The 477,500-nt window shown below is 44.7% G+C and overlaps 14 protein-coding genes and 2 non-coding genes across 30 annotated transcripts in view; 5 read left to right on the forward strand and 11 right to left on the reverse strand.

Annotated features, from left to right (window-relative positions):
* SPATA2L (spermatogenesis associated 2 like) overlaps window positions 1–4,212 on the forward strand; it is a 5,502-nt gene extending 1,290 nt beyond the window's left edge. The window contains exons 1-3 of one of the 4 annotated variants that reach the window (XM_089540589.1): window positions 634–938; window positions 1,018–1,327; window positions 2,111–4,212. In XM_089540589.1, the coding sequence (XP_089396715.1) occupies window positions 1,019–1,327; window positions 2,111–3,148 (1,347 nt within the window). In that variant the 5' untranslated portion in view covers window positions 634–938; window position 1,018 and the 3' untranslated portion in view covers window positions 3,149–4,212. Of the gene's footprint in view, window positions 1–633; window positions 1,328–2,110 lie in introns of those variants that run through there. The other 3 variants (XM_089540588.1, XM_089540590.1, XM_089540587.1) reach the window with 3 other exon arrangements.
* A 2,048-nt stretch (window positions 4,213–6,260) lies between these two features.
* Window positions 6,261–14,414, reverse strand: LOC149305811 (cyclin-dependent kinase 10). 2 transcript variants are annotated; one of them, XM_089540329.1, is made up of 13 exons: window positions 14,263–14,414; window positions 13,226–13,298; window positions 12,138–12,209; window positions 11,496–11,598; window positions 10,738–10,819; window positions 9,409–9,476; window positions 8,920–8,972; window positions 8,746–8,815; window positions 8,536–8,595; window positions 7,891–8,014; window positions 6,899–7,038; window positions 6,729–6,781; window positions 6,261–6,627 (listed from the first exon to the last, which is right to left on the reverse strand). In XM_089540329.1, exons 1-13 carry the CDS (start codon window positions 14,380–14,382, stop codon window positions 6,524–6,526), a joined length of 1,122 nt encoding a protein of 373 aa, XP_089396455.1. In that variant the 5' UTR covers window positions 14,383–14,414; the 3' UTR covers window positions 6,261–6,523. The 2 variants fall into 2 exon arrangements, with proteins under 2 accessions (XP_089396455.1, XP_089396456.1); XM_089540330.1 differs by lacking the exons at window positions 13,226–13,298; window positions 14,263–14,414 and adding an exon at window positions 11,798–12,023.
* Window positions 14,415–15,771: 1,357 nt separating this feature from the next.
* Window positions 15,772–20,403, reverse strand: SPATA33 (spermatogenesis associated 33). 3 transcript variants are annotated; one of them, XM_089540611.1, is made up of 3 exons: window positions 20,289–20,403; window positions 18,595–18,750; window positions 15,772–17,067 (listed from the first exon to the last, which is right to left on the reverse strand). In XM_089540611.1, exons 1-3 carry the CDS (start codon window positions 20,299–20,301, stop codon window positions 16,865–16,867), a joined length of 372 nt encoding a protein of 123 aa, XP_089396737.1. In that variant the 5' UTR covers window positions 20,302–20,403; the 3' UTR covers window positions 15,772–16,864. The 3 variants fall into 3 exon arrangements, with proteins under 3 accessions (XP_089396737.1, XP_089396738.1, XP_089396736.1); XM_089540612.1 differs by having other exon boundaries at window positions 20,272–20,403; XM_089540610.1 differs by lacking the exon at window positions 20,289–20,403 and adding an exon at window positions 19,971–20,164.
* Window positions 20,404–20,452: 49 nt separating this feature from the next.
* On the forward strand, window positions 20,453–28,313 carry CHMP1A (charged multivesicular body protein 1A). The gene is made up of 7 exons (XM_089540337.1): window positions 20,453–20,630; window positions 22,658–22,677; window positions 23,809–23,886; window positions 24,509–24,655; window positions 25,468–25,596; window positions 26,277–26,464; window positions 26,857–28,313. The coding sequence occupies exons 1-7, from the start codon at window positions 20,624–20,626 to the stop codon at window positions 26,876–26,878; spliced, it is 591 nt and encodes a 196-aa protein (XP_089396463.1). The 5' UTR covers window positions 20,453–20,623; the 3' UTR covers window positions 26,879–28,313.
* Window positions 28,314–33,212: 4,899 nt separating this feature from the next.
* On the reverse strand, window positions 33,213–44,724 carry DPEP1 (dipeptidase 1). Its single transcript, XM_089540785.1, has 10 exons — window positions 44,612–44,724; window positions 37,788–37,920; window positions 36,842–36,974; window positions 36,489–36,639; window positions 36,338–36,407; window positions 35,987–36,163; window positions 34,688–34,772; window positions 34,511–34,586; window positions 34,120–34,255; window positions 33,213–33,383 (listed from the first exon to the last, which is right to left on the reverse strand). Exons 1-10 carry the CDS (start codon window positions 44,722–44,724, stop codon window positions 33,213–33,215), a joined length of 1,245 nt encoding a protein of 414 aa, XP_089396911.1.
* Window positions 44,725–46,308: 1,584 nt separating this feature from the next.
* Window positions 46,309–57,576, forward strand: LOC149305815 (sulfotransferase 2B1-like). Its single transcript, XM_089476770.1, has 6 exons — window positions 46,309–46,447; window positions 47,222–47,430; window positions 49,408–49,534; window positions 54,397–54,491; window positions 56,768–56,948; window positions 57,379–57,576. Exons 1-6 carry the CDS (start codon window positions 46,309–46,311, stop codon window positions 57,492–57,494), a joined length of 867 nt encoding a protein of 288 aa, XP_089332896.1. The 3' UTR covers window positions 57,495–57,576.
* Window positions 57,577–61,899: 4,323 nt separating this feature from the next.
* Window positions 61,900–64,260, reverse strand: LOC149305816 (melatonin receptor pdcr-1-like). Its single transcript, XM_089540786.1, has 2 exons — window positions 63,492–64,260; window positions 61,900–62,228 (listed from the first exon to the last, which is right to left on the reverse strand). Exons 1-2 carry the CDS (start codon window positions 64,258–64,260, stop codon window positions 61,900–61,902), a joined length of 1,098 nt encoding a protein of 365 aa, XP_089396912.1.
* A 17,471-nt stretch (window positions 64,261–81,731) lies between these two features.
* LOC149305817 (copine-7-like) lies at window positions 81,732–127,920 on the reverse strand. Of its 2 annotated transcripts, none has more exons than XM_089477041.1 (16): window positions 127,855–127,920; window positions 121,440–122,406; window positions 103,727–103,909; window positions 101,364–101,438; window positions 101,159–101,233; window positions 100,602–100,685; window positions 99,421–99,510; window positions 99,134–99,232; window positions 98,838–98,924; window positions 97,639–97,698; window positions 94,491–94,624; window positions 93,234–93,288; window positions 89,856–89,907; window positions 89,196–89,329; window positions 86,479–86,715; window positions 81,732–83,443 (listed from the first exon to the last, which is right to left on the reverse strand). In XM_089477041.1, exons 2-16 carry the CDS (start codon window positions 121,611–121,613, stop codon window positions 83,303–83,305), a joined length of 1,680 nt encoding a protein of 559 aa, XP_089333167.1. In that variant the 5' UTR covers window positions 121,614–122,406; window positions 127,855–127,920; the 3' UTR covers window positions 81,732–83,302. The 2 variants fall into 2 exon arrangements, with proteins under 2 accessions (XP_089333167.1, XP_089333168.1); XM_089477042.1 differs by lacking the exon at window positions 127,855–127,920 and adding an exon at window positions 123,264–123,390.
* Window positions 127,921–141,818: 13,898 nt separating this feature from the next.
* RPL13 (ribosomal protein L13) lies at window positions 141,819–147,610 on the reverse strand. The gene is made up of 6 exons (XM_089540057.1): window positions 147,507–147,610; window positions 145,778–145,898; window positions 145,298–145,439; window positions 143,913–144,086; window positions 143,362–143,418; window positions 141,819–142,021 (listed from the first exon to the last, which is right to left on the reverse strand). The coding sequence occupies exons 2-6, from the start codon at window positions 145,879–145,881 to the stop codon at window positions 141,863–141,865; spliced, it is 636 nt and encodes a 211-aa protein (XP_089396183.1). The 5' UTR covers window positions 145,882–145,898; window positions 147,507–147,610; the 3' UTR covers window positions 141,819–141,862.
* On the reverse strand, window positions 144,153–144,236 carry LOC149305819 (small nucleolar RNA MBII-202). Its single transcript, XR_016271742.1, has one exon. It is a non-coding gene; the product is annotated as a small nucleolar RNA MBII-202 (small nucleolar RNA).
* On the reverse strand, window positions 145,566–145,643 carry LOC149305820 (small nucleolar RNA MBII-202). The gene has a single exon (XR_016271741.1). It is a non-coding gene; the product is annotated as a small nucleolar RNA MBII-202 (small nucleolar RNA).
* A 1,187-nt stretch (window positions 147,611–148,797) lies between the features above and the next one.
* Window positions 148,798–179,594, reverse strand: SPG7 (SPG7 matrix AAA peptidase subunit, paraplegin). 4 transcript variants are annotated; one of them, XM_089539651.1, is made up of 17 exons: window positions 179,574–179,594; window positions 174,711–174,807; window positions 173,511–173,600; window positions 167,170–167,411; window positions 165,687–165,826; window positions 163,756–163,858; window positions 162,279–162,404; window positions 161,802–161,964; window positions 160,628–160,801; window positions 158,900–159,024; window positions 155,770–155,872; window positions 153,666–153,776; window positions 152,753–152,868; window positions 152,472–152,628; window positions 152,051–152,214; window positions 151,243–151,320; window positions 148,798–150,408 (listed from the first exon to the last, which is right to left on the reverse strand). In XM_089539651.1, the coding sequence occupies exons 2-17, from the start codon at window positions 174,790–174,792 to the stop codon at window positions 150,193–150,195; spliced, it is 2,190 nt and encodes a 729-aa protein (XP_089395777.1). In that variant the 5' UTR covers window positions 174,793–174,807; window positions 179,574–179,594; the 3' UTR covers window positions 148,798–150,192. The 4 variants fall into 4 exon arrangements, with proteins under 4 accessions (XP_089395777.1, XP_089395774.1, XP_089395776.1 ...); XM_089539648.1 differs by lacking the exon at window positions 179,574–179,594 and adding an exon at window positions 175,233–175,516; XM_089539650.1 differs by lacking the exon at window positions 179,574–179,594 and adding an exon at window positions 175,131–175,183.
* Window positions 179,595–182,864: 3,270 nt separating this feature from the next.
* Window positions 182,865–356,124, forward strand: ANKRD11 (ankyrin repeat domain 11). Of its 3 annotated transcripts, none has more exons than XM_089477103.1 (13): window positions 182,865–183,253; window positions 205,806–205,885; window positions 296,425–296,569; window positions 306,343–306,481; window positions 333,951–334,121; window positions 334,561–334,767; window positions 336,082–336,224; window positions 336,937–337,084; window positions 338,906–345,627; window positions 347,830–347,928; window positions 348,062–348,205; window positions 350,954–351,046; window positions 352,705–356,124. In XM_089477103.1, exons 3-13 carry the CDS (start codon window positions 296,483–296,485, stop codon window positions 352,888–352,890), a joined length of 8,139 nt encoding a protein of 2,712 aa, XP_089333229.1. In that variant the 5' UTR covers window positions 182,865–183,253; window positions 205,806–205,885; window positions 296,425–296,482; the 3' UTR covers window positions 352,891–356,124. The 3 variants fall into 3 exon arrangements, with proteins under 3 accessions (XP_089333229.1, XP_089333230.1, XP_089333231.1); XM_089477104.1 differs by having other exon boundaries at window positions 334,564–334,767; XM_089477105.1 differs by lacking the exons at window positions 182,865–183,253; window positions 205,806–205,885; window positions 296,425–296,569 and adding an exon at window positions 296,910–296,972.
* Window positions 356,125–368,475: 12,351 nt separating this feature from the next.
* SLC22A31 (solute carrier family 22 member 31) lies at window positions 368,476–381,525 on the forward strand. Its single transcript, XM_089540787.1, has 9 exons — window positions 368,476–368,796; window positions 369,942–370,045; window positions 371,502–371,656; window positions 372,588–372,756; window positions 373,624–373,760; window positions 374,629–374,737; window positions 375,811–376,025; window positions 377,677–377,788; window positions 380,620–381,525. The coding sequence occupies exons 1-9, from the start codon at window positions 368,476–368,478 to the stop codon at window positions 381,059–381,061; spliced, it is 1,764 nt and encodes a 587-aa protein (XP_089396913.1). The 3' UTR covers window positions 381,062–381,525.
* Window positions 381,526–381,964: 439 nt separating this feature from the next.
* Window positions 381,965–402,295, reverse strand: LOC149305824 (cadherin-15-like). 2 transcript variants are annotated; one of them, XM_089540387.1, is made up of 14 exons: window positions 402,188–402,295; window positions 395,851–396,009; window positions 395,434–395,589; window positions 394,603–394,747; window positions 392,788–392,948; window positions 392,364–392,492; window positions 391,817–392,002; window positions 391,092–391,345; window positions 389,969–390,111; window positions 388,478–388,708; window positions 386,151–386,390; window positions 384,539–384,675; window positions 383,771–383,938; window positions 381,965–382,162 (listed from the first exon to the last, which is right to left on the reverse strand). In XM_089540387.1, exons 1-14 carry the CDS (start codon window positions 402,245–402,247, stop codon window positions 381,965–381,967), a joined length of 2,367 nt encoding a protein of 788 aa, XP_089396513.1. In that variant the 5' UTR covers window positions 402,248–402,295. The 2 variants fall into 2 exon arrangements, with proteins under 2 accessions (XP_089396513.1, XP_089396514.1); XM_089540388.1 differs by lacking the exon at window positions 381,965–382,162 and adding an exon at window positions 382,768–382,836.
* Window positions 402,296–416,877: 14,582 nt separating this feature from the next.
* Window positions 416,878–477,500, reverse strand: part of LOC149305825 (malonate--CoA ligase ACSF3, mitochondrial-like) — a 61,961-nt gene continuing 1,338 nt past the window's right edge. The window contains exons 2-10 of one of the 2 annotated variants that reach the window (XM_089540658.1): window positions 475,958–476,657; window positions 474,032–474,187; window positions 464,276–464,430; window positions 462,490–462,635; window positions 457,783–457,895; window positions 443,674–443,800; window positions 425,586–425,720; window positions 423,308–423,419; window positions 416,878–420,712 (exon numbers count right to left, since the gene is read on the reverse strand). In XM_089540658.1, the coding sequence (XP_089396784.1) occupies window positions 420,592–420,712; window positions 423,308–423,419; window positions 425,586–425,720; window positions 443,674–443,800; window positions 457,783–457,895; window positions 462,490–462,635; window positions 464,276–464,430; window positions 474,032–474,187; window positions 475,958–476,657 (1,765 nt within the window). In that variant the 3' untranslated portion in view covers window positions 416,878–420,591. The remainder of the gene's footprint in view (window positions 420,713–423,307; window positions 423,420–425,585; window positions 425,721–443,673; window positions 443,801–457,782; window positions 457,896–462,489; window positions 462,636–464,275; window positions 464,431–474,031; window positions 474,188–475,957; window positions 476,658–477,500) is intronic. The other variant, XM_089540659.1, reaches the window with a different exon arrangement.

Consider the following 477,500-nt stretch of genomic DNA (forward strand, 5'->3'; position numbering starts at 1 on the left):
CATAACAAACCAACAGGGAAAAGGCCATAAAACCAGACCCATCAACTGTAAGCACCGACTGGACAATGACCGGTCCGGAGACTCCAGTCCTCCCTTCCTGACTTCAGCAGCGCCTTCCTTCAAAGAAAGCAGCAACAAAAAGCAATCGCTCCCATTGATTTCCTAAGGGCCTCTCTCTCATTGATAGATTGCTTCTGTAAAGACCGGTCAATTATTTCCTCCCTCTGAATTATTTGTATTGCCAACCTTATTACAAACAATGTCACGCTATTGTATAGCATCATATTCCTTACATTTCCTGCCTGCGAAAACGTATTTATTTATTTCTCTGGATATGGTATACCAGCATTTTATATATGACATAAAATTATTTTACATATATGATGGCTGAAGAGTGGGGTATAAATAATAATAATAATAATAATAATAATAATAATAATAATAATATTTTAAAAATTGTAACATAAAAAAGAGCTTAGAGCAATGTCCAAATCACACGTTTGAGTGGCTGTAACCCCCTTTTTAGTGTCAGAAAATACACTGGACATAAAATCACAAACTTCCTAAGTTACTTTGAAGCCAAATCTCAACCCTGTAATCCCTCTCTTCTCTCTATTGTTGTTGTTATTATTATTATTATTATTATTATTATTATTATTATCTTGCTTATGTTGGGCTCAAGTATTTGTACTTCCTGCCCCGATCTTTGTCAAATTTTTCAGCCGGTGCATCTCTTAGAAGCAATGTCAATTTGTCGTTTTCCATACAGTCAGACATCTTCAGTTTCCATTCCTGAAGATCAAGAATTTCGGCCTCCTTCCACCTTCTTGCATATAGGATCATGGCCACCAGCCAGGTTCCTATATGTAATGAGAGATATTTTTGATCCTGGTCTTCTTCTTCTTATGTCTCGACTGCAGTCCCCATTCTGACCCAAGGTATGGACCCCTTTAACCTTCTACATGTTGTTGTTGGAGTAGAAATAGGGTCAGGATCCCACTCTTTTTCCCGTTGCAGGATGACTCCCGGCTCGGCGCTGCAGGAAGAATACTGCCGCTGTTTGCAGAGGGACTTCCGCCGGGGCCACACTGGCGTCTGCACTGACCAGTCCCTGAAAGAACTGCTGTGGCACCATTTGCTGGCGGATCCGGACCTGCACTACGCCTTGCAAGGGGAGGACACCTTCGCCACGCTGGCCGCGGCTTTGCGTGGACACCTGGACCTGGGACCGGCCCTCCAGAGCCTCGGCAAGGCTTTCGAAGTGCTGGAGCTGGCCGCCATCAACCTCTACTTCTTCCCTTGGCGGAAGGAGTTTGGCACCATAAAGGTGAGCATTGCTGGGTTGCTCTTGGGGTGGGAGAGGGAGGATGCAATGGCAACACCAACTGGACATACATACATACATACATACATATATATATATATATAATTTTTATTGTTATTTCCACATTTAAAAAATTGCAATGACTTTGATGACATATGCTCAGCAATACTTACAACTTAAAAGAAGAGAATAACTGTGTAAAACATCAGTCTTTAGCAGTGTTGCCAACAAGCCTTGAAGATATTCCCTGGAATGGTTTACCAAAATCCCAAATCCCCGGATTTCTCCAATATTTATTATTATTATTCATTCAAAATCCCCGTAAAGAAATTAATTAAATTCCCCGGATTTTTAGAATCGATGTAAATATAAGATAGAGGTACATAGAAAAAGGTGAATTAAGCAAAATATTTCAAGCCAGATGTGGATGGTGGAATCTATGGATACAGAATCTGCGTACATACAGAGGGCCAACTGTATTAGCCACTCTGTTGGAGATACTGATTTCAAGCAGTTGCAAACACCAGAAGGTAAGAAGTACAGCAGTTAAAAGCAAAGGCACCCTGCAGTGACCAGTTCGTCACCAAAAACCAGTCTAAATAACAAGGTCTTTGCTTATCAGCAGAAGGAGACCAAAAGGATAACCTGAGCCTCTTGCAGGGAGGACTTCCACAGCCTAGGAGTTTCTTTTAGACCTTACCCAGGCTTATATATAATTGGAAGTGGCAGTGTTCCTAGCGAGAGGAGAGAGGCCCGGAACTGATGGGGACATCTCTCTTTTCACAGACCTTTTCCGGTGTCTATGTCCATGTCCTGCGGGGAGTCCTTCCCGAGGCCGACATCGCCAGGAGCTTCCGCCGCCTGGGCTACGTCCAGCGGGACAACCTCCACCTGACCATCTCCCAGCTTCCTCCTGGGACCTCCCTGCTCTGTGCCGCTTGTGGGTTTTTTGCGGCCAGGGTGGAGTGTGAGATCCTGGGGAAGCTGGTGGAGGAACTGGAGCCCTGTGTCCTCTCGCCAGAAGACCTCCTGAAGGCCCGGAAAGAATCCACCGGCAGTTTGGAGACCTGTGTGGCCAAACTCCGGAGCCTGGTCCACTGGCCGAAAGGCAGGGAGACCAGAGTGGAGCTGCCCGAGGGGATCGATCTGTACCGGGAGGATCCGGAGGGGCAGAGTCCATATGCCGAGGCCCTGGGAGGAAGCCGGCTCTCCTCGCAGCATCCTCTTCCTCTCTGCGAACGCAGCAGTCCCAGGAGCCGGCAGCATCATCTGTGGAATCCAGCGCTCATGGAGAACAGGAGCAAGGTCTGGGCGGCTGGCCCGGATCAGCCCTACGGCAATGGGATCCCAGCCTCCGACGACCCTGACCTGGAGACCTCCTTCTCCTTCATCTCCCTGAGGCGGGAGCTCAGCCGGGCAACGGACACGGATTATCCGGCTCAGTCCACCAACCAGTTCTTGTCTCCAGGGCCTCCCTATGACAGCGCCAGCTTCCAGGCCCACGGGGCGAGCGGCCTGGCATCTCCTTCTGCCGGGCAGCCTAGGAACCCGCAGCTCAGCCCTGTCAGGGCACGCCGGGCTCAGGCCCCAGGCGCCGAGCTGCCCCACTACCGCTTGCATTTGTGCCTGAGCCCGGGAACACTGCCGGCATCTTGCTGCAACACCTGCCGCTCTCTGCACAGCTCTGGATGCGACGGGGCCCAGCTTTGCCGGGGGAACAGCCACCAAGTGGAAGAGCTCCAGACCAAGCAGCAGCAGCGTTTGTGGCTCCAGCGGACTGAGGTGGACAAACTGCTGCACGAGGGGGAAGCGGCCTGGCAGTAGCCTGGAGGAGGCCCAGCTGGACCTTGTGGGGCATTTACAGTGTTCCCTTTGTGGTTCCGGCACTGTGTATTCATGCACAGGAGCTGCCATTGTTTTCTGTCCTTGCTCCTCCAATTTTGAAAACATTTTTCAGGGAAAAACACCCTGCCCACACCTCCACCAGCAACTGAAATATTTTGGGGACTACAGCTCTCATAATCCCCTAGCCTGCATAGTCAATAGCTGGCTGGGGGATTCTGGAAGCTGTAGTTTAACAACAAAAACCAAATAAACATGCCTCCTCCACTCTGCCAAAGACATGCACAACTTTGAGGAGCGTGCCTCTTTCTCTTTGCAAAAATGGCAAGTTGTATCTCCTGGACGTTGGGAAACTTAGTGGGACTATTTGTTCCGACGGTCCAGTCCTGGTTAAAATCCCTGTTATGTCTGCTTGGCAAGTGAGGTCTTTTCTTGCTTTGCCACTGAACACCAGGTATGCTCCTGACTTCAGGTAAAAGGTGGTTTCAGTTGGGAGTCCAATAACTTGGCTGAGGAGAGTGGAAGACAGGAAAGAGACAGCAGCCTTGTTTGTAGGAAACTGTCCTTTGCAATACCAGGACATAGAAACAGTGTGACTAGATGTGTATCTCCCCCAGAGGTCAGAGAAATGGCTTGTTGTGGATTATGACTCCCAGAATCCCCCACTGGCTGCACTGACTGGGGGATTCTGGGATTTGTAGTCCCTTTTTTGCAAGCTGCGGTCTGCCCCTTCTGACATTCCAAAGTTCAGCTGCTTCCTTGATCCAGATTTTGAAATGTGCGCAGGGAAAGAGCTTGGGCCAAGAGGCGCAGGAAGGAGGGAGGCTTGGCTGCTCCTTCCTTCATTATACCTGGCCTAGATTTCTCCTGTTTTGGGGTAAATGGGCATAGGGCACTTTTTCAAAGAAGCACTTAATGGTATGCTCCTCATGGGAAAGCTGAGTGCCTACGGTTATGCAAGACCTGAGCTGTGTTCAAGTCTTTGGCGCATGCCTCGCCCTGGTGTCTTAACAGGAGTTTAATTTGAAATAAACCAATTAAAAGTCTGTTTGGATGTCTCGCCCTCCCTTCTTTCTCCCCATGGGTAGTTTGGAAGTCCAGGGCAAAGGGGTTTCACTGGTTGGACGGACCCTTTCTTGGAAGACACTTGGTAGGGGCTGTAGGTTGAGTCTCCCTTATCCAAAATTCTTGGGACCAGAAGTGCTCTGTATTCCAGATTGTGGAATTCCTGTGCTTGCATATACATAATGAGATATAAGAAGGCTGGAGAGACTGAGGATCTGTGAAATGGTGAGAGGTATGGATTCTCACCATTTCACAGATGTTCACATCTCTTTCCAGCCTCGCAAAGAATTATGTACTACGTTACTTGTGCTGGATTTTGGAATTTCAGACAAACCTGTAGCAGAGCCTTTGTTTTGCATGCAGGACGTTCCTTGTTGAAACCTCCACGGCGTTTGCCATTGACAAGAGTCTCAGGCAGCAAAGGTTGGGAATGGTTTCTCTTTGCCTGGCGTGGCATGAAGTTGCTGCCAACCCAGGCAGCCAAGACTCCTGAGCTGGACCAGCTTTGTCTCTGTGTATGCCAGCATCATTTGTATCTCTGAACTAACCAGGCAAGAGTTTCCTAACAGTTACAGAAGATAACTTGCGGTTTGAAAATAGCAGCAGTGGAATGATGCATTGATGGGAACTGTTTCCAAAGCAGAGCTGGGGAAAGTTACTTGTTTGGACTACCCTTTCCCACTGGCCCTGTGGACTGGGGGAGTTTTTGCATGTGGGATCCCTTCCTCAAAGTAACTTTTCCAAACTTTGAAAGGAACAACCCCCAGTTGTGATAAGGACAGTGCCCACCCTTACTCTTACTCTTCTCCTGCCTGTGCCAGGCTCTCACTCCGGCAAGCGCCCCTGGTTGAGCCCCAGTGCTTGACCAGCCACCGTCACAAGAAGCGTGGGCAACTTTCCTCTTTGGCATTGAGGCACTAGAAGCTTGTTGCTAAGCTGTGGGCGCCAGCAGCACTTCTATGAATCAGAGAAGAGGCTCCTGGTTAAAAGCCTCCCTCCCCCCCAAAAAAATCCAAAGGGAGTCTGCTCTGAAAGGCTGATGCAGAGCTTGCAGGGGCAGAGCCTCTGACCTTCTCCTTGCTAAACAAAATCAGAGAACAAGCAAGGGAGCAAGAACAAGGATGGAAGCTATAGGAGACCAAAGGTTTTTTGCAATTGATGATTGGAAGCAGAAATAGCTTGTCTCCAAGGTATGGGGTGAATATATATATATATATATATAAATATAATTTCCAATACCTTGGAGACAAGCTATTTCTGCTTCCAGTCATCAACTGCAGAAAAACCCTTGAGGTGTGAGTGTGCGTATAAAAACTGTACTGACATATTTATGAATATAGTCTGAATAACTATCTGCTGCTCTGAGAGCCTTTAGGGCTGAAGAGCAGGGTATAAATACCGTAAATATATATACACACACACTAACACACACATACAAATTTTGGCTAGGGGAGCATCAACATATTTCCATTACTTTGCAGAAAAGCTATTTCTGCTTCCAGTTATATATTCTTGCCACTGCAAACTTGGTGTGTGCTATGTACCCTCCATTCACATAACTTACAGGGAGCAGCAGGGAGTCACAACCCCCTTTTCTATGAAGCTGCTAGTGGTGGTGGGGATTGCAGGGGTGTGGTGGCTGGGTGTTAGCAGAGCCTGGAAAAAGTTACTTTTCTGGACAACAGCTCCCAGAATCTCCCAGCTAGTCCTGAAAAGGTAACATCTCCAAGCTCTGCCTGTCAGGAATTCATCTTCACTGCCTTAGTTGTTGCAAGGTGTGTGTCTGCATTGTTTCCATGTGCTGCTTTTACTGCAGCTGCTTAATAGATTTGAAGTCATTTTCATTAACCATTGATCCGTATGTGTTGTACTGCATTAAGGTAACTCCCCTGGCAGGTGTTTATGCTGTGCTGAAGAGATATAGGATCAGTGTGCAACTCAGCACATGGAGATGTACAATATATATTGCCCTAGTGCCTTGGCTAATGTGTTCACCCTGGTGAACATTTAAATTCAAGAATAACCCTGCTGTAGCAACCCACACTTTATTCAAAGGGTCCCATCCATCCAGGAGGCAATCCTGTTTGTCCTAGAAAGTCCCCCAAGGCACCCCAAGTAGTCTGTGGCAGAGACAGGAGGTCAAAAACCTGAATCTTCAGCAGCACAAGTGGCGTGATGGTGGTGGTTGCGGAGGGCAATCCGGGTCCATCTATTGAGCCATGCTGTTCTCTGGCAGAGAAGTAGGACCTTAATCTGTGATGTGCGTCCTTTACCGGCCGTTGGCCCCCTTCCTCACGGACGGCTGCGTTTGCCCACGCACTCTGCCCCGGTGGCACTTGCCGCTGCCCGCTTGTTGCGATGATGAGGGAAGGTGGGCATCAGCTCTGGTTCACAGGCTGGTGGGAAAAGGGAGAAGGTGGGTCAGGTGGCATTCAAGTGGAATGGGGAGAAAGACCCCACAGTCTGGGAGTAGGGCCTCAGGCAGGGAAGGACTTACGCAAAGGCTTCTCCTTGAAGTAGGAGCTCTCCAGGCAGTCGCTGGCTGTAGCTCTGTGCCAGAGAAAGGAGAAAATAACACACTTTCGTTATTCAGTTTGTACCCACCTTTTCTCCCGCTGTGGTTGAGCAGAGGCAGAAACAAGTCAAAAGCCCTGGGCTCCAATTTACCTTTTCTTGGGGTCGTACATAAAGAGGAAATTCAGGAGCCGAAGCCCAGCCTCCGAAAGCCAGGGAAACTTGTGTTTCAGGTTGTTGTACGGCTGCTTCCGAAGTGTGTACTGGCTCACCAGCGGCAGTTTGGAAAAGCCCTAAGAAAAATAATACAATAATAATGTTTATTTTTAACTCCATGGAGAGGATGGAGCAAAAAGGCAGCTGTTTTGGATCAGACCAAAGGCCTCGCTAGTCCAGTGCTCTCTTCCTAGAATAGCCAACTGGGAAGCCTACCAGCAGGAGACCATAAACACAAGACTACCCTTCTGCCCATGCACCAAAAATAATATATAGAGACTTGTACTCTCTCTGATATGGGAGCTGCTCAATAGCCTGTCTATTTGTAGCCACTGGTGGCCCTTATCCTCCAATCCTCTGTTAAAACTGTCCAGCTTGGAAGCCATCATTACATCCGTTGGCAATGAGTTCCACAGTTTAACTCTGAGGGATGTGAACCTAATCCACCTCACTTCCAGAAAAAAATATTAGTTGAGGGAGGCATTTTTGGGACCATAAAACAGCTGCATGTGGCCCATAGTTCGCCACCTTGTGTGGGCAATGTGGCCCCAAAGTATAGACCTTAAAGAGCTCTAAAAGCATCCACAACAAGCTGGAGGATATTTTTTGCCCCTAAATTGGCCAAATTGGCTTAAAACTGGCCAGACATGTGCCGGTTTACACAGGAGCTGCAGTTCACCCATCTTCAAAATGGATAAAAAAAAAACACCAGCTTTTTTTGTGATGGCCGCACATGCTACCACATCATTGCCGGAGCAGTGAAATGCAACAGGGCAGCCTTCCAGGAGGCATGGAGAGGGGTGATCTGTACCCCTTCCCCAGCTGGGCATTAAGCCTTCCTCTCTGTTATTTGCTGGGGTTTGGAAAAGCAGCACACACAGATGGTCGCAAGAGGCAGGGATGCTCAGGATGCCAAGGCAAGCACTCACTGGCCAGATGGTCTCGTTGGGGGTTCCCAGGAGTTGGACGATCATGTCGATCTGCTGGATCTCGGAGCTCCCAGGGAGCAGAGGCTTGTGGGCCAACAGCTCAGCCAGGATGCAACCCACTGCCCTGCAGAGGGAAAGTTTAAGAGTCAGTGTCCAGAAAAAGCCCCACTGGCAGCCAATGCACCCCACATGTCCACCCAGGACCTTGGCCAGAATACACAGACACACAGGGATCAATGCTAACCACCTGTTCTTTCCCAGTCTCTGCATATAGAAGTATTCAGCAGCTCTGTCCAGAAATGATGCCCTGCCTTTGCCACCAGCACCAACTTTTCAGACTTGGGGAGGGAGCCAGAAACCTCTTGAAATCCAGATTCCTCCGATTCCAAATTGTGAGCTATGACAATTGCTAAATTGTTGGTCTGGCAAATTCCTGCAGCCACTGGTTAGTTGGTAAAGAGAACAGGAAGGCACTGGGAGCATAAATTACACCTGGGATCGCTTTATGCTTTCAGGGTATGATTCTAGGATGTCAGCCATATCTTGGAGTTCCCAGACCTATAAACCCCAAAAGTCCAGAAGAATGCATATTTTTGGCTTGTTCTCTGGTCCTCACTTGGAGAATGGGGGAAATCCTTTCCTTACCACATATCTATGGCAGTGGTCTGTGTTGTTGTCCCCAGAAGGAGTTCAGGAGCCCGGTACCTGCAAGAGAGAAAGAGATGGGTTACACACACACACACCCACAGAAGCTGTGGTTCACACATTGTTATTGTCAGTTGTTGTTGTGTGGAGGCGCACATCCTCTGCAGGATGACGGACGAAGGGGTCAGGGGACACTCAGTGCGGACTCACCAGAGGGTGACCACTTTAGGGGTCATGGGCTTCAGAGGCACCCGGTACGCGCGGGCCAAGCCAAAGTCCGCTGCAAGGGAGGGAGGATGGGCAAGGTCAAAGGGAAGTCTGGTTGCATCACAATCAAGTGTGTTAGGGACAAGGGGAGCCAACACATTCCCAAGGGAGACTCACCTGTCTTCACACATCCTTTGTCGGTCATCAGCAAATTGGACACCTTCAGGTCCCTGTCGGTGGAAGATAGAGAAGTTCCAGCATTCAGAAAAAGTGACATTTTTAGTACTACTAAAATGTGCCAATGAATGGATTCTGGGAGACGTCGATTCATCATTTTCTGGGATCCTGGTAGTACTCCAAAACATGCAGTGACTCTGGAAATTGTAGTCCCAACAGTTTGGAAACTTGGGGATTTGGAGCCCCAAAAGCCTTGGGATAATAGGCCATTGTAATACCAATACCAAAATGATTGCTCAGGACTCTAGGAGTTGTCTCAAAAATGCTTGCTGGGGGATTGGGGTGGTGGTAGTCCCCAAATGCTTGTTCAGGGGTCCTGAGAGTTATAGTCCCCAAATGCTCCTGGAGATATTTGGGAAGGATGGTTTCCCATCTCGGAGAGATTCATGGGAGAATAGATGGGGCTGGAGGCTGGATCTCTTCCCATACCTGTGGATGATGAAGTTGTCGTGGAGGTATTGCAAGCCCTTCAGGACCTGGAGAATGATGCACTTCACCTGCAGCCGGGCAAGAAAAGTGGGGAGAGCGGGATCAAATGAACGAAGCACCATTAAACAGGTCTTTTTTTTAATGCATTATTTTCCCCATTATTGGAACCGTCTGCTCTAGGCATTTGAGACCCTGAGATACACAATACGCAAAGCTAAATGGGATCTTTTTGAACCAACTGAATGCAGAAACAGCAAATACTCTGGGAACCCAACCCAGAGCAATGAAATTCCTGGAAATACGTAGTGTCACAAAATGGGGCTAGAGCTGTTTTCCCAAAGCTGTTTCTCATCCCCAAAACCAACCATCCCAGGCATGTTTGGAGAGGAGGACATAGGGAAAAGCTTTGGGCCTCCTTCCTATGGGAAGCTCCATGGACCCACGTCTCTGCTCTCTTTCCCAATAGCAGGGAAGGACAGTTTTATTATGCAGAGCATTAGCTCTGAACTCCTAGCAAAGAAGGCCCTTTTAAGCAGGTACGTTGTCATTTTATTATTATTTTAAAATGTGCTTTAAACTTTTTTTTGTGGGTTTTTTGGGCTCTGTGGCCATGTTCTAATACAGTTGATTCCTGATGTTTCACCAGCATCTGTGGCTGGCATCTTCAGAGAAAGATGCTGGCGAAACATCAGGAATAAACTCTACTAGAACATGGCCATATAGCCCAAAAACCCCACAAAAATCTATGGCTGCCGGCCTTGAAAGCCTTTGACTTCACACTTTGTGCTTTTAGTGGAATTGCTTTTTGAAGAGGGAGCTTGTTTTCTGCTCCTCCAGAGACTAGGACCCGGAGCAATGGATGCAAGCTGCAGGAAAAGAGATTCCACCTCAACATTAGGAGGAACTTCCTGACAGTAAAGGCTGTCCAACAGTGGAACACACTTCCTTGGAGTGTAGTGGTCTCTCCCTCCTTGGAGGTCTTCAAACGGAGGCTGGATGGCCATCTGTCGGGGATGCTTTGATTTGGATTTCCTGCATGGCAGGAGGTTGGACTGGATGGCCCTTGGGGTCTCTTCCAACTCTACGATTCTATGATTCTATGATTTTTATTTTATTATAGAATAAGGTTTTAGCTGTATGTTGTTTCAACTGGCCTTGTAAGCCACCTTGGGTTCAATGTCAGGAGAAAGGCGAAATATAAATGAAATAAATATGGGCAGATAACAGTGGCATTGTAGTGTAGTAACTGTGTAGTGCGGAAGGGCTGCTGGGGACTCTTTCTCCGTTCTTGCAAGGCCAAGCAAAACGGGGCGGCTGTTTTGTACGCACCTGGGCTTCGGAGAAAGGGGCTTGCATGTTCTCCAGGAGGCTTCCCAGGTCTTGTTCGCAGTAGCCCATCACCAGGAAAATGCTGCACGAACAAAACCACACAGAGAGACACAGCTTTCGCGCGGCATTTAGAGACAGGACAGCAAATACAGGTATTCCAAAATCCAGACACACACACAAAAAATAAAAGATAGAAAAATCCAAAGCACTTCTGGTCCCAAACATTTGTGTTAAAGGAGAGTCAACCTGCATTTTGGAGCAAACTTGAAAAAGGTACTTTGCCCGGAATCCCCTCTCCCACTTAGAGACCACTGGAGTGCTCAAGTTCAACAACAACAACAACAAGTTCCCATGAAAACTATATTTTTGCTTTCTTCTCTGCCTGGTTTAGATTTTAACAACGATGACAACTAGCAGTGGTAATAAAGATGAAATATAAATAAATGAAAGGTGCAATATTTAAAGCAGATACAGATAAAAAAGTCCACATCACTAAAACACTAACACATATAATTATCACTAGAATTAAAAGACATTGAAAGGCAACACTGCTAGCTGCCTTTGCTCTTGACTTGCCCTGTCCCCAGATTTTCCTTTCACGCTTGTCTGAAGGCAACCTCTGCCACTTTGACCCGGCCTGAGCCCCTTTGGCCATTCAGCCATGCAAGTGTTCAGTGCCAGGTGCGAAGCGCAGAGGAAGGAGAAGCCGGTGCCCACTTCTCATTGCCCTAAGGAAATATGATGGGTCTGGTTGGTACCTCTCCAGATGGTTGCCCACCACCACCTCTTTCAACTCCACGATGTTGGGGTGCTGGAGCTTCAGGAGGAGGGTAATCTCTCGCAGGCTGCTGATGGGGATCCCTGTTGGGTGCAAAACAGGCCCCCATTAAGAGGTTATGAAGAAAGTACGGGATGCAAAACGCACCAGCTTCCACTTTTCTTACAGTTTCCATTTCTGTAGCCAGATATTTAAAGATAGCTGTATTGTGCCACCGCTGTCTTCTCTTTTCCAAGCTAAGTATATCCAACATGAATCCTTGTGGGACAAATTGTAACCTACCTTGACTCTCATTGCAGAGAAAAGTGGGATCAAAATCCTTGAAATAAATACAATAAATAAGTTCCCAAGACCTTCTTCGAGAGCCAGCGTGGCGTAGTACTTTAAGTGTTGGAGTACGACTTTGGAGACCAGGGTTCGATTCCCAGCTCAGCCATTGAAACCCACCGAGTGACTTTGGGCAAGTCATGCTCTCTCAGCCTCAGAGGAAGGCAATGGTAAACATCCTCTGGACAAAGAAAAACCTCATGATAGGTTTTTGCCTTAGAGTCCCCATAAGGGGCTGTAGTGGTCCTGTTTCTTTGACCCAAACCCTTGAAGGTGGGTCTCCTTTGGCACTGACCGTCTTTCTCTTTATCCATCCGCACTTTCTTCAGAGCCACAATCTCGTCCGTCTGGGTGTCCCGGGCACGATCTGAAAAGGCAGAACAATAGGAACTCTCTTCTTTGGGTCAACCATCTTCCTCCTTGATGAATGGATGAAGGCCAAGGGTGGGGAAAATGCAGCTTATAGGCCGCCCACAGCCCCCAGACACAGCTTCTTGGCCCCATTTCCAACCCATCCCAGTAGCCATCCCACTTAGCTGAGTGGTGTGAAGCATGGTCTTCCAGATGTTGCTGGACCGCAACTCCCATCATGGCTCATCCATGGCTATGCCTGCTTTGAGATGCTGGGAACTGCAGTCAACTAACATCCGGAAGGCCACACAATTCCCACCCAAGATATCTAGACCTACAGATTTAATCAACTATGGAAGGAAGGAAGGAGTTGCTTCTGTTGGATCACACACAAGCACGATTTTGCAAAAAGAAAAGGCTAGCAGATTCTGTCTTATACACTGGGGGCCCTTGGTCTTCTCTGGGGTTTGGCTCCTGGACTTCCTGTGGATACCAAAATGCTCAAATCCCATTGTGGTCAGCCCTACATATCCACAGATTCTTTCTCCATGGATTCAAACACCCACAGCATGACAATATTAAATATAAATTCCCAAAAGCAGATCTAGATTTTGCCATTTTATATCAGGGACCCCATGTTACTACCCCATTGTATATAATGGGACTTGAGCATCCACGGATTTTGATATCCGTGGCTGGCCCTGGAACCAAACCCCAGCGGATTCCAAGGACTAATAATAACAATAATAATGCCGCATTGTATATAATGGGACTTGAACACCTACAGATTTTGGTACCCATGGGGGTCCTGGCACCAAACCCCAGTGGATAACAAGGGACCACTGCAATAATAATAACAATAATATCCTATTGTATATAATGGGACTTGAACATCTATAGATTTTGGAATCCATGAGGAGTCCTGGAACCAAACCAAAGAAGGGGTCTTTCTAGATGATCCTGGGGTCCCCTTCCGACTCTGGGGCTCCATGGTTTTATGCTTCCCTGCATCTTGGGTTATGGGTCACTCACAGACGATGCCGTAGGTCCCTTCTCCGATCCGATTGAGTTTCTCGAACTCCTTCACGCTCCGGCATCTTCCCAGCTGGAAGAAGAAATGGAAGGTCACACAAACCTGGACCTGAAGGAGATGCTGCTGCTGCTGCTGCTGCTGCTGCTGCTGCTGCTGAGGACACAGGGCTTGCAGACTGGGGAGAAAGTCTGTTTTGACAACAAACCCCATACTCCCCAGCCAATTCATGCTGGCAACTGTGGTCCAAATAAGGTCCGTACATGGGGGCTATGGAGTCACAGCCTTGTGCATGAAGGAAAGCTATGGACTAGTCTTGGCCTTGTGCACAGAATCATACAGTTGGAAGAGACCTCAATGGCCACCCAGTCCAGTCCACTTTGGCCACACAGGAGGACATAACCCAGGCCCTCCCTGGACAGATGGCCATCCAGCCTCTGCTTAAAGACCTCCAAAGAAGGAGACTCTCCGAGGGATTGTATTCCGCTGTTGAACTGTGAACAGCTCTTACTGTCGGGAAGTTACTCCTAATGTTAAGGTACAATCTCTTTTCCTATAGTTCCCATCCACTGCTCCATATCCTAGTCTCTGGAACAGCAGAAAAGAAGCTTGCTCCCTCCTCCATATGACATCCCTTCAAGTATTTAAACAGGGCTCTACCATATCACCTCTTAACCTTCTCTTTGGTTAAGAATGCAGGAGAGCTACAGAGTCTCAGCCTTTTGCATATAGAAGGACTAAACCTTCAGCCTTGTTCAGCAGGAGGGCTAGAGAGTCTCAGCCTCCTCCATGCAGGAAACCTATGGCGTCTCAGCCTTGTGCATGCAGCTCAGCCCTGGGGTGGCTGCTGCAGTGCAAGGAGCTTTGCAAGCGCTGCCCCACAGTAATAATAATAATAATAATGATAATGATAATAATAATAATAATAATTGCAATGTGACAGGTCAATGCAAAGGTCTCCCACTCTTTAGCCAGGCTTGCAAAAGGGGTAGTGATGATAATGGTGGTGACCCTTGGGATGTGTAGTCCTGCCACTCACCCTGTGCCTCGGAGGGACACTGAAGAAGCCTCCCCCTCGGCGGATCTGCTTCAGGCGGAGGGCCTCGGGCTCCGGTTCGGGCGGTCCAGATCCAGGTCCGGTTGCAGCTGCTGCAGCCATGGCTGCTGCTTTCCTCCTCCCTCCTCCGCCTCTCTTCCTTTTGCCGGGATGTTTTGTGTGTCCCTCCATCGCCATCTGCTGGACAGGAGAGGAAGCGCTCTCCTTCCTTTGCTTTTGGTTGCAGCAAGAGACATTTTGGAGACACGCTTTTGGGGATCATCGCAAGCGCCCCAAAGCCAGGAATGGGAGGAGTGTGTGTGTGTGTAAATGTGTTTAGTGTGTGTATATATATATATATATATGTGTGTGTGTGTATGTATATTAATGTCTAATTAAAAATAATAATTGTAAGCCGTTCTGATAGCCATTAGGGCTGAAGGGCGGGGTATAAATACCATAAATGAATAAAAATAAATAAATAATGTGTGTGTATATATGTATATATATATAATTATATATATGTATATAAAACCATGTGTAATATTATGTGTGTGTGTGTGTGTGTGTATATATATATATATATATATAGGTTTGGCATGGCCCTCCCCTGAGGCTGAGAGAGTGTGACTTGTGAGCGTATACACAATTTTTTTAATATATATATATATATATATATATGAAGGGAGGCGGATGCAGACGGAGAGGGATGGCCTCCTCTTCCTCGCCCAAGGTCCATGGCTGAGGCCATAGATCGAGACACCGGCGCGATGGATGGATCTATCGGGATGCACCAAGGGGCCAAAGTGCGCCACTTCAGCCACAGGAGGGCGCCCGAGAGCCATTTGCCATCTCATTCCAACCAAAATGCCCAAAACAGCTGCAATTATTATTATTATTATTATTAAATTTACAGATGATTTCTCCTTTGGCTTCAAACCCAAATGGAAGACGTTTTATTTTCGAACTGTAGTTTGATATTGTTTAATCTTCTCAAGATTGTTGAGGTATTGCCTGGTTTTTAAATAGTTTTTATAGGGTTGTGGTCGTATTTTAATGAGCTCATTAGCCTAATCACAGTATATTTATTATTATTGTTGTTGTTGTTGTTATTATTATTATATTTATTTGTATACCATTATTTTCTCTGGGACTCAGAATGGCTTCGCAATATTAAAAGAACAATAATTTATATTACTTATATCTCATGACTTTTTAGGTTGGACTTCATTGGCAGGTTATGCGTTGAATTTACGATCTCCGTAAAGTGCCATGTAGATTTACGGCGCTATATAGATAAACATTTATTATTATTATTATTATTATTATTATTATATCCCACCCTTTCCTGGGACTCACAACATTAAAAACAGTATACAAAAAAAAGCATACAAAAATAGTACATTAAATTAGAATTAAATTATTACAATAGTAAAACAAGTAAGAATAAAATACATATTAAAAAGATTAAAATGTGTTAAAAATACTTTAAAACTTTTTTGTATGGCCAATATCATCGCTGTTTTGTGGATTCTGGATGTCTTTGGCAGGGAGTTCTTCCAAGTATCCCTTCCCTAAACTACAAATCCCAGGATGCCATGGGATGCGCCTATAGCAGTGGGGTCCAAGTACAAGTTCAGAAGTGTTTGGGGTTTGGGATTTATTTATTTTGGGGGATTTTGGAATACAAAATCTGCATTGTATTTGCATCGACAAATGAGATATCTTGGAGATGGGACCCACATCTAAACGCAAAATTCATTTACATTTTGTATACACTTTATACACAAAAGCCAGAAGGTAAGTCTATACGCAATATTGCAAATTATTTCTTACATGAAACAAAAAAGTTTGTGCACCATCACAAAAGCCAAGGCATCACATTCCCTGGCTAAAGCATCTCTCATAGATGGGCATCTATGGTGCAGAAGCAATCCAGTTTGAGACCGCTTTAACTGCCCTGGCTCAATGCTAGGCAATTCTGAGAACTGTAGTTTGGGAAACTACAATACCGAGTACCACAATAAATTACAATCCCCAGGATTCCCTAGCACTCAGCCAGGGCAGTTTAAGCGGTCTGAAACTGGATTATTTTTGCTGTGTGTTCTGGACCTACGTCAAGAAACCTCCAGCGAAGGCAAGTCCACCGCTTCTCGCTTCTAGGACGCCATCCCCAAGGTATAACCCAGAACCAACGTTTTGAAAAACTTCCTTTCTTTGGACTACAAATCCCATCATTTCCAACAGGGGAGGATTCTGGAACTTTGCTGGTTTATTGCAATGATATCTTGCCTTCCCAGGCAGCAGAGAGGGAAAGAGAGGGGTGTCTGGAATTGACTGGGAACCTTTCAAAGCCATTTACCAAACATATTTATTTGGAAGCGGACGTCCAATTCCGGCATTTAACATCTGGCCGTGCTTGGCCTCTCTTCCTCCTTTGTCTCCAACCATCAAGTGAAACCACCAAAGGGTCCATTGTGGTGATAGAGAGGTCCATTTATTGAATGAAGGGGGCCAGGACTGGGCTGCTAGGTTTCCTTAAGGAGCCCCAACCACCCCGAATTTTATTTTGGCTCCCTGGCGGCAGCGATGGTGGCATGGGCCCTCACTGGTCTTTGGCGGCCCTGTAGGCGTCTACGGTGCTGGGCTTGGTGTGGACATTGTACGGCCCGTACTCCTCCGTGTCCCGGATGGTTCTGGTCTCTGGGAGGATGTCGGTCAAGCTGTTGACCAGGACCTCTTCCGAGGGCCCCGTGACAATGATCTTCGGGATCAAGCGCTTCTTCCTCACAATTTTATCCGTAGAGACTGCAAAGAAGAGATTAACCGAGAAAGTGGTGCTTATCATAGTGCCATAGGTGGCGGACCTATGGCATGCGTGCCAAAAGGGGCACCTAGAGCCCTCTCTGTGGGCATGCGTGCTGTTGTCCCAGCGCAGAGTTCTCCAGAGTTCATTACTAGAAAGCCAGAGGGATAGGCGGCACTTTGCAATAAATAAGTGGGTTTGAGGTCGCAGTCTCTAAATGTTCGCCAATACTTATATATAATGGGACTTGAGAATCCACAGGGAGTCCTGGAACCAAGCTCCAGCAGATACTATGGGCCCACTCTCATATGACTACTACTACTAATAATAATAATAATAATAATAATAACAACTTGTATATAATGGGACTTGAGCATCCATGGATTTTGGCATCCACAGGGAACCAAACCCCAGTGGATACCAAGAGACAACTGCATAATAACTAAAAATATATATTGAAACTAACATACTACAGTCAGCCCTCCATATCCACCGATTCAATCATTCACAGCTTAAAAATATATTAAAACAAAATAAAATTCCAAAAAGCCAAGCTTGATTTTCCCATTCTGTATAAGGAACATCATTTTGTTATGCCACTGTATGTAATGGGACATGAGCGTCCACGGATTTTGTTCCTGGAACCAAACCCCAGTGGATACTAAGCACCACTTTATGTAAAACTAAGCATAAACTGAAAATAAAACACATACTGACATGCTATGGCCAGCCCTCCGTATCCACGGATCCTTTATCCACGGATTCAACCGTCCACGGCTTGGAAAATATTCCAAAAGTATATAAATTCCAAACAGCAAACCTTGATTTGCCATTTTAGATAAGGGATCCATTTGACAATGGTATTGTATACAGTCGTCCCTCCTTAGCTATGGATTTTTTTCATCCACAGATTCAAGCACCCATGGCTTGAAAATATCCCAAAAAAGTATACATTCCAAATAGCAAACCTTGCTTTTTCATTTTATATAAAGGATACCATTTTGTTGTGCCATTATATTTAATGGGACTTGAGCATCCATGGATTTTGTTGTCCACCGGGGATCCTGGAACCAAACCCCAGCGGATAACAAGGGCCCACTGTACAATGAGACTTGAACATCCATGGATTTTGGGATCCACAGGGGTCTTGGATCCAAACCCCAATGGATACCATTGTATATGCACACACACAAGCGCACACACACACACACACACATGTACATATCCGGTGGCGGTCAAGAACAGCGACGTCCCTTATGCCCCAGGTGACCAAATATCCTAACTGCAAAGGAGGACATGGCACTGCAAAATGTAGGGCATTCAAGGAAGATGTATAATATTTAAGAAAAATGTAGGACATTACCAGAAAAAGAAAACAGGCTCAGGACACTAATGTAAACGTAAGTCCATGCTTCCTTGTCATGCTCCCTACGGAGGCCTTTTGGAATTCCTCCTGGACAGGAGGTTGAAATGCCGGATGCGTCCTGGAAAAGGAGGACGTCTGGCCACCCTGCATCCGCCTCTCTTACCTTCTCCTACTGGCAGGGGCTTCCTTACAGCTCTGGATGTCGACGGCTGGACGTTTGCGGGGTGTGGATGCGGGGTTGTCTCTTGGAAGGTTGTTTTGGCGTCTTTGGGCTTGCTGGTCTCTGCGTTTCGAGGCATGTGAGTTGCTTGCGAGGAACCTAAACAATGGAAGGAATGGGAAGAGAAGGCAAGATAACACCAGTGTTGTTTTCCCTTTTTGCTTTATCCTAATTCTTTGCCTACAGACTGCACTACAACTCCATAAGACTGGATCCAAGGCAGGCAAAAGCGGTATCAAACAGCGATAACGGGGTAGTATGGACACAAGGCCACAATGAGCCAGTGTTTCGAGTGTTGGACTACAACTCTAGCGACCAGGGTTCGAATCGTCGCTTGGCCATGAAAGCCAATGCATACCTCCATCAAGTCACACTGGAAAGTCAACCTTCTCTGAACCAAATCTTGTCAAGAAAACCCCATAAATCAAGGCACACAAGAACAACAGACACGACTCTGGTTCTTCACCCCAAACTGGCAACTCTCCCCTTCCCATTCCTTGCATTTAAAAGGCCTAGCCATAAGGGAGGTTGCCTGCCCTTCCAGCTTGACCAGACTCTGCTCCACCTGGCACTGACCTGTCCCTTTCTTGGACATCCCTCTGTAATGAAGCACACTTTACCTGATGCCACATCTTCATGTTTGCTGTGAGAGCGCCCCATAGATCAGCCATCAGTCCTTGCCCCCTACATTGGCTCAACTGCAGCCTTGCTTGCATTGCCTGGGCCCTTTTGTGACTCAGCACCAGCCAAGCGCCATCATCATCACCAAAGAGGCAGGAGGCCAGGGGCTGCTGCCAAAGGAGGGGCTGAGTTCAAGAGATGCCCTAGTCGGGACCCCCTTCCTCCTCTTCTGCCCCCAAAGTCCAGGGAAGGATGAAGTGGGTAAGGGAAAGGTGGCTAGCTTTGGTCTGGTGCCGCCGGGGTCAGTGCAGTGGGCCCTTGGCATCTGCTGGGGTTTGTTTCCAAGGGCTTCTTGTGGGTACCAAAATCCATGGATGCCCAAGTCCCACTGTAAACAATAGATTGTTATTGTTATTATTATTATTATTACTACAGTGGGTCCTTGGTGTCTGCTGGGGTTTGGTTCTGGGGCTCCCTGGCACTGTGGATACCAAGATCCATGGATGCCCAAGTCCCATTGTACACAATAGATTATGATCGTTATTGTTGTTATTGGAGGGTGTCCTTGGCATCCTTTGGGGACTGTTTCCTTCCAAGGGCCCCTTGTGGGAGCCCAAATCCATGGATGCTCCAGTCCCATCATATTCCATAGACAAAGCCATAGACGTAAACAGGTGTCTGTCTCTTATATGACATACAATGGCAAAAACCAAGGTTTGCCTTTTGGAGGGAGTTTCCAAGGACTGTTTCCCAGCCACAGAAGGTGGAATGTGGGCCTTTAGAAAAGGGCCAGTCCTTCATGAAGCACTGAGAGCCTTGTCTCAGCTTTGCTCTGGGTCCCTTTTGTTGTTGTTGTTGTTGTTGTTGTGTGCCTTGAAGTCCTTCCTGACTCATAAGGCAGTGAGCCTGGGCTTTACTGGGCAAGAGGCGCTTTGACTGGCCCCATTTTGGGACTTGAATGAGGGCCTTGCTTAATAAAAACACAGTGCGTCTGTTTACGTTTAACAGCGCCTCACTTCGCGACGCCATTTTCTCTCTTCGTTGCCATGGCAATCGGCGCCCGCCATGATCGTTTAGTCCACCGCCTCGTCATGTGATTCCCTCTAAGCCCCGCCTCCTCGCTTCTCTTGCTTTCCGTCCTGCGCATGCGCCGACTGAATAGACGGGGGGAAGAGGAGAAGAAGGGTGCGTGGCCGCGACTTCTCGCGAGAACAAAACAACAACAATACACGCGGAAGTAGACTAGAGAGAGAGAGAGAGAGAGAGAGAGGGGAGGAAACCGGAAGTGGGGTGGAGAAAGAATCCGGAAGTTCCGGAAAGCAAAGCAAGGAGAAGACTGACCTCGGCCAGAATGGACGGTAAAGGGTTCTTTCTCTTCTAGACGGGGGCAGGGGGAGGATTGGTTGGTGATGACGTCACGCCAAGCTTGTCACGTGGGAAGGGGCGGGGCAATTGGGAAGGGGGTCTGAAACGGAATGGTAGGAAGGAGTGCTGGGTTGAGGGGGCCCTGGCGTGACGTCACCGTGGCGTGACGTAAGAGGTCTCTTGAGTGTCATGGTTCTGTGCTACGGAATCCTGGGATTTGTAGTTTGGTGAGGCATCAGGCCAAATTAGGAGGAGCACCTAATTGCCCAGAGGAGAAGACCAACATTCAAAGGGCCTGAATAGATTAGAAAGCTGGGCCAAAGCTAACAGAATGAGCTTCAACACAGAGAAATGTAAAGCAGAAAGTAAGACGAAACGCCTAGATGTAGGATTCTGGGGGAGCCCTGGCTTAAGGAGAGCTGCCCCTGTGAGAGGGATCTTGGAGTCCTAGCAGACCACAAGTCGACCAGGAGTCAAGGGTGCCATGCGGCAGCTAACAAGGCCAATGCGATTCTAGTGTCTAGATCAAGGGAAGGCATAGTGCCCTCTGTTCTGCTCACCTGGAAGAACATTGTGTCCAGTTCTGGGCAAAACCATTCAGAATGGATGTGGAGAAACTGGAGCCATGAGTCCAAAGGAGGGCGACCAAAATGGTGAAAGGTCTGGAAACCATGGAGCCCTATCAGGAACGCCTGAAGGAATTGCTGGTTATGCTTAGCCTGGAGAAGAGAAGGTTAAGTGGGGATATGAGAGCCCTGCTTAAATATTTGAAGGGAGGTCATATTGAGGAGGGAGGAAGCTTGTTTTCTGCTGCTCCAGAGACTAGGAGACAAAGGAGCAATGGATGCAAACTACAGGAAAAGAGATTCCAGCTCAGCATTAGGAGGAACTTCCTGAGAGATGGTGGAAGACACTCCCTCCGAAAGCAGTGGAGCCTCCTCCTCTGGAGGCCTTTCGGCGTCTTCGCACGGTGTGGTGATTTGAGTGTTTTATTCTGACTCTGGAGACCAAGTATCTGGTGTTTCTTTCCGAGGAACTGCTTTTGTGGGCCAGAAGGTCAGACTGGCCACTCAGATGCCTTCCAAAGTGGCTCCCTTCGCCCTCTAGAATGCCTTTTTACACTTGTTGCCGCCTGTCATTTCCTGTTCCTGAATGCTGGCAGGTGACACAGCAGTGAAGCCATTGATCAGGGCACTGGCAAGGCAGGGCCACTCCAGCGATTCTTCTCCTCCGGAGGAAAAGGCGAGAGAGAAAGCAAAGGAGAGAAGAGGTGGAGCTGCTAGACCTGAGCGTTAAAGTCTGGGGGGAGAGAGAGAGCCCTTTGGAGCCAAACTAACTCCATTGCCATCACCCTTTTATATTTGAGTCTCTGGTGATTATATGACCAGTGAAACCCACAACACACCAGGGATTGAGTGCCTACAATGCCACAATTACTACTCCAGAATAAGAGCTGGAAAACTAGTCCAGTGGTTTGGCGCATGTCCTTTGGCCAGATAGTTGAGGAAAGGTTCCAGGGCCAAGGGACTGTTGCAGATATGCATATTTGATTGCCTCTACTTCCTCAAGAAACCATCATGGAGTGGTTCTCCAGGTTTTGCATTGGGGTTTTGCCTCCTTCTAAAAAGCTGCAGTGCTGTGGTTGTTGGTGCTACTGTGAACCTTCAAGTCATTTCTGGCTTACAGCCATCTTAAGGTGAATCTTAAGATCCAGTGCAGCATAGTGCTTTGAGCATTGGACCATGACTCTGGAGACTAGGGTTTGAGTCCCACTTGAGCATAAAAGTCCACTGGGTGACATTGGGCAAGTGACAGGGTCTCATCCTCAGAGGATTGCAATGGCAACCCCACTCTGGACAAATCTTACCACGAAAACCCTATGGGTCGCCATAAGGCAGAAATGATTTGAAGGCACACAATGACAAAGAAAAACTAAAATGGATACAAATTAATGACCTCCCTATTGAGACCCCCTTCTGTCCTTAACATCTTCCAACTGCTGTCATCTTTCTTTTCACAGATACGCTGTTCCAGCTAAAGGTGAGTGCTGACACTATGAAATGCGCACTCTTGGCAGGGCTTAGATTCCTTGCAGCAAAGGCTGAACATAGGTACGTTCTTTGCATGGTGAGCATAGAGTTGTAGCTGCTGGCTTTTGGTCAGGGAGCTCTGCTCTTTTTGAGCGGAGAAGGTCTGCCTTCTGGGTTAGCAGACGGGGAGGGAATGGCAGCCCCTGTGAGGCCGGCCACCTCAAGTGAGTGGAGGTTTGGCCGAGTCTTAGCAGCCTTCTCACAGCTAGCTACTGTGGGAGGATTGCTTTTCTACAATACTGGCATCCCTTTCTCATTGCTTACATGTGAGGCCTCAAATCAAGGGCCCTCTGAGTGTGCATGGATGCTAAGAATTGCAGGGGCTCCTGGAGAACATTGATGTTTCCATCTCTAGTTGCCATGATAGAAGACCTATGCCATATCAGACCAAAGGGCTGTCAAGCTGAGCATCTTGTGTGCCAGAGTGAACTGTAGCCAGTTTCCCCTGGGGATCAGGAGTTGAAGGCCTCAGCACCTTGCCACTTGCGTGTGTCCCCTCACAATTGGCATTTGGAGGGTTGCAACCTCTGAACCTGGAGGTTGTATGTAGCTGTTGTGACTGGTAGCCATTGACAGACTTATTCACATGGAAAAGTAAAACAAATTTCAAGGAGACTTTGTGGGCTTTGGTGGAGGCTGGGGAGGGGCTTCAGGAGTCCCAAAAGTGAGCCTATGGTTTGCGTGGAGTCTGCAGGCTGCATTTTGTCCATCCTTGTTCTACTGTTTGAGGTCCAGAAGCTAGAAGTGTATGCAGTATTGTGTTTTTCCCTGCTGAGATCTCCTTTTCCAGAATTTAAGACACTGCTGGCAGCATGACTCCTGTGAAATGTACTTGCAGGCTAGCAATGCAATACAAAATGCTTTCCCATCAAAGTCCCTTTTAACAGCATGAGTTGGACATGGTCCCTTGGCTGGTAATTGGATTATATGCCATCAGCCAGAGCGAGCCCACTTTCTCTTCTGATCTGGGTTAATGCAGAAAGATTAGGAACTGCAGGAAGCAAGTCTGTTCTGTAGATGGCACCTGCTGCTCCTCCTTCCTTTGTACTTACTGAGCCTCTGCTTCTCTCTCTTACTCTAGTTTACAGCCAAGCAGCTGGAGAAACTTGCCAAGAAGGCTGAAAAGGATTCCAAAACCGAACAAGCCAAAGTCAAGAAGGTGATGGAGCTGAATGTTGCCAGTCTGATGACCCTGAAAGACTGGGAGCCTCCCCAGTCAGTCATGCCTATTCCTGCCCCACTGCTCCTTTGCTCCCTGTCCAACTTATATTTGAGGCTCTCCACATTTGCCCCTCTCTCCTTTCTGCCACTTGCAAATTTATCTGCATTGTATCTTTTGGACTTCTGACATCCATGCTCCAGGGTTTCTTTTACATTTTCCACCTGGAACATGATCTACGTTTTCCACCTCCTGGATCTGCCTGTGAAGTAGTAGTTCTAAACATCCCAGTTGTATGCCATCTCTGTGTGTGTCCTCTCCTACTTGATCCTTTTTTTAAATACCCATCCAAATACTTCTCCATTATGGACATTGATAGCAATTGAATAATGGGAGTGCACTGAAGATTTTTAAAACTGCCTGGCATTGTGGTGCCCTGTTCTGTTTGAGAAATAAGTGGGAAGGGTTCACGAGGTCCGCTGGTATGGGCTAAACAGGTTTCCAGCATTTGCAGAAAGTTTTTAGGAAGCAGTGAAAACAGTTGGAGATCTTTTTAAGGGCTCCAGATCTAAATGGATTGCTCCTAACAATCCAGTCTTTTCTGTCCCTTTATGTGCTTCAGGCACTTCAGCAGAAGAATGTAGAGTGTGCCCGAGTCTACGCTGAGAATGCCATTCGGAAGAAGAATGAAGGCTTGAACTGGCTCCGCATGGCTTCCCGAGTCGATGCTGTGGCCTCCAAAGTCCAAACAGCAGTGACCATGAAGGGGGTAAGGAGGTCTTCATTGATGGTGTAGCTACAGTCTTGGCCTGCCTTTCTCTTTAAAGTGGTGCCTTACATATGGGTCTGAATCATTTTGCCTGGGGCTTGCCCCTTTTGACAAGCAGCCAGAGTTTGGAAATTTTACTTTGGGTTGCAGAGAGTGCAGATCCTAGAACCATCCGAACCACAATCAGTGCTCTCATTTGGTCAATCAATAATAATAATAATAATTAATATTATTATTATTATTATTTGTGTTTCCCCACCTCTCCCAATGGATCGAAGCGGGGTTACAGACTACTAACAGCCATCTTGTTTCCCTTTATGTCAGTGCCACCGAGAAGCTCAGTGGCTTTGGAGGAGGAAAAGATGCCTAGCTTTCTGCCTCTTCGGGCCCTGATCCACATGGAAGAAGGGAGGGAGTATGAGAAAGCCTCAGAGGCCTTGTTTGCTCTCTTTTTTCCTCCTCCTGGATCTGCCTGTGAAGCATTAGTTCCAAACATCCCTGTTTACTCCATCTGTGTGTCTGTGCACTCCTACTTGATCCTTTTTTAAAAAAATCCCATCCACGGCTGCTCCTGTACCACAGTGTTCAATGCCAAGAGCTGGACATTGCTCCCTGAGAAAACTCCAGAAGCTTAGCTTCTGTGGATCCCTAAACTTATCATTTCTGACTCCATAGTTTTCTGTGAGTTTTCCAGGCTATGTGGCTGCGTTCTGGAAGAATTTATTCCTGATATCTCACCTACATTTTTGTCTACCATCTTGCCCAAAGGCTGTGAAAGCCTTTGACTTCACATTACTGACTCCCTTCTGCAGGTGACAAAGAATATGGCCCAGGTGACCAAAGCCCTGGACAAAGCTCTCAACTCGATGGATCTTCAGAAAGTCTCTGCTGTGATGGACAAGTTTGAACAACAGGTCCAGAACCTGGATGTTCACACTTCGGTAAGTGGTTGTGTGTGCCATCTAGGCACCATCTGTGCTGTAGCACACCAGAGCATTGGGGAGCATAGAATTCTAGAATCTCAGAGTTGGAAGGAACCACAAAGAACATATAGTCTAACTCCTTGCCATGCAAAAATTCATAGCTAAAGCACTGCTGAGAGACCGCCATCCAACCTTTGTTGAAAAACCTCCAAAGGAAAGTCCATGCTCCTCCAAAGCAATCTGTTCTATTGTTGAACAGCTTTACAGTAAAGAAATTCTCCCTAATGCTGTCAGGCCTGTCCCACTCTTGCCCGTGCCACATTCTCACACCATCATCCTGTTTTTGGACAGATATGATAATATCCAGTTGAAATTCCAATGTTGGACTGTGTCCTCGGATACAGAAAACATCCCTCGGGCTCATATACAGTCTTCAAGAGTAAAGTCTGTTAATTTGGGTATCTAACAACTTTTCTGTTCCCCTTATTTTTGTCAGTTGTCAAAGGCATCTGGGCTGTCCTCTGCTCCCTCATGCCAGGCTTGCCTTACTCCTCATGCCAGGCCTCTGTGTCCTGCTGACAAACTTTGAGTATATTTTATCCCAATGTTGTCCTTGGCTGGGGACACCCTTTTAGCCCATTTAGGTTTCGTGGCATCTCATCCTCTTTGCTGAAATTCTTCATTTTGGCTTCCCGCAGGTGATGGAAGACTCCATGAGCTCAGCTACCACATTGACTACGCCCCAGGAGCAGGTGGACAGTCTGATTGTCCAGATTGCTGAGGAGAATGGCCTGGAGGTCATGGACCAGCTGAACCAGCTGCCTGAGGGGGCCTCAGCAGTAGGGGAGAGTTCTATGCGTTCCCAGGAGGACCAGCTATCACGGAGGTTTGTTTGCTTCCCAGATGTCTGCAGGAGCCATGCTGCTGCATCCCAAGGGCAAGCAGATGTCATGCAGCATGTGGCTTCTTAGATTCTTGGAGATCTTTAAAAGATGCTGTCAGCCCAGGGCAGAGCACCACTTGGATATGAATGGGAATCATTTGTCTGGTCAGATGTTGGAATGCAGCTCCCATAATTGGTTGTACTGCTCAGGGTTGCTGGGACTTGCTATCCTGCAACATGGGGTGGAGGATTACCTGGTCGACAGGTGACTTGAAGACATGTATGTCTGCACATGGTCCAAAATACAAACTTTGATGGTCTCAGTTGCTCTTTTCTGTGCCTTCTGTATATCATTCTCATCTGCTAATTTCCTCCCTTTTCTCCCCTCCTTTCAGGTTGGCTGCCTTGCGGAATTAGCTCTTCCTCTCCACTCATGGACTGTTGCTGCTGCCTTGTTTGCCTATGATTTGTGGGGTTACCATGGGAGGTTATACCCCTCAACCTTCCTTCCTTCCCAACTTTCCTCTCCTGTGACCAGAAAAAAGGCTGATCCCTCCAACAGCACTGGGGCTGTTGGATTCATCCATGGACTTGAGCAGCGTTCTTGGCGAATATCTGGGGTTTTTGTTGTTGGGTGGGCAGAGGAGAAGATGGCTGGGAGGAGGGAGGCAGCTTTCCTGGACTGGATTTGTTTTTTGTTCCCCCTTCACTCCTTTCAGCCTACATTTCCTGTAGCCCTCTTAGTCAGGTGCTCATTGGCCACAAGGAGCACATAACTCTTGCACATGATTCAGGCATAGCTTGTGTGAGATTTGGACCGTTCGCATTTTTAAGAGGGACAGATACCTGTAAGTGTGGAGCTGGGCATGGTATCAGTCACCATCCTCCTTTATTATTCTTTGAGTCGCTCCCACGACCCAATGCTCTTCAGTAACTGGATCCAGGATGATGAGAGTTCTAGTCTAGCCCCTCTGGGGTGGCTTGCGGTGGTATTTTATGGTAATGAGGCCTCTTGAAACTGAGTCAGATAAGACTTCCAGTGCATCAAAAGGATGGGTGTTTCCCTTTTTCCTCTCTCACCTGGATCTCACCTGCCTTGGATTTGCACACCTTTAAGTGACCTTTGAACACCATGCTCCTCTATTCTCCTCCTCTCTGGTCCACCCCACAGACACTCACTGATGCCTCTTATGCTCTCTTTTGCGGGTGAGCCTTTTGCAGGCATCGGCGCTTCCCTCCTGTTGGTTTGCAGTCTGTTAATTTTGTTCCCCCAGTTCTGGCATGTACATCACTTTCCTAAAATTGGAGGGGAGGAATCCTCTCCCCCAATGTACATAAATACTTTGGTCCTTCTTATGGTCTTAGAAATTTGGGCCTTTTCGTTCTGAGACACCCTTTTCAATGAGATGTGTGGGCTCTTAATACATGGGTTCTGACCTGTTTCTGCCTGAAGATGTAAAAGGAGAGAAGAGTCCTCCTGATTTTTAGGACTCAGCTTTCCCATAAACCCAGTCAGAGCTCATGATGGAGCTGTGGTCTCCCCCATTGCTGCAGATATTTAAAAGGAGGCCATTCTTTCATGTTCTCTCTTGCACTCTCATTTTTTTGAAAAGCCCACGTCTGTCTGCCAAGGGCTTGATGATAGGCTACTACTGGCCCTGATCCTCCAAGCTCCACTTTTTTGCCAGGTGGGCAGATGGTCTGTGACCGTAACCCTTGCGGGCACGCCTTTTACTAGCTCTCTTGGTGGAAAAAAATTGTCTTCTGTTGCCTTTTTTTTAAAGGGGAAAAAATTAAAGTGAATGCTGTCATTTATTTGATGCTGTTTTAAATAAATGAATTCTCTCTGGTAGTCATGTAGAGTCGTCCGGGGACTTGCATCTCTTTTCAATAGCCAAGGCATTGAGAGATGAGCAGGACTGAGCAACTGTGCAGCCCTTTTGTCAGCATACCTAGTGGTTAGGGATGATAGGAGTTGCAAGTCAGAAACATCTGGAGGATCATGGTTGCCCTTCCCTGGGAAAGAGAGTCCTGCCTTGCAGTGCTGGTCTGCAGGACTTAGAATTGTAGGCTGCTGCTGTGATGAGACCAGAGGGAATTGCGCAGCCCTTCAGAATTGCATTTCCCAGCATCCCCTGTCTTTGTGCTAGTTATGACTTCTGGGAGTTCTTGTTCAACACCATCCAGAATACTGAATGATTCCTAGCCCTGGTTGAGGCCCACAGGCCAAGGATCCCTATGTTCTTGCTCCCTGAGAGTTGAATCAACAGTCATTTTGGTGGCAAAGGTTCTTTAGCTCAACTTAGTGGTGCTCTCTTTCTTAAGGACCATCCAAATGACCTTTTCAAACAGGCAGCATTTTCAACCTGAAATGCTAAGAGACGAAGAGGATGTCTGTATGGATTCCACTTCATCTTCCATCCTGTGGAATCCTGGTATTTATAGTTGGTTTGGGCTGTCTGCTAGAGTTCAAAGGTGGGTACTGGAACTCCATAGCAGAGAATTCTAAATGCCTCCTCAAAGTACAGATCCTAGAATTCCATAGGATGAAGCCAGGACAGTTGAAAGTAGTCATTGTCTGCCTTTGAGTCATTTCTGACTTGTGACAACTCTAAGGTGACCCCCGTTGTGTAGTGTCTTCAGTCCGATTTGTTCAGAGGAGGTTCGCTGTTGCTTTCCTCCGAGGCTGAGAGTGTGGGACATGCCCAAAGCCATGCAGAGGGGTTTCGAATTAATGTGAACCCTGGTCTTCCAAATCAACTCCAATTTATGGCAGTCCTTATCACAGGCATCTTGCAGCACCTTTGAGACTAACTGAGTGAAAGAAGTTGAAGCATAAGCTTTTGTGGACTTGGTCTACTTCATCAGATGCAAGTGTACGAAAGCTTGTGCTACAACGTCTTTCACACATAGATCATATCCTGGGTAGCATGTTGGCAACGTGTGTTTTATGCCATTTCGGATATCCCAATAAAGGTATCGCTATTTTGGATGTTATTACTGTTTTGCTCAGTTGTTCTCAAAGGTGCTACAAAGATCCCTTTGCAGACTGATATTCCAGACTAACGTGGCTGTATCTTCGCACTCTTTATCACAGGGTTTGCTTGGCAAGATTTCTTCAGAGGCTTTTCATTGCCTTCCATGGTTTCCATGGCTGGGCAAATTCAAACCTTGGCCTTCCAGGGTCTTAATCCAACACTCAAAGCTCTCGACTCTGTTAAAAATGTTTATCAGGTATAACCGTACTCCACAACTCTCTTTACACGTAAGAGACGTGAACAGGTGCTTGTTTTGTGCCAGGAGATCTCTTCCGCAGTGTCTTTCTTGGGCAGGAGACATCCTTGACGTCTCTCTGTGTTGTGTCTACACACCACAAACGCCAACTGCAAAGTAATTATTTCTTTTTCTAAACTTCCTGCAGCATATGGTTCAAGAGACAAAAGGTGGTGATGCTTGTGTCTTGCGCAGAAGAGCACAAGCTGATCAAAATCCTCACTAGAACAACTGGTTCCGTCTCCCCCTTTTCTTCCGCTTGGCCTTGCAGTTGATGCTTTTGTCGCCAGAGGTCTCCCTATTCCTAAAAAACCGGTCCTGTTTTCCAATTGTCTCCATCCTTCACCCTTCGCCCTTGTAAAGACACTGCTACTAGCATTGCCAAGTTGTCAAAACAGGAATAAAGGATAGTTGGAATTCATGGCATGCGGGTTAGCAATCGGGGAGCAGCTATTAATACGTTTGTATTCTCTATCCTAAGCAAAACTATTGCTTTCAGTAAACTTAGTCACATATTTCTCTGCAAGATTAACATTGTCCACATTCATAAATTGCATGAGGCACACATTTATGAAGAGCCTACACCCCAATATATTGGATTTTTTCTTTCTTTTTGCATCTTGTTCAGTCTGTATAAGAGGAAAAGTTTTCTAACCCCCCAAAAGGGACTTCTCTTATAAGAGAGACCTGGTGCTCCTATAAGGGACAAGATTTCCAGCTTTTAAATATGGGACATGTTGTGCCTTCAAGTCATTTTCGACTTAAGGCAATCCTAAAGTGAACTTATCATGGGGTTTCCTTGGCAAGATTTGCCCAGAGGGTTAAACAAATAGCATGCACCTGAGTTTATACTGTAATGAAATCTAAGATATAGCCGTGTTAGTCTGTAGAAGCAATATGTAGAGAGATCTTGTAGCACCTTTGAGACTTAACTGAAAAAAAGAATTTTCTTCCTTTCTTTCAGTGAGTCTCAATGTCTTTCATTCATTTAGTCTCAAAGGTGCTGCAAGATCTCTCTTCATTTAGTAATGAAATCTGTTAGGGGTCCACAAGATGTAATGCTTTGTTAGCCCTGGGGTGCATCAGAATTGTCCAAACTCTGTCTCAAGCATAGAAGCCTGCAGAGAGCTATTGGATGCAGTTCTGTGCCTGTGCAACCATTTTGAGACTTAAGGATGCCTTTCTGTGCTGCAAGACAGGTCCCCATTGTGCGCATGCATGTGCCAGTCAGCCTGCCATGGAGGGGGGGGGGTTGTTGTTTTCCTATCCTGCCTCCTCTTTGTGGGGTCAAGCCAAAGTGGAGAGCCGGCTGCCCCTCTCCTGCTCTGGCTCTGAGCATCTTCCCACGCAGAAGCATCTCTGTGCTGCAGCAAGCGAGCCAAACGCAATCGGAAGCCGCGTCCCTTCCCAGGTTTGTTTGTGCAGGTGCCTGTGGCCGCCTCCGCTCCAGAGACAGGCTGTTCTGAAAATGCCAGCGGAAGCTTCTAATTAGCTGGCTGATGAGCTAATTAATTGCTAATGAGGAGCGCTTGGACCAAGGCTGGGGAATGGGAAAGCAACAACCAACTGGATGCCGTTGGATTGCTCTTGGATGGCACTTGGCAAGGTGGGCCACTGTGCATCGGGTGAAGTCAATGCCCTTTCCCCAGCTGCACTGGCATTGATTTAGCTTGAATTTGGGGGCATTTTGACCCTTTTTCAATTACGGGAGAGAAGGTTATAGGCAACAGAACAAAACTGCCATTTTTTGGCGCGTTTTTATGGTAACGTGGGGGATTTGGCGGTGATTTTCACTCTCTGGGAAGACTGACTTGGGGCAAGTTATACTCTCCCAGCTTCATAGGATAGCCATGGCAACCCCTTCTGAGGAAACATGCCAAGAAAACCCCATGAATAGGATCAGTTTAGGTTTGCCGTAAGTTGGAAACGACTTAAAGACACATAAGAAGAACAACAATGCTTGGAATAAGACTATGAAGCCTGCATTTTAAAAAAGGAAAAGAATTTATTACAAGAAATACATCTGGAAATTAAGACTGTAAGGTCAGGGTTATCCCAGGCTCAGGCCCCAAATCTCTATGATGTCACAAGGGTGATGTCACAACCCTTGGTGATGCCATCCATCAGAATAACCTCAAGCATTGGCCAGAGTTGGCACAGAGTCGGACATAGAAACGAATATCAGAGCAGAGATGGGCATCTCTGGCCCATACTCCCCACTGGCCCTATATAGGAAATATGGTTTATGCTACCAGGCAGATAGGTTTTAGAGTCCTTGTGAGCATCCTGGCCAAACGTGAGCAACTTTTTGGTGGCATAGAAAGGGCTAATATGCCTGTTGATGGACCCAGTTGGATACTTCTGCTTTAGCATGGCAGCCTAAAGCTGAGAAAGGATCTGCTGCAGCTGGGAATGAAGCAGGCCAGGGGAGAAAACTCCTGTTTTTGCAGTTCTGGTGGGAATTGGGATGCAGACTTTGATTTTGTTTCTTTGCTTCGGCACATACAAACCACACTGCCCATCTTCCTTTGCCCTAGGGGAGTGTGTGCATTCAATTTTGGGGTCCTTTCCCAATGGCCAGCTGGGGGAAATGGAGTTTCCTCCGTTGGCCAGTTCTACCCTTTGCAAGGAGGGGATACTGGAACCCATCTGCTAAAGGATTTTGTGGTGCTTCTTCAGCTGCAAAACACCTGCTATCCCCATTTCCCACCCATAAAACGGATCTCACAGCAACAATATATGTCAGTTTTTGGTTCCAGATAAGGTCTTGTGGAGGCTGGAATGACAACCAGTTCCAGTTTAAGGGAGCTGGTTATTTTTTGCCCGGAGAAGAGAAGACTGAGAAGTTAGGCGAGAGCCTGCTTTTAATATCTGAAGGAATTGTCAGCTTGTTTTTGTGCTGTTCCAGAGGGAAGGACACAAAACAATAGTAGACATTCAAAGGGAGAGAAGGAAGAACTTTCCACCGGTAAGAGCTGTTCAGCGGTGGAATGGACTAGGGATGCAAATAATATTCAATAATTATTCATTACCAGGTTGGAAAATGGTGTTTGTTTGGGGTTTTTTGGGCAGCCAAGAACTCCAGACCAGTCAGAATCTTGAACAGTTTTCTCCTGTTATTTGACGTCCAGGAATATTGTACAGGAATTAATTCTGCAGAGAAAAACATATGGGTTTTTTGGGGGTTTTTTGCACACATACAAACCCTGTTTCCTGCACAGAAAATGAGTTTGCTATGCAGATAAAATAATGTGCAGATAACAGGTGCTCTGTAAAGAAAACATGTTTCTCTCTGGAGAATAATTCCCGCTTAACACAATTTTGAATATTTCTGATTTTTCTATGACAACCAATTTATGTGAGAATGAAATAGTCAAGGTTTGGCTTCCCTAGAATGGACTCACGCAGGAAAACCTCTCTCCCAGGAAGAGTTGCCCAAGAAAGAGTTGCACCAAGGAAGGAGCAGTTGTTGGGTTTCCTAGAGAAGGAATAGGAGCAAGAGAAGGAAGGCGGACACGGCCGGCCGGAGTCTGCTACGGTCCCCACTGTCCAGGTACCCATAGCGGGTGCGACATTCTCCTTGAAGCGCCTCAAATGCGATGGGGAGGTCATCCGGAGCCACGGCTTGGTGAGCCAGCGCATCTCGCACCTAGGAAGCAAGTTTGCAGTTTAAGATCTGTTTTGCGGTTTGAGGTTGGTTACTTTATACAGTCAGCCCTCCACATTTACAGCTTTGACTTTTGCAGATTTGATTAACTGTGGTTTTGATTAATATTATTATTATTACATGTGTCCCTCCATATTCGCACCCACTTACTAACAAGCAGCAAACTGCTCAAGTGCTGATGATTGTATTTAAAGCCATATAAATATCTTAGGAGCTAGGATACCCACCATATCCCTTCCTAATATCTGATCCTGTACACAATACAGACACACATAGTGTGGTGATTTTGAGTGTTGGACTAGAACTCTGGGAAATCAGAGTTCAAATGGCCACTCAACCATGGAAAGCTACTGGGTGACCTTGGGAAAGTCACATGCTCTCAGCCTCAAAGGAAGACCATGGCAAACATGCTCTGAATAAATAGGTTCACCTTAAGATGGTCATATTCCAGAAATGACTTGAAGGCACATAACCACAGCAACTACCACAACATTACAGCCTTTTAGAAGGAGTTGAAACACACATACAAAACCTGGAGAACTATCTCATGGTGGTTTCTTGAAGAAGCAGAGGTGACCATCTGGGGCAGATGAGGAGGGCTGGACTTGGGAGGCCCAGAGGTTTCCCCAGTTACATCCAGGCCATGTTTGGTCAGGAGAAGAAGACCTTGCTTTCCTCCTTGATTCCTCCTTGCATTTGGGGGTCTCAGGGGTCTCACCTGCTCCACTTGCCGGAGGACCCTCAACAGGTTGTTGGCCAAGGCGCCTCTCACTTCTTCCTCTGTCCATTTCCGTCTCAGCAGCTCTGCGACTAAGTCCGGGTATCCAGAGACGTCCTTCAAGCCCTCTGGGAGTCTGTGCGAGGACAAAGAGACTCTCACAACCAAGACGGGAAGATGGCTGGGCTTTCCTCCACTTTTAATCCCAGTGGAAGGGAAGTCCCCCCCCCCCCCAGTAAGTATTAAACTGGCATAAAGGTCTCCAGGTTCTCATGCCAGATTCTCAGCTTGGGCTTGAAAAAGATATTTGGACTAGCCGGGCCCAGCCTTTCCAAATGCCCATGCATGCACCCCAAAACACATGGACAGTTGGACACCTTCCCTCTCCTACCTGGTAACACCATCATAGTCCCCTCCAAAACCAACAGCGCCTGCTCCAGCAACACGTTTAACGTGGTCCAGGTGGTCTGGAGGCAAGAAGAGCAGACGTTGGGTCAAAACCTCAGTGGGGCCTGATCCCATCCTTGCCTTCTCTCTTGTTCACCCGACACACCTTTGCCGGACTCACCTGCCACCTGCGTGAGGCTGGCTTGGCGGCTGCATGAGACGTAGTCGTTGTAGAAGTTCACCATGACCAGGCCTTGGGACTTGTTCTGCAGGGAAGGTGCAGCGAAGAAGTTGAGACGTAGGGACCCCTACTTCCCTCCCTCTTGTTCATAGTAGGAATGGCTTCTCCCACAATCCATGATGTCTCTGCTCTAGGGCTGGCTCTCTTTTGCAATCTTTCTCCTTGGGGTAATGGCAACCATGGCAGTGGAGTGAATCCACATTGGGCTTTAGTCTGAACATCAAAAGAGCTCTGTTCCAATTGCCGAGAGCCCTATTTTCAATGTGAAGTCAAAGGCTTTTGTGGCTGGCATCCATAGGTTTTTGTGGGTTTTTTGGGCTATGTGGCCATGTTCTAGAAGAGCACTATTTTCCACCTCCAAAAGCTTCAATGCTTTGCATAGATCTTTAAAGGCTGGAATTCAGGGTGCATCTACATTGTAGAAATAATGCAGCTTGACACCACTTTAGCTGCCATGGCTCCAGCCTGCAGAATCCTGGGATTTGTACTTTTGCTAGGCACCAGCACACTTTGGTAGAGAAGGTGAAAGACCTTGTAAAATTACACATCCCAGGATTATATACACAGAGAGACACCAGAGAAAGACAGCGGCACTTTCAGCATTTAAATAAGCTGTTAATAGGGAGAACCTATGAGAACAGATGGACTATAAATATCTCAGCATCTCCCTCGGTCCTGCATTGCTGACAACCATCCATCATCCTTGGGTGATTTGAGGGTGGGTGGGTTTTTAGGTTATAAGGCTTTTATGATATTAATCGTTTGGTATTTTAATGTATTTTAATGTGGTTTTAATGTAAGCCGCCTCGATCCAATTGGAGGGACAGGATATAAATATTATTATTATTATTATTATTATTATTATTATTATTCCTTGATTGATTTGCCTGTTGCCTAGAACTCTGCCTGGACTCGGACTGTTCTTTTGGATTACCCTTTCTACCACTTTCCTGCACTGACCACTGACCTGAGATGGACCTGGACTGGCTTAGATGACCTCTGCTTTTCTACAGATGGCTTGGTGAGCTTGGACTCTCTTTCCCTTTCCCTGCTTAAGAGGCTGAGGCTTTGGACTGAGAGTTTGGCTAGCTTCCCAATGGCAAAACAGGACAGTTATTGGCAGTATGAGCTTGACACTAAAACAATATGGTTGATGTTTGTGGCTCCATCCCTTTTGGCCTTCTCACCCCTTGAATCCAGCCCATGAGGGACATCTCTGAGATCGAATTTAGGGCTCACCACTCGGAGGAGAACATCATCTGGGACATTGCGCCGATGTGCACAAATAGCATAGGCAGAGGAGTGGCTGAAGATCACTGGTGCCTGGGAGACATCCAGAGCATCATTCATTGTGTCCACAGAGACATGGGCCAAGTCGACCACCATGCCCAGGCGGTTCATTTCCTTGACCACGCGCTGTTGGGTAAAAAATACAGGGGAAAGCTTTTGGAGGCTTTGCTTACCTTGGCATCCATTTTTTAAATCACCTCCAAAGGAGACCCTCAAAGACTACAATACTATAGGTGTCAATTCAGGGGCAAGCTTCTTCCTCTGCTGTGCTGCCAGTCCCTCCACAGAGTCTCCACTCACCTTCCCAAATTCACTCAAACCCTGATGGACAGGATGCTCTGAAGTTGTGTCCACCAACCAGTTGTCAGCCCTGCAGAGGAAACAATGTGCCAGATGAGGGGGGCAAGGAACATCTGAAGGCCCATTGCAAATCTGGATCTTGTGTCCTTACCAAGGTGTGTTGCAGCTGTGAGTCAGGGTCATGTAGCGCACGCCCAGCTGGTAGAAGGTGCGCAGGACGGCCAAGCTGCTGTCGATGGAGTGTCCACCCTCCACACCGATCAGACTGGCCACCCGTCCGGCACGAAAAGCATTCTCAATGCCTACAACAGAAGAGTCTTTTATTAATGCCTAGGCCAAGGAAGGCATGGGATTAAGAAGGGAGATGTTGGCATTTGGATATGACATGCATCTCTCATTGACACATTAAAAATCTATCTATCTATCTATCTATCTATCTATCTATCTATCTATCTATCCATTTATCTATCCATCCATTCGATGCCATCTCTTCCAGTTCCTTACCTGCACTGTCTGTGACACACTCAAAGTCATCTGGGTATCTATGGCACATCCGATGAATGACATCAATCTGCTCCAAGGTTCGCTTTACAGCATCTTTGTTCTGGGTCTCGCAAGGGACATAGGCTGCCCAGAACTAAGTCAGGAGAAAGGGAAGCAGAAGAGCATCATTTTTCACAGATCATGATCACTGCCGTTTAGGCGCATCTGTAGAAATAATGCAACTTGACATCACTTTCAGTGCTGTACGCCATCCTATGGAAACCTGGAGGTTTACAAGGTCTTTAGCTATTCATGCTGCAACAAGCCGGTGCCACTCTAAACTACAAATCCCAGGAGGGAGCTACAGTACCTAAAGTGATATCGAATTGCATTATTTCTACAGTGTAGATGTGCTAAATGTGTGAATGAGCTCCATGTCTGAGAAACCAGGGTTGTCATATCCGTTTAGCCACAGAAACCCACTGGGACACCTTGGGCAAGTCATGCTCTCTCAGCCTCAGAGATAGGTGATGGAAAACCTTCCAAGTCTCAGCTTTGTTGCATGCAGGAGGTTTATGGCGTCTCAGTCTTATGAATGCATGAGGGCTACAGAGTCTCAGCCTCTTGCATGCAGGAGGGCAATGGATTCAAGCCCTCATGCATACAGGAGAGCAATGCAGTCTTAGTTTTATGCATGCATGGGGGCTACAGTCTCAGCTTTTTGCATGCAGGAGAGCAATGCAGTCTCAGCTTTGTGCATGCATGACGGCTATGGAGTCTCAGCCTCATGCATGCAGGAGCGCTATGGAAGAAGGCAATGGCTAACCTCATTGGAATAAATCTCACCAGGAAAACCCTGTGATGGGGTGCATGTGTGCCATAAATCAGAATTGATTTGAAGGCACCAGACACCACCTATTCTTTGTTCCTGGGCACATGCATAACTGTTTCAAATCTCACTGCTCACCTGCGCACCCACGCGTCCCAAGCGCAGCTTCTGGATGTTGGTGTGAGTCATTTCCAGCTGGGTCAAGTTGGCCGAGGCCAAGGAGAGCTGGTTGTTGAATTCCTTCAGCAGCTGCCAGGGCAGGTCATTGTGCCTATAATTGGGGGGGGGGGAGGAAATCCCATTGAGCAGTGGGCATTGTGTGGCATTGCTTTGAATGCACCCCTGTAGTTCCTCCAAGATCAAGGCTTTCTTGTGGCCCACAGTTGCAGATCCCTTAAACCGATTTCCTTCTGGTCAAAAAGAAGCAAGAGGACCAATTGCCTTTCCTGGAAGCTCCCAGAAGTGGCCATTCCCCTTTGGAATAGATCGAGAGTATATGGACTCTCAATTGGGAATACTCCATTTTCAATCAAGTATTTACTAGATTTAGAGTAACAATTATTATTATTATTATTATTATTATTATTATTTGTATCCCGCTTCTCCAAAAAGATTGAAGCAGCTAAGAGGAAATCCCTTTCCCCCCTTTATTCCCTGCAGAGAAGGTGAAAAGAGGAGAATATTGAATTTTTGTAAAGGGTAAAAAGGCCTTGTTTATGCCCAGTCATAAACTTTTATACCTAGACAGGTGAATGGTACTTGGTTCATCAGGGCACATTTTTTCCTGCCCTGGGACCAGTATGCAGGGCCAAAGTCTTGCCAAGGCTGATTTTATCATCTTTTATGATACATGAAAGTATACAACCTTTGTGTTGTGTTCATCTCCATGGCTTCCTGAACTCTGCCACCTCCAGGGCACTCTGATGGCTTTCTTGTCACTGGTGGCATTGCCTTTGCATTTGTCCTCCCTGCCCTGGATTTTGCCTGCTCCGAGGTCTTGCTAATGGCAATTTTCCTTTCCATTCAGTTCAGATTCCTTAAGACTGATGGCTTGCACAGGAGCCCAAAGTCAAGAGCTTTTGACAGCTGCCTTGAAATAGAAACAGAAGGCAATCCTCTTCTTCCAACAGAGGAAACGGAAGAGCCTTACAAGCATATATAGTATTAGCTGCTTGCAACAGCAGTAACCTCTTGGGACTACAAATCCCAGGCTCCATCCTACAGAAACCTGGGATCTGTACTTGGGTGAGACTGACACTGGGACCTTTTTAGACAGAAAAGGCATCAAACTTTTTTGTAGCCTTTGTCAGATATTTCACTTTTTCTCTCAGTTAAAGCGGTGCCAGGCTGCATTATCCCTGTAGTGCAGATGCAGCCCTGGTTTTCTATCCTGGGCTGTTTGCAACAAAAAAGGTGCCATAAAAGGCCTGTGAGGCTTTCCCACCTGCCTTTGCCTTCCTCCTTGTGGGTCAGGATCCGTGTGTGGCATCCCCTGGAAAGCCCAAGGGGTGCAATGTCTACCGAGAATAGGATGTGATGGCCTCGCTGGCAAACCATGAGGTCATGACTCACCTTCTGGTTGACAATGCTTTATCCATAATTGGATAAGCCCATGTTGATTCGGCTGAGACAGTGTACACATCCTGTTCCCTTTGCTAATTAGAATTCTCCTGAACACACATTGGTCCCTAATTCCGTAAATTGCCTTCTGATGTACGATGAGATACTGTAAACCTAATGTAACCCTGATGTGAATAAAAGGGGCTGGCCAAGACCTGGCCAGCGGAAGAAGCTTTGCACTCCCATTCCTGTCTCTGCGTCTCTCTGCCGCGACAGCTGGTGACCCCGACGTGATACGGAGAAGGTGGCTTTGGTCCAGCTCACTCGACTGGAATAGTCTGCGCGCACATCCTCAAAGGATCCCGTGAGTATGGGAGGAACGCTGACCGCCAAGCAAAGGTCTCACGCTAGGGAGTTATAGTTAAGCGGTTGTCAGGGGATAAACAAATCACCCGGAGAGACATTAAAAATTTAGTCGCAGAGACCTCATGCCAGTGTCCCTGGTACCCAGAGAGGGGAATACTCTCTGTGGAGGAATGGGAGAAGATAGGCAATCATCTTAAGGCTGAGCCTCGTGCCGCGGCACCCCATTTGATTGCCTGGCAGGTGGTAAACTCGGCCGTGGGACGGCTAAGCCAATCCACGGCCCCCAAAATCCTGCCCACAGCCCCCCGCTCCTCTAGCCACATTAGCTCCTCCAGGAGATCCACCTGGTTACCCCGTTCCAGTGGTTGCTCCTCCCTTATCGCCTGTAAGGCCCCGGCTGGGAGCGGTAGAAGCAGGAATAGCTGAAGCAAAGAAAAATCCTAAAGTCAGAACACTAGAAGTGGCCTGGCTTTAAACTCTACCTGAGTTGAAAGGTGGAGGGAATGCCAATAAATCCCTAAAGGTCTTGGCCAATTTGATTTGGAGCAAGAGGTTTTAACCCAGACTCTTCACTGGACAAACCTTTTAAGGTATCCACCAACTTCGGCTAAAACTGGGTCTAAACCCTAAGCCAGTCACGTCTAAGAAGCTTTACAGCTTCACGACAGACTTGGAGGACATTCTTCCAAGGAAAGGAACAGTAAGTTTTCTCAGCTTTTCTGCCCTTCATCCTCCCACTGGAGGATAAGACTCAGATAAGCTCCCAAAATTGCTAGGGCTTTCCCCAATAAAATGAAGAAGGAGATTAAAGAATTGATAGCCCAAGTCAACCTCCTCAAGGAGGAAAATTCCATTTTGGCAGCCAAGGTTCAAAAATGGGAAGCAACATCAAATCAAGAACAAACCCATTTCTCCATTGCAGAAGCATGTATAATGGCAGATTTGTTAGGTCCCTTAAGTCAGGAAACAAGCATAAAATGGATGATTCGGGCTGCAAATAGTTATCCATATGCTGCAGGATTTCATCTGACACAGTTGGCTAGGCTGTGCATGTCCTCTGTGGACAAGGACAACCTGGAAGCAGCAGTGATGTGTCGAAACCTTTTGTCCCAAGATATGTACTCCTGGATGGGACATATCTTGAGCCTATTGTGGCCAGGACAACTGGCCGAGGATTTATACTATGCACAAGAGCAAAAAAACAAATGAGGGTCCAGAAACATACATGGCTAGGAAAATGTTGCTTGCAAGAATAGCTCTCCCCTCCAAAGCTGTGAATAAAGAGTTCATGGGTGAAATATATAGAGGACTTCATCCCAAGAGCAAGGAGTCTCTGGGATGCCAAATCAAAGAGTCAGAGCTATTTGCGAGTTGGGAAACCTTTTCCCAGCACCTAAGGCAACTCTCTTCAAAATTTCATCTGATGATAGCACAGAGACAAGAAAAGTCCCTAGCCCTAAAGAAGAAAGCTAGGGAAAATTCCCTTAAAAAACGCTTTTTAGATCCATCTAAAAGCCCTACTCAGCCTTCCCTCATTCCCCAAAGAGAGATGGAAACACCCGAAGGCCTGCCTCACCATAGCAAGCAGAAATTGCCAGAGACCCCCAAGGGACTCCATTCCAAGAGCCCCTATATTACTAGTTGCTCTGTAAATCTCAGGAAAGCAAGCCCCCCTTGCCCAAACGGAAAGAAAAAATGTCTCACTTTCTTTTGGAGACATCTCTGCTACTGTTCGGACTACAGTCTACAAACAGAGAGATCAGAACCATACCCCAAATAAGCACTTCGAGGCCAAGAGGGTCAAAACCCCAGAAAACAGGGCATAGACTCAACCACAAAACCCCAAGCTTTGGAAACCTTTCCAGCCAGACATGCCAGAGAAAGGGAACCTCAGAGGTCATATTTCCCATTCCCGTGGTTCAGATTGGAGTGGCACTGGGAGATGTGTTTCCTGGAAGAGGCAAAAGCCCAGCTCCCTGGGAAAAACAGTGAAAAGGGATGGCACCGTCTCAGCTTCAACCCAGCTCCTTGAGCAAGAGGTGAGGCACACTGTTTCAGCCTCAGCTCCCAGAACAAAGACCTCAGAAGGTAGTTCTCGGAAAGGAATCGTAGAAACTGCTCTTTGAGAAACTCAAAACCCTGTAGGCGTTTTAAGCATTTCAGAGAACTTTTGTAAGTGTTGGGATCTTAAAAGATAGGAAGTTTTCCTTCCCCTCAGTAAGTCCAGTTTATTCAGTAGTCTGTGTTTTTTGTATTTCTGCATTTTCCTTTGTGCCCATGAGGCAAGTGGATAAGATCATTCAGTAGGAAATTCCAAATTGAGTAAGGACCCCCTTCTTCTGCTCCTGCTTTACAAAATTGAGATTGAGAAATGTCTCACTATTTTCTGTTGCTGGCACTCTACATGTGCTCAGGCAGAGTGACACTGTCTCAACTTTTGTCTCTACATTCTGTTTTCAGAGGATTCTGTATGCCTTTAGTTTGTTCTCTCCTATTTAATTGTGGAAATTGTAAAGGGACAGGAGTTTCTAGGTTTTCCCCCCACTCAAATCTGTGTTAATTTTGCATTTTTGGTTGTGATAAAGCATAATTGAAATTCTCTTTGGACGCACAAATCTTACAGACAAAGAGAACATATCATTTTATGGAATAAAATCAGTACTTAGAGTGTGCTTGGAAAACTATGTCTCATTCTTCTAGTAGTCAGCTGCTTGCCCTCTGTCTCCTTTATGTGTTTGATTTGCCCAGGCTTGGCTGGAGAATTGCAACAGCTAGAGGCCAGAAAGGTTGTTGTAGATCCTATTAATTGTTGCTTGTATCTGTTCATTTGCTTGTTTGTTTGGCTGCTTGTGATCTGCAAATCTGAAGACAGCTCCCTTCCTTTAGTCCAAAGGTCTTTGCTGCATTGGTTTTTTTCCATAGGGATTAATTCCTGTTCTCAAGAGTCTTTTTCCTTGCTGTTAAGCCTCACTCTGGTCAGCATAGTCTATCTGTAAAAACTGTCTTGGCTAAAGTAGGAAAAAGGTTTTGTCTAGATTGCTTTATATTCTCATGGCTAAAGGACTACATATCCCATCTACCTAAATTGTGGTACATTTTTAGAAACAGATTCTAGTCCTCTTGCACCTAGAAATTGTTCATTTGTCTGTCTGTTAATGTGTTTGGATTTGTGCTACACTTTTGCAACCCATAAGTCTGAATATCTTATACTCTTCCTACATTTGTGTTGTTTTGCTTCCTTCTTTTATACATTGTTTCCTAGGGATAGAGCTTCTCTTACCAGCACAGTCTATCTGTCTCTCTTACTCTTCATCTGGGTTAGCTATAGTGGGATTACTGGGAGGGGGAGAACCCCCTCCTTCTCCTCTGCCTTGTCTTTTTGTTGTTGAGTTTAATCCTGTACTCCATAGGTCTGCTTGCAGAAAAGGATTTGCTAAAATAGATTTCCTCATTTTTGCTAAAATTGGTATCCTACCTTCTTTACTATAGCCTCACTATTGCCCTTTGTCTTATCTAAGGTCCGTGCTGAGCAGATCTTTCTTCTCCAAGGTTGCAGACAGAGTTTTCCTCATTCCTAAGACTCTGGGGACAATGGCCAACAGGGAAACAGCCCCACCGTTTGCTAATGATTAACCAAGGGAGAGCACATCTTTGATATGAGCCAATGACCCAGGAAGCCCTTTGTGGGAACATGAGCATGGATGCGCCCGGACTTGCTCTAAGCCAGGATTGCTTAGACCAGTGCTATCAATGGACCATTGCCTAAGCCAGGATTGCTTAGACCAGTGCTATCAATGGACCATTGCCAGCCTTCCAGTCCCTGAAGAGTTTCCAGAAAAGAAAGAAACCATTGCAGTCGATGGTTGCACATATGATGCCCAGGCAAGCCCCAACATCAGAATGCATAAGAAGCTATTGTTTTGGATTGCTCCTATGTTGCAGAATTAATGCGGTTTGATGCTGCTTTAACTGCCATGGGTCTGTGCTATGGAATCCTGGGATTTGTAGTTTGATGGACTATTTAGCCTCCTCTGTCAGAGAGCTCTGGTGCCACAACAGTCTAGAAATCCCAGGACTCCATAGGATGCAGCTGTGTCAAGATTGGATTAATTTTGCAGCCTTCGCCTTGAACATCAAAAGCAAAGGAAAGGAATTCTGTGCCAGTCTGAAAATCCAGAGCACATTCCTATGGAATCCTGGGATTTGTAGTTTGTTGTGGCACCAGAGTTGTCTGACAGGAAAGGCTAAATAGTTTGCAAGATGACAACCCCCAGAATTCCATAACAGTGAGCTATGGCTGTTAAAGTGGTGTCAAACTGCATTAATTCTCCAGTGCAGATGCATCCTGGGGGTCCTGTTCTAACAGTTCCTCTGAAAGGATGCTGGGACCCATCTGTGAAAGGACTACAATGAGTTCCCCCATTGTAGACCTCTTGCTGCATCCATTTACAACTCATAAACCTTGTAGAATCGTAGAATCCTAGAGCTGGAATTAACCGCAAGGGCCATCTATTCTAACCCCATTCTGCCATGCAGGAAGACACCATCAAAGTCCTTTTTTGGGGTGACAGATGGCCATCCAGCCTCTGTTTGAAAGCCTCCAAAGAAGGAGACTCAACCACTCTCCAAACTCCTCTGTCAAACAGCTCTTACCATCACCAAGTTCTTCCTAAGGTTTAGGTGGAATTGCATGTTATATCAGGGATGTGTGTTGGCTTGGTGCTCCCAAAGAAAGTTCTGGCAAGGGTTCAAGTGGGAGCCAGTTCCAGCTCCAAAAAGATTGTTAAACATATATAATTATATATTTTTTTAATTTTCAAAAACAGATGTTGTGGTTCCTGTTGCTTAAAAAATCTTGGGGTTTTAACCCCACGATCCCTGGATCCATTACACCTCTGGCAGAAACATTGGGAGAGTAGGCTTTTCTCCATTGTAGTCTCACTCCATGTTCTCCATAGGAAAGAGAAGGGGGGAAGGAAGGAAGGAAGGAAGGAAGGAAGGAAGGAAGGAAGGAAGGAAGGGGTGCTTCATCTTACCCATCTATTACAGGTGTCACGCTCATGATTCTCTCTGCCTCCAACCGATATTGGTCTGCTGAACCAAGAGCAAGATGGGAGAGGAGCAAGCAAGCCACCAGCTGCAGAGACATGATGCGCGCGGAGTCCCAGAGTCCTTCTTGCAGAGGCCTTCAGGAGTGATTCTCAGCTTGAAGCTGGACTTCCCTTTGTTTATGGAGGCGACTGATCACACTGCCTTGGATTCTTGGACTAGGAAGATCCAAGCAGGTGTGAACTCCAAGGGGTAATAATACACAACCCTCTTCTGCTAGCCATAAAAAGTATTAGGGAGGAGCCCTGGAAGGATCTTCAGGAAGGAACAGGTTGTTCAGTGCCTTACCTGGCTTGAGAGGCAGATGGGCAGCGATGCAGACTTGAGTCAATCGACTCGGACCCAAGTTGGCACCAATGGCATACTGGCTCCACTTGACTTGAGCCTTGTGTGTTTCAATGACTGACTTGCTGGTGGCATTGACTTCTAACAGCAGTCAAGACTTGCCTCCAAAGCATGGGGTGCATTTCTTAAAAGGAGACAGCAAATGTGTTAGGCAATGGGCTTGAGGCAGAAGGATCCCCCTGAAGTTTCTGAGTCCCAGTGAGGAACGGTCACTTAGGGTTTGGCTGCTGACCAGGAAGGGTCTATTACAGTGGTGTCTAAACTTTGGCCCTCCAGGTGTTTTGGCCCTCCAAGTGGCTCTCAGAAGCCTCAGCCAACCACCACCCACATGCAATTTTCCTTCCTACCTCATAATGCCCTCCCAGCCAGCTTGGCCAATGCTCTGGCATTCTGAGAGTTAAAGTGGTCTTGAATTAGATTATTTCTGCAGTGCATTTTGTCATATTGAGGAGGGAGCAAGCTTGTTTTCTGCTCCTCCAGAGAATAGGAGACAATGGAGTGATGGATGCACACTGCAGGAAAAGAAATTCCAGCTCAACTTTAAGAGGAACTTCTTGACAGTAAGGGCTGTTTGACAGTGGAAGATGCTCCACTGGAGTTTCATGGAGTCTCCTTCTTTGGAGATCTTTAAACAGAAGCTGGATGGCCATCTGTCAATGGGGATGCTTTGATGGAGAGTTCCTGCATGGCAGAATGGGGTTGGACGACCAGATGACCCTTGGGGATCTCTTCTATGATAAGCCTCAAAAATAGTGTTGATCATCATTAATGAATTCAATATTTGAAAGAATATTGTCCCATTGAGGATGGGGCAAGCTTGTTTTCTGCTGCTCCAGAGAATGGGAAATAGGGAGCAATGGGTGCGAACTGCAGGAGAAGAGATTCCAGCTCAACCTTAAGAGCAACTCTCCTCTTCCAGCTCTATGTGAGGCTATGATTGTAGGGTAGATGTAGCCTTGCCTGACCCCTTGGCCCATTGGGAACCATTCTCTAATGCAAAATTGCAAAACTGCAGGCAGCCTTTCCTTGGAGGGGAGCTGTATCTGTGTCTGGGGGGGGGGTCTTCTTGCTGGCCAGGCCCCTCCTGGTCCCCTGCTAGCCTCGGGGGCGGTCCATGCCTCTGGGCTCCCTCCTCCTCCTCCTCCTCCTCCTCCTCCTCCTGCTGGCCTTCCTCCTCTCCTCTCCTCTCCTCTCTGGCCCAGGGCCATCAGCCTCTTCCCCAGCAGCAGCAGCAGCAGCAGCAGGCTCAGGCTCTGCTGGCTCTCTCTGCCTCTGGGCCATGGCTCGCCTGGAGGTGGCTGAGTCCCGCTGGGGGCTCCTCTTCCCTGGCCACCTCCACAGCCAGGACTCCCTCCAGGCAGCCTCCAACTTCGCTTTCCGCAGCTCTGATCTCCTCCTGGTCACTTATCCCAAGTCTGGTAAGTACAGAGACTGAGGAGAGACTCTGACAAAGTTGTTTAGGGAGCCCCTTCCCAGGACTTCTGGGCAGAGAGAGAGTCACCAGGGAGGAAGCCCTGGCCCCCAGAGGAGTGCCTTGGTCCCCCCCCCCCATTTTACTAATGTAGCATGCATATATATATATATATATATATATATTCTTCTATTACTTACTTATATACAGTTATAATCCATCAGTGATACCTTTTATTGGCCAACCAAAATGCACAAAATACCTGTTGCAAACTTTCGAAGCTCCATGGGCTTCTTCGTCATTGGGGATGATGTTGGCCAATAAAGATATCACTGATGGGTTTTCGTATTTGTTAAGTGGCCAACACATATGCAGTTATATACATAAGTGTGTGTGTGTGTGTGTGTGTGTATACATATGTATACATGATGTATATATACATAAGAAAAGCAGAATTAGAATCAGAAAAAGGAGGAGCGAAGACAGGAGGAAGCGACATTGACAACCTAAGATCTGCAGACCGACACCCAAATATTAGCAGAAGGCATTTGGGAATTGGAAAAGTTGATAAGGAAGGTCAAAGATGAAAGTGCAAAGGCTCCGCTCTGGGCCCCACAACAAACTCCAACTCCCAGAATTCCATAGCCTTGAGCCAGGGTGCTGAAAAGCGATGCCAAACTGGGTTATCTCCCCAGTGTGGATGCAGCCCTGGAGTGGATTTGGCTCCCTGACCAGTTGCTTCCATTAACGGCTGCCTTGTCCCTCCTGCCTTCCCTTGTAGGGACCACCTGGATGCAGGAGATCCTGACCTTCATCCACAGCCAAGGTGACCCCAAGCCGGCCAAGACCATCCCCAACTGGGCCCGCTTTCCTTGGCTGGAGCACACCTACTTCGCGAAGACCCTCCAGGAGACCTCCGGACCTCGCCTCCTGACCAGCCACCTGCCCCATGCGGCGCTGGACGGGGCCTTGAGGAAAGGCCAACCCAAGGTAGGTATGGCAAGATCCCGCCATTGTCCAGCTTTCTCCTGACATTGCAAGTGCAGGAAGGTCTAAGGCCCAGTCTGCTCAGGGGTTGGTTGGGGCAGAAGGCTGGGAAATGAAGCGAAGTAGACTGATTAGAACTGAGAATTTTACTATGCTCAGAAGTTAAAAAAATTATAGTGCTTGAAATGTATGGAGAGCAAAGGCTGATATTCGAGGTCACATCCAACCCTCTGTTCTGGAATGTAAACAATCCTGGAATGGCTCTGGACAAAAGGAAATAACCCAGGACAGTTGGAGATAGTAAAAGAAAATATGTAGGTAATAGTTTTACCCACGGAGGGCTAAAAACGTAAGGTTTGAACATCCAATGAATGTAAATGTTTAATTCAGTTTAATTATAGTTTTCTTTGTTCTAAGTACTATAAAAAGCTTTGGTTCGCTTTGGAATCAGGGCCCCAGGAATTTAGATGTATTTCCTTCTGGGAACAGCGGCGGCAATAGACTATGGACGTTAGCAGACAAGGGAAACTGGAAGTATAATCCAATGGCAATCCAAACGCAATCATAGGGTTTCACGTTATTGTGTGATAGACTACCACATGCAGTTTTGGGCAATGGCAAGCTATTTTCAGGCAATGGGAAGTCAGTTCGAACGCAATTCTAATTCATGTAAATTCGCTGAACTAGCAAATTCACGTGAATGCGTTCTGGCCCCACTTTCTTTTCATTCGAAATTAAGAGCAATTCCTCCCGTGTGATAAACTCCTATGTTTTCTTTTCCGATTGGCTCTGGGTCTCTCTAGTAAATTTGATTATAATTTTGGTTTCTAAATTAATTGGTTACATAAAAAGTCCGGAGACCTTCTAGCCCCCATAGGCAGCCCTTTATAGCGAATGACAGAGTCACACACTGGCTCCCAAAGTTTGATCCTCTTGGTCAGTGGTTTTCAATCTTCCTAATGCCTAATTCCTCATGTTTGGTGACCCCCAACCATAAAATTGCAGTGTCTTGGTTCCTAAGACCATCGGAAATATGTGTTTTCCGAAGGTCTTAGGTGATCCCTGTGAAAGGACCCCCAAAGGAGTCTCAACCCACAGGTTGAGAAGTGCTGCTCTAAGTGTTTTGGACTTTAGTTCCCAGAAGATTTGGCCAACAGTAAGGAATTCTGGGAGTTGAAGTCCAAAACATCTGGAGGACCCAAGTTTGGGAACCACTGGAACCCGGGTGAAGTAATGGTCAATGCACATGACCGACAACCTGTTGTGCAGTTGCAATGCTCAATGCACAAAGGCAGTGCATAGAAATTAAGTGCATTCGCATGTTACTCTATGTACCTTAATGTGCTGACACATGGGCAACAGTCCCACATGTCCTACTCTGCTTACATTGATACGGCTGTTACACATTGTCCCCAAAAGCTCAGTGTGTATAACGCAACACAAGCCTCTGCATGTAATTGACAGAATGCCAGCCATAGATGGCTTTGGTAGGCTTTAGGTAGGCTAATTAATTAGATGAATTAGGTTAATTAATTAGAATGAATTTGGTCAATTAATTAAAATACGCTTTAATTGAACAAATGCATGGAGGATAAAGCTGTCAACAGCTACACACCACAATAGGTAAATGCAACTTTTGCAAGTTCACATGATACTCATCCATGTGCCCCTGCTAAAACTGGCAGTAGGACTTTTTCAGTTGTAATTCGTTTGCACATTTGGTTGTGCATTCAGCTGTGCAGTGTTGTCACTCCAAACAAGAGAAGTTGCACAATAAACAGGTATCTCTGCATGTGGTGATCTGTGCTATGCAACTTCTGTTCTGGATTCCCTGAAGCTGCAAATGCAAATACATTCTGACACTGGCACAAAAATCTTCGTTTTCTCCCAAAGTAGGTAGAAAGCTATGGAAACTGTGCATCCTTCCAGATTAGGATGAGAAGCAGCAATATTTAAATCCCTAGTCTGTTGTCCCTACAGGTGATCTACCTGGCCAGACACCCCAAAGACGTGGCTGTATCCTATTACCACTTCTACAGGATGGCCAACTTTTTCCCAGATCCTGGTTCCTTTGATGAGTTTCTCCAGAGCTTCTTGGATGGCACTGGTGGGTGAGACATATGGCAACTTCTTCTCTGTGGTGTAGTCATAATGCAAACGGAGCCTAAAAAGGTTTAATTATCATGGTTGCTCTTTCTGGTCCTAAAAAAAGGAAAGCAACTGAGAACCTACATCAAGCAGAATAGGGAAGTAATAGTCCTACTCCTTTCTGCTTTGGTCAGGTCTCACCTGGAATAATCCTGTGTCCGGTTCTGAGCACCACAAGTCAAAAAGGACAAACTGGACCGTGTCCAGAGGAGGGTGGCCAAAATGGTGAAGGGTCTGGAAACCATAAAGCCCTATGAGGAGGGACTTAGGAAGCTGGGGATGTTTAGCCTGGAGAAGAGATGGTTAAGGGGTGATATGACAGCCCTGTATAAGTATTTGAAGGGGTGTCATATTGAGGATGAAGAAAACTTGTTTTCTGCAGCTCCGGAGAATAGGATACAGAGCAATGGATTCAAACTAACGGCAAAGGGATTCACCTAAACATTAGGAAGAACTTCCTGACAGTAAGAGCTTTTTGATTGTGGAAGACACTGGCTTCGAGAGTGGTGGAGTCTCCCTCCTTAAACAGAGGCTGGATGACCATCTCTTGGGGGTGCTTTGATTGAGAGTTCCTGCATGGCAAGATGGGTTTGGACTGGATGGCCCTTGCGGTCTTTTCCAACTCTATGATTTTATGATTCTATGAATTTGTAGCTACATTGCAGAATTGCAACGAAAACCCTGTTCATGAATTGCAAAGATATGCATCTGGGCACTGGAAAGAGTGCTGTGATGTGCATTGAACACTTCTGATGCACACTGGTCCCTCTTGTGGTAAGTTCCTAGCCAGTGTCCGGGTGCAAATTGGGGATTGAATCTTAGTACATCGATGCCCATTGAGCACTGGACTGTGGAGCATCAGTCACCATTGTGCAACAGGAGCCCTATATGTTGTAACCCCACAGCATCCTCTAGGTCAGTGATTTCCAAACTCTGGACCTCCGGGTGTTTTGGACTTCAGTTCCCAGAAGCCTCAGCCATCTTGGTCCATGGTCTGTGATTCTAGGAGCTGGAATTCAAAACACCTGGAGGACCAAAGTTTGGGCATCACTGCTGAATACGGGTTGTTGTGAAATGACAAAATTCACTTTTGTGCACACACATGGCCATTGAGGAAGATGCAGAATGTCAGCCAAAAGTGTTAAATTGCCACATCATCATCATCATGTTCATCATTTCATGTAATGCAGCTCGGTTCAAACATTTAAGCTGTGCAGACCTCACTGTTAACACCGATAACTCTGCCTTGCGCTTGTTCCTGCTCTCTCCATATGCGCCGGTTTGTGATGATGAATGGTGTTTGCAAGACCTTTCTTCGATCTAAGGTTGCGCCTTGTTATTTTCCTGGCAAGCGTGCTCCGTTCCCCAAGAACACATGCCTATGACAAAAAGAAGTGGAATTCAGTTCAATGATCTTTTTAATACCCCCTCCATCAATAGTCATTCTTTCCACGGTTTGCAGCCCTTGGGTCGAATCCTGCTGAGGCACTACGCCAAAAGCGGCCCTTTTTCCAGCAGCGGAGGTGAGAGAAAGCAAGCAGAGTCCCTGCAACCTGTTCCTCCTTTTTATTCCCTTCACAGCTGCAATGCCTGCTTCTGATTTCCTCTTGACTTTTTGCCAATGCAACTGCATAATGCATAATGCACCAACAGGACTCTAGTCCATATTGTTTAAACTCAATGGAAATTAACTTTAATGTCATAATAATACAATAGCAAAACAGATCCATCCGTCTCTCCTCCATCCACTGATCCCTTTATTTATACGCCGTCTTTCCCCCAAAGTGGGACTCAAGGTGGCTTGCAAAAGAGAGGAAACTACAACTAAAAACTTACAAAGATTTCTGATTAAAACAGCATTAGACTTATCAAAAATACTAAAAGACTTTTAAAACCTTAAGGAAAGAAAACAGTACCGCACACTAAAAAAAAGAGACTTTTCCTTGCAAAACAACCCATTCCTCAAAGCTTAATGGAATAAAACTTCTAACCTGGCAGCAATTCTGTTTCTAAATTTCTAACCTTCTAATTTTGATTAAATTGTCAAATTACGCCAGAATTTTATTGAAATGTCAACATTAGTGAGACAGCCAGCACAGTATAGTGATTTGAACGCTGGACTAGGTCTGCATCTGTACCGCAGAATTAATGCAGTTTGACACCTCTTTAACTGCCATGGCCCAGTGCTATGGAAATTTGGGATTTGTAGTTTTGTGAGATAGTTAGCCTTCTCTTCCGGAGAGCCCTGGTGCCGCAAAAAACTACAAATCCCAGGATCCCATCGGACAGATATCCCAAGATAGGGTTTGCCGAAACAACTTGAAGGCACAACAGCAGCAACCACAATGGTCTCCCTGCATGGAAAAGGGTTCGACTAGATGACCTTTGCAGTTCCTTCCAGGTCTAACATTCAAGGGACATTAGTGGACCACGGAAGCACCCTTCTTGTGATTTTGCTTCAGGCTTGCAGAGTTGTTTAGGGAGCAGATTTCTCATCTGTTTTCAATTGAACGAATGCCACCGGCTGTGCTTCAATCTGAACTATTTTGCAGACCTTGAAAGGGCCTCACTGCAGAAGCAGAGCTGCTAGAAAGTGGTTTTATTGTGCGGTGCAAAAGGAGGAGGTTAAATTTCATATCTGTGGGGTTTTATCATCATGAAAGTAAGGGGAACGGAGCAAAGGGCTCCTTTTCTTCCATGCCCTGAAAAGCCCAGAATGCTCCCAGCTCATCTTCCGTGGCGTTTTGTCTTATCTCCAAACTCCTCTTTCAGAGAGGAATATACATCTTTTCCAGAGATGCGTATGTTGTCTTCCTGTGGCAGCACTCAGTGCAAGCATTAGAATAAAAATCCTTGACCGCTGCAAAAACACACATTATTTCCCATTCTTTCAAAACTGCGCAATAACCACTGAAGGTTGTCATGCCAACATACAAATGAACAAGCGGTCGGATAATGATCTTTACACCTGAAAATGCAGAGAGACACGGATGAAAGATGTCTGGTTCCTAAGGTTGGCAACTAGGTCCAGCCAGATTTCCTTGTGGCTTGAATGTTGGACTCTGGAGACCAGGGTTCGAATCCATTCAGCCGTGCGAAGCCACTGGTTAAGCTTGAGCAAGTCACACTCTCTCGGCCTCAGAGGAAAGCAAAGGCGAACCCTCTCTGGACAAATCTTGCCAAAAAAAGCCCCATGGAAGATTTGCCATAAGTCAGAAATGACTTGAAGGAATAGAATCATAGAATAGAATACGACAACAACCACAACAACATTTTGCCAAGCAGTCAGCTTCCTTGCAAGTTTCCACACAGGTCTATGGAGAGCCATTTCCCTAATTTAATCACAATAAGGTTGCCAAAAAAATAAGGCTGAGCTGGAAAATTGAAAATAAGTGGCTCTTCTGCAAAGCAGAGTTTAAGAAAATAATAATAATAATAATAATAATTATTATTATTATTATTATTATTATTATTATTATTTGGATGACAGTTCTCCAAATTCCTCCGCTTCCATGGACAATTGCTGCGCTGACTATTTATGGACAGAAGTAGTCTGAGAATTATAATCCCCAAAAGGCAACTTCCCCAAATTCAGACCATGAAGATTTGGGTTTTTCTAAAGTCTTGCTTGCTCTTGGGATTTTTGAGAATCCTTTTATTTAGGTAAGAATTCAATAGGTGAAACTTTCGGTGTCAGAAACAGAGGATGCTTCCCAAACCTGTTGCATTTCCACCTGTCATTTTGCTGGTGTTACATTCGGGATTCATGATATCTTCAAGAAAAGGCGGAATATAAATTTATTATTATTATTATTATTATTATTATTATTATTAAAGACATAGAGGTCTTGCTTGAAAATAAATTATTATAATATATATTATATGTAATATACAATATACAACATAATATAATATTATAATGTTATATAATATAATATAGAATATAATATTATATATATATATATAGTAGAATATTATATTATAATATATTATTATTATTATTTTCAAGCAAGACCTCTATGTCTTTGATAATAATAATAATAATAAATTTATATTCTGCCTTTTCCCGAAGATATCAAGAATCCCAATATTAATAATATTAATATTATAATATAATAGATTATTATTATTATAGACATAGCAATCTTGCTTGAAAATAATATATATATATATATATATATATATATATTATAATATATAATATATACAATATATAATACACAATATAATATTATAATATAATGTGTTATATAATATATTGTTGTTGTTGTTGTTGTTATTATTATTATTATTATTTTGGCAGCTCTGTCCGTATGCTAGGAACTAACCTTGAATTTTCCATGGATGGCTATATAGACGGAGAAGGTGGAACATGCTTGTTTTTAAAATATATATATTTCTATTAAATCTTAAGATATATAAAGACAAATAATAAAGACAAATAATGCTTTCTCTTTCAGATGAACGCTGTGTTCGTCTGTGAATGTGATAAGTTACTAATTTCTTGCATTTTCGGATTGCCCCCTCTTCCTTCTCCTTCTTCTTCTTTTGGGACGGTGATACATTCCTCCGCGTGAAAAAGTCCGGAGTCCCAGGAAAGCTTGTCCTTGGAATATTTCAGTGCATGACTTTGCTGAGATGAATAATAATAATGATAATGATAATACGAGTCGCACGATGGTGGACGAGGAACGTGCCAAAGCTTTCAGTGTGGGCTGGATGGGTGGAGAGGGATGGCTGGCATTTTTCGGATGTGGGGGGCAAAGGGGGCAGATGCTTTTGACCCTCTCATCCAGCTCTTCTCTTTTGCCTCCATCCCAGTGCATTACGGTTCGTGGTTTGACCACGTCAAGGGCTGGCTCAGCTGCCAGGGAGAATCTGGCATTGCCTACCTCACCTATGAGGAGCTGCACCAGGTGAGTGCACCTGAAAGTGGGCACCAGACGCAGGGAGGTGGGCTGCCCCTTATAGTTAGGAGATCCATCATGATGCAGTAGTCAGAGTCTCGGATCAGTGAAGTAGATTGGTTAGAATTGGGAGTTGTATGATGCTCAGAAGTTAAAAATTATAGAGCTGAAACGGACTAAGAGCAAAGGTTGTTATTCTGGGGTCATGTCAAACCCTCTGTTCTGGAACGCAAACAATTCTGGAATGACTCCGGACTTAAACGTTATTACCCAAAACAAAAGGAAATAATACAGGACAGTTGGAGACAGTAACAGAAAATAGATAGATAACAGTTGTACCCACGGAGGGATAGAGGCATAAAGACATAAATAAATAATAAAACTTTTATTTTTATCCTGCTTTTTGTAAAACAAACAAAGCGGCAAACAACATATAAAATCGTACAAGATATACACAATACCCCCCCCTTAAAAATAATTTTGAACCTCCAATGAATGTAATCTTTAATTCAATGGTAACCAGTGAAATGGGAATGGTAGTTTTGCTCCGCTTTAGAACCAGGGTCCCAGGAATTTGGGTTAATTCCTCTGGGAATGCTGCAGCAAAAAATAAGCATGTTTCCTTTCCAATCGGCTCCAGGGCTCCTTGCTCTTTTTAAAATGAAATTCTGGTTTTAAATGAATCTGCAACACCAGGAACCTAGGAGACCCAGGTGCGAATCCCTGCTCTGCCATGGAGACCCATTGGGTGACTTTGGGCAAGTCACACTCTCTCAGCCTCAGAGGCTGGCAATGGCAAATCCCTCTGAAGAAACTTGCCAAGAAAACCCATGATAGGTTTGCCTTAGGGCTGCCATTAGTCAGAAGCAGCTTGAAGGCACACAACAACAACAACAACAACAAATGTAGAGCGAAAATGGCACAGAGTTTAGACTGCAGTCTAGCTAAGCCCTGTAGCAATGTTCCCTTCTCTGCAATTTTCCTGTCCCTTTCTCCCTTTCTTCCTCTGTTTATGTTTCATTCCCTTCTTTCTTCATAGGGATGAAGGGGGGAAGCCGTATACTAGGAATGTTTTGCTGTATGGCAATGTGTTGCTCATTGTGCGTCCATGACTCACATTTCACAAAACAACAATGGCAGAACCGAGACTGCTCCCTCCAGAGAGACTCAACCACATCCTTAACCGCTTGCATTTTTTAACCTTTAAAGATATTGCATGCATATATGAATACATTCCTACAATCCATTTACTGCATGAGGATACAGGCTGAGTCTCACTTATTCTGAAATCTGAAACAATTCCGAAAATCAAAACTGTTTTTGGTGGGAGGCTGAGATATCGACACCTTTGCTTTCGGATGGTTCGGTGTACGCAAACTTTGGTTCATGCACAAAATTATTCCAAAATATTGTGTATAAAATTACCTTCAGGAGATGTATTTAAGGAAATGAATACGAAACATAAATGAATTGTAGATCTAGGCTTCATCTGCAAGATGCCTCATTCTGTACTTATAAAGATATTCTGAAATCCAGAAACCTGTCTGCTCCAAGGCATTTCGGATAAAGGAAACTCCACCTGTATTCACTGAACACACTTTCAAGTGTTATCATTAAAACAATTCCTTGAGACAACTACAGCTGCTAATAATAATAATAATAATAATAATAGATTTTATTTATATCTCGCCTTTCCAGAAGGATCAAGGAGGGTTACAATAGAATACATAAATAAATACATAATACATAGATAACTAATATTACGTATCCCCTTATCCCTTACTTTAAAACTGAAATGCCAACATTATAAATACAAATCTGTTGCGATATGTGACATGGCTGTCTTTTATTTATTGATTTGATTTATGTCCTGCTTTTCTCCGAAATGGGACTCAGAGCGGCTGCCGGTATAAATGAAAACAGCGCAGACTCTCTTAAGCGACTCTCTCACGGAAGCTGTAGTAGTTTACATGTTAGCAGGGCAGTGAATCTGCTCCGAGTTTTAGTCCAAACCTCAATGGAACCACCCAAAGGCCTGAACCTATTTAAGAACTAGGGCCTAGCCATTTGGATATTTTCCCCAAAGTCTTTTAAAAAAACTCTGGGCAGACTCACTGCCCTATAGATGCCCGCTGCTCCTGGGTGGGAGGCAATAATAATAATAATAATAATAATAATAATAATAATAATAATATATTTATTGATATCCCGCTGTCCTGTTTGAGAATCGAGGCTATGGGCCAGTGCAACCCCCAACTTTGCTTTATCCTTCTGCTTGACCCCAGGACTTGGAGGGCTGTATAGAGCGGCTGTGCGCTTTCCTGGGTCACCCTGCGAAGTCTGACTTGACCGACTCCATCCGGAAGCACTGCAGCTTTGCCTCCATGAGCCAGAACGACATGGTGAACGGTGCCCTTGTTCCTCAGGAGATCTTGGATACCAGCAAGAGCCAGTTCATGAGGAAGGGTGAGTGGTGAAGAGCTCAAGTCGTGGGTGAAGGTCCGTCCTTGGACCGGTCACTCAGGTCCAACGGGACTGCAGGCCACCCATGCCATCCCCTTGACTATTGTGGCAGACCCACATCAGGCCAGGTAAGGATGGGTGAAGGAGATGCCCAGTTGATCTGACCTAGCCAAGCCAACCTTATGTTCTTTCAGTCTCCAAAGGGATCTTGCAGCACAAACTGTGCAAAAGAATTTGTAGCATCCATTTTCCTAGACTTGGTCTGCATGGTGCCCAGGAAGGACCTTTATAATCAGACTGCATGAATAGCCATCTCTTAAGGTGTCTGTGTCATTTAAATAGCATACTTCCAAAGTGACCCGGAGCAGCTTTATTTTGGCCTGTCTGTTTGGGCCCTAACACAGTTATGTCTCCAAGTTCTATCCTCTTTCAGGCATTGTTGGAGACTGGAAGAATCACTTCTCTCCGCTGCAGAGTGCTCTCTTCAGCAAGAAATACCAGGAGGAAATGGGAGGCCTGGACCTGCCTTTCAAGTGGGTCATGGACTGAGCTCCTGGTGCCAAGGAGGGCCTGGATGGTGGGCAGTTCCTAGTGGGAATTCCCCTATGGTCAGACACAACTTGACAACCTTGTCAACAGGGAATACCTTTACCTTTAAGAACTCCAGAAGGACCATGTTGGATCACAGCAAAGGCCTGCCTGGTCCAGAGTCCTCTTTCGTTGCTCCAAGGACAGCCACCTTCTTCCAAAAATCAGCTCCTGAATGCCAAGATGGATGCACCCAACCAGCAGGGCAGCATTGAAAATGATTCCACCATGATTCCTACCCAGTGATCTGATGACCCCTTTGCCTCCATGGGCAAAAGAGATCTTTTCCCCAAACTTGATACACAAGAGACTTTGTTTGGGGAGATGGTAGAAACTGAAGCTGAGGATGCAAATCTCATGCTCCAATTAGGGGCTTGTGGAGGATAGTGGGTTGGAATAAACAGTCTGTGGTGCATGCATTAGAAGTCACCTTTTGGGGCTTCCTTTCGTAACCTCTTCTAACATTTGGAAAGGAACCGGCCAGAACTTTAATCAGGGGTTCTGGGACATCAAGCGATGAAAGACCATCTCTGGGCCCCCAGACATCACTTGGTCCAGAGGGGGTCAGAAATGTGGGGATCTGAGCCCATCATCTTTAACCAGACTCCCCAAGAAAAGCATCACACATGCTTTTTCTGTTGTGTGTCCACTCAAGAGACTTACTGACAACAACCCATTTTTGTCCTTCCAAATGTTCTGGACTTCAACTGCTAGAAAAACCTAATGGTCAGGGATTCCTGGACTTGAAGTCCCACAACATCCAGATGTTGGCCACCACTGCAATAATGCCCTCTTCCCCAAAATGGGGTTGGACTACAGTTCCCATCTTCCCCAATGCCTCAATAGGACTCCTACTGATAGAGGCCCAAGACAGAAGACAATAACTATTTGAAGTTCCTGCTGCATTGGCTTCCAGTGCATGTTCGCTGAGTGTTGTTGTTGTTGTTGTTGTTGTTGGACTTCAAGTCATTTCTGACTTATGGAGACCCTAAGGCAAACCTATAATGGCGTTTCTTTAGCAAGATTTGCTTGCTGGGGTTGTATGCCTTTGCCTCCCTGTGAGGCTGAGAGAGTGTGACTTGCCTTAGGTCACCCAGTGGGATTCTATGGCTGAGCAGAGATTCAACCCTGGTCTCCAGAGTCAATGTGCAGTGCTCAGACCACTGCATTGCTATATAGGAATAGAAGCAAGAAAGACCATTAGCAATTCCTTCCATATAGACATTCCTGTACCACTATTCAGTTAAAAAAACCCATAATAATTTACAATATTGTTGTGTTAAGCCCCGTCCGTCTCCAATACAATAAAATAGAATCATGTCAGAACTTTAAAAATAAAAGTATTTCTCTAAAACAGGGGTCGGCAACCTACGGCCCGCGGACTGCATCCGGCCCGGCGAGGCCTTGGGACCGGCCCCAGCCTGGTCCTGCTGCCGATTGCCGCCCCCGCCACAGCTTCCACGCCGCTCCAGGTGCCATTTTGAGTTTGGCACCCCAGTTGTCTGAGGGACAGCAACCTGGCCCCTGGCTCAAAAAGGATGCCTACCCCTGCTCTAAAACCACTAAATGCTCGCACAATTGCTAGTACGTTAAAATCACAATGAAAACACAACTGCAGGATGACCAACCGTTATTCCAAAAACATCTTTATTTTTCCTTTAATCGTTTTACTTTTTTAAATAAATATTCGCTTCCCTTCAAAGAACTCGGGGACTTAACAAATCAGAAAAAGGGGGAAATGTGTTGGGATGAGAAAAAGAAAGAGGGATGTTATTTGAATAGAAAACTCCAGATTGCAACAGGGGCTGTTTAAAAGGTCTGGACGGCAATCATAATCATAATAACAATAATTTTAAAATTGTACTGTTTCCCATAATCCTTGCTGCAGCAACAAAAGTGGGAGAGAAGCCCAGAATGAGAGGAGAGGAGGAGGCAGAAATATTGAGGGTGGAAAAGGGAGGAAAAAGACGGATAAAACTGTTATTGACAATCCGTCGTGAACGCAGCCTGTTTTCCGAACAGAAGCCCTGCTGGAATCTCTATTCCAATTTTCTTGCAGCCAAAAAGAAAAACAACAACAAGTTTTAATAAATGCACATTGGACCAAGAATATTAAAGAAATGTGCACATAAATTGGGATGGGAGAAGGAAGAGAAGGAAGGAAGATTTTGGGAGCCCTTCCACACTGCACAACTATAGCGCTATGATTCCACTTCTATTGCCATGGTTGCATCCTCTGGGATCCTGGGATTTGTAGTCCAAAGAAGGAATAGAGCTTTGTGGATGAGAATTTAAAAGCACCCTGCGCCAAACTGCAAATCCAAGGATTCCATGGCAATTAAAGTAGAATCAAGGTGCATTCTTGGTGTGATGTGAAAGGACCCTTGTTTGCTTCCATCCATTAAAAATCCTTGTATATAAAAAAATGAAGGAGAGGAAGAACATGGCAAGTGGGGAAAGGAGACACTTTGGAGACAGTGACCTTTGCATAGAGATGGGGCTTGTTGTGAAGGAAAGACACACACACACATACACACACAACAGCCGCACGAATGCTAGAAGCCATAAGGATGTTGGTTGTCGGCAGAAGTGGCAACTGGTGACGCCAATATTAAGAGACCAGTAAATCCATTACAGGAGTTGTTCAAGGTGCCGAACCTATTTAGGACGCCCAGTTCTGCACCTTGGAGAGCTCATTTGAACTGGTGCGGATTCACTGTCCCAACTGGGATGACTGGCCACTACCGGAGACACGGGTCTCTTTGTTTCCTTCCCCATTAAATTAGGCCTATTGGGACTGACTTTTCTCAACGGGGTTTTGCAGCTTCAGTTCTCAGTCCTGCAAAAGCGCAGATGCCCATCTCTATCCTAAACTCACCCGACTTTCAAAGGAGGTAATTCTGCAAAATGTGCCAACCCACGGTATGGGACCTTGACCGATTTGGCATGCAAAAAGCAAGGCAAAAGTATGAAAGTCCCATTTTGGGGACTTTTGCAGGATCCTCAGTCATCCTCCTGGTTGGTGGCTTTTGGGAACGACAGTCCAAAAGGGAACTTAGGAGGTAAAAAAATAGTCATGTCATTAAGTACATCAGCTTAGATTTACTTCAAATAATCTTCTGTTTCCTTTTGAAACTGGGAAAAAAAATGCACGGTGACTTTTTTCCTTAGTAAAGGAATAGAAGATGGCTAAGGATTCTGCCTCCCTTCTGCTGAATGTTAGAGGGATACCAAGGTTTTCAATTGATTTATAGCTAAATATATAGCAGAGTTGGGGAAGGGTACGCTTAAAACTCAGCTGGATGGCAGAAACCAGTTGCTAAAAGGGGCATTAAAACCAAACTGTGTCACCTAATAATTCACATTTTTTCTTTCTTGTTTAAAAAGGGACATTCCTCTCCTCTCCAAGCCACTGAGTCGCCTTTCCATGTCCGTGCGGGAAAACACAATTGCTAAAGTATTTGTGCATTTGAGGCATGAATGGTCCTGATTTCCAGAGTTTCCCTTTCATTCCTCACAACCATTGATGCCATGAGCTTAGCTTACTCTTGTTTTTCTGCATCAACTACCCTCAAGAGTTTGGGATGTGTCCACACTGCCATTTCATGCCACTTTAACTGCGGTATCCTGGGATTTGTTTGCTGAGATACTCTGAATTCTCTAGCGCCATTGATCCACCTGAGGTTTGGGACTTCAACTCCCAGAACCCCCCAGCCAGCATGGATAATGATATAGGATGCTGGGAGCTGAAGTCCAAAACATCTGGTGCTCCAAAGCTGAGGACCATTGCTCTGAACTATAGCATTAGGTTCCTTGAGCAGAGAATTGTAAGACTTACAAAATTACAAATCCTAGGATTCAATGGGATGGATCCACAGCAGTTAAATTGGTATCGAAGTGCTATAACTGTGCCATGCAGAGAGAACCTGCAATTGCACCAGCACCATCCAGGATTTGTCTGGTGTCTTGGCCCAAGAGAGGGCTGGCAATATCCTAAAACCGTATGGTCCACATTTCCAAAGAAAGAAAGAAAAAAGAAAGAGAGAGAGAGAGAAAGCAGAAGATGCTGTTCCATCAGAGAAGATGGCACAGAGAAGATGCTGTGCCATCAATCTTTGCTCCTAAGTTTAGGGCCAAACCAGTGCTGCCTGTTCCAAAGGACCTTTAGGTGGGGACCTGGCACCATTCACATGGTAATATAGACCATCATGGCACATCTGGGAACATCCGTTTCCTAAACTACTTTCTGGGTAGTGCCCTTGCAATAGCTCAGTTGTCCAGTTCTTTCCCAGCTGCAAGACACACTGAAGCAACACGCTTTATGATCCAGCACAAATCCCAATGCCACCGTGGGTCTGGAGAGGTCCTACAGGTTGGTGGGGCTGCCATCTTGTTTGAAGCACCTAAGGCTCCCAGAAGAAGACCTGATGTGGGGACAACCTGGGAAGAGACTTGGGCACCGCTTGTGCTTGCCATCTCCTTCCACCGCAGCACTGACGGTGGGCAAGCAATGTGGCCACTGCTCTGGGTGGGCTTCATGGCAGGGCTGGCACAATGTCTGCCTGATCTTCTGGAGTTTTCTCCTGAAGCTCCTGTTGACCCAGAAGTAGACAAAGCAGTTGAGGAAGCCGCTGCCAATGGGGAGCCACAGGGCAACGAATTCAACCCATTCATTGACTCTTTTTCGGGTGAAAGCTGGTGGTGGGATGGAAGAAGAGTGTTAGTCAGTTTGTGCCCAGGACGCGTGGCAGGAAGATGGCTAACCTTCCTCCATCTTGCCAGCAAGTCTGCATTTGCACTGCAGAAATAATGCACCAATAATGCTTTGACTGCCGTGGCTCCATGCTACAGAGTTCTGGGATTTGTAGTTTTGTGAGATATTTTACCCTTCTCTGCCAGAGAGCTCCGGTGCCACAACAACCTACAAATCCCAGCATTCCATAGCATTGTGCCATGACAGTTCAAGCAGTGCCAAACTGCATTAATTCAGCAGTATATACACAGCCAAAGACAGGAGTGGGGAAATTCCCAAGATTTGGGGGCCACATCGGCTCCTCATTGGAAATTTGTGGGCCACACATTTTTTAATTTAATTCTTAAAAAAATTAAACACATGTTCCTGTGTCCTTTGGAATACTTTCCAATACTGTACAGATCATGCACAGCCAAGCAACATCAGGATGTGGTCAAGAGGGCAAAAGTTATTTAAAACCCTATCATAAGGTTATCTTGGCAAGTTTAATGTGAGAGGGTTTGCCCTTGCCTTCCTCTGAGGCTGAGAGACTGTGACCTGCTCAAGGTCAACCAATGGGCTTTTTTATGCCCAACCAGAGATTTGAACCCTGATCTCCAGGGTCATAGTTCAATGCTCAAACCACTACACCATGCTGGCTGTCCTCATTCAGAATACATGGTAACTCAGTTCTAGGTCATAACTGCAACTAGCTCTTCCTAGCTCTTTTGGGGAAGGAGTGTTGCAACAGGGCAACTATTGGCCTCATTCCCACTACCTTTTAAACCAGATCGCAATTCTGTTTGAACCAGTTCAAATGATCCTGGTTCCCACTTAAATCGAATTCCTAAAGCAATTCGGCATGCATCAGACCCATTTAACCCGCATCTTTTTGACACTGATTTTTTCCCATGTCTTTCTCGATACATCGATTTTGCACAAGTGTGAACCAGATGCAGATTGGAATCAATTTAAATTTGCCCTTCAGCCGGCTGGAGCGGGTCCATTTTGAACCAATTCATTCATGAATGAGAACCACATGTGGATTATTTTAGAGAGAAAAAATGCAATCGGGGCAAATGTAGTGGGAACCACGCTCCGCTGTCGAATCGATCCATCAATTCGGATCGCGTACCGATTTATCTGTAAGTGGGAATGGGGCCATAGTTGCTTCGTTTCATCCCGCTCCCTGCCAGACCATCCCACCCTTCATCCAACTGACTCACAATTGTACAAGATGGTGAATATGCAGGGTGCCCAGCAGAGATAGAAAGCAATGACGACCGGTAAGAGAATACGAGCTGCGGCATCCAGTTGGAATGAGCAGAGCTTCTTAGGTCCTGCGAAGTTGGCAGTGTCCTTCCTGCGCCGACGCTGGGAGCGTGCCGCCATCCAGAGCCGCAGATTGGCAAAGGTGATGAGACCAGCAGCCGGGCAGAAAATGGTGCCAGCGATCAAGAGGGAGTAGGCCTTGTTGGAGGCATAGTCTGGCTCGCATAGTAAAGCTGCGGCCGAGAATCGGACCCGGAAGACAGCTGAGGGTCCTGGCACAGCCATGGGTGCCAAGAGGAGGACTGGCAGAAGCCAGGCAGTGGCAATGAACAGGGCCACCCTCCTGTGACTCAAAAGGTGGCTGTAGTGCAACGGGAAGAAGACGGCTACGTAGCGCTCAAGGGAGACCCCGGCCAAGGAATAAAGGGAGGTGCTGAAGATGCTGGAGTTGACGAAGGCCACCACGCGGCAATAGGAGGTGGCTTCCTTTTCTTCCTCTTCCATGGCCCATTCGTCGGCCACCGGTCCCAGTGCGAGGCTGCGGTACAGGTTGAGGGGCACCACAAACAGGGCCAAGGCGGCATCGGCCGCAGCCAAAGAGAGCAGGACCAGGCGGCTGCTGTGGCTCCATCCGGACACAGAAGAGGCCACCACAGCAATGACGGTCCCGTTGCCCACTATGACCAGGAGCCCCAGGGCACAGACCAAGCTCAACTTCACCATCCAGCTCCCACATTGATAGTGGAGGGCAGTGCTCCTGGGGCACGGTGCCCACATGCAGGGATGCTTGGCATCTACCTGGGGCTCCTTCTCTGGTCTCCACATTGATCTGCCAGTTTGGGTCACATACTCCCAACTCAGGTGAGGTACCCAGGCATGCCCACTTCTCCCCATAAAACCCTTCTCTCTTTCCACACCTGCCATGCCCTCCTCCCTGGGCAATAAAAGCTCCATGCTTTCAGGTACCCCGGTCTTGTTCTGCCTCCCTTTCTGGAGGGCAAAAGGACTTGTTGGGTGGAGGAGAAGCAAGAAACAGCCAAGGAGGCAGAAGGAGGGCATGGCTGCTGTGGCGCACACCTGGGAGGCATCTGGGATTCAGCTTTCATGGAGAGGGACCTTATATAGCCTCCTTGCGAGGAGGTTTTCTCAGACTGAACTGAGATGGAGTAACAGAACAATCCTGGCCTCCACTTACTGAAGCCATCGTTCAATAGTGAGTCAACACAAAGGTAAATCTCACTGATTCAATAGGTCTTCTCTACTTGGGAGTAACCATAGGATGGAAGCTGCTTTTTCCAGGATGGAGATGGAAGCAGGGAAATCCACATGGCTAAAAAATGGGCCCCTGTTTTGTTCTCGCCAAGGTTTTACCGTCTTCTCCTTCTCTTGAAAACGTATCCAGGAGTGGATTTTTGTGGGTTTTTGGGCTATGTGGCTATGTCCTGGAACATGGCCACATAGCCTGAAAAACCCACCAAAATCTATGGATGCCAGCCATGAAAGCCTTTGAGTTCACATATCCAAGGAGTGGCTGCGGTGCCCATATAGCAAAGTGCAATGGCATCCAAATTCCACAAAAGAATGATACCTTTATGGGACCAACCAAAATGTGCAAAATATCCATGCAAGCTTTAGAAGCTCCACTGGCTTCTTCATCAGGGAAAAATGTTAAAAATCATACAGCGGGAGAACAAAAAAAATTAAATATGACAGTGTAGCTGTGAAAGCCTGCAACATGCATTCTGTGCATTTTGGTTGGTCCTATATCTCACTATGCCTGCCTGAACTTCCACTGCTCTCATTCACTTGGAAGAGTGATTGCTTTCCCATAGATTGTTGTGGGGTTTTTTTAACATCAACTTAATGAAGGGTGGAGAAAATGTGCAAATATTAAACCGTTGCTCCATCTTCAAGGAAGACAGGCTCCAAAACTGCTCAGTGTGGGAAGCGAGGCGACCTTAAATGTCCCTCTTGGCTTCCGGAAAGCCAGCGCACCACCGTCCCTTTCAAGCGTCTCCAGAACACATGTTTCTGCCAGCTCCTTGATGATGAAAAGGAACATGCTTGGCCCACATGCGGCCAGAGGTCCCCCCTGGGGCTCTGCGCTTTGACAAGTGGATCCTCTGATCTCCTGGAAGCAAGCCTGGCTTTCAAGTGTGCATCTGGACACCCAGAGATCCCAGCTGAGCCTTGGAGACCCTGAGGTTTGCCTTTGGGCTTGGTCAGCCTCCAGGCCTAGTGTCCAGGGGGGTTCAGGGGGGGCTTCTGGGGTATGAGCAGAAAGAGTTATACCTGCTGTAATTTTGTAAGTTTGTTGGCATTGTTTTCCTTTGCTTTGTCCTTTGCATCCTTCATTACATGCCCCTAACTTTTACCCCCGACTTATCCACGGGTCACATCAAAATCCATAACTGTGACCCCACAACCTGCCCTCGACTTATACATGAGGTTGACTTACAATCAAGTCTTTCAAGGTAAGTTAAAATATGGCATTGACAAGGAAGCAAGAAACCATGCAAGAGGATAACATTGCAGCCGTCTTGCAGTTCTGCTGCTGAGGGCCGTGAGGGGGCAGCAAAGTCCCATTGCAAGGAATGGGGGGAGATAAGGAGAAGGGAAACACTAATTTGGGTGGGGGGATTTTTGGAGAAGCCTTTGGGGAAGATCAAGGAGTTCATCTCAGAAGCAGGGATGCAGAACTTGGGCCTGGGGTCAAGTGGCCATCTGTCTGGGCTTCTGGACACAATTCAAAGTACTGGTCATGACCTTTTATGTAACAATTATATATATATATATATATATATATATATATATAAAAATCCCAGATGATTTTTAAATTGTGAATTTAAAGAATGAATTTTAAATGTGGGTTGTTTTAATATGTGCATTTCTTGTCCTTTCAAATTGTATGCAACCCCTTTTAAACTGATGTGTATTTTAATTGATGTGCTTTAACTGCTGTGATGCATCTGTTAATTGTTGTTGTTCCCCACGAGGGTAAGAAATAATAATAATAATAATAATAATAATAATAATAATAATAATTTATTTATAACCTGCCTTCCTCCCAATACAGGGACCCAAGGCGGCTAACAAATCTAAATAATAATAATTATAATAATTATTATTATTACAGGGCACATGTCCTTTTAAACTGATGTGTACTTTAATTGATGTATTTTAACTGATCTGTTAATGGTGGTTGTTCCCCACCTCAATCCATGGGGAGAAGCAAGTAAGAAATAATAATAATAATAATAATAATAATAATATTCTATTTATTAATATCCTGCCTTCCTCCCAGTACAGGGACTCAAGGCAGCTAACAAATCTAAATAATAATAATAATAATAATAATAATAATAAAGCTGCTTTGAGCCCCACTCTGGGAAATAGTCAGGATGTAAATAAATATAACAAATAAATGAACAAGGAACGTATGGAAGGATAACAAGACCAGGCTAAGCATATGCAGAATAACCTATAGATAGTAGTGCAAGGGCGGGAATCGTGTGGCTGTCCAGATGTGGTTGAGATTGCAACTCCCAGCATTTCTTCTGTTTTGGCTAGAGGGATGCTGGGAGTTGCAACCCAACCACACCTGGAGGGTTGCATGGTTCCCGTTCCTGTCATTACTTGGCTGTTGGCATCCTTGGCACTGTTTTGTGCTTCAAGCCAAGTCCGATCTACGAAGGCCCTCTCCTTGGGGTTTTCCCAGTGCGACTGAATCAGGGAAGGTTTGCCCTTGCCTTCCTCTGAGGCCGAGAATGTGTGACCTGCCCAAAGGTACTCCTAAAGTCTGATCCCTTGGAGTCCTAGCCCAACACACAACATGAAACTGCACCAGTTCCCTTACCATGTAAAGTAGGTATCCTTACATGTGCACGGTTACGCCATGCATTTGCCGGATCTTTCAGTAAAACCTGGCACTCCATCGCCAAGGAAGTCAGAGGCCTTGGACTGTGTCCTGGAAAGCAATTACGTCTTTGCAGGAAAAGGATCAAAATGAATTTTAGATTAGAGTTTTAGAACTGGAGCCATCCATCTAAAAGAAGTTGGCACCAAAAGAAAATAAAACTTTAAAATAATCAAGTCTAAAGATGTTCTTGTTGTTATTGGTGTTTGCCTTCAAGTCATATCTAACCTATGGTGACCCTGACTTATGGGGTTTTCTTGGCAAGTGTCTTCAGAGTGGGTTTGCCATTGTCATCCTCTGAGGCTGAGAGAGTGTGACTTGGCCAAGGGCACCCAGTGGGTTTCCATGGCTAAGTCAGGATTCGAACTTTGATCTCCAGAGTCATAGCCCAATACTCAAACCATGACACTATGCTGCCTCCAGGGCTATTGATAAATATGTATAAATATGACATCTATAGAGCTCTAGATAAATACTGTACAGTATAAATAAAGTATCTATAGGGCTAGTGATAAATACAGTATCTATAGAGCTATAGATAAATGCCATATAAATACAGTATCTATAGCACTATAGATAAATACAGTATAAATACAGTATCTAAATTTGAATTGTATTTATCAACACACCTATGGATATTGTATTTATACTGTCTTTATCAATAGCCCTATAGATATTGTATTTGTAATGTATTTATCAATAGCCCTAGAGATACTGTATTTATGCTGTATTTATCTATAGCCATAGGGCTATTGCTAAATACAGGATAAATACAGTGTCAATAGGGCTATAGATAAATACAGGATAAATACAGTATCTATAGGGCTATTAATAAATATAGTATATATATACAGTATCTATAGGGCTATTGATAAATACAGTAAAATGCATGGGAGGAAGGATGGGGGTGAAAAATGCCTTAGGCAAGTCATTTATGAGTTTCTCTTTCCAAAGCATGCTCTCTGCACATGCCTTGAGGGCAGATTTCCTAAGGTCCCTCTGGAACAGTACCTTTTGTGGTCAAGTGGAAAATATTAAATATTATGGCTGTAACCCAACATCCCCTCATTAATATCTGTGTGCAGAGATACACTACACCAGCACTATGCAACCACTGCAAAGAAGAGCAACGTTACACAACACATGTGGGCGCCATTTCACAGTTGCAATGCACCACTGCAACACACAGTGTGCAACTGCAATGCACAATGATCTTGGTGCATGCACTCAGGGATGCTTAGGAACTGTCAGAAAGGTATGTATTCTGTATCTGTACACCATGTACATGGATGGCATTATATAAATTGATGATGATGTCTATTTCACTATGGCGAATAATCCACATTGCATGTGCAGCATTACTTATGCACACATGTGCCCCGTACAAGGTGTCAGCCCCTTTCTTACTTTTTGTCCTATTTGTAGTAACACAAGAGGAAGATTTCTCAGCCAGAGGATTGTCAGATTCTCAGGGTCTAAAAGGGAATATATCAACTATCTAGCGGCAGATGCGCTCCCATATGTTACTTGCGAAGTGGCTATTTTTACTCTTATCCCTTAAAATTAGAAAGAGAGCTGTACCTGCTGTATGTATCTTTGGCCAAACAGTAGTTGGCATTTTAGTTTTCACAAATGGAGTTTTGTAAAAAAACGAAAACATCAATGTGTTGCAATCACCATTTTGCATTTTCTACCTGTAGAGTTGTTGTTTTAACAAGCAGGGATACTAATATTTTATGTCATGACTTGGATTATATTTACTAAGCATTCCAAAATTTGTACAAACATGTGCTCTTTGCAAGAAAAAAAATGCATGAGAAAAGTGAGGGAGAAAGGTTTTTCAGAATAGTGATTCTGGCTCTGGGGGATCATTTATAAACCAGTTTGGTATACTGTAGTGGTTAGAGTTCTGGACTGGGAATCTGAAGATCCCATTTCAAGTCCTCCAGTTTCACCAGTTGAGGGTGGGCTAATTTATTTCTCCCCCATTCCCTTGGACTGACCTACCTTGCAGGGTGGTTGTTGCAAGAGTAAAAGGAGAGAACAAGAGGACCATGTATCCTGGCTTAAACTCACTGGTGGAAAGCTGAAGTAGTAGTTGTTGTTGTTGTGCATCTTCAAGTTGCTTCTGACTTATTGCAACCCAAAGGCAAAACTTATAATGGGGTTTTCTTAGCAAGGTTTGGTCAGGGGAGGTCTGCCATTGCCTTCCATTGAGGCTGAGAGAGTGTGACCCCCTGGTCTCCAGAGTCCTAGGCCTGGTTCCCATACCTTTTAAACTGGATTGCAAATCGGTTTGGACGGGTTCAAATAACCCTGGTTCCCACTTGAACTGAATCTCTGAAGCAATTCGGAGAGAGGGATTCATGCGCTAGACCTATTTAACCCACATCTTTTTGACGCTGATTTTTTTCCATGCCTTTTTGGATAAATCGATTCCACGCAAGTGTGAACCAACTGTGGATCAGAATCGATTTAAATTTGTCCTTCGGCCGGCTGGAGTGGGTCCATTTTGAATCCATTCATTCGTGAATGTGAACCACAAGTGGGTTATTTTATGGAGGGGAAATGCGATCGGGGCAAATGTAGTGGGAACCATGCTCCGCTGACAAACCCATCCATCGATTTGGATCGCCAACCGATTTATTTGTACAGTAAATGGGAATGAGGCCCTAATCCATCCAATGCTCAAACCAACACCATGATGAGGAATACTGTATGAATATTGCTAATAAATTGTGGATTCCTGCACGGCGGAAGGAATAGATGTCTTCTGTGGCCCTTTCCAGCTTTGTGCTTCTGTGAATGGGAAAGGAGCAGGTGTTGCGGTGAGATTGTAAGAGTGTGCGAGTGACACAAATGAGGGATTGTGAAGCTGAACAAAAGGGATAAGCCCCCAAAGAACAGAGGACTCCAAAGCTAGGCATCGTTTGGGGAAGGTGAAGTTGGAGCTGCAGAGAGAGGTGTTTGGGAGATATTTTTAAAAAGAGGACATTGTTGGGTGAATCACAGACAAGTTTTTCATCTGGATACAGAAGCGTAGGTGTTGGAAAATTGGGGAAGAAAAGAACTGGTTGGAAAAAAGGAATTCGTGCAAGGTATTTTTTTTACCTTTCCTTGCCTGTTTGTTTTGAGCATCAGAAAGTGTAGACTTGAAGGCAGAGGATGGAGAGGAGCAGGAGGGAGATGGAAACTCTGGAGACCTCCTAAAATGCAGGCGTTTGGGCCATTGCTTTGATCCTTCTTCTCCGGATTAGGCCCTGCCATAACACAAAACCGTCTTCTCACCTTGGAAGGCGCATGACAGCCTGTCGGATTTGCGGAGATGGATTTTATTTCTTGACTAAATAAGCGCACGTCAAAAAGAGTTGTTATTCCCTGTTCATGGATGTAGCCCACCGGAGACAGATGTCATAGCCATAGGAGGATCTTTGCACTTATCTTGGAAACAGGGAAGCAAATCGTGGGTCCCACCTGTTGTAGCTTGGATTGCAACTCCCAGCATCCTTCGCCATTGGCTACACTGGATAAGGGGGATGCATTGCAGAAATACCTGGGGAGTGTCATGATCCCCACATTCTTGTATTAAATGGAGAATCTTTCAGGAATGGAACAGGTAAAGGGGAAGGTATTTGCACTGATTTAAATATTTGGCATGGCCTTATTATTTGGATTATGCTGGTTAGGGGTCCCGACACAATACTTGGATATGTATTTATACAGCCAGGGTTGTGTAGTGGGCTGACAACTCTGAACCATGGGTGGTGCAGTCTTTGCCTTGGGGCTTGACATGGATGTTTAGGGCTTTTGCTTGCTTCCAAGGGTCATCCACTTCAACTGTCTTCTTAAGCCATGCAGGAAGACCCAGCCCATGCCCTCCCTGGGACAAATGGCCACCCAGCCTCTGTTGAAAAACCTCCAAAAAAGGAGACTCCATCACTTTCTGGGGCATTGTCTTAAACTGTCAAACAGCTCTTACCATCAGGTATGTATGTATGCACGCAGAGAGACATGAACGTGCCCCTCTTTGCCCCCCGTCTCCTGGGATTCCCCGTCGCTCGTCCCTTTGGCCGGGAAGGACATCATGAAAAAGTAATGGTGACGAAGTGCAGCTGGCGTTAAAAGATTAATTTCCCCAGGATTGAATTAAACATCCCTCCATTTATTTACAGGAGCAAAGTGCTTATCGCCTCCCCGGGGAGACCCTCCGGTTTTGCAGGCAGCATCTCTCTGGACTGACAGCTAAAGAGCTCTGAGTTGGGCTTGCAAAGGATATCATGGAGGAGAAGGAGGAGAAGGAGAAGGAAAAGGAGAAGGAGAAGAAGGGGCAGAGGACAGCTCAGGAAAGCCTGGGCTGCACCCATGGCTGGTTTGCACATGTGGGTCATGTGCATATGGCTCACAGTCCCTTTTCTAGAGGCCCAGAGAAAGTAGCTTGGTGCTTAAGTTCTTCATTGTTCTTGTTGCGTACCTTCAAATTGTTTCTGACTTATGGTGACCTCAAGGCAGTGAACCTATCGTGGAGTTTTCTTGCCAAGTTTCTTCAGAGGGGGTTTGCCATTGCCATCCTCTAAGGCTGAGAGAGTGTGACTAATTGCCCAAGGTCACCCAGTGGGTTTCCATGGCCGAGCTGGGATTCGAACCCTGGTCTCCAGACTCCTAGTCCAATGCTCAGATCACTACACCACACTGGTTACCATAGATTGCATCTCTTCTTTTATATTAATCCCAACCCACTTAAGTTTTTTAGGGATACCTTTCTCAGTCCTCTGCCTTCCTTAGATCCCCTTCTAGCACTCGCTGCTCCTCTCCAAAACATGCCAGCTCAACCTCAAAGTTTGGGGAAGAATTGCCATTTCCCCAGCAGCTTACATTAATTTATTTAAATATATGCATATTTAATATGCCTCCACTGACTAGCACTTAGCTGGAACAGAGAAGTGTGGGCTCAATACCAAGGGCTGACTTGGACCTACAATAGTCAGTCCTCCATATCCACAGATTCTTTATCTACATTCAACCATCCACAGCTTGAAAATATTTACACACACACACACACACACACACACACACATATATAAAAGCAAACCTTGATTTTGCCATTTTGTATCAGGGACACTATTTTAGTGCGCCATTATATTTAATGGGACTTGAGCATCCATGGATACCAAAATCTTGAAGTCCTGGAACCAAACCCCAGCAGGAACCAAGGGCCCAAAGTAACGTATTGCAACGTTTCGCCAGTGTCTTAAATTTGTTGCTCTGGAAGCCACCTTGGGTCCTGCCCTGAGAGAAAGGTGCCATATTATAAAAGTGAATAAATAAATAAATAACGCATTGCATTGTCCATATTTCTTGCTTTTCAGGGGATACGTTTCTGGAATTTCTTTCCGTTCTGTTGGCTGTTTAATTACATTTGGTCTGTTTGGCAGAGAGCCAGAGTAGTGTAATAGACTGAAGAGTAAAAGGAGACAAAGTCCTACAAGCCGTGGGATGGTCCAAAAACTTTCCTTTCCTCAAAAGCCTTATCTCTTTTACTCTTCTGATGTGAATATGTTTGCTGATTGTGATGGTTCGAGCCATCTAAACTTCTATGCACACAGTTAAGCGCATCCACCAACATGTTTCCTGATTGTCCCATTGTGCAATGGAGGGAGACATGGTTGAGAGTTTCACTGAGTTTTCTATGTTCTTGATTGTAATCTTTTTAGTCTGTATGGACTTTTTCACATGGAAAGCTGCATTTCATTTTCTTCACCGTCCCGAAAGAAGAAGAAAGGGAGGGGCAATCCAAAAATGCAAGAAATTAGATAGTATCTTATCACACGCACAGACGGACGCAGCGTCCATCCGAAAGAGAAAGCAGCGCGCATGTGAATGAATTCATTGCATGAGTATGTACCCATCGGCTTCTTAATTTCCAATTAGCGTGTTTGCGCATGCGCAGGCAAGACAGGATCCCATGGCTGACAGTAATCCCATGGCTGAACTGGAGGGTGTGTTTCATACTAATGTAACTGCGAATTGACTGCGAATTCGCAGTGGGAAAAGATTTATAAATGTGATATTTTTCCGAATTTAGCTATTCCTGGGATGTCTCACGATTGTGTTGGGATTGTGTTCTGTTTGCGTGCAACATCATTTGAAAATCTTTTACGAAATTACGTGAAGTGCCTTGGATAACCTCAGATTAACCTTTGGCTAACCTTCCAATTTTCCCCGTGTGATAAAGTCCTAAGCAGGCTTGAGTCTCAGTCTTGGAGAAAGGATGGAATATAAATAATGATGATGATGATGATGATGATGATGATGACTATCATCGTCATCTTCCTTAAGGATGTCATTAAGGCTGGCCCCAAGATGTCAGCCATGAGACACCTGCACCTCTCTTGACATCAGAAGGGATCATCCCTCGGGTTCAGGTTTCGGACCCGAAATCTCAGGGCCTGGGCTAGTCCTGGTTTAGCAACCTAACCATCCTCTCTTTTCCATAAATCACAGCTCGCCTCCCCGATTCCAGGCCTTCTCCCCAACCCTGAGCCATGCGGGGAGATGGCTGGCACCGCATTGTGAGTCCAGCCACACAGCACATGATGCCAGCTGTGCTCAGAGAGACACAAAACATTGCTAATTGCAGGGAGCGATTAAGCAGCCAGGGAGCGGAAATGATTGCGGAGCGCATGGGCCCCTCTCCCAGAGACCCTCCCCAAGAGCCAACAGCCCCTTCACTCTGACACTCTCCAGATTGAAGAACTAAAGACTTTCTTCTTCTCAGAAGCATTTCGAACTGCAATTTGATATTGTTTGTTAATCTAGACTGCATCCACACTGGAGATATAACCCAGTTTGGCAGCGCTTTAAGTGTCTTGGCTCAAGGCTATGGGATTCTGGGAGTTGGAGTATGTTGTGGGGTCCAGAGCACTGCCAAACTGGGTTCTGTCTCCAGTGTGGATGCAGCCCCAGATTGTTAATGTATTATCTGTCTCATACTTTTGACAGGGTTATTGTTGGATTTTAATGAGATGATTATTCTGATCATGGTATATTATTTTTCTCTTATGACTTTTTAGTTTTTACGCCATTGGCAGGTTATGCATTGATTTTACGATGGAGTTTATCACACGAAGGCGATCAGGAGTTTATCCCGTGAATATCCCAGAAAAATCGCGCAGTTACACGAAAATGGTTTCACGCGATGTCGCACAAAACCACCATTCGAGCAGTCACAAAGAAACATTAGCACACAACCTTTTACTTCCAGGATTTCAATGACAATGGATTTCTGATATCGCTTTGTTCATGCAATTGCGTGTGTTAATCATTTGCGCAATTACTCGCCATTTTGGCTTTATTTGCAGGATGCTTTAAAAGCGCTTTAATCTCTCTTTAATGCCAAAAATGGCAGTCAAAGCGGTGTCAAACTGCATTAATTCTGCAGTGCAGATGCGGCCCAAGTTGCATCCCAAAAGTAGCATAGCAAGTGTGAACATTTATCAGTGCAAGAAACAGAGCTGGCCGGGGATTCTGGGAAGAACAGTCTAAAGCTGTAGCTTCCGTAACATCTAGTTCCTTTTTTTTTAGTAGTGCAGTAGTTCCTTTTTAAAAAGTTACCTTTAAAAGGTGTTTTGCAAGAAAACCCCAGAGTCATCGTTGTTGTTGTTGTTGTTGTTGTGTGCCTTCAAGTCATTTCCAACTTATAGTGACCCCATTATGGGGTTTTCTTGGCCAGATTTCTTCAGAAAAGGTTTTCTACTGAGGCTGAGAGAGTGTGACTTGCCCAAGGTTATGCAGTGGGTTTCATGGCTGAGCTGAGATTTAAACCCTGGTCTCCAGAGTCATCGCCCAAACCACTATGCCACGCTGGCTGTATAGATAAATATAACAACAACAACAATAACAACAACAAGAATTTGATGATGATAACTGGGACTCAAACCCTGGTCTCCAGAGTCATAGTCCAACACTCAAACCATTACACCACACTGGCTCTCAAAGGGTTGCCATAAGTCGGAAACAACTTGAGAGCACACAACAAGTTAAGTAAGACAGCAGATGCGTCTACACAAGACAGTTGTGTCAGTCTGGTACCACTTTAGCAGCCCTGGCTTTACGCTGGGGAAGAGGCAGAGTCCTTGGCTGGTTCAAAAAGGTGAGTCGGGCCACGGATGGCATTGGAGGCTGCTTCCCGGGGAAAGAGAGCCAGGTTCGAGGTGGCCCACTTGGCAGTGTCAGTGGCCCCAGAGGGAGTCTCTGGTTCGCCCTCTGATGCTGCAAGAAACATCTGCTTCCATCGGAAGGACCGGCTCCGGCGTGAAATTCATCAGGCGCAGGAGTTACTATGGTGACGTCTATTATCCCTCTTTTATACAGAGATGAATCAGGAGCTATAAATATAGGACTCCTCACCAGATTGATCTGGGGGGGCTGCTGTGTGTGTGTGTGTGTGTGTGTATGGGCGGAAGCAAAAGGAATGATGATGATGATGATGATGATGATGATGTGCATCTTTCAGCAACAGACTGTTCCTCTCTCTGTTCCTTCCTAACTTTAGCAGGAGGCACTCGATGGACACAGACCGATGGATAGGTTTGCACAAAGCAGCAGATGTGAATGTGTGCGTCTCTGTGTGTTTGTGTAGAGCAGGTTGGACTCTGCAGGACCAATAGGGTTAGAGAGATAGAAGGGATCCCCAAGGGTCATCTTCTCAAACCCACAGCTGCCAGGAGTTGCATCTATTACAGGCAACACCAAATAGCTTCAGGTAGGGCTGCCATAATTGTCCACTTTTACCAGGGACAAAATGTAGGACAAATTCAAGACCAAACTGTAGGGCAACTGCAGGACAAAACTCAGCTCAAAATGTAGGACATTTAAGGTCCACCATTTTTCTTCAATGTCCTACATTTTGGGCTGAGTTTTGTCCTGCAGTTGTCCTACAGTTTGGTCTTGAATTTGTTCCACATTTTGTCCCTGGTAAAAGTGGACAATTATGGCAACCCTAGCTTCAGGGGATCCTCTTGCTAAAAAAAATCCCCAGCTTTCATGACTAGCATCCATAGTTTTTTGTGGGTTTTCTGGGCTCTGTGGCCATGTCCTACAAGAGTTTATTCCTAACATTTCACCAGCATCTGTGGCTGGCATCTTCAGAGAAAATGCCACCCACAAAAAACCCCAGCTTGTTAGTGTTGTTGTTGTGTGCCTTCAACTCATTTTCCAACTTAATGTCAACTCTAAGGCTATCATGAGGTTTTCTTGGCAAGGTTTGTTTGGAGTGGGTTTGCCTTCGCCTTCCTCTGAGGCTGTGAGAGAGTGACTTCCTTTCCATGATTAAGTGGGGATTTGAACCTTGCTAGTCTCCTGTGTTGTAGTCCAGCGCTCCAACCACTATACCATGTTGGTGGGAGAGTTTGCACCATTTCAAGGCACTGAAATGCCATTCCTAAGACATAGCTACTGGCAGCAATTGCTTTCAGCTTTAAAATATGCTGGCATCTTTGGCTTCTCCTGCCAAGAAAAACCCTGGAGTTGAATGTGGCCTTCAAAGGGCGAGGTTGGAAGTTGCATCCTTTCAGGTTTTAGGACTGCAATTCCCTGCTTTTCTTTCTCATTGGCTGTGTTAGCTAGGGCTGCTGGGAGTTGCAATTCAACCCTATCTAAGAGACATTCAGGGAGGGTAGCAGACAAAAATCCACCAAACAGTGATACCTTTTACTGGCCAACTGAAATGCATAATGTACTTATTGCAAGCAGTGGAGCTTTGGAAGCTTGCAGCAATTATATTCTGCATTTCGATTGGTCATATTTAGGAGAATGTATGATTTTGGGGGGCAATTGTTACATGGGGTGAGCTCTTTCCTCCCCAATTTCTCAACTTCTCTCACTCACTTTCTCTGCTTGTCTATTGAGAGTGCCATTGGCTCAGCGCATGTGTGCCAATGAGTGTGGAAAGCTGCACAATTTCTGCAAAATAGACCATGCATGCACCCATGTGCCCACAGCATCTCTTATGGATCCAGGCCAGCTACCAGAAGACACTCGGTAACCCAGGCAGAGTTGGCTCAATGAGTGTGGAAATCTCTCAGTCCATCCTTTTCACCAGAGCCACATGGGGTCCATGCGTGCATGCGCAGGCCTCTTCTCTGCTGTGGCAGGTGCCTTCCCATCACGCTCCATCCCTGTCAGCATGAAAGCCTCTCGCTTCAAGGCCCACTTATTGTGAGAACAATTTGAGCAATTATCCCCGACAGTCAGAAATAATCACGCTGTCCCTGTTGAATAGAGATGCTTTGTAGCGAAAGAAGCCCATCTTCTTTGCTGGGGGAGGATTTGGGGCGCGTGGGGAGAGAGATGTGCCCTCCTTTGTTGCTAATGCTGAACATTCAGCACAGAAGCTGTTTTTGCAGGAATCTTGAACCTACCTGAGTTTGGCTTCTTGGAAGTGAACAGTCTTTTCTGCAACAACACAATATTGTAATTCCAGGCCATCGTATGTCTAGTTGCCAGTGTTGGACAGTGAAGAAAGCTGAAGGACTGAGAATCGACTCTTTTGAAATGTGGTGCTGCAGATACTATTGACGGCCAAAAAGATAAAGCAAAGAGGGAATCAATGAGAAAGCCAAGCCTGAATTCTCACTAGAAACCGAATGACTCAGCTGAAGCTATTATGTTTTGGATGCATCACAAAACAGCATGATTTGTTATAAAAGATGATTGACTGGCATTCTGGTTATGGGATTGTAAGACTGTAAGCATGTCATAGTGGTTTGAGCATAGGAAAACAACTCTGGAGACCAGGGTTCGATTTCTGGTTTGGCTATGAAGCCCATTGGGTGATTTTGGGCAAGTTACACTCTCTCAGCTTCAGGGAAGGCCATGGTAGCCCCACTCTGAGCAAATCTTGCCAAGAAATCCCCTTAGGATCACCATAAGTTGGAAAAATGAATTGAAGGCACACAACATACACACACAAGCTTGACTTATGACCTTGTAACTGCTGGGGATTCATATTTATGGTTGTTGTTGCTGTGAGCCGTTAATTCATTTTTGACTTATGGAAACTCTACGGCAAATGTATCACGGCTTTTTCTTGACAAGATTTGTTCCTCTGAGGCTGAGAGAGTGCAACTGGCCTAAGATCACCCAGTGGGTTTGCCCTGGCTGAGTCTCCAGGGTCATAGTCCAATGCTCAAACCTCTACATCATGCTGGATCCTGTTTTTATATGCATCGTTTTAAAAATTAAAAATCTTGCGAGAGGCATTGTGTTGGAGATCATATCCATAATAAAAGGTACGGTACTGTACTTCTTGCTTTGCCCATGGTCCTGAAACACAGTGTGCGGATGGAAATGTGCTGCCCAGGATCCTGAAAGAACTAAGGCGACCACACATTTTAGCTGTCAGGAATGTATTGCACAAAAAACCTTTCTCCTCCACCCCTCTCTCTGCCAGACACACACACACTCCCTTGTTTCTTTCCCAAAATGATGATGATGAGACACAGAGGGCCTTGATGATGCCTATATTCAAACGGCATTCAAAGTTCTCCTCGAGCGCTAATGCTCCCATGATTTAGCCGAGCGTTTACTGCAAGTGCGATGAAACAGCCTTTTCCCTCGCACAGAATTAGTGATTGAATTAGAGCTCATTTTTTCTTGTGCGCTGGTGCACTGGCTGTAATCAAAAGGAGCCGTGTAGAACATAATTGGTGCAAAATCCACAGGTTGGACCGGAGCAGGAGAAGTTGATCAAAGGCGATGTAAGGCACAAAAGGAAGGGGAGAGGCAATCAAGGCAAATCAAAAAGGCATTCTTTGATGCGCCAAGGCTCAGAGATAGGTCTCCAGCAGTTGAAGAGCCACATTATTGCAGCTGGTGCAAAGGCAGCCTCTGTGTGGGCTCCATCAGCAAACGCATATGCTGAGCAAAATGCTTTGTCATTAAAAGGCAATGGGCTTCCAAAGCTCCATGGGAATGTCAATCTTCCCTTTGCAGGTTATCTATAAACCAGCTAAGGGCCCATGACAGTGGAGCTGAGGGGATCTACTCTTTACTTTAATTACTTTATTATATGCATAATACGCTTTTCCTCCAAGAAGCTGCATACATGGAATCCTGTTGTTGTCTTATGCATATATATATTCCCCAGCCCAAGCCATTAGCCTTTTTTTTAAATAGCAGAACATCTGCATTCAGTTCAAGTTTGCAGAAACATATGTGGTACCAATTTATATGCAGATATGCAATCAGCATGTGTGCACATAGTTGAACAAAGGTGTGCAAGAACATTTGATTCCACATTCATTTGTGCATTTGGCTGCCTTGGTTCAGTTGCACTATGTTACCACTAAACACAATGGTAAAATTTAAGTGTGATTTCCCATGTGGAAATTTACCCTGTGCCAACTGATGTAGGAGGTCTGCCATGGTTCGCCCATTTCATAAACCCAACATCAGCAGCTACGAACAAGTATGCTGAGAGAGTCCAACTAGTCCAACATGCAATTCTAAGCTGCATCAATAGAAACATAGTGTTCAGAGTGAGAAAACTAATAGTCCCACTCGATTCTGCTTTAGTCAGACCTCACCTGGAATAATACTGAGTCCAGTTCTGGGCAACACAATTCAAGAAGGATGTTGGGAAGCTGGAGCAATGTCCAAAGGAGGGCCACCAAAATGGTGAAGGGTCTGGAAACCATGAAGCCCTGTGAGGAGAGACTTAGGGAGCTGGGGATGTTTAGCCAGGAGAAGAGATGGTTAAGAGGAGATAAGATGGTCCTGTTTAAACATTTGAAGAGTGTCATCTTGAGGATGGAGTAAGTTTGTTTTCTGATGCTCCAGAGAAAAGGACACAGAGCAAAGGATTCAAATGAGATGACAAGAGATTGCACCAAAATGGTGAAGGGTCTGGAAACCATGAAGCCCTGTGAAGAGAGACTTAAGGAGATGCTGCGTATGTTTAACTTGGAGAAGAGAAGGTTAAGGAAGGACATGACAGCTATGCTTAAATATTTGAAGGGTCGTCATACTGAGGATGGAGCAAGCTTGTCTTTTGCTGCTCCAGAGACTAGGACATGGAACAATGGATACAAGCTACAGGGAAAGAGATTTCATCTAAACATTAAGAAGAACTTCCCGATGGTAAGAGATGTTTGACAGTGGAAGATGCTGCCTCAGAGAGTGGTGGAGTCTCCTTCTTTGGAGGTTTGTAAACAGTCTGGATGGCCATCTATGCCAGGGAGAGCTTGGATTGTGAATTCCTGCATGGCAGTGGGTTGGACTGGATGGCCTTTGGAGTCTCTTCCAGCTCTATGACTCTATACCAAGTGAGCCTCTTGATAGAGTGGAGATTGGAAGCTGTGACTCCGTGGCCATAGCCCAACACTCTCTCCACTGCGACACATTAACGCCCATCAAACCTCTCCTCCTTGTTGCCCTTTGGTCCAAGGATAAGAGCCAATCTCTTGCTCTTTTTCTATGTGTCACAATTATTCTTACATGGATGGGGATAGGACGCCATGGGCTCTGAAATGTGCTGGTCTTACTTAGGCATGTTCTGGTAACTTGACAAGATGCAGCCATGCGGAAGGGAGTGTGGGCAGTGTGGCCTCGGCCCTAAAGCTGCTACAATTTTTTTAAAATAGAAAATATACATGAATGCTTCCTGCCATTTTAAATATTTTTGAAGGCAGGAACATCTTCTGAGCGGAGCTTTCAAGCTCTTTTATGCATCCCGTTCCTGTGCAAACAGTTCCCCATCCGTTCCTGGTTTGGCCATCTGAAAGAAAGGCAAGGCGGGAGATCTGAAGGAGGCATCAATGGCTGCCTGTGGGTTTTCTTTAGCACATTATTTCCTGGAATAGACTCTAGCCTCAGCCTCTATTATGAGGTTTCTGCTTTTCATCTTTAATTGGCACCACTGGGCTGAACCAGACAGCTATTGCAGTTAAATGGGCAATCCTATCACTTCCTATATTGTGCCCACGACTGACAGAAAGTCCGGGAGCAGGATTTGAAGGGAACCATCATGGGCAGGAGAGCCAGCCTGGCGCACTGGTTTGAGCACTGGGCTACAACCCATGTGTTGAATAGCAAGACTGTGCAACTGAACCAAGGGACCAGATGTGCAACCAAATGCATAATTAAAAGCACGGGGGCATCAGGACACAATGTGCTCCTGGCTCTGAGCAACCTTTCCAATGACTGACGCTGCTGTGCTCACACCACGTTCTGCACCAGTGCAGTTACCTTTCCCCCACCAAAAAGGTCCAGAGCCAAAGGAAACACAGCATCTCCTTTTATTTGGCTGCTTCCCTTAGTACATCAAGAACAGGAGGTCAGTCATGCAAACTTTAGGCGAACGACCACACCACAGTGAAAGACGACCACAGACCACATGGAGAAAAGAGCCAGAGCTGGACGCTGGAAACACTGCCCAAGGAACTTCGTGCGCAGGATGAGGAGGGGAAAGGGACACAAGTGCAACAGCAATGCAGCTGGGATCCTCCTTTTGGCTATGGTCATGCTCCTTGTGCCATGGCAAGAAGCAATGGCACCCCATCCTCATGCCCCTGCAATGCCACATCCCTCCTAGGCAATTTCTGCAAGGGGATAAAAAGGAAAGTGGCTCTAACTAGTTACTCAGGAGAAGCGAGGAAAGGTAAGTGTTTCTCCCCACTGGAAAGGGCAAAGGAGCAATGGAGAAGTCTGGACTTCTGGAGAGTTTGCACAGTCCTAAGGGCTTCTTCAGATCTTCTCCTCTTCAACAAGACTAGGAGTCTTCAGTGGGGTCTCAGCAATAAGCCCCACCAGCAAAAATCCAAGGACAGGACACTCCAGTTTTTTGGCGAGGCACAAACAACTTCACCAGCGGTTGAGGAATTGTGGCACAATGCAAGGAGCAAGGTTTGTGTGTGCAGCAGCAGTGTGAGTATAGTGTGTGTTTGGGTTGTTCATTCCTCCCTGGCCCCACCAGCCTCCCTTCTGCCCTCTTCGACCCACTACTTCCATGGCTTCCTCCTCTTGGGAGTAGGATCTCTTGGCTGAGCCTGGAGAAACATACGAGTTGTAGCTGTCTACTTTGTAAGCAGCCTTGGGTTTCAGTTTGGGGTCAAGTGGGGTATAAATAGCATGAAAGATAGATGGATACATGGATGGATGGGACCCCCAAGGGCCACTTAGTCCAATCCCTTGCTAGGGCAGGAATCCACAGTGCCATTGAAGAAGGGGATGGGGGAACTACAGAAAAAAGCACCCTCTCTGGTGGCCAGAGGGTGCATGCCATGTGTGTGTGTGGCACACAGCTCAATATTCTCCCTTGGCCGACCCTCCTTGCAGTCACTGTCCTCCAGATCAATACAAGGAATGCCACCTGCCTACCTCTTTGCTCCTTTCTCTGAGACAGGAGTGGGTTTCCTCCATTTAGGCTTCAAATACATCTCCCAGCTTGACATCAGTAACATGCCATTCACAAAGCGTATCCTCCTGTGTGTGGGGTGTATGTGTGTCTGACACTTGCTCCCCTCTGGAAAGACAGACACCCAGGACACTTCATTGGCTTCTTGCAGGGCCAATGCTGGTCAGCCACTGTGCTGCAGAGGGGCGCATGAGGATGGCGTTGTGGGCCTTGTGGCATGGGCCATCAAGGATGGCCAACCCAGAACTCTTGGTCTCCTCTGGCAGTTTTAGCAGTCAATGCTCGAGGGAGAAACCACGATCCCCATCTTGTGTGTCTGGCAGTGCTTAGCGCTCTCTCTTTCCCTTCCATGGCTCCACTGGGGGGGCGGGATGAGTTGGCAGATGATGGGAAGACAGACAACGTAGTCAGGGGTCCCAACCAGGGGAAGACCCTCGTCACTGAGGTGAGTTCAGGGTGGCATCAGGGGTGCTGCCGCCCTTCTGGCTGCGGGGAGGTAAGGCCTTGTAGCTGTAGTATTCAACCACCTGCTTGGGCACCTCTGCCAGCACACACTTGGCCAGGGCAGTGGGAGAAGCCTGGAAGGAAGACAACCAAGGGGAAGGGGTTAGCCAGGATCTTGTGTCCAGGGAGTCATGCTGAGCCTGGAGAGGTTACCACATATGGATTTTAATAAATTTTGGAGTGTGTGTGGCGTGCCTTCATGACCCCAAACTGACCTGCCAGGCTGGCAGCCATAATCCCAAAAGCAGTGGGGCAGGTAGGCAGATGAGTCAGCCTCACAAGACCCCTGAAAAACAGCACTTTGGAAATTCCCCACAGAAAGGTTTGGGAGTTGCTAATGGGAAAACCATCACCTCCAAAAGGAAAGTCTTTATTGTAAGCCTCACACTTAATGGCCCAGTGATTAAGTCCCTGGCCATCTATACATCTGTTTGCCTTCCTTGATTGTGTTCAGATCCAAGTGCATTGGCTCAGTCTACTCTTCACCTTGGTTTAATAAAGCCCAGGTTTTCATACCCTTTGTCTTGGCTGAAGTTAAGCCATCAAGTTCATAGCCAAAGGTTACAAATTGTCTATATAAGCCTCAGTCTAAGCATACACCAGTGTGCTAAGTCAGACTGAACTCTGATTTTAGCTCCCTCGGACATTTTGGCGGCCGTGTCATCTCATCATCTATATCCACATCTGGTTCCTGGAGAAGCCTTCGGAAGTGAGTATCTCCCTAGATTTGCCTCTCTCAACACTCTCCTGATTTCCCTCCTTTACTTTCATTAAGAATAGTGTGTGTGTGAGTGTGTGTGTCCCCTTTTGCTGTGTGTTTGTTTTTCCCTTTTTAATAAATATTTGGACTTAATTGGAGCAGTCTGTCTCAGCGTCGTCTCTCAAGGGATTCTTGTGGACCTCTCCTAGACATCTTGGAACCCGATCTCAGAAAGGGTGTTGTTAGGACCCTACCTCTCAGCAATTGAGCTAAATTCAGAAATTCCCCTAATTTGATCCTTCCTAACACCATAGAATTCCCCCCAAGTTGGTTGGGAGATTCTGGAAGCTGTCATTTGTCCCCTAAACTAATGCCACTCAATGGGTGCATCTTTACTGTAGAAACAATGCAGTTTAAATGTTGTCGTTCCATCTTATGGAATCCTAGGATTTGTAGTTTTATACGGTTTTTAGCCTTCCCTGCCAGAGTGCTTATGCCTCACCAAACTACAAAATCCCAGGTTTCTGTAGGATGAAACCATGGCAGTTTAAGCTGTGTCAAACTGCATTATTTCTACAGTGTAGAATGCATTTTAAAAGTGATTTGGGGCACATTTTAACCTGAAAAAGTAAAACCCCAGTGGCTTTGTCGGATGGCAAGGAAGGCCACAAATGTGCATTTGAGGCTGATGGCTGAACTTTCCTTGCTTGAGAGTTGCATAATGCAAAGGCCCCTTAGCTGAGCAAAGTCCTGCTAGACTCCTCCATGGATGATAAAATAGCACTTTTAGGCTTCCCCTTATTTTTCCTGGAGAATTCCTCAAGAAGGTGACCAGGGCAAGGATTGAATGGCATGATGTCCTCTTCCTTCTCTTCCTCCCTGCAAAGTTCCACCTGGGGACGATCTATTTTGCGGTCTCCTTCAGTCATTCTCTCCGTCTCCGGCACATCTTCTTGTGGCGCCAGGGCCGAAGGGGTTAACCCTCTTTCACAGCTCTCAAGCAACAGACAGCTTGTCTCCCGAGGCCCAAATTACTGACAATCAAAGCCAATTAAGCCTTCTCAATGGCCCAGCCGCACACTTCGGCTGCCAGAAATACCCAGCTATGGATTTTCCTCTCCTGGGTGTGTATGTGTGTGTGTGCGCATGAATGATGCACAGACATATTGGCATGTGAGACACTGGATCCCCATCAGGTTGGTCTTTTGCTCCATACCCAGCCATCCTTCTCCTTTTCCCCTTGCATGGGATTTATAGCTCGCCTGTCTCCCAAAAAGGGAAAACACACATTTGAAAAAACGGGATAAAAAGGTTTTCAAAAACGACCCCCTGAAAACCCAGCAAGTCTCAGAGGGAGGCAAAGGCAGGCCCCCTCTGAACAAATCTTGCCAAGAAAAACCCATGATCGCTTTAGAGTCCCCATAAGTCAGAAACAACTTGAAGGCACACAGCGACAACAAATTTGAAACATAGCCATCAGAATAAAAGTATGCAAAAGGATCTTGCAGCAGCTTTGGGAGTCACTGAGTGAAAGAAGTTGTAGCACAAGCTTTTGTAGGCTTAGGTCTCTTTCCTCAGATCCATGGAGTGAACTAATGACCAGGAATGTCTTTTATAATCAGACAATATGGATAACAATGTAAATGCAGAACATGGGGGTATGGTGAGGAGGTGACAAGTTAAGTCGCCATAAACCAGTGGTTCTCAACCTTCCTAATGCCATGACCCTTTCATAATGTTCTTCATCTGCTCTGAGAGCCTTTAGGGCTGAAGGGCAGGGTATAAATACCGTAAGTAAATAAATAAATAAATAAATAATATTGTGGTGACCCCCCCCCCCCAAACCATAAAATTATTTTATGTCCCGGTGCCTAAGACCATCGGAAATATGTGTTTTCTGGTAGTCTTAGGTGACCACTGTGAAAGGGTTGTTTGAACCCCAAAGGGATCATGGCCCACAAGTTGAGAACCACTGCCCTAAACCAAAAATGACTTGGAGGCACACAACAACAATGCCTTTTGTGGCTTTGTCATATTTCCCTGTCTTTTCTTTTCCAGGCTAAACTCTGACCAGCTCCTTCAGTCTCTTCTCACAAGGCTGGTTTTCCAGGCCTTTGACCCTCTCCAACATCCTTCTTAAACAGGGTGACTATAACTGAGGTTGCACCAAAGCAGAATAGAGTTGCACTATGAGTCTCCTCGCTCTGGAAATTTGGCCTTTTTTGCTGCTGCTGCATTACACTGTTGGCTCATGTGTAGCTTGTGGTCTAGTATGATCCCTAAATCCTTTTCACATGCCAGGTGCCACCTATCCTATACTTGGGCATCTTTGCATTACATGATTGTAGCTGGGCCAGTGAGAGCCAGTGCTGTCATGTGTGTGTGCGTTTGTGACAGAGAGAGACTTACGTTTTTGAACTCGCGGAACGGGACAAACTGTACGATGTCACGCAGGACGGGCTCCCCCTTGGGAGAACGCAGGACGCCATCGTCGCCGTCTAAGATCTGCATATCAGTGAAGTCGGCATTGCCCACACCTACAATGATGATGGACATTGGCAAGTACGAGGCCCGCACAATGGCCTCTCGCGTGTCGGCCATATCGGTCACCACACCGTCTGTCAGGATCAGCAGGATGAAATATTGCTGCAAGGATTGAGAGACAGAGAGAGAGGAGAGGATGATAAATGAAGGGCGAGGGAAGGGAAGAAAGAGAAACAGTGTGGTGTAGTGATTAGAGTATGGGATAAGCAGCCTAAGACAGCAGTTCTCATCTTTGGTCCTCTGGATGTTTCAGAGTTCAGATCCCAGAATCCCTGAACATTGGCCAGGAGGATTGCGGAGCCAAATGAGAGTCCAAAACACCTGAATGGGGTTAAATGGTGAGAAGTTACATGAGCAATTGCAAGGCTCTTATGCACACTGTTTATCTTGTTTGCTGTAAATCCAGCAAGCAGGAATTTGGAGCTACCGTATGTAAGTCGACCTCATGTATAGATCGAGGGCAGGTTTGTTGTCAAAATTATGGCTTTTGATACAACCCATGGATAAGGCGAGGGTAAAACTTTGGGGCCCATGACAAAGGATCTAAAGGATGAAGCAAGGAAAGCAATGCCAAATGACTTACAAAATTTCAGCAGGCACAACTCTTTGGTTTTCATCAGAGCATGGTTACTCTTTAAATAAGAGTTAAAGTACAGTACTTAGTTTGATTCATGGATAAGTCAGCTCAGGTTTTTGGGGTCAATTTTTTGACTAACACTTCTAGACTTACACATGAGTATATACAGTATACAACAAGGGGAAACTAATGCCTTTTTAAGAATTCACAGACTCCCCTGGGCAGCTTCACATTTAGACATTGCTGCTGGGTACCTCCCACGGACTTCTTGCAAGTTGGACTTTATAATTGTTCACGGTTTGGTTTAAAAATATATATATTGGTTATTTATGCTCTCTAATATATGTTCTGTAATATACAACCTTGCTAACTGCTCATGTAATTTGATATTTTTTATAGCTGTCTATATTGCATAACTGTTTGCTTTTTGGTAGGGTTTAGGTAAGCAGGATGTTAAATTGTGAGAGCCACTGGCCTAGGAGATCCAGGTTCGAGTCTCTGCCTGACCACAAATGGTGGTGACCCAATAGTGGCTGGAGTCTTCCAATGTCTGGGCAGTGTCCATGTCCACTTTTCATGGGACACCCATAACAGCAAAATCTACTCTTCAATCCCACCTTTGGAAACATAGCCAGATGCTATTACATGTCCCATGTGGCCATAAACAGATGCTGTGAAGCTGCCTTGCTGGGACGGCAGGCAGGAGAGAAGCCCTGCGTAAGTGTGCCTGGAGCATTAAGCTTCCTGAGCATCAGAAAGCGCCATGGGCACTGATACGCAGCATCTACATGGCCGAGAATGTGACAAGGCTAGAAAACGAATATGGCAAAGTGACAACTGTAATATGAAACACTGGCCATAGATGGGACTGTTTTTAATGATACAAGCATCCTGGCAACGAGAGAGACAGATATCCAAAGCTTTCAAGAAACACTGGAGAGGTTGCTGGCAATTGACTTGGCAAGACGGAGCGGCAGAAGGGCCACAGGGAAATGCACATTGTGGCTTTCCAATAAAACCCTGGGCAGAATGGACACAGCAGGGTCTCTGGGCATCATGCTCCCTGAGCCTACAATGGTCTGGCATTTTGTGTGTGCCCAATGGTATTTGATGGGGAGGATGCCATTTCCAGAGTCTTTCCTCCCGCCCCACAACCTTGCCCCCCAGACCCAGCTTGGGCATGTAAAGATGCATTAACCGTTGTCATTAATTGATAGGCTCAGCAGCAAAGCTTTCAGACATTTAGCAAGCAAAGCGCTGACAAGTTCCCAGGAGAAGGAGAAAACGGGAACGTCCCTTGCGTCCCTGAGTACTTGGCAGGAGTAAATAATGAAGGAGCATCTAATTTAAAGTCCCCTTCGCTGGTCCAGTGCTTTTAGGCATTCATCGAGGTGTGTCCCAAGCAACCTTGATACAACACACACACATTTCCTTATAGTTGGAAATTCAGGGGGGAAAATGTTCCTTGCAGAAATGGAAAAAAATAATTAGGGGCTGGTGGTGGGACTTTGTTGTTGTTGTGTGTTTTGACGTTGTTACAACCCTAAGGCGACCCAATCATGATGTTTTCTTGGCAAGTTTCTTCGGGGGGGGGGTGCCATTGCCATCCTCTGATGCTGAGAGTGTGACTAGCCAAAGGTCACCCATGGGTTTGCATGGCCCATGATCTTCCAGAGTCCATCAACCCTCAAACCACTGCACCACAACTTTAAATTGAATGATGAAGATATTGAAATATGGGTTGACATAAGTCATAAATGACTTGAAGGCACAGAACAACAACAAAGATTTTGACACAGAGAGAGGCAGAACCTGGAAGTCCTGACTTTGGGTGGATCCCATGTTGGGCAAGTGGATCCACCTGAGCCTCAAAGGAGCCCCTCAAGTAGCCCTTTTAAAGATCAGCTTAAACCAGGGAGCAAGTTCAGCATCTCCACCGGCCACCAGAGGCTTGGAGATGAGCACAGTATTGCCAGCTTGGAAGATCGCAGCCAGGCTCACTTACTGAAGCTTCCTTGGTTTTCTCCTCTTCAGCAGCAACTTTGGCTACTTTGGAGATGATGGGGGCCACGTTGGTGGGCCCATAGAGCTGGATCTTGGGCAAGCAGTTCTGATAGGACTCCACTACGCCTTGGATACCTAAAACGGAGAAGGAGAGGGAATGGGTTAGAGAGAACGGCCATAAGCCATTGTTTGTGGTGGGGCATTGAACCTTGAGAAGCCAAAGGAGTACGGTGGAAGAATTTTCAGTACCAGATTCCTTCCTTCCTATCTATCTATCTATCTATCTATCTATCTATCTATCTATCTATCATTTTTAAAATTATATATCCCTCCCACATCATCCATCCATCATACTGCATTATAACGGAATGGCTGTGATTACATATTAGGATTCCATAGTAGAATTCTCTACATGCAGAATTACACAATTCTTGTGTCAAATGGTATTGGTGTGCAACCAAATGCACATCTCATGCCCATGTGCATTTCATGTGCAACCTGGAACTGAATGCAGACATTCTGCATCAGACAGAAGTGTCCAATTTCTAGAGGCGCTTGCACAAGGCTAAGAACTAACAGGCCTCCAGCCGATATACCAAATTTTGCCTCGAATCTAGTACTGGATGGTGATGGGCAAAACATTTTCTAGTTGACATCTTACCTTCACACTCATCATCCTCCGGATTGAAATTAATGGCAAAATCATGGGAAACCTGAGCGAGAAAAAGAAAACATCACCAGAGTGTAGTACTATTAATTTATTAATGCTTAGACCACGGGCCATTCACATACAAAATGAATAAGTATGACATCCAAGGACAACAATACAAAAGTACTAGATAAAATAAATAGCATATAAATCTTGCATATTTAAAAATTAAAATTCAATACAATTACAACACACAGAATATAAACAACGACACTGAGATTAGAGAAGAACATCCCCAGAGGAATCAACAGCAATATCAGCAATAAATCTTGCCTGAATGTTCATTGCTTCTGGGGCAAAAAGAGAAGCCTTGCAAATTACCAAAGAGTCAGCATCGGACACGAGACAAGACAGTATAGGTTCCAGAAATTGCATTCTAGATTCAGAATATAATGAACAAAAGGACAAATAAAGAGGCAAATGCTCAGTTTCTGGGCCCCCAACAATGCACAGATGGAGGGCCAAAGGAGTGTGAGAATATCTGCCATCAATAATAGCATTAATGTACTTTTTTTCTATGTTTCTAATTGTACTATTTTTAATGTTGTAAAGCTGCTCCAAGTCCCAGTTCTGGGGAAAGAGCAGGATGCAAATAATAATAATAATAATAATAATAATAATAATAATAATAATAATAGCATTAGGCATGATTTGAAACTGAAGAGCCATGAAAGCTTGCCTACGTTTTGGAAATGTGAACTTTGCAAAAGACATAGCGCAAGCTTTCGTAGATTGAGTATACATCCCTCAAGCTTATGCTACAACTTCTTTTGCTCAGCCTCAACAGTGCTACATGATCCCTTTGCAGACTAAAACAACCATATCACTGAATCCTACCTCAATGGGAATGTGTGATGTCACTGCTTCCATAAGTGCCATGGCTTCAATGGGTCTGCTTTAGGCAGGGCTAACCATCACCTTTAAGCCTAAACTTGGATCTGAATGATCTCTCATGCACTCCTCATGTTGTCATTGCCCGGATTCCCAGAATCGAGCCTCCTGCCCAGCTATCTATAGTAACATGAGCCAATTTCATTAACCGGCGGGGGGCCCTTCTTGCGTCCCGCCTCGCCTGGGAGGAACTGCACGAAAGGGAAGGCTCCCCTGCTGAAAAAACGTCAACCGGATGGACAGGATGGCGGCTGCCTCTGCTATTCTGGAAACTTCATAGCTGTCAAGCTGTCAGGGAGAGCATGTGTGCTATGCCTCTGTCTGGCGCAGGATGGAGGGACAGAGTGGGGAGATGTGGGAAGGCAAGAAGGTGGAGAGACCTGAACAAAGGGCTCCAAAGCGCTGCAATGAGGATGAGCTGATGGTGGAAAATCACGGGGAGAAACTCCAGCGACGCTTTAAAAAGTCTCTTTCATACTGCTCACTTATACCACTATGACAGCACTTTAACTGACCTGTTGGTGTTTTGTTGTTAACTACCTTCAAGCTGACCCTGACTCACAACAGTGCAGTGCGGCAGCTAACAAGGCCAATGTGATTTTAGGCTGCATCAATAGAAGTATAGTATCTAGATCAAGGGAAGTAATAGTGCCACTGTATTCTGCTTTGGTCAGGCCCCACCTGGAATATTAAGTCCAGTTCTGAGCAAAACAATTCAAAAAGGATGTGGAGAAACTGGAGCATGTCCGAAGGAGAGCGATCAAAATGGTGAAGAGTCTGGAAACCATGTCCTATGAGGAGAGACTTAGGGAGCTGGGGATGTTTAACCTGGAGAAGAGACGGTTAAGATAGGATAGGATAGCCCTGTTTTAAGATAAGATAGCCCTGTTTAAATATTTGAAGGGATGTCACATTGAGGAGGGAGCAAGCTTGTTTTCTGTTGCTCCAGAGAAGAGGAACAGGAGCAATGGATGCAAGCTCCAGGAAAAGAGATTCCAGCTCAACATTAGGAGGAACCTCCTGACAGTAAGTGCTCTTCGACAGTGGAACAGACTCCTTCCTTGGAGTGTAGTGAGGTCTCATTACTTGGAGGTCTTTAAGCAGATGCTGGATGGCCAACTGTTAATTGGGATGCTTTGATTGAGATTTCCTGTATGGCAGAATGGGGATGGACTAGATGGCCCTTGGGGGTCTCTTCCAATTCTATGATTCTATGATTCTATCTATGATTCTATGGAGACCCTTTGGATGAGACATCTCCAAGCACTCCTCTGCTCAGGTCCTGCAAATTCATACCTGTGACCTCCCTGACAGAGTCTATCCATCTGCCATGTGGCCTTCCTCTCTTTCTACTGCCCTTCAACTTTCCTAGCATTGACATTTCCATTGAGTCTTCCCTTCTCATGATGTGGCCAAAGTACAACAGCCTCAACTTGATCATTTTTGCTTCCAGGGAGATTTCAGGACATTGGTTTGTTCCATTTGCTTGCATTTTTGGCTGTCCTCAGCACTCTTCTCCACAACCCACACTGCATCCTAAAGAACCCTGGGATTTGCAGATTTGCAAGGCACTAGAGCTCTCTGGTGGAAAATTCCCAATAACTCACAAAACTGCAAATCCCAGTATTCATTTGGGATGGAAGAATTCTGATTTGGAGGGGGCAATGCCCTCATTCCCCCCCCCCCCACACACACACACACTCCCACAAGGCTACATCCCTGCTGAAAGTTGTCCTTACATTGTACTGTGGCTCCATGCTGTGGAGTCCTGGGATTTTTAATGGAGCAAGGGACTGAACATTCTTTGATGCATTCACCTGAGCCACAGAGCTATAGCTTTCTAGCAGAGAACCATAATTAAATACCTCCCCAAACTACAAATCCCAAGATTCCACAGCATGGAACCACAGCAATTATCAAAGCAAAGTGGACCCTCCACATCCACAGATTGTGCATCCATGCATTCCATCATCCACGGCTTGAATATATATATATATATATATATATATATATTCCAAAAAACAAACCTTGATTTTACCATTTTATATAAGGGGAGACCATTTTACTCCGCCACTATATTTAATAGGTCTTGAATGTCCACAGAGTTTGGTATCCATAGGGTTTCTGGCACTAAACCCCAGCAGATACTAAGAGCCCACTATACTACAATGGCCTATTGTGGAAACATCATCTGTCTCTCTTTTATGTCAGGCTTGCTAGGATGTTCCCAGTTTCTGTTGCTTTTATCAGGTGCATAGACCCAAGAAGCAGCCTCCCCTTCCCCAGACTCCATGCCATGCAGCCTGAGGCTGTCTTCGTCCCTTCCAACATGGACTCCCGCCTCCCCTTCTCTGAGCATCCACCTGTTCAGGTAAACCCTTCCCACTTCCCAAGGATGCTCCGCCTGGTACAATTCCATGCACTTGATCCTTGACTTACCTCGTAGTTGGGTGGGATCCTGGCTCCAAAGCCTAAGGCAGAGAACTTCTTATCGCTGTGGGAAAAGCAGGAATCAAGATCTCAAGATGTGCCACAAGGTGTGTTGTGTGTACGTCTGCCTGCTTGGTTGTCTGACACATTTGTGCATAAAATGGGAGTGCCAGCAAAAGACTGTAAAACCATATTGTCTACCCCAGCCCTGGCCAAACATCCCATTTTAGTTATAACATCCCATTTTGTGGCCCTTGAACCCTCAGATTCCATCCTCTCCGCATTTAATTTCTTTGTCTGACAAAGCATTTGGCAAACACATACGTGTGCAAGCAACAACCACAACATCAGTTAGAACGACAACATGCAGCTGGGGACCCTTTCTCCTGCTCCACCTTCCTTAACCCTCCCAAAATGTGGGAAATGGCCATATTTTGGCAGATTCTTGGAACTGGGAATGATGGGGCGTCAATTCCCATTACACCAGGAGTGACTTCATGACTTGCAGGGGAATTGTGGGAAGGAATAGCCCTGCACTCTCTTTGATGGCCCACCCTTCATTGCTGCGAGAGTGGACCACAAGTGGCCCCTGTCCATTTTGGTGACCCCAGGAGACCTCCAACATGGAAACAAACATTTTCTATGAATAAAAGAAGGACCGTTGCTCCTGAAAGCTCCCAGATGTGGTCCATTCTCCTTTGTTGTTGTTGTCATTTGTCCTGAAGGCAACGTTGACCTCCCCAGACCCTGTGAATGAAACATCTCCAAGCCTCCAAAACCTGCTCAGTTCCTGCAAACTTAGGGCCGTATCCTCCTTGATTGAGTCTCTCTATCTATACAGCCATCTATACAACCATGCAAAGCCCCTCTCTCTTCATCTATGACAGTAGTTCTCAACCTGTGGGTCATGACCCAACCCTTTCACAGGGTCACCTAAGACCACCGGAAAACACATATTTCTAATGTCCTGAGGAACCATGAGCATCGGTTGGGGGTCACCACAACATGAGAAACTATATTAAAGGGTCATGGCATTAGGAAGGTTGAGAACCACTGATCTATGACTTCTTTTACCCAAGAGAGTGGCCCCAAGCTTGGCTAAGAGAAGAAGGAGTTGCACCTGCTCCCAAGCCCACTCCCCAAATTCCTCTCCTCCTTGACTCCTTTCCCAAGCCCAGGTGGTCCATAGGCAGAAACAGAGACCCAGAGGGGTCTCCTCGGGAAGGAGTCAATGCGAGAGGACCAAGATCCGCAGAGCATCCTCACCTGTCGTAGTCCTGGCAAATCTCCCCCACAGCGACCAGGGCCTTCAGGTACTCATTGGGCTGGTAAGGGTTGATGTAGTGGAGGGAGCAGCTGTTTCGGGGGTCTCCGTTGGAGGCGGTGAAGTCAATCGCCACCTGAGGAGACAAAATAGAGGGCGGTGGAAGGTTAGGAACCAGGAGGCTACTTCTGCTTGAGGAGCCCAATGATCTTCTCGGAGGAAAGGCTCATGCTTTTGGGGCAACTTTGCTCAGGGGAGAGCTGGCGTAGTGCAGTGACTGGATGTTGGATCAGGACTCTGGGAGACCCGAGTTCCAATCTTGCTCAGCTATGGAAACTCACTGGGTGACCGTGGGCAAGTCACACTCTCTCAGCCTCATATGATGGCAATGGAAAGCCCCCTCTGAAGAAAATGACATGATAGCTTCGCCTTCGGATCGCCATAAGTCAGAAATGACTTGAAGGCAAACTATTTGTCCGGCAGAGCTTTGCCTTTGCCTTCCTCTGAGGCTGAGAGAGTGTGACTTGCCCAAGATCACCCTTTGAGTTTCTATGGCGGAGTGGGAATTCAAAACTGGATCTCCATAGTCCAGTACTAAAACCACTACACTACCCAGCCATTCAGAAAATGCACATAATTGAACAATGAATCCCTGTGGAAATGCATTACCAAACTACTGACAATCTATTTTTAAGGCTCAAGGCTCTGGTCCAGCATTATTTCTGGGCAACTCCTGCTCTAAATTGCAGAAATCCGACAAGAGACCCAGTTCTGACTTCCTCTGAGCAACGGAGCTCCTTCCCTTCTTTGGCTTGTTCCTCACTTTCACACCTCTCACAACTTGTGTCCCTTAGACTGAAATAACTGTTTGCTTCCTCAGGCTTGTAATGCTGGAGGAATGAACCCATCAAAAGATGAAACAAAAACAAAAAAGGAGGGGGGACTCAAACACCAAAGAGACAGGTACAAAGGCACCTGTTCCCATAATACACACACTCCCATAGTCTTGTTGTGGTTGCAAATCTGAGTGGAGCTGCAAATCTTCCCCATGTCTCCAAATCTTGTAGTCCATAATCACAATGACCCTCCTGAGGTAGGTGTGTTCACATATATTTGTTGTTATTGTGTGCCTGCAAATCATTTCCAAATTATGGCAACCCCATCATGGGGTTTTCTTGGCAAGATTTGTTCAGAGGGGGTTTGACTTGCGCTTTCCTTTTGGTGAGAACTGACAGAGCCGGCTGAATGCCGCACCAAACTACAACTCCTATGATTCTGTGGGATGGAGTCATGGCGGTTAAAGTGGTGTCGAACTGCTTTAATTCTGCAGTGTGGATATACCCCCTAATTAGGGTTGCCATGTTAGTACCATCCCAGGGCTCAGCCTTGAAACCAAGGGACAGTCCCTGGTGAAGTTGTAGGTGGCAGATTTTGGTAATGTCTGAGAGGGTGATGGCACAGGGCCTGGCGAATCTATTAATGTTGGACATTAAGCACCATCCACAATTTTTTGTGGGTTTTTCGGGCTCTGTGGCCATGTTCTAGAAGAGTTTATTCCTGACCTTTCACCAGCATCTGTGGCCAAGAAGATCTTTCTCTGAATATGCCAACCAGAGATACTGGCAAAACTCAGGAATAAACTCTTCTGGAACATGGCCACAGAGCCCGAAAAACCCACAAAAAACTATGGATGCCAGCCATAAAAGACTTTGACTTCACCAACCATAGTTGCTTGGGGTATATTATTCACATTTGTCATTGTACTTTTGTTCTTGTACTTTTTAATGTATTTTCTACTGTTGTTACCGACCCAGATTCCTTGTGATTGGGCGGGATATAAATAAATCATTTATTATTATTATTTATTTAAAAGGTCTGACAAAGGGGACCACACACACAAAAACCACACTTCAAGGCAGTGCTCTTGCCCTAAGATTCCTCCTTTGAGGACCAAGCCCTGAGATCTGGGAATTCTAATGTTAATATATTCTGGGCATAGCTTGAATAAATTGCGTTGGTCTACTATGGTCCTCATAATGTCACAGCCAGCATGGCCTGAGATTTTGGAATCGTATGGTGGACACAGTTGCCTTTGCATCCTCTTGCGTTCAAGGGGTCAGTACCAACCTTTTGCCCCTCTCCATCCCTTTCTTAGCTCAGTGACAGGCCTTTCTCTCCCTGCTCCCTTCCTCCAAACACGGCAGGTCTCAAATAATTCCTGGGGCTGTTCCCGGCTCGGATCCCAGCTAGCAGGAAGGCTAGGAGCCAGCAATCTGTTCCTTGAAATGTTCTGGGATCTGACTCACTCCAGGAAGGAGAGATGCTCTTTCAAAATGCAAACTGGGCTCTGGTTGTTTTCGAAGACAGACATTTTTAAAATCTGTGCAGAACTGCAGCAAAGGCCTGGCGACAGGGAGGAAGGAACAGAGCCACTCTGTACGCATCCCCACCTGGCTCACAAGGCTTAGGAAAGTTCTGTTTCTAGGGACTACAGATCCCAGCATCCACAGTGGCTGGAGGAGATTCTGAGAATGATTAGTCCAACACAGAAAGCTCTGCCCAGGCAAACTGGAAGCTGGCCTTTGCAAACGTCCCTGGAGAGTGTGTGACTTGTCCAAGTGGGTTTTATGGCCAAGCCAATCGAACCCTGGTCCTCAGAGTCCTAGTCCAATGCTCAAACCACTATGTCACACTGGCTCTGATAAATGAATTAGTACATGCAAACTGTAGCAAGCTGTTACTCTGCTAGCTGAGCTGACAATCTGCACAATGTCTTTTCCTCTCGCTTGGAGCTGAGCTGCCCAAAATGAAAGAATTTGCACCTTGGTCTCCCACTTGGAGATAACCCATGAAGACTGGAGATCCTGGGCTAGGCTTAGAGATATGGCAAACCTACCCATCTCTGTTGTACTTCCTGGGCTTTGTTTTTGGGTGACCCCACTGTCCATCCCATTAGCCCCAGCAGGCATCATCTGCCACTGCCCACAGATGGACATCAGACTGGCACAAAGGTCTTGCACATATTGGAATATCTCCCGTCCCCCCTTTGCCAATAGTTCTTTAAACCCCAAAGTTGGTGAGCTTTGACTCTCCTCTTTCCCCAGCTGGCTACTAACATTATGGACCCATTTTGTGTGTTCATCTACTCACCGTGAAGTGGATCTGGCAACCGCCCATGATGTAATCCAGGAATGAGTAGACCCTGTGGATCTTCCAGATAAAGAGTCAGTCAGTGGCTTGGAAGGCAGAAATATGGCCTCCCTCTTGCCATCTTGCAGAGGTGACCAGCCAAAGCCAAAGCCAAAGCTATGGGGCCAGGTGTGTGTCTGTTTGTGTATTTGTGTGTATGGTGGTGCTAGAACTAAGACCTGCAAGAAAGAACCTTCTTTGGAGTCCCACTGGTGGAAGCAACACATAGCAAGAAGACATGGACTCAGCTGTGGCACCCCAACTGTGGTGCACCCTTTCCTTGGAGATCATATAGATGCCAACGTTGGTCTCTCCCTGGCAGCAAGTCCAAACGTGGCTTTTCATTAAAGCCTTTGGGCCTAATTTACTTTTAAATGTCTGTGTAAATGGTTTTAAAATGTTGAAGGCATCTATAGCTGCTTTAACAGGTTGCCATGTTTAATATTAGAGTCTAAATTTCAGTTGGCCTTCTGTATCTGCAGAATTTTTTGCAAGCATCCACAGCTTGAGTGTGTGTGTGTGTGTGTGTGTGTGTAAAATCATCTAAAAAGCAACCCTTGATTTTTGCCATTTTATATCAGGAACGTCATTTTACTAGGGCACTATATTTAATGGGACTTGAGCATCCATGGATTTTGGTATCCATGGAGAGTCCTGGAACCAAATCCCAGAAGATACCAAGGGCCCACTGTAGTAGTAGTAATAATAATAATAATAATAATAATAATAATAATAATAAGCCCCATTGTATATAATGAGACTTGAGCATCCATGGGTATTTGTATCTACAGGGGATCCTGGAACCAAACCCCAGTGGATACCAAGGGCCCACCATATGTGTAGGTTTTACTCTGTTGTTCTTTATGCTGTCCGATTCGTTTTCTGCCCTGATAGCCCACAATGAAAGGCAGGATATAAGTATTCTGATAAATAAAATAAGTATTAGTGGGATGCCTTTAGGGGCTGATCCTGCAAACAGATCAGCAACCCTGGAGAGACATGGCCGGGGCATGATTTGGCAGAAGAGCCTAATGCCCAGCCTTGCTGCAAATGAGAGCAGCTAGTAGTACCCATACAGTTACCAAAACATTTTGCTATTTCTCCATCATTGCCCTCCTCTCTGGCTTTGTGAAGCCTCCTTTTTGGTCCTTCCAGCTCACCTTGAGGTCCAGGAGAATGACCACACCTGAGTTCTTATAGTTTCGCTTCTTCAGCTTGTACTTTGGATTCATACAGTCCCATTGGATCTGGCGATTGGGAAAAGGAAGAGATGAGAAAGACAGCGTGAGCCAGACCTAAGAATTAAGCCTTGAGGTTGGATCAGAGTGAGGCCTCTTTAGTCCAGCACCCAATTTCCCCAAAATGGGAAAACAGATGCTTATATATGCAAAGAAAAGACATGACTGGGAGAGTGTCTCCCCTCTCTTTCATTCCCTACTTCTCCCCATAGACCAACCTTGTTTCCCCCCATAGCTTTCTGCATCTCCTCGAAGGTTGTGTAAAACTCTCCAATGAAGTCATGTTTGCCACGGGAATCGTAGTCAAAGACAACGCACTGCATTGCAAGAGAGAAAAATTGCTTGCCAAGTGGCAGAGGTACTTTTGGGGGGGGGGGGAATAGGTGGACTATAACTCCAAGAATCCCCCCATTTACATGTCTGCCCACCCCTGTTTGGTGCATTTGTCCCCTTGCATTTCCACAAAGGGCTCCCCAATTTTCCTGTTGTACCCCTCAATACTTACTCTCAGCTTCCGCTTCTCTTCACAGCTGCAGAGAGAGTTCAGAGAGACTTTGAACGGCTCCCAAACGGGGCTCAGGTTGTTCTTGACAAACTGTGGAGCGCAAGAAGTAATGGAGAAAAGAGACCAGCGGTTCTCAACCCTGTTTGTGCATGTGCCACACTGCCAAATTAATGCAGTCTGACACCGCTTTAACTGCCATGGCTTCATCCTATGCTATCACAGAATTACAAACCCCAGGCTTCCATAGCATTGAGCCATGGCAATTAAAGCAGTGTCCTACTGCTTTAATCCTACAGTGCAGAGGCAGCCAGAGAAGGCTAAATATCCCACAAAACTACAAATCTCAGAAATGCATAGCATTGAGCCAGAGCAGTTGAAGCGGTGCCAATCTGCATTCATTCTGTAGTGTAGATGCATCATGATAAAAGCTCCGGAGCCCCTCCCTGGGGAAAAAATGCACAAGATAAACATATGCACTCAAATATTTTTCCGCATGCAATTATTGCATTGCATAGGAATAGGCTCCCTTCCCATAGAACAGTCTGAAATGGAGGCAAAGCCACTGCAAACTCTTGAAGTGACTCAATTTTAACCTTAAAATTCACCTCAGTGGGGGAAATTCAAAGAACCAGGAATCAAACGGAGGGGGAGAACATAAAACAATCCTGTCCTTTTGCATGTGTTTGTGTGTGTGAGATCACAACTGAGCTCTTTCTCTTCAGAGACCGAGCATTTCCCATTACGAAAGATTTCTTGATTTTCCCTTTTATTGCTTCTGCTGTACTACCTGTTGCTGTTTTTATTGTATTGCTATTTGTGTATGAATATTTTGTGTTCATCTTGTTGCTAGCTGCCTCAAAACATTTCTGCACATTAAAAAATAAAAGCCAGCCTCTCCTAAGAGAAATGATGCGTCTATTTCTTGAGATAACTTCAATTGCCTTCCTCCCAAGGGATCTTCAGATTCCAACTCCTGAATCTTGTTCCATTTCAGTTTTGCCCCTTACTGTGGCATTTTTGGTACATAGATCTGAAGAGAGCATGGCAGCTAGAGCCAACACAAAGACTAGGAACTTGGAATAACCAGCATTAATTTGCAGTAACTCTCCTTCTTTCCTGTTATTTTGCATTGGCCAAGAGCCTTGCTGTTGGAGAATGGCTCCATCTGGAGAGGCTCTTACCTCAGTGCGGTGGACCAGCTGTTCGCTCCCATCGTCGTTGATCCGGTAGATCTCCAGAAAGGGATCTGACTTGCTGAAGAGATCCTGTTGGGGAGACAGGGTTTAAACCCCTTATCCCATAGTGGCCCTGGTGCCTTTCATGCCAGCGGGGCAGTGAATCTACTCTGGGTTCAAGCCTGAACTTTAAAGGAGCTCTGTCCAAGGAATTGAACCACATCTCCATATCTGAGTAGCGCTTCCAGAAAGTTCCTTGGGTAAAGCTTCTTAAAAGCTTGGACTAAAACCCAAAGCAGATTCAGCACCCCACAAACATGGGGGACCATTGGCTGCCACAGCCCAGGTTCATGGAGGCTGATGGGTTTGGATAAATGGGGTACAGGAGGAAAAAGGAAGGAACCAAAACTGCAGAAATGGGTTAGCCCCATGTAGGGTTGACTTTGGCTTCCCTTCCATTGGCCACCCAGTCCACCCGGTCCTAGTGGGCTCCAGCCGCCTTTGGCCCATGCCCCACTCTGTTTGACCCGGGGATGGGTGGGTGGATTGGGCTCTCTATCCACCTTGTCATCCAGCTTCTTTGCCCGGAAGAAGAGCTCTACAAAGCCGTTGTCTCCAGAAATCTCTTCCGAAGTCACCTGTTTGGAGCAAAGGAGAGTCAAGGAAAAGGATGGTCAGGAGCCATTTCTGCAGAGGAGGCTGCAAGGGTCTCTCACAGCAAAGCAAAGCAAAGCAAGGGAAGGGAAGGAGAGGAGGCAGAAGACTCACGGTGATGGTGGACTTGCCAGCGTACTTCCCATACTTCAGAAACAGAGGTTTGCTCACCCTCTTCTGGGCCACAATCTACGAGGCAAAGCAGGGGAAGAGGTGGTCTTAGGTCAGGGTCGGACCAAGTGATGCTCTTGGGCCACATATGGCTCCCCCAAAAATGTTTTTTTATGGATCCTTAGATCCCTTTAGGAAGCCCCAATAGGTTCGACTGCTGCTTTTGGAAAAACCATAGGTTCAACAATTTACCTTTTAAAGGTCATCTGTACCTGAAACAGTCCAAACCCTCTTACTGTTAACTTTCTTCAAGTCAACTTTAACCCATGGCAACCCCATCAACTCCAGGTCCCTCAATTGCTCTGCTCAGGTTCTGCAGATGCAGGGCAGCTGTGGCCTCCTCTATTGAATCTATCCATCTGGCATGTGGTCCTTCTCTCTTTTTGCTACCTTCCACCTTTCCTAGCATTACTGTCTTTTCCAGTGATCCGGAAGAAGAACTCCACAAAGAGCTCTCACGATGTGGTCAAAGGAGGACAGCCTCAGCATGGTCCTCTTGGCTTCCTGGGAACACTCAGGCCTGGAAGCCAAGATGACCAAAGATGACCCTATTTGCTTGACTTTCTGGCCGTCCATGGTATTCTCAGCACTCTTCTCCAGTGCCGCATCTCAAAGGAGTTTATTTGCTTTCAGATTCCCCAACCCCAAAATTGAAAAATTCACTCCTGGCATGGGTGGGTGTGTTTAGAGTGAAAATATTTTGAAAAGCAGGGACTAAAAGGCACACAAATGGCCCTTGTGTTCTGCAAGCAGCGCATGGGACACTCCTGTTTAAAAGGAGCTTTCCAAAGTGCTCAAACAAGGCCTATCACTTTGGACAGTTCCCTTTTGAGTCTTGAATAAAAACCAGCATGGATTTGACATCCGCCTGAGATGGAGGATATTGGCTGGGCCTAACTGGGGATCCGCAGGGCAGGAAAGTCATGAGAGGGTCCCCAAACACTTCCACGCAACAAGAAGCAAGAGGAGGAGAAGAAACTGCCGGCAGTGATGGGTGCGAACCATCCAGCAGGGCTGGGGGAGTGCCTTGGGAGACTCACTCATCCCCACGTTTTGCTCACGCAAGCCGCCCAGCAGAACCACAGGTGGTTGGCAATCATTGGGCAATTACCTGCCCGCCATGAGAGAGCAATGAGCGTCGGCGTGCCTCGGCTGGCGTGCCAGGCGCCTCGCTCTGGAGGGAAATTGCTGCGGAGGAGCTGCTTTCGGCTTGGTGAACAGCAGCCTTTGTAATGGCTCCCAAATTGGTCCTTGCAGAGCTTCCTTGCTCTGTCCTCCTCCGCCTCCCCTTCCTTGTCTCTTTTTCCTCCTCTTGGTCCTCTATCTCTCCAAGAAAAATAAAGGGACTCTGGGTTGCTAGCAGTTGAGCTTAGAAAAGTTCCTTTTTGGAACATTGCAAACCAAGTAAGCCTGTAAAAATCTAAAGCTTGGACAGATGACCTTTGAGGACCCCCAGAATCCCTCAGTCAACATATTCTACAGACCTTTAGCTTAGAAACATGAATGCAACTCCACAGTGGGAACTGTAGTCCAAAAAGCAAATTCCCAGTCATTAGGGATTTGCTTTTTGGACTACAGCTTCCAAAATTTCCCAGCCAGCCTGACCAATAGGCGTGCTGCTTAGAAGCAGGACTTTTTAAACTACAGCTCCCAGAATCCCTCAATCAATATACTGGATAGACCCAGAACATAGGAACACGGCTTTTTGGCATGCAGCCCCTGGACATCAGGCGTACGGCTTAGAAAAATGACTCTTTTTTGCAAGGGATTACAACTTCCAGAATCTCCCAGCCTACATACATAGTAGCTTGGGGAAGTCTATATCTCCCAAAATCTCTCAGCCAACATGGTCAATAGATTGGGAAGCTGAGAAAGTGACTTTTGGATACTATAGGTACATCTAGACTGTAGAAATAATGCACCTTGGCACCACTTTTAAGCGCTGCAGCTCCATCCTATAGAATCCTGGGATTTGTGTTTTTTACAAGGTCTTTAGCCTTCTTTTCTGCCAAAGAGTGTTCATGCCTCACAAAACTACCAATCCCAGGATCCTGGAGGCAGGGAGGTTAAAGTGGTATCAAAATGCATCATTTTAATACTACTACTACTACTACTACTACTTATTTATACCCCGCTTCCCTGTGCAACACAACCAGGGCAGTTTACATGTTAAAAATACAATCAAATCCCAACTTTGACACAGTGTAGATGCAGCCTACAACTCCCAGGATCTGCCAGCCAGCCAGGATGCTGGGAGTTGTTGTCCAAAAGGACGTTTCTACTATCGGCGGGTGCTTCCACCTTACCTGGCCGACTGTGCACTCCATTCCTCCCAAGAAGTCATCGTCGTGGGTCCCGATGCCTCCGTGGCCATGGATGTCGTAGACCTCGAAGCGCAGCTTTTGCACCTCCTCGAAGTAATAGTCAACCATGAAGACCTTGGCAAAGATCGGGTTCAGGTTGCTCCTGATGACTTCCGACCGGTCCACCTGGGATGGAGAGTTAGGAAACACTGGTGGTCCAGAGGCAGATGGAGAACCACGTTGTGGGGTGGAAAATGCTATTTCTTTCAAAAGGACTATAGCTAGCCAACATTGAGTGTTGGACTAGGACTCCTGGGGACCATTTTATCTGAATGTCCACTTTGCCAATGGAGACGCAACTGGGCAAGTCTCGCTCTCTCAGCCTCATTGCAAGACGTGAAAATAATATTGCCAAGAAAACCCTATGATGTGAAGGCCATAGGTCAGAGCAGACCCGAAGAACACAACAACAACAGCAGCAACAACAGTGGTAGAAAAGGACTTGGAGCTTGGAAAAGTTCAATTTTTGGACAAGGGCATTGCAACTCCAGTGAGAGCCAGTATGGTGTACTGGTTTGAGTATTGGGCTAGGTATCCTACTAGGCTGGGTGTTGTACTAAGACCTGGGTTCAAATCCCCAATCAGCCATGGAAGCCCGTTGGGTCATCTTGAGCAAGTCCCGCTGTCTCAGCCTCAAAGGAAAGCAATAGCAAACCTCCTTCTAAGAACTCTGGCCATAATAGTAGGAGAAGAAGGATGAAGAAGGTTGAGTTGTGATGTGAAGAGTAGGAGAGGACAGAGGAATGGGGATATAAGAAAGTGAGAAAAGGGGGAAGGTAAAGGAAGAAAGTAATAGGGAGGAGAGGTAGGAATTGAAAGTATTCAGGGCAAATGAGAAAGAAAGGAAGAAGGGAGGGAGGGAAAGATAGGAATGAATGGGAGTTCAAATGTAAGGCTGAATATAAGACTGAAGGAATGAGAGGGTAGAATTGATCATTTTATGTGAGATCCCTAGAGATATAGATATATTTTTGCGTTCCTTCGTTGAATGTGAGTATGTTTTTAAAGTAACATACATAAAAATTTGACATCAAATATTAAATATTTAAAAAAGAAAAATATTCTGGCCATGAAAGTCCTAGGATAGGATCACCGTAACTCAGAATTGACTTGAAGGATCATAACAACGACAATTGCAAGTGCGACCTACTCAGATATGAATCCACTTTGCCTTAAACTTAATGTAGACTTGATCCTTGGACAAGTTACTCAGTCCCTGATCCCTCTTTGTAAAAGAGGAGTCTACCTCAAGGGATTGTCGTGAGGAGGACCATAACAATCCGGAAAGAGAGTATAAATGTCTTCTAGTTTCCATGTGTGTAAGGCTAAGGTACCTTCTTTATCCATTGCTTCTGTTGCATTACTCTTTGGCCATGGTTTCGGTTGCTCTCTGCAAATGTTAACACTTAACTGCACAGATGTATTTTTAAAAATGGTTTTTCTTTATACACTAACAGTCACCTTTAAAAGAACAGAAGAATCTCCCAGGGCAACTGAAAATGGAAATAAGTCAGAAGAGAAGAAAAATGATTTAAAAAAAAGAAATTCAAGGTTCTTTAGAAGCGAAGGTTTGTGGAAAGATTGCCAGGTCCGCTCCAGAGTTCCTTATTCTGGAATAAAGGGATTTTTTTCACCCCCGCGGATGATGTTAATAAACCTGAGCAATTTACTTTGTAAGCAACGTTAAATGTAGGAGGGGAAAATGTGAGATTTTCAGGTCCGCAGAGATTTTGTTTGTTCTGAGTTTGGCGTTAAGAGATATTGACACACTCCTGGATTAACCATAAAAATGATTCCGCAGCAGAAAGGATTTGCATTTAATGCCTTGCGGTGGGGAGCGAAGGAGGAGAAAGAGGGCCTTTCCTTTATCTCCAGCGATGGGGTTATTTATTTTTATTGGTTATTTGTGTTTATTTATTTATTTAGAAACACCTGGAATCCCATATCTGCCCCTTTCTCCTCTCCTACAGCGACGGGGAGCTAGCTGCCGTCCTTATCAGCTTGGTGGCCTTATGGAAACCAAAGAGACTCTCCTCTAAACATTTCTGGGGAATGCAATCATCAATATGCCAAATGCAGATGAGATGCTAATGAGCCGTTTCCCCCGGGAACTGAGCCCAGTTTCTATGGGGAGAGAGAGATTTTGTGGGGGTTTTGCAAGGCAGGCATATCCAGCGGAACAGATAGGGATGGATGGTCTCCAAAAGTGGAATGGGACTGAATGGGAGACATCAAGAGCCCCTTTTATTGTGTGCGCGTGCGTGTGTGTGTGTGATTTGTTTTATGGATATCGCAGTGTGTGCATATACGTGTGTGTGTCTATACACACACACACACACAAAGTGGGCCCTTGTTATCTGCTGGGGTTTGGTTCCCGGATCCCCCGTGGATAACAAAATCTGTGGATGCTCAAGTCCCATTAAATATAATGACAAAGCAAAATGTGTCCCTTATAAAAAATGGAAAATCAAGGTTTGATATTTGAAATTTATACTTTTTTCTGAACATTTTCAAACTCTGGTTGCTTGAATCTGTGTATAAGGCATCTGTGTACAAGAAGGGCCCACTGTATATGCACTGTATCTACTCATGTATACGTCTAGAAATTTCACTCAAAAAACTGACCCCAAAAACGTAGGTCTGCTTATCCATGGGTCAATGTAAATACTGTACTTTAGCTCTTATTAAAAAGGGAACCATGAAAGGCAAGAGGGCAGCCTTTCCTGGAAGTATGACCTCTCTCTACTTTCTCTTCCATCCAGCCTTTAGTCAAAACAGTTAGACCTTCCTGAATTGTGTAGGTTCTTTGACACTGCTTCATCATTGAAATCCTTTATTGTATGTCACTAAGTTTTACCCTTGACTTATCCAAGAGTCATATCAAAATCCATAATTTTGCCCCCAAAACCTGCCCTCGACTTATACACGAGGCCAACATGTGTGTGTGCGCACGCACGTGTGTGTGACCTCTGTTATATGTGATATGTCTATGGTCTGTTTGTTGTCCTTTTCTTTTGCTTTCATTTGTATGTAATCTATTTATGTATAACATGTATATATTCTATTCTAGAAAAGCCACAACGGCCCATAAAGACTTGTTGGTCTTTTGGAGATAGATTTAAACACTTTGGTTTGTTCTTTTAAACTCTTGGTCAAAACCCAGAACAGACTCAGCATCTCATTGAGAATCCAAAGGGTGCTCAGCCACGGCTCCTTTTCATCCTGGAGAGAAGTGACCAGTGGGGTCCCACAGGGCTCTGTCCTGGGCCCAGTGCTATTCAACATCTTTATCAATGACTTGGAGGGAAAAAATGGGGGAATACTTATCAAATTTGCAGATGACACCAAACTAGGAGGAGTAGCTAATACCCCAGAGGACAGGATCAAGATTCAGAATGACCTGAATAGATTAGAAAACTGGGCCAAAGCTAACAAAATGAAATTCAACACAGAGAAATGTAAGGTACTGCACTTAGGGTGGAAAAATGAAATGCACAGATATAGGATGGGAGACACATGGCTGAATGAAAGTACATGTGAAAGGGATCTAGGAGTCCAAGAAGACCACAAGTTGAACATGAGTCAACAGTGCGTATGCGGCAGCTAACAAGGCCAATGCAATTCTAAGCTGCATCAATAGAAGTATAGTGTCTAGATCAAGAGAAGTAATGGTGCCATTGTATTCTGCTTTGGTCAGACCTCACCTGGAATATTGTGTCCAGTTCTGGGCACCACAATTTAAAAAGGATGTAGAGAAACTGGAGCCATGTGTCCAAAGGAGGGTGACCAAAATGGTGAAGGGTCTGGAAACCATGAATCCCTATGAGGAACGCCTGAAGGAATTGCTGGTTATGTTTAGCCTCAAGAAGAGACGGTTAAGAGGTGATATGAGAGCTCTGTTTAAGTATTTGAAGGGATGTCATATTGAGGAGGGAGGAAGCTTGTTTTCTGCTGCTCCAGAGATTAGAACACGGAACAACGGATGCAAGCTCCAGTAAAAGAGATTCCAGCTCAACATTAGGAAGAACTTCCTGACAGTAAGGGCTGTTCAGTAGTGGAACTAACTCCCTCGGAGACTGATTTAGTCTCCTTCTTTGGAGGTCTTTAAGCAGAGGCTGGATGGATATCTGTCAGGGATGCTTTGATTGAGAGTTCATGCATGACAGAATGGGGTTGGACTGAATCAGGGCCCTTGCAGCTTCTTCCAATTCTATGATTCTATGATAGGGAAGCCCCCAACTGCCACTGAAAGTTACTATTGTTGTTGTTGTTGTGTACCTTCAAGTCATTTCTGACTTACGGCGACCGTAAGGCAAACCTATCATGGGGTTTTCTTGGGACGATTTGTTACTCTTACCTTGAAGGTTTTAGGAGCAGCAGTGTTTGCAGTTTATATGAACTCCCCAGAACCTTCCTGCCTCAGCACTGCCTTTTTAATGGGGAAAAATAGAGCTTCTTATGCTTATTATGTAACTGTGAAGAATTAGTGGCTGGATTTGCCTGTTTTCCTCTTCTCTCTACATCGCTCCCTGCCTTCCTCGGCTTTTGCATCATGCATCTTAGTTTGCAAGTCCCTGGGAAAAAGAGCTATGTTTTCCTTTTCTAAAATGTATATAGTACCTGGAAACAAATGGTTATGCTTTACAAATATATAAAGAAGACAAAAGACTCCATGCAAAGTCAAGAGCAAGAAAAGCTGTAGCACTTTGAAAAGAAGAACAAACCTTACAAACGGAGCTTGGACAAGTTGCTTTTTTGGACCCCAACTCCCAGAATGTCCCATAGAAAGCATGGGAGTTGGAGTCCGAAACAGTATCTCCAGCTGTAACCGCTCATTTCTGTAGATGCTCCTGGTGTTTTTTATAATTCTCTTTTTAAAAACAAAAAACACCTTGTCATATAATTTGATTAATATTGGTGCGTGCAAAAACTAATTAACTTCTAACACAAAGGTGTACCCAAGTTGAGAGAGATCCGTGCGGAATTGCACACATATCAAATCTGTCACGGTTATGAGAAAATGTCGCTATGATATCTCTCCAAAAATCAACACGAGAAGAAAAGAGAAATTAAAAACAAGACAAAACCGCAATCCTTAGTTGCATAACCGAGACACTGATTCCAAATTCTGTTGCTTTTGCAACAAAAGTTGGAGCAGGACATTGATGTGTCCTGGGACCAAGAGTCCTCTGATCCACCTACATCAGACCAAACCTCAAAGTGGATCTTCCACCGAGATGCAAACTACCAGCTGCAGTTGCACGGGTTCAAGTTTCTCTCCCATTGGCAGGGAAGTGGTCCCACTGGGACTACCACTTTCCTTTCCATAGCCACAGTGGTGCCTGCCTTGCTTTTCCTCCTCCTGATGCCATTATTTGCCTTTCCATGAGCCCAGCTGGAGGGACGCACTCCCCATCAACACATACACACACATGCCAACCCAACCAATTCCCCTGGAGCGCCTTTATCTCAAGGAATGTCACCAAACATCTCTCCCCTCTGCAGCTTAATGAGCAGGGATTTATTAATTAGATGCAATAACTGTCAGCTCTAATCTCCTCCTCGAAATAGGCTCTTCAGCAGCTCAGCCGGGAGCCACCCTCCAAAAGCCTCCTCCGCTTGGGTTTTGTGGGACAACTTCCCATATTCAAAAAGGATGTGGACAAACTGGACAGTGCTGTATAAATAATAATAATAATAATAATAATAATAATAATAATAATAAAAAATGGTGAAAGGTCTGGAAACCACCAAGTCCTATGAGAAGACACTTAGGGATCTGGGTATGGTCAGCTTGCAAAAAAAAGAAGGGGAGACATGATTTTGTAGTTGGAAGAGACCCCAGGGCCATCCAGTCCAACCCATTCTGCCATGCAGGATGCCATGCATGCTCTCCAAAGGAGCAATGTCTTCCATTGTTAAACAGCTCTTACTGCAGGAAGTTCTTCCTAATGTTTCGGTGGAATCTCTTTTCCTGGAGCTTGCATCCATTGCTCTGTTTTTTAGTCTCTGGAGCAGCAGAAAACAAGGTAGCTCCCTCCTCAATAGGAGATCCCTTCAAGTATTTAAACAGAGCTATCATATCACCTCTTAACTGTCTGTTTTCCAGGCTAAACATCCCCAGCTCCCTAAGTCTCTCCTCATAAGGCATGGTTTCCAGACCCTTCACCATTTTGGTGACACACTCCAATTTCTCAACATCCTTATTGAATTGTGGTGCCCAGAACTGTCCAGAGGAGGAGGACCAAAATGGCGAAAGGTCTGGAAACCATCAAGTCCTGTGAGAAGATGCTTAGGGATCTGGGTATGTTCAGCTTACAAAAAAGAAGGGGAGACATGATTCTGTTGTTGCTAAACACTTTTGAGTCGACCCTGACTCATGGCGACCCTATAGATGAGACACCTCCAAGATTTGCTCTCCTCTAGGGCTTTGCTCAGGTCCTATAAATTCATACCTGTGACCGCCTTGCCACAGTCCACCCATCTAGTGTCAGGTCTTCCTCTCTTTCTACATCCTTCCCCCTTTGCTAGCATTATTGTCTTTTCCAATGATTCATGCCTCCGACAGCCTCAGTTTGGTCATCTTGGCTTATCTTGGAGATATGATACCTATGCTTACATAGGTGAAGGCCAGAACTGTAATGTTCTCAATGTCAGGGCAAAGCATCCCTTGGGGAGATGGGGCAAAGCGATTTTCCATGGCAATTTAACAGAGGCCAAGACAACTGGTCTCTCTCGAAAATACAAGAGCCCCATTTCACTATTGATTTCTGCCACACCATTTGAGCACAAGAAGTGAGTCTGTGCTGTTTTTAGCCATCATTTAAGAGGCTTGTCCCAGAAGGAAGATGTGCTCTTTGCAAAGGATGACCTGGACCTGTCCCTTCTGCAGGTTCCCTTGGGCAGCATAACCTCACAGACACCCATTGCTCAGCTGGGCAAAGCGATTCACTTAAACCAGTTCTCTTTTTCCTTCCAGCAAGGGCAGCCTAGCATCCCTGGAAAATGTACAAACAAGACACAAAAGAGATCACCAGCAACACGGACTAGTCTTCTGCTCAAACAAGTGGCATGGATTTGGATGGTAAATGGTAACCTTTTGCAATGCTCCATGCATTGGGCTACCTCTGTACCAAGTCTGAAAAACTTCAGTTGGTTAATAATAAATAATAAAAATAAAAACAATAAATAATAATAATAATAATTGGGCGGTATATAAATAAAACCTATTATTATTATTATTATTATTATTATTAAGTAATAAAAATAAAAATTTGATTTAGATTTCCTCGCCTCTCCCTACGGATCAAAGCGGGGAATAAAAACAAACAGATACAATCAATAAAATACAGTAATAATACATTATGTCAGCAATACTGATATCACTTTAAAATAACTTATTGTTATACAACAGTTTTATACCAGTAAGATTACGCAGAGTCCAAGATGGCAGTCACAGACTGGTTACTGGTGCGTCCAAAAATGACCATATCCCACCAGTATTGAAATCACTCCATTGCGGCCAATTAGTTTCCAGGCAAAGTACAAAGTGTTGGTTATTAGCATGGTTTGGGTCTAGGTTACCTATGGGATTGCCTTCTCCTGTCTAATGTGCCCCATACATTCAGGTCCTCTGGGGAAGCATCTACTTCAGTCTGCCAAAACTAGGATGTCATATTTTATTCAACCATCTTCAGATTGTGGAATAATCTGCTGGAAAAGATTTACCATCTTGAGATACTGTCCAAGTTTAAACCAGTAGTAAAGACCAGTCTCTTCCAGCAGGCCTTTCCAGATTATTTTTAAATTATGTTTTTAAAGTTTTTATTGATGGGTTTTAATATGTATTGTTTTTTATATGCTCTTTCAACTGATGTTATGTGTCATGTTATTTGATGTTGTTCCCCACCTCAATCCATAAGGAGAGGCCGGTAAGAAATAAAGATGATGAAGATGATGATGATCATAGAATCATAGAACCGTTGAGTTGGAAGAGACCACAAGGGCCATCCAGTCCAACCCTCTGCCATGCAGGAAATCTCAATCAAAGCATGATGATGTATGATGATGATAATGGCGACCATTATTATTATTATTATTATTATTATTATTATTATTATTATATTGCATATCAGTAAATTCCCTTATGGTAGTGGCTGGACACCTTTCCCTGGTGCAGAACAGTCATGTTCAATTCAAGGTTATGGAAGTGCATTCCTGCACGTGGCTTTGTTGTGCAAGGGTATGCATGCATATTGCACATGGCTTGTGCATGTGCATGCTTTCGCATTATGCACTGCGCATACATATGCACAGGCCCGTGACACTGCTCTATCAGTCACACTAGTGTCACCATTCATTAATGAGGCGGCACTGAGCAACTGCCACGTAACTCCGCAAGCATAGTTACACTCCGTTTTCTTGATGCACAATCTTGGCTGTGTGTTTGCCTTCTGGATTATGCTTTGGAATAAAGTCTGATATAATCTCCTGATGGAAAGGAACACTTTCTGCTTGGATTCAGACCCCCACTCTCACCCCCACCCCAAAAATAGATGCATCCCATGCTCTCTGAAGGCAATGTATTTGCCTAAGGCCCCCTTGAATTCCAGGAATTGTAGTCCAAGGTTTACATTTCCAAATTTTTGTTCCTCTCTGCATTTTCTATGGTGACTCCAGAATTAGGGCCTATGTTTTAAAGAGTTTTAACTTTAAATTTTGATAATGTAATGTTTTTAATCGTTTGAATTGCTTAATTGTATTTTGCATGTTTTATAGTGTTTTAACTTGGATTGTTTTAGATTTTTAAGCCGCCTTGGGTCTCTGTACTGGGAGGAAGGCGGGATATAAATACACATAAACATAATAATAATAATAATAATAATAATAATAATAATAATAGGTCCCTATCCAGGGTAAGGGCAATTGGGTTTTGGATGCTAATTATGGCTCATTTGGCCCATGCATCCTTGCGTACTTCAAGAGAGGCAACCGATTCTAAGGGCCTGGCTCTTTTGCTTTTGCCCCAAAACCTGCTCCACCGACGGAGCCTTTGTTCTGGGCCACTTCAGTTCTGCTTTGGCTTCATAACAACATGGTCAGCAATTAGAGAGGCAGCTTTCTGGAGCTGAGCTTGCGGGATCAAAGCAAAGGGACATGGAGAGATTCTGCCGCCAATTAAATTTATCGGGGAACAACCAAGTGGGTGGGCTTCGCTTTTGCTCAGAGGCTGACAAAGCGCTGTATTTGGGACCAGGAGGGGATTTTTAGAGGGCTGGCACGACACAGCGGTCTGAATGCTGGACAACAACTATGGGGACCGGGGTTCGAATCCTCATTTGGCCTCAGAAACCCATTGGTGGCCTTGAGCAAGTCATACATTTTATTGTATTTTATTGTATGGTTATGGTGGGTGGGTTGGTGGGATTATGGGGTGTTGTATTTTAATGCGTTTTAATATCATTGTAAGCCACCTCGATTCTCATTATTCAGAGGAAGGCAAACTCCTGAACAAACCTTGCCAGGAAAACGCCGTGATAAGAGTCGCCATAAGTCTGAAACAACTTGAAGGCACACAACAAGAACAACAACAACAACAACAACAACAACAACAACAACAACAACAGAGGATTTCTCCCCTTCATTAGAACTCTTACCTTTTGGGGCAGCCCTATAACTTTTGGCTCAGCTCAGTTTCAATCTATGTGCCCCATACATTCCAGTCCTATAAATATCTGTCTATGAATGTCTGCTTTTGACATCATCCCCTTAAGTCTGCACCAGCCCAGCCTGACAAAGCGATCAAGGCAACTCACAAGCTCACCGCCTTTGTGACATTTTGGAAATACTAACAAAGGCATGGCATAATCCAGGCTCATGGAGCATGCAAGCACTTTGGGGGGTTGCTTTTTAATTTTTCTGTTTCGGCACGTGCTCTTCGTCTCTGTTCGCAGTCGCGCGTTGGATGGAAACGAACAGGCTGTTCTGATGGTTTTGGGCCAGAGGCCAAGTGGTCTTGTGTCTTATTATGATTTTAAACCCATTTAAAAGAGCCCAAATTGTCCATGCAAGAACAGAGCACTTTAGGCAAAAACTCTGCTAAACCTAAGGTGCTAAACAGTTCAGATATCAGTTTTTGGGAGCTACTTTGTGCAGCAACTTTGCCAACATGAAGCAATGCTTGAACCAAAACTTACAAAAGGTGGGTAGTAACAAAGACTTAAAATTCAGAGTTACAGGCTGTTTTGTGTAAAATTAAAAAGGAATAACCTGGAGAAATTATGCCGTCAGGCTTTGCATATATTGGCCTAAATCCTACAATTAGTCCCAATTAGAATAAGACCCTCTGAATCAATTAGAGGTATATAAGCAACGGCTTCCCAGTCCCTAAAAATTCATGGGGTCTGCCCTTGGACTAACAAGGGAAATTTGGCCCTTCATTGTGTACAGACACACTTTGCTTTTCCCAGAGTCCCCCCCCCCCCCGGGATATGGCTGGGGGATTCTGGGATTTGGAACTTGCAAAACCAAAGACGTTGCTGAGCTCTGGCTGGATAAAGCTTGATCCTGTGTACGAAAATGGGAGGCAGAGTTGTGTGTGTGTGTGTGTATCCAGAAAGCTCTAGCGACCCTAATTCATCATGCAAATTGCAAGGGGAGAAGGCATTACGGGGGATAATGCTATCGCCCTGCAACACGCCAAGGCTCAGCCTGCTTGTCCCCACGGCCGCATGCGGGCTCCCTTTGTCCCCGGGCCAATTCATGCGCTGCCTTTACTCATCCTCCTGCTATCTCTGCTTCCCACCAGCGATCATCACAGTCCCACCAGGACAATTCACCTACATATCCTTCTCTCGCCTGGCCTCCCTTCCCTCCTCCCCAATCCTTGGATACTGTTGGATTTCTTGCATTAAACCACTTCATCAGGAGCGCTTGCTGAGAAGAAAGGCCTCCATTTTCAAACTGACATTTCATAGGTGTAACCCAGGACCAAGCAACCTCAGAGTGTGGTCAAGATGGCAAAAATACAAAGAACGCCCAAATTAGAAGACGATGCTGCTGTTTGCTTTTGGCTGAACTTCCTGGGAAGGGCAAGACTCTGCCTCCTTCTTTCTGCCAGGTTAGTTGAGTGCAAACTATTTTTGTGCTTTGACATTAGTTTGCAGCAGTTGGAATAAGCTGAGGACCAAAGGGGAAGAGGAAAGAGAAATGGGACATTTCAAAAGTGGGAAGGGAGAGCATTAACTGGGACTGTTCTCAACAAAATTGTGACATTTGGAGGATATGCATTTTGCAACCAAGCCCTGGAAAAGTGAAGGTGAAGGTGAAGCAGCTCAGGCTTTACAGACACAAGGTTCTGGCTTCAAATTCTGACATCTTTAGGTACGGGATGGAAAAGACCTTGGTTTGAAATGCTACCGGCTTTGCTCCTTGCAAATGCATGCACAGACACATTTCCTACAATTTAGTTTAGCCCAGAACTGACAGGCAGAAAACTTTCCCCAACACAAACTTTTAGGTATTGACCAAAGTGAATGGTTTTCCGTTCATCAAGTTGAATGGAAAGGGAGCTTTGAAGACATTAAAACAAAACAAAAATATTGGGGGGTTCTGGGAATTGTAGTTCAAAATAGGAACATATCCCAAGCTCTGGGTATGAAAACAATGACTCAGTGTTAGGTTTTGCTCAAAGGGAACCCTAAAGTTTCTTTCCTCTTCTTCCTATGGTATCTGACCATTGGATCAATGAGAAGAGGAACTGAAAACAAATACTGAAGAACTCTTTCCCAAGAAGTGGAAAGCAAGCGTGACTTTGAAACCAGAAGGAAGCCTTCATCCATGCTTGGGAATGCAACATGGGTTCAGCTACAACCCTGGTGTGCTGGGAATCCCCAATTTTATCCCCACCGTTGAGCAAATCTTTGCAAATGGTGCTGTTGTGGTGTGCCTTCAAGGAATTTCTGACTTATGGCAAGCCTAAGATGAAGCTTTCATGGGTTTTTCCCAAGCCAAGAGTGTGTCGCTTGGCTAAGATCGTCCAGTGGGTTTTTGCATGGCTGAGTGGGCATTTGAACCCTGCTCTCCAGAGCCGTGGTCCAACGGCGTCTTCAAATGGTGTGGCACATGGCATCTGTTCCTTTGCCATGGGAGCCTGGACAGATAGGGGCACAACCTGGGCATGTTGGGCCATAGGAACCTGCTGGCTTTTGACTCCAATGTCTCAGTCCAAAAGCACACACCTTGCCGCCCCACATCCTCCACAATGGGGAAGCCAAAAAGCAAAAAAGCCCTTGATGGAGAAAAGGCCCAGGGCAGGTTCAAAGGGCCCATTGTTCGCCTCTTTCCCAGCCCACCTGCCTGGGCTTTATGACTGTCCTCCTCGCTGCCATCCATACCTGGCTCAGAGGAGGAGGAAAATCTTCAGTGCCAACATCTAACAAGCAACTGAAGCTACAGGCAATTAACCCTGAAGCGTTTGCAAAAGAGCCATGTGTAGAAAGGAAAGCGAGAAGAAACTCAGACGGAGGAAAAAAGAATGAGAGAGAGACAGAAAGAGATAAAGAGAGAGGGTAGCAATGAAGATGTGCCACTGTCTCCCACTCTCAGCTCCCTTTGGTGGCAGAAAAGAGACTGAATGAGAAGGAATTCCAGGCAGCCAAGAGAAGGAAGGAAGGAAAAAGAAAGAAGGGAGGGAGAAAGGGAGAGGGGAAAGGGAGGGAAGGAAGGAAGGATATATAAGATTAACAGGAAGGTAAGAGGAAGGGTAAGGGAGGGAAGAAAGGAGGAAGTCAAAATAGAAAGAAGGAAGGAAGGAAGGAAGGAAGGAAGGAAGGAAGCGCCATAAAGACAAAGCGAAATCCTTTGTAGACTTGAGGACCTGGGAGGTGGCCATTTGGTCTCTCTCTAAAGAAGAAGCCATCCTGGCAGTCAAGAGCAACAGCAGGGCTTTCCAGACCAAACCAAACACAGGACAAGATCACACAGGATCCCTTTGATCCCAAGATCTTTCTCTAGAGAGGTTTTTTAAAAAGGATTCAGATCATTTTCTGCACAAATCAACATGATGGCCATGACCTTCTACAGTCTTATATAGCCAGGGTCCAAACTATCTGAAAAATGGTGTCCTTCTCTCTGTCCAAGGTGACCAGTGGGTTTCATGGCCAAGCTGCGAATCGAACCCTGGTCTCCAAAGTCATAGTCCAACACCCAAACCACTATTTCCCTGCTCTTCCAAAAGGCTGAATTGCCTTTTGAGAGGCACAGTTACTTGCTCCAAGCTAAAAATATGTGGTCCCATCCCTTTCGCCTTTGGGAAAAAATGATGCAAAAGGTGCACTGAGCTCATCAGTGCTTTGGAAAGTATACTTTAAATACAAATGCTTCCCTTCTCAGCCCTTTCACTTCAGTGCAACTCTTTCCTAAGATGGTGCCTGTCAGAAACACAGCTTGGCAAAATGACTTTTGTGATTACAACTTCCAGATCCTGCTGTTGGCTTGGTTGGAGGCTGGAGGTTAGGCAAGTTGCAGGTTAAAAAGAAAAAAAAAGGTAACTTTTCCAATGTCTGCTAAACATGTTGCACCTCCTTTAAAAACAACGCCAGCACACTTGCCTCAAAGATACGGTTTAACACCCCCCCCCCAAAAAAAAAAACCCAAAGGCAAGCGTATGCGGTTTTCAATTGCTAGGCTAATTGATTAATTAACTAAAGCATATGATTAATTGGCAGAGATTTCTTTAATTGGGTGACAGCTACTCAGCAATTTGACTTCGGGGGGGGGGGGGGGAAGGATGGGAGAAGAAGGAGTCCCCAATGAGCCTCCAAGCTCAGCCAAATCTACCCAAAAACCTTTATTCCAAAAAACCACGGTCCTGGTGGGGATGCTGGTTGTCGACCGCTGACACAAAGGGACACAAGACAGGTGAAAGATGCAATAATAATAATAATAATAATATGTCGAGAGACCTTGTAACACCTTTGAGACTAAAGAAAGAAAGACACTGGCAGCTGAAGCTTTCCTAGACTTCAGTCTACTTCCTTAGATGCCTCAATAAGGTGTGTTAACCATTGGCAACCAGGTTATTATAAGTGGCCCTGATGTAGGTATGTTTTTACACAAGCACCCAAGCAAAAAGGAAAAAAAAGGTGGCCTCTACTCCTCAAAATAAAAACCTCAGGGTCCCTGCTTGCTTTGGATTTCCAAACTCTCGTAAGGCTTTATATTTCCAGAACCACAGACCCAAATTCGCTACTTTCCTCCCATTTTCAGCAAGCCTAAAAGGGTGATTCCTGGGAGAAACCTAAGACCGTCACAACACATTCGGGAATTGGCACAACCAGCGTGGCATAGTGGTTTGAGCACTGGACGATGACTCTGGAGACCAGGGTTCGAATCCTGGCTTAGCTATAAAACCCACTGTGTCACCTTGGGCAAGTCACACTCTCTCAGCCGCAGGGGAAGGCAATGGCAAACCTCCTCTGAACGAATCTTGCCAAGAAAACCAAGAGAAGCATAATGGAAACCCAAGGAAATAAATATGATGGACACTTTGGTTTGAATGTGGGACTGTAACTCTGGAGACCAGGGTTCGATTCCCAGCTCAGCCATGAAACCTACCTTGGCCAAGTCACACTTTCTCAGCCTCAGGGGAAGGCCATGGCAAACCTCCTCTGAACAAATTGTGGCAAGAAAATCCCAGGATAGGTTCGCCTTAGGGTTGCCATAAGTTGGAAAGGACCAGGGGAGGCTGGAATGGGGCAATGAATCAACTCAGGGATTCACCCCCAATTTTAAAGGCATTGTCTCTGATGCTGGACACTAGCCCCCCAAATAGTTCAACCCTTCAGATTGCACCTTTATAGAATTCATACTAAAACCAGGAGTAGATTCATAATGCTGCTGGCCTTTCAAACACCAGCCTCCGTCGTTCCTCTCCGTTGCTACTCAATAGGCAACACACAAGCAATAAAAAAAATTAAAATAAAATACAAGGCCAAGTTTCCCCACTTCCTTCCCCTCCATTACCATTGCTTTTAGAAACATCTTCCCTGGTGAAACAACAACAAAAAAATAAGATTTCCAAAGCATGCAATCCATCCTTTTGTGCCTCTTCCGCTGGCCTAATAAAGGTATTGCCACAATATGGGATTGAATAAATGACGCTCCATTCACTCGATCATTTATTGACTCATGCGTGCCTCTCCCTCTTCTACAATGCTCAAAGAGATCCATTTGAACAGTTAAGAAAACCACACATGTTCCAAAGCTCTCCCTTTTTTGGCTGGCTTTGCCTCGCTCCCCACAAGTCAGCCCCAAAAGGGAAGAAGATGAGCTTCCTAGAGAAATGAGTAAAAGGAAGAGTGGCCACAGAGAGCATCTCCTGCATCACCAAAAGGTGTGTGTGATGAGCCAAGTGGCACAGAGATGCAAAAGCCAAGAGCGTATCCTTCATCCAGGAGCAGACCCAGGCCTTTTGCTGCCTGAGGCACAGGAGCAAATGACAGCCAAAAAGTCAAGGGCAGGATATGACCCAAAGTCTAGTACCCAAAGGGTGGAATATGACCCAAACTCTAGGACCCAAAGGGCGGGATATGACCCAAAAAGGGTGGGATATGACCCAAAGTCTAGAACCCAAAGGATGGAACATTACCCAAAGTCTGGGACCCGAAGGGCAGACTATTACCCAAAGTCTAATACCCAAAGGGTGGACTGTTACCCAAAGTCTAGGACCCAAAGGGTGGAATATTACCCAAAGTCTAGGACCCAAAGGGCAGACTATTACCCAAAGTCTAGTACCCAAAAGGTGGGATATGACCCAAAGTCTAGAACCCAAAGGGTGGAACATTATCCAAAATCTAGTACTCAAAGGGCAGACTATTACCCAAAGTCTAGTACCCAAAGGGTGGACTATGACCCAAAATCTAGGACCCAAAGGGCAGACTATTACCCAAAGCCTAGTACCCAAAGGGTGGAACATTACCCAAAGTCTAGTACCAAAAGGGTGGACTATTACCCAAAGCCTAGTACCCAAAGGACAGAATATTACCCAAAGCCTAGTACCCAAAGGGTGGAATATTACCCAAAATGTTAGCCAAAGTGGTGTAGTGGCTTGAGCATTGGACTTTGACTCTGGAGTTCAGGGTTTGATTCCCAGTTCAGCCATCAAACCCACTGGGATAGCAATGGCAAGCCTCCTCTGAACTGATCTTGCAAAGAAAGCCCCATGATAGTTTCCCCTTGTGTGTGTATGTGTGTGTTGGATGCCTTCAAGTCATTTCCGACTTATGGCAACCCTAAGGCGAACCTATCACAGGGTCTTCTTGGCAAGTTTCTTCAGGGAAGGGTTGCCATGGCCATCCTCTGAGGCTGAGAGAGTGTGACTTGCCCAATGTCACCCAGTGGGTTTCCATGGTTGAGCAAGGACTTGAACCCTGCTCTCCAAAGATGTCGTCCAATACGCAAACCAATACACTACTCTGGGGTGGCCATACGTCAACTGGAAGGCATTCAACAACAACTACTGAGACCTTACTCTGGCTCTGAAGGTAGGAAATTTTCTCACACCCTTCTCTTCCCTCCCTGGCAGTAAAAATGCAACGGCAACCACATAATTACCTCACAGTTTGCTGGCTTTTCTTGACACTCACAATCTGTTCCCTAAGGGAACTGCCTCCTCACTCGCTCTGCCTAATGGTTAGAGCTGGGCCGCCTCCGTCAGCCGTCATCGCTATGCTAAAACAGATAGTGGTTCCATGTCAGTGGGGTAGCAAATCTGCTCCTGGTTTTAGCTTGAACTTTAAACCAGCCAGCCAAGGTAAACTGAACCCTATCTTCTGAACCCTTGAAAATCTAAAATCCAGAGCAGGTTCGCCACCTTGAACTGACATGGAATCACTGGTCACTGCCATACTTAAAAGAGAATAAAATTTTGCAAATGTCAGGATCAACACCTTGAAAGAAGCCCAGAGGGAGGGAGGGAGGGAGGGACTCAGCTTGGTTTTAAGCAACATCCTTCCTCCTGCCTTTGTCTCCAATGATGACCATCATTAAAACTGAACTGGTCACTTCATCTCCAAACCCACAATGTTTTGCATTTCAATGGACATTGTCACACACAGCCTGGAGTCTCCACTCCACCCCATGCATCTGAAAACATGGGCTCATATCTAATAAAAGCTCATGCTACCAAGTTTTACCAGTTTCCAAATGCATCTGAGGACGCAGACTTAAGTCTAGGAAAGCTCATGCTGCCAATGTCTTTCTTTCAGTTACTCTCAAATGGGCTACAAGATCTTTTTACGTACTGATTTTAAATACTAACACGGCTATATCTCTAAAGTCTCTAAGGTGCTACAAGACCGCTTTGTGCACTGATTGTCCAGACTAACATGGCTAGGTCTTTGGATTCTGCTTGAAGGGATGTCACACTGAGGATGGAGCAAGCTTGTTATCTGCTGCTCCAGGAGTAACAACATGGGAGACCCAGCACCAGGTGGTCCTGGTAGACCATTTCCCCTCCTCAAGACCATTTCTTGCACCTGCTGACCACAACGGCAGGGCAGTGGGTGGCGCCTGGGCAATGTATCCTCCAATCTTCCTCCCCAGCCCCCACTGTCGAAAGTGATGCCCACTTTCCTGCCCGGCGCCTTTTACCTACCTCCACCCATTGCCCTTGGGACTGCATGAGGAGCACCACGCAAGGGTCCGACTTGTTGAGGGTGTCACGGTCGAGGAGGTGCTTGCAGCTGACCCGGAGCTCCACCTTCGAGACGCAGGTGGCTGAGACCACCCCGAGGTTGGCCTGGGAGCCTGGGTCCAAGAGGTCATTCATCCTCACCGGCGAAGAAGGTCCAAACTCAAAGGCCCGAGCAGGTGGCAGAGGCAGGGAAGCACTCACTGGTGATAGACGCAGGGACCGGCGGGCATTGGCTGGCAACAAAGGCAGGTGCAGGGGACCGTTTGGTGGACTTGGAGAGTCTGGTTAGGCTTCAGCCAGCTCTTGGTCACAATTCTCCATTTAAGTGCCCCTTGTGCCAGCCTTGTTGGAAGTGCCGCCACTTGTTTTGTGAGTTGCCAAGGGAAGCGAATTAAGAGGAGGTTTTCTTATTTTTTTCCTGCTTGCAAATTAAAAAGAGGCGGCAGTCTGTGGATGTTCCCCTCCTCCTGGATGCCAGATCCTGCACTGTCTCCCTTGGCATTTGGCACAGACTGAACCTGGGTGCAGAAGTCTCCTGGCTCTCGCTGGAGGAACCGGAGAGGAAAGGCAGAGAGGGGGCTCTCCGTCTCCTGGCTTCTCCCAATCTCTTTGGCAATTCAGGAGGAAACTGCTTTTTTTTGGAGGGGGAGCATTGTCAGGGAAGAGAGCTGAGTCTTTTTTGGAAATGAAATCTCACAACCGTCTCCTAGATTCCTGGATTCTGGGTAGGAAGAGCTGATTTCAGATTTCAGACGGTGCCATGTCTACCTCGGGAAGCCTTGGTTCTCCGCTTCTCTGCTAAGATGGAAGGAGAAAGGCCAACGCACAGCCACAAGGCATCAACTGGCCTCTTGGAGCAAGGGGCATGGAGTAGGACTGAGAGGGCTATCTTGCCATGGAGAGGTAGCTAGGTCACTCAGGTGGCGTCCTGTGGGTCAGAAAAAGGAACAAAGGTGAGCGGACAGCTTTGCATCTTCACTGTTCAGGAAATGGCAAAAATATCCTACAAGGTTAAGATGAGGAGGGGTTGCCCAATCTAGAACCATGGATTGTGCCTACTGGGCTCACCTAATGCCATGGAAGATCCACAGCTAATTCACTCCCAAGATATGGCTACCTGTCTTCTACTTAGAAACAAGGAATAGACTCCACCAGCCTCCAAGGTCAAAGACGGTCTTCCCAATGGTCAGGAGGAGCCTCCGTTCTTGTCATTTGAGTCCATTGGTGGTGGTCCCAGTCTCTGAAGCAGCAGAAAACATGCTTGCTCCATCCTCTACGTCACGTCTCTTCAGATATTTAAAGATGACTATTACAGACATAAATACCCTAAAGGCACCAGATCCATCTAGGAAGCTAAAGAGGGTCAGACCTAGTTAGTGCTTGGATGGGAGACCACCAAAGAATACCAGAGTCAATATAGCAGCTATATAGGGGCAAAGCCATCTCTGAGTCTTCCTTGCCTAGGAAACCCCAGAAACCCCAGAAATTCAAGGGGTCACCATACATTGAAAAGCAACCTGAAGGCAAATACACTCAGAGAGAGATCATGGCACCTCTCATTCTAAGAGAAGTCCATTTAAAGGATAAGTAAGCATTCATATAAATGTGATATACAATCATAGGAACATATTAGAAGAGACCCCAGTGGTCATTTAGTCTTAACCCTTTGCCATGCAACAATCCACAGCTAAAGCACTCCTGAAAGAAGCCCATCAAACCTCTGTTTAGACCCCCCCAAAGAACAAGAGCCCACCACAGTCTATGCCACAACTGAACAGCTCTTACCACCAAGACGTTCTTCCTAATATTTACTGGAATCTCTTTTCGTGTAGTTTGAACCCATGGCTTCTTATCCTAGTCCCTGGAGCAGCAGAAAACAAGCTTGCTCTATCTTCTACATGGCAAAATCCACAGAAAACCCTGCAGACTGTGATGGGAAGGTCAGTTTTTGGGGGCTACACCCCTTTCCAGACCTTAGCAGGTGGGCATTTGGAGAGTTGTAGTCCAAAAAGGGAACTTTTCTAAGCTCCGATTTTATGTCTAAGAGCCAAGGCTGCGTCAAAGATGGTGCAGTCATTGCATGGGAGTGTGTTGGGAATGTTGTGAGTCGCTGCAGCACAAGTGCTCTCCTGCAACCCTTTCAAAAAGTGCAATGGGACATCACACGGGGCTCTGGCTCTTTGGCTAAGAACGTCAAAACAGCAGGATCTTGAACTCTGTACCTATGTTGGTGGCTGTGATGGGCCAGTTTTGGCTCATCCAACTGGCTTAGTTGGCAACAGCCACTAATGGGAAACCAGTTAAACATAACAAAAGTGAGCTTTTCTAGAGCTTGGAAATGTTGGTTTCGCTGCTATGAGGTTAACTGTGAAATTTTAAAAAAACTAAAGCTTGCTAGAAATGAAGGGTGAGGAGTCGAAGTGAGAAGAAACGCTGAAATAATGCCGTTGGTGTTTGACCATTAAAGCAATGAATTAAAAACCCATCTCTGATTTAAAAAAAAATAGGAAGGGGGATTAATTTTAATATTTCCAACAAGTGTTCACTCCATGCATCTGAGGAAGGAGAGCAAGTCTTTATAAGCTTATGCCACTGCAACTTCTTTCGCTCAAAGGTGCTACAAATCCCTTTGCAGACTGGTTTTCCAGACTAACATGGCTATGTCTCTGAATCCTGTTTCCAGGCTTTGTTCTTCACACAACGAACAACTGGCCCACAGAACTCACTGCCACTTGAGGGACATAAGGTTAAGGTGGGCTTCAAAGGGCAATTCCCAAACAAACTCTTGGAGGAAAAAGAGGACTTTATCAGGGGTGACTGGCCCTGAAAAGGAAATAGTTCCTTCCCAGAGGAAGGAAGAAAGGAAGAAGAGGGGAAAAGGAGAAGAGGAAGGAAGGAAGGAAGGAAGGAAGGAAGGAAGGAAAGAAAGAAAGAAAGAAAGAAAGAAAGAAAGAAAGAAGGGAGGGAGGTAAAACAAGGACAGGGAAAGGGAGGGAGGGAGGGGAAGGTAGAAAGGGAGTGGAGGAGGAAAGGAGGGAGGGAGGGTAAAAGAGAAAAAGAAGGGAAGAGAAGGACAGAGGAAGGAAGAGAGGAAGGAGCAAAGGCAGAAAGGGAAGGAAAGGGAGGGAAGGAAAAAGAAGAAAAATAAGCAAGAGGAAAGAAAAAAGGGGAGGGAGGGAGGGAAAAGGAGCAAAGGGAAGGAGAAAGAAAAAAGGGAGGAAGGAAGAAAGGAGAAAAAAGCAAGAGGGAAAAGAGGGACAGAGGCAGGAAGGAAGGAAAGAAGGAAGGAAACAGGGAAGGAAGGAAACAGGGAAGGAAGATAGTTTCAAGTACTTCATCACAAAATTAAGGGGAACAAAGATGGTGGGGAATGGCCTCATGACCCCCCAAAAATTCACTTCGAAGGAGGGTTAAATCCCAAGAAAGGCTCCTGCTGAATCCACATGAACTTAAGGCTCTTGGTTCCTTTGGTTTCTGTTACACAGAACCATTCAGAACTTACTTGGACAGAACTGGCAATTTAGGGGCTACCAGTAGTTTTGAATCCTTGAATGGCAACTGTTGGGGAGCAAGAGAGGTCCCCCATTTGGGGTGGCAGTGCCCATGTGGGCGAAGGCGGGCATCTTCCTCCCCAAGCCATTAATTGGCCACAGCTGCTGCCTGGGTTTGATTGACAGGAGCACTTTGGGTTTCAGCATCTCACTCTCTGATACGCAAGAGACACATCTGGCAGGACACAAAGATACACGCTTGTACACAACATCCAGACCCATTGGTACAGCCCCCCCTCCCCATGTAGCACCTGTGCAAAGCCCCTAGAACATGCATGCACAGCGGGGTCAATCTCCCCACATTTCCTTGGTTATTCTGCTTGTTAGCGGTGCATCTGAGATGGTAAGAAAGAGAGGAAAAAAGAATACATTTATGAGATTATGGGTATTAAAAGCAAAGCAACTTGCAAAGTCAAATAGGCATCAAACGGGCCATGGATTGCGCTGTTCATCACCAAAGATGTGGGAAACAATTTGTAGGGAATGATGTGATATAAATGGGTTTATACCCAATGCACAACATACACAACCATATGCTTACAGTTGCACATCTCTTTTCCAAATACCTTCCCCCATTCTCTCTCTCTCTCTCTCTCTCTCTCTCTCTCTCGCACACAGGTCCATCCAAAATGATGAGCCAACAGCTGTATGTAAGCACATGGTTGTGTGTGTTGTGCACCTTCAAGTTGTTTCTGACTTATGGTGACCCTATGGGGTTTTCTTGGCAAGATTTGTCCAGAGGAGGTTTGCCATTACCTTCCCCTGAGGCTGAGAGACTGTGACTTGCCTTAGGTCAGCCATCGGGTTTATATCACACCATTCCCCACAAATTGTTTCCCACATCTTTGGTGATGAACAGCACAATCCACGGCTTGTTCGATGCTTATTTTCTTGTGCTCAATACAAGGATCGTGGCTCATGCTTTCTAGTGCACTGCCATTTGTTCACACACGGGTTGGACCTTCCTTGGTGCCACTTTTTAAGTAGAACTCGCACCTAAAGCATCTTCTAGATGAGGGTTTACTCACTCACTGGCAAACACCCAGAGAAAGAAAAACAGTCACCTGTGGCTTGATGTTTGCATGAGTCTAATCTGACGGTGCAAATGCACGGAGATGGTCGCTTGCACCACTAGCGCATACCTGACGTTTGTGTGTTATTGGTGGTCCTCTGGCATCCAAAAGCATGGGCCCCTGTAGTCCTTGGTACCTGGACTTTTAAACCCCCTTGGCATCTTAGCTAGTGTGTGTTTGTGTGTCTGGTTTCAAGTTGCCTGTGAATTTCACAGGTTTTCTTTGGGAAGGAATCCCACTCAGAGGTGGTTTGGCCAGTGTGGCTCAGAAATAGAGCCTCCAGTGCCTGGGATTCATTGGCGGCCTCCCATCCAAGTGCTAGCTAAGGTTGACCCTGCTTAACATCCAAGATCAGACAGGATCTGATTCCTTAAGGCTATCTACTACTACTACTACTACTACTACTACAATTACTACTATTTATTTATTTCTGACCCACTTCTTCCCATGGATCGAGACGGGGAACAACAAACAGATAAACAAAATCAGTTAAAAGACATCTCTTAAAATGTACTGTATATTGATTTAAAGACACAGATAAGATACAGACATGTTTAAAAGAACCACATTTAAAATGCAATCTAACTGTGAATGTCTGTGTCTGTGCCTTCCAGTCTCCTATCAGTTTAAGGCAACTTCTTTCGTTTCTTAGGGTTTTCTTAGGCAAGGAACCTGCAGCGATGCTTTTGCCAACTCTTTCCTTTGAAATGTCACCTCCGGCACCTAGGGATCCCTTGGCGGTCTCCCCTCCAAGTCCTAACCAGAGCTAACCCTGCTTACCTTCCACACCAAGCCATGCACTTGTATGCATTCGCATGTGCCTTCAAGCTGCCTGTCAACTTATGGCGACCCTCTACATTTCTGAGGGTTTTCTTTTCCTGAGGCAAGGTACCCTCAGAGATGATTTTGCCAGCACCTTCCTTTGCAATATTGCCTCACAGTACCTCTCTCTCTCTTGCTCTCCTCCAAGTCCTAACCAGGGCAGACCCTGCTTAGCAGCCAAGATCAAACCAGGTCTGTGAGGATGCGCCTTCAAGCTGCCTATCAACTTATGGAGACCCCATGGATTTCTTTGTCACTTGGGCAAGGGACCTTGAGTTTTTCTGGACAAAGGGCCCTCAGAGGTGCTTTTGCAACTTCCTCTGCCATATCCCCTCTCTCTATCCCTTGGCGGTCTCCCCTCCAAGTCCTAACCAGGGCTAACCCTGCTTAGCTCCCAAGATCAAGCCAGTGAGCATGTGCCTGTCAACCTATGGGGAGCTCATGGATTTCTTACATTTTTCTCTTGGGCAAGGGACCCTCAGAGGTGCTTTTGCCAGCACCTTCCTCTGCAATCTCCCCTCTCAATGTGGCAGCCTCCCCTCCAAGTCCTAACCAGGGTGGACCCTGCTTAGCTTGCAAACCCAGACCAGATTCTGATACCTCTAAGATAGTCATTAGACCACAAGCCCTAGGGACCCAAAGAAGACTTTCCTAAGAGTCCAGCCCCATTCATTCTTAAAGTGGGGTGCAAGAGGGGCTTGCTCTGCCTGCTCTGCCTGATTGCCCTTTTCCCTCCCAGGGTCCAGGGAGCCCATTCCCACGTGCAAAGGGTCCCTGGAGCCCTGACACGTGTCTCCTGGGGCAGATCCTGAGCCCCTTCCTTAGGCTCAAGAGACCCTTTAGCATCCTTCTATAGAGACCCTTGCAGCCCATTCCTTGGAGATGGAGGGCAGCAGGAGGGCGCCCCCCAGCGGTTGATCCGGGTCTTACCTGCTCTGCAGGTCCTTCTCTTTCTGCTGCTGCTGCTGCCTCCGCTCTGCAAAGACTGGAGAGAAAGGCAAGAGGAGCAGCAGCCTCCCAACAGATGGAGATGGAGGAGGAGGAGGAGGAGGAGGAGGAAGGCTTAACTGCTTCGGTGCCAGGCTGCTCCAGGGGCAACTGGGGGAGAGGGAAGGGAGGGTGCCTTGCAAAAGCCCTCCTGGAGACCCCCAGGGCTTCCCCCACCTTTGCTTTCACACCTGCAAGCCCTTGGCAAACAGAAACAGGTGGCCCTCAAAGAGAGAGAGAGAGAGAGCCCTGGGAGGCTGAGGAATCAGCAGAGAGAGAGGTCATGCAGACCCTTTGAGGCTCACTGGAAGAAAGAAGTTGGCAGCAGCAGCAGCTGCTTTCCTAGACTTCAGGCTACTTCTTCAGGTGCATTTAGATGCAATAATAATAATATGTAGAGGGATCCTGCAGCTCCTTTGAGACCCGTTGAAAGAAAGAAATCCGCAGCAGGAGGTTTCCTAGATTTAAGTCTACTTCCTCATGCATTTAGATGCAATAATAATAATAATAGTAATAATAATAATAATGAGATATCTTGTAGCACCTTTGAGACTAACTGAAAGAAAGTTGGCAGATGAGCTTTCCTAGACTTAATTAATGATAATAATAATAATATGCAGATAGATCTTGTAGCACCTTTGAGACTAACTGAAAGAAAGAAGTTGGCAACAGGAGCTTCTCTAAACTCTACTTCCTCAGATGCATTTAAGTGCAATAATAACAATAATAATATGTAGACAGATCTTGCAGCCCCTTTGTGACTCACTGGAAGAAAGAAGTTAGCAGCAATTTCTAGGTGAGCCCAGCAAGTCACACTCTCTCAGCTTCAGGGGAAGGCAATGGCAAACATCCTCTGAACCAATCTTGCCAAGAAAACCCCAGGATAGGTTCACCTTCGGGTCGCACTCGGAAATGACTTTAAGGCACACAACAACAACAACACAAACTAGCGCACTGTGGCAACCTGCTGCATCGAAATGGGCATGCCAATCCTGCATTCACTTTCAGAAACACACAAACACATGCATTCTGGCATGTACCACCATCGGGAAGGGCACAAACTCCTGATTTGTTGGATCTGCGAAAGGACAGAATTAGCCAATATTTCCAAGGTATTTGCAATGCAAATGTGCCGGATGAGCATGTTTAATGTAGGGCACGGTGGGAGCTAATCCCCTCCTCGCTGGCAGAAATAGGACAGCGGTGTCTTCTTCTTCTTCATCGCATTTGGCCCATAAAGGGTGGCATGGCTTTTGCAGAGAGGGGCATTTCCACCATGGAGTTCATTGCTCTCTTTACACAAAACTGGAAGTGTGGGGCAAAAGAGAAAAGCGGCATATAAATAAAGTAAACAATATATATATAATAAATAGGTTACTTAATGGAGCAGGTAAAAGATGGGAACAAGGCCAAGAGAGGAAGTGTGTGCTCTTCCATTGGCTTCGCATTTTCCAAAAGGCTTTGGATAAATGCACCGGAAAAGGGACTCAGGATGATGCGCTTTTGTCAGAAAACAAGAGAGGGTTTTGAGATCCCACATAAGAGAAAGGGAGCATAACTTTATACTCACTGATCAGCATCCCATTAATGACATACGCAAGGCATAAATTATACTATGGGTTCCAGAATGAATTTTTTGGACAATGTGCCATGGCCATAGTCAGCTGGTGGTTGCGTAAGTGGAGTTGCGCATGCGGTACTGTGACACATGCAGTAATACACCATGACTTTGTGCACTGCAATTACCATGGTTGTCAGCCTGGCACATTAACCACTGCTCCGCAAGCATTGCACTATGCTGGCAAAGGGCTTGTGCAGTGTAACTCCACTGATGGATATTTACACAAAGTTGAAGTGATGCAGAATCTGGGCCACTGAGTTAAACAGTGACTGTGTGCCTCTGTCTCCTCGGTGAACCGCGACATCATGCAACCAAATGCAGGTGCACATCAATGCACAATCTTAATTGCACCCATGTGAAACTGTATGCAATGCACAGGTGCATCCATCCATAATGGTGACACATGTGCAGCTTCTCTCCGGCTACTTTGAACTATTCTAGATGTTCAGCATTGGACAAAAATATCCATCAGCGTCCATAATAGAATTTAGGTGTCAAAGTTTAGCCAATGGTGAAGAAAACTACGAGTTGTAGTTCACCCATATTTGGAGGGCAGCTCTTTGCCAGCATGTTATGGATGTCCCAAGTTACTTTCTTTACTCCTTTAAAAGAATGGCTTCTTTCACTGCATGGATTATTTTGACAGCATTTTGTGGGTCCTAAATACTGCAATAGAAACATCTGCAGTTAATAATGCCTCTGACACTGAAACTCCCTTTTGCAAATTCTTTATGTCCTTCTCATTCTCTGTCTAGCAGAAATTGGCTTTAGGAGGATGGTGAAGGAAGGTTGGAGAAACACTGATGTTTGGTGTTGGGTTGCGGTGGCATATTTGCAGTAAGCAATGCAATAGAGGTTGAAATTGGGACAAATGGGGTTCTAGTGTAACTGATCCGACTGTAATCCCCCATGGACTGTGTCCCAAATGACATGACCCCTGTCTGTTCATCTTCACCGCAGCTGGGAAATATGTCCAAGGTTGGTGGAAAATGCTTCCCACCTGTGGAAAAGGCAAAGAGAGGGACATCTGCTGCCTCCCTTTTCTGTTTTGGCAGCCCAATAATACCAAGGAGCATGTGTGCAGCACCACTTGTGGCCAGGGGGCCCTAGTCCCTGAGGGCCCTGGAGCATCCCCCCCCCTTGCACCATTGATAATCCTGCTTTGGAGAGAAGGAACCCTTCCCTCTTGGTTCATTCATCCTCTGAGTCAACCTCTGAATGCAAAACCTAAGAAGGGAGAGTGGGGAAGAGAGAGAGCGATTGCTAGAGAGAGCGGAGGCGACATAGACATCTTGTTATGCATTTCCAGAAGGATGCACACAGCATATGCCACAGTGGGCAGTGAGGGGAAAGGGGGAAAGAGAGAGAGCAGGGGAGAAGCAGAAGGTGTGCATAGAAGGAACATCTTCCCAGAGAGACCCTGGCACCAACCCATGGCCCCTTGTGTGCGCAATCTGCCACCTTAGTGCATCCATGGGCAGCCAGTCTCCTCTATCCAAGAGCAAGCGCGCAACCCGCCTGCCTACCAAAGTGTAGTGTTCAGTGGGGGATAAATGAGAGCATTGCCCACCAAAAACCATTCTGTCCCTCCACATGAGCTTTTCCTTTAGTCCCCAAACATCTGGCATTGCAATGGTGTCACTCTACTATCCTTAGCCTGCAAGCCCTGAACAGGGCTGTTGATGGCAGCATGACCTGGAGGTCTCTCCTTCCTGGAGTCACCTTAAGTCAAAGTTGACCTGATGGCAGTTAGCACGTGCAACATCTAAAGGAGCAAAGTTTGAGAACCATGGCACTTCACCATCCCCTTCACTTTCTGGGTTGTGTTGAGTCTTGTTGGAGCTGAGAAGAGGCAGTGGCACAAGCAGCATCAAGATAAACACTTTGGGGATGTTGAGGCCAGACGCCAGGCCAGTCTGGCCAGTGGCTGGCAGTGTCCCCTCCGCACTCAGCCCCAGGGGCAGCTGCCAGCAGATGGATGCTTTTCATTAGCCTTCTTCCTCTCTTATTGCCTCAGTCCATCCTTGGCCAGGCAAAGCTGGACGGGTGAGGAAGGATCTTGGATGGATGCCTCCTCTCAGCCTCCATGAAGCTGAGCCTCTCATAGCATCCTAGCTTTGGAAGGGACTCCAAGGGTCATCTATTCCAACCCCTTGACATGCAGTAAAAACATTCCTGAGAGGTGGCCATCCCAACTCCATTTAAAACCTCTGAAGGAGAACAGAAATTTATATCCCTCCTTACTCCAAAATGGGATTTAAGACCTTGGACAGCTCCCTTCCCATTCAAACCATGTCTGTATACACAGCATTCAGTTAAAGCAGTTTGACACCACTTTAACTGCCATGACTCTTTCCTACAGAATCCTGGGATTAGTAGTTTGGTGAAGCGCAAGAGCTCTCCGCTACACTTTCAAGTCATTTCTGACTTATGGCGACGCTAAGGCCTGGGTTTCCTTCCAAGGAGGTTTGCCATTGCCATCCTCTGAGGCTGAGAGAATGTGGCTTGCCCAAAGTCATGGCAGAGCCAGGATTTCAACCCTGGTCTCCAGAGTCGTAGTCCAGCATCCAAACCTCTGTGCCATGCTGGCTCTCTGCATCTTCTTCATTATGTTTTGCTTTATTAGCAACTAAGAAGAGTTGATTTTGCAAAGCCTTCCATTGCAAAATGCGTTTAACACTTGTAAGATCTGCACCAGGGTCTTAAAACAGGAGGAAGAGTTTATTTTGACTCTTATTTTGCTATTTGTATTGAACAGTCTTTTTTGCTGCTAGGGGAAAGCGTTATTATTAGGTAATGTTTTGGGAGTATATGGGACTTTGGCCTCCTGCTGCTACTGTATTATTATTGTCTTAGTATTTGTATTGAACTGTATTTTTTGCTGCTAGGAGAAAGCTGATATTTGTTAGTTAGATTAACTATGTTAGGGTATATTTTAATTTATTATGTTGATACTGTGGATTTTGTTCTTTGTATTTTTCTATATATATTCCCCTTGCTTTAGACATTAGGTTTATGTTTTGTATTCTGGCTTATGTTTTCTGTATGATTTTTTTTTGTACCTAATGTTCTCATAATCCGCTTTGATTCCGTGGGGAAAAGGCGGAATAGAAATAAATTATCATTATTATTGTTATTGTTATTTAAACCTGGGACTCTCCTCCTGCAAAGTGCTTTCTGTCTGAGCCTAACTCCCTTCCCCTCGATCCAAGCAACCGCTCCTTCAATCTCAGATGGAGCCACATTATTCCAGAACTCTCCCCATCTTGAAATACCTCTTTATGCTTTTGCATGTGTGTATTTGTATCTCTGCAAAAACCTTTTCTCCCTTCCAAACTGCATTCATGCGCAAGGCTCGGGATTAGTCAGCACCGCCTTGGCTCATCTCTGTCTTGTGCATCTGTGTTGAGGTTCGCACAACAAGGTCCAAGCGGATGGCATGGAAGAAGAAGCATCTCCCCCCCTCCACCGCCATTCTTCCGATAAAGTTTCATTGCAACACCATCTGCCTTAAGCAGAATAAATCTTATTGCCTCTCCAAAGGGCATCAAGGGTCACTAGCTCCTGGTCTTGATGCTCAAAAAACTACCATTTGTTTACAGCCAGAGTTAATATAATATAATTGCAGCTTTGGGCGCTCGGTTTTGCTATGATCCCACCCTGAATTCATACTCACAGATGGAAGACAAGACCCAGGTGGCCAAGCAACATCAGAGTGGGGCCAAGATGGAAAAAGTTACTAATGAGAAACAGCACACAAACTGGGAGACTGTGCAGCTGTTTGCTTTTGCTTGAGTCTACTGGGAAGGGCAAGATTCTGCCTCCTCCTCCTCTGTTCTTCCCATTGAGTGCAAACTACTTTTGTGCTTCGGATCTGATTCTCCATGCTGCTTCTTTGCTCCCATTCGTTGTGCATGCACAACTAGAGTATGCATGGGAATGGGCATGCACTTGCAGAGCCCTTGCAAGAGCTTGTAATGTAATGCACCCATCCCTGCGCATTTGCTACTGCAGTTCCTGCCAACATAGAATCATAGAATCATAGAGTTGGAAGAGACCACACGGGCCATCCAGTCCAACCCCCTGCCATGCAGGAAATCCAAATCAAAGCATCTCCATCTCACATGTTGCAGCTGCATCCAAGGACACTATGCAACTGAACCGTTGAAGGACGGAGGTTAGCTGACCCTCTTCTAGACCAGACTCAATGGAAGGGCCAAGGCTGATGATCAGAAAGCAAGCCATCTATCCACCCAAAACAGGACTGCCGGCCTCTTAGAAATGTTTTGTTGTTGTTGTTAACCACCCTGAAGTCTATCTCGGCTCATGGCGACCCTGTGGTTGAAACATCTCCAAGGCTTACCTTATTCTCCACTGTTTTTCTAAGTCCTTGCAGATACATACCTGTGGCATCCTTCATAGAGTCCATCATCCTTCTGGCATGTGGTCCTCCTCTCTTTCTACTTCCCCTTTCCAAGAATTATTGTCTTTTCCAACAAAATGTTCATTCTCATGATGTGGCCAAAGTACGACAACCACAATTTCATCGCCTGAGCCTCCAGGAAAATTTCAGGCTTGGTCGGCTCTAGGACCCATTTGTGGGTCTTGTTGGTCATCCATGGGATCCTCAGCACTCTTCTCCAGCACCACATCTCTAATGAATTCATTCTCTTATCATCCATTTTTCTTAGCCCTCCAGTTCTTGCATCCATAGATTGTGGTGGGAAACATAATGGCTTGTATGATTCTGATTTTGGTGCTTAGTTGCATATCTTTGCTCTTTAGGAGTGTTTCTAGTTCTTTCATAGCTGTTTTCCCCATTCTTAGTCTTCTTCTGATTTCTTGACTGCAGCCCCAGCTCCGATCAATGTTTGATCCAAGGACTCTTTTACTATTTCTATGTCCTCATCGTCTTGCGAAGATCCTCCGAGGCCATTGTTTCTGTTTTCTTTAAGTTCAACAGTAAGACATTTTCTCCGTTGACCTTGCTCAGTAAGTTGCTCTAGGTCTTCACTGTTTTCTGCCACATCTGTGCTTGACTTGCTCTTTACCATGTTGAAGTGTTGCGGTCCTTGGAAAGGTGTGTTTATTTTCCATTATAAAACAGCATTTCAAGGCTTTTTCTTCCCTTTCAAAATTCAAGGCTGCTTCCCAGGGGAAAAAACCCACACCAAACAACAGTTCTTGAAGTCTCTAGCATTAGCAGCAGTGGCCACAGTCGGAGTTCAAGGCCAAAGCTTGGGAAATGTATTGTTTTAGATGATAATTTCTAGGTTGATGCATCCAGAGCTGCTTCTGGTTCCTTTCTAGCAACCTACTGCAACTCCCAGAATCCACAGCCCTATTGGCTAGCGGGATTTTGGGAGATGCAGTCATACCTCTTAACATCTAGCCAAGACAGGGGGACCAGATGTCCTAACCACAAATTGTATACCTACAAATTGTATACAAGAGGCTGCAAAATGGAGAAGAAAAATGGAGGACATGGCCAAGCAAAACACACTCACAGAAATATATCTTCATGCTTCTGAGTCCTGCTCCAAATGGAGGACATTTTGGAATTCCTCCTGGAAAGCAGGAGCTCTTCCCACTGAGCACTACAGCCATCATTAACACCAACATTGGCAGCAGGAATTGTCCTAGATTTAGAATCTACTTCTTCTGATGCATCTGAGGAGTAGACTGAGGTTTAGGAAAGCTCCAGCTGCCAATGTCTTTCTTCCAGTGAGTCCCAAAGGTGCTGCAAGATCTCTCTACTTATTATTGTTGTTGTTGTTGTTGCATCTAAATGCATCTGAGGAAGTGGACTGAAGTCTAGGAAAGCTCATGCTGCCTATTTCTTTCTTTTCAGTTAGTCCCAAAGGTGCTACAAGATCTCTCTACATACTGTTCTATCTAGCCATCCATCCATTTATCAATCATAGTGTAAAGCACACTTTAGTTTATGAAAACCCATGCTGCCAACTTCCTTCTTTCAGTGAGTTCCAAAGGTGCTCCAAGAGCTCTCTACATACATTGTGGGTATGTGTAGAGGGGTTACACAATTTGCACATAAGCACAACAACAACAAGGCATAGTGCTGAGAATCCACTTTCCTCTAGCCAGGCCCAAGGCAGAGCTGAATCCCTTGCTCCCCAGAGAGCCATCTCTGGCAGGTTAATGGGAACAAATGGCAGCTATTAGCCAAAGGACAAATCAATGGAGGATGGATCACCTTCCCCTTGGCTTCTTATATTTTCAGCACTTTGGAGATGGCTGGCTTGGTTTACGCAGCACCACACTGTTGTAGTTGCTGTTGTGTGCCTTCAGGTCATTTGCAACTGATGGCAACCATACGGCAGATGATAAATCATGGGGTTTTCTTGGCAAGGTTTGTCCAGAGAGGGTCCGCCTTTGCTTCCCTCTGTGGCTGAGAGAGTGTGACTTTACCCAAGGGTCACATTTGCTTTTGTGATTGATTTTTTAATATTATATCCACTTCTATTAACTGCTATCTTAATTATAACATCACTATATATAATACTAACATTATTAGATTTGGAAATAGTGAAAGGAGCCTTGTTAGGCTGTTTGAGCTAAGTCTAGTTTATGTCATTTCCAAACAGTATTTTTTTTGCAGTTGTGTGTGTGTGTGTGTGTGTGTGTGTGTGTATATATATATAGTGTGTGTGTGTGTGTGTGTATAGTATGCTGTATTTTGTTGTTTTTATGACAGCCTGTGGCCGTAATAATTATTGATCATAACCAACTTATCGCTCCCAAAGGCCCCTGGCTTTGGCACCGAATGAACGGTGGGTAGATTTGATTTTCAAAAACAGCAACATCAAATTCTGTTAATTTTTGGAACCAGCTTTTGAAATGACAGACCGATCGCACAAATGTCAGCTGCTCATCCCCGAGTATTTATCTCTGGAGCAGCCACAAATCACGGATGACTCACTCCGCTGCCTTGCTTCACTCATTCTCCTCCACTTTTGTGTTTATTGCCCATCCAGGCTACTAAGCTTTTTCTTTTTCTCTTAAATGCATATTCATAAAAGAAGAAATGTGATGTGAAGTGGGTCTGTCTGTGATTCCATGTTTGCTCTTCCCAGCGTATCAAGGTTATTGTGGAGGCAAAAACCGCGTCCTCCAAAGTGCCTCCGCATGACACCCACCTGCTGTAGATACTCAGGTATACAGCTAGAAGTTTTAGTTAAAACTTGACCCCAAAAACCCTGAGTTGACTTATCCATGGGTCTATGTACTCTACTTTAACTCTTATTTAAAAATAAGCCATCCCCTGGCAAACGGCAAGAGCATAATATTTCCCTGGAGCACTGACTACTTTCTGTTATCCCATCCATCCATCCATCCATCCATCCGTATAACCACATACAATTATGCTGCTAGGAGTGGCATTGTTTATCTTTGCTTCATCTTTTAGATCCTTTGTTACATACCCATAAGTTTTACTCAACTTATCCACAGGTCAGATCAAAATCCATAATTTTGGCCCCAAAACTTGCCCTCAACTTGTACATGAGGTCAACTTATAGTCGAGTAGATACAGCAAGCTTCTCTTCAAGTGGAAGTCCATGGCCTGGACTCCAAAATACAGTTACATGGCTCCAGAGGTTGGGAAAAGTGGCTATCATATCTACTCTTAACCTTCTCTTCTCCAGGCTGAATGTACCTAAGTCATGGTTTCCAAGCCCTTCACCATTTTGGTTGCCCTCCACTGGACATGTTCTAGTTTGTCCAAATCCTTTTTGAATTGTTTTGCCCATAACTAGACACAGGATTATTCCAGGTGAGGCTTGACCAAAGCAGAATAGAGTGGCACTATTACTTCCCTTGATTTAGACGCTATATTTCTACTGATGCAGCCTAAAATTGCATTGGCCTTTTTAGTTGCCGCATCACACAATGTCGTTGAGCGTTATGCATTAGGCTGAATTCTAAGTTGCTCACAACTTCTCAAACACACACACAAGAACCTATTTTCCTTGCTGGAAATTAAGCGTCTTTACAATTTGTGTCAATTCTTGTTAGGAAAACACAGCAAGCAGCACTGAAGGCTGAGAAGGCGCTTTACCTGATCCAAGGATTGCATGCAGCCTTCTCTCACCTGAAGCAAAATCCATGAAGGTGAGCCCTTTCCTGTCACCAAAACTGGGGACACTTAGGGGGTCTGGCAGCCCTATTCAATGAGCTGCATGGCCTGCAGTCGGTTCGGAAGGGGGTTGTTTTGTACCCAGAAAAACAAGCCACTTTTCAGGTTATAACAAGGAAAAATAAAAATAAAGTAATTAGAATGAGGATAAAATGAGATAAAGAATAGATTAGAAAGTATGTAGAGGAAGGAGATAGATGTAGAAGGGGGGAAGAAAAAGTATAGTAGGAAAAGTGGGGACGAAGCAAGCTAAGGTAATAGGTGTTGTGTTGTTGTATGTTGTTGTTGGTAACATGCTGTGGGGGTATTTTTTGGGAGGAATGTTTTTCTCTTCCTTTGTTCGTCTATTTGTTGTGAGTTGGAAAGAGAATGGTTTATGTTGTATGGAGTTATGTGATAGAGAAAATAAAATGTATTTTGCAAACAAACAAAAAACGACAAGCCACTTTTCAAGTCTTTTGCAGACTATACCAAGAGTTGTGCTGCCTGGGTGCACACAACATTTGAATCTCTGCATCTCAAATCTGTCCAAAATCCCCAGAAAGCAAAAGCTAGCAATGGGCACCTGTGCATTTGCAGCTTGGTTTGTGTGACTCTGTGGTCTCCGGCCCTGCCTTTCAGATGTGTCGGGACCCCTTCTCCCTCTGCTCAAATGGTTTTTGGGGAGTGGGATGTCCATTGTGGGAGAAAGAGTGCCAAAGCCTTGCCTGCTCTGGCTTTGCTCCTGTCTCAGCGCAGCGGTGCCTCCTCCGAATGCCTGAGCCAAGCCACTGCCAAGGCAGTCCCTCTAATTAATCTGTTCAATCAAAAGGCAGGCGTCTTGCTAATTAAATGAGTGTTTCAACCAGGGCCTGGGAGCCAAAGTGGAGGCAGCGCATGGGATCTGCAAAGCAAAGAGCAGCCCTCGGGGCAGCTGAGCATTCCTGGCACAAGTGGCCCATGCCAGTGGAGTGGCAAATACGCGCTGGGTTTCAGTCCAAACTTTAAGGGGAAGGCTGGCAGGGATTGGGAAAGAATCCTGGCCAAAAAGTTGCCCCTGCCAGCTAGAGTTGATAATACTGAATTAGATGGATGGACTTAGGACTGAAGCATGGCTTTGGTGTGGCTTCTGGACTCTTAGGACATATGCAGCATTTAAACAGCATACCTCCAAAGTGACCCGAAACAGCTTTATTTTGGCCTGTCTGTATGGGGCCTAAGATAGCATGAGATCTTGTAACACCTTTGAGACTCACTGAAAGAAATAGCATCAGCTTTCATAGACATGAGTCTACTTCTTCAGATGGAAAACATGCATCTTAGGATGTAGACTCAAGGCTATGAAAGTTCATGCTGCCAACTTCTTCCTTTCAGTGAGTCTCAGAGGTGCTACAGGATCTCTCGACAGACTGATTCGACAGACTAACACAGCTATGGTCCAAAACACACTGCAGAAACAGTCCACTTGGAGACTGTTTTATCTGGCCTGGCTCAGTGCTAGCGAATCCTGGGAATTGCAGTTTACTGTACCACCAGAGCTCTCTGACAGAGAAGGCGACTAAATGGGTCAGAAAGAATGAAGAGGGGAACCCATAGGAATACATTGAAAAATCCCTCCTACAATTTGGGTAGCAGCTTGCACCGCTGGCAGAGAAAGCCCCTCTTCCACTGATCATTTCCTCTTGAACCAGGAGCAGAGTCTTACTCCGCTATTATGGACATTCAAGTGCATAGAGAACGACATGTGCCATCTTTGCCTTCTTGTCTAAAGGCACCATATGCATTAGGCCAAACCCAGCATTGCATGTCTTTGGAGGGACCATTTTCTGCAAGCCAGGAACATGAAGGGGAGTATCCCCTGCCAAACCTAGCAGTTCTTAGCCATCTGCCTCGGATGCCCAGAGCCCAGCAACCGGCAACTTGGAAGGGGCAGCGTTTCCTCTCTCTAATGAGAACACTTTGCAATACTGGCTGGGTTCCTGGAGAACGCAGCGTCTCCCTTGCCACTTCCAGACTAAACGAAGCACATCTTCCACAAGGACCTCATGTCCTACGCACTTTGCAACACAATTCTACTGCTTTTAGGGTGAAGGAATCCAGACGCCAAAACCACAAGAACAGAAGAAGGGAAACAGCAGAAGAAATCATGGCCAGGTGTAAAACGGATGCCAAGGTCAGGCTGGCAAGGGACTGTGAGGCGGTTTGACATTGATGGGATAATTTGAGTACATTACGCACAAACGCTAAAAGCTTTGGCCTAGACTTTGTGCTACTGAAACTGTTTATCTTGTTTTTTCAAATGCCATCTGGAATATGAAGGTTGTAATCTACACTGAAGGACTGCTACCAAGAAATTCAAATTGCAAGGAATAACATTTTGATCAAGCATTAGGAAGAGCTCTGATGCTAAGAGTTCTTTGACAATGGGATAGAGGACCTGAGACTCTCCTTTGTAGCTGGCTTTTAAATACAGATTGAATGTCTCAAGCATATCTTCACTGTAAAAAGTAGTTAGATTACTTTTATAACCTTGAAAATAAAAATTTTGGAGGTGCATTAATGGTAGCAGCCTTTCTATGTTTAGACACATGTTTAGAAAAGAGCTGTCACATTTTCTCCGACTCTCATATTTGCAAAATGGAAAGAAACAGTATTGGCAATAGCAAAAAATTGTCCTTTAAACAGTTCCCAAGCTTCTTGTTCCTGCACTGAAAAATTGCACACCTTTTTTAGTTCGGCAACCCAGGTACAATTTGCCCTGATGAAAGAAAGCGATGCGTTGGGAGGATGCCAAAGATCACAAAGCCAACTCAGTCTTGTTCCTTTGGTCCCTAGTCTCCAAAATAGGATGGCAAATTAATCCTGGAATTCAATTTTGCTCCTTTTACTATGACTTTCCTTATACTGGGGGAATGCTGCCACCATGTGGACATTGCTTATCCCTACAATCCAACTCTGAAAGGACCAGAAGAGGTTCAAAATCTCTGTCAATATCTTTATGGGACCCACCAAAAAGTACAAAAATCTGCACACACTTCCAAGGTTATTAGATTTTGTCAGGCTGCTTGTTTTACAAAGCAGGGAGGGTTTCCCTTTTCGCTTAAGGAAAAGAGGCAGATATTAGACATCCTTATCCTGAGGTTTGGATCAATAAAATCAAGTTATTTATTTATGACTCTTCTGCTTTTCCCTTTCAGGGAACTGGGCAACCCATTGACCTCTCCTTTTAATGGCACGTCTGGCATTGACTGCAACATTTTAAAACACGGATTCTGCCTAATTTCTGACCACAGGACCACTTTCGGCACAACCTCTATGCCACTGTTACTGAACAAAAAGCATAGTTCAATCAAGCCTGGCATGTGTCTGAACTAGTCAGACCTGAGAAATACTGGCTATGTTCCTTACATAACAACTTAGCAAACTCACAAATTTCCCTATGGGATGCAGGCACACCTCAGCTTTCTCCTACAGACACGATCCTTCCCATTAGCAAGCACATTCACCCCCCTCCATCAACCTCCAAAGCAGCTGAGTGATGAACCAAGGCCAACCTCTGTTGATCCACTGGGCCATATTCTGTACTGCCCCACCATAAAATACACCAAATCAGACAAGAATTCCTATAATCCCATGCATGCCTTCCTTGGTGGCTGTCTGGACTAGGAAGGCAGGATGTTGCCAAGAGAGTGCAGTCTCTCTTCCTTAAGAAGGAAAAGCATAAGCCAGTGAAAAGACATGGCATGCTGAAATAGCCATAGGAAGACAAAGGAAGCCACATCTATTTCCCACACATCCCCTGAAGACCTGACTTTGCACAAAGGAAGCTAACCTCAGCATCTTTTCACTGGCTACCCAAATAACCAGCTCCAAAGAGAAGGAGATTCTCCTACTTAAAAAATGGAAAACTTCTGATGGACTGCTCTTTTCTCTCCCCAGTTCAGTGTCCAATTACTGTCATAGATCCCAATTTATTAAAGGATTTTGCTCCAAAGCTGCCGCTCACTCAAATGCAAACACCATCACATTCCCTGCCCAGCCACAGAAGGATCTTCTACCCACAACAGAAGCTCCATTTTGTACACCTCTGTGGCAGACTTTCCAGCCTACATTTCCCTCCTCCAAGTTTTGACATAAGACGGCACCACGTAGTTTCAGAATTACCCTCCTTTATTGAGAGGCCCTGAGTGAACAGTTTATTTCTTTTTCTCAACATCCTGCTCGGCCGCTTCTTTGGCGCGCTTAGCCCGGATGCCGAAGAGCCGAGCGTTTGCCCGGGCCATGCGCAGGCTGGCGAAGGCCTTGAAGTTCTTCTCCTCCTCTGAGATAACTCGGGCCTTCTCTTTTTTGTAGACCTAGGAAAGAACAACACAGTTACTCACATTGAAAAGCTGCTGCTCTCTTCCTACACCTTGGTGAGTAATTTATTGGCAACAGATGCAGCAGCAACAAGCTGGCCAGGAGCCTGTTCCCAAGAGCAGAAGAGCTCCCTTGTGCAGCAACTCCGAGTCACACTCCTTTGTCACACACCCCTTTCAAAAAGGAACAAAACCCCACAAATAAGAACACCCAAAGAGAGCTACACCTGTTACCAGATGACAGAGAAAATCTTTCTATGTGCCAACACTGCGGGGGTCATTTCTGGCTCCCCCCTGACCTTGAAGTAATCCTCCCCTTCCTCCGGTACCCCCTGTTCCAAATGGGCAAACTATTTCCCTAACAGTCCATGAGTGGATGCTTTACCATTTTTATGCAATTTTGTCATTTCCTTTAAATTAATCCAACAGACCTGATCTTCTCAAGAGCCACCTAACTATAGGGACCCATACATTTATTACTCCACTTCCAGGTTTTCAGTTGTGTCGCTTTGCCTCCATGTCCCAGTTGTTTAAGCGTGGAGCACAACTTAGGCCAGTTCCAGACTGCCAAAATAAAGCTGCTTTGGGTCTCTTTGGAGGTATGCTGTTTAAATGATGCATGCATCTGAAGAATCTGGAAGCTGCACCAAAGCTGCACTCCAGTGCTTAGGATTGGATTGTGGCTTTGGCGCAACCTCCGGACTCTTAGGACCCATTTATCATTTAAATAGCATACTTCCAAAGAGACCCGAAGCAGCTTTATTTTGGCAGTCTGTAACAGGCCTTACTTAGCAACAGCCAAGGGGATGTTTAAGCTGTAAGTATGGTCTGATAATGTTTTGCACAGCTGAAGCTATCATTCATTATTACCAAGTGGCAAGATATCCAAAATTCCTCTTTTTGTTTTAAGAATAATAGGACAGCATACAGGCCACTGGAACTTCAAGCAACAGGAACATAGGAAGTTACCTTATACCAAGTCAGACCCCTTTCGGAGCCCAGGCAGCCTAGTACTCTCAACTCTTGACTAGCAGCAACAGCCATGGCACTTTCTTTACTGATCCCACCAAGCAATCTGTGATATGATCTATCCCTCACATCCAAATCCTATCCAACCCTGCTTAGCTTCTGAAATCAGACCAAAATTAGTTCAGGATGGTATGCTGATGTTAACTCATGCCACTCTGGATTTTATTATTACTTATTATACTTTATATAGTGCTGTAGATTTTACTACGCAGGACATCAAATACTCTAAAATCAAGAAGAATCTTCTTGCTAAACTTAAGATTCCAGGGGCAAAGTCTAAAGATGCCAAGAGATGATGAGTCACTTACATTCTTGATGGGCATAACAGGTCCAGAGAGCTGTGTGGCCATCTTGAGCTCTTCTGCCTGTGTTGAAAAGAAAAGAATAAGCAACAAAGAGGAATAATGGACAAGTTATTCTGCTCCACCTTTCTCCAGAAATAAATCCCAGCTTGAGTCACATCATGGAAGTGCTGGGGCCGCTTTCCAGAATTTATCCATAGGAACTGTTAGCAACAGGTCAGATTAGGCACAAGAGTCCAGGCTTCCAATTTAGAAGTTCAGATCCTTGTTTCTGAGTATTATCTTGCCACTACCCCATGTTTCCTTGACACCTTCTCTGAAAATGGTCAGCACTGTGGTCATTAGCATTCCAAGAGGTTGTTAAAAAGGCAAACAATTTGGAAGTTAAGGCAATTTGAAGCCAGGGACCTGGGCTTTTCTGTTCTCAAACCCTACACACCGACACCTTGGAAATTCAGCCTTGGATTTCTTGCATCACAGCCTTCAGACCAGCAGAGTTGCTGTTTCTTTTTTTAAAATTCCATACCCCACCATTTGTAACTTTCCCTGATACTTACTGGGCTGTCTCCTTTCTTGGGAGCAGAAGGTTTCCTGGGGAAAAGGATGAGCTTGGAACGGTACTCCTTCAGTCGCTGGACATTGGCCTGCAGGGCTTCTGTAGACTTGTTGCGGCGCCTGGGGTCCACTGCGATACCAATTGTCCGAGCAAACTTCTTGTTGATGCCGGCCATCTACAGAGAGGGTGTTAACAACATCAGCCTCAAACAATAGTCACACACGGCCACCCAACCCCTTCTAGGCAGCCACAACAGTCATCAGCTGGAAAAGGGTTCAAAACACAGTCATCATGGAAACTACAGAGAGTCCAGAGACAGTGTCATCATCTGACTGCAGGGACCTCACAGAAACAAATCACAGTGCTGTAGTGGATGGGGATACACTCCTCCTGTAAACTCAGAACTTGCCACTTGGGTCAACTCTTGGACTCAACCTTGAGCCTTGATGCTAATAGCTAGGAGTGCATTTGCACAGTTAAGTCTAGTGCACCATCTGCACTCATCCCTGGACAAGTCAGATCTGCCTATTGTGACACATGCCTTGTTTATACCTCATTTGGATTACTGTAATGCACTCAATGCGGGGCTTTCTCTTCCAAAGGCCAAAATATTTTGAAGTCCAAACTTTATATATCTCTTCTGTAAAGCCTGCCATTCAAGAAATCAGATTTGTTTTCAACCAAGCCAACTACCTACACATAGGAGTTGAAATGCTAACCTAGATGAAAGATATAATAATGCCACTCTGAAGATGATGTCTACTGCTGTCTGTAGATATCATTCAATAATAAAGTGTGACTTTTTTACAATAAAATACAGTAAAAACATATCCCATTATCCCTCCCTCCTAAAATACACATAATATTTTAATATCAATAATAAAAGATCAATTAGATCATTAGGGTAGTCAGCGGCAGAGAGATGGCATCTTGGGTATTCTGTCCATATCAATGGGTAGGTGACCAAGTGGGCTACACTGGGAAGGCCTGTCGGAAGAGATGTGTCTTGACAGCCTTTTTAAAGCTGTCAGGATTAGTAATGCTTCAGATCTCTTCCAACAGGCTATTCTATCGTTTGGAAGCGGCAGATGCAAAGGCCCTCTGGGTGACCCGCAGCCAGTCTAGTCTTTATTTGGAAAGCTTTCAAAGGAGTATTCTTGTTTGGAGATTTTTAAACAGAGGCTGGATGGTCATCTGTCAGGGGTGCATTGACTGTGTCCCTGCATGGCAGGAGGTTGGACTGGATGGCCCTTGGGGTCTCTTCCAGCTCTTATGATTCTACGATTCTAACTAGTCACAGCAAAAAGCACATCAGAGTACCATATCTGTGTCATGAGCCAGAAACCCCATCCCATTCCTTGAGGGGCTCCTGCCCTTTTTACTCACCCTCAGCTCCTCCAAGCTGAACCCTCGACCTGCACGGACTTTTGTGTGGTATCGGACGGTAGGACATCTCACCATTGGTCTGATTGGTCCAGATACTGGACGGGGAGCGATGCGGCGGGCCTTTGCCTGGCGGGCCTTCCTCCTGAGTTGAGAAAACAGAAGGCAGGGGCATATCAAAACCTGAGACAACCTTTGGGCTGCCTTACAGATGAAGGCCAAGAAACCCCCCTTTTAACTCTAAACTAGCTCCCATCCCATCGACAGCAACATAAAGTGCCACAGCCATCAGCTTATATGGGTTCAAGGGATCATCAACGGAGTACAGCGATTCCGGAGAATTTTCATCATCTGGCTGAAGCAGGCACAAGTAAACTAACCCCCCCAAAAAGCCCTAAATTGTAAAGTCTCATGGTTGTTTCCCCTTTGTGTTGTCCAGGCTGAACGTAATGTTTGCTGTGAATCCCACACACACAGCCTCACCTGCGGATCTTCCTCGCAGGCTGGTTGAACCAGGTGGCCACCCGCCTTTGCCAGTCTTTGTGGAAGTGAGGCTTCAATATCATGCCATTCCGGCTGGGCGCCATGGCTGCTTACGAGGTCCCTGGAAACGCAAGGAGCACAAGCGCTGAGCGAAGGGCAAAAAGGCTTTCTGGCACATTTATATTCTGTGGCTTTTAATTTACTATTATAGTGCATGTTACAAACAATTACTATACGCATATGCTTACACACATTTATGCTTGTCGTAAACAAAGAAGAAAGCATCTAAACATTTTACTACATCTTTATACTTCCATTGATAACATTCATCTTCTGTGATTGTTTCTTGGCGGTTAATACCACTTCAATGTAAGATTGTGATCACAGTTAACTTCAGTATTTTTATTGCTCTCTTAATCCTATTATTCTTACGACAATTCTTCTACTTCCATCTATTTTTACAGTATTTCATCACTATATCCCATTCCTTCTCCATTTTTTCTTCCGCTTTCCCATGAACCATGATCCGTTTCCATCATATCTTGCAGTTTAAGTAGCCATTCATCTGTATTGGGGGGGCATATCTCCCCCCCCAGTTTTGGGCCAAGAGTAATCTTCCTGCAGTAATCATACAGAGAATATATAGAAAAGGGCTTTCTGGCACATTTAAGCTATTAGTCGGCCCTCCGCATTTGTGGCTTTGATTAATATGCTCTCTCTAGGAATCTCTAGGTCCTCCAGCGTGACTCTAGGGTTAACTTCTGCCAAAAGTCGCGCTGGAGGACCTAGAGATTCCTAGAGAGAACACTTCTCTGGGTGATTGTAGGTCCTCCAGTGCAAGTCTATGGTCAATTTTCAGCAAGATGTTGACCGCAGAGTTGCCCCGGAGGAGCCAGAGATTCCTAGAGAGGCGATCTCTCAGGTAAAAATAGTGTTACGTGAAGTTGAAGGCTTTCATGGCCTTTTTGAGGGTCAATCCAGTTTGACACCGCTTTAACTGCCATGGCCCCATGCTATGGAATCCTGGGATTTGTAGTCTGCTGTGGCCCCAGACCTTTTTGACAGGGAACACTAAATGCCTCTGAGGAACTACAATGTCCCATAACTGCTCAGCGCTGAGAGGCAGCGGTTAAAGCGTAAATGTGCCAGGATTACTTCTGCAGAAACTTCCTCAACTAAGCAGCTTGTCTCCCCTTTAATTGCTATGGCTCTATCCGACAGAGTTCTGGGCAGCAGAGCCTTCTGAAAAACCAGGCTGGATCCTTCTGTGAACTACAAATCCCATGATTCCTCAGCATGGGCCCATAGCGACTGCGTTAATTCTGCAGAGGGAATGCAGCCTCAAGAGTGCAGAAACTAAGGCACTTTACCATGCTTTAGCTGCTATGGTTCTTCCCTATAGGGTTCTGGAAAACCAGATCCTTCTGAAAAACCTGGCTGAATCCTCCCCCAAACTACAAGTCCCATGATTCCTGGCTGGCTGAGAAGGAGACCCACTGTCGGCCTTCGTAGGCCTCTTCCAGCCAGAACCAGCCACTGAGTCCCAGCCCAGCCGGGTCCAGGGCTCTCCCTCTCGGCTCCAGCGCCTTCCCGGCCCCCGAGAACCTTCCCTCCGGAACCCTGAGGCCCTCCGGAGCCTTCACGGCCGCCTTCGGAGCCTCCTTCCCCGGCCCAGGCGGAGGATGGAGCCCGATGGAGCCCGCCGCCTCTCCGCAGCACGAGAACTCACCTCCCAGCGGAGAAAATGGCCAGCCGGAAAAAGAAAGAACCGCCGCGAAGCACGCTGGGATATCTGCGACGCCGTGCGTGACCCGGAAGACGGAAGCCACCACCTGGCCAATCAGAGCGAGGGAGCCGCCTACCGAGGTAAGGGAAACGCGTCGCCCTGCCAGCAACAAAGATGGCGCCCTTGTTTTTATTTTTAAAGGAGCCGCGCACGTTTTAAGGTCAGATAGTTAATATGAGGCATTTTAAAAGTTGTAACCCAACAGATTAGAGGGTTATGATATATACTATACTATAATATATATATTATTAGACATGTTGTAGTGCAGTAACGTTATAAGTTTTGGAAGACGCATTTGAACAAATATATATATACTCTAAAAGATGTACTGTATAAATAATTATGATGTGAACAAATACGTAAAAGACTTGAGTTGGATTATGCTCTTGATAAAAAACCAATAAAGATTAAGGTTAAAGAACAGAAATAAAGTTGTAGCCCTGCAGACCTCTCTCAGCTCTTATGTTACTTCTAGGCATTCTAGCTATTACTAGTTGTGCTCTTTTGTTAATGTTTGTCTTCCTCACTGGGAAGCCTTTATGGGGAGAACCAATGGGGTGCCGAAGAAGAAGGTTCCTTTCTGGCCATCAACAAGGGTCAAGATCTTGCAAGAAACCTATCCAGGCCGTTGTTGGCCATGTGGCCAAAGTACAGGAAGATCCAAAATCCACAGAACAGGGACCAACCAAAATGCATATTATATCTATCTTATCTCTCTCTCTCTCTCTCCAAGCTTTTGAAGCTCCGCCAGCTTCTTCGTCAGGGAAAGGTGTTAAAAATAACAGAGGAGGAAGACAATCACACGCTTGCATTTTGCCACGCTGGTGTTGTTGGCGTTCTGGATCTCATAGGAAAGAAATACCTTTTCATTTTGCTTACAGAATTTAAACTTCCTGTAGTACAAAATATTTTGTCTTCCAAATGGCGAGAAGAAGGGCCTTGCCTCTGTGTCCAGAACAACCATCACCCCTACTTTTTTTGTGGGCAATGAGGATGTGTTTGTTCCTGACGTTTCGCCAGCAGCATCTGTGGCTGGCGTCTTCAGAGAAATGTAAAGGAAGCACAAGCCTAAGAACGTGGCAATGGCACACTTCCTCTGAAAAATGCTTGCCAAGAAACCCTGGCGCTAGGTTCATCATAAGCCAGGAACGACTTGAAGGCACACAACAACAATGGGAGCAATGTAGGTTTCCCAACAAACAACCCCTTGGAGAGAATCTGAGCGGACACCAGCAGTTTTCAACCTTTTATTTTCTTGACAAGAAGTCACAGGAACCTCTCCCATCTAAGCAAGACAATCTACATCCATGACCTGGAACAATTCAAGCACTTCCACGATCCTAAATGTCTTCCAGGGTGAGCAATCCACCTTCTTGTGCTAAAGTGGAGCTGCTGCCAGTGTGTCTGGGAGGCAGCCATCACAATTCAGCAACTGCAGTTTGGCTGCAGGTTTATGAAGAGCCCGCTAGGTGGTAGACATAGGCTGCTGTGAAGTTTTCTGCCAGGGCCACCGCTGGGGAGACCTACAGAGAGGCCCTGGCTGCTCTATGGAGCACTCTGAAGTGAGTCAGGAGGATTATGCCTTCATCCCTTCTGAAGACTAACTCCCTCCCTCTACACTGGGTTTACTCTCAGGGTGGGTGTGGGGAGAGAGAGAGAACACACAAGTGAGGAAGTGCACGCAATCGCAAACGAGTGAGCACACATCCAAGCGAAAGGGAGGGATTTGGAAGAGGAAGCCTGAGAATTACAAATTACATGTTGGCAGCAGGAAAATCTGGACAAGGGTTGTTCTGGGATACAGACAGTAATCCTCATGGAAATAATCCACATTAAGGAGCTGGGGAAGAGAATGAGGGAGATCATGCACATAAGCATGTTCTCTTTCTCGTGCGCTCTCCCAGACGCACACACAGAGCTGTTTACTCCGCAGCAGGGAAAAGCCAATACATCCCCAGCCACAATTGCTTTGGACACACAGGCCTATAAGCAGATTCTCACAAAGGCTTGTGGACTCTTCCCTTGCAAAGTTACTCCTGGGAGCCAAACTTTACCAGGGTTGGTGCCTGCCCTTCAGTTTATGGCCAGACCTGGTAATATAGCTAATAGGACCTCTCATCCTTCACAGCCACCAACAGATTCTCCACTTCTCAAGAGATGTATTAAAAAGAATAAGAAAATGAGAAAGACTGGGCCCTGGTACCAAAGGCACAGATACACAGCTGTGGGAGGTATTCCCATCTTCACTGCTCTGGTGGTAACTGGGGATTCTCCTGTGTGCCGCTGGCAAGAAGTAACACAAAGCAGAGACCAGCAGCTGTGGGAGACCCATCACCCAAGGGCTGGTCCTGCCTGGAATGGCTGAGCACTCTCTCCCAGGAGCCTCACCTGCTGATCCAGAGATGTTGGGGGCCCTCCCAGAGAAATGGCAATGTGTCATAAAGCCAAGGGAGAAACCCCAGGCCATAGACCACACTCTGGCCTCCTTGGTTCCTGGACTGAAAAAAGCTGAACCCCATCCATCATTCCGGAATCTGAGCAGAACAGCCAACACCCAGGGAAGGAGGCACTCGTCTTGCACCTTGAGTTGCCTTTAGTTCCTTCTTACGTTCTACAGCATGAACTTGTTTCAAACCAGTCTCAGGTTGGCCTCCTCCTCCTCCTCCTCCTCTTGTCCCCGGGGCTGCTGGGACGGCTCCTCCTCTCCCACATCCTGTTTATCCTTCTCAGCTTCAATCCAGCTCTGAGGGCTGATCATTTTCTTGGGCCCGTGTGGAGGAGGCCCAAGCAGGGCTTCAATGTCGTCATAGTTGATTACTTCCTTCTCCAGGAGGGCGTAAGCCAGCTAGATAGGGGGGAAAGTTGGCAAAAAGTGAGGGGATATGCTTCAACATATGCACAAGCCAAAACCCAGGGGGACAAAAAAGGAAAGGAGGACACAGGAGAGGATGCAGTCCAGGCTCCTATTGGCTGAAGCAAGCAACTACGTGACTTTAGGTGAAATATTCCAGCCTCTTTACCACCTCCCAATCATGCCACACCTGCCATAAATCCTAAGGCAAGGGTGTGCTGGAGAAGGCCAGGGAGAGAGAATCACGTGTGCGTATGTCTACAGGCAAGCAAGTAGATCAGTACACACATATACACACACCTCTACATGTATGTACAGATATTAATCCTCAAGGGAAGTCAACATGTGCAAATAGTGATACAGGCTCCCACATCCAAGATAGTTGTTTGCTTACTTGACAGCCCCAGTTGCTTCCTTCTCTCCATGCTGGGAAATGCAATGCAATGCCCCTTGCCCCTTGGTGCCAAAGCTAAGCAAAAGGGCCACTAGCCTTCCCCAAACAGACCCTGGGGCTCTGCAAAGAAATCATTCTTTCAGTGCTGCAGTTTTCTTCTCTTCTTTAGCTTCTGGGAGACGTTATCCTAATATTTCTTTTAAACAACGCATTTTCTTCCAGAGGCTCTGAGTTGCCCTTTTAGTCTCATAGGCACCATATGAGGTGTGTTGGGGTAAAGACAAGCAACATACACACACAGCCAGCCACTGAGCTTCCTCAACTAGGAAGGGATCTGGATGAGAATCTGGATTTCTTTTCCCACCCATTAAGCTCCCACTTCTTTCAACTTTTACTTTCCTGCTGTCTGATGTTAAGGGAAAAGGAAGCCTTACCGCCTTCAGTTTGTCCCGATTGTCCAGCAGCAGTTTCTCTGTACGCCTGTAGGCTTGGGCCACCAGCATCTTTGCTTCCTACAAGTGAAATGAAGGCCAAAAAATCATCATGGGAAATGCGGGGCATTAAAGCTTGGTTTATCGGTTTTATTCAGATGAAAATGCAGAATTTCAACTCAAAACTCTCTAGGCTATAATAAATAATAAAACTGTTTTCAGAATTGTTAATACTTTAATTCCATTTTAATGTTGCTCTTTCATATGTTTTAACTGTGTTGTTCTTGTTTTAATTTGTAAGCTGTTGTGAGTCCTGACTCTGGAGAAAAGGCAAGTAAATCTGCTGTTGCTATTGTTGTTGTTTCTCATGTGGAATCACTGCATGGAGCGAACACATAGACGTGTTCAATTCTAGGTCCAGGAAAAATGTAAGACCAGGCAGAAAGCAGCCAAGAAACACACTGTAGACGCAGGCAGCAGATGAGCAACAAAAATATACAGGAAATCATGGGATGGTCTCCAGCTAAGCTCCAGGAACCAGCCATTTGCCTCCTTTGATTCCACACCTCCTGGACACTTTGCAACATCCCCCTCTCCACTAATCCCAATTGCTTCTTGCTGACAAGGTTCAACACAAGCCAACAAAGGCCCATTTGAAGAGGGGTGACCTCAGGGCAGATGTGTTTTGAGTCAATGATTACAGCCTTATAGGGCATTTTTTTGCACTTGTTTTTTTAAAAAAGACTCAGAATCAGAAAAGGAGGAAGCATGGCATTTTCTATGCAGTCTTACAGCCCACATGAAAACTTACATGGTCCATGATCTGCTGGAGCCCATGGCTGAAAGGACGTCGCCCAATCCCTGGAGCACTTTCTTGATCTGGAAAGGAGAGGTGCCCAACGTTGGGAGCCATCCCGTATTGCTTCACCATTGAGTAGGCTATCTTGGTTACTTTCCTCAGGTCATCCTGGGCTCCTGGAGGAAGCAAGGGGTGTGGGGGAGGGAGAGGAGGAGAATGTGTAATGGAAGAAGAAAACTGAGTGTCAAAGTCTCTCTCTCCTCTTGGGAAAAGGAGAATATCTTTGGCAGCTGGAGACTTTAACTGACTTCACTGCACAGTTAAGAAGAGAGATCAACAGTCTGCAACATACATGGAATGCAAAAGGCCACAGAGATTAAGCAATACCCCTCTCTGTGTAAAGAACTTACACTTCCTCAAGAGCCTCTCTCACCTGTTGTAACTTTGTTAAATGTAATGGCTTCTGAAACTCTCCCTCCCAGGGCCATGCACATCCGCTCAAAAAGCTGGTCTTTGGTAAAGAGGTACTGGTCCCTTGGCAGGATCTGGGCAAAGCCCAAGGCAGCATTGGTGCGTGGAGCTATGGAAACCTGTGGCATAAAGGAGAGGTACCATCGCATTGCTGGAGAATAGGGATTTTAGTAAACCTTCTGGTAGCACCAGATGGCTGATGTTGTCTGCTAACCCCAGGCTCAGGGCAGGCAGGAGATTTACCTTCATCACTGCCTCAGTGTGCTCCAGGAGCCAGCCCACAAGCGCATGACCTGATTCATGAAATGCCACTACCCTTCGCTCCTCCTGAGACAGGATTTTGCTCTTTTTAGCAGTTCCTATGAGGACAAAATATGACACCTTCCATTTTCCAGGTGATATTACTAAATACATCCTTCCCTGAAAGGGCCAGTGACTTTAGAGAGGCAAAGGTCTATCACCATTACCATGAGAAAAGAGTCTTGTGACATCCTGAGCACTGACACACTTGTTATGATGGCATCAGCTTTTAGAGACTATGGTTCCTTTAATCCCAAGCACAGAACTGTTATCCTGAGTTGCAAGTTAGAAGCTTGTGCAACTGAAGTGGGCTGCAGTGAACAAAAGTTATAGCCTAATAAAATTGAAACCTTTAACATTCTACTAGACTGTTGTTTTAATTGTGTGTCCTTCATTGTCCCTCACCCCACAAATGAGAGATAGAACGCTAGGAGATGGGAGAAATCTAGACAGTGAGGTCAGAGGGAAGCAAAATAAAGACAATGATAATAACCTCATTTTAAAAGTGACTTTTTCATTTTTGCATTGGTGAGCTTCCACCAATGCATCCCTTTAATACAGAGCAACTAGGGCACAGAGTGAGGTCTCATTAAGGTCAGCAATGCGAAGGTATTTAAATGGCCTTCTTGACAAAGAATTCCATCTGCAATGATTACAACAGATATTACACCAGGACACAGAAGTTCATTCCTATCTGGTCTGTAATTAAACAGACTAAACCCAAATAATTTTGCTCTGATAATGGCCTCTATGCAGGGCACAATGGCCATCCACTAGCGGCTTCCTAACATGACAGAAGTATTGGTATGCTATCAGATACAAGAATGCAAACCAAATAAGTTGCAAGAAGCCTTACCTGCAATGACTCTCTCCACAGCATACTCAAAATTGAAGGTATGGATGGATTTATGACCCTCCCTTGCAGCATGGAGGGCTGCCTCATTACAGATGTTGGCTATGTCAGCTCCTACAGGTGGAACAATAGACACACACTGACTTGGGTTTCCTCAGAATCAGGGGGTTGGAAGGCAGCAGTACACCACTAAGTCCAAGACACACTCATTTGTGGATCAGCTCACAAAGTTCAAAACAGAGCACTGGAATGGGAAGACTAGAGCGTTCAGGGGGTGAGGGACCTCTAGAGCAGGTAGTGATTCCATATGACTTTGGCGAGTGAGTCCACTTACACCACTAAAAGGCAAACCATCTCATCCATGACCATCACTTGGCAGTCTGGCCTGGAGGGGGGACTTACTGGCCAAAATACAACCACCCAGATCCTGAGATGAAGTATGCACCATCCATTTAGATTCCCAGATGGATCAGTTCCACCAAACATCCTGTGTCTTTAGCACCAGTTACTTCCTTATTACAAGACGAAAAAAAGTATGCAAGGGGATAGCTAAGTGGCATCTTATCGCCTGATATTCTACACTCCTTGACTTTTAACTTTGCTGGTGGGGCCAAGGGATCATTTTTTTCCCATGCTAGCAGCAATGCCTTGAAGATTTACCTGCTTTGGGCCAGGATTTTGCTATTTATACAACCAAGCACAGGCTGTGGTTATAGTTTTAAGCTGCCAGGGAACGAAACTTTGGAAGTTCCAAGGGTTGGTTCTCCGGACTGGAGACTCACCACAGACTGCATCAACCCTAACAATGTGAAAAAAGTAGCTTCCAGAAATCTACTTCTGGGTTCTATTCGGGGGTAGGGGAAAGGCTGTGCCCTGTTTTACAGCAACATTTCCAGTCTCAGGAGACTTCCAGGAATGAACAATGTCATTTTCCACAACTTTTTGGTCTGGGGGGGGGGGGGGGGAGAGGGCATGAAAAGGAAGTCAAAAAATTTAAAAATAAGGGGCCTACACGAAGCCCACATTCCCCACTTTATCTACCCCTCTTTATTCCTCTTAGCAGTATTGTTAGGATGACTTACATCAAGCAGGCTTCAGACCTGGGAGCTTTTCCTTTGCTCTTTTTAAACTACAGTCCCAAGATCCACTGGCCGGGGCTGGGTGGTCCTTTGAACAGAGGACTCCTCCTGAGTAAAGCAGGATATGTGGCTACCTTAGAAAGACTGTTATTCTTTTGCTCTCTGCACTGGATTCCAGCCCTGAGATGGGACTGGCTGCCCTGGCTATGATGCTTCAGAATGGAGAGTGATGGGTTAAACCAGACATAGCTTCAAGGCTGTGGCTGACCAGTAGGGTGAGGGTCACCTGGGCTGGGCTAGGCCCGGCCTACTGGGCTCTTTGACCATAACCACACAAGTTTTTGTGGGGAGGAGATGGAACATCTGTTTCACATTTGTGTGCGTGGGTGGTGTGGGGGCTGCTCAAAGGAGCTGTGGAAGCGGCACAGAGAGGCCCACTGGAGGGAGGGAGGGAGGGAGGGCATGTGGGATACTCCATGGTCTTTGCACAAACAGGAAACACAGAGCCTGGGGCCCAATAGCTCCATTCTGTGCTTCCAGTGTAGCTTGAAGGCAGCCAGGGGCCTCAGAAAGCAAGCAGAACCATCCTCTTTCTCTTCATTCATCCAAAATGGAATTGGTCAGTTATGGGGAGGGGAGATGGCCAGAAAAATCACCACACTGGTTTTCAGTTACCTAATTTCCCAGCACAAACAACCAGAACTGCCAGCAGCAGGAGCAACAACCCCACCGAAATCTGGGTCACACACACCATGCACAATGAGTTCTCCCTCCTCCTCCATAATATATCCAGGGAGAACAAAAAAAGACTGGATGTTGTTTGTGTGTCAATTCCATGCAGCATACCCACAACCCTCCCTTATCTCAGTGAGTGCTGCTAGCAGAATGCAGCCATGCCACTGGATGGAAGCAGCCGGGGGAAGACTGCCAAGCCACGTATGACAAAGTGTGTGGCCATAGAGATTGCATTAAGCAACATGCTAGGAGAAGATGGTGGAGCAAGGCATGCAGTTGCTCCAGGTACGTACCGCTGAATCCCGGCGTGAGCTCAGCCAAGCGCTGGGAATAAAAGCTGCCGACCTGGGACAGTTTCAGGCCTTTGAGATGCTGCTCAAAGATCTCTCGCCTCTCCTGAAAAACAACATTGATGGGGTCATATATTGGGGTTTGAGAGCCAGCATGATGTAGTGGTTGGAGACCAGGGTTTGAATCCCTGCTCAACCACTCCACTGGGTGAATTCCGACAGGTCACACTGTCTCAGACTCAGAAGAAATTAAAAAAACCCTCTGAACAAAGCTTGCCAAGAAAACCCTGGGACAGGTTCCCCTTAAGGTCGCAACAAGCTGGAAATCACTTGAAGACACATAATAACAACAACATATTGGGGTTACTACCGAAGGGTAGCGATGGATGACACTGGAAGAAATGAAGGTGTTTGTGTCATCTTGCTCTGCAAGCAGAAATAGAGCAGAATGTGATTTCTTTCCATTCGGGTGTCTAACCTGGTGAGATTCTTCCAAAAAATGATGGGCCTTGAGGCCCTCCAGTAAAAGGCACTTCTTAGGCTCTTAAGCCAGTGCGCAGAGTCAGCCTTGCTTAGCCATCTTTAGAGATCTTGAATATGCACTCTTACTTTTCATTTACTCACACACAATCACACGCTGAGGGACCACAGGAATTTCAGGTTTGTTTAAAAAAGCAAACACAGGTAATGCAAGATGGAAGTGATCTTACTCCTGCTCTTAGAAAGCCAGGAAATTTTTACTTTTTGTACTTCCATAAGTCTGAGAGTTGTAGTTGATTTGGGAAGCCTGGGAGTTGTGGTCAAACAAGTAACTTCTCCATGCTATGGACAGCCATACCAGACCACCTTCAAAAGATGCATGAACTATTCAAAGCATAAGGCAGACAGAATGTCTTCAGCTGCCCTAAATCCTAAACTGTTGCTAAACATGCCAGGCCAAATGTGTGTCTACAGATGGAAGAGGAGAAAGGATTTTTCATTGCTTATGCTATTTTAGGCTACCTTTTAAGTTTATAAAAACTTCCTCAATGTGAGGTCCAAGATAAAAGAAAATACAAACTAATTTCAAATCATGAATACAGTGGTAATATAGAAAGAAATCCAGTTACAGCTAGATGTAATCGGCAGCCTAATAAGCCACATCTCATGAGGAAGACACCAAGAAGCCTGTAATGATGAAAGCTGAGAAGTCCCAGCTAGTCAAACATGGGGCCACTGCAGAAAAGGGACTATCCTTCATCCATCTTAGCCTAGCTACTCCCAGTGATGGGTGTGTGAGGAGATTTTGCAGCACATTTTCTACATTGTTCCTCCAAGCAGTCAGAATCACTGTAACATCATTCCTCCTAAGCCTAATCCAAGTAAACAATCTAGAAAAATACCAGTTGAAGGGGTTTGAGAGCCGCTGATGACAATAGATCAACAGTGTGGTCTTCCCTCATTAGTTCCTACCATAAGGATATATATTCACTGGCGGTCTCTCATCCAAGCACTAAACACAGCTGAACTTGCTTGGCTTCCAAAATCAGATAGGGATCCGGTGCCTTTAGGGTATTTAGACCCTCCTGTTCATAGGGTCAACATAAATCGAAGTCGACGGCAACTAACAACAAACCACCAGAGGGCAGAGTCTATTTGACTTGCCTGTTCTTCCAAACCCAGATACATCCAGAGCTTCTTTCAAATGCATGGCAGATGTAAAGAGGATTGCAAGGGAGCCATTGGCTCTTCCCTCCAAAGGTCAATTCTCCTGCTATCCTCCTTTCCTATTAATTCTGATTTATTCCTTAACATTTCTATCATCAGAGTACTTGCATGGAGGGAGGGAGGAAGAAGAATACAGCCTCACAGATGCTTCCCCCTCCCCAGTGCCAGCCTGAAGGAAGAGGGAGGCATGGGGAGAGGGGTGGGCCACCGCAGGCTGGCAGTGGGCCAGCCAGTGACTCACACAGCTGGGGCAGGCGTTTTCCTGATTAAAGCGGAGGGCTCAGCTGCCAGGATTTCCTTTTCCTTCCTCCTTCAGGGCAGCTGCACAGTTCACTTTTCCGGTGCCAGATCCTATCAGGCATTTGAGGTATTTTAAGCAAAAACCTGGAGCAACCGGAGGAGGAAGACTGTGAAGCCCAAGAAGCAAAGAGGAAGAGATGACAATGAAAGTTAAAATGAGAGAGAGAAAAGACCCTCACCTCAGTCCAGGGTCTGCTTACTGCCCAAACAAAACGAAGCACTTCTGAGACATTCCAGAGAAAGAAACCAAAACAGAGCACTGACTGGGTATGGATGGGAAAGAAATACCTCTTTTCTTTGGCCCTGGTTTCCACTCTCTGCACAGAAAGCCCCAAGTTTCTTCAGGAAAGAAATGCTTGAATCTTTTAGCACGGCTAATGTTCAAATGTCTTGCTTTTGCTGTATGCCAGCAAGTTGTTTCTCTGAGGCTGAGAGTGTGTCTCTTTCCCAACTTCACCCAGGGAGTTTCTATGACTGAGCAGGGATTTGAACTCTGGTTTCCCAGAGTAAGCTGCATTTAGGTTTTTTCCCCCCAACAAGCTTAGACTACAGATATTTTAGCATTAAAAAACCACAAGAAGGTGGATTTGTAAGACTGAAGTCTGCCCAGACTTGGGGGTCTACATTCAAGAATCCAAGCTGCATTCATAAATCTTAAGTCATGACTTCAGGCTACTTGATAATCTATACCATGTGCAAAACAGAACAAGAGCATCTGATCTGGTGCCTACAAGCACCACAGACGCATTCCTAAAAACCTTCCCTGCAGTATTCACAAAAAAAAATGCTCTCAGCCCATTAGTTCTTAACTTGGTGTGTGGAGATCTTTCTTGATCCTGACAGCCAGCACTATTGTTCATTATGCTATTCCAGCGGACGGTCATCATAAGCTGAGCTGCCTGGCTTTTTGCTCACAGCTTACGCTGGCCTATTATTTGACCTAGCCCCCAAACCGAGCTCCTGCCAGAGCCCCAACAGAAACACCACTGTGTTACTGAGCCAAACAAGGTATTGGCAATAAGTGGACAGTGCTCAGAGCCAGAGTCTTTGCTAACTGCTTTAAAGTCTTCACCATATCTTGACTGCATGATCTGAAACGTGGAACGGAAGTGGACCCAGACTGTACCTGGAGAGTAGGCAGATCAATAAAAATGTGACGGTCGAGCCTCCCAGGTCTCATAAGGGCATTATCCAAAATATCTGCCCGGTTGGTGGATGCCAGCACTATGACGTGATCAGTGGTCCCCATACCTGCAATGGAGGCAAAAAGAAGAAACAAAGGGGACTTCACACCTTCTGTGCAAGATGGCCAAATGGCCAAAGCTGCAAGCTAAATATTCTAGGAGTTTTATGCAGTCAGATATTCTGGGTAGTCCACAAGAGGAAAAAGACATCAACATCAGGTCACATAGACTCTTTCCCCCTTCTTTTGAGTTTACTGAACACTTATATGTGTTTCCGGGCAGAATTCAAAATGATGGTTCTATAAAGTCCTACATGGTTAGGTCCAGACTGTCTGAAAGCATCACTTGTGTGTGGAAAACCATGGTTGTAGAGGCAGAATACAAGCTATCAGTGCTGAAAACAGCCCTCTGAATCCCACTGCTTGCCCACAGCTGCGCTACTTATGGGCCCCCTTTTTCCTCTTCCTGGGAAGCTGATGCCAGGAGGAGGAGGAAGTCCAACTGTGCGTCAGTTTTGTCCCTGCGCTTTGCAAGGAGGGAGAGAGGCAAATAAGGCAAGAGAAGAGCTGGGAAGCAGTCACATGGGCTAAGCGGCTGCTATGGCAAGATTAGTGCAAGCTGAACATTAGCTGCTTTGCTTGTGGGAAGAAGCCGCGCTCCCAAAAATAGATCCAACCACCAGCAGATCCATCCTTGAACACAACATGCCTCCTTGCATTCACCATGGAGACACTGTGGGGAAGAAGCCCTGGGAGCACAAAGCTGCTGATCCTTTATAATCCTGTGGGCCCTGGTCAATTTCTTGTGCTGCCACCACACTTTTTAGTCTCAGCATAAAAGGCTCAGCCACCAGCAGGGCTCAGGCAAATTAATTGTTTTTTGTTTGGGGGTGGGGGAAGAGCTGCAATTAAAGCAGCAGGAGACCAGCTGAGGAAGGAGCTGCCTCTCTGACCTCCAAACCACAAAGGGCCAAGCAAAGGGAAGCAACTCAGAGCTGGTCAAGAGCCTCTGGTCAGGTTTGGCTCCACAGGAATGCAGACTGTGAAGGGCCACCGCCCTCCTGCACTGCACCTCCCTTCAAGAAACTTCCAAGATGTTGAAAAAAAGTCATCTCTCTTTCTCTTTCAACCTATGTATTCCTTTATTTGGGATATTTATACCCATATTAGCCTATTTCCATCCAAAGTAGACATCGTTGTCTACAGGGGCAGAGATTATTACCTATCTGCAAATGCTAGCCTGAAGCAGGGAGATTTGCAGCCATCTTTCACTTGGCTGTTGAAGCCACTTTGAGGAAGAACACCAGCTGCCAACCTATAGTTCTACCCAGGCCAAACAAAACATCGGCTCCCTCCTAGTTGTGGCCCATTTCCAGCCCCCACAGCCAGAGATGTGACCACTATGTGATCCTCAAGATGTGACGTCCCCGCAAACCACTGATTCTTTAAGGCATGCTTCCCAAACCAGGCACCCTCCATGCATGTCAGACTACAACTCCCACGATTCCTGGCCACCATGAGGCATTGTGCACAGCTTGCCCTCCTATTCTAAAGGGGTGAGTTGAATTTTCCTCATTGAAGGAAAGTGGAAAAATGCATTTTGATCCCAAGTCAATTAGGAAAGCCACACTGAGAGACTCAACACTGAACCACTTGCAATGAAAAACTAACCGTCCATTTCTACCAGCAGCTGGTTTAAGGTCTGCTCTTCCTCTGTGTTGGAGAAGCCTGTCATGTTGGTGGAGCGCTTCTTCCCAACAGCATCTATTTCATCGATGTAAACAATGCATGGCGCACGTGCTCGGGCTTCTTTGAAGAGACTCCGCACACGAGCTGCTCCAAGACCTAAATAAAAGCAAAGGGAGGAACACACCCAGTTCTAGAATAAAGAGACTTCCTTTTATGCCTTGTGCATCTTTGGCTTTGACTCTGAAGAGTTTCTGCTACAATTATAGGGATCTTCAAAATGCACTAAGATTCTGGTTCTGCAACAGACTAACAGTCATCACTGTGGATTACAACAAAGAGCTGCCTTCTGCCAGGAGAGACCAAAAGTGGCAATGTGAAGCAATCCAAAGTATTACAGAACATAGCTGCTTGATGGCAGAGTATGGGACAGAAGTCCTAAAGCCTTTTCTTAAAAAAACAAAACAAAAAAGAAAGCAGTTTCTACTGGACTGGACTGCTTCTTCCCAAGTTATTTTCCCTATAGAACTATTACCCCTCTCCATGTAAAGCTGGAGGTCCCAGGAAGACAAGAAAAAGAGTGTTCTGTGGTCAAAAATATAACAGAATAGAGGAATGGAAAAAAGGAAGAGGAGGAGAAATGGCGGTAAGTGTGTAGTTAAGTAAGAGATCAGACATTAAAAATCCAGTATACAAGGAGCTGTCTCTGTGAGAGAGTCTGAATGGCTCCTAAAGAAAATCCAGTTAAGAACAAAGCTCCTTTCCTGGTAAGCAATATATTAAAAAAGCAGATGGAACATATTTTTTGAAAAAAATTGTTTCGTTCTTTCAGGGGGAAAACTGAATAAGCTCCTACTCAAAGACAAGAGTTTGGATCAATCAAGGAGACAAGACTGTGGCAGGACAGGAAAAGGAAGGGGTTTACATCTTCTCAGAAGTCTGTTGGCCCTGAAAGAGGCGTGATGTTTCCCCCTTAGTGGACACCTGGAATGTGGCTTCCTTTCGGTTGAGAGACTCGGGTCAGGTTCTGCTCTACAGGAATGCAATTGTAAAGGACCACAGCCCTCTTGCGTAACGTCTCCCCCCAATTCACAGTCAAGTAGTTGAAGCTACCCCACTCCACCACTTAAGGAGACTGGCTTCGTTCCCCAGGACTTACCTCCAATCACCTCCACAAATTCAGAGCCAGCCATTGCCAGAAATGGCACTTGGGCCTCGGTCGCTACGGCCTTTGCCAATAAGGTCTTGCCACAGCCTGGTGGTCCAAGCAAGAGGGCACCCTTGGGCACTTTAGCACCAAGCTGCAAGAAGCGATCTGGGCTCTGGAATTAGAAATGAATGTGTGGAATATTCTTTAAAGGTGCCTACCTATGCACTCACTCTGCATTATTACAATTTCAACTGATGCTCTCTCCTACTTGTGTGACATTAACAGAGAATGCCCTCCATAGCCTCTCTTAAATATACCAGGCCAAGCATCTCGGGGCAAGTGGTCACTGAGCTCTCGAAAACCTACTTGAAAGGTAGTACAATGATCCTAATGAAGAGCAGAACTTCCACTGCTGGGAGCAAACTGTTACCCAACTGATTCTCAGGCCCCAAGTGCCTAGTTCCCAAGAGCATGTGCAGTTCTTACCTTCAAATAATCCACAAACTCTTTGACTTCCATTTTGGCCTCGTGCATCCCTGCCACATCTTTGAAACTGATCCCTTTCCCAGATTTGCCATCCACAATAGTAAAACGAGCCATTTTCAGCTGGTTCTGTCAGGATGAGGTAAGGGGGAGAAAGTTCTGTCATCCTATGCAAAAATGGCCAAGGTAAAGCCCTTGATCTTGTGAATTTAGAAGGATGGTTCAGACCGTGGCCCATATTGCTCTCGCCAGCATGGTATATGGCAGTGCCCATGCCCACATACGATTCCCCACAAGCCTTTCCTTCACACTTCCACTCTCTTTCCTCCTTTAGGTAACAAGGGCTGGGCCATGGATGACTCAGCAGCTGTCTCAATCTGCCTGATTCGTGAGCGGAAGCTGAAGTGAAAGTTTTGATGATTCTTCATGCACTCTAGCCGAAAGCAGTTACATGTACAGAGTTCTCTAGAATCCCCTTCTCTCCTAATAGCCCCACCACCCAAAGTGGCAGCATGATCCAATCAAGCAGAGACATCATCCTGGCTCTCAGGAGGTTTCTCCAATAAGCAGCATACTGGGGCTGGGGAAGAAAGAGGAAGAAAAAGGACCTCCAAAAGAAGACACTGCCTGCTAGTCTCCGTTCAACCACAGTAACAGACAAAGCACCAATGTAACTCCACGGCCTTCACATAACCCCTCATTATCCTCCAGATGAAAATTCCTAATGTTGGTTTGTCAACTGAGCTTACAGCAAATCACATGCTTAGAATGTGCATCAACAGAAAAGTCAGGGTTGTCCTGCGAGTACTGAAGGGGAAGAGTGAGCCATGGGGGCTTCCACAAAGTCAAGGGAGCAGGATTAAGCCAACTGGGCTACTGTCCTACAGGACTCTTTTTCCTGGCAAATGTTCCAGCCCACCCGCAAGGCCTCCCCCAACTCTTTCCAGACAGGCCAAGATCATCCTCCTTTCCTCAGCTGACTGACCGGCAGGGGTTTGACTAATGCTGAGAGGAGGGCATGTGACAGGAGGCATGGAGGCCAGCTCACAGCACAGTCCAAAAGCTTAGGCAGCTTTAAAGACTGAAAAAGTTATTTTGCTAAAAGCAAGGGATTTGTGTTCACCACTGCATGTGAGATTTGCTGGCAAGACAAAGGCGAAAGAAATGCCATTCCCAGCTGCAAGTCATTAGGGAGTCTTGAAAACAGCAGAGGGGAATGGCCCTGCAGATTCCCTGAGCTCCGGCTGCCCAGCCAAGAGGGAAAGATGAGGTCTCCGCCACCTCTGCCCCTCCACTCAGACCAAATACTGTACAGATCCAGCAGCTGGTAGGGAAAAGGAGCAAGACGTAGGACCATCCCTGGAGCAGCTTCTTTCTCATTTGCTGTTGACTCTGCTGGCTGGGGAAGGAGTGCAGACCAGGCCAGGAGGAAATCAGGCCCACCCAAAAAGGAACCCCACAGGTAACCAATGAGACTTACAAAGGCACTGAAGCCTCCTTCCCTTCCTGCCATCCCGGCCAGGCGAAAAATGTACCATAGGATGCCGACACCCACAGCAGCCATCCCCAAAGCGTAGAGGGCACTGCAATGAGAACAGCAAAAAAGGGTCAGGCTGCTGGACAATGCAGTGCATCTTACAGTTGCAGGAGAGAAGTGCAGCTATGTGAAGACGTCAAAGAAACGGTTTTAACACCATGCACACATGAAATGTATTTAAATCAAAGGTCATGGAGAGAAGGGTGAATACAGCATGTTATGGAGACAGTCCTAGCACTTTTATTGGCCCAGGGAGCTTTTTTAATGCTTGTTTTAAACAATGAAGGGAGCAATTCAACACTCTGTGCTAATGTGTAGCTTCCGTGAATTTCAAAAACAGCCTGAATGCAGTCTATGGAAGATGGGTATCGCTATTGCTTCTCAGCAGGACCAGGCCAAGACTGTGAGGTGCAAAGCTTGCTGTGAAATCAGGATGAACTCCAAGCCACCCCTGGTAGTAGCTGGCTTTATGCACAGCCCTGAGGGTGATGCCAAGAGACGAAGAGGTTGTTGGGGAACCTGGGAACCTCTCTTCACCTGACCTACGCTATTTCTCTAACCAGGATAGAAGTGAACCATCTAACTCAATGCTTCTTAAGCTATCTGATGTGGGGGATTGGCAAAGGTGTTTTTCCCAATTTGCCAAGGACAGGGTTCATGTTTCTCCCCATGGATCATAAATATTTTTTTCCTAGAATTAATTGGCCTATCAGCTCTGACAGAAACCCAAACTGGTCCTGGTTCATAAGAACCATCTGCCTGTCCATATTTGGTCCATGAGACGTTTTCCAGCCTCCTCCAGAAGCCATGCAGAATTCTGGAATGAAATGGCTTACAGGCTTCCTTCCATTCTTATTACCAAGAAACCTTGTCAGCTAGAGAGGACAAGATTCCACCATCAGGATTCAGGAGAAAAAAAGTCGGGTTTTGCCAATAACTGCCACCAGCTTTAACAGAAGAACAAACACACTGCTACTGCAGCAGAAAAGAAGGCCAAAGAAATAGTTGGCTCTTACTATTGTTCAGAAGAAAAGCATAAATGAAGTTACAAGCCAGCATTCCTCCATCCTTTCAGGGCTGCTTTCTGCCCTCCTCTTATCTTCCCTTCAATCCTCACTTCGACCTAACATTCACATTAAAAGCTTTAGCCTTTGTGGAATCCTTCCAACAAAGGATCCTGGGCTCTGCATAACAAAGTTGAGGCATTTAATGGGAGCGCTTGCTTCTCAGTGACATTTGGGGTTTTATTATTAAAATGGTTTTTGCTCAGCGTGGGGCTGTGAGTCAGTGTCCACCCAAGGTACGTCTGTTCTTGTTTTAATGGGGAGAAAGCTGAGGAGGTTACTTTTTATAAGACAAAGATAATACTGTGGGGGAGGCTTGCTCAGGCTTCAATGCATTCTCTCCACTGGGCCCACCACACTGCCATCATTTTCACCATGGTTCTCACAGTACCTGTAGTACCTATTGGGGACAATGACTGGGCAGCTTTCCTCAGGAAGCAACGTATATACAATCCTTGATACAAGATTGTAGCTCCTGGCATTGGCAGCCCTCCCTGCTCATCTCATGGAAATTTAAACAAGTCAGTATGGAGTTATACCATTAAGTTGTGGGGCAGATACAGCCATCCTCAATGGGTAGCCAACTCCCATGGGCTGTCACAAGATGCATATATATGGAGATCTGGTGCATCATTTGGGCTCACAGTGTGCCCACAGCAATAGTGTGTGAAAAAGAAAGTGCAGAGGTAAAGGCTACAGGGAAGTGGGAGAGAAGAGGGGACAAAAAAAAAAAAAAAAAGGACTACTTAGTGGCATTAATGAAAAGATGCAGCATAATCCTAGAGAAATGTCCTCCTCAATTGAGCTTACTTCCCAAAGAAGCCAGTGCGCTTGTAGGAGACAGGGATCCTGTCCTTCAGATCAATGTTCAGCTCATCTTCGGCTGCTCGCAACTTCTCCTCAAACTTGTCAATGTTGGCTACCTGCATTCTGTACATCAGAGCAAGCCTCTGAACAAAAGAGAAGTGAGCAGTTGTCAGAGCCAGAGATAGGATAGATAACTAGACAGAATAGCAAAAACAGGGGAAAACACTGCATGGAGACAGGGGAATTCCCAGGGGTGGGTCAGGGTGAAAAATGGGCCAGGAACTGAAAGCACACAAAGCTGTCCGACCTTCTCAGCTTGCCGAGATCTCAGGTTACTTGAAGCATAGACAGAAGTGTGTTTTCCTGTGAGTCAGAGGGGAAGCTTAAGTAATCAAGAGAAAGCACATTTGCACCAATATTCATTGCCTTCTTAGTCTTGCTGGGTGTGTGTCAGAGACAGAAAGAGGGAGATGGCCATACAAGGTCTCCTGCGTGCAAATTAATGTTATAGATATCTATGAGTCCAAAGGACATACCTACAGGACTGCCTCTTCCCATTTCAACTTGCCTTGTACCCTAAGTCCTGAAGGACAAATTCTTCACTACACCCCATCATGGGCAGATATGACCTCAAGTAGGATTCAAAAGAGAATCTTTGCCATGGTCACAATCCTTTTAAAATTCTCTCTCCAGAAATGATGTCTCTTTTTTTTAGATCCAGGGAAACCTATTTTAATTATTATTTTCAGCATTATTATTTAAATCTGAGGCTGTATGTTTTAATTAATGGCCATGTTATCTATCTACCTCTATCTATCTATCTGTATGTTGTAGCACTATACTTAATCTTTATATTTTTCAAAAATGTTATTATCTTTATTATACCCTGATAAGTGAAAAAGTGAGCTATAAGCTCACTCTTAAAGGGAGGGGTTGCAAGGCACTTTGTACAAAATACTAAATTTGGTTAGCTTGTAACAGGCGTAGGCAATGGTAGCAGGCTTGGAGGGCCCATTTTCTTTCCCTGGGACCTTTTGGTTTCACAAAGACTGCCAATAAATTAGCCAAAACATAAAAAACCAAATCTACTTCTGATCTGAAAAATTGGTATTTTTGATGTTATATCTTGAGGTGTTAGCCTGCCACATATTTAAAAGGTGAGCTTCTGATTCTGGAGGCTTCCACAAGAGGCCATGCATCCTCCTTTCTGGTAGGAAAAAAAACACTTTGGGTAATCTGGAGGGGCTGAGAATTGCAAAAATAGCCTAGGAGCCTCACGCAGCTCCAGGGCTGCAACTTGCGTACCCTTTGATGAAGAACTGCTGAAGTTTCACAGAACTGTTCACCAAGCTGAATGCTGACTGAGACTTGTGAAATTCTCAGCCTTTGCAGAACTTCTGACTATGCCTTATGCTCCAAGGCCTGCTTTCTCCTCCATCAACCACAACTGGCCCCAGATTTGTCGCTTGCTGAAAAAGATACTCACAGGCCGTCCAAAGACAACTGCGCCGGGATGCAAGTAGATTTCCACAATATCACTTTCCGGCACCACCTGAACTCGCTGCACTTCCCCTTTTGCCAGCATCTCATTCACAAAGTCGTTCCAGGATATGTTGCCCCCACTGGTGCTCAAGGAGTTCAGCAGGCTCATGATAACAGCAATGAGGAAAAGGGTCCTCAAGCGCTCCCGATACATCTGGTCCTCCCTCTCCCGGCGTCTCTTTTCCTCTTGAGAGAACAGAAACACAAGAGCCCATCAAGATTAGCTATATCAGCTGGAGAGCAGATTGATTATACCTCAAGCCACAGACCCCCACAATACAGTCTGTTTTTCATTCCACATTTCAACTTCTCTAGGAAAACCAGGCCGGGTTAGAAGGGGTGGCATCTGGTTTGCAGTGTGATGGTATCACATTACAGGCCCTCTTCCAGGGACTGAACAAGGAAAGGCCAGGAGCTGAATGGAAAGAAAACCTGATTACAAATGGGGCCAACCGCTCAGGATCAGAGCAGCCTACCTGGAGTCCCAGCAGTAACACCCATGGGGAAATGGGGAAGTTTGCTTTCTATTAGCCAGCAAATATTTGCTCTACCCAATTCCAGCTTTTCACATTTGATGGAGCCCGGCCAGACGGCCATAAAAAGCAACTCACATTTCACAAGAGAAATAATGCCTCTTTTCTCTTAATGTATCTCGAAGAAACAGCAGAGAAGCTAGAAAAGGACATTCTGTCTTCTGTAACATCATCATCATGAATATAATCGGCTTCGTATCTCCTGCATACCCTACAAGCCTCTGCTAAATCATGGGCAGAAGACCCTTTCTTAAGCATGACAGCTCTGGTCTAACTTGCATTCATTTGGGGGACAGAAACAAAAAGAACTCCTACATTCCTTTGAATGGCAGCCCTTGACTGCTTGCATCTTCTGTGCATCTTCCTCCACACTGAGCAGCCTGGAGTCCTTCCTTCCAGTGTTCTTAGTCCCTTCACTGGGTTTTAAGGCCTGGAAAATGTATTGCTACAGCTGTAGGACACTATCCATCAGCACATGCTCAGCATATGCTAGAAGACCCCAAAAGTTCACTTTTCTAGAAGTGTGAAGGATTAAAATGTCCACAGTTGTTTTAGACTGTAGCTCTTGTTTCATGACACAAACTCATCACACCTAATTTTTTTGCAAATGCTGCCCAAACCTGCAAGCAGCACACCCTGCTATCAGTGTCATTAATTTGAGCTCCCAAATAAATTACAGCTGTTTTGTTGGGGGAAAACTATCTATTTCAGCCCAGATTAGATTTATTCACAAATTGGTTAACAAAGGCATTTATCAGAGAGCACCACCAGTTGAACCCGATACATGCACACGTGTGTGCGCACACACACACACTCTGAGGTGCAGAGATCCAGCTGCATCCACAGTTCTGAGAAGGCTGTTGATCAGATGTCTGGTATCATATTTCACTCAGGGCTTGCTCTGGCTTGAGTTTCCAAGAGCCCCTTAAGGGGGGAAATGGATCTTTCAGATAAAGCCACCATTTCCCAAACAAGAACAAATTGGGAACTGTGCCTTCCCTCCTCCTCTTTTGTTCACTGCTACCATGTCACAGTTGTCTATTATCAGAAAGGCTCAGTGATGGAACAATGAGCAAATCCATCACAGAGCTACAAACAAGCACCCTATAGTCTTTGGATGAGAGAAAAAGGCGTTGCTGAAAAAATAAATAGAATGTGAGGAGAGGGAGAAAGAAAAATTCCTACAATATATAGGTGAAAATACATCCCAAATGCAAGAAAACCTCCCACTGCCCTTCTCACTCAACCATGTGGGAAGGGATGGCCTCTAAGATATAGTCCAGGGATGCACTTACATTACTGTTCTCCAGGAAATATATTTCTGTTTGGCAACAGGCAGCCTATAACAGAACCAAGCTTGATATTTCAGATTACCACCAGGAATTGACTGCTTTCTTTTGGCCCACAGTAGACTACTCACTTCTTTTTAGAAACCACCAAGACTACAATCCAAAACAAAATCTAAACTTTATTTGGCTCCCAATGTTCATTTTGTCAGATGACCAGCTCTGTGAAACTTGAACTCCTTCACCATTTTTAGTCAAATACTTATAAAGCATCACCAGTAACATACTATGGTCTTGAATTTTCCCTGAAGTACGTTGCATACGTCAAGCTCAAATTCTTCCTGAGTAGGTTTATTAACTTCCTCACCAGCAAGCTTAAGAGACTTTTGGAAGTGTATCTGAATATTTTTTTGTCTAGCACTGGCTGGCAGAGCCAACATGAAGTAGCGGTCTGAGTACTGGACTAGGACTGTGGAGAGCAGGGTTCAAAACCCCGCTTGGCCATAGAAAGCCATTGGGCAACCTTAGGCAACTTAGACTCTCTCAGCCTCAAAGGGAGGCAAAGGCAAAGTCTCTCTGAAGAAACCTTGCCAAGAAAACCCCATGGTAGATTCAGCATAAGTTGGAAACAACTTGAAGGCACACACAACAACAACCTGCCTGGCAGGTGGCTCAGCGCTCAACACACTCTTTGGATCCACACTGGCAAAGCAGTGGGTCTGAACAGCCTCCTTTTTTTTTGCAAGTCTCTCACTGACAGAGAGGCAATCCTGATCAAGTATTTCTCGTGCCTATGTTTCAGAGGGAACCAAACAGGTGTGCTCCATGCATCCTGTGATCTGAGCAAAGGGCTGCCCACTTCACCTGAGTCTCCTGAAGAAGTCAAAATTCTAAGATTGGCACATTGAAACTGGCTGGCAACACACCTGACCTTGACAAAGATGGCAGAAGAGGTCTTCCACTGCTCCCCCTTTTGCCCACCTCCGCTGTCTGTCCTTGCTGATTGCTCAGGGCCTCCGTCACCCAGCTCCACTGGGCTACCAGCAGAGGCAGCCATTTTTGTCAAGGGGCTGCGTGCCTCATCAATGCCGCAGAAGCTGCCACACTAAACATCCCATAAATAAGTCATGCACTCGCTGGAACAGCCACTCCAAGCAGCAGCTGTGGGACCCTTTTCAGCCTCAGGAAGCCTTCATGAAGAAATGATTTGCCATTAACCCCAAACCTGAACTCCATGATTAAAAGCTTGCAAAGGCTGCAATGACAGGCTGCAGAACTCTTCGTAAATAATTACTGCTGGGATGATCTTTCCCCCAAGACACAGAGGAGGCTTCCACCTTTCAAAGTCAACTTACCCATCCATCATCCGGAGGGGGAGGGCCATGGCTGACACAGGCTTGAGACCCCCTTGCACCTTCTGGCCAGGAGGCTTCATACAGATAGTTTGTGTTTCTTTTCAAACACCCAAAGCATGGGCTTTGAGGAGGAGCTTCTGTGAAAGATCTTGTGTTGTTTGTACAGCTCTCCCTGGCAAATGAGATTATTTTTTTCCTTCACAGAAGTCTTTGGTTAAGGCTGACAGAGTCCTGAATCTTTCTAGTAGTACTAACTAGTATAGACACACTGAATTAACTGTTAAGAGGTGAGCCACTACTTACGTAAATCATATTGAGTCAACTAGTCTACTTCAGTCAGGACTACAAGTAGGATTTGGGCCAGTGACTCCAATCCTGCTCTAATGTAAATACTCAACAGGTGAACTGGAGTCTACACTGTGATGGTCAGCTAAAATACTTCTTGCTCACCTGTTTACAGATTACAAAGCCAAGATCTCTCTTTGCTAAGTGCCATTGCCACATCCATTTCCTAGAATAGTAGAATTGGAAGTGGGCTCATGGGCCATTGAGTCCAAATGCAGGAAAACAGCATCCACCTTTTTTGCAGCAGCATTACGCTGCTGGCTCATGTTCAATTTATAATCAACAATATGCATGAGGTCCTTTTCACATGTAGTACTGATCCTTGTATCCCCCATCCTATACCTATGAATTTAGTTTTTGTGGCCATCAGAGCCACCTGGAGGTGGCTTGTTTATCCTAGGTTCCAGGTCACACAAGTCTTGTCCAAAATGTCCTTTGGGCACAGAACTGAAGAGCTAGGCATCTGCAGCAGCTGAGTTTATGCAGCTAAAAGAACAGGAGGTACCTCACCTGGGGTGTTTCTAACACCTTTATCGATATAGGTCACAGGAGCAGTACTAGGAGTTTGCAGTCGCAAGGCAGCAGAAGCACAAACCTGCTGCTACTGCTGGGCCAGAACCTCTCTTCTAGTCACTCAGCACCGGGATCCATGCACACACATCTCTGATGGAAGGACAAGCCTCTCCTTTAAAACTCAGAGTAAATTACAGCAAGGAAAGTGGAAGGAAAATGTGGGGGAGGGGGAAGCGAGCCACTGCGGCTGCTTAGCTTCATCCATGAGAACTTGCTGAAAGCTCCAAGGGAGACATGTTAAACTTGGGGCCACTGTCAGGTCAGCTCAGACTCAAAATGCAGGCTGTGTGAAAAAAACAAGCAACTCTGAAACCAAGCATCTGTGTGGGAGGCCTTTGTGATCTTTTTATAGCTCAGTGGAGCAAATTTTAAAGGAGCCTCATCCCAGTGGAAAACGCAGCTGTACACACACACAGTTTTTTCAGTTTTGCAACAGAGTCCAAACTGGCACAGGGACATTCAGCCTGCTTTCTGCATGCCCATAAAGCGCCAATGGCCTCTCAGTAGAATACTTAGGTGCTTCTGGCTGCTCTCTGTGTCTTTGTGTGTTACTTGCTGGTATACACTGGGGAGTTCTATGGATGCAGGAAAGTGAAGTAGAAGAACTGAAAATAGACTGAAACACTGTGTACCATGGATAGGAGAAATGAGTTTTGAATGTTCCTGATCCAAAAACTCACTGCAAACAGAAGACTAACAGCTCTAGAACAAGGTTTCTAACCCAGCCTACTGTCTGCTGTGCTGGTGTGCTATCTACAGAGGATTTTTAAAGTAAGAAAGTCCCCCCACTTCCAGTGTGAGATCCTGCCCACAATCTGAAGTGGTATTGCTCATTCTGCTGCCTCGCTATGCTGCTTACACAGATCAGGCCAAAATCCACACTTCTGCATCAATCCAGAGCGGTTTTACAATTAAAGAAAAGGGCTTAAACTCTCATGTACCAGGATTAAAAGAAACAGCCGTGCATTGTGGTAGTTGTGAGGTATCTTCTGACCACAGTCTTCAGATTGAAGGACTAAAATATCCTAAATAGCATGCCCTAGTGCATGACGGACGAAATGTTTTAATAAGATAATGCATGGATGGATAATTAAACAAATGCACGTGACTCTTAAAACAAAACCCAAAATATCTCTACCCCAATCACCTATGTAAGCTATTTTTCTAATTAATCATTCATTTTGTAAACAGCAAGTTCTCCTTCGACACACACCAGTTACTGAGCTAACATCTATTAAGCTTTAAAACTTATGTTTAACTATCTCCAGCAGCACAGGCCTCTCCAATCCATCATCACATTCCCATGGTTATCCAAAACTACCAGAGCAGAAGCCTGTGTGGCAGCAAGGCCAAAATACTCCCAAAATGTTAGGTTCTCAAAAAAGACAAACTCGCCAAGAATATTATTTATGTGAAGGCCCTTAGAAGCTTCACTTGAATCAATAAAGCATTCCCCAGCCAAAGGTTTTACCCCAAAACATAGCACCAATTTAATACTCGCTTTTGCATCATTCTAGTCCATGAAATACATAAATGTTTATACATTCAAACAAACTCAGCAAAGCAAGAAGTAACACACTTGTTTCGGGGTAAAAATGACTGAGCTTCACCCAGTGTTTCAAGCTGGAACATGTGAAGAGAAGGGTTGCCAGGATTACCAAAGGTCTGAAAGCACCAAATCCTATGAGGAACAATTTAGGGAGCTGGGTATGTTTAATTTGGAGAAGAGAAGACTTGAAAGATGACATGACAGTCATCTTCAAATATCTGAAGGGCCATCAGGTGGAAGATGGAGCAAGCTTGTTGAGCAGATGGTAGGAGCTCTTCAACAGCAGACTAGCCTGCCTCAGAGGATGATGGACTCTCCTTCTTTAAAGATCTTTCAAGAGGGGTTGAATGGCTCTCTCTCTGCAGGGCTTTAGATGAGTATCCCTGCATAGCAGGGGCTTGAACTAGGTGGCTCTTGCAGTTCCTTCCACTTCTACGATTCTATTAAATAGTTCCCCACCTTCCTCCCCACTGAAGAAGATAGCATATGGAGTCTGTCATGTAAGTCACTCTACTCCATGTAACAATTGCACTATGATGTTAGTGGACACAAACAGGAGTCTGCACAATTCTGGGGGGGAGGGGGTTGCTTGCAGAGTAATTCCTGACAGGGCAGAGAACAGCAGAAATATAATTTGTACTTACCCTCATCTTCCTCTGGGGATTTCCCTTTGGATCCGCCACTGCCGCCGCCATTGTGGCGAGAACCAGATGTAGAAAAATAGCAAGTATTCCCTATAAAAACAACAACGTAGAGTTAGGTTGTGAGACTCTCTCATGTATGCTGTCCAGGGCAGAGGTAGAGTCTTCAGGTATCTCGGCTCTAGTTTGAATATGAACAAGGTTCCTAGTTCTCATGGTTTTATTATACAACTTGTGGTTTATAATTGCTGAACTGCTCCACTTTGGCAGAGAGATGGAACTGGCACAATCCAACAACATTGCTGAAGAAGACCAGCTCCATCAGACTCCTCTGTCACCTAACAGGAGCCATTCCATCTGTATGCCTTTGGAAACGGGGATTAATTTTCCCACTGCATTCTGAGTTAAGGATTTCCGCTGTGAGTAACAGAGGAAGCGACACACTTGAAAATACAATAATGTTGAATGGGGAAAGGGGCAGACGGAAGACAGTTATGACCAATATTTTGGTCACTGATGTGACAAAAACAAGCTACACAGGAAATACACCATGAGTCAACAATGCGATGCGGCAGCTAACAAGGCCAATGTGATTTTAGGCTGCATCAATAGAGGTCTAGTGTCTAGATCAAGAGAAGTAATAGTGCCACTCTATTCTGCTCTGGTCAGGCCCCACCTGGAATCCAGTTCTGGGCACCACAATTCAAAAAGGACATTGAGAAACTGGAGCCATGTGTCCAAAGGAAGGCGACTAAAATGGTGAAGGGTCTGGAAACCATGAAGCCCTACGAGGAAGGACTTAGGGAGCTGGGGATGTTTAGCCTGGAGAAGGGTAAGAGGTGATATGATAGTCCTGTTTAAATACTTGAAGGATGTCATATTGAGGAGGGAGCAAGCTTGTTTTCTGCTGCTCCAGAGACTAGGACCCAATGGAGCAATGGATGCAAGCTCCAGGAAATAGATTCACCTCAACATTCGGAGGAACTTCCTGACAGTAAGGGCTGTTTGACAGTGGAACACACTTCCTTGGAAGTCTTTAAACAGAGGCTGGATGGCCACCTGTCAATGGGGATGCTTTGATGGAGAGTTCCTGCATGGCAGAAGAAGGGGGTTGGGCTGGATCAGGGCCCTTCTTGGGGTCTCTTCCAACTCTAGGATTCTATGACATTTGTTGTCAAGAGAGAGGAAATTTCCTTTACTCACCCAGAAGTTTCCAGAGGTAGAAGGGAGCAAACTGCCTTTTTGCTACAGACTGCGCAAGTTGTCCAGATGCGGGGGAAAGCATTTGTGCCAGAAGGCTCTGAGGAGAGGAAACAGGAGCTTTTAGCTTCAGGCAAGACTAGTCACAGGGAAGAACAGAAGGAACCTGGAAAGGAGACAGCGCTATGCAAAGCTACTTATCACCAGAGATTCCAGTCCCCAATCTACCTAGATACTAGTCTGAGATGCTCCACAGAAGCCATGGACCCGCTGGGCATGTTTCGCAATGCCTGTCTATAGGCAGGGGATCCTTGGGCAACATCTGCTCATAGAGAGACCATACTTGGCCATAGATAGGGAATCACTGGAGAGGGTTGCTATGCATCTCTAGGGGCAAGCATTCCCCAATGATTCCCAATGTACCTCTATGAGCCAGGGACTGCCAGTCTCTCCCTATGGGCAAGCCCTGCCCTTCCTCGCCTCCACGATCGCTTGCTCTTATTCCTACAACGGCGAAGGCCCTACCTCAAGGCCTCCTCCTCCTCCTCCTCCTCCTCCTGCTGCTGCTCTGCCTCCCAGGCCTTTTCGGAGCGTAGGGCCCCCGAGAAGCCCTCCTGCTCCTGGCAGCCTCCTCCGCAGCAACGCCAAGCGGCTCCTCCGGAGGAGCGCCATCAGCGAAGCCGCCCCGGTCATCCTGCCAGGCGCCCCGGGGCCTCTAACGGAGGACCAGGAGGAGAAGCAGGCAGCGCCCCGGGGAGGAAGGCCAGGCGGGCGCCGCCATCTTGGCTGCTGGCGCCCAATCAACGACGCCTGCCGCCTCTCGCCCGCTCTCAAGATGGCCGACCTCCGCCGCTAGGCCCCGCCCCCAAGCTCAAGATGGCCGCCGCCGCCCCTCCCTCCCTCCCTCCCTCAGAGGCCCTTCCATCCTGACAGGAATAATCCCTGCTGAAACATTTAAAATACAACTATGGAAACATATATATACTGTATATGGAATATGTATGGATATGGATATGAATGTGTGTGTGTATATATATATATATATATACACACACACACACACCCCTATTATATATATATATATATATATATATATATACTGTATATATACACACACACATTCATATACATACCCATACATATTCCATAGCACTCTGTGTGTGTATATTTAATTACTTAATTACATATATACATATAATTATAAATATTTACACACACACACATATATATATAATATAACACTCTCTCTCTCTCTCTCTCTCTCTATATATATATATATATATATGGTGTATATATATATATATATATATAGTATCGTATGTATGTATTATTCCTTTCCATATATATATATATATGGAATAATAATAATATATTTATATATATTCCTCCAAAGCACCATATATGGAGAGAGAGAGAGATTTATTTCAAAAGTTTAAGAAGTGATTCTTTTACACACAAACACAAGTATATAAATAAGAAAACTGATAAACATTCAGGGGCCCTTCCTTACAAGAATCGCTTCTGAAACATTTAAAATGAACATTGTGTGTGTGTGTGTGTATATATATGTTAAGGTATGCTATATATCTATAGAATACATGTATATAGTGTGTGTCTATATATATATATAGTGTATACTATATACATACACTATATATACATACATATATACACTATATGCATATATATATAAAACACATATATATAGTGTATCAGTATATACATCAAATCAGAAAACTGATAAATACTGTGTGATATATAGATATATATATATATGTATATATATATATATATATATATATATATATAATTAGTTTATTTCATTATTTATGTGTATGTGAGAGAGAGTGATATACATATATATACTATGACAAGACTGATAAATTATACAATTATAAATAAATGCTCCCATTCAGGTGAACAGGTGGAGATTTCCCCCAGCTCCATTTGTGTGTGTGAAGAGAGAGAGAGAGAGATTGTACTATGACAAGACTGATAAATTGTATACAATCAACTACAATTCCCAGGATTCCCCAGCACTGGGCCAGGGGAGTTGAAGTGGTCTCAAACTGGATTATTTCTGCTGTGTGTTTTGGACCAAGAGAGAGAGATTATCAGTTTCCTCTCATTGGTCCAAAACACACTGCAGAAATAATCCAGTTTGAGACCACTTCAACTCCCCTGGCCCAGTGCTGGGGAATCCTGGGAATTGTAGTTTATTGTGGCTCCAGAGCTGACTGACTGAAGGCAGTTAAAGTGGTGTCAGTCTGGATTATTTCTGCAGTGCAGATAGCCCTGCTGGAAGTTATCTCCCTGTAATAATCATCTTGCTGTAGCTAAATAAATGCTCCCATTCAGGTGAACAGGTGGAGATTTCCCCCAGCTCCATTTGCAAAATGGTTCAGCCAGCTCCCCAGTGACTTGGAAAGCTTGACACAGCAGCTGATGAAATACACAGAAACCGGTTACGGTGCTATTCTGGACTTTAACCAGGTTTAACCACTATTGCTTTTCATAACCTCGTCATCCATAAATGTGCTGCTATGCAAGATACCTAGCCAATGGTCTGCAACTATTTCATCAGCCTGAGATTACTTGTAAACCCATTAAACAGAAAGCCAGCTGGCTTGAGACCATGATTGTGGAGTCTCATATTTTTTTAATATGGTAAGACAAGGAGAAAGCCCTAACAGAGGGACTTTCTTTGTTGTTGTGTGCCTTTAAGTTGTTTCTGACTTATGGCGACCCTATTATGTAGGGGGGTCGCCTTTGCCTTCCCATGAGACTGAGAGAGTGTGACTTATCTAGGGTCACCTAGTGGGCTTCGAACCCTGGTCTCCAGAGTCCTCCATGGAAGTAGCCAAACATCATCAGGACAGCCAGCACCGGCTTTGGAGTAAGTATGGCATTTTTCACCAGTGTAGACAAGCCCTCAGACATTAAACAGAATGGAGACTGCAGTGAAGAAATCAGAAGACGACTAGGGCTGCATCTGCACTGCAGAATTAATGCAGCTTGACACTGCTTTAACTGCCACGGCTCAATGCAATAGGATCCTGAGATTTGTAATTTAGTGAGCTATCTTTGTCAGGAAACTCTGTTGCCACAGTAAACTACAAATCCCAGGATCCCATAGCATCACACCACAGCTGTTAAAGTGGTGTCAACTGCATTATTTCTGCAGCTGGTGATGGTATGTGCCTTCAAACTGCCTGTCAACTTTTGGGGATCCTATTAATTTAATTGGGTTTCTTAGGCAAGGAAGCCTCAGAGGTGGTTTTTCCAGTTCCTTCCCCTGAAACACAGGGGTATTGGTTGGTGGCTTCACATCCAAGTCCTAACCAGGGCTGACCCTGCTTAGCTACCAGGATCAGGTGCGATCTGTTGCATATATTTAGAGGTGGTGCAAGATCCCTTTGCATACCGAAATTCCAGATTAACACAGCCGTGTCTGTTAATTCTACCATTGTTATTGTTATACCATTTTAAGTCAGACTTCTTACAAGATACTTACAATAGCGAACAGGCCCAGAAAAATCTGAAAGCAACTAATCAGTCTTATAGAAATAAAAGACAACGCTGAGAACAGAGCATGGTCACAAAAAGCTATGCAGGAAGGGGGTAGGGTTCAGCATGGTGAGAGGCATATATTCAATCTGCCTCCAAATCTGGGTGTAATAAGCTTCACATTTGCATGCGGGACTTTCCAGCCTCATTAAAAGGGTGTTAGCTTCATTCAGAAACTCTTTTTGAACCTGTACACACCTACCTACCTTTGATCCCTTCCAGGCTTCTCCAAACAACAGGGGAAAAAAACATGGGATTCACATTGCAGAAAAACAGACTCAGGGCGGATAAGCAGGATGCGCTTCTTAATAGTTGTGCAACAGAGAAGAGTGGGGGGGACCCTTGTTGAATGAGCTACGGTCAGAAGATCACTGGTGTCACCTTGGAGTTATGGAGTTATATTCAGAGGAGTGTTAGAGCACACACAGTTCTGCTCCCAGAACAGGCCTGTCAGGCTCCAAGGCTTTCTCAGTTTCACCGACAGAAATCAGGCCGGTGTTTCTTCCCTGACTAAATTGTTCCTTTCTCTGGAGGGAACATAGCAACAGCCGCACAAACAACAATAGGGTTGCAAAACTCTTCCTTCTGCTAGCAATGCATCTCAACAGCCATCTTCGCGAGAGACACACCCAGGATGTTAACTGCTTTTCCTCTGGCACTTCTCAGACTTTCTAACCGAGCAAAGAGCCTGCTTTGTATATATTTCATATTGTGTATAAACACACACACACACACACACAGTATATCTCATATGTGTGTGTATATACTCTCTTCAGATTGTATCGTATGTATTTATTGTTCTGTGACTTCAGGTCAACCTTAAGGTGGACCTATCACAAGGTTTTCTGGGGCTGAGAGTGTAGGTTTCCATGGCTGAGCATGGAATCAAATCCTGGTCTCCAGAGTTGTAGATCAATGCTCAAACCACTATACTTTGTTGGCTGTCGTGTGTGTATACACACACACATATGTATATATTTATATATGTATATATTTTATACATATACTAAGAGCCAGTGTGGTGTAGTGGTTTGAGTGTTGGACCATGACTGGGAGACCAGGGTTCGAATCCTGACTTGGCCACAGAAACAGACTGGGTTACCTTGTGCAAGTCACACTTTCTCAGCCTCAGAGGAAGGGAATGGCAAACCCCCTCTGAAGAAACTTGACAAGAAAACACTGTGATGGGCTTGCCATAAGGCAGAAACAACGGAAGGCACATAGCAACAACAATATATTTCATCCAGATTGCATAATTGCAAGTGTTACTGTCCACCCTTCGCATGTATGAAATGTCACCTTGAGAGAAAGGGGACTTCATTGGCTGCCCTTTGGTAATCAGGTTTCTTTTGGGAACACATCCAGTATTCGGCGAACACAGATACAGGCTGAACAAGGCTTGCTTTACTGGGACAGAGTCCAGGTATGACATCACTGAAAAATAGCAGAGGGCAAAGGCAGGGTTTTGACAGAGATTTTGATGCTGTTGGAGGAAGCTAGTGAAGGAAAACAATTAACTGCAACAGTCTTGCAATGGGAACCAATTCACACATAGTCCTAAAATCTAGTTGTAGTGGCTTCCTATCTTAATTCAAAAGCTCACCCTCTTCAATTCCTGATTTGTTAGATCAATGCACTCTGGAAATCTAATGGTTTTAAAATCTGACCCAAATCAATACAGAACAAGGAGGGCAGAGTACAGTTCGTACAATTATGCCACGATTCTGCAAAAGTAGAAGTTTTAGGATTTGAAGCCGCTTAGGTGAGGAAGGTTTCAGAATGACGAAACCTAATGTTTGCTAATTTATTTATTTATTTATTTATTTATTTATATCCCACTCTTTTCCCAGGACTGGGACTCAGAGCGGCTTCACAGCAATTAAAAAACAAACAAACAAACAAAAAGTACAATTAAAACAATTTAAATTTAAAAGTTTGCTATGGCTAGACTTCCTGCTGACATCAGTGATCTTGCCAGTACTGCAAAGTATGCGCCTGGGGACTGAAGAGAGTTTTAAAAATCAAGTAAAAAAAGAGAGAAAGACAGACAGTGTACGGTGTCCAAACCAACCAACACAGATTGACATAAGAGATCATAACACAGTCAATGCTTCCTGCTTCGAAAATAAACACTGAGGCACTTAGCTATCTGCAGGAAACTGTTTATCTGTGATAATAATGTATTGCAATGGTGCTTTTGCACATTACTCCACTTTGTGTGCCTACAGGTATGCGCCAGGTGACAAGCAGAATGACAATCAAAACTGTGCAAGAGGTAGCCATGTACTCAATTGAATCCTACAGCTATACGCAACTCCAAGGTGGGTCCGTTGTCATTATTAACCGATCATTTAAAGTAAGTCTGCCTCCTTACTTGGAAGCAGCAGGATTTATTACCAAGTAGACACGGATAGGGTTGGCTTTGTGCGTCTTTTGTTGTGGTTGTTTTTTGCCTGAATATCAGGTAGCCTGCTTTTCAATAACATGAGCTATCATAACTCATCCTTTTGAGTTGTATGATTCAGACTCAGATGTCCATGAATGTGTAGCTCCTGATTTTGTGGCCTCTCCAAATCCAAGGATGGCTGAGGCCATGGAGGGGCCCTGCTCCGCAGCAGAAGGTGGAAGACTGTGAAGACTGCCATCCTTTGCAGACCATGAAAGGGATAACAAGAGATTACATTGATTCTGACTAAGTAAACACCTGGTGTTTAGAGACATTTGTCTATCAATCTCCCAGCACCTTCCTGGTGTCATTTTCGTTTGCAACCATTCTAACTTGGTGACTGGCACTATTCTTCACCATTCATCTTTCTTGACTGTGGACTGGCTGTGATGTAGGACTCTGTTTTACTCCTTGCTTTGCCTTTCTGGACTACTCACTTGATGTAATGATTGTGGCCACCCTCTTGTTTCTCCCTTAATCTTGTTTGGATAAATTGTGAATGGCCTGAACTGGATTAATGACCCAACAGCTCTTGGACGCCAACCACCTGTTTCCTGGGGCACTTTCTGACTGGAGCATAGGACATTAGCACTATTCCGTCCACCTTTCTTTCAGGGTTTGTAATTATCTTGCCTCATTATCAAGACAGTATGTCCTCAAGCAAAAGCCAGTTTTATTTTAGAACGCTGTGCCACTGTGAATAAAATATGTTTTCCTGTCACGGATGCCATCATCCTACATCCAAATACCTACAGCTGAAACCAAACATAATTAGAGATACACTGCAAGTGCTAAACCTGCAGAGTGAGGCTGGGGAATGGTAGGGTCAGCTATTACTTCAGCTGCAAATGATCACAGTCCTTATTCTGAATAAATGCCAGCTTCAGAGAGAATTGTGTCAAGAGTGTATTTCTTGTATTTCATGTTCATTGGTCCAAGCCTTTACAGACCCCAGTCTATCTACATTCGTATTTGCTAACACACAGTATCTAAGAGAAAGCAGTGCCTGATGAAGTGGGTTTTCTCATGTGAAGTCGAAGGCTCTCATGGCCGGCATCCATAATTTTTTGTGGGCTTTTCAGAATGGCCATGTTCTAGAAGAGTTTCTTCCTGACGTTTCGCCAGCATCTGTGACTTTGGCATCTTCAGATGGTGAAGCACCAGGAAGAATGTCTTCCTTTAACATTTCCATCAGGTCTAGCTGTGAATTCTGTGACTTATGTCACACTCTTTAATCTAATTTTATTGTATCCTCTGTATTTTTATTGCTGTAATCTGCCTGGATTCCTTGCGATTGGGCGGGCTATAAATAAATTATTATTATTATTATATTATTTTTCTTTTATTTGGTAGTATATTTTTATTCTCCTGTGTGATTTTTAACAGGGAGCCGCCTGTGTGGCATTGCGGTTTGAGCGTCAGGCTAGGACTCTGGGAGACCAGGGTTTGAATCCTGGCTCTGCTGTGGTAAAACCCACTGAGCAACCTTGGTCAAGTCACGTTCTCTCAGCCTCAAGATAGCAATGGCAACCCTCCTCTGAACAAATCTTGCCAAGAAAGCCCCAGGTGAGGGTCGCCAACAATAAGACCTTTTTTACCTCATGAAGAAGCCAGTGGGGCTTCACAAGTTGGCACTATCTAATTACCTTCCTAATTACAGAATACTCTAAATAAATGAAATATCTAATAGAGTATCTAATATCTAATTATCATCTATCTATCTGTCTGTCAGTCTATCTCTCTATCTATGGTTCATCATTTTACTGTTATTAAACTTCAAGAGATAGGCCTCAGACCGGTTGCCCATGGCAACAAGAGGCGGGTAAGGGAGGGGGGCTGAAGAAGAGGAGGAGGAGAAGGGAAAAGGGGGCGGGGCTTCAAGTCCTCTATGTGTGTGTCACGTGACGACGATCACGCGCTCCAAACCCGCTCGCCCAATCACAGGCTCCTCCTTCGCTGCTGCTGCTTCTTCCCTAAGCCCCTCCCCCCGTTGTTGGGATACGTCACGTGCGCGGTTGCGTCACCGCCATGGCGGCTACTGCGGCTGCGGCAGCAGCACTAGCAGAACCCTCCCTCTTTTTCCCCCCTCCCTTTCCGGTGTGGATCCAGCCAATGAGGAGCGGCGTCTCATCGGGCCAATGGGGAGGCTCGTCTCTGGCGAGGGTTCGGCGAGGGACGGAGGAACGAAGGGAGGAAGCGGCGCTGCTGAACCGGGAAAGGCCGAGAGGAGAAGAAGGAGCGGCGGCGGAGGAAGGGGAGCCAAGCCGAACCGAGCGCAGCCTCAGCGCGGTCGGAGTAGTCGGTAGTCGGCTGGGGGACGAGGAGGAGGAGGAGGCGGCGATGGAGCGGGCGGCGCGGAGGAGGCGACGCCGGAGGTGTTGAGGCGGAGAGGAGCACCGAGGAGGAGGAGAGGCCCTCGCTTCGCCGATCCGCCCGCCGCCCGGCCTCGAGGGGCCGGCGGGCGGTAGGCAGGCAAGCAGGGAAGGAAGGAGGGCCGAGCAAAGGCAGGCCGCGCGGGAGGAAGAGGAGGAAGGTCGGTGTGGGCCTGCTCGCTTCTCGGGGGGCTTTGGGTCTGTTTCGGGGGTCTGCCAGGGGCCTTGGAGCCCCCTCGTCTTCCTGAGGCGCCCCTGTCTGCCTTGGGTGCTAAGGACCCTTTCCCCAGGAGAGGGTCTTTTGGGGAGGGGGCTTCCTGGGGCGCCCTGTCTCTGGGCTTGTCAGGAGGGGCGAGTGTGGTGTGTGTGTACGCGGTGTTTTTGGGGGGCTTGCTGGGGTGTCCCTGTGAGAGAGAGAGAGAGAGAGCTTCCTAAGTGGGTCGGTGTCTGAAACGGGTTCGAGGTGGTAACGTTTCAGGAGGGGGTTGTGTGTGTGTGGTTGTGAAGGTTGTTGGGGTGTGTGTGTTTTCTGCCTGGGGGTCTCTCTCTGGCTGTGAGGGCTCTGGAATGGGGGAGCTTGAGCATGGCTTCCAGGCGGCTTTTCCTCAGGAGGGGGCGTGTGACTTTTGGGGTGCAGCCTCCATGGTCTTTATACGTGTGTGTGTGTGTGTATATGTGTTTATATATGTGCGTGTGTGGGTGAGACTTTTGACCTCCCTGGTGTGTGTGTCTGTCTCTGTGTGTTCTATGTGTGTTTGTGTGTGTGTAGATAGATGGCTGTGGGCGAGGTTTTCAGGGCACCCCTTCCCTTATGCTTATTTGCATGTTTGTGATTTATACACACACGTGTGTGTGTGTGTGTGTGAGGATGAGGGAGACTTTTGGGGTGCCAGACTCCTTGGCAGGGATTGCGGAGAGGCAGGCCAAGGAACTGCCTTCAACCTCCAGACAGCAAGCCCAAGGCTTTGGGGGTTGAGCTGAGATGTGTTGTTGTGCAAAGCTTGGTGCTGGAAGGAAAGAAGGGCTGCTGAACTCAGAATTAGAGTCAAGGTTTCTGGGAGGTTGCTTTTATTTATCTGTTGTTGTTGTTGTTGCTGTTGATGGTGAGGAGGGGCTTTGTAAATGACACCCCCAACTGTCTAGTGTTGCTTTAATGTGAAGGTAGAGAGAGAAAGAGAGAGGAAGTGATGGTGGTTTCAGGCCCAGGAAGCACCCTTCTACGCATGAAGAAAAAGAGGTGTTTTGGGGCGACACGGGGGGGGGGGTGCAAACCCAGGGCCATTGGCTCCTGGTCCGTTTCATTGGCCCAAGAGTAGCCCCCTCCTCTGAGTAGTGTCTGCTCAAGGCCTGTGAGTCGGAGCCCAGTTGGTTGCACAAAGTCGAGATAGGGATGGTGTTCTTTGGCCGCTTTGGGTCCCAGCCTTGGGAGAAAAGTGGGATAAAACCCCCCAACCCTTTACTTGTTTCCTGTCATTTCTATGCTGCCTTTCTTCCCTGAAGGGACCCCAGGCAGCGCACAGGCTCCAGAAACATTGCAATGCAATTTAACACGGTTAAAATCATATAAAAGCAATATAAAATTACATTAAAAATACACAGCCGTAAAAAGGCATGACAGACCCACATTTCTAGGGATAAAAAGAAACATAATAGACAAATAAGAAGTGTTCAGTCAAACCATGAAACTCGTATCTATCTATTTGATTGATTGCCTTCAGTTGTGTGTCTCCTTTCTCCCAGAAGGGACCCAAGGCGCTTCACAGGTTAAAAAGCACAGGTTGAAAACCACGCAGTTGAAGTGATTGGAAAGATTGTAAGATTTCGTAAGAAGTATACAGAAGTTAAAAGGCATAACTGTGGAGTAGGGTTTTGGGGAGGCCAACGTCAAGCCATAAGGGTGCCTTTGTGCACAAAGGGATGCGGAGGGCCCTAGTATGTTTTGAAGGGGGGGAGATGTGGGAATGCGGCTGGAAATGTGGGGAAAGATTGGCCATTGGAAGCTGCAGTGGCAAGATGGTGCAGGCTTTGATGGACGATGGGTCATCATTGCCTGGTTTCAGCCACTGCAGACAGAGCCAGGGCCCTGGGAGCATTGCAAAAGCAGAGTTGGTTTGTCCAGGATTAGAAATGGGGAGGGGGAAAAGAGGGAGGGGGGAGAACGATAAGATATTTGTTGCCGTAAAGATTGCTTTGCCCTGGGAATGGCCATTTCCCATTTCATCATCTCTGGGTCATTATTCACCCTGTGTGTGTGTACTGTGTATATATCTCTATATCTATCTCTCTGTCTGCGTAGCTGGCTGAGCTGCATCTCTTTTCTTCCTTAATCTGGACAGTGCCTCTTCGCCTTTTTCTTGCGCTTGCCCTCCTTTCTTTCCCCTGAAACAAGAAATAAAAAGCAGCTGTGTGTCGCCACAGAATTTAAAACCTCCCCGCCTCCCCCTTCTCTCTCTCTCTTCCAGATTGATTACATGTTTAGAAAGGCAAATCGTCTCTCTCTTCCCTCCGCAGAAGCCTGGAGGAGCTGAGCCCTCTAATGCCCTCTGCCCTTTTCCCAGAGAAAGCAGCTGTCTTGTGAGGGATGTGTGCCTGCGGATTGAAAACCGGCCCCTTCATGGGGCACAAGGGCCGGTGTGTGTTCGGGGCAGCTTCTCCGCCTCAGAAAAGTTGGGCCTCTGTTTGGATATTCAGGCACAGGAAGGAGCCCGGCTGCCCCCCTCGCCCTCCTCCTCCGGTTTTGAGCACAGATCTCCCTTGTCACAAGGAAGGCGGCCTTCAGAGCCCATCGCTCACTGTCTTCTGTGGCTCAGTGCATCTCTGGGGGGATTGTTCCAGAAAGGGAATAGGAGCAGCAGAATAGCCAGCCAGGAAAAGTTGGGAGCAAGACCAGCCCGCAATTGAAAACGTTGTAGTAGTTGTAATTCCTAGAAGTTGGTCTCGGCTGTGACAAAAGGAGGTGTTTTTGCTGCTTAGTTTCCCCCTTAGCTCTTGCTAAGTTTTAACTCTGGACCCAACACGTTGTCAGTTGTTCCATTTCCTGGTAGGGAAAAAACACCACCCCTGAAAACACCAATGTTGATTTTTGATGGATTGCAAATCCTCATAGAAAAAGCTATTTTGATTCAAAACCTGCAAACTTTTGGGGGGAATACATTTTCCATTGTTGGGGTGAAAATCTGTGCCTCAACTAGGAGCCTTTTGTCTGCATTTAATGAGTAGCATGGTTAGGAAAATAAAGCCAGGTTAAATCTTTGATCGAATGGGGATCTCTTTGTGTCCCTTTGTTGTATGGTCAAGAGTGAGAAGAAAGCCCTCCACAAGGCTACCAACCTTGGGCTTCTCCCATTACAGAGATGTTCTTTCATTTTGTGAATATTGTCTCACTTTATAGTTTGCTAGGCATTTTTGTGGTGCAACCCAATATTATTTTACTCCTCCCAGAGAGGAAGCATGTTTCCCTTTGTTCTTTAAAGTAGCTTTTACCTTGTGGCCTTCAGATACTTTGGACTTCATCCATGAACCTGAGCAACATAACCAGTGGTCAGGATTTTTTAAACTTGTGGTCCCAAACACCAGCTTGCCTTAACAAAACTGCTGGTACATTTATGCAGGCTGAGTTTGGGCTGCCTTGTCTTTCTGACTGGAAGGGCTCAGAAGAAAAGAAGAGTGGCCCGTGCCGCTGTCTTGGGTGGCTGCGCTTACAGCCCTGTCCCCATAACTGGGGAGACAAACCGAGTCTCCTAGAAATAGTTCCTGCTTTGGCAGAGTTTACCAGCATTAGTCCTAAATGAACAACATACTAGAAGACACAGCCAGTGTGTTGCGGTGGTTTAAATGTTGGCCTAGCGCTCCAGGCAACCAGGGTTCAAATCTCTGTGGAAACCCACTGGGTCCCCTTGGGTGAATCACATTCTCTCAGCCTCAGAAGAAGACAGTGCCATCAGAACAGACCTTGGCAAGGAAGGCAAACACATAAGTTTGCCTTAGGGTTGCCATACATCAGAAATGGCTAGGAAGGCACACAACAACCATAAAATGTCCCAGTGACATACTAGTGATGGTGCTGCAGACCTCCTTGGACCTCTTTCCCACACTCAGATGACATTATTCAGACACATAGTTGCTAAAATAATTATTTTGGTGTGCAACTTTGTATCTCATGTGAAGCTGTTCTTTGCTTGGGCATTAAATATAGAGAACTGCCAAGGCCAGGCTGTGCAGATGAGGGATTTCTCTTGCAACTGAGGTTGACACTGCATTTTATATCAGTTCCTGTCTAAGGCAAGGGCAAGATACGCTATTTGCTGTCGAAGACTAGGAGAGGGAATGAGAGAGCTGTGTGTAAAGAGACATAAAAAGTGATCTATCTATTCTAGGCAGATACTAAATTGCAGTCCTATAACGTGGCCAGGATTGGGGCTTTCAGAATTGATGCAGATGGCATATATATCTGTTTGCTGATCTTGAAATCATAAAAAATCTCAAACAGTTAGGGATATATATATATATATATATATATATATATATATATAGCATTGCTTTACTCTGAATCTCGCAAGCCTGAGTATCTTCCTTCCTTCCTCTTTGTTTGCTAAGGAAGCATAGACAAAAACAAGCATGCAGAAAAAAAATCAGACCTTTCTTTTTATTTTGTTTCAGAAAATATAATTTGGAGAATATTAGTGTGTTTGCTACTTGGAGCATAAAAGGAACAGATTCCGTTTCCAAAAACGAATGTCTTTGATATTGTGATCGGATTCTGTTTAGTTGAGAAAAGAAACGTTCCTCTGCTTAGTCGGACTGTAGCAGCAGTCTTTCCTTTTTCAGTCAGCCAGAGTTTATATAACCAGTTGTATTTCTTTGAATGGTATAATTAGACTGTGTCTGCAAATAGCCTGTAAATATGTCTAGGTTGGATATTATTTTGCTTATTTCCTGTAATTCTGTTCCAGATGTGGTTTGCAAACAGATTTAAAATGTGAGAGTTTTGTGTGTGTGTGTGTGTGTTCTGCTTTAGGTAACACTACTGATTTTAGGCATGTGCTTTTCATGGCAAAGGGAACAGGCAGCAGTAATAGAAAAGAAAGCAAGCCATTGCATATGTTAACAACCATCTGCAGGGACAAATACGGTCTGGATGTCTATGGCTACTGAGCTGGGAGTGGGCTGGAAAGCCTGCAATGCCCTTTCAGTTAAACATGATACCTGCAGCATTTTATTGGAAATCCTTGTCTACCGTTGTTCTGTTAAATGTAAAACAAAAATGGTATGGTGCACTACAGTTGAAAAAAACACGCCTTAATGGTTTTAGTCAATGTTGTTGCTTGAAGCAGGCACCCAGGACACAAGGGAACTTTCCCCAAAGCAGTCTTTTTATAAATGCCTTACTTCCTACTCTGCTTTGCAGTGACTCAGTTTCTGTCAAGACTGCAATAACATTTGGGGGAAGTGTGTTGAAATTTTGTGTAATCAGTCCTTCTGAGCACCCAGTCCAGAATAGAAGTATACATCCAGATCGAAAGGTATTTGAATTGGAACATTTGAGCTTACTTTTTAAAATCAGTCTTTACTGAGGCTAAACAGCTAAAACCATGTTGAAAACTGAAGGGCATTGTTTTCCTTATTGTTCTTAGGGTTAGGTTTCAAAGCAGAGGTGGAATCATGTGGCCCTCCAGATGCTATTACTCAGCATTGGCTAAGCTGGCTGTGGCTTCTAGGGGTCGCAGTCCAGAAGCATTTGAAGGTCTGGATGATTCCCACAGCAAATTCTTGGTTTCCATCAAGGTGGAGCTTGAAATCCATTCCAAGGAGAGTGAGGTATTGGAAGAGATTCCTATAAGCCACAGCATGAACAGTTGGAAAGCAAGCTAGGATAGGCAGGACAGGTGCACTTTGGTCTGACAGGAGCTATGTAAACATAGTAAAAGATTGCTGGGGTTAAAGGGGATTCTGGAGTTATTAATATGAATAGACAGCAACTGGAGTTTCATGGCTTAACAGGTACTGTTTAGTTGTCAACCTAGATGTGAAAGGGCTGTGGATAATCATAGGGGACTGGGGTGTTCCCCCACCATTCTCCACTTCCCCAAGCGGCCGTGCCGGAAGAATGGCCATCTACTAATGCTCCAGAGAGCTGTTTACAGACTTACGGTGGAGCTGAATGAAAGGCTTGTACCAAAAGATCAAGTCCTCTGCTAGGGCGGTTGGCAAGTTGAGGCAGCTCCAAAGGCTTGTTGCCTCTGGATCATGAGATACAACAAGTTATTACAGATGCATTTTGTATTGAGTGCTGGAGCATATAATGTATTGATAGAAATAATCCATGGCCCATGTCATAAATTCGCTAGAACAAAAGTCGGAATGGATTTCAGTGGAATTTGAGTGTGCTTTTAAAAACGGTGACTTGTAGTTGATGGTAGTCTTTAGGCAAGAGATATTTGTATTTCACTGTTGCCAGCCAGATGTGGATAGCATCCTCTTGCTGTCATCTTGTGAATCTTTGTGGCTGTGCCAAAGTAAGTTCTGTTGTATTCCCACCGGTTCCCTCCACATAATGATTCCTTGGATTTATGAGAGCAAGGTGTCTCCTACAAGGGAAAACCCTGGCCAGGAAGTGTCAAACAATTCTGAAGACCTGCGTCTGGTGCATTCTCAATGTTTTGGTCAATAAATCCCATAAGACCTGCCTGGCAAAGACAGTGGGCAGTGACTATGGAAGTTGTAGTTAAAAAATATCTGCAGGTCACTAGGGGTCTTACCCTGGCGAACCTCATAGTGAGGTATTGAAGGTATAGCACTCAGATTTTCCTTTAGTAGAAACCCCCCCTTGAAAAGGTTTGCTTTAGGGTCATCATAAGTCAGAAAAGACTTAAAGGCACACAGCAACAAATAGTGGCTTTCTTGATGGTCTGTATATTTGCATTTTCTAAAGGGAGATATCACAAATAATGGTAGTCCATTTATTATGAGCAATACAGGTGTTTTGTGTTTATAGTCACTTGCTGTTTTAAATCTCCTTGGAATTTTCTCAGAAATTTTACATGGACAAAGAAGGATGCTCCAAGTGTAGAAAAAGTGTTTCAGTAGCTTATTTGGCATTGTGTAATCCTACGTTTTTTGGATGTACTTTCAGAAAGGAGGAAAATACTTGGTCAATATGTTAATAGAGCTTGCTTATCCCTATTCTCATATTTATCAAGCATTTTTTTTAAAGTATCAGAAACCCCATTTTTTTTGGCTTCTGTGCACAAAGCCCGGAAAAGCCACAAAAACTTTTGGATGCTGGCTATGAAGCCCTTCGACTTCATATTAAAAAACATTGGATTATACAATGGGGAGTAACCACTGAAATTCACAGAGCAAGGTAAAACCTGACTGTTTATTTCCTTCCTGGATCTGTGGCACTATTTTATATCCCTTGTATGATCTTCTTCAAAGGTTTTGTTATGACCTTTGAACAAACCTAATGACTTTCCTCAAACCATTGTATGTCTTATGTCAGCACTTAAATTATATTGAAGCTTCCTTACAGAGTTGCAAATATTTGAGAATATTTCTAGGTTGCTTCTCATTAGAAAAACAACCATCTGAAATTAGTTTATAAAAGGAACAGACATAGTAAAATAATAGGTTAAAAATAGCACAGCAGATAGAATACTAAGATCTTGTAAAGAATTAATTTAGAAATCAAGTGTAACTGACACTGTTAAGGATCAGGAGAAGGTCCAGCTGTATAGATAGGCTTTCATTTGACAGTGGTGTAGTGCAAATCTTGGCCTGGGGTTTTATACATCGGTTGCCCTATGCAGGGCTTGTGTTGAACATGTAACCGAATGCACACCCAGAAATACTGTTGAATGCACAAATGAAGGCATGTGCATATATACATCTGTATGCATAATGACACTGCATAACCCACTTCCTTTTCTGAAAATGTGAATTGAATGCAGATGTTTGCATTAGACAAAAACGTCCAACAGCTTTCATAGGGGGACTTATGTTCGCACAAGATAATAGCAGAATTCTGACTGTAGTTTTCTGTTATGGGGGGCTTCTTGTCTGACTTTCACCCTGGTGTTATACAGGTTATAGAAAGGGGTGGGAGAACCTGTGAACTTCCAGACGTTGTTGAACTCCCCCTGACATGAACTCCAGTGAGAATGGTCAATGATTTGGATAGTGGGAGTTCAAACGTATTCAGAGGGCCACAGGTGCCCTACTTTTGGTGTAGAAGAAACTGGTTCCCTCTGTGGTCAAGCTTGCAAGTTTAGTGATTGTAAATCTACACATTTTCTAGTAAGCTCTGAACTTAGTAGGTGTTGACCCATGAATCCCCATTTGATCATGGAAACCTACTGCGTGACCTTAACCAAGTCACACTCTCTCAGCTTTAGAGAAAGGCAAGAGCAACCCCCCCAAACAAATTCTGCCAAGAAAACGGCATGATAGGTTCACCTTAAGGTCACAAGAAGTCATAAATGACTTGGAAGCACACAGCAACAACAACATTTAAACAATTCCCATAGCCTTGGCTGTTGGGGAGTGATCTGAAATAGAAGGTTTTTAGCTTGGCTTTATCTTCCACTCCTCCTCCTCCTCCCAGGTCAGGTTTGCATTCACTTTCAGGTGCAGTTGTGAGGCAGACACTGCTGTCTGTGTTGTCCCTGCCATCTGCCATCACTTTGCTGCACTGCCCTTGGCATTTATGCTCTGAATTATTTATCCTGAAGGAATCTGTTGGCAGTATCTTTGCCGCTTTGAAGAAATTCAAGAAGCAAAAGCATCTTTTTATATAGAACAGGGCTGTGTACTAGTTTTAAGTGCAGATCTTCCTCAATAGCTTTAGCATGCTGGATTTTATAAAACAATCAGACTGTCGATTTCTTCAAAGAGCTATCAAGCTGAGGCTTAGATCTCTCCTCCTTGTTAAAGGAAGGGTTTTGTATCAGTAGATAACAATATCCAGCCCTCGAAGGTTTTGCTGGAAAAAAAGATGAAGTAATGAATGGGACTTTTTCCCATTGAGGCGAGAAAAGCATCCTTTTTAGGGTTATGATGTTCCTGGAATATTCTTAATGGTACCAAGGACTGCAGGTGATTTTTGTATGCACCTCTTTTTAGGTATGGAAAACCGTAACATTAGCGCCCGGTGGAAGCCATCACGCAACATTTCCATATACTGGTGAACTGGATAAAGAAGAGCCCTGCCTTGTGGACTGGAGTGGCTGACTGTTTTCCGTGAAACAGGGCTGCTGCCTTTCCTCCTCCATACAGTTGGAAATAGAATGAAATGGTTTTCCATTTAGGCCAAAGTGCGGCTGTTAAAATCCAGTTGCTAGGCACACTGTGTATTCTAGCTGGAGTTCATACATGCGGATCTAGGGGACATTCCTGAGTTACTGTTTGTCAGCTGGATATGCGCCAGAACCTAGCTGGGAATATTGTACACCATTTTAAAAAAGTGTTTACGGCTGATACGGTCTGCGGGAAGGGTGGAAGAAAAGAAATCACTACATTGCTTGGTGACTGGCTTTGCTGGTAGATTTTTACATGGTAGATACACTCATGTCTTTAAGAGCCCCTTTCCTATCATTCAGTGCGTGAGTATATTCCCAACTAGCATTCCATAGTTATTTAGAATAACAACCCATATAGGGCCTTTCTTGGCAGTGTAACGTATGCGAATATAAAAATAGCTTTGAAGGAAACACGTGAAACCAACTTGTTTGGGGAGGAGGGAATCACCATGGGAATGGTAGGGGAATAGTAACAACGGCCGTAGAGTTTGCTCTGTGAATCTTGTGTTGTGTATGTCTGGAACTGTAAGTATATTAGAAGAGCTTGTTGGATCAGACCCAAGTACGATTTAGCCCAGCTTCCATTTTGCCATAATGGCCAACCAGTAACCTATAGAAAACCCAAGACATGAGGGGATTATAACTCTGCTGTTGCTGCTTCTCATGAACTGATATTATTCAGAGGTATGCTTGTCACTCTTCAAGTGGGAAATATATCATCATGATCAATTGACATAGGCATCTGTTACATAAAATCTACTATAATGCAGGCTATCGGAGCCCTGGCTACTACTTGGCGGGGATACTGGCAATGAATGCCAGGAGCTGGAGGGTATGTGTTAGAGAAAGGTATGTGCAAAACCACCTCTGAGTATTTGTTACCTAAGAAAACCCTATGAAATTCATGGGGTGGCCATAAGTGACAGTCGACTTGAAGGTGGCACAAACACATATTGGATGAGTGGAAAATCCTTTCGAATGCTGGTTTACTTAATGGATGTGCTGTGTTCTGCTCTGGTTTTCATCTTCACTTAGACTGAATTATACTTTCAAGGTGGTCTTTTGTAGGTCTGTGAGCACTACTTGCAAGATATATCTTTGTGTGTATTAAATATTTCAAAGATAATATGGCATTCTGCTTGCAAGTCTTCTTTTAATAGGCTTTTTCTGGAAATTAGTTGCATGAATTTGGTATGAAATCTGACCTAAGGATTGCTCTGTGCATTACAGATTTAAAAAGGCTCTGTAACTAGAAACAGTCTCTTTAGTTTTATGTGGATTTGCTCTGACTGTGACTTACACACGCACACACACATATATGGATTGCCATGACACTTTGAATCTTTGCAGTCCAGGGAGGGAAATTGCTTATTTCATTAGTATTCTGTATAGATGCTTGGTCAACTGTAGAGACTGGGATAAATCCTCAACTGGAAAACTGTTAACCACTCTGTAAGTAACTGGACTTCTCAGCCTAATCTAGCTAATTGTGTTTCTGTGAGGACCAGATTGATTATCTGTACTTAAGCTCTTTGACTGAGGCAGCTATACAATGTAATGGTATCTCTCCATAAGCAATTTAACTGGTTGCCTGCTTCTAAACTTCTCTTTCTCTTTTGGCTTTGAAACCGGTGAGAAATCAAGAAATCCTGATCTCAGACACATGCCTTTTTATGTTGCTTGGATGTATTACTGGAAGAAGCCAGGTGCCTAATGCTCACCCCTTCTTTTCACAATGCATAGGCACGCATGTCAGCTGGTGGAAGGGCTTCTGTCCTTAATTGGAAGCCTCCTTTGCATTTAAAGGCTCCCAAACTGACCTCCAAGCCTCCCAGATAGAGATGAGGCCACCACCTAAATGTTGCTAAAGGTTTAATTGGTGGGCATTGCTTTGTACATTTTGCTGATGTTAGTGTTTCTGTTCTCTTTTTTTATAGCTGAAGCTCTAGGAATGAATACTTAGCAAGGTATGATAAGACCGGGTTTTCTCTCACTTAAGCTTGCATCAGATGTTTTTAGTTGAAGCAATAGAATAGAGCACTAGTTTCGGAAGAGCTGTTATTGACAGAGTGATGACCTCAGCTAAAAATGCCCTGCCTGGCTTCTCTCTTTAAGAAAGCTTCTTAGATTTTGTACATTTAAATAGCTGCCGTGGCACTGAAACATACTTTTTAAGGCAGTATAGTAAGCCCTCCACATTCACTGGGATTAGGGACACAAGATCCCCATGAAAGTGGGGGGAAATGCAAATTAAAAAACGCTTTTTTTTTTTTACTTGAGAAACCCCTCTCTAGGAATCTCTGGGTGCTCCAGAGCAACTCTATGGTCAACATCCACTGGACATTGACCACAGAATTGTTCTGGAGAACCTACAGATGCCTAGCGAAGCCTCTAGGTGTGATCTTGGTGGACGTTGGCCATAGAGTCATGCTGGAGGACCAAGAGATTCCTAGAGAATATACTAATGAAATCCGCAAAAGTCAAATGTGGAGGACCCACTGCATTGTATAAACGGGGATCTACAGCCTACAATACTGTGTATTATTAGGGTTTTTTAAATAGTGCATAGTGCAAGGAACTTTGGCCTGTTACAGACTGCCAAAATAAAGCTGCTTCGGGTCTCTTTGGAGGTATGCTATTTAAATGATGCATGGGTCCTAAGAGTCCGGAGGTCGCACCAAAGCCACACTCCATTCCTAAGCACTGGAGGGCAGCTTTGGTGCAGCTTCCGGATTCTTCGGATGCATGCATCATTTAAACAGCATACCTCCAAAGAGACCCGAAGCAGCTTTATTTTGGCAGTCTGTAACAGGCCCTTGTCTTGTTGAATGACAACAATTGGAGCAGTCTTCTCTCTGAGTGGAGAGTCTCTGCTTCATGTCCAGCCATAGCTGCTCTTACAGTACTGAGGCAGCATGTGCATGAAGGAACAAACACAGATTTTTGCTTGCTTCAGTCCTGATTTATCCCTTCTTTGTGTGATTGACTTTCCCGAGGGACTCGTGTTGGATATTCTGTCATGGAGCAAGTGCTTGTGGCTGGATTCATTTTTTGCTTGATGTGTGCTTCCAGCCTTGGGATCCAAAGCACTCTTGCAGTACTGTATTGTGTGACCAGGTCCTTAAAAGTATTTTTGTGTGTGTGTGATGCTCACGCATGCGTACACAACCAGTATTCAGTGTAGCAGCCTATAACACATCAGAGGAGTTTTCTGTTGCCATGTGAAGCTGTGTCTCCTTACTGACCTACATTAGGAATTGAACCATTTGCTCTGGAAAGAAAAACAAGGAGTGGCTTTAAATGTATAGAGACTATAGTCATATTCTGAACCCCAGTCTATGCAAGATGAAAATGAAGTACTTTTAATTTGGTAGTTAAGAGAAAATCAGATCAACCCAGGAATATTTCAGAAGAAAGTGCCTCTGGGGCTCTGATACAATATTGATATTGTCCTGGTATGGCAGTTTTGTTGAGTCCATGTATGTATGAGTTGTGCTTATGAGAGTTTTAAATACAGTGGCCTCCCACTTTTGCTGGGGTTAGGGGTGAATGTGGAAAACCCAGAAATAAAAATAGCACTATTCTTTCTACGAAAGAGAACACTTCTCTAGGAATGCCCAAGTCCTCCAGGGAAACTCTGTGGTCCCCATCTGCCAGAAGTCGATCCCTGAATCATGCTGGAGGACCTCCAGGTGCCTCGAGAAGTCTTTTCTCTAGGAACTTCTAGGTTCTCCGGCACAACTCTATGGTCAAGTTCCGGTAGAGTTACGCTGGAGGACTTAGATTCCTAGGGAGAACATATTAATCAAATCCACAAAAGTCAAAGCAACAAATGTGGAGCGCCAACTGTATAATATTTGAGCAAGCATAAAAATGTTTTCTGAGTAGCTAGATACACAATTTAAAGCCCTGCTTATGATTCATGGAGCCCTTGGGCCCAGAGTTTCTGACAGACTGTGTGTCCTATCACTCTCAGGGTCACATTTGATAAGGACGATAGTGAGGACTTTGTCTGGTTTCTCCCAAGCCCTGCAGCTCCTTCCTGTGGGAACCTAGACTCTCTTTCTCCCGTCTTTCTTCTAGCAGGGAAAAAGGCCTTGTTATTCAACAGACTTTTGGCCATTCACCGTGTGCTACAGAGGTGTGTGCTCTACTTTCCTCTTTTGTGTTATCTTTAAATATCTTTTCATTACCACTTTAATGTTAGAACTTGTTGGCTTTTAGCCATATTTTCTTGTAATCCACTCTATGTCCTCCACTTTGAGAAAGCTGGGCGAATCTTAGTCATTGCTATGGTTGAGCCTGTAGGAAACAGGGCTTGGGAGAAACGCAGTGGAGGAAGCCTTAACACACTTTTTATTATGTAAGGTTCATTTTTCAGAGTGAACTGTACAGCTCCTCCTCAACTTTTATTTTTTTTAAATCAAGGTCTGTCCTCTTTATCTTTAGATTACTGAAATAATGCCACGGACATCTATCACCTGTCCCCCCCCCCCGGGGGGGATCCTGAAGTCGACTGTACTTAAACACTAAGCTGCGTGGAAGATAATATGCTCTTCGTGCCGTCCTGCAAACAGCTTTATAGATGGGGTGGAGAGGATTTGGCGAGGAGGCGATGAAGTGCTTGCTCTGTAATAGATGTTTACAGTCCTGTGACTCATGCGGGGAGGAAGATACGCCATGCGGGCTCAAGGCGCTACTAGTTTCCTGGACTTGTTTGGCAGGAATGGCTTTGCCCTCTCCGCCGCCGTGCTCTCCAAAATGGCTGAACTATATTTGCAGCTGGCAGTGAGAAAGTTTGAAGTCTTCTTGTGGAAGTGTAATTCTTCCTCGTGACTCAGGGCTGTGTTGTGAAATTGACTGTGTATCTTATTTACTGCCGTATGTGCCCTTTTGCAAGGACACAGCCCTGAATTGTGGCTGAGGAAGACTTTAAGGAAGGAGCAAATGCTTGTGAGCAATTCTGTGCTTGCATAAATTAGAATTTTTATGTGAAAAGCACTGTTTGAGAGATTGCTGCATAAATTACCTTTGTGTAAGGTTTCCATTTATAGTGGCAGGCAACAGCAATTTCATTTTAATGTGTAAGAATTAGTGGTTAAGATCACCCAAATTACACATTTTTAGGTGTGTAAATGCTGAAGCTCCCATCTGGGAACAGTAATGTGCCAAATGTTGCATGGATCCTTTGACCTGGGAGTGGGGTTAACCGCAGGTGCTATTCATTCTGTTTTAGATCTAGTTTTATTATGTTTCATCATCTATTTATGTTCTGCTGCTTTTCAGTGTTCTTGTGAATTCTTGCTTTGTTTGGTTTAATTACTTTTAATTTTGAGTTCTAGTTTGGGGAGAAAAGGAAGCATATAAATAAAGTTCATCATTCTCACCATCGACCAATCCTGCCAACTACACTGTTATGCTGGAAAACCTAGAAACTAAGATCCAAAACACACTACAGAAATAATCCAGTTTGAGACCGCTTTAACGGCCCTGGCTCAATGCTAGGGAATCCTGGGGATTGTAGTTCTATGAGACATTTAGTCTTCTCTTTCAGAAAGCTCTGGTGCCACAATAAACTCCAAATCCCAGAATTCTCTAACACTGAGCCAGGGCAGTTAAAGCAGTCTCAAACTGGATTATTTCTGCATTGTGTTTGGGACCTTAGTTCCTAGGCTGTCCAGTTTTCCAGCATAGTAGTGTAGTTGGCAGGACTGGTCTACTATAATGGTGATAATGATGGTGATGATCTTCATTTATATGCCACCTTTTCTCCCCAAACTGGGACTCACATATTCTGTGGCATACTTAATGTTTAAAAAAAAGCTGTTGCCACTGTAGAAGGAGATAGTGCTCAAAGTACAGTGAAACCTATGTCTTTCAGTTCAGTTCAAAACTACTTCAGAATTCAATCCCTTTCATATCTAGTTCAGAGCCATTGCACTCCTAGGATGCAAATTACAAACCCTTGCTGGTCATTGTCTACAGCAATGAAAACTGTAGCTTCTGACTTCTGCAAGTAAATATCTTTTAAACTGAAAATAAAAAGAATAATAGCAGTATCTTGACATATTTCAGGTCAAGCGTTTTTATTTTCTTGGGGTTTTTTTGCCATTTTAGTGGTGTTTACACAAAACAGGGGGACAAACAAGCATTGTAAACGCCTCTTGGAAGTGGTTGTGATTAGTCATTACTTCTCCCGTCCTTTTCCCAACATGCAGCAGGCTGTATATACTGAAGGCACTTTATCGTCAGCCATGCTGCAAACCTTCCTGTGCTTTGCATCTATTGTCACGGAGTATAATTTTCGCTTAACTGTAGTTAGCTTTATATATTTCCCCCCGTTGTCATGGAAACCGGGTCCAGTGTGGCGCTGAGTGCTAACAAGTGCTGGGTTACATTGCTTTTTATATTGGCGCTATGTTAGTCATGCTGCAGTTTTTCCAGCAGTGGAACCGCGGCTGTTTTAGAGATGCATTTCATGAAATTATATCACCATTGCAGAATTTGAGAGCATTTCAGAAATGCAAATATCAAATATATTTCCTAAGCAGTTTCTTTTGTCTCAGCTGGTTGTTGAAATCCATACAGCGTCTGTTTAGATCAGGGTTTGAAATTTTGCATTTTGTATCAGATGTCATCAAGGAGCTTCATTACATTTTCCTTCCCAGGTCATGGGTTGCCAGATTTCAATGCTTAGGAGTACAGGAGATGAGTTGCATTGATGTGCGAAAGAAAGAAGCTTTTCTTTTTGGGGAGACAAAATCAGTATCATTAATGGTAATGTGTAAAGGGGGAATAGATAGTCCTCCTCTGGGTTCTCCTTTTGAAAAAACAAAACCCTGTCAAACTTGGAATATATTTAACCTTAGGGCTGCAGAGTCTCTCTTGCAGCAGTGGAGCTCTTATGCAAAATAAATCAAAATGAAAACTGCATGTTCTCATAGACTGACAGAACAGATCTTGTCTCTGCTTGTTAGCACAGAAGGGCAAATCGTGGCCTATACTCTGCCATTCGCTGGAGGAAAGTATGCGGTGCAGGCAGGGAGACCGCTCTGCACCACGGGACGCTTCGGAAGATATATTTGGTGGTGGACGGCTTCACACGGTGAATATTTTGTTGGCACAGTGTAACATGGCAGGGATGTGGGCTTTTGATAACGAATGGATCAGTCTTAGCTTCTGCTTCCTCCATCTGCCTGGAAGTGACCAGGATCCCTTGCGAGTGCCCAGCGTCAGCACTTGAGATTGCAACCTTACTTTTGATCATAGAATCATAGAGTTGGAAGAGACCCCAATGGCCATCCAGTCCAATCCCCTTTGGCCATGCAGGAGGATACAATCCAGGTCCTCTCTGGGACAGATGGCCATCCAGCCTCTGCTTAAAGACCTCCAAAGAAGGAGATTCCAAGAGATTACCTTCCACTGTGGAGCAGCTCTTACTGTCAGGAAATTCATCCTAATGTTGAGGTGGAATCTCTTTTCCTGGAGCTTCCCTCCATTATTCTATGTTCTAGTCTCTGGAGCAGCAGAAAGCAAGCTTGCTCATTTCTCAATGTGACACCCCTTCAAGTGTTTAAACAGGGCTATCATATCACATCTTCACCTTCTCTTCTCCAGGCTAAACTTCCCCAGCTCCCTAAGTTGCTCCTCGTAGGACATGGTTTCCAGACCCCTCACCATTTTGATGGTCCTCCTCTGGACACGCTCCAGCTTCTAAACATCCTTTTTGAATTGTGGTGCCCAGAACTGCCATAGTATTATTCCAGGTGAGGTCTGACAAACGCAAAATCCAGTGGCACTATGACTTCCTTTGATTGATACACTGTACTTCTACTGATGCAGCGTAGAATCACATTGCCCTTTTTAGCTGCTGCAACACACTGTTGTCACTGTTGTTAAAGAGGAGTAAAGACTCCTCTTCGGCGGAAACCGGCCTGAAATGCCAAAGGTGACTCAGAAGAGAAAAAAACCCATCTGCTTGCTAGGCAAATGCTAATAGGGAGTGGATGAATGGGCAGCCTTACAGGTGGTCTCTAAGGTGCTTCTGGAAAACTCACATCTCTGTGTATATTTTCAGACTTTTCCCTGCTCTGCCCCTTGCTGAAAAATAACTGAACAGATATTGGCCAAGATTCAAGAAGTGAGTTTCACATGCATCCATGCAGCCCAGTGGAATAGTCTGGCTTTCTCCCCTTTTCAGTACAACTAACATGCAGCCCTGGAACATTCTTCCAGTTCTTCTGGCAGTGCTTTTAAAAGGTAAATAGAAGCTGGATTTGGAAGGAGGAGGAGAGCTTTCTGCTACCCAGAGGTGGGTGCAAATTCCTCTGCACATAGGAAACCTTTCCCCTGCTCTCTGCCTTCTTCTGCACAGTAACTACAAGCCCAAATTGTAGAAAATTTTATGCCTTTGACCAAAATAGCTACCTACTTGAATATTCTTTCCTTCACTGGTTGTGAAGATGTCCTCCAGTGTGAATCAACAACTGTCATGTCTACTCTATATTTGCTTTTTAAAAAAGTCAAAGGTTCAGGGCTCCGTTCTGAATAGACTGTGCTGTTGCGGAGCCTGTTCCTGTGAAGGAGACTTTTTGTTTAGGAGTGCATAGAGAATTGGGTCAAACATGAAATGCATGAGTAGAAGGCAAAATAAAGCGTTGCAGTAGACCAGGTTTGCTGTACAGAATTGGGGAAGTGGGTGTTATTTTCTTTGTGCTTTTTGCTTTGGAGTTTTTGTTAGAACAAACTGAGTATAAATGTAATTCTTCTTTTTTGTGTGTGGAAAGGAATAGGTTGCCAAGTGGCCTGTATGAGTTGGATCACAATATCTACATCTTAACAATTGAGATGTGAAGTCGAAGGGTTTCACAGCTGGTATCCATAGTTTTATGTGGGTTTTTTGGGGCTATGTGGCCGTCTTCTGGAAGAGTTTATTCCTGATGTTTCACCAGCATCTGTGGCTGGTGTCTTCAGAGACATATCCAGGGAAATTCAACAAACATAGCATAGCCTGACAAACCCACAAAAAGCACAGTTACTGTTGACTTAAGAACCCAATATGAAAACAACAAGCAATATTACTTCTTAGTCTAAATATGTAACTTGCTAAAGTGAATCTTTGTTGCTGATATTGTTAAAATACAATCTTAATTGGTACTGTATTCTTTGGGTTACACTTGGTGGCAGCTACATATACCTGTGTACAGTATTATATTCATGTGTGTGTGTGTTTGTTTTATTTTGGGGGACACCAGTGCCATACTGGGTTGACATTTCATGCAGCTGTCTATCGCAATAGAAAGTTTTTTCTCAGTCCCTTACCAGCTCTGACTAGAATATGTGTAGTTGGGATCCCTTGTGTGGATCATTATATATGCATCAGTATACCATTATACCTTGGAATCCCATATTTCTAGGCTCTTGGGTAAAAGGTGAGCATAGGCTTCTGTTGTATTGTACTGTCAAACCAGGAGGCAGATGTGGCTGGAAGAGTCTTTAATTCAGTTGGATAAAGCTGGTGATACCCTTTTTTGCTTAGCATATGTTGCATTAAAGCACAAATAGTTCCTACTGCATCTCAGTTGAAATCTACTCTCCTATAACTTCAAGCGCTAGAAGTGTGAAATGCACACACTGGAAGCATATCAGTGTGTGAGCAAGCCAGAGATGGAGAATTACATGTAACTGCATATAACTGGTCTTTCTGATGGATGGATGATGGTTATTACCTGGAATACACAAAAATGTGAATAAGGTCAAGCTTAAAGAGATGATTAATGTTATTCCTCAACGGTTGCCTCATGGCATGTTTTACTGAGTCTCGTCCAGAAGTTTGCATTTCCAGCCCTTTATGACCAGTTGCAGCCGTGCCAATGGTTAGATGCGGAGGTTGTCCAGACAACTTAAAACAATCCCCTTTCAGAATTTTAATTTTTTTATTTGTGGTAAAGCTTGGTGCTTTTTCCATGACTGCTGCAAAAGGGCATCTGCCGGAGACTGCACTTTTGGCAAAAGGAAAGGTAAATTCGAATTCCGTTTCCTTTTGACTGGTGAGATAGGCCTTCTGAATTTTGGTTTCTATTTAAATTACACTCTTGGCTGAAATTACACATTTTCAACATGGATGCATAGAAAGAATCGCTATACTCTTGTGATTAAAATGTTGAACATGGGCACCAGGATTACAATTGCTACTCAACCATGAAGTTTGCTAGATTGCTTTAGGCTGTATTGCTGGCTGCTCTCTCCAACTTGCTTCATCGGATTGTTGTGAAGATAAATAGAAACAACCCCTTGAACTCCTTGGAGGAAGGGGGAGATGTATGCTAATAACCAGGGATCCTTGTGTTTTTCCAGTCTTGGTAGTTCTGTGAAGTTTGCCAGCTTTACAGTCTTGGCCATAAAAATAGGCCCAATAAAATGCACTGCTTGACATGCTTTGTTTCTCCTCTGTATCACAGGCAGCCTCCTTTCTGTTTAGAATTGCAAAAGAGCCCTGTGGCGACCAACAAAAATAGAAGTGTAACATTAGAAAGGCATTTTGCTTTGTCTTTTTTAAAAGTGCTTTCCTGAAAACTAAGCCCCTCTTTGCTTTTCCTTGCAGCACTCCTTCCTCCCCATCTGTTCCTTACTTTATCCATTGCCCTGGAAGTTCGTCTGCCACCTGTCCAGCAATGGGACACCTTTCTAGATTGTGTGTTGTGTTGGAAAGCACAGCCGTTTTTTGCCTTGCCTTTTTGGTTAATGTGCCTCAGTGGCCATCAGGCTCTCTCCCCTCCTCATCCCTGGTTTGCTTATGCATTTATGTAGTTATCTTCTTTAAATTTTTATTATGAGATGAACAGAAAATATATGAACAGTTTCAACAAGTCCAAACTAAAGCACCAAATAACTGAAACAAGATACAAACACATCAAACAGCTCAGTGGAAAAAAGAGCTTTAAAGGCTTAAAGGTAAAGAGTCTGATTGCACTTAAATATTTGAACGTTTCTGTATTCAGACAAAAACAACAACAACCCAGGGCTTAGGCATCTATCTATCTATCTATCTATCTATCTATCTATCTATCTTATTTATTTATTTATTTATTTATTTATTTATTTATGGTATTAATATCCCACACTTCAGCCCTAATTATTTACAATTAAAACTGATTTACAAAACAAGAGTATACAATTGTTGTGATCATTTGTACAAGTACAGATAACCCCATTTTGACGTGTCCATGTGATGTGACTTCCCAAGAGGGCTTAGGCCGCTTTAATATGGGCTTGCCTGCCTCTTGTTTAGCAGCTATAAATGCTTTCCTTTTTCTTAGCTCTCGCCTGCTTGATAGTATCTGAAAGAAGGCTGGCTTTATGTATGGAGACGGATAATTTCCAGTAAAGAGGTATCAGCTTGCCTTCATGACTCAAGGAACAGTTTGCATTTCTTTGTTGCTTAACATTTCCAATAATGTATGTATTCCACTCTTTACTTCAGCCACTCAAGCTGAAGTAGGGCTAAATTTTAGCCAGTATTAATGGCGTAATAAAATGGGATGCGACTAGTAAGGACTGCTCACCATCTGCTTCAATGTTTTAAAGCATGTCAGAGGTTCTCTCCAAATGGAATATTCTGTACTTGGCATGGCCTCCTGCTGTCTGGAATGGTTTGTTATGCATTGGAGCACATTAGTTCATTTTTCTAGTTCAGGAATGGTTTCTGCTGTTGTGTTCACGTTTTGTTAAGTTGTTTGAACTAAGCAGGGATGCAGAGGCATTGAAATACACAGGCACTTCTATACTGCAGTGATCTACCATCTTTGTTTATAAAAATCATGTATGGGTTGCCTTTCAGGCCTTTCTGATGTGGACTGCAAGATAATATTAAAAGTGAGAAATGCCATCTTTGAAAACTGCATCGAATTCAAAGCTGATCAGAGCAAAATAATTAAAAATAGTAATGTAGAAGGCTGCCGTCTTTAAGGCTGCAGACGCTTCTGTGTCTAAATAGACAAACTGGTTTGTCAGCAGAGTATGATTCTCATGTTCTTGAGTTGGTGGCTTGTTTATGTGACTATTGTTATGCCTAGTGCTTTAACGTTAATATTCACTCTCTTACTGGTTAAGATTGCCAGGTGGCTGGTCAAAGCTAAATCTCTAAGGACCATTAGTTAGTGAGTACCTGAATATAGATACTTTATTGACTGAGGCTTATGTCTCTGTCCTAAGAGGTCTTCATCCGAAGGGCATGCTTCGGGTCACAACTAGAACCGCATTATCTTGGACTGTTATTCACTTATTGTTGGATTGCGCTGCTCATGTTCAATTTCTCATGGGTTTTTTCCCCAACTAGATGTTGTTGTATATGTAGCTGCTGAGGGCTGACTGCATTAGTTTCCCCCTTTTTATAGGTTAGCCTTGGCTCCGTTGACTTAAGAACAGCTGGCTTCTCCGCAATTATGAGTCACAACTTGCTTGTTCTAGAATGCTAATAGGAGACACCAGATACTCCTCTGGATGTATTAGCTCTAAAATCAACAAGAAGAGTGCTTCAGAAGCAGCAGGGACTTGTTTTGATTTGGAAATAGGAGTTTCTGCTAATGTTTGCAAAATTGCTAGCGTGGAATAGTTGCAAGGGGACAATATTTATGAGAACTTACCTGTATTTATAGTATGCTGTTAATGCTTCTGTATCTAAAGTTAGATGATAAATAAATAATTTGAATTTTAAAGTGGTGCTTTCCATCCGTGTGTGTGTGTGTGTGTGTGTGTGTGAGAGAGAGAGAGAGAGAGACAGAAATCACTTATCACTTGTGATATCTTATGGTAATTCTTGAGACTGGCAAGAATGATTAGTAAGTAAGTTACATAAATTGGTGAATCTCAAGTTATAATGATCCTCAGTTTGCTCTGAGAGTGAGAACAAATTAAATGGCATATCTGTATGTATATATAGATATACATTTATATGCACACATGCTAGTCTTTGATGGCAAAGGAACAGATCCCCCCATTATGCTTTGCCTTTCTAACAGGTTTTTGTCACATTTTATTGAAATGATTTTCTTTGCTGTGTGTGCATCCAAATCTTCAGAGACAGCCATGGATGTTGCTGGTGGGTATGAAGGATGGAGAGGGAAAACGACATAGAGATAAACATGCAGAGATGGACTCACATAGTGCCAGCAATAATTTTGCACAATCGATATTTATGAAATTTCGTTAATGCCATCCCTTCAAAGTCCTTTATGTGTGTTTGAACCAGTCCACATAATGGGAGTATTGTAGCATCAAAGCATCGTGGGAATACAATTCAAAAGATGGTTTATCAAGTGTAATTTGAACATGCCTTTTTTGTCAGAAGGCTAGCTTGTGAATGTTTTGTCTGAAGCTGGGTAATGAATATTTATGCAGGCTAATTTTTGTCTTTCAGAATACAGAGTTTCTTTGGGGACACCGCTTTGTTGGATTTTATCTGTATCCTGCTAACTGCTACTTTCAGCGATGGAATCGGTAAATACTTTACTCCCTTTTGCCTAAGCACTTTTCTATGACTTAGTGTAAAAATGATTTCAGGAGCAAAATATGTCTTGTGAGAATCTTTCATTTAGCCTTCTTAAAGGTAACATTTTGATAGAATGCCTCAACCCAACTTGTCTTGGTGGTGCAGGAAAAATGTTTTCCACTTATCAAGAAAGTGTCATTTCTTTTGAAGGCGCATGTAGCAAGTTGCTTGTGCCTCAGAGGCTTTTTTTTCTCTTGTCAATTTCTGATTTAATTGCAGTGTAATGTGAAACAACTTTGTAAATAAAAGCTTGGGGATGCAGTTGCCCTTCTCTTGTCTCTGTCCTTTGCCATATACAACTGAGACCTCCAGCCTTGCCCTCTTGACTGCAGAGAGCTTGGACACGTGTGTGTCTTCTGCCAGTTTGCGGTTGTTGTTTGCTACAGATGAGCAATCACTTACCTGGCTGCAAGGCAAGTTTTATGGGGAGTTAAATGTATTTGCCTACTGATTCAACAGCCTTTGTAGAGAAGAATACCATAGACTAGCGTCACATAAGCACCTAAACCAGGGGATTTCACAGAGATGTGAAAGGGTGTATTAATGTGTTTCGGAGATAGTAAAATGAAAGTTCTAGAGTGCAAAAATCTGTGTTGGTTATATTTGTGCAAATCCACTATCAATTACTGCTGTGGGATCACCACCTTTCAAGGAAATGGTTGGTGCAGCACTTCAGAGTGTATTTGGAAGTGAAATTTCTGCAACAATTCCACTGTTTTGAAAAATATTTCACAGCAGTGTGGCCAAATGTAAAGAATGTTCTTCCAGTTATATAATACAGTGGTAAACTATGAGCTTGGATCCAATGCCATGTGCACACAAAATCTTTCCCCTAATTCAAGGGGATCCACTTCAACCAGCCTTTCACTGCTGAATGAAACCTACCAGTGAAAGGCAAGATGAGTTTCTTGTTAATGAGAAGATGGGGTTGCCTTTCTTTCTGTTGCTGGAAGAAAGGAGAATAGGATTTCACATCCTTTAGAAGCAGCTCAGCCAGTTCCCTTGCCACTGATTACTCCTGGTTTGTGAATTTTGGGGCTGCGGATAACAGCACTTGAGGTTCAGGTGGAGTAAAACATCATACTTCTTATTTTCAATTGGAAAATGCTAATGTTTCTGCACTTTAAGTACATCAGGGATTGTTTCCTGAATTCATATTGAAGAATATTCTCTCCCAAGGGCTTTTACTGAAGTAACTTACAATTTCAAGAAATTATTAGTGAATGTGGTCTAGCCTTATTGTCATATCAGTATGAAAATGTAATTAGCCAAAAAGGAATAAATGATTTGCCCGAGTAGATCAATGTACTGATTAAATTGGTGGTTGTTAAATAACTAGTTTGGACTAGGTTCTACTGTCTGAGATTATAAAAAAGAATTGCCACTTTTAACACATCTTTAGGAGTGTGCTTAGGAATATGCACTACAGACTGTTACCACTATTGACAACAATGTCTCAGCCGTGGGATTGTGGTGGATCTGCTGATGTGGTTCTCTATGTCACTTTGAACAAAAACAGGGGAAATAACTGGGTGGGTTAACACCAGACTCTCAAGTGAAGTATAATTTTAGCCAGGTATAAGTAATGGTAACTTCCTAGCTTGTTATAATGTACCTGTGGATGAGGTTTTGCTCGAGATTCCTTTTTTGGAGAGGAGTAGGATTGGCAAGATGACAGTGGCCCGATACAGACGGGCAAAAGTGCCAGCCTGGGGCCAATTTAAGGGTTCCGTAGGGCTGGGCCTCCACATGTGCCCAGCCCTAAGTGCTCGGGCGCCATCTTGCAGTGGCCCTGCCCAAACAGTGCTTGCCGGAAGTGGTAGCGTCAGTGCATGCTAAAAAGAAGCCACTCTACTCCTAGTACTCCAATGAGCAGCAAAAATGGGTGGCATGAAGCCGCCTGTCTGTATCACTCCAGTGTGAGTAAATCTTGGTAGTGCGTGTAAATCATCCTCAGTAGTAGTGTATGCCAGTGTACAACACGCTCATTCCAGAGTACTAGGAGTAGAGGACTTTTTGAAGCATCCACTGATGTATTGCTCTGCCTTTTTACCTGTTTTGAATACTTGCTTTATTATTTTTAATGTCTTGCTTGGTTTTAGGTTTATATTTTAATTTCCTAAGGATTACATTGAACATTGTGTAAATGAGAAGCTATGGCAGTGTGCAGCAGACAGTAGGTATTCTGTTAGGGATGCTTGCCATGGTGCGTAAAGTCCATTTACTGTTTATTTATGACGATTATAGATGGCTGTGACAATTATAGATGACTGTGACAGATGGCAAAGAGACCATAATTTAGATTTTTACCTTCCCATCCCCATGGCCTCAATGTGAATGAAAGCAGTTTTTTTAAAAAAAAATAGCATCCTTAACTTTTAGCTTGTACAGTGCACTGTTTGAATGTGTTTTCCCCCCTTAAATAATTCCCCAGTAGGCTTCAATAACATTGAAATAAAACTCCAATTGATTGTATAGTGGGGCCCTTGGTATCTGCTGGGGTTTGATTTCAGGGATCTGTGGGTACTCAGCTCCCGTTATGTACAATGGCATAGTAAAATGAGGTTCCTTGAATAGAATGGCAAAATCAAGGTTTGGTTTTTGGAACTTTTTAAAATATATATTTTCAAATCATAGATGGATGAATCCGTGGATACAGAGGGCCAACTGTTTCTAATATGTTCTAGTGTTTCTAATCCATATTGTAAATGGACTTCACATTCATTGTGGGTGCTACTTTTATAATCTTAGTGCCAGTATACTTTAAAACTTTTCAGCAGGGTTGGTTTTAAGCAGAATTCTTGGTCCACCTTTCTTTAAAACTATGGCATTTTTCACAGAAGAGTCTCAGCTCACAGAGAGTGCTGGTGCAGCTGCAAGAGCTGAAAGGTGTGACAGTACAGTCCTGTCACCTGTGTCACTGCTATGATCTCTGTTGTGGCCTAGGTCCTTAATCTGCTGAGGGTAAAACAGACATAAACCGGGCGATTGCAAGGCACGTTTCTCCCACGGATCAGTAATTTCCATTGTTGTTGAAATACTGGGTGTGCCTCCTTCCACCAAATGCCCCAGCTGCAACAGCACTGAAGTTCTACTTCATGAGTCATAAGTACTTGGTTACCTGGAATGATGACGCTTGGGAATTAGAGCATGTTTCCAAATGGTTTTGGTCAGCCTGTGGCTACTTTCACAGAGCACATTGGCTGCCCGGCAAATTAGAGGATTCTTCATGGGCCGGCTGTTGGAGAATCCCAGCCTAATAACAGTGAGTGGTGAAATGGCTATGGCAAGATAGGGTCTCCATGAAGCCGGGGGTTTCATTCCTTGTTCTATGCTGTATTGTCATCTGAGCTGTCCAGTTGTTCCTCCACATTTGCGGATTTGACTTTTGCTGGATTTGATTATTTACGGATTTTATTGCTGTGATCTCTCTAGGAATATCTAGGTCTTCCAGCCCAACTCTATAGTCAACTTTAACCAAACATTTCACTGAAGGCCCTAGAGATTCCTAGAGAGAATACTCTGCTAGGCATTTGTAGCTCTTCCAGCACAATTCTGTGGTCGATGTCTGGCAGATGTTAATCTCAGAGTGGCCCTGGAGGACCTAGAGATTCCTAGAGAGGTATTCAGGTAAAAAAAAAAACAGTGTTATTTTATTTATTTATTTGTTTATTTATTATGTTATTTATACCCTGCCCTTCAACCCCAAAGGCTATCAGAGTGGCTTTGTGGTTTCCCCTCTTTCCCAGAGGTCCTGTGCCCCTAACCCCAGTGAATGTGGAGGGACCACTGTGTGCAAGATCATGTTTAGCACACGGCTGTAATAAAAGTTGTTTCCCCCCTCTAAATTAATGGAAAGCAAAATACAAAAAATGGTAGTTGCTGGATGTTTGAAATACCACAAGACATTTATGCCCCAGGCTTTGGCATTTGGTTGTACAGTTAGCAGGTTCTTAACTTCCTTGACAGATACCCCTTTTTATCATTATCACCCGACGGAGCTCACATTCTGGATTTGGTGGCTTTCTGTTGCAGTGAATTTCCATGGAAGCTGACAGCTGGCATGATTCTCCCTGCCCACAATTTTCATTAGAGAGTCTGACTGGGTCAAGGCTTCCTCTGAGCAGGAGTGAGAGGGAGATGGTGGCTTTGGCAATAGTCTTTCACAGAGTTCCCGATGAATATGTAGGTGTAGAATTAAAAGGACCAATATGGTGATGCTGCTAAACAGTATTGTTTTTCCATGCTTGAGCCTTGCCTTGTTCTGACCTCCCAAGCAGAGAACAATTGCGAATCTGAGGTGGATAGCAAAAAGCATTTTCAACCCACGCTTCAGGAATTAAATTGTTTCTTTCTTTTTCTTTTCCTGAAAAGCCACATGCTACAATGCAGATAGAATTGCTTAGACAAAATGGGGCCAAATCTTGGTTTCCATTTAAGACAGGCCTTTTCCATTAGCAACGCTTCAGCTTGGCTACGGTAGCATTTAAATATTTACAGATTCTTGAATAGATAGAGTAGTGGTATTGTTACTTTGCTAGGAAAACATTTGTAAGGTCAAGAATTTGGCAAAGCCTGGAGTTGAGTTTTCCCCAGCTTTCTTTTGACACCTTTTCTGATGTAGTTTAAGATAACAATGGCACCTAGTTAATCCAGGCTACCAGTTTCAATAAGGAACGGACATTTACAATCTCATCATTACCATTTGCTTGTACATTTATAATCAATGTTCTTGAGCCCAACTCTTCAGAACAACCAACTTGTAAATTTTTGGAGGCACTATAAATAAAGTGATGTTTTTCTCTTGGAGGAATGCATGTTTGCGGTAGGAAGATATTTGAGAAAGGAAAGAGGTGGAGAAACGTTCCTGATGTTGAATCTCTGAAGAAGAAGGTTCTTTGCTTCCACCTGTAAATGGGTTTCTCCTCTCCTGGAGGGTTTGAGCTGGACAGGCAGAGGGTTCTTTGTGAGATACTTTGGACCAGAATTGTGTTGGGGGCCAGGGCTAATGAAAAAGTAACTGCACATATAGTTATGCTCTCTCAGTGGCTGTGTAAATGTGGTTCAGGTATAGTTACTGTATATACTCATGTATAAGTCTAAAAGTGAGAACCGCTCTTGTAATCTTGTTTGCAGTAACTATCTAACCCAGTTATACATGCATGTGTTAATTGCAGTATATTGTGCGCCGCTGTTCCTTGTTCATTATATGTTCAGTGTATAAAGTCGTGCTTGTAACTGAAATGTGATGTTAAAGAGCAAATCTAAAACTACCAGCTCTAGAAGGAACAGAGGGTGATGGCCATAGTTTTGATTCCTATTAAACCTTCAGTGTGACAGACTCAGTGTTTGTTAATGTCGAGGAAAGAAGCAAATTTATAAAAGAAGTGGAATAAAAATGCAAAAAGCCCGATCCCTTGTATCCCACCGTAGGCTCATCTCTTGCATGCCCTTTTCCTGTGATGATGAAAAGGGGTAAACCTCGCATCCCATGCTCTCGAAGCTGAGCACAACACAGAGGGTGACTTGATTAAAATCGTATGTGACAAGTTAACATTTTAATGACTAATGCTGCTATGGATCTTGGGAGTGGATGAGCTAATTTTAGTCCCTCTCTCCAGAGGCAGAGCTGGGAAGTGGAAGAGTCATTTGGGGCCACTCTTCCCAATTCTCGGTACCTGGACAGAATTGCCCTTTCCCCCATTAGTATTTTTTCTTCCTTGTCCCCTTTCAAACGGCAGACTTATGGATGAGACTGTTCCCTGTGGTTCTCCAAAGCGCAGTGTGGAGGGCATCTTGGTGAGCTGGAGATGCTAGTAGCCTCTGTATTGTTGTTGTTGTTGCTGATGCTGCTGTTGATATTCAAACATCTCCTTTCGACTTAGGTTTCCTGAAATGAAACATGAATGCTGTATAGTCTCTTAAAATGGAATGAGTGGTCAGAACAACTACATTCATATGTAGCAGCAAGCACAGCCTTCTCAAACCTGAAACCTGAGGCCCGACTCTTTCTCACCTCCTTCCTTTCAGCACAAGAGGAGAAGATGAGAAGCTGCTGTGCTCTGTTTGCTTTGCTTGGGCATTCCTGCGTCCTCAAAGCAGGGGCATTACTGAGATGAGTTTGGGGGGTGCGCACCACACCAGGAGAAGGGGTGACCCCCCAGTTTCCCAAACATCTACCTTTTGGCAGACATAGGCTGTGGCGTTCACCTACGTCCCTTTGAAATGCTGAAGAGATGATGATGCAAATGGGTTGAGGCTCAGTGGGAGGAGAAAGGAGAGGCCCCAGGTTTTTTAAACATTATTTTTTTAAATTAAAATATAAATTTTAAAAACGAAAGCAAAAGAGTTCTGGAAAAGGATTCAAGAAGTAATGCAAAACATCTTACTCATAAAAATAACATTAGATCCAAAATTGTTTTTATTAAATATAACACAAAATATAAAGACTGTAAAGCTTTGTAGAATTATTTTGTATATGGTAACATGTGCAAGGATTTTATATGCACAATATTGGAAAAATGCTAATACCCCGTCTAATGAAGAATGGTTGGTTAAGCTCTACGAAGCAAAAAATATGGATATACTCTCTGCTTCTTTGAAAGGAACATCAAAAGAAAATTTAGAAAAAGAATGGAGTTGTCTTGATACATATGATAACAAGGATAATAGGAATAGATAATAAGCTTGTATTTGAGGTTTGTTGTAACAGTTAGATCTACCATGTGAACTTCTTTATTAATGGAAAAAGGGGGAATAAACTTGTAAAGCATAGTATTTAGGTATTTCCAAATGTAAAGGAAGATGGGATAGAAGGAACAGAAAGAATAGTATTGAAACAACATTTGTAGATAGATTTTTTTGTTTCCTTTTTGTTTTTTTGTTTTTTTTAATTTATTCTTAGTTTTTTATTTCAGTCTTTATGTCTTCTATGTTGTCAATTAGACTGAATGAGATATATGGTTTAAGGGAAGCAATGTTACTTATATGGTAAGCTTGGCGAATGTATTTTGTGAGTATATATGTAATATATGTGATGTAATATGTATACGTTTATATGTTTCTCTTTGCTTTTTCTTCACTTATATGTTGAACCTGTAGTTGTATGTTTTAATTGCAATAAAATTTATTAAAAAAATAAAATAAAATATGAATTTTTAATTTTCTTTAAAAACATCATGTCGTATCAAATTTTCACATTAACCATATGGTTACTATGCACACGTAAATCCATGTAGACTGTGCGTATGGCCCTAGTGATGCAGTGGCCAGATGCTGGTCCTGCAGCCACAAGGTTGTGAGTCCGACCCCAGGGCCCAAGGTCCACTCAGCTTTCTATCCTTTCGTGGGTGGGTAAAATGAGTCCCCAGCTTGTTGGGGGCAGTTGGCTTACAGATTGTAAACTACTTAGCGAATGCTGAACTTACTATTAAGCGGTATAGAAATGTACATGCTGTTGCTATTCAAATTTAAAGGTATAATTTTATTTTTGCTTGTTGTTTCCATCTCAGCTATTGACATTACATTCAGTGATACATGGGAATTATGATTTATGAGTAACATTAGTACCAAAAACCATGATTAAGGACTCTGTATGGTGTGGTATGGGAAAAGGAGGAGGAGGTTAATGGGGTGGTGACACATTGAGTTACCACCAGCCCTAGTGAGGCCACTGCCTCAAAGCAAGATAAGAAGCCTCCAGTCTACTTTCTCATGCAGAGAGGGGGAAATGAAAAAAAGACTTGGAGAGGAGGCGCCTGATGGTTTGCACTTCTTTCTCGGCTTCTTGCCATTTTTAGGTCATCTATGTTTGGGCCGCCTTGTTGACTTATGTCATCCCCGTGAATTTCATTCAGTTTCCTTAGGAATATTCAGAGGTGGTTTTGCCAGTTCTTTCCTCTGTGCCTGTGCCACTTTGGTCTCCGTTGTCATCTTTCCATCTGAATACTAACTAGGGCTGACCCTTCTTATCTTCCAAAATCAGACAGGCTCTGATGCCCTGGGGCCATTTTCTGATAGCTTTACATCCTGTAAAGGTAGAAAGTGAGAGGACAGGCTCATTTCCAGTGTCTTAAACCAGCTTTCCTCAAGAAGGTACCTTCCAAGTATTTTGTAGCTAGCATAGGTGTGTTCATTATAAAAGTGCTTGATCCTGGTTGGTTAGGTTAACATCATAATCATTGAAAGTTCCTTCATCATTCTGGTTATTCTCTTGCTATACTTATTACTGCAGTTTTGTAAGAAATAGACTTCCGTTTTCTGTTGTACAAACAGAAAAAAAAATGCATTTGTTTTACATAGCAGCCTTTCCCCCAACCCCTTCTCTTGCAGTTTTGCCAATATCCTGCATTTGTTTTTCACAGGAAAGCCTTTAAGTTTTTCTTAATGTAAAGTTGAGTTGTGATAGTGTTTTAATGTCTTCAATTTGTAACGTTGGACAAACACGTTTGGAAATGTTTTTAAGCAGTTTTTCAAGTTAGAAGAATTGTTGCCCTTCCCTTTTTCTGAGGCAGACCAGAGGCATTGCTCAGCATGAAGAAAGAGTGCCTCCCAGAAGATGAGTCCATTATGGGAAAAAGATCAGCAGTGGAAGAGAAGCCTGCGTGAAAAATCCCTGAGAGCCTCTAATAGCAATAGCAGCCTCATTTATATACTCTCAGGTTCCCTGAATCACAGTTTGGAATTCACCAGCTTAAATTGTTTTGATGTGGCACATATTTCAGTTGGTTTCTACGTGTTTGATCAGAGAACATAGCCTACTTAAACCAAATTTCTTTTCAAAGTTTTTATTTACTTTTAGTTCTTGGGGCTAGTATATTTAGGTACAAGATTTCAGTTTACATTTTTTAAAAAAATAACATTTGAAATACTTCAGCATTCACAAATATTAATTTAAGCAAATGAAACAGTAATGGGTTCAATGAATATTTCCTCCAAACTTAATTTGCATGTGATTTATTGACATTTAGTCCTGTTTTGGGGGCTTTCCCACTTGGACCTTGAGTTCTAGTACAGCAAGATACGCTGTGCTTCCTCTGCGCATTATGTCTGGTCATTGTGGTTTCTTGCATCAGCATTTACAACTGCATGAGTATGTTTTCTCTGAAGACACAGTACAGTGTTTGTCAATATATAGGAGGCCAGACTTAGGAGGCTTAAACCTGATAATGCCTTTCTCCTTTGGTTGTGGAAGTCCTGAATTGTTGTCTGGGTCTTATGAAGGATTGGATCTGGGTGAACAAATTGCGTCTCAAATTGGGCAAGATGGGAATCCTGTTGGTCACTAGGAAAGCTAACTCAGAATTGGGATCACAGCATGTTCTGGATGAGTTTGTGCTCTTTTTGAAAAGTTAGGTTTGTAAATGTGTGTGTGTGTTCAGTACTTCTCTTAGAAGGCCAGGTGACTGCTGTGCCAGGTTCACTTGGTGCATCAGCTGCATCCTTTCCAAGGAAGGGCAGATCTGACCACAGTGGTTCACACCTTAAATATCTCTTGATCAGATTGCCGTGATGCATTCTTTGCATTAGCACTGCCCCTGAAAAGTGTGTGGAAGCTACAAGTGCAGAATGTGGCACCGAGACTGTTTGCTTGGGTGTTTTACTAAAGACTTGGTCTTTGGTCCTTGTCTGATCGAAAGAGTAAGAACCACACCTTGCATCCTGGGTTTGTTGCTTGACATCTCAAAGTTCCTATAGCCTTTTCATATACCTTGCTTCATGAAGTTGAAGAAAATGTGCATGAGGTGGTAGCTTCCGTCAGTTCTTCCAAGATGTCCTGCTTGTGTCAGTCCTTAAGCATCATGAATTTGCTCCTCTTTGATGAAGAGTGCATACTTTTATGAAGTTTATTTGGGCCTTGGCCTGGCTGAACTTGAGTCCGGCTAAATTGTGTGTGATGGATAGGCTTCAGAATATGTCCACATGAAGCGTCTGGGTAAGCCTTCTCTGGTCTGCTGCCCTCAGATTAGACATGTGAAGACTCAGGAAGAAAAGAGGGGAAAGTTAGAAAACAATTTCCCTCCCACATTTTCCCCCTGGAAAAATTGCAAATTGGGAAAAAAAATACAAGAAAGGGATTATGAAATATGTTATTTTAGAATGTAGGTAAAACCAGTGGCAAATGGGAACTTCAGTCCAGATTTAATTGCCACCAAGAGTTTCGCTGCCTTAAAATGTAGTGGGAACTGTGACTCGGATTTTGAATCGATTCACAGATGCAAATATCTCTGTGCAAAAAAAAGTGACTGACCCCTAAGAAGAATTGCCTGTGTTTGCCCTTCCTTCCCAGTCCCTTTTCCCTTTTGTGTTGCATCTCTGTTGTAAGCCTGCAGGCATGGGCCGTCTTCTTTGTTATTGATCTTAGGCTCAGGGCGTCCTTTAGGGTGAAGAGCAAGCTATAAGTCCTTTAGATAGATGGAAGATCGATTGCTAGGTAAGACTTATTAGAGTGTGTACGAGTGTAGAAAACATAACAGATTAAATTAGATTCTGGGTTGACAGCTGTTTTAACAATATTATAGGTTATCCAGTGTCTTTGAAAATTCTGGAGCTGCCTAGGATTGATCTTTTCCATAAACCCCTTGGAAATGAGCTTTTGGGCCTTACAGAGGGTGAGTGGGAGTGGGGAAGGATCGCACCACATGCCTCCTTGTGTTTGTGGGCCTGCGATTTAAATAGGCTGGGTCCTTTTCCTTTCCAGCTGCAGTGTAATGCTAGCTTTTATAAATCCCCTCAGGTCCACACCCGGATCTGTAATGCAGCCAATACACAGTTGCATTGTTCAAGGGCCTGCATTCCTCCGAGATCAAAGAGTCACTGGGCCACATCCACCAAACATCTGAAGCTGTTACAATCCTCCGCAGCCCTTCCGGATCCAGGTGCCACACAATTATTGGGTTAAAGGCACCAAGAAGGGCCGCGTCTAGGCCCTTTTCGCCGTTTAATTCAGACTTCTTTGATTCACTACAGCTGGAGAAAACAGGATTTGGTTGAGGCTTGTAGGGTGGTAGCTCATTCCATGCTCAGAATTGTAATTATGTTCTTTCCTTTCAAGCACGCAGCTGTAAAAGATGTCTTCCACTAAGCATTTTATAAAACTTTCTAGGTGTTGAAAAACCTAGCAGAGGGTAGGAAACATAACCAAAATTTACCAGCATCTATAAACTTTAATTGTACTGTAATTCCCTCTTTAGCAGAGGCATAGGTGTCTGCCTGATTTTCTCCATGTATAGCGGCTATAGTGTTGCTTTTAGCCGAAGGTGCAAATGAGACCATTCCATAGATGAAATGGAAGTTGCGCAGACTTGCCCAGCTGTCATTGACATCTGCCTGTGCAACTTGACTGTAGCATCAGCCTACATATTTTCCTGTTTAAAGCCTATTCATTATCGCCTAATCTCGTTGAGACACTTTTCAGGCACAGCCAGTTAGGTTACGTAGTAAATATGAACTTAATTCATCTACTCAGAGGACACTAACATTTGGATAGAAATTTTCTAAGCAAAGAGGGGCTTCAGCTCATTTTGTTTTGTTCATTGTTTCTAACACCTTAAGCTGGAAAAGAATTGGTCCGTTGGTTTTATCTGAATCTCTAAACTTTGGAAAGTGGAGTTAGTAACACTAGTATATACAGGTTGTGTGCCTTGTTCACCACTTGGAAGAGTTCAGGCCTTGTGACCTCATCCCCTTAACATGGTTCTGCAAGTTGTTTGGAACAATCTTGGCATCTCCGATTACTTGGGATTCTTGTTTCGGAGCATAGGAATGTAACACAAGTCCCAGTGGGACAAATGTTCTTTGTGCCAGGGTCTTAAAAGAGGCTTCTGTTCCCCCTAGACATGCCGTTTTAACATACATGGAGTGTCCCTAACCTAAGAATTTTTATTTTGCAGTGACAATTGCAGAATAGTTAAAGCCAGATGGGACACAACAGTATTCTTTCAAAAATGTTTTCTGCCTCCAGGAATCCTTTCCATGTGGATGTGTCTTTTTGTCATTTACGTTGGATCTCCGCATGCTGCAAGAGGGGTGTAGGGTGCACATTTGGTTCATTTGGGGCGTTGCATAGGCCTGGTGGGCATTGCTGTCAGCTGGCATCAACCAAATGTGTGCTTTAGTAAACAGATTTTGGGAATTCAGGATTGTTGGAAATACAGGTTGCGTTTCTTTTATCCAAAACACTTTTAGTCCAGAAGTGTTTGGGATTTCAGAGGTTTTCTTTTGGACTTTGGAAAACCTTTATTTATTTATTTGCAAATGCGTACACAACCAGATATCTTGGACATGGGACTCAAGTCTAAACACAAAATGTTCTGCACATAGCTTGAAAGGTAATTTTATACAGTATTTGCAGTAATTTTGTGCATGAAACAAAGTTTGTGTGCGTTGAACCATCAGAAAGCAAAGGTGTCAGTATCTTAGCCACCCATGAAAAAAGGTTTGTTCCTTGAAGTATTTTGAAATTCTGGATAAGGGAGACTCAGTCTGTACTGGGGATATTTTGTTCTAGAGCCTCAAGATCTACTGATCTAGGTGGAAATCAAACATAGAATGAAACAAAATAGCTCCTTTGAACATGTACTGAGCCTGGGAATTTGTTTTCGCTGCACAGTGGTATGGTTTGAGCATTGGACTACAACTCTAGAGACCATGGTTCAAAACCCTGCTCAGCCATGGAAACCCATGGAGCGACCTTGGTCAAGGCATACTCTCTCAGCCTCAGAGGAAGGAAAAGGCAAAAACCCCTCTGACCAAGTCTTGCAAGGAAATCCCTGTGATAGCCTTACCTTAATGTCTCTGCCAGAAATGAATACAGCTCACAGTTCTTTTGTATAAGAATCCTTTCCAGTGACCCATCTTCATCTCAGTAACCTAATTTATGTTGGAAATGGTGTGTTGTTGTTGCTGCTTGTGCTGAATAATTGAGAGTCAGATACTCTTGCTGGTCTTCTGCAAACCAGTCTGAGATTGACCAGTAGACTTTGATCAGCTTTCTGCTGCTTCTTGCCTTACATGCCCAGATACCCTTTTTCCAGATTGCAGGAGAAGATGGCCAAAGGCAGGCGTGTTCAGAAAGCTTGTCTATTGTTGCTGAACTTACACTTCAGCCATGCTTGGAACCCTTCCAGAGAGCACTCAGCACAGTTTGGAAACTGCTGAAATACTATGTTGTATACTCCGAGAATCCCGTTACTCTTGATGGTTTTTAAATGAACCTGCAGCTTTTCGGGGAATTAATAGCAAGCTAGGAACTTTGTCAGCTTTCCTTTGCTTTCTTTCCAGTGCATGGTGCAAGCAAGAGGCTTAATTTTCATTATTAAAGAGTTGCAGCTATGCCGCTAATCCTTTCCGCCTTGTGAAAATGATAAAGTGTAGTGGACTGATTTTAAAACAAAATACAGTGGTCCTTCCACATTTGCAGGGTTTAGGGGTGAGGGACCCCCCATGAATGTGGAAAAACCACAAATAAAAACACTATTCTTTTTACCTAAGAGAACACTTCTCTAGGAACCTCCAGCTCCTCCAATGCAACTCTGTGGTGAACATCTGCCAGAAGTTGATCATAGAATCATGCAGAAGGAACTAAAAATGCCTAGAGAAGTATTTTCTCCAGGAACTTCTAGGTCCTCCATCACAACTCTGTGGTCAACTTCCGGCAGAATTGCGCTGGGTGACTTAAGAGGTTCCTAGAGAAGTCAAAGCTGCAGATGTGGAGGGCCAACTGTATTCTGTTACATACTGGTCTCTATAACAACCACAACCTACTGGATGGCAGCTGATGAGTCTCCAAATACCACTTGTATGTATAACAGTAATAAAAAAAAGCTTTGATCAACCTTTTAGGAAATGCAGGATTTTAATTTTTTTTAGTTATGGGAAGGGTTGTGAAGAAAGGGGCTGTGAGCTCAGACTGTATTGTTCCATATTGTTAGGTAATGTAGGTGTGTTAGGGCCCTGCTCACACATAAACACAAAGCCTGATAAAGTAGCGCATGAGAAAATGGTTTGGCTTGTTTGTGACATAAATTCACTGGGGAGAATAGAACTGGTTTACCTCTTCCTGTTGTGACTCTCGGAGAGGTTTCTTCAGATGCAGCTTCATCTCAAAAGGTTCTGCTGTGTCTCAGCTGCCAGAATTCTGTAATTTTCCCACATTATTACCCAAGAAGCCAGAAATCATCTATCTATCTATTGATGCTTTTATTTTAATTTGGATTGTATGGGCTATATGCTGTAACCCGCCTTGATCTCTGGAAAGGCGGGCTAAAAATAAAGTGTTATTATTAATATTATTATTATTTTCAAGGTGTTTTTGGGTATTTGGATTGTGGGTGTATGTTTGTGCCTGCACAGACACATTGCTTTGGTTAACTCACTGTTACAAGTCCATTGACAATATGGTTCACAGAAAAGCTTTTGAGTTTGCCTTGCAAAACAATACTTTTTCCTTTGTTGTATATTAATTGTTGTATATTTTACAGTCGTCCCTTCCCTTACGCGGGGATCTGTTCTGGACACCCCCCCCTGCGTAAGGGAAATACGCGGCTGCTCAAGTCCCATTTAAATGAATGGGGCTTGTGGCCGCAGCGGCACGTGGGTCGCACGCCACGGGAGCGCGCTCCATTGTTTCCTTCCAGCACGCACCTCTCTTCCTTCCGGTGCGGCTTCCAACATATGCTGGAAGCTGCATAAGATGCGCCTGCGTGTAACGCGGGCGCACAGTACTTGAGTTGTTGTTCTTTTAGAAAGACTGTAAGGGGGGAGCTCTAGTTCTGCCCCTTTCCCAGCGCCCACATCTGCTTAATTATTGACATAAAGAGTTTTTTTGGGTTGTGTGTCGGGTGTGGATTCATTTATGCCTCAGAGGAATCTAATATAGTTGGGCTCTAGGAATGTAGTGTGGCTGTTTACAAGGGTCTATTAAGGCCACATGCAAGCTGTAATGACAGGCAACTTTGGTCAGAACATAAATAGAAAAAGATGCTAGGAGAACAAAAAATATGTATCTTTTCCGCTGCTCTCAGAGAGAGATGCCATCAAACTCAGTGCGCTGCGAATGCTGCAGAGCAAGCTGAGTCTCTGTTATCTGAAATGCTTGGCATTTTTTCAGATTCTGGAATATTTGCATATACAGCGGGCCCTTGGTTTGCTTTTGGGGATTTATATATCTTTGAAATGTTTTACAAGCCGTGGATAGTGGAATCTGTAGATATGGAGGGCTGACTGTATGTAATGAGATACCTTGGAGAGGAGGCCCAAGTCTCAACATGAAATTCATCTATGTTTTGAATGCACCTAACCCATGTACCCTGGAGGGCATTTTATAAGCAATATTTTAAAAATAATTTCCTGCACGGAACAATGTTTGTGTACATTGAACCACCAAAAAAACAAAGGGGTCATTATCTCAGCCACCCATGAGATCAGTCCTGGATTTTGGCATTCTGGATAAGGAAGACTCAACCTGTATTCATCACTGTCCCTACTTTATTTTGTTAACTTGTGAGATCTAGGCTGCTTTGGTGTTGGAGCTGTTGAAAACAATTATTTTGAAATAGTGCCCTTGTATTAAGGTAACTTTCTGAATCCCACATCAGTAGTGAGAGGTAACCATTGGAGAAAAGGAAGCCCAGTGTATCCACCTTAGTTTAGTGCTAAAGCAGTTGTAGTAAATAAAGTGTAATGTATATTATGTTATCAAAGTTGTACAGATGCATTTCTGGACCAATTTGTGGCGTTATGGGAGTATTGTCATGTCCTTTTGGGAAGATTTCATTTCAAGGCTTCTGTTTCTTTTGAAAATTCAGCTTTTATTCAGGGAGTGCAGCAACTTATGGTGCCACCCATTCGGTAGAAATGTGGTAACATCTAAAACTTTCAGCAGTACAAAACGGACATTTCAATCCCGTGCTGTTTGTTAGAACTTATGGAAGTAACAATAAGTCATCTTACTGTAAACACAATTATGGAAAAGAGCTACCAGTGTGGAAATGCAAAGAAAACAAATCCTGCAGATGGGGGAGTGGAGACCCACAAACCCCACTGGTCTCCCTTTTCACAGTCCCAGCTTGAAAGAAGGGAAACTGAATAGACACACAGTTCCAAGAGTTCTCTTCTCAAACCGGAGGGCCTACATACCCTAAAGGCACCAGATCCTATATGATCCCGTAAGTTCCCCCAGCCTCAAAATATCTGCCCTAAAGTTCATTAAGAAGCTCAGTTAGGAAATGATTGTGTCTCTCAGCTTAAAGAACTGAATGAACAGGGCAGGAAAGGGGTGACATGGATATCAGAAAGGTATCCATCAGTGGAAATTTAACAGACCATTTGTGAATGACTGATGCACTGTGTCAAGCTACTTATTGGCCTTCCTTTTGATTTTGTGGGATCAAAACATTAGACCAAAGCTAACTTTGAAGAAATTTTACATTTTCCTCCCAGCAACTAAAATAAAATATTTGCTCTTCAAGTAGACCAACAGATTTCTGCTTGAGAGTGGTCTCCAAGGAGTTGTTTCGTCTGAATGCATTATTATCTGGCTCATAAGATGTAAGTGATATTTATCAGTGAAAGCCACCATCTCGATTTTGAGGATTTCATTCGGTTGAATAAAAATTGGGACACCTTTAGTGCCAATTAGGGAATTGTGTAGAATGCGGTTGCCTTTGCACACAGTAGCAGCACTTCCTTATTTTTTGGATACAGACTTTAGAGACTAGAGAATTGGAGAGAGAAAAAGCAACCTATGCAGTTTTTTATGGTTTCTGCATGTAGATGAGTGACGACGTGAAAAGTCAATAGATTATGCATCCAGGAAGTTGATTTCTTGTTTGTGGAGTAGAAACGGTGGCAATGCAAAGCTAGTTTCTGGTCCATACATTATGCTGCTTTTCTTTATCTTTAGCTTTAGGAGTAATGAAAATTTGTCCAGGAAATAGCAATGAAGGGAAACTTTAGCAATTTTTAGTCATTTCAGCAACCTCTAGTAATTTTATTTGGAATACAGTTTACTGGACAGTAGGAGGATGGGGTTGAAGAATTGAAATACAAAAGGCTCAAAGATGGATTATGATCTGAAGAGTGGCAACATTTGTCAGAAACTAGCACAGACACCCTGACATAGATAAGCAGATTAACACATTATCGTGATTTTGCCTGTCTAGGTTATAACCCTTGTCTTGTCCTGGTTACAGAAATATAGAGTTTAATCTCTTAATGAATTCTTGTGTGTGGATCGTTGAGGTCAGAAGAACCAGAAATGCTAATAGTACAGGCCATGAAAATATAGCCATGTTAGTCCATAGAATCAGTATGTAGAGAGATCTTGTAGCACCTTTGAGACTCACTGAAAGAAAGAAGTTGGCAGCAAGAGCTTTCCTAGACTTTAATCCACTTCCTCAAATGAATTTGGTGTAAGTTGGCATTACACGTTGTTGGAAGGTTTGGGTTCGGTGATAAGACAATGTCATTGAGAATATATGCAGTCATGTCACTTCTCCTGCAAGTGAGTCATGCAGTGCGGCGTTTTGTGAATCTTGCATGCTTTGTGTGGGCAAAAGGACGTTTACAAATATATGGGGTGACCTGAGTTGAAAATAGCACCATGTATTCTGATTTTTAAATATGAGACTTCCAAAGCTATGCAAGGGTGCTGGGTTGGTGGGACGCTTCAGTTTCTAGCAGGCATTATCTGCCCAGACTCCCTTGAGGACGGTGCCTTGGAGGAGGTCGCAGGAAAGGCATATGTGGTGGCAGCTTGCCAGCTGAGGTTCTGCTCATTCCAGTCAAATGGTTTGAGCGAGGCGAAGTCAGGAGAATTGCTCTTGTTGGTTTTTATGTTCCTCAGACCTTGCAGATCCTTATTCACTTTGCATTTTTATTCTATTTTTTGCTGCTGCATCCAAACTGTCATATTGAGGCATATTCTTCCAGTTCACCAGCAAGCTCCTGATTCTGTTCTTCTTCAGGAGGTCAGGATTTAATGTGAAGATAGATTAAAGTGGTTGTGTTGCTGCGGAGGTTGGGCTTTTCATGCACAAGGGTTAAGGTAACCCTGGCCCCTTTTCCTGTTCTGCTCAGGAAGCCTGCGCTGGGGAATTTTTCCACATCTGGCGATACAGGCTTTTCCTTTTTAAAAAAAGAACTGAGCAGACTTTGAATTCTTAAAAGTCAACAGGAACAGCCAGCACTAACAGCTGAGGCAGAACTCAAAGATCATATACGATTTGTCATTCAAGCCAAGCTTCAGACTTTGTTTGGTTTTTTGGTGGCTTGCAGTGCAGAATACTTGCTTGAAATTGCCCTTCCTCGTTCTGCGTGATTTCTGGTCATTAGCTCTGACATAGAGGAATAAGTCAGCTCTATGGAGTTACCAGCCTGCGAGCCTTTAGGAAAGGTTGACGCTTGCTTTTGCCATCTGGTTGTGAATGGCACTGCATTCTGCAACTGTCACCTAGTTATTCAGCTAATTCCCATGACTGTTGAAGCTTTCTGTCCCAGAAGAAGGAAAAACCAAACAAAAAGCAAGGCATCCCATTTGTACGCTGCATAGTTTGATTCATTCCAGAGGCAGCATAACCAATATGTTGTGGAAATGGATTGAGAAGAGGTTTTGGCCGTAAGTGTTGGTTACCTTCTTGACAGAGGCTTCTTTTCCTAAATATGTTCCAGAAAACCCCGTGGATTTTAATCAGATTCTTCATAAGACTTTTTAAAAAAACGCTTGCAGGCTAAATGCCGTTTCTTGGGGTTTACTTGGAGTAGCGCTTGTTCACAGAAGTTCAGAGGAATCTCAGGATGCAGAATGCAGCTTTCAGTCTTGAACGTTTGTAATCCCAAAAGGTGTAAGGTGTGTGTATATGGTTCGCCTACCTTTACGTATTTCCATGGCCAGGGATTGTATTCCTTATCTTTTGTGCCCAACTCACTGGTTAAAAAAAAGTAAAAACAATTTACAAATATGTGTAGGTTGCCAAGGCAGGTCTTGGCACATAGTTCACTACAGCAATTGATTATAGCATGTTCCTATTTGGTAAGCTTCCTTGCACCTGTCTGTCTAGCCTGGACAGTAGCAGAACTGTTTGCCATTCAGATAACACAATGTTATCCTCTTTGGCGAGTTTGTACTGCAAGAAAGTAGAAGAGAATATAGCTTAGCGGCTGGCTAAGCCAAACATTGCTTAGGTGTTCTCAAGTGGGAATACAGCAAATGCTATGAAAGGGTTGCATGGATGCAGGTTCACTGAGTTGAAATGGCTTCATATGGTCTACTTTATTTAATATGTATTTGCTTGTAACAGATAGATAATTGGAGTAGCATGGTTTGTACTGGGAGGACGTGAACCACGTGACAACTGAAGGCTCACTTCAGGCAGCTAAGATACAGTGACCAGGTGTTAGATTTTGCATGTCATTCCTTCAAACCAGAGGTGGGCTTCTGCATGGCACTCAGGGGCCAATTCCCCCGCAGCCCCCCAAGTGAGCTGTACCCTCCAAGCCCTCTGTTTTCCTCTGATAGCTTTCTAAAAAGGATGACAAAACTGGGGGCTTGTATCTTCCTTTCGCCATGTTGAGTGTCACAGTGGGGAAAAACACAAAGGTATTTGGATGTAACATGAGGTTCTGCTGTGTTTGTGGGGGATATTTTCACATGGTTTCATGCCTTTTGGGGGCTTTCTTAATGATTGTAAGGCAAAAAAACCAACATTGTGAAGTCAAAGGCTTTCATGGCCAACATCCATAGTTCGTGTGTTTTTGGGGTATGTGGCCATGCTCTGGAAGAGTTAATTCCTGATGTTTCACCAGCATCTCTGAAGATGCCAGCCACAGATGCAGGTGAAACGTCAGGAATAAACTCTTCTAGAACAGGGCCACAGAACCCCCCCCCCCCCAAAAAAAAAAACCTATGCAAATAACGATTTAAAAACATTTTTACAGAATTTGGGGAGCTTTGGGGAACTGTTAGGGATCCTCAGGGGCCACTATGTTGCTCTAACCAGGTTTTGACAATTATTCTCATGTATTTGCCCAGTAATGTATGTCATGAGTGTCATAGAGCAGAGGGAGTAAAGAAAAGGAACTTCTCTTTCCTCAAATTGTCATCTGTTTGGAAACCATGCTTAACTCCACTGAGACCAGGAACGTTTTCTTCTTATTCACCTTCATGCTTTCGAAGCAGTTGTTACAGGAGCTATATATCCTGGCTTTGCTCCTCCTCCTCCTCCTCCTCCTCCTCCTCCTTCCAGTCCCTTTTTCCCTTTGGGTCTTTTTGATTATATGCCTGAGGTTAGAAATCAACTTATTCATGATTTTTAACAAGATGCTCCTGATGCCTTTTTTTTTGGGGGGGGGGAGGGGGAGAGGTTTGGATAATGTGGCAAAAGTCACCCAAAAATAATTAAAAGGAATAATTATTCTCAAAACTGTTTTAATTTAGTTGAAGAAAAAAAATCTGTTCTGTAGATTTTTGTGGGTTTTTTTTGGGGGGGGGGGCTCTGTGGCCATGTTCTAGAAGAGTTTATTCCTGACGTTTCACAAGCATCTGTGGCTTTGGCATCTTCAGAGAAAGCCTCCGACTCACAAAATCTGTTCTGTCGCTCTAAACAACTTTGCCTTGGGGGCCCTACTGAGCTGAGAGGCGACACACCAATACTTTAAATTAAAAGAAAGTACAATATCTGAAAAGCTGTGCAGACTTTCCATTTGTTTACCTCACTGTCACAAATAAAGCTGGAACATTTTTGTTTCCTGAAAAGCATTTATTGGTGAAACTAATTGAGTTGCAAGGCTGCTTAAAGGTGCCAGTTGTGGATGCTGTTAAACTGCTTCTCTTGCAGCACCTGCAGCATCAGCAAAACATCATCTGCGTTCCTCGCGTGTTCAGGCTCCCATTTTGGCACCTCAAGGGCAACGGCATTTGCCATGTTGCATAGGACCGTATTGCAATGGTAGAAGCGGGTGTACACAACTAACAGACGTATTCTTTGCTTTATGGGGTCAGAGACTCTTATGGTGATTCAGGTACCTATGAAAAGAAGATCTGAGGCCAAAAATGGGAGCATCTCCGTGAGGCAAAGCCAAAGGGATAAACTGTAGTAAGATAAACTGATGTTTTTATACTACACAGTATATAGCCAGGGTAATTTCCAATGGCTGAAACAAACTTGTATTACAGAATATTGGGTCTCCCCCAATTCATCATGTGTGCTGTTTCCAGATGTGCAGAGGGAAGCACTGCTGATTCCTTTGACACTGGATGCTTTCACATTTCTAGGCGCTTAACTTTTATTCTCAGTTTAAAATTATGATCCCGTTTTCTGCTAGGCCTTGGAGTGAGTATGTCCTTCTGGATTAAAGTAGGAGTTGGCAGATTGATGGTGCCTGGCCTCTCTACATGTCAAGGCTGTGGATCTATCAGGGAATGATTGCATGTTGAAAGTGGCACGGTTCCACTGGCTACTTAATCTAATACTCAGTTTTTTGTAGGAGTCCATATGCACACTCAGCTGCTGCAAATAGGAAGGGAGAGTGATAGTACAGTTCTTCATTGGTTGGTAGTACCAGTTTGTCAAGCAGAGTAACCTCTGTGGCAAAGAACAGTATGGTTATTCAGGTGAAGCAACCGAGGTCATGGGTATGAATTACTTCTTCATCCCTTCCCTTCTGACTCCTTGCTTCTTCTGAGTCTTTCTGAGTCTTTCTTCTGAGTCCTTGCTGTTTCTGTAGGTTCTTCCTCCTTTCTCCAGCAGAGCTTGGGGCTATTAAGGGCAAGGAGACTGTCTGGTGATCTGGCAGAGGAGCTTTTTATTAGTTAGCCAGATTGTCTTTAGCATTACTATTCCCTCTAATGGGACTCCAGCCTTGCCTGCTCCTCTTAGGTCTGGTTGTATTTTGATAGCTAACTTTCCAGAAGGGGAGGTTGGCCTACTTACGGCTTCCCCTAAGTAGAAGGTTGGCATTCCTGGGCTTTTTAGGCGAGCGTGGCAGATGTGCTTTGCTATCGTCCTTCCACTGAGAATGAAGAGAGGTGGGATTGCATCATTGTCTGGCAACCTTTGAAGGTTATAGGTAAGGACAAAACTTAGGAAGGGCTGCGTGATTAAAAATTACGGGTGGTTGAAGCTCATAAATTACTAGGATTCATGTTATGAAGGGTGTGATCCTATATACCTGCTTAAATAACAGGATTTAATTAAAACGGGCCTGAAAAGTGGAAGGGCCCCCTTTCAGTGTTGTAATTCAAGCTAATGTGGCCGTATGTCAAAGGTTGGAGGCTTCAGAAAATAAATCCAGAGCTGCCAGACCAAGGAAGATTTATCTTCACTGTTTTCCTTTGCCTGTTTTACAGAAAATAAGGATTTTTCGTTGGGGCAAAAGCCATTTTATCTCTCCCTACTTGAATGCTTTTTTTTTTAAAAAAGAATATTTTAAAATTGTAATTATGCCATCATTTTTCCTTTATATATAAATGTTTATTTTGAAGCAGGTAGGATTGTTTCCAGAAAGAAAGATTGATTCCTAAGTTTTGCTGATATCAAGGTTGTGCTTTCCTCCTTTCCAGTCATGTTGTGTTTCAGAGAATGGTTACTTTGAAAAGGTTATATGCAAGCTAAACAAAAAGAAAAAAGCAAACATACATGCATAGAAACTAAACTTGGGTTAAACCGGGTGAACAATGTGTTTTTCACAGCCCATCTCAACCACCATAAAGAGACGGAGCTAACCAAGCCTCAGAGGGAGGGAGCGGCATTTTTGGGGTGCTGCTGCAGAAAAAGACCTCTCTTCTGTCCTCATAAACCACATCTCTGTCTTGTAGAAAACTCTGTGTGTGAGTGTGTGCACATGCACGCAAAAATAATATGTCAACCTATGACGACCCCAGGAATTTCATAAGGAATCCTCAGAGGTGGTTTTGCCACTTTATTCCTCTGAAATAGAGCCTTTAGCATCCAGTATTCCTTGGTGGTCTCTCCTCCAAGTCCTAAGTTCCTAACCAGGGCTGACCCTCCTTAGCTTCCAAGATTAGACAGGCTCTGTTGCTTTTAGGATATTCAGGGCAAGAATAAAAATGATAATAGAGTTACAGACAAATAGAGTTGGAAGGGGCCCCATTGGGCCATGAGTCCAATTCCTTGTTCAATGCAGGGTTTCCAGCTAAAGCATCCCCAGCAGGTAGCTGTCCAGCCCCTTTTGAAGATGTCCAGAGAAAGAAACCGTAGCACTTCTCTAGGCAGTTGGTTCTATGGCTGAACCACTGACACTATCAGAAAGTTCGTCCAGTAGAAATCAGCGGGGAGAATCCTTACAGACTCGTATAAGCTCTGCTGAAAAATGTACATGATACTTATATCTAGTGCAAAACTTCATGGCACAGTAGCCCCATGGTTTGCACATACACACCCTGTATACATGTTCTGCCAATTTAGTGAGCAACATACTAATTAATGCTAGCTCTTTTATCTTTCCCAGTTTTAAGTTAAAAACTGATTTTGGATATGTCAGCCTAAATCAATGGTGGTTAAGCTTTTGTAGCCTATGGGGAGGCTTGAATTCAGATTCCCCCACACCACCTAATTGTGGTTAGTTTTTTTGTTGTTAACTGCCATCAAATCAACTTCAGCCATCAACCTTGTGGATGAGAGATCTCCAAAACATCTTAACTTCAGTAGCCGTGCTCAGATCTTGAAGTCTAAGGGCCATGGCTTCCTTATTTACTCATTTTATTTGATTTAGTCTAGCCATCTGGAATATAGCTACTCTCCTCATAGGATAAAGTGGGCTCTCTGTTCATTGAAAGTGTGTTGTTGCTGTTCTCCTTCAGGTCATTTCTGACTTCTGGCAACCTTAAGGCAAACTTATTGTGGTTTTCTTGGCAGAATTTGTCCAGAGGGGATCTGCCTTTGCTTTCCTCTGAGACTGAGCGAGTATGACTTGCCCAGGGTCACCCAGTGGGGTTCCATGGCTGAGCAGTGATTTGACCCTGAATCTCCCAGTGTCTTAGTCCAACACTCAGACCAATGCACCTCATTGGCCCGCAAGGGAAGAAAAGTAAGCTCCTAGAAATATGAGCATGTTCAGTGCCAAAGGAATTGCCAGTGCTTCCCTCCACACATCTAGGAAGGGCATATACAAGATGGAGGAAGTCTAAATAGAGACTTTACTCATCCCTTTCAGGGTAAGGCAAAGTGGACCCATTTCCATCTTACCTTCTTCTCACCTTCTTCCCTGCAGAGTGGCAGGCAGACTACTAGGCTTCTTCTTTAGGATTTGTTTCAACTTCCTTTCTCCAAGCAAATTGTAAAATATTGGCCACATACTATAGAGCAGTGATTCCCAAATTTTGCTCTTCCAGGTGTTTTAGACTTCAACTCCCAGAATCCACAGCCAGCTTGGCCAGTAGTCAGGAATTCTGGGAGCTAAAGTCCAAAACACCTGGAAGAATCAAGGTTTGGGAATCACTATTGTAGAGTATGAAAACCTCATTTTATCCCCCTAGTCTCACCATGCTGGTTTTCTCTCTCTCTCTTCTATCCATCTTTCCTTTCCTTTCTTTCTGTTACCAGAATATATGTTATTGTTTTTTTGCTGGAACTAAAAAAGTACCTCTTTGGAAGCCATTCCAAGGATTAGGGTTAGGGTTAGTTGACAATTAGTATGTGTGTTTCCAACTAAACTTTGTAATGTTGTGAAATCTTGGCTAGATCATCCTTTAAACTGTGTAGTTTGTACAAACAGTTAAATAAAAGCACCTTGTATCTGCAGTTTCCCACGAAACATGGACCGTGAGAGGAACCCGGAGCTTGGACTGTGGTCAGGTTATACTGTTCAGTGATTTATCGGTAGACATTGAGCAATAGATTTGCTCAGCAGATAATTCTGCATTGGTTTAGTGATTGCTGGGTAGGATTCTTTCTTTCTTTGTTTCTCCAAGCTTGCCTTTGAGATAGTAAATCTTTACAAGCATTCACTGAATATCATTTTCAGTACAGTTTCTCTCTGCCAGTTTGTAAAGGGGTATCTTGTTTGCAGACAATGGAAGCCAAAGCAGGATGGGGGAGTAAGGCAAATGTGGATGGGCATAGGGGTGCATGCAGAAGTCACGTAGGTCAATTTAGCTCTGAGCAGACTGCATGTGAATGCCAAGGTGACATGTCAAGATGATCTTTCCTGGGTATGGAGTTACAAGCCCTCCAAGAGGAGCTTCCACCTCCACTTATTGGAGGAGAGTTCTTAAATTGGTCGACAACCTTGTATTGGATGACATGAAATGGCCCTTTAGGGTGTCTTGGCCCAAAGCTCATGGTTTGAATTGGGCCCCGAGACAGTCTGGAAGCCACTGATTCAAGGGAAACAAGGGCCAAGAACAGGTTCCTATCAACAAATCTGCTGCCACACTTCCAAAAACAATCCTCTTGTTTGCCTAAACAGGAAGCCTAGTAGCCTGCCTGGCACTTTGCAAGGTAGAAGGTGAGAAGAAGGTAAGATGAAAATGGGTCTCTATTGCCTTTTCTTGAAAGGGATGAGTAGAGACTGTACTTGGAGAATACATAAGGGGGAGTGTGGAGTAGAGGAGGCTTGTGTTGTCGTTGTTCTGTGCCTTCATGCCAGTTCCACCTTAGAGTAATCCTATCATAGGAACAGGGCAGCTGCCACTGCATCCCTTGAAGTCTGTCTGAAATGGAAAGCTACTTCTGTGAGCCAGGAAGAGAGGTGAGGGTTGGTGAGAGGCCAAGGTAAAAAGGCTTTTTCTCTTTCCCCTGCTGCATTTTCCCCTTCCATGGGTTCACCTTTGTAGAATCTGAGTTTCCCCCATCCTCAGTGGCGAAGCACTGACCTTTGGGCGGCTTTGGCCAAAGCAGGGAGAAAGGAAGGGGGCAGAGGCGCAGAGGAGGACCATTAATCTCCATAACCTAGTTTACTGCTCTGGGATTGAGGCTCTTCCAGTCAGGAGAAGCAAACCTCCTGCTCAGTGAGGATTAGATCTCGTTGGCTGGTAAAAATAGAACAGTTTATGATGTCAGTGTCAGCTTCTCTCATCTGGCTGGGTCTCCTGAGCAGAAGCAGCAGCGGCGGTGCTGAAACCAGCTTTGCCTGACTCACAGTCTTTTCACCTGTGGTGCATGCACCCTTCCTTAGGATGGATTTAAAGACAGGTTTCTGGAGCTGTCTGGTTTTTTTTGTTTTGCTTCAAGTGCACAAGTTAAGAGAGTTCTCAAACGGTTAGCAGAAAGACCAAGGCTCTCCGAAATGGCTCCTAGGAAAGTGAAGCCTGACTCTTAATGAAATTGAACAGGGAGGTCGGGAATACAAAAGAGTCAGTGCTCACCACTAAAGAGCACTTTCAGTCCTCTCTACCATTCAGTGGGAGCCGTTGTGTATCTTCCATGCAGACATCCTTCCTCTTGCCTCACTTTATAATGAACTTTTGAGTTTATTTGGGGTGGGGGTGGGGGGAACACAACTTTGGAGTATTTAGATAGGAAAAAACAAACAAAAAGATATCACTGTTGTACAGTCGACCCTCCTCATCCACAGATTTTTTTAATCCACAGATTCAAGCTTGAAAATATTCAAAAAAGAATAAATTCCAAATAACAAACCTTGATTTTCTATTTTATGTAGGGGACACCATTTAACTACGCTATTGTATTAAATGGGACTTGAGCATCCACAAATTTTGTTATCCACGGGGAATGCAGGAACCAAACCCTAGCGGATAACAAGGACCCACTGTATAAATATTAAAAACCGATATCAAAAATTGCCTTGTGCTTCATCTGCAATGCATTTCCATTTTCTCCTTTAAATTATACATTAATTAATCATTCTTAGCTATACTTTTGAATTCATGTTTCTTTCCAGTAGCTGAGGAAAAGTGCAGGTGACAGAAGTAGGCTGTTTTTACATCTCACCTTTAGCTGTAAATCAGCGCTTGTGGGAGACCTGTATAATTCCAACCCTTATCCATCAAATTCTGGGTTAGACTATAAGGTCTAAAAGTTTGCAATCTCCTTCATGGGACTATTTACAGAGACAAGTCTGTTAATTCTGTGTTAGCATACACAGATGTAAAGTAACCCAGTAGTGCCTTTTGGACTAACTGGGAAAAAGAATTTCTAGCATAAGCTTCCCTGGACTCTGCTCCACTTCATCATATGGATGGAGAGGGATGGTGAAGTGAACTAGAGATCAACAGAAACTTAAATTAGAAAATGCTTTTTCTCACCTAGTCTTCAAAAGCACTACTTGAGGTTCCTTCATGTCTTTTTCTCATTCACATTAGTTGGTCTAATGAAAATAACTACCTTTTTCCTGATGCAAATGTCTGAGGATTCATTAAAGTCTTATCTGCTATGTAGGAAAAATCCAAAGAGCCTTGTGTCATAGAATCGTAGAGTTGGAAGAGACCGCAAGGGCCATCCAGTCCAACCCCATTCTGCCATGCAGGAAATCCAAATCAAAGCATCGCCAACAGATGGCCATCCAGCCTCTGTTTAAAGACTTTCAAGGAAGGAGACTCCACTAACTCCGAGGAAGGAGTGTGTTCCACTGTCAAACAGCCCTTACTCTCAGGAAGTTCCTCCTAATGTTGAGCTGGAATCTCTTTTCCTACAGCTTGGATCCATTGTTCCTGGTCCTGTTCTCTGGAGCAGCAGAAAACAAGCTTGCTCCCTCCTCAATATGACATCCCTTCAAATATTTAAACAGGGCTATCATATCACCTCTTAACCTTTTCTTCTCCAGGCTAAACATCCCCAGCTCCCTAAGTCCTTCCTCATAGGGCATGGTTTCCAGACCCTTCACCATTTTAGTTGCCCTCCTTTGGACACATGGCTCCAGTTTCTCAATGTCCTTTTTTACCTTCACCTTGAAGAATAGCGAGTTTATCATAACAAAAAGGTTCTGTGGATCTGAATCCATAAAATGTTAGCTTCTGTTGGTAGGCATATGTATTCTTGGTGGTGCATTGATGAGGAATGACTTTGGCGGAAATGAAATGTAGAAAATATGGATTGTGACAATTGCTATAGAAGCCTAATAAGCAAAAGAGCTAAGTAGACAGTTAAAACAGCATAAGTGGCAGAGGCATCCTGATATTGCTCTGATAAATCCAGGTCATAGGACAGACTTGGTTCAGGCCATAGTGAATGGGGTTGAATGTCTTGATCAATTGCAAGTCAGTGATTTCACTCTGGACTCTCCCTTGAGTTTCCTTTCGAATAGCAGTAGAGTATCCCAAAATGGTTTTCCAGAGGTTTCTGAATATTGCCCTTTCTGATGTCATATCCTTCTGCTTTAATGTGGGAAGTGGGAAGATGTGTGTGCTCCACAAATCAGCTTACGGTTGGACAGATCTCTCTGCTGTGGAGGCCACCTTGTCGCTGAAGCGGAGAAATTTCCATTAATGTTGTGCTTGGGTTTTTTATTCTCACACCGTACAGGCTACTCATGCCTCATATTAATTAGCTCTCAGAGAATTTTCAGGCTTCTACTTCTTATTTTTTTTAAAGGGAATACAGAGATAAAGCTTTTGGAAACAGGAAGCTGCAGTGAGAATGTGCCTCTAGCAGAGAATGAGCTCTGGCAGCCGCTCCTCCAGCTGATTGAAGAGCCATGTTAAACGGCCTGAATAGAGCCCTTGTGTTCCCCCCACTTCTCCTTTTTGAACAGCACAGTTGGTTCAAGAGGCAGATGGAGGCTTCTCCCCTCCTTCAGATAAAAAGAATTTACTTCCAGTTCAGGCTCCAGGATACAGTGGCCGCTGTGTGCTGATCTGTCCAGTCAGAAATACACATTCCTCCACATTCGCTGGGTTTAGCGGTAAAGGACCCCCGTGAATGTAGGGAAACTGCAAATGAAAAACATCATCCTTTTTACCTAACAGAACACCTCTCTAGGTATCCCCAGGTTCTTCAATGCAACTCTGTGGTCAGCATCTGCCGGAGATTGAGCATAGACTCATGCTGCAGATGTATTTTCTCTAGGAACTTCTAGGTTCTCCAGCACAACTCTATGATCAACTTCTGGCAGAGTTGTGTTGGAGGTCCTAGAGATTCCTAGAGAGGACTTATTAATCAAAACCGCAAATAATCAAATCCGTAAAATTCAAAGCCGCAAATGTGGAGGGCCGACTGTAGTCACATACCTGATCCAGAGGGTTGTTAAAGCAAGGCTGACCTGTTCCCTGGCTAGAGGCAAACCATTTGGTGAGCTCCTCTCTGAGATCCATTTCACTGTAGGCATGCTAGCTAGTCTTTAAAGGAGAGGGCTGCATGCTCTCTCTTATTGTTTCACTGTCTTTTCTGATGGCTGTTTTTGAGCCCCCCACACTTTGGAGTGCTCAGCTGTGATTCTTTGTGCTCCCTTTGAGTGCCTTCTGCTTGTCCTTTTGATCTCGGCTTCCCTGCTTGTCTTTTCTGCTGTTCCTTCTTCCCCCACTCCTTCTTTCCACTTTTAATAGGGGTAGGAGGTAGAACAGCTCTGAGGCTGAACAATGCACTCAGGTTGAAAAGGCTTTGAAGACGAATTGCATTCTTTACCGAGAGGTTTCCCCAATCTGCAGATGAAACAGAACAGCATTTTGCCCTTATGAAAGCAATAATACATACTTTATTTTTTTCATTGCACATTCTTCCCCAGACCACATGAGAAATTAAAAACTAGGGCTATGATTCACAAAAATCACAAAAAAGGATATAGAAGGCATGCTTGTTTCAGAATATCTTGGTTATATTCCAGCAAGGTTGAATATATTTCCCTCCACCCAAATTTCCTCCAGGATTCCTTTCCTTGAGTCCCATTAAATAAAGTGTAATTGGTTAATGGCCAGCTTGTGTACATGGAGAAAAACAGGTTTGTAGTTTTCTTTATGAGCATTTGTTTTAATAGTCTTAATGGACCAATCCTGACTGGTTAGCTTCTCACCTGCATTCTTGTAATACCAAAGCAAGTAATCTCTGAGACAACCAGAGTAGTGCAGTATGTGGAGATGGACTGGTTGAGCAAGAGTCCGTGTTGGGAGAGGACGGCTGCAATGCTGTATTTGTGTTGCTTCAGCTGCCACACAGGGCTATTGTGTCACACAATCTGCTCTGTACACAATTCTAAGGTGCTGAAATCCTTCAGTTGCCAATTCATATGATCTGGAAAGGTACGGAGGCAATTCAGACGATCTGGAAAGGGATGGAACATGTACGCACTTGTTCTGAAGCAACTGTTACAGAATTTGGCATGTAGGAAGGTGTTTCAGAAAATCTGAATCAAGGGTGGAAACTTATTTTCTGGTAGCATGTCAAGTCACAGGAAAAATAAAAGACCAAGCAGGGACCTTCTGCCCTTTCTTGCCCATGGCTTCTTTGTCAGGAGCCATCAGCAGCCTTCAGCCGACTTACTGTCCCACTCCGCTCTCCCTCTCTTTCTGTGTCAATGCTGTCTTGCCAGAGAAACAAAGACAATTTTGCTAAGCTTTTCGGTTTTGGAGAAGGCTTTGTTTGCAGTTGGCCACAGTTCTTATGCACCCTTCCATTGAGAGAGGCCAGAGAATGATCTTGGACACCTGATGGCCAGCATTCTGCTAGGGATATATGTATGTGGCAGTTTTCCTTATTCATGCAGATGCTCTTTTTTGGGTGTTTTTACAGTTTGGTATTGCCTCCCTCTGCAATGCATAAGCCCCCCCCCCCTTTACTGAAAAACCCCCATAGTTGCTCTCCATGGCCATTCTGTGTTTTGCAACTAGTAGGAAGGATCAGGGAAGCATCTGGCTACCTTCCCCATAGCTGGACCTGAAATGGTGATATCAGTGCTGAGATGTCCTGGGGGGTCTTCTGGGGGTCTCAGTGCTGCTGTAATCTGTATGGGTCAGGCTATGAGTACATAGGCAGATACTTCTCTAATCCTGCTTGCTTGCCATGAAGCACAGAATAGATGCATGGGGCACCTTCATGGGCTTTTTCAGTGAGTTGGAAGATAGTACATATAGCTCTGCCTGGCATAGATCTAGACATGCAGCTTCGAAGTATCTGAAGACAGGATGTTTACACTATGGTTAAGGGATGTTGTATTGCAGCCCATATCTGCCCGGAGTGGACAGACCCAGGTTCAGGACTCTTCTCATTGTCACTGTCATAATAACTACATAACACTATGCAGTGCATAAACAAAAAGCATCAGTAATCACTGCAATGCTTGCAATAACTCAACTGCTACTTTTGACTAAGGCTAACATTATAATGCCCTAAATTCATTATGGAACATTATGTGATTGTTATCCTTTGTCAACAATGTAGCAGCCTATGCTGAGTATGCCAGACCTTCATAAAAAGTTAGACATTAATAGAATCATAAAATTGGATGGGATCTCATGGGCCACTGAGTCCAACCCTCTGCTCAGTGCAGGATCTCCAACTAATGCATCCTCAGCAGGGAGCTGTCCAGTCTCTTTTTGAAGCTGCCCAGAGAAGGAGACCCCCATCACCCCTCAAGGTAATTGGTTTCATTGCTGAACCACTCTTGCTGTCAAGAAGTTCCTTCTAATGTTCAGTTATAACCTGTCCTCCTGTAACTTAAAACAGTTAGACCTGGTCTTACCCTCTAGGCATCAGAGAATAGGCCTGGACCCTCCTCTATGTGATAGCCCTTCAGAGACTTACCATGTCACCCCCCAGTCTTATCTTCACCAGGTTGAACATGCCCAGCTCCTTCAGCATTTCCTCATATGTTTTGTTGTCTATGCCTCTTGTAATTGTCGTTGTCCTTCTCTGATCTTGCTCCAACTTGTCTGTATTGTTAAAATGGGGTGCCTCACATTGAACACAGGACTCCAAGTGAGGCCTGACCAATAATAAACACGCCCTACAGGTACTGCAGAGTGCCCAGTACATGAAATATGTGTGAGATCTTTTACACCTCTAGTAGGGTTTACACCCAGTTTTCTTTCTAAAAGAGATTTTAAATCCAACAGAGGGAAGGAGTGGAGAAGGGAGCTTTTCATATGTACATAGTGAACCTGTTTCTGTTTTTCCCCATGGTATTTCTGCCTCTTGATACCAAATGTTCAGTTAAAGAAGTCCAGGAAATCATCTGCTTTAACTGAGGGATACCAGTATGTTCTTGGAAGTAAGGCTGTACTATCCCTATAGAAAATAAAAAGAATCCCAGACAACTTGTCAACTTTTGTTGAGGCTAAATGCACATTCAGGGTTTGCAAAAGATGATGTCAGATCTGTAATTGCTTCTCTGCCAGGTGTCTGTTTCAGAGAGGGTCAATACAAGAAGCCGAGCTTTAAACCTACTCCTTAAATATCCTTCTGTCCTTGGAGACCAAGAGGGCTGGATGCGGCATGTTCAGCCTGTTTTTGTCTTACTTGGCATCCCTTCTTTAATGGAACGTCGAGGACACATTTTTGTAGTGAGAAAAGTTCTTATTTTCCCTCCTTCCGTGACATTTACTTGTTGGTGCTTGTGATACACTTTTTAAAACATGTCCTTATTGGAGGCTGAGTGGGCCTGAATTGCAGCATGAGCTGCCATGGCAACTTTGAAAGCGCTTCCACAGTTGCTAGCTGCCAGTCAGTAGCTCTTTTAGTGCTACAGTGGCTTTTAATGCATAATAGTTTCCAGACCATTTAATTATTTTCTCTTTAAAATTCTTGCCTTTTAAAACCTTTTCCTGAACATATACATGTGTGTGTGTGTGTGTGTTGGGCTTGAATTCAGGTTCTGACTTCTCCCATTTACATTTCTTTCCCAAACGTCGGAAGGAAAATACTCAGCTGAGAAATATCTTTGTGGGTCTGACTGTAGCATCACTCTTCAGGCAAGTTGGAGCAGAAAGTGGGGCCCTGCAGGCCAGAGAAATTAGCTCAGCGGGGCATTTCCTACATTTGTTATTTCTCCGCTATATGCAGCTGTCCAAGAGTATAGTCTTTATGCAGCAGGTCCAATACAAGGCCTCTCTTCTTCCAAAGAAGCTGCTTTGTATCAAAAATCAGCCAAGCGGTTTGAGATGAAAGGAAAGGGAAATTCATTCATCGCGTTATAATCTGAGTTTATCCTAAGAGATTGCATATTGAGTCATTGGGAAATTCTCTCTTTGCATGCCACAGACCAGAAAAGAGCAGCTCTGATAGTCTCCAGCAGCAAAGAGAGTGCTCATTGGCAAGGCCTCTGTCATAACTCCTGTGGTAGTCCAGTAGTATGGGACAAAGCTTCACAATTCAGCTTTGCCTTTTTCTTTGGCAAGGCAACTGATGGCCCTTGCAAACATTAGCAGAGCTGCTAATGGTGTCCTCACCTGAGGCTCCTCCTCAGATGTCATGCACATCATCCCATTAGCAATGGCACTCCCAACTTCTTGGGGTATTCTTAGAAGCCCAGAAGAGGCTTTTGGGGTCCTTAGTGGGGGCATGGGTGGGAGAAATTTAATGGCAACCAGCTGTTAATAAAAACAACAGTTCCTAGGAAATTTGTGGCCATTTTCTAAGACGGTAGCCAATCCATGGGGTATAAAGTTGGGTGACCTAATTGGGATTTTTGCATTCTTTTGTCCATTAAAATACGCCGGACTCCCACTGATTTCCCCAGATGCTTCACCAGCCTTAATTTCTAGAAATCTGACCATTATATTGATTGCTGACAAATGGCTTGGTGGCATTTTGTTGTAAAAGGTCAACCAGCCGTCTTTAAACTTGTAAGTGCTTATTGCTCTAAGAGAGACTTGAACCAGGATGATTAGAGTTACAGCATAAACCATATTAAATCTATTAGAAGGCAGTTCTGGCAGGCAAAGCTATTTGAAAAATGTAATTTTTTATACCACCTTGATATTGGATGAGTAATACAATAGGATTACAGACAGATCCTTCCAGAAATGAGATATATTTCATAAGGGCTTTGATACATGTAGTGTTTGTGCTAAAATAGCAAGGAGTGAAATTGTATAAAGCTTCAACGCACTGACAAAAAACAGGGATGAAAAAACAAATTATCTTGCCATTCAGGGCAAGATGGGGAATTGCATGGCCCTTCCGGTGGTGTTGGACTGCCACTCTCATCAGCCCTAGCTTTTGTAGCCAGTAATGAAGATGCTGTAATATGTAGTCCAACAGCATCCAAAAGGCCATGCCCTGCCCATACATTGCAGATTGGTAATTTAATGTCAGGACAGGAGGAATGCCGTACTGCGGATAACCTGGTTTAAACCTTATGGTGCTGTGTCTGTGTCATTCTAATTCTCAGTAGGGCAACACACTTCAAAAAGGAAGATGGGATTCAGAATAAACCTAGTATTTCTTTTGAATGGCCTTTATTACTTACTCACATATGGAACACCTTGGTTGCTCAGGGTGTCTGCTTATCAGAGGCAAAGTGGGAAGCATCCCAAGTAAAAATAATTGTGTAGTTGCTCAGAAGTGTAGATTGTCAGGAGAGGTGTGCAAGATTGTATATATACATTATCTGTATCAGGAAGGGGAGAATATATGTATATACACACAGAGAGACACATACAAGATATCTCCCCATCCTTCTTTTCCGCTGGTAAGGCGATCTGCTGTGCTCTGTGAAGCAGAGGGGGACACACACATACATTTGGCTAAAGTGGATTCTCCCGCCCCATGCTTTATTAATTCCAGCAGATTTTTAGTTCAAAGAAAGGGCATCTGCGAAGAAGAACAGCACACCCACAGTCCTGCACCACGTGCTTCAAACAGCCCAACTGTTGGAAGGAAAGTGACTCTTCAGTCCTCCATGGTCTTACTTAGGACTGTGCCGTTTCCCCTCCTCCTCCCTCTGTTTATTTTCGCTCCTACCCTCCCAGCCACTTGCCACCTGTCTCCTTTTCAACAGGGAGCACAAGGCGCTTCTCTTTCTGCCTCATCCGTACCTGCTCTGAATGCAGCTCATGCAAGACGGAGGCAGGGCACGCTGCTCTGCGGAGACAGATGAATTAAAAAGGAAGCCAGGGCAATATGAAAGGACACAGATGTGAGTGTCTTCCTTGCAGGGGACCTCATAGTTCTCTCGCTGCCGTATAAATGCCAGAGCCTTCTTTTTATTCAGGGAGGACTCCTCCCATCCTTCGTCGCTCCCCCCCCCAATACTTATTGATATGGAGCATGTAGAAACATGTAGTGCTCAGCGTGCAGTACACAAAGAACTATTAGTAGCAGCCTGTCAGTGTTTCAGTTCTCCAACTCATCAGTCCACTGACTGAGGAAGCTTCACACATGTGAGCCAAATGGACAACAACAACGTCCAAAGTGCTGGAATGAAATGTGTCAATCTTAACCTATTTTTGACTTTAAGCCGGATGTTCTGTGATACCATCACATGCACTCTGTGTAAAGGTAGATGCTGTGTAGTCTTTCTAGGTAAATGGGAGCCATTTTTGCTGCATGAGTACTACACAGTGTCAGTGTAAAATTCTTCAGAAATGACCAAGCGCTGTAGGCACAGTATGCCTCTTATAGGGTACGCAAATAGGGTAAGATTAGATGTACAGTGGTCCCTCCACATTCGCTGGGTTTAGGGGTGAAGGACCCCACTGGATGTGGAAAAACCACAAGAAAAAAAAAAGCCACTGTTCTTTTAACCTAAGAGAACACCTCTCTAGGAATCTCCAGGACCTCCAGTGCAACTCTGTGGTCAACATCTGCTAGAAGGTGATCATAGAATCATGCTGGAGGACCTACAAGTGTTTTCTCTAGGAACTTCTAGAATCTCCAGCACAACTCTATGGTCAACTTCTGGCAGAGTTGCACTGGAGGTCCTAGAGAGAACGTATTCATCAAAACCGCAAATAAATCCGCAAAAGTCAAAACCACAAATGTGGCGGGCCAGCTGTAGTGGCAACTAAATGTAAAAACAATAAGTACAAAACCTTTTTTCCAGAAACATCTCTCTGTCATTTTGGAGTACAAAGGAATGCAAACACGTCTGAACACTTGAATGTACAGCATCAGTGATGCATGTCAGAAGTGCAATACAGATTCTCATAGTCTGAAGTACTACAGCTGAGGTTGGGAGTCCTGTGCACTCTCGAGAGGAAGAGAGGTTTGGAAAGCTGGAGATTGTGACCCAGGGAGCTCAGGGGACACAGGGTTGTGAAATCTAGTGACTGGAAATTCACAAGTCAAATGGATAGAAATCCTGCCAGTTGCAGCTGCTTTCGCAAGGCCTAGAAGAAAAGTGAGGAGGCTGGGGAGAGGTGGTTGAATTTCATAGGAACTCCATGGGATTAAGAGAGATAAGGGGATTGTAGAGGCACTGAATTAATTTGTTGTTTCCTCAGTGTAGGACAGTAATAGAACTAGTAGTCACAAGAGAGAAGGCTTAGGTTCTGTCATCAAAGAGTTAAGTAATAACGTCACTAGCTTCAAATATGATCATTTTGACCATTCTTAAATAACTCGAATGTGGAATGGCTCATTGCTAAAACCTAAAATTTGTCCTAGATGTCATACAAACCACTCGAGGGATGAAAACTGGCTCCTGTTAACACCAGTTTTTTAAAAGAGGTAGAGAGGGTAGTTTTCACAGTGGAAGGGATTTACAGGAGAGGCAAAAGACAGTTTAAGATTTACTGAAAAGGGTTGTTAAATGCTCCAACTTCAGTGGATTTTTACAGATGAGAACAAGCTTATCAAAAGCTGCATGTCTGTTTTGCTATTCTGCTTCCACCATCAGAGACAACATACCTCTGAATAGCAGTCATAATAATCATAATAATACTTATTTATTTATACCCCGCTTGGCTTACAATTTGTTAACTAAACATTTCCCTGCCCTCAAGACAAGACACAAAAGGAGAAGGGACTGGCAGTAGGGAAGGGGGGAAGTCCAGCAGATCTTCTCTCCCTTGGAGACCTGATGGAGCTGGCTTGCCTTCCTCTCCCTCAAGATGGTGGATGAAGGGAGGGCTTTTCTTCTTTCAGGCAGGTCTGAAAATATGAGTCATTGGGGAACCTTGCCCTTGATTATGTAGAGAGATATTGTAGCACCTTTAAGACTAAAGAAAGAAGTTGGCAGCATGAGCTTTCATAGACTTCAGTGTACTTCCTCAGATGCACTGAAGTCTACAAAAGCTCATGCTGCCAACTTTTTGCTTTCAGTTAGTCTCAAAGGTGCTACAAGATCTTTCTACATACTGATTCTACAGACTAATATAGCTATATCTTTGAGTTGCCCCTCATGTACTGCTTGTTGACTTCCTGTGAATGGCTTGTTGGTGACTTTGGGAAGCACCATATTGGACTCTATAAGCCTGTGATCCAGTCCAGCTGAGTATTTCTTGCGACATATTTGCTTTGAATTGAAGCATGTTCTTGAACTGAAGGCTTCTAACCCGTATAGTGGCTTATTGAAGGGACTGTGCTTTGTCTCAAGCTTACCCACTAAACGTCATGGCTGGGTAAGAAATTGAAGCAGATCTTCCCCATCCAGTGCCAGAGCTCTTTCCACCATGGCATACTGGTTCGTGTGTGTGTGTGTGAAAGAGAGAGAGAGAGTTACTTCTGCAGAGGTAATGTCTGAATTACATAACCACACATTATGGCTGGATCATGTTGACATTTCCCACTCAACTAGTTCACTCCCTGCCTTTGCAACCTGCCTTGTGTGATCAGGTTAAGAACTCTTGTCTCTTGGTACCCAGGTAGAGAAGCAGCCCCAGCCGCCCTCTGCGCCATCCAGGTAGCACAAATTGGCTCTGCAAATACATTTAGAGAGAGATGTAGCACGGCTGTGCTTGCTGCTGAGACTCTTCTGATATTGAGAAGTCATCTTTACCCACCTGACTCATTTCCCCTTTCCCTCTATGTGCCGCTGAGCCTTTCTGCCAGAGGGTGCGCTGAGGCTTAAACCATTGTTTGCTGAGTACTTTTAGACCCTTCTCAGAAAGCACTAGAGAGAGGCAAGGGGATTATCCAGAATTTATTTTTGTGTCTCTTGTGTAATGAAAGCATGAATGATGCTAATTAGGTCTGCTCTGCAGAGAAAAGGCCCTAGCCTTCCTCCCGGGTGCTCAGTTCTCTTGCCCACTGAGCAATATGAGCAACTGCAAATGGTGGGGCATGCTTTTTAGATGGGCAATGGGGGTTCTGGCTGTCAAACTACAAAACAAAATTGCCAGATTCCAATATAATCTCATACTGTTCTACGCAGGAGGGAAACGTCTAGTTTCAGGAGTTGGTAGTTGTGACGTGAGTTTTGAACCATGTAAATGCTTGGGTTGTATTGGAAATTAAGATTACAAAGACGTAGTTGTTATTCCATTAATTTTTTTACCTCATGCTTCTTCATACAGTGGTCAATACACATTTGCTGGTGTTTGGGGCGAAGGACCCCCGTGAATGTGAGGAAAATGCAAATAACCCCCCCCCACTATTTTTACCTGCAAGAACACCTCTCTAGGAATCTCTAGGTCCTCCAGTGCAACTCTATGGTCAACATCTGCCAGATGTTGGTCAACTTCTGACAGAGTTGGGAGATAGGGGGGACACATTAATGAAAACCACAAATAATCAAATCTACAAATGTCAAAGCCACAGATGTGGAGGGCCAACTGTACTTATTTAAAGGTTGTTAACATTTAGAAGGATTTTTCTCTGGGAAAGGTTTTTCATCCAGAATCAAATGGATATTGAATCTGTACAGTACATACACAGCAGTGTTACAAAATACCAGGTGCGCATAGATGGAAGCTTAATAGGTTAGCACATGTAGTAGGAATACCGAGATAGCCAAACGTTAGGCTAGAAATACCAGTTGTTCTAAAATTCCTCAAAGCTCCCTCAGTCCAAATATCTGGAACTGCAGCATATTTGGCTCTCAGGTCAAACCTTGGAATCCCCTAAATGTTATGATACAAGTTCAGCAATATGAGAGCCAGTGTGGCATAGTGGTTTGAGTGTTGGACTAGAACTCTGGAAACCAGGGTTCGAGTCCCAGTATGGTCATGAAACTCACTGGGTGACCTTTGATATGTGATACTTTCTCATCCTCAGGGGAAAGTAATGGCAAGCCTCCTCTTAACAAGTCTTGCCAAGAAAACCCCATGGTAGGGTTGCCTTAAGGTCGCCACAAGTTGGAAATGACTTTAAGGCACACAACAAGAGCAACGATAGATAGTATAAAGAAAAAGAGGATGACTTCCTCCTGGGAATAAGGCATCCAGAAAAGTCATGGGTCTGGAACACATAATCTTGTAGTAATGGGTTGACAGGCAATTTGCAGGGATACACACAGGGTCGGAGGAGCAGCCTTTCCTCCGCTATTCTCACCAGGGGAGCACATGGGGGAGATTTGGGACTGGTGCAAGGACTAGTGCATTTCTTTGCACAACACACAGTTAAACTTTGGTATGTGCTGCTGCAAGATGTAGTGGAGAGACTGCAAAGGCTGTTGGGCAGAGAGTCATTATGGAGATGGAGGACTCTCTGTGGAGGCTGCTCCTGATGTCTGTCTATATTCCTTTCAGCTCCAGAATCAGTGTGCTTCTTTGCATCGGTTTATGTGGAATATGAGGAGGTGCAGATGGACTCATGTCCTATTTGCGGACTCTCCATGGGGAAGTGATTGGCTGCTTTGATCTGATGCAGCCTGCCTTTTCTTTTCACATACATTTCATTCAGAAGTGCAATGGTGAACAGCTCAAACCACTTAGACGTTTCTGTTACCATGGCAAATTAGTCCCTTTCTTTCCCCTTCTCTCCCCAAATGATTTACCTGTGTTCTGCTTACGTTTACAGCTGCCATTCACCCATTGTATCTTTTAAAAAGCCCCATCCCAATTCACTGCCACCAAAAATTGATTCCGAAATGGCTTATTTCTACAGAAGTAAACCGGGGATGTTTGTCTTCATGCTGTTATTTCATATAAAGAGTTATCTAGGTCAGGCAGTTCCTGTTTCTCAGAGCACAAACCAGGCATCTGTGCACTTGTAATAGTGCATAGGATTAGCAGAAAGTTCATTTGTTTGTGAAGGCAGGGCTACCTGATATTCACCAGTCTCTCGTGAGCCATATCTCATGCTGTTTTTGTGGGAGTTTGCAGTGGGCTTTGGTGAAGATTGGGGACCCAACCTTCTGTGAGCTGAATAGATGAATGCTGATGCAAAGCCTCCATTGCAGACAAACCTGAGAAGTTAGCCTTTCATTGCAGAACCAACTGCATGAACTTCTGATGGCTGTTTCCAGAGCACTTTTAATTTGTGCGCCAAGTATTTAGCTCCTGGAAAAACTTTGCTATCAAGAGATTGCGTTCATACTGTCGCTTCTGTAGATGTTGCGGGATGATTCCTGCTCTGGAAGCAACATCTATCCATCGTAAAGCCTTCTTGCTGTTTGGTGGTCTCCAAAAACGTGACATTTGAACATGCAGAAGTTTTAAAATCTCAATGGTTCTCAAGAATGAAGGCTGAGGAAGTGCTCCCAACTTGCAACACACATTGTTGTCGCCTGTGACCATGCACTTCTCTTCCTACTTGCACTAGGAGATATAGGTAAATTGGATGTTGCTTTGATTTCTCTTTCGGGTGGAGCTGCACTTCATAAAAGTTCATGCTGTAATAGATCTGCTAGCTTTTTTTTTAAGGTGCCACAGGACTCCTAGCTGTTCAGAAGAAAAGAGAGGCAACAGTTTCGTCATTGGCATCTTTTACATCACTTGTTGGTGGGCCTCACAATCTGAGAAGCTGGCATTGGATTGAAAACTCAGTTTTTTTCAGAAAAGCAAATCTGTTCCTTACTAACTTTGAAGAGAAGAGGTTGTTAACAATTTTACATGTAATATATTAATATATTCAGTATAGGAAAACTTTTACGGGGAAACCTCAATGTTAAGTCCCTGATTTGAGTGGATATATACTCTGTGTATGATCCTGGCAATCACATATTTAGGCCAATCCCTGGTTTCCATCTCTCATAGCAACAAATTCATTTATTGTTCATGACAGCAGCCTCAACACAGCGACAGAAAATGCTTCAGGGTAAAAGATGGTGTTAGTCAAGCACTTCCTCATAGTGTATCCTGTTCCTCCTTCCCTTCCTCAGTGTTGGAAAGGTGGAGGAAGAGAAATTAGCTCAAGAAAAACTTAATCTGGCTTGCCAAATGACAGAGACTTCTCTCTTGTCGTGCCTGGAGATGTCAAAGCTTTGTTTCATTTCCATTACTCCATAAGACTCCATTGACTGATTCTCATCTGGATGATGCTTTTCTTTTCTTCAGCAAAACCACTAGGTTCCTGAATCTCTAGCAAAACTGTTTGCTTGTGCAATTTTGTCCTTATCAAACTGTTGGGGTATTTTACTTGAGATATGCTTAGTAACTCTGCAAAAGGGGTCTTTTCAACCTGATTGCGATTTCTTGGGAACCATGCTCACTGCTTGTCTCTCAGCTATTTTATTCCAGTGCAACTTCTGCCTTGGAGGGAGTAGACCAGAATCAGTAGTCTGTAGATCCTTCCATTCTCCTTGGCATCTTCACAACTGGCTGAATCAGAGGCAAGGGAGTGCTTGCTGCCGTTGTTGATAGTCTTTCCAAGAAGCTCCTAGTCCTGGCTTTTATAGAGTCTGCAAAGAAAATTCACATCCAAATCTTGGCGGTGGTTCTGAGTCAAGGAAGGAGAACCTGCAAATATTTAGTTCATTGCAGAAAGGAGTAGGTCCTCTATTGGAAAGGAGAAATAAGTACTATTTGTAGTGGGGGGTGCAGATGTGTATAGAGACCATTAGCTTGGAGGATTACCATGTATACTTGTTCTTGGCAAATCTATACATAGATGAGAGAAAGAGACACAGGCCTTAACTCTTGTATACTTTCCCTGAGTTTTTGTTCTTTGTATCAGACATTGTGATGGTGATAGTGATGTTGTGGTTTGTTCCTAATAATATAATGCCCACTTTTTGTATGTTTTGAGTTGTATCGTTCTTTTAAATGGCAATCCATTTTGAGTACCATTGGGGGGGGGGGCGTAAAGCAGGATACAGATATAATAATAGTAATATGTCTTACATTCCCATTTTGGGAGAAAGGTGGTATATAAATCCCTTAAATAAATAGTAAAATACTTCAGTAGGTGATCTGACCAAAGAATGCAGGCGGAGGTAAGTATAGCAATGAGTAATTGTACTCTAAACCCGTTTGAAACTGGGTTAGCAGGAATGCTAAACTCACAGCTTCAACCTAGTTTTTTTTAGTAAGTTTTTAAAAATAGAGGAAAAATCAAGCCTTTGTTGTTACAAAAAAAACCAAGGTTGACTTTTAATGCCTTGTAGAATTCTGGATGGAGTTTAAATGCTATTCTGTACATTGTGTTTGCTTGCACAGGGGAAGTAGGAAGTGTGTGCTTGAAAGTTTCTTCATGGCTTGAGGAGGAGCATGTTGGGCAACGGCTGCATCCACACTGCAGAAATATTCCACTTCGACCGCACTTTAAATGCCGTGGCTAAGTGCTGTGAAATTCTGGAAACTAGTTTTGTGAGACATTTAGCCTTCTCTGTCAGAGAGCTCTGGTGCCACAACAAACTACAGTTCCCAGGATTGTTGCTGCATAGCCATGTTCTCAACCTTCAGGCTGACACAGGAGAAAATATCAACATTGCTAAGGACCTGGCCTGAGTGTTCTGTGTAACTTTTTACCAGCTGGATGTTTTGGCATTGCTTGAAGATGTTGTTGTTGTTGTTGTTATTATTATTATTATTTCCCTTTGACTTGCTCTTTGGAATTTCCCCCTTTCACAACCACTGGTTCGTGAATTGTCATAAAAACCCAGGCTCAAGCTGCTTCTCACTTGTTGTTTCTAGCCACACTTATTGCTCAACTCAGTTACTAAACCATGACTTGTTGTTGAAAGCTCTTCTCTCTTTAAAAAACGACCAGATTCTGTCCAGGGGAGTTCCCTCTCCTCCGGTTTGGTGGCGTTGGTGGCAGCGTCGGGTCCAGTCGAGGAAGAGGAGAGGCAGCAACGGCAGCCTTAGCGGATGTCGAAGTAGCTGGAATGAGAAGCTTTTGTGCCATTAATAACAGTTTTGGCCGGCGGCCAAGGCTCCGAGTGTGGGATTAGCCTGAACAATCAAGACTGCAGGATCAAAACAAGGAGGCAGGAACAGCCAGGTCACACTGCTGCTGCCATCTGCGTTGTTGTTGCCGCAGTGCTGCTGGGAGGGGGACAGAAAAACGATGGGGGCTGGGATGGGCAGAGAAAGAAGAGGAGGAGGAGGAGGAGGAGGAGTGTGTGGTGGCCGTGGCGGCGGGGAGCTGCAGCCTGCAGACCTGGCGCTCGGTTCAGCAGCCTGAGCTCCAGGGAGAGGGCCCAGTATGTGCACATGAATGCATGCATGCGTGACAATGCCGCTTGCAGGTTTAAACTCCTTCCCCCAGCCTCCCACATGCCTACAAAAGCCTTGGAAAGGGAAGAGTGCCCAAAGAACGGAGCCAAATGATACTTCTGGGCCTCCGCATCCACAGATTCATTATCCACAGATTCAAGCAACATCTTGAATTTTTTTTTTAAAAAAAGGTATAAATTCTAAACAGCAAATATTGATTTTGCTATTTTATTTAAGGGACACTTTTTACTGTGTCATTGTATTTAATGGGATTTGATCATCCATGGATTTTGAAATCCATGGGGGATCCTGGAACCAAACCTCAGCAGATACCAAGGGCCCATAATAATGACAACAACAACAATAGCGACAACAACAGCAAAAGCAATCCATTATATTTAATGGGACTTGAGCATCCACAGATTTTGGGATCCATTGGGGATCCTGGAACCAAACAGCAGTGGATAACAAGGGCCCACTGTAGTCTGTTTCTAACATTTGGTCTTTCAAAATTGATTGCGTGGCAGAGTGGTTTGAGTGCTGGACTAGTATCCTGGAGACCAGGGTTAAAATCCCAGCTTGGCCATGAAAACCCACTTGGGTGCCCTTGGGCAAGTTACACTCTCTCAGCCTCAGGGGAAGGCAGCAGCAAACCTTTGAACCAGTCTTGCCAAGAAAACCCTAAAATAGGTTCTCCATGAGTCAGAAATGACTTGAAGGCAAGAAACAACGACAACAAACATATTTCATCATGGTTCACACACTCAGTCTTCTAATGTTTTGTTTGGAGCAGCAAAGGTTGTTGGCCGTGGAACAAGATTTATATTTCACTTGTGCGTTGTTATCTTTTTTTCCTAATGTAATGCAACCTCTCATCATGACTGGATTATGAAGGTATTACAGTAGAGTCTCAATTAGCCAACCTTCCGGATTATCCAACGTCGCTCTCAGTGATTTCTTTACATTTTCAGAGGACTGAACTGTTTATACAGTACATATTATACATCACAATGTTGATCAGTGATTTCTTTACATTTTTAGAGGACTGTTTATACATTACAATGTTATTCCTTTAACGTTACTGCAATGTTACTTTTACTGTTACTGCAATAAAACTTCAATACGTTTGCAATTCATAGTGATTTCAAGGCTTTTCTTGGACCCTCCGGATTATCCAGCATTTTCAGCTATCCAACTATCAGCCCCCCGTTTATGTCAGATAATCGAGACTCTACTGTATTTTGATTATAGTTATCACAAAATTTTGTAACGAGTGTTTAGAGTCCTGGGCTTTCTAAGGAAGTAGGCCTTACTGAGCCTTCTTCCATGGAAGTACATATAGATGCTTTTTCAGTTGAGTTTTCTGCGCTTAAGGTTCTTCCAGACACACTGTGTTATCTGAAACAGATGGGAGCAGATGCATTGTTTGCTTGTCATTCCCCTTCCCTGAAAAAAAAAAAGAGTATTCATTTGAAGAGTGTATTAAATGTTTTGAAGACAATTGCATTGTAATCTTGCACTTCTGGACTTGAAAAAATAATCGCCTCCAAACAGTGCGCCCTGGATATAAATGTGGGGGCAGAAATTCCAGAGTAGAGTCTCTCTCTTGCTGCTTGCTAAAAATATTCCTGTCGAGTGCAGTTTACTCTCCAGCATTCTTTTGTCTGACTGCCTTTGAATGCCCCAGTTGAAGCGGGTGAGCCGAATAGACGACTCCATTGTGCACAACAAAAAAGTGAAACAAAACCGCTCCAGTTTGCAGCACCGCCTTTTGTTTTTGTTGTTATTATTATTACGATTATCATTGCTTTCCCTATTAATTCTTTATTTATTGGTTGCAGGAGGCAGCTAAAAATACCCATTTTAACCCAGCGTTTTCAGGGAACTGCAGGAGAAAGAAGATGACTTGTGTTTGTATGTTTGCATTCCTAGTTTAACTGAAGCAGAGCCATCGCCCAAACTGTTTTAATGTAAAGTGCGAAAACTGTTTGAAACTGCCTACTGATAAGAGCGTCTGGGGAGCCTGATGGCTTTGGGGAGGTCTAAATATTGCAGTTGATGTTTTTGTTTTGGTGTGAAGTGCATTGATGGGTTTGAGGGGGAGTGTGTATGGTCTTTACTCTATATGATTCTTTAAATTTTAAAATGACTGCATTTTCCTTTTTAATTTTCTTTACGTCGTAATTCCTTGGTAAAATTATAAACGCCTGCTTCACAGAATAATTTTTTACTGGTACAAGTCAGATATTTAGATATAGTTGCCCATGTAGGCCCTCAACAAGGGCCCTTGTGTTTGGAGTGTATTGGGATTGAGACTGAAACAAACAAGACTGGCACTTCCTGTCTACCACTGGTTTTGCAAAACAGAAAAGGGATTTCCATGGCTTGCACTAATTGCCACACAACCCTATGCTCCCTACTATAGTTGTGTAACCTCTGTAGCTTTCTTCTCCCACGTTGCGATGGCAGCCAACCAGGGATCAAGTGAGCCAAAAGATTTCAGGATGCCATAGAGCCTGGCAGACTTGTCCTCACATGGAGTGCTGGAGGAGCAGCCAGGAGATGGTCAACCTTTCTGAAGGCACTTTATTGCCCTGTCCATGCAGCCTGCTGGGTAAATAGGGGTTTGCCCTAGGTGATGAAGAAATGACTCATTGAATCATAGAGTTGGAAGAGACCTCAAGGGCCACCCAGTTCAACCCCATTCTGCCATGTAGGAAGACACCATCAAAGCATTTTGTGACAGATGACCATCCAGCCTCTGTTTAAAATCCTCCAAAGAAACTCCCTCACACTTCAAGGCAGCATCTTCCACTGTTGAACAGCTTGAAGTTTCTCCTAATGTTTAGGTGGAATCTCTTTTGTTGTAGTTTGCATCCATTGTGTCCTATTCTCCAGAGCATCAGAAATCAAGCCTGGTCCATCCTCAGTGTGACACCCCTTTAAATACTTAAGCAGGGCTGTTGTATCACTTCTTAACCTTCTCTTTTCCAAGCTAAACACCCCCAGATCCCTAAGTCTCTCCTCATAGGGCTTCATGGTTTCCAGACCCTTCACCATTTTGGTGGCTCTCCTCTGGACACACTCCAGCTACTCAGCATCCTTGTTTGGATTGTGGTGGTCAGAACTGGACATAGTATTATTCCAGGTGAGGCCTGGCCAAACCAGAATAGCGTGGCACTATTTCTTTCCTTGATCTAGACATATACTTCTGTTGATGCAGCCTAGGTACAACCTGCAGGTGATCCTTCTCCATTGCTGTTACGAACCCATTCTCCTTTTGGAGGTCTTAGTGAAAAATTGCCCCAAGTCAGGGGTGTGTTCCAATATTGCAGACATGTTTGTCCGGCAGTCGGATTGGCAGAGTTGTAAATTAACCGCATGCAAGCAGCTCCCATGGCATGGTGCTGTGAAAAGGTTAATGGATCTGCATTTTGGTAGAAGGAGTGCTAGCTGCCTCTGAAAGCACTTTTATTGAGTGGCAGGTTTATAAGAAACTTAAGATGTGTACCTTGGAAACAACGAGAAGTGTTTGCTATTAATAATAATTTTTGGAGGTGGCTCCTGTTTTAAGTGGCGAGGCTGCTTTTCCGGATTGAAAGGAAAACAAAGTTTTATGCCCCCATATTCCTGATTTGAAGCAGCAGCAGCAGCAGCCCAGTCGGCCACTGTGGAAAGCCCCTCAAGAACACTTTTCTGGTAAAATTGCAGCAAACATAGCAACTCACTCATTCCCTGTACTTAGCACTTTTCCTGGCTTGTAAATCAACCCTGGCATTTCACTGAGGAAGAAATTCTACCGGAGCCTTCCGAGATGCTTTCACTTAGCTGCATTTTCAGAAAACCTGAGTTTAAGGCTCCACCATCCCTCCAAAGTGAGAGGTGTTTCATATCTACTTGGCAGCAAGAGCAAAACAAGCAGAAAAATGTTCAGGTTTCTGGAATAAGTGCAGTGAAGCGAGCATGGATTTCGGTTGAGGGGGGGATGTATGGGCTCCGTGTCGCACACCCGCTGTGCTCTCTCTGTTACAAAATTCTTCCTTTCCCCATCCCCCTCTCACGTAAACATTTCTGTGGAGCACCTCTCCTTTGCGCAGAAGCCAGCGAACCCAGTGCTGCAGCATTGGAGTGGTTGAGAGAGAGCCATTCTGCCTTTCCGGCAGCCAGTCCCAGTGCCTTGCTGTTTTTAACCTTCCTCTGGCAGGCTGGAAAGCGGTAGGAATGGGCAGCGGGTGGGAAACGTCCTTCCAGCGTGGCCTCATCCCTTGAGGCTTGGCCGTTTCATAGTTGTACTGCAAATTCAGAGGAACTTGATCTCCCTTTGTCTGCTTCAGGAGAGGAGGCATGAGCAGCAACTGGCTGGGTTGCTGGGTTAATTTCAGATGGTGAATTCTCTGCAGCTTTGTCTCTGGGCCAAAAAGCAGCCGGATAACGTTCTTTGAATAGTTTCGCTGTGGCTTGTGCTGTGAAGCCTTGTGGCCTTGGACCCTTTGAGAGTCGGAGAAGGCTCAGGAGGACAGCTTTTCAATACCTACTGACCCACCTCTCTTCCGTCTGGGATGGGTTGGTCCTGCTCAGAGTGGTCTGTGGTAGCCATCTGCCAATATGATGCTGCTCACACCTCTTCATGGTCTCCTCATTCTATGGATATCGGCAGACTGTGGGCACAGTAGTGCAGACTTATCCAGAGGGTCTTGTCTGCTTCTCATGTGCTGCTCTTCCCTTTCCACCTATAGCCTGGGGGAGCTCTGTGCCTCTCCTCAGGGACAAACTGAGAGGATATGTCAGAGCCACAAATGTTGCGAGGGTTGCCCACACTTGCAACAACGTGTTTTACCTGGAACAGAACAAGCCACTGCATTTTAACTTTGCTCTAGGCTTTGTGTAGTCAACCCTGCCCTGTTCCAACCCAGCCCCCCTGCCAAAGTCCGCTACGGGTGGTGGCACAGAAAAGAGACACGTTTTGCCAGTTCCCGTTGGCCTTGCCTGGTCCTTGGATTGCCCAAGGGTTTACCCTTTGGGATTCCTCGCATGCTGTGGATTGCTGTTTATGAAAATGTTTGCTTTCTACAGGAGACACCATGGCTGCAAGCTTCTTCCTTTTTCAGGGGAGACAAGGGCAGGAAGCCCCTCAGGATGTCATTTGGTGGAGAAGAGTGGCCGAAGGAGCTTGCCAGCTAAGATGAAGGCAGAATTTCTCAACCGGATCGTACTGTTTTGCTGAGCATTTACCTTAAGTTTAAGAACCAGGCCTTCACTATGGCACAGGAAGACATGTCTGTACCGGCTGCTGCTTTGGATCCATATCTAATTGGACCCGAGGTAGCAAGTGAAGAGTGTGATTTTGAGTGGTTGTTTGTGGTCAGTTTCCAGCAAGTCGGCTGCTACTTCCAGCTGCCCTTTGAATGAGAGATACCCAAAGCACCTTGTCATCTGCTGCCTTGCTCAGGTCTTGCAAACTCTGGGCTGCGTTTTCCTGGATTGAATCTATTCATCAGTAATGCAGTCTTCCTTTTTTTCCTACCGCTTCCCACTTTACTAAGCGTTATCATCTTTTCTAATGCATGATGCCATCTCATGATATGGCCAAACTATGACAGCCTTAGCTTTGTGTTTTTGGCCTGTAAGGTTGATTTGCTCTAGTATCATTTGGTCATTTTGGCAGTCTGTGGCATCCGTGGAACTCTCCTACAGAACCACATTTCAGACAAATTGGTTTTCTTCCTCAAATAACTTGCTCCAGCTGTTGTCACTGTCCAGCTTTCAAAACCATACTTTGAAACTGGAAATACTGTGACATGGATAATTCTGACTTTAGTATTTAATGATATATCTTTACACTTGAGGATCTCATCTGGTTCCTTCATAGCTGTCCTTCCATGTCTTCATCCTCTTCAGATTTTTATCTACAGCCTCAATTTTTATTTATGACTGTGCCAACGTATAGAAAATCTGACTATTTCCATGTGTTTTAGGGGTATTTAGCTTTAAATTTCACCCCTTTAAAAGACATGATTCAGAATAGTACCTTGTCAGATATAAGGACTCATTTGTTCCCCTACCTGCGAATGTCTATACTTGGAGTACTTCCCCTTTGGCTCTTGAAACGGCTGCATTTTCCCTGTTTGTATTAGCAACATGGACCTCCTTCATGGTAACAAGATGCGAGTTAGGGGCATAAAACTTCATTTCTGCAATCCCATGTTTGGTTTCTTTACTGCAGCTCTGAAATACTTTCCCTTGGGTCTAAAATTTTCCATACTTTCTTTCAGGTCAGAGGCTCACACAGGCAGTTCATGCCAGATTTGTGAAATCTCTCAGTGAGGCAACTGGAAAATATTTTCCATTTTAAAAGTGAGAGCAAGCTGCCTAACAACTCAGAGAAGAAGGCTGAAGTGACTGAGCCAGCGGCTATACCGCTCTTAAATACTGTGTTCAGAAACTGGGATTTACTGATCTCAGCGCACTGTGCTTTAACACACTGACTGTAGCTGCTTATTGAAGGTGTTGATCAGACATTTCTCAGTTTCCGATGAGCGTTGTGCATCATTCGGATAGTAAGGCTTCGCAGTGGGTGGGCTTCTTAAGAAAGAGTACAGATGGCCCTCCACATTTGCAGCTTTGACTTTTGTAGATTGGATTATTTGTGGTTTTGCTTAATATGTTCTCTCTAGGAATCTCTAGATCCTCCAGCACAACTCTTGCCAGAGGCTGAACATAGAGTTGTGGAGAACCTAGAAGTTCCTAGAGAAAACACTTCTCTAGGTGCTTATCAGTCCTCCAGCATGACTCTATGATCAATGTCTGGCAGATATTGACCACAGAGTTGTACTGGAGGACCTGGAGATTCCTAGAGAGGTGTTCTCTTAGGTAAAAAGGATAATGATTGTTTGTTATCTTAAATAGTAAAATGTGTGTTTCCACATTCACGGGGGTCTTTCACCCTTAACCCCAGTGAATGTGGAGGGACAACTGTAGTTTCATGCGCAGTCACAGAGACATTTAAACCTATTCCACATTGCCCTGGCTTTCCAGCCTAGCCCTGGTTTCTCTCTGTTTTGGAGATGCCTAGTGTGTTTTGGTGGTGGAGGAGTCATTCACTTGGCAGGGTGAGGTATGCAAATATTGAAAGAGGCAGGAACTGGCAAGTCAGAAAGCTGTTCTGGGAGTTTGCTCTCATAATCTGCTAGCTGCTTCCTGATGTTGTAAAGGACTGCGACCAACATTGCTGAGCAGGCCCCATAAAAGCCACTTGGGTTTACAAACGATAGCTTCTAGGGTGGCAACCCATGGAAGGACTTCCAAGAATGGACGATCCAGCAGGAGGACTGGCTAAGAGGCCCTGATGATAAGAGCCTGTGGGGGATTGTTGTGACATCCTCAGAGGCTTGTGAGGAAAGATTAATAGGGAGTAATAGCAAATCAAGGTGGAAAGATAGATCTCAAGAATGACAACAGTGAAGTAGGTAACTGAGGTCCAAAACACACTGCAGAAATAATCCAGTTTGAGAATGCTTTAACTGCCCTGGCTCAGTTGCTAGGGAGTCCTGGGAATTGTATTTTATTGTGGCACCAGAGTTCTCTGGTGTAATAAGCCTTCCTCTTTGTAATAAGAGAGCAAATTGTTGCTGGCCCTTGCAAAGCTGTTGGGCAGTTTGTGGATTATTTCTTTTAAATTTCCCTTTTTAAAACAGTAAGGCTGCCCTGCGCGGAGACAAAGCTTTACAAAGGCCGGCAACATATCCCCTATGGAATGATGAAAGCACACTTGGCCCACTGCGTAGGGTTGCCATAATTGTCCACTTTTACCAGGGACAAAATGTGGAACAAATTCAAGACCAAACTGTAGGACAACTGCAGGACAAAACTCAGCCCAAAATGTAGGACATTGAAGAAAAATGGTGGACCTTAAATGTCCTACATTTTGAGCTGAGTTTTGTCCTGCAGTTGCCCTACAGTTTGGTCTTGAATTTGTCCTACATTTTGTCCCTGGTAAAAGTGGACAATTATGGCAGCCCTACCCACTGGCCACAGCAGAGTTGGGTGACAGTTTGTGAATTCTGGGTATCTTTCACTTACATAATCCCTCCCCCCGCCCCCTATACTTACTAACCTTCGCAATGCAAATTTTCCAGTGATTGCTATTGCTGTACAAAGGTTTGCAAGTACCCAAGGGTCAGGGAAATGTTAATTACAGAATGGCAGGCATGTCCCAGTCTAAATTTGCAATCTCTGCTGTACCAGTTACGACTGTCCTCCTTTTTATTTGAAACAGCAGTGGCAAGTCATATTTTATAACAGTTATGATGCAGAAATTTGGGTGTGTGTGTGTTGTGGTAATGATGAAATTGTGTTGGGGCCAGAAAGAAAGGGCAAGTAAAATGTCAAAGCACAACATTGCTGAGAAGTTTATTTGATCAGTGTTCAAATCTTCAGAATGTGTGGCAGTTTTTTTTTTTTAAATGATAGAGATGTAAAGAGAAACAGAAGGAGAGAGAGAAAAGAATCAGGCTTGTTCTAGAACTTGCTAATGATCTGAGCCCTGATACTGAATGTACACATAATCTGATTATTATGGCAATATGAAAATGCAACATGCGTAGAACTTCCCTCAGACAGGGAACTAGGTTGGTTAAAACACTTTCAGGCCATCCAGGAAAATGGAAGTTTGGTTTTTATATAGCCTAGAATTACAACTAGCAGGTAAATCTTGGGAGGATTAGGCATTTCATTGGCATTTCCCTAGAGTAGTATGATGCTTTGGAATAAAATGCTAGAGGAGGCTCCTCAGTCTTCGATTTCCGAAGGGGGCCACTACCATTGATGCCAGAAGACAGATCTTTGCTTGTCAAAGAGAAGCATCGTGATTCGTAGCAAAGAAATACTCTCAGCCTCAGAGGAATGCAAAGGCAACCCCCTCCAGCAAAACTTGCCAAAAAAACCCCTCCTTCCCATGAGAGGTTTGTCCGAAGGTCACCATCAGTCGAAGCAACAATACTGAAAAATCCAAGCTTGAAGTTGAAGAAGTTAAGCAGTCTGCATTTTTAGGCTGGTATTTTTAAATCTTTAACATTCACAAAGCAAGCTGAAATGTTTCTGAAAGGCTGCCAAGTGCAGCCTTGGAGAGAGTGTTTGTAAAAGCGTATGGTATAATTCCTTGGTAATGGAGTAGCTCAGAATTGAGAGCACAAGTTTTGTGTAACGAAGACTGGTCCAGGGAAAGAAAGCAAAAACAAACCCAAGGGATGTGGATTTTTTAAAACCCGACTTCAACAGATCCACTCCTCCCTGTGAATGTGGAATGGAGCTGCCTCTGGCAAATATGATGAACAGCCAACCTTCTTCCTCTTGACTTGAGTTCCCTTTATTTACATGCAGCTTTCCCAGAGTGAACCATAGCCAAAATGGCTCACGTTAAACATCAGCTTCTCAAAATGCAGTAGTGCATTAAAACAACAACAACACCAATTCATTATGAAACACAACAAATTCAGATTAGATAATGCCATCAATTCAATAAACGTAGCATACACTCACTGTTACAGTGAATTAATCCATGAACATTAAAGCCATAAAAGTAGATGAGGATTTGTCTGTGTTGTTGCCCAGCAGTCACTTGTTGCTGTTGATAGCTGACCTCTAGTAAGTTCTGACTCATGGTGCCCCTATGGATGACACATCTCCAAGAATCCCTATCTTCCATTGCAGTCTTGCCCAGATCCTGCAGTAGGTCCTTGTCCATAACAACCCCCTTGAATGAGTCTATCCATCTGGTTTGTGGTCTTCCTCTCTTCTGTCCTCTCTCTGCTTTCTTCGCTGTCCAGCTCTCACATGGGGATGATGGGGAATACAGTGGCCTGAACGATTCTGACTTTAGTGCTCAGCTGTATGTCTTTGCTCTTCAGTATCTTTTCTAGTTCTTTCATAGCTGTCAAATACATTACAGTCAAATACATTACAGTTCTGAATGTTAATTTTTTCTATTAGCGAAATCTTTGAGCCCTCCAACGGATTTGGTATTGCATCAGATTCTTGCTTAATCATTGGCACAATTGGCTGGTTGCTTACAGAAAGGGAATTGTATGGCTTTTTTTTCTTGTGCGGTTGCAGTGTGTTGAAAGTGCTTTATAAATGACTAATTAGGATTCCACTAAGCACAGTGTACTTTCCTAGAATGTACACTTGCCTCTTTCCAGACTGCTGTCTGGGGAACCTTGAGGAGGCTATTCTGCTATTTATTTCTAGGGTGTTTGTGTTTGGTAATACACTGATGGAGGGAGGGAAGGAGGCTGATAATTTGTTTCTATGCTTTTAAAAAACACAAATGCTCCTTTGTGAATGATGATTTTAAATCGTGGCGGAAAAAACAACAACGGATCACCCTCTTTGAACTATTCAGAATGTTACACAGTGATAATGTTAAGGCAGATGTTATCAGATGATGGAGAAGAATACTGCAGATACTGTGGGCTATGAAAAGGACTAATACAGCAGTCCCTCCACATTTGATGGGATTAGAGGTGAAGTACCCCCATGAATGTGAAAAAACAGCAAATAAAAGAACATTATTCCTTTTAACTAAGAGATCACCTCTCTAGGAATCTCCAGGTCCTCCAGTGCAACTCTATGGCCAGACGTTGACCATAGAATCATGCTGGGAGACCTACAAATGCCTAGAGAAGTGTTTTCTCTAGGAACATCTGGGTCCTCCAGCACAACTCTCTGGTCAACTTTTGTTAGACTTGCATTGGAGGACCAACTGTAAATGAGTCCTGGAGCAAACCAGCCCTGAAAGCTCCCTAGAAGCCAAGATGACCAAACTGAGAGTGTCGTACCTTGGACATATCGTGAGAAGACATGACCCATGAGGAAAGACAATAATGCTTGGTATGGCAGAAGGCAGTAGAAAGAGAGGAAGACTGCATTTCAGATGGATGGACTCCATCAAGGAGGCCACAGTGGCTGTCCTGAATCTGCAAGACCTGAGCAGCACATGACTTGAAGGTTACTCATTCATGGGGATATGTCAAAGTTGACTTGATGGCAGTTAACAACAGACAACAAAAGATTAAAAGGATTGAAACTGTGCTGCTTTTTGTCTCCAGGTACATGCTAGGAAGGAATCCTACCTGAAACTCTGATGAACCACGGGGCAGTCAGTGGTGCCAATGTTGAGCTCTATGGAAAAATGAACCCACTTGGTGGAAGCAGTTTCCTATGTTCTGAAATCAGATTCAGGCTCTGTTCCAGGAATGAAATTGTACTTTTATTCAGAAACAAATAGCTAAGTTCCATCCAGAGGTCATTTATTTAAAAGCAGTCCAGGCACTTAAATCTTTTGGGACCAAGAAGACTTTCTCACATACGCTTCCATTTTCAGGGCTGAATGCATCAAAGAGGTGCGGTTAGCATTTCAGAGTAAGATGGTAACTATTTTCAGTGGTTAAAATGTAAATGCAGTTCCCAGTTGAGCTGTGTTTTTGGGAATGTTCCCTCTGCAGATGCATTTATTGAATTCTCTTCTTTGAACTGGAGTTTGTAGGTGTCTTTTTCCAATGTGTTCTCTCTGTCCTTTTGACAGAACTGACCACTGCCGTTCTTGCAATCTGTCTTTATTGACTGTTTCTCCTTGTCTCTCCCCTGACTGTCCCACTTAGTAAGATTAGTTTGGATTATTCCCTTTCATTTTGGTCTTATCAGTATCACAAAAGAAAACTACTCTCTGCATGTGCCGTTCAGTACTTTGTCCAAGAAAATGTTGAATGAACTTGTCCTTTCTCAGAAGGTTCACTAATACAACAGGAATTGATCCGTGCTGTTGACTGCCTTGTCAGCTTTTACTGAAAGATGAAAGCTTGTGGCAAAGATGTCTGCCAATGGATTCTGGAAGGTGGCATAACATTTTGAGCCACATTAACATATTTTCCATACTTTCCCCCACATAAATGAAAGATTTAAGTATGGAGCAATGCATAATCGGTTCATCCTATTAGCCCCAAACTACTACAAACTTGATTTTAACCATTTCTTTTAATACGTGTCGGTGGATTTGTGCCAGCATTGATAGATCACATGTAAAACAAGTTGCTGAGAGGCAGGATTCAGGTAGAAGCTTTTGTATGAAAAGGCCTGTATTGATAAAATGGTTATTGATACATATTTTTAAAAGTCTATATAGCTTTGGCTTGCAGTGCAACGAGGACTTTTCTTTTCTAAAGTTTAATGCAAAATTTATTTTACCATATGTAAAATTCATTTGTGTAGCTGCACGCCCTGCTAGACACTGAGTGGGCATAAGGGTATTTTCAAGCCCCAGTGCAATTTATTATTTAAAGGCAGTAAAATTACATTGCAGATAAGGAGAGCGCAAAGTAGAGAGAAGTAATGATGTAATGGGCGTCCGTACTCCAGTTGCTGTGAGAGCCATTCTGTACATTAGTGTGTTGGCTGGGATGGTTGCGCCTATCAATTATTTATAGTCTTCTGGCACACAGCCTGGAGAGGGTCACATCGCTGAAAGCTAACTTTGTCTTCATTGTTCCCAGCCTCCTGCCCAGCTGTCACTCTCTCCCCTAATTTAATACACTTTAAGAGTGATGTAAAAGGAAGCAAGGTTTCTGTGAAGTGTTGTCCATCACTTAATGTTAAAGGACTCGTAATTTTTAATTTAATTTTGGGGGCGACACTCTAGTGGCGAACAGATATTTTGTTGGCTTTGCTTGCAGGAAACCTCACTAAGGCTACTGGCCAGTGTTTCTGAAACCTGCAATTTTGTCCTTTGTTTCGCATCCCCATATTTAAGTATGCATCAGTGAAAAGCTAGAAGGGAGGCAGCTGCACTGCTGAGGTTCACTGTTATGCTAACGTATCAGATGCAGGGCAGTTGACATGCATGCTAAGTTTCTTCTCCTGCCGCAGCAAAAGCTTCTGAAGGGATGGAGGTAAGTTGATAGCACCAGCTAGGCATCCCTACAGAGCCCCAAACCAGAGACAGAGCAGACTATATCTCCCGCTCAGATTTGATTAGGTAATGCTCACCCTTTCCGCTGAACAGAGATTTCGGAGTGCAGTTGCGGCTTTACCAATTAATGGATTAAACTAGAAAAGTTTCTGGTTGTGGCATGACGTGTCTCAAATGGCTTGCTGAGGGTTGGGCAGGAGAAGACAGATTTCTGTATTCGCTAGTAGCTGCTCTGTTCCATACTTTTGTCTGTTTAATTCCCTATTGAGTGATCTTTAAAGTAGGTTGTTTTGTACATTAAATTGTTTTGTATTTATGAAGATTTTTCAACTTGTTACGCAACGCATCTTGTTTTGTGCCTTCAAGTTGATTTTAACATACTGTCAACTATGTCCTAGGGTTTTCCTGACCAGGTCTCTTCAGAGGAGGTTCACCAATTCTTTAAGGCAATGGCCGAGAGTGTGTGACTTGCCCATGGTCACCTAGAGGCTGAGTGCGTTTTGGATCTTGGGTGAGATTTGGTCACCCAGAATCCTTGTCCTTAGTTGTTGAATTGTTTTATTCCTGTTTAATTTCCACCCTGCCCTTTTCACCTTCAAAAAGCACCCAAGGCAGTATTTGGACCCCAAGAGCTTTAAACATAGGTACCCCAGAAGTAAGCAGGCAGCTGTTGCAGTAACATCCAAAGTCCACAAAACAGTTTTACATTTATGGGCCCAACCATGGTACATAGCATGTATATGACTGGTTGTGCCAGTCAAAGTTCTTGTAGCTGAATCCTGTACCAGTTGAAATTCCCAATTCATCTTCAAGGACAGCCCCAAGCAATGCAGCTGCCTCATTTCTAGGTTTTCACTGATGTATTGCAGCAATTCAACTCAGAAATGACTGGAGTATGGACCACCATGGTCAGGCCAGGAGCTGGACCTAGCAGACCAGACAAGCTTATGTTGGCTCCTGAAGACAGAGCTGGATTCAAGAGTGTCCATAAACTTGCTCTGTCAGGAGGAATGTTGTCCTATCTAAACCAGGTTCTCTTTTCATGACCCTAAAAACCACTGGTCCACAGTGCCTCCATCTTGTCAAGATCCAATTTTGGGTTGTTGGCCTTCACCCAACCAGTCATCCGTACAGCAGCTTTGCAAGAACATGGGGCAGGAGCGGAATATAAACTGGATGTATTGCCATAGTTTGACAGGCAACTTGTAAGCATACAAACACCCCCCTCTCCCTCCCTCTCTCTCTCTCTCTCTCTCTCTCTCTCTCTCATAATCACATTTTTTTGAAGTTGCTATCTATGAAACACACATTCATGCTTAAGTTAAAAGCACTAAAATCTTCTGATCATTTAACAGTGGATGGTGACTGTCAAAAACATACAGAGGTCTCCTTGCTGCTGCCCTTACCGTTGTGGAATTATGTGGCAAACAACTCCCCCTCTCCTTAGATATAACCAAAGATCGTATAATTGCAAGTGTAAAAAGTCTATTATACTTTGCAATTTAGTGATTATCATAATGCAACCGGGTTTACTTCATAAAGGAAATTATTGTTTGTGGATTTCTTTGGAGTAGATTATTTTCCAGGAGTCAAAATGCATCTTCCTTTTTATCCCCTTGGATCATGGGGCAAGGAGGCAAACAGACACTCTTTCGGGGTTAAATGAAAGGTGTGCGTGAATGACGCCTTACAGTGGAATGACACTGCCTCCTCCATCTATTTAGCATGCAAACTGTCATCTTTTGCACAGCAGACTTTGCTTTCAAGTCCACTGAGTGCCAAGGCTCTGGGTAAATGGTGCTGCTTAAGTTACTTTTTTTTAAACACTTGAAAATCCTATTAAGCAATCCCCCTCTTTCCCCATCTTCTTCTGCCCCCTCAGACATTTGATGTAGAGAAACATGAAGCAAAGCAGAAGCTTATTTGACTGGTAGAGCCACATTTTCAAGAAAAACCTTGGAAATGTAGGTCAGGATGAAATGGAATTTGAAAAGCAAAACAAAAGAGAAGTGTGTTACCATTCTGTTGTGTTCCAATGGCTGCTGAATGGGCAGCCCCTGTAAATACAGTTGGCCCTCCACATTTGTGGCTTTGGCTTTTGCGGAATTGATTATTTGCAGTTTTGATTAATATGTTCTCTCTTGGAATCTCTAGGTCCTCCAGCGCAGCTCTGCCAAAAGTTGGCCATAGAGTCGTGCTGGAGGACCTAGAACAGCTGTCCCCAAACTGTGCTCTTTAAGGGAGTTTGGACTTCAGCTCCCAGAACCCCAGACTATTGGCCAACATGGCTGAGGCTTCTGGGAGCTGATGTCCAAAATCTCTTGAAGGGCACAGTTTGGGGCCACTGGCCTAGACTTTCCTAGAGAAAACACTGCTGTAAGCATTTCTAGGTCCTCCAGCATGATTTTATGGTCAACTTCTGGCAGATGTTGACCACTGAGTTGCACTGGAGGACCCAGAGATTCCTAGAGAGGTGTTCTTAGTTTAAAAGAACAGTGTTTTTTAAGAATCATAGCATCATAGAGTTGGAAGAGACTGCAAGGGCCATCCAGTCCAACCCCCTTCTGCCATGCAGGAACTCTCAATCAAAGCATCCTCGACAGATGGCCTCTGTTTAAAGACCTCTAAGGAAGGTGACTCCACTACACTCCAAGGAATGAGTGTGTTCCACTGTTGAACAGCCCTTACTGTCAGGAAGTTCCTCCTAATGTTGAGCTGGAATCTCTTTTCCTGCAGCTTGCATCCATTGCTCCGGGTCCTAGACTCTGGAGCAGCAGAAAACAAGGTTGCTCCCTCCTCAATATGACCTCCCTTCAAGTATTTAAACAGGGCTATCATATTACCTCTTAACCGTCTCTTCTCCAGGCTGAACATCCCCAGTTCCCTTAGTCGTTCCTCATAGGGCTTCATGGTTTCCAGACCCTTCATCATTTTGGTCACCCTCCTTTGGACACATGGCTCCAGTTTCTCAATGTCTCTTTTTAATTGTGGTGCCCAGAACTGGACACAATTTTACTTGTGGTTTTTCCACATTTCCACCCCTAACCCCAGCAAATGTGGAGGGATCACTGCAGTGTGAGATCTTAAGGCACCATTCATGGTCAAATGCTGGGGTAGGAACTCAAGAAGCCTTTCAGTCACTGGTTTGTCAGCTTGTCTTCCCACATGTTCCCTTTGACCTCCTTGCTGCCCGAATCCTAGACACTTGCCTTCCCAGATTGGAGAGGTTTCATTGGTTTATTTACTTGTTGATTTAGAACATGTGTACCCCACCCTTATAAATGTCTTACCAGATGTGGACTGTGGTCAGCGCCTGCCCTCAGGCTTACATTTAGTATTGAAGACATGACTCACAAGGAATGAAGGCAGAAAGGAGACAGAGCGAGAAAGTTTAGTGGTCACACAATAGGATGGAAATGGTTTGGGCATTTGGGTTTGGGAAGTGGTTTGGAAGAGCCTCACCCTTGATGGTGGTTAATCCCTTGCCCAGGGCAGTTGTCACCAGTAAAGTCTCCAGGTAACTGGGGCACAAGGTAGTACACTGAAAATACGTAACTTGTCTAAAACGATGGTGCCAGCCTTCAAATCTATTGAAGGGAGATGAGATGATACACAAATGATAAATTGATGTTGGTGAGGCTTTTCTTATAGGGGGACGGTGCTAATTTTATTTTTATTTTAATAAAAAAAATGTTGTTAGCTTCCTTCAATTTCACCTGACGTTTGGTGACCCTACGGATGAGAGACCTCCAAGTTACTCCATCTCAGCAGTTCTGCTCAGGTCTTGTATTATTATTATTATTATTATTATTATTATTATTATTATTATTTCAAAGCGGCTCAGACTCAGGGCAGCTATGGTGGCTTCTTTGAGGAAGTTTATCCACTTGGAATGCAGTCCTCTTCTTTTCCTGCTGCCTTCTATCTTTACCAAGCAGTATCATCTTTTCTAGCTAGTTCTTTCTTCTCATGATATGACCAGAGTAGGACTGGCTCAGTTTAGTTGCCCTGGCTTCTAGGGAGAGTCCAGACTTGTGAAGTCGGAGGTGTTCATGGCCGGCATCCATAGTTTTTTGTGGGTTTTTCAGGCTCTGTGGCCATGTTCTAGAAGGGTTTATTCCTGACGTTTTGCTGGCATCTTCATTTCGTCGGGAATAAACTCTTCTAGAACATGGCCACAGAGCCTGAAAAACCCACAAAAAACTAAGTCAAGACTTGATTTGCTCTCGGACCCATTTATTTGTATTTTTCACAGGTATCTGTAAAACTCCTCCAGCCCCACATCTCAAGTCAGTCTTATCTCTTTTCTTCACTGTCCAGCTTTCACAGCCCTATGCAGAAATGGGAAATATGATGGCAAGTAGAACAGCATCCAAAATCCACAAAACAGCACTACCTTTATTGATCGACCAACATGCGCAAAATACACAATGCAAGTTTTGAAGGTCCACTGCCTTCTTTGTCAGGCAAAGGTGTTAAAAACCATAACAATATTCAGTGATGCTGATCTTTCTATTTCAGGATCTTGTCCAGCTCCTTCATAGTTGCCCCTTATAGCTTCAAGGTATGGAAAATCTGCTTTAGCTGTTTCAATAGCTTCATTGTCTAAAGTCATGTAAATCATCTGTGATCATTATTTTTGTTTTGTGAACAGTTTTACACTTTAAAAAATAAAAATGAAAGGTATTTTAACATGATGTTCGTTTAATTACATTTTAACTTTTGAAATAAACACTCCTGGTTTTAGTCTTTGTAAGCTCCTTGGGTTTCATGTCGGGAGAAAGATGGCGGATAAATAACCATCTATCACTCCGATCCAATTTTGTGAATGTAAGTCCTGGGATATGAATTATTTTCCAGTCCTGACCAGAAACTTGAGGCATTAGAGCGTGGGAGTGGAGCTCTCCTGGGAAGAGTCATCTCTCTTACTCTTTTTCCTCCTGTTCTGTTTGCTTGTTTGCTTGAAACTCCTGGTCCGCCCGAAGCTGGTAGCTTGCGTGTGCAATTTGCACAAGGATACTGAGCGAGCGGCTTTATTCTGTAATTATACACCTCACAGTGTTGGAAGGATTGGGGGGAGAGGGGGTGCATGGCCAAGTTTGCACACATTGAATTACTGAGAGCATCTTAGCAGCGGTGTGGGTTTGTAAGCCTTGGCCTGGATCCAGGCTCCTCCTTCGCACTATTATGCTCTGTTTACAGCTTTCAGAAATCAGCTGATGTCAGTGCGCATATGGTTAGAGCTGTTGCTAAGGTGATTAGTTGCAGAATTCATCACCTCCTCAGTCCTGCTGAAAGGCCGAGAAGCTCCTTGGTGTGGCGGCTGTGACTGTTCCAATAGCAATGGGCTTCTCGACCCAAACCGTTCATAGCCGTGAAGGAAGGCTCCCTATTTTTGGCCAGACACCTTAGCTGGAGTGAAAGCAGCCGTGATAAGACACCCTTTTGCATATTTGCAAGCTTTCTTTTGCATTTTTGCCTGCTGTCAGGATCTCAGCATACCTTCAGCCGAAACCGTTGAGCCAAATGGTGTTCCTCAGCTGTGAAATTGCAACAGAGTACTGAGGATATTATTATCCTCATCAGTGTAGTATTCTGGGGTTCAAAACCATAGCATTATTACTGTTCCTGTTTAACGGATGGATTGCTGAAGTGAGATGTTTGCTATAAACCACAGGATTTGAACTCAAGACTATATGGTCCATGGAAGATGAAGATGATGACAACAACAACAATGGACACTATGCACCAGGGTTTTTCAACCAGTGTTTCCTGGAAATCTAGGCTTCAGCAAGAGGTTGTTAGGGGCTCAGTGAAAAATTTGTGATGGGGAATAAATCTATCTGTTAGCTTAGGGAGTGCTTAAGTGCACTGATAAACGGTATAGAAATGTACTTGCTATTGCTTGCTATTGCTATCTATCTGTCATCGAGCTGCAGGTGTAATAATTTTTATACAGGGGTTCCCCAAGACCTGAAATTTATTTCTAGAGTTCCTCCAGAGTAAAAAGGTAGAGAAAGGCTGCTATACACCATAACAGCACTACTGCTACTTCCTCGTCCATCCTCTCAAAGGATCTCATGCATGCTCAATGCATATACTTCTGTACATGTCTGTATTGCCAATAGCCCTTTGATTCATTGCAGGAGCCTTTGCTTACTAGTATTGCTAGCCAGCATTGAGCTTAAAGCCAGCCTCACCTGAATGGTTGCATGTCCGATCATTTTGCTGCCCAGGCTTCTGAATTTTGGCTTGTCTTGTTTTGTGAAAAGAAATTCTGTCCTGTGTTCTGCAAGCCTGTTCCTTTCTGGCAGGAACGAAAGCAATTTATCTTTCACCACCCTCCCTTTTAAAATATGGGAACTGTATCCAATTGCTTTTTTACACCACAGCTGAGATTCTATTAACGTGCACCCTCCAGACTTTTTAGTAAAGCAAGAGAATGGCTTTTATTCATAACAAGGAAGCCGTGAAATACAATAAACCCAACCCACAGCCTCCACTGAGCTTTGGCAAACAAATTACTCTTTGACAGCACGATAGGCAACCCTCCCTCTTGATGTATGCAAAATAAAGCAATATTTCCTTCAAGACCTGAGTAATCATTAGCTTCATTTAAGAAGATATTGTTCTCCCCCCCCCCCCAACCAAACAGAAAAGGGATTTTGTTTTCAGTAACAGATGCATACAAAGTTACTACGTTGAAGTATGGCAGCATTTTGTTTGGAGACCTCTGCCTTCATCAGTAGTCAGATAAAGCTGGAACAGCTTTGTTATCATATGTTAAGGCTAGGCTTAGCAACCAGACAGTCTTTCTGGCCACTTCTGGCCAGATTCCTCGCTTCCTTTGTGCTCTTTTCTAGAACTATTCCTACTTCTAGTCAGAATCCAGATTAATACACAGAACTCTAACAGGAATTATTAGCAAGTTTTCCTTTCCTCACCAGTTGGCTCTCTTCCAGAACTAGAAAGGTGGGGTTGCACATCACTTCCCACAATCTCATTTCCAAAAGCAAGGATCAGTGTGTCCCTTGTACCGCTTGGGCCCAGGATATCTCCAAGACCACCACCTCCTGTCGGATCCTGCTTTGGATGTTTTTGACTCCTTCCAACAGGACCTATTGCCTGCCCCACCACCTTGAGAGGTTATGTTACTGCATGAGAGAGAGCTAAAATTTCACCACTTTCTGGCTCTGCTTTGTTGTTCTGACATTACAGGACCAAGTGGGCTGAAAAGCAATGCTTAAATCTTTTAATAAATTAAATGATTAAAATGCATATTGACAGTCTGATCGCACTATTGTAAAGGAATGGTGTAGAAGAAGCCAGGTGGGTGACAGAGACACTCCATTTCAGGCGGTGGACTAAAAGAGGCAAATGAATGAAATGGGAAAGGTGGTGTGGTTCCCACCAACGCATGTGCAGAATGCTTTTCCATTAGCACAAAGGACCCCAGCTGTTTGTGGACTATTATCTATGGTAAAAGGGAAAATCATCAAGACAGTCTCAAGCTGAATGGAAGGTTTGAACCAAAGAAATGAGGAAAGGAGAATGATCAAGGAAAGAGGCATAAAAATGAGAATATGGGAATGAGAAGAAATTCAAAATTAAAAGAGGAAGGTGGGGGCAAAAAAGAGATCTGCAACTGAGTCATTTGATGGAAAGGGCAAATGAGCAATAAAAGTTTGGGAGGGGAAGTGATAAAGGGTGTCAAGGGACATAAAAAGATAGGGGAAAACAGAGAGAGACCCCTGTTTTTCCTCCCACAGAGGAGCAGCTTACCCATTTGCTTCATGGGGGCAGATACAGATGCCTAAGGTGGGACCGCTGGTCTGGGTTGGTGTGTGTGGCCTATTGACTTATGGGATCCCCACAAATTCCATAGGATTTTCTTAGGCAAGGAATAAATGAGTGCAAATGAGTCCTTCTAGCTGATTCAGCAGACTCTGCAAGTCAGGCGACTGGAGAGAAGGCTGGCTAGCTTTCCATCTTCAACTGCTGTCACCGAAGCAGGGCTCTACCTCTGCATCCTAATGTTTTTAGATGATGCGCTGCTTAAGAATCCACTGAATTCATATAGTCAGAGTCCACCCAAGTTGTAATGTGACAGGATTAAATACCTAGGCTCTGCTGGCAACTCTTCCTGCACCAGGCATTATTTTTCCTGTATTGCAGCCTCTGTTTAGAAGAAGCCAAGCGGTTTGGTGTTTTGTATGTAAAAGAAGTTCCTTGAATGCTTGCTCATCATGGTAAACACTCAGGGCAGATGCTGCTCTCCTGCTATTTAAACTCACCCTACTTCTTGACATTTACTTAAAGTCTAGACTTTGCATGCTGTCCATAAGGTTTCCCTAAACAAAGCCAGGTTTATTTGCAGGTGATGGGGATATGTGCTTGCTTATGCATAAAGTGAGACTCAGAGCCTGTTGGGTTACCACGGACCTAGAATTTTTCAAGCATCTGCACAGATTTCTAATGGACACCACCAGGATCTCCAGAGAGTCTACATTGTGTGCTTAGACCCTTTTCTTAAAGCAGGAAAGAAGCTAAATGACTTCTTTCAAGAACAGATGGAGCAATATCAGGTGTCAGAACCTGCCCAAAGACGGCAAGAGCAGGGTTGCATTGAAGTCTGGCATCCTTCTGTTGGAAAATTGGCTTTTTGAGGGTCGGGGGAAACCTCTTATGGAGCAACTGATTTTATTAGTTAGCTTCCATGTTTCCTCTTCCTCCTTCAAGTGATGTTCAGCTGTTGTTGTGTGGCAATGTCAGCTAAGCAGAGTTCAGGACAATTTTTGCAATTATTTACACTCCAAGATCATTCACTGAAAATGGACATTTGGTGCTTTTAGAACCAAGGATGCTAAACTGGTTAAAGGGTGTGCCAGCAACAGCTATAGACTTTTGAGGCACTCTTGGGATGGACCTGTTTCTCCTTTTATAGTGATGCTTTGTTGGCTTCATGGCTGCCCATTATGAGCTCAGGAAAACAGAGCTGAACACTCATGGGGTCATTTTCTAGCATTCAGCTGGCTATTCTCTGAAAAAGGCAAATGGTGTTTTTTCAGGAGCTGATGGTGTTTCAAATTAGATCACTGTGAATAACCTGGGTTCCTCTGTTGTTTAAATTCCCGTTGTTAATCGGCACAGATCACCTCAGAGACCTGAGAGAAGGAGCAGAAATAGGTCAGTTTACTGTGTCATCCCTGCCTTTCCTGGCTCATGCTTAAAACTACCTAGCACTTTTCTCGCACTCTCCTGCATTCGCGCTCTGCATGCTCCCCTGCCCCCTTTCCCACTCCTCCTGTCACACACTACAAAGATGTTCCCATGACTTAAGGAGCATGAATAGGAATGCCAGACAGGGCTTTCACTCAGAGGCCTGAAGGTGCAGAACAAAACAAAGATTGTAGTCTCCCAGTGGAAGGTTGAAAGGACTGGAGAGATCATTGACATGCAGATGTTCTGCACTGGAGCATTGGTGTTTCTTCAGAGTCTTCAATTTTCAGGAAGAGATAAACAGGAGGAGCAGAACTCTTTGTTATCTTCAAACGGATCCCAACACGATTTCGCAGTGGTATGTGTTGGGGCAGCCTATGTGATGCTATCCCAGTATATCCTCTCCTAACCCTAAAAGTTATGTCAGGATAAGAGCGTGTCTGGTCCAAGGCCACCCAGGGAGCATCATGGCAGAGGTTCTTCACAGTCCTATCAAACTTTATTTCCAGAACACAACATTTTCTACATGCTTTGGAACTCCCTCCCTAGAGAGGCCAGGATGGCGTCATCCTTACTATCCTTCCGACGCCAGGTAAAGACGTTCCTGTGCAGTCAGGCCTATTAAGCTGAGAAGGACTGAGTTTTTAATGCTATACAAGTTTTAATGGTTTGTATTTTAATATTGAGTGGACCCTTACCTTACATGGGGCATTCTCCCCCCCCCCCCCCCGCGTAAGGCGAAAAATGTGTATACTCGAGCCCCATTCAATATAATGGGCCTTGTGCTCATGGTGCGGCAGAGCGCGAGCGCCGTGGGCACATGTGCCATCCGTTCTTTTATCGCACGGCTTCAGCGTAAGTTAGCCATGTATAGTGTGCTCATGTATGGCGTGGACACACTGTATTATACGTTAATTTATAACTGTTTTAATCCTTAAAATTGTTTAATTGTTTTTTAAACTGCGTATTTATGTGTTTTAATATTTTGTATTGTTTTAAATTGTATTGTTTTATACTTGTTTGCCACCTTGAGTCCCTATATTGGGAGAAAGTCATGATGTAATAATAATAATAATAATAATAATAATAATAATAACTTCCCCCTGAGAAGTGCTTTCCAGCACAACACTAATAAAAGGCAAGTTGTGTGGTTGTTGTTGTTGTTGTTGTTGTTGTTGTTGTTGTTGTTCCTGTTTTTCCACTTAGAGAGAGAGAGAGAGAGACAGAGAGATTCCTTGTACCTACGACCAAACAAGAATTTTAGCCAAGCCAGAGTCCAATGCTTTCCAATCCCTTACTCAGTCTTGTGTGGTGAGACATTGCAATGAGGGACCTTTTTCATCCTGAGGTCAAAATCAATTTCAGAGAAATCCTCGGGGAGATCCATGGATCGCTAGCCTGCCTATGCGGTGGGCCCACTGGACCAGCGGTTTTTAGCTTCAGGCTTTTAACAGCTAGTCAAGTGAGCCTTAGGAGAGACATTTCACCTTCTTAGAATGGAATGTAAAACTGAGTAAGAGCGAGGTGATGTTTGATGGGGTGGCCTTTTGAGTAGTCCTGGGAGGGCTGGGTTTGGTCCTTAAAACCCAAGGTTCCCTCTTAGGGGGCTGCCACACTGAGAGGTGTGTGTGTGCGTATTGGCTTCTGCTTGTTTTGTTTCAGAAATGGCCCTATATTCTCCATTAAAGGACAACGGCCTTGTTCCAGTAGGACTTTAATTCCACTTAAGAGTGGCTTTTTCTCCCTGTAACTTGTTATGCACAATAGCAACACTTTTCCAGACACCAGGGAACTTGTGCTTTGGTTGCTGGCAAGCGTCTCCTTAGAATTTGGCCTCTGCGACCAGAGAGAGAGAGAGAGGCCTTTCCTTGCCTGTAGGAAGATGTCTCTGCCCTTGCGCACACAGTGCCTCCCTCCACAAGGCTTAATGCAATGGGGACAAAATAGCTGGAATGCGGATTAGCAGGCAAATCGATGTGTGTCCATCTGGTGGCCTGAGTGCCAGGCCAGGACATATAGCACCGTTGGTTCAGACCGTACATTCAGGAGTGAAATCCATGTGAGCTGCTTTCTATGAAGTTCACAGACAGAAAAATAAAGCACATCCCAGTAAGGAAGAGGTCTGTGAAAAATGTCCAAGTTTGAAAGGAAGGCTGGGAGAGCCTGCCTTGCTTCTTGCCGTTTAATCACCATGAAGGTCAGAGACCAATGCGAGAAGGAGCAGCTAAAGGCCTGCTTTGTAATTTGGAACCATTTATTTATTCATTCATTTATTTATAGTATATTTTCATTAAATGTCAAAGCATATAAGCATTTAGATACAAGTTCTTAACAACTAAAAAAAGTAAGACTATAACAAACATGATCTAACCAAAACAAAAAAATGTGACATAACATACCATTAGACGTAACAACTTCCTTGTCAACCTCCTTTGTCATAAATGTTGAAAAATTGATGGTAATTGGGAAGTAGAAAATATATATCAATAATGTTTAGTAGGGTGATAACATCTTCAATCTTACTTATTTACTTAATATTCTATTTTAATATGAAGATGGGAAGGCAAGAATTAATTTAGAATAGGATAGACACAATGGGAAAAGAATAACAAGATATCAAAGATAACTGTAAATTGGAACCGTAAAAAAGGGACCAATACTAAGGTCATTTTTGAACTTGCTCTGTTTTTTGAAGTCTAAGAAAGATACATTAACGGGTCCCTTTTTGTTTATATTCTTTTGAATTAATACAAGTGTTCTTTATGGCCATGGCCCAATTTGTGTAGAAAAGGTATTTCACCTGCTGGCTGAAACTCTGGCCTTACTCAAAAGGAAAAAGGGTGGGGAGAAATTGATTTCTTAAATGATTGGGAAACGTCTTGTTCCTTGAGTTCTGTCTGCTTTGTGTTCCATAGTGCACTTGCATTGCTGCCCATTTGTCACTGGTCTGTAAGTGAGTGAGGTTGGTTTTGTTAACTGCCCTCAAGCTGGCCCAGACTCATGGCAACCCTGCGGATGAGACATCTCTAAGACCTCCTGTCCTCCGTTGCTCTGCTGAGGTCTTGTAAATTCATACCATGACCTTGATCAGAGTCTATCCATTTAGCTTGCCGTCTTCCTCTCTTTCTGCTTTCCTAGCATTGTCTTTTCCAGTGAGTCCTCCGTTCTCATGATGGGGCCAAAGTACGACAGCCTCAGTTTTGCCAACTTGGCTTCCAGGGAGATTTCAGGCTGGATCTGTTCAGGGACCCATTTGTTTGTCTTTTTGGTCATCCGTGGGATCCTTAGTGCTCTTCCCCAGCACCACCACATCTCAAATGAGTTGATTTTCTTCTTCTCCACCTTCTCCACTGACATTAGGACAAGCTCTCGTATCCGTATATAAGTGATGGGGGATACAACGGATTGGATGATTCTTACTTTAGTGCTCAATTGCATCTCCTTACTCTTTAGGATCTTTTCTAGCTAGCTCTTTCATGGCTGTCCTTCCCATTCCAAGTCTTCTTATTTCCTGACTACAGTCGGCCCTTCTTATACACGGATTTTTTATACACGGATTCAAGCATACACGGTTTGAAAATGTTCCAAAAAAGTATAAATTTACCTTGATTTTCCATTTTTTATTAGGGGACACCATTTTGCTGTGTCATTATATTTAATGGGACTTGAGCATACACGGATTTTGTTATACACGGTGGATCTTGGAACCAAACCCCAGCATATAACAAGGATCCACTGTACATCTCCATCCTGATGAGTGTTTGATTTAAGTCCCCACCTGACTCTCACTATGAACGGCAGCCATCTCCTGCTGAATTGTGGAGATTACTAGGAATCCCTGGTTCTGTAAACTGAAGCCAGCCCAAGAAGGAAGGTGGGTTGTCCTAGGATCCGCCAGATCAGAACGCAGTCATGAACTTAAACTACTAAATGGCTTCTTTTATTTATAGAAAATAACAACCAGAACAAGCAGGTATTTGGTAAAGAATAGCAACTGATGGCTTTACTGATATCCTTGCGAAATATAATTGATTCCACTTCCTTAACAGCTTGACCCAACTCCCAGCCCTTTTGCCAGTCCTTTTCTGTAGTGCCACGTTTGTGTCGCAACTTCTGTTGTCGTTGCTCTTTTTTATTCATTCATATATTTCCCCTGAGACTGGGACTCTGTTCAGTTTACACACAAAAATGTCACTAAAAATATAGTAAAATTATTTTAAAATGCAGCAAAGCCAGTGGTGCTCAAGCTTTGGGTACTCCCTTTACATGCGGGTGTTACACTCACACCCCACACTAGTATTTATTTAGTGTGCATATTTGCATTTGTTCATCCATGTATATTCATATTACACCATTTTATATATTTTATAAGGAAATAACATTATCCAGATTAGAACAGTTTTAAGTAAATTCAATATTTAAGGTGTTGATTTTACACATTAAAAAGTTTGGGAAGAGGAGGAGAGCCTCCAAGTCTCATGCCTCCCTCGGGTTCCCACCCCACCATTTGAGAACTACTGAGCTAAGCAGTCTATAGAATTAAAACCATTTAAAAATCAATTAAAAAACAAAAGCTAAAAATCAAACAGCACACCATTAAAATCCCGTTTGCAGCCAGTTTCTAAAAGTCTGTCAAAATAAGGGGGGGAATTTTGTTTGCTGGCACATTCACAAGGAGGGATCCATCCTAGTCTCTCTAGGGAGGGAGTTCCAAAGCCTGGGAGAAGCTACCTTGAGAATATCCCCAAGTCTTTTCCTAGGGTTTTCTTAGGCAAAGAATCCTCAGAGGTTGTTTTTTGCCAGTTCCTTTCTTTGAAATATATCCTACAGCACCTGGTATTCCTTGGTAGTCTCCCATCCAGGTACAAACTAGGGGTGATCTTCCTTAGCCTCCAAGGTCAGACAGGATCTGGTGCCTTTCAGCACATTCACCTCTCTCTTTTTTGGATGTGCAAAAGCTTGTTTGGAAGCTGGGCCAGAACCTCCAGGTATCAGATAATGGAAACAAACAAGAGGATGGGGCTGTCAACGCCAACGCAGGGCTTCTCCTTGACAGATTCCAGAGGGCTCTGGCTGGCCACTCTTGGTAACAGGAAGCTGGATTAAATTGACTGGAGCCAACCAGGCATTGGTTTTATTCCCATCAGTTGGATGCATCTCTGCTTGGTGATAGCCCCTTTGGCACCTTTTTGACCCTGGTCTTTTCATCCGCCCCTGTGAGTAAACTAAGCTCTGGAAGCTGCCTGTCTTTGTATTTTTCCTTGGCCTCTGGGGTTTCCATGGCATGGCAGATTTTTTATTGACTTGATATATGCTCCCATTTGTTTTCTGAGTGTGAGTTTTTGTTTGTTTGTTTTTAATGCTGGTTTGTTTCTGATGTGTGCATGTGTCTTAAAGTTGTCTGTTGGCTTCTATCGACCCCACTGGTTTTGTAGGGTTTTCTTAAGCGAGGAATTCCTAGAGGTGGTTTTGCCTGTTCCTTTCTTTGAAATATAGTCCAATTATTAACCAGGGCCAACCCTGCTTAGCTTCCAAGATCAGGTGCCTTTAAGGTATTTAGGCCTAATGGTATTGACCCATTTATTCCTTTACCAATAACCGCTTTCCTCAATACATTTTAGTATATTTTTGCTCAGTTGCAGAAGAGTTTCCCCTCTTTGTTCTGGTGTAAGCATAGGAATTATTTGTCCTTCCAGAGGCTGTTGGACTGACAGCCATCCTCTTGTAAGTTCCTTCTATCTCTGCAAACACAAGACGGGGAGTATACATCTGCCAAGTTCCTGTCTGCTCCTTTGCTAGAATATGTATGTTTGGCTTGAATTATAACAAGCTTAACATCCTTGTCAAAAGGGCAAAACCCAACAAATAGTGCATATTGAATGCATTCACATGTGACCTCTGTTGTGCTTTTCCAGTGTTTAGAACTAGAAGTCTCTATAGTTTTCTTGGTCTCAAATCATTTGAAAAAATAATGCAGAGACAAGTTAATTCTGCTACCTATAAAAAGATTTTTCTCTAGAGCGTTCATTCAAATCTTCCTGTTTGCCTGATTTCATAGATGGATATATAAGCTGATTGTTTCTATCTTCCCAGCCTGGTGTAAGGCAGGTTCAGACGTTTGGGTGTTGAAGACTACCTCGCTTACCCTTTGTAAGAGATCACAGAGCTTGCCAGGGAACGCTTGCTCCTAAGAATAGACAAAATGACTCTGCTTAATACTTTTCCAAAGTACTTTCTTGTTAAAATCAGCATTGTTGTTGCTGTTGTTGTGTGCCTTCAAGTAATCTCCGACTTACAGCGACACTAAGCCTATCACAGGGTTTGCTTGGCAAGATTTGTTCAGAAGGAGGTTTGAGAGAATGTGGCTTGGGTAAGGTCAGCCAGTGTGTTTCCATGGTTGTGTGGGCATTCGAAAAACCAGCATCTAGGAATGCCCAAATAATCACTGTGTAGTGCTATCTACTATGTAAAACAACACTGAATCCACACTTTAAATTATAGTGGGCCCTCAGTATCCCTGGGTTTGGTTTCCATAGCAAAATTTGTGGATGCTCAAATCCCATTAAGTACCATGGCATAGTAAAATGGTATCCCTAATATAAAATGGCAAAATCAAGGCTTGCTTTTTGGAATTTATATAAATATTGAATATTTTCAAGACGTGGATGGTTGAATCTGTGGATAAAGAATCCCTGGATACAGAGGGCCGGCTGTACTTCGCTCAGCAAACCATAAAAATATGGTTGCCATACTATAGCTGGTCATGCTGGCATTTCGACGTGCCTGTGGTCACCAGCATGCGTTTTGTTCAAAATTGTTAAGAGTTCCAGCTAGGTAGATAAAAACACTCTGCTATGAACATTAATAAATCCTTTTTTCCCCTTTCTTGTGTGGGTGTATTAGTGTTGTAAGCAGTATAACTCATGGACTAGAATTGGGTTTTGTTGTTAATGAAAAAGAACTGAGAAGAAAATGCACTCCTAGCATCTTACTTTGACACAGACTGACTATAACCGCCTGCTGAAATGGTTGCCAATTCTGCAATGTGCAATTCATGCAGCCAGGTATTTCCGTGGTTGGAAAATTACACTGGCTTTGTTTTTGTCTTCTTTCCTTCAGAGAGAAGCTGGCTGAGCAGCAGCCCGCTTAATCCCAACATTTTTATAGGATCTTTGCACTTTATTCTTGGGGAGGAGGGTCATTTCTGTCTTAACAGAGATGCTGTTCCTATAGCTTTTTCTGTTTTTTGTAGGCATTGATGAAATAACAGGTGCATCTGTAATGGGAGGAAAAAGAGTAAACTTTAATAATTCTGGAAGGAGTTTTTTCCCCCAATTCACAGAATATCTAGTGTGAATCTCCCCGATATGTGTGCATGTCCTGCAGTAATTTTGAGATAAGCTAAAAGGCAAACCTGAAATGGAAGAGATGTGATGTGGCTTAAATCTCTCATGGTTGCGATGCAGCATCTCATCTGCTTAGTGATCAACAAGGTTTCTGCATGTTCCTCTTTCCTCTCCCTCCTCTTTCCCTGCATTTCACTCCCTCCCAGGTTAATCATTCTTAGGCTGTACCTTGGTGCCAGGTATTTGTTCTCCTTTCTCATGATGTACAAAAGTAGATAACGTAATCAGTTTGCTCACTTCTTAGAGGCAAGAGGTTGGCTTTGGCCACGTTGCCAGGGAACTAAATGGGGCCAAGCGGCTTCCAGGGCCGATGTTTGCCCAGCCAGCCGTCCTTTGCAAACCGTCCTCGCCAGGGAACACCTGCCTGAATCACGAGAAGAGGCCTCTTCAAAGGCATCCTCAAACCCATAGGTGGATGCTTTACACTGTGGTGCCAACACAGATTCTCTGTCCACTGAACACAGTTTTTATTTATTAATTTATGATTAATAGTTCTAGGGTTTTATTGATCATACTTTCTAGGCCACTTTTCAAATTAAAAATGTTTCCCAGAGTGGCTTTAAAAAAGCACCTCAGCTTGGAGGACACATGCAGTGTCTGCTCTTGATGCTTTCCCTCATAGTCCTCTTCTGGGGCTGCTTCCCACTCCCCCAATACATCCTGGACTCTTAAAATGGACAGCGAGGCTTTGACCAAAGCTTGCACTGGCTGGCGTTGTCCGGTGGGAATAATCAAGTACAGTGGTCCCTTCACATTCGCTGGAGTTAGGGGTCAAGGACCTCCATGGATGTGGAAAAACCATAAATACATTAAAAACACTGTTCTTTTTACCTGAGAGAACACCTCTCTAGGAACCTCCAGTGCAATTCTGTGGTCAACATTTGCCAGATGTTGATCATAGAACCATGCTGGAGGACCTACAAGACTTCTCTAGGGTCTTCTAGGTTCTCCATTACAACTCTATTGTCAGCTTCCAGCAGAATTGCACTGGAGGACTTAAGAGATTCCTAGAGCAAACATATTAATCAAAACCGCCAAAGCCAAAGCCACAAATGTGTAGGGCCAACTGTGCATTCCCACTCCTAGGAAGGTGGAGAAGGCACTTTCTGGGAAATACATTTTGGGGAATCTTTTGTCAGCACACAGCAGTTCCTGAGCTGAGTTCCTATCCTGTGTAGCAGCCATGGGCAAGATCCTTTGAAGAGTAGACAAGACTAATCCAATGGAGGCAGGGTAGGATCTTCTTCATCCTCTTCCACATTGATGAAGCTGTTGCTAGATTTTTGGGTTCTTTCTACTGTCCATCCATACTGCAAGGCATGGCTGCAGATTAGGGGGAGGAGAGGGCATTTCTGGAACATTTAAAGGAGTAATCCTTTGGCTGGACAGGCTGCCTTACATTTCAGAACTGTAAGATAGATATCTGTTCAGGAGGCTGAGAAACTATTTTTCTGAAAATGTTAATGATTTGCAATGAATCAGCTACCTGAAGCAAACAGTTTTGTCATTAGCATAAGTTTCCCAGTCCTACTAAACAGTGCTGTAAACAGTTGGTCGCAAATAAATACAGTGGTCCCTTTGTATATGCGGGGGATCCTGGTTCAGGACCCCCTACGTATGCGGAAAAATGCGGGACCTCAAATCTAATGACGGTGTGGGTGCCATTTTGTTTCCCTTGCTTGCCGTCCATGTGAGCTCAAGTCGCGGATGGCAAGTTTGCACATGGTGCGGGTGGACTGTATTGGGGTGTTTCAAATAACTGCCCTTTCAGACTTCATATTGTTGTTGTGGTAACATTTCTAATTTTTTGGGTAGCATTTACTGAACCTACCAGGGGTCAAAAGATTTTTGTGAGAAGGAAAGATAGGTGAGGTATTTGATCCGATCTAATCATTCTAGGCGTTATTATCGTTTGCAGATTTATATTTTTGAATGCACATTTTAAAAGAAGAGCTTAGGGAAAGGAGACCATTTTTAATGCACCTGGTATATGTGAAGACCAGAGCTCCTTAAAGGGGGTTTAGGTAACTGTCAACAATATTTGAGAGTCAAGTTAAGCAGTGATCTTTTCAAAAGGGTTGTTCTTCCCTACTGAATATCCCACATTGTTACTCTCAAGATTCACAGTGTGTGACTAGTCTGTTATTTCTGTGCAATTGTATTATTTTTTGGAACATACAAAGATGAAACAAAAAGACGGTGGCATTTCAGCCTTGATGGCCATACTTGGAAGTGATTATCTGGAAGCTTCCTAACATACTTGTAGGAAGAAGTACAGTTTATCTGCTTAGATCTGTTGACACATTTTTCTTAGTTTTGTCACATATTGTCTGGCATCCACATAGGGACATACACATGCCTAAGTCACACTATACACAAACTCACCTTTGTGCATCAGATTGTTCTGTTGATAGTGGCAGGAGCAGAGCTGAGCAGATGGCAAGCTCCTCTGTGCCTTCTCTTTGTACTTTGCCATTTCTTATTGTATATTGAAGTTGTGCATTGTGTGCTGCAGTTGCACATTGTGCTTGTGCTTCATATATTGTGCATTGCCACTGCATAACAGTGCTCAATCATTGACACATGTTGTTCAGTGTTGCTATTCTGCTTGAGGGTTGTGTACTTCTCACATAGTGTGATTCTACTTTGCTAAGGGGATGTTGAGTTGCAGCCATTTTGTGCTTGTCTGGAAAACCTATTTTTGATATGTGTGTGGGAATGGGGTGAAGAGAGAATTCCTGGCAAACAGGACAGGGAAACTTTGGAGAATCACTTCCAGTCAGATTTGGGGTTTCGATATAAGGCAGTTTTATATGTGCGTAGCTGTTCCCAGTATTAGTCCTTATCTTATCTTCCCCCAAATTCGGTGGGAGGTCAAGAACATTTGTCTGAATGCCCTAGTTTTCTCCAGTCAAATGCAGGAAACTGAAGAGTATTCTAAGATGATCTAGGAAAAAGGAGGCTTAGAAATGCCTGGACTGGTTTGTTAAACTTTTTACTGTTCAAAGCCAGCCTTGGAGTTATATCTGGGAGGCTTCCTGACCCTGGATTTCTGTGAAATTCACAACTGGAATTCTGGGCATGCGTGAAGGCATAACACTGAATGCACAGAATATGTTTGTTTTCCCAAAGTAGTAACCTGCTGGGAGTTATGGAGTAAGACAGTGTGTCTCCTGCATTGAATATAGACAAATGAAGGAATGGACTCGGGAGGTTAGAAAACCGGTGCAGGCCGCAAACTAGTTTTCAAAAGAGTCTTCCTATACTGAACAAACACAAAGATATGTGCTGACATACAGTATAATATAAGTGGTGATGATATTAATGTACATTGATCTTACATACAAAGTCCAAGCCAAAGAGTTGTACAGTGGTACCCCGGGATACGAATTGATCGCGTTACGAAATTTCCGGGGTACGAAAAAGTTAGATTGAAAAAAACTGTTCCGGGTAACGAAAGATTTTTCGGGTTACGAAATTCATTTCGGTGCGAAATTTAAATGCGAAGCGCGGCTAGCAGCTTTCTAGCGCTAACGGAAAGCCTTTTCGGGTTGCGAAATGTATCGGGTTACGAACAGCGCCGCGGAACGAATTAATTTCGTAACCCGAGGTAGCACTGTATTTGAAACTATTGTCTGGAAGCTCCCTAAAATACTCGAAAGAAGAAGTGTAATTTGAAATTTGTTTCATTTCTTCTTTGCAACCCAGATGCTCTAGAAATGTTAGCACCGATGGTTGTTCCTGTCCCAGGAGAGAAACCTTTGGGCTTTCTATGGAAAGAACAACAGTGAGGGCTCATAAACTACACTAAGCTGGCTACCTTTTTAGGAGAATCGGAGGGAAGACGAGAGGGTGATGGGGTTATGGGATGGTGTTTCCACGACACAGTGCTCAGAAATTTGCCGTTTTTTGCCAAAGCACTGCTGTAGCAGTGAGCTCTTTTGCTGTCTCATTGCCTAGTTTAACACTGTGGGGAGGAGGGCTCTTTCTCTCTTGCAAGGCTGCTGCTCCACAGAGATCTGTATCTTCTACTTGGGGATGAAACAGGCTCATTGAGATTCCAAGCTCCCTTTCAGAACATTTCAGACGATAGGCGATCCTCCTTATCTCCTCAAGTAATATGAGAGGCGGCGTTTTTAGGTGCATGTGCTAGGCAAGAAGAGCATCAGAGTGGGAACGTACAAACCGTATTAATATAGAGAGCAGCAGTGAAGTTGGTACTCCATCTGCATTATCTGGGATCCACACAACAGGCTTCTAGCACTGGCATTTTTCTACACACTTGCATTAAACATCAATGAATGATGGCTTTTAGGTTGTGCATGTGTACATCATTTTCTCCTATGCATCCTCCTTCCAGTATATTTCACCTGACCCACAGTTCTCCCAGGTGTGTGTGGGTCTGAATGTGTGCCTCCCATTCATCTGTCGGCTTATGGTGACCCCATACATTTCACAGGGTTTTCTTAGGCAGGGAATCTTCAGAGGTGGCCTTGCTGGTTCCTTCCTCTGAAATACAGCCTACAGCGCCTGGGATTTGTTAGTGGTCTCTCATCCAAGTACCAATCAGGGCTGACCCTGCTAAATTTCCAAGATCAGACAGGATCTGGTGCCTTAAGTCTAAGGTAATCCTGTTCTCCCAGATTTGTTGTTAACTGGCCTCAAGTCAACTTTGACTCATGGGGACCCTGTGGATGAAACATCTCCAAGACCCTTGTCACCCACTGCTCTGTTTAGGTCCTACAAATTCATAACCATGACCTCCATGATCAAGTCCATCCATCTGGCATGCGTCTCTTTCTACTGCCTTCTACCTTCCCTAGCATCATTCTCTTTTCCAATGTTTCATGCCTTCTCAGGATGTGGCCAAAGTACCACAGTTGCAATTTAGTCATCCTGGCATCCAGGGAGAGTTCAGGCTTGATCTCTTGAAGAACCCATTTGTTTGGCTTCTTGTCCATCCACAGTATCCTCAACGCTATTCTCCAGAACCACATCTCAGATGAGTCGGTTTTCTTCCTCTCAGTTTTCTTCACTGTCCAGCCCTCACATTCATACATAGTGATGGGGAGTACGATGGCATGGACGAGCCTCACTTTATTGTTCAGAGTTATATCGTTATACTTTACGATCTCGTCCAGTTCTTTCATAGCTGCCCTTCCAAATAGCCTTCTTCTATTTTCTTGACAGCGGTTACCATTGATACCTTGGTGCAAATCCATTTTTAAAAAAATACCGTAAAGGGGACAAAGAGCCTTGTGACACTTCCAGAGCTGGCACATTTCATTTTGCCTACGTTTTTGTAAATGTGGTCTGATGAACTGGGCTGCAATCTGCAATAAGCGTCTTAGCTTTTTGGATGCCACAAGCCCCTCTTATTTATTTATTTTATTGGATTTATATCATGCTTTTCTTTATTGTTCTAACAAAAGGAAGTTTCTTATCTATTTACAGGATTTGCATTTTTGAGGTGTGCTTTTTCCAGACATCCTTTTATCTCAGAAAGATACAGGATGCATGAGTAACCCAAATCACTTTTTCCTAAGAGGTGACTTCATCCGGGGTAAATATGTTTGTAAAGGGCTAGTCTACTTAACTAGGAAGAAATAAGAAACTTAGGGGGAATAATTGTACCTTGAGCATGCTGAAGATGTTACCCCCTTCTTTCCTTCTCTTATCACAGTAAGGTCCACAGCATTTCATCACTTGGGACTATAAAAGTTGTGCCTAACAAGCAACTAGTTTGCCTAAGAATTCATTCTGGGAAAAGAATATGGTGATCTCTTTAGTACATTTGTAGAACCATCAGCCTATAAACCCATATGAATAACTGAATATCTTCTCCAGTGGTTTTCCAGCCTGTAAGTCCTGAACCTGAGCAAAAAGTAGGAAGAAACAGAAGCCTTTTGTTCAGAGCCTTTTTGCCATGGAACATGCATTCCCAACTCCCTAAAATAAGGAATTAAAAAATACATGCTAAAATTCAATATTGTCAGTTGTGGATGACTCACGTTGTGCTAAATGTGGGCCAGCCTCCTTGTGCTGCAGTTTTGCTGCTGTTGTGTTTGGCGGAATTGTTTTTTGCATTATTGCTTCCTCCAAACCTTTTTCCCCTCCACATTGGATGGATCATAGTAGGAGAATTCTGCTCTGTCCTGCTCCTCTGTCTATACAAACCAGGCAATATCTTCCTGAAAAAACAAACAAATACACTTTGAGGATCTGAAGCAGAGTAGGCAGCAATGAAATAAATATAGGGTTTGAGTTCATTGGCAGGGCTCTGCTCTGAAACTGCTTTAGGTGCACTTTCTCTGGTTAGTGTCAGCAGAACCTCTAAAGGAAATGTGTAGCTCTGAAGGGGGACAAAATCCTGTGTACAGTTTGCTGAAGTTTTCCTTTTTCGAAACATTAACATGTACCGTTCAGAATGCTAAGACGGAAGCTGCTGGATCCTCCTATCCAAAGTGACTTGTTTTTGTTCCTCTCTCTTAATTCCTATTTACCGAACGCTAGTTTAGCACAGTCAAAAGTTATATCCTTCACTGGCGTGTCTTGCAGATTTTAAAATCCCCCCCCCCCCCTTTACAGTTGCTTCTCTAAAGACAGCCTTGGTATCTTGAAACCAGATTTTCCTCATGCCTTTATGGAGATGAAGCCGACCGCCTCAATTACCGAGCTTCCTGTAAACGTCACATCATGTTTTAAGACACTCTCTTTGTAATTTGAGAATAATCAGAGCCATGTTTGAAATGTTAGGAAAAGTTCTGCTCCTGGTAAGCCAAGCTTACCCCACAATGTTTACAGGTTACAAAGAGGAACCATCTTATGCAAGAACATCCTATTCCTTGCTATTGCTATTTGTAGGGGGGATGTAGAGGGCATTTGAACACCTCCCTAGAGCGCAGAGTGGTCTGGGGGGCTTATAATAAATAAATACAGGCAATTGAAATACAAAATAAGACATAAAACCATAAAAACAAAAAGGGATTGCTCAAAGATAGCTGTATGGGATAAAATAGACCAATAGTTAGTGTTTTTAAATCAATGCCTCCAGCACTTTGACTTCAAGCCCCTTGAGTTAGACCTATCTGAGTTTACTGGCCTCAGTACTGAAAATTAATCAAACAAAAAGCCATCTGATTATTACTGAAAGTCTAATTCAGTATCGCCTGTTTCCTAGCATGGAAGGAGGGATAAGCTAAGATGCTTAGGGCTCTCATAGCTGCTGCTAATAACTTTTGTGGCAGAGCTTTTTATGATGCTGGTATCCATTTAACATACAGTGGCGGTGACTGCTTTATAGTTAGTTATGCATTGTCCATGGGCCCCTACAGATTACTGGATACAAAGCATGCTGTTGTTGTGTGCCTTTGAGACATTTCCGACTTACAGTGGTCCTAAAGCAACCCTGTCATGAGGTTTTCTTGGCAAGGTTTGCTCAGAGGGGATTTACTCTTGCCTTCCTCTGAGGCTGAGAGACTGTGGTTTCCATTGCCAAGCAAGGATTCAAACCCTGGCCTTTGGAGTTGTAGTCCAGTGTCAAACCACTATGCCACGCTGGTTTATAACACAAAACATAGCACCGTGCAAGTTGGAGAAAATGAGGACCATTTGCTAAAGGTACCTCTGCTTAAATATCTGAAATATTATCCTACATTAATGCATATGAGGAAGTGGATTGAGATTTGAAATTACCCACACTAAACTGAGGTCCAAAACACACTGCAGAAGTAATCCAGTTTGAGACCGCTTTAACTGCCCTGGCTCAATTCTAGGGAATTCTGGGAACTGTAGTTTTGTGAAACATTCAGCCTCCCCTGTCAGAGAGCTCTGGGGCCACAACAAACTACAGTCCCCAGGATTCCCTAGCCTTGAGCCAGGGCAGTTAAAGCGGTCTCAAATGGGATTATTTCTGCAGTGTGTGTTGGACCTGATTCAGTCTTCAAAGTGCCATTACATTGCCTTTCAGTACCTGTTTACACTAAAGCACATCTTAAATACATTCAGCTTGCATTTTAGGTTATTCTGATTGTTGTTCCGATAAGAGGGCACTTACATCTGGCGTCCTTCAAGGAACAATTTTGTCCCCCATGCTATTTAACATTTACATGAAACCGCTGGGAGAGATCATCCGGAGACACAGGGCGCGGTGTTATCAGTACGCTGATGACACCCAAATATGTTTCTCTGTGTCTCCGACTGATGCAGTGACTAGGGATGGCATCTCTCCTCTAAATGCTTGCTTGGAGTCGGTAATGGGCTGGATGAGGGAAAACAAACTCAGCCTGAATCCAGAGAAAACGGAGGTACTGGTGATAGGTTCCCCGTGTCCGGGTGGTGAGATTTGCCATCCTGTCCTGAACGGGGTCACGCTCCCCTTGAAGGACTTGGTTCGCAGCTTGGGAGTGCTCCTGGACTCGTCACTCCAGCTGTCATCTCAGGTGGATGCGGTGGTCAGGAGCGCTTGTTATCAGCTTCGGCTGATATGCCAGCTGCGCCCCTACCTGAACCGGGGGGACCTAGAAACCATAGTACATGCTCTGGTAACCTCTTGATTGGATTTCTGCAATGCGCTCTACATGGGGCAACCCTTGTACCAAACCCGGAAGCTACAGTTAGTGCAAAATATGGCAGTGTGATTGGCTGGTGGTTCCAGGTCAGACCACATAACACCTATTTTGAAAGACCTTCATTGGCTGCCTATTTGCTTCCGGGCTCAATACAAGGTGTTGGTTATTACCTATAAAGCCCTAAATGGCTTGGGCCCAGGGTACTTGGAGGACCGCCTCTCCCCATATAATCCGCCCTGCTCACTCAGGTCAGCAGAGAAGAACTTGCTAGAGGTCCCAACTGTACGTTATGCAAGGACCTCGCAACGGGCCTTTTCCATCTCTGCCCCAAGACTATGGAATAATCTTCCAGATGAGCTCCGCTCCACCACATCTTTAGATACTTTTAGAACCTGAAGACCTTTTTCTTTTCTCAAGCCTTCCCCCCATGAGATGTTAGTTTAAGTTCCACCCCCTTGGTTTTTGACAACCTTGTGATGTCTATGGATTTTCCCCATTCAGCTGAACCTGTTGTTTTTATTGCTGTTGTGATTGTTTTTAAATACTGTTTTTAATTGTTTTTATCTTGATGTAGTTTTTCATTCAAACTCGTACACCGCTTTGATCACAAATTGGAAAAGCGGGATATAAATAAACTAATTATTATTATTATTATTATTATTATTATTATTATTATTATTATTATTATTATCCTTCTGCCATGGATTGTACACAGGGAGTTGGGTGCCCTAAACAAGCGTGCAAAAGCAATGGGAAACTACTACTGCTGTTACTTTGTTTATTGTTTTTTAAAAACGGTTTTCTTAATGTTATTTCGGAGAGAAATGTTGGGCTGAGGGAGATAGGAGGAAAGAGCAATAGCTTGCATACAATAGCTGAAATGCAAGTCCCACAGTCATCCCAGCTCTGCCTCTCCCAAGCCTGGCCATAATCAGGTTGGCAAGCCAGCTGTGGTTTATGGGCTGTTAGGCCTCCGGAGGGGTTCTCCTTCACCTCCTTTTCTTACCCCCTTTTCCCCAGGAGGCTCCTCATGGAAACCAGGATATAAAAATGATTTGCAAATGGAAATGGCTGCCTTTTCAGGTTGAATAGGCTGGAGAGCGTGGCTTCGGTGGAGGCCAGTTGCAACATGCTTGGCCTCCTGCCACGTGTAAACAGTTTTCTTTTGTTGTCCCAGAGACGTTTTGCAGATGGGGGGGGGGGGTTTATATTCTGTTTCTCAGCCATCCAGGACTCCCACATCCGTACTTTGTGACAGATGCAAAGTTGTCTAGAGAGCTATTTGCAAAGCAGGAACACTGATGAGTCTTTAGTACAGGGAACTTTAGTTTGGAAAAGGAACTAGTAGAAATGGAGTTAGTCTCAAAGGTGCTACAAGATCTCTCTACATACTGATCTACTATCTCTCTCTCTCTCTCTCTCTCTCTCTATCATAGACTAAAGTAGACTTTACTCTATGAAAGATCATGCTGCCATGCCAACTTCTTTCTTTCAGTCTCAAAGGTGCTACAAGATCTCTCTTCTTACTGATCTATCTATTGTAGACTAAAGCAGATTTAAGTCTAGGAAAGCTCATGCTGCTAACTTCTTTCTTTCAGTTAGTCTCAAAGGTGCTACAGGATCACTCTACATATCGATCTATCTGTCTGTCTATCTATCTGTCTGTCTGTCAGGAGGGATTTGGACCAGGTTTCTTGCCACATGGAGCACCCCCTCCCACCCTTTTGAGCTGGAGAGCAGTTAGTACAGTACACAGTGTGCATTTGTGTCTCTGCTTCTCTCCCCCTTTCTAGCTCCTTAACAATGTCCTGCAGAACAAAATGGGGATTGCTGGTAATTGTTGTGCAAATACAGTGCTCCCTCCAAGCGGCTAAATAGGCCAGGGCTCTGTTTACATGAAGAGGCAGCCAGCTTTCCAAGTGTTGTGAGTCAGCTACATGAACAGAAGGGGTGCGGAATTAATCTGGCATCCGTCTGGCTTTCTCTCCGTAAACCGGTTTTCAAAGGCCTGTGTAAAATGAGGTGTGTACCCTCCCTGCTTACAAATGGCCACGTTGTTTTCCAGAGCAAACAGAATGCATGCTCTGAACTGCCTGTTGTGGGTTCACTTTGAACTGGAGCCACCATTTGGACCTGGCCATCAGTGGCTGGGCTCCTACGTGGGTTGAATATCCTTGTTCCTATTTCCCACATGCTGTGGGTTGTTCTTTTTTAAAATATTGCCTTACCTCTGTGGCCAAAGGAGCTTAGTAGACATACTAATACCCGGCATATAGTGCATGTGAATTGGCACCAGCTCAAGCAAAGTTACCTGGGGTATTTATTATGTGTCTGCCTGTTTGCATGGAGTCCCTGTGTGGCTGTTTTCCTGCGGTGGTGAGAATGGGGCAGCTCCTTTCACACATTTCCTACTGCCACCAGCATGACATTTTCCCTTTGGTTGATAATTTACTATAAATCCTAGGTCATATCTGAGATTATGTAAAAGTGCAACTTCAGTGGTGTGTGTGTGTGTGTGTGTGTGTAAATATACAGCCATCCCTCCACATTTATGGCCTTCACTTTTGCAGATTTGATCCATATGCTCTTTCTAGGAATCTCTAGGTCCTCCAGTGTGTCTCTATGGTCAACCTCTGGCAAGAGTTGACCACAAAGTTTTGCTGGAGGACCTAGAGAAAATACTTCTCTAGGAAATTGTAGGACCTTCAGTGCCATTCTGTGGTCAACTTTTACCAGATGTTGACCATAGAGTTGTACCGGAGGACCTAGAGAGTCGGGTTCTTAGGTAAAACAAAAATAAGTGGGGTTTTTTTATTTGCTGTTTTCCACTTTCTTGGGAGTCCTGCAGTGAATATGGAGGGTCCACTGTAAATAGTGATGAGCATTGGGAGCTTGAGCAGATTGATCTGCCATACATCATTCCTTTGAGAGAATCTTGCTTAAAATGTGTCAAGAAAGGGGTTTTCTATGGAATTGCTGCTGTTTCTTTTCACATTATTAGTGGCAATAATTTCAGTCCCTTTTATTTTCAATGAGTAGTATCTTTAAAAGTCTCATTACCTTTTCTGCATTGATGTTCATGTTGATATTGTTATTAGCATCATAATTATTTATTTGTGTGGTGCCATAAATGTATACATGCCATCCAAAGTGCAAAAGGACAGCAGTAGTTTATAATTTGCCCTTTTTACTGTTGCAAGCGAATGCCAAATCGATACTTCAGATGCGTGAAAAGCAGTGTTCTTTGTTGCCTGCAGAGCAATTATTAATTGGGCCAATATAGCTATGCCTCAGATAACGAAGTAGATGTGTTCCTAGACATTGCTTCTTTAACAGAAAGAACCAGAGGTAGAAATAATACGGGGAAGAAATATGAATAGGTTCCTACACCACAAAGAGAAGAGCAATCCAACCCTTTTCTGAAAACATTTTACTCAGAAGTAACCAATGATACTGCAAGACACAGCCTTCAGAACATCAGAAGGGATTACAAGGCTCTTGGTAGGAAGCTGAAAGGAATGGATGTACAGGTTGTCATCTCGTCTCTTCTGCCAGTTGAAGGGCACAGTCCAGGAAGGGAGAGGAAAATAGTGGATGTGAACAACTGGCTTCGCACATGGTGCCGCCGAGAATGATTTGGATTCTTTCATCAAGGGTTGCGGTTCCATGAGGAGGGACTTCTTGCAATGGACGGGTTGCATCTCACGCCAGTTGGAAGAAATGTTTTTGCCAACAGTCTCAAGAACTTGATCAGGAGGGCTTTAAACTGAGTTCCGTGGGGAAGGGGGGCAATATTAAGGAAGGCGAAAGGGCTGGAGAAAATAGTCAAACAGACATAGAGGTAACAAGAAAAAAAGTGCAAGGACCCAACAGTGGGAGGCAAAAAATCTTGCACAAGCAACAAGTAAATGGGACCCATGGTCTGCGATATCTCTACACTATTGCACAGAGCATGGGAAATAAGCAAGATGAACTTGAACTCCTAGTACAACAAAGCAAATATGATATAATAGGCCTCACTGAAACCTGGTGGGATGAGTCTCATGATTGGAATGTGGAAATAGAGGGGTATAACCTTTTTAAGAGAAATAGGCCAAACAGGAAAGGAGGAGGAATAGCACTATATGTCAGAGATATTTACACCAGTGAAGAGATCCAGGACATCAATCCTGGAAGCCAGGAGGAGAGCATCTGGATAAGAATCAAAGGGGAGGGAAACAACAAGGATGATATGGTGGGAGTCTACTACAGACCCCCAAGTCAGACTGAGGAATTGGATGATATCTTTCTAGAACAGATGACCACACAGTCAGAAAAGAGAGATGTAGTAGTGATGGGTGACTTCAACTACCCTGATATTTGCTGGAAGTCAAACTCAGCCAAATCCTCAAGGTCTAGCAAATTCCTCACTTGCCTGGAAGACTATTTCATGGTCCAAAAGGTGGAAGAGGCAACAAGGGGGTCAGCTATTTTGGATCTGATCCTAACCAACAAGGATGACTTGGTTAATGGGGTGCAAGTGGTGGGATCCTTAGGGGGAAGTGACCATGTTCTCCTGGAGTTTGTTATACAGTGGAAAGGAGAAGCCAGGCAGAGTCAGACACGCATCCTAGACTTTAGGAGAGAGGATTTCAGTAAACTTAGAGAAGTATTGAGGGTGATCCCTGGTCAGAAATACTAAAAGATAAGGGAGTTCAGGACGGATGGGACTTTCTCAAAAGGGAGATACTGAAGGCACAATCTCAAACAGTTCCAGTGAGAAGGAAAAACGGGAGGTGTCTCAAGAAACCAGGATGGATGACTAAGGAACTTTCAACGGAGCTGAGTTTGAAACGGAAGATGTATAAGAAATGGAAAAAGGGGGAAATCACGAAAAAGGAATTCAAAGAAATAGCAGGCATTTGTAGGGGTAAAGTCAGAAAAACTAAAGCGCAGAATGAACTCAGGCTTGCTAGAGAGGTTAAAAAGAATAAAAAGGGCTTTTTTGGATATGTCCGCAGCAAAAGGAAGAAGAAGGAAATGGTAGGGCCACCGAATGGAGAAGATGGCAAAATGCTAACAGAAGACAGAGAAAAGGCAGAATTACTCAAGACCTTCTTTGCCTCAGTCTTCTCAGAAAAGGCAAAGGGTGCTCAACCTGAGGATAATGGAGCAGAGAACAGAATAGGGGAATTTTAGCACAGAGTAAGTAAAGAGATAGTACAGGAATACCTTGTTAATCTAAATGAATTTAAGTCTCCAGGACCAGATGAGCTACATCCAAGGGTATTAAAAGAACTGGCAAATGTAATATCGGAGCCATTGGCAATAATCTTTGAGAACTCCTGGAGAACAGGAGAAGTCCCAGCAGACTGGAGGAGGGCAAACATTGTCCCCATCTTCAAAAAGGGGAAAAAAGAATATCCCAACAATTATTGTCCATTTAGTCTGACATCAATCCCAGGAAAGATTCTGGAGCAGATCCTTAAACAGAGAGTCTGTGAACATCTAGAAGGCAATGCCATAATCACAAAAAACCAACATGGGTTTCAGAGAAACAAGTCATGCCAGACAAATCTGATCTCTTTCTTTGATAAAATTACCAGCTTGGTAGATGAAGGGAATGCTGTGGATATAGTATATCTTGATTTCAGTAAGGCCTTTGACAAGGTTTCCCATGACATTCTTGCAAACAAGCTAGTGAAATGTGGATTAGAAAAGGTAACAGTTACAGGGATTTGTAATTGGTTGACTGTGTTCAAACCCAAAGGATGCTCAACAATGGCTCCTTTTCATCCTGCAGAGAAGTGACTAGTGGGGTCCCACAGGGCTCTGTCCTGGGCTCAGGGCTATTCAACATCTTTATCAATTACTTGGATGACAGAATTGGGGGAATACTTATCAGATTTGCAGATGACACCAAGTTAGGAGGAGTAGCTAATACGCCAGAGGACAGGATCAAAATTCAAAACAACCTGAATAGACTAGAAAGCTGGGCCAAAGCTAACAAAATGAACTTCAACATGGAAAAATGTAAGGTACTGCACTTAGGGCGGAAAAATGAAATGCATAGATATAGGATTATGGGGGAGACCTGGCTGAATGAAACTTATATGTGTGAAAGGGATCTGGGAGTCCAAGTAGACCACAAGTTGAACATGAGTGAACAGTGCAATGCGGCAGCTAAAAAGGCCAATGCAATTCTAAGCTGCATCAATAGAAGTATAGTGTCTAGATCAAGAGAAGTAATAGTGCCACTGTATTCTGCTTTGCTCAGGCCCCACTAGGAATATTATGTCCAGTTCTGGGCACCACAATTTAAAAAAGATGTGGAGAAACTGGAGCCATGTGTCCAAAGGAAGGCGACTAAAATGGTGAAGGGTCTGGAAACCATGAAGCCCTACGAGGAAGGACTTAGGGAGCTGGGGGTGTTTAGCCTGGAGAAGAGAAGGTTAGGTGATATGATAGTCCTGTTTAAATACTTGAAGGGATGTCATACTGAGGAGGGAGCAAACTTGTTTTCTGCTGCTCCAGAGACTAGAACGCGGAGCAATGGATGCAAGCTGCAGGAAAAGAGATTCCACCTCAACATTAGGAGGAACTTCCTGACAGTAAGGGCTGTTCGACAGTGGAACACACTCCTTCCTCGGAGTGTAGTGGAATCTCCCTCTTTGGAGATCTTTAAACAGAGGCTGGATGGCCATCTGTCGGGGATGCTTTGATTGAGAGTTCCTGCATGGCAGAAGGGGGTTGGACTGGATGGCCCTTGTGGTCTCTTCCAACTCTACGATTCTATAATTCTATGATTCTATGTGCACATGTGAAATGAAACAATTAATCCTTTTATAAGGAAACAAAAACATTTGGAACCACTGGAAAGCTTCTTCCAAAAATGTCCAAGGATGATTTTTTCTTTCTTTCCCAGCTTCCACTTGAGAAAATAAATAAATCTATTTTGGTTTACGGACCTGTGATCTTTTAACATGCTGGGAGTAGTAGCTGGTGAGTAGCTGGCTTACCTCTTCCCCTTTCCTCTCTGTTTTGCTTTCCCTCCATGCTCAGTAACGGATTCTGGAGGCAGCTGCTGTTTACTTTACCTGTTGTAGGCAGACAGGTAAGTCTTTCTGGGCCAAAACCTTACTACAACGTTTCTCGCAGACATGCAGCTGAAACCCATCATTGACAATCTGGTTTCTCTAGTCTTCCTTCCAATAGTGATACTCCTAAACACTTAAAGTTAGAGAACAAGGAGGAAAGAGGAGGCATGAAAAGACATTGTAAAAAAGAGGCTTCTTTGCCAGAGGCTTTTTTAACAGAGGTATACCTGCAGAAGGATGGGTGAGAGTTTTGAGGTTATACCTAGAAAATGGCTTGGGCTTCATTTTGCATGGTAGCTTTTTAATGTGCTATAATGGGCCCAGAGAACTGCTTGCCTTTATTCTCCATGCCCTGTGTTGCTCCCCCACCTGTATACTAAATATCAGCTGCTTCTATTAAAGTATTGAGTGTTTTCAGTGAATATTTGGTAATACAGATAAATTACCTAGTGTCTCCTTTTTCTTGGTGTGAATCCTAGCAGAGGAGTTGAGGCCAAGATGGTTGTACTCTTCTCTTGTGTCCTTGGTGTGGCTGCAGTCATGCTCTTTCTTGTGTTGAGGTCAGTCTTAAGCTAGCATTAAGGTAACATTTTTCCCTTTGGTGAATTCTCATGCCACATGCACAGGAGAGAGCATGAAGTATTTACAGATTTCCCTTGCGATGCATTAAAAATGAAGGACTTTCTGTGAAATTCATGGCTGGAACTTTCTGTAGGACTGCTGCTGGAAATTCTTGACCAGAAAGACATCCAGACCTATGTGCTTCTCATGCCTTGCCACTGCAGAAAGTACTGCTGACTATCTGGTGTCCCTTAGGTTTTCATTACTTCACTGTGTATCAGCTATTTTGGGAAAAAGAGATGAAACTTTCATGATTTTTCTTTTTAAACAATGATCTCCCTCCTTTCCCTGACCCATCCCTAACTGACTGTGAAATCAGGAGTTTCCTTGTTCCAAGACGGTTTCCTCCCATTGTTGCTTTTAGAAACAGAAAAGGCCTGCTTTGGATGTGTTTGTGGGGCAGGTTAGCAGAGGAAAGATCTTTGTGTGGCTGTTCCTTCTCAGCTCTTCACAATAGATAGCTCCTCTTAAAAACACCTTACTTTCTCTTTTACTGTAGAGTAGATTGCATTTGGTGGTCTCTCCTTGCTAAGAGTGATAAAGGATGGGCAATACCATGTTAGAGATCCATTAGGGTGCAAAGTACTACTGTTTTTACAGTGCATTGCAGATGTCAGTTGTCTTTTCAGTCCTGTAACCAGGCAACTCTTCGGCATGGGCAACAGAGCTTTGTTGCTGTGGTTCTGAATTGCACCTTACCTAGACCCACGTACAAAGCCATCTCTGAGCTTGAATGGCAAAGACCGCTTTATAAGCCGTGCTGAGAATGTTAGCTGTTGCCTTTGTCATTTACCATCTGTGCTTGCTTCTAGAAATATTTCTATGTAAGAGGCATAGTTCTAAGGCACAAAACTGCTTTATGCAATATTATTGTGTGCCTCAGAAGAGTTAGGTTTAATCAATCAACCATACACAGCACAAGATATAAAGATTTGCCAAAAGCGAGTGTGTATGTGTATATGTGTGTGTACATGTGTGCATGCACACCTCCTTATAGACACAGAGAGGAGCCTTTTTGGCTCACTAAAGGGACACCCAAGGGGTTTCTTTTAGAGTAGCTATATTAGAAAATGCATTTCCCACAAATCAAGTTGCACACAAAACGAAAGGTTTTGACTTCTTGACTCTGTGCCGCCTGCATCTTAGGCCAAGGTGTCTTTTCATCCCAGTTTGGGGAAGGGACACCTCTTTTTTCTGTGAGCACTCTGCCTGCTTAGAGCCTTAGTTTCTTGAAACAGCAGTCAGTCTTACCTTCTGTTTTTGTGAGACCATAGTTAAACATCTGTGTGCTTCTTTTCTTTCTACAGACGGTTGATGATGAAGCGATGGCAGCATAAATGAAGGCCAAGTAAGGAAGGCAGAACGATGCCCAAGGGTGGGTGTTCTAAAACACCACAATCGGAAGATTTTTCTCTCAGCAACGACATGGTGGAGAAACAAACTGGGAAAAAGGTACTGTCTTTCTCTTTTACTCCTTTTATATCTTAGTAATGACTTCCATTTTGTAGCAGGAAGGGACTTGCTAGGTTTTTTTGTTCTCAAACCACTATGTTTACTGGGCTAGGCAATTCCCTTGTATCATTTATTAAAGCATATAGCTTGTACCATTTATTAAAACAGAGAAGGTTTCCTTGCTTCGTTCCGCACAGACCTCTTCTCTGTTTTTCATTTATACCATTTTTTTAAAGTACGCTTTGCCAATGAAATCTCTGCAAATTAGATTTTAACCAGCTGCAATTTTTCTTGCCACATCGCAGCTGCCGGCATAGGCGTTTGCTGCTGTCAAGAACAGTGGTGTGCATCGTCCCTGTATCTGTGGAGCCAACAGGTTCTTTTGCAGAGACACTGAGCACTGGTTCGTATTCTGTGAACTTGGCAGTCTTGCTTCTGAGTTGATCGATTCCCCCCACAGCAGCTTCTATCATGGTTTGTATGTCGAATAACTGGCAGTGAGAAGGCAAGAGGAGGGAGGTAGAAGAGGCACGACGCACCTTAATAGATCCTCCTGCAACCCACTTGTGGTTGTGAACCGGAGGGCAGGCAGAGTCATTTTGTGTCTCTGTTTCTTGCTTAAGTAATAGATGAATTCTATAACATTAGAGAATTCATCACTGCATCTGTATGTAATTCTGGTCTTATTTCACCTACCTAGGATTCTGACTGAAGGAGAGGTGAAGCACCGCCAGGCTTGCTGCCTCTGCCCTTTCTGCCATGCCCTCAGTGGCCTTGCCCAGTTTCCACCCCACTCAGTTGCTTTCTGTGTCTCGGCAGGGAAGTCTGTGTGGGTGACCTCCATGCACACTTTAAATAGCTGATCCTGCAGGAAACCTACATGATTCGAGAAAAAAATATAGGATTTTCAGGCATAATTATGAAGTGCAGCAACAAGTGGCTTCTAAATTGAGAGAAAGGCATAGAAATGGCCTAATTAAGATTAAGAAATGTTGCCAGCATGCCGCAGGTTGGTTTATGCCAAAGTCCTGAACTCCACTAATTCATTTGCAGAAAATCGCAAAAAAGAAAATGGTCAGTGGTGTGAAGCACAGTGATATTCTATGTCAGCATGGTAAAGGAATGTCCTTTCAGATGTTGCTGGACTACAGATATTGTCATCCCTCAAAACAGGCTGGGCTAATTAGTCCTGATGGGAGCTGCTGTCTAAGAACACTTGAAGGCTCACACATTGTCCACTCTTGCTTTACACAGAGATTCTACTGTCTGTTTATTGGTCTCTTGTTTGTTTTTTGTTTTTTATCCAAAATGATAAAACAGAAAAGAGGATCCTATCAGCACAAGCTCAGTTTTTGTTTTGTTGCATCTACTTGCTGATGTTTAGTATGTAAGTAAAGTGTTTATAGTGGGGGTGCTTTACGTGTGGCATTTCCCTCCTACATGGATCTATTATAGAACTGTGGTCCCCAAACTGTGCTCTTTAAGGGCTTTTGGACTTCAGCTCCCAGAATCCCAGGCTATTGGCCAGCATGGCTGAGGCTTCTGGGAGCTGAAGTCCAAAATCTCTTAAAGGGCACAGTTTGGGGACCACTGCTGTACAGAGAGGACATGCACACTAATATGTGAAGATTGTCTGTGTGTTTCAGATCAGGGGTAGGCAACTGCAACCCTCCAGATGTTGTTGGCAGACAGCGTCCTGGCTAGTGCAGCCCATAATGGGGGATTATAGGACCTGCAATCCAACATTTAACCACCCCTTTGTCTAAGCATTGAAAGTCACTGGAAATGGTTGCTTTTCCATTTCTTTATGGAAGATAAAATAGACATCTTGTGGGCATATCCGTATCCATGTTGATAAAAAGTCCTGCATGAAACATGAAGCTTTTAAGGGACGCTACGCTTTTAAGCAAGTAGCTGTACTAGGAACAAGGCTCCCTTTATAACCTGGTAAGCAGGATCTGGTTGCAGCTACCTCCTCACAAAATACAGCTGTGCGGACTTAACTAGACTGAGCAAAAACAGTAGGTCTCCCTTCCTACTAATCTCTGATCTGATCCCGTCGTGTAGAAGAAGCATGCATTTTCTTATTCACGAGGGACCAGGCCTAGATAACTGGTTGGAGAAGAAGGCCGCACCAAGATAGCATTGTTTTCTGGTTAACTTCAGGGCTCTGAGCAGAAACAATGACTAAGGGGAAAGACAGTTGGTTGTTAGACCTTTGCTTCTAGGCATTGCTGTGTGTGTACACTTAAAGATGGATTTTAATTTATCTTGTGTTTGTCAACACTTCCCAGAGGCCTCTGCTTGCGTGCATGCCTTGCATTGGCTCGGGTTCACTGACTCAGGAGGGACCTTTAGAATATACTCCGATGTGGAGTCTATTTCAAGGCATGGCCTAAAACCAGCAAGAGGGTTGTAATGCTAAAGTCAGAGCGTGTGTTTTGTCCTTGCAAAGCGAGGCTGACCCTGGCTGCATCAGAGGGCACAGGCGCTGATAGAAATGGATTAGGACGTTTGGGCTGCATTTACTATTGGCAGAAGCGTTGTCACAACCCCTGCCTAAATCCTCTTGCCCTTGTGTGTGCTCAGCTGTGCAGTCACAGATGCCAGTTGAAATCTGCTGCCTTTGCAGTAAAAAGTTTGGGTTTGCATTTCACAGAAGTTGGCTTCTTGTTCACTGACTGATGGTTACAAGCAGCCATGTTAAGCCAGCAAAAGGACCAGCTTTTTCTTAAACAGCTCTATTATGGTATTAAAGGGGCAGAGAGAGGAGATAATGCTAGTACGTAGCTTCAGGTAATGTGTAGCACTTTACAGAATAACACTATAAAAGCTTAGAGTTTAAAATTAGGAGAAAAAGAGATGTCAGAGACATAGGTAATAAGGGCCCAAGGTTTGGATGTTTGACAATGTCATATTTAGTTTTTTTGTGGGTTTTCTCTGAAGATGCCAGCCACAGATGCTGACAAAACGTCAGGAAGAAACTCTTCTAGAACATAGTCACATAGCCCCGAAAACACAAAAAAACTATGGATGCCGGCCATGAAAGCCTTCGACTTCACAGTGTCATATTTCTCTGTATGTTTGCAGGGGTTTCACATGGAAAACTTATCCAGAGGTAGCCGTGGGACAGAGGGAGGGCTCTTCTTCTTGAGACAAGAATATAATTTTTATTTATTTTAATTTAATCCTTCTCATTAATTTAAGAGAAGAATTGGTGGACAATTGTTGGGACCTTCCTTGCTTCTCAGTGTTGGAAGGAAAAAGAGAGATCAATACATCAATAAATAAAGGACAGCTAGATTTCATGGCACTGCCTTTGTGACCCCCAGACCCCAGACCCATGCAAAACTCCAGTGGTTGAACCTCCAGTTGTTTCCAAGCCAGGTGTCGTCCCAGCCACCCTGTTGCAATATGGGTTAACCAGCTCCTTGCGTATGAAACTGCATATAAAGGCTAGCCACTACATGTATGCAGCATATACAGTAGCAGTGTCAGGGGCTGTAAACACTTCTATAGGACACGTATCAACCTGTAGGAGACGCTAATCTGGTTATTCCAACCCATCTTGGTTTGGGATATTTTTCTTACAGAGTGTTTTGAAGCAGCAGTTCTTACTACTGCAGTTGTTGAAGGCATGCAGATGCCCTTGGGTTTTGGTGTGCAGATGTGTCTTCAGGAGAAGTGGCACAAAATGCATGGCTGTGTATGCTTCTGTATCTGTTTCCTTGTCACATTTAATCCTCAGTCGTTGCCATCCACAATGATGATGGAGCACAGCTGAAAACTTGGATTTCCTTCAGTGATGGTTGCTAATACAGTGGTCCCTCCACATTTGCAGTGTTTGGGGTGAAGGACCCTCATGAATGTGGAAAAACCCCAAATTAAAACAACAACAACACTATACTTTTTACCTCTAGTGCAACTCTATGGTCAACCTCTTATAGAATCATGTTTAGGACCTACAAATGCCTAGAGAAGTGCTTTTTCTAGGAACTTCAAGGTTCTCCAGCATAACTCTCTGGTCAACTTCTGTCAGAGTTGCGCTGGAAGACCTAGAGAAAAACCTCAGGGAAAGCTGCAAAAGTCAAAGCTGCAAATGTGGAAGGGTGACTGAACAGATTGCTTTCGAAGGGGATGAGATAATGGGAGACACTATGTCCCCATGTGAGCCTTGTGAGAGGGCTTCCTCTCAGTGCCTCCACCATATTTGGTGAAAACAGAGAGAGCCTTCTCAGTGGCTGCTCCAAGATTGTAGAATTCCCTCTTTTATGGGACTAGGTTATTCTCTGTTGACTGATCATTGCAGAAGGCCATCCCCTGGACCAATGCTTTAGCAGGGCTCTTTGTATGTACCTGTTGGTTCAATTCTTGGCCTTAGGTTCCTCCATAGAATGCCAGAATTGCCTTTCGGGAGGAGGCCAAACATCCATTAGGCCATTAGCACTTTTGGCACAGTGGCCAGCCAGACGCCACCACCGGTGCTCTTCCATATTGGCTCCCTCATGTCTAGATTCACTGTCCTGTGGTCAGGTCCGAACCTGGGATTCATGGAGCCATTGAGATTAGTGGTCATCAATAGACCTCTCCCACTTTGTGATCATTTTTTAAAATAATCTCAGTCTTTTAGAGCAAGGGTAGGCAAAGCGCAGGCACCGTCCCATCTGTTTTTATGACCATCACCTTCTCAAAACTATCTGGATTATCCTTTATTCTTCTTTTTGAGGAGAAGCTACCCTGCTAAACACTTCTGGAAAATGGCTGATTGCTGAGTTTTATTTCAATAGGTAATTTCATTTACTTCCCATACAGTCATCTGTTTATTGCAGGGGTAGTCAACCTGCGGCCCGCGGGCCGGATCCGGCCCGACGAGACCTTGGGACCGGCCCCAGCCTGGTCCTGCCGTCGATTGCTGCCGGGGCCTTTGGGGGGCAATTGTCTATAGAAGCCTCAGAAACATGTATTTATATTAACATTTTTTTAAAAATCAGCAAATTTTTTCACGTGTCCTCCATTTTTTTTTAAAAAAGTGTCCTCCATTTGAAAATTTTATCCTACATTTGTCCCGGGATATTTATATATTTAATTTTTTTTAAAAATTAATTATTTATTTATTTGCCCCCCCCCCACCCCCCCCACCCCCAGTTGTCTGAGGGACAGCAACCCGGCCCCCGGCTCAAAAAGATTGCCTACCCCTGGTTTATTGCAACAATTTGGGTCTATGCCTTTCTGGACTCAAGGTAGATCACAGTTTTGTTTTTTAAAAAAACCCTTCAAAATAGTCGATACTACAGACTAACCATCATTGAAACACACCAGTTAAAGACATAAAAAGAGAGGCCAGATGTAATAAATCTTAATTTAGCAGGATATAAAATGTGAAGATTTCCTAGCCATAGCATCATTTTGAAGTAAATGTTATTAAAGTTGTTTGGACAACTTATAGCGTTTGTTCTTTAAAACTTTGCCCAGAAAAATGGAAAGCAGGGGATGTCACCAGTTTTACTTCCAAAAGGGATTCACCGAAGTTGCCCTCATGAGAGGCAGAGAGCACCAGGAATTTTAACCCAATTGAAATCTGTTTTTAAATAGCAAACAATGCAGGAATTGTGATTTTTGGTGTGTATATTTGACACAATTGACCTCTTGTGTATGGCCTGCTGAGATTCAGCATGGACCTTTCTGCATAAGTCTGTTATTGTTTAGGAAATCCCGGTTTCAAGGGTTTAACTGGGAACTGTGGCTCTCATTTTGGAATATTGGCACATGCTTATGTCCTTTAATAAGCTGTCTGCGCTCTGGTCCAGGCCTCTGGAAGTCTGAGATGTGGCAACCCCATTCCTGGGATTGTATTCTGAGCTTGATATTAATTTCTTGTGATAGAAATGGGGTTTCTGAACATGCGTGTGTTTATTTTTAAAGAAGAACCATCTTGTCTTGGCTAGTGATGTTACACTTTGGGAAACAGGCAATCTGATGCACTGATCTCAAGAATGCCCTTCATAAACATGTGGGAAAAGTCATTTACAGCGGGCTTCAAGAAAGGGGGTGGGGGGGATCGACCAGATGAGTGTGACAGGGGGAAAAAACACTAAACAAATTGTGTCTCCAGTGCATTTTATTTCAACAGGGCTGAAGAAAGAATTGCCTATTTTAGCATCGCTTTGTTACCTCTCCACTGCCTTCTTAAGCCCTTCTTAAGCAGGGAAGGACAAGGCATTGTGTTCCGTCGTAAGGATGCAGATCTGGAGCTTTGCTGTGGATTTTGGCCACCACCTTTCTGGCCCATTTGTTGCTGGGAGATTAGTCATGTGAGTTGTAGCTGAGAAATTGGTAGGTGGTCCGAGAAAGCACATCAGTGCCCCACAAAGCGCCATGTTCTTTCTGTCCATCAAACACTCTTCTCCCCTCCGTTATTTAAAAATGTGGAGGCAGAATAAACCCTGGACATGAAAGTGCATGCACCGCCGCACAGATTTTTCCCACCAGTTCCTTGGGGTGCCTCCTTAACGTCTATAAACCATACACACAAATCTTTGCAGACCAGAAAATGAGATGAAATTATTGCCACGTTGAATATTGGATCTCACAGAAATCATTATGTGCTTTTGTTTGTATTTGAACCCAAATAGTTTCATCAAATGAGGAAAAAAACTAGCTTGCCTTGGATAAAGAAGCTCTTTTTAAAAATCCTCCTTCCGAATGTTAAAACCATGCCCCTCTTTCTGGAAATTGCTTAATTTTTGGTTCTGCCCACAGAAGCAAAGTTGGGCATTTCTCTTATGCAACAAGGTACAGGGTTAAGGATCACTAGAGATTATTCCTCATTTACTGAATATTCCTCGTTTACAAGAACATATATGGCAAATGTTGGAACATGTCTCCTGGTGCTTTTCTGTAGGATGGTGAACCTGCTAGGAAAACAAAGTGGGCCAGTGGAAGTAAACCCTTTAAAGAACCCCACAGAGAGAGTTTATGCCACAGAGGAACCAAGAAAGAGGAAGGAACGTTGTGCGCGCAGTGATGGCATGGTCTTATGACTGCGCTGGCGCTCTGAGCCATCCGCCACAGTCTTATGAGTGAGGCAGCTAGTGTTGCTCTGTGGTTTCCCCCATTCCTCCAACCAACAAGGGGATTTTTGTACGAAGGAAGCTGCATTGGCTTCTGTCGGGAGTTTTGCATGCCACAAAATAATTACTTTTCTGTCTATGTTCTTGCAAGGAAGGGATTAGGTTGGCTAATATGTTAACACCATTGGACCTGTTAGCTTAAAAGGAAATCTAAACTGCAGCCCTTTTGCTTTGGCAAGATGAGTAAGCAAACTGCTGACCAAGAATAAAAGTGTCTCGAGACACATGTTTTGCACATCTCTGTTGTGTCTGTACAGAAGAGCACAAAGGTTTAGGGCATATGCTGAGTGCGGATGTGGATGAATCTCTCACAAGTCCAGGAGGTCATGCCCTGCCTTCTTGTAAGGTTTGCCACAAGGCCAGAACACACACTACCCTGCTCAGTTTTTGTTTGACTTTTGTGATGATAGCATTAAAGAGAACTTTGGCAGGCTTTATAACAGTTTCTCATGCATCTAAGATTGCCAACTTTGGGGGAAAGGTGGGGTATCAGTAAGTTAGGTCAGTAGGTAGATAAATTTGAATGGTAAACTATATGTTAAGTTGTCCATTGCAAATGATATTTGAGTTAAAGTTGACCCAACCATGGCACCCCCAAAGTGATCCCTGCCTTTAGACTGATCCCATTTAGGTGGTCTGTGGGGGATGCCCCCAAGTGCCCTGACCAGTCAGAACTGCACCTAGCAAGAAAAGACTATGCATGCAAAACAAAGGTAGTCTTCTTCGCGTAGGATGCAGTTCTGACAAAGAGACTTTCAAATAAATTAAAGTACTTTAATTGATGGCCATAGTCTTGTGGGACAGCATGCTGCTTCATGTTCATGGTTTCCTTTGGGACTAGAAGGCACATTGTGCCAAGTGATGGGTACAGGCTGTTGTTTGAAAAATAATAACAATTCTGGGACAGAGATCTGTGGTGCTACTTAATCTTGCCGTGTTTGTGATGTGTCTGATGAAGTATATTCTTCCTGTGTTTGTGTCAGAGGCTTTCCATAAAAGGCTCCAAGTTACTAGACTCGACCATCTAGCTGCCGTAGATTGCAGCAGATGCTTTGAACAGACTGGGATTTTGGAAATTGTACCCTTCCTTTCTGAGGTCTTTTAAAATAGCAGGCTCCCCCCTTGCCCCTGTAGAGCCAGAGACTACTTTGGGACTTGCTGTTGTTGTTAGCTGGGATCCCACAGTAACGGTAGAGAGTCTGAAGTATTCAGGGAAGGGGGTGCGGGTTAGCCATGGGTCCAAAAGCATGCTACTGTTGTATTTCTCCTGTGATGGAAGGGTTGGCCATCCTCTACTCCATCTCTTTCTGCACACAAAGCAGACAAGATTAGATGCTGAAGAGGACAGAACATATGCCTAAGTACTCCCCCTCCCCCTCGGCTGGAGTAGTGATCCTATAAATGTCTGGGAAGCTTTGCAACAGGTTGGTCTGCTGCCAGACTCTTCTAAGAGCTTGAGCTGACAATGTAATGTGCCACAAGGAAAATCTTCCTGCCATTTTGGAGAAAGGCATTTCACTTCTATTTGGTGGAAGGTTCTTGCCGCCTGCAAACTCGAAATAGTAGACTCACTGAATCAATGGAACTTGCATGAGGGTTGACATACCAGGTTACCATTAATTCATTGGGTCTCCTTTAGTTGGGACTAACCATAGGATTTATACCACCGTAAAAACCTGATCTGAGTATACCTTGCCTAAGAAAATCCTATGAAATTCATGGGGTCACCATAAGTCAACAGTTGACTTGAAGGCACATAGAGACATAGTATGTGCCATTGGTGAGGCAGGCAGGCCTCTCTTGCAACCTCACTGCATCACACAGAGCTCTTCATCTGAAGAGGAGCAAAGCTGAGAAAGTTTCTTTTCAAAAGAATGAGCATAGTGACATTCTGAAGATGTCCATAACTGAGCAGTAACTGATGATGTTCTGGTGACTGTGCTAGAATACGTTAATATGATTACTGTGGAGAACTTACAGTTCTGTGGTTTTTATTGTCAGCTGACAGTAGTCAGTCATTTAGTCCCTGGTCAATGATGGGTGGCTTCTGTGTGTCCCAGTTTACTTTTGGAAAATCATGTTTAGGCTTTTCAAGGAAGGCGTTCAGAAGTCAGCTGAAATTGTGTTGTTAAAAATGCAACATATATACCAGCCTGTCCTCTGTACTAAGCCCAGGTAAGGTCTAAAGGCTTGCTTGGTGGTATGTCAAAATCAGTTTATTGAGACAAAATTCAGAGGGTATTGACCTTCTGAGTTGGTATGGATGCTGAGAAGAGGCTTGTGTAGTCTTTATCTTTAAGCTAGGTACGTTTTAGGTAAGGTCCATGTAAGTCTTTCCCCAGTTCAGAATGGGAACTTGTGTTTTCCAATGATCTTGTGCTGGGATAGTAGTGCCAAGTTGACTCCCATTTCCCATCCATTGGCACATGGATTGAATATTTCACAGCTGGCCACTGTCAAGATGTGCTCTTCGAACTTATAGTCCAGACAATCTCTTAGTCAAAAGTCTTTAAGCTACTGTTTTCACTCCTGGGAGCATGCCAACTAGTTTACATTTCAGATTTTGGATAGAACAGCTAACCTTGCTGGTGACAGATATTCTGCCTATTTTGAAAAACCTTTGTTTTGCTGTCTCTTTTCCAGGATAAAGATAAAGTTTCTCTAACCAAGACTCCAAAATTGGACCGGAGTGATGGAGGCAAAGAGGTGAAGGAGAGAGCTACGAAGCGGAAGTTGCCTTTCACTGTTGGAACAAATGGAGATCAGAAAGATTCGGATACAGGTAAAGGGACAGAAAACCTTGTTGCTTAGAAGCAGTTTCCTGCTTGAATGGTGCTGAAGGAAGTGCCAAGGCCTGAAGGAAAGGCTGCTTCTGCCCTTGCCTTCCCTTTTGTGGAAATAATCCCCTGAGGTGCTCTTGCAGGTAGCACCCAAATCACAGTGGAGGCAAGGAGCCACAGGGAGAGAGCCTCTTTAGGGGTGGCATTGTGTTTGAGGAATGCTTTCCCCAGAGCGGTTTGTCTTGTGGAATATGCTGCCTTGGACTTTTTGGAGTCTCCTTCTTTGGAGGTCTTTAAGCAGAGGCTGGATGGCCTTCTGTCAGAGGTGCTTTGATGGTGTCTTCCTGCAAGGCAGAATGGGTTGGACTGGATGGCCCTTCTTGGGGTTTCTTCCAACTCTTACAATTCTGTGATTCTGCTCTGATTTCATTTTGGTGCTGGGCAAAGACTGTTTCACTTTCCAAGGTTTTTTTTTTTTTACTGTGAACCTGTTACAGTATTTTATTATTGTCTGTTTTTATCTGCTGTTCTATGTTTGTTTTTTAAAAAGTGTGATATTTGTTCTTCTGTTGAGTAAATTGTCCTCAGAATACAGTCAGCCCTCCATATCCATAGATTCTTTTTCTATGGATTGAAGCATCCACAGCTTCAAAATATTTTAAAAATACAGAAATTCTAAAAAGCAAACCTTGATATTGCCACTTTATTTAAGGGATACCATTTTACTATCCATTGTATTTAATGGGACTTGAACATCCATAGATTTTGGTACCCATGGGGTGTGCGTGTCTTGAAACCAAACCGCAGTGGATATTAAGGGCCCACTATATTTACACTGAAGGGCAACATTGGTTTTGAAACAAAATGGTAATAAGGCCAGCTTAAGGTGACCTGGAGCCAGCATGGTGTAGTGGTTTTGAGTGTTGGACTGTGACCTGCTTAGCTATGGAAACCCAGTGGGCAAGTCATGTTCTCTCATCCTGAGAGAAAGGCAAAGGCAAAACCCCTCTGAACAAATCTTGATAAGAAAACCGCATAATAAAATCACCTTAGGAAATGACTTGAAGGCACACAGCAACAACAAGATTTTGGGTGTCATCATTATCATTTGTTGTTGTTTCAACTAAGTATAGAGAGCAATGTGGAATGGCCTGTTAACATGTGCTGTTTAAACAACGCATGTGGTATCTTTCTTTCTCCCTAGCAAGCACTGTTCCCTCTGACTTTGGACTTGTTCTTTCCCTTCCACTTGGATTGCTTTTGGACTGGGTGGGAACACTGTCTCTCCTAAGTGGCATGTCATATTGTTGGTGTTCAATACAGGTTTAATAGCCATTGCAGACTCCACACTTTGAGCCCCTTGAATGCAAGATATTGAATTTGTAAAACTCATTTAAACCTACTCTTCTCTGTCCCATATCTCACTGGCTAAAGTAGGGATAGGCAATCTGGTGGTTTTAGTATATTTTGGATTGCAGCTCCCATCAGAGTTACCCAGTTGGGCCAATGGTTGTAGAATATGGGAACTGTAGTCTAACACTTCTGGAGGGTATTGGGCTGCGTACCTCTGGTCTACTTATTATTGAAATTATACAAAGGATGGAATGACTGTGGAAATGTATATTGGATGACAAATGATGAATCTTATTTCCAGAAATTTGTATGTAATATTCTTGTACTTTTTAATATTAAAAAAATTATACAAAGGGTCTTTCAGGAAAGGAGAAGCTGGATTTTCCAACATACCAATGGGTGATGCTCCCAAAAAGCAACTATTGCTTGCCATTTGCATGCTAGTTTCTACTACACAAGGTGTGCCAGAGGTATCAGCATGGTCGTTCTTGAACATTAAATGCAGTTGCAAAGGTGATAACTGTTTGTTTTGTGGGCAGGGGGCGCATGTTTACGTGAGGAGGGAAGCAGTGCACCTATTACATTTTGTACATTTTGTAATTGTGGCATACTTCAGAGATTTTGTTTCTGTAAGTCCTTTTCTTTTTGCTGATTGTTATTTGGGGCTGACAAAGAGGGGGCTGAGATTGAAATTATGTTTAATTTTCTCTTTAGTTTGGTACAATACAACAGCCTTTATCAGGGCTTCTTGCCCACAAAGTTAGGGAGATAAGTTGTCAACACCATCTCTCCCTTTTCTTGATGCAAGAATTGTGGCTTCCTCTTGGAAAGCCCAAAGATGCTGTAGCTTTTGGGTTTCAGGAATGGGAGCAGATGGTGAAGGGGCTCTAGTTTGTTGGCACAGCATGCTTCGGGGTATAAGGCACCATGTTTCATTCCAGGACATTGACTGAGGAAGATCTTGGCATGCTTGTGGAGAGGCAAGGCTGTGGGATCCCATGCCCTGCTCTAATTGAATCTGTCAGTCCACCCACCACTCTGTATTCTCATATTGCCCCTTTGCAGTGCTGTGTCAGCTACACTGTGACACTGTGAAACTTACTAAATGCTCCCACCAGAGAAACCCACAACTGGCAGATCAGTTGGGCCAAACCTTAGTGTTTGTCGGGGCACATGGAGCAGCTTGGAAATGGGGGGGCAAGAGGATCGTTCCTGTTATCTGTCCCTTTGCAGCTTGCCAGGGATGGCTGAAAAACGAAGCTATACAATCATTAAAACGGTGTCAGGTGTCCTATCCTTTGATCCCAGAACATTGCTTCTGCCACCTTTCCCTTTGTCCTCATATCTGCCTGATACTTACATAAGCAGAGCGAAATGCATGAATGATGGAAAAATACACGAAGACACACTCTTTCTCTTTTTCTGTGTAGATGGTTAGATGTGACAGCCGGCTGTCTTAGATATACTGGGAAGCCACACTTGGCCCCTGGCTCTGTTGACCATAGCTGCCAGAGTAGCTAAACTTGTCCCACACACGACACTCAGAGATTGTTCCCATAATGCGTCCTCTTTTGTTGGAATGCTGCTTGTGTGGTTCTTGGTCTCCAAGGATTCATTCCCATCCCCTGTGTAAAACTCACTTCTAAATATATCAGAAGTGGGAACTGAAATGTCTCACTTGATGTCACTGGGTTCTTTCTTTCTTTCCCTCTCTCTTTCCCTCTTTCTATCTCTCAGTAATGAGAATAGATACTCTGGAGAAAGCCATGGCCCAGCAATTTGTGTACTGTTCTAGAAACCAGTGCATATGTTTGTTTACTTTTAAACTGCTGTGTTATTTCTTTTGTGATAATGATAGTTCTTGTAACCAAGATCCTAGGAAGGCAAATTGCCCCCAGAATGTGTAATGATTGGTACAAGGAAGAGTACCAACCCTTGTCTTGCCAATTCATTGTGCCACCCAGCCCTTTTGTCCTGATTTCCTTTGTTTGGGAGCTTCGCTTCTGGTAACCATTTTGTTTTCTGGAAGTGGATATAGAAGAAGAAGAAGAGGAGGTGGAGGAGGAGGAGTGGTCCATAATTTTGTATTCAGGATTAGCTCTCTGGGTAGTTTTCTTTAGGAGACAACTCTGTATAGCTTTTGTGCCCAGTCTGAGTCCACTTGGGTTCCCAACGTGAGCAGTGTATTCTACGTTTTGTCTCTTGGATCAACTGGCTGCACACTGTTGGCTTTGTCTTGATCACTGCACCACTTCTCCTATCTCCACTCTTGTGACGAAACACAATAGCTTTCAGGGCCTTTTCCCTCCCTTCCCACTAGCAATCTCTGCCATTCCCTGGAAATTGATCCTGAAAGCTCCTCCCAGACTCCTTAAATTGAGCTGGAAACCCAGAAGAAGTCCAGGAGGGCCTGGTATGCTCAGAAGGAGAAAGAGGCCGCATTGCTTGCCTCCTCGGTGTGTTGTTTTGAAAGTGGTGGCTTAGAATGCTAAACAGAGGCATTTCCTCCGTTTAGAGATACGGATATATAGAAGAAGGAAGTCAGGTTATACATAAACATACTGTATTAACTGCAGTCTACAAATCATGACTCCAGCATGGCGTAGTGGTTTTGAGTGTTGGACTACAACTCTGGAGACCAGGATTCGATTCCTGGCTTGGCCATGAAACTCACTGGGTGACCTTGGCAAGTCACACTCTCTCAGCCTCAGGGAAAGGTAATCGCAAACGCTCTCTGAACAAATCTTGCCACAAAAACCCCACAATAGGTTCACCTTAGTGTCACTCTAAGTCAAAAAATGACTTGAAGGCATGCAACACAAACAGAAATCATGCCTTTTGTAGGCAGGGTGGCCCATTTCATTTTCTCAATTTCCTTCCTTCCTTCCTTCTTAATATATTAAAATGTCAAATAAATAGCAATAGGGGAAATAGTTTCTTAAAGCACCTGTGCGTGCAGCTCAGGAGCAGGTGCTGCGTTTGTGAAGTCAAAGGTTTTCATGGCTGACATCCATAGATTTTTGTAGGTTTTCCAGGCTCTGTGGCCATGTTCTAGAAGAGTTTATTCCTGATGTTCCACCAGCATCTGTGGCTTTGGCATCTTCAGAGAAAATGCCAGCCTCTGAAGATGCCGGCCACAGCTGCTGGCATAATGTCAGGAATAAACTCTTCTAGAACATGGCCACAGAGCCCAAAACCCCCACAAAAATCTAAGGTGCTGCATTTGTTTACATAAGAGAGGGGCAGACGTGGTCCACAATGGCACAGATTGTGTGCGCCCTTTTATTGGGCCAGGTGCACCGACCCTCTACGCCAGTTTCCTGCCTGGGTCTATATAAAAAGTCAGGCGAGATGTTTGGGATATCTATTACAGTGTTTTGAGGAAGCGGTGCATTGCCTGCCCCTGAGACCACCCTCCTCCTGTTGTTGTTGCCCACCTTGTACAGTTCATATGCTTTCCCTGCCTTGCCCCCAACAGATTCCAAAATGTGCCAGAAACACTTGGCCTATTCCTCCCAACACACACACGCATACTCTGTTTAGTACAGACATTTACTCTGCATATAATTATGTACGCTGCTTCCAAGACAGAATGGAACAAGAAAGCAGAGGCCAAGAACATACTTTAGAAATCCTTTCTTGCTGCAGCCTCGGGCAGATCTTTGGTGCTGTGTTGAGACAAGGGCTTGGAGCTCTTCCAGATGAAGCCCGGCCCTCCTCTTCTCTCTCTAAAATCCGGTGTGGGGGTGTATCATTAGAAAAGAAGAAGGCGAAAAGCAATCCCAACCACCACCGCTGTGGAAAGGCTTTGAAGCAAACCAAATGGAGGAGGAGGAGGAGGAAGAGGCGGTGGTGCAAATGGCCAGCAAGGCAAGCTCCTAACAATCCTGTGTCCGCTCTGGCTGGCCGCCTCTCTTGCCCGGTTTTTCCTGAGCGGTTGGCGGCTGAGTCATGGAAGGATAGGAAAGTGCCAGACTCCTCCCTTCAGAGCCATATGCTCCCTCGCTCTTGCTGTGTTGTGTCATATGGTTGATTTGTTTTTCTGCTCTTACTGTTTCAGAGGTGCTTGCTTGCTTGCAGATGGTTGACGTGCTCCTTAAATCAGGGCGGCCCCTTCCAGCATCCACTGGTGGTGTCTCACAGGTGAGGGTCCCCTCGCACCCTCCACACCTGGCAGTTGAATGGCCTGGTGTTCTCCTTCAGATATGGGGAAAGAAGCGCTCTAAGGAGAGCCTGCTTTCTAATGAAAATGTTCAGAAAAGGAGATTTTTGTTCCAGGTACCTAGAGCTACTTAGGTAAGAATAGTTGAACAGGGCCTGGATGAGAATTGGCAAGTCTGATACTGAATGACTGTAAGTGCATGTCCCAGGTCTCCCCTACATATTGTTCATATTACAGTTGGCCCTCCACATTGGCGGATTTGACTTTTGCGGATTGAATTATTTGCAAATTTGATATATTCTCTCTAGGAATCTCTTAAGTCATCCAGTGCAGTTCTGTTGGAAATTGACCATAGAGTTGTGCTGGACAACCTAGAAGTTCCTAGAGAAAATGCTTCTTTATGCATTTGTAGGTCCTCCAGCATGATTCTATGATCAGCTTCTGGCAGAAGTTGACCATAGCTTTGCACTGGAGGACCTGGAGATTCCTAGAGAGGTAAAAAAGAATAGTGTTTCCTTATTTGTAGTTTTTCCACATTCACGGGGGTCCTTCACCCCTAACTCCAGCCAATGTGGAGGGACCACTGTACAGTACAGTCTTTCCCCATAGAATCCCTTCAACGTCCTTTCCAAGAAGGCAGTGGCACTTCAACATAAGGAAGGCAGACTCAAGGAACATAGGAAGAGGCAAATGGTAGTAAGTTGGTTAGGAGCTAGGAGCAGGAGGAGTGTCAAGAGTCCAAGGAGAAAGAATTTGACCTATCAGAACATATAATCTAGAATGATCTTGGGCAGCTGCAAGTTGTGTATTTTTGTAGTGGAGGAGGGGGATAGGTTGAGTTCCTAAGTGTGGCATCAGTCCTTTCACACACAGAATTGCAAAAATGTTTTGCTTTGTTTTGGCAGCCTGTAACTTGGCCTTGTGTCTAGGCTTTGGGAGTTTTCTCTTGTGCGCTGTGCTGAGAATACAGAATGTGCTGCAATATTTAGGTTTCTTCATGCTGGGCAGCAACTCAGTGCGTAGGTTGTCTTGTCAGTCTTTCAGTTTTATGGCAGACTTGACTTAGCAATGCATGGTATGTCATGGATGATCTGCTAGTTGAAGCAAAGGTCCAAATCCAACGTTTCTGCTGCTAGTAACTTACCTTCTGGTTTGAGAGGGGAATATATATTTTGCAGTCAGACTTTTTAAAGGTTTCTTCCTTATACCTTTCTGTGGAGCAAAGAAAAAAAACTGCAGAAGACTTGCAGGGGAAAAAAGCAAAGAAACTAGATTATGTTTTTTGCATCTTTTAGGAAAAAGGATCTTGAGGAACACTTTCAGATATTAACTTGTTTGAGTGCCTTTCCTGAAATGCAAGCAGCCGAAATGTTACAGGAAGTCTTAGGCTCGGTCAAGCTTGGCTATCTTTGGAGCGGAGAGGAACGCAGCAGTTGTTTACCAGCACAGTGCAAGATTTCACAGTCGGCTGCTGTAGGAAGGAAGGAAGGAAGGGAGAATCCCACGTTCAATGGAGCCTGCGGAGGAAATCTTCAGAAGGCAGAATGCAATTTAAGCCCAGTGTGTGGTAATCTGAAAACTGCTGCCCTTCGATCCATCAGTGCCGGATTGATCATTAACCTGCCTTTTTGCCTGTCATTCTAGCAGCTGCGGATTCTGCCCTGTCATTAAGCGCCTGTCTTTTAAGCTGCCTGGTTTGTGCGGCCCCCTCCCCTTGCCCTTCGCTTATATCCTGCAATTCCTCTTTAAGGCAGAAGCCAGGTGATATCTTCCTTGTTCAAGCTGAGAGTTTGTCCTCAGAGGCACACAGTCCTTGCGGCATGAAAGTGGGGCTGATGCTGCAAAGAGAGGAGAAGGGTGAAGCCGATCACATTGGCCTGCCAGGAGTTTAGGCCTTCTGTTTGTAATCAAAAATCAAGCTACAAATGCAAAATAATTAAATACAGTTGGCCCTCCACATTTCCAGCTTTGACTTATGCGGGTTTCCTTATTTGTGGTTTTGATTAATATGTTCTCTCTAGGAATCTCTTAAGTCTTCCAGTTCAAGTCTGCTGGAAACTGACCATAGAGTTGTGCTGGAGAACCTAGAAGTTCCTAAAGAAAACACTTCTCTAGGCATTTGTAGGTCCTCCAGCATGTGTCTATGATCAACCTCTGGCAGATGTTGACCCTAGAGTTGCACTGTTAGGTCTTATTTGTGTTTTTCCCCACATTCACAGGGGTCCTTCGCCTCTAACCCCAGCGAATGTGGAGAGACCATGGTAGAAGAGAATATTGTCAAATGCCAGGCTAGATCATTCTCTCTGATATGCTAATCTTTACTTGGGGAAATTTTCCACCCTATGAACTCCTTTTTGAAAGTGTTTTGGCTTGGGCACTGGCTGTTCAGCCATAGTGAGAAGTGAAATCCTTAATTTGTATAATTCTCCAGCATTGCCGAGCACACTTTCTAGTGGAGAGTGTACCCTTATTGTATACATGGAGATTTAGTTGTTGTTTTCAAGAAGGGGATGGTTGAATCTGGACACTGAGGGCTAACTGTAGACCACAGCATCATGAGGACCAGAAGTTTGTATGACGCTTATGAGGACTAGCAATTTGTGAATATCTGTGGAGATTTTCAGGAGTGCCATCAGTGCATTATTTTGGCTGAGGTGGTCGTGGTCAAAATAGTCATATCCTACTCTTTATCACAAAACCCCAGGAAAAGGAACAGCTCAGACCAATGTAAACTGTTCCAAATGTTACGAGCAACATAAAACTATTAAGGCAGTATGCCAGATTCTGGGGCTGGAAACATATTGAATACCAGCATCAGGTTCTTTGGTGTACCAGCAGCTGGTTGCTAGGATTTTTGCCACAAGCTACACACTGTAAGTTGCATGGAAAACAGCTGAAAACCACCAAGCGAGGCAAAGAGTGTTGTGGTTTCAGCCTGCTATTCTCACTAAAGCAGCTCCTTCATATCCTCATAGCCCTGCCTGCATTTAGTCAGAGCTGCCCAGCCTCATGTTTTGCCTACGCCTAGCAAAGTTATGGCTTTGAATCTCCACCTCACATGTTACTGAAAGAAGAGGGTCATGCTGGGACCTCTCTTGCTCTGCTCACTTGTGCCATGCATGCCTTTGTGGCATGGAAAATGGCAACCCAGGGTTAACTTGAGGGCCTTTTCAAAATGCTGCTGCTGCTGCTGTAGTCCAACATCTCCTTGCCCTGATCCCTCCATGCGCTTGTGATGCTAATTAGTGGGTTACTGATGCTCGATGAATCAGATGAACTCAGCGCTCCCCCTCCTCCCCGCTTCCAGATATGAGCATTGCTGGGTTGCTTCACTGGCAGCAGCGGTGGCGGCGGCTGATGTATGTATGTTCAACCGGCTTCCATGGGAACAGGCTTGTTAGTCACCAGTTGTGCGATTGGCTGGAGGATCCGTGAGAAGCGAGGCGCTGGCTTTATTGAGAAATGCCTCGGCGGCTGCGTATAAAACTGCTACTTGTCTGTGCTTTCTGTCGCTGGCTCCAGCGCCATCCGTGCAGCTGTGGACTCAAATGGGCCCGTTTTGCATGGGCCTTTTCTTCATTTAGTGCAACTTTCGCTTTTTGGGGGGAGGGAAGCAAGAAAGGGAGGAAGGAAGAGGGGAAACAAAGCCAAGAGGCTGTCCTCACCTAGCAACCATAAAGTGAATTAAATGAATATCAGGGCCTCTTTCTTCCGAACCGCACCCTATAAGGCTAGTATAGTGTACTGAGGCTCTCACACATCATCCTTAGAAAGTGCAGCTCAGATTATTATTCTGCCATCTGTGAAATTCTGGCATTGAGCGGTTTGGCTTTTGGGGGTAGAAAAGGAGATGCCTTCCCTTCCTGGCTGGGGCAGCTTCCTTTCTGTGAAAGGTCTAAGAGGAAGCTTTATTTAAATGCACACAGAGAGAGAGAGAGAGAGAGAGAGAGAGTTGACAGTTGAGCCCATGAATTAGCATCACATCCATCCCAGCATCTTCTCTGGCTTTCTGACTGGGGCTGAGGAATGGAAGTGTCTTCGTTTCATTTCCTGAGGGGGGCAACAGTAGGTCTAAGAAAATATTTCAAATTCCTTGGCAACCAGGATAATATTTTGGAACTTGGACAGATGGAGAACTATGTCAAGACTCTTAGGCAACCCTGCGGCCAGGTGTCCGGGATTTTCACAGCCTTGGCATGTAGTCCAGACTTCTCTTTTCTGCTTGTTTCAGACATTATAATTTCCCTTCATGCAACACGTGCCTAAAGAGGTGCATTTGTATGTGTAAAGCATAATGCACAATTCTGACTATCCATGGACATAACCACTGTTTCCTGGCAGTAATTTCCATAATCGCAGAGAAGCATTTTTGAGGCCGCCATGATCAGAGGCTTCATCTTTGATTAACTGCCACTGTATACATCCAAATGCATTCCCCAGTGGTAACTTGAGAGCATCTCCTTTTAAATGTTTGAGCCCTCCTTACATTTATTGCTTTGACTATCTAGGGTTTCATTTACAAGAAAAAGAGAAAAAGAAAAACTAGACTAGGAAAGGTACACTTTGACTGAGAACCTTTTGGAAATTCTTCGTTGGATGACTTTACCCTTTCAATTCCATCTGGATTTGAAGGCTACCTAAATAAAAAACATACAGTCACATTAAAATACATTCTTAAACGCAGGCCCCTTTTAAAGCTTCCTAATTAAGGAATGGCACTTCTAATTTTTTGAGTTACTTGTAGGTGCCTTAGGATCTGCAAAGGAAGGGATGTTGGCAATACTGAGATGCACACAGATTTGCTTCTTCAGTTCAGGTGACCCACTGTTCTGGTTCAGTGTTCAGGGCAGTAAAAATATTTCAGATTTTTGGAAACAGAATCTAGTTTCTAGTAGTCAGTAACAAATTTAAGGCACCTGGGCCTTTTTTCAAAACTGGCCCCTATATATGGGTCGCTCAACCCTCTGCTGTGTACTGCGCTAGAAGGTATTGCCATTCCTGTTATTGTCATTTAGAGAACCTCACAGTCGTTTCCCTCATTTTCTTGATTTATTTGTGGCTGTCTGTTACCTTTCATTGGGGAGGAGCATCTTGGCTCTGTCTTCTCATCCTTTCTGTAACTTGATGCTGATTATGTCCTACGTGTTGAGGGTCACTTCATATTCCTCTGGCTCCCTTACCAGTCTCTTCTTCCTGTTTTGTTTTTTGTCTATGTTAGCCATACATTTTATGTATTTTACATTAACCAATGTCTCCATTTTCTCCCACACATGCCTCTTTCTTTCTCTCTCCTGATTCCTTGCCTTGCCTATAGAAGCTGGGGCTCTAGCAGCACGCCGCAGTTCTTCTCCAAAACTTGGCTGGGCTCATGCAGAACCTACTTTCTTCCACCCAGGCTGACATTTGCTAAAGCGCAGGCATTTTTATGTGCTACAGTGCCCACAGTAAGGATGAGTCACTCTCCGCACGTGAGGCTGTGAATAAGAAAAGCAGGGCCTGTCTTATCCTTCCTCCCAGGAGCATCATCCATCCTCCCTTGCCGTCTGTGCAGCTCTGATTTATTCCTATTGATCCTTTGTTTGGCTGTGTACTTGGGAATATACTCTTGAAAATGAAGGTCTCCCGCAAGGGCCAGGATGTAGCACCTTATCCCCCCCCCCCCCCCCAGCACCTATAAGGTGATCTTGGTACTAATCCCCCTCCCACTTCTCTTTTTTTCTTTTGGAATAGCCCTGTCTTTGTGTTGAGTGAGATATTGCAATGCATGGGAAGCTTCCCACAATATTCAGGTATCAATAAATGATCCACACAGCCAGCAGCTCCCTGCCACCACCCTTGTTCTCTCTTCCCCTTACTTCCTCTAAACCCTGAATTAGACCTTCGGTTGAGTTCATTTTATGCTAAATGGGAAACAACATATGGATGGGAGGAGGCTCTAAATAACTATCTACTGGTCTTATGACTGCCAGAGATGCATATTCTCTCTGTGGAGCAAAATGGTGTAGTGTATAACCTGGGATCTATAATGGATCCAAGGACCACTCAAGAGGAAGGAGAAAAATGTTGCGTTTCTGGCACAACTGTACTCCTGCAATTTCACACTTAGCTTGCAGTTTTACATGTAAGGGAGATGGTGGAGAATCAAAGCAGCTCTTTGGTTATATACTTAGAAGAAGCCACAAAGTTAGAAGTCCTGAATTGTGAAGTCGAAGGCTTTCATGACCAGCATCCACAGTTTTTTTGTGGGTTTTTTGGGCTATGTGGCCATGTTCTAGAAGAGCTTATTCCTGATGTTTCGCCATCATCTGTGGCTGGCATCTTCAGGAATAAACCCTTCTAGAGCATGGCCACATAGCTCGAAAACCTGACAAAAAACTAAGTCCCGACTTCTTTGCCTTGGTACATTTTTCATGCAAGTGGTGAGCCACAATGGAGATGAGAGGTTTGCCGGGGGGGCGGTGAGGGTGGAGGGATCATTCAGCTGAATGTAATAAAGAACATTCCAGAAATCCTAAGTGCCTGGTTGCCCCATTCCCAGAAATCTGATCCTGGAGCCTCGTCGGATTCCTTGCTTCCCTGAATGAATGCTGCTGCCTCAGAATTAGAAATACTTTCCCAGCAGCGCAGGGTATACATGCCTTGGGGAGGCAGGCTCTCCATCAGGGCAGCCGCTTGTCCAGTCTCGTCATGCTGTTAACTTCAGGCCAGGCCAGTTCCTCACCTGCCTCTGTCCACAGCCGAATGAAAGATCAATACGGAATACATTAGAATTGTCCAGACAGGGAGGAAGTGCAAGGTGAGCTTGCCTGTCCATGTTGCAGGAGAGGATGCTGGTGGAATTGCTCTCACACCCCTGTAGTCTTCTTGGAAGCTTTTATTCTGTACCAAAGAGTTAAGTGACAACCAGAGAGTAAATCTTAAATAGGTGCTTTAAACACAGAAAATCACAATAAACTTTGTGGTGAGTGTGGCGGGGATTTTAAGAAACATCCCTAGCTTGACTTGAACCAGAAGCATTGGTAACTATGGCCCAAAACACACTGCAGAAATAATCCAGTTTGGGACTGCTTTAATTGCCCTGGCTCAATGCTAGGGAATCCTGGGAACTGTATTTCTGTGAGACATTTAGCTCTCTCTGTCAGAGAGCTCTGGTGCCACAATAAATTACAATTCCCAGGATTCCTAGCACTGATCCAGGGGAATTGAAGCGGTCTCAAACTGGATTATTTTTGCAGTGCGCTTTGATGTCTGTTTCTGGCAAAGGGATGATTTTGCTGATGGTTCTTGATATCTTAAAAAGTCAATAACTGCTAGAAGTTAGTCCCAATCCTTGGCCTTGCTCCTGCTCTCTGCTGTCCGTGGGCTGTATCTGTTTTTGCCTCTTTTTGCCTTGTTTAAGTTGGTCCCGCTGTTTGTTTATGAAGATAGATTCTAGTCCATGGACGCTGTAAGAAATTAAGCAACAACTTTTGACCCCAAGAACATCTGCAGCTATAATTTCTGCAAAAGGTGGAAAATAGTAAAACAGCCAGATGATTTAAATCTATACAGTACTGTTATTGTGCCATCCCTAGTGTAAATCTGGGACAATTCAAGCAAGCCTATTCTTCAAAAAGAAAAAGAGTTTGGGGAGGGAATCCAACCTTTTTGCCACTCTGGTTTCTTACAGGTTTTGCAATGCTCCCACTCCCCTTTCCTGACTCCTTCCCACCCCAGGAGAATAGGATTTTTGGGTTGCTCTTTCTGTCTCGGTTTCTGAAACCAAACTCAGGAGGATGACAACATCTCCTCTACTGCCTCGAGTCAGCTTTTCCCACCCCCTCTTTCTGTCCTTCCTGTTTACATACATACTTGCTTCTAGGCCAGCAATGGGTCTTACTGTTACACTTGGGGGACTTTGCCAAAACCGCTCTGGGCCACTGATGGCAGACTTTTAACTCTTCGACTCCAAACAGGACAGACTCAGAGAAAGCATGGCTCCTTTTCAAGAGGCTTTCTCTTACAGAGTGGGTGAAAATTAATAAAAACATACACTTATGGTTCTCTCTTCCCTTCCCTTGCCCAGTTGGATAATATTTTTCGGACTTGTTTTTTAGTTTTTCAACCATAGTAAGTTTGTCAAAAAGTAATCTGGTTTAAAAGGAAATACTACTGTATACAGTCCCCTCCTAACTTGCGGATCTGGGATCCACGTCCTTGAATACCTCCGCTATCTCCAATGCTTATGGGCACTGGCCTGACAACTGTGGGAAACCTGATGCAGAATTTTGTGGGAGAGGGTGGTGCCAATGCTCTTACAACTGTAACTTTCAGTGATAGAGCAGTAATTTGCCTTGCATATGACAGTGGTCCCTCCACATTGGTGGGGTTAGAGGCACAGGACCCATGTGAAAATAGAAAAACTGCAAATAAAAAACACCCCTGATTTTTTACCTGAAATCTCTGGGTCCTCCAGCACAACTCTGTAGTCAATATCTGCCAGAAGATGACCATTGAATTGCACTGGAGGACCTACAAATGCTTGGAGAAGTGTTCTCCCTAGGAATTTCTAGGTCTTCCAGTGTGACTTCTGCTGAGTGTTGACCATAGAGTCATACTGGAGGAACTGGAGATTCCCTGAGAGAACATGCTAATCAAATTGGTGAATAATCAAATCCCCAAAGATCAAAGCTTCAAATGTAGAGGGCTGACTTTATATGTAGTATAGCACTTCATATGTATAGAGACAGCCAAATGAAAATCTATATCTTATCTTGGAGCAAACAGCTACAGAAAGTATGTGGATCACATGGCTAAAGATTTTAGATTATGTTCCTATGTTGTATGTCTATATAATTGCAAACCCACAATATTTTAATAGTTGATAGTTGACCCAGTTGATAGACATTTTTAGTTCAGGAAAAAAAATCTTATTTCAGAACAGAGAACCACTTTTAAGCCACCGATTTGAAATTGTGTTGGTTTAAGTCAGTCTATGCTGCAACTGTGTGTAAAGGTGTTTGTTTAGTGGTTTTTCTGAGTGACCAGTTCATGAGATTGTCAGCTGAAGTCAGTCTCTTTGAGGAACCGCAGGAGGACTTAATTCATTTCCGCTAAGATTTGAGTATACTGAAACTCTTAAGAATCTGCATTTTGGATGAGCAGCCCAGCATGCTTGTTAAAATCCTTTAGCTTGCAGTCCTTTTTCCCCCCGAACAGTGCAGTCTTTTGACAAAAATGCCAGCAGTCTCGTTCCAGTTTCTCTTTGGGAAATGACGGGCCTTTGAAGTTTGCTGAATGTTGCTGTTGCTTCTTCTCTAATAGACTTAGCTTGCTTTGAGCATCAGCAAGAATGAATACAGGTTGAAATATAGTGTACAAAAAAAGAAGAAGTGGAAGCTGACACTAATAGATAGGCGGCTGTTTCAACCATTTGTATTTGGGAAAGAGAGACTTTTCCCCATCCATGGGACTCAAGGTGGCTTTCAAAAACTAAAACAGGTACAAGTAAAAAACTCACATCACTAAAAAAATAAACAAAGGTTAAAATATAGTTGAACTACCGTCGAGGTTGTAACTATAGCTGACACTGTTGGATAGGTCCAGAATACAGAAATACTGAAGAACAGATCCATCTTGGCAAAGTACTTTTCCATATTGTCTTTGGGTATCATCAAACCAGAAGGCAGGCAGAACACCCAACTTGTACCAGATCTCTTCTGCATTTTTTTTTTGGGGGGGGGGGTCAGAGGTCGGCCTTCTTCTGTCATTCGCTGCTTTTCTAGGCAACGAGCCCCAAGCACTCCCAAAATAGTTTCACGCAGCTGTTTTCCTGACTTCTGAGGCTCAATAAAAGGCATGGGGGCCTCTCTTAGCAAATTGCTTGAGCCTGAAAATGATCTCCATCTAGAAGACACATTTTCATTTGACAATTGGCACACATTCAAAGAACTGATCCATTTTGCTTCCTCTCTGTATTTTCTCCTGATCAGAAAATGCACCCAGTTTTGTTTACAGATCTTGGTGAACCAGGGACCAGGTGAAAGACTAAGGCAGAGGAGGGAAGGGATGCCTGGGAGAAAAGACTGAAGCTCTGGATGCATTCAAAGATAGGCAGAACCAAAGAAATAGTCCAGTCAACAAGGGAAAGGTCTATTTCAGGGGTCCTAATAAAAGGGATTATTAGGGGTCCTTTCTAGAGTTCAGTTCTAAAAGCTTTGCCCCCTCATATATCTCTAATGTACCAATATATCCCCCACCTTGATTTCCTCTCCTTCTCAGCTCAAACAATGTTGGGGGCTCCTTGGGTCAGAATTCCCGAAGTAGGGCTTCCAGTCAAAGCAAGGTGAAAAATTTGGGTATTTTCTTGCCTCCTGATGCCTGGGGAATTTGTGATGGAGACTTTTTTGGTCTACCACTCTCCATTTTGTAGGTAAGAAGGGAGATGGGAAAGATGCCCAGAATCTCAGAGCAAACCAATGACAAGGTGAGAAGTTAGGCCCAGTCCCTTTGCTTTTATTGTTAGCCACCAGATTCCTTCCTGGGAAGGATGCGAATTTAGCATCTCCCAGCCAAAGCCCATCTGTCTAATTCCAGCATATAAAAGTGAGAGTGCGGAAATCTCTTCAGTTTATTTTTATCCCTATCGATTGCAGGCTTCTAATGTTAAGTGTTCCGTGGAGGAGGAATTTTCTACAGTTCCAGAGTTGGTAAGATTAAAAATGTAGCATCCTCAGACAAACTTCTCTGGCATCTATTTTTTTCCTGGGGGTTGGGGCTTCTTCTGAGAACCCCGTAGCATTTGAGTAATGTTAATGAAAGCATTCCTGTTCTAATTATAAACTCAGTTTGCAAGGATACACAGAAAACAGCCCTTCAGCAATTATTAACCTTCTGGTTCATTTTGCCTGTGTTTCACAGAGATGTCTCACGTCTTCAATTGGAGGCTCTTGCTGGGATTCTGTTGGGTTTCTTCTTTTACCCAAGTAAAGAATTTTATCTTCTTTTGGAAATGCTAACTGTGTGGAAAAATTCTTGCTGCTTTTCCGATTGTCATCTCTCTTGGCTTCCACCACAGTAGTTCTTTCTGATCTAACAACTTTGCTGCAGCATGGATGCCCATACAGGAGTGTGTGTGTTTGTATGTTTGTGTGATGGGTTGGTAGACTCCGATTCGCTTGTGTGTCAGTTTAGAGGTTGTCCTATTCTTCCTTCAAATATCTTGAGGCATGTCTTTCAAATCATGGTGTTTAAGAACATGTTTAAATATGGACCTCTAGCTTTTGTCATAATCTTACTAGCCTTTTTTCTACCTCAGATTACACTCGTCCCTCCATATTTGCGGATTTGATATTTGCGGATTTGATTATTCACAGTTTTGATTAATATTGTTCTCTCTAGGAATATCTAGATCCTCCAGCGCAACTCTGTGGTCAACTTTAACTAAATGTTGCACTGAAAGACCTAGAGATTCCTAGAGAGAATACTCTTATTAGGCCTATGTAGCTCCTCCAGCGCAGTTCTATGGTCAGTGTCTGTCGGATGTTGGCCACAGAGTTGTCCTGGAGGACCTAGAGATTCCTAGAGAGGTGTCCTCTCAAGTAAAAACATGGTGTTTTTGTTATTTGCAGTTTTTCCATATTCACGGGGGTCTTGCGTCCCTAACCCTAGCCAATATGGAAGGACAAGTGTATTTTCAACACACACCTTGTATATTCACGTTTCTGCAGTAAGGAAGTGGTTCACGATGGCAAAGATTTTTATCTCTGAAGGTGAAGACTAGCATTCTCAAGATCACAAGTGAGCCACATTTGCTTTGCTTCCTCCGAATGGCTGCTCTTGTACCAGCTGGACCGATGGAGCAGCTGAGGCACATAGAAAATGGCTTCTGTAAACCCAGTATCAATAATATTCAGGGAATTGATAAGGATGCCCAGCATACTGATCTTGGTAACGCATAAAGCCAAATCTCTTCAGGGAAGTGAGCCTCTTCCAGCCTTGTTATTGTTGCAAGGACATATAAAACAGGGTCCTAGAGTCAGAAGGCACTATTCTAGTGCGTACTTAACTTCTCAAGTAAGTATGGATGCCCAGCCATTACCCTGTAGATCAATGGTTCTCTACCTTTGGCTCTTCTAATGTTTTGGACTTCAACTCCCAGAAGTCCCAGCCAGCTTGCCCAAATGAACAGGGATTCTGGGAGCTGAAGTCTAAGATGCCTGAAGGATCCAAGGTTGAGAACCTCGGCTGTAGATACATTTCCCAAGAGTCTTTTCCAAGTGGCTCATGCCCCACTACCATTAGTCTCCGTAGATGAGAAAGAACCTTTTATAGCTTGCTGTGACAAATCTGACAACACTTTGGAGATAAAATCTTTCCCCTCCACCAGGATAGCCTTGTTCTCTATGATTCCAGGTATAGACCTTGTGCTGAAAGCAGGTGTGGGGTAGCCTAATAAACTGCGGCCCAAATGAAGTCTCACGTTATCTTGGCTTTCAGCAACTGCTTGCTCCAGGGTGGTCTGTTGGCTTTGGTTAGATTTTATGCATGTAAATGGTCATTAAACTGCCTACTGGGTTGCAGAAGTCAACTGAAGGGAAAGGTTGCCCGGAATAGGATGGTTATTAGTGAGAAAGCATTGCATTTTTGGAACATCAAAGGAAAAGGGGTATAAACAGAAAACCATTACCTGAGTCTCTCTCCTATTGTAGTTTCAGTCATATATGCAAAAAGGAGGGGGATTAATAAAAGAAACCTAACCTAGCTCTTGCTGTGTTTGAACAGAAATCTTTCCCTGGATTATCTAAATGGCTGCAAATAGAGGGGAAATGTCCAATAAAGAGGTGGCTGGCAATGTCCCCCCCCCCCCCCCCCCCGGGATTGATGCAGCAAGGACTATATACAGTCTTAAAATTTTCTCAGAAAAGGGGTTGTAAGGTGGGGAAGCAAGGCTTTGCTGACTGACAAATTTTTAGAGCCTGCGAGGCTTTAAGGACGTGACAGAATTGAGTAATGTCAGATAAATAGGAACACAGGATGCAGGAGGTATTGGAGAGAGCAGCATGCGTCTATTGTCTTTGCTTTGTTCCAACGGAGGGAAACAGCCAAGTGTTCTTCTGGGGTCAGATGGCCACTCATTCTGCGCACAGAGGTATTTGCAAAAGGGCTGGTTGCTCTGACAACAGGACTGACACACACACACACACACACAACCACAAGCAGTGGGTTCAGGGATATTGGCCATTTCTGCTATTAGTAGCCTTGTTCTTATAGAACTCATCCAATTTAGTTTGCTTTTGTTCAAAGGCATAAGCAATGCAGGGCCAACGGAAAACAGTACTTGAGAAGCACTCTCATAAAACCCAGACTTACATTAAAAAAATATGGAGAGGGCCAGTCCAGCCCTTTGCTATCTTCCTACCAGATGCACATGTCAGAGGATGAGGTGAAGAGAAAGGCCTCCCCTGAATATCCCAAAACCTGGGCAGGCTTCTCTTGGAGAGTGCAGTCCTTCCCATAACCTAGACCTGAGCTGTATTTTACAGCCGATGCATAATGAAGCCCTTCTGAGAAGGAAGATTTAGCAGTTTCCTGCCCACATCCTCTGCCAGATACAAATCTACTATGGCCTGTATTTATTTTTTTATTTTTTTTGCAGCGTCACCCTGGTATGATCAAAGTTCATATTTTAGCAAGAGAACTGATGCTATGATTCATTCTTATGGAAGGGCTGTGGTTGCAATACCTGGTCCTAGTAATCTGGTCTTTTCTAGGTTGGCAGACGCTTATCTCATCTCCAAATGGCTCATGGCCAAGGCCTAGGTAAGCACCGAAGAGCTCTGGGGCCAACCAGAGAAGGCGAAGAAGTATGACAGATGGCATATGGAATATTAACTGTGTGTGTAAGATTTAATGTTCAGTAATGGACGGAAGCATGGTTTTTGAGTCAATGCGTTGTTGTGGTTTGAGCACTGGACTATGACTCTGGAGACCAGGATCAAATCCTCACTCGCCCATGGAAATCCACTGGGTGACTTTGGCCAAGTCCCTCCCTCTCAGCCTTGGAGGAAGGCAAAGTCAAGCCTCTTCTAAGGCATACAACAACAACAACGACAAATGGAGGAAAGTACTATCTTGTGCATTAATCCTGAGAGTGGCCTGTGCTTATGTCGCAAGGAGCCTTTCTTGATTCATTTTGCTCACCTTCCTTGCTTGGGGTTCAGGGGCTCCACATTGATCTCCAGTTGTTTGTCTTTGTGGGGCAGTTGGAGGCCTTCTCTCCAGCCACCTTGACACTATTTTCAATTCCCAAAGGCTTTCGTTTCCAGAGAGAGCACCATCTCAAACCTGAGTCACTGAAGCACCGCTGTTCCCGAGAGGCCTTTGGGTGACTCCACAATGACTTCATTGAGAAGGCAGCCAGACACAAACACAACCATGTGGTGCCCCAGCTCACTCCATCCATTTAGGATGGCCCTTCCACCACGACTGTCTTTGCCTCCAGCAGCTTGTTGAAATAAAGCCATCAGCAGGAGGCAGAAAGTCAGAACATCCTATGCTGTTCCAGAATTGGGACAGCACGCCATCTCTCAGCGTGGCACCTCTCTGCTCTCTCCCTAGTTATGCTGTATGCTGTAGGGAAATATTCAGTGTTTATCAATTGGAATATGTCACAGAAGAGGAGAGTTGCTGGCTGAATTGACTGGTGCGGCTCTAGTTCGCAGTTCCTTGCATTAGTAATGTACAGCCAGGGAGTTTGGTGCTTCTGTGGAACTAAAAACTTCCCCAAAGAAACACACTGCAGTGGACCCTCCATATTCACTGGAGTTAGGGGCACAGGGCAATAAAAAAACATTATTTCTTTTTAACTTGAGGGAACAGCGCTCTAGCAATTTCTAGGTCCTCCTGGGCAATTCTGTGGTCAGGATCTGCCAGATGTTGACTATGAAATTAGGATTATTGGTGAGGCGCATAAGGAGAAATTACCTATTAAGTCTGGTTATAGAATATCATTTCCCCCCCCCCCCCCCTTTCCTTGTAGTTAGTAAACAACACAAGTTGAAGCTGGTGTGTGTGTATTTGTGGGTTACGTTGTTCCTTTGCTTGGCAAATGTGTGGTTATTATTTGCTTGTTGGCAGCGACCGAGATGGCATTCCATTCTGGGGCAATCATATGCTTCTAGCATTGAAACTGCAAGACTGAGTTGCTGGGAAAGATGACAACCCCCTGCCACAAGTATGCAATGCTGGGTCTCTGAATGCTGCAGGGATTGTTGGGGCACTGTAGTGTTGTGGACAGCTTGTGTGGTATCAACTGTGTGGAGCAACTGAGGTTTCTCCCCTTGTTCTTCTGTTCTGTAACCCTTTAAAACTGTTGTCTGGTTCACGAAAGCAGATGCCTCAATGAAGTTGTCTGTAATGTGCCACAAGCCCTTTTGTTTGCGAAATAATTGGGCATACTTCATTATAAATAGCCTTTTAGAAGGTGTATGCACCTCTAATTGGCTGACTGTGAAATACTGTCTGTTCCCAAAACTTCCATTAATGGCAGCATGCCACCACCTCAGGTACCGGTTTATTTGTTTGCATTGACTTTGAACATGGGGAGACGTTGAGCCTGGTATGCTTATTGTTTTCATGGCTGGCCAACTGGAGACCCATGGATCATGGCAACCCCCACCCACCACCAGGGCATTAAAATGCCAGGAAATGATTGATTGTGTCCTGTTTTCACCTCTCTTTAGGAATGCCAGGCAGTCCTTGACCATAGAAGATTGACTTCTTGGTGATGGTGACATTCATTCTCTACCTTCTAAGATTCACAGGCAGGCTGGAGGATGCATGCCATTTTCCCCAGCCTGTTGCAACCATGTTTTACAGTCTCTGAGCCAATCTGCCATACTCTATAACAGGGGTAGGGGATGCTAGATTCACCTACCAAGGCCCTTAGGACAGGTCCCATTCCCTCCCTGAATCCTTGCCCCTCAGGTAGACAACTAGTGAGCAAAGCCAAATTCATTGGGAGGCCAAGGTGGCACCAGGAACACCTTCAAGTAGCACTTCCCAAAGGCCCTGGCCATCTGCCTCCCTCTCCTGTCAAGAGCGTTGGTTACCTAAATTGCTCCAAATTAATTTTCTTAAGGGAATTATGTCATTAGCTTTCTGAGAGTGCCAGGGTAACATCTGGCTGGGATCTTTCTACCAGGTCCGAGAAATTAGATTCCAGGATGCTAGATTAAAATTTACTTTTATTGATACAGCAAAAGGGATTCCAACATTTACACAAAGCACACACTCATACAAGAGCTAACAAATAGAAGGTAGGTTAAAATAGAGATTGGAAGGATGGAACGTAACATTACCAACACAGATACCAGAAGTCCAGATCAGAGGGAAAATCTCAAGGCAATTGGAGCATTTTGATATCTCCGTTCTTATTACAATGTATATTATGACATATTATATACAATGCAAATAATAATAATAATAATAATAATAATATAGAATAAAATACAATATATATTATTGTATAATATACATTGTATATGTATGTAATATTATTACATATTAAAAATACAGTCAGCAGCCTTCTGCTCTGACCAGACATGTTTACCATAAATAAGAAGGGCTTTGCCGGCAAAAAGAGAGCAGAAGGGAGTTTCTTAACCGGGGAATATCCACCAAGGAGGCCCTTTCCCATGCCCTGTGTCCAAGCAAAACTGTGAAGGTGGTGAGTGAGAGAGAAAACCCTTCCCCAAAGATCATAAGACTCAGCCCAGGTCATGTGGAGAGATGTGGGTTTCCAGATAATACAATTTGTCCTAAGTGGCTGAGTTGCATTCCTGTTTCTCTTTGCCATGTAAGCACACTTGAGACTCCAATTTAGTGTCAGTTAGTTTCAGCTTGAGGCTCCTTTCTTAGCCACCAGCATTGACCAGTTTGAGACCTGCTTACATTGGCTCTGTTTGCACATAAGGCTTTGCATTGTGTTGACAGAAGAGCCTCCATGAACCTGAGCAAAGCATTGGGTGCATGTGCTGCTCCCTCTTCAGTGTAGTTTACATTTAAACCTCCAAAGAATCTCAGCTTAGCATTACGTTTGACCCAGGAGTTTGGGTTAAAACCGTGGTTGCACAAACCGGCTTTTGACCCCATGTTTGAAGCTGAGTTCTTTGAAACCAAGATCTCTGATTTAAGACCATGGAACCGAGGTGTTTTGAATTTGTTTGTTTAAATAATGCTTATCCAGCAGAGTTGCTCCTCTACATAAGGGGAAGAGAAGAGGAGTGTGTGAACCCAGCACTTAATCTGGGTTCATTGATATCCATGGTCCACTGCATTAACCATGATGGTGGCATTAGATCTCACCTTGTTTGGGTTTGAAGTTAGGGGAAGGGACTCCTTCGCTATCTGTACTGTGGAGATTTGACAAATTGTTATACTGTAGGACTCCAGTTTTGTTTTGTTTTAAAAAGCCAGATACCTTGAGGTAGCAATCCAGGGGTTTCCTGCTCATAGGAGCAGCATTCTTCCAGCCCTACTCTGACATCGAAAATCCTTAATGGTTACCTCCTGCTGACAGACACAGACTTGTTAGGCTGGACAAATTGTTAGAGGCAAGGAAGCCTCCTTGGTTGGAAGCAATTCATTTCTAAATCTTAAGAGTGCAGTAGCAAAGATTTTAAAATGTTTTCTGTTAAGTCAGCATGATCAGTTAAATAATTGCATTTCTTCTTAACTTGCAGAACGCATTTCCTAGGCAAAAATGTTATGTTTTTTTTCCGTTCCAAAAAAGAGCACCTCTGAAGGACCATAGCAACTGCTTGGATTTGAGAATGGCTGTCTGTGTATCTGTGCACTTCATTTGGGCTTCTCGGGGCCATGTCTGCCTGCCTTTTCTCTGAACGATGGCTAATGGGGCTCGAAGTGGTCCAATGCTGATGTCGGACAAAACCTTCTGGCACAGAGAGCCGTTGCTTTAGCTAATGCTTATGTCACTCACCTCCTAAGCCACTCAAAACAAGTTGGCACCAATGTGTCTGGTGTAAGAACAGTGTGGTGTTTGATGTGGTTGTATGCCCCCCCCCCCCCCCCCTGAGCCTTAAATCACGGTTTGTGTTAAAACTGTCTCCATTAGGGCATGCTCAGAGGGCTTCTTTTACTCCTCTGCTGCCTCGTTCCCTGAGGCTTTTCTGACATATTCTGGTGTTACTAAAGCATATTTAGGCTTGTCAGGGCTAGGCTTTTATTCTGCCTGGCATGGAAAAAGTATTAGGAGGAAAAGCTCCATGGAAAACAGTAATGTTTGCAAGTGGATCATGTGATGTGTGTAACAGTGACGGTGCCTCTTTTTTCACAAACCATGAGGAATGGAGACACATATGTTTTCTTAAATTTATGAGTCACACTGTACAATTCCTCTTTGCTCACTTGAGAATAAGATCATGGATGTTGCTGGAGGTCTAACTAGGTTTGTGATTAAATAAATCTGTGGCTTATCCTGCAACGGTCAGTCCATAATCAATGTATTTTAGGATGCAAAGGAATCTTGGAAATGGAAAGAAAGAAGGTTGTAGCATAAGCTTTCACAGACCGAGTCAGATGTATGGAGTGAAGGGCAGAGCCTGTGCACAGACATGTATACTTGTGAGTGAGCAGGTAGGGATGTGTGTGTGAATAGTAGCAGAAATGCAAAACTTGTGGGTATGATGATGATGAAGTGACAAGTTCAGTTTTAAAGATGGTCATTGGCGACTAAATAAATAAAATAAATTGGGAGGAGAGATATTGCCTAAAGCAAGATGAGCAGATAAACTACACGAATGATGGAGGGAATTCTTGGAATGTAGTATGATGCTGGCTGGGAACCAGAAGGGAGTTGTGATAAAATGAGGTGTTAACTAGAATTATAGAGTTGGAGGAGACCTCAAGGGCCATCCAGTCCAACCCTATTCTGCCATGCAGGAACTCACAAACAAAGCATCCCTGACAGACGGCCATCCAGCCTCTGTTTAAAGACCTCCAAAGTAATGTGCTCCAATGTCAAACAGCTCTTACTGTCAGGATGTTCCTCCTAATGTTGAGGTGGAATCTCTTTTCCTGGAGCTTGCATCCATTGCTCCATGTCCTCTTATTTGGAGCAGCAGAAAGCAAGCTTGCTCCCTCCTCAATATAATAATAATAATAATAATAATAATAATAATAATAATAATAATTTATATGCCACCCAATCACTGGGAATCCGGGAGGTTTACAACAGAGGAGATAATAGACGGTTCCCTGCTCTCAGGCTTACAATCTAAAAAGACACAACACAAAAAGAGAAGGGGATCAGGTCCAGCATTCTTCTTTTCCTCTGAGGCCTGGACCAAGGCAGATGGACTGGAGGGGGGGCTCTTTTTCTTAATTGACGCCGGCCCGATGGTGCTGGGCCTGTCCTTTCACTCCTTCTAAGGCCAGAAGATGACAGTTGGAAGGAGGGAGGGGAGGGCTCTTCCTCTTCAGGCCCAGTGGTGTTGGGCCTGCCCTTTCACTTCCTCAGTATGACATCCCTTCAAATACTTAAAGAGGGCGATCATAGCACCTCTTAACCGTCTCTTCTCCAGGCTAAACATACCCAGCTCCCTAAGTCTCTCCTCATAAGGCATGGTTTCTGGACCCTTCACCATTTTGGTCGCCCTCCTTTGGACACGCTCCAGCTTCTCAACTTGCTAATATGTATAGTGTGTATATAATATGTATAGTGTGCCAGAAAACCATTGTCTCTGTTCAATCCACTGCCAAATGTACTGGAGTTTGCAGATATATCCCAGTTCTCCTGTTTCTTTCCTGTTGCCCTTTGAAGTGTTGTTATTGAAGAACTGCTGTTCTGAGGTCTTAGATGGAAAGACTGAAGTGTTCTCCAACTGGTTTTTATATATTCCCATTCATAAAGTCTGATTTATGTCCATTTATCCTCTGGCTCAGAGACTGTCCTGTTTGCCCACTGTAGAGCACTGAAGGGCAGAGGATGGCACATATTACACTAGACTGAGGATGAGCAAGCAAAAGTTCCTCTAATATTGTGGGTTATGTGATTAGGTCCTGACATTAGATGACATTTCCCAAGTCAAAGTGTGGGCAGAGTTGGCATGTGGGTTTGTGGCAAGGGCTTGGGCCATCCATGTTGTGTGTCCTTCTCTAAATAAGTAACTATTTGAGATTCGGAGGTTGTCTGTAGACAAGTAAAAGCCATCCACCAAAATCCTTTTTAGAATGCTAGGCTACAGCTTTCTTGTTTTTGAATGCACATTGTTTTAGTTATTTTGTCCTAATTTATACTGTGAGCTGCTTTGAATCCCATTTTAGGGGGGAAAGTGGAGTGTAAATTCAATAAATAAATATGCACACTCAGAGAGGAATCAACCTGAAAATGCTTCTGTGCATTTTACAATTACAGTTCATTTTTAAACCCTTGATGCAGTAAGCACAAAACCTTTGCTGAATCCGGCAACCGTGTGGGATGTTGCAGCTACGGACTTAAATGACCAGAAAGAGCAGCAGTGTATTAACTTGCATTTTTAGTGTTTGCTATAACAAGTTAGCACCTGAACAAGGGGCTGAACCTGAAATGGGCACATTAATTTTCAGGGGTTATGGAAAAACATAACGGTTCTGGAGAGGAAGAAATTAGAAAGATGCTGAAGAGAGGGAAATCTAATCCAACTCCCCACTGGAATCTACAAGGAGCCAGAGGAAGAGGAGGCTTAGGAAAGAAAACGGGGCAGCAAATAACTTTGTCAGGTCTTGCAGTGGGGCAAGGGAGAGGGCTGGAGGTTAGTCATCCATCCACTCCTGAAGGCTGCTACTGCCATGGGGCTCCTGAAGATGTTGGCAATGTCATGGGTCTGAGAGAAGGTCGCCTTGTAGGCTAATGAAGTTTCCCATTCCTCCAAGTCAGGGTCACAAAATAGAATGCACCCCGCTTAAAACAGAAAATGGGGCGGGTGAGCAGCCATTTTGCTCCTGGACAAGGAGCACCTCTTCGAGTTCAGTTGGTCAAAGCGGAAGCTCCTCAGTGCCAGAAGCCTTTTCTCCCCAGAATGAATGTGCAGTGACACAACTAGCCCTTTGCTCTTGAATGGGAAACAAGGCAACTGTGTGTGTATGTTGGTTTTGTCTTATTGTAATGCCGCAGCTCTGTATGCAGAAGGAGCAGCTGTGTATTCTTTATCTCAAGAGCAGCTGAACTGCCAAACAGTCTGGAGCATACCTGTGTGGTTTATTAACTCCTGCTGTGAGACTGATGCAACCCTTAAAATAGGGTGGCCTGAACAGTGTAGGGAAGGAGCGCTTTGGAAGCCAGACACCAAGCAGGATTGACACCACAAACTACGGGGCGCAGGAGTAACACACGCACACAGCCCTCCCAGTTTTGGAGCAGCACAACCTCATTTTAACCTGTCAGTAAGCCCTACCAGAAAGAACACACCTTTCCAGCCCAGTGCAAGGGAGAGCTTACCTGTATGCTTTTCCTGGCTGTTTCAAAAGAAGATGAAAATGCACTGACATGAGTAGACCTCAAGGCCTCGCCATCCAGCCTTAATGCTTGGATTTTTTCATTTCTTTTGCCATGCCCTATTTTTTGTATCACCTGATCTGATGAAGAATCAGGCTGGCATCCGTGACATTTTGGTTGGTCCTAATAAAGGCTTTCCTTAGCTGTGAATTTTGTTACTTTATTCATGTTGTAGCCTCTCTTGAGCAATATTTTTAACAGTGGAAAGAGGGGTATACTTTTTTTTTTTAAGCCTAAAACTTTTACTGTGGAGAGTCTTAAAAGAATTGTCTCAAGAGATAAAGCTCAAAATCTGTTTCCCACTCTACTGTGGGGCTGGGGCAAACTCTGCAGAAGAAGCCTTTGTTAATAAATGTGCTTGGAAAGAGTTCATTTCAGTTGCAAAAATGATTCCATTTTGTCCTGTGTCTTGATTTCACAGAAAAGCAGGGTCCTGAGCGAAAGAGGATTAAAAAAGAGCCTGCAACTCGGAAGCCCAGCCTCCTCTTTGGCATGGGGCTTTCAGGAATCCGGGCAGGTTATCCACTGTCTGAGCGCCAGCAGGTTGCCCTTCTTATGCAGATGACAGCGGAGGAGTCAGCAAACAGTCCAGGTGTGTAAGCAAGACCATATGTGTTTATTAATGTCACACTAGGCCTTGTTGTCCTCCCTAGAGCTTAGCTGCTGCAAAAGTCTGTTTGGTGTGCCATCAGTTTCCCCAGGTTTGTATCCTTGCAGCTGGTGAACAGAGACTTCTCTTCCTCCCTTGGTAGATCCTGGGCTCCTTCTTTCTGGAGAGGAGCCCCAGCTGCTTTCTACCGTCTTTGCTTAATCACAGTCTTCCAGTAATGTCTCCATTGTGCGTGCAAAGGCATTCCTTTGCTTCAGAAGATTAACTCCCCCTCTCCCTCCTCCATTCCCCAGAAGCAGTCACCTCTGCTGGAAGGCAGGAGAGTAACTGTATGGCAAGAGCTCCCTCTAAAGGCTTTGGGGCTTGGGGTTTGAAGTGAGCTCCTCCTTCATATGTGCTTTCCCTCCTTCCTTCCTGCCAGCAGTAGATACAACACCAAAGCATCCCTCTCAGTCTACAGTTTGTCAGAAGGGAACTCCTAATTCTGCCTCCAAAACCAAAGATAAAGTAAACAAGCGAAATGAGCGTGGAGAGACCCGGCTGCACCGGGCGGCTATTCGCGGGGATGCCAGACGTATCAAAGAACTCATTATCGAGGGTGCGGATGTCAACGTGAAAGACTTCGCAGGTAACCACTCTGAAAATGAAAGCAGGCGGTGGAGAGAGAAGGGTCAGATTTGTTCCTTGGCTGGGCATTTATAGGAAACACGTTGGCGCCTGCCTGATTACGTTTGCCAGCTTGACCTGGATTAGACGTTTCAGGGGAGTGTGCAGGCAGACAGTTTGGGTGGATTGGAGGGCAGTCATCCAGCTCAGGGATATTTTTTGCAGCTAGTTAGCCCTGCAGTATCATATTTCTGTTAAATGGGATGCTGGTGTTGGAAGATTTAATAGGCTATCCATTGCATTGACTCTGGGAGTCTGCATCTATTTGCAAAATACCAAAACAAACAAACAAAAAAAAAACAAATTCAACTTGGTTATATATTCTTAATTGTAATAGTCCACTTACCCATATTACTTTAACTCTTGGTATTGTCTACTGTTACATTTTCTCCCTTTCCCATTTTTTCCACTTATCAGCTAGATGTTTGCCCCCTCTCTGGCCTGCCTTCAGCCACTGAGGTATGTTAGCTTACTGACATACCTCAGTAAACCTGAAGTTTAGGCCTCCAGATTTGGTTAGACTGCGCTAACATTATCACTTACTATTGGCTGTGCTGTCTACAAGGCTGGTGACAGTTGCAGTGTGGCAAAACTGGAGGGCCCTACACTTCCTGCCCATGCGCTGGGTAGTCCCAATTCATTTCTTTCATAGTTCTGTTAACCTCCCTTTGTCATGAATTTAACAGGCATTTCATCATCTTCACTGGAAGTTAGGTTTTTCTCATAATGGTTGTATTCACAAGCTACCAGATAGTTATTGGAAATTGTCCTAACATCACCCTGAAGAGCTGTAGTTGAGTGCGTCTCAACTACATGTGCATTTAGCATTGCCCCCTGATCAAGATAAGTTCCAGTTGCAAGTCACAATGTTAGACATACCTTTTCTTCATTCATTACTTAAGAGGCTGGAAGCAGTGCGGAGGGAGAGAAGTCCAGCAGTGAGTTTCTTGCAGCATCTCAAAGAAACAGCCTGCCTTTTTTCCTGGCAATTTCAAGTTCAAACCCCACCCACCCCCCAATCCCAGTTATTTAACTTCTGTACTTATTTCTAATGGTGGAGATGGGTGTATACATGGATGAGCTAAATACCACACAGAAGTAGACAAGCTTCTGTGATCTGAAACTAACACAAGGCTTAGAAATGGTTCTGCAGGCAAACCACCGCATTGCTGCCCAGTGCCATCAACTGAAGCCCTGCTGGGTGAAATGGTTACTGATTTGAAGTATGCCATCTGTGTCATATGTGTATGTGCTTTCTTTGTGTATGCCTTTGCAGGCTGGACAGCTTTGCACGAGGCATGCAACCGGGGTTATTATGACGTTGCAAAGCAGTTGCTTGCTGCAGGTGCTGAGGTCAACACCAAGGGCTTGGATGATGACACTCCACTGCATGACGCAGCCAGCAATGGGCACTACAAGGTCAGTTGTGGCTGGGTTTGAAGAGTTGAATATTATATGGGCGTAAACCATCTTCTCTTGTTTTTAACACTCTTAGGTTGGCTTTGCCACCCTCCTAGTTGCTGCTCTTCAGCTGTCTTGCTGTTGAGAATTCTGCTCACTCTGCCCTCCTACTATTGGAAACTTACAATTGAGGATCACTACATCTCCTCCCCATCTTCCCTAATTTCTTCCATTAATACAAATATCAGCTGGTGTCTTGTTGCCCTCCTGATGTGTCACAGTGTTCTTGTGTTTAGGTATCTGGCGTGTAGCTACCTTGTTAAGTTTCGGAGAACAAGACAGATGAAGTGGGTAAGGTGACACCGTATTTAAGGATAACACATTCCCTTATTAGACCAGTGGTGCTTCTTGCCTAGTTTGCCTGAAATAACTGGCAGTGGCCCACAGTCACTACATGATCCCTTTGCAATGAAGGAGGAGGCAGCAGCAGAGGATTCACTGAAGTGCCTTGCACCTGAAGGTTGTGGGTTCCCTTTTTCTGAGCAGCAGACCATGTACCACTCATCATTGGTTGGGCCAGGCTTTGAGCTACATTATGGCCAGCTAATGGTGAGTTGGTTTGACAGCTTTCTCAAGTCTTCAGGATAAATTTAGATCTCTCCTCCTTTGGCTAGAATTGCAGAAAAACACATGACTGATGCTGCTTACTGAGGATTTTGTTTTTGTCTAGGTGGTGAAATTGTTGTTACATTATGGAGGAAATCCTCATCAGCTCAACAGGAGGGGAGAGACGCCATTAAAAGTAGCAAATTCCCCTACAATGGTGAACCTGCTCCTAGGAAAGGCCACCTATCCTTCCAGTGAAGAGAGCTCCACAGGTAAGAGGTGAAGGAGTGACAGAAGTCTGTGGCGTGGAAGACTAGTAGTTACCTGAATAATATGGAGATATAAATAGACATGACACAGCGTACGAGGGCTTGCTGTTTGGATGAATCACGTTTAATCAACTGGAGTCCAAATTACAGGGCACAAACACAACTCCCCAAATGGCAAACCCAGCAGTGATGGCTCTCTGCCGCTGAGCATGAATACAAAAGGAACATGCCCCCGAAGCACATCTGCTCAAGTGCATGAGAGGCCATGCTTTTGGCCTCGTGGCTCTCTCCACCCATGGAGCCTTTAATAATGACCTCCCCCCTGGGGAGAGTTGCACTTTCACCCTGTCATTGTGTGGTCACAACAGCCCCTTTTGAGAAATCAGACACAGCATTCAGCACTGCAGTAAAGGCTACAAGAAGCACTCTAGGTTAATATGAAACTCTCCACATTTAGTTCTTCATGCTACAGTTAGCAGAGCAGAGGGAGACCTTGATGGCTTCCCACCACTTTGTCTGGGTCAGGACCTAATTTTGGTTATAATCTTTTGCCAGAATTGATCTGTGATGCTGAGCCATCACACTCTCCCTCCCCCATGCCAGAGATATGGTCAGTCAGATAACAGGACAACTGTGAAAGGAGAGTTGCAGGCATGGGGTTGTTTGATATTTTATGCTTCCAGTGTACCTTTCTGAACTGTGAAGTTTTAGAAGTAACACAGCAGTTACATACGTGATGTTGGGAGGACCAAGAAGGTTAACGTTAATGGAATAAGACACCTGTGTAAAGTGCATCTGCACTGAGCTGGCACCTATTTCCCTGCCCACAAAATGCCAGCGAAGAAGTGCTTTTTCAGCTTGCTGTCCTAGCCATTTGCTGTCCTCTTTCACAGTCAGCACCATCTGTGCCATTCTGGAGCATCACAGTACACTGTGTGGGTAGATTTGGGACCCAAAAGGGAGGGGATGGCAATATAAACAAATGCAGTAGGGGAGCTTAAAAGGGACTTTGGATAGTACTGCTGTGTAGGCATCTCCGCTACTCCCTTCCCCAAATTGCTTATCAAAGGAAGAGTTATCTTATTTTGCCCAGCATTGGATAAGTGATCCTACAAGAGGGGAGCTGAGGGAGAAATTTGGAAGCAGGGAGCTATTGCAAAGGAACATTGAGGTAACTGTGTGATCTAGATAGCCACGTTCAACCAGGTTTCACCTGTGCCATGCAGGGCTTGCGTGTGTGCACCCTTGAACAAGTGATGGTTTTCCTAGCATTCACCCTTCATGTGTAATAAGGGGTAAGCAATGTGCCCCTACTTTACAGGAAGCCCTTTCAAATACACTATAAAGGTGCAGAAACATTGGAGCCTTACCTTCCTTTTAGAGAGATTGAGCATGACCAGTGCTCGTGTAGCCTTTGTGTGCATGTGTGTCTTTTTAAGCACTTAAGCCAAGGGAGACAGATACGCTGTTTATCTAATAATAGATTGGCACTGCCAATGTCTGGCAATGCTGCAACCTCTGGACACAGTCCCCTTTGAAACAAATGAACTTTACACACAGCAACAGCTCTTACTGGATTTGCACCCTTTCTGCCCAGATGCTCCAAATGGATTCTCGCCATTGACTCCCTGCGCGGCTTTGGCCTTTTATCCCAGAGGACCTCTCAGAGCACCGTGTAGGTAGAGCAGCTACAGCTATGATTTGCACATGGAAGATAGATTATCCATTCAGGTATTGTGAGCAGGTTTCTGTGGAGAATAATGCTAGCTCAAGGTGAAAGTAGTGACTGTACCTCACCTTTGCTTTGTGCTCTTGTTTTCCCAGAGAGCTCAGAAGAGGAAGATGCTCCTTCGTTTGCACCATCCAGCTCCATTGATGGCAATAACACAGACTCTGAGTTTGAGAAAGGCCTGAAACACAAGGCCAAAAACCAGGAGCCCCCCAAAGCCATCACACCGGTCAAGGATGAGTATGAGTTTGATGAGGACGACGAGCAGGACAGGGTCCCGCCGGTTGACGATAAACATCTACTCAAAAAAGACTACAGGAAAGAGACTAAAGCAAACAGTTTTATTTCCATCCCCAAGATGGAAGTGAAAACCTATACTAAAAACAGCACAATCACACCAAAGAAAGCAGCCCATCGCATCCTTTCGGATACTTCGGATGAGGAGGACAGCAGCATCACTGTCGGAGCCGGGGAAAAGCTGCAGCTGACCACGCATTCCATCCCAGCGACCAGCAAGTCTCGAGAGCCATCCAATGCCAAACAGCAGAAGGAGAAAAACAAAGTGAAGAAGAAACGTAAGAAGGAGGCAAAAGGCAAAGAGGTTCGGTTTGGCAAAAAAAATGAAAAGTTTTGCTCCTCTGAGTCAGAAAGCGAGAACTTGGAAAGTGAGGAGGATGACAGAGACTCTGTACAAAGTACTACCTGTGTAAAGGACTCTAGGATAGTTTTAAAGGACTCTTCTTTGTTTAATTCCCTTTCTGCCTCCTCCGCCTCTTCTCATGGGAGCTTGGGTTCACAAAAGCATAACCCTACCCTTACTGATCAGCACTCCAAACACTGGAGGACAGACAACTGGAAAACGGTCTCCTCTCCAGCCTGGTCGGATGTCAGTTCCTTATCGGATTCGACAAGGACGAGGCTGACCAGCGATTCGGACTACACGTCGGAGGATTCGAGCCTGGAATCCTTAAAGCCCGTGCGGAAGAAGCAGGAGCCCAAGAAGCGCACCCAGCATGGGGCGGCCGTCGTCGTGGTGGAGAAGAAGAACTCCTTCCATGCCAACGTTGAGGGAGCGATTCCAAAGTTGGACAAGGAGGGGAAGGTGGTCAAAAAGCATAAAACGAAACACAAAAACAAAGAGAGAGGTAACCAGTGCCCTGCCACCCAAGACATTAAAATTATCAAAGCCTTTTCTTTTGACTATGAGGACACTAAACAGAAGCCCGAGAAGGCTTTGATCATAGAGGCAGAAAACCCTGTTGAGAACAAGCTCAGGGTTTCAAAGCATGAGAGGGAGCACTTCAAGAAGGAAGACAAATTTCTGAAAACTAAATCCGAGGAGAAGGAGTGGCTGTTTAAAGAGGATGCTGGGAAAAACTCCAAAGAGGAGAAATCCTTGAAAAAAGCCCGGGAGGCAAGTAAAGAGGTCAGTAAATCTTTCAGAGAAGATAAGGCCAGCAGATTGGAAAAAGAGAAACCCATCAAGGAGAAATCTCCCAAAGAGGAGAAGCCTCGAATACATAAAGAGGAGCGGAAGAAGAAATCCAAGGACAAGCAATTTAAGGCTGAAAAGAAAAACGAACCGAAGGAAGAAAAAACAGCAAAACCAGAGAAGGAGAGAGCCATAAAAGAAGAAAAGGAGAAATGTAAAAAAGACAAAAATTACAGAGAAGAGCCCAGCTTTGAAGAATTCACTAATAAAAACCAGTTTTTGGAGAACGAAGACACAAAGTTCAGCCTCTCAGATGATCAGCAAGATCGGTGGTTTTCAGATTTGTCCTCTGACTCTTCCTTTGACTTCAAGGGAGAGGACAGCTGGGATTCGCCAGTGACCGACTACAGGGAAATAAAAAACGACACTGTGGCAAAACTCATCATTGAAACAGTGAAGGAGGAGATAAAAGACAAGAAGCGGGAAAGCAAAGCAAAGGACAAGAGAGAGTACAACGAGAAGCGCAGCGAAAAAGATGCTTTCCTTAAAAAGAAAGAGCGAGAATACACTGAGCGGAACTCTGACAAGAAAAAGGACCCAACTGAGAAGCATAAAAATATCCCCAGCTATCTGCCAGAAAAGAAAAGGAAAGATTCTGCCGAAAGCTTTAAAGAGAGAAAGGAGAAGGAAGCCAGCGAAATTACCAGGGAGCGAAGAGACATGTCTGATGGTTCTAAAGACAGAAAAGACATTAAAATTAAACAAGAGGAGTCCTACAGGGATGAATTTAAGGACTATGGCTGTGAAGCATTCTTCAAAGAGAAATCTGATCCCGAATTTAGTGGGAAAAACGTAGAGACCTGGGAACGGCATCACTCAGGAAAGGAGAAGAAGGATGCATTGGAGAAAGATAAGAAAGAAAAATTAAAAACAGAAAAATACAAGGAGAAATCCAAAGCTGAGGACAAAGAGCGAAATGAGAAGACTCTTTCTGAAAAAAACCAGAAAGACAAAGAATTAGATAAAGGTTTTAAAGAGAAGAAAGATACAAAGGAGAAATATAAAGAACCTCACAACAAAGACAAAGAGAGGAAGGCTTCCTCGGATCAGGTGAAAGAGAAGAAGGAGAAGAACTTTTCTGGGGATAGGGATGACTTCCACGAGAGGAGAGAGGAGAAAAAAAGCCGGGAGAGGACCTGGTATAACATCTTGGACATTTTCACCGATGAAAGCGAGGATGAGAAGGATGACTACAGCCTGAGTGGATTCAAATTTGGAGAGGGCATTGGGGGTGAAATGCACCGGCTGGATGGCCTGCAAGACAAAGAGGATGGCCTGGTAGCCGAGAGAGACCTTTATGTCCCCGAAAAACACAGGAAATACTCTTCAGATAGGCCACATTCTGCTGAGAAGCAGAAGGACAAAGAAGCCAAAGAGAAGAGGAAGGACAAAGGCCTAGCAGAGAGTGGGAAGGAGAAGAAAGAAAAAAGCTCCCTGGAAAAACACAAAGAGAAGAAGGAGAAAGATTCGGTGGAGAAGTACAAAGATAGGAAAGAGCGAGCCTCCATAGACTCTGTCCAGGAGCGGAAGACCAAGCAGAAGCTTCCCGAAAAAGCGGAAAAGAAACATGCTGGGGAAGAGAAAGTAAAGAGCAGACATAAGGAAAAGCTTGATAAGGAGTATACCAGGGAAAAGCGGTCTTCCAAAGGGGGAGAGTCAGAGAAGAGTATGCTTGAGAAACTGGAGGAGGAAGCCCTCAACGAATACAGAGACGATTCCAATGATAAAATCAGCGAGATTTCTTCTGACAGCTTCACGGACAGAGGGCAAGAGCCAGTTCTTGCTGGTCTCTTTGAGTCTTCCAACCTTTCTCTTGCAGATGCTTCCGAGGAGAAATTCAAGGAGTCCCTGCCTTTGCCTTGCCTGCCAGACAAACTCAAGGAAAAGGAGCGGCACAGACATTCTTCATCATCCTCAAAGAAAAGCCACGAAAAGGAAAAAGCAAAGAAAGAGAAAGCAGAGAAAAAAGATAAAACAGATGAGTTTAAAGACTCCGGCAGCAGGAAGGATTCCATTCAGTATGACAAGGATTTTGCAACAGATGGAGACGGCTTTGGCGTTTCCTATGGCACGAAGGCCGAGGCTGAAGAAGAAGTGGATAAAAACACAGAGTACTTGTTTTCTGAAAAAAAGGACAAGAATGACTCGGAAAGAGAACTTCCAAAGAAGTCAGAAAAGGAGAGAGCCTACAGCTCCAACGCACCCAGCACAGCCAAAGAGAAGAAAAAGAGGGAGAGGCACAAAGAAAAGTGGAAAGAAGAGAGGGAGAAGCACAAAGACAAACACACCGATGGGTTCTTCAAGCACCACAAGGAGGAGCAGAAGTCGGTCAAAGACAAGGACGGCTCTCAGGTGATCTCTGCAAAAGACAAATCTAAAGAGGAGCCGCCCAAATTTAATGATCTCAAAGTGAAAGACCGACTCAAGGAAAACCAAGAAAAGGACAAATCGGAGTGTATTAAAATGAGCAACGGGAATGATAAAATCACCTTATCCAAAGAGAGCAACAAGAAAGACAGGCCCAGGGAAAAGCTCTTGGGGGACGGCGACCTCATGATGACCAGCTTTGAGCGGATGTTGAGCCAGAAAGATCTCGAGATTGAGGAGCGCCACAAGAGGCACAAAGAGCGGATGAAACAGATGGAGAAGATGAGGCATAGGTCTGGAGACCCTAAACTAAAAGACAAAGCCAAGGCCAATGAAGAAATGCGTAAGAGGAGCCTGGATTTGAGTACAAAGAAACCTCTTGCACTTGACACTCAGTTGAAGGACAAAAAAATCAAAGACGTAGGCCCCCTTGCTCCCATAGTGTCTCTGGATAGCAAGCCCCAACCCACAGTCGGAGTGGATTCCAAGGACTGGATAGCCGGCCCTCAGTTGAAGGAGATCTTACCGGCTTCTCCGAGGCCGGATCAGAACAGGCCCACGGGAGTCCCAACCCCTGCCTCTGTCGTTTCTTGCCCAAGCTATGAAGAGGTGATGCAGACACCCAGGACCCCCTCCTGCAGCAATGAAGACTATACAGATCTGATATTTGACTGCGCCGACTCCCAGCATTCACTACTCATCTCCACCATGTCTATGAATGCTTGCTCTCCATCCTTTTTTGACAGATACTCGAATCCTTCCAGCGGATTCGCCGAGAACCCAAGTCAGACCCCAACTAGAACCATTCCCTCCACAAATCTTCACCGTTCCATGTCTGTGGATATCAGGAGAGCACCAGAAGAGGAGTTCAGTGTCGGGGACAAATTTTTCAGGCAACAGAGTGTCCCAGCCACGTCGAATTATGACTCTCCAGTTCAGCACTTAATGGAGGAAAAAGTCCCTCTTCCTTCTGTTCCCATAGAAAAGTTCCCGTGTTTGTCTCCAGAATATTACTCACCAGAATATGGTGTCCCATCTCCTAAAGTGGAGGCATTGCATTGTGCACCAGGAACTGTGGGCAGTGTTGTCCATTCTCCCGAAAGTGTGTTTTCAGGACTGCAAGCCAAATCTTCCCCTTCTCATAGAGATGAGCTGCTTGCCCCATCTGTTGAAAGTGCTCTCCCACCCGATCTTGGCCTGCCTTTGGATGCCACAGAAGAGCAACAGGCCACCGCTTCCATTATGCCCCCAGAGTCCAGCTTTTTACCACCGATTGAGGAGAATGAGTTTGACCAGAACAGCACTGAGTGGGAGAACGCTCCAAAAAGAGCCCTGGAACCTCTTGGGCCTCCCAGCTTGATAGGCAATCCCTCTGAGCATCCTGTCAGCTGGTCCATGGGATCAGAGTTGCTCATGAAATCTCCTCAGCAGGTCCCTGACTCCCCAAAGCCCTTTTCTTCTCCAGATACCATGCATCCTACGCCAGCGCCTTTCATTGCTGCAGATTCCCTCTATCCCAGCTCCCCTATTTCATATCCCATCTCAGTGATTGAATCGGGGCTGGAGAAGGCAAAGGAAAACGCTGAAGGAGCAATTCCAGCAGAAGTAGCCACCGCAGAACAACAGGCTCCATATGCAGATTCCCCTGTAAGGTTGGACACTTTCTTTAGTAGCACCAAATCTGTCCCAGAAGAGGCATCTGACACACCATTGCAGCCAGCGAGCATGCCAGCAGAATCCCAGGTGGAGGCGGTTAATACTCTTGAAAAAGAGAATTACTTGGAGAACAGCACCATGGCCCCAGGGAACCCCGAGGAGCAGGTCACGTGGCCTGATCCGTTCGCAAATTCAGAAGATGATTTGGACTTGGGACCCTTCTCTTTACCAGAATTGCCATTGCAGACAAAAGACGTTCCAGAGGCTGAAATGTCAGAGGCTGAGGCAGCTGAAGGAGGTCATGCAACCACATCCGAAACGGGAGCTGCTGTGCTTGCAGATGTTGGGGTATCTTTGGGGTCTGCAGAGAATAAAGAGGAGCTAACTCTGAACCATCCCAACATCCAGACTGGGGAACCAGAAGTGCAAGTTGATGAGCCAAAGTCAGATGAGATTTCAATAGACATTGGGTCAGAAACATTAAGTGCTCCAGAGCTGAAGAGTGTAGAAGAGTCAGAGACTCCCCAGAATATTCACGAAGCAACAGCAGCAGATCTTGCTCAGTTGGAGACCAAGAAGGTGGAAGCCAACTGCGAAGAACCCTCCTCAGTTGCTCTTGTGTCGGAAATTGGCTCTCAAGCTGGTGTGTGCCAAGCCCCCAAGACTGTGAGCTCTGATGTTCAAGAGGTGGCGGCAGTCAGGGGCGCCAACCAGGCCCCTCCTTCCCAGGTTGAGGTGCCACCAGGGAGTGTCCAATTGGAAACCACAGAACCACCACCAAAACCAGTTCCCGAAACTCCAAAGCCCCCCAAAATAGAAGAGATCCCACAACGGATCACCAGGAACCGAGCCCAGATGCTTGCCAACCAAAACAAGCAGAATGCCGCTGCTTCTGAGAAAGAATACCCTCCTCCTGCCTCTGCACCCACCACGCGGGCAAAGGGGCGTGTCACAGAGGAGGAAGACCCCCAGGCCCAGCACCCACGGAAGCGCCGGTTCCAGCGCTCCAACCAGCAGCTGCAACAGCAGATCAACACCTCCACCCAGCAGACGCGGGAGATGATCCAACAGACACTGGCGGCAATTGTGGACACCATCAAGCTGGACGACATTGAGCCTTACCACAGCGACAGATCCAATCCATACTTCGAATATCTACAGATTAGGAAGAAGATTGAGGAGAAGCGGAAAATTCTCTGCTACATCACTCCCCAAGCGCCCCAGTGTTACGCCGAGTATGTCACCTATACGGGCTCCTATCTGCTGGACGGCAAACCTTTGAGCAAGCTGCACATTCCGGTGGTGAGTAGTAATCCTCTGCTGCTTCCTCTCATTGCTAGCTTCATAAGCTTTTCAGTTGCGGAAACATACTGGCACTGTTTACCCTCCCAGCGTCACTGGGACATATTGCAGCCCTGGGAAGATATTTCTGAACCCATTTATTTTGGATGAGGCCCCAGGTCGAGTGATGGACTTGGCTATACTTCTGTGTCACAGGGAAAGGCCCAAAGCTTCCTGAAGCTATGCTACCAAAACCCTCCTGGCAAGTTCAGACTGGTCCAATGGAAAGAAGGGAACATAGCAAGAACGTTAAAAGTCTGTAAGGAGACTGACAGCTCCTTTTTGCCATTTGAAGGGAATACATGAGTGGCTGAACCAGTTGGTGACTGGCTTTGTAGAGTGGTGTGTTGGAACAAAGTTACACTGAACTAAACATAGAAATTTTAGATAGAGATTGGAAGCTTATCCCAGCAATGGCATAACAAATCCTCCCTCCCTCTCTCTCATACTTAGTTGTCGTTGTGTGCCTTCAGGCCGTTTCTGACTTACGACAACCCTAAGGCTGGGATTTGCCTTTGTCATCCTCTAAGGCTGAGAGAGTGTCACTTGCCCAAGGTCATGACCAAGTGGTAGTTCAAATCCTGGTCTTCAGAGTCCTAGTCCAGTGCTCAAACCATTACATCATACTAACTCTGTCTCTCATGCTTGCCTATACACCAGTTTTGCAGGTAGTCTGTATTTAAGTATCTGAGAAGGGGAAACTTAAGTATAGCTTAGTCACATGTTTTGTATGCAGAAGTTCAGCCCTTGCTGTCCAGTTACCTTTGGGCATGTTTCTTGCCTGACACCCTGAAGAGCTCTTGCAAGTCAGTGCAGACCAGCAATGGTCTTTGCACATCACCTCACCATCACCCAGGTTGTTTTTGTGCCCCCCAAATGCCCTTCCATAGCTGAAACAAAATATGGCCAGGAAAGAAGGAGAATCACCACTTTTTGATAGTGAAAAATTAGACCTTCGACCCCCTGGGCTTGGGCACCCCTAGACACTACTGAGCTCTATGGACCAGTGCTCTGATTGAGCTTCCTAAGCAAATACAAATGGATGGAAATGAGAACTATACATGCAAGGTTGGAGATGTTGCTCCCTTTATCAGCAGCAGGTCTGAAAGGACAGAGTCCTTGTTTGCACTGAGGCTTTGCTTTCAAGTGTGCCCTCCAGCTCCTTGGCTTGGTACTGACACTGTGCAATGGGGCAGTATGCTCCTGTTGGGAGATGTGGGCTACTAGGCTCTAAAGGGAGCTAAATTCAAGCCAAAGTGCTGGGTTGGCTTTGGTACCCTGCTGAAGCAGATACTGAGCTGTGTGTAGAGCAGAGCCAAGGTCCTTACAAGTGTGCTTGTAGGAAGCCTCGCAGGCAGCTGGTAAGTGGGCGGCAGCAGTGTTTCCTCCTCGTTCCTCCATGGAGCAGTCCGTTCCCTACTTGCTGCTTTCCATCCTTCGCCAGATCAGGGCCTCCTACAGTGGAACAGCTTTTACCATGTGGGGAAAGGCCTCCCCGCACCCCATGAAGCTTAGCTGTCAATGCTCCTGAAGTCAACAGAACAGCAAACCAAGGCTTTCCTGATAAAAAAGCAAAGGGTGCAGCTCTGAGTGTTATGCCCCTCGGCTTCAGAGCAAGCGGACCAGAAGCGAAGAGGAGGATAGCTTGGCACCAGAGCAGCCTGTTGTCTGCCATATTGGGAACAGGGTAGGGGGAGTGGGGAATGGAGGGGAGAGAGGTAGGCACTCTGGTTTTATGCAAGGATCAGGGACTCAGAGCTACCTCTGCCTCCTTTGGGAGACCCACATACAGCTTGGAGATTTTCAAGGGCAGGAGGTGTCTGGGGATAAGTAGGGCATGACTGAGGAACTGAATGCATGCTCAGAAATGCTGCATAAGTTATTAACAACCTCTTTGCTAGTGTATCAGAAAAAGGGGCATCTGCCAGGTGGACTAGTGGCGGTAATAGTGTTTTTATTCATTTATATCCCCACACAAGGGGAATTGTAACCCTGGCTGTGCCCTGCTTTGTAAATAGTGCTCTTGCAGCTTGGTCCCAGCCTTACTGTAATAGGAGACATCGAGACAGGATTAGCTCTTGAGCATGTGCAGATCTGAGACAGAGGACAGTTGCTGGAAGGAGCCAACATTTGTGACAGTGTTCTGCTTTGTGTACCTTTCAGATCGCACCCCCTCCATCCTTGGCAGAGCCCCTCAAAGAGCTCTTCAAACAGCAGGAAGCAGTCCGTGGCAAGTTGCGGCTCCAGCACAGCATTGAGCGGGTAACAGCAAATGCCTGGAGGGGTCTGGGGGCTGTTGTGGGAGCAAAGGAAGGGTGCCTTCCCCACTGCCTTGGCAGAAGAGGGGATCTCTTTGCTCCTGCTGACTCCATCCTCCTCTGTCCTCCTTCTGCAGGAGAAGCTGATTGTGTCATGTGAACAAGAGATTCTGAGGGTTCATTGCCGGGCAGCGAGGACGATAGCCAACCAAGCTGTGCCCTTCAGCGCCTGTACCATGCTTCTGGACTCAGAGGTGTACAACATGCCTTTGGAAAATCAGGTCAGGGCCCGGTTCTCTGGTGTTCATCTTTCTCCCCAGATTCTTCTTTGCAGGTGTCTGGAATTGTAAGGGGGTGGGGAGCTAAGGAAGCAAAAGTGAGGCTTTTCTCACCAAAGTGGTCCTAACTGCATCGTCACACATGCATTGGCTATGTGCCTCTGGAGCCATTTTATATACCTTGAATAATTTTCCAGAGGAGTGGTGGGATGGGGGGCAAGGTGTAGGAAGAGTCTCTCCCAATTTACGTGACTGACAGTGCTGGTGATCTAACACCAAAACTGCATACACACATACACACACCTGGCTGCCTGGCCTTGGCCATTCTTCCTGATAGGTCAGTTGTGTTGCATTCAGATTCTTCCATAAGAACTGAAAACCTGCAGAGGAAGGCCTGTGCCTGAAACTGCTCTCTCTCTCACACACACACACTCAGTAGCTTAGAAAATGCTGCTTGAAGATTTGAAGCTATGACTTACAGAAAAAGAGAGAGAGAGAGAGAGAAAGAGAGAGAGAGAGAGAAAATACATGCCAGAGTGGTTGCAGCCAAAGCATTCTGAGACATCAGCACCTCCTGCTGGCTACGCACTTTGAGGCTGCCTTGCTTGCTTGCCATAAAGCTTGTCATTTCAGTGGGAAGCAGACTGCTGCATTGCAGACATTGGTCCCCATGCACTAGACAGGCCTGGGGGAATGAATTCATTAGCTATCCATCGTATTGATCTCTTGCATCTGATTTAGAACCCACCAGCTCCTAGGACAAAAAGGAGAGAGAGAGAGAAAAAATAGGAATGTAATAGAGATGGTTTCTGCCTCATGGTAGCTGCTTGGGCTGAGCAGGGGGAAGGGGAGAGGACAAGGGGAAAAGAGACTGTCAGAGAAAAAGCAGAATAAGACCCTCCATGTCATTTGCTTGTGGCCCAGACAAAGAACTGCTTGCAATGGAAGGTGCAAAAATAGCATGCCCTTTACCTGCATATCTGAGGCTGTTCTGTGAGGCCAGACTCACATATGCATGAGTGTATGAAATAACTGGAGATTTATTATAGCCTGTACAGGCATATCTCACATAACCAAACCTCTGGCAAAGAATGTCCTTTCTACAGAGTCCTTTCCTCCCTGCCCAGACCCCCATTTCCCTTTTCTCCTCTGTTTAGATGGAATTTTTAAAGCAACTTTGGCATTGAGAAGATGGTGAAAGAGGGCTGGAGAAACACAAACTTTGGGTGCCAGGTTGCAGCAGCATGCCTGCATTAAACAATGCAATAAAGCTTGAGCTGTGAAAAAGTGGGATTCTCCCCTAGCCAATCCTACTGTACTTGGGTGTGCCAGCAGATACAAACAGATAACAGCGGCTGCATGCATGGACATCGAAACAGAGAACAAGGGGGGAAAGGCAGATGAGCCTCCCCCAACATGTTAAAGAAGCATAGATTTGCACATTTGGGCAGCAGAATGGAAATTGAAAGAAGATTACAGGTTGGCAAAGGACAAAATAATCCCTAGATGCATTTTTGAAGAAAGCTTCAAACGGTCTCTAGAAGGTTCAAAATGTTTTTGCCTACTTATGCAATGCTTACCTAACCTGGTTGTTTAAATCAATGAGGTTTATCACACTGAGATTTTTAGAGTTTTTGCAGGTCAGTTCCGATGTGACTGCACTTCCAACAATGTGGATTCACGTCAGAATGTGAATGTGTTATCAGATGAGATTCCTTTCTATGGGTGCTCCTTCCATGGGGCTTCCACAGTGATTCCAAAGTGACCCCTCATTTTGATAAAACCGAAAAAAAGTGACTTCACAGAATTCGCATTTAAGCTCACTTCGATTTCACTTGGAATTGGTCTGGTGTGGAAAACCAATCCAATGTCACCCCCCCTTGGCCCCCTGCGTCCTGCTCTGTCATTCCCTTCCTCCTCCTTCAGCCCATCTCACCCCCTCTGCCACCCTGCCACCCATCCCATCATCCTCTGCCTTCTGCATCCCGATCCTGGCTCCAGAGACCCCCAGCGACCTATCCTATCATCCTCTGCCTTCTCCTGCATCCCGATCCTGGCTCCAGTGATCCCCAGCAACTTATCCCATCATCCCTCGACTGCTCCGGCATCCCCATCTCACCCTCTCTGCCAACCTGCCACCTGTCCCATCATTCCCTGACTGGACCTTCATCCCAATGAAGGATGACAGCTAAGGAGGGGGCAGGGGACAGTCTCCAGAGCCCCACTGAGCATGCCCAAGGATACCGATTCGAAACGTTGAACCCTCTGGTGTGGTAATACTATGTGCACTCACTCTGCTTTGCTTGAATCCTCATCACATTACTTGCTTGGAATAGAACTGACCGCTTCCCTCTCAATTCGGAAGGGCAACAGAAAGGCAACCAGGTGTGGTAAAACATAACGTTTTAACCTTAATTCGCATTGCTAGACAGGAGTGACTCTGGATCTGGTGTGAAAAAAAATCACGCTTTGCATTGCTAGAACAGGAGTGACTGCGGATCTGAGCTGCAACCCCCCCCCCCCCCCCATGTGTGATAAGGTCCAATATGTATGCGTATTGCCTATTGTGAACAAAGAGGCTGCTGAAACTTGTTGTTTGTTGAGCAGGGATTAATCCTGATGCTTTCCATGTTAATTCTACCTCTGGTACCACATCTTCTGTTCAAGAAGCAGTGTCCAGGAACATACCTGCTAACTGAGTTATACCTGTATATACCTGCTCCAATTTGCCTCCTCCTTACTTTCTTTCAGGGAGATGAAAACAAATCTGTCAGGGACCGTTTCAATGCCCGCCAGTTCATTTCCTGGTTGCAGGATGTGGATGATAAATACGACCGGATGAAGGTGAGCAGCAAGGCTAAGGTTGGTGGGCAAGGGCAGCACAAGAGTACCGGGGGGGGGGGCACTTTTAGGGGAGAGTTGTTTTGGCCAGGCAAGTTCCTGCCAGTGGTTGCTTGAAAGGCAGAAACTTCTCCTGGGTAAAGTGTGGAATGATGTTTCCTTAGAAGAGCCAGGCAGGTGAAGGGGAAGTAATTTTGATCCCAGAACATCTCCCTGAGGCAGCTTGCTTCTTCCTCATTTGTTGTATCCGCAGAGAGTTTCCCCAGTTCAGGCAAGGACTTTGTCCTGCTGGAGAATCTCTCCCACCAGCAGAGCTTCAAAAAGAACAGCTTTACTTTTGCACCATCCTTTTTTTTCAATCACCCTGCATTTTTATTAGGCCTGATAACAAAGCAGAGAGCAAAACCAAAGTGTCAATTGCCCACCATCTTGGTCTTGGTTTCCCCAGATTTGTGTGCTCTGAAGCATGCCTGGTCGCTAGGTAACAAAATGTATAGAAAGAAAGAGGAGGTTTTGGGAAGGGTGTCAGGGGTCAGAATGCAGGGGGGCAGGGGTCAATTGGCAACCAAGGGAAAAGAAAGGAGTGAGTGAAGCGGGGAGTAGGGTAGCATGGAGGTCAGGAGGAATAACATTGTGCCAGGGTCAGGGACCCAAATGGAGAAGGCACAGATGCCCACATGAAGCAGCAGCATGTCAATGGACCCTTGCATGGATGTAACATTCACATAACAGTGACTTCCCACTCCCCTTTTCAGCTGATCAGTTTGCACCACTGAAGTACTACAAACATGGGGAGAGTCTCATGGATCCTGATGACCCTTACAAGAGATTTTCCCTCCAGACCACCATTGGATCACTTCTTGGTGTAATTTAGCAGTGTTTTTGCTGTCATCCCAAATTTAAAAAAAACAACTACCAAAACATAACATACACAGCCCTGAAAGGTCTGCAAGGGTTTGTGTAGCCCTAGCAAGTGCTGAATCTGGGTTGTTTATTTAGCAGCCAGAGGTTTAAGTGACTGGTGGCTTGGGAAGGAACCTGGGTAAAAAGCATGCAGATTCATTATGAACCATTCCACCAACCCAGTGGTGGCTATTTTGTGGTTGAATCCATAACCCCTTTCCAGAAGAGTTCAAAATGTGTCCACAGGCTCAGAGATTAAGGGCCCCTGCACACTTATGGGCTGAGCTGACAATGCAGATTCTAACAGGCTTGCTATACAGAAAGCCTTTCCATGGAAGAAGGATGTAGTCATCCTCATGATGATAAACACATAGTTTTTATACTTATCTTACAAAGATGCCCTTCGGTTGGGGGATAAAGAGGGGATTATTGGCTTGTTGGATGGGCAGTTGCAATTCTTGAAATGTTGTGGGCAGCTGTGAGTGGGAGTGCTTTTGCAAACAAAACCTCCTACTTCAGCCTCCATTGAAGCATGCCTCCTTTTTTTGGCTTGAAAGTGGGACTGGTTATTGAGCATTTTATGCCTGCCTTTCTGATGTGACACATGGGACAGAGAGAGATGGAGCTTATTAGATAAAAACTTATGGGCAGGTTTATGTATGAGAAGAGATACTTCCTGAACTGACCTCAACCTGACAGTGGGTTAATCTGCCTCTTCCCACTCCCTCACTTTGGCTTTGCTTTTCTGTCCTGTCCAGACGTGCCTCTTGATGCGGCAGCAACACGAAGCGGCAGCCTTGAACGCGGTGCAGCGGATGGAGTGGCAGCTGAAAGTGCAGGAGATGGACCCTGCCGGGCATAAATCCCTCTGTGTCAATGAGGTGCCCTCCTTCTATGTGCCAATGGTAGACGTGAATGATGACTTTGTGCTCTTGCCGGCATGACAGTACCAGGCCTGGAGACATTCTTGCTGCAAACTGGCACGGGTGGGTGCCCACCCCCACTACCGTCACCCCGAGAACGGGGGCAGGTGCTCACACACCCCTCAAACCGCTTGCTGATGAATCCCTAGTCAGATGAGGAGGAAGCAGAAAATCAACGGGAACACTTAAACAGAACAGACAAAAGCAAAACACAAATGGCACTTTCTTCGCAACTGCCTCCCCGCGCACCAGGGGAAGGGGAGGAGCGGCTCCTTTCACCCCAGCCGCTGTGGCGGAAGGCAGACAAGCAGGCAGGCCGGCAAGCTGGCAGCCGGCTAACCCGCACACAGCGGCCTGTACAGGACTGGAAGGCGGGGAAGAGACTGATGGAAGCAGGGAGCAGGAGGAATCCTGGGACAGTCTCTCTGCAGTGCATCAGCCGCCAGGCTGGCCAGAGGCAGCCAGCCGGCCCCATTGGCGCAGCATTTGCGATCACAGCCGTTTTCAGCGCTTCGATCTTTCCGTTTGCCCGCGGGTGGACCACGCCTTGGAGGCTACCTGAGGGTGGGTTGGGAGTTCCTGGGGAAGGGCAAGGCAGGGTAGGGAGGGGGAGATCTTTCGCTTCGCATCAATAGCATTGATTGACGAGGGAAGCCTGCCGCAAGACCCGCGCGGTCAGACTGGAAAACCGGGGTGGCATTTGGGGTCGCCCTCAGAACCACGCCGGAGGCAGCAGGCGCCCCACCAAGCACTGTCAAGTAAGTGGCGCAGAGCAAGGACTTTGCCGTTCTGTTTTTAAAATGGAGTAAAATCCGTATGGTTTATATATATATATAAATATATATATAAATATATATATATATATTTTCCTTTAATCTTGGGCATTTTGTTTCTCTTTCTGAGAACGTAACTTGAAAAAAAAAAGAAAAGAAAAAGATAAAGCACTACAAGAGCCAATACTCGTATAAAGAGAAAATTGTATCCCGTAAAAGTTGTACAGTTTTATATACATTAACAATGTACTTTTTGCTGCCTTCTAGATAATTTATTTTGCAACACATTACTGCACAGTTGTAAATAACTTATGTACTGTAACATCACTTTCAGTCATGTGTAAAGAAATAAATTAATTAAAATGATCTTTGTATGTATAGTTCACGCTAGGCAGCATTCCCAACATTCCCTTGCCTTTCCCCCTTCTTTTTGCCGGCTCATTGTCCCCAGGATGGAAAAGCGGCACCCCTTCCAATCCCAAAGGCCAAAAGGATCATGTAGATCCAGGGCCAGCAGAAACAGCTCAGCAGCCACTCACAATGATTTTTCAGAGGGTCGAGCAAAGGGCCATTCGTTTTCCAGAGGCTTCTAGTTCAAACGTTCTCAGGGTACAAGCTGTTGGAAGTTTTAACATAGGGAAGTTTAATCACTCTGACTCTGCCAACTTTCCCCTCAAGAACGTGAGACAAGGCCAGAGTGTGCCTCCTGAGCTGGATTGCAGCCATCTCCCTCCAAGAGAAGTTGACACAAAAGGACGTTGCAGGACTTGTTTCCTGAATCTGTACCCTTCTGGAGAGGAACGCCTAGAGTTCAGAGGTAGCAGTTGGTTTTATGGGCTCCCTGCGACAGCAGAGAGCGGTTGATGCTTTGGTTAGCTGCATTTTATGGGAGAAACGTAGAGGATTGTGCATGCTTATCTCTTGTTTGCTTACTGGGCCAGTGCAGGGAAAGAGATTTAAACCAGGCCAAGATGATACAGCAGAATGCCAGCCGAGTTGGACTCTGGGGTCTGCCTCTTTCCCCATTTGCAGTACAATGTTTTCTGAGAGGCCCTTGGTGCTTTGCACCATTTGGAAAGGACCCATTGCTTGGGCAAGGCATTGCTGTATTGTATGCCACCTCTCCTACGTTTTTGCCCAACAGAAGTCCCAGCCATGGCAGAATATTTATGGGATTGCTGTTGCCTGGGGCTACTTGACAGCGCCCGGTCCTTGGCACATGTCCATGCCTGCGCACACTGGCACTTGGTGACCACTAGATGTGGCAAAGCATGTGTCTTAGTTAAAAGCCATTCTCTTCAGTGCCTGATCAACCCTGCCCTCCTCTCCCTCAAAGTGTGGCCCTACATAACTCTGGTAGGAGTTCCCCCCAGTTTAAGAACGGGAAAGAGGATCTACATTGGCACCAAACCAACTCCTCCTGTGGCATTGCCCTTCTCCTGCCCAGCCTTGAGCCACTAAGTACCACCACTCCATAACCTGGAATATCCCTTTACTAAGAAACTGTGGAATGTGCATGGGGTGCAATGAAGGGAGGGGAGAGAAAGGGACTGTTAGCAAGCCACCAGCCCCATATTATTGTAGGGCAGCAAAGTTCCTATTGAAACATGGTGTAATGGAGGGAAACCCATTTCTATTTAGCTATTTTACAGGGAAGAGAACTCCTTGCCAGAGCAAAGAGATGTCAGTAGGGTGCTGTCATCCGTTTTTCTTTTTTTAACACAAGAATAAACCTAAACCTTTACTGTCCAAGATTTTGATTGAAATTTAATCATTCTTCAAGGAAACCCACTGGGGACTTGACTTCGGCTGCATCTGTGCTGCAGGAAGAATCCACTTTGGCACTGCTTTACGTGCCATGGCTCCATGCTATGAAACTATAGTTTTGGGAGACGTTTAGCCTTTTCCGTTGGAGAGCTTTGGTGCCACAACAAATGACAATTCCCAGGATTGCATAGCATCAGGCCACGGCAGATAAAGCAGTGTCAAACCACATTGATTCTACAGTGCGGATGCAGCCTCTATCATGGCTTAACGTTGCTTTCAGTGGGCCTGTTTTAAGTGTGACTAAACCCGGATCCAATTCCGGGGACTGTAAGATTCCACCTTTATTTGGTTTTTGGAAAGGTCAGACAGGGGAAGGGGTTTCAGTGGAAAGCTTGTACAAATTTCCCCCTGCCGTTCTTATAAACCTCAGAGGGATCATGACTTGGACAGCAAAAGATGCCAGCTGCATCATTCTCCCTCATTCTCCTTTGGGTCCGAGTTCAAAACATCCCCAATTCCTCCCTCCTCTTCCTGCAGATCCCTTGTTTGTCTTTCACTCCGCATCCAAACGAGTCGCTCCTGAGAAAGTTTGCACCCTTCATAGATCCAGGTCTGTGTGAGGAGAGGTTTTACATGTAAGTGCTAGCGATTCCACCATTTTAGGGCCATTGAAAGGGTGACTGGCCTTTGCCCATCCCAAGGAAACCCTCACTAGCCATTAGGCTGGGTTTTTGCATGAGATCATTTTTCAAAATATGCTTTTCAAATATTATTATTTTCAAATCCAGGAGCACTTGAGAGGAGCGGCTTGTTCAGGGAGTTCATCTTGTTCTCAACCCGGGAGAAAAATCTCCCTCCAAAAAAGACCCACATAGAGATGGAGTTAACGCTAGAAACCTACAAAGCAAAAACAAAAATACAGTAATGGAAAGATTTTTCCCAAAATAGATTTTTGTGGGTTTTTCTGGCTCTGTGGCCATTTTCTAGAAGAGCTTATTCCTGACGTTTCGCCAGCAGCATCTGTGGCTGGCATCTTCATCTCAGACGCGAACCATCAGGAATAAACTCTTCTAGAAAATGGCCACAGAGCCCCAAAACCCCACAAAAATCTATGGATGCTGGGCATGAAAACCTTCGACTTCACTTTCCAAAAAAATCCACCCTCAGGTTAGGATAATAGCCGAAAAACCCACCTTCGGTTTAGAAAGTCTCTCTCTTTGCCAATTGGCGCATTGGTGTAAATCCTTTTTCCTTTGTCAAAAGACTTCTCCACACATGAATACATGTACATAAATGTTCACAGGTCAACTCACACCCTTCTATTTGTACCTCGTGCGACTTGGTGTAGAACGTGGGGTTAAAGCAGCGGAAAGGTGCGCCGTCTGTAATGTAAACCATGTAAATGTTCCTTTCTCTACCTTCTTTCTCTCTCTCTCTCTCTGCCCCCTTCCTTCCCCCTTCCTCCTCCTTTTTTTACCAATGTAGTTTATGTACATATTTGTTTGGCGGTGCTGGTGCTGCCCATGTCACTTGCTCTGCCACCACACAGACTGTCCTTTGAGCTGTACAACTTCCTGCGGAAAGAGACAAAACACAAAAACAAAGTGCATAGAGATGTTATTTTCTACCGTTGCATGTACAGAGAGAAGCGCAGAGATGCTGTTGTCCCTGAGAGATCATGTTCAGAAATAAATTTTTATAAAAAAGGAAAAATGCCAGTGTCTCCAAAGGGCTCTTCATTGCCTCCGCTTTGCAGAAAGGATTTCGGTCGCATCCTGGGATGGGGAGGGACACCTCTTCAACCTCTTGTTGGTGTTGTTTCCGACTGATGGCAACCCTATCATGGGTTTCCCTGGCAAGAGAAAGGAAGCTTGCCCTTGCTTCCCTCTGAGGCTGATGTCCAAAGCACACGGCAGAAATGAATAATCCGGCTTGATACTAGGGCTCAGTGCTAGGGAATTCTGGGTACTGTATATGTGTGTGTGTGTGTGTGTGTGTGTATTACAGTGTTCAGTGCTAGGGGATTCTGGGCACTATAATATAGATTGATTTTAATAATTTGATTGTGTTTTATGTGTTTTAATTCGGGGGGCTAGGGATTTGTTATGTTATGTTTTTATGATTGTTACCCGCCTCAATCCTTTGGGGAGAGGCGGGCTATAAATAAATAAATAAATATTAATATTATATTACATTACTATAATATTCTGGCCACTGTAATATGTGTGTGTGTGTGTGTGTTTGTGTGTATAATAACACACATACACCACACACACACACACACACATATTACAGTGACCAGAATTCCCTACAACTGAGCCAGGGCAGTTAGAGTATGTGTATATATATCTGTGTGTGTGTGTATACACAGTATATATATATTCTAGGCACTATACACACACACACTCACACACACTAGGCAGTGTAATATATAACATATATAATAATATATACAGTATTACATATATATTACATACATTATATTCTATGCACTGTAATATACACAGCTACAAATAACAACACAACACAACACAATCGTAATTTGAAAACAGGCAAACAAACACGCCCAAAGTGCCTCCTCTCTCTCCTCTTGTCTGGAGCCTCTGCTTGCAAACCATCTTCCTTTTGACGTTGTCCCACATCTTCTCTCCCGACCGATTCCCTCTGTTTCATTTATGGTAAGATCTCTAATGAATCTATAATCGTTTTGTGAGCTATTTAGCCTTCTCTGTTAGAGAGAGCTCTGGTGCCACAATAAACGACAATTCCCAGGATTCCCTAGCAGTTAAAGCAATCTCAAACTGGATTATTTCTGCAGTCTATTTTGGACCTGAGAGAGTATGACTTGCCAAGCAAGGGTTTCTTTTCTGTTTTTATTTTGCTTCGTTTTTTATGCCGCCTTTTCCTTAGAAAGGGACCCAAGGCAGCTTATGGATAAGAACATTTTAAACTCAAACCCTGGCCTCCAGAGCCATAGTCCAACACTCGAAACCACTAGGCCACGCTGTCTTCCCACTAAGAAGGTAAGAAGGTAGGTAGTTCTTACCTTCCTTTATTCTGCATCTTCTTTTTATATGCCTTGGTCCATGGCCATTAAGAAGCACTTTGGAGCTTTATATTTTCCAGTGTACATTCAAAGGCAGAACAAGGGCTCTCCTGCTTTGCTTGACTAACCTCTGCAAACACAAAAACCACAAATGGGATTTAAGGTGGAGTCACCTGAAGTTGTGATGGATGCCAGGCAGGGAAAAAGGGAGGAGACACTTCTAGCTTTGCGCCACAAGATGTCGCCAGAGGTCTGCAAAAGGGATGCAGGAGTTTGGCCAGAAAAGCTGATCCCAGTCAGACCAGTAAGGCTTAGCTTCTCTTTCCAGTTTCGCCATCATAGTCCTCTGCATTTGCAGCTTTTGCATTTTCATATTTTACAATCTTATCTCATTACCCCCCAGTTTTGACACTTCTTTCCATTTTCCTTCCTCTTTCGGGTTGCCTTTCTAGTTGCATACATTGATAAATCATCTAACATGGCTACAGCATTTCCTTTTATTTACCCATTCATCTATTGACGGTATTGTATTTGATTTCCAATGTTTTGCATATATCATACGGGCGGCAGTTATCCTATAAAGTAGTACACTCTGTTGTCGAATCAATCCGTCGATTCGGGTCGCAAACCGATGTATTTGTAAGTAGGAATGAGGCCTATGTTTCAGTGATGATTTGAACCCTGGTCTCCCGGAGTTTTAGGAGTCTGTCACATGGGGAAAATCCTATGCAAATACGGGGGTTTAAATGGGGGAAAACATGCCAAAGTGGCTTGGTTTTCACACAGCATCATTGTTAAACTAATGTTAACCCAAGCAGAAAGTGGAGAGAAAGTAGACAAAAGCTGCTCCTTTTTACTTTTGGAACATCCCCAAAGTAAAAAGGAACCACTTTTGTTTACTTTACATTTTGGTCAACACACATTTAACAACGACACGTGTGGAAATCAACCCGCTTTTGTGGGTTTTTTCTAGCTTTTAAATCCCACTTTTGCATGGGATTTCCCCCGTGTGATAAACTCCGTCGGGAAGTACTCAAACCACGGCATCACCCTGGATTTCTGTTAGGTGTTTGTTGTTGTTGTGTGTCTTTAAGTTGTTTCCAACTTACGGTGACCCTAATGCAAATCCAATGGTCAAACCAAGGTGCCCATTTCATTTATTCCTTGGGTTTCCATTATGCCCCTCTTCAGGGAACATAATTTGGAACAAGATGCGCTCTGGCTGGATAGTATTTCGACATTACTTAACATAGGTTCCCTATTTTAAACAAAAGTGAGCCGTTGCATTTGCACCCGCAGTCCCTGTCCTCCTTCAAAGGAGAAGGCGGGCGCATGATTTGCGCAACCGGCGGCCTGCAGTTTCTTCATTTGGGGCCTTTTTGTGGCCAAAATGGTGAAAGGGCTCATTCTTTGCGATGAGGAAACAGGAGGAAGGAGGAACGTCCACAGCTCAAAAGAGTTTTGCAAGGAAGGTATCTGAAGGCACAGGAGCACAACCTGAACACACACACACACACACACACACACACACACACACACACACACACGTGTCTCTTAATAATAAAATATATATTAAAAATTAATAATAATAATAATAATAATTTATTTATACCCCACCTCCCTGTTTAGATTGACTGACATTAAAAGAACATTAAAATACGATAGAACACAATATCCCACAAACACACCTACCTACAATAAAACCAATGCAATTTAAATTATTAAAACAAATCAAATGATCTATAGAAGAAAAGGCAGAAAAGGAAAAAGGGAGGAGGAGGGCAAAGGAAAACCCGGCTAACAAACCGGAGCATGGTTCTTAAAACATTACAAAGGAGTGATCAAAATAGGTGGCTAAAAGGGAAACGATGTTCTGTAGGGACAGGGAGCAACAGAACTTGGGAACGATGATGATGATGATGATGATGATGCTTTAGAAGCCGCTCCATATGTTCCCACCTGAATCCTTCAAGACCTTTTGGTTCTCTTGTTGCTGGATAGACGGATTCTGCCCAAAAGTCTCAGGCCAAGTTTCTTTCCCTTGAGACAAATGTGACCCAGGTTCCCCAAATTCATCTGCAAAGACTGCCATTTTGCCAACAGAGGCCTTTAAAGGGGGCACTTGGCTGGCATCATTTTGGTTGGGCTAATAAAGTTATTGGTAGCCAGCATGGTGGAATGGTTTGAGTGTTGGACTACAACCAGGGTTCAAATCCTGGCTCAGCCATGTAAACCCATTGGGTAAAAGATGCCGGCGAAACGCCAGGAATAAACTCTTCTAGAACATGGCCACAGAGCCTGAAAAACCCACAAAAAACTATGGATGCCGGCCATGAAAGCCTTCAAACTCACCATTGGGTAATCTTTGGCAAGTCACACACTCTCAGCCTCAGAGGATGGCAATGGCAAAGCTCAGCCGGGCAAGAGACCCAACAGGATGGTGCCATGGCATGCTATAAGTGTGGAATGTGAAAGGGACCAGGGACTGGGTCTCCCAAATCCCAGGTTTACGTATTGCACCGCCAACAATGTGCTCCTTGCAGGGTGCGGTGGCAATGGCATTTGAGGGCAAACACAGCTGCTCTCCTCAAGCATTTTGCAATTTGGCCTCAGATAGTAGGGATTAAGTCCCCGGGTTGGATGGAAGAAAGTTGCCGGACTGGAATGAGCCACTTCCCCACCAGTTTATCCGGCTTTTCTTTCTGGAGTCCTCCTCCTCCTCCTCCTTTTTACTTTTTTCCTTCTCTCGCTTTCCCCTCCCGAGAAAAAAGCCCTGCCCAGCTGAGCCAACAACCTGAGAGCCCCATTGAAGCCAAGGAGGCCTCTAGTCACAACAAAGGCCTTTTTGATACCGAGAGCAACTCACCTCTGCTCTCTTTTCACCGCTTCGCCCTTCAGTTTCGTTGGCTTGGAGCTTCCTAACTGGGCAGAAACACTCATTTGTTTAAAAATGGCAACCTAAGGGCATCTCTGGGCTCATCTGGAGTAGCTAATGCCCCAGAAGAGAGGTCAAAATTCAAGATGGCCTGAAGAGATTAGAAAGCTGGGCCAAAGCTAACAAAATGAAATTCAGTACAGAGAAATGTAAGGTACAGCACTTAGGTAGAAAAAAATGCAATGCATAGATATAGGATGGAGGACACCTGGCTTACAGAGACTTATGTGTGTGAAAGGGAGTCCTAGTAGAGCACAAGTTGAACATGAGTCAACAGTGCGATGCGGCAGCTAACAAGGCCAATGCGATTTTAGGCTGCATCAACAGAAGTATAGTGTCTAGATCAAGGGAAGTAATAGTGCCACTCTATTCTGCTTTGGTCAGGCCTCACCTGGAATATTGTGTCCAGTTCTGGGCGCCACAATTTAAAAAGGACATTAAGAAACTGGAGCCATGTGTCCAAAGGAAGGCGACTAAAATGGTGAAGGGTCTGGAAACCATGAAGCCCTACGAGGAAGGACTTAGGGAGCTGGGGATGTATAACCTGGAGAAGAGAAGGTTAAGAGGTGATATGATAGTCCTGTTTAAATACTTGAAGGGATGTCATACTGAGGAGGGACCAAACTTGTTTTCTGCTGCTCCAGAGACTAGAACGCGGAGCAATGGATGCAAGCTGCAGGAAAAGAGATTCCAGATCAACATTCTGAGGGACATTCTGATGGTGAGATCTGTTTGAGAGTTTGGAGTCCCCTCCTTCAGAGGTCTTTAAGCAGAGGCTGGATGGCCCTCTCTTGGGAGTGCTTTGATGGAGAGTTCCTGCATGGCAGAATGGGGTTTGGACTGGATCAGGGCCCTTCTTGGGGTCTCTTCCAATGCTAGGATTCTATGACTGATCTATGCATGCACATAAACACATGTTCTGCAGTACTCTTTAAGGGAAAACAGTTTTGCAAGATAAGGACAGAGCCTCCCCAGCTGGAAAGAAAGGTAAAGTCAACACCTGGGAAGCCTGGGTTGGGTGGCGCTTGGCACAAGGGCCCCAAGGACCTTCGGCGCCAGGTGACTCATGCCACGCTTGGCACATTTTCATGCAATCAGATGGAAAAGAGAGACATTGAGATTCAGGAATCTCCTGAATGTCAATGTGTCTCTCTCACATATATATATATATTTAGAAACTGTAAATCTACTTTCAATAGCAATATCAAGAGCAGGCAAAGAAATAGATGTAGATAAAACTCAAGAAACAAGTGTTATGAATTTGTATAAAATGAGAGTAAAGACTAAAGGAAGCAGATTTTATCTTCTTGAGAATAGAAAAACAGGAAAGGATTCGGAAACTCAAGATCAAATTGTGTGAAGAAATTTGGATTTAGGCAAAGCCTTCCAAAATGAATCAAAGGAGATGCAGATCCTGTTGAATGAAGAGGAAATTCAATGTTCTGTAATAATTTTGATCTAAATCTGTTTCTTGGAAGATTAGATTTGCAGTTGTGAAGAAATAGGAAAAGATAGAAACAGATCAGCAATTTATATAGCGGTAGATAGAGCAGTAGGAGGGTGGAATTACAACATAAAGGAAGACAGGATCGATGCTTAATGCTTATCCTGCCTTCCATCCACCTTGCTAACCCAAAAGAACCGAGGGTCAATCCAACCGTACCACAGACCCTGTCTCTGCTCCTGTGCAATGCCAGGTCAATTAAGAACAAGATCCACATTATCCATGACCTCTTGGAAGAGAAGAACTGTGACCTGGCTTGCATTACAGAGACCTGGCTGGGGGCCAAGAGTAATGCAGTGTGGGCACAGGCTCTCCCAGCCGGGTACACCATTAAGGAGCAGACCAGGGCATGTGGGCGGGGAGGAGGTGTTGCCATAGTCCATAAAAACACGCTTAGCTTAACCAGGAACCCCATCCGGAAAATGGACTTCATCGAGTGTATTTACCTGACCCTGAAGGCTAGGGACAGTCTGGGGATCTTGTTGGTCTGCCGTCCACCCCGTGTGCTAACAGACTCCCTGGCCGAGCTGACGCAGCTGGTCTCGGAACTGGTGCTGGAGTCTCCCAGACGTCTTGTTCTGGGGGACCTCAACATCCCTTTCGAGGCCAGCTCACAAGATCTGACGGGTGCAGCTCGGGAGTTCATGGCTTCCATGATGGCCATGGGCCTGTCCCAGTTAGTCAAGGGGCCAACGCATTGCGCAGGTAATACGCGCGATGTTGTCTTTAGTATGGATTGGGACAGTCCGTGGGCAGAGGTAGGCAGTACCTCTGCCTTGTCATGGACGGACCATTTCCTGGTCGAGGTCCGACTTAAGGCATCTGCCTAAATCTCCCCCGGGGGTGGAGGACCTATTCGGATGGTCCACCCTCGAAGGCTGATGGAACCCAAAAGGTTCCAAGAAGCCTTAGAGGGGTTTATGGTTGGATCTGATGGCGACTCTGTTGATGCCCTGACTAACATCTGGGACAATGATCTCTCCAGGGCTATACAGTGGACCCTTGTTATACGCTGGGGTTTGGTTCCAAGATCTCCCGTGTATAACAAAATCCGTGTATGCTCAAGTCCCATTAAATATAATGACATAGCAAAATGGTGTCCCTTATAAAAAATGGAAAATCAAGGTAAATTTATACTTTTTTGGAACATTTTCAAACCGTGTATGCTTGAATCCGTGTATAAGAAGAGCCGACTGTACACAGTATCGCTCCCAAGCATCCTTTCCGGCCCGCTTCTAATAAAAACCCTGGTATATGGAAGATCTTTGGGAAATGAAGTGGGCTGAACAACGACTAGAGCGCAGCTGGTGGAGACACTAGCGTTTGTCCGATAAGACACTCCATCAGGTTCTTTTGAAGTCCTATGGAGTGGCAATAGGTGCAGCAAATAATTCTTTCTATGCTGCACGTATTGCATCTGCAGAGTCACATCCAGCAGAGTTGTTCAGGTTCGTGAGGGAGTTGATTCAGCTTCCTCCCACCCTGAACCCTATTTTAGAACCAACTAAGGCCTGCTGTGATGATTTTAATGACTTCTTTGCAGACAAAATCTCTCAGATAAGGGCTGATCTCGACGTGAGCATTTCAACATGAACAATAGAAGAGGTGTCCAGAGCTTCCGTGGACTCTATTAAACTGGATCACTTTGAGTTTGTTAATACCGATGAAGTGGACAAGCTTCTTGGAAGCGTTAGGAGGATGACATGCTCTCTCGATCCTTGTCCTTCTTGGCTGACCGCCCAGGGTGGTGATGCTGTAATCTTATTATTAAAACGCATAATCAATGCATCCTTCAGGGAGGGAAAATTTCCATCTAGTTTAAAACTAGCAACGGTCAAACCTTTGCTCAAAAAACCCTCCCTGGACCCCCTGGTAAGGAACAACTACAGACCGGTCTCATTGTTGCCATTTTTTGTAAGGTGATCGAGAGAGCGGTCGCCTTCCAACTCCAAGCAGTCCTGGATGAAACCGATTATCTGGACCCATTTCAAACTGGCTTCCGGGCGGGCTATGGAGTTGAGACTATCGTGGTCGCCTTAGTCGATGATCTCCATCTGGGCATCGACAGGGGAAGTGTGACCTTGTTGGTGCTCTTGGACATCCCAGCGGCTTTCGATACCATTGACCATGGCATCCTTCTGGAGCGCCTGAGGGAGCTGGGCATCGGAGGCACTGCGCTCCAGTGGTTCTGTTCCTACCTCTCTGGCAGATTCCAGATGGTGCAGTTGGGGGACACTTGCTCCTCTAAGAGGGATCTGACATCTGGGGTCCCTCAGGGAGCGATCCTGTCCCCCACTTTGTTTAACATTTACATGAAACCGCTGGGAGAGATCATCCAGAGACATGGGGTGCGGTGTTATCATATGTTTCTCTGTGTCTCCGATTGATGCAGTGACTAAGGATGGGGTCTTTCCTTTGAACGCCTGCCTGGAGTCAGTAATGGGCTGGATGAGGGAAAACAAACTCAGTCTGAATCCAGAGAAAACAGAAGTACTGGTGATAGGTTCCCCAGGCCTTAGAAAGGAAATTTATCCACCTGTCCTGAACGGGGTCACACTTCCCCTGAAGGACGAAGTTCACAGTTTAGGAGTACTTCTGGACTCGTCCCTGCAGTTGACATCTCAAGTAGATGCGACAGTCAGAAGTGCTTGCTATCAGCTTCGGTTGATATGCCAACTGCGGCCCTTTCTGGGCCAAAGGGACCTTGAAACGGTGGTACATGCGCTGATAACCTCTCGCTTAGATTTCTGTCTAATCGCTCCACATGGGGCTACCCTTATACCAAGTCCAGAAGCTTCAGTTAGTGCAAAATATGGCAGCCAGATTGGTCACTGGTGTGTCCAGGTTTGACCATATAACACCTATTCGCAAGATCATTGGCTGCCTATTCGCTTCTGAGCGCAATACAAGGTGTTGGTTATCACCTATAAAGCCCTCCATGGCTTGGGCCCAAGTTACTTGAGGGACCGCATCTCCCCATATGATCCGCCCCGCACACTCAGAACATCTGGGAAGAATCTGTCGGAAACTCCATCTTGCAAATACGTTTCCACATCCCAGATGGCCTTTTCAATAGCAGCCCCACGGATCTGGAATAGTCTTCCCGAGGAGCTCCGTCTCATGACCCCCCCCAGAAACATCTAAAAAGAGGCTTAAAACCTTCCTCTTTTGTCAAGCCTCCTCCCCCCCCCCAAGGAATGTATTGAGTGTTCTTGATGCCATCAATTCCCTGCCTTACCCTGTGAATGGTTGTGTTCTGTATAACTGTATTACTGGATTTTATCTATTTTTATGTGTAATAGTTTTAATGGTCTGTAAACCATTTTGAACTATGGAAAAACGGTATACAAATAAAAATTATTATTATTATTATTATTATTATTATTATGTATCGAGTTAAGAAAGAAGCATTTGTGGCATTCCTTTTGTCTAGCATCCTTTTTAATAGAAAATAAACTTTGGAAAAAGTTTTATTCTGCCATTTTGGCCAATAAGAAGATCTAATCCCTGCCTGACTTCTTCTTGGGTCCAGAAGGAAGGCATTAAAGAGGCATATTGAAAGAAAGGCATGAAATATGAGCAAGGGTTAGGGTAGGAGTCCAAGTAGACCACAAATTGAACATGAGTCAACAGTGTGATGCGGCAGCTAAAAAGGCCAATGCGATTTTAGGCTGCATCAATAGAAGTATAGTGTCTAGATCAAGGGAAGTAATAGTCCCACTCTATTCTGCTCTGGTCAGGCCCCACCTGGAATATTGTGTCCAGTTCTGGGCACCACAATTCAAAAAGGACATTGAGAAACTGGAGTGTGTCCAAAGGAGGGCAACTAAAATGGTGAAGGGTCTGGAAACCATGCCCCATGAGGAATGACTTAGGGAGCTGGGGTTGTTTAGCCTGGAGAAGAGAAGGTTAAGAGGTGATATGATAGCCCTGTTTAAATACTTGAAGGGATGCCATATTGAGGAGGGAGCAAGCTTGTTTTCTGCTGCTCCAGAGAACAGGACCCAATGGAGCAATGGATGCAAGCTCCAGGAAAAGAGATTCACCTCAACATTCAGAGGAACTCCCTGAGAGTAAGGACTCTTCCACAGTGGAACAAAATCCCTCGGAGTGTAGTGGAGTCTCCTTCCTTGGAGGTCTTTAAACAGAGGCTGGATGGCCGTCTCTCAATGGGGATGCTTTGATTGAGATTTCCTGCATGGCAGAAGAAAGGGGTTGGACTGGATCAGGGCCCTTCTTGGGGTCTCTTCCAACTCTAGGATTCTAGGATTCTATGATTCTAAGGCCTTGGCCATAGAGAAATGTCTGTGCATCTAAAACACCATCCATTTAGAAACAGTGCCGGGAAAAGGCAAGCCATGGAAAGCCATGCTCCCAAGAAGACGTTTAGCTGAACCCCCCAATGGCTCTTCAGCCCAGAAAGCCCCATTCCAGGAGGAGCCAGGTGTGAGGGATGGAGCAGAGCCTCAGGTGCAAACCCAGGCCTTGCCAAGGGACAGCAGGGCTGCTGCTATTGTGTGCCTTGGAGTCCTTTCTGGCACTGCTGCCCTGGGGACCCGGGTTCGAATCCCCTGGGCGACCTTGGGCCAAAGGCACACTCTCTCAGCCTCAGGGCCAGGAGGAGGAGGAGGAGGAGGAGGCACCTTCAAACCAGCAGCCCTGCCTTGGCCTTGGAAGGAAGGAAGGGCTTTGGGAGGAGAAGGAGGAGGCTCTGTTGCTGCCTTACCTGCCGCCCTTTCCGCACCTGAGAATTAAGGAAGGAAGGAGGCGGGATCGTCCCGGATTAGGACGCCAGCCCTTGGCCTCCTCCACCCACGGAAGGAAGGAAGGAAGGAAGGAAGAGAGACCCCCTCGCCCTCCAGGGACTCCTCCTCCGGACAACCAGGCAGCCAGCCCTTCCTCCTCCTCCTCCTCCTCCTCCTCCTTTTCTCCTTCCTCAGCTTTTCCCTCCTTTTCTTCCTCCCCCTCTTCCTCTTCTTTTCTTCTCCCCCTTTTTCCCCTCTTTCCTTCCCTCCTCTTCTTTCTCCTCCTCTTCACCTTCCTCTTCCTCCTCCTCTTTTCTCCTCCTTTCTTCTCCTTCCCTCCTCTTACTCTTCTTTTCTTGACTCTCCCTCTGCCCCTCTTCCTCTCCTTCCTCCTCCTTTCTTTCTTCTTCTTCCCTCTCTTCTTCCTCGTCGTCCATCCTCATCCTTCTCTCCTTCCTCGCTCTCTTCTTCCTCATCTTCTTCCTCCTCTTCTTCCTCCTCTTCTTATTATCTTCCTCTTCTTCCTCCCATCTGCCATCTTTTTCCTCCTCTTCCTCCTCTCCTTCCCTCTCTCCTTCCTTTTCTTTCTCTTCCTCTTCCCTCACCCTCCTCCTCCTCCTTCTTATTCCTCCTCTTCTTCCTCCTCCTTCCCACCTCTATCCCCTCTTCTTTTCTCTTCCTTCCTCTCCTCCTTCTCTCCTTACTCCCCTCTCCTTCTTCTCTTTCTGCTCTCCCTCCTCCTCCTCTTTTTCTTCTTCTTCCTTCATCTTCTCCTTCCATCCTCTCCTTCCTCCTCCTCTTCCTCTCCTTCCTCTTTGCCTTCCTCCTCTTCCTCCATGGCCATAGAAGGGGCTCCTCTAAGGTCTCTCTCAGGGGTCTTGGGGCGCTGCTGGCATCTCTTGGCCGCCTCTTGGGTCCCCAATCTGCCTCTGGCCCTGGCCTTTGCTGGGGGGCTCTTCCTGGCCGCCTCCCCGCCCCACCATTGCCGAACGGACCCCCCCAGTGCCGACCCCCAAAATGCCTCTGCTCGAGGACCCTGCCTGCTCTACCGACCCCTGCTGCCAGGGGGCGCCCCCAACGCCTCCGCCGCCCCTTGCCCCTGGGGCTGGGAGTATGCGCTGCCCGAGGCCGGACTGTGGTCAACGGTGGTCACTCAGGTCAGGGACAACAAAGGGGGGTTTCCGGGGGTGGAGGATGAGGTCTGCTTTGGGCATGGGCAGAGTTCCCCCAGATGGAGAACCCACGCTCATCTCTAGTGGGTCCCACACTTTGGTCCTCCGGGCCCTTGGGACTTCAGCCCCCAGGATTCCCAACCCTTGGCCAAGTCCAAAAACACCTGGAGGACAGATCCAACCCAAAACCTACCAAACAGGAATACATTTGTGTGGGGTTTTCGGGCTCTGAGGCCGTGTTCTGGAAGAGTTTATTCCCGACGTTTCGCCAGCATCTGTGGCTGGCATCTTCAGAGAACGCTGGCATGGAAGAGAGTGGGGTCTATATACTGTTGGTTGAGAGGAAGCCATGTTAATCTGTGCGTTGTTCTGCTGCTGAATGGCAAGGCCTATAGAGTGTCTATTGACGTAATGATCCATGGTCTGCTGGGATGGAAACCCCATTAACCCTGGGTGCTTTTCCTTTGCATTTGCTGGGGCTTGCTTTTGGTCTTTTTCAGGACTGGGAGCCAAACCTTGTTCACTTTCAGGGTTTCTTCTTTCCTGTCGGAGTTGTTGTCCAGGGGTTTGTGGAGTCTGGTGGCTTCCCTGGGCATCCGGACCTGACAGTTGTTGCCCTGGTCCAGCGTTTCAGTGGGTTTTCCTGGGTCTGAGCTGGAATAAGCATTTGCCTGTAGAGCCCAGTCCAGGGGCTTCACTTCATCTTCCAGGAAAAGTGGGGTTCACAGATCCTTTTTGCCCAGTCTACCAGTGTTTTTATTGGGCTTCTTCCTTGTGCAGGTATCTGTCCTTGTGTGTAGGTTTTCTGTGTGGCCCAACCATTGGTTCATTTTGCGGATGACCAGGACATCTAAGAATGGCCTCCCTTTTCTTTTTCCATTGTGAATTGGATGTTTGGGTTGAAGTGGTGAAACGCCAGGAAGAGACGCTTCTAGAACACAGGCATAAAAATCACAATAATAACAAGAACAACAACAGTAGGGTTGCCAACCCCCACCATTACCTATATGACATGGGGCTGTTGGGAGTTGCAGTCCGGCCACATCTGGAGATTTCCACCCCGGGTTTTGAGGTCTGATTTGGATCCGCCTGCATCTCACAGCCTTCCTTTTCTCTCCCCGACTCCGCAGTGGGACTTGGTTTGCTCCAACCGCTGGAAGGTGCCACTGGAAGAAGCTACTTTCCTCCTAGGATGGCTCCTTGGCTTCCTGGCCTTCGGATCCACCTGCGACAGGTAAGCCTTCTCCGTCAGCATCTGGCAGGGATTTCCTTGGTAGGAGTCCAAAGTCTTTCTGACAGTCCTCTGATAAAATACAAATCCTCTATTCACTTATTACAATCGCATAATTTACTACATTACTACTACACTCTTATAAACCTAATCATTATAATAACATTTCTAATATCTTCTATAATTCAGTGTTATCATTATCCTTATCTACTAGACTTCCCCAGTTTCCTTGACAATAAGTCCTATGCTTCCAAAGTATGCTTTCTTTCTCTTTTGTTTCTCCAAATCAAAATTTCCATCAAGATTTCCTCGACGCCATTCCACATTTCAACCACTGTTTATCTTTCTCATATTCTACCTTATAATAATGTCTTCTTTCCTTATTTCTCTAACTCGCTTTGTCATTGCAATATTCTGTTAGCGGAAACCATTCATCCTCTATTTTTTTCTATGTCCGTATGATTTAACCACGAGTTCAGTCTGACCATCTCTTGCATATCCAATACTTTCATTGACCCGCTATCTGTCGTTGGGAGTTCGGCTTCTCCCCAAAATGGTGCTATTCTTGCTGCTGAAATCATGTACAGTAGCATTCTCCACCGTTTGCTTTCTAAATCCGGGGGTAGTATATTTAGCATATTCAGTAGGTATATTTCTGGCTTCAATTGAAATCTAATTTGCAAAATTCCCTGAATCATATTGTGTTTGAGTCCTCTGCTCCTTGGACTGGAAATCAGTCTTTGCGGGGTTTGTTGAACCCCCAAATGGTCTTCAATAGCCGGGTGAACGGAGAATGTTGTGTTTCAAGATTAGTTAACTCATTCCTTGTCATTCATTAACCTCTGAACAAATTATTATTATGTTTATGTTTATTTATACCCCGCCTTCCTCCCAGTTCAGGGACTCAAGGTGACTTACAAATTTAATTTACTTCGCTATATAAATAAAGCATAGTACAGTAATAATATTTGCTTACTTGTACACTTGTCCCTCCGTATTCGCTGGGGTTAGGGGCACAAGACCCCCACCATGAACATGGAAAAACCACAAATAACAAAAACACCATGTTTTTACCTGAGAGGACACCTCTCTAGGAATCTCTAGGTCCTCCAATGCAACTCTGTGGTCAACATCTGTCAGAAATTGATCATAGAACTGCAATGGAGGAACTACAAAGGCCTAGTAGAGTGTTCTCTCTAGGAATCTCTAGGATGCCTTTCAGTGCAACTTTTAGTTAAAGTTGACCACAGAGTTGCACTGGAGGAGGACCTAGATATTCCTAGAGAGAACATGTCAATCAAATCCGTGAATAATCAAATCGGCAAATATAAAAGCCGCAAATATGGAGGGATGAGTGTACCTACTGTTCATACACTAAATATTAATTACCCAAATCTTAAAGCATATGTATGCGCAGCCCGGCCGTCTGTCTTGCTGACCCTCCATTTCTTCCCCCCAGACTTGGCCGCCGGACCACCTTCGTCTTCTCTCTGATGCTCTCCGTCCCGCTGGGCATCGCCGTCTCCCTGGCGCTGAATTATGTGATGTTTGCTCTGGCGCATCTGCTCTTTGGTGCAGTGCTGGCGGGTGCCTTCCTCTCCCTCTACGTTGCAAGTGAGTAGCACCCCAAGGAGGAAAAAAGGGATGATGGGCGGTAGAGTCATGGGCCTACATTGTAGTTCTGGTGTGGTTCATTTGTTCTGGAGGGGTCTCTTGGCCGCGTGGGGACAAGGAGAGCAAAATTTAAAGTCCGTTACCAGCAATAAAGTAGAGTCCCAAAGTTAGAAGAGACCCCAAGGGTCAGCCAGTCCAACCTCCTTCTGCCGTTCAGGAATACACAGAATCACAGAATTGGAAGAGACCTCCAAAGGCCATCCAATCCAGCCCCTTTCTGCCATGCAGGAATACACAGAATCGTTTAAATTAATTTTAATTCGTATTTATAGTGTTGGTGTTTTAGTTAAGGTAAGGGATAAGGGGAGATGTAATTTTTAGTTGTTTACATGTCTGTATTTGTTTATGTATTTTCTGTAACCCGCCTTGATCTTTTTGGAAAGGCAGGAGGTAAATAAAATCTATCATCATCATCATCATCATCATCAATCATCATCGAATTGGAAGAGGTGTCCAAGGGCCATACAGCCCAACGCCATTCTTCTATGCAGGAATACACAGAATCATAGAACTGGAAGCAGCTTTCAAGGGCCAAACACTTCTCTAGGCATTTGTAGATCCTCCAGCATGACTCTATGTTCAATGTTCTGGCAGATGTTGACCATAGAGTTGGACTGGAGGACCTGGAGATTCCTGGAGAGGTGACAGGGATGCTGTTGTAAAGAGTTTTAAACTTTACATTTTAATGTTTTTAAGTGTTTGAATTGTCTAATTGTGTGTTTTGGGGGGTTTTTTGAGCTTGTGCTGCAATTTTTCCAATGTTTTTAAACAACTCCATTCTTTCCGCACAAACCCCAGAGGCAAAAATCCTTTTTTATTTGCCCTGTGGTTTTGAAGTTTTCCCTCTTTGTTCCTGGGGCTTTTCCTTTAGGGCTGGAGCTGTGCGATCCTCCACAGCGCCTGACGGTCAGCATGAGCGCTGGCTTCTTCTGGGTGGCCGGAGAGCTGCTCTTGCCCGGTCTGGCCGTGGCCTGCAAGGAATGGCGTCTCCTGCAAGGGATGGTCACGCTGGCCCTGGCCCTGGTGGCCATCTGCTGCTGGTGAGTTTGTTGTTTGTGGCCCTTGAGATATCCCCAAATCATGGTGACCCTGTGGATGAGACATCTCCATCACTGGGTTCAATGCATTCAAGTGGCGCTGAGCAAACCCTCTCCAGTGGAGCACCTCCAGGACGGGGCCCTTTACGCTCAAGGACTGAAGAGAGTAAGCGCACTCGACCCAGGCCTTGCAAACATCGCACAGATCTTTTCAATGGCATTCTAGGGACTTATGCAATGCCAGCTGGTGGCAATGGGGGCAAAGTGCGGATGGTTAAACGCAGCTTGGACCCAGAGGTCCCACGGATTCAAGCATCCACAGCTTGAAAATATTTTTGAAACTGTTTAAATGCTCCAAAACACTGGTTGAATCCATGGATTAATAATCCGTGGATATGGAGGGCCAGTTGTAAAATGGCAAAATTAAGGTTTACTTTTTGGGTTTATATGTCTCGTGTGTGTGTGTGTGTGTGTGTGTGTATATATATATATATATATATATATATATATATATATATATATATATATATACATACACACACACACACATATACAACAATACTGTATACAGTCACCCTCCCTTTTTGCAGGGATCCAGTCTGGATCCCGCTGCAAAAACGGAAATCTGCTGATATTTAAGACCTATTGGCTTGAATAATAATAATAATAATAATAATAATAATAATAATAATAAAGTTTAATTTATATCCTGCCTCTCCCAAAGGATCGAGGTGGGTTACAACATAAGATGCATAAATAAAATACATGAATATTGGTTATTTTGCCTTTGATGCCAGATCTCCCACAAACTCCTCCGCCGTGTAAGGAGTCCCTTATGTGTGCGTATGTTGTGTTTGTGTTTATGCCCAGGTGCCGTTCCCTGTCTCCAGAGTCCGTCCGCTGGCTCTTGGCCACTCAGCAGCTGGAGGAAGGCAGGAAGGTTTTGCGCAGCTTGGCTGACAGCAACGGCATCCGTTCGGAGGATGACTTAGACGCTCTGTTTGCAGGTGAGATCTTGGAAGGGATGGGTCAAGGATCGGTCCTAGCCACATGACAGTGGAGTAGTGAATCCATTCCATGTTTAACCTGGGCATTTAAAGGTGCTGAAAAATAGTTTCAGCACTTTGGAGTGGGCCTTGAAATCGGTCCAAAACCTGGAGTGGGTTCACTGCCTGACTGGCGTGGGACAGTGGTGTCACTAGGGCTGGCATCACTCGATGCGGTAACTCTTGGGGTCATCTCCTCCATATTGACCACCTCCCATGCCACACCATCCAGAATCCTTGGTAATGTTTTTCGTACTGCAGTCGCTCCCTGCCCTTATCCACGGATATTTTTTTATCCATGGATTCAAGCATCCGTGGCTTGAAAATATTCCAAAAAAGTGTACATTCCAAATATCAAACCTTGATTTTTCCATTTTATATAAGGGACACCATTTGCTCTGCCATTATATTTAATGGGACTTGAGCATCCATGGATTCTGGTGTCCATGGGGGATCCTGGAACGAAACCCCAGCGGGTAACAAGGTCCCACTGTAATGTTATTCATAATTCCTCATAATTCTGGTATATCACTGAATGTAATGGTAATGTTGCTGTGCGCCTTCGAGTCACTTCTGACTTCTGGCAATCCTAAGGAGAACCTACCATGGTTTTTTTTATGCCAAAATTTGCTCAGAGGAGGTTTGCCATGGTCTTTTAGCTAAGTGAATATGACTTGCTCAAAGTTACTTGGCTAGTAATCGAACCCTGTTGTAGTCCAACACACAAACCACTAAGCCACACTGGATGCCATGCTGAAAGTGCCTTTCTGGTTGAGCGCAAACATGTGTGTTTTGGCTCAGGGTAACAATGGCCTTTTTCTCTCCCCAGAACTGGGCAACTTGTCCGAAGGGGTCCCCCGGCCAAAATACTACAGCGTCTGCCAAATCTTCCGTACTCGGGTTGTGTGGAAGAACAGCCTCATCCTTGGCTTCACTGCGTAAGAGCCCAACTTGGGCAGGGAATGAATGGGGGAGTCCACAGACAGGGATTGGGGTGGTGATGTTCATCTATGTTGGCAACCTCCCTTCCTTCTTCACTTACACATTTCTCCCCCAAAGTGGTTCGCAAGCAACCGCATTATGATCATTTTAATTTGTAATCCACCCAGAGTCCCATTCTTCAGGAAAGAGATGCATAAATAAAGATGAAGATGGAGATCTGCATCAAAGCTGTACCATATATACTCGACTATCTGTCAACCTCATGTATAAGTCAAGGGCAGATTTTGGGGCCAAAATTATGGATTTTGATATGACCCGTGGATAAGTCAGGGGTAAAATTTAGGGGCATGCAATTAAAGATGTAAAGGATGAAGCAAGGAAAGCATTGCCCACATGGCCAAAAGGAGAAGGAACCTACCTACATAAATGTCCCTCCAATACCACCTGAACCTAAAACAGCCACATCTTGACAAAAAGCAGGGTTGGGACTACTAACATTGTCATCTTTCCCCCCCTTCTGTATGATTTTTAACAATTTTGCCAAATGAAGCCAGTGGAGCTTTAAAAGCTTGCAACATGGATTTTGTGCATTTTGGTTGAGCCCATAAAGGTACCTCTGTTTTGTCCATTTTGGATGCTGTTGCACTTAGTTACAAATGTGCAAGTCTGGCTTATGCATTTGTAACTAACTGCTTAACAGGATGACAGCCAAAAAGCAGCATTGCTGTCGCACTTAACTTGGTTTGTACTCTTGAATGCTGCTGTAAACCACAATGTGTGGTTTCCCTGGCTTTTTGTTGTGTGCCTTGTAGTCGTTTCCAAATTATGGTGACCCTAAGGGGAACCTATCATGGGGTTTTCTTGGCAAGAGTCGTTCAGAGGAGGTTTGCTATTGCCTTGCCCTGAGGCTGAGAGAGTGTGACTTTCCCAAAGTCACCCAATGCGTTTCATGCTGAGCGAAGAATCAAAATGTGGTCTCCAAAGTTTTAGTCTCAACACTCAAACGATTGCCTTTGTTTCACCTGCAGCACATCTTATGGTCTCCATGTCCTCCTTCGCATCCTTGCAGGTTCATTGGGAGTGGGATCCGCTACTCTTTCACCCGCAACCTGTCTCCCTATGCTCCTCGGTTCTACTTCCCCTACTTCTTGCAGGCGGTCAGCGAGGCATTGGCGCTCCTCTTCCTCTGCCTGACGGTCGACCGCTTTGGACGCCGAGCCGCCCTCCTCTTCAGCACCATCCTGACGGGCGTTTCTTCGCTGCTCCTGCTGGCTTTGACTCAATGTAAGGAAGGGGCTGCAGGACGGGGATGGAGAGAAAGACAGGGATGCCAGGAGTCATGGGATGTGGGTATCACAATGGCAATGGATCTGGGACACATAGTTTGCCTGTGTGCATCACATGCCCATGCTGTGTTTGAATAAGGGCAAGGTTAGCCTTCTCCCCCCACTCTGCCTAACCTTGGCATATGCAGTTTGGCTTACTTGCTTGAGCCTCCTCTCAGTTGGCTCTATAAGCACCTCTTCTGCATGCATTATACAGTAGGCCCTTGTTATGCGCTGGGAGTTGGTTCCAGGACCACCAGTGGATAACAAAATCTGTGGATATTCAAGTCCCATTAAATACAATAGCACAGCAAAACGGTGCTCTTTATATAAAATGGCAAAATCAAGGTTTGCTTTTTGGAATGTATATTTTTATTGAATATTTTCAAGCCATGGAGAAGGAAGGTCTTTAAACAGAGGCTGGATGGCCATCTGTCAGGGATGCTTTGATCTGGATTTCCTGCATGGCAGGGGGTTGGACTGGATGGCCCTAGTGGTCTCTTCCAACTCTACGATTCTATGATTCTATGATTCTAAGGCCAACTGTATAATATTGGAATGTATTGCATTGTTTTTTTAATCAATCCTATTTTATTCCTTTTTTTACTGATCATCAACCGAAATAAATATACTGTATCTACTCTACTGTAAGTCAACCTCATGTCTAAGTCGAGGGCAGGTATTGGAGCCAAAATTAGGGATTTTGGTATGACCCGTGGATAAGTCAAGGGTAAAATTTAGGGTTATGTAATGAAGGATGTAAAAGACAAAGCAAAGGAAAACAATGCCAAAAAATAGTTAGCAGGCATAACTATTTGCACTCATACTAAAGGCTGGATGGATGAGAGAGTAGAAGGGGATCAGTGCTTCCAGGGCAGATTAAACTCTTGCCATTCAGCAGGGGATGACTGAGATATATATATATATTGTGTGTGTGTCTATATAGATATATATAAAATAATTATATATATGATCTAAAGTACAGTACTGTACTTATATTGACCCGTGCATAAGTCGACTCAGGTTTTTTGGGTCCATTTTTTAATCTAATTTCTAGAGCCTATACAGTATGTAAACTCTTCTGCCTGCGCATTGCATTAGATCAGAGGTGGTCAGAGCATGCTCTCTCTGAGGCTGTTTTGGAGCCAGCCGTGGATCTTGCCTGCACCTCAAAAACAATTGTTGCAAACACCTCTTTTAAAAATAAATGAATGAGTAACCCATACTGTCCTCCCTGATGAATTCGTGTTTACTCCCTGATGGAGAAAAGGTTTCTCTTGGGCACAAAACTACCCAAGAGACGTTTAAATATGGCTCACTTACAGAAGAGATGGGAAGGGGCTTTTTAATGATTTTTTTAATTTAAAAAAACACACTTCTGGCATAAATAAATAAAATAAAAAATAATATAAGCGTGCCATATTTTCAGGTCTCTTTGGGTAGCTTTAAAAATTGGGGTGCATGGGATGAGTGTTACAGTTCGGTGAGTGGCCAATGTGTCCGGGTGAAGGTTGTTCACCCATGCATTATATGATCCGCCGGGGCATCACTTAGCTATGGACAGACCTATTTCTTACCCAGACTTTCTCCTCTGTGCCCCTTTTCCCTAGACATGAAGTCCTGGCTGGTCCTGGCCCTCTCTGTCCTGGGCATCCTCTCCTCGCAAGCGGTCACTGCCCTCAGCATCCTCTTTGCCAGCGAGGTTCTGCCCACTGTGGTCAGGTAAGAGAGGATTTGCAATCTGACCTCTCCTTGTAGCCTAAATATCCCAAAGGCACCAGATCCTGTCTGCTTTTGGAAGTGAATTAGGGTCAGGTTTGGTTAGTCCTAGGATGGGAGACCGTTAGTACATACCAGGTGCTGTAGGCTCTATTTCAAAGGAAGGGCAAAACCACCTCTGAGGATTCCTTGCCTAAGAAAATCTTATGGGATTAATGGGATCGCCATAAGTTGACAGGTAACTTGAAGACAGACACACTTTGTACGCATGTGTTTCTGTGCGTGTGTGTGTTTTCACATAGCCAAAAACTATACCCCAGAACTTAGACTAAAAGGGTGACTGTAGCTTTATTCCAAGATGGGGGAATTTTTTAATTTTGCCAGGCTAAGGACAAGGTTTCTGGACATTTGGAAAACCCCATCAGGAAGACTAATGCAGCAGTAGGGTTTGTGTGCAGTTTTCTCTGCACAAGAGAAGCGCATGTTTTGTTTTGTGCATAGAAAATATGCTTTCCGCTCAGGTAGCAGTGTTTCATGCACAGACTTAATTTCCTGAAATACTTTGCATTGTGCAAATGCAGGGGAAATCCTGCAACAAGGAAAGAAAGCGACAACATTTACTTGTCCTTGCAAGGATGACACAGTTGAAGATTTAACACCCACCCCCAAGTTGGGAAACAATTGTGCAACTGAGGCAAGGCAGCAAAGGCCAACCCAATGCTCAGTGTTCATTCATGCACAATGTTTATCCATGTGTCACTTCGTTTCTGCAGTTCTGAACCAAATGCAGACATTTTGCACTGGACACAAACATCCAACCACTTCTACATGTTATCAAGTATGGTTTTATATAAATTTGGGGTGCCATGCGGTCTGAAGCCATGACCCCTGACTGACCTCATCGCTAGCCGCCATTATCCCAAAAGCGATCAGACCACGTAGCTGCAACCCTTGCTAGGCATGGTCACAGGATAAAGGTAGATTTAAACCTTTCAGCAGTAGTTTTGGGAGTTGCTAGACCGGATTTGCAAGCTACCTGAAGCAGGAAGACAATAGCTATAACTTCCACGTTAATGAGCCAGTGATTAAATTAACAGTTCGACCATCAAGATATTTGCTCCCCCTGAAAAAGGGCCAGACCTATGCTTTGTGTATCTATTGTGTAAGTTTCAGCTTAGACAAAGCTAAGCCATCAAGCCTTTTGTCCGCCAGGCTGCCATAGCCTGAGGTTATGTTTAGGGGTATATAAGGACCTCGTTTCCAGCCCTTCCTTGGGCCTGTCGAGCAGTAAGTTCCGAGCCTGAGTTCCTTGCTTGTAGAGCATTGCGCTCTGAGCTTGCGTTCCTGGAGCCTTGTGCTCTGCTGAAATCACTTGAGCGAAGCCAAGCTCACTGTCTTTTCGGGCCTCTAGTTAGCTTTGCCCGCCGGAACTCTGCTTCTAGCCACCGCTGTGGCCGCTTCCCTTTTCGTTCCCGCGGCCGTGTCTCACCATCCACCATCCCTCAGTCCGTCGCCTTGGAGAAGACTTTGAACGTAAATATTCCCAACGGTGCCTCTATCCTTTTCCTTTACTCCCGAACTCACCCCTCCCTTGCTTTAGCATTGAGTGTGTGTGTGTGTGTGTGTGTGTGTGTGTGATCCCTTTTGTTGTGTGGCTTTAATAAATGTTCATATTTTAATTGCACCTCCTTTGGCATCCAAGTCTCTGTCTTTTGGGGTTGGACTAGATGACCTCTGGTATACACATAGGGACACGATCCCGCTGCGTGCATTGTTAGGACACGCCTCTCGTATAATTCCCCTAATTCAATCCTTCCTAACATACTTACCCATTAGTAAAACACCAGTAAGGATTCTGGCTTGTTTCAATAAACTAGCCTAATCCTGGTGCATGCAGTTTGGCTTACTTGCTCGAGCCACCTGTCAGTTTGTTCTGCAAATTCTTCTTCTGCATTTGGATTGTATTTGTATTCTTATTACCTACCCCAGTTCCCAGAGCTGGGAAGCAGTTCGCTATCTTCTCCCTCAGCCCCCGATTCCTGCCTCAAAAGTGTTGTGCAAACGGTTTGGAGGATTGTGACTGATATAACATGGGCAGGGGTCCATGATGTTTGTGTTGTGGGTGGCAACAGGGAAAAATGCCTTATTCTGTGAACTTGTCCCTCTAACTCAATACAGTTGTGCATTTCGGTTTATTTCTTTATTTTTAATTAACGAGACTATACAAAAACTTACAAAGCTCTTCCTAACCGGAGACGGAAAGAGCTTGAGGTTTTAGAAAATCAAAAGGTTAAGGCATAAAGACTGGCAAGACAAGTCTGGGCGGCGTGTGAGTCAGTCTCCCACAGTCTGGGATTGTGTATTTTTCAGATTTGTCAATGCAGAGCTAGGGTCGCTGTCACTTTTGTCCCTAAAAGAGGCTCCTCATCTTTAACCTTTGCATTGCAGGCAGGTACAACAGGGTCTTCTCCATACTAGAAATGGATATAATTTAAATTTATCTGGTGCAAATACAGGAGAATTTAATTTTGGGTCCTTAAGAGGGTAGGACCCAGAGCTTGGGGATATTCCTTTGTGGACTATACACTCCTCTGGGAGTGATAGCTTTGGAAATGGCATTGACAACCATGGCATGGCTTTGTTTGCCATGGATTTTGGGAGTTGTAGTCCCCCAGAAAGGCATTGAGCATCCTGGCAATGCTTACAGGTCACCTATGGAGAGTCAAAGGGCCAGATTTCCCCTTTGCAAAGGTTGTTGGAGTTGACCCACATGCCACCTTCTTCTCCTCTCTTGGCACAGCCGTCCAGTCCCCTTCTTCTCTTCTCTTTCACAGAGGTGCCGGGTTGGGTCTCATCCTGGCGGCCAGTTCGGTGGGCTGCCTGGCCACCCCGCTCATGGCCATCCACAACAGCCGGGGCTTTTTCCTTCACCACGTGGTCTTCGCCTCCTTCACCATCCTCTCTGTGCTCAGCATCATGCTCCTCCCGGAGACCAACCAGAAGCCCCTGCCGGACTCTCTGCATGACGGCGAGAACCAGCGGCGCCCACCACTCTTCCGTTCTTCCCACCACCGCCGTCGCTCTGGCCGCCAGGACCACCTACCCCTGCTCTCAACCCATTCTGGGGGGCACCCCTATGACCCCGAGAGCTACGCCCGCCTGGTCACTGCCACTAAGAAGATGCTAGGTAGCTCCCGGCATGAATCCGGCAGCTGGCAAGCAGAACCTTTGATCCTAGAGCCCTCTCGGCAGCCTGGCACCAGGGAGGAGATGTAGATGCCAAGGGCTGCTGGACTGATAGAGTGACTTGTGGAGGATGGGATGGACTCTCCCAGGCTCCCTTTGAAAACAAGGGACAAGAAGGTGAGGCGTTGGGGTTATGAGACTAGAGACTAGGCTGGAAGGAGCTTGATGCCAGTCACAGGAGCGGTGCTATGTGCCCAGTTGGTGGACATCTCTGCAGAGGTGTTAATGGAAGCCCCCTCACTGACCCACATTGCTTGAGCCGTTGTTTCTTCTCCTGCTTCTCAAGGGGAGAAAGGACCGGCCGGATTCTGAGTTTTCAGGTCAGTCTCCTTGGTGCCAGTTTGCACCTTCACCTGGTTGCTGGTATCTGAATAAAAATGTGTGCCTCCTTTGTAGTGTGGTCATCTTTTGCCGGCTTTGATTCCGCTGCACCCAGGTCACTGTTGCTGAATCTCTGTTGTTCACTTGCATCCTAAATGCACCCATTTAATTTTGGGGAGGGCTGCCCAAAAAAAACCTCCTTAACCTGGGACAACTGATACCGGGTTTTTCTCCTGAGTTTTCAAAAAAGATTTGCAGTGTGAATAACCAATGCGAATAGATCCGAGATAATTTGGGATTAAACTCTGCATGCCTTGAGCATGCTTCAAATACATCCTCATTGTCCACTCCATGCTGGCACATGGGAGCAACTGAACTCCTAGAGATGTGCATAGATGCAGATCCATGTTGTGAATAACAAACCTGGAATGCGTGAGATGATTCACATCGTTCCACTAAAAAGAAATGCCATCTGAATGGCCACCAAGGGGTTACCAAGTTGGGTACATTGGGCATCCCTGGTTTCAGCCGACAGAGTCCAGGGTCTGTCTATGGTTCTCCAGGGATGGATTCTGCTCCCCTTCCCACCCGCCCGACCCCTTCCAGTTCCCCCTATTGACCGTAAAGCTCTGCCAGGCGCCGGAATCGGGGCCCCCATTCGTTGAGGTAGTCATAGTCCTGGTCTTCATCCTCCAAACTGGAGAGGATGGAGCTGAGCGAGCCGCCGGCCGAACCGTCTCCTTCGTAATCGTAGATGAGCGCCGTGTCGTAGGGGGGGACGCTGGGATCCGTGTCAGCTGCCTCTAGACCCTGGAAGTGGGTGATGTGAAAGAGACACAGGGAAAGCTATGAAAGTTGGTTCTGGATGGTGCCCTTGTTCCAGTGCAAAATTAATGCACTTTTGACACCGCTTTAACTGCTATGGCTCTGTTCTATGGGATCCTGGCATCTGTAGCTTCTTGTAGCACTGAAGCTCTCTGACATAGAAGGCCAAATATTTCACAAAACTGCAAACCTCAGGATTATTATTATTAGTAGTAAAGGTAATAATTATTATTATTATTATTATTATTATTATTATTATTATTATTATTATTATTTATACCCCACCTCTCCATTAAGATCGAGGCAGCTAACAACATTAAAACATTAAAATATAATGTAGTAGTAGTAGTAGTATATTTTAGTAGCAGTAGTATATAATGTTGACATGGCCCAGGATGCCTCGTTTTAATCATATTCAATTTAATAATTTAACTGTAATTATAATTATGTTTTAAGTTCATAATATGTGGGTAAGGGGATAATGTGATTTTTTAAAACTTATGTTTGTTTTATAATTGATATTGCCTTATTTTATGACGCTTTGATCCTTTGGGGAGAGGCAGGCTATGAATAAATTTATCATCATCATCATCATCATCATCATCATCATCATCATCATCTCCCGCCCTTCTGCCAGGGCTGGGACTCAGGGTAGCTTACTACATTAAAATAAACCATACAGTTAAAAACGTACAAAAATAGTATATTAAAACAGAATTAAGTTATTACAGTAATTAAAACAAATTCAGTGGATCCCATTGCATGGAGCCATGGCAGTTAAAGTGGTATTAAACTGCATGGTTTCTGCAATGCAGATGCAGCCTGATAAATATCCCACTTTGCTCCTATATGAGACCTAAAACATTAGGAAGATAACCTAAAAGTAATCTAGACTGACCCCATGACAACACAGAAACCCCACAGCTGAAACCTCCCTGCGGAGTTGTTCTCCATCCCATCACTCACTTTGGGGTCGTTCCCACTACGAAAAGCTCCGAATCCTGATTTGGGGTATATGCCCCTAGTTCCCACTGGAAATCGATCCTGATCCTCATTGGATCGCTTCCAGGGGAAATAAAGCAGAGCAAACGCAAAAAGACCAGGGTTTTGGGGAAGCAGTTCTTTTGAGGTTCTTTTGAGCGGAATCAGTTCTGATGTGATTCCTAACTGTGGGATCAGAATCGATTCTTTTTGAGCGGAGGGACAAATTTTAAAAGAAAATTAAATTGATGGAACATGCGATTGATGGAATATGTGATTGATGGGTTATGTGATTGATAGAATATGTGATTGATGGAATAGGCAATTGATGGAATAGGTAATTGAAGGAATATGTGATTGACTATGTGATTGATGGAATATGTGATTGATAGAATATGTGGTTGATCTAATATCTGATTGATGGAATATGTGATTGAATTTGCGATCGATGGAATATGTGATTGATCAAATATGTAATTGATGGAATGTGTGATGGAATATGTGTGATCTATGATGGAATATGTGATGGAATATGTGATTGATGGATTGGTTTTGTGCCAGTCTAATGGTGACCATTGGACACTGGCACAGAATCTCTGTCTGTCTCCGTACCTCATTGATGAAGTCCTCGATGTCCGAGGGGCAGCAGCCGGGCAAACGCCGGGGGAAGGGGGGCAAGGCGTAGCCACAGGGGGCGTCCCGCCGACGGGGTGGCTTGCAATGAGGCGAAAACGGGGGGAACAGGTCCGGGTTGCGAAGCTGGTTGAGGTCATAGGCATCCTAAGGGCAGGAAGAAAAAAAAGGGGGGGGGGAAATGTATCAACCATGACACCCCCAACTTGGCTGGGATGGTTGGCAGATGGATGCCGTTTGACACCAGTTTAACTGCCATGGTGCCATCCTACAGAGTCCTGGATATGAAACTTGTTGTGGCATGAGACCAGAGAAGGACAAATAACTCACAAAACTACAAATCCTAGTAATGCGAGAGCTGGCCTGGTACTGGGTTTTGAGCGCCGGGCTAGGACTTTGGAGATCAGGGTTGGAAAGGAAACCCATTGGGTAACTGGGCAAGTCACAAACTCTCAGCCGCAGAGGAAAGGCCATGGTAAACTCCTGATGTACAAATAATGCCCAGAAAACCCTATGATAGGTTCACATTAGGGCCACTATAAGTTGCACATGACTTGAAAGGGACACAGCAACAATGACAACACCAATATGGTGCCAAACTGTTAATTCTGCAATGGAGCTGCAGCCCAAATGGCCTTAAAAGAGGTCCTAAAAGGTGTGCTTGTGCGTATTTGCAAGGGGAGATATTTGCAAGGGGGCTCTGCCTTTGGAGGGGTCTTCTCTCCGCTGCCCCCCCCCCCAGCTCACCTGGTCCTCTTCTCCTCCTCCCTGTTCGTTGTAGTTGAGGATGTTGTCTCTCAGGTCCTCCTGGGAAGCCCCCAAAAGACCCTTCTGGAAAGTCCGTCGTCGGGAACGCTCCAGAGCGGCCACCAGTAACACCAGTCCTGCCGGGTGGGAGCAAATGGGGAGGGGGAGAGGGGTGCATGGAACCACCTTTGTGGTTGCTGCCATTGTTGGCATCAACCCATGGCAACCCTGTAAGACATCTCCAAGACTCCTTGTCCTCTACTGCTCTGCTTAGTTCCTGCAGTTTCATACCCATCGCCTTCTTGAGTCCATCCATGGACCGCGGACCACATGAAACCACCCATACATACATACATACATATATATGTATATTATTTTTATCCCGTCTTTTTTCTAAGTTGGGACCCAAGGCGGCTCACTATATAAACACACACACACACATATCTATATCACATTAACAGGATGTATTTTAACTGTATATTGTGTTTTATCTGATGTTGTGAGTCACCTTGATCCTATGGGAAAGGTGGCATATAAATAAAACTATTATTATTATTATTATTATTATTATTATTATTATTATTATTATTATTATTATTATCATCCAGTATAAAGTTTTAAAACATACAAAATTAAAATAGACAATGTTAAAAAATAATCTAAACCAACCCGCTATCCCCCAATAGCCTTGCAAAGGCCCGCTGTTAGCCATTTGGGCCGAAATGATGTTTTCCCACCAAATTTGACACAGCACTGAATAATTATATTAACCAAATTAGTAATAAATAATTATTGAATTATTGAGCAACAGCAACAACTATTATTATTTCTTACCCAGCTCTCTCCATGGATCAAGGCGGAGGAGGACAGCAGTTAACAAGGAATCAACATCAGTTAAAACACACCAGTTTAAAAGGTCAAATAAAATAGGCACATATTAAAACAACCCACTTCTAAAATTTGTCATTATAATAATAATAATAATAATAATAATAATAATAATAATAATAATAATGTGAAGTTGAAGGCTTTCATGGCCGGCATCCATAGATTTTTGTGGGTTTTTCAGGCTATGCGGTCATGCTCTAGAAGAGTTTATTCCTGACGTTTTGCCGGCATCTGTGGCTGTTCTGTCTTTGGAGAGAAGATGCCAGCCACAGATGCTGGCAAAACGTCAGGAATAAACTCTTCTAGAGCATGGCCACAGAGCCCGGAAACCCCCCCCCCAAATCTAATAATAATATTTTTATTAATTTAGTAATAATGCATATACATGCTCATATACATGAGCGTGAGACAGAAATGCATCACTGGTAAAGATATTTATTAAACATGTTTATTTTTAACAATTATGCCCTGCCCTGTTATCTCAAGCTCTTAGGGCAGCGCTTGACTAAATACAAAAATAAATTTAGAGCAATTAAAAATTCATAATGGTGGCAAACAATTTAAGGACAGGGTGCCACATGCATGCCTCCTGTGGGTTGCACTTTCCTCGCCTCCGTCTGCTATAGAGAGACGTTGCACTAAATTTGCCGCAAGACCCCCGCGCATGCACACGCAAATGGCTTTGTGTTGCCTGTGTCCCCTCCATTTTGTAGACCCCACTTACCCAGGAGGAGGATGGTGCAGCTCAAGATGACCATCAGGGCCCCGAAACTCAGGCCTGCCACGGCCCCCACCACAGCCGCCGCCTGTGTCCGACAGGTGCCCCATTCGTCGCAGGCACATACGGAGACGTTCAGGAGCTGCTCCCTCTCCTGTGGCGGGCTTCCCGAGTCGCTGAGAAGCAGCGGGACGACATGGAGACCCTCAGACACTGCTCCTTGGGGTCTCAGAAGCACATGGGTACCTGATGTGGGGAGAAGAGGAGGTGACATAAGGGTTGGGAGACTGTGTGCCAACCTCCCCTTTAGGATCAAGTCCTTAGTGCAATGCCACTACTGTATATATTCAACCTCATGTATAGGGCAAGTTTTGGGGCCAGAATTATGGGTTTTGATCTGACCCATGGATAAGTTGAGGGTAAAACATAGGTGCATATTATGAAGGATGTAAAGGACGAAGTAAAGGGAAAACAATGCCAAATTTACAGCGCTTTATAAATAAAGGTTAATAATAATAATAATAATAATAATAACTTACAAAATTCCAGCAGTCATAACTATTAGTGCATATACTAATAGTTTTTGTTTTTTAATTTTTACATCTTGTAGAACGGCGGGATATAAATAATAATAATAATAATAATATTTATTATTATTATTATTATTATTATTATTATTATTATTATTACTAAAGGCTGGATGGACGAGAGAGTAGAAAGGGTCAGTGCTTCCAGGGCAGGTTAAACTCTTGCCTTTCACCATATATATAAACACACACACACACACACACACACACACACACTGACCCATGGATTTTGTCCTAGGATTTTGGGGTCAATTTTAAACCTAAATTTCTAGACTTATACATGAGTATATACAGTATGTTGTGGTCTTCTTAGTGCCATGCCACTATGTTGGTGTGTCCTTAGTGCAGTGCCACTGCATCATGGTGTCCTCGGCACAATGGCACTGTGTTGTGGTGTCCTTAGTGTAGTGCTACTACATTGGGGTGTCCATAGTGAAGTGCCACTGTGTTGTGATGTCAGTAGTAGAGTGCCACTGTGTTGTGGTGTCCTTAATGCAGTGCCAGTAAGTCATAGTGTCTGTCCTTAGTGCAGTGCCCACTGCATTGTGGTGTCCTTAGCACAATGCCACTGCATTGGGGTCTCCTTAGTGCAGAGCCATTGTTTTTGAGGAGTCCTTAGTGCAGTGCAACTGTGTTGTGGAGACAGCACAATGCAATGGTGCTGCATTACAGACCCACAACACAGTGGCACTGCATCACCATCGTTGTTGTTGTTGTTGTTGCTATTATTTATTTGTATCCCACTCTTTTCCCGAAACTGGGACTCAGAGCAGCTTTACAATATTTTTTTAAAATACAATTAAAAACATAGGAAAGAGGTACATTAAAAAGAACTACCCCATATATATTCAACTATAAGTCAACCTCATATATAAGTCGAGGGCAAGTTTGGGGGCCAAAATCATGGGGTTTGAAATGACCCATAGATAGGTCGAGGGTAAAACTTAGGGGCATGTGACAAAGGATCTAAAGGATGAAGCAAAGCAAAACAATGTCAAAGAACTTACAAAATCCCAGCAGACATAATTCTTTGTGCTTACTCTTAAGGATGGATGGATGAGAGAGTAGAGGAAGTCAGTGCTTCCAAGGCAGACTATTATTCTATTATTATTATTATTATTATTATTATGCTCTTGTTTTCACCAGGGGATGGTTCCTTCTTTTAAATAAGAGTTAGGATGCAGCATTTCCATTGAACCATGGAGAAGTCGACTCAGGTTTTTGAGTCAATTTTTTTGACCTAAATTTCTACACTTATATATGAGTACAGACAGCAAATTATTACAGTGTTAAAATAGAATTAAATTATCACAGTGTTAAAATGCACTGCAGACACCACAGTGCGATGTAGTAGTGGTGATGCACCACGGACGCCACAACGCAGTGGCACTGCAACACAATCCCACAACGCAGTGGCACCGCAGCGCAATCTCACAACGCAGTGGCACCGCAGCGCAATCCCACAAAGCAGTGGCACCGTAGTGCAATCCCACAACATAGTGGCACCGCAGTGCGATCCCACAAAGCAGTGGCACTGCAATGCAATCCCACAACTCAGTGGCACCACAGCACAATCCCACAACGCAGTGGCACCGTGCTATGGACACCTCAATGTGATTTTTGGGGAGTCTGTGCCTGGACAACCCAAAGGCCCCATGGGGGGAATCTTTCTCATTCTTTCCCTCTCCTGTCATATATATGTGGGGCGGCCCTACATCCGAACCCTTGGAGCCTAACAGACCTTACCATTGAGGCGGCTGAGAGTCCAGTTGTTGGCCAGTTGCGCGGCGCTGCCGGGGCTGAATCGGAAGTGGAAGGGCTCAGCATGGGGTGCCAGGTCTTGGTCAGTGGCACCCAGGACCAGGCCGCCATCTTGGTCGCACATCTCTTGACCCACAGGGAGCAGAAGCGGAGGGTGGTCATTGACCTCCATCACTTGGATGGAGACGGTGGCCGTGGCGGTCAAGGGAGGGCTTCCTAGCGGAGAAGGAAGACCAAAAGGACATCCATCAGCGACGGGGATGGCGAAGGTCATTGGTAAACCATCCGTGTTAACATTTGCCATTTCTCATGGACATTTTTATTTTCTGCGCAATGCTGGAGGACATGGAAACTCCCTTCCCATCCATGCAATCGCAGTCGGCCATCTACATTTGCGGCTCTGACTTTGGCAGCTTTGATTAATTTTTAAAAATAGTTTTTATTTATTTTCAAAAACAATAAAAAAAACAAATAACAACAACAATTAATGACATTATCTGGAAAGAGAAGATTCTGGAAGAAATTAAAAGAAATTAAAGTAGATTCTAAGAAGAGAAATCTTCAGCATCGAAAAGAAAAAAAGAAGGAAACCCTAAATAAAGTATATAGAAGATAATGGACACAGGTTAATAAAAAAAATAATTAGTGACATTATTAATAGAATGACATTGACTTCCATGATCTCTTCTAGTCTTCCATGTATCATCTGTTTGACTACTATTCACAGGCCTTCTTAGTCCTTCTTGTTTTAGCCTTAGCTTTAACCAGCCTTATCGATATTGTATAATTCTTTTAGGAAATACATATAAGAATCAACTTTTATATTGACATATCAATTATACCATTTAGTCCAAAGCAATAGTCATGGAATTTCCCTTTTCCTTATTAAAGAAAGATGAGCAACAGTTCCCAATCTTTCTTAATTATTTGCAGTTTTGATTAATATATTCGCTCTCTAGATCCTCCAGCGCGACTCTGCCAGAGGTTGACCATAGAGTTGTGCTGGAGGGGAATTATTATTGTTGTTGTTCTTGTTATTATTTCATTTTCTTATATCCCACATTTCCTCCAATATAGGGACTCAACCGGACGTTCCTGGACAAAACACTTCTGCATGAGTCTATGATCAGCGTCTGGCAAATGCTGGCCATAGAGTTGCACTGGAGGCCCTGGAGTTTCCTAGAGAAGGGTTCTCTTAGTTACAAATCATAGTATTTTTTAATTGCACTTTTCCCACTTTTGTGGGGGTCCTTCGCCTCTAACCCTAGCGAATGTGGAGGGACCACTGTAAACCATTTCCAGCATACCAACTGAATCTATACCGAAGTCTGACACCGCTTTAACTACCCTGGGTCAATGCTGTGGAGTTCTGGGATTTGTTGCTTTGCGACATAATTTGTCTTTCTCTGTCCTTCTCTGGTGCCCCAACAAACAGCAAATGCCAAGTTTCTCCCCGGCTGTTCTCATCCTTCTCACCGTTATCGCTGGCCAGGATGCGCATGGTGTGCCAGCCGCCTGGAAACACGGACCGCGGGGGCACCTTCAGGCGGGTGAAGACCAGGCCAGACTCAGGGTCCACTTCCAACCAGGTGTCCTCTTGGTCCAAGACCTGAGAGTAGCTGCCATCGGAGGAAGAAGGAAAGGGAATCAGGATGAAGTTGGTGAAGGTGCTTATGGCCCTGGCAAGTGGCCCCAAAATAGATCTATCTATCTATTAGTCAGTCTGTCTGCCTAATATATATGTTTGGCCCAAATTTAATACACACACACACACATTCACACACACCACACACACACACACACGTGTGTGTGTGTGTGTATAAATATAAAACATATAATGGCCCCAATATGTGTGTGTGTGTTTATATTTGGGCCAAATATATCTGTCTATCTGTCTGTTTAATATATATGTTTGGCCCAAGTGTGTGTGTGTGTGTGTTTGTGTGTGTGTGTGTGTGTATGTATATCTGTATGTGTGTGTGTGTATATATATATATATATAGGCGCAAAATGTATATGTGTGCACACACACACACATACATATATATATATATATATATATAGGCGCAAAATGTATATGTGTGCACTTGGGCCAAATATATCTATCTGTCTCTTTATCTAATATATATGTTTGGCCCGTGTGTGTGTGTGTGTGTATAAAATGGCAGACGGATATATTTGGGCCAAATATATCCGTCTGCCTGTCTGTCTTCTATCTATCTATCTATCTATCTATCTATCTATCTATCTATCTATCATATAAGTTTGGCCCTAATTAATATAATACAATACAATATAATATAACATGTAATGGTCCAAATATATACATCAGACTCAGTGCTCCCAAATAAAAGAGCATTGGTCCTTTTCTGAAATCTTCCGGTGACATTCCTGGGATCAGGCAGGGAACATATATAATATATAATGGCATATATATATATATGGCAGGGAACATATATGGGTCATTACATATTCTATATGTTCCCTGCCTGATCCCAGGAATGTCCCCAGAAGATTCCAGAAAAGGACCAATGCTGCTCCTTTATTTGGGAGCACTGAGTCCGACGAAACCCTTTCCTGCCCCGATGCCAAGGGTCACCTGAGTGCCTGCGCTTGCCGGGTGTCTGGGTCGCTGGCCTGGCCGAAGGTGACCCGTGTGCCCGGGGGCATGCCTTCGTCCACACTCCCCATCCAAGGATTCTGGCGGAAGAAGGGGGCCTCGTTGATGTCCACCACTTGCACCCGCGCTGTGGCCAAGGCCCTGGCGGCCTTCGGGGCTGAGACTTCGAGTGGACTTTGGTTCTGGACGGAGATGAGAAGGTCAAAGCGGTTCCGTTCCTCGAAGTCCAGGGCCTGGCGGTCAGCATGGCCAGAAAGAGAGAGAGATGGCATGGCTGTTGTGGGTGTCACAAGTGAATGCACAAGTGAATACACAACCCAAAGGTGCACGCACAAGCACAACAGCACCGCACAATCTTGGACTGATTCTTCAGGGGGCAAAATGTCCAAGTGCTTCCTTAGGGAAAGTTCCTATTTCTTGCTTTCTACAGTGAGTGCTGGAAGAATTTCAAATGTTGTGTGTTATCTCTTCTGTTCCTATAAATCTGCATCGCGATAAATATATGTGACGATATATGGATTATTTTTGTAAGTAAGAAATCAAGCAGAGATGCATATTTGCTTTTATATTATAAGATTTTGGGGGGATGATGGGTGTGCTGGAATGCACCCTGCGCATGCTCAGAGGCTCTGTTTTGCTGTCATTCAGATGCTTGGTGTTCTGAAAAGGTTGCAGGCATGGGTCTGCCTGGGAAGCACCCTTACCTTCGCCAAGGAGATGACGCCGTCGTTGGTGATGGGGTCAGTATGGATGGCAAAGGCCCCTTCGGGGTCCCCTTCCAAAATGGTGAACTTGGCCAACCAGTTTGGAGACCCAGGAAGGTCCTTGTCTTGGATCAGTACTCTGCCAACCTCCACGCCTTGCTGATTTTCGGCAACTTCCATAGAGAACTGCAAGAGAGATTTCTACCAGAATTGTGCCTCCGAAACATAGCTGAGATACCGAAGGAGAATTTAAATCAAGAGGAAAAAAGTGCATTGATATATATGTTAACTGCGGCATGCACGGTATGTGCAAGCCATTGGGAATGTGAAAAGGGACCCTCAATTGAGAGGCTTTGGCCAGGGACAGCCTGCTGGTGTCCATACTGTTTGGGCTGAACCATGCTGGTTGTGGATGATGAGAGCTGTAGTCCGTTCCATGCCAACAGCACCAGATTGGGGAAAGTTGCCTTATGCTCTTGCCTCTCTCCGGCTCTTCTAGGGTTGGGGTTAGGGTTAGGATTAGAGATGAGTCTGCCAAGGTACCTACCTCTTCCTCGGTGAATTCAGGTGGGTTATCATTGAGGTCGTCCACATAGATGACCGCCGTGGCCGTAGTGGCCAGTCCCTCTCCAGACATGTCGGCCACTTGGAGGGTCAGGTTATAGACTCCCACTATCTGTGCAGAGAAAGTGCCAGAAATCAGTGAGGATTCCCCTCTCGAAAATAACCCACTTGTGGTTCACATTCGTGCATGAATTGATTCAAAATGGACCCACTCCAGCCAGCCCAAAGACAAATTTAAATTGATTTTGATCTGCATCTGGTTCACATTTGCATGGAATCAATTTATCGAAAAAGATGCGGAAAGAAAATCAGAGTCAAAAAGACGTGGGTTAAATGGGTCTGGCGCGTGGCTCCCCTCGCCGAATCGCTTTGGATTGTGATCCGGTTTAAAAGGGAGTGTTGCCTACCTCCCGGTCAAGAGCAACGTCCGCTGTTTGAATTTCCCCAGAAAGCTCATTGATTTTGAAGACATCTCCTCCTCCCAGCCCCAAAATAGAGTATTTCAGGGCTGCGTTGTCTGTTTCGGGGTCATCGGCATCTGACGCTTCCACCTTCATCACAAAAGTCCCTGGTCAAGAGAAAAAGAGGAGATGAGAAAACCGTGGCTTCTTTAATTTAATGGCAACCAAAGCAAAGGCCTGGCAGAGAGGCCATGTTTGGGTCTGTAGGGTCCTTCAAGTCAACTTATGGAGATCCCATCCTTGATGGAAATTTTGGCTGAGAAGCCTCTGTGTTGTTCTTCCCCCAGAAACTTAAATATGGAATTTGGTTTTAGCTTTACTTTCAGTATATGCAAAAGGGATCTTATAAACTGAGTTGAACTTCTCATGCACAAATGATGTACATCCAAATGTCTTTGGGCTCTCCGCTCCAAAAACATGCATCTGAAGAAGGAGGCTGCAGTCTACGAAGGCTCACGCTACTCATGCTTTTTATTAACATTAAAAAAACATATTCAACAAATATAGTTGGCCCTTCTTATACACGGATTTTTTATAATGGATTCAAGCATCCACGGTTTGAACATGTTCCAAAAAAGTATAAATTCCAAATAGCAAACCTTGATTTTCCATTTTTTATAAGGGACACCATCTTGCATTTTGTCATTATATTTAATCGGACTTGAGCATCCATGGATTTTGATGTGTGTGTGTGTGTCTGTGTCTGTGTGTGTGTGTTCCTGATTATTACAACCACCTTGTCTTACAATATAACAGAATTGGATAACAACCTCTCTCAATTATGTTTATGGAGTTTCTCTTAATTTCGAATGAAAAGAAAGTGGGGCCAGAATGCATTTATGTGAATTCGCTAGTTTAGCAAATTTAAGTGAATTCGAATTGCATTCGAACTGACTTCCCATTGCCCGAAAATAGCTTGCCATTGCCCAAAATTGCATGTGATCACCTCTCACGCAATAACGTGAAACCCCATCATTGCGTTCGGATTGCCATTGGATTATACTTCCAATTTCCCTTGTCTGATAAACTCCTATGTCCTTATTATTTAAATAAGAAGTCAGTCTATCAATTTCTGTCATTTCTAACAGTTTCAGTAACCACTTCTCTATTTCAGGCATTTCCTAAAACGATGCAGTGCGCCCACGCCGCATGCGGGTGCACTATACGCAGCTTTCAGCTTATGTGTGACAAAACAATGCCGCACCGTGAGCACGAGCCCTATTATATTCAATGGGACTCGAGCATCAGCATTTTTCGCCTTAGATGGGGAGGGGTGCCCAGAACGGATCCCCCGCATAAGGTAAGGAAGGGTCCACTGTATTTAAAATAAAAAATATAAAAAATAGATTCATGCTTCTTAGTCATGCTCAAAATGGAGGACATTTCTGGAATTCTTCCTGGACAGACGGTTGAAATGCAGGCCATGGGCTGGAAAAAGAGGGTGTCTGGTCACCCTGCCTATGGACCACTAGGTCCAACTAGCCAGGATTTTGGGAATGGGAGGTCCAGACTAAGTGCCACTATTACAATGGTGCTTGGGCACGGCGGTGCGGTGGCACACACCATTCATTGTATCTAACGGAGGGGGGGTACGGACCCCACGGACCCCCCCCCCCCTTGGCTATGTCCCTGTCATCCTATGGGACAGCTTCCCATCTTGCCACCTTCCTAATAGGTTGGTGAGACTGAAGGACTGGCAGATACAGCAGTGGCTTGGTATTAATGAGTAGGAGCTCTGGAATGACCTACCAGGGTACCTACCTGGAGCAACATCTTCCACTACGTTTCCGGTGAACACTTTTTGCCGGAAAAGCGGACGATTGTCGTTCTGGTCCATGACCAAGATTTCCAAGTCAGTGGGGTCTTCCAAAGGGACTCCCCCAAGGTCAAGCGCAAAGGCCTTGAGCTGGACATGGGCAAAAGAGAAGCGGTCAAGACCTTCGGCCATAAAGGTGCAGAGTGACCAGAGGTCCAGGCTCAGCTTCTCCTAGCTGGGTGCAAGGTTCTTAAAGTTTTGCAGCACTAATACAAGATAAACCAACAGAGAAGGTAGAGCAAGAGTGCGGTTTTGTACTATTTTAATTTAATGTTGTTTAGCAGCCTTGGGTCCCACTTTGGGCAAAAGGCAGGATAAAAATAATGGGATAGTCAATGGGATAGTCAATAGGGTGCTCCATATCAGTGGGGCGACTAAGTCAATTATTCCGGGAAGGCCTGTCGGAAGAGACCCGTCTTGACGGCCTTTTTAAAGCTGTCAAGGTTGGTAATATGCCAGATCTCTTCCGGCGGGACACTGCATAATTTGGGAGATGAAAAGGCTGGGTAACCGCTGTTAGCCTGGTCTTTGTTGGCAGCAATAAATTGCAATAAATGAATTGCAGAAAGTCTTTGACTGCCTTGGAGTCTCCTTCGTTGGAGGTCTTTTCCCAAGAGCTTGGATGGACAATTGGACATCTCTTAAGGATGCTTTAATTATGTATTCCTGCAAAGCAGGGCTGGGACTAGATTTGCCATTGGGGTACCTTCCCAACTCTGAGATCCTATAGCTTTCACCTATAATCTCATTTAAAAGGAAGCTCAGGCTATCCTTACCCGAAAGCGGTCAGTCTTTTCTCGGTCCAGCATCGTATTGAGGTAGACCTTCCCACTGAGCTTCTCAATGGAGAAGATGCCCTTGGGGTCTTCGTCAACTCCGGGTCCCTTGATGCTATAGATCACCCCTCCAGGCTGTTGCTTGTCTGATTTAATCTGCAAAAAAGAGACAGACACATTCACTATTATGGCAAGGCATTGGTTCTAGTTGATGGATGTTGCTCACTCCCTTTACATCTGTAGCCAGGGGTTCATCTACACTGGAGAAATAATGCAGTTAGATATCACTTTAAATGCCATGGCTTCATGCTACAGAATCCTGGGATTTGCTATCCCTGCTGGGTGAGTTTATAAGAATTTTTGGGTATTTTCTTCTATGATTTTGTGAGGTCTTTCCCCATTCATTCCCCATCTGACCTGCACCAAGAGATGGGGAAGCCTCTTGTGGTTCTCTGAGACGCTGATGGGAGGGATGACCCAAGCCCTCTTCATTCGCCCTGGACCATCTTTCCTTGGCTTTAGGTGCAATATTGGGACGCCAGTATCGAGGAGCGCCTCTTCCGATCCAAAAATGTCCTGCCAAAGGAAGGGAAAGCCCTGTCATCCTTTCTGGAGCCTGGCTGGAGGGTTCGCTGGACACCAGACACCTGCAAGGCTTAGTCTTCATAGACATACATCTTAACAACAACAACAACAACAATAATAATAATAATAATAATTTCCCCCGCCTCTCCCACTGGATGGAGGCGGCTTACAGTCAGAATAAAATACAGTATAAATACACCATTCAGTTGTAAACTATATCCCATTATCCCCTCCCTCCCACCAGACCATGAAACTATCCATTAAAACAGACAGCAAACAGTCCAAGGCCATGATAGAGAGAGGGGTCGTCTTTGGGTGTTCTGCATAATAATCCGCATCCATGAGACCAAAAGTGGGTTAATCAGGGAAGGCCTGATTATCTTATTATATCATTTCATTTTACAGTCAGCCTCCACATCCGCAGATGTATATTTTTAAATCCACAGATTCAACCAAACTGCTGCTTGGAAATGTTTTTTTAGAGACTTACATAAACCCCACAAGAAAACCATTTTTGATATGGAGACAAACTCAAGGGCCCACTGTGACTCCATCCACATTGCAGAAATAATCCGGTTTCGCACAGCTTTAATTGCCATGGATCAACGCTATGGGATTCTGAGATGTGACGTTTTTGTTGCGGCGCCAGGGCTCTCTAACAGAGAAGGATAAATGTCTCACAAAATTACAGACTCCATAGCATGGAATTGCCAGGGCAGTTAAAGCGATGTCAAGCCGGATCATTTCTGCTAGTACAGTGCTACCTCGGGTTACGAAATTAATTCGTTCCGTGGCGCCGTTCGTAACCCGATACATTTCGCAACCCGAAAAGGCTTTCCGTTAGCGCTGGAAAGCCGCTAGCCGCGCTTCGCATTTGAATTTCGCGCCGAAATGCGCCGAAATGAATTTCGTAACCCGAAAAATCTTTCGTTACCCGGAACAGTTTTTTCCAATCTAACTTTTTCGTACCCCGGAAATTTCGTAACGCGATCAATTCGTATCCCGGGGTACCACTGTATTTGGAAACCATTGGGGTCCAAAGTGGCTTTGCACAAGGGCCTGTAGTGGGGTGCATATGTCCACCTTTTATTGTGTTGCTGTTCTTGTGTGCCTTCAAATCTTTTCAGAGTAATGGTGACCCTAATGCAGACCTATCCTGGCATCTTTTGAGGTTGAGGAATTTATCTCGTGCAGAAACTGGATCAAAACAGGATTTCAAATGGGGAAATCCCGCAAAAACTGGCATTGTTTTCACACAACGTCCGGCATTAATGCGCACAAAAAGTGGACAAATCCCACAAAAGAGGGATTGTTTTCACACGACGTCGGGAACATTCAGCATTAATCTGGCATTAACCCGCACAGAAAGTGGACAAAGTCGGCTGCATCATGAGAAAACAATCCCTCTTTTGTGGGATTTTTCTGGGATTTAAATCCCGTTTCTGTACGGGATTCAGGCACTTAGCCTCTCATGTGATAAACTCCTGAGAGTGCTTTGCTGTGGTGCCACAACCAACCACAATTCTCAAAACCCCACAGCACTGAGCCGGGGCAGTTAAAGTGGTGTCAAACCAGATTGTTTCTGCAACGTGGATGAGGCGAAAGGCTCTTGTTGCTGGCTCTTGTTCTGGCTACAGTTGCAAGCCTCTTGTTGCTGTCTGGGTGCTGGCATTCATTTGCAAGAGGGCAGCTGCGTGCCATTCCTCCTGGTAACCCTAGACCCCTTTTTGGCGGGGCAACAGCTGCGTCTTGTGGGGTTTGCAAGGAAGGGTCCCATAGGAGCCATGCAGGAATTCAAGGGCAAATTGGCCAAACCATTTTGGACACTTTGAGGGCACAAAAAGTGGGACACATTTATGCCAAGGACGGAGGCACAATCTCTTTGGATACTGCATTTTAAAAAATCCTTTGGCTACTTTATTTTGGATACATATTCTCTATTTGTATTTGTTTCTAATTTTTTACTTTTTCCTTTGGCTGCGGTATTTATTCTTTGGCTACTGTCTTTATCTTTTCATTTTTAGTTTTCCTTTGGGTACTGTAGTTATTCTTTGGATACTGTATTAATTCACAGGATAAACTCCCAATCGCCTTCGTAACTCCTAAGAAAGGCCTTGCAAGCATCCCAAGGGTGATAAGAGATCAGAGAGCTATGATTGTGGGGTTTGGGGTGATGGAAAGGAAAGAGGTCTGGGAACGTGGCCCCGATCCCCTTCCCCTTCCTCTCTCTGCTTCCCATGAGGACCCCAGTTCTGTTTTTGGAAGGCCGGAGGCGGCCGCACTGTCCAAAGCGACTGGCCTTCCCATCCCAAGGGAGTTGGCTGCAGCTTCCGACCGTCTCATTCCTTCCCTCTGAGATCTATTTTTGTTTCCGTTCCGAAAGAATTGGCTTTCCTCCTCCTCCTCTTTTCCCACACAGAGTTGCATTCTGGACCCTGTGCGTCCATCCACCAGTTTCCAAAAGGAATCCTGTCCCGCCAACTTGTTAGCAGATCCCACCAGTATAAACCAGCATCGGCTAATTCCAGTATGGAGGCCATGAATCCACTCCTGGTTCTAGTCCGAACTGTGAAGGAGCTCTCCAAAGCAGTTCATCAATCCCCAACCCAGACTTTCAGCACCCAGATTTAAAAATTCTTTTTAAAGAAAGTGTTTTTAGAGAAAGAAATACGCACCTTCTTTAAAAAAAGAAAGACTTCCAAAATCCAAAGCAGAGTGGCTTTGCTGTCTCTTAAACATCCTTCTATTACGAATTAAACATCATCCTCTCTTACCATTTGTTGCAATTATGTATGTATTTAGGCGGTGTGTTTATGTATGTTATGTTATATTATTTTATTGTGTATCACTTGAAGTTTATTGTTACACATTATATTATGTTTTGCATCTTTTTAAGTTTTGGTGGTCATTGACCGAATAAAACATATTCATTCATTCATTCATTCATTCATTCATTCATTCATTCATGTTTACATGTAGTCTAAGGTTATCAGTCTGTAGGCATTTTTATGTTTTTTAAAGCAATAAAGACTTATATTATTATTATTATTATTATTATTATATTAATATCCTGCTTTTTCCCCAAAACTAGGACACAGAGCAGCTTACAAATTAAAATGGTGCAATGATTCTATGATTCTAATAAAAAAACATATCAATGTGCACATTAAACTAGCACTAAACTAGTACAATATGAACGCATCGCTCATTCAAAGTATAAAATGCAATCGAAAGGCAAAAGCGTGCCACTTTATGCATCATGCAGCTTTCTTATTTTGCACCAGTAAAACACCTTTGTCTTCCAACTGTTAGTTACACCTTCATTACAAAATTGGGATTACAGGCAACAGGTAAATTTCAACGTTGCATTTATGGAGACGGCATTAATTTCGAATCAGACCCAAATGTGTCTTTATGCCAAATGTGACCCCAGCCCTTTCCTCTCCATCTCTCCCTTGTTTCCCCCTTGAAATGTTAGACGCATCCCAGCCCTGAATTCCACCGCAGCAGGAATAATGTGTTAGATTAGTTAGATTAATTATCTTAGGGTATATTTTAATTTATGATGTTGATACTGTGGATTTTGTCCTTTGTATTTTTATATATGTGTATGTGTGTGTATATATAGAGCGGGATATAAATTATTATTAATATAATAATAGTAATAACTTATTTAATAATAATGGTTTTAAAGCAATCAAGACGATGGATCCATCGAATCTCCTCATCATTTTGCAGCAATAAAATGAGGACAAAGGGAGTAAGACGGAGGAGGACATCTTAAAAGGAGATGGAAAAGTGGGAAGGCAGATCATGAATCAGAGGCTGCATCCACACTTGGGAAATAACCCGGTTTGGCGCCGCTTTAACTCTGTCTGGCTCAAGGCTATGGAATTCTGGGAGTTGGAGTTTGTTGTGGGGCCCAGAGCGAAGCTCTGCTCCGCTCCGGGCCCACAACAAACTCCAACTCCTAGAATTCCATAGCCTTGAGCCAAGGCAGTTAAAGCGGTGCCAAACTGGGTTATTTCCCCAGTGTGGATGCAGCCAGAATTGTCTCTGACCAATTGGTACAGATGGAGGGGAATGCAGAGGATGCTTTTGCTATTAGACGCAAGAGAAGGTTCGCAGATTCCACAGAGCTCCATAGGCGGCACAGAAAAACCCAGAGCTTGTGAAAGTTGATTTTTTGGACTATAGATGAGATCCTGAAGGAGATAGAGCACATCATGGAACCTCATGGCAGTTGCATATCTTTGCCCTTTTGGTGAATTGTGATGTGGCACAGTCACTCCCCTCCGCCACGCACCAGATGCCATGTGCATGCCATGCACATGGACATCCAGGCACAACACACACAGAGGTCTCCTTTTCCGTACAGCTGTTCTGCATTGGATATAATGCCCAACGCTTTCCATAGGGGAATTCATACACATGTGAGACACCAACAGGAAAAAAGAGCTTTAGAAAGATCTATCCTATCCCCCCATTTGCAAAGAGGACACATTTCTTGAAGGGGAACAGCCAACTTGGTGTTACTCAATGAGCTTCTTCACAATGCTCAAAATGGAGGACATTTTGAGATCCTTCCCGGAGAGAAGGTGGAAATGTAGGGCATGTCCTGGAAAAGGAGGGCCTCTGGTCAGCCTGAGCTGATAGGGATAGAGACACATCCCCAAACTTGTTCCTGGGCTCATTCCTGCACCTCCCTCCAAACTTATCCATTTGCAAGGCCTGCTGTGCTCCAAAGTGGAGCTAATGTGAGCCACATGGAATGCAAGGTTCCTGTCTCCATTAACCACCGGAGTGGGTTGCATTTTTATGCTCGCAGCTGTCCAGGACGGAGATTTCACGCTATTTTTTCCATTCAAAAGGCAGCTGGCAGGAAAGGGAGGAGGGAACCCTCTCTGGTCACCGTTGAAGAAACGGGGCACAAGGATCCAATGGCTTGCTGGCCTAAGTCTAACAAAACACAAATACCATATTTACTCGACTATAAGTTGACCTCATGTATAAGTCGAGCACAGGTTTTGGGGCCAAAATAATAGATTTTGATATGACCCATGAATAAGTTGAGGGTAAAACTTAGCGTCATGTAATGAAAGATGTAACGGTTGAAGCAAAGGAAAACAATGCTAAAGAGCTTACAAAATTCCAGCAACCATAACTATTTGAGCTCAAACTAAAGGCTGGATGGATGAGAGAGTGGAAAGGGGTCAGTGCTTCCAGGACAGATTAAACTCTTGCCTTTCACCATATATATATATATATATATATATATATATGAGTTAAAGTACAGTGGACCCTTCCCTTATACAGAGGATCCATTCCAGACACACACACACCCCGCGCGCAAGGGAAATATTGCATATGATCAAGCCCCATTAGAAGTAATGGGGTTTATGCCCATGGCACGCCACGTGGCATGCACCGCGGGCACCCCCCATTATGTCTTCCTGGCATGCCGAGGCTTCTTCCAATGCGGGCTTCCAGCATATGCTGGAAGCTGCGTAAGCTGCTCCCTCCTGTAACGCGGGCGCATTGTACAACACTTACCCATGGATAAATAGACTCCAGTTTTTTGGGTCCGTTTTTTTAACCTAAATTTCTAGACTTATACATGAGTAGACACAGTACTCCTATTGAGTGAAACACAGTGACGGTTGCAGAATATGTGCAAAAGTAACGCAGGGTTCTTCCCTCAAGTGCTATTGTCCCTAGGCAAGGTCTATGGCAATCCAAGGAGAAAGCAAAAACCCAGTTTCAATTCCCAGCCTTAGCTAGCAAAGCAAGAATCAAAGGAGAAGGTACCCTTTGGCACGTGCAAAGTGTTTTTCTCTTTGACTCAGCTGCAGGGATTCTGTATTTTTGTAGTTTGTGGGATTCTGACAGGGAGACCAATAAAATCCTATCACTCCTCTTTGCTGTGTTAGTATGGAAAGTCAGTATGCAAAGGGATCTTGTAGCCCCCTTTGAGAAGTTGGTAGCATGGGCTTCTCTAGACTTGAGCCCTACTGAGGAATGAGGCTCAAGTCTAGGAAAGCTCATACTACCAACGTCTTTCTTTCCATTAGTCCCAAAGGTGCTATACTTAAAATGTCACGGTGGTGCCCTCATTTTGCCCCTTTCGTAGCCATACCCCCGAGGGACCCCTGCCCTGCCCTAGACTTACCTGTATGCCAAGGGCTGCCAGGAGATAACAGATAAGGAAGGAGAAGTAGAAGGTGCCCATCACGTCTGCAGCCTTTGGGCCAGCTGAGCATGGGATGGTCTCCGTCCTGTTTGCTTCCTCACACTCCGAATGAGAGAGTGGCTCTCTTTTGGACAGGGAGCTAAAATAGCTCAGCCGGGCCTCTGTGACAGACAGCACATGTGTTGCGCTGGGGCCTGGGAGAGGAAGGCCGGGGGACGGACGCAGCTTGGAGGGCCTGGCTTGCATCTCTCACCCTCCAAGATGCTCACATCCACTCCAACACAGACCCATAGCCCTGCTTTGAGAAAGGACTGAGGCTGCAGAATTGCACTGGGAGCACTGACTCCCAGAAATCAGTACCAAACCACAGTGATGGGGGTCAGACAAAGAGAGAGATCGAGAGAGAGGTGGGCTGAAAGACAGTCTTTCCCCCCACCTGGGAATAATAATAATAATAATAATAATAATAATAATAAATGATTCTCAGAGACCACGAAGAAGAAATCATAATTATAAACAGTAACAATAAAACCCCTCTACTCTTTCATCCATTAAGAGTAAGCACAAAGAGTTATGTCTGCTGGAATTTGGTCAGATCTTTGACATTGTTTTGCTTTGCTTCATCCTTTAGATCCTTTGCTTTCTGCTCCTACATTTTACCTTAGACTTATTTCTATGGGTTGTATCAAAATCCATAATTTTGGCCCCAAAACTTCCCCTCGACTTATACACGAGGTCGACTTATAATTAAGTATATACGGGTATCCTCCCCAGTATACCATCTTTACTAAAGATTGAAAAAACAAAATGCAGGCACCTGACTAACATCTCCAAGGGTTTTCTTTTTCCCCTCCTGTTTGGTTTGTAACACTTTGCCTGATGAAGAAGAAGCCCATGGAGCTTTGAAAGCTTCCAACAAGTCTATTGTGTGTATTTTGGTTGGCCAGTAAAGGTATCACTGGTGGTTTTTGGTTTGGATTTGTTAAATGGCCAACACAGCTACCCCTGAATGTTTTCTAAACAGGATACACAGGTAGGTAAAATAAAACTTTATTGTTACATCCTGGTTCCAGAAAAAAATAACTAATCGGTAGAGAAAACCTACTTTGGCACAGAGATCCCTAAAAGCTGGTCTCCGTGTGTGTAAGTAAGAAGAAAAACCATCTTTAGTAACATCTTGCCGTATGAAGAAGAAGCCCATGGAGCTCCGAAAGCGTGCAAGAAGCATGTTGTGCACATTTCGGTTGGCCAATTAAGGGGGGGGTTGTCTGCAATTTTTATGCTTGGGTTTGACTTGACACAAAGGAGTCTTGGATAAGTTTCTGTGTTGTTGGCCAAGGCCTTGGAGGGTTTGGAGAAGAGGAAGAGGAGGAGGAAGAAGAAGAGAGGCAGATGCCAGGCTGGAGACCAGGGAAAGGCGGCAGGCAGAGCTTCATGGCGGAGGCAGAGAGTGGCCCAGGCATTGCAAGGGTTTTTCAGTTTGCCTTTGGGGCCGAAGAAGCCTGAGTGCACTTCCCTCCTTGCAAAGCACACTTGTGCCAGTCAGTTCAGGGGATGTTTCAGGACAGCTGCAGCCTCAACCATGGCAGCTCCATTCCCAGCTGGCATCCCTTGCAGCCGCAAAATGGGGCAGGAGGGATGGGGAGCGAGTAGGGGCCAGAAAGAGGGCTTGTAAGCTGGAACACCACATTGCAAGTTACAACAGCTCTGTGCTTATTGTTACACAGAGTCAGAGAACTTTTTTCACACAGAGGAATGTGTGAAAGGGAGGGGGGCAATCCAAAAATGCAAGAAATTACGTAATATCTTATCACACGCACAGACAGACGCAGCGTCCATCCGAAAGAGAAAGTGGCACAAATGCAAGTGAATTCATCACATGAGTACGTACCCATTGGCTTCTTGATTTCGAATTAGCGTGTTTGCACATGTGCTGGCAGGGCAGGATTCCATGGCCAACAGTAATCCCATGGCTGAACTGGAGATGCATTTCATACTAACGTAACTGTGAACTGACTGCAAATTTGCAGTGGGAAAGGATTTATAAATTCAATATTTTCCCGAATTTGGCTATTCCTGGGATGTCTCATGGTTGCGTTTGGATTGCGTATCGTTTGCGTGTGACGCTGTTTGAAAATCTTTTGCATAGTTACGTGAAATACTTTGGATGGCCCTGGATTTACCTTTGGTTAACCTTCCAATTTCCCCGTGTGATAAAGTCCATAGAGTTGGACGGGACCCTAAGAGCCATCCAATACAACCCTCTTCTGCCATGCGAGAAGTCACAATCCAAGCCCTCCCTGAGAAATATGGCCATCCAGCCTCTGTTTAAAAATCCCCAAAAGAGAAGACTCCATCACCCTCAAAGGAGGCAGCATATTTCGCTGTCGAACGGCTCTTACCGTGAAGAAGATCTTCCTAACATTTGGCTGGAACCTCTTTTCCTGTACTTTGAATCCATGGCTCCATGTTCTAAAGCGATTTCGCGGTCATTCGCAGGTTCTTCCTTTGAACGGAACAAGGCATTTCGATGACAGGAGTACTGCAATGAGCCAAGGAGAAACAGACGGAGTAGTGCAAAAAGGAAAAAGCAAAACGGAATTAACTCATATATTCTAGTGGGTTTTTCAGGGTATGTGGCCATGTTCTAGAAGAGTTTATTCCTGACGTTTCACCAGCATCTGTGGCTGGCATCTCTAACATATCTCTGAAGTTGGCAGCTACAGATGGCAGCGAAACATCAGCAATAAACTCTTCTAGAACATGGCCACATAGTCCGAAAAACCCACACAAACCTATGGATGCTGGCCATGAAAGCCTTCGACTTCACATTGGAATTAACTCAGTTTGTGAAGTCGAGGGCTTTCATGCTCGGCATCCATAGCTTTTTGTGGGTTTTTCAGGCTATGAGGCCACATGTTCTAGAAGAGTTCATTCCTGACATCTCTGAAGATGCCAGCCACAGCTGCTGGTGAAACATCAGGAATAATCTAGAACACAACCTCAGAGCCCCAAAAAACCCACAATAAACTATTAACTCTGTTTGTGCAATACATCATTGTGCGACAAGAGAGTCAGTTCTACTTTCAAACAGAAGGCAGGACTACACTTTTAGTTGAGTTTTATGTTTGTAAGGGAGAGAGGTGAGACGGGGCATAAAAAGCTAAGGTAAACCATAGAATCCTAGGGTTAGAAGAGACCACAAGGGCCATGCGCTCCTGCCATGCAGGAACACAGAATCAAAGCAACTCCGACAGATGGCCACCCGGCCTCTGTTTAAACACCTCCAAAGGTGGAGATAAACTCCATAGTTTATTATAAACTCCGTGTGATAAACTCCATAGTTACAAAAGCCTAACTATACTATGATGCTCTTCCACACCTAGGACTTTTATCCCATGGGAGGCAAACGCCCGCATCCTGTGAATAAACGGCCATTAAATCCAGTGAATATCCTATTAATATCCTACAAGAGCGGGATTGTTTTCATACGACGTCACCATGCAGCTAAATCCATGCAGGTTGAAAACAAGAGAGAGGAAGGGACAGAAGAAAGAGTTGTAAAACTATTAACCCCTGGAGAAGAGGAGGGGGGACACAAAGTGACTTCTTCACCAAATCAAACTGACCAAATGACCACGGATATCATCAGTGCATCTGTCAGGAAGGCAGCCTCCTTCTCCAAAAAGAACACCAAGCTGCAAGGATTGATGCTACTCCAACAGTCAAAGTCTTCCATCCAGCATTCTCTGAAGATGCCAGCCACAGCTGCTGGCCAAACTTCAGGAATAAACTCTTCTAGATTATGCCACATAGCCACAAAAAACTATAGTCAAAGTCTTCCCAGGACAGATGCTCTGAGCCAGCTTGGCTGCCTTTGCCTGCCTAACCCTTTGCCATCCAGACTGCTGCTTCGATGCCCAGGTGCTGAGACCATCTGTGCCTCCTGTGAGGACTGGATGGAGTCCAAAGACAGCACCGGCACCGACATGACACACTTGGCAGGCGAGTGGAAGAGAGCAACGGAGGGAAAAGGGGAAAGAAAGCGAGATGAAGAGGGAGAATTTAGACCATCACATCTCTGTTGCTCAACCCAGTTAGTGCCCCTCTGATCTGGGCTCCATTTGGCATCTCTATACTCCACTGGATGGGCATCACAGCCTCTGCTTTGGAAAGGAAAGGATGCTGAAGCCCCTTGCCCACCCTCACCATCATTTTGCTGGCTCTGAGTCCAGAGCAGATGGTTACTTTAAGGATCCGGCTACAACAGAGTTGCAGCAGCAATACCACCAGCTGCGCATAATGCTCTTTCATGCCATTCCCAGGTATGGCGCTGGTATGCAGAGGCCTCTTCCAGTGGAGCGAGTCACCCGTATTTGCAATTTGTGCCAGATAATGGATTAGTGTGCTAGCAGATGGCATGGCTCTTGGCAAAGGCCCAGATACTGAGTGTGCTGCGCCAGCGTGTTCCAGAGCTTCTGTGATGTTACACTTTTGGACTGTGGCTCCCAGAATCTCTCCCGGCCAGAATGATAGGAACTGTAGTCCAGAAAAAAGTGACCTCTCCTAGTCCTGTCCACATTCCTTTGTCTGTGGAGCATGTGTGTTTCACATCCTGCTAGTGACATATTCAGGGAGTAGTTTGTGCTATGCAAGCAGAGAGATTTTTGGGGGGATAATGGACAACAGTCATGCCCAAATTTCATAGGTGGAGCTGCGTATGTGGAACCAATTGTATATGTGGTAGTGCATTCAAACACAAAGTAGCATGTAAATGTGTATAGCCTTTGCGCATTATGCATTGCAATCTCCCAAGGGGTTGTCAGCCCTTGACCATTGACCTACATAGAGAGTCTAATAGAGACATAGGGCTGGAAGAGGCCCCAAGGGCCATCCAGTTCAGCCTCAATCTGCCATGCAGGAAGACACCATCCAAGAACTCCCTGGGACAGATCCAGCCTTTGCTTAAAAACCTCCAAAGAAGGAGACTCCATTATCCTCCAAGGCAGCATCTTCCACAATCAAACAGCTCTTACTATCAGAAGGTTCTTCCTAATGTTGAGGTGGAATCTCTTTTTCTGTAGCTTGAATCCATTGCTCTGTGTCCTACTCTCTGGAGCAACAGAAAACAAGCTTGCTCCATCCTCAAGATGACATCCCTTCAAACGGCTATCATGTCATCTCTTATCTTTCTCTCCTCCAGGCTAAACATACCCAGCTCCCTAAATTACTCCTCAAAGAACTTTGGTGGTTTCTAGACCTTTCGCCGTTTTGGTCACCCTCCTCTGGACATGCTCCAGCTTGTCAACCTTCATCTTGAATTGTGGTGCCCAGAAGTGGACACAGGATTATTCCAGGTGAGGTCCAACCAAAGCAGAATGCAGTTGATGTTTGCTATAAGATGGCTTAACGTAGTCCCACCAGCAGATATTTTTCTTGGCCTGTATGTGCAAAGATGGTGGCATTTGACTGCCATTCAACACAAGGGTGGCATGGCACTATTAAAGAGGCATTAATTTACATGTAGAGATCTGCCACCTTGATGCAGACTCTCAGATATGATCTTAAAGAGGGCCCTAACCCTGGTCCTGATCCTGACCCTACCACTAGTTCTAACCCTGACTCTAAGCTTGACCCTAACCCTAACCCTGATCCTGACCATGACCTTATTCCTAACCCTAACCCTGATCCGAATCCTAACCTTGATCCTAACTCTAACCAAATACACAACTTCACCATGTCTTGATGGATGTTCATAGGCTGAGGATATGCAAACATGAATAACTCCACCTGCCCAACCTTGAAGTGAAGCGGACCGTTTCATAATGAACAAAAATATCCAACTTCTTGCATAGGAGAATGTATTCATGCATAAGACACCAGCACAATTCTGACCAATGTCTGCTGCATTCATGATAAAAATTGCCACAAAAGCACTGTCCCACAAAGAAGGAAGGAGGGTGGCATGCCCTGCCTGGTTGTTGTTGGGCCTGTGTGACCTTCAATGTGCTGGAGGCAACTGAAGACAACAGACACCACAACCAAAAAGTCCATTTGCTTTTGCTGCACAACTTTGTGTTCAAGCTAGTTTCCCCCTACTGCTGCCATGTCCTCTTGTGACCAGCAGAGGGCACTCAAATACAAGGGAAAGGAGGCTAGGACATCTCCCAACACACTCTCAGCTCCCCAGTCTTCCCAGTGGCTGGACTGGGATGCAGCCCTACCACCCTGAACTCCAATGCACCTGACCGCCTCCAATTTTGGAAGCTCTGCAGGGTCAGGAATAGTTAGTCCTTGGACAGGAGACCGCCAGGAAATGGCAGGGATCTCTCTAGGAAAGAAACTTGGCAAAAGCCAAGTTAGCACTATTGGGCAAGACAGAACTTCCCCAAAGTAAAAAGGAACGGATTTTGTCGGCTTTATGTTTGGATTAATATCACTTTATATCTCACTGACGTAAACACATCTGAAAAAACACATGCAAATGCAGGCATTTTGCGGATTTTAAAATCCCGTTTGTGCACAGGATTTAACCAATTTGCCTCTGTGTGATAAAAGTCTGAAGACTCTGGAGACCAGGATTCAAATCCCGGCTCAGCCATGGAAACACACCAGAAGAATAACAAAACTGGAAGGAACAGGAACAAAACCTGGGACTTTCCATTCAGTCTGTGTCTTTATATCTTTCTACATTGAATCAGACTAACAAAGTTATGTTTGTCTTGTTCACTTTTGTTAACATGACCCACAAAGACAAAGGCAAAAAGTGCTTTCTAAGGAGATTTGACAGGGACCGGATTCAGGAAAAGGCCCATTCCTTTGTCAGTATTGAAAGATGACAGTTAAAAGTTCTTATGCTTTATAAATAAACTGTAGTAACAATAGTAATAATAGTGGCCTAGTCTCTGCGTTTGAGGAGGAGGAGGAGAAGGAGGCGGCCTTCATGCGTTTGGGGCCCGGGGCCAAGGCAACAAATCACATTTAAAGGCCATTGGCTGTAGCGCGGCTGTCGCATCCGATGCTGTCAAGCGGAGCTGCTGATCTGTGCAGGGCAGCTAGTGGCGATGCCATCTTGTCAGCCCACATATGCCCATCACTCTGTGATCGGAGGGGTGAAATGCGCAAGAAAGCGGACGCATTGCCAGCTGAGCGGGCGGCACATGGGAAAGGGGAGCCGGTGGAGATGTCCCTGCAAGGCCTTTGTCCTACCTCTCACAGAGATGCACAAACACACACACACGCTGGCTGTCAGGTTGTCTAGCTTTCGAGACTCCATCTGAGAAGGAAAGGGAAAAGAAATAGCTATGGGATTCCTTGCACAGCTATGAAACCCACTTTGGGCAAGTCACACTCTCTCCGCCCCATTGGAAGGCAATGGCAAACCTCCTCTGAACAAACCCCAGGAAAGGTCAAGTGGCCATTTGCTGAGGCTGAGAGAGTGTGACTTCTTGCCCAAAGTGGGTTTCATGTCTGAGCTGGGATTTGAACCTTGGTATACTGAGTTTATCACACGGGAGAAAATCCCATTCAGAAACAGGGGTTTAAACTAAGAAAAAAACCCACAAAAGCGGGTTGATTTTCATTCGACGTCATTGTTAGACTTGCGTTAACCCAAACGGAAAGTGGACAGAAAGTAGACAAAAGCCGCTCCTTTTCCCTTTTGGACAATTCCGAAAGTAAAAAGGAGCCGCTTTTGTTGACTTTCCGTTTGGGTTAACACAGGTTTAACAACGCAGTGTGTGAAAATCAACCCGCTTTTATGGGTTTTTTCCTAGCATTTAAATACTGTTTCTGCACAGATTTCTCCCGTGTGATAAACTAATGCTCAAATCACTACTGCACGCTATCGCAGTATAGATCAGTTGTTCCTCCAAATGTTTTGGACTTCAGATCCCAGAATTTCTGAATGTTGGCCAAACTGAGGCTGGGGCTTTTGGAAGCTGAAGTCCAAAACACCAGGAGGACCAAAGTTTGGGAATTGTAGCTCTACACAATACAGATGTAACCTCACTTTTCAAGGCAGTGCTTTCACCCCATTGCTCTGAGGATTTGGCGATGTAGGACCAGGCCCCGGGCATCCCCGATCCCAATGTCAGCCACTGCCAGGGATGGAGAAGCGGTGTCCCCTTCCGCCTATCTGTCATTCGCATATATGAAAGGCCAAATGGATGGATCCGTTCTGTCTTCTCCGATGGCTTTTGCTCCCTATGGCCCAAAGAAGCTTCTCCTCTCCTCGATTATCCGGCTAATCCCACGTCTGACCCTAATGCACTCTGGCAGGAGGGCAGCCTAGCAGATGGTCCCTGCCATTGGCACCCTGGAACCCGGGTGAAGTGGGTCGGTCTGGGGTTGGCATGGCGGGAGACCGAGCGAGGAAACTGCACATCAAATCATCTCTGACAAAGGAAGGGGAAAGTGGGAACGGGGGCGAGGGAAGCATATTTTCTCTGTCGTAGCCCCTGGGTCTTTCACTTGTCTGGCATCCTAGGATGCTTACATCCAGGACAGTTGCAATGGCTATGCAGATGGGGCATAAAACAACAAAACCCTAAAAGCAAGATCTCTGATAGATCTTTTTATTAACAAAAGGGTTTATACTTTTTGACATTGGAATAAACTTCAGAGAAGATGAAGCACGTGTCCATCACTTTCGTGCCATTGCAGTGACTAGGCAGAACGCCGCAAGGTGGAAACGCTTGGTCTGCTTCTTATGCCAACGTCGGGTAAAATATAATGTCTACTTTTTTCCTTTTAAATTTCTGCCTTTTATTTTTTCTCTGATGGGAGGATTATAAATGCACCAATTCCTCACCTTTGCCTAGCCACATGTGATATGTGTGTGTTTGTGTGTTGTGAGCCTTCAAGTCACTTGTGAATTATGGCCTCCTTAAGGCGAACCAATCACAGGGTTTTCTTGGTAAGTTTCTTCAGAAGAGGTTTGCCATTGCCATCCTTTGAGACTGAGAGAGTGGGACTTGCACAAGGTCATCCAGTGGGTTTCATGGCTGAGCTGGAACTTGGAAGTTTATCACACAGTTGGAATTATAAACGGTCATTAACCCGTGATAATCCCACAATTGCACTAATGGTTTTCACACAACGTCATGTTCAAAGCGCTATTATCCCACAAACAACCTGTGATAATCCCATAATTGTGTTAATGGTTTTTACACGTCATGTTATAAGTGCCATTATCCCGTGAATAACCCATGATAATCCCGCAATTGCACTAACAGCTTTTGCGTGACGTTGAGATGAAACGTAATTCTAGTGCCAATATCCCTTGAATAACCAGGCAAGAAACAGCAGCAAATCATTCCCGCGAATGACTCTTTCCTATTTATTGCCTGGTTATTTATGGGATCATGGCTCTTGTGTTAATCTCATTTTAATCACGCTTTAATGTAAGTCGCACAATTTTTAATTTTTTAAAATTTTATTCCACATATATCAATACATCGATTATACAATATCATACTTACAATCCATTCCAATCATTGAGCATTGTTTTACTGCAGATACTTGATTTTCCTTCTGCATATCATTCTTCTTATTTAGTTCATATTTCCTTTCATACTAAAATCCTTTCATTCTGCACTCCATACTTCCTAACAGCATTCATACTAAGTGGCTAAACTTATTGTTTAATTGTATGGGATGCACGATTTTCATGGGTTAATCGCTGTTTAAAATCCACATTTCGCCCCGTGTGAGAAACTCCATACAGAGGTGCAAATCCAACCTATGCCTGCATCTTTCGTTTTATGGTTGTTGGGGAGGAAATAGTTCATTACTTCTCTTGCACAACTTCCACGGAGACTCACCTTCCTTCTGGGACCATTCAGGGAATGGCAGTTTTATCAGATTAAGCAAAGCAATGATTCTGGGAGGATCAAGACAAGCAAAAGACCCACTGGCCCAGGAATCCGATCAAACCCTTTATATTCCGCCTTTTTCCCACAATGGGACCCGAGGTTCTAGAAACTCCTGTGTGAGCAACTGAGTCTGTTTCTTACATTTACACACCTCACAACAAATCCCAACACTCTTGATTCGGTTCCAGCAAAAACAAACCGGCCACGTTTTGCATTCCGGCAAAGACGGGGAAGAAGCAAAATTATAGATCGCAAATGGGATTCACATGGTTTCCTCTGTTCTTCGCAGCACTTAGTACTCTGTTGGCACTGAATAAATACACAAAGCAACTCCTTCGACATTCCTCAGGTTTGCGGTTGCAATCTACAGAGGACAAAGAAAGGGGCGGACGGGGAGCAAATAAGCTCCGTAACAAGTTGTATCTGAGCTTTCCGACGCTTGCATGGGAATGAGAAGAACCCTGTTGTGGTTGCAAGCAAACATGTGCATTTCGTACCTTTCAATAGTTCTAGATGAAACCAGGATATGTGTGGCCAAGCAACATCAGAGTGTGGTGAAGATGGAAAATAGAATTAATAAGGAAGAACAGATAAGCGAAGAGAAGTTGCAACAGTTTACTTTCGCCGGAGCCTCCTGGGAAGGGCTTATCATAAGGCATGGCTCAATGGGAAAGACAATCATGCTTGGTAAGGTGGAAAAGAGTAAGACCACATTGTAAGTGGATTGATTCAATCCACGGCCCTGAGTTTGCAAGACCTGAGCAAGAGCTATATATATATATATATATATATATATATATATATATATCCTCTTGTATGATCTTTTTAACACCTTTAACACCTGATGAAGAAGCCAGTGGAGCTTCGAAAGCTTGCATTGTGCACTTTGTGCATTTGGATTAGTCCGATAAAGGTATTTGTGGATGCTGGATGTCACTGTATAGCACTGGTTAAAGAGAGACTCTATATATGTTTCCTTCTACAATCTAGCAGCCTGTCAAGGCAGAAGGATGCATCCAGAATCTGGGGTCCTACATCCAGAGCAGCCAGGACCCATTGGTGTGGAGGGATGGAGAAGACCCTCAATGGCCTCCCTCTACTCACCCCCCAAAGTATGGGATGAGATGTGCCATCCTTGGCAGGAAGGCAGAAGCCCTGGCACTGAATGCCAATGCAGGAGCAGCAGCGGCAGCAATAAAGGCACCGGAGCCTAGGATTTTATATGGCAATAAAAGATAATGTCAGCTATAAAGAGTGCAGGCAGTCCCCAGCATTGTAGGCGGAGGGAGGCGTTTCTCTCTTTGTGTGTAAATGGCTTCCTTTTCCCCTTCTGCAGAAAGAGGAGCCAAAAGCAGCTGGAAAGAGAGGGCCAAGGATATCTATTTGGGGTGTGGGCTAGGCAAAGACCGTTTCCTTACAGCCAAGGAAAGGATATATATCCCTAGGAAGGACCCTTGCATTCCGCACTGAAGATGTAATCCAGTTTGACACCATTCTAGCAAAGTACAAATCCCAGTATTCCATAGCACTGAGCCAGGGCAGTTAAAGTGGTGTCAAACTCGGATGTTTTTCGAAGTGCAAATGAAGCCATTAATAAAATAGAATCAAAGCATTAAAAAAATTAAACAAAGAAGCAGACATCCAGAGATGCTGCATCAAGTCATGCTCAATGTTAGAGGCGCTGGAGGCCACCTTCAGCATGGCCATTTTATCTGCTGCTGGCTGAGCCCCATTGAATCTGTGAAGGGTTTGGGGGCTGTGGCTCCCATCCTCATCCTGATTCAGTCAATATTGGGGGAAGCGGTGACAAATTTCAGCGCAAAGTGTGCTGAACAGGTGTATCCATCATATTGATCCGTCTGGATGCAATCAATGGCCTCTGCCTCCCTTCCCAGTCTTTTCAATGGGAAGGTTAAGGAAAGGGTCCTAAAGATACTCTACTTGCCCACCTTTCGGTGGTCATAACATCTGGATACTGGCCCAAAGGTTCTTTCTCCAGTTTGCTTGCTTCATTTGGCCCCAGCTTGTTGTTTCTCTGTGTGTTCGAGTCCTTTCTGCCTGATGGCAGAAGGCAACCCTATCATAAAATCCCAAGGTGAATACCTAAAGTAACACTTCTTGTCATAATATTCCACCACTGAGTCAAAGGGGCTGTGCAAACTGGTCATTAAGGGCGGCCTGGGGGCAGAGTTGGGGCACATCATCCATATGTGCCAGAGGAGTGCCGTCCCTATGGCGGTGCGATGTTGTATGCTGCTCCAATCACGCTACTCCTCTGGCACTGCGTTTAAACAATGCAGCCTCAAAGGAGCGCCTTAAATTACACCGCTGTGGCTATCGAACCCTTTCCTTTTCCTTGCCGCAGCCCCAATCTGAGGAAGATGGAGGTGGTCTGCACAGCCCCAAAGTTCTCCAAGGAGGACCTTTTCCAGAAACCACGAATAAGTTTTTTATGCATGCCCAAAAGGAGGCACATCAACTTTGGAAGGAAATATGCCCGACACCAACATTTTATTCTTTCTGGCACTAGGTTAAAATCTTTCCAGTATGCATAGTGGGACGGGAGCGGATATAGCAAGTCCTCCATCCTGAAATATCAGAACCTTGCCAGTTACAAAGTATGGTATTTCTGGGCTGCATTCTGATGGTGTGTGTCAGGCCCTGCTTTCAGAACATAGACTGAAGCCTAATGGACCTGCTGTTGGACCAGAGGACATTCCAGGGCCATGCGTCTCAGAGACAGACCACAGGGCAAGAGCAGCAATGGCAGAGAGTCCTGCTGCCCGTTAAGTAGAGAAGACCACTTATCCCCTGCCTATCTTCCCGAGTGGAGACAACCAACAGCTTGAGATCTCAGAGGATTTATGGGAAGCATCCATTAATTCAGCAGCAGCTGCATTGAGCTGCTGATCTATAAACCCCAGCCCTGCTCTCCAGGTGTTACCATCAGAAATTATTTGACCTATCTGGAGGGACTGTGTTTGTTGACTCTGGCTTGGATGTTGTTGAACTCTTTGCCAGACCTGAAGCTTGTATACTGACTCTGTTTGGGACCAAAGGCTTGTGTTTACTAAGTAAATGCCGAAGTGTAGGCTGCTCTGTCCTTGTTCTTGCTCCTTAGCTGGAGTCTGCTATCAGCTGTGTAGCAATCCGCCTTTGTGGCTGCCCAGGCTGGGTTTGGGAGAGTGAGTGGGTCCTAAGGCAAAGCAGGTGGGGTGAAAAATACTATCCTGTCTTACTCTGAAGCTTTTACCACCAGGGACATAGCTAAAATCATTTAGAATTGGAATAAACCCATACAAATGTGAGAAACCACCAAATGATGGGGAAGAAGGCATGGCCATCTGGGTGAAGTCCAGGGGACCAGATTGGGACCTGAGGTTCCCTGTTCCTAGCATCCAGCATCTCGCACCCCACTGGGGAAATGTAAAATGTGGAGTCCCCCCAAATGCCCTTTCTCTTGGCACCAGTAGCATTGTCCCACCCAGACAGAGAGGTGCTGAGTTCAAACATTCATTGGCAAACTCTGAGTGGCTTTTAAAGCCCCCCTTTAAACAAACCAGGAACCCCCAAAGGAAAATGGCACACGGCCCCTGGCTCCCACCCCTCTGGCAGAGCTCGCATCCCTCACCCGAGCATGACAGGCAGCTGTTTTACTGTATTTGCTACCTGTGCTCATCCATCAAACCCATCGATCGGGCAACGGCAGAGTTTTATTAATGATCTTGTCAGTGGTCCCGGTGCAAGGTGCCGGGGGCTTGTCGGGAATGATAGATCATGGAGCGCCCAGGCTGCTATTTATTCTCCAGTGACCTTGTCTCTCCCCATTGTTGCTTGCTTAAGAGTTATGAATGTGAGACATGATAATTTGATATTGATCTATATGGTAAGTGAAAAATATTTACTGCGTCGCTGAGGCTTTAACAAAGGAGACGGCGCCATCCCTTCCCTCCCCTCTCAAAGGGAGGGCTTCTTCCTGGCACCCCATTCCTCCGGGAGCGGCCCTATGGGACATGTAATAGTGTGCAATGATGCATTGGCAGGTGCCTGTCCATCCCTCCCACTTTCCACAATGGAGCATCAGCGTGTGCCAATGGCTGGTGGAATCTGGCTTGGCAACAGGATTGCAAGTCCACCAACAGAGGCAGGTGTCTCAGCTTCAGGTTTTCCAGAAATGTATTCCCTATAGGGAAAATATATATTGATTAATTGATAGATTGAAAACCATTATCTATGTTTCTTGAGAAACTCTTCGGAAAGTGCGGCAGGTTCAAAACGCTGCAGCCAGGCTGCTGACCAGGAAAATTACAAGGGACATATTACCCCCGTGTTGTAAAAAAATTCACCAGCTACCTTTTGTTTCCAAGCTCAATCCTGGCTCTGATCTTTATAGTCCTACAGGGCTTGGGTCCAGGCTATCTGATGGTTACCTCTCTATGTGAGCTTGTCTCACTTTGAAAATATTTGGGGGAAGATCTGTCCAACCACCATTACAGATTATTTGGGAAAGGGAAAGGGCCTTCTCAGTGGCTGCTCCAATGTCACAAAATTCCCTCCCATGTGTGACTTGGTCAGTCCCCTCTTTGTTCTTGTTCTGCCAAAAGGCTGAGACCTTTTTATTTAGGGAAGCCTTTGGATTTTAACTTATTGTGGCAGAAGGGTCTTTTAAAGGGGCGTGTTACACCTTTACCATTTTTCTTGCATTTTAATGTGTTTTAAACTGTTTTAATATAGCATTTTTAACAGAACTATGCAGGTAATGGTTCAAAAACTTTAAGAAATATAGCTGTACAGTTGGCTTTCCATATCCACAGATTCTTTATTCACCGATTCAACCATCCATGGCTTGAAAATATTTCAAAAATAATACAAATTTCAAAAAGCAAAACTCAATTTTGCTGTTTTATATAAGGGGGACCATTGTACTCTGCGATTCTATATAATGGGACTTGAGCATCCATGGGTTTTGGAATTGAGGTGTGCATGTCCTGGAACTAAATCCCAGCAGATACCAAGGACCCACTGGGCTTTAATTTTTTTGCAAGCTGCCTTGAGTCCTGTATTAATTCTCTCTCGCTTTCCCTAACATAACAAGACCGAAACCCACCATTACCTTTTGACCATATGTTGCAATTGAAAGATTGCCTCTATAACCAGAAAAGCTGACAAGGCTGGAAACAATTCACCATTATTAACCTTTTTGTGTGTTGGTTCAAACAAAAGTCATGGAATGCCTGACTGCCCTGCCATAAGTATTGCAAGAGTCTTGGTAGTGGAGGGTATCTCTGTGTCAGTGCTTTGGATTAAATGCTCCTGTGGATAGATTTCAAAGGCAGGGCTTTCTTGGTGGTAGCGCTCCAGTTAGGAAACTCCTTTCCATCAGAGGTCTAATTGTCTTTCAAGCACTGATTAAACACATATCTATTTGTAGAGGCTTCTGGGGAAGTCCAGTCTGTCTGCTGTTGCTATTTGCTTGGACTACTTTTATTGTATTTTAAGAGACATTAGTAATTTTAGATATTCATAATTTGTGAATGGAGACATTTGTGACACAGGGTTGGAGTGAAATGGATAATGTTATCTTTTGGGGATGTTTATAGGAAGGAACTGGCCAAGCCACCTCTGAGTATTCCTTGCCTAAGAAAACCCCATGAAATCTATGGGGTCTCCATAAGTCGACAGGCCACTTGAAGGCACATAGACACTAGTTGACGCATGTCAGTTTTGATGTGTTGGGGGGGGAGGTTATTGCAAAACTTCAGCATAGGTTTAGAGGCAATTCCAAGTTTTGGGGTTCATAGTTAACAAAGCTATTCCTAAACATAACCTTGCATGGGTTTTTGGGTAGAAGGGACTTACCAGGCAAGATGTGGGTAGGAAAGTGTGTGTGTGTGTGTGTGTGTGTGTGTGAGAGAGAGAGAGAGAGAGAGAGAGAGAGAGAGAGAGAGAGAGAGAGAGAGAGAGAGGCGTGCCTGCGTTATTAAGAGAGGCTGGGACTTATTTGCTCTTCTCTAATGGCTGCCCCCTCCCCTTCGCCAGCCTGCATCTGTAGTCAAACAGAAGGAGTGTGTGGTGGAGCGTGCCGAAAGGACAGATCGCAATTTACAGCGGGTTATTAGCTGTCCCCGTGTTGAGATTACAGACTCCCCTAATGAGGGGCTCTTTTACTGCACCGTAAAAAATAAGGAATGGGGGGGGGGGGACAGAGTGAAGAAGAACCTTAAAATATAAAGAGAGAGAGAATGAAAAGCAGGAACCGTTGCTTGGAAGGGTTGGCAGGAGATGTAGAAGGCAAGCGGGACCAACTACAAAGCACTGGGCAAAGTGTGGGTTTGTGTGTGTGAGTGTATCTGAGAGAGAGATGCTGGAAGAGATATTTCACCTGGGACTCATGCAGGCTGAAGGTGAAGCAGGGCCAGGACGGATGAGACGTGAAGGCAGAAAAAGAGCACCAAATGGAAGCGTCTCCCCTGGGCCTGTCTTCGGCAGAAGAATGGGAATTCTGTAAAAGCATTTTAAAGCACATTGATCAGACGGGCGAAGTCTCCAGAGAGGCTCATTCCACAGCAGAGAGGATGGCTGTGATTCCTCCACCCTCCCTCCAAATCCCATGAGGGTCGTGCAGCCCCACTTAAGAGAGCGCGAACTTTTGTCGCGCCTTGTCCTTTCCTCTGGCTGAGATATCCAATTATACAAATGAATACAAGCCGAAAAGTCGGTTTAAAAGGGAAAGGGAACAAAAGAACCAATAAGCTTCCAAGATTTGTTTTTTTTAAAAGAAAGTGTTATTTTGTAACACTTTAAAGAAAACCAAATCTGCTGAGCATAGAGAGTTCAGGTTATGCTTTAAGCAATTCGCCTTTCAGCTGTGAGAGCATATGAGTAGCTGTTGCGTGCATTCAAGTTGTTTCCGACTTATGATAACCCAAAGGTAAACCTATCGCAAGGTTTTCTTGACAAGGTTTGTTCAAAGAGGGTTTGCCATTGCCTTCCTCTGAGGCTGAGTGTGTGTGATTTGTGTGGGTTTCCATGGCTAAGTGGGGATTCAAACCCAGGTTTCATGTATACCTCTGTTCTATTTGACAGCCTCTCAAGCTTTCCCCGTTTGCAAATCTATAGCCTATAGGTGATCAATGTACTTGACACACAAACCATGTGATTTTGGAAATTCCCAGGTATCTGAGGTTATACATACCTAAATCCTATTTCTTGTCCCAAATACAAATGAGTCAATGGGACTGTTCTAATTAACACAAACCCATAGGAAATCAGGCTACAGATTCCTCCCCTTCTTCCTTTCTCTCTTTTCCTTCCTTCTTCTGAGAAGATAAGCCCTAGCTTTGCTGAGTTCTCTAAACTGGTAGCCTATAGGTGATTGAGGCAACCTGAAGATATGTTTAGAATGTATGCTTAAATTCATCAGCAAGCTTTTCAAATATATATCCTTGAATGCTGCCTGTTTGCTTTGCATTTACTGCAGTCCATCTTAGACTGCACAAGCGATTCAGACCTTTTCACGGCTAATGAAGACTGCCTCTTAATTGAATAGTCCTTCTCAAAAAGGGGTCTAATGCCCTGGGAAACTACGCCAGATCCAAGAGATATCCTCCCAGAGGACTGCTGGCAGGTTCAAACTACAAGAAAAGAGATTCCACCTAAACGTTAGGAAGACCTTCCTGAAAATGAGAGCTGTTTGACAGAGGAATTTGCTGTCTCGAAGGGTGGTGAAATCTCCCTCTTTGGATGTTTTAAACAGAGGCTGGATGGCCATCTGTTGGAAGTGCTTTGATTGTGTCTTCCTACATGGCAAGATTGGACTGGATATCTCTTGGGGTCTCTTCCTTTCTTCCTATGGGCACTGCCCGGCTGACCTCCATCTTCCCTTAACCACTGAATGGCCATCAAACTGCTAAGATAAGAACTAAGGGGATATTCCAGACAAAGATACCAAATACTTCTTTCTGCAACAACCAATAAAAGGCACATGCAGGTGCAGTTTGATATTATACTTGTGTAGGTCACCAATGGGATTCCAGAAGATGCAAACAGGACAAGGTCTTCAGGGAGTGCAGAGTGGTGTCATGTTTGGGGAGGGCTGAAGCTCCTTTCCCAATAGCCACAGGGTTGCCCTAAGTCTGGATGTAAAGACCTTATCTTCCCCCACTCGTAACTTATAGCTTCAAGCTGTACTTAAATCAGCTGCAGAAAAAGACCTGCCACCAACTATGAAAGAGGCCAGATAGAAGCAAGCCAGAGTTTATAAAATATTGACGTATGGTTATGAAAATAAATCATAGATCTGGCCCCATCTTAGACATGATCATAAGACAAAGTGTGTGTGTGTGTGTGCGTGTACAAGGAAGTGATCAGAGTGTTGGAAAGGAGAGTGGCATCCAATCACCCTTTTGGAAAAACCTCAGCACAGTTGTTTAGCCACTTCCTGGCCAAGGGTGCAGGTGCCTGCCAAAGCTTTCCTTTTCTGCTTGGCTCCCTCTGGCATCGTCTTCCTTAGGAGGAGGAGTAGAACTGCTTGAGAAGGTACTTCTTGTCCACTTTGCCCATTTGGTTGCGTGGGATCTCCTCCACCAGCAGCAGCTCAGATGGGATGGTATAGGGCGCCATGGACTCCCTGGGACAGAGAAGCACATTCAGGTTAATGCACAGGCTTGATGCATACAGACTTTTAAACAATATCCCTGCAACCTGGGACATGGCCAGCATGATCAGATCTTGTGGGCAGATAAAGGACTCATACTCCAGTGTTAGAAAGACAAACATTAACCATCCAGCATTCGAACTGTCAAAAGAGCTTAACTGCTTTAGCCATAAACCAATGGGTTTACTAAAAATGTCAACTCCAAGTAAATATATATACTGACTTCCTCTGAGGCTGAGAGAATAGATTTGCCCACTTCCAGGGCTGAACCAGGATTCAAACCCTCATCTCCCAGAGTCCTAGTTTAACACTCAAACCACTAGGCCATTCTGATTCTAGAAAATCCTTGAAACATATTGGTTTGTTGCTGTTTTATTTGGAAGGGGTTTGACACTGCTTTCCTCTGGGGCTGAGAGAGTGGGTCTTGCCGAAGCACAATCAGGAGTTTCCAAGGCTGAACAAAGATTTGAACCCTTGTCTCCTGGAGTCCAGTTCCAACACTCAAACCATTCAACCACACTGGCTCTCACAAATGATGACATTCTCCTATTTCAAGTTTTATTCAGGCTGAGAGAATACGGCTTGCCAAGGTGACCCATGGTTGAGCAGGGATTTGAACCCCAGTGTCCCAGATTCCTCATCCAATGGTCAAATCGCTGTGCCAGGCTGGCTAGTGTGTCTGTGCGTATATCTGTGTGTAAGAGAAAGAACATCCAGGCAGAGCCCCTCCAAGAGGCAAATGGATTGCTTTTAATGGGTTCTCATCAATCCTTGCAATTAGATATGGCAGGCAGCGCAAGTGACAAATTGTCAACATAAGCACTAAGGAGCCCAGCAAACTCCCGCTCCACCTCACAAGCTCCAAGGGGGTAAACCTCCCTCCTTTTCTTCCCCTCCTGACATGGACAAGCCATGTTACTCTAGTGCCCATGTATGCATGATGGGTCAGACACCCAATAAGAGCATTTTCTCCTAATACCCCCACCAAGAGTGTTGTCATGGCAAAGTCATCTTGCCTTCTGCAAAGGAAGGAAAGTGGGTGGGTGAGGGTACATCCTCTTGCCAGATCACCAACCTTGGGCCACATCAACCTCCCACAAGCACCGTTTCCAGCCCAGAGTCTGAAGTGACATGACAAGCCCACCAAGCATGTCAATGCTCTTTTCCTCACACACCCCCCCCCCAATTCCCTGCCACTGCCTCCAAACTATCCATGCCTCCTGCCATATGGAGGCCTCCAACTTGAGACTCGGTGGTTGTCAGTGTGAAGAGGCTAGCGGCGAAAGCCACACAATGAATTGTTCTGAAGAGGGACATGTGTCTCCTGCCAGACAGCGTAGCAAGAGGAGGAGAAGTCAAAGGGGGCGACAGGAGGCAAGTGATGTGGAAGATAAGGAGGAGAAACAGGGTGAGCGGGAGAGAGAAAGAAGCCCGCCAGGAGTGTCAGGCCCCAGAGGTAGCCGTTCGTTCGGTGAAAGGACCAAGGACCTCTGCCTGAAGTACCTGCCTGCCGCTTGGAGATGCATCACATTCTGACTGAGTCTCTCTTTCCTCAGGGATACAGATGAACTGCCAGTTTTTGCTATGAGGAAGGGGAGAAGGAAGAGGTACGGAAAACAGGGTAGCACAAGAGCAAAGAAGGAGATGATCAAGGGGGTCATACATATTCTTCCTTCTCTTCTTCATCTTATGGAATTGAGGAGGTTAAAATCTTTGGGAAAAGGCTGTGCAGGTTCCCTGGCCATCCCCACAATTGGTTATTGGGCTATGCATACTATTATACATCTTGTCATTGTAGTTCAATATTATTCTCAGTTTCAGAGTCTACCAGATGTTGCTGCCTGGAGTTTGGGACCTTCAATGATTCCGATTCTATCAAGGAATCTAGGAATTAGCTAGATATTGTCAAATGATGTAGCACTCTCCAAGTAGTGATTTCATTCGAATTCACATTAGGGAATTCCAGCAGGTGTTGGCCCACACAACCAGAACTGATATCATGTCAGTGTGGTGTACTGGTTTGGGCACTGAACTATTTTGTACCCCACATCCCTGCTCATCCATGGAAACCCACTTGAGAAAATCATACTCTCTCGGCTTCAAAGGCAATGGAAACCTTCTCTGAACAAATTCTGCCAAGAAAACCCTGTTATATGGTGACTCTAAGTCAGAAATGATTTGAATGCACACAACAACAACAACAACACACCACCATTATTCTTGGCAGCCCCCAAGAATGTCTTTAAAGATAAATTTGGCCCTTGAATGAAGATGGTTTCCCACTTTGGGCTAGCTGGTGGAACTTCTGAAACTGATACAGGACGAAATTCATGCTGAAATGAAGGATGGGGAAAACAACCACATATTACCAATGTATTTAATTCTTCATTTACTTGTTCAATACATTTGCAGTTTTTGCTTAAAAGAGAGGTGCTCAAAACATATTGGGAAAGACAGGAACTAGCTATCAAAACAGGGTCTTGACTTCTTTGTGTTCTTTCAGAAAGACCCTGCCCTACCCTCATTAAAGGCAAAGGAGATAGCCATGAAAGGCAATGCCATGCTTACCTTGCCCACTCCTTCAGCTCCTTGAGAGACAAAGTATGGCCTTGGTGGAGTTTGACCACAGCACTGACTTTCTGGCCCCACATCATGTCTGGTGCACCAATCACAGCGACATCTGAGAGAGAAAGAGCAAAAGAGTCAGGCAAGAAAAAGTGATTTCTGGAAATCCCTTCCAAAAAGATCTGCCAGAATTGATCTTTGAGGTATCAGGCAAAAGGTATTGCATTTACCTGGGCTTTTGTTTTTGCTTTTTGCTCAGTCCAAAAAAGCCAATATGAACCTAGGCTGCATCAACAAGAATATAGTGTCTAGACAGAGGGAAATAATGCTACTGCTCTGTTCTGCTTAGGTCAGACCTCACCTGGAATATTGTGTCCAGTTCTGGGCACCACAATTACAGAAGGAGAGTGACAAGCTGGAGGTACCCAGAGAAAGGGCGAACAAAATGGTGAAAGGTCTGGAAACCAACAGGCCCTGTGAAAAGTGGCTTAAGGAGCTGCAAATGTTTAGCCTGGAGAAGAAAAGGGTAAGAGGTGATATGATGGCCCTGTTTAAATATTTGAAAAGATGTCGTACAAGCTTATTTTCTGCTGCTCCAGAGTCTAGGACAGTGGTTCCCAACCTTCCTAATGCCGTGATCCCTTAATACAGTTCCTCATGTTGTGGTGACCCAAACCCATGAAATTATTTTCATTGCTACTTCATAACTGTAATTAAATAGGTGTTTTCCAATGGTCTTAGGTGACCCCCATGAAAGGGGTGACCCATGAAAGGGAGAGTTCGAAACCTGGTTTCTTGGAGTCCAACACTCCAACATCATGCTGGCTCTGCTGCTACAGTGGGTCCATGGTATCCATTCTAGGAGCCCCCCCCCCCCCCCCCCCGTGGATACATGAATTTTTATGTTGTTGACTTCTTTATGTGCATTCGTAAAACTACCTGGATGTTGTTGTTGTTGTTTTCAAGGGCAGGGTAAAAATACTTTAGTAAATAAATAGAAAACACAGCCAGATGGCAGAGCCTAGGAGTAGAGAGGGGCAAGGGAAACCTGAGTGACAAGGCAAGGCGATGCCGCCTCTTCCCATATGTTTCTGCCTGTCCTCCTGAAAGCATCATCCAAGGCCCTGATCCGGGTGCTCCTGCCTCCTGAAACTCAGTGGCTGGCTACTTCTGAGTAAGCCTTCTCTGCAGAGGTCCCCAAATTGTGTGCTGACCTCCTAGGTGTAGAATTGATTCAGTTTCCAGCACCAGGGAAAAGATATTTCTGGTTTCTTAGCCCCTTTAAATTTTTACCTCATTGCTTGGTTTACACCAAACAAGCTGCGTTTTAAAATTGTCCTTCTTTAGGCCGCCTTCAGATTCATCTTCTATTTTTAAAACATTGCAACTGCTGCTTTTATTTTGTTGGTTGGCTGGGTAAGTGATGTTATGTGCTCATTAGGGGCTTTGCTGTGTTTGTTTTTATCGTATGCGTGGCCCTAAGAACTTCGGCTGTAGGGCAATTGGTGAATGAAATAAAATACGTAAAGACAGTTCCAGAAGCATAGAAGGAGATGCATGAAAGGAAATTATGGTATCACATCAGATGCTTTTCCATGAAGACATTGGAGGAACACCCAGGTCCTTACTGTATCTACAATTGCTGTATAATCTTCCCTATTTTAACCCCTCTTGTCATGTTCCTTTCCTTGATCTGTCATTTTTGGGGGCAGTCTATCTTTGGAGTAGAGCACTGCTGACCCAAGACTTTTGGCCACCTGAAGGAGCCAAATGCTGCTCCATATCCCATCATCTCTGGGACAACACATTAAGGCAAGGCTGAGCAAAATGTGGGTGGCTCCTGTGACCCACTTTCTGGGGACCCGGAAGCCCTTTAAAGTTTCTTTTTGAAAAATATCCTGCTATTTTTCAAGTGATTTTCACTCCTAAACTGGCTAAAACAACCCAAATTCAACCGCAAATGATGCAATTTGCTTCTCCTACCTCCTCAGAGCTTCCCTGACCTCCCAAATAACTTTCAAAGCTAGAAAAGGCTTAAAATAATCCCAAATGGCAACTGGAAGTGATACTATGTCACTTTCAGCATGACAGAAATGTGGTGCTGTAGTATATATGTATGTGTGTGTCTGTGTGCATTTGTTTATGAAAACAAATGTGATGGAAATTCCCCCAAAAGGCAATTTTTGTAGCACTTTTTTCCCCCTCTGTGGTCTGGAGGACCACATTTGAGTGTGAGCTGCACCATGTCCACTCCTGCTCTAGATGGACAGATATAGTTTACCAGCAATACTCTGGTGGGCCAACAAATGGCGCTCAACCTCCAGGGCGCTGATTTTGTAGCCTCCGCTTTTAATGATGTCAACGGACGTCCGCCCCCTGATCCAGTAGGTGCCATCTTTATACACAGCTGTGTCACCTAAGAAAGAAAGAGAGGAGAAATGAAGGAAGCAGTCTGGTGCTCTGTTTGCAGCAAAGACAGAAACTGCAGGAGGACATGATGCCTGGTATTGGGGTGCTGGAAATGCACCAAGAGGAAAGGAGAAGCAGAGTGGGGACAAAAGCAGTGAAGATCCTCTTGAGGTCCTAGCCCAACACGCAGACCACCACACTATGCTCCACTCAACGGCTTCATGTTGGCTCTGACTTCTGGTAACACTCCCCTAGGGTTGTCTTGGCAAGCTTTCTTCAGAGGATGTTTGCCACTGCTTTCCTCTGAGGCTGAGAGCATGCCCTGTCCAACGTCACCCAATGGGTATCCATGGCCAACCAAGGGAGAGTTTCTTGGAGTCCTGGTTTCTGGTTTCTTGGAGTCCAACACTCCAACATCATGCTGGCTCTACAATGCTGCTACAGTGGGTCCATGGTATCCATTCTAGGAGAGCCCCCCCCCCCCCCGTGGATACATGAATGTTCAACTCCTATTAAGTAAAATGTACTAGTGAAATGGTGTCATTTATATAAAATGTCAAAATCGAGGTTTGCCTTTTGGAATTTATATATAGATGCTTGAATCTGTGGATAGAGCATCTGTGGATATGGAGGACTGACTTTACTTAGATAGATTAGCTTGGACAAGTGCTTACAACCGCCCTTTCCTGAAGTGCTTTTTCTTTTTGACCTGGAAATATTTAACCACTCAACTGTCTTCCAGACCCCTTGCTCTCTCTTTCCGTCTCTCACTTATCCTTCCCACATCTTATGTGTTGCTTCTCCAGGGCTCTTTGCAAAACAGCAGTCCACAGGACAAACACAACGGCCTCTTTCCCACCATGTGCCATCTGCTGCCAGTCTGAAATGTCAGCCAAATCGGAGGCAGCTGCCTTGCTGTCCTCATGCCCTCCAAAGGTGACTTTCCAGAGGCATAGGGGCTTGCCCTCTGTAGGCTTGTAGTCAAGGGTCCTGTTGCCTCAACACACATTGGACACTTGAGCTTCTTGATATCACACAAGGATTTCCAGAGGAATAGTGACTCTGTGCAGCAGCCTTATGCCAAGGCATACCCCTGGTTCATTTAGCTTAGTATGGCTGGCTCTGACTGGCAGCTCAAGCTGAGAAAATGATCCCCATCACCTGCTGTCTGATGGAGTTGGTATGTTTAGTTTGGAGAAGACAGGAAAATGGGTTAACAGCCATCTTTTAAATATCTGAAGAGTCACCATAAGGTGGAAGGTGGAGTGAGGTTGTTGTTTTTTTGCTGCTCTTGAAGAAAAGACTTCAACCAATGGATTCAAACGACAGCACTATAGTCCCACTTTAACTGCCGTGGCTATATCCCATGAATTTGTAGTTTCAAAAGACTGCTGGTGTCTCACCAAACTACAAATCCCAGGATTCTGTAGGCAAAGTGGTGTTAAATTGCATTATTTCTACAGTGTAGAAGCACCCGTAGTCAAAGTGGAATCATAGCACTGTATTTATGCAGTGTAAAGTGGCTTCAGGAAATCAGTTTTTGGACCCTTGCAGAGGTACCTGTACTACAGAAACCATTGTCTAAGAGAAGGGCAAGTCAGCCTCCAGATCTGTGGTGATAAAAGAAGGAAACTTGAAGCTCTCTTGGTGATTTCTACTCCAATTATTATGAAGGTCTGCCAGAGCAGCAACTTTCAGCAGCAAGCCCCTGTTGTGAAACGTCAGCATAGCACTTAATTGCTTTGACCGTCTTGTTCCCAGGGTGAGGCCAGCTGCACAGAGGCATCCTGGCATCTTTTCCTTCTCCCTTTCTGCTGCCAGATGGGCTACTTGTTGTTACATTAACTCCTGTAGAATACTTTAGGATCGAGGAAAGGGAGGAGAAAGGATGGATGTACAGTATAAAGGGTTTTGGGCTTGCTGCATCTGGAGGAACTAATGAACAGTTTGTACAGGTGAAGCCAGCATGGCACAGAGTGTGGGACTAGGACTCTGGAGACCAGGGTTCGATTCCCAGCTCAGCCATGAAAACCATTGGGCGACCTTGGGCAAGACTCAGCCTCAGAGGAAGGCAATGGCAAACCTCCTCTGAACAAACCTTGCTAAGAAAATGCTGTTTGAAAACACTGACATTCTGGACCAGTCCAACAACTATCATGTCAGAATGCACAGGGAAGCCACTGGAATCCACAAACACCTGGACAACTTCAACAGGAAAGAAGAAACCCTTAAAGTGAACAATGTTTGGCTCCCAGTCCTGAAAAACACCAAAATCAAGCCCCAGCAAATGCAAATGAAAAGCACCCAGGGTTAATGGGATTTCCCAGCAGACAATGGATCATTACGTCAATAGACACTCTATAGGCCTTGCCATTCAACAACAGAACAATAAACGAATTAACATGGAAATCGCTTCTTCTCAACCAACAGTATATATACCTCACTCTCTTCCATGCCAGCATTCTCTGAAGATGCCAGCCACAGATGCTGGTGAAACCTCAAGAATAAACGCTTCTAGAACATGACCTCATAGCCCAAAAACCCCACAAAAAAACTATGAATGCCAGCTGTGAAAGCCTTTGACTTCACCCTTGCTAAGAAAAAGCCATGACAGAGTTGCTTAGGGTTGCCATAAGATTTTGAAGGCACACAATAACAACTCTTGAATGAAGCACCTTGACTAGATGCCATCGCTACACTTGCTTTGATCCTTTGTGGGGGAATTTAAAATGGCATTTCCAAGATGGCACCTTTCCTCCCTAGATGGGCTCAGACAGCGTTGCGGCAAAGAGAACCCACAAAAGTGTCACTTCAAGGCAAAAGGCAGCTGTTTAGAAATATCCCCTGCTTCTGAATGTGCTTCTCCCCCCCTATTCTTGACATCTTCTGCTCTCAGATCCAAAATGTGGGGCAGAGAAAGACAAACTTCCCTGGGCCTTGGTTGAGACGGAAGGCCAGTTGGCCCCTCTCAGCCATATCGCAAGCCATTGTTGTTAGACTTTCCCGGGGAACTTTTTTGAATGGTTGGGGCAATCCTTTGAGAAGGGGCAAACAGAATGAGGCATTTCCCCTGCTGGATCCCTTTTGCAGAGGTTGAACTGAGAGAGTTAAGGACAAGCGGCATTTCAGTACAGGAAGGGTCTCCCGGGAAGCTCTCCTCTCAAGCTGTCAGATGCAATGGCAGTAACACCAGCTCCTTCTGCTTCTTTGGTGGTTTTGCCACAGGGATCTCAAAAGTATTTTGCCAAATGGAGGCAGTTAGCCCAAAGGTGGTGGTGGAGAGGGAAAAACTGGTAGGGCAGCTCATGGAGAAGAGCAGTCGGATTAAGGCTGGACTCCTTGAGTCTTCCATGGCACCAGAGAAGGGGCTCTTGATGGCAAGCAAGACCCTTTGAACACAAGAATCACTAAATTGTGATGATTTAGTGGCCATTTAACCCAGTCCCCTGCCATGCAGTAATGCATGACTAAAGTATGCCTGAAAGAGGCTCAATGCAACCTTTGCTTAAATACCTGCAAAGAAGGAGAGTCCATGATTCACTGAGGGAGCTGGTTCCACTGCTGAAAAGCTCATACCGTCAAGTTCTTCCTGGGTGTTTAGGTGGATTCTCTTTTATTGGAATTTGAACTCACTTGGGTTGTGCCCTAGACTCTGGAGAAGGAGAAAACCAGCTGGCTTCATATTCTACATGACATGCCTTTCAGGAATTTGAAGATGGCTCTATCGCGTCACCCTTTGCTCTTCTCTTTTCCAAGTTACACGCCCACTTTATTTCTCCAAAAAGGCCCCATATGCTTCAGAAATACTTGAGGCAAGGATGGGCAACTATGGAGGGGCAAGAAACCATTTTCTTCCCAATGGGCCATAGCACTGGTTTTGGTCATGCCAGAAGTGATATAACATTGCATCTGGCCACCATTTTGGCTGATTTTTGCAATGCGGTTTTTCCAGGAGTTGGGGGAGATGAACAGCCACATTTATGGCTAGGGTTATCAGATGGAAATAAATCTTCCTGAATTAGATTTTATTAAAAAATTGGGCCATGACATGGTTTGGGGTGCTTCAAGGGCTGTATTTTGGGACCTCTAGGGCCACATGCAAGCCCACATGCTTGGCCCATCCTTGTTCAGGGCTATGGAATCCAACAATTGTTTTCCCCAATCCTTCTTGACAGTGTCGGTGGCACGCATTTAGAATTCCAGAGGAGCAAAGCCGTTCAATAAAAGGCCTTCTGTGGAAAGGAAGGTTTTGTCTCCAGCGTGTGGAGAACAGGTGCGGGAGGGGGAATGTGGGATGACAAACAATTAGAGGGAAGGAGTACGAGATTAATGATGGGATGGGAATCGGCTGTCCCCGCAACAGCCATGCGAGGTGCCAAGTTTATGGCACGCGAGGTTCTGTGATGTGTGTACGTGTGTGTTATGGACATAAACCTCCCCACACGCCCCAAATGAAAGCTGCATCAATAGTTCCCCATCTGCTCACATATATCACACACTTCATTCCAGTTTATTAGCCGGAATAAATCATAAATATTTCATTATACATCAACGGTGCTCGACTCCGGGAAGGCACAATCCATCACCCCGATGCTCCCCGCGACCCGCCACCTCACATTAAGCTTTCCAGTCTATTAAACAAGATTGATACAGTGTGCTAGGATGGACTAAGAGAATGTATTTATAGCACACCGGGGAAGAGGGAGGGCACAAGGAGCACGCAAGCAAGCCGCCCAGATGAGCCGGAGCTCCCCTCGAAGGGTACCTTGGGCCACACAGTTGCAAGAGAAAGCACAGCATCCATCAAGGTCCCAATGCCTCCCATGGGCCTTGGTGAAGGAGAGCATCAGGACAGTTCGCTCACATTCCAGGGTTAATTAAACTGCAGGGTCCACCAGCCAGCTAGCTATCCAGCTCACTCACTGCCCACTCATGACCTGACAATATCAAGGATCCTTATTTCAAGGGGGGGGGGGATATGTGGAAAAGAATGAGAGGAGGAAGAATCCAGGGGCCCCTCTTGTGGTCCAAATCCTTGTCCTCTAAGAATTTGCCAGGGGATGTCTGCTCAACCATTGCACCCTAAAGGCACCAGATCCCATCTTATCTTGGAAGCTGAACTGGGTCAAGCCCTGGTTAGTGCGTGGATGGGCCGCCAATGAATACCAGGTGCTGTCGGCTGTATTTCAGAGGAAGGAACTGGCAAAAACAACTCTGAGGATTCCTTGGCTAAGAAAATCCTATGAAAAAATTCATGGAGTCACCATAAGTCAGCAGGTGACTTGAAGACACACACACATACACACCTTGGAGGAAGGAGAGTTCACAATGGTGTTCAAAATCTAAACTGCTTTAAAAGATAAGAAGGGGTCTCCTACATTTGACTTCAATCTAGTGGTGGGGACTTAAGACCTTGAAGTTGAAGGCGCTCTATCATGGTTCCAGTTCATCCCTTTCCACTTTCTAAGATAGCCAAGGGTCCTTCTCTCATGATGCAAGCATTAGGTGGTGTCCCAACTTCTGTTAAGAGATCAAAGTACTCTCCAAAGACTTTTGCACTACACAATGATAGTGCTTAGATACCACTTTTACTGTCTTGGCTCCATCCCATGAAGTCCTGAGATTTGTACTTTGGGGAGGCCATAGAGTAGTGGTTCCCAATCCTCTAGATGTTTTCAACTTCAGCTCTCAGAATGCCTGGTGGCCAAGCTAGTTAGGGCTTCTGGGAGTTGAAGTCCAAAATGCCAAAGTTTGGGAAAATAGAGTTCTTTGACTTTGCAAGACTTCTTTGGCACAGAAACTGGAATACCTCATGAAACTACAAAGCCCAGGATCCCACAAATTGGAGGCGCAGCAGTTAACATGGTAGAAAAGTGCTGTAATGGCGTAGAGTGAAAAAGACCTTGGCTACTGGCAGCAGAACATCAAGATAAAAATATGGCTGGTATTTTTGTCCCCAACCCAGTTCTCCTCAAGAACCCTGACCATCATTGCAATGTGAACCCCAAGATCTTCTCTGGAATTCAATCCGGTCCTCATGCTGAAAGAAGCTCCTTACATCTACCTCTCTTTTGCCTAGAAAACTACATTTGTTTTCTACTCAATGGACAAGGTAACCTGCTGTTCCCGATCCACCACTGTCCTTAAGAAATGTTCATCGCTATGCTCCTGCAGCCCCTTCCATCACTCCAGCTGAACCGTAACTCCATGTGAAAGCCAGAGATGAAGGCCAGACCCCAGGATGCTGCTAGCTGGAGACTTCTGTGAGGTGGTGTTCACATGTCTTGTGTACACATGACAAGAGTCCCAAGTTAAAAACAATCTGAGCTGCATCCAGGAAATCTGAAGTGCATAAAGAGAGGAAGAAAGGGAGGAGGGAAAGAGAAAAATCTACAGATCTCTGCAGGTGACGGTGCCTCAGACGAAGAAATTATATCACTCATCAATTTGCCAAGCTCCAGACCTCTGCAGGTGATGAGATGCCTCAGACTAAGAAATTATACATCACTCATAAATTTGCCAAGATCCATTTTAATACTAATCAGGTTCTTTGCTTTCCCCTGACTGTCTTTGGGGCAGCTTTTCTCTCCCCCGGTGGTTCAAATCTTCCTTCTAATTGCTTAATGCACATTTCCTTTAAAGTGAAATAAGTCATGCCTCTCTTTCTTTGTACCCCTTCTCTTCTACCCCTGAGGTTACTCTAGCTGTGAATCCCCATCTCACTCCCTGGCTCTGCATAAATACCTCTCTCTATCTTTCATTTATGCAATGCCAACTGTGCACTGCATACAACCAAGGAGCTGCCTGGCAAACTGGAAATTCCTTTTTGCTGGATACAGCAGGGAAAGGGAAAGAGTTCCCTTGGCAAAAGGAGGGCACAAAGTTGGTTCGGTAAAAGGTCTTGCCAGGCAAACAGACCTCAAAGAAAGAGCATTCAAATCTATTGACATTGCTGCTATTTATTGGGTCAGCTTTGACTTATCTCTGAATGAGAGACTTCCAAGATCATCATCAGGTCTTGCATCATCAGGTCTTGCGAACTCAGAGCAGCCATGGCTTTCTTGATGGAGCCTATCCTCCTGTACTGAGGTCTTTCTCTTTTCCATTTTCCCTAGCATTATCACCTCTTCCATTAGCCATTTCATCTTTTGATATGTCCAAAGTACGACAGCCTCAGTTCAGACATTTTTGGCTTCTAGTGAGAATTCAAGTTTGATTTGCTCGGTTGTTTTACATGCCTTCAAGTCAAATCTCCCAGAGTTTTCTTGGCAAGGTTTGCTCAGAAGAGGTTTGGCGCAGCCTTCATCTGAGGCTGAGAAACAGTGTGACTTCTCAGAGGTCACCCAGTGGGGTTCCATGGCTGTGTGGGAGTTTGAAGACTGGTCTCCCAGAGCCTCACCAACACACCAAACTGTCTCCGTTTCCTTGTCAAAACTGAATCTAAGGGAGTTTGAAATTGCCTTCCTCTGAGATTGGGAGTCAATGACTTCCCAAGGTCACCCACAGCCCTTTCTGTGGCTGAGCAGACATTCAGACACTAGTCTCTGGAGTCCTAGTCCAACACTTCTATTTATTTTTGGATGTGGAACTGTTTCCTGATGCAAAGGATGGATCAGATAAAGTCTACGAAAGTCTTCTTTTGCTCAGCTAGCCTCAAAGGGGATACAAGATCCTTTTGCATACTGATATTCCAGACAAACACAGCTAAGTCTCTCAATTCTGTTTCCTGAAGATTTCAACCCTTTTCTAAGATAATATAAATAATACTAACGATGATGCTTAGAAGGCAACTGAGTTCTTGGTTGTATTGAACAGGACTCTAAAACCAATGGAGAAACTTTGCTTTAGAGTCCCCAGCAATGATAGTCGGGAGCCAACAGGACCCCTGCATGCTTTGAGAAACACAACTCAATTTGTGAGTAGGCCTGATAGGTGGTAGTTTCCTCTGTAGTTTTCTCAGAGTGTAATCTTCTAAAGGAACAAGGTTAAATGATGCAATGGAGGAAGGATTTTTGAATGCCTTGGATTTGTTCCATTCTCCACACTAAGATCTGGGCTCTGGCAACTGATCCTTGAGAGAGAGGGAATAAAACCAGGGGCATGAAAGGCCTGGACCAACTTGCATCCTGCCAGCCTACAATGGAATTCTTGTCATGCTCCGAACTCTGGGAGTACGTTTGTATTCTGCGCACAGCCGCACGGAGCCTGCTGTTGGAGTCACGCTGCGAGAAAGGGCAAAGCCCTGCCGAGATGAAAAGAACATGAGGAGCTGGTAGAGCCTCCCCTGGCATTTACACCTTTAAAACACACACACGCACACAGAGAAAGAATGGGAAAAAAGGAAACCCACTCAAGGGCATTTTGCAGAGTGCTTGGCTAATAAGCTCTTCTGCAAAAAACAAGGATGGAGTCAAGCCAAGAGACCTGGTGGGGATGCAAAGGCAGCAATGTCTCTCTGTGTGCATCATGCCCGCTGAGGCAGAAAGGCCCCAAGCAAGAGGGAGGCAAAAATGATCTAGCCTCTGATGAAGCTCAAGCCAGCCTAGCTGCCCTATTTGGTGACTGTGGTGATGCCTGGGTCATGCAGCCTGGCAGCTTCCTATGCGTCCGAGTCTGTGAAATTGTCATTGACAACTTATGGTGACCCTACGAATGAGAGACCTCCAAGTCATCCTACAATCAACAAGCCCTACTCTGGTTTTGTAGACGCAGGACTGCCATTGTGTCTTCCTGAATGGGTGTTGCAGTATCGCCCTAACAACTTCCTTGGCATCTGATGAGGTTCATGGCCCTCCCAATTTTAAGGTTTTCCCCAGTGTGTGTGTGTGTGTGTGTGTGTGTGTGTTGTGGGTGCTGACTTTCAGAAGTGCAATGAAGTAGGGAAGGGGAGCACATCTTCTGCCCAGACATAGGCCAAAGACGATGCAACAGGTTTCTAGAGAAGAAAGTGGGTCACTCGAAAATGGGAAGTCCTTCTTTTCTTTTTGTCTCTCTCTCTCTTTCTTTCCTTCCTTCCTCCCACATTAGCATTTAAGTATTTATAGACATTGGTGCAGATGGTGAGGAGGAAAGGGAAAGGGGAGTTTGCCATGAAGCACGGCAGCTTGAGAGGCAGAATCCTAGCAAAAAAAGAAGAGAGAGAGAGAGGGGGGGTAATTACAATAACCAAGATGCAGGAGTTACAAACTCCTCATTGCTCTTTCCCTCCTACCCTTTGCAGAACAGCTTCAGGATCAATTACAAGCCTAGCTAAAGCAAGTCATAACTCTTCCCTACATCCCCCCCAACCCCCATGTAGTGGTCTTTCTTGCATGTCTCTCACAAACAAGACGATTAAATGATCATAGATGGATGCAACACGGTGGAGTGGATGTGGAGATGGGTGTCGTGGCATGAGTGGGGTTTTACCCTTCTCCAAGGATTCCTAAGCAGCCCCTTTGTTTAAATATCGCAGGAGCCCCCAGCCCCAGCTAGATACCCTCCCTCCTTTTCCTCATTGCTGCTTCCATCACAATGCCATTAGTTCTGAGTAAATATGTTCTCAATTGTCTTGAGTGAAATCCACAGGGAGGCTTCTGTTGAAAGCAAAGAGCCCAGGGCCATCACTCCCAATGATGCTATCTGTCCAGGATTACAGAGGGGATTTGGACGGAGGAGGAGGAGGGAAGGGGAGACCCTCAGAATGGAGAGGGGCCTTCTGCTTTTGTCTTTGTAAAAACAGGGTCCTTATCAGCTTGCAGGGCAAATAAATAACCCAGCTTAAAGAAAAAGGGCTAAGGGCTTGCAAAGTGTTTGGCCTTGGACTGGGGAGGTGAAGGACAAAGCCCTGGCCTCCAGCTCAGAAATGTAAATCTACAATCTCCATGCAAGCCAGGAGAAATCATATCCATAATTTTATCCCTGCCGTATCACAAAAAATATATATTTCTGGGCAGTTTTCGGTCTGCGTTGGCACATCCTGAAGTGCCTTGGGAAATTATTCTGCTCACAAATACACATGGGGTTATTCTGCACCCCAAACTATCTTTTGCGTGTGCACAAAATCCATGTTTTTCAAGAAAAACTCACTGTTTCCAGAGACATATAAATTGTGTGTGTGTGTAGGGGGTAGCACAAAAACATAATTGTACTACAAAACCTCTATGAATTTCTGGAATCACCTCTTTCCCCATGAAAAATGTGCTTTTGAGCCCCCTAACACACACACACACACACACACACACAAAAAAAAAATTGTTTCTGAAAACATGGTTTGTGCACAATATTACCATTTTCTATGCAAAAAAAAGGTGTGCTCCTCTGTAGTATAATTAATCCAAACAGTATGTGATTGTGAATATCAGGCAAAAACTACAAACCTTAGGAATGCCCCAAAGCAGGATGAAAATGCTCCCTAGAATAAGGTCACACACAGAGTTTGCTACTGAACAGACAATGTCCAAACCTCAGAGCTTCTCAATCCAAGGAAACCATGCTATCCACCAAGCTACTGTGGATCTATCAAATCTTACCCAATCTTACCTGAAACGGGGGAAAGTCCCTTTTTTGGGCTACTGCTCTTGTATCCCACAACCAATGGGGCCACTGACTATGCTGGCTGGGGGTTTCTGGAAGGTCTAGGAACTTCTGCATGCTCTGCCAAGTTGACTAAACTGAGACTCTCATATGTTGCATATACCGTATGAAGACATGACCCACTAGAAAAGACAGTATTGCTTGGTAAGGTGGAAGGCAGTAAGAAGACCATTTTCCAAGTGGATAGACTCCATCAAGGAAGCCCTTAGTCTGCAAGACCTGAGAAGGGCTGTAACTTGGAGGTCTCTCATTCATAGGATAAGTCAAAGTTAATTTGATGGCAGCTGCCAACAACAAGAAGCTTTAGTTTTTTGTGGGTTTTTTGGGCTATGTGGCCATGTTCTAGAAGAGTTTATTCCTGATGTTTCTCCGGCATCTGTGGTTGGCATCTTCATCTCTGACGCAAAACGTCAGGAATAAACTCTTCTAGAACGTGGCCACATAGCCCGAAAACCCCACAAAAAACGATGGATGCCGGCCACAAAAGCCTTTGACTTCAAACAAGAAGCTACGTTTTACCTTCTAACCGAGTAGTCACTACAAAATCCTCCTTGCCTCCTCCTCCTCTTCCCAGCCTCAGAGATGTGTATTTCTTATGGTGGCCTGAAACCAGCTCGTAACTTAGACACAACATTTGCAGGATACGATAATTAAGCAATAATTTTAAACAACAAAAATAGTATTAATCGAATTTACAACCAAGAGAGACCATGTAAATAAACAGGGATGAGAAAAGGCATCGCCGGCTAGGATTTTAATTAAACGGGCTCTATTTATAGTTTGTGTTGATCAGGCGCAAGTGATTTCCGCCTCAGGTGTGAATGCCCATGAATGGAAACAAACACCCACCTCCGAGTGGGAAACACCTGCTTCTCTCTGGGGACTGTGACGGTGCCAGGGAAAGTCATAGCTAACCCACTGCGTGGCTACTACAGTGTGGTATCTGTTTAACTTGTGCTGGTAGATATGAAAGAGAAAGGAAGGAGAGCTGTCAAAAACTAAGCAAACTGCAGTGGTGGCTGGTGGCTTCCATGTCAATGGAGCAGGGGGTCCATTCCAGGTTTTTGGCTAGCTTTAAAGCTAGTTAATCTCACCTTCTTGCCTATCAGAGCCATTGCAGAAAGCAGGCAGAAGAAGGAAGAAAAAGACTAAGAAGTCTAGACAAGCAAAAGAAGCAATAAAGGGTTTTGATGGGGGACACAGATTGGAATCTAGGTACAGTCGTCCCTTCCTTTATGCGCATAAGGGAAATACCACGTATGCTTGAGCCCCATTGAAAATAATGGGGCTTGTGCACACAGTGTGGTGCAGTACATGACATTGCTACTTTCAGTGCACAGCTTCAGCATAAGCCAAAATCTGCATAGGACGCGGGCACACTGTATTCCAAGTGAAATGAGTTGAATAAATCTTGTAAGAAAACCCCATGATAGGTTTGCCATAAGTTGCAAATGACTTGAAGGTGTACAACAACAGCAACAACAACATCCACTAAATTAACAAAAGGTTCACAAAACTCCCTACGGATACAATGAATGCAGGCCCCATCTTCTGCATTTGCACAACACATCTGATGAAATCTAGAATATGCTAAACCCTCATTTTGAGAAAGGCACATGAAAGACAGAGACGTGACCTCCATAAAAGGAATGCAAAAAAAGCCCCGAACGCTAAAAGGCAGGATTTGGTTACATGCAAAAAGAGCCTCATTGATTGTATTGGTGTTTTCCCAGCGCTTAAAAGCAGGGAAGCTTAACAGAAATGAGTCACTGTTTTAAAGCCCGCATCAAACAAGTTAAATAACTCTTACTTTCTTAACGACATATTAATCAAACGGCATTGATCCTCGAATCAGATTCTGTTCCCAGCCAAACCCTCTATCTTCCCGGCCCCTGATGCAGGCATTAAGGGAGTTTTATTCTGACAGATACAATATAGCAATCAATAAAGTCTTATTATATGGAGCTGATATACATGGATTTGCTCACAGGATTTATGCACCACTTCCAAACTCGGCCCTATTTCATGCCTCTGCCTCAACCTGTAATTGAAAATAAATCTCCCTGGATACTCTTGGGTTCTAGTTTCCTGGATGCGCCGGCACCTGTGAGCGGTGCTGGCCTCTCCTAGGAGATTACATGGCAAGACAATTCTGTTTCTCTGTGCCATTCATGCGGCAGCACGCCTTTCCTTTAGGGGAGAAGTCCTTCGCACAGTGGGGAGGAGAGGCATGCATGCGCCGAAGACAAAAGGCCATCTTTCAGTCAAATTGGCGTCAGCCACTCTCGACGGCTGTGTTCTTTCTATTGAGGTTGAGTTAGGAGATGTTCCTGTGGACTGGGCCCACTGTGTAAGAAGACGCAACGAATGGATTTTCAGAAATGTGGACATGATACTAATGTGGAAGGACTGTTGTTTCTTCACACCACTATTCCTGGCACCTGGCAGATAGGGAGCATGCCAAGAAAACTGCCAACACAAGTAGCATCGGTGTACAACCTGGTGCTTGGTTTACTTGTCTGAGTGACCAGGAATTACCTGTCCTCCATGCCTACTAGACACTGTTTCTGGAAGGACACCATGATAGTGGTGATGTGGGTTGCACTTGTTTTATTTTGTTTAAACTACTGGGGATTGGCGGGAGGTGATTTCCCACAAAAGGAATGACCTTTCAGATTTCTCACAGGAAGACACAAGTTTGCCAATATGGCTCTGAGCAGCAAGAGAACTTGGGTCCTCCAAGAGTTTTGGACTTCAGCTCCCAGAATTGGCCAACAGTCAGAAATTAATGGGGTCAACAGGTGATTTGAAGGTACACACACACACGTTGCCTTGAGTTGCATTATTGAGAAAAAAGAGGGGATGATGATGATGATGATGATGTCACACCACACAGCTCAAATCTGAAGTACCTCAACCCATCTGTTTACACTCCTGCTTTTCTCAAACTCTTTGGGGCCAAAGAAACAATGGCCGGCGCTGTTGCTTGAACATTTAAGAATCTAATCTTGGCAAGCAGGATTTTGAGATATCCCCCTGTCCCTCTATCCAGCCTTAGTATAGCCCTTACTGCAGTTGCAATCTGCTTCATTTGCATTCTATGCTACGGCGGTAATTAACTCTGTTTAGCTCGTTCAAATGTATCCTTTAGAACTCACTAAGTAGCAGTCATTTTGCTGCTATGCATAAAAAAAAAGGGGGGACCACAAACCCTTAGGAGTAGGTATCTCCCTGGGATTCATCAGGCTTAAAACTGAGGCATCATCATTTGTGTATTTCTAAAACGTGGGTGTTTTCTGTGCACTTGATTGAATGCAGAACTGGGTCCCTTGAGTATCCTGCTATTCATGTAAATGTAGCATGAGCACATAGGTGCTTTTAAAAAAAAACCAGAACGGTTTGCATACCTTACTCCTTCAGAGATAACTTGGAAAAGGCAAAGGCAATACCTGGAACAATCAGTGAATACAGCAAAGGAGTTAAGCAGAACATCTCCCACATCATGCTGGCTGAGTCTGCCATGGCCCCATGCTATGGAATCCAGGGATTTGTAGTTTGGTGGAGATCTCGAGTTCTCTGACAAAGGAGGCTAAATATCTAATAAAATTACAGATCCCAGAATGCATTAGCATGGAGCCATGGCAGTTAAAGTGGTGCCAAACTGCATTATTAATCCTCAATGGTTGGCGGTGGGTAATGGCTGCATTTTCATGCACCATTCAGTGGTTTGGAATACAAGTGTGCAGCTTTGTTGAGAGTTTATGTTAGCATCTTTAGGCTGCAGATCCACACTTTATTGAGTTTTATGGGGCAATAACGCCTTTGGCTTATAGACTGGCTGGCCCCTCATTCAGTCCTTCTTCCAAAGGCATCCTTCTTCTTACAAGACTATTGACCAGTTCTTCTCTCAGGTTTTGGCTTCCTCAACAGATGTCCTTCTCTTTGGAAAAAACCCTCTTTCAGGGAGGATTGTCGCTCTCAGTGTGCAGATTGGCCTTTTGCATGTGTGTTTGCTTGTGTGTGTATGTACATTGGATGTAGATTATGCACAGCTCTGTGGATAATTAACAAGGCTGTCTGAGTTTTGCATTTCACCCTTGATCAAGCAGCACCATTTGTAGAAGTACATTGCCTCCCTCCTTCCAACATTTCAGAAGATCCAAAAAAACAAAAAGAGGAGGGAGAATCAGGGTGGGTTGTGGGGGAAACCAGCAGAAAACAATCAAAATGCCATCACTCTCTTCCCATCTCTGTCAAATGAGATTAGAAAGGGGGGAAGAGAGCAGAGGTCTGTTGCCCAGACGTCCCCAACTCTTCTCTAATCCAGAGGCAGCATCAGTCTAAAAGCGTCCTGCTCCTTGACAGTGCCATCTCCTAGCTTGGAAGTTCAAAAATCTGTCCTGCGAAAGGGTTAAGTTTAATTTATACTGATTTCCATTTAATATCATTCTCTCCCCGTAGGAGCCAGCAGCTGTGAGCTGATTGTAGTTTCTCATTATGCAGTCTGTATCGCTAATGGTCTGTGACAAAAGCATGCCATCTTCCAGGCCGTACCCCCGAGAACCAATTAAACACACATACTCCCTTCCTGTTTGCCGTGCCTTACAATGAAATTAAACTGAATTTCAAAATCATTTTCTCCTAAAGACATCTCTTTACAATAATTAATGCATGCTATTCCTTTGCATCTGAAATATTCATCAGGAGGGTCGATATTTTTTTCAAAAAATAATAAAGTTCATGAAACAAAAAAAGAAAGCACCCGCACACCAAGATCAGATTGCCCCAAAACTCTTGAGTTGCCTGTTTATCATCAAGCTGGAAAGTCCCACCGCTCACAAGAGGACTAGGGCAGGAGCAAAACACGTCTGGCTACAACTTTCATTTTATCTTTAAAAAATTTAAGTGGAACAGAAAATACATAGAAAGGCCACAGAGAGGTCACCAGAAAGCATAAATTGAGATGGACTCAGACGCAACAGCAGCATTTCAGTATTCAAAAATGCTTTGCACAACAACGTAGTGTAAAGATAAAATTTGCTTTCCCTTTCTCTCTCCCTGCTGAATTTTGTTACTTCTTGACTGAGGAAGAAATCTGGATATCTCAAAAGCTGGCACCCAAACTTCTGGGCCCTTTTGCTGGGCCTTATTATTATAATATGGATTTTGGAACATATTATCTCATAATCTTTACAACTCCTGCCTGACAGGGAGCTGGAGTGGATAGCCCTAGATTCTATGAAATCCTTTAAGTAGACAGATCAGAATCATTAAACTGCAGATAAAAAGTGTGGATCAGATAGAGAGAAAAAGGCCAGATGAAAACTAGCTATTGTAGAGGGGAAATTCAAAGAAGGATGTTCTTATTTAAACCTCTTTTTCACGGACATAATAAAACACCAGCTTTCTTCCTCTCACAGTGGGTGCATCTACAATGTAGGAATAATGCTGTTTGACACCATTTTAACTGTCTGCAGAATCCTAGGATCTGTAGTTTGGTGAGGCACCAGCACTCTTTGGCAGAGAAGGCTAAAGACCTTATAAAATCCCAGGATTCCATAGGATGGAGGTAAAGTACTTAAAGGGGTTTCAAATTGCATTATTTCTACACTGTAGATGCACCCAGTGCATCCTTGGCCAAGATAAAGAGGCATTTTTCTGTGCAACGTTGGAGGACAAGGATGGGGTGGGGAATGAGAATTGGCTGGAGGAAGGTAATGAAATTAACCGGATGCCCAAGTTTGTTTTGTCACCCAGATTAATGACAACCAGGGCTGAGTAAAGAGAGGACACGGGGTCCTGTGTGTACACAGTGACTAATCCAAACAACCCACCGCAGCTAATAATGATAATGAAAAAGGAGACAAACAGAGCGCTGGGTCAACAGGCTTAAGAGGCCATAATGGGTTTTGTCGCATTCCTCGCTCAGGCTGGACTGCCCTGGCACAAGCAAAGGCTGAGGCAAAGAAAACTGACAGCGTGGGGGGTTGGACTACAACTCCTTGTAGGATCACCACTTTTCTAAGTGCCGATTGGTTCACTCAGTGGGAGCGCAGCAAGGAAGATGGGAATTGAAGTTCCTTTTAAAGGTATGACTTGATCATGTTCTCCCTGCAGCCAGCTGGAACTCTTTAGGAAGCCCGACAGCCAGGGTAGCCCATGCTTCCAATATCACTGAATCTGCTCTGGATTTTAGTCTAAACTTTAGACCAAGATTTTAGTCTAAACTCTAGGGAAGTACTAGTACTGTACCACTTTATTCTGCTCTAGTCAAACCTCACCTGGAAGACTGTGTCCAGTTCTGGGCACCACAAGTCAAGAAGGATGTGGACAAGCTGGAATGTGTCCAGAGGAGGGCAACCATAATGGTGAAAGGCCTGGAAACCACCAAGTCTTATGAGGAAATGCTTAGGGATCTGGGTATTAGTCTGTCGAAGAGAAGGTTAAAGGGTGACATGACAGCCATGTTTAAATGTTTGAAGGTATGTCAGAGTGAGGATGGAGCAAGTTTATTGTCTGGTGCTCCAGAGACTGGAATATGGAACAATGGTTTGAATCCCTACTCAGTCATTGGGTGACTTGGGCAAATCACATTCTCTCAGCCTTAGAGAAAGGTGAAGGCAAGCCTTCTCAGAGTAAATCTTAAGAGCCAGTGCGGTTTAGTGTTTCAAGTGCTGGACTAGGACTCTACCAGACCAGGGTTTGAATCCCCCCTACTCAGCCATGGAAAGCCGCTGGATGATCTTCGGCAAGCCACACTCTCTCAGCCTAAGAGGAAGGAATTGGCAAACCTCCTATGAAAAACTGTGTCAAGTATACCCCATTATAGATTTGGTTTAGGGGAGGCCATGAGTCAGAAATGACTTGAACAGAAAAACAACAAATTTCCAACATTTCCTCCAAAGAGCTCAGGGCACCAACAAATGGGGATCTTCCTGTCTCTGCACAACAATTCTGTCAGGTAGGTCAGGCCCTGTGAGAAAGAGGACCTGGATCTTCCCGCACTCTCACCACAACACCACACTGTCTCATTTTTAATCAAAGAAAAAAGCATTTTAATTATTGCCACTTACACCCCCTTTTTATTTCTCCCTATGTCTCACACTGTTTTGCTTCACTGGATGACCCTGGGTCTGAATATTGTAAGATTATATTACGGGGAGTGAGCTCGGCTGGCGTACATACCAAATGCAGAAATCCTGTGGGCTGAACCACATCAGTGAACGCTGTGCCGCCATTTCACTGCTGTAAGCTCAAGAAGGGTCCCACTAGGACTTGAGTTCAAATCCCTGACTTGATCAGAACTGGGAAATTGAAGTGTATGTACAGAAAACAAACAGTTCCACCAACCCGTTATGCCCCCCCCCCAACCTGGAGCAGAGTACCTGTTTTGAACCAGCCGTCCGGAGTAAAAGCATCCCTGGTCTCCTTAGGTTTGTTCCAGTATTCCTGAAACACTGTGGGTCCTTTCACAAAGAGCTCCCCTTCTTTCTCATCCAAACCTGGGGTCACCTGGAGAAAAAAAAAGGGGATGCCTTGTAATCCACAAGCAAAACAGTTGTTTGCATTCATTCCTCCATCATCCTAAATAGCTGCACTCTCACAACACACACAACAATATCCAGAATCTCTGGAGAGACAAGGCCAAGGTGTCGCAAGCCCAGCGCCCCATGAAAAAACCTTGGTTTTTGGAATACTTTGGTTTTTGGATTTCTGGATAAGGGAGATTCAACCTATATTATACACTATGGTTCAGGATGCCATTTTCATTGTTTTGTTGATTACCAACTACTTGTATGGTCCCAGATCAACACCCCAGAGCCTTCCGGAGCCTTCTCCGTGGCTGCGCCTGGGCTTTGGAACTTCCTCCTTGCTGGACTTTTGTCAGTAGGTGAAACCTTTTTTTTTATTTGGCAGGCTTTAGGAAACAGTTTTGCAAGAAAGTGGCATTTCTTCTTGTTGTTCTGTGCCTTAAAGTTGTTTCCGACTTACAGCAACCCTAAGTTGACCTGATCGTAGGGTTTTCTTGGCAAAATTTGTTCAGAGGTGGTTTGCCATTGCCTTTCTCTGAGAGTATGTGACTCGCCCAAGGTAACCCAGTGGGTTTTATGCCTGAGCTGCGAATTGAACAATGGTCCCCAGAGTCGTAGTCCAACACTCAAATCACTATGTCACTGGCATTCTTTCTTTTGTGTTGTACAACTTTTTTACTTTTTGCAGGTGGTGGTGGTGGCACTTTTGTACTCCTTTCCCCCTTTATTTGTATTCATTGATTTTCTTTCTATCCCTGCATTGCAAGGAGCAGACTAATAAGAATATTGCTTAGAAGCAGTTCCTGCTTGAATGGTGCTGAAGGAAGTGTTAAGGTCTGAAAGAAAGGTCCTCCTTTGGAGGTTTCGCAGCAGAGGCTGGATTGCCATCTGTCCCATCTTCTTATATGGCAGAAATGGGTTGAACTGGATGGTCCTTGGGGTCTCTTCCAACTCTTATGATTTGGTGATTTCCTCTTATATAACTAAGTAAATAAAATAATGCCAAAATATTGAATCCCTTGGGAAAAGAGTCGGGTAGTCTGCAGTGCAAATCCCCATCCAACATTGGTGAGAGTTCTCCATACACACACACACACACAGAGAGAGAAAGAGAGTTTGAGAGAGGGATGGAGAGCGGGAGGCCACCACTCCTGGTGTGAATCACAAACGGCTGGACGGGCTCCAAATTCCTCATCCCTTCGGCTCGGGAGTCTGGCAGAGGCACAACCTGCTGTCTTATCTAGAGCGTGGGCTCCTTGGCAGCAGGCGCCTCCCTGTTGTGCCATTTTGCGACATCGCTGCTGGCTTGCAAACAGTAAAAACAGAAAGCCCGTGACGTTATCTTAATAGGATTTTGCTTCCTGAACTCGCAGTGATGCTGGTTGTGTTCCCCAGTGCCCACGGAGCATGTGAACTAGTTTGGCATTATCAGCTGGTAGTGATTGAACAGTAGTGTGTGTGTATGTGAAAATGCACGGAAAGAAATGCTCCTGGGCTACACCTGCTCACCTCCTGCACTCCTCAAAAATGAGCTTAGATGTTAACAGGCCCTCGCGCTCCCAAATTTAAACGCACTCCTCACTCTCAGTGGAGTTATTGCTCTGCAAGCAAGTAGCTACCTGTCCTTTCTTCTGCCAAATCTCCAAGGCCTTCCCTTTTGTTGATACACCGGATCTAACTTACAAGCAGCTGTTGAAAGCATCAGATGGCTAATTGCATAGATATCCTATTCTCCAAGTGCCATATTTTAATGCACGTTTCAGCTGCTTTAATGCGTTCAAGCAACTTTAACATGCAGACACGGTGTGCCCTGGAAGGCTGGCGTTTGATAGCTTTCTGCCGCAAAACGGATTCAGCAAGCTGAGCGAGGCCAGCCGGCGTGCCAGATAAGATTACATTTGCCACGCATGAAAATAAAAAGGTTGTAATAAACTCTCTGAAGGAATAAATCCAGGTGATTATAAAATGCATATTTTCAATGCTTCAATTTTACCTCTCTATTAGGCAAGGTGGGCTAATGGAGGGACAAGACGCTTTTCTCAGATACAATTCCTCTGCTCCCAGAGGAGTGGGGATCTGTCACTTAGGGGATCATTTCTAGGATAACCTGGCCCTTAGGCTGACAAAGTACAGCAAGAACCTGTGATGGACATTCACTCTGCTGGATTAAATGACCTTCCAGTGGATCCCACAAAGCAACTGCCATTTTTTGACCTGGAAAGATTTTGCTTTGGAACCTCACGCTTCTGACACATTGTGTGTGCTTCCACCTTCAAGTTGCTTCTTGACTTATGGTGACTGCATGCATTTTCTGAGGGTTTTATTAAGCAAGGAATACTCAGAGGTGGCTTTGCTAGTTCCTTCCTCTGAAAAATATAGAACCTGATCTTTAGTGGCCCCCTGTGATGTCCAGCCAGGACTGTTTGACTCTGCCCCTACATTTCCTTTCATATTGGTTCAGGTCATGGTATGTTTTAGTGTAGGAAATGTTCATTGTATTAGTTGTGGGAGGAGCTGTAGGATCCCCTGCATTTTTCCAGGTTTGGTTTGCGCCTTCCCAGCATGTTCTGTTGTAGCTAGGGGCTTTTAGTTTAGGCAGTCTTTGCTGTGAGCTTGCAGAGAGCTGTTTTTTGGTGGCAAACAGGCCCAGACAGCCAGAAAGGGCATTTCTTACATGTTAGCCAAATCAGTTACCAGGAACTAGTTAGCCGATTTAGTTACCAGGAATAAGTTAACCAAATTAGTTACCAACATCAAATAAGTCAAAGAATTCAGGAGCTGAAAGACCCTGCACCAGCTCCATTGAGAGAGGAGATCAAACCAAGATCAAACCCAGAGAGATGACACCCTGAAGCAAACTGTAAAGTATCTTTTATTTCAAGTTATCTAGAGCTGGGGAGGAGAAAATGCTTTACTTTTGTTCTTTAAATTAAACTTCCCCCCCTTTGAACTTTACATTCAGCATGAGAGCCTTTTTGGGTAAAAGAGTTTGATTTCACCAGGGTACTGGCATTGCACACCCAAATCTGCCACCATCTTTAGCTGGGTGTGTCTTCACATCCCCCATCCAAGTACCAACAACTCCCCCTGCTTAGCTTTGGTTACATTCAAGGTATTTAGGCCTTTGTTTACCTGAGAATGGGAAAGCAGGATACCTTTGAAAGGAAAGGTGGGGAACCTCTTTCAGCCTGAAGGCTAAACACAATTTCACAGAAGTCTTCCAGGGCCACTTTCCAGCAATGGGCAGGACCAAAGGCAAAAGGGGTAGAGCCAAAAAATCCCATATGTTTGCTTAAAGTGCTCATCACAATTGACTAGGCCATAGAAATGGCATCAAAGACCTCATATAAAAGTTGGACTAATTACATGCCTACAGCAGAACCATCCACGACAGTCAGAACGATCCACGTCATAGTAGTTCCAATTCCTATGGCTGGTTGTGAAAGAAGATCAATGCCTTGAAAAGTGGTGCTGGAGGAGAGATCCACAGATAGCCAAAAAGACAAATAAATGAGACCGAGAGAGTTGCCATTTTGAGAGGGACTGTGATTGGGCTTGCTGGAGGAGGTGCAGCTTGCAGAGAGCTGGGGGGGGGGGATAGAATAGGTTTCTGTCCCCCCACAAGGTGACCAGATGCCGTAACAACAAAGGAGGACAAGAAAAGTGTAGGATATTATAAAATAAAAGCTAAAAACACTTCTTAGTCATGCCCAAAATGGAAGACATTTTTGAAATTCCTCCTGGACAGAAGATTGATGTGTAGGACATGTCCTGGAAAAGGAGTCTGGTCACCCTGGTTTAAAATCTCAACATCTCTAAAAACCTGGCTATGTCTGGAAATGCTGCCACTTGCCACATGAAAGCACTGGGCTAATGTGGAAGGCCAGAATGAAAAAGGACCAACATCCTTTCAATGAAATTTATTTAGGAAAGAGAATGTAATACTCTTTTCTCCTTTGCAACCCACAAGGGTTGTTCACCATTGGAGCGGACATCTTTTGCTCCAAGAGAGTTCGTCCAGGAGATATCCCTTGATGGATCATGTCCTTGTTTTAGAGGGGAAAGTCAGACACAGGCATTGGTATGTAGGGAGCAGCGTTCCCCCCAAGATGAAGGGAGAGGAGGAGGAACAAAAAAAGCACGCCTAAGCAGCAAAAAGTTTAAAAAATGCTAATCTTTCTAGTGGGACATGGTTGTAAACGCGCCAGCTGTGCTCTCCAAGATTACCAGTGGCAGCATGCGGGGGGGGGGGGGGGAGACAATAACATTTAAATTTTAAAGACGCATTTCCAGGATGGCACATTCCACCTTCCACCATCATCACCACCCAGCACTGGTTAACAATGCAAAAGGCTTGCCCTGCTGGTTTATAGATTTGCAATTAAATGATTACCTGAATCAAAGTACTTAAGGAATACTAGGGAAGTTTCTTCGTGGCAGGGGTGGCAGGGTGGGAAGTGTTAAGGAGGAGCGAAGAAAATCATTTCTGCTCATGCTGTCTGCATAAATGAGTTATTTTATCAATCCATTTGCTTAACAAAAATCAGAAATCTGAATAAACCATTTTTAATCAGAGCGAAAAGAACAGCAGGAGGCTCTTAGCCAGTGCCCCCTCCTGGTTTTTAAACTGCCGCATGGTACTAGCCACACAGTATTTGCCACACTGCAGGACACACTCATACACAGGCAGCCATGCACGCAACATTACCCTCACACTAACAACGCTAAGGGCAGACAGCGGTGCTGGCTAGAGAAAAGAGATTAAATCCTTGCTCGCCAATGTTTCAGCCAGCTCTCCAGAAGCCCAGTTGGTTTAGGAATTAGGATTTTTCAGGAACCTTTGCTTTCCACTAAAGAGAAGAGGAGGAGATGCAATCAGCCTTGGGTTTTCAGAAACACAGTTGTTGTTGTTAAATTAGTCGAGTCAACCCAGACTCGTGGTGACCCTTGGGGATGAGACATCTCCAAGACCCCTTGTCCTCCACTGCTCTGTAAAAGTCCTCTAGACTCAAGCCCATGGCCTCCCTGATTAAGCATATCCATCAGACCTAATATTTATTTCTCTCTGTCTCGTAGCAAGGCTACGGGGTGCTGTCTGGTACATTCACACCTAACAGTGGCACTGCCACTTCCTTCTCTGCAGACAACAGGGTTACAACATTTGACCAGATTTCTCAACCCCCCTGCTTCTTTCTTTCCTGTGCCCCTTTGATTTTTATCCTGCTTGGCTGGATGATGAGTTCTGGAGAACTCAAAAGCCTGCACATTCCCGTAACATTTTACTCAGTTCTAATAAAGGTATTGGGTCCTAAAGCAAATCATGCCTGAACTCTCCCTGGAAAACAAAAATGACTAAATTTTGAGGCTGTCATATTTCAGCCACATCACAAAAGAAGGCACTACTCATTAGAAAAGACAATGATGCTGGGGAAAGTAGAGGGCAATAGAAAGAGAGGAAGACTGCAAGGCAGATGGATAGATTCAATCAGGGAAACCATAGGCCTGAGAATGCAAGACTTGATCAGAGAGGTAGAAGAAGATAGGAGGGGTTAGAGATGTCTCATTCACAGGGTTGCCAAGAGTTGAGGTAGACTCAAAGTCAGCTAACAACAACAAAGGTATTGCTTATCTGTGAATTTCGGCTTGCTTTTGTTCCCTTGGACCAAAATAGCTTCCTTTGTTTCTCCATCTGAGGAGTGCGCATGATTAATTTATGAAATTCACTAGTCTGTGACAAGGTGGTGATGACCCTTAACTTTAGATGGTTTTACAGGGATATGAAGGAGGAATTAAGTCTACCAATGACTATTAAGTGAAAATAAGTATGCAAAGGGATCTTGGAGCACCTTTGACATTAACTGAAAGAAAGGCACTGGTAGTCTGCTTCCTCAGGTTTGGACTCAAGCCTATGAAAGCTCATGCTACCAGCTTCTTTCAGAGGAAGAGGATGACCACTATATAAGTGGATAGACTAAACAAGAAAACCCTAGCTGCCCTGAGTTAGAATCATAGAATCATAGAGTTGGAAGAGACCCCAAGGGCCATCCAGTCCAACCTCTTGCTGAGCAGGAAAGCACCACTGAAGCCCTCCCTGTGAAAGATGACCATCCAGCTTCTGTTTAAAAACCTCCAAAGAAGGAAACTCCACCGCTCTTTGAGGAAGCATATTGCATTGTTGAACAGCTCTTATCATCAGGATGTTTTTCCTAATGTTGAGGTGGAATCTTTTTCCCCGTAGTTCGAACCCACTGCTCCTCACCCCAGTCTCTGGAGCAGCAGAAAACAAGCTCGCTCCATCCTCAACATGACATCTTGTCAAGTCTGCAGGACCTTAACAGGGTTGCTGATAACAGGGTGCCTTTGAGGTCTCTCCTTCATGGGGTTGCCCTGAGTCAAAGCTGACTTGATGGCAATTAAGAAAGTGACAGCACAGCAACGCAAGGCCATATCTGTCTTGTACCCTTGTGTCGCACACTCTGCTCACCTGTGTCCAGGACACACAAGCGCACCTTGACCAGTAGCATCCTGGCAGCTGCAGGGGTTTTATGAGGTGTGAACCAAGGAGCAAGGGGCTCATTTTGCAGGAAGCCCACCAATCTGGCATCAGGAGCAATAAACTTTTAATCGCCGCCTATTCTGGCAGATTTGCTAGTAGTAAAACGCTCAGCAGCACATTACCCATCTCCTTGGCAACCTGGTCCCACATACCCATTTGTAATTAAAAATTCTCCCATAAGCTCTCTTTCCACACAAGCGGCATTATCGCTGCTACGAGCCGCGTGTCCTGCAGCAGGCTACAGAAGGCAATTTCGGAGCTGTGCCATTTCCCTCCTGCTGGAGAGGAGGCAGATTTCGGCTCCTTGGGGAGACAACGCCGAGCAAAAAAACCTAAAAACTAAAAAACAGAGCGGGGGGAAAGTCACCCAGAGCCCAGACTGTAATCTGCAAAAGCCATATTTCGCATCTGGCTTTGCAACGGTAACTTTTCATAAAGGAGGCTGAGAATAATACGATCAATTTGCTTTTCATTTTGGCTAGGTTTCACACTTTTAAATGTAAGGGAAAGAGAAATGAGGGAGAGAAAGAATAAAAAGAGAGATTTTAAATGCCAGGACCACTCTGTAATATCATCAAAAAATAAAATTACTTATTTACACAGGTGAGATGTTTCTGATGCAATAGGCAAATGATTTACTGAAAATAAACATATTTTACAAAGTGATGAGTCCCAGACGCTAGATATCTAGCTTGACATAGACAGATACAGATGGACAGGTAGGTAGGCAGACACAGATATATAAAATTATATGCTTACGGAGCCGGGGGGGGGACGGGACTGCATTTCACCAAACACTCCACATGCACAAGCAGGGTGCTAGGGATAGATGAAATGACCCAGAAATTCCTGAGCATAATTTAAATCATTGTCTATTCTCTTTTAAAGAGGTGATTAATTTTAATTCACAAGCATGCCTTGGAGACAGAGGGATCAGAAGAGGAGTCGTCATGTTGGGAATTCAAAACCTGCAGATTCCTACACCACCCCCTTTATTTTATTTTATTTACTATTGATGTGGTTTTGTGTTGTTGTTCTTCTTTACAAAAACACCACCAAACAGCTTACAAGAGTTAAAAACAGGCAATAAAATAAAAGAGACGTAAACATCCCTGGGAAGTCACTGAAGGACAGAGTATGGAAATAAATGAACAAAAGGAATATAGGTCTCTTCCAACATCCCACACCCCCAGTAAAGAAAAACAGTAAAGGCAGCCAATTTAAAACAGCAGAGCAGCCCAGCAAAATAAATTCATCATTTAAAAAGAAGGAGGAAATAAGTGACTGACCAGTGCCAGGGCATAATAGCTTTCCAAGCTGAAGTGAGCAATGGTGGCCCTCCACATGTTTTGGGACTGCACCTTCCATCATTCCTCACCTATCATTACCTAGACTAACTAGGGGCAGGTCAACACTGGCCAGAATACTATGGGCTGCTCCTGGAATATTCTGGCCCCAATGCTGCCCTGAATTCCTCCAGTTATCTCCACGCTTCAGAGCAACACTGGGCAGCTGTCTACACCCGCATCACACTGTGCTGTCTGCTTCCAGCACTAACACAAATCCCTCCTTCTGAGGTCAAAAACAAGTTGTCCAGCATCAATCCCATGGCTGGGCACTTTGTTGTGATCTCAGAGGGAGCAACTCATGCTAGTAACATCGATGCCAGGTGGCATAGCGGGACAATTGGCATTATTCTGGCTTTTCCTGAAAACAAAATTTAAGTCTTTTTAAACTGGTTTAATGGAGGGATGGCCTAGATTCGGTGCAGAACTGGCTTCACACTCGAACTGGGGCTTTGGCCTGTGCAGATATGTCCTAGGACTGCTTTTAGGCTGAGAGACCCAAGAGCTACTGAGGGGAGGTGCAAAAGGAGTATAATAAGAAGTATGCCCTCCTAAGGAAGTGTTCCTTCAGTCCCCAAATTTCTAGCATTCCAGTAACTTCAAACTTCAGTTGAGCTTCCAGAAACAGAGAGCCTGAACAGACAGGCCAAAATAAAGCTGCTTCGGGTCACTTTGGAGGTATGCTGTTTAAATGACACATGCATCTGAAGAGGCCAGAAGCTATGCCAAAGCTGCACTCCAGTCCTTAGGATTGGAGCCTGGCTTTTGTGCGCTTTCCAGACTCTTACAGCGCATGCATCATTTCAACAGCATGCCTCCAAAGTGATCCAAAGCAGCTTTATTTTGGCCTGTCAGTTCGGCCCAGAGTTTCTAAAGAAATAAGAAGCGGCAAGCAAAAAAAAGCAACAAGGAAGGATAGCAAGGGAAGGTGGACACACTATATCTTAGAATTCTAGGTGTGAACCATTTTCAAGGTCTCACCCTCTGCAATGCTAGAAATTTCATTTTGGGGACCAGAATTTTTACTTGTGGGGAGCAATGCCCTCATTCCCTCCCACCACATAGCTATACACCCTGCAGCCAAAGGATGTGTCTGCCTTTCCCTGCATGCATTTGCAAACCCATTGGCTTCATAGAAATTGGTGAGTCACAGGGACATTCGGCCAGCCAGCTTGGTGCCACCTTCATCTCCATCCTTCCAGGGGAATGGTGTCTTCTGTATAATGTAAAGAACAGAGGTGTTTCATTGGGGAAAGTCCAGCTGGCTATTTTATTACCAGCTCCCCACAGGAAGGAGAAACATCACTCAAGCTCCCTGGTTTGTTAAATATTTAATGTGCCTCTAGGAGGGTTCTTGGAGATGCCGCTCAGTGTATTTCAGCGTCAGGCTGGCCTCCAGCTGAGACTGATAGAGGTGTGGACATCACATGTCTCTTGGCAAGGGAAAGCCACCAAGAGGGATAGTCCCTGGAGCACCTCCAGATCCCAAGTTTACACTCTGGTATCTTAACAGTAAGGTCTGAGGTCTTTCTGCTTGCAAAGGAGGCTGGGAAGGTGATGGAAAAAACTTCTCTTTCTTGCCCTATCTAAGATGGTGGAGGGTCTCTGCCAATCATAATAAAACTGTGCAGGCAAAATGGTGGCTTGTAGATGTCTGGGATCAGAACTCACATCAGTCCTGGCCAGGGCAACCAATGGTAATGGATTTGCGGCGCAGCAGTCTCAGACTAGTATGTTTGGTCAGTTAGCATGCAAGCAGATGTCAATGGAGGGGTCTCTCCAAATGACTCTGGAAATTTGCTTGGGAATGCTGAATTTTCACTGACCTGCTTTGTTTGCCGCGATGCATATTTCTGCAGGAGCTGCCCAGGGTGCTGAATATATTTTACAGCTAGTGTTCATGCTAGATAGTGCTAAAAAAACTTGAATAAAGCACAGAGTAGATTTACCACTCCTCTGACATAAAAGCCACTGACTCAATAGGACTGAACCCATTGACAGAGTGTGCTCTACAACTTAGCTAGTTTCACACTGCTCTCTTCTTTTTGAAACATCCCCACAGCCACCAAAAACTGCTCACTCTCAAAAAAAAAAAATCTCCCAAATTAAGAAATGTGGTGTTATTTTACAGCTGCAAAACCGTTTTATCTACTGACAGCGCCCCATTGTTCCAACTCTCAGAGTCTGGTTCTGCTATCTAGGCAAGTGTCTCTTTTCTTCCCTTTTCGAGGAAGGAGGGGAGAAAGGGGGAAATGGTGATGGTGGAGGCTTCAAAAACAAACAAACAAACAAACAAGACAGACAATACCCGCTATGCTCCAAGAGTTTGCAGGCTCCTGCCAGCTGGGAAGCTACAGCCTATGAAATATGCATCACAGTGAACAAAGCAAGAGGAAATATCCAGTGCTGGGGAACCAAAAAGAAGAGAGTAACCCTTTCTTGCATGTAATGCTGTGATGGTGAAGGCGTGCGCATGTGTGTGTATGTGTGTATATGTCAGAGAAAGAGGGTAGAAGTAGCAGAAACTACAGAAGTAGTTTCCACCAGCAGCAAGGCAAAGAAAGGCTGGAGGAGCTGAGGAAGACTGGGGGTATACTTATCAAATTTGCAGAAGACACCACATTAGGAGGAGTAGCTAATACCCCTGAGGACAGGATCAAACTTCAGGATGATCTTAATAGATTAGAAAGCTGGGCCAAAGCTAACAAATAAATTTCAGCACAGAGAAATGTAAGGTACTGCACTTAGGGTGGAAAAATGAAATGAACAGATTTAGGATGGGTGATACCTGGCTGAATGAAACTACACGTGAAAGGGATCTAGGAGTCCAAGTAGACCATAAGTTGAACATGAGTCAACAGTGTGATGTGGCAGCTAAAAAGGCCAATGCAATTTTAGGCTGCATCAATAAAAGTATAGTGTCTATATCAAGGGAAGTAATAGTCCCATTTTATTCTGCTTTGGTTAGACCTCACCTGGAATATTGTGTCCAGTTCTGGGCACCACAATTTAAAAAGGATGTGGAGAAACTGGAGCCATGTGTCCAAAATGGTGATGGGTCTGGAAACCATGAATCCCTATGAGGAACGCCTGAGGGAATTGCTGGTTATGTTTAGCCTCAAGAAGAGAAGGTTAAGAGGTGATATGATAGCCCTGTTTAAATATTTGAAGGGATGTCATGTTGAGGGAGCAAGCTTGTTTTCTGCTGCTCCAGAGACTAGGACCCGGAGCAATGGATGCAAGCTCCAGGAAAAGAGATTCCACCTCAACATTAGGAAGAACTTCCTGACAGTAAGGGCTGTTCGATAGTGGAACACACTCCCTCAGAGTGTAGTGGAGTCTCCTTCCTTAGAGGTCTTCAAGCAGAGGCTGGATGGCCATCTGTCAGAGATGCTTTGACTGAGAGTTCCTGCATGGTAGAATGGGGTTGGACTGGATGGCCTTTGCGGTCTCTTCCAACTCTATGATCCTATGATTCCTGTGCAAACAGGAAAACGAAAATGACAGGGATGGAGGCGACAAGAGAGGGAATAACTCCTAATTCTTTCCCTAAAAAAAGGAGAAGGAGGAGACATTTGTTATTGTAGAGCCTGGGAAACCAGAATTCTTCAAATGCCTCTTGCACCATCCAGCATGGTCAGTGCCCAAGCTGGGCAGAAGGACAACAGTAATGCAAGGCATGTAAAACAGTTCACATCTGCTCTGTAGTTCTCCATTAGAAAACGGAGAACATTTTGTGAGGCCTGGCTTCAGAGGGGGTCTGAAGAAGTCCAAGCGTGGAGGAGGATTTGTATATGCGATCACAGACACTTGGGAGTTAGTCGTTGGAATCAAAAGGGTCAGTTACCTAGTCAGACAGATCATTGAGGCCCATGCATTGCCGTCTCTAGTTGAGCAAAGGGAAAGCTTGAGAGACTGCAATACTGAAATACTGCAAGAGGCATGAAGGAAGTCCTATCCCATCTAACCAACCTCATGGCTTTAACCACAATGAGGAGAGGGGCAAAGAGAGAATCTTTGATAGGAGAAGGGTTTCCAACATCCCGTGCTAACAGTGTCACCTGAAGTTGGAGGAACACTGCAATTTCTTCTCAGCACATGCCATGGCCTGTTGAACTGCGGTAGAGCCCCCACACTGGGTTTTGTGGAAACTATCTTTGTATCTTAGGGATAGGGCTTAGCATCTTAGGCCGGCCTCATAAAAATGCACCCACAAAACCCAACAGTAATCCATTGCCCCAATGCAAATGAGGCAATGGCTGTGTCTCAATACAAGTCAGAATACAATATTATGCAGGCTCAGTCTCCCTTATAGGGAATTTCAAAATCCAAAATACTCCAAAAACCAAAACGTCTTTCATGGGTGGTTGAGATCATAACACTTTTGCTTTCTGATAGTTCCGTGTGCACAAACTTTGTTTCATGCTCAAAATCATTAAAAATATTGCATAAATTACCTTCAGGCTATGTGCATAAAGCATATACGACACACAAATGAATTTCATTTATACCTGTTGTAATCCGCTTTGATTCCTTTATGGAAAAGCGGAATATAAATAAATGAATCTTAGTATTATTATTATTATTATTATTATTCATGTTTAGAACTGGGTTTCGTCGTTATACATATGCAAATATTCCAAAATCCAAAAAAATGCAAAATCCAAAATTCTTCTGGTCCCAAACATTTCAGATAAGGGAGACTCAACTTGTGTGTGTGTGTGTGTGTGTGTGTGTTTAAAAATAATAACAATGAGTAAAAACAGAGATAGGAATACTACTCTCATGCCCCCCCCAATTCTTGTCTACTGAGGGGAAAAGTATGGGATGAGGTTAATAACCACTGAAGCCAAAGAACCGCGGAATCCAAATCGGAAGCCGAGGATGGTGCCAAGGTTCATGGAAAGGTTTCTGTAGGCTCGCTAATGAAGCAAAGTGGGAGAAAGAAGGCGGAGAGAGCCAGCAAACTTCCCGCTAAGTAGATTATTGATCTCAGGGTTGTGCCAGAAACTAGTCTGCAAATTACATCAGCTCTCTTTCGGCACACAGCATCGCGGGGCTCTTGAGCGGCCGAGCATAGCTTCCTAGCTTAAGTGTGTGAGAGAATTCTCTTTGCAGAATTTCATCTCGTGGCCTTTTCTTCCGAGGCACAGATTGGATTATGGACGTGAGCAACTTCAGAAGAGAAATTTCAGAAACAACACCCAAATAAGTTTGGATGCATCTCATGGTTCAGACTTTAAAAAAACAAAACATGAGGTTGTTGGTAGTTAACAAACGTTATAAATACACAAGAGTGGTTAACATATTACAGATTTGGAGATTCCTGCACTGCCGTAGGAACTTAATTCTTCCAAAAAAGAGGGGGGCTACTCTCTTCCATGGGCCCCATATGACCCTCACTATCTATCTATCTATCTATCTATCTATCTATCTATCTATCTATCTATCATCATCTGTATTTATACCCCGGGTCCAGAGCCTCCTACTCCCCTTCCAGGTTATCTGAAGTAATGTATCTCCCTATATGAGCCTGTCCATGCCTTGAGATTTTCTGTAGGCCTTTCCCCTCACCCAACTCCCTGATTGTATTTCTTCTGCTTCTTCTTAAGGGTTATGCTTGTAATTGCTTTTAATTTCATTGGTAGGTTGATTATACAGTATTTTAAAACTATTCTATGATGTAGATTTTTTTCGCTTTAACCTTTTGTAATCTGCCTGGAGTCCCAGACTAGGAAAAGTCTGGATACAAATATAATAGGAATAATGATAACGTAGAAAGCCAGCTTGGTGTAGCGGTTTGGGTGTTCGACTAGAACTCAGTCATAGAAACCCACTGGTGACCTTGTTCAAGTCACACACTCTCTGCCTCAGTGAAAGGCAAAGGCACAGCCGCTCTGAAGAAACCTTGCTAAGAAAAACCCATGATAGGTTTACATTAGGGTCACTGTGAGTCAGAAACGAATGACAACAATAATTAATTGTCATCCCAATGATTTTTCCCAACTGTCCTGCACATCTCTGAGGCCCAACAAGGAGCAAGCTGTCCTTCCATCTTACCTTTGTGCCATTCTCGTCCCCTTCAGCATGGACAGTGTAAGCTGGACCATCCCTTTGCAAACTTTCTGTGGCAATGCGGACTTTTACTCCAGGCAGTGGCATCCCCACAGAACCTAAAATAAAGAAAGGATAGGAAAGTAGAAGCTGGTGGCATGAGTAGGAGGACAGAGGCCAAGCTCCATGAATGTCACAAAAAATAATGGGTCAGTACAAGATCAAGAGAGCCAGCACAGTGTAGCAGTTTGGTGTTAGACTCTCACTTCCTGGGATAGTAGTAGCCAAAGGCCCAGGGTGTATTATACCAGTTGAGAGCCAGCAGGAATTGAGCTTCCACATTCATCCTGGGTGTCACCTGTTGCATCCAGAAGACTGGGATGAAGATAAAACTTGGTCGAGACCAAAATGGCCCAAATCAGCAACATCCTTTGGATCATTGTGGTATTGCCCCAGGAATGAAAGGATTGCTGCTACTAATGCCTGGGATCTGAAGGGACTGAGGTGTTGGACATAGAACCTTCTGATGCCATTTTTAAAAAGAAGAAGGGTTAAACATTGGACTGACTTATTTTCTGAGTGGGCTGCACATGTGTACCTGATTCCCAGCCCCTGCATGTACTCTGAAGACATAGAGGTAATTTAACAACTGCAAAGAGAGGGAGGTTTATGCTGTTGGGGCAATGCAACACTTTCCTTCTCCCCAGCATGCCCTTCAGGCAAGAAAGAGTCTCCAACAACTCAGATCCTGCATTGCAAAATAAACCCAGCATGTAAAAGAACTGAGAATTGATTTATCAGCATCCCTTCCCACTGAGAAGTGGCTTATCCAGAAACGGTCTCATTTGGGCTTCCCCACTCTTGGCATGGCTACAAATGACAAACCTTTGGAAAGGGAGGGTTATGAAAAGGTGGGAAATGCTGACAATGTTAATGACGGTGACACCAGGACAACTGTGCAATTGATGCCTTTGAGGAAAGACAATGGCTTGGACTGCTGAGGGCTCCACCACCATGTTTTTTGTTTTTTAAATTAACTCTGCATGGATAACAGGGGGACTGATTTGGCTCCATGGTGGTGCAAATAAGGATGTGGTGGAAAGGGAGCAGGCACACCAAGAGTGTTTTAATAAGCAACTAGCTTTGCTTCTTATTCCTGCCACATAAGTACAGAGATATCCCAGGCTTTTTGTCCCCTTTCCCTTCCCCCTCCACCCCACTCCAGGAGCGTTTACAAGCTCCTGGCCATTTGGCAAGTTGCCTCTTGAGCTGCCAACCACCCAAGACAGGCAGCCCTCAGAGAAGGGAGCAACCCTATTAGTCCTCCTCTGGCCTCCCCCCGACTCCCGCCAGCCCTCCTCTGTTTAAGTTAGTTGTCAGTTCTTCCCTGATAAATTTAATTGGCCCTGCGGTCTGTGTCCTTTGGTATCAGGGGACCTGGATGCTGTCATGCGTGGGGGTGTCCTGGGAGAATTGAAACAGGCCAACGATAAGGCTCTCAGCACTCTCCCTGTCAACAATCTATGGAGTCCCCGCTGTAGGAGCTATTAGCCGCCTCTGATCTAAACCTCCAATTAAAGTGGTGATTAGGCCCAGTGAGGCATTCGCTGGCCATGAATTATTCATCTCCTTTCACAGTAACAACACCAGGGGGATTCAGAGGAGAGAAAGAGAGCACTGCAGAAAACAGACGCATTTTAAGCAGGGATTTTAACCATCTACAAGCAAAACACTTGGCTCCGAATCTTTCATCTCCATTCTGTCCAACTCTCCACCTTCAGATCTCAGCACCCTGGGAGCAGACATGTCAGAGACCTCGCAGGTGGCGGGAGGCAGGGCCTGGAGACTCTGGCAGTGAGGAGGCAAGGGGCAGGAGGCAGAGATGCGGAAGCCTCTGCAAGGGGCAAAGATGGCAGAAGAATACCTTCACACATAAACACATATATAGTCCATGCTATAAGAACAGATCTATTTTGTTTGTTTGTTTGTTTGTTTGTATCCTGCTCTTTTCCCAGGACTGGGACTCAGAGCAGCTTCATAGTATTTTTTTTTAAATAGTACAATAAAATAAAAAGTACATTGCAAAGAATTTTTAAACTGGTCCAACATCGAACATCCCAGCCTGTCCTTATAGTAATTCTCTAAATGCCTGTGTGAACAGGTAGGTCTTCACCTGCCAGCAGAAGGCCATCAAGGAGGGAGCCGTTCTGATCCATTCCCTGGGAGATCAGGGAGTTCCAGAGACTAGGAGCAGCCACTGAGAAGACCCTCTCTCGTGTCCCCACCAACCGTGTTTGTGATGGTGTTGGAACGGAGAAAGGCTTCCCCAGAGGATCTCAGAGTCCGGGCTGGTTCATACCAGGAGAAACGGTTGTCAAATAGTGCCCGGAAACAAACTGGCAGCCAATGAAGCTGTTTCAACAGGGGAGTTGTATGGTTTCTGTAATCTGCCCTTGTTAATAGCCTGGCAGCAGCTCTTTGAACCAGCTGAATTTTCCGAATTCTTTTCAAAGGCAGCCCCATTACAGTAGTCCAAACGGGATGTAACCAAGGCATGTACTACCGTGGCCAAATCTGGCATCTCAAAGAATGGGCACAGCTGGCGAACAAGTTTTAAATGTGCGAAAACACTCCTGGTCACAGCAGAGACCTGGGCCTCCAAGTTCAAAGCTGAGTCCAAGAGTACCCCCAGACTGCGAACCTGTCCCTTCAGGGGGAGTGTGACCCCATCTAACACAGGCTGGATCCCAATTCCCCGATCTGCCTTCCAACTGATCAGGAGCATCTCTGTCTTGTCTGGATTAAGTTTCAACTTGTTTGCTCTCATCCAGTCCATTACTGAAGACAGGCACTGGTTTACGACCAGGACAGCCTCCTTGGATTGAGGTGGGAAGGAGTAGTAGAGATCTAGGGAGAAGAAGTGTTATTCTGATAGAAGAAGTGTATCAGGGCAAAGAGGAGCCGCATTCCTTTGCTTGGGGAGACCTGATCCTAAGCCACTCTATACAGAGGTGTGTTATCTCAGATGCTTGCTGGCCAAGTCCCCAACAGAGGTCAATGGAGGGAAGGAACTGAGGATCTCTTCTCTCTGCCTCTTCATCTGCCTTCCAAGAGGCAGATGAGGTCCAGGCTTAAGAGCCTGTGTCACAGAAAAACAGTCATATGACAGCATCATGAAGAAAGCAGTAGCTTTCATGGATTACCATTACTGGTGGCTGGTGGCTTCCAAGTCAATATGGCAATAAGTCCATTCCAGGTCTTGAGCTAAACTTTAAAGGAATTATCCAAGGCACAGAAGCTAACTGCCCCAAATAAAACCACTCATTTAAAGCTATTCAAAACCAAAAGTGAATTAACCATCCCAGTGACATGGGAGTCACCATCTGCCATCCACTTCCACAGAGGAAAGGAAGAGAATTTTGAAGGTTTAGGTCTATGGACACACAATACGTAATGGGATTGGAATAAAACTGGATTCAGAACATATTGACAGTGACAAGTGCATTATTAACAAAGTGACTGGTAATAACATGAACATACACACAGAGAGAAAGGGGGTGTGGAATGGAAAGAAGCAGGAGACTTTGCTGATTCTGTATCCATCATAAAACTCTCTAGGAAAAACTCTCTTGGCATTGGGTTTCTTATTCTGCCTGTTGACTCCATACCCCGCAGTGCCAGCTGCCCAGTCCTGAAGCTTTCAGTTGTTCTAATTATTCTCTTTTGTCTGTGTTGTGTCAACCTCAGCATCTAGCTTCTTTTTCATCTTTTCCATCCCCTAGGGAGACTTTTGGCATACATCCTGCTGCTGAACATGAGAGCAACGGAAAGAGAGCTGAGGCTTCAGAGCACTTTGATGGCACTACTGTTGCTGTTACATTGGAGAACATCGAAGCTCAGAGGGTGAAATCGTAAGTCCTGGGATGTTGCCTCTCAGCCTCTCCTCTGGCTAGAAAACTTTGCTGCAGTTGACTTTTTCTTGTGCCATTTCTTGTGCCATTTTGTCCATACTATTTCAACATGTAGTGGTTTAAATGTTGGATGAAGGCTCTAGGAGACCAGGGTTTGAATCCCTGTTCAGCCATAGAAACCCACTGGTGACCTTTGCAAGTCACAGTCTTTCAGAGTGTACAGATATGGTACATATCCAAGAAAACTCTAGGATATGTACCATAGTTTAACACAGTGGGGGAGGAGTGGAGGAGTGGGGGGAGATGGAAAGATGGGAAGGGAATATGTATCTGTAATCTGTAATCCAGTTCCCAAACCCCATCCGCAAGAGAGACAACTGTTGAGAATGGGAAGTGTTCTCCTGAACTGATGCAATGGATTGAAATATCTGAAGTGTGGATTAGTGGTTTGAGAGTGGAACTAAAACTCTGGGAGATCAGGGTTCAGATTCTAGTTCAACTATGGAAATCCAAGTTGCATTCTCTCTCCTTCAGAGGAAGGCAAAGGTGGCAAACACTCCTGAAGAAATCTTCTCAAGAACTCTGACAGAGGTGGCATAAACCAGAGTCAACGTGGAAGCACATGACAACAACCTTCTCTGCTTTTACTTAGGGAGGAGATTTTGCCAAAGACACACACCATCTTTGTTTGTGCCTAGTAATAATGTGGTGGGTGAAGAAACCATTTTGTTTTAACAGGCAGCATCCAAAGCATTTCAACATCTAGCTTGTGAGAGCTTGCAAACTCTCTCCAGACTCTCACCTGGGACCCGAGGGCCATGCAATGGGTTGGAAAGGGCCATGCCGATCTCTGTCATGCCATATCTCTCCAGCAGTGTGTGCCCAGTAATACTCCTCCACCTCTCAAGGACAGGCACAGGGAGGGCTGCAGACCCTGACACCATCAACCTGTAAGCAGCAAAAGAAGCCAAATGACGGTTGGAATAGAAAAGTCTTTGCTTGTCTGTGAAAAGAAATTAGGAAGGGTGCCAGTCTAGTCTCTCTGGAAAGGGAGTTCCAGAGTCTGGGAGCAGCCACTGAGAAGACCCTGCCTCCCATGTTCCCACCAGATGTAGGAGTGAGCGACATGGGACAGAGAGAAGGGCCTTCCTAATAGTACTATCTTATTGGTAGGACAGAGCCCTGGGAGCAGAATTCCGACCTTTTGAAATGAGACTCCTGTTCTGGGCAATATGTAGCAGAAAAAGCAACTGAGTATTGGACAGCAGCCAGGAAAGCAACAAACACTGGTCATGCTATGCTCCAGGGAAGCCTTCTTCAAGCTGTGATGTGCTATCACAACCCCACAGTACAGGTGCCCTAGGGCTCTGAAGCCAGATGCCCCCTGGCACTCACCCGGAAGGGAAAAAAACAAGGCAGCTTTTGCTTTTCCAAAGTGGTGACAGCAGGATAAAGCTTGGACTCTGAACAACAACAAAAAATAGAGATTTGCATTGATACCTTGGAAACCAGCCTGGGAGCAGAGACCTTCCAGATGGTTTTTAATGAAACAGGAAGAGGTTAGCCTGGAGAATAAGCTGAAGTCTTGGCTTTCTTCCCTTGGAAGAGGAAATGCTGTACAAAATTGAAGAGGCAGTTCCACTCAGCTCTGGAAGAAGACCATGCTGTCCCAAACTCTGCTCCACATTACCTAAAACAGGTAGGTTCCAGTATTTAGGTCTTTAAAAGGCCGTCTTTTTCCATCAGGAAGTGGCCCTAAACTGATATGGACCTGCCCAAAGAATTCTTCATCTTCAGCAAGTGTCCTACCTAGTGCCCTGAAAACATCAGAGGAAGAGAACACCATCTAAGTTCATGCAGAAACTATAAGTTTCCTTGGGGTGCTTCACAGAGATGCAGAGAACAAGAGAACATTCCCCACATACCCAATATTTTCTGCATTTTGAAGGTAAGCAGTTAAGCCTAAGTGGTGCTCAGATGGGAGATCTCCAGGCTTGTAGGGCAAGGAAAGAATTCAGTCTCAAACCCTCAGAGATTTGCTGGTGCCAGTCACAATCTGACAACACTGGGCTAGATGGGTCTGGTACAGTGTAAATGTGTGTGTGTGTGTGTTTGCCTTCAAACTGCTTGTTGACTTATGGCGACCCTATAGATTTCATAGGATTTTCTTAGACAAGGATTCCTCAGAGATGCTTTTGCCAGTTTCTTTCTCTGAAATATAGACAAGGACAGCTGGCATTGGTTGGTGATCTCCCATCCAAGTAATATCCAGGACTGTCCCTGCTTAGCTTTCAAGATCAGATAGGTTCTGTGCTACCTTAGAGGCATTAAGGCATCTTCCTAAATGCTTGTGATCAATAGGAATCTAGAAAATGCAGGACTGCTTTGGAGTCAGTAGATCAACAACGTTCCATCTATAGTTTGGGGGTCTCCCAAGTTTTCAACATAGCTATTAAAGGTGTATGGCAGGAAAACAGAATACAGAAGCATAAAACTTCCAGTTATATAATTAAATATAGTCCAATGGAGAGGAGACTGGGAATCACAGCTCCAACCCTGCCTTGAAAATGAAGCTAGGGTCCACCTACCGGATGTTATTCTGACATACAGCATGGATGAAATCCTGGACGTGAGGCTGCGAGTAGTGCTGGTTGTAATACTCGGCCAGTTTGGCATAGATGGTAGGCACTGCCATGAAGACATTGACCCGGTGTGTCTGGGGGTTCAAGAATGTCTCCCAAATCTGGAAAGCAGAAAAAAATAAGTCACTGAAGAGTTATCCCACCAAAGCTGACCAACGCTGTCTGCAGATCTCCTGAAACTGTTGGGACCATGCCTGGCTAAAGGGACTTTCGGCTGGAGGGAAGCAGTCGGCTTGTTCCATCATCCCACAGATAACAAGAATGCAGGGATCCCCTTGCCTTGGGTCCTTCTGCACATTTGTGCACATTGACGTGATGTAATTTAAAGCAGTTCTTTTAGCTCCTCTCCAACTAGGAGGAAGAGGAGGAGGAGGAGGAGGAGGAAGAGATTCAAATGGGGAAAATCTGCTCATCTGCTGAGAAAAAGCAGAGCTGGGGTGCACCACGAAAGAAGTCTGACCGGATCATAATGCCCACACTTACTTGGGACCTGAACCATGGCAAATAGCCACTTTACAGACAAAATGAGGAGGGGGGAAAATACAAAGCCCTTGTTTGTGTAAGGCCCCATGATGGACGCAAAGTGGGTCAAACTTGCACTTCTGGCAAGTTGCCTCCAAGGTCTCTGAGCCTTGTTGAGCATTCTGCCCCAGGAGCGTTTAGGGGGCCAGGTAGCATGATGAATAATTAACCTCTGCTAATTTGCCCCCAACGCTGGCACTCTTCTATGCCACCCCCCAAGAGCGTTCCTCTGCCAAAGCCAGAGGGAGAAACCCCATCAATAAATTAAAGCCTCTTCCTATGGCAACCCTCCCTGCATCCTCCTCTTCTTCCTGGCTCCTACTATCTACCCTGTTGCTGACAAATGTATTCCCTGACAGTTCGTGACACTGTGGTGCCTCCATACACACACTCCCGTTCCCAGCTCAGCATGCTGCTTAGGTGCACAGAGGCGCATGCAACAGGGAACGAAGGCATGAAACAACTTGAAACTCAAGAAGCTGCTTTCCTCCATGCAGTTGCTGCTGTTTTTCCCCCTTATCCCTCTGCTTCTATTCCAGGGCTACCCCCTTAACTCAAAACCCACTTTGTTTCTTCTATTGCTGTCTCCATCCACTGGAAGGCTTACGATGCAGAATCAGTCAGTTCTGTTTCTGTTACAGAAGGATGCATCCAGGAAAGCTATGTTGCCTGAAGTTAGGGAGAGATACAGCCCTATGCCACAGGCTTGTCTAAAGCAACACATGGTCCATTTCCAAGAGCCCACAGCTGATGTATATGGACAAAGGTTTAAATGACCAGCCTCATGGACCCATATCACTTCCAGCTTTTCAGATACTTGCCATGTGCCCACAAGAATACTGTCCCTCTTGGTCTCTCTGCCCCTTCCTCTTTTTCTGCAGTGGCATCTCCTTTCTTATAGCATTTGCTTTAGACCACAAATGGGCAAAATGTGGCCCATAGCCCACATCCCATCCCTGGCCCAATTCTGGCAGTCTCAAATTGGTGAGAATTGGGAGTGTTTTCCATCTGAAAACTGCACTGAGAGCTTCAAAACGGTGCAAAAACCTCTCTCAGCTCCACTCCAGAGCCCTTCAGTACACCCAAACAACTCTCCTTTTATCAGAGTCCTTCTCAAAATGGTGTTGTCATTTTCAGTCACAATTTTGGGAAGGGCTTGGATGAAGGTAGAGGTATTTGCAAATATGGCTGTGGGTGTGTGGGCTGCAGGGTGGTCAGGAGGGGGAAAGAATTGCCCCCGGCCTCTTTGCAGTTTCTCAATCCTGTTTCAGAGAAATGGACACTGACAAGCCAGTCTTTTTAAATAATGTTTATTCATACAAATGTTTCCTTCAATGTCTAAGGACTGCAAAACACAAGCACCAAGGAAGTGTCTCCTTCTGCATTGGGGCTTTTGGCGCTATGGACATAAGATTAATTGGAGTCTGAATTCATCGCAGCTTTTTTCTAACTGTTGCCTTCTAGAAGCAGAACCAGAGAATCCTAGAGTTGGAAGAGACCTCTAAGGGCCTTCAAGTGCAACCCTCTTCTGCCATGCAGAAATACACAGTCAAAGCACTCTCAACAGATTCAGCATCTCTTAAGGCCAGATTAATGGAAAAGAAGTTTCCCGCTGCCCTCCTCTGAGGTTGTGAAAGTATGGCTAGCAAGATTCGTACCATGGGATTTCTACCATGGTCTCCCAGAATTCTAGCCGAACACTCAAACCATTACACCACTCCGGTTCTCACATGCATACATATATACAAACCCAATTCTAAATTTTGGAGCAGCTTCTGAGAACTCACAAGACAGCACAACACTTGGCAAAGCATCCACTTAATCAATACGTCTCTTTCATCATCAATACATTTCTTTTGTCATCATCTCCATTCAGTCTTTCCCTCCACGCTCCCTCTTCTAATTCTTGCAGTCTTGTCTCCAAGAGTGTTTGTAAATCTCAGTCAAATTTCCAATTAAAAACAATTAGAAACCAAAAATATATAACTACTGTTTCCCCCACCAATTCTGCATAGATAACCACATCTCTGCATAATCCACAAGGGCCTCTTCGGTAAACCAGATGGTGTATCAATTCAAGTTGTTACAGAGAAAGGGAAAAGGGTCCATTCCCAGGCAACAATCTTTCTAATGCATGTTAAATCATCCCTTTACTTCTCTCTTTTTGATCTCCAAGGCAGCTTTGTGTTCTCCTCGTTCCCTGGCAAAGAAAGAGTGCTGCTATGCTTGAGCTTCGCTAAAAGCTTTCCCCGTTACCCAGCTATAGGGTTGCCAGAAGTCCCATATTATAAGGAACGTCAACTATTTAAGGTTTGTGAGTCTCCCTTATCCAAAATGCTTAGGACAAGAAGTATTTTGGATTTTGGAATACAGTGGGACCTTATAATTGGATTATAAGGTCCCCCCGTGGATAACAAAATCCGTGGATGCTCAAATCCTATTAAATATAAAATGGTGTCGCTTATATTAAATGGAAAATCAAGGTATGCTATTTGGAATTTACTTTTTTTTTAGTATTTTCACGCCATGATGCTTGAATCCATGGATAAAAAAATCCATAGGTAAGGAGGGCTGACTGTATTTGTATTTGCATATATGTAGATAATGAGATATCTTGCAGATGGGACCCAAATCTAAACACAACTTTCATTTAAATTTCATATACATCTTATTCACGTAGCCTGATGGAAATTTTATACAATGTTTTAAAAATAATTTTGTGCATGAAACAAAGTTTGTGTGCCCTGAGCTATCAGAAAGCACTATCTCAGCCAACTGTGAGAAAAAGGTTTGGGGGTTTGGAATATTTCCGCTTTCAGAACTCCAGACAAGGGAGAGTCAACCTGTACAGACTGAACAGGATGCCAAGAAAAGCCGTATTTTTGGGTGAGAGCCCTTCATAATGACATAATCTATGGACAATATGTTGATTTTAAGTTATGCTAATTGAGACCGAAACTTTCATTTGGTATTTAAATAGAATCACAGAACAATACAATCAAAGAAAGTTAAAGAGTTGGAAGGGACCCTAAGGGCCATCCAGTCAAATATACAACTAAAGCAATCCTGAAGGATGCCCACTTAGGCCTGTTACAGACTGCCAAAATAAAGCTGTTTCAGGCCTCTTTGGAGGTATGCTATTTAAATGACGCATGGGTCCTAAGAGTCCGGAGGTCGCACCAAAGCCACACTCCATTCCTAAGCACCGGAGGGCAGCTTTGGTGCAGCTTCTGGATTCTTAGGATGCAGGCATCATTTAAACAGCATACCTCCAAAGAGACCCGAAGCAGCTTTATTTTGGCAGTCTGTAACAGGCCCTAGTTTCTGTTTAAAGACCTCCAAACATGGAGAGTCCACCAACCTCAAAGGCAGTCTATACCACTGTATAGTATCCCTATAGTCTATATTCTGGAGGTTTATCCAGATGATTTTTAAATTGTGAATTTAGATGCTGAATTTTAAATGTGGACTGTTCTAAAATGTGTATGTCTTATTTCTCCTTTTAAACTGTTGCATGTTTTAACTAATGTGTTTTACTTGATGGTTGTTTGTTTGGTTTGTTGTTGCTCCCAACCTCAATCCATTAGGAGAGGCGGGTAAGAAATATATTATTATTCACGTACCACAGAAAAAACCCTTTCATGTGCAGCAGGGTCTTATATTTCAGACAGATTCATATGGGAAGAGGTAGTCTTTCATACATCCTGGCTCCAAGCTGTTTTATTTGTTGGTGGTCTCTCAGCCAAATGCTAACTAGGTCCATCCCTGCTTAACTTCCAAACCAGGTGAGATCAGGTGTGCCCAGGGTAGGAGGGTGATGTCTGTCTTGTGTCTGCAAACTTGCGGAAGGATACTGCCCAGCCACTCTTGGGAAAAGAAACTGTTGAATGAGAGGGAACGAGGACCTAAAACGATGCAGAAAGTCCAAAGCCTCCATTGACGTGGATGAACCAGGCAGTTTCCATCAAGGTGAGGGGAAAGCAGGGCTCCTTCCTCCATAGGCTCCCAAGGTGCTTGCTGTGTGTGATGCCCTCCAACTGCTCCTACGCTCCGCAGGGCTCTGTTTTAATCACTTATTCATCATGAGCCTCTGCATCCTAGGGTACTGCTTTTAAACCTTCACAATGCTGCAGGCATGCTGAAAGGAGCAAACACTTTCCCCAGGACCTGGGAATCTAACAAAATATGACAGGCCCTGGTTTCCTTGTATTTCTCTCTCCCTCCCTTCCCCTTCTCTCCTTTACACATCAAAAGGCATTACTCTGCAACAGATGCTGAGGACAAATGGCAGATCTGGCAAGAAGGAAGAGAGCACGGGAGAACCTTAGTAACTTTTTCTAAGCCCAGCTTTGTGAGAAATGGATCCGGCCGGCGTGAAGTGTCCATCACTGACCTGCCCGTCTTGCTGGTCATCATCTTTGAGCCATGAAAAAGAGATGAGTTGATTTTAAAAGCAGTTAAGACACCAGCATGGCATAGTGGTTTAAACATTGAACTACGACTCTAGAGACCACAGTTTGAATCCCATCTTGGCCATGGAAACACACTGGGTGACCATGAGCAAGTCACACTCTCTCGGCCTCGACCTTCTGCCAACAGATCTTAGCCAGCAGAAGAGCTCTGCCTTCAGACAGCTCTGTCAGCAGACCCCTGAGATCAGCAGGTACAATTACAAAAAGAGCATTTCTGCCAGCTGATGTGCCCAATCCAAAGACCTCACTGCCACAGCAGATTTGAACAAGGATTTCACTGCCCAGCTTCTGCCAGGCCCAGAATCAGATTATGTTTGGGAACTGGGATGCACTGGAGCATACAAAGAAACACTCAAACTGCAGAACGTACAACTGATGAGATCAGTCCCAGAATGAATTACTCTCAGCCAGCCTTAGTGGAAGTTCCTGAGTTGCTGCTTCTTTTTCCTTCTTTTAGAAAGTGGGAGTGTTTCTAAATAGCTCTCTGTCCTGGGAGACTAGTGTACAATGAATAATCGTGGATTCACATTCAGAGCCTGTGCCACACTTTGTCCCCTCTGGCCCACAAATAGCCCTTTTTTTTGTCAATTAATGACCCACCTCTTTAAAGCCTCATTTGATCACAGGATTATGAAAACCAACATTCCCTCCACTTAACTCTGATTTAATAGCAACATTTCTAGAGATCATCATTTATAACTATCTTTACCTAATTAATAATCTTATCTTTTCCCATGTTTTACTGCACAACTTATATTAATAGCATTGCTGCCATGCCACCCCTTCTGATTTGACTCTCTTTTACACGCTTGGATAATATACTTAAGCTGTTTTCAAAGAGATAACCTTGTTAGTCTCAGTATAAAAAGGAAACCAGTCTTTTGACACCTTTAAGAATAACCCATTTATTTTAGCATAAGCTTTCATTTTAACATGTTTGCTTGGGTGCTGGTTACTGAATGTAATAATTGATCCACACATTTCATGTCCTTTTCCCTTACACAAAACACAACACTGACCACGTTTGGTCATTGAAAAGGTTCCTTTTATGGATTGCAACTCCAACAATCCCCAATATGACCAGACAAAGCAGCATCCATCCATCCCTCCCCTCCTCCTTCCCTCCCCTTTATTTAAATCCCATCTTTCTCCCAGACTGGGACTCAAGGCAGCTTCCAAAAAGGCAGAAAATGACCATAAAATACAGCTGGGAAGTACCTCCCTGCTGAATGTTATGGGGCTTATTTCCAAGCAATTCTGTGTAGGATCATGCTCCATGGGGTGTTTTTGGAAGGAGTTCCTGCAACGTTTCCTTTTCTGCCTCCTGAAAATGGCATGGCTTTGCTGGTGACTGCGGATCTGCGCCTAGCACAGCAAAGCCCTTCAGGGGCACCTGGCAAAAGACACGGTGGGGTGCGTTTCTACCAGACGGCAAGACAGGGCCCACGTGAGCCATGGATAAACTTTTTATTAATAAATGATTAATGGGAAGTAATATCCTTTAATAACTTCCAATAAAAAGGATGCCAGGAAAAGCTTTAGTGAGACTCTCCTGACAGATGGTGCTGCAAAGTGAATTATAGCGCCTACGCCAACGCAAGCGAGCAAACATCACCTTTCTTTAATAAAGGGTGCCCGGTGTCACATGATGATGGTAGCACAGTGGGCGTTTTTTGCATCTTAATGAATGACCTCTGCTCAAAAGGATGGCATGGGAACACCTGTGCATTTTGCCTGGAGCTGGGGAACTTCAAAAGTCACTTGCAGTGGAGAGACAGGGAAGTTGCCCCTTTTTTGGCAGGGAGTTAAAATGATTTTTGCAGCAAGGGCTGGGCAATGCCACAAAAAACCAGTGATCTGGATTGTTATCCCAACTACATCCTAGTGACCCCCTGATGTGCGTGTCTTGTACATCTCTCAAACATGAAATGCTCATACTAACCTTGATTTGCTCTTTAAAACCAAAACAAAACAAAGCCTTGCCCCTGGAGCACTATATACTAACTTGTCTTGTTGCACTTGTTATGTGCTGTCAAGTTGACTTTGACTTATGGTAACCAATGAATGAGGAGGAGGGAGAGAGAGTGGGGGGGGGGGGAAGGGAATGTGGCAGCACCTTTAAGACTAACTGGGTTTTTATTTTAGCCTGAGTGTTTGTGGATATAAACCCACTTCTTCTGATGCTCTCCCTCTACTCCCTTCCTCCTTTTCATGCTGCAAGAGACTAACATGGCTACTTCTTTGAAAACTACCAATGAATCAGACCTCCAGCAGCCCTGTTCTGAATAGCTCAGCTCAGGTTTTGCAAACTCAGGGCAGGTGTGGCTTCCTCTATGGCATGGGTCTGCAAAGGGCAACCGATGGCCACACATAGCCCTGGATCCCACTTCTGTGGCCCCTGAAAGGTCTCACCAGTCCCCTCCCCAAAATCCCCATACCACCATTTTTTTAAAAAATGGTGTTTCAAGGGAAAGATGCTCTCCCAGATCTTGACTAAGAGGCCCTAGCCTGAATCCTACTGTTAATCCAAACTACAGTAGATCAACTGCACCAACAGGATTTGCCTAGAAACTCATTCACCATTCAAGAACTGATTCAATGAGACTACTCTTGTTTGGACTAACAGGATTGTGGCCCCTGTCATTTATGCTCTTGCAAGACACATGAGCTGTTGACTAAAGCCAGCCAAACACAGACTACAACCTGTATCTGCTCCTGTAAAGGCATGCTGCGAATCAAGTAATCTAATAAACACTATAACAATAAAGTATTTATTAGGTATAATGAAGTGTTAGTGATTAGAAAGGTTGGGCTCACTGCTGCGGTTTCTCCTGAACCTGTGCCAGTATCACTCAAGGCTGATTTCGGTGGCAGCAGCAGATTCGGATTCAAGTTCCTGGCTTTGTTTTGATCGGCATGTCAAGCCTCCGACTTGCCATTAGGGTTTCTTTATATCACCCTGTAATTGACTGCTCTCTCAAGGTGTAAAGGAACAGAAATACAAAAGGCAAGGATGGGAAAACGTTCCAGCTCCTCTTGCGAAATCCTCTGTGAAAACTGTGCTGCTTTTTCCAAGAGCCGACTGCAGTAGCAAAGGGCATTTTGTAAACAGCTGGTGAAAATGGAACTCAAAGGCAGCTGGTGTTAAACTCCACAAGAAAGCCTGATTTACCCCTCTGCACTTTCTTCTCCGTCTCAGTCACGCTGCTTCCCTCGGGAGGCACTCACACACGCAGGAAAATAAGAGCCCAGGGGAAAGAGTAAACAACAATAAAAAGGCAGGCAAAATCCTCCTGAGGCCTTTACGGTGCTAGAGGGTTTGTGCAAAGGAACAGGACAGGCAGCAGGTGTTTGGCCAGTCCTTCTTGGGCTAAGACGACAAGTAAGGGCAAGCGAAAGTCCTGCTGGTCCCTCTTGAGTGATGCCCTCTCTTGCCCTTGCTTGTCACTGTCTGCTGAGCACTCTCTGATCAGTGCACATCAGTTTAGGCTCCTTTTCATCCAACCAGAGCGCAGCTTAAACCCTCAGCTTGAGTTCTGTAGATGTGCTGAAGAAGCCAGGCGTGCAAGAAACCATCAATTTTCCATCGACACAGGATGCCAATATATGCAGGAGAGCTTTGGATGGGCTTCCTTTGTCCTTTCTTAGAGGCAGAATCCCAGTCTGAAGAGGAAGTTTTAATAGCCCTTCCTGCTGAGAATTGCTGGTGACCAGCCTGAATGGACAAACATGTTGCAGTGCACGGAATCCTCAATGAAGTGCTCCTGCTTCTAACTCTGGCAACTATCCCAGAGGATATATGTGCACAGAGCCAAAGATTCCCACTTTCAGCTTTGACAGCTATCCTCTATGACCACCGGGAAAAGCTGGGTGAGGCAGGGGGTCCCAGGATACCTGCTTCCTTCACCTACCCACATACCCAGCTTTGTCTAAGAATGGAGGTAACAGTTATAAAGATAACTCGTTCTAAAGAAGCATTGCCCCTTTTTCTTCTTTCTTAAATAATCCAAACTGATGGCGAACTCGTTGGTGTCAGTGCTAGTCCCGAACATTCTGGCCTCTTCGTCTCTTTTGCTCACAAGTGCTGATGATGGAGTTGATGCTGTGCCTTTCATCTGCTCTGCTGTGGCGCTGTCTCCAGGGATGGAGCATTCACATCAAAGCTGTTGCCTCTCACAAAGCCATGATCTCAGCATCTGGCATGGAATTTATGCTGCTGTCATTCTAGAGAGGCCTAAATGCTCTAAAGTCACCAGATCCCAACTAATCTTGGAAGCTAAACAGGGTAAGCAACGGTTAGGACTTGGATGGGAGACCACCAACATATACCAGGCTATATTCCAGAGTAAGAACCTGGCCAAACTACCCCTTTGCATTCCTTGCTTAAGAAAATCCTATGAAATCCATGAGGTCACCATAAGTTGACAGGTGACTTGAAGACACATACACACACTCCTTGTAGGGATAACTTTGAGAGAGCATAGATGGCTGGGGGATTCTGAGTGCTGTAGCCCAAATAGGTCTTTGGTCTTAGCTTGGCTGGGGAAGACTCTATGACTCACCACAGGGGACCGGCTACAAAGAACAAGACCAATACAAGAACTCCTCTCAGAAGATAAGTGTGTGAGGTCAGACCACTTCTGAAATGCAAAGGAGATTGGGCAATCCGATCCCACCACCATCAACAATGAGCACCAGGCAAGCTTACTGTTTGTGCACTGAACTCAGGAAGCATGATGCATGTGGCTCCCACCCAGAGAGGACACAGGAGCTTATTGACCACACCATGGACGTGGTGCAAAGGCAGCACATGGAGGATCACGTCATCCTTGGTCCATTCCCATTTGTCAACCAGCCCGGTGATCTGCAAGGGGATATTTAGACAAATTAGTCTAAATCACTAAATCAGTGACTAATGGTGTCACTGCTGCTATTTATTTGAAAGGGGGGTTCCTCAGGTTGCCCCACTTGTGGCCGGGGTAGAATTGGGAGATGTAATCTTAAAAAGGAAATTTTCTAAGCAGTGGTTTGGCCCTGATTTGATGCCCTCCTTGTCTTGGGTGATAACTCCCCCCCATCTCCTTCTTCTCCTCCCCCTCATTATCTCCATAATTATCTTCATATTTATTTATGTATGTCCTGCTTTCCCGCAGCCCTGAACTCGGATGTTAGCACAGACACAGATAAAAATTCCCAAAACTCAAGCATACAACGGATGTAACTACATGTTCCATAGAATTAAAAGCAATTTAAAAACATATCCGTTAGGGAAGAACAAATACAGACAACCCAGTCAGAGCAATACACTGTTTGTGGACATAGGAGCAGAGGCTTCTCTGCTGTGGCACCCCACCATTTACTAATGCTTTGAGGGCCTGACAGATTTCATCCAAATTTGCACAGGTGGCTGCTTTCAAATTGTTTCAACTACTTTCAAACTGTCCTGTTTTAAGTGCTGAATGGTTTAATGTGCATTTAGCCTTTAAATTATTTTTATTCTTATAAAATAGATTTAAACTGTTGAGACTGGTTTGACTGCATGATCTTCAGAGACACAGAAGCAAGTATATATTTAAATACAAACAAATGGAAACAACACACAATTAAAAGCCCTTTCCCCATGAGCACACACACTTCCTCAAAGGCATGTCGCAATAAAAAAGTATTTGCTTTGCCATGAAAAAGCCTTTTGTCTGTGGCTCCCCTCAGCCTTTGCCAATGTACAACACATGTACACTGTGTTGGGAGTTGCAGTCCAGCAACATCTGGAGGGCCCCAAATTGTCCACCCCTGTTCTAGAGATCCATGGTGGTAGCAGAGACCAGTTCTATGTTCTATGTCCAGATGTTCTGGGCTGCCCATAGTCCCTTTTCCATTGACTACGCTGTGGGAGGAGCTGGGGAAAATGGTAGTTCAAAACATCTGAAGGGACAAGTGTTCAAAGCTTGGCTGCAGTATGAGCAACTCTAGGTTTTCCTGAATTTCTTTGGAACCAGTGCAACTCCCCTATTCTTCATTATTCCACATTCCCTTTAAGGTGGAATGGACAAACCGGGCATCACATAGTGCTTCTCAATAGCCAAGGAGGCAAGTCTGGAGTGACTCTCGAACCTGGGTGTTTTTGTTTCCTTAAGAGAACAATTTTATCTGTTGTAGGCTTGTGCTGGTATAGCAGACTTCTAACTCTTTTTGGCTCAGGGAGCTAATGGTGTTTTTTGCCTTGGGGAAAAGCAGCTAAAGAGCAAACAGGCTTTTCAGGATGCCTTTGTAGCAACACAAATGGGCAAGAGATGCAAATGCTCAGCAATGAAAAAGTTAGCTTGTTTGGGGGGAAGGGAAGCAGTGAACAATAAGGATGTCTTAAAAATAAGGAAGGTGCGTTCAAACATTCCTTGCAATGTCTTCATAGTCCTAAATAGGCAAAGCCTTTTTATTTAAAGACGCCTTCAGCTTTTAACTGGTTGGGGCAGAAAGAAATTTGAAATAGGATGCGCTGGATTTTTAAAAATTATGTTTTGTACATGTTTCAGAGACACTCCTCCTCATCTTTAAAACTACTTCTGTCACTCTCAGGTGAAGACCCTGCATCTCAAACCAGATCCTTAAATGAACAGCAGTTGAATTATCAACTCACCACAGCTTGGAGATTCTGGTGGGTGCTGAGGACACCTTTGGGTCTTCCGGTTGTGCCACTTGTGTAGATGATCATGGCACATCTGTCCTTCCAATCCGAAATGGGACAACCAGTTTCTAAAAGGGATCCGTCTATTGTCACGTCTGTCTTCCCAGAGTTGAGAAGGGAGAGCACAGGTACGCCAAGTTTCTCTGCACTAGGTGCGATCTTTTCCAAGTACCCTTCCTCTACAACAAGGAGAGCACTCTGAGAATCCTGAATGAAATACTCTAGTTCTGACGCGGGATGTTTTCTGTAGAGAGGAACAGCGATGCCTCCGCTCATCCACGAAGCCCATTGGGCCGTTACATAGGAGACATCGTTGGGGCACAAAAATGCAATCCGTTCTCCCTTCAGGTCTCTGCTCAAGTTGCCCAGAGTCTTACATATTTTCTGGGAGAGCTGGAGGCTTCGAGCATACAAGTCGTGGTAGGTGTGCTCCCCATTTTGGTCAACAATGGCTATTTTTTCTCCAAAAGCTGGTGCCCGGTTGAAGACGGGGGAAACCTGCCCATGGCTGGATGTCTTGCTGGAATAGAGGCATTTGAAGATACAGAGGGTAGTCCTGAGGCCAAGGCAGTTCCATCCTGGAAAAGAAGAGCTGCGAGCAAGCAATCGGATCAAGGAACCCCCTTTATAGAACCTGACCATTTTGCTGACGCTGGAGGAGGAAACCAAAGAATTTAGTTTAGAGGTTGTACCCAGAACTCAAAAGATAGTGCAAGAAAGAAAACACATCAACCCCTAAGACAACCCTACAAGTATTTTTTTTTTCAGTTCACGGACTGCCATGACTGCTTTTCTGTGAATGAAAAACCAAACAATGTGAAGTTGAAGGCTTTCATGGCTGGCATCCATAGTTTTTTGTGGGTTTGGGGGGCTATGCGGCCATGTTCTGGAAGAGTTTATTTCTGACGTTTCGCCAGCATCTGTGGCTTTGGCATCTTCAGAGAAATATCAGAGATGCCAGCCACAGATGCTGGCGAAACGTCAGAAATAAACTCTTCTCGAACATAGTCACATAGCCCGAAAAACCCACAAAAAAACTAAAAACCAAACAGCTATCTGCTAGATTAAATAATAATTTCTCAACTAGGCAGTTACTATTGTGAGGTCTGGATATCACTCTGTAGTGTATCTAAACAGATGGGTTTATATCCATGAAAGCTCATGCTAAGGTAAAAAAAACAGGCTTAAAGGTGATGCTACTTTCATTCCCCTTAAAATGAAATTAAATAATAAATTGTGTTGTGTTTTTTTAAAAAGAAGTTTTATTCCATCCTTCTCTCTCATCTAAGCTAAAAGTCAGAAGGTGTTTGCACATCACCCTTCACGGCTTTTAAAACCACCGTGAAAGAAGATGCTGATTTTGCGTGGGAAGGGCTTTAACTGAATGTGTCATACACCGATGGAGAAGGGAAGACAGATCTGGTGACAACAGCTTGCCCTCTTTCCGTTTCACACATTCAGCTCTAGAACTGCATCCAAAAAGGGAGAGAAATAA

The sequence above is a fragment of the Sceloporus occidentalis genome, unplaced genomic scaffold, assembly GCF_023333645.1.
Source record: "Sceloporus occidentalis isolate IW3139 unplaced genomic scaffold, rSceOcc1.0.p SCAF_10, whole genome shotgun sequence".
Classification (NCBI taxonomy): domain Eukaryota; kingdom Metazoa; phylum Chordata; class Lepidosauria; order Squamata; family Phrynosomatidae; genus Sceloporus; species Sceloporus occidentalis.

Excerpts from the sequence above, each read along its gene's own strand:
- LOC149305811 (XM_089540329.1), bottom strand. The coding sequence starts at position 14,382 with ATGGCTGCAGCAGCTGCAACCGGACCTGGATCTGGACCGCCCGAACCG. Across the intron at positions 10,820-11,495 it reads GTGGGCAACCATCTGGAGAG|CATTTTCCTGGTGATGGGCT; the intron begins GTACCAACCAGA and ends TTGTTCGTGCAG. Across the intron at positions 8,015-8,535 it reads ACCACTGCCATAGATATGTG|GGCAGTGGGTTGCATCCTGG; the intron begins GTAAGGAAAGGA and ends TTCCCTCTGCAG.
- SPATA33 (XM_089540610.1), bottom strand. The coding sequence starts at position 20,073 with ATGAAGGACTGGCCCTTTTCTAAAGGCCCACATTCCACCTTCTGTGGC. Across the intron at positions 18,751-19,970 it reads AAACCTTGGTTTTTGCCATT|GTTCCTCGCAAGCAACTCAC; the intron begins GTATGTCATATA and ends TCCATTGTTTAG. Across the intron at positions 17,068-18,594 it reads GCCCCTGCCAGTAGGAGAAG|TCTCTACGGATAAAATTGTG; the intron begins GTAAGAGAGGCG and ends TCTTCTTTGCAG.
- CHMP1A (XM_089540337.1), top strand. Across the intron at positions 23,887-24,508 it reads AACAAGCCAAAGTCAAGAAG|GCACTTCAGCAGAAGAATGT; the intron begins GTGATGGAGCTG and ends TATGTGCTTCAG. Across the intron at positions 26,465-26,856 it reads GAGGACCAGCTATCACGGAG|GTTGGCTGCCTTGCGGAATT; the intron begins GTTTGTTTGCTT and ends CCCTCCTTTCAG.
- DPEP1 (XM_089540785.1), bottom strand. The coding sequence starts at position 44,724 with ATGTCTCTGCAGCTGGTGGCTTGCTTGCTCCTCTCCCATCTTGCTCTT. Across the intron at positions 37,921-44,611 it reads GTGACACCTGTAATAGATGG|GCACAATGACCTGCCCTGGC; the intron begins GTAAGATGAAGC and ends CCCCAATTATAG. Across the intron at positions 36,408-36,488 it reads CACAGCTGCAACACACCTTG|GGCTGACAACTGGTTGGTGG; the intron begins GTAAGGACACAA and ends TTTCCTCTGCAG.
- LOC149305815 (XM_089476770.1), top strand. The coding sequence starts at position 46,309 with ATGGCTCGCCTGGAGGTGGCTGAGTCCCGCTGGGGGCTCCTCTTCCCT. Across the intron at positions 47,431-49,407 it reads TGAGGAAAGGCCAACCCAAG|GTGATCTACCTGGCCAGACA; the intron begins GTAGGTATGGCA and ends TTGTCCCTACAG. Across the intron at positions 56,949-57,378 it reads GAGCCAGTTCATGAGGAAGG|GCATTGTTGGAGACTGGAAG; the intron begins GTGAGTGGTGAA and ends ATCCTCTTTCAG.
- LOC149305816 (XM_089540786.1), bottom strand. The coding sequence starts at position 64,260 with ATGGTGAAGTTGAGCTTGGTCTGTGCCCTGGGGCTCCTGGTCATAGTG. Across the intron at positions 62,229-63,491 it reads ATTCACCATCTTGTACAATT|CTTTCACCCGAAAAAGAGTC; the intron begins GTGAGTCAGTTG and ends TCCCACCACCAG.
- LOC149305817 (XM_089477041.1), bottom strand. The coding sequence starts at position 121,613 with ATGAATGACCTCTTGGACCCAGGCTCCCAGGCCAACCTCGGGGTGGTC. Across the intron at positions 97,699-98,837 it reads TCATTCTCCTGGACCTCAAG|ATCCACAGGGTCTACTCATT; the intron begins GTGAGCTGGAAG and ends TTTATCTGGAAG. Across the intron at positions 89,908-93,233 it reads GGATCCCACCCAACTACGAG|GTTTCCCATGATTTTGCCAT; the intron begins GTAAGTCAAGGA and ends TTTCTCGCTCAG.
- RPL13 (XM_089540057.1), bottom strand. The coding sequence starts at position 145,881 with ATGGCGCCCAGCCGGAATGGCATGATATTGAAGCCTCACTTCCACAAA. Across the intron at positions 143,419-143,912 it reads CCAAGAAAGGAGACAGCCCA|GCAGAAGAGCTCAAGATGGC; the intron begins GTAAGTATCAGG and ends TTTTCAACACAG. Across the intron at positions 142,022-143,361 it reads CTGTTATGCCCATCAAGAAT|GTCTACAAAAAAGAGAAGGC; the intron begins GTAAGTGACTCA and ends GTTCTTTCCTAG.
- SPG7 (XM_089539648.1), bottom strand. The coding sequence starts at position 175,400 with ATGACCGGGGCGGCTTCGCTGATGGCGCTCCTCCGGAGGAGCCGCTTG. Across the intron at positions 167,412-173,510 it reads ATCCCCAGAGGAAGATGAGG|AGGAAAAGAGACGCCGGGAG; the intron begins GTAAGTACAAAT and ends TGTTCTCTCAAG. Across the intron at positions 160,802-161,801 it reads ATTTGTGGAGGTGATTGGAG|GTCTTGGAGCAGCTCGTGTG; the intron begins GTAAGTCCTGGG and ends GCTTTTATTTAG.
- ANKRD11 (XM_089477103.1), top strand. The coding sequence starts at position 296,483 with ATGCCCAAGGGTGGGTGTTCTAAAACACCACAATCGGAAGATTTTTCT. Across the intron at positions 347,929-348,061 it reads TCCAGCACAGCATTGAGCGG|GAGAAGCTGATTGTGTCATG; the intron begins GTAACAGCAAAT and ends CTCCTTCTGCAG. Across the intron at positions 348,206-350,953 it reads ACATGCCTTTGGAAAATCAG|GGAGATGAAAACAAATCTGT; the intron begins GTCAGGGCCCGG and ends ACTTTCTTTCAG.
- SLC22A31 (XM_089540787.1), top strand. The coding sequence starts at position 368,476 with ATGGCCATAGAAGGGGCTCCTCTAAGGTCTCTCTCAGGGGTCTTGGGG. Across the intron at positions 372,757-373,623 it reads CTGGTGGCCATCTGCTGCTG|GTGCCGTTCCCTGTCTCCAG; the intron begins GTGAGTTTGTTG and ends GTTTATGCCCAG. Across the intron at positions 377,789-380,619 it reads GTTCTGCCCACTGTGGTCAG|AGGTGCCGGGTTGGGTCTCA; the intron begins GTAAGAGAGGAT and ends TCTCTTTCACAG.
- LOC149305824 (XM_089540387.1), bottom strand. The coding sequence starts at position 402,247 with ATGGGCACCTTCTACTTCTCCTTCCTTATCTGTTATCTCCTGGCAGCC. Across the intron at positions 392,493-392,787 it reads ACGTTGCTCTTGACCGGGAG|ATAGTGGGAGTCTATAACCT; the intron begins GTAGGCAACACT and ends TTCTCTGCACAG. Across the intron at positions 392,003-392,363 it reads CTGAATTCACCGAGGAAGAG|TTCTCTATGGAAGTTGCCGA; the intron begins GTAGGTACCTTG and ends TCTCTCTTGCAG.